At 48.1% G+C, this 576,716-nt stretch overlaps 1 protein-coding gene across 2 annotated transcripts; it reads right to left on the bottom strand.

Moving 5' to 3' along the window:
* Positions 1-153,838: 153,838 nt before the first annotated feature.
* On the bottom strand, positions 153,839-465,900 carry LOC147100498 (endothelin-converting enzyme 1-like). Of its 2 annotated transcripts, XM_085966797.1 has the most exons (19): positions 465,784-465,900; positions 338,259-338,342; positions 304,248-304,386; positions 293,455-293,667; positions 264,861-264,985; positions 254,545-254,691; positions 251,523-251,588; positions 240,450-240,638; positions 223,755-223,897; positions 221,190-221,304; positions 208,769-208,879; positions 205,624-205,722; positions 198,506-198,583; positions 182,512-182,615; positions 180,673-180,783; positions 175,832-175,899; positions 159,694-159,884; positions 158,313-158,408; positions 153,839-156,819 (listed from the first exon to the last, which is right to left on the bottom strand). In XM_085966797.1, the coding sequence occupies exons 1-19, from the start codon at positions 465,784-465,786 to the stop codon at positions 156,643-156,645; spliced, it is 2,259 nt and encodes a 752-aa protein (XP_085822923.1). In that variant the 5' UTR covers positions 465,787-465,900; the 3' UTR covers positions 153,839-156,642. The 2 variants fall into 2 exon arrangements, with proteins under 2 accessions (XP_085822923.1, XP_085822922.1); XM_085966796.1 differs by lacking the exon at positions 465,784-465,900 and having other exon boundaries at positions 338,259-338,789.
* Between the last annotated feature and the right edge of the window lie 110,816 nt (positions 465,901-576,716).

Here is a 576,716-nt window from a genome sequence, read left to right as displayed (position 1 = left end):
GAAATTAGGACAGATGACCAAAAAGCTTGGTCAAAGAGGTCGGTTTTAAGGAGCGTCTTAAAGCAGGAGAGAGAGGTAGAGAGACGGAGAGGTTTAGGGAGGGAATTCCAGAGCTTAAGACCTAGGCAGATGAAGGCACAGCAACTACTTGTTGAGCAATTCAAATCAGGGATGCTCAAGCGGCCAGAATTAGAGGAGCGCAGATATCTCGAGGGGTTGTGGGGCTGGAGGAGATTCGGAGGGGCGAGGCCATGGAGGGATTTGAAAACAAGGATGAGAATTTTAAAATCGAGGCGTTGCTTAACCGGGAGTCAATGTAGGTCAGCGAGCACAGGGGTGATAGGTGAATGGGACTTGGTGCGGGTTTTTTTTAATTCATTATTCATTGATGGGATGTGGGCGTCGCTGGCTGGCTAGGCCAGCATTTAGTGCCCATCACTAATTGCCCTTGAGAAGATTGTGGTGAGCCACCTTCTTGAACCGCTGCAGTCCATATGGTGTAGGTACACCCACAATGCTGTTAGGAAGGGAGTTCCAGGATTTTGGCCCAACAACAGTGAAGGAACGGCGATACAGGTCCAAGTCAGGATGGTGTGTGGCTTGGAGGGGAACTTGTAGGTGGTGATGTTCCCATGCGTCTGCTGCCCTTGTCCTTCTAAGTGGTAGAGGTCGTGGGTTTGGAAGGTGCTGTTGAAGGAGCTTTGGCGAGTTGCTGCAGTGCATCTTGTAGATGGTGCACACTGCAGCCACAGTGCGCCGGTGGTGGAGGGAGTGAATGTTGAAGGTGGTGGATGGAGTGCCAATCAAGCGGGCTGCTTTATCCTGAATGGTGTCGAGCTTCTTGAGTGTTGTTGGAGCTGCACTCATCCAGGGTTAGGACACGGGCAGCCGAGTTTTGGATGAACTCAAGTTTACATAGGGTGGAACATGGGAACCAGTCAGGAGTGCGTTTTATTAGTCAAGTCTAGAGGTAACAAAAGCATTTGGCCCATTGTGCCTGTGCCAGAGCTTTGAAAGAGCTATCCAATTAGTCCCACTTCCCATCGGCCTGAAAAAAATTCACGTTCAAGTATATATTGAATTTCTTTTTGTAGAGGAACAAGGATGTCTTGCTGCAGTTGTACAGGGCCTTGGTGAGACCACATCTTGAGTATTGTGTGCAGTTTTACCTGAGGAAGGATGTTCTTGCCATGGAGGGAGTGCAGCGAAGATTCACCAGACTGATACCTGGGATGGCAGGAATGACGTATGAGGAGAGATTGGGTCGATTGGGCTTATACTCGCTGGAGTTTAGAAGAATGAGAGGGCATCTCATTGAAACTTATAAAATTCTAACAGGACTAGACAGACTAAATGATGGAAGGATGTTCCTGATGGCGGGGGAGTCCAGAACCGGGGGTCACAGGCGGGGGAGTCCAGAACCAGGGGTCACAGTCTAAGGATAAGGGGTAAGCCATTTAGGACTGAGATGAGGAGGAATTCCTTCACCCAGAGAGTGGTGAACCTGTGGAATTCTCTACCACAGAAGGCAGTTGAGGCCAATTCATTAAATATATTCAAGAAGGAGTTAGATATATTTCTTAAGGCTAAAGGGATCAAGGGATATGGGGAGAAGGCAGGGACAGGGTACTGAATTTGGATGATCAGCCATGATCTCATTGAATGGCGGAGCAGGCTCGAGGGACCGAATGGCCTACTCCTGCTCCTATCTTCTATGTTTCTATGAAAGTTACTATAGCACGGCTGAGCAGAGCTCGCTGAGGGCTGTGCCCTCTGATGTGAACTCTCCACTGCTGTCCCTGCCACCACTGGCTCCTCTTTCTCACTTGTGAAGTGTGAGGCACCAAGCGAAACCTCGACTAACTGCTGAGCTAGGCCATCCGACGTGCGAGTATCTGAGCTGGAGCATGGTCTGCATGAGTCGTGTGATGGTGCTCCCTCAGGAGGAATCAGCTCCTCTGAGGATTCCTTGTTCGGGAGCTCCACCGACCGCGTGAAAGTCCTGGTGGACAGAAAAGGTATGAAATAGTCCTGGCAAGGCAAGAATGTTACGTATTATCATTAGAAGGTGATCATGTTTCACTCGCTGCTCAGATCAAGTCAACGCAACTGAGTGTTGTATGACATGTGGGTCGCTGATACTTAATTCTGTCACCAGGTAGCTGGAAGGTCCCAGTCACTCCATCTCTGATGGAGTCGCCGAAACGCCACTGATTTCCAGCGCTTCCTCCTCTGCAGCTGTCAACTGGGAAGTCTGTGGATGAACACCTCCAGTCCTCTCTCTCTCTCCCTAGTTTTCTCCGCTCTCTTCTGCATCGGGGGAAAGAACAGACCTATGAGTGACTCAATATTCCCTCTAATTTTCCCCCCCATATTTGTATTGGTTTATGGGATGTGGGTGATGCTGGTAAGGCCAGCATTTATTGCCCATCCCTAGTTGCCCTTGAGAAGGTGGTGGTGAGCCGCCTTCTTGAGCCGCTGCAGTCCGTGTGGTGAAGGAGCTCCCACAGTGCTGTTAGGGAGGGAGTTCCAGGATTTTGACCCAGTGACAATGAAGGATCAGCCGATATACTTCTAAGTCAGGATGTTGTGTGACTTGGAGGAGAACTTGGAGGTGGTGGTGTTCCCATGCGCCTGCTGCCCTTGTCCTTCTAGGTGGAAGAGGTCGTGGGTTTGGGAGGTGCTGCTGAAGAAGCCTTGGCCTCACAGACACTGCGCATCCGCGCGGCCGCACACCTTCAAGGGAACATTGGAGTGAGTCTAATGGCATGTGTTCACCTCATGGGTGCAGTGCATTTGATGAGGGTGACTGTTAAGGGAGCGGCATCAAATTGCATAAGGATCTGGGTGAGTGGCAGTGGTGGGTGGATAGATGGGGATGTGAGGAAATGCTTAGAAAGAGAAGGATGCGTGCGCTTGCAAGGTAACTGGGCGTGAGGAGTTACGTGCTGGAGTAGGCCTGACAAGGCAGAGTGAGTGGGTAGGGGTGATGAGCACAACAGAATGTAGGTGAATGTGCAACTGTACTCAGCTTTCCTTACCTCGTCAGGTCATTAAAGTGCCCATATTGCACCCCGCCCCCCGCACCACCCCCCTCCCCCGCGCCCCGCGCACTCCAAATGCGCCTTTATGTCAGTTTAATTTCTGGAATAGCCTACTCCAACAAAAAATCTCTTGAAATATCCATGTGGCATTACATGTTGGAGCTCAAACACACCACAGCCAGAATGGTGGGGCACATATTTGCACCCATGATCATTCCTCATATAGTGAATTCTCAGCCTCAGCCATGCTGCCATGAAATGAAAATTCAGTCCCTTGAATCACCTGCATGGCCTCCAAGTGGCCAATTCGATTGATGGAAAACTAGAAGCCTGCCTTCTCAGCACTGTACTGTGTTGAACTGCCCACATTGAGTGTTGTACCACAGTAGGGGCGATATCCATTGCAATACAAACTTTTAGATTTTCCAATTTTTATTTATTTATATATATTTGTATTCGTTTATGGGATGTGGGTGGCGCTGGTAAGGCCAGCATTTATTGCCCATCCGTAGTTGCCCTTGAGAAGCTGGTGGTGAGCCGCCTTCTTGAACCGCTGCAGTCCGTGTGGTGAAGGTACTCCCACAGTGCTGTTAGGGAGGGAGTTCCAGGATTTTGACCCAGCAATGATGAAGGAATGGTAATATATTTCCAAGTCAGGAGGGTGTGTGACTTGGAGGGGAACTTGCTGGTGGAAGTGTTCCCATGCGCCTGCTGCCCATGTCCTTCTAGATGGTAGAGGTCGCGGGTTTGGGAGGTGCTGTCGAAGAAGCCTTGGCGAATTGCTGCAGTGCATCTTGTAGATGGTACACACTGCAGCCATGGTGCGTCGGTGGTGGAGGGAGTGAATGTTTAAGGTGGTGGATGGGGTACCAATCAAGCGGGCTGCTTTGTCCTGGATGGTGTCGAGCTTCTTGAGTATTGCTGGAGCTCCACTTGTCCAGACAAGTAGAGAGTATTCCATCACACACCTTACTTGTGCCTTGTAGATGGTGGAAAGGCTTTGGGGAGTCAGGAGGTAAGACACTCGCTGCAGAATACCTAGCCTCTGACATGCTCTTGTTGCCACAGTATTTATGTGGCTGGTCCAGTTAAGTTTCTGGTCAATGGTAACCCCCAGGATGTTGATGGTGGGGGATTCGGCGATGGTAATGCCGTTGAATGTCAACGTGGGGTGGTACAAGAAATAGACAGTTTCCTAGAAGTAAAGGGAATTAAAGGTTACGGGGAGCGGGCAGGAATTTGGACATGAGTCTAGGTTCGGATCGGTCATGGCCCTGTGGGTAGCGGAGCGGGCCCAGGGGCCATGTAGCCTGATCCTGCTCCTATTTCGTGTGTCTAATTCTGTTAGATTCAGGAGATGGTTCTGTGATAGTGGATTGGCGGTTAGGATCAGATCAGCCATGATCTTATTGAATGGCGGAGCAGGCTCGAGGGGCCGATTGGCCTACTCCTGCTCCTATTTCTTATGTTCTTAGACCCTCGATTGTTGGAAATAGTCAGTGCCTGGCACTTGTGTGCTGCAAATGTTACTTGCCACTTATCAACCCAAAACTGAATGTCGTCCAGGTCTTGCTGCATGCGGGCATGGATTGCTTCATTTTCTGACGAGTTGCGAATGGAACTGAACACTGTGCAGTCATCAGTGGAATCATCAGGCCCCACTTCTGACCTTATGTTGAAGGGAAGGTCATTGATTTAAGCAGTTGGTCCTAGGACCCTACCCTGATGAACTCCTGCAGTGATTACATAGGATTGCACAGGATATACGGCACAGAAACAGGCCATTCGGCCCAACCAGTCCATTCTGGTGTTTATGCTCCACACGAGCCTCCTCCCGTCTTTCCTCATCTAACTCTATCAGCATAGCCCTCTATTCCCTTCTCCCTCGTATGCGTGTCCAGCCTCCCCTTAAATGCACCTATACTATTCGCTTCAACCACTCCCTGTGGTAGCGAGTTCCACATTCTCACCACTCTCTGGGTAAAGAAGTTTCTTCTGAATTCCCTATTGGATTTCTTGGTGACTATCTTACATTGATGGCCTCTAGTTATGCTCTTCCCCACAAGTGGAAACATTCTCTCTGTATCCACTCTATCAAAAATTTTCATAATTTTAAAGACCTCTATTAGGTCACCCCTCAGCCTTCTTTTTTCAAGAGAAAAGAGACCCAGCCTGTTCATCCTTTCCCGCTATGTATACCCTCACATTTCTGGTATCATCCTTGTAAATCTTCTCTGCACCCTCTCCAGTGCCTCTATATCCTTTTCATAATATGGCGACCAGAACTGCATGCAGTACTCTAAGTGTGGTCTGACTGATTTGTGTATTTGTACTCCCAGATCCCTTTGTTCCTCTACCCCACCTAGACTCGCACCCTCCAAGTGATAAGTGACCTCCCTATTCTTCCTACCAAAATGTAATGCCTCACATTTGTCTGTGTTGAACTTCATTTGCCAATTATATGCCCATTCTGCAAGTTTATTAATGTCTTCCTGTAATTTGTTGCAGTCCTCCTCAGTATTGACTATCCCCCCAATTTGGTATCATCTGCAAATTTAGAAATTGTGTTTTTGATTCCAAAGTCTAAATCGCTAATGTAAATTGTGTACAGCAGTGGTCCCGGCACTGATCCTGGTGGAACACCACTACCCACCTTCTGCCACTAAGCCAGCTAGCAATCCATTCTGCTACTTGTCCCCTGACTCTGCATTCTCTGACCTTATTCATTAGTCTATTGTGGGTTACCTTATCGAAGGCCTTTAGAAAATGTAGATGAATTACATCTATTGCATTACCATTGTCTACTCTCTCTGTTAGCTCTTCAAAAAATTCAGTAAGGTTGGTCAAGCAAGACTTTCCCTTTTGAAATCCATGCTGACTATTCATTATTATACTTTTCGTTTCTAGATGTTCTTCTATTCTCTTCAAAATTCTCATCCTTATTTTCAAATCCCTCCATGGCCTCGCCCCTTCCTATCTCTGTAATCTCCTTCAGCCCCACAACCCCCGAGATATCGGCACTCCTCTAATTCTGCCCTCTTGAGCATCCCTGATTATAATCACTCAACCTTTGTTGGCCGTGCCTTCTGTTGCCTAGGTCTAAGCACTGGAATTCCCTGCCTAAACCTCTCCGCCTCTCTATCTCTCTTTCCTCTTTTAAGACATTCCTTAAAACCTACCTCTTTGACCAAGCTTTTGGTCACCTGCCCTAATTACGATACGATATAATTGCAATTACAGAGACATAGCTGCAGGGTGACCAAAGCTGAATATCCAAGAATATACGATATTTAGGAAGGACAGGCAAAAAGGAAAAGGAGGTGGGGTGGCGTTGTTAGTAAAAGATGAAATCAGAGCAATAGTGAGAAAGGATATTGGCTCAGAAAATCAAGATGTAGAATCAGTCTGGGTGGAGCTAAGAAGCACCAAGGGGCAGAAAACTTTGGTGGGAGTTGTATATAGGCCTCCAAACAGTAGTGGTAATGTAGGGGATGGCATCAAACAGGAAATTAGAGATGCATGTAACAAGGGTGACTTTAATCTACATATAGACTGGCCAAACCAAATTAGCAATAATACTGTAGAGGATAAATTCCTGGAGTGCGTACGAGATGTTTTTTTTAGACCAGTATGTCGAGGAGCCAACTAAATCTAAACAAAGGAAACTACGATGGTATGAGGAGGGAGTTGGCTATGATAGACTGGGGAGCTTCATTAAAAGCATGACAGTGGATAGGCAATGGCTAGCATTTAAGGAAAGAATGCATGAATTGCAACAGTTATACATTCCTTTCTGGCGCAAAAACACAAAAGGAAAAGTGGCCCAACCATGGCTAAAAAAAGAAATTAAGGATAGTATTAGATCCAAAGAGGAGCCATATAAAGTTGCCAGAAAAAGTAGCAAGCCAGAGGATTGGGAACAGTTGAGAATTCAGCAAAAAAGGACCAAGAGATTGATTAAGAGGGGAAAAATAGATTATGAGAGTAAACTTGCAAGGAACATAAAAGCAGACTGTAAAAGCTTCTACAAGTGTGTAAAAAGAAAAAGATTAGTGAAGACAAATGTAGGTCCCTTACAGTCAAAAACAGGAGAATTTATAATGGGGAACAAGGAAATGGCAGAGCAATAAAACAAATACTTTGGTTCTGTCTTCATGGTAGAGGACACAAATAACTTCCCAGAAATGCTAAGGAACCATGGGGGAAAAATTCGGTTGATTAGTGCCTCCCGTTAGCACCCTAAGAGGGCACTAACGGGGCGCAAAGCAACGAGCGCCTGGGTGCGGCGATATTTGCGCCACTCGCGAAATTGACCAGACATTTTGCGGTAGTGCTAAACACTACTGCCACGATCTCCTGCGCCCGCAGATCATGATGTCAGTTGAGCGTGCAACACCTCAGTAGCACCCCGGACCGGATATTGAGTGGCGCCCCCTGCCTTTCTGCCTGTCACTAGCAAGGACAGGTAGAGGGGAACGTTTTGTAGTCAGGAAGGGACTGGGGGCGCTTTTTAAAGGCGGCCGCTTCCTGCCTTTTTTTGTCGGAGACATTTTTGCACCACGCATTCTGAGAGAGAGAGAGAGACTTCTGGAGAGATTCAACGCTGTGTGAAGGAGTTTTGGGTACTGAGCAGCACTTTGCAGGTTCATTTTGATTTGACCTTCCTTGCATCGATTTAGAAGAGACTATGGGGGCTGCACTCTGAGCTCTTTCCCTGGACCTCTCCATTGTTTTTTCCAGCAGAATTGATGTACAGGTCTCTCCAGGCCAAGATTCAAGGCTGCAATGAGCAGGATGTGGATGGAGAGCAAGATCGACCCTTCACTTTAAGAACTGGCTGGCACCAGTGTGTCTGTGTTCCATTGCTAACTGACATCACAGGAGCTTCGCTAGCGCCCTGAGGTAGCGCCTCGCTCCTCGGCGTTAGCACCTTAAGAGAGGTGTGTAGCGCCTGATTTAGCACTCCAATCACCTCCAGGAGCGATAGAGGCCAAGTTTGCAGTCGGAGGCGATAATTAGTGCCAGGCGCTAAACTTTGTGCCCGGCCGATTATTGCACCCCAAACGGGGCGATACCGAATTTCTCCCCCCAAGGATCTAGTGAAAAGGAGGAATTAAAGGAAATTAGTATTAGTAAAAAAATAATGCTGGAGAAATTAATGGGACTGAAAGCTGATAAATGCCCAGGGCCTGATAATCTGCACCCCAGAGTACTAAAAGAGGTAGCCATGGAAATAGTGGATGCATTGGTTGTCATCTTCCAAAATTCAATAAATTATGGAACAGTTCCTGCAGATTGGAGGGTGGCAAATGTAACCCCACTATTTAAAAAAGGAGGGAGAGAGAAAGCCTAACATCAATAGTAGGGAAAATGCTAGAGTCTATTATAAAGGATGTGATAACAGGACACTTAGAAAATATCAATGGGATTAGCCAAAGTCAACATGGATTTTATGAAAGGGAAATCGTGTTTGACAAACCGACTGGAGTTTTTTGAGGATGTAACTGGTAGAATAGATAAGGGAGAACCAGTGGATGTGGTGTATTTGGATTTTAAGAAGGCCTTTGATAAAGTCCCACATAAGAGGTTAGTGTGCAAAATTAAAGCACATGGGATTGGGGGTAATATACTGGTATGGATTGAAAATTGGTTAACAGACAGGAAACAGAGAGTAGGAATAAATGGGTCTTTTTCAGGGTGGCAGGCAGTGACTCGTGGGGCACCGCTGGGATCAGTGCTTGGCCCCCAGCTATTCACAATATATATCAATGATTTGGATGAGGGAACCAAATGTAATATTTCCAAGTTTGCTGACGACACAGAACTTGGTGGGACTGTGAGTTGTGAGGAGGATGCAAAGAGGCTTCAAGGCGATTTAAACAAGTTGAGTGAGTGGGCAAATACATGGCAGATGCAATATAACGTGGATAAATGTGAAGTTATCCACTTTGGTAGGAAAAACAGAAAGGCAGAGGTATTATTTAAATGGTGATAGATTGGGAAATGATGATGTACAGAGGGACCTGGGTGTCCTTGTACACCAGTCACTGAAAGCAAACATGCAGGTGCAGCAAGCAGTTAGGAAGGCAAATGGTATGTTGGCCTTCATTGCAAGAGGATTTGAGTACAGGAGCAAGGATGTCTTACTACAGTTATACAGGGCCTTGATGAGACCACACCTGGGGTACTGTGTGCAGTTTTGGTCTCCTTACCTAAGAAAGGATATACTTGCCATAGAGGGAGTGCAGCGAAGGTTCACCAGACTGATTCCTGGGATGGCAGGACTGTTGTATGAGGAGAGATTGGGTCAACTAGGCCTGTATTCACTAGAGTTTAGAAGAATGAGAGGGGATCTCATTGAAACGTATAAAATTCTGACAGGGCTAGACAGACTGGATGCAGGGAGGATGTTTCCTCTGGCTGGGGGGTCTAGAACGAGGGGGTCACAGTCTCAGGATACAGGGTACAACATTTAGGACTGAGATGAGGAGAAATTTCTTCACTTAGAGGGTGGTGAACCTGTGGAATTCTCTACCACAGAAGGCTGTGGAGGGCAAGTCACTGAATATATTTAAGAAGGAGATAGATAGATTTCTAGATGCAAAATGCATCAAAGGGTATGGGGAGAGAGCGGGAATATGGTATTGAGATAGAGGATCAACCATGATCATATTGAATGGCGGAGCAGGCTCGAAGGGCCTACACCTGCTCCTATTTTTCTATGTTTCTATTTATCCTTATATGGATTGGTGTCAATTGTCAATTGTCTTAAAATATTCCTGTGCAGCGCATTGGGACGTTTTACTACGTTAAAGGCGCTATAGAAATACAAGTTGTTGTTGTTGTTAGTAGGGAGTCCATTATTTTTCCTACCACCGATGTTAAGCTGACTGGTCTATAATTCCCTGGACATGTTCTATCCCCCTTCTTAAATATAGGTATTATGTTAGCTATCTGCCAGTTCTCTGGCACTACACCTTTTTCTAACGTATTATTAAATATGTGTAGTAATGCCTCTGCTATCTCTTCCCTAGATTGTTTAAAAAATGTGTAGATGCAATCCATCCATACCAGGGGTTTTATCCTCTTTGAGTTTGATTAGTTTATTTAATACATCCTCTTTTTTTATTTTAAATACACTTATCTCATTACTCATCTCATCATTTAATGTCATGTCTACCTGTTCTATCTCCCTGGTAAATACCGAAGTGAAATAATGATTTAATATTTCTGGCATCTCCCTATAGTTACATGTGGTATTGTCCTGTCCATCCCTTAATGGCCCTATTCCCATCCTAACCTTGCTTTTTTTATTGATGTGCCTGTAAAATATTTTACTATTTTGTTTTATGTTCTTTGATAATTTAATTTCATAGTTCCTCTTTGCCTTTCTAGTTGTTTTTTTGACTTCTCTCCTAATCCCTTTGTATTCTCTCTTATCATGCACTCCTCTGCTGTCTATGTACTTAATGGCCCAGAAATTAAGATCGGGGGCTTGCCGCGCGTGCAAGCCCCCGATGTGCACTTACCCGGCGCGCCGACAGGTGAAGCCTGGGACTGCTTGGAATTCCTGTCACTGGCCCGGTTCAGATGTCGGCGCGCTGTGCTTGCCTGATCCAGCGGCGTAGTTAGTGCGATGTGCCGGCTGGGATCAGGTGAGCACTGGGCAGCCAATCAGGGGAGGGGAAACTTCATTCATGAGTTTGATAGTAAGAACTGTCAAACTCATGAAAACTACGGGCGCCCAAAACAGTACTTAAACTTTAAATAAAATTTTAAAAAACATCCCACTAATTAAATGAACTATAAATAACTTTAAAAAACTATTTTAAACAATTAATCAAATTTTTGAAAAAAATAATTTTTTAAGAAATCGGGTCTAAAAATAAACTTACCTTGCTATAAAGTCCTTAAAAACAATAAAGCTGTGGGAAAAATGTTATAATTTTAAATAATAGACCACTTACCTTAAAGAATCAAGTCCTTACGCCTCCTTTTTATATGTCTAAAAAGTTCAGGCCCTTACACACGGGCAAACCTGTCAAAAAGAAGGAAGTTCAACGCGTGCGCGCAGAGTCCTTGGAGGAAATGCCGGTTTCCCGCGCATGCGCTGTGCATGCTGAAATCCGGCACTTCCAACGGGCCCACGCGTGAGTACCCTGTCCATACTCACGCGTTGGGACTGGAATTACTGGCCCAATGTACGCTTCTTTCCTTACCCGCAATTGTTTCCTTATGTCTTTATTCATCCATGGAGTCTCATTAGTATTTAGTTAGTTTTTTCCTTTTAGCGGAATATATTTTTCCTGCACTCTGTTGAACACCGTTTTATATGTTTCCCATTGTCGTTCTACATCATTTTTTGCCAATATTGTTGCCCATTTTATCTTCCCAAGTTCTATGTTCAGCCCCTCAAAATCAGATGTTCTGGGGCTGAGATGATTGACCTCCAACAACCACAACCATCTTCCTTTGTGCTAGGTATGACTCCAGCCAGTGGAAAATTTTCCACCTGATTCCCAATGACTTCAGTTTTACTAGGGCTCCTTGATGTCACACTTGGTCAAATGCTGCCTTGATGCCAAGGGCAGTTAGTCTCACCTCACCTCTGGAATTCAGCTCTTTTGTCCATGTTTGGACCAAGGCTGTAATGAGGTCTGGAGCTGAGTGGTCCTGGCGGAACCCAAACTGAGCATCAGTGAGCAGGTTATTGGTGAGTGCCGCTTGATAGCACTGTCGACAACACCTTCCATCACTTTGCTGATGATTGAGAGTAGACTAATGGGGCAGTAATTGGCCGGATTGGATTTGTCCTGCTTTTTGTGGACAGGACATACTTGGACAGTTTTCCACATTGTCAGGTAAATGCCAGTGTTGCAGCTGTACTGGAGCAGCTTGGCTAGAGGCGCAGCTAGTTCTGGAGCACAAGTCTTCAGCACGACAGCCGGCATGTTGTCGGGGCCCATAGCCTTTGCTGTATCCAGTGTGCTCAGCCATTTCTTGATATCATGTGGAGTGAATCGAATTGGCTGAAGACTGGCTTCTGTGATGGTGGTGACCTCAGGAGGAGGCCGATATGGATCATCCATTTGGCACTTCTGGCTGAAGATGGTTGCAAATGCTTCAGCCTTGTCTTTTTCACTTGCATGCTGGGCTCCGCCAGCATTGAGGATGGGAATATTCATGGAGCCTCCTCCTTCCGTTAGTTGTTTAATTGTCCACCACCATTCATGACTGGATGTGGCAGGATTGCAGAGCTTTGATCTGATCCGTTGATTGTGGGATTGCTTAGCTCTGTCTATAGCATGCTGCTTCTGCTTTTTAGCGTGCATGTAGTCCTGTGTTGCAGCTTCCCCAGTTTGGCACCTCACTTTTAGGTGCTGCTCCTGGCATGCTCTTCTACACTCCTCATTGAACCAGAGTTGGTCTCCTGGCTTGATGGTAATGGTAGAGTGAGGGATATGCCGGGCCATGAGGTTACAGATTGTGGTGGAATACAATACATTGAAGTCCCCCACCCAGACTACATTCTGTGTCCTTGCTACCCTCAGTACTTCTTCCAAGAGGTGTTCAACATGGAGGAGTACTGATTCATCAGCTGAGGGAGGGCGGTAGGTGGTAATCAGTTGGAGGTTTCCTTGCCCATGCTTGACTGGCACTGTTGCCTCACAGCGCCAGGGACCCGGGTTCAAATCCGGCCTCGGGTGACTGTCTGTGTGGAGTTTGCACATTCTCCCCGTGTTTGCGTGGGTTTTCTCCGGGTGCTCCGGTTTCCTCCCACAGTCCAAAGATGTGCGGGTTAGGCTGATTGGCCATGATAAAAATTGGCCCTTAGTGTTAGGGGGGATTAAGTATGTGGGGTTACGGGAATAGGGCTTGGGTGGGATGGCTGTCGGTGTAGGGACCGGGTGCTAGGGTTTGGATGATCAGCCATGATCTCGTTGAATGGCGGAGCAGGCTCGAAGGGCCGAATGGCCTACTCCTGCTCCTATCTTCTATGTTTCTATGATTCATGGGGTCTGTGGAAATGAAAGTCCGTATTACCCGAATACCCCGCTATTCTTTCTTTGAGACCAGCACGTGCTGGGTTAAAAGTTCAAAGAGCTTTCTGCTGAGCACAGGTTGTAAATTGCCTGGAGGATTTGGGGGAAAGGATGTCTTCAGGGGATAGATAATAATAGGATGTGTATGAGTCATTCGGCCAGATCTGAATGTGTCAACTTGATAACTCTGTTTAGGGAGGGGAAGGTTTTATTGTGGTAATAAAACAATTAGAAGAGTTGAGAGCCTGGTTGTTTAGTTTATGCTGTTTCTCTGTGGCATTTGTATGTACCTTTGGTGTACTATGATTTATTGATAGTATGCATGGAATGTAGTGTTCAAAGGTAAAATTTAGTAAGGAATTAGCACACGCTAGCGGGGTTGGGGTTATTTGTCTCTGGCCAGTCAGAAGCCTCTGAGCTGCTCCAGGGACCCCCTTGCAGTTTCGAAGCGCTCCCCTATTCCTCCTGGTTCTGACCGCCGGACTTATTCAGTAGCGATGTAGACAGAAAAACGTGACTCATGGTTTGGGTGCAAAACAGATCAGTATTTATTGAAACAAAAGAAAGAAACAATTTAAAAGAAACGATACAACACCCCTTATGCCTGGTACAGCACTTTTGCTTAACGCAGTACACTTAGTGTCCACTAGAGGGTTCCCTGCTCAGTGCAACACTCCTTTATTTTAAAATCCAGCACTTTTAACACATAAACACCTTGCTCACTACAGCACCTTAGCTTAGTGGCTTTTACTTAAAAACAACAGCACTTTAATACAGTTACTTAGTGTCCACTGAAGCACCTTTCTGCTTAGCGCAACACTCCTTTAAATACAGTACTTTAAAAATAGCTACACAGCGTTCACCACAGCACTTCTCTGCTTGGTGCAACACTCCTTTTTAATACAGTTTCAATACTGAATTCAGTGTTCACTATAGCACTTCTCTGCTAGTGCAACATTGTCTTACTTAAATAGGGGAGGAGAGAACGGACACAACGAGGGAAAATCGACTAAAATCACAGTTTTAACAAAATTTCCCACTTAAATTCCCACCCCTATACCTATTCTAAGTTGCCTTGTAAAAGGGCCAGAAAAATATATGCTCACCAATGAAAATGCCTTCTCTGTGCCCTGCGATCTTTGATCTTCACTGCCCCGAAGTAAAAACACCCCAGTATTTTAAAAGTAAACTGCTGGTGTTCCACTTCTTCAGGCAGACTCCCACATTGTAGAGAGCACGGAGGCGAGGCCACAGAGAGAGAGAGAGCTTCTGGGAAGCTATCTTTTATACCCCCATTTGGGGCACGCCCAGATCCGGATGTTTCTGGGCTAAAACAAAAGGGATCCAACTGCCCCATTGTCCAGTAATGGGTTTGGATGAATCACCCATTCATTTTAAACTGTTCCTTTTCTCAGTTTAAATGTCTCTTCAAATTGTCTGTGATTGGCTTTGAATGTGTTTCCATTCATCAATGATGGGTTTGAATGGAGCTGTCTTGGTTTGAAACAAACATGTCTTTCTGTGATTGCTGAGTAAACAGCTTTGGAGGCTAGTGTAAACAAAGCCATTGTCCTGTGGTCAACTGAAACTGCAGTCTCAAGTGGTTACTCCTTTGTGTAGCAGTTTCTGTAAACACATCGATTGTCTCTGCAGGGAGGTGGTAACTCCCCTTTGATTGGCAGATTGGAACCTTTTTCCACAGACCCAGGCTGCTCTTTCAAGTCCTTTGTCTTCTGCCATGCGGTCTGACGGCCATTTTGAGCCCCCTGGATTTTTAAAGGTATTACCCAGGGATTCTTTAATCAAAAAATTAATCTTCAGAGCTGTAAATTATTGCAAAATCTTACAATTTAGAATAAGAAAGGTAAGGAAACACAGTTTAGCAGCTCACACTGGAATTGGATAGTGTGTGTCTCAGCAGCTTGTGCTCACACTGGTTTGTGTAGTAAGAAAAGGCCTGAGCTCTCACACTGGTTTGTGTAGTGAGAAAAGGCCTGAGCTCTCATACTGGTTTGTGTAGTAAGAAAATGCCTGAGTTCTCATACTGGTTTGTGTAGTAAGAAAAGACCTGAGTTCTCACACTGGTTTTGTGTAGTATGAGGTTTCAATAAAGACATGATCCTGCATTATTACTACAATTGAGTGTGTGTGCATTCTTACGTTTAAAGCAACAGAATGAAAAAGAACAAGAAAACAGTCCAACATGGTCCGGAGTCAATGTTGAGGACTCCCAGGGCCACTCCTTCCCGACTATACCGCCACCTCTGGTGGGTCTTTCCTGCCGGTGGGACAAGACATACACAGGGATGGTGATGGAGGAGTCTGGGTCATTGGCTGAAAGGTATGATCCTGTGAGTATGACTATGTCAGGCTGTTGCTTGACTAGTCTGTGGGACAGCTCTCCCAATTTTGGCACAAGTCCCCAGGTGTTAGTGAGGAGGAGGAATTTGCAGGGTTGCCTGGGCTGGGTGTGCCATTGTCGTGTCCGAAGCTGGTGCCGAGGTTGATGACGGGTGGTCCGTCTGGTTTTATTCTTAATATTGTTTCTCATAGTGGCTTGTTAGGCCTATTTCAGAGGGCAGTTAAGAGTCAACCACATTGCTGTGGGTCTGGAGTCACATATAGGCCAGACCAGGTAAGGGCAGCAGATTTCTTTCCCAAAAGGACATTAATGAATCAGATGGGTTTTTAACGTTAATGGTCACCATTACTGATACCAGCTTTTTATTCCAGATTTATTTAATTAACTGAATTTTGTTAGATCCGTGATTCTGAGAGTATGATGTTTTTCAATAACCACACGGATGCTGTAACTTAACAATAAACAGGTGTTTACTGGAGGAGGGTAGTCTCAAGACTGGGGTACAGAGGCATGCTCAAGGCTTATATACAGGTGTGGTCACTGCCGGTACTACAGTATACAGGAGCTGTAAAAGTAGTTCTCTCTTAAAGGTACATACACTACAATTCCTCGCCTTTTAGATTAGTCGTACCCATAATACTCAAATAACAATTAACACTTTAACATGTACATTAAACAACAATAGTCCATTTATAGATTCAGTCTTTGGGGCGGCTTCCTGATCCTTTCGGGATAGCGCCTTTCCTGAGGTTCTTGTTCTTGGTGCGGAGGCGATTCTGACCCCTTTTCATTGGTTAGTTCATCGGGTTCCACTGCTACTGGTTCGGAGGTAGATGCTGCCGATGTGTTGGGTTCATCCCCAGGTACGCAAGACATGGGGTTGACTCGTTCCCCTGATGCTAAGATCTGATCAACGTGGCGTCTCACAATGTTCTCCCCGACATCCACTGTGTACATTAATGGCCCCTGCCGTGTGCATATTGTTCCGGGTTGCCATTTCTCTGTTCGGTAGTCACGGGCCAAGACTGGTTGTCTTACATTGACGCTCCTTGTCGGCTTCTCATTGATGTGCTGGAATTGTTTGTCCTCAACATTTCTTCGCACATTTGGTCTAAGCAAGTCCAGACGAGATCGCAACCTTCAGTTAAAGAACATCATGGCCGGGGTTTGGTTGGTAACTGCATGTGTCGTGTTTCGGTAGGCTAATAAGAAATTGTCCACCTTATGCTGTAGTGGAATTTCATCGTCGCACATGGCCTTTATCGCTTTCTTAAAGGTTTGTACGAACCTCTCAGCCAATCCATTTGTGGCTGGATGATATGGGGCGGATGTGTAATGCCTTACCCCATTCCTTCTCATAAATTTTTGAAACTCTTCGGACACAAACTGTGGTCCATTATCAGAGCAAATCTGCTCTGGCAAGCCGTTTCTGGCAAATATGGTCCGTAGGACTGCAATCGTTTTCTCTGTAGTGGTTGAGGACATTTTTATCACCTCAGGCCACTTCGAATGAGCATCCACTGCTATTAAGAACATTGAGTCCATGAATGGACCAGTAAAATCAATATGCACCCGTTGCCATGGAGAGGAGGGCCACTCCCATGGGTGTAGAGGGGCATGTGGTGGTGCATTTTGGACCTTCTGGCATCCTGAGCAGCTCTTGGTTAGGTCTTCGATTTGTTGATCGATTCCCGGCCACCACACATAAGCCCTAGCAAGGCATTTCATTTTCACTCCCCCCAGATGACCTTCATGTAGCTCATTTAGCACTCTCTCCCTTAACTTGGGTGGAATCACCACTCTGGATCCACACATCACTGTCCCCTGGCATACTGACAGCTGTTCTCTTCTGGATGAGAATGCTGGCAACAGTGAGTCGCCATGTGTTGGCCATCCCCTCACCGTCAAATCATATACCCGAGACAGCGTCGGAGCATTGCGGGTCTCCTTCTCTATATCCGCGTTCGTTACTGGCAATTGTTCAATTATTGACGAATAAAATATCTCGATAGGGTCCACTGCTGGTGCTTCCTCCACAGTAGGCAGTGGCAAGCACAATAGCCCATCAGCGTTTCTATGCTGTTTCGTGCCTTTATATTCTATTTCGTATTGATTCGCCCCTAGAAACAGGGACCATCTTTGTAACCGTTGTGCAGTCATCACTGGAACGCCCTTCTTAGGATTAAAGATGGAGACAAGTGGTTGGTGGTCAATCAGCAAGGTGAACTTCTGCCCATGCAGATAGTGGTTGAATTTTTTTACTCCCCATACTAGGCTGAGGGCCTCCCTGTCAATCTGGGCGTAGTTGCGCTCGGCTGAGGTTAGTGACTGAGACGCAAAGGCTACTGGCCTCTCCAACCCGTCTGGGAATTTGTGCGACAGCACCGCTCCAATACCATAGGGTGATGCATCACATGCCAAACGAATTGGTAGTGCTGGGTTGAAATGGGCCAACACCTCTTTAGATGTGATCAATTCTTTACACTTCTGGAAAGCTCGTCTACGTTCGTCATTCCACTTCCATGGTACCCCTGTTTGCAGTAGGGTGTTCAGTGGGTGTAATACCATGGACAAATTTGGTAAGAACTTATGGTAGCAGTTTACCAGCGCGAGGAACGACCTCAGTTGTGACACATTTTCCGGTGCTGGAGCCTTGACTACTGCCTCAATCTTTTCAGAGGACTTATGTAACCCCTCTTTATCGATGACATGGCCACAATACGAGATCTACTTCTGGAAAAACTCGCACTTGTGGCGATTACCTCGTAGCCCATACTCCTTTAATCTGGTGAGCACCTTCTCCAAGTTGGCGAGGTGATCACTGTCATTTTTGCCCGTGACCAGGATGTCGTCCAAATAACACTGGGTCCCTGGAATCCCTTGCAGGACTTGATCCATAGCCCTTTGCCAAATAGCCGGAGCCAATGCTACCCCGAACTCCAGCCGGTTGTATTGATTGAGACCTTTATGAGTGCTGATCGTAATGTATTGTTTCGAGGCTTCTTCTACCTCCATTTGCAAGTACGCCTGGGCTAGATCAATTTTGGTGAAGCGTTTACCTCCAGATAGCGAGGCGAAAATATCCTCAATTCGTGGAAGTGGATATTGTACCGTGTGAAGGACTGGGTTCACTGTCACCTTAAAATCCCCACAGATGCGGACCTTCTTTGGTTCCCCAGGCATATTACTCAACGACCTCTTCATTACAGGAGCGATGGGTGTAGCCCACTCGCTGCAGTCTACTTTGGACAGTACTCCTGAACGTTCCAACCCTTCCAGCTCTGCTTCGACAGCTGGTCTGATCGCATAAGGCACTGGTCTGGCCTTAAGAAACTTTGGGCTTGCATTTTCCTCTATTTTAATCGTTGCTGTTATGCCTTTTAATGTTCCGAGTCCCTCCTGGAACACTTCTTTTGCGTCAGTTAACATTTTTGACAGTCGTCCAGATGTGACGTCGTCATCCTTTTTGGCCTCAACCTTCAGTGCCTGTATGGAATGCCAATCTAATTGTATCTTCCGGATCCATTCACATCTTAGCAGTGGTGGTCCTCCGTCTGGCAATATATATATATCCATTTTAGGTATTTCCTGGCCTTTATATATCACTTTCACCCTTATTTTTCCTTTGGGGTAGACTTTTTGCCCCGTGTACGTCTTCAAGACAATCTCTGTAGCTTTCAAGGGTATATGTGAAAATAGCCGCTTGTAGTCCCTTTGGTTTATGACTGTTAGGGCTGATCCTGTGTCCAATTCCATTTTCACTTGGACTCCATCTATCTTGAGTGTAATCCAAATAGTCCGGTGATCCTCCATTTTGGTTACCTTATTTAGTTTCAGACAACCCAGCTCCTTGCTTCCGGAGTCTGTGTCACTTTTCTGTTCGTCTGAACTACTGTCCATCACCTTGTGTACCTTTTTGTACTTCTCCTGTGGAGATTTCTTACTGTTGGTTTTCTTCCCAGACCTGCAGACTCTTGCTAGATGTCCTGCTTTTCCACACTGTCTGCACACTTGGTCCTTGAACCAACAATCCTTCTGGTCATGTGTTGTTCTGCCGCAGCGATAGCACTTCCCTGTTCCATAGGACATTTCATTGGTGCCATATTCTTGCGGTCTCCGTTGTATCTCTGCAGCGCCCCTTGCGGCTGCTTCGTGTGATACTGCCATACTGAAAGCCTTGTCCAGCGTAAGATCCTTTTCTGATAGAAGCCGTTTCTGGGTTCCTTCACTTTGCAGCCCACACACAAACTTGTCCCTTAACGTATCTGCTAGTCCCGCTCCAAACTGGCAGTGTTTCAATAGCTTGCGCAGTTCCGTTAGGTACTCAGCATTGCTTTTGTCTTTGTGTTGGTTCCTTTTATGGAACTTAAATCGTTCTGCTATCAGCAGCGGTGTGGGGTTTAAGTGGTCCTGTAGGATTACTACTATGCTTTCGAAGTTCTTGTTCACCGGCTTCTCTGGGGTTATTAGGTTTCGCAGTAACCCATAAGTTTTTGCACCCATGGAATTTAACAAAACCAGTGCTTTCCTAGCATCTGGCACTTCATTCGCCCTGCAGTACACCTCAATACGTTCCACATATGTCGCCCAATCTTCGACTTCATTGTCGAACGTAGAGATACTGCCACTCTTCGGCATCCCTGGGTGTGATTTAACTGTCAAAAATGGCGTCTCCCGCGCTTCCCCATCTTCTCCGCTGGCACAAAATGGCGTCTCCTGCGCTTTCCTTCCTTCCCGCGCTCGCCCTTCTTCTCCGCTGCGGCTTCTAAAAATGGCGTCTCCCGCGCTCTTCCTTCTTCTCCGCGGCTCAATGGCGTCTCCCACGCTCTCCCTTCTTCTCCCCGCGGACACTGTTCAGCCTTTGAGCCCTGGCTGTGCTCTGCGCATTCTTTTTTTTTGAGTGCGCCTTTCCCGTTTCCGCCGCTCGATCCTGAACCCGGCTGTTGTTTTACCCTCTCTCTCTCTGTTTTGTTTTTCCTCGACGCCGCTCGGTTTTCAACCCCCGGCTGCGCCCTGTGCGCTTCACCTTCTGTCTTACCCCGTCGACGCTGCTCGGCTTTCTCTCCGCCGTCGGTCGACTCCAGCCGCCGCTGTCCGGGAAGGGTCTACGCTGTACCTGTCGTCAGTCTATTGCTGATCGTCGTGGCTGGGGAACCAAGCCCGGCTCTCCACAGCCTCCCCTGCGATGTTCACTCTCTGCCGGACGACTGGGCGGTTGCCCATGGTCGACGCCCGTGTTTCTGGCCTCGACTTTCTTCCACCGCCCTCCCGGAGCGAATCCTCGAATGGAAATGCAGAGTTGCAGGTAGATTCGAATCGACGCTCGTCACCACTGTTAGATCCGTGATTCTGAGAGTATGATGTTTTTCAATAACCACACAGATGCTGTAACTTAACAATCAACAGGTGTTTACTGGAGGAGGGTAGTCTCAAGACTGGGGTACAGAGGCATGCTCAAGGCTTATATACAGGTGTGGTCTCTGCCGGTACTACAGTATGCAGGAGCTGTAAAAGTAGTTCTCTCTTAAAGGTATATACACTACAAATTTAAATTCCCCAGCTGCCGTGATGGGATTATGAACTCACGTCTCTGGAGCATTAATCCAGGACCTACTGGATTACTAATCCAGTAACATAACCACTGTGCTACACTATTGCAGTTATATTTCAAAAGTAAACCAGCCATATATTTAGTTAGTTCCTTGTTGTGCATCCACACATGAAGCATCATTCTGCAGCACAGATTGTGAACAGGTAACCTGCTTCCAGTTCTCTGTCAGTTCTACTCTGTAACCACCTGCCGGTGAAAACTCTAACGTTATGAAGTATGATGCTACTAATATTTCAGTAACTTGCATTTATATAGCATCCTTAACATAGTCGTCTTCGTACGTGTCTTCACACTGTTCCCTTTGGGGAACTGTATGAAGTGGTGGAAGGATTTCTGGCCACGTTAACGCTCCTTCCGTGACCATCTACATACCAGCCATTAGGGTGGTTAGTCCTATGGCGGGAGGGTTTTATGGGCTCCCACAACCCATACGAGTGGGTGGGCCACCCACACCCACGGACGCAAGTATCCCGCTGGATGTCAACCCAGAATTTAGAGCCAGAGCTCCGACTCCACTTGCCGGGACTGTCTGAAGCGGGGTTCGAAACCCTACGCCTTCTGGCCCAGCGGCGGGGATGCTACCGCTACGCCAAAGGCCCACTCCCTTAACCTAGTAACAGTATGCACATTGGGGATGATTTACTATGTTAAAGGCACTATATAAACGCAAGTTGTTGCTGTTGTTGCAATTGTCCCAAGTTGCTTCACAAAGAGATGAATGAGAATATGGTCCTAGAGGTAGGTTTTGAGGAGGTTTTTAAAGATGGGGAGAATGAAGAAAGCAGAGGGGCTTAGGGAGGGAATTCCTAGGGTTGAGGTGGCTGGAGGCTTTCCTACCAGTGGTCGAGCAGAGGTCTGGGGAGACCAGAATTATAGTTCTGAAGGCCACAGGTGGGGCTGGGGCTGGAGGAGGTTATGAAGCTGGGGAGGACCAAGGTCTTGGAGCGATTTGTAAACAAGTAGGAAGATTTCTATTTTCGATGCATTGGGGACCAGGAGCCAATGGAAGTCCCCCTGTAAGAAATTGTCCACGCAACACTTTGTAACTCCTCCTGACACATTGCCCAAAATTGGGAATTCATTTTTAAACATTCCTGACGCAAACATATCTCCTACCTTGCTAGAATCTATTATTAGGGACAGCGTGACTGAACACTTGGACAAACATGAACTGATCAGAGAGAGCCAGGATGGAATTGTAAAGGGTAAGTCACGTCTAATGAAACTAGTGGAACTTTTTGAGGAAGTAACTAATGTGGTAGATAAGGAAGTGTCTATATGTCTATGGATGTTATTTATGTGGACTTCCAGAAGGCATTCGGTAAGGTTCCACATAAGGGACTGTTAACAAAAATGAGAGCATATGGAATTGAAGGCAACCTATTAGCTTGGATATGGAATTGTTTAGGAGGTAGGATATAGAGAGTAGGGATAATTGGTATGCAGGGTGTGACTAGTGGTGTCCCCCGGGGATCTGTACTGGGGCCCCAACTTTTCACTATATTTAAATGACTTGGATGAAGGAATAGAGAGCCGTATATCTAAGTGTGCTGACTGTGACCATGGTAAACTATCCCTCCTCATCCTTCTTGACCTGTCTGCAGCCTTTGACACGGTTGACTTCACCATCCTCCTCTATTGTCCAGCTGGGTGGGACTGCGCTCGCCTGGTTCCATTCCTCTATATTCAGTTGTAGCCAGAGAGTCACCTGCAATGGCTTCTCTTCCCACTCCTGCCTCGTTATCTCTGGAGTCCTTCAAGGATCTATCCTTGGGCCTCTCCTATTTCTCATCTACATGCTGCCCCTCGGAGACACCATCCGAAAACACGACGTCAGGTTACACATGTGCACTGGCGACACCCAGCTCTACCTCACCACCACTTCTCTCGACCCCTCCACTGCCTCGGATTTGTCAGACCGCTTGTCCGAAATCCAGTATTGGATGAGCAGAAATTTCTTCCAATTAAACATTGGGACAACTGAAGCCATTGTCTTCGGTCCCCACCACAAACTCCGTTCCCTAGCCGCTAATTCCATTCCTCTGCCTGGCTACTGTCTGAGGCTGAACCAGACTGTTCGCAACCTCGGCTTGCGATTTGACCCTGAGATGAGCTTCCGACCCCATATCCGACCCATCATCAAGACCGCCTACTTCCACCTCCATAACATTGCCCATCTCCAACCCTACCTCAGCTCATCCGCTGCTGAAACCCTCATCCGAGCCTTTGTTACCTCTGGACTCGACTATTCCAACCCTCTCCTGGCCGGCCTCCCACCTTGCACCCTTCCATAAACTTGAGCTCATCCAAAACTCTGCTGCCCGCCTCCGAACTCGCACCAAGTCCCGTTCACCCATCACCCCTGTGCTCGCTGAGCTACATTGGCTCCCGATCCGGCAATGCCGGAATTTAAAAATTCTCATCCTTGTTTACAAATCCCTCAATGGCCTCGCCCCTCCCTTTGTCTGCATGGAAAATTACCGCCATGAATTCTGATAGGTCTTTTTGTTCTTTTTAAACCTTCTCACTCTAGATTATTTTGGCTCTCGTATCTTAGCTCACTCTTATAGATCATTCCTGACTTCCCATGCCTTTGAAAGTGCCTATCCTTGCCTTTAATCTAGGTAAGCATTCGGTAACGGAAAAATGAACAGCAAACCCTGTTTGGTAATTGCTATTGGGTACTATCTTATAACTTCTATAACACGTAACTTCAGTCTTTGAAAACAGTCAGCAGTGGATGAGCTGAGGTAGGGTTGGAGATGGGTAATGTTATGGAGGTGGAAGTAGGCGGTCTTGGTGATGGAGCGGATATGGGGTCGGAAGCTCACCTCAGGATCAAATCGCAAGCCGAGGTTGCAAACAGTAGCCAGGGAGAGGGATAGAGTCGGTGGCTAGGTAACGGAGTTTGTGGTGGGGACCAAAGACAATGGGGTCGATTTTCATTGACCCGTGGAGTCGGGATTGGAGGCGTGCGGGGGGTTAAAGTCCCGAATTCGGGGGTCCCGACACCATCCCACCCCCAACCCGCCTCCATGTAAGTTTCAAAGGAGGCGGGTACCCGCCCCGCACTGGGACCCACCTACCCGAGGCGGGAAGGGATTAGTGCCAATTAACTGCCTGTTACCAGGTAGTTAACAGGCAGTTTTTAGCCTAATCCCTATTTTTAAGCTTGAAGGGGTAGATTTTCCTGGAGCCGTCAGGCGGGGTTTCAGGCATGCGGGGGGGGGGGAAATCCCGAATTCGGGGGTCCCAACACCATCCCGCCCAAAACCCGCCTCCACGTAAGTTTCACAGGAGGCGGGTACCCGCCCCGCACTGGAACCCGCCGACCCGAGGCGGGAAGGGATTAGTGCCAATTAACTGCCTGTTTAGAGGTAGTTAACAGGCAGTTTTTAGCCTAATCCCTATTTTGAAGGGTGTCGTGTGGGATTCCCGATGGCTCCAAACCACGCCAGGTTAGAGCAGTCGGGCCATCGGGTTGAAGGACTTGGAGGGGTCGCGATGTCGGTGTTCAGGTGAGTGATGGGTGCATAAGTGCAAAGGTAAGTGTGTTTGATGTGTGTAAAGTGTGTAAAGAAGTTTAAATTACCTGTACTTACCTTAACAGCCTTTCTTCCTCTAGGCTTCGGGAGTCCATCACTCAGCCGGCACTGAAAGCAAAATGGCTGCGAGCTGTCAAAAGTGACAGCCTGCAGCTTTCATTGCCGGTGACAGTTCTAACTGAGTCTGTGTAGAAGGACTCAGGTTAGAAGTCATACTGTCAGTGTTTGACAGCTTCAAACAGCTGTGAAACATTGATATTTCATCTGTCAAGAACTCTTGACAGATGAAATTTCAGTCTGTGACGTCACCTGTTGCCGGGTGGCCCTTAATTGGCCTGCTGAGCCCGCTGGGTGGGCTCAACAATGTCAATCAAGTTAAAATTGCGTGGCTTGGCCGCATCTCGATGGAGGCGGGACTACAACCCCGAAAGTTGTAGTCCCGCCTCCTTCCCGACTTCTGAATGAAAATCACCCCCAATAGCTTCAGTTGTCCCAATATTTAATTGGAAGAAATCACATAAGAACTAAATTGTTTTGTTTAAGACATCATGCAAATTTATTAAATAATGAACACGTGAATAATCTAACAGTTTTATAACACAGTTGTATAATGACAATAGAAAGTCTTTTATCTAACTCCCTGTATAGATAAAATAATAAGAGTTGCAATCTAATACTAATCAATTCTTTTATTGATCACTTTTATAAACATAAAGGTGTCAATCTCGACTCAGTAGGTAGCACTCCCGCCTCAGAGGTCGTGGGTTCAACCCCCACTCTGGAGGCTTGAAGATAATATAGACTGATATTTCAGTGCAACACTGAGGGAGTACTGCACTGTCGGATGTGCTGTCTTTCAAATGAGATGCTATCAGAGAGAGGCGCAAAGAGGAAGCCAAGTGCCTCCCTACAAGAAAAACTGGAATTCAAGTCAACCCAGGCTGCTCTTGTATGTTCCATAATTACTGATCCAAAGTGACATCAGTCCAAGCTAACGAATAGGTTACCTGCCTATCTTCTCACCTGGGGAATAGCATATCCTGCAAGAGAACATTGGGGACTAAAAGGCATTTGGGATGGCAGGCGCAATCAGTGAAGTGATAGGATCACCTCACTGTTACACTTAAAGAATCTCATTCTTCCTTTTCTCTCATTGCCACAAATTATCTGCATGTTAGATGATGGGTTGCTAGTCTGTTTTCAGGCCTCTTCCAATGTTGCTCTATTGCAATGTGAGAGGTGACCAGGAGGGCCCTGGGCTGAATTTACCTCTGATTTTCCCTCTATTCTGTGGAGAAACACCAGGGGATGGAGGTTTCCTCTTTGTGTCGCGTGTAGCAAATTCATAAATCTGTCTGATATAAGCACAGTTACAGTTACAATTTTACAGAGCAAATTCCATCTTGGACAATGACAATGACATAGTTGAATCTGCAACTCATCATATGGGTAACAACAGACATGAACCCTTGCCCAACCTCCCTGACACAGCATCTTGATGCATTGCATCACCACGGTTACAAGCCGTATAAGTGTCCCTTTATTTTTTTCGTTGTGAATTTTGCACTCCGGATTGGATCACTCTTTCTATTTCAGGCACATACTGACAACATCAAGCACTTTCAGCTCAGTTCTAACAAAGTTAGATACAGAATATAGCTCCCTCTACTCTGTGCCAAGAATGTGCTTCAGCAACGGTTGTACCTGTGAAATTTTTTGTTCATTTTTAAGACCAGCTGTTGGTCTTTAAGTCTTGTGGAACCAGCAATTAACCAGTTTGATAAGACATAACAAAAACAGTGACATAAGGACTTGAGTTATTCATCTTCGAATTTAGCAACAGACTGACACAGTAACAAGAACAACTCTGGAACTCAGTGTGCTGCAAGACAGCTTTCCAGTAATTGGCAGCACTAACTAATTGAGGCAGATAGTAATTAAGCAACATTAAAAAGGTTACCTTTGGAGTGGTGAGTCCGGCAGATAGATCATTGAGCAGTGAGATTGAGCAGCTACTGGAGTTTGGGCTGTTTCATGGTCTGTTCAAGTTGGACGAGCAAAACTGAAATGTACAAGTTGGGTGGGCAAAACACAAATGTCATTGACAAATTAAGAAGGGCCATTAAGGGCTGTTGGACAAATCAATTAGGGTCTTTGGCTTCCAGGCCTTCAGTCATACGAAAGATTCAGCATTGTTGCAGTGGGAGTGATCTCAGGCTTGTCAATATGCAAAGGAAATGTCCAGTAGCCCGGTAGTTTTCACTGGTGGTAGCTTGGTCCCATCCCCGGCTTGCACTAGAGTCTCTTGGGCACCTTATTTGGGTTTATCATAAGTGGGTATTGTAAAAAGTTGTGATTCACAAATTAACACGATGTATTTGGAATTAAATCTGGACCCTGTAAAGATGCATTCAAACCTATATTTCACAACTAAATTACCTGTAACTATTCCAGGATAACTTTTTTCTTGGTTTGAAAAGCAGAATTGGCCCAGAAATTCGGGTCGGGGGCTTGCTGCGCGTGCAAGCCCCCGATATGCACTTACCCGACACGCCGGCCGTTGAGCTTCAGGGACGCCTGGAATTGCTGTTTTAAAATGTTGACTCCCGGGCAGCGTCTGACGTCACGCCGCCCAGGAGTGCAGCCAGCGCGAAGCCTGTAGCGCGCTGTGCAACTGAGACACGCCCCTTGAGGTCTCAGTTTAATAGGACACGCCCCCAATGTTTCTCACAAGCTGCTAAGCATTTTTACATGCAAAGCAGCATTTTAAATAGGTTTTTGGTATTTTTATGAAGCTTTTGGTAACTTTTATAAACTTTTAAAAACGTTTACATTATTTTGAAGAATCTGAAGTAGTTTTAAACAGAATTAAAGCAATTTAAAGACTTTTAAAAGCCCTAAAAGAATTTTTTAAATTCCATTTATTTATTTAGCAATGTTGTCGTCATACGTGTCTTCACACTGTTCCCTTTGGGGAACTGTATGAAGTGGTGGAAGGATTTATGGCCGTGATTAACGCTCATTCCGTGACCGTAACCATCTTTGAACCAGCCATTAGGGTGGTTAGTCCTATGGCGGGAGGGTTTTACGGGCTCCCACAAGCTATACAAGGAGGGGGGCCACCCACACCCACGGACGCAAATATCCCACTGGATGTCAACCCAGAATTTAGAGCCGGAGCTCCGACTCCACTTGCCGGGACTGTCTGGAGCGGGGTTTGAAACCCTACCCCGTCTGGCCCAGCGGCGGGGATCCTACCGCTACGCCAAAGGCCCAATCCGATTAGCAACGTGAAATGGCTGGAATGAGCACAATTCACGGCATTAAAAGAACTCACAATTGAACTGATGATGACCTCAGCAATCTCCTCAACGAGGTGGAGGCGCAGCGCCTGCTCATCATTGGTAATGAGAAGTCAAAGGCACCGCAAAAAGGACAGATGATAGCTTGGTCTTTCAAGTGGCAGCATAGGGCTCCAGTCACGGGGAGGGAAAAGCCGCAGGAAACGTATGGGTGTCACCTTTTGCGCGGAGTGGGCCTTTTGCGTAGCGGTAAGCATCCCCGCCGCTGGGCCAGAAGGAGTAGGGTTTCGAACCCCGCTCCAGACAGTCCCGGCAAGTGGAGTCGGAGCTCCAACTATAAATTCTGGGTGGACATCCAGCGGGATACTTGCGTCCGCGGGTGTGGGTGGCCCCTCCTCTCAGATGGGTTGTGGGAGCCCGTAAAACCCTCACGCCATAGGACTAACCACCCTAATGGCTGGTATGAAGATGGTTATGGTCACGGAAGGAGTGTTAACGTGGCCAGAAATCCTTCCACCACTTCATACAGTTCCCGAAAGGGAACAGTGTGAGGATACGTACGACGATGACCTCTTGCGCAATGCACCTCCTTGGACCCTCGGTCGCAGATGCGAGGGGGCAAATCGTGCAATTGTTAAATTTTTCATTTTATTGACATGTAAAATGTTGGCCCAGTAATTCCCTTCCAAACGCACGAGTACGGTCGGGGTACTTACGCGTCTGGCCGGAGGAAATGCCGGTTTTCAGCATGCACAGCGCATGCGGGGAAAATCGGCATTTCCTGTCCTCTGAACGAAGGGGTTCAGAGGCAGAACGCGTGCGACTGTACAGGCAGCGCGTGCGCAGTAAAATTCGCCGCTTTCATTCATGCTTTCAGTGAGGTCAAGTCCTTACAACTTACACATGAAAAAAGCATGAGTACAGTTGCTCCAGAGGCTGCGGAGGAAGATATTTCTTATCGTGGAGCTTCTGAAAGGCAATATTTTTGTTTGGGAAAGGGAGGAAAGTTATTTTAAGAAATGCTGAGGTAAGTTTTAAAGTTTATTTTTGTTTTTTAAAACGGGTTTTCAGTACTGTAGGTAGAAGGATCAATTGTGGCTATTTGAATTGAATTTGCTGTGTTTATTAAATGTGAAAATGACTCCAACATTTTTAAGAAAGAAACTTTTCATCAGTAATATATTCTTTTAAGTAATTATGTATGTATGTCTGTATATATTCCTTTGCGTGTATGTATATATTCCTTTACTTATGTGTATGAATGTATGTATTTAATTATGACTTTCAGAGAAAGTAACTTATTGGAAAATCATAATTAAAACATACATTCATACACATAAGTAAAGGAATATAAAACATACATATATATACGTAAAGGAATATATGCGGACATACATACATAATTACTTATTACTGATGAAAAGTTTCTTTCTTAAAAGTGTTGGAAATGTTACATTACTCATTTTAGAACACTCATTCTCACATTCAATTCACACAGCCACAATTGCTCCTTCTACCTACCGTACTGAAAACCCGTTTAAAAAAAATAATTTAAACTTTAAAACTAACCTCAGCATTTCTTAAAATAAGTTTCCTCCCTTTCCCAAACAAAAATATTGCCTTTCAGAAGCTCCACGATAAAATATATCTTCCTCCGCAGCCTTGGAGCAACTTTGCACATGCTTTTTTCAAGTGTAACTTGTAAGGACTTACCCTCACTGAATCCATGAATGAAATCGACGAAGTTCACTGCGCACGCGCTGCCTGTGCAGTCGCACGCGCTGTGCTTCTGAACCCCTTCGTTCAGAGGACAGGAAATGCCGGCGTTCCCCGCATGCATGGTGTTTCCTGAACGCCGGCATTTCATCCGGCCAGATGCGTGAGTACCCAGACCGTACTCACGCATTTGGACCCGAATTATTGAGTCAAAATGTTGGAAAATGCAACATATACCAAAAATTGTCAAAAATCAAAACTTTCTGAGAGTGGGGCACATCTCCATAGAAAATAAATTTCACACCTTCAGGGCCTGCATCCTCATCATCAGTTTCTATATCAGCCACTGCTGCAAACCACTTTTATATCAGCCACTGCTGCAAACCACTTTTGTCTACTTGACTTTTAAAAAAAATTCTGGATTTATTATTGGTTGCTGCTTAACTTAAAAGACTGTGTTCCGCTGCGCTTTCATTGTGACTGCTTGTTTTCAATTATCATAGGTTTATACTCAGTGTTATTATGGATTTAGTAGCTCTTTTGACTCCTTTGGTCAGCTTTTTAGAAGCAGCAGGTCAGCTATTGTTACCTTGCTGGATTGGATTGTACGTCTCTGTGAAGGGTTTGTCTCCACAGTGGCCATTCTTCCTGTGGGAGCCTTGACAGTTGGTGTCAGCAGGGTGATCAACTGCAGGGGTGGGGGGTGTGGGGGAAGGGGGGGGGTGATGGGTGGAGGAGGGGCAGGGGAGTACGTTGCACGTCAACATGCTTACTTTCAGCAAGGGATCACCAGATGTTAGCAGGGGTTACTAGATAGCATGAATGGGAATCTGCCCAAAGATCCACTCCATATCCTAGGAGTGCGGAGGCACTTTGGAGCATCCCAACTTTCCTGGCTGACATCAGCTAACTCAGCACAGGCTGTCAATTGAACCTGGGATCTTCCTGTTCTATATGGCTCAGCAACTTGCTGGATAAACTCCATGAGCTATCGGGAGGAAGCTACATTGCCGTAATAATACTCGATGAATGCATGAGTGACGACTGTCCTTTCCAAATGTGTAAATATATTTGGTACTCTTCCATATTTTTGTTATTATTTAGGTCTTCAGATTCTGAGAGACAACAGGTTTTCCCCACTGGGCTTTACGCCACCCGTTACCAGCAAAAAGTGGCGCAAAGAGGGCGGCCGCTGCTCTTTCGCCAGCTGGTGGCAGGTTCCATGGTGCCCACCATGTATAGAACGAATGGTTCAAGAATCCCATTCAACTCAGTGCCACCGTTAAGAAGTATAAACGTGCAAAGAAAAATGAGGGAGAGGTGACGTCAGTGCCATGGCAAACTTGGACCTTTGCGCTGAGTTCAGCGCTGGGTATTAAGCACGCCAGGTAACCCCAGCTTGCAAGCAGACTCATAGAGGCACTGTCAGCACCTCTTAAAGGGACACAGGGAAGTTTGCACTTAAGCTTTTGGACTGTTTTTTTATTTTACTGAAGTAGTGGCTTGCTGCAATAGATGTTAAAACATTTTTACGTGTGTAGGGAGTGCTGCTGGATGCTTGCAAGACCTCGGATGGTAAAAGAAGGCTGCTGAGAAGACAGAAAATGCTGCAAATACTCAGCAGGTCAGGCAATATCGGTGGAGAGAGAAACAGAGTTCACATCTTAGGTCAAGATACTGCCTAACCTTCTAAGTATTTCCAGCATTTTATGCTGTAATTTCAGATTTATAGCATCTGCTCGCAGAGGGAAGAGAAAGAGGAAAACGCAGAAGAGGAAGAAGCCGAAGAGGTGGAAGTAGAAGAAGAGGAAGCAGAAGGAAGGATGCATCCCAGACAGCCCCTTTCTGGCCGGGATATCCTGGATGGAATCATCCGCCTGTGGTCCCAGTGACCAAAACCCCAATTCCCCTTTCAACATTAGTCCCACACCTTACCTTCCCTCTCTTATTGACCATCACAGCATCCTCTTGGCTATGATGCTGAAATAATAGCCACCACAAAGCAAACTTTCCAATCCAACTTTATATATCTATCCATCCAATATGACATCAATTGACATAAGAACATAGGAACATAGGAACAGGAGGAGGCCATTGAGCCTCTCGAGCCTGTTCCGCCATTTAATTAGATCATGGCTGCTCTGTGACCTAACTCCATATACCCACCTTTGGCCCCATCCCTTAATACCTTTGGTTAACAAAAATCTATCTATCTCAGATTTAAAATTAACAATTGATCTAGCATCAATTGCTATTTGTGGAAGGGAATTCCAAACTTCTCCCACCCTTTGTGTGTAGAAGTGTTTCCTAATTTCACTCCTGAAAGGCCTGGCTCTATTATTTAGACTATGCCCCTAGTCCTAGACTCCCCAACCAGCAGAAATAGTTTCTCTCTATCTATCCTATCTGTTCCCCTTAATATCTTGAAAACTTCAATCAGATCACCCCTTAATCTTCTAAATTCTAGAGAATACAACCCTAATTTGTGTAATCTCTCCTCGTAATTTAACCCTTGAAGTCCATGTATCATTCTGGTAAACCTGCGCTGCACTCCCTCCAAGGCCAATATATCCTTCCTAAGGTGTAGTGCCCTTATGCATTCTCTTAGTGACTGTCTTGTGTGTGCCTTTGCCTATCCTACTGATATCATGCTGTGCTACCCCAGTGGCTGCAGCATGGTTGGTGGAAGGCTGCTAACATTCAGTGGGGGGGGGGGGGGGCACTGCAAAAGGCCTTGCTGTTCAACCTTGAGGAGCTGGTGGCCGGGAGTATGAAATCGAGTGACGGTGTTTCTGCTTCTTCTTTTTCTTCTTCTTCTTCTGCTTCTTCAATCTCCTCTCCCTCTTCTTGGTCAGCCACTGGCTGGGCAGGCTGCATTTCTTGGGTGTGTGAAATGAGGAAAGCACAAGTGTGGGGCTGTGGTGAGGGGAGGGCGGGAAAGCAAGAGGTGCATGCGAGAAGGAGGATAACATATGAGGATACCAGCATCTTGTCTCCTCTCCGCCCCGCTGCTGGCCAAGGGCTCAGCCATGCCGCTGCCAAGAATGGCCTGCACCGTCTCCTCCAAGGGGGCTGGGAATGGGAGATGTGCCTCGTGATTGGTACAGATTGTTCGTAGGTGAGTGATTGGGGCGGGGAGTCGTGTATTGAGCAGTGTGTGAGGCTAGTAGTGCAGTTGGTAGGAGACGGCTTTTGAAGATGCATTCACTGACCTTGACCACTGGTCTGAGGTCATGAAGCTACTTTGGGCACTGGAGCCAGGTAGTGGAGGCGACATTGCTGGTAGTGACAGCCTCGGTGATGTGGTCCCACATTCTTCTTTCTGGAGGGCCTCCTGGCCCCTGTGGGTAGAGGACCTCTCTTGCAGTGTTGACTCCTGCACAAAGCTGGAGTGCTGCATGAGAGACCTTGGGTGGCCCTTTCCTGGCTTGCTGAGCCATTTGTGTTAGTGCTGAAGCACTTTTCCCATTTTTTGAGGTTTGGAAGGGAATTCAGCTTTAGGTGTTGAAGACTCCCATTTGGGAATTTTTAATGTAATTTTTTTTTAAAGGCAGTAAGGGCTGAAAACTGTATTTTATTCACTTCATTTTAATTTCTGAACGCATTGCCCCTTTAATTCATAGCGCTTTTATCTGAACGGCAATAGATTGGAAGAAGGGGAAGTGCAACGAGACCTGGGTGTCCTTGTACACCAGTCGCTGAAGGTAAGCATGCAGGTGCAGCAGGTGGTTAAGAAGGCAAATGGTATGTTGGCCTTCATAGCGAGAGGATTCAAGCACAGGAGCAAGGATGTCTTGCTGCAGTTGTACAGGGCCTTGGTGAGATCACATCTTGAGTATTGTGTGCAGTTTTGGTTGCCTTATCTGAGGAAGGATGTTCTTGCCATGGAGGGAGTGCAGTGAAGATTCACCAGACTGATACCTGGGATGGCAGGAATGACGTATGAAGAGAGATTGGGTCGATTAGGCTTATATTCGCTGGAGTTTAGAAGAATGAGAGGGGATCTCATTGAAACGTATAAAATTCTAACAGGACTAGACAGACTAGATGCAGGAAGGATGTTCCCGACGGCGGGGGAGTCCAGAACCAGGGGTCACAGTCTAAGGATAAGGGGTAAGCCATTTAGGACTGAGATGCGGAGGAATTTCTTCACCCAGAGAGTGGTGAACCTGTGGAATTTTCTACCACAGAAGGCAGTTGAGGCCAACTTATTAAATATATTCAAGAAGGAGTTGGATATATTTCTTAAGGCTAAAGGGATCAAGGGATATGGGGAGAAAGCAGGGACAGGGTACTGAATTTGGACGATCAGCCATGATCTCATTAAATGGCGGAACAGGCTCGAGGGGCCGAATGGCCTACTCCTGCTCCTATCTTCTATGTTTCTATGTTTTAATTGTCCACAATCCCTTGCGAATTACATAGCCTCGCTCCCAGAGGCTGTTAGAAGTTGGAACGCCGCTTCAGGATGGGAAGTTTGACTTCCATATCTGCACTAACGTCACCAGGAGGGCGTTACACAAAATGTTAGTGCTGGGCTAAAAAATCTTTAGCCCTCTCAGCACGAATTTTTCTCGAGTAGCACTTCATCCATTTTCACCGGCTGGCAACTCTGGTGGCGGCAACGAATTTTTCCCTCTCAGGTTTTTAATTATAATTGTATTGTGACTTGACCTTCAATATACTGAAATTTTGTCTGCAGTGTAGGCATCACAAGATGCCGACAGAAGACTGAGCAATTATCGCCCCTGAATTTCACCACAGTCCCTGAGCTCAGTAGTTTCGGTCCCTGAAGTTCTGTGACTTGTAAACCAGATTCTTACAATCACTGGACAGCAAGAAGACTCGATGTGATAGGCACTAGCCTCGTGGAGTTGCTTTACCATTCCAGTGCCTTATAATTAATGATATTCTGAAAAAAAACCCCCACAAACGTTCAAGACTAGAGTACGCAAACACTCTGAATAGAATAGCTCAGTGATTATTTCTCTTTATCAATTGGTTCTTTGTGAATTGATTTCTGTTCTTTTTACATTGCCTCCATTATGAATTTGGTTGAGATTTGTTTAATTTTGCTTGGATAAAAAAGGCTGCAACTTAAATAGACGTAGAATAAGGAATCCCGGAAGTACACAGAAAAAGACTGGTACTCCTGAAAAATGAAAAGAATTTTAGGAGAGAGATGGTTTGCTATATCGTGCAGAATCTCAAATGCAGCCTTTTTAAAAATTCGATCTCGGTATATGGGTGTCGTTGGAAAGGCCAGCATTTATTGCCCATCCCTAGTTGCTTTTGGGAAGGTGGTGGTGAGCCGCCTTCTTGAACCGCTGCAGTCCGTGTGGTGATGGTACTCCCACAGTGCTGTTAGGGAGGGAGTTCCAGGATTTTGACCCAGCGATCACATTGGGCACGCGCTCCCCTCGCACAGTGCTCCACATCGGGCGAGCTCAATCGTAACATTTACTCCTAGATATTCATGTTGCGTACAGATACCCATGTTCGAGGCACCGACTTTATTACAAGGAAAGCGAATCGATCACAGACGCAGGTAAAACTAACAGATCACAGGGCGTACAGATTCATACAGAGATCCATTGCAAGGCCTGTACCAAATACATTCTAAACTAGGCAGCAAGAAAGTTGCTTGGGGACAGGCCTGCCACCACCAGTTCCTCCCTTCCACAATTCAAATCGCTTTATTGGCATGATAAGTTACATCTTATGTTGCCAAAGCATCAAAATACATTTATGGTTTAGCACATAAACGCAGTTCTATTCATACAGTGTATAAACAGATATATCCCTGAGTGTATAAATATACATTCGCATTGTTTATATATATTCTTTTCTTAGTTTACTGGTTGTCCCTCTGTTCATGGCAAGCTGTAACATAGTGTGCCGCCAGTGTTACACAGCTTCTCTCCTCTCCCAGTAGGAATGGGAGTTTTTGGTTGTCATTCAGATTTCTGAAATCAGGGCATATTTGTGAGAATTTTTGGTAGAAATTCTCCCTGATGCCCTGATATTTTCCGCAGGCTGTGAGGAAGTGCATCTCTGTCTCCACTACTCCCTGACTGCAGTGAGAGCATATCCTGTCTTCTCTTGGCAGCCTGGTCTGCCTGTGTCTGCCTTTTTCGATCGCTAGGGAAAAGGCATCTTGCCTCTGCTTCGTGGCCCCCCACAGTGACACAGCTTGAATTGAAGCTTTCAGTGGAATGTGAATTTGAACCTGCATCTCACCACTCCATGGTGCAGTACTGTGCTTTACTTAAGAACATCTGGATTATTGAAATTGAACTACTTACACACTGTAACTGTATCCTTCAGGATTTCCCAGGGGATTGTTTTGAAGGCATAATGCATTCCAGTTCTTTTTTCTCTTTTCACCTTGCAGGTACTTCACCGGCCTGCACTCGTTTGAGCTGGATAACTCGCTTCCAGGTCATCACCAATGCCTGCTGAGCTTCCACGTGGCACCCCCTTGCACAGCGTAGGTTAAAGTGAGAGCTCAGAGGAGTGGAGCGGAGCAGCACTGAGGGAGTGCTGCACTGTCGGAGGTGCCGTCTTTCAGATGACACATTAAACCGAGCCTCCGTCTGCCCTCTCAGGTGGATGTAAAAGATTCCATGGCGCTATTTCAAAGAAGAGCAGAGAAGTTCTCCCCGGGGTCCTGACCAAAAAAATTATCCTTCAATCAACATCAGTAAAAAATAAAACAGATTATCTGGTCATTATCACATTGCTGTTTGTGGAATCTTGCTGTGCACCATGTTTCCTACATTACAACAGTGTATACACTTCAATTCCACTTTTCCTTCCTTCCTATTTGCTAATTTTAGCAAAAAATTAGATGAAATCAAGAATAACTATGCCAGTAGAAATCATTGGTGCATTACTTGTACATCTAGGAATTCCTACCTTACAAGGCCTCAGAATCGCTCCTTCATGGTTGCCTGTTCTCCAAGTGAGCTGAAGTTAACCATGACCGCATCACGGAATTCAGACCCCAAAACCTCCGCAGTAACAGTGTGAACATTTAGCACAGCTGCTCCGACTGTGTCGAGGGCCTGTGTAACTGAGGTTTCTACTCCACATCTCAAAGGCAGACTGCAGTGCAGACAACCAGTGCACCATATGCTATCAGTCATGTCAGAGAGGCTAGTGCAGGATGGTTTGGGAGAATTCACAGATGCCTGTGGTTCTGTGTTCAAACAGTTCAGTGGGTCTAGCGAGGTGATGCCCTCCAGTAGCGGCATGTGTTGAGCAGCCAGCTGAAGGGAGTTGGATGTCCCTGCGCTATCCAGCCAACTTTCCACTATTGTATTTAAGGAGTCAAATGACCGATAACCTGCCTCCACCGGAAAGCAAGCCCTGTATCCCGATGCCACTCAGGAAGGGCCTGAAGCATGCTGAGTCCACACCCTATACAACTGGTGATAGAATCATACAGAACAGAAGGAGGCCATTCGGCCCATGGTGCCTGTGCTGGCTCTTTGAAAGAGCGATCCAATTAATCCCACTCCCCCGGCTCTATCCCAGAGCTCTGTATATTTTTTCCCGTCAAGTATTTATCCAATTACTATTGGATCTGCTTCCACCACCCTTTCAGGCAGTGTGTTCCAGATCACAACAACTCGCTGTGTAAAAAAAATTTACTCATGTTGCCTCTGGTTCTTTTGGCTATCACCATAAATCTGTGTCCTCTGGTTACCGACCCTTCAGCCACTGGAAACAACTTCTCCTTATTTACTCCACCAAAACCGTTCATGATTTTGAACACCTCTATCAAATCTCCTCTTAACCTTCTCTGCTCTAAGGAGAACAACCCCAGCTTCTCCAGTCTCTCCACATAACTGAAGCCCCGCATCCCTGGTACCATTCTAGTAAATCTCCTCCGCACCCTCTCCAAGGCCTTGACATCCTTCCTAAAGTGCAGTGCCCAGGATTGGACACAAGACTCCAGTTGAGGACTAACCAGTGATTTATAAAGGTTTAGCAGAACATCCTTGCCTTTGTACTCTATCCCTCTATTAATGAAGCCAAGGATCCCAAATGTTTTTTTAACAGCCTTCTCAACTTGTCCTGCCGCCTTCAGAGATTTGTGTACATAAAGCCCCAGGTTCCTGCACCCCCTTTAAAATTGTACCTTTTAGTTTATACTGCCTCTCCTCATTCTTCACACCAAAATGTATCACTTTACACTTCTCTGCATTAAATTTCATCTGCCATGTGTCTGCCCATTTCACCAGTCTGTCAATCTCCTCCCGAAGTCTGTTTCTATCCTATTCTTTGTTTACTACATTTCCGAGTTTCGTGTCATGAACCACCATGGCCACTGGTGCTCCTTCTTCACTAGTCCTCGATAACTAACCCTAGTATTCCTCCTTAACACCGGTAACTACTAACTTTTCTGATGCTAGTGGATTCATGGTGGTCAGTGCTGTGCTGAATGGTGGTCTTCAGTTTCAGCTGGAGTGTGACTATATTCTCCTTGCTCTGTGAAGACAGTAGATGATACATTGGCCCCGATAGTCCATGCGCCATGATCCTGACGTTATGGTGGTATCACACGCACTGGTTCCCTCCCACACTGACCCTGCCAGAGTTTGCAGGGTAGGCAGGAAAGCACAACTCTTACATGGGGCTTGTGGGCACATCTCTGATGTCTACCAATAGCGTCTGCCCACCATTGGATGGGGATGCCCTGGTCCCCCTGGTCCCCCAACCGCTGGACCCATCCAGCTCCCCCATGGTCCTTATGTAAGGGAGCTGATCTAATATATATTTTTTAAAAACCCTGATCTTCCTTTAGTGGTCCAGGTTACTTTCTTTGCTCAGACTCCCCCAGTGGGGCCCACTTGCACCCATCTGGATGCCTCTTGCATACCAGTCTCTAGTAATGCACTGGGTGCCTTCTGAAGTGGCATAGGGCGTGCCCACCGCTGGCTCCACCCCCTTGGCATCATTGGCCTTGTAAGGGGAAGGCAGAGGTTATACAGCCAATCAAGAATTCCCAGAATCGGTGAATACCTCGCATAATTGGGTCCCTGCTTTATTCCCGTCAGAGTTACGGCAGGAGTCCAAGAGAATCCTTTAGAAAATTTCAGGGCCATTATGATTAGTAAGCACACCAACCATTTGCATTCTGTATCATAATTGCACGAATATACGCTTGTCCACAATCTCTGTATATCGGCACATTGTTGTAACACATTGGGCCAGATTTTGCTGTAGCAGGGCATCTAAAGGCATCTGCCGTTAGTTAGACTTGCCCTTTGCACATTTAGGTTTTAAAATTCTTTGTGTGGCAAGTTGCTGAAAGTGCGAGCTGATAACGGCGCAGTGAAGGAAACAGGGCATCTAAGACCCGAGTGAACAGGGCAGGCAATGGTGTATCTCCTGAACCAATCAGATTGAAAGTTTGTGAAATTAACAAAGGATCGACTGAGAAGGAAATGCAAAGTAGAGTAGGTGAATTCAATGTCAAAACATATACAGAAAGAGAAATAAAGAGAGGGAAAGAAAGATTGAATTAAGAGAGAAAAAAAGAAACAGAAAAGAAAAGTAAAATGTATTAAAAAAAAAATTTAATTTGACATTTGTAAAATCTCCAACAACAATTAATACCTGAAGGAATGAGACTCCACACTTTTAATAGTTAATTTTCAGTGCCAGAGAGGTTGATTGGCAATAATTAGCAGTTATCACATCGTTAAAAGGATACTTGCGCTTGTAATGACCAGACTTAATTTTCTGTGGCAAGTTTAGTTCTTATCTACCGCGCAAGTACAGGAACTTCACGTCATTCAATGCATTTCAATGGTGAGGTGGACAGTGAAATGCCATTTTCCCGTAGCTAATGGTGGAGCAGCGCAATACGGACAGCAGCCTTTGGGTATTAGCATTTAACCGCACATCTGTCCCTCGCCTGAAGTTGTTGTACCATTTATGCATAAATAACGGCGAGCCCCATTAGCCTCAAGGTTACTTTGACAGCAAAATATGGGCCATTGTGTAATTTATAGATCATCTGATTATTATGAAAGATATCATGAGTACTGCTGAGCAGACCCCCAAAATCATGCAAGCATTCACTCCCAAACAGATCAACAGGAGTTTGCTCGTAAGAAATGAAATGTTTCCTACCTCGGGATCTGTCACCTATTCCATGCTGCCATCTCCAATTATGTGACAGTTTTGCCTTTAAACACAAGTACAATGGGGATGGAGACACATTGATTTGGCCCGTGGAAATTCCCTCCTGACATACATTGCCTTTCCCATCATGGCACGTATAAAGTAATTTGTATCTCCTGCCAGTTTCACCTCTACTACCTTATGTGCTACATCTTTGCTGACATTGCTCTGTCTGTGCATTGTTATTTGAATATATCTTTAACAATTATTACTTTCCTTTGTGTCCATATAAGTCCTGTTATTTTACTTTACAGTAATATTCATGCCGTATCTTTGGGCTGGATTTTGCCAATGGGGAGCTTTTGGAGGCGGGACTCCCACTTGTCGGGTTTCAGTCCCGCCTCCATCGACTTCTGGCCAACCCAGGCTATTTTCCCTTGATTGACCTTGTTAAGCCCGCCCAGCAGGCTTAGCAGGCCAATTAAGGGGAAGCCAGTGACAGAGAATGTTAGCGTATGACGTTTCATCTGTCAAAAACTTTTGACAGATGAATTGTCATCGTTTGACAGCTCTGTGAAGCTGTCAATCACTGACATTCTCTGTTGTTTGATGAGTCCTTGTATTCAAGACTCATCAAACCTCTTTCTTTAGCAGAAATTAGATGGTTGTTTTATTGGAGAATGCAGCAGCCATCTGTCATCTCTGCCACGGAGATGCGAGACTCTCCACATTCCCAACTGTTGAAGCCTGCAGGAAGAAACAAAGGTAAGTAAACTTTTTCTAACACTTTCCACTTACCTCACATACTCACCTCTCCACACTTGCACCCATCACTTACCTTCACAGCGCACTTTTGCACCCCTCCGACCCCCGCAGACCCACTGCTTGCCTCGGTGACCCTGGCGGGGTTCGCAGCCTTCGGGAAGCCTGCACTTGTGTGGGTAAAATGGGGTTAATCCTTTTATCTGCCTGTTAACTACCTGTTAATGGGCAGTTAAGTGGCTGTAATCCCCTTCCCTCCTCCAGGAGACGGGACCCGGCGTGGGACGGCTTCCTGCCTCCTGGGAAGATGGCACAGAGGTGGGTTGGGAGTGGGATGGGCACCCGCCCCCAGATTCTGCCATTTTCCCGACAGTCCTGGCTCCCCAGGGCTGGTAAGATCACGCCCCTTGTGTTCACAGAATCACAGAAACCCCACAGTGCAGATAGAGGCCATTTCGGCCCATCGAGCCTGCATCGACACATATCCCACCCGATCCCCGTAACCCCTACACCAACACATATCCCACCCTATCCCTGTAGGGTTTTAATGGTACAGCTCATTCTAGACCTCTCATGGTGTCAAGTTGCTAGCACTGTGTGACATTCTGCCTCCTTGTTCCAATCTATAGTTGAAGGTCATGGGTCCCCACCAAACAGTTACTTGTTTCCCCGTTATAGTGGATCTAGGTTCTGGTTGGTAAAACAGACTTTTGAACTTGGCATTGAGCCATTTCACACAAATATTGGGCACTCCAGAACTGCATCAACTAATTGTTTGACAATAATAGCGGTCCAGTGGCGTGTTGCCTTTTTAAGAAGTGTTAAACTATCATCATTGCAGGTGCATCATTGTTTTAATTCTGTGTAACCTCAGGATCTGTGCATCTCTAACCTGCACGTCCCAACAATCTTGTTACTAAGAAACGGACATTTCTCCCATTTTTCACAAAGGGAAATATAGCCCCATGTTTCAGTTCTACACGGGAAGTGATTTATAATGCCCATGGTGAAGATTTTGCAGTTGACAACTTCACCTACTTAAAGCAGCTCCGAAAAGATGGAGCGTTAAAAGCTTATTCAGTTCACAATGCCTGTGTCTTCCACAGACCTTGTACAATTTGCCTCATCAAGGAATCTATGCTGGAGAGGGTTCTCCTTGCTCATCAAAGTTGATCAAATAAATCTCCAGAATCTTGCAGCCAACATTATTTAGCCCCAAATCTCGTCGGGGATTCCACCGTAACGCTGACAGGAGTGGAACCCCCCTGGAAAACAGCGGTTGCACTGAGTCCCTGCCATTACTGGGGTTTTCCAGTCAGCCTTGCGAGGGGCAGAACCTCAGCCTACGCTTGCCAGGCCAATGATGTCAGTGGACAGCGTAGATTCACCAGGATGGTGCCAGGGATGGGAAACTGAGGAAAGACACAATCCCGGGACTGTTTCCAGCGGAGCATCGAAAGCTAAGAGGAGTTTGTGACGTCTGTCCATTTAACTCATTATTCAGTGTTCCCACCATGGATTGGACCAGATGTGGGGAGCATGCTTGCTACGGGGTGGGGTTATTCATCACTGCAGCAAATTTAAAAGAGCAGGTGCACCATTTGAGCAGTTCAACTCTGGAACTGAAGAACTTGCACAAAGTGCATCAGAATAGATGACTAAGAGCAGGGTTTGGGCCCAGGGAAAAGGAAGCATTGCCCTTTTACAGCAGAGCCCTGCAGGTAATGTGGAGGGAGATGCGGTAAAGGCTGGTTGCCATGTTTGGTGCAGAAGGTCCTTTTCCTCAGACGTCAGTGGCCTGTGCTCGCTGGGAGGAGATGGCAAGGCAGGTGAATACCATTTCTGAGGTACATCGACAGAGATCATTGGCACAAATGAGGAATCAGTTTAACAAAGAAAGAGTTGCATTTATATCGCACCTTTCATACCCTCAGGACATCCCAAAGGGGTAAAAATTGGGTAGTGGGGAACTACCTTTACCGGGGTGCTAATTTAAAAAAGTTAGCACCCCCGCAGCCAATTTTCCCAGGTAGCGCCCCGAGAGGGAGGAGCGATGCTACTGGAAGCGCCCCGCGTCCCTCTTGGGGCGCTGCGAGGCAAAACCACGGCGCTGGTACTGCTGCACGTTGCGCCGTGGTACTGCAGGCCTTCCTCCCCTTATTGGGCGCTTATGGGAGGCGCAAATCAACCGAATTTAGCCCCCAAAGTGTGTTACAGCCAATAAAATACTTTAGAAGTGTTATTATGTAATAAGCACAGCAGCTAATTTGCACACAGCAAGATCCCACAAACAACAATGTGATGATGGCCAAATAATCTGTTTTAGTGATGATGGTTGAGGCATAAATATTGGTCAGAAGAACACCAAGAAGAACTCCCCTGCTCTTCTTCAAAATAGTGCCATGGGATCTTTTCCATCCACCTGATAGGGCAGATAGAGCCTTGGTTTAACATCTCATCCAAAAGACGGCACCTCCGACAGTGCAGCACTCCCTCAGTCAAGCACTGGAGTTTTAGCCTGTACTTTGTGCTCAAGTCTCTGGAGTGGGACTTGAACCCTCTGACTCATAGGTGAGAGTGCTACCACTGAACCACAGTTTAACAAATCAAGGAAGTTTGACAAGGTAAGTGTTGTGTATGTACCTTTAAGAGAAGAACTGATTCTATACTGCAGTACCGGCAGTGACCACCCCTGTATATAAAGCCACAGCAGGATTCTGTATTTCAGTTTTGAGTTCCCCTCTGTTCAGTAAATACCTGTTTAATTGTTCTCCTGCAGTCCGAGTATTACAGGTAGACTATCCTTTATCCGAAAACCTCGAGACCAGCCGAGTTTCGGATAAAGGAGAATTTCGGATTTCGGAAGGTGGGTCGGCGGGGGTCCGCGGGGGGGGTCGGCGGGGGTCCGCGGGGGGGTCGGCGGGGGGTCGTGCGCACGACTTACGCTGACGCTCAGCGTAAGTCAGTCGGGGTCGGCGGTTGTCGGGGCTGGCGGGGTCGGTGGTTGTCGGGGCCGGCGGGGTCCGCGGGGGGGTCGGCGGTTGTCGGGGCTGGCGGGGTCGGCGGTTGTCGGGGCCGGCGGGGTCCGCGGGGGGGTCGGCGGTTGTCGGGGCTGGCGGGGTCGGCGGTTGTCGGGGCCAGCGGGGTGCGCGGGGGGGTCGGTGGTTGTCGGGGCTGGCGGGGTCGGCGGTTGTCGGGGCCGGCGGGGTCCGCGGGGGGGTCGGCGGTTGTCGGGGCTGGCGGGGTCGGCGGTTGTCGGGGCCAGCGGGGTCCGCGGGGGGGTCGGCGGGGGGTCGTGCGCACGACTTACCCTTTATCCGAACTTCCGAAACCGGAACCCTCTAAAAACCGAAGGTTTTTTCGTTCGTACGCACGACTTACGCTGAACGAAAAAACCTTCGGTTTTTAGAGGGTTTCGGTTTTCGGAAGTCCGGATAAAGGGTAGTCTACCTGTATTGATACCCGGACACTACACTGGCGACGGGCAGGTTCGAACTCACCTGCAGTACTGCATCACCTCACGGGGATCTTTTCCCTGAAGAGAAGCTTCTTGGAGGTCGAAGTCGGAATGGCGGGCGTCAACTGCGGGCAACCGCCCAGGGATCCATCGGAGAGTTGCAGGGGAGGCTGTGGAGAGCTGGGCCTGGCTCCCCAGTCGAGGTGTTCCAGCAAGTCGTGCTGGTAGCAGGTAGTGCGCTGACCCTTCCGGACTGCGGCGGGCTCGGGCTCGATCGAGCGGCTCTGCAAAGGGGCCGTGCAGCGTTGTCGGGAGGAAGAGAGAGAGAGAGGGTGGAGCACACAGGGCGCGGTCGGTGCTCAAGAACCGGGCAGCGTGGAGAGGATAGAACGAGGGGAAGGAAAAGTGATACGCGCCGAAGCCGCGGGTCGCCGCCATTACCCTGTAGAACGCTAGGAGCAGCGTGGCAGCAAGGGGAAGAAGGAAAAGCGCGGGAGGCGCCATTTTATTCCATTGGGGAAGAAGGAAAAGCGTGGGAGGCGCCATTTTAAATCACTCAAGATGCCGAAGAGTGGCAGTATCACTGCTTTCGACAACGAGGTAGAAGACTGGACCACGTATGTGGAAAGAATTGAAGTGTACTGCGAGGCAAATGAGGTGGCCGATGGAAAGAAGGTGTCGGTATTATTAAATTTGATGGGCGCGAGAACGTACGGCCTATTGCGGAATGTAATTACCCCAGCTAAACCAATGGAGAAAAGTTTTGAAGAGATTGTTAATACCTTACAGGAACACCTAAACCCTACACCGCTGCTGATAGCAGAAAGATTCAAATTCCATAAAAGAAACCAGCACAAAGATGAGAGCAATGCTGACTATCTTACGGAACTACGCAAGTTATCGAAGCACTGCCAGTTCGGAGCAGGACTGGCAGACACCTTATGGGATAAGTTTGTCTGCGGGCTCCAGAGTGAAGGAACCCAGAAACGACTACTTTCGGAAAAGGACCTGAAGCTAGAACAGGCTTTCAGCGTGGCAGTATCCTACGAAGCAGCAGCACGGGGAGCTGCGGAAATACAACAGAAACCACAAGAATACAGCGCTAACGAAATGGTGTATGGAGCAGAAAAGTGCTATCGCTGCGGCAGAACAACCCATGATCAGAAGGACTGCTGGTTTAAGGACAAAGTATGCAGGCAATGTGGGAAAATGGGACACATAGCAAGAGTCTGCAGGTCGGGAAAGAAAACCAACACTACAAGAACTACTAAGGAAAAGTACAAGAAAGTAAAGAAATTGACAGACAGTAGTTCGGAAGATCAGGAGAGTGTTAAGGACTCCGGGAGCAGGAGACTAAGTTGTCTAAAGTTACACAACGTGATCGCAAAGGAGGATCACCGAACCATTTGGGTCACCCTCATGATAGCAGGGTCCCCAGTAAAGATGGAATTGGACACAGGATCAGCCCTAACTGTCATGAATCGACGAGACTATGAGCGGCTATTCCCACACATACCCTTGAAGGACACGTCCATTGTATTGAAGACATACACGGGGCAAAAAGTCTACCCCAGAGGAAAAATAAGGGTGCCAGTTGAATACAACGGCAAGGAAACACAGAAACTGTATCTATATATACTACCAGATGGAGGACCACCATTATTGGGACGTGAATGGATCCGAAAAATACAATTGGATTGGCATTCCATTCAGGCGCTAACTGTGACTGATAAAAAGGATGATGACGTCACACCTGGACGACTGTCAAAGATTCTAACTGACGTGAAAGAGGTGTTCCAACAAGGACTTGGGACTCTAAAAGTAGTAACGGCAATGATAAAAATTGAAGATAACGCAAACCCAAACGCGATCCGCCCAGCCATTGAAGCAGAGCTGTAGAGTCTGGAGCATTCGGGTGTGCTGTCCAAGGTGGACTGGAGCGAGTGGGCCACACCCATCGTTCCTGTAATGAAGAAATCATTGAGCAGCATGCCTGGGGAACCGAAGAAGGTTCGCATCTGTGGGGACTTCAAGGTAACTGTGAACCCAGTCCTGCACACAGTACAATATCCACTTCCACGGATAGAAGGTATTTTCGCCTCACTATCTGGAGGGAAACGCTTTACAAAGATTGATCTGGCCTAAGCGTATCTACAAATGGAGGTCAAATCAATCAAATCAAATCAAATCAACTTTTATTGTCATTGTTAGTGCACAAGTGCAGTACAACAAAATGTAGACTTGCGGCTCCCGAGAGTGTACATTTAGATTAAGACATTTAAACATTCCACATACATTTGTCTTGTAATACATTAACATAAACATAACCATAATAAAGTGCATTGGCAGATGTGCAGGCTTTAGAGTTTATTTGTGGAGTTCAGTAGGATGACAGCCCTGGGAAAGAAGCTGTTCCTAAATCTGGTCGTACGGGTGCGAATGCATCTGTAGCGTCTCCCAGATGGCAGGAGGGCGAACAGACTGTGGCTGGGGTGGGTGGGGTCTTTGATGATGGACCGTGACCTCCGTAGACAGCGTTTATGGTATATGTGCTCTATGGTCGGTAGCCGGGTGCCGGTAATGCGTTGGGCAGTTTTGACTACCCGCTGCAGGGCTTTCCGGTCATAGTAGCTACAGCTGCCATACCATACTGTGATACAATTTGTCAGGATGCTCTCTATTGTGCAGCGGTAAAAGTTAGAGAGGATCAGGGGTGACAGGTTACATCCCTTCAGCCTCCTTAGGAAATATAGACGCTGCTGGGCCTTCTTCACCAGAGAGGAGGTATTGAGGGACCAGGAGAGGTCTTCCGTGATGTGGACTCCGAGGAACTTAAAGCTGTCCACCCTTTCCACCACAGCCCCATTGATGTGGATGGGGGTGTGACTACTGCCTTTAGACTTCCTGAAGTCCACAATGATTTCCTTGGTTTTCTTGATGTTAAGGGCCAGGTTGTTATCGGCGCACCACTTCACGAGATGCTGGACCTCCTCCCTGTAGGCTGACTCATCGTTGTTGGTGATCTGGCCTACTACCGTGGTATCATCCGCAAACTTGATGATGGTGTTGGAACCATGAACAGCCACACAGTCGTGGGTGAAGAGGGAGTAGAGGAGGGGGCTCAGCACACATCCTTGTGGGGCCCCCGTGTTCAGGGTCAGGGGGGGAGGTGTGGTTACCTAGTTTGACAGACTGGGGTCTGTTTGTTAGGAAGTCCAGCGTCCAGTTGCAGAGGGAAGTGTTCAGGCCAAGAGTTTGGAGTTTGGTGGCCAGCTTGTTGGGGACGATAGTGTTGAATGCTGAGCTGTAGTCTATGAACAGCATTCTGATGTAGGTCTCCTTACCATCTAAGTGATTCAGTGCCGAGTGTAGAGCAGTTGTGATTGCATCCTCCGTTGATCTGTTTGCACGATAGGCAAACTGGTGTTGGTCAAGAGAGGCGGGAACACTGGCTTTGATGTGAGCCAGGACCAGTCTCTCGAAACACTTCATTATGATGGGTGTGAGTGCAACAGGTCGATAGTCGTTCAGGCACGTCACAGCCGTTTGTTTTGGCACAGGAATAATGGTAGCGGTCTTGAAGCATGTAGGGACTACTGCCTGGGCCAATGACAGATTGAAGATGGCGGTGAAGACATCAGCCAGCTGATCAGCACATTCCTTGAGTACCCGTCCAGGGATGCTATCCGGTCCAGCAGCCTTTCGTGTGTTCACTCCGCATAGAACACCCCTTACGTCGGAGGTCGACAGAGTGAGCACCTGGTCTTCCGGGGGTGGCAAGGCTTTGGTAGCCGGCTCCCTGTTGTCCCTGTCGAAGCGAGCGTAGAAGTTGTTACGCTCCTCCGGAAGGGAGGCATCGCTAACTGGGGGGCTGGTGTTTTTGCCCTTGTAGTCAGTGATGGACTGGATGCCTTGCCACATGCGCCGGGGGTCCGAGTTGTTGCGGAAGTGATCCTCTATCACAGTGTCTGTTTCCTTTTGGCAGTCCTGATCCCGTTTTTTAGGTTGGTCCTAGCTGCACTGTAAGCCGCCGCGTCGCCAGATTTAAATGCTGCGTCGCGTGCTTTCAACAGTGAGCGGACCTCTCCGTTCATCCAGGGTTTCTGGTTGGGGTATGTCCTGATATTTTTATGGTTCGTGATGACCTCAACGCAGCTGTTAATGTAGAATAGCACTGTGGATGCGTATTCCTCGATGTCGTTATGGGCAAACATGCTCCAATCAGTGCGTTCAAAGCAATCCTGAAGCTCCGATACTGCCCCCTCTGGCCATACTTTCACTGCTCTCACTGATGTTCTCCCTCTTTTGATGAGCGGTTTGTATGCCGGGGCTAGAAACAGGGAGAGGTGGTCAGACTTCCCAAGGTGGGGGCAGGGAATGGCCTTATAAGCGTCTACAATGCTCGTGTAGACTTGATCCAGAGTGTTCTCCCCTCTTGTGGGGCAGGAAACATTCTGGTGGAATTTCGGTAGTACAGTTTTTAGGTTTATGTCATTGAAGTCCCCCGCGACGATAAAAGCTCCGTCTGGGTGCGCAGTTTGTTGTTCGCTGATGGCCCTGTAGAGGTCCTTCAGGTGGAAGAAGCATCTAGGAAATACCTCACGATAAACACTCACAAAGACCTTTACCAGTACAATCGACTGGTATTCGGGGTAGCATCAGCCCCGGCTATTTGGCAGAGGACAATGGAACAAGTCCTGCAAGGGATCCCGGGGACCCAGTGTTGTTTGGACGACACCCTGGTTACGGGCGAAAATGACAGTGAACACCTTGCCAACCTGGAGCAGGTGCTCACGAGATTACAGGAATATGGGCTACGAGCCAACTGCCCCAAATGCGAGTTCTTCAGGAGACAAATCTCGTATTGTGGCCACATGATTGATGAGGAAGGGTTGCATAAGTCGCCGGACAAGATTGAGGCTGTAGTCAAGGCTCCAGCACCGGAAAATGTGTCGCAACTGAGGTAATTCCTCGGGTTGGTGAACTACTACCATAAGTTCTTGCCGAATTTATCTACAATTCTGCACCCACTGAACGCCCTGCTGCAAACTGGAGTAACATGGAAATGGAGTGATGAGTGTAAGCATGCCTTTCAGAAATGTAAATGCCTAATCACTTCAAAAGAAGTATTGGTCCACTACAATCCAACACTACCGATTCGGTTAGCATGTGATGCGTCTCCCTATGGCATCAGAGCGGTGCTGTCACACAAATTCCTTGACGGTTCAGAGAGGCCAATAGCCTTTGCGTCGCGCTCGTTAACCTCAGCCGAGCGTAACTATGCCCAGATTGACAGGGAGGCCCTCAGCCTGGTGTGGGGATGAAGAAGTTCAATCACTATCTGCACGGGCAGAAATTCACCCTACTGACTGATCATCAGCCCCTGGTCTCCATTTTTAACCCAAAGAAGGGCGTTCCAGTGATGACGGCGCAACGGCTGCAAAGATGGTCACTTTTTCTAGGGGCACATAGTACGACATAGAGTACAAGGGTACGAAACAGCATGGAAACGCTGATGGGCTGTCGCGCCTACTGTTGCCTACAGCAGAGGAAGCACCTGCAGTGGACCCTGTTGAGATATTCCATGCGACCATAGTCGAATATCTACCTGTTACAAACTCAAGTATAGAGAAGGAAACCTGAAATGACCCGACACTCTCTCGGGTCTATGATTTGACGGTGAAGGGATGGCCAGCACATGGCGACTCACTGTTGCCAGCATTCTTGCCAAGGAGAGAACAGCTGTCAGTGTGCCGGGGGACCTTGATGTGTGGATCCCGAGTGGTAATTCCACCCAAGTTGAGAGATAGAGTGCTCAATGAGCTTCATGAGGGTCATCTGGGAGGGGTAAAAATGAAGAGCCTAGCCAGGGCGTTTGTGTGGTGGCTGGGAATCGATAAAGAAATCGAGGATATGACCAAAAGATGCACAGGATGCCAGAAGGTCCAAAACGCTCCACCACAGGCCCCGCTACATCCATGGGAGTGGCCCTCATCTCCATGGCAATGGGTACACATTGATTTTGCTGGTCCATTTATGGACTCAATGTTCCTAATCGCTGTGGACGCCCATTCGAAATGGCCAGAGGTCATCAAAATGTCCTCCACCACCACGGAGAAAACTACTGCAGTCCTACGGACCATCTTCGCCAGGAATGGCTTGCCAGAACAGATTTGCTCCGACAATGGGCAACAGTTTGTGTCAGAGGATTTCCGGAGGTTTCTGAGGAATAATGGGGTGAAGCATTACACATCTGCCCCATATCATCCAGTCACAAATGGATTGGCTGAGAGGTTTGTTCAGACCTTTAAAAAGGCAATAAAGGCAATGCATAATGACGACATACCACTACAACACAAGGTGGATAATTTCTTGTTTGCTTACCGGAATGCGACACATGCAGTCACCAACCAAGCTCCAGCCATAATGTTCTTCAACCGAAGGCTAAGATGTCGCCTGGATTTGCTCAAACCAAACATAAGACGAGATGTTGAGGATAAGCAATTCCAGCACATAAATGAGAAGCCAACCAGGAGTTTCAAGATAGGGCAACCAGTCTTGGCCCGCTACTACCGAACAGAAAAATGGCAGCCAGGAACGATATGCACACAGCAGGGACCACTAATGTACACAGTGGACGTTGGAGAGAGCATCATGAGACACCATGCTGACCAGATTCTAGAGTCACAGGAACAAGCCAAACCCATACCACGAGCAGGTGCACCTGGTAATCAACCCGAAGTACAGATTGCGTCTACCTCAGAAGCAGTGGTATTGGAAGCTGACGAACCAACCAATGACAATGAGCCAGAATCAACTCCGCCGCAAGAACAGGATACTCGAGAAAGGCGCTATCCAGTCAGGATCAGGAAGCCTCCTCAAAGATTGAACTTTTAAATGATTATTTCAGTTGATGTATATAGTACAGAGAAAATTGTAATTGTAATTAGTTATTATTTAGTTGTTAAATGAATGTTATGTACTGTTTATCTAAAAGGGGAGGAATTGTTGTGTATGTACCTTTAAGAGAAGAACTGATTCTATACTGCAGTACCGGCAGTGACCACCCCTGTATATAAAGCCATAGCAGGCTTCTGTATTTCAGTCTTGAGTTCCCCTCTGTTCAGTAAATACCTGTTTTATTGTTCTCCTGCAGTCCGAGTATTATTGATACCCGGACACTACAGTAAGGATATCCTGAATGTAACTGCTTCGAACACAGACGTTCACCTCCACCATGGTTTTGGGGGCGTGTGGTAAATTTTCAAATATGTGCTCCCAATACACAGACCTCTGTGACAGGAGGACTAAAAACTAAAAATGTACCCACTCCTGCGGTTGGATTCTTGAAGCCACCTTTCCAGTCTGAATATACATTGACAAGTTGGCCTGTAAATTGGATCGCACCAGAATTGAGGAGTGATCTTGTGCAGCACACGCTGCATGTGCCTAATGAAGCCGGCAGCAGAACGGTGAGCTGCATGCCTGTCGCAGCCCAAGAGGTCATGGGGTTGGAAGAGCAAATTTGGCTAGCCGGGGCCCAGGCCGAGGGCCTCAGGAGAGATCGGGAGGGGGGACAAGTGAAGGCCGACGGTTTTAATGTGGATCCGGGTGGCGCACTCCACATTTAGTTAAGTATTTTTGTTAAAATGCAACTGTTTGGTGGCGGCCCTAGCGGTCTCTTTAAGAGCTACTGGTTAGGCTGCAGGTAGACCAGGTAATCCTGAAACCAGCCGGCCCGACACTGGCTGCGTTCAGGGTAATCCAATTTCCGATTTGGGTCCCTCATTAGTACATTTAAGTGGACTAATGCCTGTTTTAGGCGGCTGCCAGGGACACCTCTACAGCACCTGAACCAATGTGGTGTGGACCTTTTACATAAACAATTTGGACTTGGGATTTGGAAGTACAATTTCAAAATTAGCGGATGAAACCAAATTGAGGGGGGTACAGTTAATACAGAAGAAGACTGCGATAAAATACAAGACATTAATAAACATAAGAACATAAGAAATAGGAGCAGGAGTCGGCCATTCGGCCTCTCGCGCCTGCTCCACCATTCAATAAGATCATGGCTGTTCATTGACCTCAACTCCACTTTCCTGCACTATCCCCATATCACTCGATTCCCTTAATATCCAAACATCTATCGATCTCTGTCTTGAATATACTCAACGACTGAGCCTCCACAGCCCTCTGGGGTAGAGAATTCCAAAGATTCACCACCCTCTGAGTGAAGAAATTTCTCCTCATCTCAGTCCTAAATGGCCAACCCCTTATTCTGAGACTGTGACCCCTGGTTCTAGACTCCCCAGCCAGGGAAAACATCCTCCCTGCCTCTACCCTGTCAAGCCCTGTAAGAATTTTGTATGTTTCAATGAGATCACCTCTCATTCTTCTAAACTCCAGAGAATATAGGCCTAGTCTACTCAATCTTTTCTCATTGGACAATCCCCCCATCCCAGGAACCAGTCCGGTGAACCTTCGTTGCACTCCCTGTATGGCAAGTATATCCTTCCTTAGGTAAGGAGACCAAAACGGTACACAGTACTCCAGGCGTGGTCTCACCAGGGCCCTGTATAATTGCAGTAAGACATCTTGGGGGAAAAATTGAGTTGCACCCCCTTTGGGGCGCTAACTTTGCCGGGGCACTACTTTTAGAGCCCCAAAAAAGTTAGCACCCCCGCGGCCGAAATTCATCGATAGTGCCCCAAGAGGGAAGCGGGGCGCTACTAGAAGAGTAGCGCCCCGGGAGTGGCCTAGCACAGCGCGACCCGGGGCCCAGCTGGGCCACCAGGGATCGGAGTGCCGGGCTCACGGAGCGCAGCCGGCACTCTGCGGGGGGGGGGGGGCTGCAGAGGAGGCCGGGGACGGCAATGGGGGTAGGTGCTGGCAGGCGGCCAGCAACAAAAATGGCCGCCCGGCACCTCACCTTTAATTAACGCCACCCCGCCGCAGGTAGGCCCCCCAGACCCCGTCGGACATTGTTTCCGGCGGTAAGTCAGGGAGCGCTACCTAAGATCACGGCCGGGGCATGAGCGGGTCACTGCGCCCGCTGATAACATCATTGCTGGCAGCGCAGTGCAGCGGGGCACTAACGGTTACCGCCGCCGCTAACCTCCCACTGAATTTCACGGGAGGAGTTGGCGGCGCCATGCCCGGGCACTAACAGGAGGTGCAAAGCAACCCAACTTTTCCCCCCTTTACTCTTATACTCAAATCCTCTTGTAATAAAGGTCAACATACCATTTGCTTTCTCAGTTGCTTGCTGTACCTGCATGTTATCTTTCAGTGATTCGTGTACAAGAACACCCAGGTTCCTCTGAACACCAACATTTCCCAATCTCTCACCATTTAAAAAATACTCTGCTTTTCTATTTTTCCTACCTTCACATTTCTCCACATTATATTCCATTTGCCATGTTCTTGCCCATTCACTTAGCCTGTCTATATCCCCTTGAAACCACTTTGCATCCTCCTCACAACTTACATTCCCACCTAGCTTTGTATCTTCAGCAAACTTGGATATATTTGGTCCCCTCATCCGAATCATTGATATAGATTGTGAATAGCTGAGGTACAAGCAATGATCCTGTGTACCCCACTAGTTACAGCCTGCCAACCCAAAAATTACCCATTTATTCCTAATCTCTGTTTTCTGTCCGTTAACCAATCCTCAATCCATGCTAGTAAATTACCCCCAATCCCAATTTTGTTTAATAACCTCTTGTGTGGCACCTTATCGAATGCCTTCTGAAAATCCAAATACACCACATCCACTGGTTCCTTCTTATCTATTCTGCTAGTTACAACCTCAAAAAACTCTAACAGATTCATCAAACACGATTTCCCTTTCATAAATCCGTGTTGACGCTGACTATTATTATTTTCTAAGTGCCTTGTTACCATGTCCTGAATAATAGATTCTAGCATTTTCCCTACTATTGATGTCAGGCTAACTGGTCTGTAGATCCCCGTTTTCTGTCTCCCTTCTTTCTTAAATAGTGGGGTTACATTTGCTTCCTTCCAATCTGCGGGAACCGTTCTGGAATCAATTAAATTTTGGAAGATGACAACCAATGCATCCACTATCTCTATAGCCACCTCTTTCAAAACCCTAGGATGTAGGCCATCAGGTCAATGGGATTTATCGGCTTTCAGTCCCATTAATTTCTCCAGTACTTTTTTTTAACTAATATAAATTTCTTTCAGTTCCCCATTTTCGCTAGACCCTTGGTTCTCCACTATTTCCGGAAAGTTTTTTGCATCTTCTTACATGAAGACAGACACACAACGTATTTGTTTAATTTCTCTGCCATTTCCTTATTCCCCATTATAATTTCTCCTGTCTCAGCCTGTAAGGAACCCACATTTACTTTTGCTAATCTTTTCCTTTTACATACCTATAGAAGCTTTTACAGTCTGTTTTTATGTCTCTCGCTAGTTTACTCTCATATTCTATTTTCCCTTTCTTTATCAATTTCTTGGTCCTCCTTTGCTGAATTCTAAAATCCTCCCAATCCTCAGGCTTACTACTCTTTTTGGCAACATTATAAGCCTCTTCCTTTGATCTAATACTTTTTGTGCCTTTAAGGAATGTATATTTGGTTCCTCAACATACTGATCTAGAAAACTATCTTGCATACACTCCATGAATTCGTCCTCCACACTATTACTTCAAATTTGGTTTGCCCAGTCTATATATAGATTAAAGTCCCCCATGATTACTGTATTACCCTTGTTACATGTGCCTCTAATTTCCTGATTTATACACTGCCCTACATTACAGCTACTGTTTGGGGGCCTATAAATAACTCCCACCAATGTTTTCTGCCCTTTGCTATTTCTTAGCTTCACCCAAACTGATTCTACATTTTGATTTTCGGAGCTAAGATCCTTTCTCTCTACTGTCTTAATCCCATCCTTTATTATCAGGGCTACCCCTCCTCCTTTTCCATTTTGCCTATCTCTTCTAAAAGTTAAGTATCCTGGAATATTTAGCTCCCAACCTTGGCCACTTTGCAACCACGTCTCCGTAATGGCTATTAGATCAAACCTATTGATTTCTTCCTCCGCTATTAATTCATCTATTTTGTTGCGAATGCTTTGCCCATTCAGATATAATGCCTGTAGCTTTGACTTATTTATAAAGGGGATGAAGGGATAGGGGAACAGGGGATAAAGGGATAGGGGAACAGGGGTAAAGGAATATGGGCACATGGGATTATGACCGCTGCTCATGTGAAGGATAAATACCAACATTGATTGGTTGGGCTGAACGGCCTGTTTCCATGTTCTAATTGCTATGTAACAGGGATCCTATTGCAATTGGTGGGAAGATCTAGTCTTGCAGGTTTTTTGGCAAATGCCAGCCCTTCTTCCCACTGCCTCACCACAGGTGGTGCAACCTTGAAATTGTCAACATCCCAATTTTAAGGATATGTCCTAGTTGACAAAAGCATATAGTTCCGCTTTCTTCAAAGAATTACTAAAATCTAGACAGAACAGACTTTGGAGGCCAAGAAATCGATGGCATCAGTTCCAGAGAAAGCCTACTGCACTTAGAACCGCTGTTAAGAAGGTCTCTACAGTCGATGGTCCTGGAAGTGCCACACAGTTCTATGAAGAGGTCAAACACCACTGCACAGATTCAGCCAGTGGACTCCACAGTAGCCCGTCATACCTTGCAGAGTGCATTGCACACTCTTAAATCCCTCCATGAATTGACGATGCTCAGAAAGCCGCATTCTTTTGTGTTAAGGCTTAAGACAGCACCAGTCCTTGAACTAGGTGGCTGAGGGTAGATTTGAGCTGGCCTGCTGGTCAGTAAGTTCCTGCTCTTCTACTACCATCTCCACTTGTGCTGTGTGCTTCGCTTCCTCAAAGTCTCGATCCCTTGAATTTGATTTTCCTGTGCTGGTGCCTGCGACAGATGGAGTGTCACTCTGTGCTGTGAGGTGATGGACTCAAATGTCCACTCTGGCTGCATTGGTAGCTTCTCAGGGAAACCTCTGGAGTTACAAATCAATCTGGTGCGGCAACATAATCTTTGGGCGAATATCGATAGAGAGGTGACCACGACCATGATACAGGTGGGTGGCTGCATCTAAATGTGTGAATGACAATGTGCGTAAAGGATTGAGGGGAGAAACAATGGACAGGGGGGACTACCAACACTGCAGCTCGTCCAAAGAATATGGGACCTCTTTAACATAACTCCTCCTTTGCAAGTTTCTAAGTGCAGTAGGCTTTCTCTGGAACTGATGCCATCGATTTCTTGGCCTCCAAAGTCTGTTCTGTCTAGATTTTAGTAACTCTTTGAAGAAAGCGGAACTATATGCTTTTGTCAACTAGGGTATATCCTTAAAATTGGGATGTTGACAATTTCAGGGTTGCGCCACCTGTGGTGAGGCAGTGGGAAGAAGGGCTGGCATTTGCCAAAAAAACCTGCAAGGCTAGATCTTTCCACTAATTGCAATAGGATCCCTGTTACATAGCAATTAGAACACGGAAACAGGCCGTTCAGCCCAACCAGTCAATGTTGGTATTTATCCTTTGCAAGGAGGTTGACATTGGCCAGTTGCGCAGCCTCCCTTTGTCCCACTTTTAATCCCCATCCCGATTGAAGAAGCAGAGCGACTTGTGTGCATACCGGAATTGCCGACCTGCGCTCCTCAATGACAAGGTCCTGCTCCACAATTGTAGACTTGCAATTCTGAGCTGGATTTCAGCTAATTAATTATCAGACTCTAAGACACTGAAGGAATGTATCTATATTCTTGGATCTGCCTCTTCTTCCTCCTTTCATTTGCCAATCTTCTCCCTTCCCTTCTCTCCAGTGGGCTCCGCTTCCTGCTGGGGCACAGATCCAATAGTGCCAGGTGGCCTCAGGTATCTCATAACGCTTCATCGTTTTAAAAGCCTCTATAAATATCCTTTTTGCCTTCTATGCTCCAATGGAGATAGTCTCAGTGATTAAGAATGACGAAAAAATGTAAATTAGATTCAAATGGTAGGGAGAAATTATAAAGTAATTAAAATGTATGCAGCTGAAAAACTGCATGAAATTGTATTTTGCAAGGTTTTATATAATTGTAGAGATTTATGAAAAAGAGATGTCATTTGGAGGAAATTAATGTGAAATATATAAAATAATATATTAAAATGTATTTCTGTAATTTATACACAAAGCCTGTGTGTAGCTGTCTATATAATGGTCCAGAATTTGCTGGGAAATTAACAGTGAGTTTAACGCGCTCTCTGATATTACTGTGTAAATAACCCAGCAATTTGTGGCGAGGAAGAGATACACCGTGAGAGTAGCGAATCGCCACAAATTGCTGGATGGTTTGCGCTGCTCTGCGGCTAGTCTCACGGAGACAGCAGCTCGCTCACAACTTCCCTGTGAATTTCATGAAATTGCTGTATTTGGTGCTGTTAAAACGAATTAAATTCACCACTGAAAGTTAGGGCTGGCACTTAACGACGTAAGGACCCTTTTAATAATGAGATTTATGTTCCTACAATGTCACTCAACCTCTCCGGCCCAGAAAAAGAACAATTGAAACTGTGGAATCTCACTACTGCAGGCAGTAAATTGTTCCTAGAGGATTTTAAAATTTTAAATGTAATTTTTTTCTTACTTTTCTTTTCTGTCTCTTTTATCTCTCTCTCTCAATCCAATCTTTCCTTCCCTCTCTTTATTTCTCTTTCTGTATCTAATTTGACTCTAATTCACCCTATTCCTTCTCCATCATTCCTCCGTTTCTTTCTCTGTCCTTCAATCTCATTGGTTAAGGAAATAAACTGTTGGTCCCGTTGTTCACCAAGGTCCCAGATGCCCGTTGCCCTCGCTGCACTGTTATCAGCTCGCACTTCCACCAATTTGTGACGCAAAAAAGTTTCATGCTGGAAGGTGAGGAAAAAATCTAACAAATGGGGTGTGCCGCAAGATGCCCCACTCCAGCAAATTGTGGCCCATTATTAAACATCTTGCATGTGCCAAGCACTTCCTGTCCAAATAGGTTGTACCTGTAACCTTTTTTAGATCAATATTTACAATGGAAACTTCCTATGTAAGCATTTATAATAGAATTCTGTATGTAAACATTTTATAATGGGAAAATCATGTGTAAACAATTCACCGTGACCATTTAGAACATAGAACATAGGAGCAGGAGTAGGCCATTCGAGCCTGCTCCGCCATTCAACGAGATCATGGCTGATCATCCAAACCCTAGCACCCGGTCCCTACACCGACAGCCATCCCACCCAAGCCCTATCCCCATAACCCCACGTATTTAATCCCCCCTAACACTAAGGGCCAATTTTTTAAATCATGGCCAATCAACCTAACCCACACATCTTTGGACTGTGGGAGGAAACCAGAGCACCCAGAGGAAATCCACGCAAACACGGTGAGAATGTGCAAACTCCACACAGACAGTCACCCGAGGCCGGATTTGAACCCGGGTCCCTGGCGCTGTTAGGCAATAGTGCTAACCACAATGCCACCGTACCGACCTTGTTGATGAAGTAATGGAATCACTCCAAATGCTTTTTTAAATGTTTTTGTCTATATATAAAATCTGTACACAAGCAAATATTCTCAATTATGGCATGTGTTTGATTTAATTGTACGGAGTATTTTGGAAATAGATATATAATTAAAACATGTATAGAATGTTGGATTTGTATGGGTGTCAGTTTCTGTTGGACTGTAGCTGTAAAGTTGGAAGAGTTAAATTGGGAGTTTGAATTGAATGGTAGGAAGGTACAAAGCGTGAGGGCAGCACAGAGGAGGAAAGAGTTGGGCTGTTGAGACATCGAGGGTGGTGAGTTGGGTAGTAAATATTGAGTGGTGGGGAATGGTGAAAGATCTGCACTTATGGCCCACTCTATAGACTAGTCACCTCTATATAAACTGGTCACTTCTCTGTAGACTGGTCACCTCTCTACAGATTTGCTATAGTGTCAGCTGTGGCCCAGTGGGTAGCACTCTCTAGGTGGGAGTGGCTAGGAGTGAGCCAGGTGTGACTGGTTGCCTAATTGCAGCTGGGTGTTGGAGGAAGTTTTGTAAAAAGTTGGTGGTGGGTTTTGGGGTGTTGTTTTCAGGTTTTAGGGCCTTTTTGGCCCACAAAAAACAGCCAGATGGCTGCTGAGGGGTCCGGAGTGCTGGGCCCCTCAGAGGACATTATTCCCGAGAGGAATTTTATTAGGGAAGAAACTGTGGTGGGAAGGGGGAAAAAAAGGCCCAAAGATTTGGGCCGGGACCTCAGGAGGTTTGGTAAAGAAAATACGGTGGTGGTGCAATGTGAAGATAAGAAGATTCGAGCCTGGGATATAATCCAGGCGGTTCATAAGGACTGTGGTGAGGGAAGCTGTTTTGCCTGCCGACCAAAACCAAATGTGGGATTTGAGGTGACGGTCAGTGGCCGTGAGGAGGTGGAAAAACTGCTGCTCAGTCTGAAAGTTGGGGAGAAATTTTTGGAGGTGACTGCTATATTCAGAGGAGGTGGTGGTTTCATTTTTGAACTTGCCTGTGTACATCGAGGACGAAGTGCTGAGCAAAAAGTTGGAGTTGTGGGACATTAAAATCTGTTCCGAAATAAAGAGGAGGTACTATCCGGGAACACGGGTAGCAGACGGAACCCGGTATGTAAAGGTACGGTTCCCAGAGGGGGTGAGGTCTTTGCCGTACAGTATGAAGCTCGAGACACTGGAAGGAATACAGTACTTTCGTGTGTTGCACGATAACCAAGTAAAGGTGTGTTACTATTGCCTGGGACATGACCATCTCGTAAGGAACTGTCCTGATTTGTATTGTTACAATTGCGGTGAGTCGGGACATATCGCACGGAGCTGCAAGGCGGAGAGCTGTGGGGTGTGTCGTAAAGGCCCCGCCCGCTGTGAGTGTGTGGCAGAAGGGAGCGAAATGAGTGATGAGGAGATGGGAGAAGGAGCAGGAGAGGAGTGTGGAACGGCTGGAGGTGCGGTGCAGTCGGAGGACACAGCCGGTAAAATGAAGGAAAAAGGAGCACAGGAAGAGGCAGAGGTTGGCGGAGCTGAGATCGAGATGGAGATGGCGGAAAACACAGCGAGTGCTATGGAGGAGAATAAAGACAGCAGCAGGCGGCAAGGGTCGAGTGCAGACTCGAGCCTTAGTGCAGTTCGGCTCCCCCTGGGGAGTCTGGTGTCTGCGGGGGGAGAGGAGGCAGGAGCGGGGTGTGTGGTGGAAGTGAGTGCTCCGGGGAGAGGCGGGGAGTCGGATATTTTGGTGAGCGGGAGGGGGCAGGGCGGGGAGAGGGTGCAAGAGGCAGGAGCCTTAAAGGGACAGCAGAATGGGATCGCCGAGATAGAGGCGTCAGAAGGGAACAATTTAGGTGCGCCATTGTCCCATGGAGTGAGGGAACAAGGTGCAAGGGTCAGAGGTAGAGACGTGGTCGAAGGGGGCGGCACAGTGGGAGAAACTGCGATAGCAGGAAGACTCTCTATGGGAGATGGAGTATCTGACGGGGAGCAGGATTATGTATCTGACGGGGAGCAGGCACAGGGGGTTGCAGAAGAGCTTGAGTGTGAGGAATTAGAGGGGGACAGAGACATGGAAGTCGGGGATGGGGTGGCATCATGTGGAAAGGGAAAGGTTAGTGAGGGGCAGAAGGAGGGAGAAAGGGCAGCTCATGGGTCCAAACTTAAGGCAAGGAAGAGGCTGAAACAGCAGGAAGGGGTCAAACAGGAGGGGAAAAAGAGCCGGAGGCTGCAGGAAAAAGCAACAGCTGCCCGAAAAGTTGAGAAGGAGCATGAGAGGAGGGAAGAGCCAGAGATTAAATGATGGGGAGATTATTGGGCATACTTCCCTTCTTTGGAGCCATGATTACATTGGTCTCGATCAATGTGAACGGACTGAGGGGTGAGAAGAAATTGCAGCAGTTGTTGCAGGGTTTTAAAGGCACGGACTTGTTGTGTCTGCAAGAAACCTTTTGGGATGAGGATATTCTAGAAAGAGTTCAGAAGGTTTGGAAGGGAGAGGTGTTTGCAAGTTGTGCAAGCAATAACCGTAGAGGGGTGGCTGTTTTGGTGAGTCCGTCCATAGAAGAGAACGTTGCCTTGGTGGACAAGGACACTGAGGGGAGATTTTTACGGCTAAGGGTAAAATTGGAGGGATTTAATTGCGATCTTTTTAATATCTATGCACCGAACGACCATTGCAAGTGTTGCGAGTTTTTTCGGGGGTTATTCACTGAAGTGGCAGAGGTGGAAAATCCTTGTATAGTGGGGGATTTCAATGTATTTTTATCTTGGATGGACATTTCAGCCCAGATGACCTTTAAAGAGGATAACTCCAGAGGGATGATTATAAAAATGATGGCAAATTTAAATTTGAGAGACTTATGGAGGGACCGGAACCCCATAAAAAGGGAGTTCTCCAGAGCAGGTTGGGTGGGTGATGTTTTAAAACAGAGCCGAATAGATTTTGTGTTAATGCGGGAAGGGTTAAGTTCGGAGGTGATGGAGATTTATTATAAAAAAGTATTTTTTAGTGATCACTCGGCTTTGGTTCTTAGAATTAGGAACAGCAGAGTTAAGATCGGTTCAGGGGTGTGGATTTTAAACAATCAATACCTGAAGGAAAGTGCTTATAAAGAAGGGATTATAAATATAATAAAGAATGCTCGGAAGGAACTTTTGTTCTTGAAAGAAAGAAGAGTTTGGTGGGACAATTTCAAATATGAGGTAAAAGTTTTTTCGCTACGTTATGGGAAAAATAGGGCGGCAGCTAACCGGCATCGAGAAGAGAATATAAACAAAAGGTTTACGGATGTCTGTAAAGCAGTTGACGGAGGGGATAAGGGAGCTGAGACTAAGTTCCGGGTGCTAAAGGAAGAGTGGGAATTGTTGCAAGCTGAAAAATGCAAGGGGGCCATTCTCCGTGCAAAGGCGAGAGATGCATTGGAGGGCGAAAGATGCACCAGATATTTTCTAGAGCAAGAGAAGCTGCGACAGAGATTATCATTAATTGAGGAGTTAAAGGTTGGGGAGAAGATCATTCATGAAAGTGAGGAGATTTTGGAGGCGGCTAGCAGCTTTTATCAAGAGCTTTATACAAAAGAAGACATTTCCAATTTGGAGATGGAGAAGGTTACTGCTTTTATTGAAAAGGGTTTAAAGGAGGATGAGAGAAGCATGTGTGATAAAGAAGTAGGATTAGCGGAAATAAAAATAGCAATAAGTGGAATGAAGGGGGGGAAAAGCCCAGGGTCCGATGGACTAAGTGCAGAATTTTATAAGGAATTTTTCGAGATTTTAAGTCCATTACTCCTAGAAGTTTTTAAGGAAATTAAAATTGAGGGAAGCCTGGCCCCATCTATGAGGAGAGGTATCATAAGCTTAGCTTATAAAAATAAAGGGGATAGACCGGATCTGAAGAATTGAAGGCCCATCACATTATTAAATGTGGATTATAAGATCTTGGCGAGGGTTATGGCAAATTGTTTGAAGGAGGTGTTACCGGAGATAGTTTGGCCCTCTCAGTCCTATGGAGTCATAGGCCAGGACATCGCAGACTCTGTGGTCTCAATCCGAGATGCGATAGAGCTCATGGAAGAGAGTGGGAGGGAGGCTTATGTATTAAAGATAGATCAAGAGAAAGCCTTTGATAGGGTCTCTCATGAGTTTTTATTGAAGGTTTTGGAAGCATTTGGTTTCAAGGAAAATTTCATTCAGTGGATAAGGATTTTTTATTCAAACATATTTAGCTGTGTTAAATGTAATGGTTTTTTATCTAAGTAATTTCCGATACAGAGATCAGTGAGACAGGGTTGTCCCCTGTCCCCACTGCTGTACACATTGGTAGCAGAACCATTAGGTTACATGATGCGAAAGAAACAAGGTGTAGTTGGGATTGTGGTCCCCAGTTCCGGGCTGGTGTCGGTGATACACCAATATGCAGATGACACAACCTTAACATTGAGAAATGGGGAGTCAGTGAGGAAAGCTATGGATGTAGTGGAGGAATATTGTAGAGCTTCAGGTGCCAGAGTGAATTATAGTAAGTCCCAATGCCTGGTTGCAGGGAGGGGTAGGGGGGAATGGTTGGGGGAATGTCCCTTTAAGGTGGTGGAGGTTTTGGAAGTTCTGAGGGTGCATATGGGGTGCAAGAAAGACAGGGAAGAAGTGGATCGATTAAATTGGGAACCGAAGGTTATGAAAATTAAAAAGATTTTGGGAAGATGGGAAAGAAGGTGGTTGAAAGTGCAAGGAAGAGCGACAGTGGTGTCTGCTCTCCTGCTATCTAAGCTATGGTACTTATTGACGGTGGAGAATATTCCTGAGTGGGCAGAAAAGTCCATCCAAGAGGCTTGTTTGAGGTTTTTATGGGAAGGGAAACCAGCCTTGGTGGCTTACAATACCATCATTGGACGGAGAAATCAGGGAGGACTCAACTTCCCAGATATTGATTTGAAGAAAAAATCCTTTAGAATCAAATGGGTGAAGAGATTTCTTCAGAAGTCAAATTCAAGTTTTTGGAAGAGTTGTTTTGAGCATTTTTTAAAATGAAGTGGGATAGGAGGGCAGGGGATATTGTATATGGAATACAATAATATATTTTTGAAATCGATCAAGCTTCTCCCTAGGTTTTATAAGGGGGTTGTAGAGACTTGGGCTCAATTTTTAAAAAGTGTGCAGTTTATGCCCAAGGGGGCTGAGGAATTTTTAGAACCGCCTTTATTTTTGAACAGGTGGGTCAACATCGAAGGAGAGGTTTTATTTAATCAAGCTTTTATAAAAGCTGGGATTATATCGGTGAAAGATGTATTATACGAGGTGATTCCAGGTTGGTTGCTGGAAGCGATAGTGAGGGACATGGTGTGGGAGGAGGATCAGGAGGTAGAGGAAAAAGCAAAAGGAATCATGTATGAGAAGATTGTGAGGGCAATGCCACAGGATTGGATGGAAGAAATAAATGCGGAAATCTCCAAAGGAAGTAAAATGCGTCCTGCTTTTCCAAGCTTTGTATTGGAGAAAGGGGGAGAGTTAGTCCAATTTGACAACTGTAATACTCGAGATTTCTATGAGGTATTCAGAGAATGGAGATTCAAGACACCTGCTGGTCAGGAGTTTTGGCAGAGTATATACCCACAGCTGGACTTCAACAGGATTTGGAAGGGAGTGTGGGCGAATTTTAAATGCTCAGAATGGATTGAACTGGATTTCAAATTGGCTCATAACCGGATTTTTACCATGACGGTCTTGTGCAAGATTGGACGAGTGGAGGCGGCAACTTGCCCAATGTGTAGGACACAGGATGAGACTCTGTCCCATTTACTGGTGTTATGTCCGCAGTTAAATGACTTTAAGTACTATGTTCGACAGTTGTGTGAAGCATTTTTGCTGGGTGGGGACCGAAGAGCGCGAATGGGAATCCTGTGGGACTCAATTTTGAGATGGGGTTGCAGGAGAGTCTGCCCGAGTCTAGCGGAGTGGCAATTAATTTAATGTTCAGTTTGGCTAGATTCGTGATTGTGCAAAGAAGGAATGCTCTGTTTTTTAAGGGGAGGAGAATCAATCTAAAAGAGTATTTTAAATATAAGCTAAAAGACCACTATAAGGCTCTGTGGATGTTTTATTCAGAAAGGAATTTAAGGACAGTATTTTACAACCAATTTTTAAAGTACAATCGATTAATATATGTTACAGGTGACAAATTAAACTTCAGGTTTTGATGTTAAAATGTGGTGGCGGAATGACTGTGCAGGGCGGTGGAATTGATTTGTATCATACAATGAAATGATCACGATGTTGTAAATGTTCTTAATGTTCAATAAAGTATAATAAAAAAAAAAAGAGGGTAGCACCTTTGCCTCTGAGTCAAGAGGCTGTGGGTTCAAGCCCCACTCCAGAGACTTGTGCACAAAAATCTAGCTGACACAAAGATCCCATGGCGTTATTTTTCGAAGAGGAGTAGGGGAGTTCCCCACCCGGTGTCCCGGCCAATATTTATCCCTTAATCAACATCACTAAAACAGATTGTCTGATCATTTATCTCATGCTGTTTGTGGGACCTTGCTGTGGGCAAATTGGCTGCTGTGTTTCCTACATTACAAAAGTGACTGCACGTCAAAAGTACTTCATTGGTTGTAAAGCATCTTGGGACGTCCTGAGGTCATGAAAGGCGCTGTAGAAATGCAAGTCTGTCTTTTCTTTTTAGACTGGTCTCCTCTCTATAGACTGGTCACTTCTCTATTGTGGCCACTTTCATGGATCAAAATTATTTTCCATTAAGGTCAAAGTAAAGCTCCCTCCAGAGTACAGTCATCTGCACGTTCACATATTATGGGTCTTTATATGGCTGTTTTGTATACACTATTGTATACACTAGCTAGATATTAAACCTGTGGACAATAATCAGTAGCTTGAAAAAAAGGGAATGCAAAGTAGCTGCTGCGCATTTTCTTCAGGTGGCAAATTTAAAACTTTAATTTTGATTCTGGTTTAAGCCACCCTATTAGCAAAATTGAAGCCCACGGGATTAAAAGGGCAGCAGGTGTGTGGATACAAAATTGACTAAGGGATAGAAAGCAGAGAGTAGTGGTAGATGGTTGTTTTTCAGACTAGAGGGTGGTATACAGTGGTGTCTCCCAGGGGTCGGTATTGGGACCACTGCTCTTTTTGATATATATTAATGACCTGGACCTGGGTAAACAGGGCATCATTTCAAAGTTTGCAGGTGACAGGAAACTCGGAAATGCAAACGGTGAGAAGGACAGTAACAGGCTTCAGGAGGACAGCACGGTGGCATAGTGGTTAGCACTGTTGCCTCACAGCGCCAGAGACCCGGGTTCGAATCCGGCCTCGGGCGACTGTCTGTGTGGAGTTTGCACATTCTCCCCGTGTTTGCGTGGGTTTCCTCCGGGTGCTCCGGTTTCCTCCCACAGTCCAAAGATGTGCGGGTTAGGTTGTTTGGCTATGATAAATTGACCCTTAGTGTTAGGGGGATTAAATACGTGGGGTTACGGGGATCGGGTGGGATATGTGTCGGTGCAGGCTCGATGGGCCGAAATGGCCTCTATCTGCACTGTGGGGTTTCTGTGATTTCTGTGATTCTGTGACATAGACAGGCTGGTGAAATGAACAGACGCATGGTAGATGGAATCTAACGCGGAGTAGTGTGAAGTGATGCATTTTGGTAGGAAGAATGAGGTAATGTGAACTAAATGGTGCAATTTTAAAGGGGTGCAGGAAGAGAGGGGCCCGGGGGTGGACGTACACAAATCTTAGAAGGGGGCAGGACAAGTTGAGAAGGCGGTTAAAAAGCATATGGGATCCTTGCCTTTATAAACAGAGGTATTGGGCTGGATTTTCCAAGCCCCGAGGAGGCGGGCATGGAGGCGGGACAGCCGGTAAAATCAGAGAAAGTGGGGGCGGATGGCAAACCCGCCTCCGTGCCCTTTTGCCAGGAGGCGGGAAGATGTGCAGCTTCGGGTCCCGTCTCCTGGAGGCGGAAAAGGCATTTAATCTTTTTAACTGCCTGTTAACAGGTAGTTAACAGGCAGAAAAAGGAATTAGTGCCATTTTACCTTCACAGGTGAAGGCTTCCCGACCTCGGAGAACCCCGCCGGGTTGGAGGAGACGTGGAGGAGTTCGGCGGTAGTCGGAGGCACCTGGAAGTAAGGTGTAGAGGTGAGTGATGGGGGCAAGTGTGGAGTGGTAAGGATGCAAGATGGGTGATAAGTTTAAAAAAGTGTTCACTTACCTTTTTTTACTTCTATAGCCTTTAGCCGCGCTGGATCGGGAGAGCGGACATCCACCTTGTCAATTTCAGGTAATGGCTGATGGACCCTCCGATCCATACAGACATCTGAAATTTACTTTTTTACAATGTTTTTTCAGTTATCACCAAAAAACCTAATCAAACTCAAGAGAATGTCAGTGTTTGACAGCTTCACAGAGCTGTCAAATGCTGTCATTTCTTCTTTCAAGAAGTCTTGACAGATAGCACGTCTGACGTTGACGTGATCTGTCAGTGACTTCTTTCCTAATTGGCCTGCTGAGCCCGCTGGGCGGGCTTAACAAGGTCAATCAGGGGAAAATCCCTCTGAATGGTCAGGTGAGGATGGAGGCGGGACATTGACACGACAAGCAGCAGCCCCGCCTCCAACTCGCCTCCATTGACAAAATCCAGCCCATTGAGTACAAAAGCAAGGGAGTTATGCTAATACTTTTATAAATCAAGGGTTAGGTCCCAGCTGGAATATAGTGTCCAAATCTGGGCACCACACATTAGGACGGGTATCAAGGCCTCAGAGAGGTTGCAGAGGAGGTTTATTAGAATGGTTCCAGGGATGAGGAACTTTAGTTATGTGAAGAAGCTAGAGAAGCTGGGGTTACATAAGAGCATAAGAACATAAGAAATAGGAGCAGGAATAGGCCACTGGGCTCCTCGAGCCTGCTCCGCCATCCAATAAGATCATGGCTGATCTTGGGCTCAAAGCCACTTCCCCGCCCGCTCCCCATAACCCTTCACTCTCTTATCTTGCAAAAATCTGTCTATCTCCACCTTAAATGTATTTAATGACCCAGCCTCCACGGCTCTCTGGGGCAGAGAATTCCACAGATTTACGACCCTCTGAGAGAAGAAATTCCTCCTCATCTCAGTTCTAAAAGGGAGACCCTTTATTCTGAAACTGTGCTCCAGCGTTCTAGATTTCCCCACAAGGGGAAACATCCTCTCTGCATCTACCTTGTCAAGCCCCCTCAGCATCTTATATGTTTCAATAAGATCATCTCTCATTCTTCTAAATTCCAATGAGTATAGGCCCAGCCTGCTCAACCTTTCCTCATAAGCCAACCCCCTCATCTCTGGAATTAACCTCGTGAATCATCTCTCAACTGCCTCCTTAGAGGGTTGTTCTCCTTAGAGCAGAGAAGGTTAAGAGAAGATTTGATAGAGGTGTTCAAATTCATGAGGTTTTAATAGAGAAAACAAGGAGAAACTGTTTCCAGTGGCAGAAGGGTCAGTAACCAGAGGACACAGATTTAAGGTAATTGACAAATGAACCAGAGGCGAGTTGAGAAATTGTTCTACGCAGCGAGTTGTTGTGATCTGGAATGTGCGGCCTGAGTGAAGGGATAATTACTAGTCCTAGCCCTAGGTTTCTGTTCTAAGTTTCTGTTTCCCAGAGTGTTAGTTTATAACACTTTAAACTGGGCAATGGTATTGTGTTTCTCCCAAACTGCAGACTTTCTGGAAACTCCAATGGTTTGCCTCAATAGGGCCATTGTTTTATTGTCAATAACCCATTCCCATTTCAAAAGCTTGTATGGTGTTTACAGCTTGTGTTAACAACTGATCTTATCTCAAAAGCCTGTGTTCTGTTTGCAGCCTGTGTCGTTGAGGCTTTTAGATTTTTAACCCCAGTTTATCATGTTTTAATACAGTCAGAATTTTGTTCATAGGATGGTGTATTTTTTGGAATATGGCTATTTCCTTTACATGAGAGGGCGGTGGAAGCAGATTCAATAATACCTTTCAAAAGGGGAAGTGGATAAATAATTGAAGGGGGAAAATGTGCAGGGCTATGGGGAAAGGTCAGGGGAGTGGGACTAATTGGGTAGCTCTTTCAAAGAGCCGGCACAGGTACAATGGGCCGAATGGCCTCCTTCTGTGCTGTATCATTCTATGATTCTATTGCATCTGTTTCATTTGCTAAATATAACTTTACACGTCCTTAATGGCCCCGTACCATTGCCTGACAGTCATTTATCCTTTATACACTTGCATTTCATTAGTTTACAGGCTTTGATGATCTGTCATTTGATTTGTTAGCATAGTTTGACCCCTGTCAGATCTGCCACTTAACTTGCTCGGGCTTTTAGACCTGCCCAGAGAGAGCAGAGGGTTTCGTGCATGTGTTTGTTGCTTTCAGTTTGATAGGCACAGAAAAAGAGAGAGAGCTCAGCACAAAAGGTGGTTTCTGAAACTTAAACAAAAACCTCATATCAAAGAGCCTCAGGACAGAGTTAGTGATTGCTGAATGCTGTAAGAAGGGAGAGGAAGGAACTCGCTGAACAGTTAACTGTGAGAGGACACGAATCCAGCAGGTCATCGTGAAAGGTGAGAAGATTAATTTCCTGCGCAACAAAAATGTGTCAAACAATCGCAAAAGCCAAACTACACCATACAGGCACTGAAGATGTTAGGGAATTTAGAACTGGTTCCTGATTAATAAGTCCGAGAACATTTCAATAGTACAAGAAAAGACCCTTCCAATTATCTCAAAGCTGCAAATAACACTGGAATCTTTCAAGAAATGTCATAATATTGCTGCTTTTACCTTAAGTGGTGAAACTGCAAATGTATCAGAAGATGTGACTGAAGGAGAAATTGCTAACCATAGTTAACAGTTATAATACCTACTGACTTTAAGAAGACTTTTCCAAAGCAAACAAGGTGTTGGGTTGTATTAATAGAGCCATTCAGTACAAATCAAAAGACACCATTCTGTCATTATACAATTAGACCGTATCGAGAGTACCACGCCAGTTTTGGTCCCCTCACATGGTTGGTGATAAATAATAATAATCATCATCATCATCAACTTTATTGTCATTGTTAGTGCACAAGTGCAGTACAACGAAATGTAGGCTTGCGGCTCCCGAGAGTGTACATTTAGATTAAGACATTTAAACATTCAACATTCATTTGGCTTGTAATACATTAACATAAACATAACCATAATAAAGTGCATTGGCAGATGTGCAGGCTTTAGAGTTTATTTGTGGAGTTCAGTAGAATGACAGCCCTGGGAAAGAAGCTGTTCCTAAATCTGGTCGTTTGGGTGCGAATGCATCTGTAGCGCCTCCCAGATGGCAGGAGGGCGAACAGACTGTGGCTGGGGTGGGTAGGGTCTTTGATGATGGTCCGTGACCTCCGTAAACAGCGTTTCTGGTATATGTGCTCTATGGTCGGTAGCCGGGTGCCGGTAATGCGTTGGGCAGTTTTGACTACCCGCTGCAGGGCTTTCCGGTCATAGTAGCTACAGCTGCCATACCATACTGTGATACAGTTCATCAGGGTGCTCTCTATTGTGCAGCGGTAAAAGTTAGAGAGGATCAGGGGTGACAGGTTACATCCCTTCAGCCTCCTTAGGAAATATAGGCGCTGCTGGGCCTTCTTCATCAGAGAGGAGGTATTGAGGGACCAGGAGAGGTCTTCCGTGATGTGGACTCCGAGGAACTTAAAGCTGTCCACCCTTTCCACCACAGCCCCATGGATGTGGATGGGGGTGTGACTTCCGCCTTTAGACTTCCTGAAGTCCACAATGATTTCTTTGGTTTTCTTGATGTTAAGGGCCAGGTTGTTATCGGCGCACCACTTCACGAGATGCTGGACCTCCTCCCTGTAGGCTGACTCATCGTTGTTGGTGATCTGGCCTACTACCATGGTATCATCCGCAAACTTGATGATGGTGTTGGAACCATTAACAGCCACACAGTCGTGGGTGAAGAGGGAGTAGAGGAGGGGGCTCAGCACACATCCTTGTGGGGCCCCCGTGTTCAGGGTCGGGGGGGGGGGAGGTGTGGTTACCTAATTTGACAGACTGGGGTCTGTTTGTTAGGAAGTCCAGGGTCCAGTTGCAGAGGGAAGTGTTCGGGCCAAGAGTGTGGAGTTTGGTGGCCAGCTTGTTGGGGACGATAGTGTTGAATGCTGAGCTGTAGTCTATGAACAGCATTCTGATGTAGGTCTCTTTACCATCTAAGTGATTCAGTGCAGAGTGTAGAGCAGTTGTGATTGCATCCTCCGTTGATCTGTTTGCACGATAGGCAAACTGGTGTTGGTCAAGAGAGGCGGGAACACTGGCTTTGATGTGAGCCAGGACCAGTCTCTCGAAACACTTCATTATGATGGGTGTGAGTGCGACAGGTCGATAGTCGTTCAGGCACGTCACAGCCGTTTGCTTTGGCACAGGAATAATGGTAGCGGTCTTGAAGCATGTAGGGACTACTGCCTGGGCCAATGACAGATTGAAGATGACGGTGAAGACATCAGCCAGCTGATCAGCACATTCCTTGAGTACCCGTCCAGGGATGCTATCTGGTCCAGCAGCCTTTCGTGTGTTCACTCCGCGTAGAACACCCCTTACGTCGGAGGTCGACAGAGTGAGCACCTGGTCTTCCGGGGGTGGCAAGGCTTTAGTAGCCAGCCCCCTGTTGTCCCTGTCGAAGCGAGCATAGAAGTTGTTAAGCTCCTCTGGAAGGGAGGCATCGCTAACCGGGGGGCTGGTGTTTTTGCTCTTGTAGTCAGTGATGGACTGGATGCCTTGCCACATGCGCCGGGGGTCCGAGTTGTTGTGGAAATGATCCTCTATCCGCAGTGTCTGTTTCCTTTTGGCAGTCCTGATACCCTTTTTTAGGTTGGTCCTAGCTGCACTGTAAGCCGCCATGTCGCCAGATTTAAATGCTGCGTCGCATGCTTTCAACAGCGAGCGGACCTCTCCGTTCATCCAGGGTTTCTGGTTGGGGTATGTCCTGATATTTTTATGGGCCGTGACGACCTCGACGCAACTGTTAATGTAGAATAGCACTGTTGATGCGTATTCCTCGATGTCATTTTGGGCAAACATGCCCATACAGTAGTCTTGGAAAAGGTACAGAAGAGAACTACAAGACTGATCCCTAGTTTAAAGAATGTTAGTTACTCAGATGGGCTTAAAGAGCGAGGTCTATTTACTTTTTACTAGGATGGTAGAAGTTTGGAACTCTCTTCTGCAAACTGCAATTGATGCTAGGTCAATTGTTAATTTTAAATCTGAGATTGATAGATTTTTGTTAACCAAAGGTATTAAGGGATATGGGGCAAAGGCGGGTATACGGAGTTAGGTCGCAGATCAGCCATGATCTCATTGAATGGCGGAACAGGTTTGAGGGGCTAAATGGCCTACTCCTGTTCCTATTTTTAAAATTTGTTTCTGGGATGTGGGCGTCACTGGCAAGGCCGGCATTTATTGCCCATCCCTAATTGCCCTTGAGAAGGTGGTGGTGAGCCGCCTTCTTGAACTGTTGCAGTCCGTGTGGTGAAGGTACTCCCACCGTGCTGTTAGGGAGGGAGTTCCAGGATTTTTACACAGTGACGATGAAGGAATGGCGATACATTTTCAAGTCAGGATGGTGTGTGACTTGGAGGGGAACTTGGAGGTGGTGGTGTTCCCATGCACCTGCTGCCCTTGTCCTTCTAGGTGATAGAGGTCGCGGGTTTGGGAGGTGCTGCCGAAGAAGCCTTGGCCATGTTCCTATGTTTGGAAGGAGGGAGGAAATGTTTAATCAGGGATCATGAGTGTGGGGCAGGCTTGATGGACCAGATGGTCTTTTCCTGTCTGTCATTTTCGTATGCTTGAATGTAAGCATTAAACTTTGTGTTCTTTTGTGCGCTCTCAGACAAATGCTAATCTTTTCAAGGGGAACTCTGTAAAGGTGAGGAAAAAGAACAAGAATGCTGAATGGTTACAATTCTGTGTAATGCTAAGAAGAGAAAAGCTAGTCTCATTCAAAAATCCAAGAATCCTTGTTACTTCGAAATCCTTGAAAGTCCTGGTGACACAGTACACAGAGAAACAATACGGATAATCAGAGACATTTTTAAACAATGGTTCAAGGAATTAATTTGAAAATAATCACACAGAAAGGCAAAATTCTTCTCTTTTGACAACGTTGGTAACCACCTTAAACTTCGGAATGGATTGCACCAAGGTGTTTGAAGTGCGTGGAGATTGCCTATTGAGAATTCCTGTTGTAGTCATTGCTTTCCAAGTTAGACACCAGTAAGTGTTATCAATGTGCTGAAGTGTATTACAGTCCTTGATGCCATTCATTAGATGAAGCAAGCATGGGATGAGGTCAAACCAAGATTCAGGGGGATTTCCATGTTGAGGATGACAGCGCTCCAAAAGTAGCAGATGACAAGCACAAGCTGTCTGAATTGGTGAATGAAGGTTACCAGATACACTGCCAATCAATGGGCTTCTGACACTGACTCTCGTGCCAACCATAGATGACTTCCAATTGAAGGACTGGGTAAACGACCTAGTGGATAACCAACACATGAATAAACAGCCACTGTTGGAACTTGCTGACAGTGAATCAGAAGAAGAGTGTGGAAGTCTCAGCAGCGCACACCTGTTTTATATCCAGGCTGTGGGCACATGATTGAATCAATGAATGAATCCATAATCAAAGCATGCAAGTGAAATGTTGGCCACTGCCAATGAAAGCTTCAACGCAATTCGCGAGTAAACAAATAAATCTATAGCAGCTTGCAGCCAAATACATGAGACAGTCTATGATACAGGCATTTTACCGTTAGGAAATGGTAATGCTATGATGGCCTTTTAATATTTTTTCTTTAAATTGCAAGTTAAAGTTAAAAGTAAAACTGTAAAAGTATTTTTTTAAATGTTGAAGATACAATTAAGATGACAGCACAATATGGTTACGTTTCATTCTGAAGCTGATTGCATTGCTGGCCGCACTATTAATAAAAATAGATATTTTAAGATGGACTACCTTTCGTTGCCTGTTCATTCTAATGTGTTTGCACCTTTTTTTTAGACATTCCACTCTTACAGAGCAACCAACTGCATACCACAGCCAATTGGCCCAACCCTGGGGTGACTGTACTGTTGAGATCTAACTTCACACCTGGAGAATTAGACATAAATAGCTGAAAGATAGCGGGAGACTCGTATTTTAGAGCTTGTGATTAAATGTCAGTGTTGTGTTTATTTTGTAAACTGGTCATTTTCCTCTGTACAGTTAAACGGTCTAGGTTTAGTTAACCACTAATCTGTAGTCAGTTCAGAAGTCAGTACTATTCTGGATCACACACATATAGGGACCAGAGCAGAGGCATATTGGAGAGCTAGAATTACTGCCCATTGACTATGCCACTGATACAATTTTATCTTTTCTATAGAGTTTTCTCTTTCAATGCACACACATCGGGGGTAATTTGGACTTTGGGTGAAAGTGTAAAGCGGGCAATATCGAATCAGCTGCCTGCTTTAGGTCTCTCAACCTCAATTTGACTTCAATGGAAATGAAAATGGGGAGAGGTGTATAGCGGGTGGCTGAACCGATATCACCCGTTTTACACTCTCGCCCAAGGTCAAAATTACCGCCACCAAATGTGAAACTGGACTACAATTCAGGCTAAAATCACTGCACCTTTATTTACAATCTAAAGAACGTACCAGTGACTTCTGTAATTGCTAATACTTTGGATTGGACGCATTTCACAGAAGCCCACAGAAACCCCACAGTGCAGATAGAGGCCATTTCGGCCCATCGAGCCTGCACCGACACATATCCCACCCGATCCCCGTAACCCCTACACCAACACATATCCCACCCTATCCCCGTAACCCCACGTATTTAATCCCCCCTAACACTAAGGGTCAATTTATCATAGCCAATCAACCTAACCTGCACATCTTTGGACTGTGGGAGGAAACCGGAGCACCCGGAGGAAACCCACGCAAACACGGGGAGAATGTGCAAACTCCACACAGACAGTCGCCCGAGGCCAGATTCGAACCCGGGTCCCTGGCGCTGTGAGGCAACAGTGCTAACCACTATGCCACCGTGCTGCCCAATTTAAAATGTCGGAATGTTTATTTGCTCGACTTGTGTATATTTTACAGAGAACTATATATATTTTGCTGGGCTCACTTTGGGACAACTGATGCTAACCACAATGAAAATATATCGTGCAATTTCCTCTGGTCCTCTCGCTCGGTCCGTGAATATTTGACACAGAGGTCACTCGTTCAATGACGTATAGTCACACTTTCCTTCCTTAGTAAATTTGGGAACTGCCCCACCCCACCAAATGTCTGATCACATATTTCCGTTAACATGTTCACAAGTACCTGCAGGATCTGATTACTAAATTGGGCTTTTCTCTGTCATTGACTCTTTTTTTCTCCAAAAGTGCAGACTACACAACTGGATTAATGGACTCGCCTGGATTTATACAACTGAAGTATCTCATTAACTGTTTGAGAAGCATGAAAGGTTCATTGTACTAATTGGCTGCCAGTCTCTTATTCTTGGTAACAAAAAATTGTGCACTGTGCACCTGGGATTTTATTAGCGGTCTTGAATTACACTGACGAATGGCAAGTTAACCTGTTTTTGTGGAAGTATGGCCCTTAATTATTTAGTTTTATTTAATTATTTTCAATCACAACCTGGTCTCAATGTTTAAACCCAGGAGGGATCCAAGACTAAAAGGTTGAAATCTCTGATAATCTATCGACTGTTCTTACAGCACCTTCTGGCATATTACACCATTGTGTGAACAGACTTCTGAAACTGCCAATAATAAGGGGCTAATTGCTCTAACACCCATTGATGCTAACAGCTGAGGAACCAGCTTCTCAGTCTTGTTAACACTAAATTTAGATGCATCGAGAGTTAGATTTTTTTGCATGGGGCTTATTGAAGAGAAGTGTCACCATTTTCAAGTGAGACTATATATTGTAACAAAATTATATTACGAGTCTTCAGTTCAGTGAAACTCCAAGTCAGTTCCCATGAATTTTGTCTTTATACGCAATAAATCAGTAGTGAAATGTTCACAAAGTGCACTATGAAAATAAGGTTTTTGATAGAAAAAAAGATTTGCATTTATATAGCACCTTTCATGACCTCAGCACATCCCAAAGCGCTTTACAGCCAATGAAGTACTTTTGAAGTGTAGTCACTGTTATGATGTAGGAAACGCAGCAGCCAATTTGCGCACAGCAAGCTCCCACAAACAGCAATGTGATAATGACCAGATAATCTGTTTTAGTGATGTTGGTTGAGGGATAAATATTGGCCAGGACACCGGAGAGAACTCCCCTGCTCTTCTTCGAAATAGTGGCCATGGGATCTTTTACGCCACCCGAGAGAGCAGATGGGGCCTCGGTTTAACGTCTCATCTGAAAGATGGCACTTCTGACAGTGCAGCACTCCCTCAGCACTGGAGTTTCAGCCTGGAATTTTGTGCTCATAAATATAGTACATATAAGGAGAAACTGTTTCCAGGCGGGAGATAGAGTTTTTTTTTTACACAGTGATCTGGAATGTGCTGTTTGAAAGGGTGGTGGAATAAGATTCAATGGTAACTTTCAAAAGGGAATTGGATAAATACTTGAAAATGTAAAATTTGCAGGTCTATGGGGAAAGAGCGGGGCAGTGGGACTAATTGGGCAGCTCTTTCAAAAGCTGGTAGAGACACAATGGGCTGAATGGCCATTATTGGCTGTGTGATTCTATGAAAACTAAGAAATGTGTTGCCATTCTGTCACTTTTGTGCTCCTCCATTTTTTTATTCAGCTGAAAATGTCTTCACATTTTAATTTTCCACTTTGCAAAGAATATTCACAAATTTCTCTTTGTTTTTTTCTTTTAAATCAAAAGACCCTTTTCCTATATTTCCATTGCATCTTTTTTCCTCATCTCATTCCCTTCACTCCATTGATACTCCCCCTTGAATTTCGGTCATTTCTAATATCGGCAATAAATTTGCTGCCAGCCAAATGATAGGTCTAAACATGAAAGCAACAATATATCTTAGCTTGCAATTTACGTTTTAGTTGCACCAAAATTGAAATATTTTTGATAAGTGATGTAAAAAATGGATTGCTCAGCGCATTTTGGAAGCTCAACTGGCGAAGAATCTTCTAAGCAATGTGTATTTTGTAATTCAAGATGAAATATCATGTTATTTCAGCCATTAGACTGCAGCAGTGATTTTATAGCATGCAACACATTAGTTGATCACAGTGCTTTCTCATATTCAGATTGGGGAAAGCTGTCGTGTCTTCTTAAATTAAAAACTTCTAAAATTGGAATTTGGTGAGAGTGGGAACTATGTGCAGGGGGAAGGTCATGCGAAGTACAGCAGCTCATATACGTTTCAAAAAATTCATTCTCCGAATATGGGCATCGCTGGCAAGGTGGTGGTGGGCCTTTCTCTTGAACCATTGCAGTCCATGTGGTGAAGGTGCTCCCACAGTGCTGTTAGGGAGGGAGTTCCAGGATTTTGACCCAGCGACGATGAAGGAATGGCCGATATATTTCCATGTCAGGATGGTGTGTGACTTGGAGGGGAACTTGGAGTTAGGGGTGTTCCCATGCACCTGCTGCCCTTGTCCTTCTAGGTGGAAGAGGTCACGGGTTTGGGAGGTGCTGCCGAAGAAGCCTTGGCGAGTTGCTGCAGTGAATCTTGGAGATGGTACACACTGCAGCCACGATGCACTGGTGGTAGAGGGAGTGAATGTTTAAGGTGGTGGATGGGGTGCCAATCAAGTGGACCGCTTTGTCCTGGATGGATGTAAGTAATATAATCTTTACCGCAGAGCAAACTAACTAAAGCTCAAAATGGCAGCACAGAAAGGGACAGTGATGTGTCATTCCTGCAAATAGTGGGGCCGGAATTTTCTGGGGTCTGTGCGGGCGCGATTGGAGGTGGGTCAGTAGGAAAATTGGAAATACCTTGGAGCGGGCCGCCCCCACGTACTTTTCCCTCGGGCACGTTTGCCAGCGCGGCAACGACCCAAATGGCAGAGGTAATTTAGATCATTATTAGGTACTTGTCAGACCCTTAAACCTCTTTTTCACCCTACCTTTCAAATTTCATTGGATGACCACGGGAATCACACAGCTCGGGAACCACGTCTGTGAACCTGAGGCGGAAGTTCAGTGGCCATTGATCCAGCTCATTAGTGCACAGCATGAAAAGTACAATAAAAACTCCCACCTGACATCTGGTCACTTTCCTAAGGCAGATGCTGTTGCTGAGTGCATTGTCAGCACAGAGTTAGCTTTCTAGAGGTTCCAAGACTTTTCAGCAAAGTCGGGATCCACTGTCCCCTCATTGGTAGAACCTATCACACCATTGGCAGATTGCTTCTGTCATCTCTACTTGACCTGCCATCTATTACATAAGCATGGGTGCCATTTATACTTTCTCACCTTGGTCCTCAGAATCTGACCACAATGAGCCCCAGCAGCAGCAGCAGCAGCAGCAACAATACCACCAACCTTCTCCTCACCAACCTGATGGTGCACAGGACAGAGGGCATCAGCGCAGGGCTACACCGTGCTGGAGGCGATACCCGCAACACAGGGTATATAGGAAGAGGATGAGCTTCCTCAACATGACTGAGCAGCAGTGCCAAAGGAGGCTCAGGCTATTGCGCCAGGTCATCACAGACATTTGCAGATTGCTACAGCAAGGCCTGCAGTCCAGAGGAGCGAGTGGGCACGCCTTGCCAGTGGCTGTCAAAGTCACCAGCTCCCTCAAATTCTTCGCCTCAGGCTCCTTCCAGGGATCTGCAGCAGACATTTATGGCATCTCGCAGTCAGCCACCCACAGATGCACCACACAGGTCACTGATGCCCTCTTTGGCAAGTCAGCCAATTATATCAACTTTGCCACTGATGATGCCAGTGTTACTGAGCGGGCGCTTGGCTTTGCAGCTCTGGCTGGCTTCCCACAGGAGCAGGGTGTCATTGACTGCACACATGTGGCCATCAGGGCACCCCATCATCACCCAGGAGTCTTTGTCAACCACAAGGGCTTCCACTCCCTCAACGTGCTGCTCATCTCCAACCATAGGAAGGTCATCATGCATGTGTGCGCCAACTTCCCTGGCAGCTGCCATTGCTCTTTCGGCCTGCGGCAGCCCACCCTTCTCAGCTCTTCGCTCCTTCAAACAGACTTTCCGACTGGCTGCTTGGGGTCAAGGGGTATCCACTGAAGACATGACTCATGACACCCTTGAGGAGGCCAAGTACAGAGGCCGAGGAGAGATTTAATGAAAGCCACATTTCCACCAGATGTGTCATAGAGCAGACAATCGGCATGCTGAAAGTGCGCTTCAGATGCCTTGACAGATCTGGTGGAGCCCTTCAGTACACACCAGCCAGGGTCTCCAGAATCGTCGTGGTCTGCTGCGCCCTGCACAACATAGCGCAGCAGCGAGGATTAGCGCTGCATGAGGAGCAAGGCTCTGAGCGCACAGCCTCTTCAGAGGAGGAGGAGGAGCATCAGCTGGAAGACAAGGAGGAAGAGGAGCAGGAGGAACCTGTGGTCCAGATCCCACCAGCACCCGAGCACATTGCTGCCCGAGAGACCAGGGATGGTCTCGTCATGGCCAGATTTACTTAACTTCAGGCATTACACCCATATGGCTGCCACAGCAACACCATAAAGCATCCCTACAATGACCAAACCATTCCTTTCACACTGACCATCATTGCTGGAGGTAACGTTATGTCTCATCATTTACTCCAACTCACTAGGCCACTTCCAAAGTTGCACACAAATTGGTGAAAATAAATATTTTTATCTGTGACATCACAGTAATGGAAACTTTGCACAAACATTTATTAAAACACCCAAGTGGCTACCCTTGTGCATCTACTTGTGTTTCATCTTTCTCTTACGCTACCCCGTGGCTTCAGCAGAGGTCGAGGCAGCTTGCTCACTTCCCTGCTGTGACTGCATAGACACTTTTGGCGGACGTCCTCTGGGTTTTGGAGCCTGTGATGACCCCGCCAATGTCTGCTCCTCCTGTGACTGTGCAGGGGCAGACTCGGCCATCGCTATCCGAGGATCCATCTGGGGCACTGACTGAAGGGGGGGCAATGAGGGAAAAGTGTAAGTGCTTTGAGAGGAGCCCCCACTTCCATGTCCCCTCTCACCATCATCCCTCTCATGGGCCACCCGCACTTCCCTGCTAGCAAGTAGATGGAGAGCACCTTGCTGCACAGCAGTGGGGCCATGAGGACCCATGTCTACCTTGACATCCCTCCTAGAGAGGAGGTCTATGAGCTTCTGCCATCTATTCTCCACAGAGACCACGTGCTCCTGTGAGTGGCGCATTAGCTGCTCCATGCAGGTGGCCATCCTTTCCATGTAAGAGCCTACAGTCACCATCGCCTGTGACACGGTGGTGCTCATGTTGGAGATGGACTCCTGCATTCTCTGCACATTTGCAGACATCATGCTCGCAAAACCTGTCAGAGCCTCCTGCACTTCTTGCTGCACCTCCAGGATCATCCTCATTTTGGATGGCCCCCGAGGCTCAGCGTCTGCATGCAGCTGGGCAGAGCTGGGATCATCCTGTGCCCTCCAGCGAGGAGTCTCCACTGCTGTTCCTGTCTCCACCATCTGCTCTTGCTCACTTGTGACTTGTGAGACACCGGGTGACAACACTACTCTATCTCACGTGGGACCCACCGAGGTGTGCGTATCTGCGCTGGTGCTGGGTGCACTTATGTCTGGTGGTGGTGCACCCTCAGAGACTGGAGGCTCCTCTGAGGAGTCATCTTCCTCTTCCTCCTGGACAGTGAGGGGGGGGTGCTCTTGTTGGACCTGTGGGGCAGTAAAGAGATGATTTAGAAATGTCATATCAAGAATGGGTAACGATACCATTAGGCACATGATGAACATACACTGGCTGCTGACATCAGCCCCCATATGAGTGACTGCTGTGTAAGCCATGTCACTGTATGAGATGTAATTCTGTCACCAGATTGCTGAGATGTCCTCTTCTCTCCGTTGCCCACCTCCAGCTGCTCGGCGACTCCTGACACTTCTGGGGCACCTTCTTCTGCTGCAGTTAAGGTGGCCAATGATGGAGGGCCACCTCTGTTTCTCTCTCTCTCCCTCTTATTGTGGGCTCTCTTTTCCTGCAAGGAGGGAAAGAAGAGAAGGTTGAGTGAGCATGATGGAATGAGTGTAAGGAATGGATGGGTTAGATTTTTTGAGGGTGACTATGATGGAGTGGGGTGGTAATGCAAAATGGCCTTCTTGTGTGTTGTTAGTTGGTATGATTGCATTAGGATGAGGGTGAGTGTGAGGGGTGGTTAGTCAGATGGGGATGTGATAATGTAGATAGAGAGGGATGGGTGGATGTACAAGGTATGTTGGTGTGAGTAAGGATGTGCGGGAGTAGGGTTGGGAAGGCACAGTGATGGGGATGTGATGAGAGGCACAGCAGGATGAAGTTGAGTGTGGCTTTGCACTCACCTTTCCTGATCTAATGAGGTAATTGAAGTGTTTCCGGCACTGCACCCAGATCCTCCTGACCACATCCCTGCTGTTGACCTCCTCTGCTATTTGGAGCTAGGCTCCTTTGGTCTGCTGGGGAGGTCTCTTCCGCCCATCCGAAGGGAAGGAGACCTCCCTGCGTGCTCTCACTCTCTCCACAAACATATGGAGGGAGTCACCTGAGAACGTGCGTGCAGCCCTCTGCCTCTATGCAGTCATGTTTGCTGCTCTTTCCAACACTCCAAAGGTGCAGTGCAGTGCAGTGCCTGCTCACTCCTAGATGAAACTTCAACTACAATGTGGTCAAGGCTCCTTTAAATATCCCTGCTGAAAACACGTCATCAGACCATTTAATAGGGCGGGTAACGCGCAGGGCTGCCTTAATAGGCGCCATTAAGGGAAAGTCGATCTCAGGAGCGGAATGGAATAAGCAGCGGGGTCGCGACCCGCCACGGCGACCGTCCGCACCCGACCCGCCCAGGTACCGAAAACTCCGGCCTGCGAGTTTCAAGAACGAGGCGCTGCCATGGGAAAACACTTTAGAGTCATAGATAGAGTCATAGAGATATACAGCACAGAAAGAGGCCTTTCAGCCCATCGTGTCCGCGCCGGCCATCAAGCCCTGTCTATTCTAATCCCATTTTCCAGCACTTGGTCCGTAGCCTTGTATGCTATGGCGTTTCAAGTGCTCATCTAAATGTTTCTTGAATGTTGTGAGGGTTCCTGCCTCTACCACTCTTTCAGGCAGTGAGTTCCAGATTCCAACCACCCTCTGGGTGAAAACGTTTTTCCTCAAATCCCCTCTAAACCTCCTACCCCTTATCTTGAAACGATGCCCCCTGGTTATTGGCCCCTCTACTAAGGGGAAAATTTCCTTTCTATCTACCCTATCTATGCCCCTCATAATTTTGTACACCTCAATCAGGTCCCCCCTCAGCCTTCTCTGCTCTAAGGAAAACAACCCCAGCCTGTCCAATCTCTCTTCATAGCTGAAGCACTCCAGCCCAGGTAACATCCTGGTGAATCTCCTCTGCACCCTCTCCAATGCAATCACATCCTTCTTATTGTGTGGTGACCAGAACTGCACACAGTATTCCAGCTGTGGCCTAACTAGCGTTTTGTACAGCTCCATCATAACCTCCCTGCTCTTATATTCTATGCCTTGGCTAATGAAGGCAAGTATCCCATATGCCTTTTTAACCACCTTATCTACCTGTCCTGCTGCCTTCAGGGATCTATGTACATGCACACCAAGGTCCCTCTGATCCTCTGTCCTTCCTAGGGTCCTACCATTCATTGTGTATTCCCTTGCCTTGTTAGTCCTCCCAAAATGCATCACCTCACACTTTTCAGGGTTAAATTCCATGTGCTACTGTTCTGCCCATCTAATCAACCCATCTAACTAACCCATCTATATTGTCCTGTAGCCTGAGGCGGCTTTCCTCCTCACTATTTACCACTCCACCAATTTTCGTGTCATCTGTGAAATTACTGATCATACCTCCTACATTCATATCTAAATCATTAATGTACACTACAAACAGCAAGGGACCCAGCACCGATCCCTGCGGTACACCACTGGACACAGGCTTCCAGTCACAAAAACAACCTTTGACCATCACCCTCTGCCTCCTGCCACTAAGCCAATTTTGGATCCAATGTGCCAATTTGCCCTGGATCCCATGGGCTCTTACCTTCTTGACCAGTCTCCCATGTGGGACTTTGTCAAAAGCCTTACTGAAGTCCATGTAGACTATATCAACTGCACTACCCTCATCCACACACCTAGTCACCCCCTCTCAAAATTCAATCAAATTGGTTAGACATGATCTTCCCCTGGCAAAGCCATGCTGACTATCCTTGATTAATCCTTGCCTCTCCAAGTGGAGACTAATTCTGTCCCTCAGAATTTTTTCCAATAATTTCCCTACCACTGATGTTAGGCTCACTGGTCTGTAATTCCCTGGTTTGTCCCTACTACCCTTCTTGAACAATGGTACTACATTAGCTGTCCTCCAGTCCTCTGGCACCTCCCCTGTGGCCAGAGAGGTTCTGAAAATTTGTGTCAGAGCCCCTGCAATCTCCTCCCTTGCCTCACACAGCAGCCTGGGATACATCTCGTCTGGGCCTGGGGATTTATCCACTTTTAAGTACATTAAAACCGCTAGTACCTTCTCCCTCTCAATACTAATTTGTTCAAGTATATCACAATCTCCCTGCCTGATTTCCATGCCTACATTGTCCTTCTCCATAGTGAACACTGATGCAAAATATTTGTTTAAAACCTCACCTACATCTTCTGGCTCTACACAAAGATTGCCACTTTGGTCCCTAATGGGCCTTGCTCTTTCCCTGGTTATCCTCTTGCCCTTAATATACTTATAAAACACCTTGGGACTTTCCTTTATTTTGCCCGCCAGTGTTTTTTCATGCCCTCTCTTCGCTGTCCTAATTTCTTTTTTAAGTACCCCCCTGTACTTTCTATACTCTTCTTGGGCTTCCACTGTTTTTAGTCCTTTGTATCTGCCAAAAGCCTCCTTTTTTTTCCTAATCCATTCTTGTATATCCCTTGACATCCAGGGTTCCCTGGACTTGTTGGTCCCACCCTTGACCTTTACGGGAACATGTTGGCGTTAAACTCCCTCTATTTCCTTTCTGAAAGACTCCCACTGCTCTGATGTGGATTTTCCTACAAGTATCTGATCCCAGTCCACTTTGGCCAGATCCTACCTTATCATATTAAAATCAGCCCTCCCTCAATTTAGAACCTTTATTTCCGGTCCATCTTTGTCCTTTTCCATGACTACCTTAAATCTCACCGAATTATGCTCACTGTCACCAAAATGCTCTCCGACTGACACTTCTACCACTTGCCCAGGTACATTCCCTAGAATTAGGTCCAGTACCAGCCACTCTCTTGTAGGACTTTCTACATGCTGGCTCAAAAAGCTCTCCTGGATTCACTTTAAGAATTCCGTACCCTCTAAGCCTTTCACACTCTGACTATCCCAGTTATTCCCTTTGGTGGGAAATATCACCCAATCACTCAAGCTCAAAATCTCAGAACTTGAGAAGGATATGGAGACAATCTGACTTCTCTGGGAGGGACAGAAGTTTCTAGAGCAAGAGTTTGAGAAGGTAGTGACACCAATGAGAGATAGGGAGCGCGCAGCGGAGCAGAAAAGATGGCTGACATTTCTGAAGGGTGGGGAAAGACAGGAAGGAAAAGTTAGAACAGGAGTGCCCAGAGCAGCCTACGCTCTCAGAGATTTGAAGCTCCCGCTTCCTGTGGGGAAACTGAGGACTCTGGGCACCAACAGACAGGCCCACTCCAGAGACATGAGCACATCATCGAGGCTGACAGTCCAGTGCAGTACTGAAGGAGTGCTGCACTGTTGAAGGTGCCACCTTTTGGATGAAACATTAAACCAAGGTCCTATCTGCCCTCTCAGGTGGACCCAAAGGATGCCATGGCACTATTTTGAAGTGGCTCACTGGACTCCTCCTGCTCCTGTGTAACAGACAAAAGGGGTGGGGAGATTAGCCAAAAATGCAGTAGTGATGGGGGATTCAATAGTTAGATGGGCTGACACGAACTTTTGCAGTCTAGACTGACATTTCCGAAAACTTTGTTGCCTCCCAGGTGCTAGGGTTAGGGACATATCAAATAGACTGGAAAAGATTGGATCATTTTTTAAGAACATAAGAATTAGGAGCAGGAGTCGGCCATTCGGCCCCTCGAGCCTGCTCCGCCATTCAATAAGATCATGGCTGATCTTCTACCTCATCTACACTTTCCTGAACTATCCCCATATCCCTTGATTCCCTTAATATTCAAAAATCTAGCGATCTCTGTCTTGAACTTTTGTTAGAACAATGCAGGTTTTAGGGAGGGATATGATAGAAATGTATAAAATGTTGGAAGGTTGGGACAGCTTAGACAGATACAGACTGCTTCCAGTAGTCGAGGGGTCAAGAACAAGGGGCCATTGATACAAGATTGAATGTAAGAGATTTAGAACAGTGGGCAGGAGAGACTTCTCCACACGGAGAGTTGTGAGGCTGTGGAATTCACTCCCAGGGTTAGTGGATGAGGCAGAAGCTATGTTAATATTGAAGATTGGATTGGTAGAGGAGGATGAAGGGATATGAAAACAGGGGCGGTGGGGGTAATTGTGATTCGAACTATTTGCTCGCATGGAGGATAATCACCGACACGGACTGGTTGGGCCGAATGCCCTGTTTCCATGTTGTAGCTTCCATGTGTTTCTTGGAAGGAAGGAACTTGCATTTATATAGCGCCTTACATGACCTCAGGCCATCCCAAAGTGCTTTTACAGACAAGGAATTACTTTTGAAGTGTAGTCACTATTGCAATGTAGGAAACACTGCAGCCAATTTGCGCACAGCAAGCTCCCACAAACAGCAATGTGATTGATGCGCCTCAATAACTTCAAGGCTCAAAGTTAACTGAATAAAACAAGGCTTTTATTAGCAAAGAAAGATGCCTGTGTCTTCACCTAGCTTCACCTAGCGTTCTGCTGTTCTGCTGCAAGACAAGCCTGGGCTTGTCTTAAGTAGGGCCAGGTATGGGCGGAGCCGACACATCCAATGGGGAGAAAGGGGGCGGTGCACTATATACAATACAAGGTAAAACACCGGAGCAGGCAATACAATATATGTAGTTAAATACAGAGTCTGATGAATGACATATTTCATCACAGTGATAATGACCAGATAATCTGTTTTTTAGTGATGTTGGTTGACAATTAAATATTGCCCAGGAGACCGGTGAGAACTGCCCTGCTCTTCCATCTATCTTTTACGTCCACCTGAGAGAGCAGATAGGGCCTTGGTTTAACGTCTCATCTGAAAGACGGCACCTCCGACTGTGCAGCACTCCCTCAGTTTAACATCTCATCCGAAAGACAGCACCTCCGACTGTGCAGCACTCCCTCAGTTTAACGTCTCATCCGAAAGACGGCACCTCCGACTGTGCAGCACTCCCTCAGCACTGCACTGGAGTGTCAGCCTGGGTTATGTGCTCATGTCTGTGGAGTGGGACTTGAACCCACAGCTTTCTGACTCAGAGGCGAGAGAGAGTGCTACCAACGGAGCCGCGGCTGAGACCGTATACATGTATAAACACCGGTGACATGGCCTGATTATGCTAATGACCCCGCTCTCACAATTTGGGACAGTGTGTGTGTCATCAGGCACCGGTGGAGTGGGCCGATCGGAATTTTGGAGCCACTGGCCTAGAAATTGGGTTTTGGCGCAGCGACGGCTTTAGCGCCGGAAGTTAGTGCCGGAGCTAAGTCGCGCTGGGCGGGCCAAAAATTCACTAGTTCTGCGCCCAAACGGCTGCCGGCGCTGCTGAAAGCTGTTTGCGCCTGAAAACTGGCGCTACGTGCTGAATTGCGGCGCTATTCCGGCGCTGCGGCGCCCGCTGCGGTGCGGCAGGTTCGGGAAGTGCAGGCCTCCTCCTTCCCTTAAGGAGGAGCTGCCTGCACCCGGCCACGGCCCGCGAAAATCATTGTAAAAATGAGCCCGGCACCTCGGACAAGTGCCGGGCTTGCATCTGTCCCGGTGGGGGGGGGGGGGAGAAGTCCGGGGAGGGAGCTGCGGCCAGGCGGCCGGCGGGAAAGCGGCCGGCCGCCGCGGGTCCTTTAATGCGCCGGCGCAAAGTCCAGTAAGGCACCTCTGCCAGAACGTTGCTTGCGGCTGCCACGGGCGAGGCGGCCGCAAGTCAATTTCGGAGTTCGGGCGGGTTACCATGGCAACCGGGACGCTGCGCACACCGATGACGTCATCGGTGCCGGCGCAGCGCTAACGGCCTAACGCCGATTTAGGGACCCACTCAATTTCCAAACTGGCCATAACTCCGGCGCTAGGCCCTCTAGCGCCTCAAAAGCGGCGCTAAGCCTACCGAATTTCTAGGCCACTGGCTTTACCAACTGAGCCATAAAGGCCGGCATTCTTTATTCTAATCAATTGTTTAGATTACAAAGAAGAAATAAAATTGTCGCATTGACTCTATCACCCTTTATGTAGCTCATCAAAACAGGAGTGTTCCTTACAAGTTGATGGCTGGCATCAGCCTGCCTATCGCATTGTTCACTACCAGGTCTCTGCTCACAGTGGTCTGGTTCTCCGGCAGCTTAGTCGTCATTTGCTGCAATCACCTCAGCTTTGGTTTCTTCTCAATAATTATTCACAGTGATAACCGATTATCATACAAGGACTGAAATATTAATCAGACTAATTAAGGTGGGGGTAAACTAAAGCAACCATATACTTTCCAATTTTAGATTAAAGTGGGCATATTTAGTGACTGGCACTGTTCCTGTATAAACATTGAACCTAATCGTACTGAATCTCTCCATGAATTTTTTTAACAGAGGTGCTAAATGAATAATGTCTGCATTAAAAATAAAACAGACAGAGGAAATGATTCTGGTGCATTAAGTGTTTTTAAGGGAACAGTGCCAGTAGAAAAATATACCCAATAGAATACTGGGCTGTGGAATATGGAATAGCATCGCAATTTGAGGGTAACTTTCTGAGTCTCCCTGCCACTGGAAAATCACAGGTGCATTGCCGACAATTTTCAGTCTATTGATATCAATTACCTCGATATGTCCACTTTAAGAAGGAATTGGCGGATAGGTAGGAAAATACCACTAATGGTTCAGTTCTGTGGCACTTCTGGTTCTATTGTCTATTAGGATGCTGTATTGACTTTTATTTTCAGCATTCACAAGTCTTGAACAAGGTTAGTGATTAGAAGAAACCTCTTTTTTCCCCAGAGGAGAGTGGACACGTGGAACAAACCTGATGGAAGGTAGCTGATTCAGGGTTGGTTGGGACCTTTAAAAACAATACCCGTTGAGACATGGGATTGAGGATTGTAGAAATACTTAACAACACTGCTTGATATTTCTCCCTCGGGGACGTCAGGGAAGGAAATGAGTGTTCCTAAAGCAGAGGATCAAGAGATGGTGTAGGAGGGAAGTCCATGATAGAAGAATCAGACATGGGCTCTGAATGGAATGGGTGTGATGTGCTGAATGGCCTTTTCACATTCTGGATTTTATTATGGGCTAGAAATTCATCTACTTACCGACACTCCGTAGCGCCATGAAATGGCAATAAAATGACGGGAACGTTAGCTCACTGGACTAATAATCCAGAGGCCTGGACTAATGATACAGAGACGTGAGTTCAAATCCCAACATGGCAGCTGGGGAATTTAAATTCAGTTAATTAAATAAAACTGGAATTAAAAATCTAGGCCTAGAAATTCATTAAGGCGCTGCCAGCTTTGCGCCCAGTTAACGCCTAAAGGGTGATTTTGCGCCAAAAATGAGTTTGCGTAGATATTCAGCGCAGCGGTATTGGCGGCGGTAGCCGTTAGCGCTGCGCCGGCACCGATGACATCATCAGTGTGCAGAGTGCCCCGGTTCCGCCCCGAAACCGCGCCGATCCCCATATTTAGTTGCGGCCGCCTCCTCCGAAGCGGCCGCAAACAGCGACCAGAAAACGGGGCCGTCCTGCTGCCTTAGTGGGGCGCTTTAAAGTGGAAGGTGCGGCCGGCCGCTTTTGCGGCGGCCGCCTGCCCGCACCTCCTTCCCCGGCCTCCTCCACCCCCCCCCCACCCCCGCGGCATTGCCGGCTGCTTTCTGCGAGCCCGGCACTTCTCCGTGGTGCCGGGCTCATTTGCCGGCACTATCCAGCGGCGATCTCCCCGTTGCAGGCAGCTCCCCCTTAAGAGAAGGAGGAGGCCTGCAGTACCGCAGCCTGCCACTGCGCAGCACCTGGCGCAGCGGCGCCAAGAGCGCTGATATTCAGTGTCAGCGCACCAAGCGGAGGCGGGCACACCCTGGTATAGCGCCCGCTTCCGAATTGGGGCGCTAACAATGAATGTCTGACGATCGCTATAGGCTTCCCACCCAGCGCTAACTTTTGGGCGCTAGGCAGCTGGCGGGGCCATAGTGAATTTCTAGGCCCTAGTGTCAGTAATGGTGACCATGAAACTATCAATATAAACCCATCTGGTTCACTAATGTCCGTTAGGGAAGGAAATCTGCCAACCTTACCTGGTCTGGCCTATAGGTGATTCCAGACCCACAGCAATGTGATTGATTCTTACCTGTCCTCTGAAATGGCCTAGCAAGTCACTCAGTTGTTCACAACCGCTATGTAAAACAATAATAAGAATAAAACCGGATGGACCACTCGGCACCGACTTCGGACACAACAACGGCACACCCAGCCCAGTCGAACCTGCAAAGCCCTCCTCACCAACATCTGGGGACTATTGCCAAAAATGGGAGAGCTGTCCCACAGACTAGTCAAGCAACAGCCTGAAATACTCACAGAATCATACCTTTCAGCCAATGTCCCAGACTCCTCCATCACCATCCCTGGATCCCTGGATATGTCCTGTCCCACCGGCAGGACAGACCCACCAGAGGTGATGGCACAGTGGTATTCAGTCGGGAAGGAGTGGCCCTGGGAGTCCTCAACATTGACTCTGGACCCCAAGAAGTCTCATGGCTTCAGGTCAAGCAGGGGCAAGGAAACCTCTTGCTGATTACCACCTACTGCCCTCCCTCAGCTGATGAATCATGGGTGACTTTAATCTACATATAGAGTGGGCTAACCAAATTAGTAATAATACTGTGGAGGAGGAATCCCTGGAGTGTATACAGGATGGTTTCCTGGACCAATATGTCGAGGAACCAACTAGAGATCAGGCCATCTTAGACTGGGTATTATGTAATGAGAAAGGATTAATTAGCAATCCTGTTGTGTGAGGCCCCTTGGGTCGGAGCGATCATAATATGATACAATTCTTCATTAAGATGGAGAGTGAAGTAGTTGACTCAGAGATTAGGGTCCTGAATTTAAATAAAGGAAACTACGATGGTATGAGGCGCGAGTTGGGTAGGATTGATTGGGGAATGTCACTCAAAGGGTTGACGGTGGATAGGCAATGGCAAACATTCAAAGATCGCATGGATGAACTACAGAATTTGTTCATCCCAGTTTGGCATAAAAATAAAACAAAAAAGGTGACTCAACCGTGGCTAACAAGGAAAATTAGGGATAGCATAAGATCCAAGGAGAGGACATATAAATTGGCCAGAAAAAGCAGTAAGCCTGAGGATTGGGAGCAGTTTAGGATTCAACAAAGGAGGACAAAGGGATTAATTAAGAGGGGGAAAATAGAGTATGAGAGTAAGCTTTCAGGGAACATAAACACTGACTGTAAAAGCTTTTATAGATATGTGAAGAGAAAAAGATTGGTGAAGTCAAGCGTAGGTCCCTTGCAGTCAGAATCAGGGGAAATTATAATGGGGAACAAAGAAATGGCAGACCAATTAAATACATACTTTGGTTCTGTCTTCACAAAGGAGGACACAAATAACCTCCCAGAGATGTCGGGGAACATAGGGTCTAATGAAAGGGAGGAACTGATAGAAATCAGTATTTGTAGGGAAATGGTGTTAGGGAAATTGACGGGATTGAAGGCCGATAAATCCCCAGGGCCTGATAATCTACATCCTAGGGTACTTAAGGAAGTGGCCCTAGAAATAGTAGATGCATTGCTGGCCATCTTCCAGAATTCGATAGACTCTGGAACAGTACCCATGGATTGGCGGGTAGCTAATGTTACCCCACTATTCAAAAAAGGTGGTAGAGAGAAAACGGGGAATTACAGACCGGTAAGCCTGACATCGGTAGTGGGGAAAATGCTAGAGTCCATTATAAAAGATGTAATAGCAGAGCACTTGGAAAACAGTGACCGGACCGGACAAAGTCAACATGGATTTACAAAAGGTAAATCGTGCTTGACTAATCTACTGGAATTTTTTGAGGATGTAACTGGTAAAATAGATAAGGGAGAACCTGTGGATGTGGTGTATTTGGACTTTCAAAAGGCTTTCAATAAGGTCCCGCATAAGAGATTAGCATGTAAAGTTAAGGCACATGGGATTGGGGGTAAGGTATTGTCTTGGATAGAGAACTGGTTGGCAGACAGAAAGCAAAGAGTTGGAATAAACGGCTCTTTTTCCAAGTGGCAGGCAGTGACTAGTGGGGTACCGCAGGGATCGGTCCTTGGACCCCAGCTATTCACAATATATATTAATGATCTGGACGAGGGAACTAGATGTAATATCTCCAAGTTTGCAGACGAGACAAAGCTGGGTGGGCATGTGTGCTGTGAGGAGGATGCCGAGAAACTCCAGTGTGATTTGGACAGGTTGGGTGATTGGGCAGAAGCATGGCAGATGCAATATAACGTGGATAAATGCGAGGTTATCCACTTTGGTGTCAAAAACAGGAAGGCAGATTATTACCTGAATGGCAATAGATTGGGAGAAGGGGAAGTGCAATGAGACCTGGGCATCCTTGTGCACCAGTCGCTGAAGGTAAGCATGCAGGTGCAGCAGGCGGTTAAGAAGGCAAATGGTATGTTGGCCTTCGTAGCAAGAGGGTTCGAGTACAGGAACAAGGATGTCTTGCTACAGTTGTACAGGGCCTTGGTGAGACCGCACCTTGAATATTGTGTGCAGTTTTGGTCGCCTTATCTGAGGAAGGATGTTCTTGCCATGGAAGGAGTGCCGCGAAGCTTCACCAGGCTGATACCTGGGATGGCAGGAATGACGTATGAGGAGCGATTGGGTCGATTGGACTTGTAGTCACTGGAGTTTAGAAGAATGAGAGGGGATCTCATTGAAACTTATAAAATTCTAACAGGACTATACAAACTAGATGCAGGAAGGATGTTCCTGATGGTCGGGGAGTCCAGAACCAGGGGTCACAGTCTAAGGATAAAGGGGTAAGCCATTTAGGACAGAGATGAGGAGGAATTTCTTCACCCAGAGAGTGGTGAACCTGTGGAATTCTCTACCAAAGAAGGCAGTAGAGGCCAATTCATTAAATTTATTCAAGAAGGAGTTAGATATATTTCTTAAGGCTAAAGGGATCACTGGACATGGAGAGAAGGCAGGAACAGGGTACTGAATTTGGATGATCAGCCATGATCTCATTGAATGGCGGAGCAGGCTCGAGGGGCTGAATGGCCTACTCCTGCTCCTATCTTCTATGTTTCTATGTTACTCCTCCATGTTGAACACCACTTGGAAGAAGCACTGAGGGTAGCAAGGGCACTGAATATACTCTGGGTGGGGGACTTCAATGTCCATCACCAAGAGTGGCTTGGTAACAGCACTACTGACCTAGCTGGGCGAGTCCTGAAGGATATAACTGCCAGACTAGGACTGCGGCGGGTGGTGAGAGAACCAACATGAGGGAAAAACCTACTTGACCTCGTCCTCACCAATCTACCTGTCGCAGATGTATCTGTCCATGACAGCATTGGTAGCAGTGACCACTGCACAGTCCTTCTGGAGATGAAATCCCGTCTTCACACTGAGGACACCCTCCATCGTGTTGTGTGGCACTAACACTGTGCTAAATGGGATAGATTCAGAACAGATTGAGCAGCTCAAAACTGGGCTTCCATGAGGTGCTGTGGGCCATCAGCAGCAGCAGAATTGCATTCCACCACAATCTGTAACATCATGGCCTGGCATATCCATCACTCTACCATTACCATTACCATCAAGCCAGGGAACCAACCCTGGTTCTATGAGGAGTGTAAAAGAACATGCCAGGAGCAGCACCTAAAAATGAGGTGCCAACCTGGGGAAGCTGCAACACAGGACTTTGTGCATGCTGAACAGCAGAAGCAGCATGCTATAGACAGAGCTAAGCGATCCCATAATCCATGGATCAGATTAAAGCTCTACAGTCCTGCCACATCCAGTCGTGAATGGTGGTGGACCATTAAACAACTAACAGGAGGAGGAGGTCTCCAGGAATATCTCCATCCTCAATGATGGTGGAGCCCAGCACGTGAGTGCAAAAGGCAAGGCTGAAGCGTTTGCAACCATCTTCAGCCACAAGTGCCGAGTGGATGATCCATATCGGCCTCCTCCTGAGGGCCCCACCATCATAGAAGCCAGTCTTCAGCCAATTCGATTCACTCCACATGATATCAAGAAATGGCTGAGCACACTGGATACAGCAAAGGCTGTGGGCCCCGACAACATGCCGGCTGTCGTGCTGAAGACTTGTGCTCCAGAACTAGCCGCGCCTCTAGCCAAGCTGTTCCAGTACAGCTAAAACACTGGCATCTATCCGACAAAGTGGAAAATTGCCCAGGTATGTCCTGTCCACAAAAAGCAGGACAAATCCAATCCGGTGAATTACTGCCCCATTAGTCTACTCTCAATAATCACTAAAGTAATGGAAGGGGTCGTTGACAGTGTCACTTATCAATAACCTGGTTTCCAATGCTCAGTTTGGTTTCTGCCAGGAGCACTTGGCTCCAGACCTCATTACAGCCTTGGTCCAAACATGGACAAAAGTGCTGAATTCCAGAGGTGAGGTGAGAGTAACTGCCCTTGACATCAAGGCAGCATTTGACCAAGTGTAGCATCAAGGAGCCCTAGTAAAATTGAAGTCAATGGGAATCAGGGGGAAAACTTTCCACTGGCTGGAGTCATACCGAGCACAAAGGAAGATGGTTGTGGTGGTTGGAGGTCAATCATCTCAGCCCCTGGACATCACTACAGGAGTTCCTCAGGGCAGTGTCCGAGGCCCAACCATCTTCAGCTGCTTCATCAATAACCTTCTCTCCATCATAAGGTCAGAAGTGGGGATGTTTGCTGATGATTGCACAGTGTTCAGTGCCATTCACAACTCCTCAGATCCTTCTTCTTAGGCAGTCCCTCGGAACCGAGGATGACTTGCTTCCACATTAAAAATGAGTTCGCAGGTGACTGATTAGTCCAATGCGGGACCTACAGTCTCTGTCACAGGTGGGGCAGACGGTGGTTGAAGGGGCGGGTGGGTGGGGTGCTTGGGTTGACGTGCGCTCCTTGCACTGCCTGTGCTTGGCTTCTGCCTGCTCCCGGCGAAGAGACTCGAGGTGTTCGGCGCCTTCCCGGATGCTTCTCCTCCACTTTGTGCGGTCTTGGGCCAGGGATTCCCAGGTGTCTGTGGGGATGTTACACTTTTTCAAGGAGGCTTTGAGGGTGTCCTTGAAGCATTTCCTCTGCCCATCTGGGGCTCTCTTGCCGTGCCGGAGCTCCGAGTAGAGCGCTTGTTTTGGGAGTCTCGTATCGGGCATGCGGACAATGTGACCCGTCCATCGGAGCTGATCGAGCGTGGTCAAAACTTCGATGCTGGGGATGTTGGCCTGAGCGAGAACACTGACGTTGGTGCGCCTATCCTGCCAATGGATTTGCAGGATCTTGCGGAGGCAGCGTTGGTGGTACCTCTCCAGTGCTTTGAGGTACCTGCTGTACATGGTCCATGTCACTGAGGCATACAGCAGGGCGGGTATCACTGCTGCTCTGTAGACCATGAGCTTAATGCCGGGTTTGATGTCCTGGTCTTCAAACACTCTCTTCCTCAGGTGACCGAAGGCTGCACTGGCACACTGAAGGCGGTGTTGGACTTCGTCATCGAAGTCTGCCCTTGTTGACAGTAGGCTCCTGAGGTATGGAAAGTGGTCCACGTTGTCCAAGGCCTTGTCGTGGAATTTGATAATCGGGGAGCAGTACTGTGTGGCGGGGGCAGGTTGGTAGAGGACCTTTGTCTTACGGATGTTTAGTGTAAGGCCCATGCTCTCGTACGCTTCGGTGAAGGTGTTGACGATGGTTTGGAGTTCGACCTCCGAGTGAGTGCAGACGCAAGCATCATCTGCATACTGTAATTCGACGACAGAGGATGGGACGACCTTGGATCTGGACTGGAGGCGACGGAGGTTGAACAGTTTCCCATTTGTTCTGTAAATTAGCTCCACTCCAGTGGGGAGCATACTGAGGGTGTGATGGAGCATTGCAGCAAGGAAGATCGAGAAGAGCGTTAGTGCGATGACACAGCCTTGCTTGACCCCGGTTTGTACGTGAATTGGGTCTGTGGTGGAACCGTTGGTCAGGATCACAGCTTGCATATCGTCGTGAAGCAGGCGGAGGATAGTGGCAAACTTTTGAGGGCAGCTGAATTTGAGGAGGACACTCCATAATCCCTCACGGTTGACAGTGTCGAAGGCCTTTGTGAGATCAAAGAAGGCCATGTACAGCGGTTGGTGCTGTTCCCTGCATTTCTCTTGTAATTGACGTGCGGTGAAGATCATGTCCATTGTGCCCCTTAGTGGGCAGAATCCGCATTGCGACTCTGGGAGGAGCTCTTCGGCCACTGGAAGAAGGCGATTGAGGAGGATTCTTGCGATGACTTTCCCTGTGGCAGACAGCAGGGAAACTCCTCTGTAATTACCGCAATCGGACTCCTCAGATAATGAAGCAGTCACTGCCCAAATGCAGCAAGACCTGGATGACATTCAGGCTTGGGCTGATAAGTGGCAAGTAACATTATCGCCACACAAGTGCCAGGTAATGACCATCTCCAACAAGCGAGAGTTTAACCACTGCCCCTTGACGTTCAACGGCATTACCATCGCCAAATCCCCACCATCAACATCCTGGAGGTCATCATTGACCAGAAACTTAACTGGACCAGCTTCTTAAATACTGTGGCTACAAGAGCAGGTCAGAGGCTGGGTATTCTGTGGCGAGTGTCTCACCTGACTACCCAAAGCCTTTCCACTATCTACAAGGCACAAGTCAGGAGTGTGATGGAATACTCTCCACTTGCCTGGATGAGTGCAGCTCTAACAACACTCAAGAAGCTCAACACCATCCAGGACAAAGCAGCCTGCTTGACTGGCACCCCAGCCACCACCTTAAACATTCACTCCCTGCACCACTGGTGTACCGTGGCTGCAGTGTGTACCATCTACAAGATGCACTGCAGCAACTCGCCAAGGCTTCTTCGGCAGCACCTCCCAAACCGACGACCTCTACCACCTAGAAGGACAAGGGCAGCAGACACATAGGAACACCATCACCTGCAAGCTCTCCTCCAAGTCACACACCATCCTGACTTAGAAGTATATCGGCCGTTCCTTCATCCTCACTGGGTCAAAATCCTGGAACTCCCTCCTTAACAGCACCATGGGAGTACCTTCACCACAAGGTCTGCAGCAGTTCAAGAAGGTGGCTCACCACCACCTTAATGGCAATTAGGGATGGGCAATAAATGCTGGCCTTGCTAACAATGCCCACATCCCAGGAATGAATTTCTTTTAAATGGCGGCCGCCGCTCTTTCGCCAGCTGGTGGCGGGTCCCGCGATGGCTGCCATATTGCTCTCCCCCTTTGCGCTGCTGGTAACTGGCAGCGCCCTGGGAAAAATGGCGGCGTGGTGACATTAATCGGCATGCAACGCCTACTTAACATCACCAACGCGAACTTCGATCCTAGCATTGAATTAAGTGCTGGGTCCTAAGCACGCCAGGTAAACAGGCTGACAATGGCGATGTCTGCAGCTCCTAAAGGGACACACACATCATTCAGGTAAGTTTGAATTTAAGGGTTTGGACTGGGATTTTTTTAAGTGGTGGCTTGCTGCAATAGATGTGTAAATTTTTTTAAGTGTGTAGGGAGTGCTGCTGGATGCTTGCAAGGGCTCGGATGGTAAATGTAGGCCTTTGAGAAGACAGAACATGCTGCGAATACTCAGCAGGGCATGCAACATCCGTGGAGAGAAAAACAGAGTTCACGTCTCAGGTCAACATGCTGCCTGACCAACTGAGTATTTCCAGCATTTTATGCTGTAATTTTACATTTACAGCATCCACTTACACAGGGAACAGGAAGATGCAGAAGAGGAGGAAGCCAAAGAGGATGAATCAGATGGAAGGATGCATCCCAGACAGCCTCTTTGTGGCCGAGATAGCCGGGATGAAATCATCTGCCTGTGGTCCCACTGGCTGGGTGGGCTGCATTTCTTGGGTTTGTGACATGAGGAAGACACAAGGGTGGAGTTGTGCTGATGGGAGGACGGGAAAGCAAGCGATGCATGCCAGAAAGAGGATAACATACGAGAATACCCGCAACTTGTATTCTTTCAGCCCCGCCGCTGGCCAAGGGCTCAACCATACCCCTACCAAGAATGGCCTGCCCCGTCTCCTCCAAAGGGGGTGAGGTGAGGCTAGGAATGGGAGATGTGCTTCGTCATTGGTGCAAATTGTTGGTAGGTGAGCGATTGGGGGTTGTGCATTGTGCAGTGTGTGAGGCTAGTGGTGCAGTTGGTAGGAGACGGCTTTTGAAGATGCATTCACTGACTTTGACCAGTGATCTGAGGTCATGAAGCTTCTTTGCGCACTGGAGCAAGGTGGTGGAGGCGACAATGATGGCAGTCACGGCCTTAGTGATGCACTCCCACATCGTTCTTTCTGGAGGGTCTCCTGGCCTCTGTGGGTAGAGGATCACTCTTGCAGTGTTGACCCCCTGCACAAAGCTGGAGTGCTGCATGTGGGACCCTCGGTGCCCCTTCCCTGGCTTGCTGAGCTATTTGTGTTAGTGCTGAGGCAGTTTTCCCATTTGTTGAGGTTAGGAAGATAATTCAGCTTTAACAGCTGAATATTCACATTTGGAAATTCTTTTAAATATTGAATATTTCTTAAAAGGCAGAAAGGGCTGAAAAATGTATTGATTCACTGCATTTTATTTTGTATTGCTTCAGTGTGCATGGCCCCTTTAATTCTCAGACCTCTTCATTGCCCACAATTCCTTGCGAGCTCCACAGCTTCGCTCCCAGAGGCTGTGGGAAGCTGCAACACTGGACCTGGACAGGAACTTCGTCCCGGATCCCTCCAGTAATGCCACCAGGACGGCATTGCATGGAAGGTGGGCGCTGCGCCACCTATCTCCATGCTCCCCCAGACCAATTTAATTTGGTTAGCGTTGCAACCATTTCCAGTGGCCTTTAACGTTTGCTGGTGAACATGAATTTTTCCTCCTACATCTTTAACATAAGGGATTTGTAACTTGGAATAATCTTCTGGGCAGGTGCCCGAATCTCTTCCTGAAGCTTTCCTTGACCCCTTTTTTATTATTATTATGAAAGAATGTACTTAGTTGCTCAGCAAGTTCTTCCTAGAAGAACTGTGGACTCCGAGGTTTGGTATCTCCTTGGCCACCCACTCGAAAGGGCGCAGGATCCTTCGCGATTCTCATGGGAAAGTGGGGTTGATAATACAGCACCTTGGAACAATTCTTCGGTGGCATCTCCTGGTTTCCCATATGGCCAGTCAATCATTGTGACCACTGTTGGACATGTTGGGGAGTTAAGAGTTAATAATTGATCTGACTAGTCTAACTATAAATGGTCATAGAGCAATAGGCTTTCTAAGGGTAACAGGAAAAAACCGCGGGGTCCCTTTGAGAAGGAAGGATGGATTATCTCTGCTTCTAATGTCTGATTATTATCTACAAGGACTGCCTGTACAAGGAAATACATGGCTGGGACAATATCGACCATGAGTGATTAATGTATAACTGTAGTGACTAGTGTAATAAACATAGGCTGAGAGATCAGTTAACCATGGTATAATGTACATGTCTATTAAATTTAGGTACATAAGCTTTCAGTAAACTGTTCTTGTAAGGATACGAGAACAGATAAATAATGAGGTCTTATCTGTGAAAGGTACCTTTGAAGTAGGCAAACTGAGGTGTATAAAGGAGGATGGTTGGAGAGCTGGAAAGTTAGAGAAACCCAAAGCTGCTCTTTTGTATGGTATAGATTGATCACCTGTGCTGTACATGAATAAAGTCTGTTCCGTATACTCCACCACCGAGTGTCTCGTGCTTACCCAAAGTGTTTCCTTGTGAACTATAGAAGGAAGGAGGTTGACTAACGGTTGACTCAACAACCACCGCCTCGCCACATATTCCACGATGTTTCCTATCTCAGGCTCTGTAATTTTGTTTTTCAGCTCTCTTGAGTAATGAAGTCCTTTTACGGAATGTTATGCTGTTGATATTACTGCACGGTGGTTGAAGGCCTAATATTGGTTAGTCAAGTGTTTAAAACAGTTATTGAAAAGACGTGGTGCCTGATTGTTTCGCTTACCATTAGAATTACCATGAGGAAACAATGAAAATTATAGGGGGAAAAATTCAGTTGTTTGCGCCTCCCGTTAGCGCCTTAAGAGGGCGCTAATGGGGCACAAAGCAACTAGCGCCCGGGCGCGGCGGTGTTTGCGCCGCTCGCGAAATTAACTAGACATTTTGCGGCGGCGCTAAACACTACCGCCACGATCTCCTGCGCCGGCAGATTGTGGCGTCAGTCGCGTGTGCAACGCCCCGGACCGGATATTGAGTGGCGCCCCCTGCCTTACCGCCTGCCGCTAGCAACGACAGGTTGAGGGGAGCGTTTTGCAGTCAGGAAGGGACTGGGGGAGCGCTATTTAAAGGCGACCGCTTCCTGCCTTTTTTTGTTGGTGACATTTTTGCACCACGCATTCTGAGAGAGAGAGAGAGAGACTTCTGGAGAGATTCAACGCTGTGTGAAGGAGTTTTGAGTACTGAGCAGCACTTTGCAGGTTCATTTTGATTTGCCCTTCCTTGTATCGATTTAGAAGAGACTGTGGGGGCTGCACTCTGAGCTCTTTCCCTGGGTCTCTCCATTGTTCTTTCCAGCAGATTTGATGTACAGGTCTCTCCAGGCCGAGATTCAAGGCTGCAATGGGCAGGATGTGGATGGAGAGCAAAATCAACCCTCCCCTTTAAGATAAAAACAGAAAATGCTGGAGAAACTCAGCAGGTCAAGCAACATCTGTGAAGAGAGAAACAGAGTTAACGTTTCAGGTCGATGACCTTTCATCAGAACTCCCCTTTAAGAACTGGCCGGCGCCAGTGTGCCTGTGTTCCATTGCTGACTGACATCACATGAGCTTCGCCAGCGCTCTGAGGTAGAGCCTTGCTCCTCGGCCTTTGTGCCATAAGAGAGGTGTGAAGCGCCTGATTTAGCGCTCCAATCACCTCCAGGGGCGATAAAAGCCAAGTTTGCCGTTGGAGGCGATAATTAGCACCAGGCGCTAAACTTTGCGCACGGCCGATAATGGCACCCCAAATGGGGCGATACTGAATTTTTCCCCCATATTCTTTTAACAGTTTCCAGTTTCCTGGCCCTAACTGTCTCCTTTTCACCATGGGTGTCCAGTCCCTCTACACCTCCATCCCCCACCAGGATGGCCTTGAATGGAGGCCCAACCAGTCCCCATCCACCACCACCCTCCTCCGCCTGGCTGAACCTGTTCTTACATTGAACAACTTCTCCTTTGACCTGCTGCGTATCTGCAGCATTTTCTGTTTTTAATTTCAGATTTCTAGCATCCGCAGTATTTTGCTTTTATAAAGTTATATTCTCAATGTTTGACCATAACTATTCTCTATTGGCCATGGTCCCTTGCAAAAACAGCTACAATGGCTCCAGACATTACAATTCCCCCGTTGGGGCAAGGTGTAAATGGTTAGCTTCACAAGAGATGATCAATTGCTAACTAACCATTAAAACTTGTTTATCCCGGATCTTTGCCATTTCTTTCCCTTGTTATATTTACCTCCACAGGTTCTACCTCACTGAGACACTCGCCGGGCGGGAAAGCCACAGGATCGGGAGGAAGGCTGGTTTTACACCCCGCCCAATATTACCGTCGACTGATTTCACTGGAGAGGGAAATTGGGCGGAATGTAAAACCAGCATCGCCCCCGGCCCTGCCAGGTTCCTGACAGACAGGATAGGCTAAGATCGCACCAAAAGTAATGCGCTGGGTAGGCGTTAAGCATTCAGACTTGCCTTGTGTGTACACTCTGCACAGATTAATCTCTGCTTTCTCTCCGTCTGGTAACTGGTGCATTTCAATAAAAATGTTATGTGAAAATCTTTACCCAGAGAGTGGTTAGAATATGGAACTTGGAGTGGTTGAGGCGAATAACAGAGATGCCTTTAAAGGAAGCTAGATAACTACATGAGGGAGAAAGGACTAGAAGGTCATGTTGATGGGGTGAGATGAAGCAGAGTGAGAGGAGGCTTGTGTGGCGCATAAACACCGACAGAGACCAGATGGGCCGAATGGTCTGTTTCTGTGCTGTAAATTCTGTAATTTTATGTAAAACTATTACATGTTCTCAGAGTCGGCTTTACAATGGTCTTAACAATTTGACAAATTTTATTGATGTCAACTAGATATTTCAGCCATTATGAATGGTAGTTATACACGCACATACCTACGGACAGGGCTACTGATGTACGGAGTGCCTTCGGACCTGACAAAATGATACCAGGGACGCGGAGAAGGAATGAAATTACACACAAGAGTGAGTGCTGTGATTTAACAAACTGAAAAGTCCTGTGAATTAGGAACATGACCATTCAGCCCTTCGAACCTATTCTGCCATTCAATTAGATCATAAGAACATAAGAATTAGGAACAGGAGGAGGCCATTCAGCCCCTCGAGCCTGCTCCACCATTTAATTAGATCACGGCTGACCTGTACCTCAACTCCATTCACCCGCCTTTGATCCATGTCCCTTAATACCCTTATCTAATAAAAATCTATCAATCTCAGTCTTGAAAATTTCAACTGAGGCCCCTGGGGAACACCACTTGCCACATTCCACCAATCAGAGAACCTTCCCTTTATTCCTACTACATTCCAACCAATGTCATAAGGTTGCCTCCAATTCAGTGTGCTTTCATTTTTGTTAATAAACTCTTGTGTGGGACTTTATCGAATGCCTTCTGGAAGTCCATATAGACAACATCCATAGGCACTCCCCTATCTACAATGTTAATAATCTCCTCAAAAAATTAAACGAGATTAGTCAGATATGATCTACCTTTCATAAATCCATGCTAACTCTCTTTGATCAGCTGATACTTGTCCAGGTGCTCAGTCACTCTGTTCCTGAAGATAGATTCCAGTAACTTCTCTACGACTGATGTTAAACGAGAGGTCTGTAGTGACCTGGTATCTCCCCCCCTTCTTAAATAATGGAGTGATATTTGCAAATTTCCAATCCAAAGGCACAATTCCTGAGTCTAGAGAGTTTTGGAAAATTATGACTAACACATCTGAAATTTTCTCATCTAATTTTATTTTTATTCATTCATGGTATGTGAGTGGCACGGGAAATGCCAGCATTTATTGTCCATCCCTAATCGTCGTTGAGAAGGTGGTGGTGAGCCGTCTTCTTGAACCGTTGCTGTCTGTGTGATGAAGATACTCCCACAGTGCTGTTAGGGAGGGAGTTCCAGGATTTTGAGCCAGCGACAATGAAGGAATGGCTGATATATTTCCAAATCAGGATGGTGTGTAACTTGGAGGGGAACTTGGTTCCTGCACCTGCTGCCCTTGTCCTTCTAGATGGTCGAGATAGCGGGTTTGGGAGGTGCTGCTGATGAAGCCTTGGCAAGTTGCTGCAGTGCATCTTGTAGGTGGTACACACTGCCGCCACGGTATGCTGGTGCTGGAGGGAGTGAATGTTTAAGGTGGTGGATGAGATGCCAATCAAGTGGGCTGCTTTGTCCTGGATGGTGTCGAGCTTCTTGAGTGTTGTTGGAGCTGCACTCATCCAGGCAAGTGACGAGTATAGAATCATAAAATGGTTACAGCACAGAATCACAGAATCACAGAATCACCAGTGCAGATAGAGGCCATTTCGGCCCATCGAGCCTGCACCGACATATATCCCACCCTATCCCCGTAACCCCACGTATTTAATCCCCTAACACTAAGGGTCAATTTATCATAGCCAAATCAACCTAACCTGCACATCTTTGGACTGTGGGAGGAAACCGGAGCACCCGGAGGAAACCCACGCAGACACAGGGAGAATGTGCAAACTCCACACAGACAGTCGCCCGAGGCCAGATTTGAACCCGGGTCCCTGGCGCTGTGAGGCAACAGTGCTAACCACTATGCCACAGAAGGCGGCCATTCGGCCCGTCAAGCCCGTGCCGGCTCTCTGCCAGAGCACTTCAACTAGTCCCACTCCCCCGCCCTTTCCCCATACCCCTACAATTTTTTTCCTTCAGGTACTCATCCAATTCCTTTGTGAAAGCCACGATTGATTCTGCTTCCACCACCCCCTCAGGCAGTGGATTCCAGATCCTAACCACTTGCTGCGTAAAACAGTTTTTCCTCATGGTTCTTTTGCCAATCACCTTAAATCTGTGTCCTTTGGTTCTCGACCCTTCTGCCACTGGGAACAGTTTCTCTCTATCTACTCTGTCCAGACCCCTCATGATTTTGAACACTTCTAGCAAACCTCCTCTCAAGCTTCTCTGCTCCAAGGAGAACAACCCCAGCTTCTCCAGTCTATCCACGTAACTGAAGTCCCTCATCCCTGGAACCATTCTTGTAAATCTTTTCTGCACCCTCTCCAAGGCCTTCACATCCTTCCTAGAGTGCGGTGCCCAGAATTGGACACAATACTCCAGTTGAGGCCAAATCAGTGTTTTATAAAGGCTCATCATAACTTCCTTGCTTCTGTACTCTGTGCCTCTATTTATGAAGCCCAGGATGCTGTAAGCTTTTTTAACCACTTTCTCAACCTGCCCTGCCACCTTCAATGATTTGTGCACATATACCATTGATGTTGCTTATAATTAATTCACACTTGTCCAAGTGATTGTTAATTTTGTCTCTGATTATCGTTTCTAAAAGCTTCCCCACCACCGAGGTTAAACTGACTGGTCTGTAGTTGCTGGGTTTATCCTTACACCCTTTTTTTGAACAAGGGTGTAACATTTGCAATTCTGCAGTCCTCTGGCACCACCCCGGTATCTAAGGAGGATTGGAAGATTATGGCCAGTACCTCTGTGATTTCCACCTTAACTTCCCTCAGCATCCTAGGATGCATCCCATTTGGCCCTGGTAACTTATCTACTTTAAGTACAGCCAGCCTTTCTAGTACCTCCTCTTTATCAATTTTTATCCCATCCAGTGTCTCCACTACCTCCTCTTCCACTATGACTTTGGCAGCATCTTCTTTCTTGGTGAAGTCAGATGCAAAGTACTCATTTAGTATTCCATCACACTCCTGACTTGAGCCTTGTAGATGGTGGAAAGGCTTTGGGGAGTCAGGAGGTGAGACATTCGCCACACCATACCCAGCTTCTGACCTGCTCCAGCAGCCACAATATTTACGTGGCTGGTCCAGTTAAGTTTCTGGTCAGTGACCCCCAGGATGTTGATGGTGGGGAATTCGATGATGGTAATGCTGTTGAATGTCAAGGGGTGGTGGTTAGATTCTCTCTTGTTGGAGATAATCATTGCCTGACACTTGTGTGGCGCGAATGTTACTTGCCACTTACCAGCCCACGGCTGAATGTTGTCAAGGTCTTGCTGCATCTGAGGAGTTGTGAATGGAACTGAACACTGTGCAGTCATCAGCAAACATCCCCACTTCTGACCTTATGAAGAAGGGAAGGTCATTGATGAAGCAGCTGGAGATGGTTGGGCCTAGGATACTGCCTAGAGGAACTCCTGCAGCGATGTCCTGGGGCTGAGATGATTGGCCTCCAACAACCACAACCATCTTCCTTTGTGCTAGGTATGACTCCAGCCAGTGGAGAGTTTTCCCCCTGATTCCCATTGACTTCAATTTTACTGGGGCTCCTTGATGCCACACTTGCTCAAATGCTGCCTTGATGTCAAGGGCAGTCACTCTCACCTCACCTCTGGAATTCAGCTCTTTTGTCCATGTTTGGACCAAGGCTGTAAATGAGGTCTGGAGCCGAGTGGTCCTGGCAGAAGCCAAACTGGGCATTGGTGAGCAGGTTATTGATAAGTGGTGCTTGATAGCACTGTCAACGACCCTTTCCATCACTTTAGTGATTATTGAGAGTAGACTGATGGGGCGGTAATTGGCCAGTTTGCTTTTTGTGGACAGGACATACCTGGGCAGTTTTGCACATTGTTGGTTAGATGCCAGTGTTGTAGCTGTACTGGAACAGCTTGGCTAGAGGTGCGGCTAGTTCTGGAGCACAAGTCTTCAGCACGGCAGCCGGAATGTTGTCAGGGCCCACAGCCTTTGCTGTATCCAGTGCGCTCAGCCGTTTCCTGATATCACGTGGAGTGAATTGAATTGGCTGAAGACTGGCTTCTGTGATGGTGAGGACCTCAGGAGGAGGCCGATATGGATCATCCACTCGGCACTTCTGGCTGAAGATGGTTGCAAATGCTTCAGTCTTGTTTTTTGCAACAGGATTAACATTGAAACGGGATTAATATTTATTTTAAAGTAACCTGTTTAACTAAGATTAAGGTGACCATGGAAGTCCTGTGTGAAATATCCCTGGGCATGGCATTGTCCCCTTGCCTTTATAACATATGGGATTTCTAACCCATGCCTCATTGGCCAAAAAGTTGAACAGGGTAAAGTAGCATAGTGGTTACGTTACTGAACTAGTAATTGAGAGAAATAAAAAACAGAAAATGCTGGAAATACTCAGCAGGTCAGGCAGCATCTGTGGAGAGAGAAACAGAGTTAACGGTTCAGGTCGATGACCCTTTGTCAGAACTGGAAAAAGCTGGAGATGGACCACCTGCTGAGTATTCCAGCATTTTCTGTTTTTATTTCAGATTTCCAGCCTCCGCAGTATTTTGCTTTTCAATTAGTAATTGAGAGGCTTGGATTAATGATCCGGAGACGTGAGTTCAAATCCCACCACAGGCAGCCGGGGAATTTAAATTCCATTAATTAAATATATTTGGAATTAAAAACTGGTATCAGTGATGGTGACCATGTCGTAAAAATCCATCTGGTTCATTAATGTTCTTTAGGGAGGAAAATCTGCCGCCCTTACCCGGTCTGACCTATATGTGACTCCAGACCTACAGCAATGTGGTTGACTCTTAACTGCCCTCTGTGGTTCAAGGGCGATTAGGAACGAATATAAAAAAAAAGTTAATTGGCAATAGGATTCAGTGCAGTTAATAAGCAGTGTACATGGCAGCCAAATACTACCTCACAAATGTTTCTTTTGACCTAAGGATCACTAGAGATAAACACATACTTGGTAGGGTGTGTTGTAAATATATTAATGGACTTGACCTCAAGTCACACTGTTGGTATTCAGAGTGAATACAGTATTCTGGATCACCTTACTGTCTAATGACCTGTATTGGGCGACGTTGTGCTTAGGAGCTGGGAGATCATAGAAACAGTGCAAGCTTCGGTTTCAAGTGACACCGCATGGCAACCTTCATCCACAGCTGTGACACCAGGGCCGAGCCACAAAATTGAACTAAGAGTTTAATTTGTTGCCTGATTCAAATGTCCACAGTAATTGTTTTGAAAACGTTTTTTGCGCGATTAAAATATAAAGGAGCATACGTTAATTGTGGAGCACAAGGGCTGAGAGAACCACAGTGACACAGCAAGGCTCTTGTCTGGAGCTGCCCCCACGCTGCACAGTTGGTAAACAGTGCAAAAGTGGCATCGAAACAAGACAGACAGCGGAAAGCAACGCTGCCATTCATGTCACTGAAACCTCAGGGGAGAGGATGCAGGAAAACACTGCACACATTTCTTCCTCGAGTAAAACACATGGCTATAATACGGAGCCACTGAATGGTGTAGCAACTGGTTACAAAATTGATGAGTAAGAATCTGGGAAGTAGTGTGAGCGATGTTATCGTATGAGCGTTTTAAAATAAATGAATTAACGTCTCCACTAAAGTAGCTGAAAGAGGAATTGGTTACACGTTAGTATGAGAACACTGCTCACAGTCATTACCAGGCTATGGTGTGCAAAGTGGGAAAACTCATTTACACAAGGTTAATCACCTCCTGTATAACAGACATCTTCATTGACCGGTAATATATTTTAACAGCCCCCCAAATTCTCAGCTCTAGGGGCAGAGAAATTGCATGAGCTGGGAAGGCAGACGAGGAGTTTGGGACCGGACATGGTTACACTAGGTCTCCGCCCCTTTCTTTCAGCTTGTGCGCCAGAAGTGGGGGCAGGTGCTTCTTGCTGGTGGGACAATGTCAACCTCTGGAATTCCTGCCAGTTCTGCCTCCCTTGCCCCAATGCGTGGAGCAGGTTTGCCAGGATCTGATCTTGTGGTGCCCACTGATATTTTAAAGGCTGGTTTCCCTAAAGGAATCACTCCCAGGCCATTCGAAGCCCGGTAGACTTGATTTTTGAGGGCGGTGATGGGGTTCAGACGGGGGACTCTTTACCTATTAGCACTGGATGTAGAGTGGTCTCACAAGTGGTCCTTAAAGGGACTGCTGCAGGCTGCTTTGAATATGGCCACAAAATAGTGGTGCCACTTGGGGGCAGGTGGGAGAAGGGTTTTGGGGTTTGGCATTAAACCTACCATTAAAAACCTTGGGGGAGAAATTAATCATAGCCCAGGAATGGGCGGTAACTTTTGAAAAGTTTGAGAGTTAGCGCCAGGCGCTAATGCTTCAGACTGCACGCAAAATTCATTCTCATTGCACAAAGGGTTGGAGTGCTAAATCAAGCCTCTTGTGGGGACATTGTTTGCCCGGGGACACATTACCTCATCCAGGGACAGTCCCCAGAAAACGGGGACGTACGGTCACCCTACATTAATACTTATGCCCAGAGCTGTGACTCTATTCTGAAAGCAGATCCTGCATTCTGAGCATGCGAGGTGTGCACAATTGCCTAAGATGTATCAATAGCATTTAGTCTTCCCAAATGCACCAATATGTTGTTTAGCTTCCAGCAGTACGTATCTGGTTGTTTAAAAAAATAATTTGAAGAAAAGCATCTGGATAAATTTCAACAGCTTTATTAAAGTAAAATTTATATTGAGCATTTTGTTTTAAAACAGAGGCTGTGTCAGAGAAAGATAAAAACATAAACAGGAAGAGAGAAAGAGACAGGAAAAATTTTCCTCATCCTAATTTGAGTTCTTTTTTTCTTTCCTCGAAATAAAAACGAGTTAAATTTTGAAACCTTTTCGGGAAAAAGAAAAGATTTGATTAGCGTCACCTTTGTTTTGTTGATAGTTGTGACCTCCAACTCCTGCCAGCTTGCTTTATATCCTCAACTTCAAAACTGGTAGAGGAATAAAAATTCAATACATACATGAAGGAATATGTATTAAATAAATGCCACTCATTTAAAGTTTTCACAGAATATTGGTCAGAGTGTTAGACTGATCTCCAAAGCACCAGTAAAAATCCTAGGATAACATTTAATCAAAACAGAATTTGACTTATCCAGTCACTGCAAATCAGTGGCCCTGGTGTCAATCTCTCCGTGTCATAATACCTTCACTGTTATAAAAAAGTGTATCTTCTCACTGTGAGCAATGCCATGAAAGGCCTAATAGTCTTTTTAAAAATGGTACGTTAGGTGCGGATCTCCATCACATTTCATGTGCCACACTCAAATTTCCATGTCACGCTTCAAGAAGTAATATCCGACAATGTGGAAAACTGCCCAGGTGTGTCCTGTCCACAAAAAGCAGGACAAATCCAATCCAGCCCATTACCGCCCCATTAGTCTACTCTCAATCATCAGCAAAGTGATGGAAGGTGTTGCCAGCAGTGCTATCAAGCGGCATTTACTCACCAATAACCTGCTTACTGATGCCCAGTTTGGGTTCCGCCAAGACCACTTGGCTCCCGACCTCATTTACAGCCTCAGTCAAAACATGGACAAAGGAGCTGAATTCCAAAGCTGAGGTGAGAGTGACTGCCCTTGACATCAAGGCAGCATTTGACCAAGTCTGGCATCAAGGAGCCCTAGTAAAACTGAAGTCAATGGGAATTGGGGGGGAAATTCTCCACTGGCTGGAGTCATACCCAACACAAAGGAAGATGGTTGTGATGGTTGAAGGTCAATCATCTCGGCCCCAGGACATCGCTGCAGGAGTTCCTCAGGGCAGTGTCCTAGGCCCAACCAGCTTCAGCTGCTTCATCAATAACCACCCCCCCAACATAAGGTCAGAAATGGGGATGTTCGCTGATGACTGCACAATGCTCAGTGCCATTCGCAACTCCTCAGATAATGAAGCAGTCCATGCTGGCATGCAACAAGACCTGGATGACGTTCAGTCTTGGACTGATAAGTGGCAGGTAACATTCGCGCCACAGAAGTGCCAGGCAATGACTATCTCCAACAAGCGAGAGTCTAACCACCGCCCCTTGACATTCAACGGCATTACCATCACTGAATCCCCCACCATCAACATCCTGGGGGGTCACCATTGACCAGAAACTTAACTGGACCAGCCACATAAATACTGTGGCTACAAGAGCAGGTCAGAGGCTAGGTATTCTGCGGCGAGTGTCTCACCTCCTGACTCCCCAAAGCCTTTCCACCATCTACAAGGCACAAGTCAGGAGTGTGATGGAATACTCTCCACTTGCCTGGATGAGTGCAGCTCCAACAACACTCAAGAAGCTCAACACCATCCAGGACAAAGCAGCCTGCTTGATTGGCACCCCATCCACTACCTTAAACATTCACTACTTCCACCACCGGCGTACCGTGGCTGCAGTGTGTACCATCTACAAGATGCACTGCAGCAACTCACCAAGGTTTCTTTGGCAGCACCTCCCAAACCTGCGACCTCTACCACCGAGAAGGACAAGGGCAGCAGGTGCATGGGAACACCATCACCTGCAAGTTCCCCTCCAAGTCACACACCATCCTGACTTGGAAGTATATTGCCGATCCTTCATCGTCGCTGGGTCAAAATCCTGGAACTCCCTCCCTGACAGCACTGTGGGAGTACCTTCCCCACACGGACTGCAGCGGTTCAAGAAAGCGGCTCACCACCACCTTCTCGAGGGCAATTAGGGATGGGCAATAAATGCCGGCCTTGCCAGTGACGCCCACATCCCATAAACTAATACAAAAAATAAAGGAACCAAGGTGGTCATAGGACACAAGAACCTGAATTCTGAGTGACCTTATCAGTCACACTTAAAAAAAAAAGAGGAAGCAAGCCAGAGTTGGGACCTGCAGCCTGATGAGGAATGAATTCTGAACTCACCCAGTGTTTCTTGTAACATAATTAGTCTTTGTGGCCTTATAGAGGGACACAGCTTCCCCTCGGCAGCAGAATACTACATTCTATACAGTCCCTGTAAAACAGCATATCACTTGACTTGCTATGGGAGACACAGTGGGTGTTATATTCAACTTCACCACCTCGGGAGTAATATGGCTGAGCAGATCGTTAGGCCATTATAGAAATCGTCCGATTTTAATCCCATTGATTTGAAGGAGGTGATGATCAGGTGAGTTCTATATGGATGGGTGATCCGATCTGCCATATTACCACACTGGCATTGATATTGAAAATTCCCACCCCCGTGTATCTTTCGCACCACAGGTGTCACATTTCCAAGTGACGCACACTTTGTTAGAAATGTGAAAGGATCTTAAAGGGAAAGACCAGGGGGCCTAAACATCAATATGATAGCAAAATACTGCGGATGCTGGAAATCTGAAATAACAGAAAACACTGGAAAAACTCAGCAGGCCAGGCAACATCTGTGGAGAGAGAAACCGTAAGGGGGACCCCGAGCTTCCGGTCGTCTGTCATTTCAATTCACCGCTCCATTCCCACTCAGACCTCATCGTCCGCGGCCTCTTGCATTGTTTCAGGGAAGCTCAGCGTAAGCTCGAGGAACAGCACCTCACCTTCTGATTAGGCACTTTACAGCCTTCCGGACTCAAAATCGAGTTCAACAATTTCAGATCATAACCTCGGCCCCTAAGATATTTTTATATAATTTTATCCACACTTTAGGTTTGTGCCTTTTCCTTTTCTCTCTCTCCCACATGGCAGCTGTCTCTCACTCTGCCAGCGCATTTCACACTTCATCTAGAGCCATCCTTTGTCTCTTTACCTGTCCTATTACCATCTCGTCTCGCCTTGAATATCTCTTAATGTCTCTTCACCTCCCACATACCTTCCCTTTTGTTCTTTCATCCTGTTGTATCCGTGTATCTTAATGTTGTGTCCTTCAATAATCAGACAAAAGACTGCAGGGAACGATCAACAGGTGTTTACTGAATGAGGGTTCAAACTGCAACTGACTGTACAGATCACTACTCAGGGTTTATATACAGGTGTGGTCACTGCCGGTACTACAGGAGCTGTAAAAAGTAGTTCTCCCCCTTAAAGGTACATACATTACAATTCCTCCCCTTTTAGATTAACAGTACCATAACACTCATTTAACAATTAAATATCAAACTAATTACAATTAACACTTTTAACATGCAACATTAACTGAAAATAGTCGATTTATAAATTCAGTCTTTGGGGAGGCTTCCTGATTCTTTCTGGATAACGCCGTTCCCGAGTGTCTCGCTCTTGGTGCGGAGGCGATTCTAACACCCTGTCATCAGTTGATTCATCAGCTTCCAATGCTATTGTTTCTGAGGTAGATGCGACCTGTACGTCGGGTTCCTCACCAGGTACGTATGGCCGAGACATGGGGTTGACTCGTTCCTGTGATTCTAGGATCAGGATAATGAAACAGTTTGGGTGGAGGTAAGGAATAATAAGGGGAAAAAAACACTAGTGGGCGTAGTCTATAGGCCTCCGAAAAGTTGCAACTCTGTTGGACGGAGTATCAATCAGGAAATAGTTGAGGCTTGTAATAAGGGAGCATCTATAATTATGGGGGATTTTAACTATCATATTAATTGGACAAATCAAATTGGGCAGGGCTGCCTTGAGGATGAGTTCATTGAGTGTACTAGGGATGGGTTTCTTGAGCAGTATGCAACTGAACCGACCAGGGGGCAAGCAACCTTAGATCTGGTCCTGTGTAACGAGACAGGATTAATTAAAAATGTCCTAGTAAAGGATCCCCTTGGAATGAGTGACCATAACATGGTTGAATTCCATATTCAATTAGAGGGTGAGAAGGTTGGATCTCAAACAAGCGTGCTAAGCTTGAATAAAGGAGACTATGAAGGTATGAGAGCGGAATTGAGTAGAGTGGATTGGGAAAATAGATTAAAGGGTAAGACGATACATGATCAGTGGTGTACATTTAAAGAGTTATTTTACAACTTCCAAAAAAAATATATTCCACTGAGAAGAAAAGGGTGTAAAAGAAAAGACAGCCATCCGTGGATAAGTAAAGAAATTAAGGATAGTATTCGACTAAAAAAAAGGGCATATAAGGTAGCCAAATCTAGTGGGAGGATAGAGGATTGGGAAAACTTTAAAAGACAGCAAAAAAATAACAAAAAGATTAAATAAGAAAGGGAAGATAGATTATGAAAGTAAATTAGCAAAAAATATAAAAACAGATAGTAAGAGTTTTTATAGTTATATCTATATATATAAATCAGTCGATCTGTCTGTCCTTCTGTCCTTCTGTCTGTCTGTCATCACGTGTGCGTCTGGCGGGCTATGCGCTCGAAAGTTACAGGGCGTACCTACGCGTGCGTTACGTCGAAAGAAAGCTTACCTTTCCAAAACGGTCTTAAGCGTATTTACGTTTCGGCCGGGCTAAAATCGCGCCCGCGGTATCCGAAAAACCTTCAACATTCCGCTCATTAGCATCTCATTATCCGCTCATTAGCGACAGAGTGACCTCGAGGTCGACCAATCGTACGCCGGGTTGCTGCCGCGTGCGGCCGGGCCCTCCTACGGTCGAGTGACGGGACGATTGACCAATCCTACGCTTTGGTCACCTGACGGTCGACCAATCGGTGCATGTGTGGGCGGGCCGTATCGTTCTGAACTGAGGTGAGTGGCCGCCATCTTTATTCTCACCTTCTGTGTGTTTATTTGTTAGGAGCGATTTTTTTTTTAATGTGTAAAACGTCAAAACACAATGTCTAAAACGTTAAAACACAATGAAGATGGTGTCCCATCTTCTTAACAGCCATTTAAAAAAAAATAACTTTTGGTGTTTTCAGCAAGAATGCGCGTTCCTTCTCCGTGGCAGCTTTTTAAAAACATTAAAAAACTTTCAAGATGGCCTCCCATCTTAACATCCGTTTATTAAAAAAAATTAAAAAAAAAATTCTGTTGCTTTCACAGACTGCGCGTTCCTTCTCCGTGGAAGCTTTAAAAAAAAAAAAAAAAAAAATTTTTCTCTTGGTTTCACAGACTGCGCGGGTTACCCCGGCAACCGGGCCCGCCGGCCGTCTCTCTCAGCCGCAATCGGTGGACTGCAAGCCTACTCGGCCGGGGGGCGGGGCTCGGAGAGCGGGGCTCTCAGGAGAGCGGGGCTCTCGGGAGTGCGGGGCTCGGAGAGCGGGGCTCTCGGGAGTGCGGGGCGGGGCTGGGCGGCTGGGGCTCGGAGAGCGGGGCTCTCGGGAGTGCGGGGCGCGGCGGCGCGGCAGGGTTACCCCGGCAACCGGGCGTGGCCGTGGCCGTGGCCGTCTCTCAGCCTCAAGACGGCTCACGCCTGTTCTCGGCTCGGGAGTGCGGGGCGGGGCGGCTGGGGCTTGGAGAGCGGGCTCTCGGGAGTGCGGGGCGGGGCGGCGCGGCAGGGTTACCCCGGCAACCGGGCGTGGCCGTGGCTGTCTCTCAGCCTCAAGCCGGCTCACGCCTGTTCTCGGGGCTTGGTTCCATTTGCGGCCGCGGGCCACTCGCCCTCTCTCTCTCCTTCCCTCTGTCTCTCTCCCCCTCTCCCCCCCTTCTCTCCCACGCTCCCCCCTTCTCTCCCCTTCTCACCCCCGCTCCCCCTTCTCTCCCTCCCCCCCTCCTCCCCCCCTCCCCCCCTCCCTGCCCTCCCTCCTCCCTCCCCCCGCCCTCCCTTCCCGCCCCCCGCGCCCTCCCTTCCCGCCCCCCGCGCCCTCCCTTCCCACCCGCCCCCCGCCCTCCCTCCCCCCCGCCCTCCCTTCCCGCCCCCCGCGCCCTCCCTTCCCCCCCCGCCCTCCCTTCCCACCCGCCCCCCGCCCTCCCTTCCCCCCCCGCCCTCCCTTCCCCCCAGTCGCGCGCTCTCTTACCCCCCCGTCGTGCGCTCTCTTACCCCCCGTCGCTCTCTCTCTTCCCCCCAGTCGCTCTCTCTCTTCCCCCCAGTCGCGCTCTCCCTTCCCCCCAGTCGCTCTCTCTCTTCCCCCCAGTCGCTCTCTCTCTTCCCCCCAGTCGCTCTCTCTCTCTTCCAACAACAACATGCCCTCGAAAAAGCCTCGGCACCGCCGGGCACTTCAGCTAGTCTATATATATAAAGCGATGCTTCTGTCTGTCCTTCTGTCTGTCTGTCATCACGTGTGCGTCTGTCTGGTATGCGCTCGAAAGTTATAGAGCGTACCTACGCGTGCGTTACGTCGAAAGAAAGCTTACCTTTCCAAAACGGTCTTAAGCGTATTTACGTTTCAGCCGGGCAAAAATCGCGCCCGCGGTATCCGAAAAACCTTCAACATTCCGCTCATTAGCATCTCATTATCCGCTCATTAGCGACAGAGTGACCTCGAGGTCGACCAATCGTACGCCGGCTTGCTGCCGCGTGCGGCCGGGCCCTCCTACGGTTGAGTGACGGGACGATTGACCAATCCTACGCTTTGGTCACCTGACGGTCGACCAATCGGTGCGTGTGTGGGCGGGCCTTATCGTTCTGAACCGAGGTGAGTAGCCGCCATCTTGCTTCCATTCTTTTTCCTGCTTTCTGCGTCTTTCTTTTCAAATATACATTTCCAGCAAAATAAAATTGAATTTATTAAATTGTTTTAAAAAAAATCACTCATTTGTAAATATTTTCTCTAACCTGAAGATTCTTTTTCCTACCTTTCCCCATTTTTTTCTTAGGCCTGAAAGCCTGGGCCTTTCTTGCCCAGCCAGGCCCGAGCTAGGTAATTGGGCTTCTGCTAAGCTCCTCACCCCCCCTGCGTCACGTTACCCGGGGCAACGGCGTCAGCCATGAGGGTCAGGGTGCGCGCGCAGCAGGAGCAGGTGAGACGCGGCATCTCTCTCTGTTCCGCGCTCGGCTCGGGCGGGGGGGGCGGGGCTCTCGAGAGTGCGGATCTCGGCCTTGGTGAGCAGGGCTCTCGGGAGTGCGGGGCGGGGCGGCTGGGGCTTGGAGAGCGGGGCTCTCGGCCGGGGGGGGGGGCGGGGCTCGGAGAGCGGGGCTCTCGGGAGTGCGGGGCTCGGAGAGCGGGGCTCTCAGGAGTGCGGGGTGGGGCGGCGCGGCAGGGTTACCCCGGCAACCGGTCGTGGCCGTGGCCGTCTCTCAGCCTCAAGCCCTCCCTTCCTCCCTCCCCCCCGCCCTCCCTCCCCCCCCTTCCCCTCCCTCCCTCCCCCCCCTTCCCCTCCCCCTCCTCTCCCCTCCCCCCCTTCCCCTTTCCCCCCCCTCCCATGTTCTGGCATGGATAGAGGATTGGCTATCTAACAGAAGACAGAGAGTTGGGATAAATGGTTCATTCTCGGACTGGCAATCAGTAACTAGTGGTGTTCCACAGGGGTCAGTGCTGGGTCCCCAACTCTTTACAATCTATATTAACGATTTGGAGGAGGGGATCGAGTGTAACATATCAAAGTTTGCAGATGATACTAAGATGGGAGGGAAAGTAGTGAGTGAGGAGGACATAAAAAACCTGCAAGGGGACATAGACAGGCTAAGTAAGTGGGCAGAGATTTGGCAGATGGAATACAATACTGGAAAGTGTGAGGTTATGCACTTTGGCAGGAAAAATCGTAGAGCAAGTTATTATCTTAATGGCAAGAAACTGGAAAGTACTGAAGTACAAAGGGATCTGGGGGTCCTGGTGCACGAAACTCAAAAGGTTAGTATGCAGGTGCAGCAAGTGATTAAGGAGGTCAATGGAATGTTGGCTTTCATTGCTAGGGGGATAGAATATAAAAATAGGGAGGTATTGCTTCAGTTGTACAAGGTATTGGTGAGACCGCACCTGGAATACTGCATACAGTTTTGGTGTCCATACTTAAGAAAAGACACACTTGCTCTCGAGTCAGTACAAAGAAGGTTCATTCGGTTAATCCCGGGGATGAGGGGATGGACATATGAGGAGAGGTTGAGTAGATTGGGACTCTACTCATTGGAGTTCAGAAGAAGGAGAGGCGATCTTATTGAAACATATAAGATTGTGAAGGGGTTGGATCGGGTGGATGCGGGGAGGATGTTCCCGATGATGGGTGAAACTAGAACTAGGGGGCATAGTCTTAGAATAAGGGGCTGCTCTTTCAAAACTGAGATGAGGAGGAACTACTTCACTCAGAGGGTGGTAGGTCCATGGAATATGCTGCCCCAAAAAGCTGTAGAAGCTACATCATTACATAAATTTAAAACAGAAGTAGACAGTTTCCTAGAAGTAAAGGGAATTAAGGGTTACGGGGAGCGGGCAGGAATTTGGACATGAGTCTAGGTTCGGATCGGTCATGGCCCTGTGGGTAGCGGAGCGGGCCCAAGGGCCGTGTAGCCTGATCCTGCTCCTATTTCGTGTGTCTAATTCTGTTAGATTCAGGAGATGGTTCTGTGATAGTGGATTGGCGGTTAGGATCAGATCAGCCATGATCTTACTCCTGCTCCTATTTCTTATGTTCTTATGTTGTTATGGTCAGCATGGCGTCTCACAATGTTCTCCCCAACATCCACTGTGTACATTAGTGGCCCCTGCCGTGTGCATATCGTTCCTGGTTGCCATTTCTCTGTTCGGTAGTCGCGGGCCAAGACTGGTTGCCCTACATTGAAGCTCCTTGTCGGCTTCTCATTGATGTGCTGGAATTGCTTACGCTCAACATCTCTTCGTACATTTGGTCTGAGCAAATCCAGACGAGATCTCAACCTTCGGTTAAAGAACATCATGGCCGGGGCCTGGTTGGTGACTGCATGTGTCGCACATCTGTGGGCTAACAGGAAATTGTCCACCTTATGCTGCAGTGGAATGTCGTCATCGCACATCGCCTTTACTGCTTTTAAAGGTTTGTATGAACCTCTCAGCCAATCCATTTGTGGCTGGATGATACGGGGCGGATGTGTAATGCCTTACCCCATTCCTTTTCATAAATCTTCGAAACTCTTCGGACAGAAACTGTGGTCCGTTATCAGAGCAAATCTGCTCTGGCAAGCCGTTCCTGGCAAAAATGGTCCGTAGGACTGCAATAGTTTTCTCCGTGGTGGTGGAGGACATTTTGATCACCTCAGGCCATTTCGAGTGCGCATCCACGGCTATTAAAAACATTGAGTCCATGAATGGACCAGCAAAATCAATATGCACCCGTTGCCATGGAGCTGAGGGCCACTCCCATGGGTGTAGAGGGGCATGTGGTGGTGCATTTTGGACCTTCTGGCATCCTGAGCAGCTCTTTGTCAGGTCCTCGATTTGCTGATCGATTCCCGGCCACCACACATAAGCCCTAGCAAGGCTTTTCATTTTCACCCCTCCCAGATGACCTTCGTGAAGCTCATTGAGCACTCTCTCCCTTAACTTGGGTGGAATTACCACTCGGGATTCACACATCAAGGTCCCTTGGCATACTGACAACTGTTCTCTTCTGGATGAGAATGCTGGCAACAGTGAGTCGCCATGCGCTGGCCATCCCTTCACCGTCAAATCATATACCTGAGACAGTGTCGGGTCATTTCGGGTCTCCTTCTCTATACCAGCGTTAGTTACTGGCAAGCATTCAATTATAGTCGAATGAAATATTTCGACAGGATCCACTGCTGGTGCTTCCTCCGCAGTAGGCAGTGGCAGGCGTGATAGCCCATCAGCGTTTCCATGCTGTTTCGTGCCCTTATACTCAATTTCATATTGGTGCGCCCCTAGAAAAAGGGACCATCTTTGTAGCCGTTGCGCAGTCATCACCGGAACGCCCTTCTTTGGATTAAAGATGGAGACAAGTGGTTGGTGGTCAGTCAGCAAGGTCTTTGCCCGTGCAGATAGTGATTGAACTTTTTCACTCCCACACTAGGCTGAGGGCCTCCCTGTCAATCTGGGCCTAGTTACGCTCGGCTGAGTTTAGTGACCGAGACGCAAAGGCTGCTGGCCTCTCCAAGCCGTCCGGGAATTTGTGCGACAGCACCGCTCCAATGCCATAGGGTGATGCATCACACGCCAACTGAATTGGTAGTGCTGGGTTGAAATGAGCCAACACCTCTTTTGATGCGATCAATGCTTTGCTCTTCTGGAAAGCTTGTTTACATTCGTCACTCCACTTCCATGGTACCCCCGTTTGCAGTAGGGTGTTCAGTGGGTGTAGTACGGTAGACAAATTCGGCAAGAACTTATGGTAGTAGTTCACCAGCCCAAGGAACGACCTCAGTTGTGACACATTTTCCGGTGCTGGAGCCTTGACTACTGCCTCAATCTTTTCAGGGGACTTATGTAACCCCTCTTCATCGATAACGTGGCCACAATACGAGATCTGCTTCTGGAAAAACTCGCATTTGTGGCGATTAGCTCGGAGCCCATATTCCTTCAATCTAGTGAGCACCTGCTCCAGGTTGGCGAGGTGATCACTGTCATTTTCGCCCGTGACCAGGATGTCGTCCAAATAACACTGGGTCCCTGGAATCCCTTGCAGGACTTGTTCCATTGCCCTTTGCCAAATAGCCGGAGCTGATGCTACCCCGAACACCAGCCGGTTGTATTGGTAGAGACCTTGATGAGTGTTGATCGTGAGGTACTGTTTCGAGGCTTCTTCTACCTCCATTTGCAGGTACGCCTGGGCCAGATCAATCTTAGTGAAGCGTTTCCCTCCAGATAGCGAGGCGAAAATATCTTCAATCCGCGGAAGCAGATATTGTACAGTGTGAAGGACTGGGTTCACTGTCACCTTAAAGTCCCCACAGATGCGAACTTTCTTTGGTTCCCCAGGCGTATTACTCAACGACCTCTTCATTACAGGAACGATGGGTGTAGCCCACTCGCTCCAGTCCACTTTGGACAGTACTCCTGAACGTTCCAAACCTTCCAGCTCTGCTTTGACGGCTGGGTGGATCGCATAAGGTACCGGTCTGGCCTTAAAAAACTTTGGGCTTGCATTTTCCTCATTTTGATCGTCGCTGTTATGCCTTTTAGTGTTCTGAGTCCCTGCTGGAACACTTCTTGTGCGTCAGTTAGCATTTTTGACAGTCGTCCAGGTGTGACGTCGTCATTCTTTTTGGCATCTACAGTCAGTGCTTGTATGGAATGCCAATCTAGCTGTATCTTCCGGATCCATTCACGTCCTAGTAGTGGTGGTCCTCCATCTGGCAATACATATAGGTCCATTTTTGGTGTTTTCTTGCCATTATATATAACGTTCACCCTTATTTTTCCTTTGGGGTAGACTTTTTGCCCCGTGTACGTCTTCAAGACAATCTTTGTATCTCTCAAGGGTATATGTGAGAATAGCCGCTTGTAGTCCCTTTGGTTTATGACTGTTAGGGCTGATCCTGTGTCCAATTCCATTTTCACTTGGACTCCTGCTATCTTGAGCGTGACCCAGATAGTTTGGTGATCCTCCGTTTTGATCACATTATGCAGTTTCAGACAACCCAGCTCCTTGCTTCCGGAGTCTGTATCACTCTTCTGTTCGTCTGAACTACTCTCCGTCACCTTATGTACCTTCTTGTACTTCTCCTGTGGAGATTTCTTGCTGATGGTTTTCTTTCCCGACCTGCAGACTCTTGCTATGTGTCCTACTTTTCCACACTGTCTGCACGCTTTGTCCTTGAACCAGCAATCATTATGGTCATGTGTTGTTCTGCCGCAGCGATAGCACTTCACTGTTCCGTATGACATTTCATTTGTGCCATATTCTTGCGGTCTCCGTTGTATCTCTGCAGCGCCCCGTGCTGCTGCTTCGTGTGATACTGCAATGCTGAAAGCCTTGTCCAGCGTAAGGTCCTTTTCTGATAGAAGCCGTTTCTGGGTTCCTTCACTTTGAAGCCCACATACAAACTTGCCCCTTAAAGTATCTGCTAGTCCCGTTCCAAACTGGCAGTGTTTCGATAGCTTGCGCAGTTCCATTAAATACTCAGCATTACTTTCATCTTTATGCTGGTTCCTTTTGTGAAACTTAAATCTTTCTGCTATCAGCAGCGGTGTGGGGTTTAAGTGGTCCTGTAGGATTGACACTATGTTTTCAAAATCCTTTTCTACTGGCTTCTCTGGGGTTACTAGGTTTTGCACCCATTGAATTCAACAATACCAGCGCTTTCTTGTCATCTGGCACTTCAGTCGCCTTGCAGTATACTTCAATGCGTTCGACATATGTCGTCCAATCTTCGACTTCATTGTCGAACGCTGTGATACTGCCACCCTTCGGCATTTTTGGGTGTGGTTAGACTGGCTTAAAATGGCGTCTCCCGCGCTTTCCTTTCTTCCCCGCTGCGGCTTAAAATGGCGTCTCCCGCACTTTGCTTTCTTCCCCGCTGCGGCTTAAAATGGCGTCTCCCGCGCTGCTGCCAACGCTGCTCTCGGCGGTCCTCGTGGCAAATGGCGACACCCTGCGGGTTTTGTGCGCTGCTCCTGCGCTGCTGCCAATGCCGCTCTCTGCGGTCCTCGTGGCAATGGCAGCGCCTCGCGTTTTCCTGCGCGCCTCTCTCCCCCGTTGATGCCACTCGGTCCTTGAACACCGGCTGCGCTCTGCTCTCTCTCGCCTCTCTCCCCCATTGACGCTGCTCGGCCCTTGAACACCGGCTGCGCTCTGCTCTCTCTCGTCTCTCTCCCCCATTGACGCTGCTCGGCCCTTGAACACCGGCTGCGCTCTGCTCTCTCTCGTCTCTCTCCCCCGTTGACGCCGCTCGGTCCTGAACACCGGCTGCGCCCTGTGCACTCTGCCCTCTCTCTCTCCCCCGTCGACGCTGCTCGGCCTTTTTCTGTGCCGCTCAGTCGGCTCTAGCCGCCGCTGTCCGGGAAGGGTTTGCGCAGTACCTGTTGCCAGCCCGTTTCGCTGGACTACCGTGACTGGAAAGCCAAGCCTGGCTCTCGACAGCCTCCCCTGCAATGCTCAAATCTCCGCTGGATGACTGGGCGGTTGCCCGTGGTCAACGCCCGTGCTTCTGGACTCGACCTCCTTCCACTGTTCTCCAGGAGCGAATCCCTGGGAGGTGATGCAGAGTTGCAGGTAGGTTCGAATCTGCGTCGTCGCCAATGTTGTATCCGTGTATCTTAATGTTGTGTCCTTCAATAATCAGACAAAAGACTGCAGGGAACGATCAACAGGTGTTTACTGAATGAGGGTTCAAACTGCAACTGACTGTACAGATCACTACTCAGGGTTTATATACAGGTGTGGTCACCGCCGGTACTACAGGATACAGGAGCTGTAAAAAGTAGTTCTTGTAAAGTATGTGACTAAACTTAATACAATAATGAGGAGACAGCTTGGAAGGTTCAACTTAGGTCTTTACTTCATACCAACAGGCGGGAACTGAGGGGAGATCAGTACCCACAGTATTATTTATACCCCTATGGCCAGGAGTGGTACTACGGTATCACTACGCCCTACAAAGTAGTGCCGCCCTGGCCATAGGTTTAAAGTAACATACATATTACATACACAACATTCCTCCCCTTTTAATTAAAACGTACCCGTGCAATTAAATCAACAGATGCACCATAACTAGGGCTAATAACATTTGGTAACACAACATACATAACATATTTACATCAGAGTTGTCTACCTATATATATATATAAAAAGAAACATGTTATAGATTCAGTCTCTGAGGAGGCCTCCTGTCTCGACTAGGATAACGTCTTTCTCTAGTCGGTCTCGGTGTAGGCGGCGGTACTTCCGTCACCACTTCATCGCTGGAGTCGTCGGTGTCTGATGGCACATCCTGTGCCATGGAGCTCACTGGAGTGATGAACTCCTCGCAATCCTGAGACTTCTGTAGCGACGAGCTGGGCCGTGATTCCGCTGGAACAATGTGCTGAGACGTTTGAGGTAGTGAATCAGTTGGGTTTCTGGACTCCACAACTTGATCAGCATGTCGTCTGATTATGCCGTCCCCTGTATCCACTATGTACATCAAGGGTCCCTGGCGGGCCTTTATCGTACCAGACCGCCACTTTTCATTTCTATAATCACGGGCCAACACTTGCTGCCCCACCTCGAAGCTCCGTGTCTGTCTGTCAGGAGCCCTACGAAATACTCGGTTTTCCACATCTCTCCGGATGTTTGGTCTGAGCAATTCGAGGCGCGACCTTAACCTTCTATTAAAGAACATGACGGCGGGGGCCTGGTTGGTCACCGTATGTGCAGCATTACGGTACGCGAATAGGAAATTGTCCACCTTGTGTTGTAGTGGCAACCTTTCCTCCCCCATCGCCTTGATGACCTTTTTAAAAGTCTGTACAAATCGCTCTGCCAGCCCATTTGTAGCCGGATGATATGGTGCGGACATATAGTGTCGCACTCCATTCCTTTTTAGGAATGCTTGAAATTCTTCTGCCACAAATTGTGGCCCATTGTCCGAACAGACTTGCTCGGGCACCCCGTTTTGGGCAAAAATGGTCCTTAAGGCTGCAACCGTCTTTTCGGCTGTCGTTGATGACATCTTTATGACCTCCGGCCATTTTGAGTGGGCGTCCACTACAATAAGGAACATCGCATCCAGGAAGGGCCCAGCGAAGTCCACGTGGATCCTTTGCCACGGCGTTGAGGGCCACTCCCACGGATGTAGTGGGGCTTGGGGTGGTACGTTCTGTACCATCTGGCACCCTTGGCATGCTTTTGCTACTTCCTCGATGTCCCTGTCAATGCCGGGCCACCAGACGTAGGCTCTGGCGAGGCTTTTCATTTTGACACCCCCCAGATGACCTTCGTGTAAGTCCCGCAACACTTTATGTTGTAATTTTTGAGGGACCACCACCCTGGCTCCGCACATCAATGTGCCCCGGCAGACGGACAACTGGTCTTTCCTTGCCGAAAACGCCGGCAATGATGCGTCACCCTGCACCGGCCAGCCTTTCACGGTCAATTCGTAAACCCTTGCCAGTGTCGGGTCGTTCTGTGTTTCCCGCTCGATACATTGGCTGGTGATGGGCAAGTGTTCCATAACAGCCGTATGATATATTTCCACGGGGTCCTGTACTATCTCTTCGATCTCGGCAGGCAATGGTAGCTGCAACAGGCCATCCGCATTGCCATGCTGTTTGGTACCCTTATATTCGATAAGGTACTGGTGTGCTCCTAAGAACAGTGACCATCTCTGTAGCCTTTGGGCCGTCATCAGGGGCACCCCTTTTGTTGGATTAAATATGGACACCAACGGTTGATGATCCGTCAGTAGTGTGAAACGTTGCCCATGTAGATAGTGGTGGAATTTTTTTACACCCCACACCAGACTGCGGGCCTCCCTGTCGATTTGCGCGTAGTTTCTTTCGGCTGTAGTTAACGACCTTGAGGCAAATGCTATTGGCCTCTCCGTCCCATTGGGAAATTTGTGTGACAACACTGCCCCTATACCATATGGGGAGGCGTCACATGCCAACCTCATTGGCATTTTTGGGTCAAAGTGTGCGAGCACTTCCTTTGATGTAATGAGTTGTTTACCCTTTTTAAAAGCAGCCTCACACGCTTCGTCCCAATTCCAGGAGACTCCCTTTTGCAGCAATGAATTTAGTGGATGTAAAATGGACGATAAGTTCGGGAGGAACTTATGGTAATAGTTTATAAGGCCTAAGAATGATCGTAACTGAGATACATTCTCAGGGGGCGGGGCCTTCACTACTGCCTTGATCTTTTCCGGGGACTTATGCAGGCCTTCCTTATCTATAATGTGACCACAGTATGAGATACGTTCCTGGAAAAACTCACATTTCTGCTTGTTCGCCCTGAGTCCGTATTGTTGCAACCGCAGAAGTACTCGCTCTAGGTTAGCGAGGTGGTCGTTATCCGTTTGTCCTGTCACCAGGATGTCATCCAGGTAGCACTGCGTTCCTGGAATGCCCTGTAGGACCTGTTCCATGGTCCTCTGCCATATTGCTGGGGCGGACGCCACACCAAATACCAGGCGATTGTACTGGTACAATCCCTTGTGTGTGTTAATCGTTAGGAGCTTTTTCGAGTCCTGCTCCACCTCCATCTGTAAATAAGCTTGACAAAGGTCAATCTTCGTAAAGTGTCTACCCCCAGCTAACGATGCGAATATGTCCTCTATCCGCGGCAGCGGATACTGTACCGTGTGCAGGACTGGGTTAATAGTTATCTTAAAATCCCCGCAAATGCGAACCTTCTTTGGTTCCCCCGGCGTGTTATTTGCAGATTTCTTTATAACTGGGATGATGGGCGTGGCCCACTCACTCCACTCAATCTTTGTAAGGACACCTGCACTCTCTAAGGCATCCAGTTCTGCTTCCACAGCTGGCTGAATGGCGTAAGGCACCGGTCTGGCCTTACAAAACTTGGGGTTTGCGTCTTGAGCAATAGTTATTTTTGCTCTAATGTCCTTTAAGGTCCCCAGCCCTTGTTGGAACACCTCTGGTGTTTTTGCCAATATTTTCGACAGCCTGCTTGTAATGGTTGTATCATCCGTGGTGGTCTCTACTTTTATCTCGTGTATCGACTTCCAGTCGAAATGGATTTTTCTTATCCATTCCCTACCCAAAAGTGGTGGTCCACCGTTTGGTAGGACGTATAAATAAAGTCCTGGCACTTTTCTGCCGTTGTATTTAACTGTTACTTGCATTTTTCCCTTCGGGTAAACTTTTTGTCCTGTATATGTTTTTAATTTGATTTCGGTATCCTTTAAGGGAATACGTTTGAACAGCCTGTTATAATCTTGTTCATTAATTACTGATAGGGCTGAACCCGTGTCCAGCTCCATATTAACTTCGACGCCTGCTACCTTCATTTTAACCCACATTGTGCTGTGGTCCTCCGTTTTGTCTACACCATATAACTTGAGACATCCCAGACCTTTAGGCTCTGCTTTTGTGCCTTCCTGTGACTCGTCTGAGCTACTGTCAGATATCTTATGTATTTTTGTCCTTGCCTTGGTACTGCTCGGATTGCCCCCACTATTGGGTTTCGTACCCGACCGACAAACTTTCGCTATATGCCCCTTTTTCCCACACTGCTGGCATATTTTATCACGAAACCAACAATTACTTTGGTCGTGGGTGGTTTTGCCACAATGGTAGCATTTACCTTTGTGAAATGTCACCTCATGGGTGTCATAGCCGGTTGTGTTTTGTCGTATTTGGGCCGCACCCTGTGCTGCTGCTTCATGTGCGATGCTATTTCCATCGCCTGATCTAGGCTGAGCTGTTTCTTGGCCAGCAACCGTTTTCGTGTACTCTCATTTAACATGCCACAGACAAATCTATCTCTGATCGCTTCCGCCAAAAAGGCTCCAAACTGGCAATGTTTGGACAACCGTCTGAGCTCAGCCAAATAGGCTGCCTGCGACTCATCATTCCTTTGGTCGCGTCTGTAAAAGCGGTACCTTTCCGCTATAAATGGTGGCTTAGGGTTTAAATGTTCCCTTAACGTATCAACAATTTGGGCATACGTTTTGTCTGCTGGCTTTTCTGGAGTAAGAAGATTCCTCAGCAGACCGTATGTTTTTGCCCCCATAGAATTTAATAAGGTTGCTGCCTTTTCGTCATCTTTCACCTTGTTTACTACGCAATAAAGTTCATGCCTTTCGACATATGCGTCCCATTCTTCTGTGTCTACAACAAATTCTGACAACCAAGCTTCTCTGGACATTTTAAAACTGCTGAAGAGGTTTTTCCGCCTTTTGTCCACTAGATGGCGTTTGTTTTTATTTTAAACTGCTGAAGAGAAAAACTTTTCCCCTTTTGTCCACTAGATGGCGGTTTTTTTTTTACTGAAGAGAAAAACTTTTCCCCTTTGTCCACTAGATGGCGCTTTTCCCGCCTTTTCTCCCTCTGCTGTCAACGACCTCTCTCCAGCGTCGTTAGTTTTTTTTTTCTTGCAGCTCCCGTTATTGCCACCGCCGCTATTACAATGACCTTCCCCTCTCGTGGCCCGCTAGTCCTCGTGGCTCCGTTTGTTCCCCAGATCGCCTGCCCGTTCTGGCCCTTGCAGCTCGCGTTCCCCGGGAAGGATTGCAGTTTACCTGGCCCTGGGTGGACTTTTGCCCCATGTCTGGAGCGCCCGTTCAGCCTCTTCTCTCAGCTGCTGCAGCCTCCGCTGGAAACCTCTCTCTCTCGCTCCGTTGCTGCCGCTCCTCCCGAACTGGGCGGCCTCCTTCGGTCGACGCTGGACTCCGCAGGCTGGCTGGTAAGAAGCTTCTCTCCTTCTCTCCCCGTACTGCTACCGATCCTTTGTTGCACCGTGTACTGGTGAGTTCGAACGTAACTCGTCGCCAGTGTAAAGTATGTGACTAAACTTAATACAATAATGAGGAGACAGCTTGGAAGGTTCAACTTAGGTCTTTACTTCATACCAACAGGCGGGAACTGAGGGGAGATCAGTACCCACAGTACTATTTATACCCCTATGGCCAGGAGTGGTACTACGGTATCACTACGCCCTACAAAGTAGTGCTGCCCTGGCCATAGGTTTAAAGTAACATACATATTACATACACAACAGTTCTCCCCCTTAAAGGTACATACATTACACATCCCCTCCCCCATTTCACAGCCCCCAAACTTGCTTTTTAATCTGTTTCATTTCCTGCTTTTTTCTCAGTTCTGACGAAGGGTCTTCGACCTGAAACATTAACTCTGTTTCTCTCTCCATGGATGTTGCCTGGACTGCTAAGTTTTTCCAGCGTTTTCTGTTGCCTAAACATTAAACCTTGCTCCAGATCCCAGACCTCCTGTAAACAACACAAGGGGGAATCCGCTGCTTGTGATAGCGTATGCAGTCCTTTAAATTATGTGTGAATGGGGACCCAGGAGGTAGTGGTGGAGGAGCCTCAGCCCTTGCTCTTGTCCAACAGTTACGAGGTTCTTACTCTCTGTGTGGGCGAGAGCAGGGACTGCAGTGAGGACGAGCAAACTGACCACGGCACTGTGGTACAGGGAGCCATTCAAATGGAGGGAGCAAAAAGAAATGTGGTAGTGGTAGGGGACAGTATAGTTAGGGGCATAGTCACTGTTCTCTGCAGCCAAGAGCATGAGTAACGAAGGCTGTGTTGCCTGCCCGGTGCCAGAGTAAAGGACATCTCCTCTGGGCTGGAGAGGAACTTAGAGGCTGGTTGCGAACAGGGGGAGTGCTGCATTGCGGACGGGAATCCCGGGAGAACGGGTTTCCCTCAGGCCCTGCCGAATTTAACGGAAGAGCCTGATTTACATTTTTTTTAAATCTGCTTCCCACCCACAGCCAGCCAGATTGAGAGCCAGCCAGACAGAGTGAATACACACGCTGAAGATGGGCTGCTGAATTTTTAGTGTTTTTAGTGTTTAAAGTGGGGGAAAAAAAGGTTCATTTCAAGTTTAAAAAGGTTTTAAAGTTAAATTTAGTTCTAGTTAAGTTAGTTTAGTTTGTTTAGTTAAGTTTAAGTTTAGTTTAGTCTAGATTAAGTAAGGAAGGAAAAGAGCACCAAAGAGACCACCAAAGGAAAAAAACCCAGAGGAAATTAGAAAAAAAAAAGCCAAAGAAAAAAAAATAAGGGAAAAAAAAAATATACAAACCAAAGAACAGCGGCCGCACGGGGCCACAGCAGCAGCAGAAGCGAGGTGACTCGGCCGCATCGGGAACCGAGGCGCGAAGGCCACACGGAGACGCAGCGGCAGCCGGAGCGAGGAGACTCGGGGAGGCCGCTTCGGGAAACGAGGCGAATCGGGGAGGCCGCACGGAGACTCAGCGGCAGCCGGAACGAGGTGACTCGGGGAGCCCGAGCGGCGAACGAGACACGGCCCGATCGGCGGCCGCAGTCCAGCACCCGAGCGACGACCGCAGTCCAGCACCCGAGCGACGGCCGCAGTCCAGCACCCGAACGGCGAACGAGGCACAGCCCGAGCGGCGGCTGGGCTAGAAAGCCCGGGAAAGGCCCGAGGAGCCAGGCCCAGAGACCTCTGAGGAGAAGGGGAGCAACCAGAAGGCTTCCAGAAGCAAACCAAGACTGTGAGTACAGGGCCCAGGGAGGGAGACTGAAGCCAGGGAAAGGCCCGAGGAGCCAGGCCGAGGCAGAGGCACAGAGACCTCTGAGGGGGAGGGGAACAGCCCGAAGGCACCGGGAAACAGCGGCTCACAGACCCAGACCTGAGAAGGGTGAACCCAGAAGCCGAGGCCCAGGGACCACGGGGTCGGAGAGGGGGACCGGGAAAGTTCGCGAACAGGGAGAGGGAAACACCAAACCCGGGGCCCCAGAAAAGCTTATTCTAAGATCAACAATACTTTACCAAAAATGAGCGAATCAGAAGATCCACAACAGCCCCGCTTCCAGATTCCCCCCAACACCGCAAAAAAAGCTATAAAAGCGATCAAGCATGAGCAGATGAGAGAAAAACCAGAAACACTTTTTGCTGACTGTTACAACAATGGGACAAAAAGTGACCTCATTTTCTACTCAGATCAGCCAGTGGCTTGGATCACAGCAATAAAATCACACTATACCAATGTTAAGCTAGATAATACCGCAAATGGGTCCATAATGAAAATTAACACACCAGGAGACAGTTCAACTACGACGGTCAACGCGTACAATACCGGAACAATATTAGTGCAAGGCAACCTCGACAAATTTGCAACGGCCTTCAGGACACTGAAAAAATTAACTAAGGGGGGAAGGAACAGCCCCAGAGTGGCCCGCACTCCCCCCAACATTGACAACTTACCAGGAGAAAATCTGCCTGGTCAGGAGGTGAACGAGCCACACAGTTCAAACCAGACACTAACCCCGGGGAACCACAGCCACACGATACAACTGACAAACCCCAGCATAACTACCAGGGAGGAAGCCACACATAGTCCCCCTACCATTCCCAGCTCACCAAGAGAAGAGCAGCATAGCCAGGAAGTGAGTGAGCCCTCCAGGGCCGACCAGCCTAGCCAGGAAGTGAGTGAGCCTTCCAGGGCCGACCAGACACATACCCCGGGATCACACAGCCAGATACAACCAAAAGATAAATTTAATCAATTAGAGATAGAGATGGTTAAACTTAGAGAGGACTTCCTCAAAATGAATGACGATCAAAATCAGGAGAGGGAGAGACACAAGAGAGAGCTGAAGCTACTTGAGAACCAGGTGAATCTACTTAGGAATCAGGTGAAAGAGCTGCAGGAAAAAGAAGAGAGCCATAGAGGAGAGATAACACCATTAGACCAGCAACCAGAGGCTAGAGATAAGACAAGACAGAGCCGGACGGAACAGCTGCACTCCCACACGGAACAAAAGCAACAGACACACAATACAAGGGGTGCCACACAGGCCGACCAGCATACTGATTCGCAATCTTCCCCCACCACCGTGGAACCACAAGCGGGCCGCTCACAAGAGGTACGCACACACCAGACACCCCAGCCCAGCACACACACTATGAGTCCAAGCGAAAGCCACCAGACAGTAAACACAAACAAGGCTGACGTCGTAATACTCATAGACTCAAATGGGAAATTTCTATGGGAGAAAAAGCTATTCCCTAGAAGTAAAGTAGAAAAGATCTGGTGCCCAACAACAAACAGAGCCATGGGATGGCTGACCAAAGCCAGATTAGGCTCCCCCCAACACATAATAATACACACGGGCACAAATGACCTAAAGACCCAACAGAAAGAAGTAGCAACATCGCTCAGAGCAATGATTAGGAAAGCAAGCAGTACATTTCCAAACACTAGAATCACTGTTTCCACAATATTGCCGAGAACAGACTTCAACAACAACACAATTCATGAGATAAATGCCAGCATAGCAAGAGACTGCGAATCAAACCACAACGTACACCTGGCCCAACACCCCACCCTCGATGAGGAATGTCTTTACGACCACGTCCACATCCAAAGGCAAAGAATATCGATCTTTGCTAAAGCCCTGAAGGACGTCGCTTTTAACCGGGTCCATACCCAGACTCCAAGAGGACCCCCCCCCCGACCACCAGAGATCAGCGGGGTACATATCAGGAACACTACAAGGACCACCAACACACCAACCGAGACCAGAGAGGATCCCCATGCAAAACAACAATATCAGACCTGCACCACTCCTGTCCCACAGGGGAATAGGACTGCTCCCAGCCAGACAGAGGGAGAGATGCACAGGACGTACGCAATACCTCAGACAGAAACAATCCATTAAGAGACAATAAGCAGATGTGCAGCAGCATCTACTTCTGCCTTATGGATCAAGGACTAATTAATAGAAAGAACTGTAACCAAATTGTATTAACTTTTGTAGACAACTGATGTGATCTTTTTTTTCCCACACTTAGACACGACAAACACGTACCACTCTTTAACCTATCATAGTAAAAGATCAAACTTAACATGAAATCCTTATATATTTCGACCTGGAATATCCAAGGTCTACGCTCTTCACTGCGAGAAGTGAAAAGTAGGACCCCAGAGTTCATAGATGAAACTAAAGACCTAGATATTATCATTTTACAGGAAACTTGGTATAAAGGAAAAGGACACACTGGCTGTCCCCAAGGGTACACTGAGCTAGTGGTCCCCTCCAATAAATTACCAAGTGTAACCCAAGGCAGAGACTCCGGAGGCATACTGATCTGGTTTAAAACAGAACTTAAGAATTACATCAAATTTATAAAAAAGGGCGAAAACCATATGTGGCTCAAACTTGAGAGGGAGATTATCTCAAACACCCAAGATGTTTACATTTGCGCACTTTATATCCCTCCAATCGATTCCCCGTACTTTAAAGAGGACACCTTCTCCAACATGGAGGGGGAAATTATCCAATACCAGGCCCAGGGGAACGTGTTGATCTGTGGGGACCTCAATTCAAGAACGGGCGAAGAACCAGACTTCACCAATAATCAGGGAAACAATTACGTTTTCGGGAATAACCACTTTGACATCCCTTCCCTTCCATACAGGCATAACTGCGACAAGCAGTCAAATACCAACGGAAAACAGCTACTACAGCTCTGTCGAAACCTGGGTCTGTACATTGTCAATGGTAGGTTCATAGGAGACCTCCTAGGAAGATCGACCTATTGCTCACCTCTTGGCTGCAGCACAGTAGACTATATGATTACAGACTTAGACCCATCCTCTTTCAGAGCATTCACAGTCAAACCACAAACAACACTGTCAGATCACAGTCAAATTACTATGTTCCTCAAAAAGACAGAAACAAACAACATAGAAACACAACCCAGTAAACTGTACAACACCAAAAAATCGTACAGATGGGCCAAAAACGACACGGAAAAATACCAGAAAACAATTAGCAATGCATCAACTCAAGCTCTCTTAGACACCTTTCTGGATAACATATACACTCACAATAAAGAAGGCGTAAACCGGGCAGTTAGTAAACTAAACAATATTTTTGATAATTTGGCAACAAATGCAAACTTGAAAGCTCGCAAGAACAAACCCAAAACAAAAAACTATGAAAAATTGTTTGACCGAGATTGCCATAACATGAGGAAAAAACTTAGAAAAATATCAAACCAAAAACACAGACATCCAGAAAACGAGGAACTACGCCTTACTTATTGTCAGACACTAACACAATACAGAAACACACTCAGAACCAAAAAAGAGCAATATATTAAGAATACACTCAGCTCCATGGAGGAATCCATTGATTCCAATTGTTTCTGGGAAAACTTGAAAACACTACACAAAAAACAACACGACGATTTGGCCATTCAAAATGGGGACACATGGGTAAACCACTTTGAAAAATTATACCAGAAAAACACACTAAGACCAGAGCAACACCAAATATGCAAAAAACTGGAAAAGCTAGAAATGGCCATAAAAGATAACCAAAACCCGCTGGACGCCATAATAACAGAAAAAGAACTTCTTGAAAAACTCAAGGACCTGCGACCAGGAAAAGCCTGCGGGACAGACGGCATACTAAACGAGATGATTAAACACACAGACAACAAAATGAAACTGGCTATCCTAAAACTCTTCAACTTGGTTCTGAGTGTCGGTTATTTCCCTGATATCTGGAACAAAGGACTCATAACGCCCATATACAAAAGTGGGGACAAAATCGACCCAAACAACTATCGAGGCATCTGTGTAAACAGTAACCTGGGGAAGGTATTCTGTAGCATCATAAACAAAAGACTTATAAACTTCCTTGAGGAGCACAATGTCTTGAGTAAAAGCCAAATTGGATTCCTGCCAAACTATAGAACATCCGATCATATCTTCACCCTACAGACCCTAATTGACAAACACGTTCACCATAACAAAAGCAAAATCTACGCATGCTTTGTAGATTTCCAGAAGGCTTTCGACTCCATCTGGCATGACGGTTTATTCCTGAAACTTATCGAAAGCGGGGTAGGAGGGAAAACATATGATGTAATTAAATCAATGTGTACAAACAACAAATGTGCAGTTAAAATTGGAGACAAACAAACAAAATACTTCCCACAGGGGCGGGGGGTGACGCAGGGCTCGCCAATCTCACCGACACTCTTTAATATTTACATAAATGGATTGGCAAAACTACTTGAACAATCTACAGCACCCGGCCTCACCCTATATGAATCCAAGGTTAAATTCCTCCTCTATGCAGACGACCTGGTTCTGCTGTCACCTACTAAAGAGGGGCTACAGCAAAACCTGGACCTGCTGGAGTCGTACTGCCAGACTTGGGCCCTGACAATAAATCCCCAAAAAACCAAAGTCCTTGTGTTCCAGCAAAGATCCAAACATCAGGGACCCAAAATAAATTTCACAGTAGGAACAACCAAAATTGAACAAACCACTAACTACACATACTTGGGCTTAAAAATCAGTTCTACGGGAAACTTCAAACTGGCTGTGAATGAACTGAAAGAGAAAGCAAGAAGGGCTTTCTATGCCATCAAAAAATCAATCCAAATAGAAATCCCAATTAGCATTTGGCTCAAAATTTTCAAATCAGTAATTGAACCAATTGCACTCTATGGCAGTGAGGTATGGGGACCGCTAACTCAACAAGAATTTGCAAAATGGGACAAACACCCAATTGAGATCCTACATGCAGAATTCTGTAAAAGTATCCTCCGGACTCAAAGGAAAACAGTAAACAATGCATGCAGGGCGGAACTAGGCCAATATCCATTAATAATCACTATCCAAAAAAGAGCCACCAAATTTTGGAATCACCTACAAATGAGCAATCCCCAATGCTATCACTACGACGCCCTGAAATGCCAAGAGCTGACCATAAAGAAGAATACCCTCAGTCAACTAGTCCTGGGACTCAGTGAAGTAACTACTAACAATACTAACAATAACCAGCCCCAGGACAGTGACAGGGTAACACAAAGAATTCGACCCAACACAATCGTCGCTAAGCAAAAGGAAAAATATCTGACATATTGGGCAGAAACAACAAAAACCCAAAGCAAACTCAATTGCTACTTGGCCCTAAACAGACAATACAACATAGCTGATTACCTGACCATGGTAAAGGATAACAAACTGAGAAGAACCTTGACAAGGTACAGACTTAGCGAACATAGCCTAGCGATCGAAAAAGGCAGACACAGGCAGACCAGGCTGCCAAGAGAGGACAGGATATGCTCTCACTGCAGTCAGGGAGTGGTGGAGACAGAGATGCACTTCCTCACAGCTTGTGGAAAATATCAGGGCATCAGGGAGAATTTCTACCAAAAATTCTCACAAATATGCCCTGATTTCAGAAATCTGAATGACAACCAAAAACTCCCATTCCTACTGGGAGAGGAGAGAAGCTGTATAACACTGGCGGCACACTATGTTACAGCTTGCCATGAACAGAGGGACAACCAGTAAACTAAGAAAAGAATATATATAAACAATGCAAATGTATATTTATACACTCAGGGATATACCTGTTTATACACTGTATGAATAGAACTGCGTTTATGTGCTAAACCATAAATGTATTTTGATGCTTTGGCAACATAAGATGTAACTTATCATGCCAATAAAGCGATTTGAATTGTGAATTGTGAATTGAGAGGCTTTCTGGCAGGTAGGCCCGCGGCACTAGACCGCAGAGAGGAGGAAGGCCGGGATTATCGGAGGGTGTGGGGGGGGCCAGGGATTGTCGGAGGGTGGGGGGGGGTGGGGGGCCAGGGATTGTCGGAGGGTTGGGGGGGGGGGGGACCAGGGATTGTCGGAGGGTGTGGGGGGGGGCTGGGATTGTCGGTGGGTGTGGGGGCGGGGGGGGCCAGGGATTGTCGGAGGGGGTGGGGGGGCCAGGGATTGTCGGAGGGTGTGGGGGTGGGGGGGACCAGGGATTGTCGGAGGGTGTGGGGGGGCGGGGCCGGGATTGTCGGCGGGTGTGGGGAGGGCGGGGCCAGGGATTGTCGGAGGGGGTCGGGGGGTGCCAGAGATTGTCGGAGGGGGTCGGGGGCAAGGACCGTCGGGGGGTGGTGGGACCAGGGATCGTTGGAGGGTGGAGGGGGCTGGAAGGTTGGGATTGGCGGGGTGGGGGGGATGTCGGAAGGCTGGAGGGTGGGGCCGGCGGTCGGTACAAGGTGGGGGGGGAAATTGGAAGGTGGAGGGGGCCGGATCGGAGGCCGGTGGGGAGATCAGTGGGTGGTCAGAAGGGTCGGTTTGATTTTTACTTTAACCTCCCACCCGACCCCAACCCACCCATTTTATGGGGGTTAAAATTCTCCCCAGTGTATCATTGCCAGAAAGGTTCTCTCTCCATTCCAAAGCACTTGAGATAAACACCTGCATCTTTATCATGACATGTGCCATGAGAGAGAACACTGCTCGACAGCAGTCCATTGCGATTTAATTAAAATGGTGACCTTGGGAATGAGATGAGGAAGCTGAGAATCTTGAAAGCAGATGATTGAAGGATTAAGTCATCTTCATCCATGTCAATCAATAGTACAACTTTACCCATTGGTTTTATATTACATATAGTTTGGAGAGGTAGTTGAATGCCTTATATGGGTGTTTAGATTAGTGATTTATGGCCAAGAAAAGTATATAAAGCAACAAAATGTAACAGGACATCAGGTTACACCTGGGAAGACCCGAATACTTGATACAGTTCATTTCCCCGAATCAATTCACCGAGTTGTAAATACTTTACCTTACTTGGAAGATTAAACTTTGAATAAGCAAAACTTTGCGTGCGAGTGAATTGTCTTACAAAGTGAATTGAATTGAACAAACTCACCAAAATCTAACCAGTTGGCTAACACCCTCAGGAGCGGAGGGGTTATCCTCCTGTCTTTCTTCTCTGCTGGTTATTTCTTCAGCTATTTCCTAAACATTATTACAAATATTAGTAGTTTGTCAGTGGAGAAGTCATCAAAATCCTTTCCCTTTCTTAGTGAGATATTAGTCATCAGTCATAGATACGTTAGGAACAGGAGTAGGCCATTCAGCCCCTCTAGCCTGCTCCGCCATTCAATTAGATCACGGCTGATCTGTACCTCAAATCCATTTACCTGCCATTGATCCATATCCCATGATGTCCTTACTTAATAAAAAATCTGTCGCTCAGTCTTGAAAATTTCAATTGACCCTTGGCATCCACAGCCTTTTGGGAGAGTGTTCCGGATTTCCACTACCCTTTGCGTGGAAAAGTGCTTCCTGATTTCACTCATAAAAGGCCTAGCTCCAATTTTAAGTTTATGCCCTTTGTTCTGGATTCTCCCACCAGAAGGAGCCTGCTGCTGCTTCTAGAAAGCTAGGATAGTTTGTGTAATTTCTTCCAATGTTAGCGTGCAGCCGTCTAGGTTAGGTCGATGTGCATACCAATGGAGGGTAATGTAAAGTCTGTGGGTTGTATAGCGAAGTAATACGCAGACTACAAGAGTAACTTAAACAGGACTTTACTATTCGAAGGTCAGGGCGAATCTGCCCAATAAGTTCTGCCACAGCACTTATATACCGGTGTGGTCACCGTCGGTATTACAGTATACAGCAGCCAGGATAAAGTAGTGCCACACCTAAAATAGTTCTCTTAAAGGTGGACGGTTACATGCAATAGTTCTCTTAAAGGTAGAACAGTTACATACACTACAATCCTCCCTTTTTAGCTTACAACATACTTATTCCCCATTAACATAACATCATAACATATCCAACTTCATGTTACAACAGTTCACAGAGGTAGTCTCTGCGGAAACAGTTCACAGATTCAGTCTCTGCGGGAAACAGTTCACAGGTTCATTCTCTGATCTTCTTGACTCGGTCCGGACCACGCCTCCGTGGTGTAGTCGGGTCACCTTGCGAGAGGGACTCATCCCCTAGTCCTTCCCTAGACTTAACAGCTTTACTTCCATCACTTCTGAACCAGCATTGCTGACTTTTTAAAACAAACAAAAAACAGTTGGATTGCCTTGGGAAATTTTCCTACTTTCCAACTGATTTGGCTCCGTTCGGGGGACCACGTGTGTGATCTGATAGAGGTAATAATGGTTCAGATGGTTATCATCTTCTGCTTCGTCTTTTCCTTTTTTGCTTCTTGGAGACTCTCAGGGCTCCATTGTCAGCTGCCAGTTGTAACGCCACCATCTCCCTATGTTCCTTAGACTTTAAGTGATTCATCCTGATTTCGGCACTTTGGGAGTTCTCGGCACAAGCTGGGCAGACCAGGTCCTCGTAATATTCAGTGTCACTCAACAGATCATGGTAATATTCGGTGTCGTCCTGAGCTAGGCCAGCGAGGGGGTCTTCTATTTCCTCCTTACCCAGCTGGACGTTAGCCGACTTTTGTTCCAAATCCCGACATCTGTCCTGAAGAGACTTCATCATGCGTTCAGATTCATCCCGCTTTTTCTGGGCTTCCTGCAAGTCTTTTACTAATGACCTCATTTGTGATTTCAATACTTCAACTTCATTCGGAGGTTGATTGATCGGACTATTCAATCCCTCTACTGAAGTAGCTGTTTCAGTATTCTGTTGTCCTACATTGCCGTGCGTCAGCGTACGTTTGGCATCCAAGGGCTGTTCTGCTGCAGACTTCTCAGTCTGGGTTGCCACCTCAGCTCTTCCAATGACTTTTGAGAGCTCCGGCTGTTCTGCTGCAGACTTCTCAGTCTGGGTTGCCACCTCAGCTCTTCCAATGACTTTTGAGAGCTCCCTTCCCTTTGAAGATTGAGGCTCGTATTTAAGTTTTTCCCATTTTAGAGTTTTATCCCTCAGCATATGAATGAGTTGGTTGACTGTTAACTCTTCTGCCATCATCCCTTTTCCATTAACTGCAGGGCTGTTTAGAACCTTGTCCTGGGGCTCCTTTGCTGCTTCTACTTCACCATCATCCGCAGGCCCCATCCTTCGAATTTCCACAAATGAATCGTCTGGTGATGCTGCACCCAACTTCAGTAGGAGCTCGGAAGTCATGTCGACCAACTCAGCTTTTTCTGCCTGCAACCTGCTAACCAGCGCCTTCAGTTGCGGCACATCTTGTTCCACCGGATTGGAGCACGCCCCTTCAGAAGCCGAATCCGCTTTGATTCGTTTGGCCTCCTCGTGCAGACGGTTTGTGTGCTCCTGCTCCCTTTTCTTCCCCAGCTGCTTCTGTTGTCTTTCCAGATTCTCCCATTCGGTATCATAGAACATTTTCATTGCTTTCATCTCTTGCTCGAGACGGCAATTCAATTGTTCTAATTGCTGTCGTAATCTGAAATAAGTTTGCGTTCGAGCTCGATGTTCCTCAGTAATATATATCTCTGTAACTTGAACAGACTCAGAATTCTCTGTCGAGCTATGTTGTTGTTGCTCAGAGGAATTCTGTTCTGAAACTTTGTTCTCCTCTGGAGCATAAGCCTTTAGGCCCACATTCGTTCTACCAACCTTAGTCAGCAAGTTCATTTTAGACTTGTCTTTCATGCTTGGGCTGGTCTTATCGTCATCTGTTTCAGAGTCTGAGCTGATTGTCTGCCCCGAGTCCTCACTCGTTATTGCTTTGAGGTAGTGCCATTCCATGTCTATTTTCTTGATCCACTCCCGTCCTAGAAGTGGTGGTCCTCCCTCAGGTAGTACGTATAAGTCCATTCCGGGGTGTTCTTTGCCCCTGTCTCTCACCTTGACTCTTATCTTTCCCATGGGGTATACTTTATGCCCCGTGTATGTCTGCAATATGAACTTGGTATCTCTCAAGGGTATATGTGAGAATAGCCGGTTGTAATCCCTTCGATTTATGACGGATAGGGCTGATCCAGTGTCCAATTCCATTCTCACTTGGACTCCGGCTATTTTTAGCATGACCCAGATAGCTTGTAGGTCAGCTTCCTTACTCACATTATGAATTCTCAGACTACCCAGTTCCTGGCCACTTGGGTCTGAGTCTGAATTCTGTTCATCTGCACTCTTCTCAACCACCTTGTGTACTTTGTTGTACCTTTCCTGTGATGGCTTTTTTTTTTGGTTGTTGGTCTTCTTCCCTGACCGGCATACTTTGGCTATGTGACCCAGTTTGCCACATTTCCTACAGTCCTGGTTTTTAAACCAGCATTGGTTCTGGTCGTGTGTTGTCTTCCCACAACGATAACATTTCGTTGCACCCGAAGTAATTTGATCCACACTGAGGACCGCTGCCTTCAGCTGCATTTCCGCAGTTCCTTTCGCTGCGGCTTCGTGTGATGCTGCAATAAGGACAGCCCTATCCAGTGTAAGGTCGTTCTCTTCGAGCAGTCGCTTTTGCGTTCCTTCCTTTGACAACCCGCACACGAACTTGTCTCGCAATGCCTCTGTCAGGTTTCCTCCAAACTGGCAGTATTTCGCTAGCCTACGCAGTTCGACCAAGTATTCCGCGTTGCTTTCCTCTTTCCGTTGCGTTCTCGCATAAAATTTGAATCGTTCCGCCAACATCAGCGGTGTGGGGTTCAAGTGATCCTTCAGAACAGCAATAATATTATCGAAGGTTTGATCCGCCGGTTTAACTGGTGCTAGAAGATGCTTTAATAGCCCGTATGTCTTCGCCCCCATCGAGTTTAGCAAGGTTATAGCTTTATCATCATCTTCTATTTTATTGGCCTCACAATATATCTCGATACGTTCTACGTACGTGGCCCAATCTTCCACCTCGGCATCGAAGTTGTTGATGTTACCATGCTTAGGCATTTTCACTATCTCCCACTATCTTTCTGCGAAACAACAGGATTTCTCTTTAACTTTTTAACTTTTTCTTTTTTTTTTCAAAAATGGCGGTTTCCCGCGCTTGTCTTCTTCCCCGCCTACTGGCAAAATGGCGGTTTCCCGCGCTTGTCTTCTTCCCCGCCTCCGAAAATGGCGGTTTCCCGCGCTTGTCTTCTTCTGGTGGGAGGGTAAGCTTTGCCCTCGGGCGCCGACCGCTGGTTTACGGGGTTTGCGGTCTGTGCGCCGGCTTCAGTTTATTCTGAAGCGCGCGCTAGAAAAGCCGATCGCGTTCCTTGTTCCCCCCCCCCTTCTTCTTTTCGGCAGGGGCAACCGGCGCTGGGGACAACCAGTTGGCGCCGGACAGATCCAGCTCCTGGTCCTTCACGGCAGCTGCTGTGAGCCGCTGGCCGGAACCTCACTCGGTCTCTCTCTCAGGCTCTGTCTCTCCCGCTCGCGCGGCTCTCGCTCGCTCTTTCTCGGGCTCTGTCTCTCCCGCTTGCGCGGCTCTCGCTCGCTCTCTCTCAGGCTCTGTCTCTCCTGCTCGCTCGCTCGCTCTCTCTCGGGCTCTGTCTCTCCCGCTTGCGCGGCTCTCGCTCGCTCTCTCTCAGCGGCTTTAAACGCCTCTCCCAGACCTCCCGCAGTCCGGTCCTTTCCTCCCCGGCTGCGGCTGATTCTTCGCGGGTTATTTAGTTATTTATTTATTTATTGCCTCCGCGCCTTATGATCCCGGTCGCAGCGCCTTGTGGTCGCGGTAGTTGTCCGGCCTTTTTCGCCGTCGCGGTCTAGCCGTCTCACAACGCTCCCCAGCCCGCTTGTACCGCGGCTTCCGTGCTCCACGCTGCCCCGTCTCAGCGCCTCTGGGCCCGACTTCTGTCCGGCTCCTTTCCCCCTCGACCGTGGTCGAGTTCACTGCCCTTATCCTCCGTTTATTTTTTTTTCTATTTTCTCTTTACTCACAGTCACCGTGGCCGAATTGCTTCTCGTGCTAATCGGCTCACTCCCCACCGTGGCAGAAGGGACAATCAGTGCCTGTTGCTGATGGAAGGCGTCTTGTTTGAAGTCTTCCTTCCTTCTTGCTCTGCAGCCTCGAGTTTTCTCTCAGCAAAACGATGAGGGCGGTTGCCTCTTCTCGACGCTCGTTAACTGTTTCAGAAGTATTGTTGCCGCAGGGTACGATCGAACTCGTCGCCACTGTAAAGTCTGTGGGTTGTATAGCGAAGTAATACACAGACTACAAAAGTAACTTAAACAGGACTTTACTATTCGAAGGTCAGGGCGAATCTGCCCAATAAGTTCTGCCACAGCACTTATGTGTGGTCACCGTCGGTATTACAGTATACAGCAGCCAGGATAAAGTAGTGCCACACCTAAAATAGTTCTCTTAAAAGGTGGACGGTTACATACAATAGTTCTCTTAAAGGTAGAACAGTTACATACACTACAGGTAAAGATTCTGATTGGCGAACATCATCTGCCTTGGAGCAGAGAAAGCCAAGAGGAGATTTGATAGAGGTGTTTAAAATCATGAAGGGTTTAGTTAGAGGAAATAAAGAGAAACCGTTTCCAGTGGTAACCAGAGGGCACAGATTTAAGGTGGTTGGCAAATGAACCAGAGGCAACATGAGGAAAACCCTTTTTACACAACGAGTGGTTAGGATTTGGAATGCACTGCCTGATAGGGCGGTGGATACAGATTCAATAGTAGCCTTCAAAAGGGAATTGGATAAATACTTGAAGGAGAAAAAATTTGCTGGGATATGGGGAAAGAGCGGGGGAGTGGGCCTAACTGGATTGCTCTTCGAAAGAACCAGTGGAGACTCGATGGGCTGAATGGCCTCCTTCTGTGCTGTACTATTCTAGGATTCTATGATGTGCAATTGAATGTACTACCTTCCTGTGAGCTATTTTTCTTCAGGCGTTAACCAGTATAAATACAGCCCGCACATACCAGTAGCCTCTCCGCCAGTAGACACTCTGCTCCAATGGGGTCTGCAACGATGGAGTTATTTCTTCTTCTTAGGCAGTCCCTCGGAACCGAGGATGACTTGCTTCCACACTAAAAATGAGTTTTCAGGTGACTGATGAGTCCAATGCGGGACCTACTGTCTCTGTCACAGGTGGGGCAGACGGTGGTTGAAGGGGCGGGTGGGTGGGGTGCTAGGGTTGACGTGCGCTCCTTCCGCAGTTTGCGCTTGGCTTCCGCTTGCTCCTGGCGAAGAGACTCGAGGTGTTCGGCGCCTTCCCAGATACTTCTCCTCCACTTTGTGCGGTCTTGGGCCAGGGATTCCCAGGTGTCGGTGAGGATGTTGCACTTTTTCCAAGGAGGCTTTGAGGGTGTCCTTGAAGCGTTCCCTCGGCCCACCTGGGGCTCTCTTGCCGTGTCGGAGCTCCGAGTAGAGCACTTGTTTTGGGAGTCTCGTATCGGGAATCCTGCAGCAGCTACAGGAAGCAAATCGATTCTTAAAAAATAAGGGGTGATACAATTCTACTTTAAATAAGATGACTGTAGTTTTGTGCAAATTCAGGATAGGGGAGCTAAAGGAGAGAATTGTAAATTGATAAAGAAGGCTCCCCTAAGTCCATCCAGTGAATAGAAGAGCTATATACACTACGACACTCCCAGATCTGTGCCGAATTAACTGACCTAAACCAGGGCAGCACTGGGGCTTAACAATCGACCTCCGCATCCCTTGAGCAGGGAAGGTTACATCCGTCCGACATTTTGCCCCCGATCATTATCTGGCAGCCCTCGCCGCAGGTGTTGCCTTCAGGGGAGAATGGAATCGGAGTTCAGCTGTGACATAGCCCCCCCAACACTTGCTATCAAAGCTCACTCTTAAACCACAGTCACTTGGCCAAGGTAGCAAAGCATGCCGGCACCTGTGGAAAAGCACGTCAGTAATCAGTCAGGAAAGGGGGGGGAGGGCAGAAGAATTGGCAGAGAAAAAAAATACTGAAGAAGCCTCGAGCTAAACTTAGCTTCAGAAATAGTAGCCTGGAGATTCCATATGGGTTCATTTATGGGAGAGGGGGGGTTGGCAGGAACGAGGTCCACGCAACAGTCTGACCCAGCGCTGACCCCCTCCCAAATCCCGAGCAGGAGGTCATTAGCATAAAAGACAGCACCCGTCCCACAGAGGGGTGGAGAACAACGAGCAATTTCAGAGCGATACCTTGCAAGCAAAGTGTGCCCACATCACGCAGGTACACTTAACATTCAGGGCAAAGCTGGCAGGATTTGGTGCGTGACATCACCTTGCCAGTCCTGCCTCCGTGTCTAATGTGAGCATGGGGGTGGCACAAACTCAAGGATTACCCCCCACCGTCCCTGGGTGGGCTTTCGGAACATCCACAAACAGGGGCGGAACTCCCCCAAAACCCCTCCCCAGATAACTGTGCCTGTACATTGCTGGAGGGCAGGGATTTCTAGCCTTGTCTCTTTATGTTTAAAGTCACTGATTTATGGGACAGACTGCCACCTGGTGTTGTAAACACTGCCTGTCAAACTATTCAAAAGAGGAAATAACAACAGAAAATGCTGGAAAAACTCAGCAGGCCAGGCAACATCTGTGGAGAGAAAATAGAGTCAACGTTTTGGGTGAACCCTTTGTCAAGACAAAGATTTTGCTATCGTATGCAAAAGAGGAAGTAGACCCAACGAAGAGAGGCAAGGGTCAGATCAGGTCCAGAGTAAGAACTTGGGTGATGGAAGTGAACTGGATGGGCGGAATGGGGATCGAGCTCACCCAGTCACCCATCAAAAAACTGGCCGAGAAATCTGTGTTGACTCAAACAAAAGCAAAATACTGCGGATGCTGGAAATAAAAACAGAAAATGCTGGAAATACTCAGCAGGTCAGGCAGCATCTGTGGAGCAAGAAACAGAGTTAACGTTTCAGGTCGATGACCCTTCGAAGGGTTAACGTTAACTCTGTTTCTCTCTCCACAGATGCTGCCTGACAAGCTGTGTTGACTGTTAGTGTTGTGCATTGGGGTCACTGCAGGGGTTAGATTGTTGTCCATGTGGTGGACCTCAGACCCGAGCTGGTGTCGGGACAAAAGGCACAATGTGATTTCATTCTTTAATTTGGGGAAATGCCTTTTTTATCTCCAAATTTATTTTATTTTAATGAGCTCTTCTTTATCCTAATAAGAAACTCGAGGTATAAACGATGGCTTTAAAAGAAAAGGAGTATTTATTATAGACCAGACAAATACAGAACTAGAGTCAAACAATATCCACAGTTCATACACGATTTAGAAGTCCATGAAACAAATAAAAAGAAAAACTTTTAACTCCCAAAACGCATATCCTTAATTAGAGAAAAAAGCCCTCTATTATACTAATCCCTTAACAGAAAGTTTTCCGTACACTTTGGGCGGGCTCAGGCTTGGTGATGTGTCTCGGTGCCCGTGGGTAGTTTCGTAGCACACGCTCTCTTCTCAGGATCAGGGCAGTGTCGGGTCGCCAACCCTCCAGGATTGCCCTGGAGTCTCCAGGAATGAAAGACTAATCTCCCGGACACTGCGGCCAGCAAACCCAGGAGATCAGAGGGGCATTAAATAAATACCGTGTATTTTTCCAGACTCATACATTCATTAGTTATAAAAAAAAATCTCGCCCGGTGGGCGATGGAATGCCAGGGAGTGTCTGGATAGTGCGATGGAATGCCAGGGAGTGTCCGGATGATGGGATGGAACGCCAGGGAGTGTCCGGATGATGCGATGGAATGCCAGGGAGTGTCTAGATGATGGGATGGAACGCCAGGGAATGTCCGGATGATGGGATGGAACGCCAGGGAATGTCCGGATGATGGGATGGAACGCCAGGGAATGTCCAGATGATGCAATGGAATGCCAGGGAGTGTCCAGATGATGGGATGGAACGCCAGGGAGTGTTCGGATGATGTGATGGAATGCCAGGGAGTGTCCGGACGGAAGATGAGGGCGAGGAAGTAAAGAGTGTGCAGGAGCAGCCCGTACAGGAAATCCCTCAGCGCATTGTGGAATAGCATGGAGGGAATTCCCAAAAGTCGGCTCAAGTTGTGACACGCAGGTTCCCGAGGGAGGATTCGAGGCTTCCTATCGATGCCAAATTCCGCTCCTTTGGGGCCAAGATCGGACGGGATCCCTCCACGTACTCGAGCCTCCTCGACACACCTGGTGGAGTCAGGGCCGAGTGCAACGTTCAATGGCTTTGGCCGTGGGCTGGACGCAGCGCCGGGACATCCGGGCTTCCAGCGCCTCTGGAGCCATCCAGTCCGCTCCGCCACCATCCAGTACATCCCTGACTCTGCTCACCATCGCAGTCTGGGGCCTTCTCTCCACCAGACACCGCTCACCAAACCGGGCCACGCGGAGGCGCAGCGCTCAGAGTCGCGGCTCCGTCAGGACGGCCCGTTACCTCTGATGGAGGGAAGAGGTCCTGCTGGAGGCAGCCAGGTTCCAGACACTGATTAGATCCTGATAAAAGCCAGGCAGTTCCTGCAAGGACGCACGTGTGCTCTGCACTGTGATAAAGAGCACAATCCGAACAGAACAAGCGGCAAGTGGGGAAAAAAACCAAGTAGAAGAAAGCTGTCTGAATAATTGATAGAAATCCATTCTCACTGACATATGAAATCACCACGCCAAATATATTGACTAACATTTCAACTATCATTAAAATATTTCTGTCTGTACAAAGAAAGCTCACGAAGATGCTACCAGAATTGCATCGTATCAACGGGACACCGCATTAACAAGACTCTGTACAAAACAGCCACAACAGTACTCACCCAAAATAAAATTTGCCAACCTTGCAAGAAAATATGTCTAGTTATAATAAAATAGAATTGTGCGAATATTTTCTCTTTACAACAAGCCAATATTAAGGAAACAATATGAAGGCGGGAGACTGTGATTCATGACAAACAGGAGGCACACATTCAGGTGAAGAAGAACAATGCATGGTAATCCCATCGAGTTAATGATTTCAGCAGCGATCAGGATTATATGAAAGCGGGCTCTCCCTTTGGGTACCGAGGACGGTTTTAGTGCCCAGCCCTGTGTCTGACTTCATGGTGTGTGGCGGGACAGGAGGATACCGGCCCAACAGAAATACTAACCACCTGAAACCCTTCCTTCCACTGATGGGAGAGTTTTAGAAAAACTGATTATAGTTCTTTAAATTCTGTTACTGGGCCAAAATATTTGTATAAGAAAAGCCTGTATATCGTAGCTCATTAATTTAGCTAATTACTGATCTTTAACAACCGTGATAGGGCTAATAATATGCAGGATTCCATTCATACCATTTCACTTCCTTCAGGAATATCATTAGACATAAATTAAAATTTCAATGCGTTGGAAAATGAGGTTTGCAGTTAAATACATTTCCTGTGACACTATGGCCCTGGTTATCTCTCTTCGTCTCTCCTCCCCGCGGCCCTGACTCATGCTGCCATCTTTGGGATTGAATTTCAGCACCTTCACCCCTATAGGGTGCCAACTCTGGTCGGACGTATTCCAGGTTTCATCCCATGACCTCTCACGGCCCTAGTCTCGGCCCCACCATTGATTACCTGACTCCTCTATTTTCACAGCGACCCGCCTTCTCACCCAAGTGGAAAGTGAACAGACTCCTCGGTACCTGGTTGGATGAATCTTTCACCGTCAGTCAAACAGCTTTTTCCCATCCCCCATCTCCAATGTGACTAATAAAACAAGTGTTCAAAGAAAACAACTGTTTCTTTAACACAAAAGCAAAATACTGCGGATGCTGGAAATCTGAAATAAAAACAGAAAATGCTGGAAATGCTCAGCAGGTCAGGCAGCATCTGTGGAGAGAGAAACAGAGTTAACGTTTCAGGTCAATGACCCTTCGTCAGGACTGGGAAAAGCTGGAGATGGAACAGGTTTTTGAGCACGTGTAGGGGTCGGGAAAGGGGGGAGGGGAGGAAAGAACAAAAGGGAAGGTCTGTGATAGGATGGAAGGCAGGAGAGATTAAGAGACAAAAGGAATGATGGTGCAAGGCAAAAGGAGATGGTAATGGGACAAGTTAAGAAACAAAAGATGAGTCTAGGTGAAGTGTAAATGGCGATGGCAGAATGATCGACAGCTGCCATGTGAGAGAGAAAAAAAATGGGAAAAAAAGATAGGGGCTGAGGTTATGGTCTGCCCCTATCTTTTTTTCCTCCCTTTTGTCTCTGAATCTCTCCTGCCTTCCATCCTATCACAGACCTTCCCTTTTGTTCTTTCCCCCCCTCCCCACTTTCCCTGCCCCTGCACTTGCTTAAAACCTGTTCCATCTCCAGGATTTCCCAGTCCTGACGAAGGGTCATCGACCTGAAACGTTAACTCCGTTTCTCTCTCCACAGACGCTGCCTGACCTGCTGAGTATTTCCAGCGTTGTTTCTTTAACGCCCCCCCCCCCCCCATGATTGTTCTCCCGGGTTGTTCGCAGCAGTGTCCTGGAGATGAATCCTACTAGCCATTCTGCATCCGCAAGCCTAGGCACCGAGGGTTGGCACGTTATATTACCACAAACAGCCTCCCCGCTGGTCTCTCACATGTGCGCACTTTCCAGCACCAATTGCAATCAGAAACAGGAATGCCGGGCGATTTCGGCCGGGTGACCTGCCGAGTATTTCCAGCATTTTCTGTTTTTATTTCAGATTTCCAGCATCCGCAGTATTTTGCTTTTGTAACCCAAATTTCTAGTCCTATATACCCGGGTATATACAGCACTTGCATCAGGCCTTCACCTGGACCTGTGGCTGTATCCAATTCCATTGAACTATTTGGGACCATTGCTACACATCACTCGGTGCTCTGACAGAGAGCGGCAACTGGCTGTAAGGCGATTGGTTGGCAGTTGGAGCTTAATTTGCATGCTGAGTTGCAATTGGTTGCAGGCAAGTGACTGACAGTACTCGCAGCTCACACGAGGGCCCCCCCCTCCAGACCGCGCTGTGTTTGAACCTTTCCACACCACATGGGTTCTGACTGTCACAATGGATTTATTCAGCACTCGAACAACCCAACCTGCTCACGTCGAAACTATCTTTGTAACTGGGTTTGTTTTCTTTGGAACAGGAGGAGGCTGAGGGGAGACCTTATTGAGGTGTATAAAATTATGAGGGCCCGAGAAGGACACTGCCTCCAAAAATGCAGCGCTCTTTTTAAGTATTGCATTGATCTGTCTGCCTAGACTGCGAGCTCAGACTCCAGACGTGGGGCTCCAGCCCACAGACTCTGATCCACAGCTACTAGTGCTATCAACTGAGCCAAGCTGCACCATAGCTTATCCAGAGGGACCTTGGAGTGCATGTCCACAGATCCCTGAAGGTAGCAGGACAGGTAGTTAAGAAGGTATACGGGATACTTGCCTTTATTAGCCGAGGCATAGAATATAAGAGCAGGGAGGTTATGCTTGAACTGTATAAAACATTAGTTAGGCCACAGCTAGAATGCTGCGCGCAGTTCTGGTCACCACATTACAGGAAGGATGTGATTGCACTAGAGGTGGTGCAGAGGAGATTTACGAGGATGTTGCCTGGGCTGGGGAATTTTAGCTATGAGGAAAGATTGGATAGGCTGGGGTTGTTTTCTTTGGAACGGAGGAGGCTGAGGGGAGACCTTATTAAGGTGTATAAAATTATGAGGGGCCTGGATAGAGTGGATAAGAAGGACCTATTTCCCTTAGCAGAAGGGTCAATAAGCAGGGGGCACAGATTTAAAGTAATTGGTCGTAAGTTTATAGGGGATTTGAGGAGAAGTTCTTTCACCCAGAGGGTGGTGGGGGTCTGGAACTCACTGCCTGAAAGGGTGGTAGAGGCAGAAACCCTCATTACATTTAAAAAGTACTTGGATATGCACTTGAAGTGCCGTAACCCACAGGGCTACGGACCAAGAGCTGGAAATTGGGATTAAGGTGGATAGCTCTTTGTCGGCTGGGATGGACAAGATGGGCCGAATGGCCTCCGTCCGTGCTGTAAATTTCTATGATTCCCCTCCGGCAAAGGTGAACCTTCGAATGGCTTGGCTTGTATCGGATTCGATAGGGTAGATACAGAGAAAATACTTCCTCTGGGGGAATCCAAAACTAGGGGACATAATCTTAAAGTTAGAACTAGGCCACTTAGCAGAGAAATCGGGATACACTTTTTCCACACAAAGGTCGGTAGAAATTTGGAACCCTCTCCTCCAGAAGTCTGTGGATGCTGAAGGCAATTAGAGCTGTCAAGATTTGAGATCGCTAGATTTTTGTTAGATACGGGTATCAAGGGATATGGAGCAAAAAGTGGGTCAATGGAGTTGAGGTACAGAGCAGCCATGATCTAATTGAATGGTGGAACAGGCTCGAGGGGCTGAATGGCCTCCTCCTGTTCCTATCAATGAAGGACTCGCATCAAATGGCTAATGAGAGATCTAATTTCAGACACATTGGGCCAGTAATTCCGGTCCCAACGCGTGAGTACGGACGGGGTACTCACGCGTGGGCCCGTTGGAAGTGCCGGATTTCAGCATGCACAGCGCATGCGCGGGAAACCGGCATTTCCTCTCCATCGAACCAAGGGGTTAAGAGGTCCAACGCTTGCGCGCAGGACTCTGCGCGCATGCGTTGAACTTCCTTCTTTTTGACAGGTTTGCGCGTGTGCAAGGGCCTGAACTTTTTAGAAATGAAAAAAGGAGGCGTAAGGAGTGGATTCTTGAAGGTGAGTGGTCTATTATTTAAAATTATTACATTTTTTCCACAGATTCATTGTTTATAAGGACTTTACAGTAAGGTAAGTTTATTTTTAGACCCGATTTCGTAAAAAATTATTTTTTTCAAAAATTTTATTAATTGTTTTAAATAGTTTTTTAAAGTTATTTATAGTTTATTTAATTATTGGGATGTTTTTTAAAATTTTAATTAAAGTTAAACTAGTCTTTTGGGTGTCCGTACTTTTCATGAGTTTGACAGTCTTTACTATCAAACTCATGAATGAGTTTCCCTTCCCCTGATTGGCTGCAGAGTGCTCACCTGATCCCAGCCGGCACATCGAACTAACTACGCCGCTGGATCAGGTAAGCACATCGCGCCGACTGCTGAACCGGGCCAGTGACAGGAAATGCAAGCAGGCCCAGGCTTCAGATGTCGGCGCGCCGGGTGAGTGCACATCGGGGGCTTGCACGCGCGGCAAGCACCCAATCCTAACTTCTGGCCCATTGTTAATGTCACATGTTGAGTATTGTGGGCTTGTTTTCTTGTAGCGTGACTGACCTTCTCTCCAGGTTCAAGTTGAATGATGGAAATGATGATGCTCTATCTGGAGTGATGGGTAATAAATCCCAAACACCGGATTGGAATCAGTACCATCTCAGGTGTAGCAGACAGGTCAGGAAACCTTGAATCATTACACCCTCACTAATCGAACTTCCAGCCCACACACGTGCGTGCGTTCCTGCACACAGTACTCGCAGGTTTACACAAATCAGCTGTACATCTGTTTCGAGTATCAGATAAGGCGACGTCAGGTCTAGAAAAGGAAAACATTTTCAACCAGCTCCACTGAAATTTGAGGCATCAGGTCTAGCGTGGAATTGGTTTACAGTTTCCTACTATTACTTTAATTAAAACACCCACTGGTTCAAGTACCAGAATTTCTGGAAGATAAATCACTGGTCAGATTGTAGAATCATGCAGCACAGAAGGAGCCCATTCAGCCCATCGTGCCTGTGCCGGCTCTTTGAAAGAGCTCTCCAATTAGTCCCACTCCCCTGCTCTTTCCCCGTAACCCTGCAAATTATTCCCCTTCAAGTTTTTATCCAATTCCCTTTTGAAAGTTACTATTGAATCTGCTTCCACCGCCCTTTCAGGCAGCGCGTTCCAGATCACAACAACTCGCTGCGTAAAAGAAATTTACTGGCTCTTTTCCCAGTTACCTTAAATCCGTGTCCTCTGGTTACCAAACCTTCTGCCAGTGGAAAGTTTTCCCTATTTGCTCTATCAAAACCCCTCATAATTTTGAAAACTTCTATTAAATCTGCTCTAAGGAGAACAATCCCAGCTTCTCCACGTAACTGAAGCCCCTCATCCCTGGTACCATTCTAGTAAAACTCCTCTGCACCTTTTCCAAGGCTTTGACATCCTTCCTAAAGTGTGATGCCCAGAATTGAACACAATACTTCCGCTGAGACCCAACCCATGATCTATAATATCTCATTAAAATGGTAGAAGGCTGTTATTGGGTACATTGTGTATAAATTATGCCATTTTCCCCTCTGTGCTATTTGGGCTTCTCCAGCATCAAGCATTAATACCACGTGACAATGCTGGCTGCAAACTACACATGTATGGGTCATCAAGAAACACAAGCCTTAGCTTACACAACAAAAATGTACAGGTTTCAATGAAATACCCAGAGAGCGGTGGGAATGTGGAACTTGCTACCACAAGGAGAAGCTGAGGAGCAGCATAGATGCATTTAAGGGGAAGCTGGATAAACACACGAGGGAGAAAGGAATAAAAGTTTATACTGATAGGGTTAGATGAACAGGTGTGGGAGGAGGCTCGTGTGGAGCATAAACTCCGGCACGGCCCAGTTGGGCCGAATGGCCTGTTTCTACGCTGTACACGTAGTGTAAATGACTTCAACCCATGGTGGAAAATAGGAAAATGCTTTTCCTGTCAATTTTCTCCTTTCCTCCTGATTTCACCCTGGGGTACAGTTCCAAAAGGTCTCCAGCAACCTCTCTAGTCCTTCACTCAAGTACCCGTTCTTGATGCATTAACAGACGGCAGAGTCCAGTCCTGTGCTTACCCGACACCCACGCCAGCGGGCAGTAAGCGGGAGCAGCGACTCTGGCCTGACCAGTGGGCAGTAAGCGGGAGCAGCGACTCTGGCCTGACCAGTGGGCAGTAAGCGGGAGCAGCGACTCCGGCTCAACAGCTACTTGTTAAGCGTGAAGAGGATCACACAAGAGTCATATTAGCAGAACATTAGAGTATTTGACTTGCCCGTGAGTTTTCTATTATACTGCTAACAGTACACTAGGTACTGCCCCCCGATTATCAAAATCTACGACAAGGCCTTGGGCAACGTGGACCACTTTCCATACCTCGGGAGCCTACTGTCAACAAGGGCAGACGTCGATGACGAAGTCCAACACCGCCTTCAGTGTGCCAGTGCAGCCTTCGGTCGCCTGAGGAAGAGAGTGTTTGAAGACCAGGACCTCAAACCCGGCACTAAGCTCATGGTCTACAGAGCAGCAGTGATACCCGCCCTCCTGTATGTCTCAGAGACATGGACCATGTACAGCAGGCACCTCAAAGCACTGGAGAGGTACCACCAACGCTGCCTCCGCAAGATCCTGCAAATCCATTGGCAGGATAGGCGCACCAACGTCAGTGTTCTCGCTCAGGCCAACATCCCCAGCATCGAAGCTTTGACCACGCTCGATCAGCTCCGATGGACGGGCCACATCGTCCGCATGCCCGATACGAGACTCTCAAAACAAGCGCTCTACTCGGAGCTCCGACTTGGCAAGACAGCCCCAGGTGGGTAGAGGAAACGCTTCAAGGACACCCTCAAAGCCTCCTTGAAAAAGTGCAACATCACCATTGACACCTGGGAATCCCTGGCCCTAAACCGCACAAAGTGGAGGAGAAGCATCCGGGAAGGCGCCGAACACCTCGAGTCTCTTCGCTGGGAGCAAGCGGAAGCCAAGCGCAACTAGCGGAAGGAGCGTCAACCCAAGCACCCCACCCACCCGCCCCTTCAACCACCGTCTGCCCCACCTGTGACAGAGACTGTGGGTCCCGCATTGGACTCATCAGTCACCTGAGAACTCATTTTTAATGTGGAAGCAAGTCATCCTCGGTTCCAAGGGACTGCCTAAGAAGAAGTAAGCCAAGTGGGGATCGGACAAAGTCAACATGGACTTACAAAAGGTAAATCGTGCTTGACTAATCTACTGGAATTTTTTGAGGATGTAACTGATAGTCTAGCTAAGGGAGAACCAGTGGATGTGGTGTATTCGGACTTTCAGAAGGCTTTCGATAAGGTCCCGCATAAGAGATTAGAGTGCAAAGTTAAAGCACATGGGATTGGAGGTAAGGTACTGACTTGGATAGAGAACTGGTTGGCAGACAGGAAGCAAAGAGTTGGAATAAACGGGTCTTTTTCCAAGTGGCAGGCAGTGACTAGGGGGGTACCACAGGGATCGGTGCTATTCACAATATATATTAATGATCTAGACAAGGGAACTAGATGTAATATCTCCAAGTTTGCAGATGACATAAAGCTGGGTGGGCGTGTGTGCTGTGAGGAGGATGCAGAGAAACTCCAGTATGATTTGGACAGGTTGGGTGATTATACTGCATCTGCCATGCATCTGCCCAATGTGGATAAATACGAGGTTATCCACTTTGGTGGCAAAAACAGGAAGGCAGATTATTATCTGAACGGCAATAGATTGGGAATAGGGAAAGTGCAACGAGACCTGGGTGTCCTTGTGCACCAGTCGCTGAAGGTAAGCATGCAGGTGCAGCAGGCGGTTAAGAAGGCAAATGGTATGTTGGCCTTCATAGCCAGAGGATTCGAGTACAGGAGCAAGGATGTCTTGCTGCAGTTGTACAGGGCCTTGGTGAGACCACACCTTCAGTATTGTGTGCAGTTTTGGTTGCCTTATCTGAGGAAGGATGTTCTTGCCATGGAGGGAGCGCAGCGAAGATTCACCAGACTGATACCTGGGATGGCAGGAATGATGTATGAGGAGAGATTGGGTCGATTGGGCTTATATTCGCTGGAGTTTAGAAGAATGAGAAGGGATCTCATTGAAACTTATAAAATTCTAACAGGACTAGACAAACTAGATGCAGGAAGGATGTTCCCGATGGCCGGGGAGTCCAGAACCAGGGGTCACAGTCTAAGGATAAGGGGTAAGCCATTTAGGACTGAGATGAGGAGGAATTTCTTCACCCAGAGAGTGGTGAACCTGTGGAATTCTCTACCACAGAAGGCAGTAGAGGCCAATTCATTAAATATATTCAAGGAGGAGTTGGATATATTTCTTAAGGCTAAAGGGATCAAGGGATATGGGGAGAAAGCAGGGACAGGGTACTGAGTTTGGATGATCAGCCATGATCTCATTGAATGGCGGAGCAGGCTCGAGGGGCCGAATGGCCTACTCCTGCTCCTATCTTCTGTGTTTCTATGTTTCTAGTTCTGTGTTTCTATGGGGCACAATTGCTCATTGTTATAGATGTTAAAAGTGACGGGGGTAGAATTAATCGTGGAGCGTTTTCTCAAAACAGTGCACAGGGCACTTAAATCCATGTTGAGTTGTTTTGTGTGTACAACAAGTTAAAGTGACTTTTATTTTTTCTTGGCAAACCTGCAATGCTTAGTAATAGACCTGGAACCGCCAGCAGCAGACCTGGTGTTCTGCACTTCAAATTGCTTTCTCCAAACACCGCTCAAGTTGGGAGGGCCGAGTTTGTAATTGTAATGCTGGCTATTCTTCACAGTTCAAAGAGACAGACATTTTAGTGGCCAGAGAATCACGGGCTGGGGTTAGACGATTTCACGACAAGCTCCCCCCACCCCCCCAGGATGTGCCAGAAATGCCGAAGTGGAGAATCGCCTCACAGTTCACCCGCCCGCCATTCCATCAAATGAAATCCTAGTGACAACACGGCATCAGTTTTAGTTCAGTATAGTGTGGAACATTTCAACATTTTCTACACGTTTCACAAAGCAAACAAACAAAAAGAAAAAAGATCATTTATTCGGCGTGCCAGAGCTGCGCAAGTCCAACCGCCCGCTCACCGCGATCTAACGACGGAGATCTCCTGCTCCACAGGATAACGCGGGAGGCAGCAATGAAGCAAGGCGAAGAGCGATCCCGGTGACAGTGCAGCAGGGGATTCACGTCCTTTCATTAGCAGCTGAAGTTACATTTGTGCAGAAGAAGCAAAAAGATGCAAAGCAGCGGGATGGGTCATCAAACATAATAAGGAAAAATCTAGCCCACGTACCAACCATATACATATATAGGTATATTACAACTCTGTGGCAAAGGCCATTGGAATTCAGGTAAATTCACAATGCTACCTTTTCACATTGCCTTTAACTCTCTTCAGTATCATGTGTTTTCTTCCCCCAAGGTGATTGACTTCCCCTCTCCCATTCTCAACAAGCTAACTGTGGCCTCGTCATTGGGAAGATGAAGTAAATAATAACTGGTGAAATTTAGCCGGAGAAAGGCTGCACTGTGAGGTGGGGGAAAGCGGAAACTCTCTTGTAATTGGTGATGAGAATGAAGTGGACTCCGCACCTGTTGGGCGTAGTGGCAACTCTTAGCCAGGAGGAGGAAGATTGGCGGGGGTTGGGGGGGGGGGGGGAAATCGAAACATGTATTAGTGGTTACTCAGCATAATATTGTCCAGTAAAATATGAACTTTCAGCTTTAAAATCACATTTATGACAAATGAATGGGAATTTAAATAAATGGATATAACATTTCACAAAGCAGCAACCTATTGAAGCAGAGCCTAAATGTTCCGGGTCTGTGGCGGTGCCAGTGAGGAGGTAGCTCGCCACCACCAGCGGGCTTTGTGCCCGCTATCTTGTGTTAGGGGCTGGGGGTGGGGTGGGTGGATGGCCGTCAGCCACCTGCACACACTTGTGAAACATCCGCCCACACTAGCGTGAGTTGACCATTTAACGCAGGCTTTTCAAAGGCATGGCGTCGGTGTTTGCTTCCAAACCGTTCGTGTGCTTGACGAGCAAACCTTCCAGCTACTAAAGTTCACCACCCACCCCTGCCCCAATCCAACCCCTCCAGTTTCTCCTGTCCTGTCCTGTTGGGGGCCAGCAATGCTGGGAGCCCGGCAGTTTCTAACCCAAGTGGCAATTCTTCATGGATGAACTTATTTACGAGTGTCAGTGGGTTATTTCACCACGTGACTTGGTGTTATAGTTGTGGGCACTGTAGACAAGTCCCGTCCCGTCCTCAGTGGAGGTCTGTACACCTGAACACACATAGGCACATACACTCTGCAGCCGGGATCACTGAATAGTCATCAGAAGCAACAATATGTATAATTTTGTCTCCATCCTAGGCAGGGGGCACGCAGATCATGTGCTTACACACCTCTCTCCACTCCAGCTACGATCACCCAACTCAACACAGACTCGGGCTCGTATCTGGGACCTTCTTGGCTTGCATCAGAGCAACCAGTACAGTTACCCACTGAGCAGACAGTTACTAGAGTTGCATTTGTCGCAGGTTTTAGTAAGGGGACACTGTCTGTCTGTCCTGGCCTTGGGTCTGCCTCCTCCTGATACTGCCAGTGAACTCAGGACAGAAGCCCACGGCTGGTGCTGCAATGCTTTGCTTACATTCGAAAGTTAGCCACGATAGCATCGCAGCACTAAGATGCTAACATTGCGAAGCTGAATTTGCAGACTCAAGTTCTAGGACACTGGCCATAGTGAGCTAGCTTTGGAGATGGGCTGGGGATGAATACAAGCAAATGCCAGTTTTTAAAAAGATCCTGCCACGCTTTGATGGAACCAATCTAAAAGCAAGGGCTTAAATAAGACCAAGACGCACTTTCTCTCCACCATTGCCTCGCTCTCCCAATCCCCTCCACCCCATGGCGAAACAGGAAGTTGGTGCGGACTGAGGTTTTCGCTCTACTGTCGACCTGCGGGTATTGTGGGCGGTTGGGGGGGGCGGGTGGGAGGGGGTAAGTTGGCTGATCAATTAGTTAATCCAAGTTAGTTAGGAGGCGGTTTAATCATCTGTCTTCACCTGACACCTCCCCGCTGCCCGCTGAAGGTGGCAGAACGGGCACAGAAGGCAAAACTCGGACAAACGAGCGGGCAGAAACCCTCGGGAACGGACGGAGGCCTCGTCTGCAGATAATATTCACGATTCCCCCGTTGGATTAGGTCAGACTGAGGTGGATACATTGGGCCCGGCTACAAACTACGGCCAATAATTAAAAACCTGTGCTGGGAATTTCCTCGGGACTTGTCAACTTTGGCGGATGATCGGCGGAAGTGCCGTCTGTGTAGTGCGGACGAGGATCCCGCCGTATTTAGAGACCAATCGCGAACCCCCCCGCCCCCCGCCCCCGAGGGAATCCCCCAACGTCATTCTGTAAGATTTTAAATATTCAATTTACTAAAATAAAAACAGTTACTAAAGTGTAAAATGTTCTGAAGCGAATCAGCAATGATTGTTTTTGGTAACGATCGGCCTCCAGTCTTCGAACGACGACACCAAATGTCACCTGTTTTTTTTTTTGGTTGCTTGCTCTTTTCCCCCCGCAGATTCCAGTATCATCCACAGATCGGGAAACCGAATAAAAAAAATTCACACTGTGCAATCCACAGGCTTTTGAATCAAAGTACAGCCAAATAAATTTCCCTTTGTCGCAAGGCGGAGAAACGTCCGGTTTAGTCGAGGTGGGGGTCCACCGGTCCAATCGATCCCGCTTCGCTCTTCCAGGAATTGTGGGTTTTGCACTCTCTCTCTCTCTCTCTCTCTCTCCCCCTTTCGAATCACCACACCTCACACTTTCTCACAGGGTTCATCAGGCTTCCCGGCCTACAGTTGAAATGCGCGGCGAATTCGACAGAGTTGGCCACGGTTCCGATCACCCTGTACATCGAAGGGCTGTGGGGGTCTGTGATGAGCCCTTCGTAGGCGCTCTCTGGGGTCCGCACCGAGCACCAAACCTGAGGGGGCAGAAACACCGCATTTCTTATATTACAACAGTGACTACACTTCAAAATTACTTCATTGGCTGTAAAGCGCTTTGGGGCGTCCTGAGGTTGTGAAAGGTGCTATATAAATGTAAGTTACTATGAAAGCAGGTTCAACAATAAATTTCAAAAGGCAACTGGATCGCTAATTATTGCAGGGAAAATTTGCAGGGCTACGGGGAAAGAGCAGGGGAGTGGGACTAATTGGAGAGCTCTTTCAATGAGCCAGCACAGGCAGGATGGGCTGAATGGCCTCCTTCTGTGCTGTAAGAAATCCCTGGCCCAAGACCGCACAAAGTGGAGGAGAAGCATCCGGGAAGGCGCCGAACACCTCGAGTCTCTTCGCCGGGAGCAAGCGGAAGCCAAGCGCAAACAGCGGAAGGAGCGCACGTCAACCCAAGCACCCCACCCACCCGCCCCTTCAACCACCGTCTGCCCCACCTGTGACAGAGACTGTAGGTCCCCCATTGGACTCATCAGTCACCTGAGAACTCATTTTTAGTGTGGAAGCAAGTCATCCTCAGTTCCGAGGGACTGTCCAAGAGAAGATGATTCTAGGATTCAAAGCCTTTCTATTTCTTTTCGAACTAGCAAGTACACTTTAAAAAAAATTAATTTTCTGTCTGTTTTATCCCTGATTTTGAGTCTCTCAGTCCCTCAGCACAGCTCTTCCAAGGCAATGTAAACACCTGTGATGAAATAACTCTGTGTTCTGATATTTGTACTTGTAATGTCTGGAATGTTCCACCGGGGGGAACCACTAATGCTCCTCCCTGGCCCCGCCCCTCTTCTGGTATGTTCTACCAAGGGCTCGGTCGATGATGAACTCTGTTAACTCTGCCATGATTCTTACTTAATAAAAGCCTTCAGTCTTAAACTTTAACTTCACGGATTCGGGCAGTTATTCGGAACATCAACACCCCAAATGGCCTATTGGCCCGAGGACTATTGAACAGAGGTACTGTAAGAAAGCACGTTTTAACATTGAGTTCTTCACATTATGGGAACATTGCACCCAAACAATAAACGTACAAGAGTTCAGTGCCGTACAATACATGGACCAGACTCCATAACACATCTCACAAAGTTACCCATTACCTTTTCCTCCTCCATTCCCCCTCCTTTCCTTAAATAAAAAGGAATTTTCCTTCCCGGCTGCTTTACACCCTAAATGACAGATTTCTAGATCCAAAGGATCCTTGACCAATACTGTTCCAACAGCAAAACTGTTCACATGGTCCATGGGATATGCAAACAGCAATGAAGCAGATTCTGTTACTGAATCCTTAACACCGGAGGAACAATATTGCACCAAAATGTGTCATTATTCAATCAAAGAGTGAAAGCCCAAGTGGAAATGTCGGTCGTGACTGGGATTTGAAGCCTGGTTGGAAATCCAGCCCTCCCAGCTTCCGAGTGTCCCATCACTTCGAGACTTGCATACAATTAAATATAATGCACCTCACCTGTGCAAATCCAAGGAAGAAGAGCTGTCTATTGGTGAGGCCCAGGGTGGGCAGAACCATCTCTTCACCATTCTTTTTCACCCAGCTCTCGTAGGCCTGAAAAGCAGATTTTTTTTTTTAGCTGGAGTATTGACCTCTCATTACAGATTCATTTGAACAATCCCTTTAGCATCTTCTCTGGATTATAATCAAAACCGCTGTTTACTATTTCTAGTCATTTACTGAGAATCAGTCAGTAAAAACAAATTTGCATTTACATGGTGCCTTTCGCATCCTCGGGACATTTGAATAGTGCCGTGGGATCCTTTACGTCCACCTGAGAGAGTAGACGGGGCCTCGGCCTAATGTCTCATCTGAAAGACGGCACCTCCGACACTGCAGCAGTCCCTTAGTACTGCAGTGGAGTGTCAGCCTAGTTGCGAGCTCAAGTCGAAGCCACAACCTACAGACTCAGGGACCAAGGCTGACACCACATTGCAGCACAGGGGAGCTCTCCGGGGCAGGCTCAGTTTCAGCAGCGCCCTGCTTTGAAGGTTTAGTTTTGTAGACACTGCCCCGGTTGCTGGGATGGTTTATGCTGCAGCAGACGTTGGGGGAGATTCTCGGTGGGGGGGGGCGCCAAAACAAGTTGCGCACTAGGAAGTCATGAAGGAAGCGAGGCCCAGGCTGATTTTAACAGCCGGGCCTCCTTTTAATTCCTGAAATCGGTCGCCCTCAAAAAGCCAACGGGAATGAGGTGAAGGCCGGTGGATGGCAGCGGGAATTGGGCCGGGAGATGGCCATCGCCGGGGACCCAAAAGAACCGTCCCCATCACATGGCAAGTGCTTGGGGGATGGCGGTGTAGGGAGGACTGGGACAGGGGGAGGACAGAGGGATCCTTCTAGGGTTTGAAGGAGCACTCCTGCCCCTCCTGGCTCCCGAGGAACCTTCCCAAAGAATAAAAAAACATGACTTAACTTGGCCTTTTCTGGCCACACTCCTGCTTCCAGCCAGATTTTTACGCCGGGGTCACCACGAGTTGCTGCTCAAATCACATTGGAACACCGATGACGTCACCTTTAAGTTTATTTGGAGGGAAGAGTCTGATGGCACTTTCACAATGATGATATCACGTGCAAGTGACTCAATGATGTCCTCCAATATGATGTCTGCCATTGCTTCTTGTTTTCTTAAACATGAGCCATTTAATTCATGAATTCAATTACCACATCCAAATCCATGAATCAATGACCTGAAGACAAGACACCCGAGACTCTCCCTTCATTTGTAATGCCCAACAGGAAAGTTCCACCTGTGACTACCAGAGAGGTGTCTACAATCGGAAGTCTAACAGATACCACTGGTGTGTGCCAGGCACCCTGACGAGCTACAGGTACTTGCATGGTAAGCTGCTTTCAGACCTCCATTGTCAGCGATATTTTCACCCAGCGTCTGCTTGCCATTCACTTGCTCGCTGTTGATGGTGTAGTTATTGTACTGTTCGATCATGCACTCGGTCTGATGTTTGAAGGCTTCAACTGAGGAGTTCTTCCACCATGACCTCAGGTTGCCGTCTTTGTCGTACTCCCTCCCTGCCACAATAGTGAACAAGGAGTTACTTCAGTGCCAAGTACAGCTTTTGAGGAGATGCCTTTAGGAAGCAGAACGGCCAGCTTCAACAGTGATGAAGGGTTTTGACAGAGCAAATAAGGAGAAACAGTTCCTACTGGCAGAAGGGCCGGTAACCAGAGGACACAGATTTAAGATAATCGGCAAAAGAGCCAGCGGGGAGATGAGGAGAATGTTTTTTTACGCAGCGAGTTGTTGTGATCGGGAATGCGCTGCCTGAAGGGCGGTGGAAGCAGATTCAATAGTAACTTTCAAAAGGGAATTGGATAAATACTTGATGGTGAAAAAATTGCAGGGCTTTGGGGAAGAGCAGGGGGGGGTGGGACTAATGGCATAGCTCTTTCAAAGAGATGGCACAGGCACGATGGGCTGAATGGCCTCCTTCTGTGCTGTGTGATTCTGAGAGAGAAAAGGATACACAAACGTCTACTCCACTAAGTCCTTTTGGAATTTTTTTTCTAATATGTCTCATTTGTACTACCTCAGGGTCAGCTGCTGTGATGGAACCCTATCGAGAGTAAGGCAGCTGTTGAGAGAAGAATTCAAAAACAATGGGGATAGACAACAGGCTGGGAGACCGAGCGGAATTTCCCTCTGCAGTGCCGTGGCATACAGGAGGGCGGCACATTGGGAAGGCGTTAGCATGCAGGCACAGCAAGCAATTAGGAAGGCAAATGGCATGTTGGCCTTTATTGCTAGAGGGTTGGAGTGCAAGAGTAAAGAAGTCTTACTACAATTGTACAGGGCCTTGGTGAGACCACACCTGGAGTATTGTGCACAGTTTTGGTCTCCTTATCTAAGGATATACTTGCCTTAGCGACAGTGCAATGAAGGTTCACTAGATTGCTCCCTGGGATGAGAGGGTTGCCCTATGAGGAGAGATTGAGTAGATTGGGCCGATACTCTCTGGTGTTTAGAAGAATGGAGGTGACCTCATTGAAGCATATTGGATTCTGAGGGGTTGACACAGCCCTCGACCGTTCTATCTGCCGCACTTCTGCCCTCACCCCTGCTCCTCCCTCCCGGAACCACGATAGGGTTCCCCTTGTCCTCACCTTTCACCCCACCAGCCTCCACATTCAACGGATCATCCTCTGCCATTTCCGCCACCACCAAACGCATCTTCCCCTCCCTTCCCCTTTCAGCATTCCATAGCGACCGCTCCCTCCGTGACACCCTAGTCCACTCCTCTATCACCCCCAGCACCCCTTCCCCTTCGCCCGGCACCTTCCCGTGCAAGCACAGGAGATGCAACACCTGCCCTTATACCTCCTCTCTTCCCACTGTCCAGGGCCCCAAACACCCCTTCCAGGTGAAACAGCGGTTTACTTGTACTTCTTGCAATCTAGTATACTGTATTCGCTGTTCATGATGTGGTCTCCTCTACATTGGGGAGACCAAACGCAGATTGGGTGACCGCTTTGCAGAACACCTCCGTTCAGTCCATAAGGATGACCCCAAGCTTCCGGTCGCCTGTCACTTTAATTCACCGCCCCATTCCCACTCAGACCTCACCGTCCTTGGCCTCTTGTATTGTTCCACGGAAGCTCAACGTAAACTCGAGGAACAGCACCTCATCTTCCGATTAGGCACTTTACAGCCTTCCGGACTCAACATCGAGTTCAACAATTTCAGATCATAACCTCGGCCCCTATTACAGTTTTACTTATATTTTTTATCCACACCTTTGTTTTGGCCCTTTCCCTACCCCTTTTTTTCTCTCCCACATGGCAGCTGTCTCCCATTCTGCCAGCACATTTCACACCTAATCTAGAGCCGTCTTTTGTCTCCACTAGTCCGATCACCATCTCATCTCGTTTTGAATACCTCTTAATGTCTCTTCACTTCTCTTTTGTTCTCTCCCAGCCTCCAAACTGGCCTTTTAATTTCTTTCATTGCCTGTGCTTTTTCAGTCTTGACAAAGGGTTTTGACCCGAAACGTTGACTCTATTTTCTCTCCACGGATGTTGCCTGGCCTGCTGAGTTTTTCCAGCATTTTCTGTTGTTATTGAGGATTCTGAGGGGGATTGACAGGGTAGATGTTGAGAGATTGTTTCCCCTGGCTGGAGCGTCTAGAACTAGGGGGCACAGTCTCAGGATAAGGGAGCTAAGACTGAGATGAGGAGGAATTTCTTCACTCAGGGTGGTGAATCTTTGGAATTCTCTACCCCAGAGGGCTGTGGAGGCTCAGTCGTTGAGTATATTCAAGGCTGAGATTGATGGATTTTTGGATATTACGGGAATCAAGGGATATGGGGATAGTGCAGGAAAGTGGAATTGAGGTTGAATATCAGCCTTGATCTAATTGAATGGCGGAGCAGGCTCAAGGGGCCGTATGGCCTACTCCTGCTCCTATTTCTTATGTTCTTATTAAGGTGCCCCTGGCCTGTCATTGTCCATCAGTTTGGGGGGGGGTGGGGGGGGGCGGCGGTACAGACTTTCCTGATAGCCGTTTCCGGTGTGCGACAGGAGTCCTGAAATGGAAAATCCTGTACGATTATAAGGAGATGGACTTCTGCTGACTTTGCTTCTGGCGGGTTGCAATTCTTCCAGGGTTCCATTGGCCTCCTGATGTACCTCGGAGGGAGATCAGTGAAACCCCTGCAGCGTTTCCGTGCTTGAGGTTATATCCCCATTATGTTGGCATCCCTCCTTTACCAAGCAGGGTGTAATGGAGAGAAATTACCCACACGGAAATGGGTAAGTGTTAGTGGCTTGCAATGTTTATAGATTGTATTTAATTCGAGTTTAGCAATGGCTGCTTATCAAGAGATGCTAATGGCTGTATCAATTAAATTGTATTGGTTTCTATCGAGCGCGAGAAAGTGAGAGAGAGGGAGAGAGCGCAAGAGGGGGAGAGAGAGAGAGCATGAGAGAGAGAGAGAGAGAGAGCGCATGAGAGAGAGAGCGAGAGAGAGAGCATGAGAGAGGGCAAGAGAGAGAGCGGGAGAGAGCGCGCGCGCACAAGGAAGAGATAGAGTGTGCGAGAGCAGGAGAGGGGGTGGGAGAGAGGGAGAAAGTGAAAGAGCAAGAGAGAAAGTGAGTCGAGAGAAAGTAAAAGAGCGAGAAAGAGAAAGCGAGAAAGAAAGCAAGAGAAAGCGAGAAAAAGAAAAAGACTTGCACTTATAAAATGCCTTTCACAAGCTCAGCACATCCCAAAGCACTTTACAGTCAATTAAGTGCTTTTTTTTGCAGTGCAGTCACTGTTGTAATGTGGGAAACGCGGCAGTCTATTTGCGCACAGCAAGCTCCCACAAACAGCAATGTGATAATGCCCAGATAATCTGTTTGTGTGATGTTGAGTGAGAGATAAATATTGGCCAGGACACCGGGGAGAACACCCCTGCTCTTCTTCAAAATAGTGCCGTGGGATCTTTGATGTCCACCCGAGAGAGCAGACGGGGCTTCGGTATAACGTCTCATCAAAACAAATGCACCAATCATCGATCCAGTCTGAATGCCTGCAGACTTGTGCACTGAATGAATCTCAACAGACACAAATCCAGTTTCCTGCCAACTGGATTGCGCGAATCTGGTCGCATTCCACTTTCATGTTCACATTGCTAATCGTGGCTTTTGTATTATTGTCCATGCAAAAGACCCCAAAAGGGTTTAAAACGGAGACAGTCTTACAGTTCTGATGATTTATGTTGTTTGGAAAGTTGGATCTTTCACTTTCTAGTTGGGAAGGACCTTTTCTTATGTTCCACCGATACCGAAGAAAGATTCGGAAGGAGCAAAAACGACTGAACTCATTTTTCCAGGAACGAGGCGGTTGCTTTCCAAAACCCAAATGACTTTGGGAGTGAATTCCCTCGAAATTTGAGATGGGGTTTACGCTGCGGACCTGCTGCCGAAGTTATGGTGATGGCGATTTCACCGCATCGCTTCGGAAGAATTCCTCATGAACCCATTACTGGCTTTTGTCCGTGTATTTGTTTGACGTTATACTCGGGTTTAATTTTGCCAAATGCTACGTGATTCATATCTTTATTTAATTCATTGTATTATTTATGATGATGATAAGCCGGTCTGATTGTAATCTCTACCAATCCAAAGGGGATAGTGCGGTGTAACATGTTTACGCTGTTGGTCAGAATGTGGAAGTAGGGTATTGTAAATCTTCAGGGCTATTCTGTCAAGAGATTAACAATAATAATTTATGGATTGTAGGAGACAGGTTCCACTGATGAGAACGACAGTGACAGGGAAACCTGAAACAGTCAATAATCTTTCAGTGTCGTTTATAGGGTTGGCCACACAACTTGGCAACGAGTGGGGATGGACAATGAATGAAACTCCAAAATGCTGCCCAATCGAGAGGGAGATTGTTATTTGATTTGACAGTTCAAGTCTTGTAGATTTCAGTAAAGAACATGCAGAAATGTCACAGAGTTAGAATCATAGAAAGTTACAGCACGGAAGGAGGCCATTTCGGCCCATCGTGTCCGTGCCGGCCAACAAAGAGCTATCCAGCCTAATCCCACTTCCCAGCTCTTGGTCCGTAGCCCTGCAGGTTACAACATCCCAAGTGCACACCCAAGTACTTTTTAAATGTGGTTAGGGTTCCTGCCTCTACCACCCTTTCAGGCAGTGAGTTCCAGACCCCCACAACCCTCTGGGTGAAGAAATTTGCCCTCAAATCCCCTCTAAACCTTCCACCAATTACTTTAAATCTGTGCCCCCTGGTTTTTGACCCCTCTGCTGAGGGAAATAGGTCCTTTCTATCCACTTTATCTCGGCCCCTCATAATTTTATACACCTCAATAAAGGTCTCCCCTCAGCCTCCTCTGTTCCAAGGAAAACAGACCCAGCCTATCCAGTCTTTCCTCATAGCGAAGATTCTCTACTCCCGGCAACATCCTTGTAAATCTCCTCTGTACCCTCTCTAGTGCAATCACATCTTTCCTGTAATGTGGGGACCAGAACTGCACACAATACTCTAGCTGAGGCCTAACTAGTGTTTTATACAGTTGAAGCATAATCCCCCGGCTCTTGTATTCTATGCCACGGCTAATAAAGGCAAGCATTCCGTATGCCTTCTTAACCACCTTCTCTACCTGACCTGCTACCTTCAGGGATCTGTGGACATGCACTCCAAGATCCCTTTGTTCCTCTACACTACTCAGTGTCCTACCATTTAATGTGTATTCCCTTTTCTTGTTAGCCCTCCCCAAATGCATTACCTCACACTTCTCCGGAGTGAATTCCATTTACCACTGTCCTGCCCAATTTATTGATATAAGAACATAAGAAGTAGGAGCAGGAGTAGGCCATACGGCCCCTCGGGCCTGCTCCGCCATTCAATAGGATCATGGCTGATCCGAATCTAGGCTCACGTCCACTTCCCTGCCCACTCTCCGTAACCCCTAATTCCCTTATCAGCTAGGAAACTGTCTATCTCCGTTTTAAATTTATTTAATGTCGCAGCTTCCACAGCTCTCTGAGGTAGCAAATTCCATAGATTTACTGCCCTCTGAGTGAAGAAGTTTCTCCTCATCTCAGTTTTGAAAGGGCAGCCCCTTATTCTAAGAATATGCCCCCTAGTTCTAGTCTCACCCATCAGTGGAAACATCCTCCCCACATCCACCCGATCAAGCCCCCTCACAATCTTATATGTTTCGATAAGATCGCCTCTCATTCTTCTGAATTCCAATGAGTAGAGGCCCAACTACTCAACCTTTCCTCATAAGTCAACCCCCTCATCTCCGGAATCAACCGAGTGAACCTTCTCTGAACTGCCTCGAGAGCAAGTATATCTTTTCTTAAATATGGAAACCAAAACTGCACGCAGTATTCCAGGTGTGGCCTCACCAGTACCCTGTATAACTGAAGCAAGACTTCCCTGCTTTTATACTCCATCCCCCTTGCAATATAAGCCAAGATTCCATTGGCCTTCCTGATCACCTGCTGTACCTGCATACTAACCTTCTGTGTTTCATGCACCAGGACCCCCAGATCCCTTTGTACTGTAGCACTTTGCAGTTTCTCTCCATTTAGATAATAACTTGCTCTTTGATTTTTTCTGCCAAAGTGCATAACCTCACACTTTCCAACATTATATTCCATCTGCCAAATTTCTGCCCACTCACTTAGCCTATCTATGCCCTTTTGCAGGTTTTTTTATGTCCTCCTCACTCACTGCTTTCCCTCCCATCTTTGTATCGTTGGCAAACTTGGATACGTTGCACTTGGTCCCTTCCTCCAAATCGTTAATATAGATTGTAAAGAGTTGGGGTCCCAGCACTGACCCCTGCGGAACACCACTAGTTACTAATTGCCAACCCGAGAATGAACCATTTATCCCAACTCTCTGTTTTCTGTTAAATAGCCAATCTTCCACCCATGCCAGTATATTACCCCAATCCCGTGATTTTTTATCTTGTGCAGTAATCTTTTGTGTGGCACCTTGTCAAATGCCTTTTGGAAGTCCAAATACACCACATCTGTTCTGAACCAATGGACTTTTTACATGCAGTGAACATTTTATATGCAGATAGCACCCTCTGGTGGTGGTTATTGTGTTAGCAGTTTGTATGCTGGAAAGGTCATCTGACCTTTCTACCTTTCTTCCTGTGTGAGGTCATTTGACTTTTGTTCCTTTCTTCCTGTGAGAGGTCATTTGACCTTCGTACCTTTCTTCCTGTGTAACCCAGGAAGTAGAATTTCAGGAAGAACCTGGCAGTAATGGAGGATTCCATAAGGGATTCACAATCCAATGTAATCTGATTTCATATGTTAGGCCAAGCGCAATGTCTGTGAGTATCTTTGTTTCTTAGCATAATAGCAACGTTGTCAGAGTAGTATTTTGATAACACTATGTTTATAAAAGGTTAATATTTGATAGTTACAGAAGTGAGTCCAAATGTTAGTTAGTTATACAATTAATCTATTCTACTGTTGTAAATATGTTATACCTTATGTAATATCGAATGTATAGTACTCAGTTTATGTACAAAACATACTTTATCTTTGTTTACAGTTTCACAAAATTTGTTCAAGTAAAGCTTCAAAACAGCAAACGGCTTCACGAAGAATTATTTTTGAATAAGTGTTTAACTTGCTGGATAACTAGATAGGAGCACGTCTAGCGCGGCCAGTACAGTGAAAAGATATTGCGCTTGGCCTAACATATGAAATCAGATTACATTGGATTGTGAATCCCTTATGGAATCATCCACTGGTTACCCTTTATCCACCCTGTTTGTTACGTCCTCAAAGAATTCGAGCAAATTTGTCAAACATGACTTCCCCTTAATAAAACCATGCTGACTCTGTCCGATTAAATTATGCTTATCCAAATGTCCTGTTACTTATCTTCCTGCAGTCTACAGCTTCCTTCTTCAGTAGCAACCACACAGCCAATTTTAGTATCATCTGCAAACTTCTTAATCATACCACCTATATTCCAGTCAAGATCGTTGATACCACAAAAAGCAAGGGACCTAGTACTGAGCCCTGTGGAACCCCACTGGAAACAGCCTTCCAGTCACAAAAACACCCATCAACCATTACCCTCTGCTTCCTGTCTCCAAGCCAGTTTTGAATCCAACTTGACTCTTTGCCCTGGATCCCATGGGCTTTTAACTTAGTGACCAGTCTGCCATGTGGAACCTTATCAAAAGCCTTGCTAAAGTCCATATAAACTACATCAAGCGCACTACCCTCATCTACCCTCCTTGTTACCTCCTCAAAAAATTCAATCAAGTTTGTCAGACACGACCTTCCCTTAACAAATCCGTGCTGACTATCCTTGATTAATCTGTGTCTTTCTAAATGAAGATTATCCTGTTCTTCAGAATTCTTTTCAATAATTTTCCCACCACCGAGGTTAGGCTGACTGGCCTGTAATTACTCGGTCTATCCTTTTCTCCCTTTTTAAACAAGGGTACCACATTAGCAGTCCTCCGGCACCACACCTGAAGCCAGTGAGGATTGGAAAATGATGGTCAGGGCCTCTGCTATTTCCTCTTTTGCTTCACTTAACAGCCTGGGATACATTTCATCTGGGCCTGGGGATTTATCCACTTTTAAAACTTATAAACCCCTTAATACTTCCTCTCTCACTATGTTTATTTCATCTAACATTTCACACTCCTCCCCACCGATAGCAATGTCTGCTTCGCCCCTCTCCTTTGTGAAAACAGACGCAAAATATTCATTAAGAACCCTACCGACGTCTCCCGCCTCCACACACAGATTACCCCCATGATCTCTAATAGGCCCTACCCTTTCTTTAGTTATCTTCTTACTCTTAATATATTTCTAAAACATCTTTGGGTTTTCCTTGATTTTACTTGCCAAGAATTTTTCATGCTCTCTCTTTGCTTTCCTAACATCCTTTTTAATTGCACCCCTGCACTTTCTGTACTCCTCTAAAGATTCTGGGGTATTTAGCCCTCGGTATCTGTCATACGCCTCCCTTTTTTTCTTTATCCTACCCTGTATGTCCCTAGACATCCAGGGGGCTCTAGATTTGTTAGTCCCACCTTTTTTCTTTAAGGGCACATATTTGGTTTGAACCCTCCGGATCTACTCCTTGAATGCCTCCCACTGCTCTGACACTGATTTACCTTCAAGTAGCTGTTTCCAGTCCCGTATGGCTAAATCCCCTCTGAGCTTAGCAAAATTTGTTTTTCCCCAATTTTGAATTTCTATTCCTGGTCTATCCTTGTCCTTTTCCATAACTACCTTAAATCTAACTGAATTATGGTCACTAGCACCAAAATGCCCCCCCCACTGATATGCCTTCTACCTGCCCAGCTTCACTCCCTAAAACTAAGTCCCGAACCGCCCCCTCCCTTGTTGGGCTTGCTACATACTGGCTAAAAAAGTTCTCCTGGATGCATTTTAGGAATTCCACACCCTCTATACCCTTCACACTAATTTTATCCCAGTTAATATTGGGGTAGTTGAAATCCCCTACTATTACTGCCCTATAGTTGTTGCACTTCTCCGAAATTTGTCTACATATTTGTTTGGGGGTCTGTAGTACACTCCCAGCAGTGTGATCGCCCCTTTTTTGTTTTTCAATTCGACCCATATGGCCTTGTTTGATGATCCCTCCAAAATATCATCCCTCCTCACAGCTGTAATAGTTTCTTTAATCAATACCGTGACCACCCCTCCCTTTTTACCTCCATCTCTATCCCATCTGAAAATCATGTAACCAGGAATGTTGAGCTGCCATACCTGCCCCTCTTTCAGCCACGTCTCTGTAATAGCTATAATGTCATTGTCCCAAGTATCTGTGCCCTCAGCTCATCTGCCTTGTTCGCGATACTCCTTGCATTGAAGTATATACCATTTAATACAGGCAAACCTCCTTGTTGACTACTATCTAGCCCTTGATTCCTCTGTCCTTCCAATTTACTTTCTACGTTTTTGTTTTCCAATTCCAGTTTTTCTTCCCTCCCTATTGACTCTATACTTAGGTTCCCATCCCCCTGTCAAGCTAGTTTAAACCCTCCCCAACAGCACTAGCAAACCCTCCCGCGAGGATATTGGTCCCGTTCCCGTTGAGGTGCAAACCGTCTGGGTTGTAGAGTTCCCACCTCCCCCAGAAACGGTTCCAGTTTCTCAGGAATCTAAAGCCCTCCCTCCTACACCATCTCTCCAGTCACGCATTCATCTGCTCTTTCTTCTTATTTCTGTATTCACTAGCACGTGGGACTGGTACCTTTGAGGTCCTGCTTTTTAACCTCTTTCCTAGCTCCCTAAACTCTGCCTGCAGGACCTCATCCCTCTTCCTACCTATGCCGTTGGTACTGATATGGACCACGACCTCTGGCTGTTCACCCTCCCCCCTCAGAATGCCCTGCAGCCACTCAGTGACATCCTTGGCCCTGGAATCAGGGAGGCAACATACCATCCTGGAGTCACGTCTGCGGCCGCAGAAACGCCTGTCTGTTCCCCTAACTATTGAATCCCCCATCACAATTGCTCTCCCTCTCCTCTTCCCCCCCACCCTGTGCAGCTGAGCCTTCCGTGGTGCTGTGGACTTGGCTCTGGCTGCACTCCCCAGAGGAACCATCGCCCTCACCAGTACTCAGCACCGAATACTGGTTGGTGAGCAAGATGGGCTCAGGGGACTCCTGCACTACCTGCCTGGTCCTCCTCTTCTGTCTGATGGTCACCCATTCCCTCTCTGCCTGCACACTCTTAAGCTGCGGGGTGACCACCTCCCGAAACGTGCTATCCACGTAGCTCTCAGCCTCGCGGAGGCACAGCAGTGACTGCAGCCGCCGCTCAAGCTCCGTAACCCGGTGCTCGAGCTGCTGTAGCTGGTGACTCTTCCCGCACATGTGGTCATCTAGACCACGGGAGGTGTCCAGGACTTCCCACATGGCACAGGATGTGCATTCCACGGGTGTGAGCTGCCCTGCTATACCTCTATTAACAGACTATTTACTAACCTAGCTGGAATAAACTTTAAAAACTTTAAGAAAGCCAAGTATAAACACTTACCAGATACTCACCTATCAGCTCCCTCTTTTTGAATGTTTAGTTTTTAATCCCGGCTCTTAATTTAAACTAATGCCGAAGATAAAGAGAGAAATACTGATCAACCAATCACTTCCCTGCTTTCCTGTGACGTCACACCTTGTTTTTTGGACTGCTGGATTTTCCCTCTCTGCTCCGGTTCCTGGCTCGGTCCGCTCTCCCCGGCTGCTCATAGTGAGTTCAGGCCCCTCTCTGACCCCGCTCTTTATTTACTGGCCTCTGCTCCAGTTCCCGGCTCGGTCCGCTCCCCCTCGGCTGCTCATAGTGAGTTCAGGCCCCTCTCTGACCGCGCTCTTTATTTACTGGCCTCTGCTCCAGTTCCCGGCTCGGTCCGCTCCCCCTCGGCTGCTCAGTGAGTTCAGGCCCCTCTCTGACCCCGCTCTTTATTTACTTGCCTCTGCTCCAGTTCCCGGCTCGGTCCGCTCCCCCTCGGCTGCTCAGTGAGTTCAGGCCCCTCTCTGACCCCGCTCTTTATTTACTGGCCTCTGCTGCGGTTCCCGGCTCGGTCCGCTCCCCCTCGGCTGCTCATAGTGAGTTCAGGCCCCTCTCTGACCGCGCTCTTTATTTACTGGCCTCTGCTGCGGTTCCTGGCTCGGTCCGCTCCCCCTCGGCTGCTCACAGTGAGTTCAGGCCCCTCTCTGACCCCGCTCTTTATTTACTGGCCTCTGCTCCGGTTCCCGGCTCGGTCCGCTCCCCCTCGGCTGCTCACAGTGAGTTCAGGCCCCTCTCCGACCCCGCTCTTTATTTATCAGCCTCTGCTCCGGTTCCCGGCTCGGTCCGCTCCTCCTGGGCTGCTCGCAGTGAGTTCAGGCCCCTCTCCGACCCCGCTCTTTATTTATCAGCCTCTGCTCCGGTTCCCGGCTCGGTCCGCTCCTCCTGGGCTGCTCAGTGAGTTCAGGCCCCTCTCTGACCCCGCTCTTTATTTACTGGCCTCTGCTCCGGTTCCCGGCTCGGTCCGCTCCTCCTGGGCTGCTCGCAGTGAGATCTGCTGAATCTGTGGAGTTTCTGAGATGAAGATTCCCAATGAACTTACCAATGGCGGAGCAGGGCCAGGATCAAAACGGACTGTGACCCAAAAAACTTAGTTGGGTTACTAAATGCTGAATACGAGGGACCCACTGGACTCTTAAAACTAATGATGGGAAAATCTATTTGCCCACACTGGGAGTGGGGAATTCAGAAAAAAGACCATTCCATGTCCCAGCACGGAGACAGTCATCTCATGTGATGGCCACGCACTGAAAACTGATGAACTACATTGGGTTCACACCATTTGGAGACTGCTGCAAGTGTAATTTAAACCCGACCTCTATCTGTTGCACCGACTGAAATAAGTCAATTCTGTAGCACCTTCAGCCTCCTACATCAGAGTGCAGGAGTGAATGGGCTCACCGCTGATCGAGTATCTTCGGCTAAAACAATCTCGAGATGGCCGCCAAATTTGACAATTAAACAGACCGACTAATTACTGGTGGGGGGTGGGGAATCCCAAAGGTAAGTTTCCATCTTTGAACACAAGATCAGCAATAACCGAGATCCACGTACAAACATTTAACGTGCTCGTGTCGAATTTCTCTCTGCACTAATTTGACCGAGCTGTTAAACTGTTAATTTTAAACTAGCAGATCTCCCCTGGTTGTAAGTTGGCAGATATATTTTACAAGGACAGGAATGGCGTACCATCACTCTATTACTAAAGTGAAGCATGTGTTTCCCTTTAAGGTTATAACCTGCGTGAGGTTAAGAACATAATAAATAGGAGCAGGAGTTGGCCATTCAGCCCCTCGAACCTGCTCCGCCATTCAATAAGATCATGGCTGATCTGATTTTGGCCTCAACTCCACTTTCCTGCCCGTGCCCCATAACTTTTCGACTCCCTTGTTGCTGAAAAATCTGTCCATCTCCGCCTTGAATATATTCAATGACTCCGCCTCCACAGCTCTCCAGAGTAAAGATTAGGTAACTAGAGATGAATTGCTCTAAGCAGATCCTGAGGTCAATTAATGGTCAGATTCTTTTTTTTTTTAATACCTTTTTGCTCGGTGTGACTTGTGGTTCGTTAGAAGGTATTTTCTGATGGTTTAAATAGGAGGTGATTGTCTTCCTTACCTTTTAAAATGCTTTTTACAAAACATGTGACAATTTGCACATGTAAAAACGTGACAGTTGAAGTATGACAGACACTTCGCAGATCTTTTGTATCCATAATATACTAATTTTTATGTAACTTTCTGTCACACGCTTTCTGTCGTGTAGCTCTTTATTGATATTACTTTGAGCCAATCAGAACTGAAGGGGTTTAGAACATGCACATCGGAAACGAGGCAGGCAGCTCAAAAACTACCCAGGAAAAATGAGCTGCCGCACTTACAACGTGGCCGCACAGCACTCCGCAGCTCCCGCGCAGCCGGCTCACCAGCTTTTAAATGGGGAAAACCCACGCATGCGCGGTGTCGTGAATGGGCCGCGCTCCCCCCGCAAAAAAAATGAAAGGGAACTGACATGAATCAGTCATTCATGAAAGAAAGACTTATGAAATAATACTGAGTGGCCTGCGGGTGGCGCTGTCCAGGGAGAGTATAAATACTCGGGCACGGGCCCAGCTTGCGCAGGACATTCTTAACAGGAACTAATGAAGGACACAACTAGACCTCCATGTTGTAAAACAGTTGATTAAAGCCTTGTTTAACGCTTAGACCAAGTGCCTAGTAGTTTTCTTACGTCAGGAACATTGAGCGCTTACGAAAATTCTTAATGATCAGTCAGAAGATCCTATGAAATAAAAAAAGGTGAACCAATCACATTGCTCAAACAAAATTGCTAAGTCCTTTTGTCCATCATTTTTCCTCAGCAACTGAAATGTCTAATGGCCAAAATAAGATTTTGAACAAAATGAAAATGTTTAACTATTGCTCGTTCCACAATAATCTGATTAAACTTTCCCACTGAATTTTCTTTCATGTGTTTTAACGGCTCAAGATGTTTCAGGATTTTTTTGACCACTTTTCTGTGGAAAGGTTCGAGGTACGGGTTCAGTTAAAGCTCGCTTTAAAAAGGGGTAAAAATGAGCAGGCCGCAGGGTTGGCACGCATGTTCTAAGATTCAGACGGGGTGCCTGAACCAGGGCCCTGAAGTCCACTCGACATTCCAGCCACCATTTGCTCACCGCTGCTGCGACAGTCGCATTCATTTGAACTCAACAGGGGTCCGTCCCACGTTGGGCTGGTGGCTGGGGGTTGAGCGGGTCGTCCAGTTTTATTAAAAACGGACGCGGGAGTCGGGCTTTTAAAAAGAAACACCGATACCAGAAAGTCAGTCAGTCGGATAGTCAAGTGCTCAGAGAAGATTAAAAGAGGGACTGCCGAGAGAGCAGATCTGCCCGAGCCGTCGGTCAGAATGCAGAGCAGTTAATCTGTTTAAGTCAAGCAAGGCAAGGCACTGAAGTGAGGTAGAAAAGCACATTGCGTAGTAATGTAAAAATACCCAAAGATAAGCTGCATTGATTGAACTAACTGAATCTGCTTGAAACTACTGCCCTCGATGTTGATTTGACTGTGGAATGACGTAGCTGAACGATTCATACTAAAAACTGCCACAGCGACTGTTAACTCGGTCTCCCCGAGAGGTTGAAGACAAACATGCTCATGAGACATGGGTATTCGGTGCTGATCCCCAGGGTGCCACCACTGTACAAGTAGATATGACCTGAGAGTCAACCCCCACAACAGGAAGCCACACAGAACACTTCCAGGAGTGACTGATGCCACTGAACTCAATAACGTATCTACAGCAGACCTGAATTCGTAACGTGCCTTTATTAGGTTTTACCTGAAGGCCTAGGCTACAAGAGTAATGGCCACAGGGGGGGGGTCAGCCTTGGCTCAGTGGGCCACACTCTCCAGTCTGAGTCAAAGTATTGTGGGTTCAAGCCCCACTCCAGAGGTTTGTGCACATGATCCAGGCCGACACTCCAGTGCAGTACCGAGGGAGTGCTGCTCTGTCAGAGGTGCCGTCTTTCAGCTGAGGCATTAAACCGAGGCCCCGTCTGCTCTCTCAGCTGGACACAGAAGATCCCATGGCGCTATTTCGAAGAAGAGCAGGGGGAGTTCTCCCCGGTGTCCTGGCCAATATTTATCCCTCAACCAACATTATGAAAACAGTTAATCTGGTCATTATCACATTGCTGTTTGTGGGAGCTTGCTGTGCGCAAATTGGCTGCCGCGTTTCCTACTTTACAACAGTGACTACACTTCAAGAGGTACTTCATTGGCTGCAAAGCGCTTTGGGACATTCCGAGGTGATGAAAGACGCTGGAGAAATGCAAGTTCCATCTTTCACACACTATAAAGCTGCTTTTCCGAATAGGGTCCACCCCTCAGTTTACTCAGTTTTTAAAAAGCGAAGCTGATCGGTACTCGAGCTCGGGTAAAGTTCCAGCCTCTGGTCCCTCACACAAGTCTCCTGTCTACATATGCGAGCTTCAACTTTGCGTGCTGGCCAGCTATTCAACTATGGGGATCATGACAGCAAAGCCGGATCATTTCCTGCCGGGCTCACCAGATACTGCTCGAAGCTGCCAGCGAAGAGAAAGCATTTGTAAAGGAAACACGAACAATGAATTCTCTCTGCAGTTTACTTTCTCTCTCTCTCTCTCTCTGACTCGCGTACACTCCTTGCTGTGTAGGTGTCTACCAGGAACTTCTCTCTCATACGCAATACAAACCTCTTCCTGTTCTCGGCCAACGTGCGCACACATACATTCACCAGCAGTGGTCACTGGACTGTCAGCAGGTTAGAGCACACGAAGGTTAGAACATCGGAACAGAAGGAGGCCGTTCAGCCCCTCGAGCCCTTTCCGCCATTCAATTAGATCATTTGTAATCTGTATCTGAACTCCATCTACCCGCCTTGGTTCCATAACCCTTAATCCCCTTGCCCAACAAAAATCGATGGTGGGGGTGGGAGGGCGTGAAAGAGTTCCAGATTTCCACCCCCCTTTGTGTGAAGGACTTCCTGACTTCAGCCCTGAACGGCCTGGCTCTAATTTTAAGGTTCTGCCCCCTTGTTCTGGACTCCCCCCACCAGAGGAAATAGTCTCTCTCTCTCGACCCTATCAACTCCTTTAATCATTTTAAACACCCTTTAATCTTCTATCCTCGAGGGAATACAAGTTCAGTCTGTGCATAATCCTCATAATTTAACCCTTTTAGTCCCAATATCATTCTGGTGAATCGAGGCCATTAAAGGCCGGGAGGTTGGGTGACACTCCCGAGCTCTCCAATGTAAAGCACAAGAACACGGCAGACACACTGTGATTCGCCAGAACAGGCACAACGGGAATCGACCTTTGCCCCTCCAGAAACATCTTAACCGGGAGTGATCCCAACAGGAGTTAGCGCCTCCGTACCTTGATCGTCAAACGCGTGCGTTAACTCATGGCCCATGACCACACCAATGCCTCCAAAATTTAAAGACCTATTAAAAGAGAAGAAATATTTCCCGTTAGATGTTGGACGGTTCTCCCGGTGAGGTCAGACCCACGGTCGCTGATACAACCTTCCCCTGTCCACGGGCTGGTCACATTTTTATACTAGTGAACAGTCAAAGCCCACAGGGCAGGACACTATCCAATGAAAAGTGTGACAGAGGACAGGATCAGTTAACAAGCTTTGCACCAAACCTTGGTTTCAAAGACCTGTGGTTTGCAAGAGGAAGGGACGGTGGGTGGGGAATTCCAGAGATCAGAGGCCTGGGAAAAGAACGAGTGGGAGTAAACACTGGAAAGGGAAGCAACCTTTCGGGATGTCAACTACCGCACACAGGGAGGGCCCAGGACATCTCACACAGGGAGGCCCAACAAACACACACACACACACACACACACACACACAGGGGGGCCCAGCACACCACACAGGGGGGCCCAACAAACACACACACACACACACACGGGAGCCCAGGACATCACACAGGGGGGCCCAGGACATCACACAGGGGGGCCCAGGACATCACACAGGGGGGCCCAGCACATCACACAGGGGGGCCCAGGACATCACACACAGGGGGGCCCAGCACATCACACACACTCACACACACACACTCACACAGGGGGGCCCAGCACATCACACACACACACACACACTCACACACACACACACTCACACACACACACACTCACACACACACACACTCACACACACACACACTCACACACACACACACTCACACACACACACACTCACACACACACACACTCACACAGGGGGGCCCAGCACATCACACACGGGAGCCCAGCACATCACACAGGGGGGCCCAGCACATCACACAGGGGGGCCCAGCACATCACACAGGGGGGCCCAGCACATCACACAGGGGGGCCCAGCACATCACACAGGGGGGCCCAGCACATCACACAGGGGGGCCCAGCACATCACACAGGGGGGCCCAGCACATCACACAGGGGGGCCCAGCACATCACACAGGGGGGCCCAGGACATCACACAGGGGGGCCCAGCACATCACACAGGGGGGCCCAGGACATCACACACAGGGGGGCCCAACACACACACACACTCACACACACTCACACACACAGGGGGGCCCAACACACACACACACTCACACACACTCACACACACAGGGGGGCCCAGCACATCACACAGGGGGGCCCAACACACACACACACACACATTCACACACACAGGGGGGCCCAGCACATCACACAGGGGGGCCCAACACACACACACACACACATTCACACACACAGGGGGGCCCAGCACATCACACACACTCACACACACACACTCACACAGGGGGGCCCAGCACATCACACACACACACACACACTCACACACACACACACTCACACACACACACACTCACACACACACACACTCACACACACAGGGGGGCCCAGCACATCACACACACTCACACACACTCACACACACACACACTCACACACACACACACTCACACACACACACATTCACACACACAGGGGGGCCCAGCACATCACACACACACACACACACTCACACACACACACACTCACACACACACACACTCACACACACACACATTCACACACACAGGGGGGCCCAGCACATCACACAGGGGGGCCCAACACACACACACACACACATTCACACACACAGGGGGGCCCAGCACATCACACACACTCACACACACACACAGGGGGGCCCAGCACATCACACACACACACACACACTCACACACACACACACTCACACACACACACACTCACACACACACACACTCACACAGGGGGGCCCAGCACATCACACACGGGAGCCCAGCACATCACACAGGGGGGCCCAGCACATCACACAGGGGGGCCCAGCACATCACACAGGGGGGCCCAGCACATCACACAGGGGGGCCCAGGACATCACACAGGGGGGCCCAGCACATCACACAGGGGGGCCCAACACATCACACAGGGGGGCCCAGCACACACACACACACACATTCACACACACAGGGGGGCCCAGCACATCACACAGGGGGGCCCAGCACAACACACACACACATTCACACACACAGGGGGGCCCAGCACATCACACAGGGGGGCCCAGCACAACACACACACACACACACACACACACACACAGGGGGGCCCAGCACATCACACAGGGGGGCCCAGCACAACACACACACACACACACACACACACACACAGGGGGGCCCAGCACATCACACAGGGGGGCCCAGCACATCACACAGGGGGGCCCAGGACATCACACAGGGGGGCCCAGCACATCACACAGGGGGGCCCAGGACATCACACAGGGGGGCCCAGGACATCACACAGGGGGGCCCAGCACAACACACACACAGGGGGGCCCAGCACATCACACAGGGGGGCCCAGCACATCACACAGGGGGCCCAGCACATCACACAGGGGGCCCAGCACAACACACACACAGGGGGGCCCAGCACATCACACAGGGGGGCCCAGCACAACACACACACAGGGGGGCCCAGCACATCACACAGGGGGGCCCAGCACATCACACAGGGGGGCCCAGCACATCACACAGGGGGGCCCAGCACATCACACAGGGGGCCCAGCACATCACACAGGGGGGCCCAGCACATCACACAGGGGGGCCCAGCACATCACACACACACACGGGACACCTTCCCGACCAGGGAGGGAAACATTAATAAAAGCCCCAGTCGATGACCAGGGAGGGTTCAGTTATTTAAATACCAAACCTATGCGCACAGTCCTCCCTGGAATTCACTTCAGGATCCAACCAAACATTTGATAGCAGAGTTCTTGCTCTCTGCTGTTTTGCTTGTTACGGCACTGATTTAATTAGTTTCAAATAAATGCTCCACATTTACAGCACGCCCTGTAACAAATGTGCTGATTACAAGAGAGCCTCACTTTGTGTTGTCACATTAAAGGGATGGGGTCGGAGGTTTGGTGAATTCATCGAATGCACATATTACAAAACAGCTCACCTACAATCTCTCTGCTTTCAGTCAGCATATTCATTCAATTTGACACAGTGTCCAGAGAGGACGCACCAGTGCCCTGCACCGCGGTGCTCAGTATCGCACCCTGCGATTCGATTCCACGGACCATACAACCCAAGTTCCCATTTTCTTTTTATTGCAGCCACACATGGGGCACCAATACCCAAAAACCCTTACAGACAGGCCATTCGACCCAACTGCTCCGTGCCGGTGTTCATGCTCCACACGAGCCTCCTCCCACCCCTCTTCATCTCACCCCATCACCTATCCTCCTATTCCTTTCTCCCTCATGTACTTATCCAGCTTCCCCTTAAATGTATCTATACTGATCGCCTCAACCACTCCCTGTGGCAGCGAGTTCCACATTCTCACCACTCTCTGGGGAAAGAAGTTTCCCATTGGATTTATTAGTGACTATCTTATATTTATGGCCTCCAGTTTTAGTCTCTCCCACAATTGGAGACATCTTTTCTAAGTCTACCCAATTAAACCCTTTCATAATGTTAAAGACCTCGGTTAGGTCGCCCCCTCAGCCTTCTCTTTTCTAGTGAAAAGGGCCCCAGCCTGTTCAGTCTTTGCCGATAGGTATAAGCTCTCAGTTCTGGTGTCACCCGGGTAAATCATTTTCCCATTTAGTCTTTGGTCCCAGTGTTTGTTTTCGTCTCTTGGTCGGATCACTTCGTACTCACCAACACTGAATTTTAATTCTCAGCCCGACCTCCCGTCTCTCTAAATCCCTCTGCACTCGATCAGCCGTCCCTACACTGGCCGAATCGAAATGCAGTGAAAGAATGAACACACGCAGACCCCGGGTGATAAAGCCACAATGACACTGATGAGGAAGCAATGCTTGAGCAGTAACCCTCTCACTGTGGCTGTGTTATACTTGTGAAGCCAGCAGTGCGGGGGAGGGGGAAGTGCACACTATCGCTGCAGTCACTTGGCCCCAGTAATCATGGCAGTAAAGTCACTTCCCATTTCGGGAAATACGGAGTTTTGGGAAGGGGCAGTCAATTTGTCCAACACGCTGCCCCTACTTAACAGATTGTCACTCCATTCTCTACCCAAATCCCTCAACGTCCTCTTTCCAGAAATGTGTCTCTTGAATCCGTTTACATTATTTACTTCAGTAACTCATTCCATATTTCTATCATCCTTCGTGAGGACTAAATCTGCCCAAATTCCCTATTTACTCCTGAATTTTAAATGACAGCTCTTTGCTTTTCAAACATTCATCAGCTTGAACAACTTGCCTGAAATCAACATCAACAATCCCCTTCAGAACTCTGAAAACTTCTACTGGCGCACCTCAAGAAAGCACAGGCCCAACCTCTTGCTTTAAGCTGCTCTGACTTGGAGTTTTAAAAATTTTGATTTTACAATTCTCATCCTCGTTTTCAAATCCCTCCCTGGCCTCACCCCCTCCCTATCTCTGAAACCCCCTCCAGCCTTGCATCCCTCCGAGATCTCTGCACGCCGCCAATACCGGCCTCTTAAGCAACCCCGATTTTCATCGCTCCGCCACTGGCGGCCGTGCAGTCAGCTGTCGAGGTCCTAAGCTCTGAAATTCCCTCCCGAAACCTCTCCGCCTCTCCTCTTTTAAGATGCTCCTTAAAACCCACCTCTGTGACCAAGCATCTGTCCTAATATCTCCTTACGTGGCTTGGTGGGTGGGGACGCGTGCGTGTGTGTGTGAGCCAGCTCCTCACCATAACCAATCTAATTCCACGCCTCAGACTTACTTCGGGTAATCCCTAGCATAGAAGGGAGCCTGCAGAATTCCGGCAGGGAACACGATCTCATTCTTTGTAGGGGAGTAGTAAGCATTGACGGCAGGAGGGGTCATACTCCACCTGTCGGGACAAAGCGCCACAGTTAATATCAGAGAGAAAGCATGGAAAAAATCGGATATAACAATCGGCGCTGGAAATGCACTACAGGCTGATCAGCACCTGAAAAGAAAGCCCCTTTTTGGGCTTGAGCCATTATCAGGAGTTTATGATTAGGGTCGAAGTCAGAGACAAGGAGTCATCGTCGCTGGGTCAAAATCCTGGAACTCCCTCCCTAACGGCACTGTGGGAGCACCTTCACCACATGGACTGCAGCGGTTCAAGAAGGCGGCTCACCACCACCTTCTCAAGGGCAATTAGGGATGGGCAGTAAATGCTGGCCTTGCCAGCGACGCCCACATCCCAGGAACAAATAAATAATAAAAAAAAGATAAGTGGAACAGGTGAAGGCTAAAGCTGCTCAGTACAGTTACGGGTCACAGCTGCTGCCGGCGTGCCTGCACTGATTTTACTCAACCACTAGAGGGAGCAGCTAACACAGGGTAACTACCAATAGTCAGCGTATTCTGGAAAGCCAGTTTTGACAAAGAGAAGTCACTCTGCAGAACTCCTCCTGTCTTCAAGATCCCCATGTACAGACACTGCAGAGCTCAGGCCCCAAGCATCAGCCTGTCCAGGCCCTCAACACACAGCACAGTATAGATACGTCCCACAGCATTTTGCCCAAGACAAGGTAACTGGATATTTGCATTTATATTTGCATCTTATACAACCTCAGGATGTTCCAAAGCACTTTACAGCCAATGAAGTACTTTCTAAAGTGTAGTCACTGTTGTAATGAGGGAAACACAGCTGTCAATTTGTGCACAGCAAGCTCCCACAAACAGCAGTGTAATAATTACCAGATAATGTTTTTAGTGATGTTGGTTGAGGGATAAATATTGGCCAGGACACAGGGGAGAACTCCCCTGCTCTTCTTCGAAATAGTGCCGTGGGATCTTTCACGTCCATCTGAGAGGGCAGACGGGGCCTCCGTTTAACGTCTCATCCGAAAGACGGCACCTCTGACAGTGCAGCACTCCCTCAGCACTGCACTGGAGTTTCAGCCTAGCTTTATATGCTCAAGTCCCTGGAGTGGGACTTGAACCCACAACCTTCTGACTCAGAGGCGAGTGTGCTGCCCACTGAGCCACAGCTGACACTCATTTTTGTTGGACTTGCGAAATGAGAGATCCACCAATAAAAAGGTCATTACTATAGATGTTACAGACTGGGAGTCCGGTCATTTGGCCTCTATGAGTCAGACATCGGGCCTTCCTTGGTTCATGTCACCGAAACAGGAGCTGGATCTTCATTAGACTGGGGAAGTTCTAGCCCTACCTCTCCTGAGCTGGAGGAGGATCTTCCAGTGCCCCGAGGTTGGGGGGAGGGGGGGGGAAGGTTTCATGCCTGGGGAGGTTTCTTGAACCCACCTATTACCCTGCAAACCCCCACCAATCTACCCGCTGCACTCGAGGTGCAGTATTCCTGGCCCGGATTGCTAACCAGTGACCCCTGCTGGACAGTGCACACACAGGCAGGCATCAGGCGAGGACAGGACAGTGATGGCCGTACACTCGGCAGTCTGCCAGCTCTCACCGACTGGTCACCCAGGCAAGGCAGAGGAGAGCAGCTGGCTCTGGTGGAACCAAACCCCAGCCCGGGCCCAGGTCCGGGCCAACGGGAGAGCAGGGGGAGGCAGTGGGTGGAGAATAAAGGATTTCTAAACCTGCAGCAGTGCGAAATACTCACTGATCCTTGTTGGGAGGTTTCCGTAGCTGATCGGCCGTCACCCGTGCAGAGAAGTTGTAGAACTGCAGCACGTTCTGGAAGTAGAGTTCAGGGACCACTTCATACTGTGTGAAAACAAACAACATTCACTCATCGAACACTCAACTCCCCTCGAACAGCCAGAAAAGTGTAAATGTTGCATCAGAAGAAATCTAAATACTTGTTAATCTTATTTAGACAAACATAGACACAGAGATTATCTCACAGAGCAGCATGATGGTGTACTAATTAAATTCACGGATGCAGGGCTCAGTGTGAGAACTCCCACTAAAAGTCTTTTGCTGTGGGAGGTGTCTAAAAACGACACAGGAGCAGGAGGAGGCCATTCAGCCCCTCAGGTCAGTTTTGCCCTTCAATCAGACCGTGGCTGATCTGGGCCTCAACTCCATTTCCCTTGACATAGAAGGCAGTTGAGGCCAATTCATTAAATATATTCAAGAAGGAGTTAGATAGATTTCTTAAGGCTAAAGGGATCAAGGGATATGGGGAGAAGGCAGGGACAGGGTACTGAATTTGGATGATCAGCCATGATCTCATTAAATGGCGGAGCAGGCTCGAGGGGCCGAATGGCCTACTCCTGCTCCTATCTTCTATGCTTCTATGACACCCTTACCCAGCAGAAACCTGTTGATCTCAGTCTTGGAAGCTCCAATCGACCCCCAGCATCCACAGCCTTTTGCGGGGCAGAGTTCCAGGTTTCCTCTACCCTTTGTGTGAAAAAGTGCTTCCTGATTTCACTCCTAAATGGACTACCTCTAATTTTAAGGTTATGTCCCCTTGTTCTGCACTTGCCCCAACAGAGGAAATAGTTTCTCCGTATCTATCCTGTTAAATCCTTTTTCATTTTAAAAACCTCAATTAGATCTTGCCTCAACCTTCTAAACTGAACGTAACTAAATTATATTAATTAAAGACTTGGGGGGAAAAAATTCAGTGCCACCCCATTTGGGGCGCCATTATCGGCCGTGCGCAAAGTTTAGCGCCTGGCGCTAATTATTGCCTCCTTGGCAAAGGCAAACTTGGCTTTTATCGCCCCTGGAGGTGATTGGAGCGCTAAATCAGGCGCTCCACACCTGTCTTAAGGCGCAAAGGCCGAGGAGCGAGGCGCTACCTCAAACCGCTGGCGAAGCAAGGGAGAGCAAATCAAAATGAACCTGCAAAGTGCTGCTCAGTACCCAAAACTCCTTCACACAGCGTTGAATCTCTCCAGAAGTTTCTCTCTCTCTCTCTCAGAATGCGTGGTGCAAAAATGTCACCAACAAAAAAAGGCAGGAAGCGGTCGCCTTTAAATAGCGCTCCCCCAGTCCCTTTCTGACAGCATAACGCTCCCCTCAACCTGTCGTTGCTAGCGGCAGGTGGTAAGGCAGGGGGCGCCACTCAATATCCGGTCCGGGGCGCTACCGGGGCATTACACACTCGACTGACGTCACGATCTGCCGGCGCAGGAGATCGTGCCGGTAGTGTTTAGCGCTGCCGCAAAATGTCTAGTTAATTTCGTGAGCGCCGCAAACATTGCCGTGCCCGGGCGCTAGTTACTTTGCGCCCCATTAGTGCCCTCTTAAGGCACTAACGGGAGGCGCAAACAACTGAATTTTCCCCCCTCGGACTTGGGTATATAGGGCATCATTTCAAGTTTGCAGATGACACAAAACTCAGAAATGTAATAAACAATGAGGCGGATAGTAACAGACTACAGGAGGACATAGACGGACGAAACAGGCAGGCACATGGCAGATTAAATTAACGCAGAGAAGTGTGAAGTGGTGCATTTTATAAGAAGAATGAGGAGAGGCAATATAAACTAAATGGTACAATTTTAAAAGGGGTGCAGGTACAGGAGGACCTGGGGGTGGATGTACACAAGTCTTTGAAGGTGGCAGGACAAGTTGAGAAGGCTGTTAAAGAAGAAGCAGGTGGGATCCTTGGCTTTATTAATAGAGTACAAAGGAAAGCAAGTTGTGCTAAACCTTTATAAAACACTGGTTAAGCCCCAGCTGCAGTATTGTGTCCAATTTCTGGCCATCACACTTTAGGAAGGATGTCAAGGCCTTGGAGAGGGTGCAGAGGAGATTTACTCGAATGGTTCCAGGGATGAGGGACTTCAGTGATGTGGAGAGACTGGAGAAGCTGGAGTTGTTCTCCTCAGAGCAGAGAAGGTTAAGAGGAGATTTGTTGGAGGTGTTCAAAATCGTGAACTGGTTTGATAGTTTCAGAAACTGTTCCCAGTAGAAGGGTCGGTAACCAGAGGGCACAGATTTAAGGTGATCAGCAAAAAAGAGGCGAGACGAAGACAAATGTTTTTACGCAGCGAGTTGTTAGAATCTGGAATGCATTGCCTGAAAGGGCGGCGGAAGCAGATTAAATAATAACTTTCAAAAGGGAATTGGATAATACCTGAAGGGGAAAATTTTGCAGGGCTCTGGGAAAGGGCAGGGAGTGGGGTTAATTGGAGCGCTCCTTCACAGAGGCAGCACAGGCAAGATGGGCCGAATGGCCTCCTTCTGTGCTGTATGATTCTATCAAATGTCTTCAGCCTGCCCCAGTGGTCCTGCAGACACTTTCAGTACGGCTCCAGAGGTGAGCACAGTGCCAGGTTTCATGGGTGCCCTTACGCTGGAGCGCCCAGTGAAGGCTGCAGCAGGTAAATGAGGCAGAAGCAGGGAACGCCCCCTCCCCTCCCACCCCACCCAGGCCCCTCCCGCCCCACCCAGGCCCCGCTCCCCACCCCCGAGGCCCCTCCCACCCCACCCAGGCCCTGCTCCCCACCCCCCTCCCGCCCCACCCAGGCCCCGCTCCCCACCCCCGAGGCCCCTCCCACCCCACCCAGGCCCTGCTCCCCACCCCCCTCCCACCCCACCCAGGCCCTGCTCCCCACCCCCCTCCCGCCCCACCCAGGCCCTGCTCCCCACCCCCCAGCCCCCGCCCACCCCACCCAGGCCCCTCCCGCCCCCGCTCCACCCAGCCCCCTCCCGTCCCACCCAGGCCCTGCTCCCCAGCCCCCGCCCACCCCACCCAGGCCCCTCCCGCCCCCGCTCCACCCAGGCCCCTCCCGCCCCCGCCCCCGCTCCACCCACCCCCCTCCCGTCCCACCCAGGCCCTGCTCCCCACCCCGCAGGCCCCTCCCGCCCCACCCAGGCCCCGCTCCCCACCCCCCTCCTGTCCCACCCAGGCCCTGCTCCCCACCCCCCAGGCCTCTCCCACCCCACCCAGGCCCCGCTCCCCACCCCGCAGGCCCCTCCCGCCCCACCCAGGCCCCGCTCCCCACCCCGCAGGCCTCTCCCGCCCCACCCAGGCCCCGCTCCCCACCCCGCAGGCCCCTCCCGCCCCACCCAGGCCCCGCTCCCCACCCCCCAGGCCTCTCCCACCCCACCCAGGCCCTGCTCCCCACCCCCCTCCCGTCCCACCCAGGCCCTGCTCCCCAGCCCCCTCCCACCCCACCCAGGCCCCTCCCGCCCCCGCTCCACCCAGCCCCCTCCCGTCCCACCCAGGCCCTGCTCCCCAGCCCCCGCCCACCCCACCCAGGCCCCTCCCGCCCCCGCCCCTGCTCCACCCAGCCCCCTCCCACCCCACCCAGGCCCTGCTCCCCACCCCCCTCCCGTCCCACCCAGGCCCTGCTCCCCAGCCCCCTCCCACCCCACCCAGGCCCTGCTCCCCACCCCCCTCCCGTCCCACCCAGGCCCTGCTCCCCACCCCGCAGGCCCCTCCCACCCCACCCAGGCCCCGCTCCCCACCCCCCAGGCCTCTCCCACCCCACCCAGGCCCTGCTCCCCACCCCCCAGCCCCCGCCCACCCCACCCAGGCCCCTCCCGCCCCCGCTCCACCCAGCCCCCTCCCACCCCCCTCCCGTCCCACCCAGGCCCTGCCCCCCTCACACCCCCTAGCCCCCTCCCACCCCACCCCACCCATTCCCCTCCTGCCCCCGCTCCACCCAGCCCCCTCCCCTCCAGCCCACTCCCGCCCCACCCAGCCCCCCGCTTCTCCTCCAGTCCCCTCCCCTCCAGCCCAGCGCCTCCCTTAGGAAACCCCAGAAATCCTGGGGCAAAGTAATAGTGGTGAAGCAAGTCCCTCCCCCCCATTGTCTGACCCGTGTCTGGGGGAATGGGCGTTCCCCGAGGGCAGTGGGGTCAAGAGTCAGGAAAATTGGCCCTGAAGGAAAGCCCAAACTGTGAATCTCGGTAGCAGGACAGTCACAACCTCCTACTGAGAGTTTGGGGGGGGTGGGGTGGGGTGGGGTGGAGGGGGGCGGTGTGGGGGAATGTCAAACGAAACCCCAGGATTTGCAACATTCCAGTAATCCGGAATCGGCAGACTGCCGAAGTCTCTCGGAGTAGAAAGTGTGAGATGATTCCATTTCTTTCTGTGGGGGCTTGGGGAGGGGCAGGAGCATAAACCCCGCCCCCCAAAAAACTGCAGAACCCCGGATTCCGCCCCCGCCCCGTTCCCCAGTACTGGTTGGGCTATTGCAGGGGAGACACGGTTAATTGAACTTAGTTACAACACGCCACCTCTCCCCTGGGCCTCCCGGAGGACACGATCTACATCGGGGACCTGCTGTGTCGTTGTGGTGTCAGACCGGTTCTGTTCTGCTCTCTGGCCTCGTCATTCCATAACTGGTGAAACACAGAGAAAGAGGAAGCAGCCCTGTATAGAGTCATAGAGTCATAGAGTTTTACAGCACAGAAAGAGGCCCTTCGGCCCATCGTGTCTGTGCCGCCCATCCATCCCTGTCCAGTCTAATCCCATTTTCCAGCATTTGGTCCATAGCCTTGTATGCAATGGCATTTCAAGTGCTCATCCAAATGCTTCTTGAATGTTGTGAGGGTTCCTGCCTCTACCACCCTTTCAGGCATTGAGTTCCACATTCCAACCACCCTCTGGGTGAAAAAGTTCCTCCTCAAATCCCCTCTAAATCTCCTGCCCCTTACCCTGAATCTATGCCCCCTTGTTATTGACCCCCCTACTAAGGGGAAAAGTTCCTCTTTGTCTACCCTATCTATGCCCCTCATCATTTTGTACACCTCAATCAGGTCCCCCCTCAGCCTTCTTTGCTCCAAGGAAAACAACCCCAGCCTGTCCAGCCTCTCTTCATAGCTGAGGCGCTCCATCCCAGGTAACATCCTGGTGAATCTTCTCTGCACCCTCTCCAAAGCAATCACATCCTTCCTATAGTGAGGCGACCAGAACTGCACACAGTACTCCAGCTGTGGCCTCACCAGCGTTTTGTACAGTTCCATCATAACCTCCCTGCTCTTATATTCTATGCCTCGGCTAATGAAGGCAAGTATCCCATATGCCTTTTTAACCACCTTATCTACCTGTTCCGCTGCCTTCAGGGATCTATGTACATGTACACCAAGGTCCCTCTGACCCTCTGTACTTCCTAGGGTCCTACCACTCATTGTGTATTCCCTTGCCTTATTTGTCCGTCCAAAATGCATCACCTCGCACTTTTCAGGGTTAAATTCCATTTGCCACTTTTCCGCCCATCTGACCAACCCGTTTATATCGTCCTGTAGCCTGAGGCTTTCCTCCTCACAATTTACCACCCCACCAATTTTCGTGTCATCTGCGAACTTACTGATCATACCTTTTACATTCTCATCCAAATCATTTATGTAGATCACAAACAACAAGGGACCCAGCACCGATCCCTGAGGTACCCCACTGGACACAGGCTTCCAGTCACAAAAGCAACCTTCGACCATCACCCTCTGCCTCCTGCCACTCAGCCAGTTTAGGATCCAACGCGCCAAGGCACCCTGGATCCCATGGGCTCTTACCTTCTTGACCAGTCTCCTATGCGGGACTTTGTCAAAAGCTTTACTGAAGTCCATGTAAACCACATCCACAGCATTTCCCTCATCCACCCCCCTAGTCACCCCCTCGAAAAATTCAATCAGATTTGTCAGACATGATTTACCCTTGACAAAGCCATGCTGACTATCCCCGATTAATCCTTGCCTCTCCAAGTGGAGACTAATTTTGTCCCTCAGAATTTTTTCCAATAATTTCCCTACCACAGATGTTAGGCTCACTGGCCTGTAATTCCCTGGTTTATCCCTGCTACCCTTCTTGAATAATGGTACTACGTTAGCTGTTCTCCAGTCCTCTGGTACATCCCCTGTGGCCAGAGAGGTTCTGAAAATTTGTGTCAGAGCCCCTGCAATCTCCTCCTTTGCCTCCCACAGCAGCCTGGGATACATCTCGTCTGGGCCTGGGGATTTATCCACTTTTTGGCCTGCTAAAACCGCTAGCACCTCCTCCCTCTCGATGCTAATATGTTCAAGTATGTCACAGCCCCCTTGCCCGATTTCTATGTCTGCATCGTCTTTCTCCATAGTGAACACAGATGCAAAAAATTCATTTAAAACCCCGCCTACATCATCTGGCTCTACACACAGATTGCCACTTTGGTCCCTAATGGGCCCTACCCTTTCCCTGGTTATCCTCTTGCCCTTAATATACTTATAAAACATCTTAGGATTTTCCTTTATTTTGCTCGCCAGTGTTATTTCATGGCCCCTCCTCGCCCTCCTAATTTCTTTTTTAAGTATGCCCCTGCATTTTTTATACTCCTCTAGGGCTTCTTCCGTCTTTAGTCTTTTGTAACTGCCAAAAGCCCCCCTTTTATTCCTAATGCATTTTTGTATATCCCTTGTCATCCAAGGTTCCCTTTGCTTGTTGGTCCCACCCTTGACCTTTACAGGAACATGTTGGCGTTGTACTCTCTCTATTTCCCTTCTGAAAGTCTCCCACTGTTTTGATGCGGATTTTCCTATAAGTAGCTGCTGGTATAAGTATACTGGATCCTTATTGTGAGTGAACCGGTGCAACCACTTGAATCTAGCCCGACAATGAAGGTCACAAGTAGGTAACTAAACACAGGCACTGGTACAAACTCCACCCAGCCCTTGTTTTGCAATGCGGCCCAATTCATACAGCACTTGTCCGTGTGAAAGTAAGGTCAGTGTGCGGCTTCAGAGTGTTGGCTTCCAGTTGCGGTCGATGCAAAAACCTCATCATCCCATTACACAGACCCCGGTCACACCGACGCACTAAACCCATGGACAATGCTGGCTTTTAAACATGATATAAATACACAGCTTATTGGTAGGCTGTCCCATGTGCCTTTGATCTTCCAGTACAAATATCTGCATGGCATGATCAACAATCGTATAACATTCTTAAGAGGGCTTGACAGGGTAGATGCTGAGAGGCTGTTTCCCCTGGCTGGAGGGTCTAGAAATAGGGGGCATAGTCTCAGGATGAGGGGTCGGTCATTTAGGACCGAGATGAGATAAGAAGATTTTTCACTCAATCACAGAATCACAGAATCACAGAAACCCCACAGTGCAGACAGAGGCCATTTCGGCCCATCGAGCCTGCACCGACACATATCCCACCCTATCCCCGTAACCCCACGTATTTAATCCCCTAACACTAAGGGTCAATTTATCATAGCCAAATCAACCTAAACTGCACATCTTTGGACTGTGGGAGGAAACCGGAGCACCCGGAGGAAACCCACGCAGACACAGGGAGAATGTGCAAACTCCACACAGACAGTCGCCCGAGGCCAGATTTGAACCCGGGTCCCTGGCGCTGTGAGGCAACAGTGCTAACCACTATGCCACCGTGCCTCCCTTGTGAATCTTCAGAATTCTCTACTCCAGAGAGCTGTGGATGCTCAGTCGATGATCATATTCAAGACTGAGAGCAACAGATTTTTGGAAACGAAAAGAATCAAGGGATTTGGGGCTAGGGCGGGAAAGTGGGGTTGGTGTAGATGATCAGCCATGATCTTATTGAACGGCGGAGCAGGCTCGAGAGACCGTAGGGCCTACACCTGCTCCTATTTCTTATGTTTTTGTGCACCACTTGCCCAGTGGCGATATGCGAGAGGACTCGGGCTTTGACCGCCATAGTTTCACTGGCAGTGCATCTTTAATGCTGTCACATTCTGGGATTTTTTGACCAATGTTTCCACAGGAATAGAATTGTAGAATATTACAGCACAGAAGGAGCCATTCAGCCCATCTCGTCTGTCCCACTCCCCCGCTCTTTTCCCAGAGCCCTGCAAATTTTTCCTTATCAAGTATTTATCCAATTCCTTTTGAAAGTTACTATTGAATCTGCTTCCATCACCCTTTGAGGCAGCGCGTTCTAGATCATAACAAGTCGCTGCGTATAGAAATTTCTCCTCAGTTCCCTCCTGGCTTTTTTTTGCCAATTATCTTAAATCTGTGTCCTCTGGTTACCCACCCTCCTACCAGTGGGAACAGTTTCTCCTTACTTACTTTACCAAAACCCCTCATAACTTTGAACACCTCTATTAAATCTCCCCTTTAACCTTCTCTGCTCTAAGGAGAAGAGTTATTTTTAAATGTTGAGCTTTTAAAGAGTAAAATATATTCACCCAAGTTAAAAGAGGTAATGAAATGAGAGGAAGTTAAAATGCCAACGAGCTAAGCTTCGATGTTGCTCCTCTATAGACTGAATAATAAGCAATTCTTTAGCCTTTTTTGGCAATCAATAAACACCTTGCAACCATTATGTTGGGAAGTCTCTGGTCCCTTCTGGCTGCCAATACAGAGTGATGAATAAAAACGGAAGAGAGACACAGTCGGGCAAATGCTGTAAAGTCAGTCAATCGCAATGTGTTCTGGTCAGGGAGGGTTAGTACCAGCTCAGTGACCACAGGGCCCAGCTCAGTGACCACAGGGCCCAGCTCAGTGACCACAGGGCCCAGCTCAGTGACCACAGGGCCCAGCTCAGTGACCACAGGACCCAGCCCAGTGACCACAGGGCCCAGCTCAGTGACCACAGGGCCCAGCTCAGTGACCACAGGGCCCAGCTCAGTGACCACAGGGCCCAGCCCAGCGACCACAGGACCCAGCCCAGCGACCACAGGGCCCAGCTCAGTGACCACAGGGCCCAGCTCAGTGACCACAGGGCCCAGCTCTGTGACCACAGGACCCAGCCCAGTGACCACAGGGCCCAGCTCAGTGACCACAGCGCCCAGCTCAGTGACCACAGGGCCCGGCCCAGTGACCACAGGGCCCAGCTCAGTGACCACAGGGCCCGGCTCAGTGACCACAGGGCCCGGCTCAGTGACCACAGGGCCCGGCTCAGTGACCACAGGGCCCGGCTCAGTGACCACAGGACCCAGCTCAGTGACCACAGGGCCCAGCTCAGTGACCACAGGACCCAGCCCAGTGACCACAGGGCCCGGCTCAGTGACCACAGGACCCAGCCCAGTGACCACAGGGCCCAGCCCAGTGACCACAGGGCCCGGCTCAGTGACCACAGGACCCAGCCCAGTGACCACAGGGCCCGGCTCAGTGACCACAGGGCCCGGCTCAGTGACCACAGGGCCCGGCCCAGTGACCACAGGGCCCGGCTCAGTGACCACAGGGCCCGGCTCAGTGACCACAGGGCCCGGCTCAGTGACCACAGCGCCCGGCTCAGTGACCACAGGGCCCGGCTCAGTGACCACAGGGCCCGGCTCAGTGACCACAGGACCCGGCTCAGTGACCACAGGGCCCGGCTCAGTGACCACAGGGCCCGGCTCAGTGACCACAGGGCCCGGCTCAGTGACCACAGGGCCCGGCCCAGTGACCACAGGGCCCGGCCCAGTGACCACAGGGCCCAGCTCAGTGACCACAGCGCCCAGCCCAGTGACCACAGGGCCCGGCTCAGTGACCACAGGGCCCGGCTCAGTGACCACAGGGCCCGGCTCAGTGACCACAGGGCCCAGCTCAGTGACCACAGGGCCCAGCTCAGTGACCACAGGGCCCGGCTCAGTGACCACAGGGCCCAGCCCAGTGACCACAGGGCCCAGCCCAGTGACCACAGGACCCAGCCCAGTGACCACAGGGCCCGGCTCAGTGACCACAGGGCCCAGCCCAGTGACCACAGGGCCCGGCTCAGTGACCACAGGGCCCAGCCCAGTGACCACAGGACCCGGCTCAGTGACCACAGGGCCCGGCTCAGTGACCACAGGGCCCGGCTCAGTGACCACAGGCCCCGGCTCAGTGACCACAGGGCCCGGCTCAGTGACCACAGCGCCCGGCTCAGTGACCACAGGGCCCAGCTCAGTGACCACAGGGCCCGGCTCAGTGACCACAGGGCCCGGCCCAGTGACCACAGGGCCCGGCCCAGTGACCACAGGGCCCGGCCCAGTGACCACAGGGCCCGGCCCAGTGACCACAGGGCCCAGCTCAGTGACCACAGGGCCCAGCCCAGTGACCACAGGGCCCAGCCCAGTGACCACAGGGCCCAGCTCAGTGACCACAGGGCCCAGCCCAGTGACCACAGGGCCCAGCCCAGTGACCACAGGGCCCGGCTCAGTGACCACAGGGCCCGGCTCAGTGACCACAGGGCCCGGCTCAGTGACCACAGCGCCCGGCTCAGTGACCACAGCGCCCGGCTCAGTGACCACAGGGCCCGGCTCAGTGACCACAGGGCCCGGCTCAGTGACCACAGGGCCCGGCTCAGTGACCACAGGGCCCGGCCCAGTGACCACAGGGCCCGGCCCAGTGACCACAGGGCCCGGCTCAGTGACCACAGGGCCCGGCTCAGTGACCACAGGGCCCGGCCCAGTGACCACAGGGCCCGGCCCAGTGACCACAGGGCCCGGCCCAGTGACCACAGGGCCCGGCTCAGTGACCACAGGGCCCGGCTCAGTGACCACAGGGCCCGGCTCAGTGACCACAGGGCCCGGCTCAGTGACCACAGGACCCAGCCCAGTGACCACAGGGCCCGGCTCAGTGACCACAGGGCCCAGCCCAGTGACCACAGGGCCCAGCCCAGTGACCACAGGGCCCGGCTCAGTGACCACAGGGCCCGGCTCAGTGACCACAGGGCCCGGCTCAGTGACCACAGGGCCCGGCTCAGTGACCACAGGGCCCGGCTCAGTGACCACAGGGCCCGGCTCAGTGACCACAGGGCCCGGCTCAGTGACCACAGGGCCCGGCTCAGTGACCACAGGGCCCGGCCCAGTGACCACAGGGCCCGGCCCAGTGACCACAGGGCCCAGCTCAGTGACCACAGCGCCCAGCCCAGTGACCACAGGGCCCGGCTCAGTGACCACAGGGCCCGGCTCAGTGACCACAGGGCCCGGCTCAGTGACCACAGGGCCCAGCTCAGTGACCACAGGGCCCAGCTCAGTGACCACAGGGCCCGGCTCAGTGACCACAGGGCCCAGCCCAGTGACCACAGGGCCCAGCCCAGTGACCACAGGGCCCAGCCCAGTGACCACAGGACCCAGCCCAGTGACCACAGGGCCCGGCTCAGTGACCACAGGGCCCAGCCCAGTGACCACAGGGCCCGGCTCAGTGACCACAGGGCCCAGCCCAGTGACCACAGGACCCGGCTCAGTGACCACAGGGCCCGGCTCAGTGACCACAGGGCCCGGCTCAGTGACCACAGGCCCAGCTCAGTGACCACAGGGCCCGGCTCAGTGACCACAGCGCCCGGCTCAGTGACCACAGGGCCCGGCTCAGTGACCACAGGGCCCAGCTCAGTGACCACAGGGCCCAGCTCAGTGACCACAGGGCCCGGCCCAGTGACCACAGGGCCCGGCCCAGTGACCACAGGGCCCGGCCCAGTGACCACAGGGCCCGGCCCAGTGACCACAGGGCCCAGCTCAGTGACCACAGGGCCCAGCCCAGTGACCACAGGGCCCAGCCCAGTGACCACAGGGCCCAGCTCAGTGACCACAGGGCCCAGCCCAGTGACCACAGGGCCCAGCCCAGTGACCACAGGGCCCGGCTCAGTGACCACAGGGCCCGGCTCAGTGACCACAGGGCCCGGCTCAGTGACCACAGCGCCCGGCTCAGTGACCACAGCGCCCGGCTCAGTGACCACAGGGCCCGGCTCAGTGACCACAGGGCCCGGCTCAGTGACCACAGGGCCCGGCTCAGTGACCACAGGGCCCGGCCCAGTGACCACAGGGCCCGGCCCAGTGACCACAGGGCCCAGCTCAGTGACCACAGGGCCCAGCTCAGTGACCACAGGGCCCGGCCCAGTGACCACAGGGCCCGGCCCAGTGACCACAGGGCCCGGCCCAGTGACCACAGGGCCCGGCCCAGTGACCACAGGGCCCGGCTCAGTGACCACAGGGCCCGGCTCAGTGACCACAGGGCCCGGCTCAGTGACCACAGGGCCCAGCCCAGTGACCACAGGGCCCAGCCCAGTGACCACAGGGCCCAGCTCAGTGACCACAGCGCCCAGCCCAGTGACCACAGGGCCCGGCTCAGTGACCACAGGGCCCGGCTCAGTGACCACAGGGCCCGGCTCAGTGACCACAGGGCCCGGCTCAGTGACCACAGGGCCCAGCTCAGTGACCACAGGGCCCAGCTCAGTGACCACAGGGCCCAGCTCAGTGACCACAGGGCCCAGCCCAGTGACCACAGGGCCCAGCCCAGTGACCACAGGACCCAGCCCAGTGACCACAGGGCCCGGCTCAGTGACCACAGGGCCCAGCCCAGTGACCACAGGGCCCGGCTCAGTGACCACAGGGCCCAGCCCAGTGACCACAGGACCCGGCTCAGTGACCACAGGGCCCGGCTCAGTGACCACAGGGCCCGGCTCAGTGACCACAGGCCCAGCTCAGTGACCACAGGGCCCAGCTCAGTGACCACAGCGCCCGGCTCAGTGACCACAGGGCCCAGCTCAGTGACCACAGGGCCCAGCTCAGTGACCACAGGGCCCAGCTCAGTGACCACAGGGCCCAGCTCAGTGACCACAGGACCCAGCCCAGTGACCACAGGGCCCGGCTCAGTGACCACAGGACCCAGCCCAGTGACCACAGGGCCCAGCCCAGTGACCACAGGGCCCGGCTCAGTGACCACAGGACCCGGCCCAGTGACCACAGGGCCCAGCCCAGTGACCACAGGGCCCGGCTCAGTGACCACAGGGCCCGGCTCAGTGACCACAGGGCCCGGCCCAGTGACCACAGGGCCCGGCTCAGTGACCACAGGGCCCGGCTCAGTGACCACAGGGCCCGGCTCAGTGACCACAGCGCCCGGCTCAGTGACCACAGCGCCCGGCTCAGTGACCACAGGGCCCGGCTCAGTGACCACAGGGCCCGGCTCAGTGACCACAGGGCCCGGCTCAGTGACCACAGGGCCCGGCTCAGTGACCACAGGGCCCGGCCCAGTGACCACAGGGCCCGGCCCAGTGACCACAGGGCCCGGCTCAGTGACCACAGGGCCCGGCTCAGTGACCACAGGGCCCGGCTCAGTGACCACAGGACCCAGCCCAGTGACCACAGGACCCAGCCCAGTGACCACAGGGCCCAGCCCAGTGACCACAGCGCCCAGCCCAGTGACCACAGGGCCCGGCTCAGTGACCACAGGGCCCGGCTCAGTGACCACAGGGCCCGGCTCAGTGACCACAGGGCCCGGCTCAGTGACCACAGGGCCCGGCTCAGTGACCACAGGGCCCGGCTCAGTGACCACAGGGCCCGGCTCAGTGACCACAGGGCCCGGCTCAGTGACCACAGGGCCCGGCTCAGTGACCACAGGGCCCAGCTCAGTGACCACAGCGCCCAGCCCAGTGACCACAGGGCCCGGCTCAGTGACCACAGGGCCCGGCTCAGTGACCACAGGGCCCGGCTCAGTGACCACAGCGCCCGGCTCAGTGACCACAGGGCCCGGCTCAGTGACCACAGGGCCCAGCCCAGTGACCACAGGGCCCGGCTCAGTGACCACAGGGCCCGGCTCAGTGACCACAGGGCCCGGCTCAGTGACCACAGGGCCCGGCTCAGTGACCACAGGGCCCGGCTCAGTGACCACAGGGCCCGGCTCAGTGACCACAGGGCCCGGCTCAGTGACCACAGGGCCCGGCCCAGTGACCACAGGGCCCGGCCCAGTGACCACAGGGCCCGGCTCAGTGACCACATGGCCCGGCTCAGTGACCACAGGGCCCGGCCCAGTGACCACAGGGCCCAGCTCAGTGACCACAGGGCCCGGCTCAGTGACCACAGGGCCCGGCTCAGTGACCACAGGGCCCGGCTCAGTGACCACAGGGCCCGGCTCAGTGACCACAGGGCCCGGCTCAGTGACCACAGGGCCCGGCTCAGTGACCACAGGGCCCAGCTCAGTGACCACAGGGCCCAGCTCAGTGACCACAGGGCCCAGCCCAGTGACCACAGGGCCCAGCTCAGTGACCACAGGGCCCAGCTCAGTGACCACAGGGCCCAGCCCAGTGACCACAGGGCCCGGCTCAGTGACCACAGGGCCCGGCTCAGTGACCACAGGGCCCGGCCCAGTGACCACAGGGCCCGGCTCAGTGACCACAGGGCCCGGCCCAGTGACCACAGGGCCCAGCTCAGTGACCACAGGGCCCAGCTCAGTGACCACAGGGCCCAGCTCAGTGACCACAGGGCCCGGCTCGCACCAGTTTTCCCCTGGCTCTGCTGCTACCGGATCAGCATCAGGCCAATGAAGCACTGACTGCTGCATCAGTGAGAGTTGCCACAACAGATGCATGTGTGGCGACACCATGACTGGAGCCACTGGTGGCCCAGGAGACCCAATACGGCAAGTCCCCACGGGAGGGATAGTGACTCGGTGAAACTGATGGATCAAAGTTATCTTAAGCACATGGGAGTACTTTGCAATGATAACACGCCCCAACCATCCCCTCCTTATTTGAGACACTGCCTGCTAACGGAGCGCTTCTGATCTGCTCTCCTGTGCACGTTGTTGCATATAATTCATGCAGAAACAGATGTTCAATGTTTGTAATGTTGCTTAAAACAGAATCCTAACCAGTGTGTGTGGTGTGCATGCAGAGTGCTGGGAGAGGGGAGGGCTGGGTGATTTTGCTTAAAGGGCCATCAAGGCAAAAATGACATGCAACTGACCACATCTGACATCACTGGAGTGTCACAGTATTGCACCGTAACCCACAATCCGAATCCAACAGGTGCCAATGCTGAAGCTCCCTTTGAAGTTGGCGTCGAGTTGTAACCAATGGATGAGCTACAAAGAGTTGGAGCCTGGAGATTCAGAACTCGAGACTGAAGAGTTTGGTGTCGGAGCCCAGAGTGTTGGGAATGTCGGGAGTTGGATTGAGTGATTTGACAACTATCCTGCCCCAAAATTGGGTGGAACAGTGGTGGGAAATTCGGGTGACAAGGCCAATTCCACCATGACCTCAATTATCCTACCCCTGCCCCGGCTCGCAAGGCTGTCGGCTGCTTCTTCAGTGTCCGTCAGATGTAAATGCCCGTGCGGAGGCTGTGCCTAGAAAGCTGCTCCGTTTCTCTGCCGCTGACCCCAGGGACCACCAGGCAGACGGCCTAGTGGACCTCCTTTTGGAGGGCAAGGGTCCGGTTTTGGCACCTCTCCTTCCCCTCAGGCCTCACCAAGCCACCTGTCCAGGCATCGACTCAGTCTAAGGCCCGCCCAAAATAAAGGCCCTCCTTGATCGTTGGGGCTTTTCTCCTCCCATTGAGCGACCTCCTCCTCGGGTGCTGAAGCAGTGATCCAGCTGTAACACCATCTGAATTCTCCTGGCTCGCAGTCGCTCGCTCACTCTTGGTACCAATCAATTCAACCAGAAGCCTACGCTGCAGACTTGCTGACCCCTCTCCCCCCGACCCTGGGTCACAGTGAGGTCGGGACAGCAGGCGCAAGTTCACGCCCCAGACTGCAACATCACCAATGGAAGGAGAGTCCAGCAAGTTCAGACCTGAAGAGTCGGGGGGCTGGGAAAGAGAGGTGATGCAGGGATAGTCAGAGGTCTCGGGAGAGTTTGATCTTCTAGATGTGTTAACGTGAGTGATTCAGGCGGATGGTTAGCAGATTATCTGGACAAGCCGCATCTGCTGTGAAGGGTGTTGGCTGCACAATGCAGACACTGCACACCACATAACGTTACATTTGCTCTCACCAGTACATGAACGTACAAAGGACCAAAGGTAAACCTGAATGTATCTGCTTACATCTTCGAAGACTTTATCCAACTCTTTAGGATCCATGATGAACTTTGGATAGCCAATCATGTCGTAGATTGAATCAGCCTGTCCAACAGAAAAAAACGCACAAAGTTAAGCAAGGACAGGTGTTGAAAATGTTAGTCTGCAAATCAGTGAGAGCAATGTTACTGTATGAACAGTTAATGCCACTCGCGTGCAATGCCTCTCACTGCGGTCTAAGGAGCCGGTTTGCACTGAGCTGAGCTGGATTGAGCCTGTGAATCAGTGCGAATGGGAGCCTGTGAATCAGTGTGAATGGGAGCCTGTGAATCAGTGCGAATGGGAGCCTGTGAATCAGTGCGAATGGGAGCCTGTGAATCAGTGTGAATGGGAGCCTGTGAATCAGTGCGAATGGGAGCCTGTGAATCAGTGCGAATGGGAGCCTGTGAATCAGTGTGAATGGGAGCCTGTGAATCAGTGTGAATGGGAGCCTGTGAATCAGTGGGCCCCCCAACCAACGCTGCCCCACTTTGGATGATTTTAAATGGATTAAAATCTCCAATAAATAGCAGAGAGGGGAATTTTGGACAAGCTGGTGCGATGTTTGGACAGTAACGTCGCTCGGGAGTCTCGAGGGGAAACTGTTACTGGGCACGCTCCCCACATCTCGCAGGCAGCCAATGGACACAAAGAAAAGACCAGAGGGAACAATGTGGTGAAATGATGTGGTCTCCTCACATCAGCAGCACTGCAGTCACAGCCTCAACCCAACGCAGATCAGTACAAACAGGCTCACTTCAAACAACTTCGACTCACATCAGACCAGTGCTGTCCAGTACGTTAGCACACTATCCAGATGTGGCCAATGGGGAATCCAGATGTGGCCAATTGCAATTCTGATTAGTAAATTTAAAAAAATGAATAACAGACTCTGCCACCAGGGTGTGTGATCTCAATACTCAGATTCGCACGACGTGTGCATGTGAACCTTAACCTCTCCGTGCATTTGTTGGTAAAATGGTAAGGGGTAAAGCAGAGTATGCGAGTGTTTTTGATCACTGTGATGCTTTACTTCCTTGATTATTGAGCGGTGGGAGATGTTTGTGAAGTAAATATACACGTGTGAAGTACCTGCATTTTGTGAGAGGCGTTTTCTACTAAAATTAGTGCATGTGGTTAAAACTGTGTCGCCATAGCAACCCCCTGTGGCTGGTCAGTGACTTCTATTGGACAACACTGGACTGGATGAAGGATTAGTGGACTGCACAGTCCCCAGTGACAATACCGAGTGGAAGAGTTAACAGGCAACGTTTGGTTGGTTAACCATCGTTTTGTTTCAATTATAGGGTCTCTCGGGTAATGTACAACGAACAGTATTTACAGGTCAATTAGGAATGAAATGTCGTAACTCAGTAAGCTTCTCTACAAGGCTCATCATCAGTCAAATAATAATTGACCTAAGTGGCAGTGGTTATCATGCAACATTGATTCCGAACCTTAATACAAAAAAAATGGAATTTTAGTTATAATTTGGGCTATTCAAATCCGTTAATGGGCCCACGGTTCAGAATCTCAGGGGAAATGGGCTTTTATTTTAAGTGGTTTCCATGGTTACAATTGGGTTTGGCAATGGGCAGGATTGGCAACGTTCCCCAAGTTGTGTACAAATCTCAATTCTGTGGGGGGGGTGTCAGGAGGTCCCCAGTGCACGGGCGAAACGAATAATCTGCAAGATTGAGCCCACGAGTCATTTTTGCGCTGCTAAATCCAGCTCCCTTATCCCGAAGGCAGATTTGTAGACCCCATTTTTCAGGGGTCTACGATTCTCTGTTGCTGGGTTAGGAAGCGGAGTGCGCCTCAAGGACATAGCAACTAGAACAGTCCCCGGTATTAAAGCAACAAGACTTGGATGCACCCCCACCGCGCCCCAAAAAACACTGGCCAGACGACACTCCACCTCCACACCCCCCCAACCGCCCCCCCCAACCAGGACTACCCGAGACGAGCACCATGTTCTCCTGTTGCAACAGTCGGTCAATAGATACATCAAACAAAATCCCCGAAAGGAAACCAATTCAGACTGCTCAACAGAATGGAAGCCAAGTCGAGCAGGCTCCTTAAGGGCCGTGTGATCCTCTCTGTCAGATTATTCTTTCCCGGCTTTCTTAAAAATTTCCTTCCTGTGATGTGGGCTTTGCTGGCACGGCCAGCATTTATTGCCCACCCCTGGTTGGCCTGAAGGTGGTGATGGGTCTCCTTCTTGACCCACTGAAGGCGGTTTGAAACAATTGATGGCTTGCTGGACCACTTCAGAGTCAACCACATTGACATTGGACTGGAGGCACGCGTCGGCCAGAACGACAGGTTTCCTTCCCTAGTTCTGTATGACAATCCGACAGCTTCGTGGTCACTTTTACTGGTTCTTTTATTTATTTTAAATTCAAAATTCTCAACCTCGCATTCTCTGGATTATTAATCCAAGCCTCTGGATTATTAGTCCAGTAACATAAACCACGACACCTCCCGTACTCAATGTACGGATGGCGAGGATGTAAATCTTCAGTGTTGGGCACCTGCTCCCACCAGGAAAGGTGCAAACCTTCAGCACTTTCTAAAGGACGTGCAAACCCAAATTCAGATGTTCCTGAATAAATCCACATTGGCGCCAGCCCTTTGGCTTCAGTGTTGTCCTGACATGACCAGTAAGACTTGTTGATGTCAAGAAGTTTGGAGGTCTTTTTTTAATTATAAATATGTATGATGATATTTGACAGCTGTTACTGCAATAATTGAGGAAGCACCCAGCCTCCTTGCTTTGAGGCTGAGCCAGATGAACCGCTCCTCCTCATACTCTGCGGAGCCTTAATCATTTCCCACCAGCTGTGACCTTCAGATAACCTTTTCAATCGCGGCAAATAATTACCTTTCAGGCAAGGTTTCTGTACTGAAATTAAAAATATACCCGGGTGAGTTTTTGGTTTGCTTGTTCTGTGCGTATCGTATTGTGTACGGTGGCCTTGTGTAGTGGCTATTTAACAGGACCAATAATCCGGAGAACGAGAGTTCAAATGCCACCATGGGCAGCCTGAGAACCTGATTTCAGTTTAAACAAAATCTGGAAAATAAAAGCGGACGTCAGTCAAAGTGACCGTGAAGCTGTCGGATTGTCGTAAAACCCCAACTTGTTCACGACTCTCCTTCAGGGAAGAAAACCTGCCGTCCTTACCGGGTCTGGCCTTGGCCTACATGTGACTCCAGTCCCACACCAACGTGTTTGACTCTTAACTTGCCCTCTGAAGTGGCCCAGCAAGCCAGCACCACCTTCTCAGGGCAACTCGCGGTGGGCAATAAATGCCAGCCTTGCCAGTAACGCCCATTTCCAAAGAATGAGTTTTTTTTTAAAGTAAGTATGCAAGCAAGGTAGTTCAACGCACCCACCGCCGCATCATTGCGCCCCTCAAGCTGTTTTTATACTGGGTGTCACTGGGCACTAGCAGACCGCTTCCTGCAGCCTGTGGCAACCCCATTGTAAACATGCATCAATTGTTAAGCCCAGTGGTGAGGAAGTCAGGTGTTTGCTTGACTGGGTCTTTCTGGACACTGGCCTCAGCGAGTCCAACACGCTCACACTTGGGGGAGAGGTGCTGGCTGCCTGACCAGCTTCAGGAACCGGCAGTTCAAAAACACCCAGTGACGCCAGCCTCAAAGCAAGTTTAAACCAGGTTTGAAGGCCCGCTTTGACTTGACTGTGTGCCAGGCCTAACCCAGCCACCAGGGAGCAGGGAGGGAGAACTGGCCGGGTGAAGCATCCTCTCTTACACGGCACAGCCCCGCACAGCACACATCAGTCAGGAACACAAAAGGCAAAATATTGCGGATGCTGGAAATCTGAAACAAAACAGAAAATGCTGGAAACACTCAGCAGGTCAGGCATCATCTGCAGAGATAGAAACAGAGTTAACGTTTCAGGTCGATGACCTTTCATAGGATTACATAGGATATATGGCACAGAAACAGGCCATTCGGTCCAACCAGTCCATGCCGGCGTTTATGCTCCACTCGAGCCTCCTCCCGTCTTTCCTCATCTAACTCTATCAGCGTAACCCTCTATTCCCTTCTCCCTCATATGCTTGTCTAACCTCCCCACATGATGAAGGGTCATTCACCTGAAACGTTAACTCTGTTTCTCTCTTCACAGATGCGGCCTGACCGGATCAGCCAGGGTCTGACTGAACGGCCGAACAGGCTCAAGGGGCTGAATGGCCTAGGCCCTGCCTCTTGCAAGTCAGGGTGGACAGGGAAATTGGCAGGGGCTACATCAAAGTGGGAGAGGGCAGTGTGAATGAGTTGGGGAGAGATAACTTTCAGAGGAGACGACAAGGAACCCCCCCCCCATAATTTAATGTCAGCTGTGGCTCAGTGGGAGGCACAGTCGCCTCTGAGTCAGAAGGTTGTGGGTTCAAGTCCCACTCCAGGGACTTGAGCACAAAAATCTAGAATGACACTCAGCGCAGTACTGAGGGAGTGCCGTCTTTCGGTTGAGACATTAAACCGAGGCCCCGTCTGCTTTGTCAGGTGGATGTAAAAGATCCCCCGGCACGGTGTCCTGAACAATATTTATTCCTCAACCAACATAACAAAAACAGATTATCTGGTCATCATCACGTTGCTGGTTGTGGGAGCTTGCTGTGCGCAAATTGTCTGCCACGTTTCCCACATTACAACAGTGACTCCACTTCAAAATGTACTTCATTGACTGTAAAGCACTTTGAGACGTCCGGTGGTCGTGAAAGGCGCTATATAAATGCAAGTCTTATTTCTTAATGGGAAAAATGTATGAACCACATGGAGCAGAAAGGTCCAATTGCCAATCCGTGCAGGTCTCACCAGGCAATGTTGGTCCACAATTGCCCTCAACATCCCAGGTTCCGGTGGGCCGACACAACATCTCACAGAAAGTCCTGTGAATTCCTGCATTATACCCGGGCAGTGTGATTTGATGCTGCCCATCCTGCAATCTTACATAAAAAGGCCCCAGAAGCAGTTTCTGAGTGGAGTTGAAAATGACAACAGATCACTCGGCCTACCCAACGCTAATCAGTCGCCCCTGCTGGTGGGGGTCGCCTGCGTGGAGGGTGGGTGAAAGGTCATCGGCCTGAAACGTCAACTCTGGTTCTCTCTCTCCACAGACGCTGCCGGACCTGCTGAGCAACGAGCCCTGTAACTTTGGCGCTGCGCAGCGCCAGCATTCAGAGTGCTGCTCACACGGAGTTTTTGCATTGAAAAGCTGGCTGCGTGGGATCCCTGCAGCTCACAGGGAAGATCGCTGCCGAGTATTCCCAGCATTTTTCTGTTCTCATTTCAGATTTCCAGCACCCGCAGTATTTTGCTTTTGTTAAACTATTAGCAAGCCCTGAGCTGACCAGCACTGCGATAATTATTCCTATTGCTTGGAGTCAGTCTCCGTCCTGACCTGTGACCTATCGCATTATTTAACCCTGAAAAGTGTGAGTTGATGCATTTTGGGAGGACGAACAAGGCAAGGGAATACACAATGAATGGTAGGATCCTAGGAAGGATAGAGGATCAGAAGGATGTGGTGTGCATGTGCATAGATCCCTGAAGGCAGCAGGACCAGTAGATAAGGTGGTTAAAAAGGCATATGGGATACTTGCCTTCATTAGCCGAGGCATTGAATATAAGAGCAGGGAGGTTATGATGGAGCTGTACAAAACGCTAGTTAGGCCACAGCTGGAATACTGTGTGCAGTTCTGGTCACCACACTAGGAAGGATGTAATTGCATTGGAGAGGGTGCAGAGGAGATTCACCAGGATGTTACCTGGGCTGAGCGCCGAGACTGGACAGGCTGGGGTTGTTTTTCTTAGAGCAGAGAAGGCTGAGGGGGGACCTGATTGAGGTGTACAAAAATTATGAGGGGCATAGATAGGGTAGATAGAAAGGAACTTTTCCCCTTATTAGAGAGGTCAATAACCAGGGGGCATAGTTTCAAGGTAAGGGGCAGGAGGTTTAAAGGGGATTTGAGGAAAATCTTTTTCACCCAGAGGGTGGTTGGAATCTGGAACTCACTGCCTGAAAGGGTGGTAGAGGCAGGAACCCTCACAACATTTAGATGAGCACTTGAAACGCCATAGCATACAAGGCTACGGACCAAGTGCTGGAAAATGGGATTAGAATAGACAGGGCTTGATGGCCTGCGCGGACACGACGGGCCTCTTTCTGTGCTGTATAACTCTATGGGGTAGATTTTCCCAAACCTGTCGGGAAGAAGGCGGGACTTCCCCTTTTGGGTTTTTGACCCGCCTACTTCGACGTCCGGCCAATCCGCGTGATTTTCCCTTGATTGACCTTGTTGAGCCCGCCCAGCAGGCCAATTAAGGGCCACCCGGCAACAGGTGACATCACAGACTGAAATTTCATCTGTCAAGAGTTCTTGACAGATGAAATATCAGTGTTTCACAGCTGTTTGAAGCTGTCAAACACTGACAGTCTGAGTTCTACCATGAGTCATTCTGCACAGACTCAGTTAGAACTCTTACCGGCACTCAAAGCTGAAGGCTGTCACCTTTCACAGATTGCAGCCGTTCAGCTTTAAGTACTGGCTGAGTGATGCGCTCCCGACGGCTACAGGAAGAAAGCCTGTGAAGGTAAGTACAGGTAAGTAAAAGTTCTTTACACACTTTAGACACACCAAACACACTTACCTTTACACTCATGCACCCATCACTCACCTGAGCGCCCAACATCGCGACCCCTCCAACTCCTTCAACCCGACGGCCTGCCTGCTCTAACCTGGCGTGGTTTGGAGCCATCGGGAAACCCACACGAAACCCCTCAAAATAGGGATTAGGCTAAAAACTGTGTTAACTACCTGTTAACAGGCAGTTAATTGGCACTAATCCCTTCCCGCCTGGTTTCGGCGGGTCCCAGTGCGGGGCGGGTACCCGCCGCCCCTGAAACTTACATGGGGCGGGGTTTTGGGCGGGATGGTGTCGGGACCCCCAAATTCAGGATTTCCCCCCCCCCCCCCCATGCCTGAAACCCCGCCTAACGGCTCCACGAAAATCTAGCCCTATGACTATTATTTGACACGGCCATTCTGCGGCTCTCCGATTTTAATTTTTACCTTTTCCTTGGCTGCTCTTTTGGTTTGCTCATCCATCCAGGTGGTTTGCTTCAGGCTTGCCTCGAACGCAGCTTTAATTTCTGAAATCATTTCTTCAGCCTGCAGAACAACCCCATGATCTATTAAACCAGTCAGTCCAGCACAGGAGGTACACAGAGCTACACAAGGTGCAGGACATTGCATTAGTCATGCTGCATTATAATGGAAGCTTCCAATTTAAAGGACCCACTCGCACCGAGTGCTGAGGAGGGACTGATCGGTATCTGAGCGAAGTAGATTGGAAGCATTCCCACCTTCTTCTCGAAATTTCCCCTTCCTTTCCTGACTCTTGTTGGCTACAGTTAGCCAGACATGGGGACAGCTTCTGGCACCTCTACAAGAGTCTGGGTATTCTGCACCTCCTGACTCCCCAAAGCCTTTCCACCATCTACAAGGCACAAGTCAGGAGTGTGATGGAATACTCTCCACTTGCCTGGATGAGTGCAGCTCCAACAACACTCAAGAAGCTCAACACCATCCAGGACAAAGCAGCCCGCTTGATCAGCAGCCCAGCCACCACCTTAAACATCCACTCCCTCCACCACCGGCACACCGTGGCTGCAGTGTGTCTTATCCACAGGATGCACTGCAGCAACTCGACAAGGCTTCTTCGACAGCAGCTCCCAAACCCGCGGCCTCCAAGTAGCTGGCTTGCCTGGGGAAATGTTGACAATTTTATGTTTACAAGTTTCTCCGATTGTGCAGCCAGCACCATGCGGAGGGAAGAGGTGCCAGCAATGCCCGCTCTCCTCCACCCACCCCCCAGACCCGAGGTAAACGGCCTTGATGCCCACCTCAACGACACAAATCAACCTGACCCCGAAAAATAGGGGTGGGAGCGCAGACGAGGGGCGAGCGGACAGGAGTCCTGCTGCCCCAGAGGTTCATGTGCACGGGTCGACAGGACCTTGTGTGTTGAAGATAGCGCTGTGATTATACAATATCTGACTCAAGCATGGTGCATGGGCGAGTGATGACACACTGACCAAGCTGTGTCCTTGCTCAAGATGCCAGTTCTCTGAGTTTTTAAAAACTTTTTGTGAAAAATATCTTAGAACAGAGGGGAGGATCTACTTTTACACTTGGATGAGGAATACTAGAGGACTAAACCAACCGATGGTTGTACTCTCGAGTATCTGTTTAAGGGGTCCACTGATAAACAAAATAAACTTTGAGGGACAACTTAACAAGTAGAGCTTTGTTGCAGTAATAAAATACTTCCTAACCCTCAAACCCACTCCAGAACGTTCTATTTTGTCAGCTGTACAACAGGTAAACACAGCAAGGCCTTGCCTCACACCACCGACTGATCCTCTCTCCAGTAAGTCTTTGAAGCTGGGATATGGAGGGCAATGCGGTCAGAGGCCTAAAGACCAACTCTTGTCTCATTCTGCACAGAGCTTTGCCCTCCTAAGCGCAGGGAAGGATCAATGGCGATCGTGGGAAAGTCATGTCTTGTAGCAGCCCTGGTGGTCAGGCTGGCTAAGGATGCAAAGAGGTAAGTGGTATGACCGAGGGAGGCGCACCCTCAGGCCCCAATTCTAAAAACCAACAACCCACAGTTTCCCTGACGGCTGAGTCTGATAGTGCACTGCGCAGAGCAGAGCAGAGCAGAACGGAACCACACAGATCATTAAAGCCTTGGCTCAATTCTCACTTTGTGCTAAGTTAGCTAATCTTAGCCGTTAGGACCACAGAAATTACAGTTAGGAGGAGGCCATTTGGCCCATCGTGCCTGTACTGGAGCGAGCTTTTCACCTGGAGCTGTCTACTTAATCCCTTCTGCCGGGTCCTTTTATATTCTTCCTTTTTAAATACTTAATCCAATTCTCTTTTAAATGTTATTGGAGTGCTGCAATGGGACCCAGCACCCCAGGGTGTGGGAGGAGAATAGGGTGACTGCGGCACAGTGACTCCTGTGGATAAGTCTACATGTGCTGGCTTCAGTTCAGCATTGGAGTGGGGTTAGTTGTAACGCCCCTGTGGTTGAATAGCCTACCAACACTCACCATCTATGCTCATGCATAAAGAATGGCCACTGAATGAGGCAGTGGAGTGTGGTCAACGTGTATGGAACCGTACCCTTGCATGAGTTGGAAGGGGGAATATCAATTCAACCCACTGGCTGTGCTTGACCTAAGCCACCTGGCCAGAGAAGACTGTGCCCCTATTACGGCGTCAGCTGTGGTTCACTGGTAACTCTCTCGCCTCTGAGTCAAAAGGTTGTGGGTTCAAATCCTACTCCAGAGACTTGAGCACAAAATCCAGGCCGACACTCTAGTGCAGTGCTGAGGGAGTGCTGCACTGTCGGAGGTGCCGGCTTTCGGATGAGGCGTTAAACCGAGGACCCGTCTGCTCTCTCAGGCGGACGTAAAAGATCCCATGGCACTATTATAAGAAGAGCAGGAGAGTTTTCTCTGGTGTCCTGCCCAATAAATATCCCCCAACCAACATCACCAAAACAGATTATCTGGTCATTATCACATTTCTGTTTGTGGGAGCTTGCTGTGCACAAATTGGCTGCTATGTTTCCCACATAACAAAAGTGACTACGCTTCAAAAGTACTTAATTGGCTGTAAAGCGCTTTGGGACGTCCTGAGATTGTGAAAGGCACTATATAAATACAAGTTGTTTCTTTTACTGTGTAGTGATACCCAAATGTACACAACTGTTTAAGCTCCTCAATGTTTAAACTTTCCAGGTGCCAGGTAGTTTGTAATGTATTTAAACATTGCATGGGATTTGATTAATAAAACACATTTACAAATGATTAGGTTTGCCTTTGCCATCACTTTGTTAAGTTTTCTGTTTTCCCCTAGTGAGCGCTGACGGTACTATTGGGGGAGGCGGGTTGGAGGAGTTGCTGAGGGAGTGGCGTGACTACATTCAGACTGAGGCTGGAGCACTGTGAGCTAATGATGGGGTGGATTGACAGTAATTTAGTGCATTTACACCGTTAAGAGTCAGCAAAGGCCCCAAAACAGTTTCCTCAATATCACTGCGACCCACCGTTTAAATAAAGGTTCAAAATAAATCAGCACAGAGAACAGATCTCCAGTTATTCACAATTAGAGCGAGCATGCAACATTGACAGTCTCGACTTACGATTTGCTTGCTGTCCTCTGAAAATGTTGCTTTGACAAACAAAGCTCCGAGTGAAAACCCAAGGGTGCCATCAGTGTCGCTGACACATGTCTTCCATCGAGTACTGCATGTCTGGAGGAGTAAGAGAGTGAGGAAAGGACAAGGGTTATGGCAAGTTAAGAGGATTAACAAAGATTCAGCCAGAATATAGCTGCTGGGTTCTGGCCGAGACGGATGCTGGTTGAAGCTCTTCCCCACCCCTATGCACAGCCGGACACAGCTTGCCATGGATTATACCGGCATTCCCAATGCTTCTGTTCTTTGATAGCAACAGCCCAGAGTTGATGCAGTTTAGAACACATACCCTTCAAAAAGATATAGAAACCTTGGAATTCAATCACGTATAATCAAACCAATGAGGAATTATGCCCACAGTGGAATTGCATTCAGAAAATATTTGTGTTTTTACTAAACCACTGATGGAATTGGCCGAATACGCCTCCAGGAGCCTGGTCACTATGGTTACGATGAAGTCAATGGCAAGGAGAATTGAGCGGGGTGTGTGACGGGCGTCAACAGCGTGAATTACCCCCAATCAAACTACACGCACTGACCCCCAGTGCATCTCAGAATGGCACCCCCTAACTACCAGAGTTAGATTTCCATTTCCATCACCATCTTTGCTTCGGGCCTTTTCTAAATGAGATCCCAACTTAGTACCAGCTAGGTCTCAATTATGGGCAGTTTAACTCTTTTGACTTTTGTCCATTAGGAACTGGTTTGAGACAGCTCAAACTCAGGAGAGATTGACATCTCATAAGGCTGGGCTAGAGACAAAAGAAGATCACAATCAGTCCCAGTAATCCAGTACCTTAAAAAAGGAAATATTTTTCTGGCTTTAATATTATGGCTGTGATATATTCGATAATTATTATTTATCCCATAATGCACAGCCAATCTCACAGCTCTGGTGGTATTTCCAATGCTGTTGTGCATCAGGACAAAAAAACCTATTGTACAGTCAATGTTGTAGTCAGATTAGCTAGCACAAGACAATATTGTTTACAGATGGATAACAGATTGGAATGCTGCACAAAAATCAAGAGGTCGGGATCACTGCCGATGCTTGTATTGAGCTGATTATTGAAAGTATTTCTTCCGGTCTCAATGGGGCAATGGTGAGGATGTAATGATGTGTCTCACCTAGGTAGGGAATGGGAATGGAAAACACAATCAGTCAGGTCTCCCACTCTTGATCGCCCCAGTACACGTGATGAGGATAGGATTGGACTCAGCTGTGACTAACCCTCATGATTGAAGAACCCAGTTGCATTGAGTGTCTAGGCTCACACGTGAATGGGCACTTGGATGGCTGTGGAACCAAACTCTACCTGGAGTCAGCAGCACTGGGTGGGACCAAACTCTACCTGGAGTCAGCATCACTGGGTGGGACCAAACTCTACCTGGAGTCAGCATCATCAGGTGGGACCAAACTCTACCTGGAGTCAGCATCATCAGGTGGGACCAAATTCTACCTGGAGTCAGCATCACTGGGTGGGACCAAACTCTACCTGGAGTCAGCATCACTGGGTGGGACCAAACTCTACCTGGAGTCAGCATCACTGGGTGGGACCAAACTCTACCTGGAGTCAGCATCATCAGGTGGGACCAAATTCTACCTGGAGTCAGCATCATCAGGAGAGGAGGAGAGAAAACAAAGTACTAGAAAATGAAAAATGATGGGAGCTTGTGCGTTTTATGCAGTCTCTAGACTCCCTCAAATGCTATAGAACTGTGAAGAATCGTCCGTTTGTGCAACTCTTGGCTCCCAACTGATTGTAAAAGCCTCCCGCACGATCAGCTCTGGTTAAAAGTGAGGAAAGGCGCAAAGTTTGAACCCGCAGATACTGAAACAAGAAAACAAACGACAAGGCTGCACACTTGAGCTGCTCAGTGAACGCGTTCAGGCTCTAATCTCAGATCAGAAGCCCACGTCCCACACCAGCAACCACTGCGGAATGACACAAGAGTGCACGCTCCCAGTGGGAGTATTCAGTTCTGTTTTGATAATGGTTGTGAAATGCTGGCGGGACACAAGAAAACATAATTAATTAAAACTGATGTCAAATGGCCCCGAAGCTCCGACTGCAGAGCATTCAACCTCCATGCTGAGGGATTGGTTCAAATTGCTGCAGCGACTCTTATTTAAAAAAAGGTTTTGAAGCATGCACTAAGTTCATCTCCGCTGGCCTGGCAGATCGGAAGGCGCAGCACTGTCGAAACTGGCCGGAATCTTTTACTTTGGTGGCGATCCATTCAAGTTAAATTTCTTCTTGCCCCTTTTTGCACTTGGGGGCCAGGAACCGGCTACAACTGGGAAGGCTGGGCTTTAGCTGCAGGCCTCCAGCAGTGACGCTCTGAGCGGGCCCCTTAAGCTGCACCCAAGAAAGGCCTGGAGATGCCATAGAGTTCAACAACTACAGGTCATCACCTCGGCCCCTATCCTATATATATATTTTTTTCCACACTTTTTTTTTGTGTTTTCTTTTTTTCTCTCCCACATGGCAGCTGTCTCTCATTCTGCCCGCGCAATTCACACTTCATCTAGAACCATCCTTTGTTTCTTAACCTGTCCCATTACCACCTCCTCTTGTCTTGAATATCTCTTAATGTCTCTTAATGTCTCTTAACCTCTCCTGCCTTCTATCCTATCACAGACCTTCCCTTTTGTTCTTTCACCCCCTCCCCCATTTACCAGCCCCTACACTTGCTTAAAAATCTGTTCCATTTCCTGCTTTTTTCCAGTTCTGACGACGGGTCATCGACCTGAAACGTTAACTCTGTTTCTCTCTCCACAGATGCTGCCTGACCTGCTGAGTATCTCTGGCATTTTCTGTTTTTATTTCAGATTTCCAGCATCTGCAGTATTTTCTTGTTGTGCTGGAGATGCTGCGGTTTCCCCGGTGATTTACCTGCTCGCAGGGAAGGCGGCAGCAGCTGATGCTGGACTCCTCCTTGCAGACACAAGCTGGGGTGAGCACCTCAGGAGCTGTGCGAGGCCACATATTCGTACACGGGCTTCTGGCGTAAACACCTGCCCCTGACCTAAACACCGGCCACGTTCGTAGCCAATTAGGCAAAAGAAATGAGGCAAATAGCATAGCTGCATTTAAGGTGAAGCTAGAGAAGCACACGAGGGAGAAAGGAATAGAAGAATAAGCTGATTGGCTGTGATGAAGAGGGGTGGGAGGAGGCTCGTGTGGAGCATAAACACTGGCATGGACCCGCTGGGCCGAATGGCCTGTTTCTGTGCTGTAAATACTTTGTAATGGTCTGTACCCTGTCTCTTGGGCCTCCATTTTATTTCCAAGTTGGTGGGTGGGCACACTGGTGTGGGTGGTGGCGGGGGGGTCTATTACGTAGAGATGATGTTTCCACTTGCGGGCGAGACCAGAACTAGGGGCCATAAATATAAGATAGTCAATAATAAATTCAGTAGGGAATTCAGGAGAAATGACCCAGAGAGCGGTGAGAATGTGGAACTCGCTACCACAAGGAATAGTTGAGGTGACCAGCATAGATGCATTTAAGTGGAAGCTAGATAAACACACGAGGGAGGAAGGAATAGAAGGATAAGCTGATTGGCTGTGATGAAGAGGGGTGGGAGGAGGCTCGTGTGGAGCATAAACACTGGTGTGGACCCGCTGGGCTGAATGGCCTGTTTCTGTGCTGTCGACTCGATAAATTCATAGTGTGAGGAGATCAAGAAGGATTAATGGAGGAAAATATCTTCGGGGGGGAGAAACTACCAAAGCAATGGACAGTCCAATTCATCGGAGGCCAGTCTCATCTGGTTGTAGGCACCTTAGGACATTGCCCGCAAATGGCTTTCAATTGCATGGTGCAACCAGGCAGTCAGACAGCATTAACCCTTCACCTGCTGGACCGATGACCAAAAACACGGGGTTTGAATTTGCCATTTGTTTTAAGAATTGATCAGGAGACATATATTGTGCTCCTTGTTCTCACAATGCTCTCCAACACAAATTTGATGAAATATCATAAAAGTAATATTTATCTCAAAACAGGCAGCTGCCCTTTTAAAAGGTCATCTCCAAAGTTCTTGCTTTCACTTAAAACTTAGAATGTTTAGTGAAACCCCTGATCAAGCTTGGAATCGATGGTGTGTGGGGTATATTGATGCTAAGAAGCTGTGTAAAGTGAGTAAGTTTGTCCTGGTTTCTAAAAGCATGCAGACATTGAGGTCACAACTCTCCTCTCCCCCTGTTCCCACAGATGAAACTTCTTATTTTAACAAAGCCCTGGTGTGTTGATATTTGGCCTTCCACCTGCGGTAATTGCAGCAATATGTCCCTGTCCTTTGGAAATCATGGAAAGATTCCTTCCTTTCATTCCTGATTAGGAAGAATCATTTAAATTTTGCACCAGGCCACCACATTAGAACTCGTGCCCCCAGGATAGGAGGGGAGATCATCTGGAACGGTGCCGATGTTGGTGACAAGAAAGCAGCTGGAGTTGTTACCGAGCGACACTGTGAGGGAGACGAGGGAACATAAATCGTTTAAATGCTGCAGTCCTCGCAGGGATAAACAGTGCGCCTTTGATAATAATCCTGCTCCCTTTGAAACTTCAGCTCAGTAACTCCCTCGGACCACTTCCTCCGATAATGTCGTCAAGACTTAAAGGAGTTGGGGCTCGGTAAGTTACACTCACTTGCGCTCCCAGTTAAGCAAGCGCCGTGACCAGCATTTAAAGGGTTAAATATCTTGTTTACGATCACTAAATAAGATTTTCAGAAACTCTGAACTTATTTGATCTGATTTTTAGAAGGCAGCGTGCAGTGTTGGCTGGTCACAGGCATTTCCGAAAGATTATTTATAAGCACAAACACAAAGCAAACACGACGACCCGGCCTTTTTCTCAACTTCCTGAACCGGTGCTGGTACAAAAGTGGTGCCCGTGAGTCTTTAACCCACAGAGCAGAGGTCATCAGGTCAGCCAAGATCTGACGGTAGGAGAGGATGCTTCCTGCAATTTCAGACTCCCGGTCCAAATAGTTACAGCATGTTACTCACTTGACTCTTTCAAGGAAGTCTGTCCCTTACTCTCCGATTTAAAAAAAAATTATTTGTTCATGGGATGTGGGCGTCGCTGACAAGGCCAGCATTTATTGCCCATCCCTAACTGCCCTTGAGAAGGTGGTGGTGAGCCGCCTTCTTGAACCGCTGCAGTCCGTGTGGTGAAGGTGCTCCCACAGTGCTGTTAGGGAGGGAGTTCCAGGATTTTGACCCAGCGACGATGAAGGAACGATGAAGCTGATATTATCTGCAAATGGCTTTCAATTACATAGTACAGCCACGCATTAACCCGTCACCTGCTGGACATACTATGACCAAAAGCACAGGGTTTGAATTTGTTTACGAGTTTATCAGGAGACATATCGTGTTCCTTGTTCTCTCAGTGCTCTCTGTTACAATCTGATGAAGCATCATAAAACTAAAAGGCAATTGGAACGCACTGCCTGAACGAGTGGTGGAAGCAGATTCAATAGTAACTTTCAAAAGGGAATTGGATAAATACTTGCAAATGAAAAATTTGCAGGGCTATGGGGTAAGAGTGGGGGACTGGGACTAATTAGATAGGACTTTCAAAGAGCCGGCACAGGCACGATGGGCCGATGGGCCGAATGGCCTCCTTCTGTGCTGTAAGATTCAAGATTTTTATGATAATCATCTGCAAATCGCTTGCTTTCACCTAAAACACAGTTCAGTTGAAGTCCCGATATAGTCCCCGAATCAATGGTGTGTAGGTTATATTGATGCTAAGAATCTGTGCAAAGTGCGGACATCCTTCCTTGTTTCTAAAAGTGTGGAGACATGGAGGCCACGACTGTAGTGCCCTCAGCCCCTGCTCCGACAGATAGGCTTCTTATTTTAACAAAGCCCTGGTGCGTCCTCTAAACACCTATTAGAATGCTGCACAGACAGCATTCCTTTCCTATGGGCTTTGTGCCTCAGAGCCATGGATTCAAGCTCGCACCAGATAAGCTTCTATGGAAGAGAACTTGTTGGAATAAAAACAGGCAAAGAGGGTTTAAAGCTTTTCCAAACCTTGTTACAGCCTTTATTATTAGTATTATAGTAAAATTCTCTCGTTATTCTCATTATGCTCAAACTAGCCCATGTTCTACACTTTCCAAGCGTTATGGAGCTGTCAACACAGCATAGAGCTGGCATGAGGGGTTGCTGCAATCAGAGGGCGTGAGCCATGCTCAGCGAGATAGATTCAACCACCTTTTCTTCTTCTCATTGTTGTATCAAGCAAAGGCTTAAGGCAATGTCAGACTGAAATGCTCAGCATCTGCCCTTTCCCTGCCATGGGCCCCCGCTATTGCACCTTCTCTTCCTGCCCAAGTGTGGGCATGCCATGTGTCTCTATTGCTGCTCTATCTCGCCTAGCATGGCTCACACCCGCTGTCTATCTGTCGGAGCAGGGGCTGAGGCCACTACAGTCTATGGCTATCATGTGTTCCCACTGGGGTTGCCCTCTCTTCCTGTATGTATGGGTGCGCAACATGTCAACGCTGTTACAGCCTCTTCTCCCAGGTGCAGCATCACTGTCAATGCATGTAAACTACACCTGTAATGTAGGTGTTCTATAGACTGCGTGCAAAGATTGTGATCCATATAAAAAGGATCCAGGAATGGAGATGCCGTCACTAAGTATACACGACCATATTTTCTTATAGCTGCACTACTTTCCTTCTCCAGCAGGATGCACATATCCCAGTATTTGCACCAAAAGGCATCGGAAAAGTCACTCCTGTCTTGAAGCTACACGGAGTATGAACATTTAACTCGTTCTTCTGAAATTCTTTTGTGCACTGGCTTCTTTAAATTATGTCATGGTACACAAGGGGTTAAAAACAAGCTTCATTTCCAGAAATCACATCTCAGCTTAACTTGATACAACTGTTAACGTCTTACATAGTATTTACAGCACAGAAACAGGCCATTCGGCCCAACAGGTCCTGCCAACATAACCGGTCGGTTCGTCTCAGACCGTGAGGGCTGGACCAAGCCATTCAATTCAAATACAAACATCTTGAGATTTGTTCAAATATTTGATTGCCACTTTAAACAAAAAACAAGTCGGTTACTTAAATAATTAATTAACCCATACAGGAAACTTCCGATTTACCGGCACCTAAATAACCAGAAATCTCGGTTAACCGGCAAAATTCAGGAGAAGGTTTTACTTCATATTGTACTTGCCTTCCTCCATCTGTTGCTGTGCAAGGGTGTGGCTGCAGCTGTTGCTAAGCTACAGAGACGCTTGGAACTTGTGGCCATTGTTCTGCACTTGTTGCTAAGCAACAGGGTTTGTTGCTTTATACGGAGCGGTCAGCTCTCCGTATCTTTTACTATAGCGTCTGGAATTTTTGATGAACCGGCACCACGTCGGTCCCGTCGGTGCCGGATAAAAAAAAGTTTCCTGTATTATGAAGAGGCACTGGAGGAAGTGCAAAAAAGAGTTACTAGAATGATAGGAAAGACGCATTGCTGGATCTGGTGCTAGGAATGTGGTGGGCCAGGCCGACCAAGTGTCTGTGGGAGAACACTTGGGTACGAGTGATCATCGTATCATAAGATTTGGACTAGCAAAGGAGAGGAGCAAGGAACAATCTGGAGTGGAACTTCTAAACTGGAATAGGGCTAACTTCAATGGGATGCCAAAGGATCTAGCTAGGGTAAAATGGAACCAAAGACTGACAGGAAAAACTGTAACGGAACAATGGGTCATCTTTAAGGAGGAGATGTTCCAAGTACAGGCTAGGTACATTCCAACAAGAGGGAAGGGTAAGGGAACTAAAGCAAGGGCTCCTTGGATGACAAGGGAGATAGAGAAGATGATAAAACAAAACAAAACAAAAAAAGAGGGTGTATGATGCATGTCAGGTGAATTATTCAAGGGAGAACTAAACCAAATACAATAAGTTGAAAGGGGATGTGAAAATGAAAAGAAGATTGGCAAAGAGAGAATATAAGAGGAGAATGGCAGTTAACAAAAATCTTCTACCGGCATGTAAACAGTAAGCGGGTAGTAAGAGGCAGGGTGGGGCCTATTAGGTACAAAGAAGGTGATATATGCTTAGAGGCGCAGGGCAAGGCTAGAATACAATGAGTACTTTGTATGGGTGTTTACTAAGGAGGTGGATGGATGCTGACAAAATATCGGTAGAAACAATGGAAGGGGTGAAAACTGATAGACAGGATGTACTAGAAAGGCTGGGTATGCTTAGAGTGGATAAGTCGCCTGGTCCAGATGGCTTGCATCCCAGGTTGCTAAGGGAATTGGGGGAGGATATAGCGGAAGGGCTTGCCATAATTTTCCAATCTTCCCTAGATGCGGGGGAAGTGCCCAAGGATTGGAAAGTGGCAAATGTGACACCATTGTTCAAGAAAGGGTGTGAGGACAATCCCAGTAACTACAGGCCGGTCAGTTTAACATCAGTGGTGGGTAAAGTTTTAGAAACAATAATCAAGGAAAAAATTAACGGGCACTTGGAGAGGTTTAAGCTAATTAAGGAGAGCCAACACGGATTTGTTAAAGGCAGATTGTGTTTGACTAATCTAATTGAATTTTTTGAAGTAATGGAGGATTGATGAAGGGAATGCAATGGATGTTGTCTATATGAATTTTCAGAAGGCGTTTGACAAAGTACCACATAGAAGGCTGGTTAACAAAATTAAGGCTCATTGAATAGGTGGGTCAGTGGCAGCTTGGATAAGGAATTGGCTTAAGGACAGAAAACAGTGAGTTGTGGTAAATGGCTGTTTTTCAGACTGGAGGATGGTAGACAGTGGTGTTCCCCAAGGGTCAGTGCTGGGGCTACTGTTTTTTTGATAAAAATTACCTGGATATTGGAATACAGAGTAGAATTTCTAAATTTGCCGATGACACCAAACTTGTGGGTGTGGCAGTGAAGATGATACCAATCGACTGCAACAGGACATAGAAAGGCTAGCAGAATGGGCAGACAAGCGGCAGATGGAATTTAATACAGAGAAGTGTGAGGTGATGTATTTTGGCAGAAAGAACAGGGAGAGGCAATATACACTTAATGGCACAGTTTTAAAGAGTGTGCAGGGACAGAGGGACCTGGGAGTTAATGTGCATAGGTCCCTGAAGGTGGCGGGACATATTGAGAGTGGTTAGCAAAGCATATGGGATCCTGGGCTTCATAAATAGAGGTATTGAGTACAAAAGTAGAGAAGTTATGCTGAACCTTTATAAAGCGCTGGTTAGGCCACAACTGGAGTATTACATCCAGTTCTGGTCACCACACTTTAGGAAGGATGTGAAGGCCCTTGAGAGGGTGCAGAGGAGATTTACCAGAATGGTTCCGGGGATGGGGGATCTTAGCTACAAGGACAGGTTGGAGAAGCTGGATTTGTTTCATTAGAGCAAAGGAGGTTGAGGGGTGATTTGATAGAGGTGTACGAGATTATGACGGGTTTGGATCGGCTAGACGGAGAAAGGCTGTTCCCACTAGTTGATGTTACAAGGACTAGGGGACACAGATTAAGGATTTGGGCAAGAGATACAGGGGAAAGTGAGGAAATTTTTTTTATGCAGCGAGTGGTGAGGACCTGGAACTCGCTGCCGACGGAAGTGGAGACACTCAATGTTTTCAAGGGGAGACTGGATAGGCACTCGAGGGAAATAAACCTGCAGGGCTACGGAGATAGAGCGGGGGAATGGGACTGACTGGATTACTCTAAAGAGCCGGCATGGACTCGATAGGCCAAATGGCCTCCTTCTGTGCCGTTATGACTCTGACTCTATGATACCAGAACTGAGACGAAAGATTGAGCAGGCTGGGGGGCTCTTTTCTTTACAAAAGAGAATGCTGAGGGGTGACCTGATAGAGGCCTTTAAGATTATAAAGAGGTTTGATAGGGTAGACGCAGAGAAAATGTTTTCACTTGCGTGGGAGACATAAATATAAGATAGCTACTAATAAATCCAATCGGGAATTCAGGAGAAACTTCTTTACCCAGAGAGTGGTGAGAATGTGGAACTCGCTACCACAGGGAGTGGTTGAGACGAATAGCAGAGATACATTTAAGGAGAAGCTGGATAAACACATGAGGGAAAAAGGAATGGAAGAATACGTTGATGGGGTGAGATGAAGGAGGGTGGGAGGCGGCTCGTGTGGAGCATAAACACCGGCACAGACCTGTTGGGCCGAATGGCCTGTTTCTGTGCTGTTAATACCATGTAAATCTGCTTGGTTCCAGTTGCTTTCCTGAAAGTATTTATTAACCTGCCTTGTTTAAATTGGCAAGTCTGTTTGACTCTTCAAACAGAACTCGTTAGGCCAGCCAGCTTCAGTAGATGGTGAGAAAAAGAAAGGAATGTATGTATTTAAGAATATTGCTTATATGATCGTATGTTGCAGCAGTTATGAACTATTTATTATTTTCTATGACTCGAGGAGCTCGCTAGGTGTAATAGCTAGTGTAAAAATAAATGTTACTGCTGTTGCTATTTGTATGTTCTTTCACTGTTTAATAAATTTGTTTGGCAGTTAAAGTGCGAGTCTTTCGTGTTAATTATAGGCAGGGAATTAATTGGGGATTCTCTTGCTCTCATATATATGGGAGTCGGCTGGGGCAGGGTTGCAAGCTTATCTTGGGAGGGCAATGTTCCCGTTAAGCTGTGCGGCTGCTCAGCGATCTGGAGGTCCCGCGCAGGCCGCTCAACGGCTTCATAACGGGAAAAAAACCGTGCGTGCGCGATAATTTGAATAGGCCGTGCATCCCAAAAAACTTAGCGGTAACATTGCTTGGGGGTACACAGTATGTAGTGTGTGTCTCTGTGAATAAAGATTTGTAAGCAATTAAGGATTAGGCTCCAGTACGCTATTCTTCACCACCTGACTATCCGACTTTTACAGTGGGTAGGGTTATCCCGACACTTTTTGGAGATGAGCAGTATTACTTAAAAGTACAGGAGAAACAGTAGCTAAAATAAACTGACGATTCTCTGTTCATTCCCTAGGAGCACTACATATTTACACAGACATCTGTGAAAGTGAAAACCCTTTCTCTGGGACATGGGGAGTTGAGGACTCGCCTCCGACTCAAATACATGCAACCAATTCACCACACAGACTGCGGTGGTTCACCTTCACCACCACCTTCTCGAGAGCAACTAGGGATGGGCAATAAACACCGGCCTTGCCAGCAACGCCCACATTCCAAGAATGAATTTTTAAAAAATCCTTTAATGCAATTTAAATTAAACTGAACAAATTAACGAAATGCCCGCACGTCCTGTCTGAGCGCACTTGATGTTGGCCTCAGAGGCCAGGTGGAAAATAGCGCAGGGCTCCAGCAGTTTCAGATCCTGCCCAAATTCTCAGATGTCACATAGCCAGTCCCACTGCTCCGGAAACATGTCCCCCAAATCTGCCAGAAAAATTAGATGCAGCAAATGTCCGTCTAAAAAAAAAACTTCCAGAAGGTTGTCGGTCAGGCAGCAGTCCAAAGCAGGCTGGTCGCAGACGCCTCAAGGCCCTGGCGTTGTACTCTGACCCTTACCAGCTCCTGTATTTATCGGCCTGTTGCCACGTGGCCAACCATCGTGATTGGGAGCCTTGCAATTTTTGGATAATGTATTTTTTAATTAATGTTTGGGATTCATACGAGGAATCAAAAATTAAAATTTCTAGATTTCTTCTGCACATTAAATTAAAAAAATCATGGGATTTGCTGCTGTTTCACTCCCTCACACTGCATCCAATTCCACCAACTCAGCTTTACAAAGGGCACACACAAACACCAAGACGTGTCAGACATTATAGTCAGTAATTTATAGAGCTTAAAAGGACCGGTAAGATTTTAATAATGTTTAAAACAAAACCAAAGATGTTCAGTAAATTCACCATAGGACAGAGAAGTAGCATCTCCTCCAGAATGGATTTCAAAATGACCTGGAATTGTGACTGAGGACACTGGCATAGTTAAACTGGGTCTAAACAGCGCCACTTCGGTCAGAAAATTCTTTCGAATCCTCACCGACCGCAGTCAATCGAATCTCACAGCCAGGCCCAAATGTTAAAACATCGGAATCAATGCTGCAAGTGTAAAAACCGGCCTCTCATCCAGCGTCACTGATCCAGTCCAGGATTCTTGTCAAATCCAGAATTCAGAGGGAAAAAAACCCAAAGAGAAAACCAGGAATGGATCTGAATGCTTCCTAGATTGAACCAAATTTGGAATGGCTTGGAGTTATGGCAATCCTTCTTTAAACAGGCACGCAAATGAGTGCGAATGGAGAATTGCTCGTTAGACATTATGCCGTGCTCTGTACTGTAGTCGTGACCGACGGATCTCGACGGTTCCCTGCTCACCTTTTTAGTTCCTGACATGGCCATGATAAGCTTTTCCTCAGCATCCTGGAAGCGATGATCCAGATTGTAGGCAGTTTTCTTCACCACATTCCATACCATGTAGTTGTTGAGAATGCTGGAAGAAGCAACATTTGAGTCACTTGCAGTCCTTCATTAACATAAACTGACCGCACAGCAGCGAGAGCGACCCGGGAACATAACAACCGCAGCAATGCGAGTTGAGGAAGGGTTGGGGTAGTGTGAGAGGAGGGCAGGCTAAAATCACGAGGGTCAACCCAGTCCTCAAATATATTGCAAAGTCAGTGCATTTGGGGGGAAATGCTTTCATGTTTTTTGCTGGAAGCACCAAATGATAATTTTTAAAAATGAATGAAAATGGTGAGCGGGTGTTGCAACACCGAGACTATTCCAGAAAAACGGGTAATGTGGAACATTCAATGGCCCAAGAACTCCGAAAACAAACAGCACTTCATAAAGCACTCAGGACTTTTTTCTTAAATGGAGGGGCCTAAGTGAAGGGTCAAAGTTGATACTGAGGTCATCAACAAGGTTGGCGAGGGAGGGGGCGAGAAAAAGAGTGGGAGAGAAAGAGTGAGAGAGAAAGAGTGAGAGACGGAGAGAAAGAAATAACTTGCATTTATACAGCACCTTTTACAACCTCAGGATGTCCCAAAGTGCTTTATGGCCAATTAAGTATTTTGTAGTCAGTGTTGTGATGTAAGGAAAGAAGTGGAGATAAATCCAGTAATGATTTGTTCCCAACAAGCTTGGCTCCAAAATACTGCAGACTATAGGAGGAAGATAAGGAGTTGCCAGCGTGATCATAAAATCATAGAAATTTACAGCACAGAAGGAAGCCATTCGGCCCATCTTGTCCGTGCCGGCCGACAAAGAGCTATCTATCCACCTTAATCCCACTTTCCAGCACTTGGTCCGTAGCCCTGTAGGTTACGGCACTTCAAGTGCATATCCAAGTAATTTTTAAATGTGATGAGGGTTTCTGTCTCTACCAGCCTTTGTGAATTCCAGACCCCCACCACCCTCTGGGTGAAAACATTTCTCCTCAAATCCCCTCTAAACTTACGAACAATTACTTTTAATCTATGCCCCTGGTTATTGACCCTTCTGCTAAGGGAAATAGGCCCTTCCTATCCACTCTATCTAGGCCCCTCATAATTTTATACACCTCAATTAGGTCTCCCCTCAGCCTCCTCTGTTCCAAAGAAAACAACCCCAGCCTATCCAATCTTTCCTCATAACTAAAATTCCCCAGCCCAGGCAGCATCCTCGTAAATCTCCTCTGCACTCCCTCTAGTGCAATCACATCCTTCCTGTAATGTGGTGACCAGAACTACACGTAGTATTCTAGCTGAGGCCTAACTAGTGTTTTATACAGTTGAAGCATAACCTCCCTGCTCTTATATTCTATGCCTCGGCTAATAAAGGCAAGTATCCCGTATACCTTCTTAACCACCTTAACAACCTGTCCTGCTGCTTTCAGGGATCTGTGGACATGCACTCCAAGGTCCCTCTGGATAAGTTATGGTGCAGCTTGGCTCAGTTGATAGCACTACAGGAAACTTTTGTTTATCCAGAGGTTAAATGTCCGGAAAGCTCTATCCACCAGCAAAATTCAGGAGTCGGTTCAGCTAAGTTTTTTTTCTTTTCGTTGCTTTTTTTCTCCAGTCGTGGCTCTGAAAGGTCTAGCTGAAGCTGTTGCTTAGCTACAGAGACGCTTGCACGCTGCAGCTGACTGTTTTGAAGCTGTTGCTAAGCAACAGGGTTTGTTGCTTCACACGGAGCTCAGAAGCTCCGTATGTTTTAACATTAGCGCTGGTTTCTACAGCAGTTTTGATGGGACGGCACCAGCTCGGTCCCGTCAGTGCCGGATACCAGAAAGTTTCCTGTAGTAGCTGTGGATCAGAGTCTGTGGGCTGGAGCCCCACGTCTGGAGTCTGAGCTCGCAGTCTAGGCAGACAGATCAATGCAGTACTTAAAAAGAGTGCTGCATTTTTGGAGACATTGTCCTTCGGATGAGGCACTAAACTGAGGTACGGTGATACAAGTGGAGGTTAAAGATCCCATGGCAATACCTGGTGATTCTTGGGGGTTGTAGGTGAGCCCTTCAACCAGCACCACCAAAATAGATTACCTGCGCGCTTCCCTCATTGCTTCTGCTGGGATCTTGATTTACACAAAATGGCTGCCATGTTTGCCTACCTAACAACAGTCTGCATTTTGAAGTAATTCATTACGTGTGAAGTATTTGAGACTTTTCTAAAAGACACGACAGAGTGCTTTATAAACGTACGTCTTTCATGCTTTTCACGACAGAATTTCTCAAGAGTTGAGAGCATTTGTTAGTGAGCTCCCAATGGCAAATAATACGAAGGCTTTGACTTTTCCCTCGTAATGTTATTGTGCCTTCACATTACACCAAAACAGGCACATCCCGGGCAGCTGCAACGAGAGCGGGAGCAAGATCCAATTCTGGCGTCATCTTTCTATTATGCACTGAACACAAAAGAACAGGAAGAAAGAAAGATAAAGGAGATGGACTCTAACCATTTATCGGTGGAGTTAATGAGGTCAGAGACCTTCTGCAGATATTCCTTTGCATAGACAACCACAGGCTCCGAGTCATTCAGCTCAACTGGGTAGAAGATAGCGGAAAGCAACGGCAGCCAATCGACAACTGGAGCTAACACCTGAAAAAGAAAACGGGGATTATTACTAAATAAAAATAGGCCACGGAGAGGAGACAAGAATGTTCCAGAATGACTAAGAGGCATGAACTCGATTCATGTGGGCTTAGAAATCCGAGCACGAACCATCGCGGCATTAATATTTATAGGCTCCACACACCGCAAGCAAGCAAGAAGTGCCAAATGATTATTAAAAACCCAAAGAGAGAAAACTCTCAACTCTGAAGCTATTTTAGAAACCAATCCTTTCTAACCTTCAGTCGGTGCAATGTCCCAATTCAAAAATTGTAGAAGAAGTTGAGGGGGTGGAGGATAGGGGAGAAGGAAAGATCTGTTTTTTTTAATTTGTTTTTATGGGATGTGGGCATCGCTGGCAAGGCCAGCATTTATTGCCCATCCCTAATTACCCTCGAGAAGGTGGTGGTGAGGCGCCTTCTTGAACCGCTGCAGTCCGTGTGGTGAAGGTTTACCTCACTTTGTGGGGGGGGATCAGGCGATATCCCGAGAGCGAAGTCATCCATGTTGTTGTTGTTTTGGGAACAAATTACATTTCTTTTTTAAAAAAAAATCAGCATGGAATAAAAGATGAAGGACAGCAAAAGATGAAAAGGAATTAAGCTGGTGAAAGATTCGCGGTAACGATTAAAGGTCGGCTCCACTTACACTGACCGTGGGTAGACGAGACCAGTGTTGCCCAATATATTAGCCACATGTGGACAATTGGATCACTGATTATTAAAATTAAAATGAGTAACAGACACTGTCGTTGGTCATGTGATCTCAATACTCCGTCTCACGGCGTTCGCAGGTGAACTTTAACCTTTTTGTGTGTTTGTTGGCAAAATGATGAGGAAAAGCGGAGTTTGCGAGTGTTTTCCGATCGTTGTGAGTGCTGTACTTAGTTACTGAATGGTGGGCGATGTTTGTTAAGTAAATATACACGTGAAGAACATTTACTTGCATTGCCCTGCCAGCCTGCTCCACCATTCAATAAGGTCATGGCCGATCTTCGACCTCAACTCCACCTTCCCACCCGATCCCCATATCCCTTGATTCCCTTAATATCCAACAATCTATCGATCTCCGTCTTGAATACACTCAACGCCTGAGCCGCCACAGCCCTCTGGGGTAGAGGATTCCAAAGATTCACAACAACATTACAAACTTCAGCACGGGACTCCGCCGCTGCAGTGCGATCGCATGTCATGCAGCAGCCAATATTCCAGCTGACCCCAGTGTTCAAGTCACTGCGAGCAATAAATTAGAGCGCCACTTTGAACGAGCAAGTAGCTTACACTCTGTGCAACTGCCTCTGGTCCCACTGTTGCTAAGCAGGGTTCCAATTGCAAAGAGAGCTGTTTTGTATATTGCAGCCTTTTATTACTTCAGCGACACACCTGTCCTATGTGGGTAGGCATTCACTGCCAACAAACTCCTCTGATGCAAACCACAGCCTGCCTACTGATGATGCTCAACAAAAACTCTGTGCTTTTCCTGTGGGTATTTTAATCGCAATCGCTCAAAGGGTGCCCATCTATATTTGTTGATAGGTGATTTGACTCTTCCACCTACGTTTCCATGGTGCAATGCTATCTTAATGTATTATCCAATAAGTAGGCAGTCTGATGGAGTGAGGGGTGTTCCAGTTTAAGGCTCCTGTTATACTTCATGTTCCAACTTGAACCAGTACCTGCAGCACAGAGTTATACTGTGAGCTTCGCACTGTTCTCTGGCCAGCGTAGCACTGGCGACGCCTCAATTTTAAAATTCTCATGGTTGTGTTCAAATCCCTCCATGGCTTCACCCCCTCCCTATCTCTGTAATCTCCTCCAGCCCTACAACCCTCCGAGATATCTGCACTCCTCTAATTCTGGCCTCTTGAGCATCCCCCAATTTCCATCGCTCCACCATTGGCGGCCATGCCTTCAGCCGCCTGGGCCCTAAGCTCTGGAATTCCCTCCCTAAACCTCTCCGCCTCTCTCTCCTCCTTTAAGTCGCTCCTTAAAACCAACCTCTTTGACCAAGCTTTTGGTCACCTGTCCTAGAATCTCCTTATGTGGCTGGGTGTCAAATTTTGTTTGATAACGCTCCTGTGAAGCGCCTTGGGACATTTTACTATGTTAAAGGCGTGGTATAAATACAAGTTGATGTTGTGTGTACGTAATGTTTGCACAGAACTCCACTCATTTGCATCTGAATGCCGGTTATATGTTTTACTGTTAGCAACATTCAATTAACATTGAAAAGTTCGAAAGTTAAATTTTAAAGTTCTGCGGACTGTTAAAAGTTTGCTCGATAGCCGTGATCATCCTTTCAGCTGATTTCAGATCCTTTGTTGCAATTTGATGCACCAGCAGACAAGCAGCTTTGCTCCCTCGTTATACGGCAGTGTTTCCCATCTCCAATACTTTTACAACTGATAAACAAATTGTTGAAAGCAAACAAGAAACACCATTCTTGTTTAACGCCCCAATGATTTTTCTCTCAGGTTGCTTGCAGCAGTGACCGGGAGATTAACCTTTAATTCCAGGAGAGTCGGCAAACCCTAACTTGAAAGTGGATTGCTCCAGAGATCCGGGTTGCTGCAGGCAAGCCACTAATGGTCACTTCTGTAGCTAAGGGTTGGCGGATTGCTGTCTCAGGTCTGTGGCCGGGCCCAGAAGCTGGAGCCACGGACGGGGACTAGTTAATAGGAATGACCGGATGAAGAAAGACCAAGGTCCATCCCATAGAATCATAGAAATTTACAGCACAGGAGGAGGCCATTTCGGCCCATCTTGTCCGTGCCGGCCGACAAAGAGCTCTCCAGCCTAATCCCACTTCCCAGCTCTTGGTCCGTAGCCCTGCAGGTTACAGCATCCCAAGTGCACATCCAAGTACTTTTTAAATGTGGTTAGGGTTCCTGCCTCTACCACCCTTTCAGGCAGTGAGTTCCAGACCCCCACAACCCTCTGGGTGAAGAAATTTCTCCTCAAATCCCCTCTAAACCTTCCACCAATTACTTTAAATCTATGCCCCCTGGTTATTGACCCTTCTAATGGAAATAGGTCCTTCCTATCCACTCTATCTAGGCCCCTCATAATTCTATACACCTCAATTAGGTCTCCTCTCAGCCTCCTCTGTTCCAAAGAAAACAACCCCCAGCCTAACCAATCTTTCCTCATAGCTAAAATTCCCCAGCCCAGGCATAATCCTCATAAATCTCCTCTGCACACCCTCTAGAGCAATCACATCCTTCCTGTAATGTGATGATCAGAACTGCACGCAGTACTCTAGCTGAGGCCTAACTAGTGTTTTATACAGTTGAAGCATAACCCCCCTGCTCTTATATTCTATGCCTCGGCTAATAAAGGCAAGTATCCCGTATGCCTTCTTAACCACCTTATCTACCTGTCCTGCTACCTTCAGGGATCTGTGGACATGCACTCCAAGGTCCCTCTGATCTTCTGCACGTCAGTGTCCTACCATTTAATGTGTATTCCCTTTCCTTGTTCGCCCTCCCCAAATGCATTACCTCACACTTCTCCAGATTAGACAGGGCTTGATGGCTGGCGTGGACACGATGGGCCGAAGGGCCTCTTTCTGTGCTGTATAACTCTATGACTTTTACACTGCACATAAGTTCCGGGTACCCAAAGTCCAGGTCCCCATGCAGCTGGCTGCAAGTCAAATGTAAAACTGCTAGAACTTGTTGCGGTCAGTGACCTGGAGACTTGCTAAAGATCTGTCCATACAGCAACCAAACTTACTGAGTCTAGACAGTTTGCTCAATCTCTTGCCTAGTGTCATGTGCTGGATCCTTGGTGATGGAATACTCTCCACTTGCCTGGATGAGTGCAGCTCCAACAACACTCATGAAGCTCGACACCATCCAGGACAAAGCAACCCACTTGATTGGCACCCCATCCACCACCTTCAACATTCACTCCCTCCACCACCGGCGCACCGCGGCTGCAGTGTGTACCATCTACAAGATGCACTGCAGCAACTCGCTAAGGCTTCTTCGACAGCACCTCCCAAACCCGCGACCTCTTCCACCTAGAAGGACAAAGGCAGCAGGCGCATGGGAACACCACCACCTCCAAGTTCACCTCTAAATCAAACACCATCCTTACTTAGAAGTATATCGTTGCTCGTTCATCGTCGCTGGGTCAAAATCCTTGAACTCCCTCCCTAACAGCACTGTGGGAGTACCTTCACCACACAGACTGCAGTGGTTCAAGAAGGCGGCTCACCACCGCCTTCTCAAGGGCAACTAGGGATGGGCAATAAATGCCGGCCTTGTCAGCGACACCCACATCCCGCGAATTAATTAATGCATTTAAATAAACCATCATGATGATTAAGCCGTTAAGCAGGGCTCGGTATCAATTCAAAGACCATGATGATGCTCATTGAATGAGGAAAATTAGAAGGATGACTGAACAACGAGGACATTGTTACTGGACAAGTCGAAGTGGTTATGTACTCGCTGAAAGAGTCATAGAGTTTTACAGCACAGAAAGAGGCCCTTCGGCCCATCGTGTCTGCGCCGCCCATCCATCCCTGTCCAGTCTAATCCCATTTTCCAGCATTTGGTCCATAGCCTTGTATGCAATGGCATTTCAAGTGCTCATCCAAATGCTTCTTGAATGTTGTGAGGGTTCCTGCCTCTACCACCCTTTTAGGCATTGAGTTCCACATTCCAACCACCCTCTGGGTGAAAAAGTTCCTCCTCAAATCCCCTCTAAATCTCCTGCCCCTTACCCTGAATCTATGCCCCCTTGTTATTGACCCCCCTACTAAGGGGAAAAGTTCCTCTTTGTCTACCCTATCTATGCCCCTCATCATTTTGTACACCTCAATCAGGTCCCCCCTCAGCCTTCTTTGCTCCAAGGAAAACAACCCCAGCCTGTTTAGTCTTTCTTCATAGCTGAGGCGCTCCATCCCAGGTAACATCCTGGTGAATCTTCTCTGCACCCTCTCCAAGGCAATCACATCCTTCCTATAGTGAGGCGACCAGAACTGCACACAGTACTCCAGCTGTGGCCTCACCAGCGTTTTGTACAGCTCCATCATAACCTCCCTGCTCTTATATTCTATGCCTCGGCTAATGAAGGCAAGTATCCCGTATGCCTTCTTAACCACCTTATCTACCTGTCCTGCTACCTTCAGGGATCTGTGGACATGCACTCCAAGGTCCCTCTGATCCTCTACACTACTCAGTGTCCTACCATTTAATGTGTATTCCCTTTCCTTGTTTGCCCTCCCCAAATGCATTACCTCACACTTCTCCAGATTGAATTCCATTTGCCACTGTTCTGCCCACCTGACCAGTCCACTGATATCTCCCTGCAGTCTGGCTTTCTTCTTCATTATCAACCACACGGCCAATTTTTGTATCATCCGCAAACTTCTTAATCATACTTCCTACATTCCTATATTCCAGTCCAAATCATTGATATATACCACAAAAAGCCAAGGACCCAGTACTGAGCCCTGCGGAACCCCACTGGAAACAGCCTTCCAGTCACAAAAACGCCCTTCGACCATTACCCTTTGTTTTCTGCCACTGGGCCAATTTTGGATCCAACTTGCCACTTTGCCTTGGATCCCACGGGCTTTTACTTTCGTGACCAGTCCGCCATGCGGGACCTTATCAAAAGCCTTGCTAAAATCCACATAGACTACATCACATGCACTACCCTCATCGACCCTCCTTGTTACCTCCTCAAAAAGTTCAATCAAGTTAGTCAGACACGACCTTCCCTTAACAAATCCACGCTGACTGTCCCTGATTAATCCGTGTCTTTCTAAATGAGGATTTATCCTGTCCCTCAGAATTTTTTCCAATAATTTTCCCACCACCGAGGTTACGCTGACTGGCCCGTAATTACTCGGTCTATCCCTTTCTCCCTTTTTAAACAACGGTACCACGTTAGCAGTCCTCCAGTCCTCCGGCACCACACCTGTAGCCAGAGCGGATTGGAAAATGATGGTCAGAGTCTCTGCTATTTCCTCTCTTAATTCTCTTAACAGTCCGGGATACATTTCATTCAGGCCTGGGGATTTATCCACTTTCAAAGATGCTAAACCCCTTAATACTTCCTCTTTCACTATGTTTATTTCATCTAATATTTCACACTCCTCCCCCCTGATTTCAATGTCTGCATCGTCCCTCTCTTTTGTGAAAACAGACGCAAAGTATTCATTAAGAACCATACCCATGTCTTCCGCCTCCACACACAGGTTACCTTTATGGTCCCTAATAAGCCCTACTCTTACTTCAATTATCCTCTTGCTCTTAATGTATTTATAAAACATCTTTGGGTTTTCCTTGATTTTACTTGCCAATATTTTTTTCATGCCCTCTCTTTGCTTTCCTAATATCCTTTTTGATTTCACCCCTGCACTTTACTATACTCCTCTCGGCTTTCTGCAGTATTGAGTCCTCGGTATCTGTCATAAGCTTCCCTTTTTTTCTTTATCCTACCCTGTATGCCCCTCGACACCCAGGGAGCTCTAGATTTGTCAGTCCCACCCTTTTTCTTTAAGGGAACATACTTGCTCTGAACCCTCACTATCTCCTCCTTGAATGCCTCCCACTGCTCTGACACGGATTTACCTTCAAGTTTCTGTCTCCAGTCCACTTTGGCTAAATCACCTCGCAGCTTAGTAAAATTAGTTATTCCCCAATTGAGAAATTTTATTCCTGGTCTATCCTTGTCCTTTTCCATAACTACCCTAAATCTAACTGAATTATGATCACTACCACCAATATGCTCTCCCACTGATACCCTTTCCACCTGCCCAGCTTCATTCCCTAAAACTAGGTCCAGAACCGCCGCCTCTCTTGTTGGGCTTGCTATGTACTAGCTAAAAAAGTTCCCCTCAATGCATTTTAAGAATTCTGCTCCCTCTATGCCTTTCACACTAATTTTATCCCAGTTAATATTAGGGTAGTGGAAATCCCCTACTATTCCTGCCCTATTTTTCCACATCTCAGAAATTTGCCTACATATATGAAAATTGATGGGACTGAAGGCCGATAAATCCCCAGGGCCTGATAATCTACATCCCAGAGTATTTAAGGAAGTGGCCCTAGAAATAGTAGATGCATTGCTGGTCATCTTCCAGAACTCGATAGACTCTGGAACAGTACCCATGGATTGGAGGGTAGCTAATGTTACCCCACTATTCAAAAAAGGTGGCAGAGAAAAAGCGGGGAATTATAGACCGGTAAGCCTGACATCGGTAGTGGGGAAAATGCTAGAGTCCATTATAAAAGATGTAATAGCAGAGCACTTGGAAAGCAGTGACAGAATCGGACAAAGTCAACATGGATTTACAAAAGGTAAATCATGCTTGACTAATCTACTGGAATTTTTTGAGGATGTAACTGGTAAAATAGATAAGGGAGAACCAGTGGATGTGGTGTATTTGGACTTTCAGAAGGCTTTCGATAAGGTCCCGCATAAGAGATTAGCGTGCAAAATTAAGGCACATGGGATTGGGGGCAAGGTATTGACTTGGATAGAGAACTGGTTGGCGGACAGAAAGCAAAGAGTTGGAATAAACGGGTCGTTTTCCGAGTGGCAGGCAGTGACTAGTGGGGATCGGTCCTAGGACCCCAGCTGTTCACAATATATATTAATGATCTGGACGAGGGAATTGGATGGAATATCTCCAAATTTGCAGACGACACAAAGCTGGGTGGGAGGGTATGCTGTGAGGAGGATGTCATGAAACTCCAGTACGATTTGGACAGGTTAGGTGATTGGGCAGAAACATGGCAAATGCACTATAATGTGGATAAATGTGAGGTTATCCACTTTGGTGGCAAAAACAGGAAGGCACATTATTATTTGAATGGCAATAGATTGGGAGAAGGGGAAGTGCAAAGAGACCTGGGTGTTCTTGTACACCAGTCGCTGAAGGTAAGCATGCAGGTGCAGCAGGCGGTTAAGAAGGCAAATGGTATGTTGGCCTTCATAGCAAGAGGGTTCGAGTACAGGAACAAGGATGTCTTGCTACAGTTGTACAGGGCCTTGGTGAGACCTCACCTTGAGTATTGTGTGCAGTTTTGGTCGCCTTATCTGAGGAAGGACGTTCTTGCCATGGAAGGAGTGCAGCGAAGATTCACCAGGCTGATACCTGGGATGGCAGGAATGACGTATGAGGAGAGATTGTGTTGATTGGGCTTATACTCACTGGAGTTTAGAAGATTGAGAGGGGATCTCATCGAAACCTATAAAATTCTGTCAGGCCTGGACAGACTAGATGCTGGAAGGATGTTCCCGATGGTCGGGGAGTCCAGAACCAGGGGTCATAGTCTAAGGATAAGGGGTGGAACATTTAGGACTGAAATGAGGAGGAATTCCTTCACCCAGAGAGTGGTGAACCTGTGGAATTCTCTGCCACAGAGGGCGATGGAGGCCAGTTCATTAAATATATTCAAGAAAGAGTTGGATATATTTCTTAAGGCTAAAGGGATCAAGGGATATGGGGAGAAGGCAGGGACAGGGTACTGAGTTTGAATCAACAACAGAAAATGCTGGAAAAACTCAGCAGGTCAGGCAACATCCGTGGACAGAAATTTGAGTTGACGTTTCGGGTCGAACCCTTCTTCAAAACTGGAACGAAAAGATAGATCGGAGGCAGGGCTGCGATCGGACAAAAGAATAAAAGAAACAAAAGAAGTAAAAAAGAGACAATAAAAGGTGTTAGAAGCTAGACGAGATGGTAATAGGCTGAGATTGGGTGTAAAGTGTACTGGCAGGGCAAGGGATAGCTGCCAGGTGTGAGAGCGAAACAAAAGGAAAGGGGGGGGGGGGGGGAAAGGAGTGGAAAAATTACAAGAAAAAATGAAATAGGGGCCGAGGTTATGATATGGAAATTGTTGAACTCGATATTGAGTCCGGAAGGCTGCAGAGTGCCTAATCGGAAGATGAGGTGCTGTTCCTCGAGTTTACGTTGAGCTTCCGTGGAACAATACAAGAGGCCAAGGACGGTGAGGTCCGAGTGGGAATGGAGCGTTGAATTAAAATGACAGGCGACCGGAAGCTCGGGGTCACCCTTATGGACTGAACGGAGGTGTTCCGCAAAGCGGTCACCCAATCTGCGTTTGGTCTCCCCAATGTAGAGGAGACCGCATCGTGAGCAGCGAATACAGTATACTGGATTGCAAGAAGTACAAGAAAATCGCTGTTTCACCTGGAAGGGGTGTTTGGGGCCCCGAACAGTGGGAAGGGGGGAGGTATAGGGGCAGGTGTTACATCTCCTCCGCTTGCACGGGAAGGTGCCAGGCGAAGGGGAAGGGCTGTTTGGGGTGATAGAGGAGTGGACTAGGGTGTCTCGGAGGGAGCGGTCCCTGCGGAATGCTGAAAGGGGAGGGGAGGGGGAGATACGTTTGGTGGTGGGATCACTTTGGAGGTAGCGGAAATGCCGGAGGATGATCCGTTGAATGTGGAGGCTGGTGGGGTGAAAGGTGAAGACAAGGGGAACCCTATCGTGGTTCCGGGAGGGAGGGGCAGGGGTGAGGGCAGAAGTGCGGGAGATAGAACTGACACGGTCGAGGGCAGTGTCAACCACAGTAGAGGGGAATCCTCGGTTGCGGAAAAAGGAAGACATGTCTGAAGCACTGGTGTGGAAGGTGGCATCGTCGGAGCAGATACGGCGGAGACGGAGAAACTGGGAGAATGGAATAGAGTCCTTACAGGAAGCGGGGTGGGAGGAAGTGTAGTCCAGGTAGCTGTGGGAGTCAGTGGGCTTGTAGTGAATATTGGTCGATAACCTATCCCCAGAGATGGAGACGGAGAAGTTGAGGAAGGGAAGGGAAGAGTCAGAGATGGACCATGTGAAGGTGAGGGAAGGGTGGAAATTGGAGGCAAAGTGAATGAAATTGTCAAGTTCGGGACGAGAGCAGGAAACGGCACCGATACAGTCATCAATGTATCAGAAAAAGAGGTGAGGGAGGGGACTCGAGTAGGACTGGAACAAAGATTGTTCCACATAGTCCACGAAAAGGCAGGCATAGCTAGGACCCATGTGGGTACCCATAGCAACACCTTTGATTTGGAGGAAATGAGTGGAGTTAAAGGAGAAGTTGTTCAATGTGAGAACAAGTTCAGCCAGGCGGAGGAGGGTCGTGGTGGATGGGGACTGGTCGGGCCTCTGTTCAAGGAAGAAGCGGAGCGCCCTCAGGCCATCCGGGTGGGGGATGGAGGTGTAGAGGGATTGTACGTCCATGGTGAAAAGGAAGCGGTTGGGGCCAGGAAACTGGAAACTGTTAAAGTGGCGGAGGGCGTCCGAAGAGTCGTGGATGTAGGTGGGAAGAGACTGGACAAGGGGAGAAAAGATAGAGTCAAGATAGGAAGAGATAAGTTCCGAGGGGCAAGAACAGGCTGAAATGATGGGTCTACCAGGGCAGTCCTGTTTGTGGATCTTGGGAAGGAGGTAGAAGCGGGCTGTGTGGGGTTGGGGAACTATGAGGTTGGTGGCAGTGGGGGGAAGATCTCCAGAGGAGATGACGTCAGTGACAGTCTTGGAAACGGTGGTTTGATGTTCGGTAGTGGGGTCATGGTCCAGGTGGAGGTAGGAGGAGGTGTCGGAGAGTTGGCGTTCAGCTTCCGCTAGGTAGAGGTCAGTGCGCCAAACAACAACAGCACCTCCCTTGTCAGCGGGTTTAATGACAATGTCAGGGTTGGATCTAAGAGAATGGAGTGCTGCAAGTTCAGAGGGAGGTAGGTTGGAGTGAGTGAGGGGAGCAGAGAAATGGAGACGGCCGATGTCACGGCGGCAGTTAGCGATGAAAAGATCTAGAGAGGGTAAGAGGCCAGGGGGAGGGGTCCAGGTAGAACGGGAATTCTGCAAGCGGGAGAAAGGGTCAGTTGTGCGGGGGGAAGACTCCTGGCCAGAGAAGTGGGCATGGAGACGAAGGCGGCGAAAAAAGAGCTCAACATCGTGCCGAGCTCGAAATTCATTGAGGTGGGGGCGTAAGGGGATGAAGCTCAGGCCTTTGCTGAGGACTGATCATTCGGGGTCAGAGAGGGGAAGGTCAGAGGGGATAGTGAAAACGCGGCGGGGGTAAGATTGGGAGAAGGGGGGGTCAGAGGAAAGTGAAGGGGAAGAAGGTTCCGGAGGGGCGTTGGTGTCCAAGAGTTGATGAACTTGCGATCCTTGACATCGGAAAGGAAGAAGAAAAGTTTTTTGTTGAAGCGTCGGATGAGTCGAAGGATGAAATGGAACTGTGGACCCGGACAGCTTTGAGATAGAGTGCGCCGGTGTTGCTGAAGAGAGAAGTCGAGGGTGTTCATTGCGCCGGTGTTGCTGGAGACTTCTCTCTTTCACTATCCCCTCTGACCATCCCCTCTCTGACCCTGAACGATCAGTCCTCAGCAAAGGCCTGAGCTTCATCCCCTTACGCCCCCACCTGAATGAATTTCGAGCTCGGCACGATGCTGAGCTCTTTTTCCGCCGCCTTCGTCTCCGTGCCCACTTCTCTGGCCAGGAGTCTTCCCCCCGCACAACTGACCCTTTCTCCCGCTTGCAGAATTCCCGTTCTACCTGGACCCCTCCCCCTGGCCTCTTACCCTCTCTAGATCTTTTCGCTAACTGCCGCCGTGACATCGGCCGTCTCCATTTCTCTGCTCCCCTCACTCACTCCAACCTACCTCCCTCTGAACTTGCAGCACTCCATTCTCTTAGATCCAACCCTGACATTGTCATTAAACCCGCTGACAAGGGTGGTGCTGTTGTTGTTTGGCGCACTGACCTCTACCTAGCGGAAGCAGAACGCCAACTCTCCGACACCTCCTCCTACCTCCACCTGGACCATGACCCCACTACTGAACATCAAACCACCGTTTCCAAGACTGTCACTGACCTCATCTCCTCGGGAGATCTTCCCCCCGCTGCCACCAACCTCATAGTTCCCCAACCCCGCACAGCTCGCTTCTACCTCCTTCCCAAGATCCACAAACAGGACTGCCCTGGTAGACCCATCATTTCAGCCTGTTCTTGCCCCTCGGAACTTATCTCTTCCTATCTTGACTCTATCTTTTCTCCTCTTGTCCAGTCTCTTCCCACCTACATCTGCGACTCTTCGGACGCCCTCCGCCACTTTAACAGTTTCCAGTTTCCTGGCCCCAACCGCTTCCTTTTCACCATGGACGTACAATCCCTCTACACCACCATCCCTCACCCGGATGCTCTGAGGGCGCTCCGCTTCTTCCTTGAACAGAGGCCCGACCAGTCCCCATCCCCCACCACCCTCCTCCGCCTGGCTGAACTTGTTCTCACATTGAACAACTTCTCCTTTAACTCCACTCATTTCCTCCAAATCAAAGGTGTTGCCATGGGTACCCGCATGGGTCCTAGCTATGCCTGCCTTTTCGTGGGCTATGTGGAACAATCTTTGTTCCAGTCCTACTCGGTTCCCCTCCCTCACCTCTTTTTCCGATACATTGATGACTGTATCGGTGCCATTTCCTGCTCTCGTCCCGAACTTGACAATTTCATTCACTTTGCCTCCAATTTCCACCCTTCCCTCACATTCACATGGTCCATCTCTGACTCTTCCCTTCCCTTCCTCGACTTCTCCGTCTCCATCTCTGGGGATAGGTTATCGACCAATATTCACTACAAGCCCACTGACTCCCACAGCTCCCTGGACTACACTTCCTCCCACCCCGCTTCCTGTAAGGACTCTATTCCATTCTCCCAGTTTCTCCGTCGTATCTGCTCCGACGATGCCACCTTCCACACCAGTGCTTCAGACATGTCTTCCTTTTTCCGCAACCGAGGATTCCCCTCTACCATGGTTGACACGGCCCTCGACCGTGTCAGTTCTATCTCCCGCACTTCTGCCCTCACCCCTGCCCCTCCCTCCCGGAACCATGATAGGGTTCCCCTTGTCCTCACCTTTCACCCCACCAGCCTCCACATTCAACGGATCATCCTCCGGCATTTCTGCTACCTCCAAAGTGATCCCACCACCAAACGTATCTTCCCCTCCCCTCCCCTTTCAGCATTCCGCAGGGACCGCTCCCTCCGAGACACCCTAGTCCACTCCTCTATCACCCCAAACAGCCCATCCCCTTCGCCTGGCACCTTCCCGTGCAAGCGGAGGAGATGTAACACCTGCCCCTATACCTCCCCCCTTCCCACTGTCCAGGGCCCCAAACACCCCTTCCAGGTGAAACAGCGATTTACTTGTACTTCTCGCAATCTAGTATACTGTATTCGCTGCTCACGATGCGGTCTCCTCTACATTGGGGAGACCAAACGCAGATTGGGTGACCGCTTTGCGGAACACCTCCGTTCAGTCCATAAGGGTGACCCCGAGCTTCCGGTCGCCTGTCATTTTAATTCAACGCCCCATTCCCACTCGGACCTCACCGTCCTTGGCCTCTTGTATTGTTCCACGGAAGCTCAACGTAAACTCGAGGAACAGCACCTCATCTTCCGATTAGGCACTCTGCAGCCTTCCGGACTCAATATCGAGTTCAACAATTTCAGATCATAACCTCGGCCCCTATTTCATTTTCTCTTGTAATTTTTCCACTCCTTTCCCCCCCCCTTTCCTTTTGTTTCGCTCTCACATCTGGCAGCTATCCCTTGCCCTGCCAGTACACTTTACACCCAATCTCAGCCTATTACCATCTCGTCTAGCTTCTAACACCTTTTATTGTGTCTTTTTTACTTCTTTTGTTTCTTTTATTCTTTTGTCCGATCGCAGCCCTGCCTCCGATCTATCTTTCCTTTCCAGTTTTGAAGAAGGGTTCGACCCGAAACGCCAACTCAAATTTCTGTCCACGGATGTTGCCTGACCTGCTGAGTTTTTCCAGCATTTTCTGTTGTTGTTTCGGATTTCCAACATCCGCAGTATTTTGCTATCGTACTGAATTTGAATGATCAGCCATGATCTCATTGAATGGCGGAGCAGGCTCGAAGGGCCGAATGGCCTACTCCTGCTCCTATCTTCTATGTTTCTATGTTTCTATTGGGTCTTCTATCTCCCTCTCACTGTTTGGGGGTCTATAGTACACTCCCAGCAGTGTGATTGCCCCTGTTTTGTTTTTCAGTTCAGTCCACACGGCCTCATTTGATGATCCTTCTAAGATATCCTCCCTCCTCACAGCTGGAATTGTTTCTTTAATCAATACTGCAACCCCCTCCTTTTTTACCTCCCTCTCTATCTCGTCTGAAAACCCTGTAACCAGGAATGTTGAGCTGCCATTCCTGCCCTTCTTTCAGCCACGTCTCAGTAATAGCTATAATATCATACTCCCACGTGTCTATTTGTGCCTTCAGCTCATCTGCTTTATTCCCTAGACTCCTTGCGTTGAAGTATATACCATTTAGCACTGCCAAACTCCCTTATTGTCTATTTTCTAGCCTTTGTTTCCTCTGCATATCAAATTCACTTACTAATTTTCTGCCTTCCATTTCCAGCTTCGCTTCTCTCCCTTCTGATTCCTCTCTCAGGTTCCGATCCCCCTGCCAAGCTAGTTCAAACCCTCCCCAACAGCACCAGCAAACCCTGCCTCAAGGGTATTGGTTCCGGTCCTGTTGAGGTGCAACCCGTCCGGCTTGCACAGGACCCACCTCCCCCAGAAACGGCTCCAATGCCTCAGGAATCTAAAGCCTTCCCTCCTGCACCATCTCTCCAGCCACGCATTCATCTGCTCTATCCTCCTGTTTCTGTACTCACTAGCACGTGGCACCGGGAGTAATCTGGAGATTACTACCTTTGAGGTCCTGTTTTTAAATCTCTTTCCGAGCTCCCTAAAATCTGCCTGCAGGACCTCATCCCTCTTTCTTCCTATGTCGTTGGTACCGATGTGGACCACGACCTCTGGCTGTTCACCCTCCTCTCAGAATGTCCTGCAGCCATTCAGTGACATCCTTGACCCTGGCACCAGGGAGGCAACACACCATCCTGGAGTCATGTCTGCGGCCGCAGAAACGCCTATCTGTTCCCCTAACTATCGAATCCCCTATCACTATTGCTCTTCCACTCTTCTTCCCCCCCCACCCACTTGTGCAGCTGAGCCTCCCGTGGTGCCATGGACTCGGCTCTGGCTGCACTCCCCAGAGGAACCATCGCCCTCCCCAGTATCCAGAATTGAATACTGGTTAGTGAGCGAGATGCACTCAGGGGGCTCCTGCACTACCTGCCTGGTCCTCTTCTTCTGTCTGGCGGTCACCCATTCCCTCTCTGCTTGCACACTCCATCTAGTTCACCTTCTACCATCCTGGCAATCACATGATACAATGATAATTCAGCCCAACTTGTCTATTCTGGTGTTCATGCTCCACACGAGCCTCCTCCCAGCCTACTTCATCTAACCCTATCAGCATATCCTTCTATTCCTTTCTCCCTCATGTACTTATCTAGCTTCCGCTTAAAAGTACCAATGCTATTTGCCTCAACCACTCCAAGTGGAAGCAAGTTCCACATTCTCGCCACTCTCTGGGTAAAGAAGTTTCTCCTGAATTCCCTACTGGATTTATTAGTGACTATCTTATATTGATGACCACTAGTTTTGGATCCTCCACAACTGGAAACATCTTCTCTACTTCTACCCCATCAAACCCCTTCATAATTTTAAAGACCTCTATCAGGTCACCCCTCAGTCTTCTCTTTTCTAGAGAAAAGAGTCACAGCCTATTCAGTCTTTCCTGATAGTTATAACCCCTTAAGTTCTGGTATCATCCTTGCAAATCATTTTTCTATCTTCTCCAGAGCCTCTATATCCTTCTTGTAATATGGAGACAGAACTGTGCACAGTACTCCCAGTGTGGTCTAATCAACGTTCTATACAAGTTTAACAATGGAGTTGTCGACTAATCACAGCGATCAATCTCTATCAGTTAGTCTACAACAGACCCAGACATGAGGCAAGGAAAACCCCCAGTGGTGGAGAGCATCCGGCACCATAGGTTTAAAGTCACCAGTTCCTCCCAAACATGCTATGCTTATCACATGGCAGGTCTCAAATTACTCATATACTACATTCCAAAGTATTATCTTCTGAAAATAATCTATCCAACTTGCGTTTAAATGAATCAATACGATTTGCTTCCACCATCTCCCTGAGGAGCCTGTTCCACAGATTGACCACTCGCTCACTGAAATAATGTTTCCGCAGACCAATTCTCAATTTACCTCCCCTTCAAGCCCAGGCCGTGTCCTCTGGTTCTACTATTCTGGACAAGGTGAAATAGCTCGTCATGGTCTACATTATCTAGTTCCTTTAGAATCTTAAACACAGCAATCGCATCACCGTGCCAGCTAATCTTGCCAGCGGGATGAATGGACTGAGGAGAGTACTGCTGAGGCAGGTGGGAAGAGATAGAACATTCAAGTAAGAGATAGAATAATGATCAATTTGGAGTGAGATTTGGGGACGCCCAGTTACGTAGATTTTCCATTACCTTTCGGGGTAGGCGGGTGCTGACCTTTATGATAGATAGGGCTTTACTGTAACTATTGATGAAGCACAGTCAAAGCAGTGAGATTAAACTGGTTACTTCCCCCCACCCCCCAGCCCCCCCTTCAGATACTGTTTACCTGGAGGTTGCGTATCGTCATCTTGTTGTAGATAAGCTCTTCATCCCTGCGGTCCTCCTGGGGGACAGTGATGTTGGCCAAGACTCCCTCAAAGTCCAGAACCTGCTGCATTTGTGCCCGGGTGAAAGTCTCCTCACCGTCCAGTAGCACCCCCAGCTCCACCATGTAATTCAAATAGGCTGTCAGGATCTGGAGAGAAGGCAGGGCACATGGTTTACATTAAGGTCACTTAACCAGCGGAATTACAGGATAAATCACAAACAAGGCTCCTGGATTGCAGGGTTTTAAATATAGAATTTTCCTGGATGGCATCTCCATGGTGATCACAACTTTTCCGCAACAATCTATAATATGCTGAAGGCTGTGCTTACAGCGAGAACTTCCTGCAAGCGTCACATTTACTTCCTGTAACACTTTCCCCGTCACGGTTTGCTGATTTTGGCACCAGAATTTGACCGGTTTGATCATTGTGTCAGCTGTGGCTCAGTGGGTAGCACACTCGCCCGAGTCAGAAAGTTGTGGGTTCAAGTCATACTCCAGGGACTTGAGCACATAAAGCTAGGCTGACACTCCCAGTGCAGTGCTGAGGGAGTGCTGCACTGTCGGAGGTGCCGTCTTTCAGGTGAGACATTAAACCGAGGCCCCTTCTGCTCTCTCGGGTGGACGTAAAAGATCCCATGGCACTATTCGAAGAAGAGCAGGGGAGTTATCCCCGGTGTCCTGGCCAAGTTATCCCTCAATCAACATCACTAAAACAGATTAGCTGGTCATTATCACATTGCTGTTTGCAGGAGCTTGCTGTGCGCAAATTGGCTGCCACGTTTCTCACATTCCAACAGTGACTACACGCCAAAAAAGAACTTCATTGGCTGTAAAGCGCTTTGAGGCGTCCGGTGGTCGTAAAATCCGGGAAGGCGCCGAACAACTCGAGACTCTTCGCCGGGAGCAACCAGAAGCCAAGCACAGGTAGCGGAAGGAGCGCACGTCAACCCAAGCACCCCACCCACCCACCCGCCCCTTCAACCACCGTCTGCCCCACCTGTGACAGAGACTGTAGGTCCCGTGTTGGACTCATCAGTCACCTGAGAACTCATTTTTAGCGTGGAAGCAAGTCATCCTCGGTTCCGAGGGACTGCCTAAGAAGATGATGATATAAATGCAAGTCTTTCTTTCTTTCTTGCAAATCAGTGGCCCTGATAAAATTATGCTCATTACAGGCAGTTACATTGCTGGGTCTTTCTGCCCCCTTCACTACAGATACATCAGCTTCTGTAATTTATATCAATTTCATAGTTGGACGCCATCTCCTGACCTGGGCTGGACTGGCCAGATGGGAAACCAGGAGACTCCCCAAGAGCCCCAGTCAACGGTTCCGTAGTCGTGTGTTATTGGTGACCCCCACCCGCATTTTCCACGTGAATCCCAAAGAAGCCCTATCGGAGGAGCCAGTCCATCCCTGCTCCTGATGGTCTCAAACATGCCTTCACTGGCCCTGATAGCTAGGTAAGATTATGATAGTGAGCCCAGCATTAACAGACAGTGAACCTTTCTGTAAATTCATTTAGCTGCTGCATTTATCCTGTGCCTCCACAAGAACTTTCTTCCATCTTCAAAAAACATCAGAGCACCATAACACTAGAACTCATGTTAAACTTTAATTAACAAAGACATTTATTTGACAAATTAGTGAACAAAGGCAATAGATAACTGTAATAATATATATAATTATAGTAGATAATATACTAACAAAATCCTTGAAAGAAAACTATAAATATTTGCAATCTTTCTGCTAAGTTATTATTTTGTGGCTAACATTTATATATGCAGTTATTCATGTCTTTTTATAGCTTCCAATTGTTGGTGCTAACTGGCATGATCCATCATTCTGAACATTTGAAACCAACTCAACAATTTGAACAATTCAACCTACTTAAATACTCTGCAAAAAGCTGCCAGGGTTTGTTGGATTTAACTAGCTGTCAGCTCAGTTGAAGAGGAGCCGTCAGCCATACACATAACTGGACCAAATACATAGCATGTTTCTGTTTGAAATAAGTGGCCTGGTTCCTCCCTCAAGCAAATTTACCCGGAGATATCCAAACAAAACCATGCAACATTTGCAGCAAGTTAGGCTGGGGACACGATTCTGACTGCAGCCGGTCTTTAAACATTCTGCGACTGGATGAAAGGGGCAGCCACCAAGCCAAAATGAGACAAAATGGTTTGTCACACATGGCCTAGCATCCCTGCTGTTACATACTACACTTTCTCTACCTCATCCATGAGCAATGCCACAGGATATCTGCTAGTATTTACAAAAATGTACTAAATCACAACATTGGTCTTGGGAAACCGAACTAAAGGGGACTTGCACTCAAATCTTATCCATGTCAACCAGACCTGTCTCCCCTGATCGAGTGAATTCTGGCAGTATCGATTGGGGTTGTCCCAGTCCGGAGTTCGGACCCCGAATCCTACACGGGTTGAAAGGCCCCTGCTGAAGCTCATTATATAATGCTGAGGAATCCCAGGAACTCCAGTTAGCAATAACAGTCAGCAATGCCCTCCAAAAATTGCCCAGTTCAGATTTAGATTAAATGAAGGTTTTAGCTTTGAAATGCAAAGAGATCACCATTAGTTACTAAGAGAGGTCATGTCCTATTAATCTAAATACTGTAGAATGGACACAAACAGGGCAGCGCAGCATTCTAACAGTTCGAATCACTTGTAGGAAAGCGTGAGCCAGTGTTATTGTGAAAATCAGCAGTGCTTTATCTGGTTTAAGTCACTGACCAGCTGAAGTCACTGTTGGAAAGAAACGCTCTGATGAAAATGATGTTCTGGATTATATCTGGCTGTCCAGTACCGATAGTCCAGACTGTACACTCATCATTCTCCATCCTTCATCGACAAAGCTAAGAGTCTGGATTCTAAAAATGGGATGTTTTCCAATGACGTACCTACCAAAATGTTCTGGCTTTGCAGATCCAAACCTGGTGCTTACACAACACAGCGCGCGTCATCTATCAGTGCTGTTTTCCTTCTAACTGTACTGCACTGTCAGCCTTTCTGTAACAACTGCACTTGATCCCAGTTAGGGGAGAGAGGCGAGTCAAGAGAGATGATGGGGGTGCCTCACTTCAGGCATCAATCCACACAAATTACTATACGGGAGGCAAAACCAGTGCTTTTTCGCCCTCTGATTTTCTCATCTCCTCTCCCGAGGGCACTGACACACTGGGGAGGGGGGTTCCACAAATGCTGGCTGCCCATCCACGGTCCTCTCAGCCCCCTGTCTTGGTCTAAACTCCACCAGTTGGACCCACGCATGCCCTAGTGGAGGCCAGGTTCCTCCATTCACTTGGCGCACCGACCTCCACCGATATGCCGGGTCCTCTTCCAGCCTGGCGGGCGAGAACCACCGCCCCTTGCCCACTATTTGCCCTCTAAAGGGCGGGCAGATGTTCTGCTCCTTACAAGGGGTACAGGAAACTCCAGAAAGACCTGACACAACTGTATCTCTGCCATTTTTCCAAGGGTTCTGCCAGTCTCCCAGCAGAGTTACAGTGGGAAGCCAGCATAATCACCAAGGAATTTTGGGACAACATTGTATTTAGACTAGACAGACTAGATGCAGGAAGGATGTTCCTGATGGTCGGGGAGTCCAGAACCAGCGGTCACAGTCTTAGGAACAGGGGTAAGCCATTTAGGACAGGGATGAGGAGGAATTTCTTCACCCAGAGAGTGGTGAACCTGTGGAATTCTCTACCACAGAAGGCAGTTGAGGCCAATTCATTAAATATATTCAAGACGGAGTTAGATATATTTCTTAAGGCTAAAGGGATATGGGGAGAAGGCAGGGACAGGGTACTGAGTTTGGATGATCAGCCATGATCTCATTGAATGGCGGAGCAGGCTCGAGGGGCCGAATGGCCTACTCCTGCTCCTATCTTCTATGTTTCTATATAGCGCCTTCCACTTAGTCAAACATCCCAAGGTGCTTCACGGGGCGACAAAATTTGACATCGAGCCACATAGGGAAATATTAGGGCAGGTGACCAAAAGCTTGGTCAAAGAGCATTTTAAGGAGCATTTTAAAGGAGGAGGGAGGGAGAGAGAGGTTTAGGGAGAGAATTCCAGAGCTCAGGGCCCAGGCAGTTGCAGGCACGGCCACCAATAGTGGGGTGATTAAAATCGGGGATGCGCAAGAGGCCAGAATTGCAGGTTGTAGGGCTGGAGGAGGTTACAGGGATGGGAAGGGGCAAGGCAATGGATGGCTTTTAAATCAAGGATGAGAATTTTAAAATTGAGGCGTTGCTGGACCGAGAGCCAACGTAGATCAGAGCAGACGGGGTGACAGGTGAACGGGACTTTGTGCGAGTTAGGACACGGGCAGCAGAGCTTTGGATGAGCTGAAGTTTACGGAGGGTGCAAAGTGGGAGGTCAGTCAGGAGAGGATTGGAACGGTTCAGTCCAGAGGTAACAAAGGCATGGATGAGGGATTATTGGGAAATAATAGATAGCATGACTCTGATGCAAGTGTGCTGTAACTTAGCTTGGCTCAGTGGGTAGCACTCTCCTCTCTGAGTCAGGAAGTTGTCGGTTCAAGCCCCACTTCAGAGACTCGAGCACATAAACCAGGCTGATTACCCCAGTGCAGTGCTGAGGGAGTGCTGCACTGTCGGAGGCGCCGTCCTTTGGACAAGACCTTAAACCGAGGCTCTGTCTGCCCTCTCAGGTGAATGCAAAAGACCCCATGGCGCTATTTCAAAGCAGAGCAGGGGAGTTCTCCCCGGTGCCCAACACCTAAAACAGATTATCTGGTCATTATCACATTGCTGTTTGTGGGAGCTTGCTGTGTGCAAATTGGCTGCCGCGTCTCCTACATTACAACAGTGACCACACTTCAAAAATACTTCATTGGCTGTAAAACCATTTGGGACACCTGGTGGTCATGGAAGGTTCTATGGCACTATTCTGTCTGATGGTCAACATCCCTCCCTCAGCCAACACCATGGAAACAGATTATTTAGTCACTGATTTATTTGCGTTTTTGGCACCTTCTCTACATTGGCTGATGCATTTGTCGGCATAAAAATAGTGACTACACTTCAAAGGAAATCCATTGGCTGTGAAGCACTTTGGGATTCCCTGAGGTTGTGCTAAGGTGCTGTATAAATACAAGGTGTTTTTTCTTTCTTAATACCTTTTGTTTAATACCCTTCAGCCATTCTTATCCGTTTCTAAGAATTAAACTTTATATTGTGGCGGAGCCACTAAGGGACTCCGATCAATTGTATATAATTCCCTTTAATAATATGTTGGCTACAGCCTGAGTCTGTATCTTTGTTTTCACTGTTTACATGTACAGAGCGCGATCACTTTAATAGCACATAAACGCGATGACGTCACGCCGTTCATCACGTGATCCCCTACCGGCGGGAAAAACGTGATGACGTGAGCCACGGGATCGCCCAAGCAGTCCTCGTGGAGCCTCCGAACTGACTAGACCTATATTCGATGTTCTCCTGTAGTTATCTGTTAAACTCTGTTAGTTTTCATTAAACCTCGTTTATTTGATCGCCTGAGTGGACCTCAGTCTTTTGGATAGGAACTAGACATTCCTACATTGGTGACCCTGACTTTTGCGAACGGTTTTCGCAGAAGTTACTGAACATGGAATCGAACGCCGTTGCTTTGAAGCTACCACAGTTCTGGGAGCAACAGCCAGCCGCGTGGTTCATCCAGGCTGAAGCCCAGTTCGCAATCAGGAACATAGTTGCGGATCAGACCCGTTACTATCACGTGGTCTCCGCCCTCGACAGCGCCACAGCCTCGCAGAACGTCAGCCTGCTTGGTAATCCACCAGAAGATCGCAAGTATGAAACGATAAAGGCGCGGTTGTTACAGGTCTTCGGGCTCACGAAGTCGGAGCGCGCCCGCCGGCTGCTCAATATGCCGGGACTCGGGGACGCCAAGCCGTCCGAGCTCATGAGCCAAATGCTCACGCTCCTGGGCTCCGAACCGGAATGCTTCCTCTTCAGGGAGCTATTCCTCAGCCAGCTACCGGAGCAAGTTCAGGCTGCCCTAGCCAGGTCGGAAGTCACCGACTGCGCAGAGCTGGCTGCCGATGCGGACAAGATCTTCGCGGTGACACAGCAGTACTGCGCTGCCACGAGGCGCCCATCCCCCACAGACGCTGCTCCAGCCCCTCAACCTGCGGGGTTGTGCTTCTACCACGCCCGTTTTAGCACGAAAGCAAGATGCTGCCGCCCTCCCTGCAGCTTTTCGCTCAAAAAAAACCCGCTGCCAGGTGCCACCATCGCCCTTACCACCGACACGTCAGACTACGCCATTGGCGCAGTGCAGGAACAGTGGGTGCATGGGACGTGGCAACCGCTGGCGTTTTTCAGCCGTCAACTACGGCGAAATGAACGGAAGTACAGCACGTTCGACTGGGAGTTGCTGGCCCTTTTTCTGGCCATCCGCCATTTCCGGTTGTTGCTAGAGGGACGTCAGTTCACGGCTTTTGTGGACCATAAGCCACTAACGTTCGCTATGGCCAAGACCGCAGAACTGTGGTCAGCTCGGCAACAATGTCAGTTGACGTTTATCTCAGAATTCACCACTGACATTCAGCATGTGTCCGGTAAAGACAACCTGGTGGCGGATTGCCTCTCCCGCGCGACCGTTCATGCAGTCCAGCTCGGCATCGAACATGCCCTCATGGCTGCGGATCAAGCCTCGGATCCGGAAGTCCAATCTTACAGAACCAACCCCTCTAGCCTCCAAGCGGCTGACGTCAAATTCCATGCCGCGGGCACTACGCTACTCTGCGACATCTCCATAGGAGATCCTCGCCCTATCGCGCCGGTCGCCTGGCGCCGAAAAGTTTTTGACGCCATACACGGGTTGTCGCACCCTGGCATGAAGGCCTCGCAACGGCTGATGTCATCCAAATTCGTGTGGCAGGGCATGCACATGGATGTTCACGACTGGGCCAACACCTGCGCGGTCTGCCAAAAGGCCAAAGGTGCAGCGTCACGTCAAGGCTCCATTGGCCATTTACGCTGTTCCGGAACGTAGGTTTGATCATGTGCATGTGGACCTGGTGGGGCCACTTCCGCCTTCGCACGGGTTTACTCATCTTCTTGCAATGGTGGACCGCACCACTCGATGGCCGGAGGCGGTGCCTTTGTCATCCACCACTTCTGCAGACGTCGCCAGGACATTCATCTCCTCTTGGGTCGCCCGTTTCGGGGGTACCGGCGGACATCTCGTCTGATCGTGGGCCACAGTTTTCTTCGGAGCTCTGGAACGCTGTGGCTCAGGGGCTAGGCTACATCGCACCACTGCCTACCATCCACAGGCGAACGGCCTGTGCGAACGATTCCACAGGTCGCTCAAGGCCGCACTGCGAGCCAGCCTTCAAGGCACGGGCTGGGTGGACAGGCTTCCATGGGTCCTTTTGGGTCTTCGTACGGCGCCTAAAGAAGATCTTCAATCGTCCACGGCGAAGCTCGTATATGGCCAGCCGCTACGCGTACCAGGGGATTTCCTTCCGACTCCAACAGAGCCATGGTCCGCATCCCAGCAGCTCGTCAGACACCAGGAGGCAGCCAGAAGTTTCGCTCCAGTGCCTACGTCACATCACGGCTTGGAGAGCTCCCACGTCCCAGCTGAGCTGAAGAACGCCGACTATGTGTTTATCCGCCACGACGCTCATCGGGACCCGCTCAAACCCCCTTACACTGGTCCTTTCCGCTTGATAGAGCCGGGAGACAAATCTTTTTCGGTCGATGTCGGAGGTAAACTGGACCACATTTCGGTTGACCGGTTGAAGCCGGCTCACTTGGACCTTGACCGCCCAGTCGAGATCGCACAACCGCCGAAACGTGGCTGACCACCCACAGTCGCCGTGCCAGATCAAACGCAACCGCCCGCCAGCTTGCCCGCCGTCCATCAGCTTCCACTTCAAGGCTACAGAAGTCGATCTGACAGGCTTGTCAGGCCTCCTCGCCGTTTTACCTTTGCTATTAAAGACAATTCTGGGGGGGGGGCGCATGTGGTGGAGCCACTAAGGGACTCCGATCAATTGTATATAATTCCCTTTAATAATATGTTAGCTACAGCCTGAGTCTGTATCTTTGTTTTCACTGTTTACATGTACAGAGCGCGGTCACTTTAATAGCGCGGGTAAATGCGATGACGTCATGCCGTTCATCACGTGATCCCCCACCGGCGGGAAAAACGCGATGACGTCATGACGTCAGCCACGGGACCGCCCAAGCAGTCCTCGTGGAGCCTCCGAACTGACTAGACCTATATTCGATGTTCTCCTGTAGTTATCCGTTAAACTCTGTTAGTTTTCATTAAACCTCGTTTATTTGATCGCCTGAGTGGACCTCAGTCTTTTGGATAGGAACTAGACATTCCTACAATATCTTTCTTTAAACCAGGGATTGCCCGACACTGACACTGGCTGCCTGAGGGGAAAGCTGATGCCAGAGGCAGTGCAAGGACGGTAACCTAACTCGACATTCCCAGACACAGTAGGTTGGCCCCTCTGCCCACATGTCCGACTATCGCCTCCTCCTGTTCTGAAGCACGTACACCCCACTGTTAAACAGCCACCTCGATTTCAGCAGGGAGGTGAAATGCTGCCTTCCAGCTGAAAAGAAATGACAATTTAAAGATAGGGAACACCATTTCTTTTTGAACAATTATTTCGCACACTTAATCACAAAGCCAGTGAGTTTTCCCATTACTGAATTGACTTCAGCACACAGAGTGTGACTCCACATCAATCCCAAAGTCAAGCGACACCAACTGCATGGAGCAGTAATAACGGGCTACATTACAGCAGTGTGGAGCAGTGCAGAGAGGCTAGCTCCCCCACTGGAGAGAAACACAGTGAGGATGCTGGAAGTAGCAGGTCAATCAGCACTTGAAACAGACCGGACTGGTTACCGTGTGGTTACAGAGTCTGATCAAGGTCACGTCCCAATATCTGCCTGTCTTACACTCTTTTCAGAAGCTGCTGCGTGTTCCAGCATTGACTGCTTTACTTTCCTGGGCCAGGAATTCTAAGGCGCTCTTCCAAAGGTTAGATTAAAAGTCCTTAAATCTGTGATGGGTGGACTGTGTTTTTGAATACACTTATGTTAGAACTGTGCCTCGTAAACAGAACAACCAGCTAGACATCAAACCATCACCAGGTCTTCTCAATGTTTGGATGTCCCCTAGATCCCGTTCACCTCCAATGTGTCGACATTCAGCCCAACTTTTCGCTTAGTCAATTACTATGTAAAGCTACACTAAATCAGTAAACACACCCGAATAAGTAGACTGCAAAGGGCACAGCTAAAGTCAGTGGGGACACTTGGCAAAGAGTCAGACACAAGCCGTACACGACCAGGGGCGAGTACAATACTCAAACACTTAGGGCTGGATTTTGCCGGCTCGCAGAGGGTGGGTTTGGAGGCGGGTTAAAGGTCAAAATCGGTTTGATTGACGGCGGGTTGCGATCCCGCCGTCAACCCGCCTCCAAACAATTTTCCCAAGTGTTGGGTCCCCGATTTGCGAATGGGCCCGACACCTAGCGGCGGGAAGAGGATTAAAGGCAATTACCTGCCTATTAACAGGTAGTTGCGAGTAGTTGTCAGCCTATTTTTGGATTTTGCTGCTTCTGGCTCAGGTTTTCCGACGTCCGGACACCATGCCAGGTAAGTGTGGCATGTTGTGAGTCTGCTGTAATGATTCTGGATTGATGACAGCTGCAGGAGTGGTGTGAAGGATCCAATGTTGCACTGGTGAGTCTCAGAGGGAAAAAATGTTGGGAACTGCATTTTTAATACATTTACACTTTTCTTTAGGTTACAAGTTTTGAAATCCATGTCCAGTGCCACCTCATTGGGAGAACCTCTCTCACCAGTGACAGATCGCTTCTGTCACCTCACCTGTAGCTGCCATCTATTCCAGCCTATGGAGGGAGTCATTGGAGAGCCTGGGTGCAAAAGGTCACCTTTGTGCAGTGACTGTCAGTGTTTTCAGCACCTCAATGCTGTCAAACACTGAGAAATCAACCGTCAAAAAAAAAAGTGTGCGTGGTCCCTTTAAGGAAACTGGCAGGTGATGCGTCATCAAATGACATCATCAGACCCGCTTCCTGTTAATTGGCCAGCAAGCCCGCAGGGCGGGCTTAACAAGGTCAATCAAGGCAAAATCAAGTCTGTGTGCCGGATGCAGTTGGGGGCAGGACGGGAAGCCGGAAACCACCTGACCCGCACCCAACCCGCCTCCATTAATAAAATCGCAGCCTTAGTCTACTCTCACCTACACCACTACTGTGGGGCTGAAGTACCCTTGGCTCCGACTTCCTCACTCTAGTTGCTACGACGTCCTTTACAAGGGAAGATTTCCTCGGTTTACTATATCGCAGTCACATTCAAACACTATTTTGACTAAAACAGGCTTGAATCCGGCACAGAGAAATATACCCTCCCCGCAATGCACAGACGGTCAGTGGGCAAACGCATTAGGTCACATGGTGCTGTATCACACTGTCCAGGCAGAGGTCAGAGGTTGAATGCCCCGCCAATGCCAAGTCAGTTAATCTCTGGTGGATTGGGATGTTCCAGTTGGCTTCAGCATTCCCGGGCTATGGAAGGGGGAGGAGGAGGGGGGAAAGCCAGCCAAGGCTCCCGCTCATAATCACTGTCTGCTGACCCCTTGCCGGAAAGTGCTTTTGTGGGAAAGATTGACGAGTGCAGAATCAGACTCCACCCTGGCAGTCTAACAGCCCGCCGACACTCACTATCTCACCGATGTGCTGGGGTGAGGTATGAGAGCGCTGTCACAAGTGCCTTAGCGAAGGAGGTCACCCCTTCCCAGGGGGTGGGGAAACGAGAAACAATAAAATTAAAGCGGACGGCCCCTTTTACAAGCTAGCGGGGACAGCCTGAAGTCTTGGGGCTCCGTCTGCACTCATAGTTCGAGCCCCCGGTACAGACCCGAGGCGCCGGGTTCGCCTACGACAGGTTTCAGAAGGTCACCGTGCTGGGCTCCACCTACCTTATCATTGGCAGTTTTGTTGAGGTAATACTCTCTCGATGGCAAGCCTAGTCCCGACTGGTCCACCTGCAGAGGAAGAAGCGGTGAGTGGGGGGCGGGATTGGAGAACACGAAGTGGAATGAGTTGAGAGTTTCTGGGAACATTCATATTTTAATCCTCTCCACATCAAAACTACACCCTTCCCTTCCCAGAATGCAGCATGCTTTAGAGAACGTGCCTACAGACAATGACCATCCAGGCAAATTGATAGATGACTAAAAAGTTCAAGGAGGATTAAGGGATGTGGAGCACAGGTGGGAAAATGTAGTTGAGATGCAGATCAGCCATGATCTAATTGAATGGTGGAGCAGGCTGAATGGCCCACTCCTGTTCCTAAGTTGCTATGAGGAAGAATCTAGCAGGGGACCCAGGTACAACTCCTGGTTGTGGGGGCTTGGTGAAATTCACCCAATCTCCGGCCGGCAAAATGACTGGATGAGATCAGCAACGGAGGGGGCTAGGATTGCTGCTTAGGTTATCCCAATCTCCCAATCGGAATCATAGAATCACAAAATGGTTACAGCGCAGGAGGCCATTCGGCCCGTCGAGCCCGTGCCGGCTCTCTGCCAGAGCACTTCAGCTAGTCCCACTCCCCCGCCCTTTCCCCGTAGCCCTGCAATTTTATTTCCTTCAGGTACTTATCCAATTCCCTTTTGAAAGCCACGATTGAATCTGCCTCCACCACCCTTTCAGGCAGCGCATTCCAGATCCTAACCACGCGCTGAGTAAAAAAGTTTCCCCTCATGTCGCCTTTGGTTCTTCTGCCAATCACCTTAAATCTGTGTCCTCTGGGTCTCGACCCGTCCGCCAATGGGAACAGTTTTTCTCTATCTACCCTGTTCAGACCATTCATGATTTTGAACACTTCTATCAAATCTCCTCTCAACCTTCTGTGCTTCAAGGAGAACAACCCCAGCTTCTCTAGTCTATCCACGAAGTCCCTCATCCCTGGAACCATTCTTGTAAATCTTTTCTGCACCCTCTCTAAGGCCTTCACACCCTTCCTAAAATGCGGTGCCCAGAATTGGACACAATACTCCAGTTGAGGCCGAACCAGTGTTTTATAAAGGTTCATCATAACTTCCTTGCTTTTGTACTCCAGACCTCTATTCACGAAGCCCAGGATCCCGTATGCTTTTTTAACCGCTTTCTCAACCTCCCCTGCCACCTTCAATGATTTGTGCACATATACCCCCAGGTCTCTCTGTTCATGCACCCCCTTTCGAATTGTACCCTTTAGTTTATATTGTCTCTCCTCGTTCTTCCTACCAAAATGCATCACTTTGCACTTTTCTATATTAAATTTCATCTGCCACGTGTCCGCCCATTCCACCAGCCTGTCTATGTCTTTGTGAAGTCCCTTACTCTCCTCCTCACTGTTCACTATACTTCCAAGTTTTGTGTCATCTGCAGATTTTGAAATTGTGCCCTGTACACCCACGTCCAAGTCATTAATATATATCAAGGAAAGCAGTGGTCCTAGAACCGACCCCTGGGGAACACCACTGTGTACCTTCCGCCAGTCCAAAAAACAACCGTTCACCACTACTCTCTGTTTCCTGTCACTTAGCCAATTTTGTATCCATGCTGCCACTGTCCCTTTCATTCCATGGGTTTCAACTATTATGTGGCACTTTATCAAACGTCTTTTGGAAGTCCATGTACACCACATTAACCCCATTGCCCTCAGCAACCCTCTCCGTTACCTCATCAAGAAAATCCAAAATGATCGCTCGGTTGCTTAGTCTCTCCAAACACAGCAGCATAAACGGTTACTCCCAGTCTCCCTTTAAACTCTTACACCAGGCTCCCTCATGGTTACTATTATCATCCATTGTTTTTCTTCAGATTCTAACTCTTTAAAACTTGTTTTGCACTCATTTCATCTCTGCGCACAAAATGGCACCCCTCAAATCCGTGCTTTCCTACCTCCCTATTTTGCGCTCTGTCTGTCTTGCTCTGCTCTTTCCCTGCCCCCTTCCGTCTCTTCTTAGCCCCCAAACCCTAGCTCAATCCCCAAATGCCTTCACTGAACTCCTTTCTTTCTGTCTTCCCTCAACGACCGCCACCAAAAACAGGTTAATCTGGGCATCATCACATTGCTGTTTGTGGGAGCTTGCTGTGCGCAAATTGGCTGCCGCGTTTCCTACATTACAACAGTGACTACACTCCAAAGCACTTAATTGACTGTGAAGCACGTTGGGCGACCTGAGGTCATGAAAGGTGGTGTATAAATGCAAGTCTTTTTTTTAACATTGATATCTACCAGCGAACAGAGTCCTTCCTGTTCTAACACCGACACGTCAACCCATAGAGTCCCTCCTGCACCGTAATTGGTTGATGCCAGTGAAAGAGCGATGGTCATGCACAGGTTGCCAGCATTTTGTTTTGTCGCAGTCACCAGGACCTCCGGTCCCCTTGATGGCTCTGGCCGCTGAAGCCGAAAATTGGGAGCAGATAATTAAAAGGCAGGCGGCCTGTTAATAAGGAGGCATTTGTGTGCTCATTTCCTGCACCTTCCTTTCGCCTTCACAACGGAAGAAACAGAACCTTGGCCGGGAATTTCCTTGGGCCTGGGAGCAGCTCTCAGGAAATTCCTGGCCCTTATACTTCGGTAGATTTTTTGACTTTGTACGATGGTGTAACATGGGCGAGTCAGCACATCTCTCCCCACTATCATTTCCACTGAAGTCAGTGTAAATAAAAATTGAGTGGGTGAGCGGGCTAGGATTTCTAACCAGCAATAACAGCCAAACTCTGGTGGCAATGGCTTGCATTTGGCAAACTCTCCTCGGTGCATCGCGACCCGATTAACCACCAGGGTTCTGCTGCGCTGCCGCGACCCACTTCACTTGGCACTTTACCCAGTTTGTTGGTGACACTCTCTCCCCCTCCTGCCCTCAGTTTCAGCTCAGGTCTTCCCAGGTTTATGCTACAGGCCAAAGCTTTCGCCTCTGTCCAGCTGTGCGGCCAGCTACGTACCTGTATGATGTTACTGTTGGAGTTTTTGGAGTCTGTGCTGATGTAGATGGTGAAGAATGGGGAGGTTCGGTAATGAGCCGTGACAGACTGAAGCACTTCCTGAAAGTTGTCCTTATCCCATGGTTTTGTGATGTTCCAGCCTCCCAACTGCGGGAAGAATTTGAAGAGATTGTTAAGTGACTGATTGCGAGGTCACAACTTCATTTATGTGCAATTGGAACTCTATGGATTATAGAATCATACGGCACAGGAGGAGGCCATTTGGCCCATCATGCCTGTGCCGGCTCTTTGAAAGAGCTCTCCAGTTATTCCCACTCCCCTGCTCTTTCCCCATAGCCCTGCAAATTTTTCCTTTTCTCAAGTATTTATCGAATTCCCTTTTGAAAGTTACTACTGAATCTGCTTCCACCGCCGTCAGGCAGCGAGTTCCAGATCACAACAACTCGCTGAATAAGTTATGATGATCTGGAATCCCCACCTGGTTTTTGACAATTATCTTGAATCTGTGTCCTCTGGTTACTGACCCTCCTGCCAGTGGAAACAGATTCTCCCCGTCTACCCTATCAAAACCCCTTTGATTGTCCATCTTCTTATGCAGTTATCACCCCTCAAGTGCGCCAACCCAGTGGCCAATCTTCATGTTTGATTCTAGGCAGCGAGTGTTAGGAGGCTATTCAGCTTTGGCGGCATCACATCAAATCAAATCTGAATCCTGCCGTCACCGGACATCCCAATATTAGCACTTTCCAGCAGGGATTTCCAGATCGCCGTCAGGAATGGGAACCCGGACTTCCTTATCCCAGGGGACACCAAGGCCAACTGCAGTGCCCCCAAGTTGCTGTGGCCAAGTCCTACAGGCCAGGAATTGAACATGGGACTACCCTTGCCTGTACGTCTCATTAGGACACTGCAGTTGCCCACTCGCCCATCGATTAAGCCCAAGTCAAACCTCAAGTGCTTTGGGCTGCTTTTCCACCTCAAAGGCACCATCTAATTGCAAGTCGCTGTTTTGTAATCAGTCAATGTAATAAGGTAGCCTTGACCGTCCAATGTGACTCACACTGCCTGCAACTGCATTACTTCCTGACCTACATTAGCTCCTGGTCCACCAATGCCTCAATTTTAAAATCCCTCCATGGCCTCGTTCCCTCCCGATCTCTGTAACCTCCTCCAGCCCCACAACCCTCCGAGATCTCTGCGCTCCTCCAATTCTGGGGGGAAAAATACAATGAATCACTTGGACTGGACATGGATTTCAACAGTAGTAGTAGCTGATAGTTTCATACAGTGCACCCGCTACAGTGCGCTGGTGTTAACTGAGGCGGTTCAGATCAGTTCGGCCAGGATGGCTAGGGTGTGTGGCACTGTAAGAATCCAACAAATAGAAGAGGTCACGGAATCAGCAGGTGGAGGCCCTGTTCCCTCCTGCTCTTTGTTGGACCTGACTTTCAATTTGCTGTTTTTCCCCTTTTGAAATAGGCCAACTGTATTCAGAGTCTGATGACATCCTCCCCAGAGCCTTTACAAAGAAGGGGGAGTGCTTTCACAGAGAGCGGACTTGTAAAGGACAGACACAGAGTACATCAAACACTGGGCATTGAAACATGGCCATTTCTCAATGAAGCTCCACTATAATCAGGACATTGCTTCCGTTACACTCTCCAACAGTTTCATCATAGCTTAGAAATGTGTGAAACAGAACCCGAGAATGAATTGAAGTGCATCTGCCAGAGTCCTTTATATATTTGTAGAAAAATATAATCTCAGTTCCCTCTTTTTTTTTTTTAAAAACCCCCAAATATTTTGTTTCGGAGGAACAAGGTATTGACAGGTGTCACGGTAGCAAAATACTGCAGATGCTGGAAATCCGAAATAACAACAGAAAATGCTGGAAAAACTCAGCAGGCCAGGCAACATCCGTGGAGAGAAAATAGAGTCGACGTTTCGGGTCGAAACCCTTTGTCAAAACATTGTATTGACAGGTGTCAGCTTGGCTCAGCTGGTAGCACTCTCGGCTCCGAGTTAGGCGGTCGTGGACTTTAACCCACAATCATCACTTCAGTGCAGCACCCAGGGACTGCTGTTGTTTCAGAGGTGCCGTCTTTTGACTGAGACATTAAACCGAGGCCCTGTCTGCCTGTTTAGCAAAAGATCCCATGGCACAAGAGCAGGGAGTTCTTCTTCCTGGTCAAGATCTATCCCCCGACCAACACCACCAAATAAACCGGCCATCTGGTCATTCGTTCATTTGCTGTTTGTGGGATCTTGCTGTGCACAAATTGGCTGCCTCGTTTACCTACATAACGGACTTCAAAAGTAGCTCATTGGTTGTAAAGTGCTTTGGGATGCTTGGAGAGGTGATAAGGTGCTATTGTAAATGTTCTTAATTTCCCACAGAGCTGATTAGACAGCACTCGAGTGGGATATCATTCATATTCTGCAGTGGCTAGGCCGGTCCTTTTATACCATTCCTTCTGTGTTTTCACAGGGAATGTGGGCAGAGCGCACTTTAATCTTTAGATAGTTGACAAGTCCAAAAAAATGACAGATTAGTTTTTTAAAAAATATTTTCACCTCATGCAGTGTGGCAGTGAAACAAAAGTCAATAAAGCCACTCCAGGAATAACTTTATTGCGCAATTTTGAAATGGAGCCAGTTGGTAAGGGGGACCCCGAGCTTCTGGTCGCCTGTCACTTTAATTCACCACTCCGCTCCACTCTGACCTCTCTGTCCTCGGCCTATTACATTGTTCCAACGAAGCTCAGCGTAAACTCGAGGAACAGCACCTCATCTTTCGATTCGGCACTTTACAGCCTTCTGGGTTCAATATCGAGTTCAACTATTTCAGACCATAACCACCCCCCCCCCGCCCCATTTTTTCAGGCGGCAGCTGTTGATGATTCTGCCATCCCCATTTGCAACATTAAACCACTCCTGCCTTGCATTCTAGCACAAACTGTCCCTTAAATTCCTTCCTCCCCTCCGCCCCCTCCTTCCCTGTCTCCGCACCTGCTTAATATCTGTTACATTTCCAACTTCTTCCAGTTCTGACGAAGGGTCTTTGACCTGAAACGTTGACTCTATTTCTCTCTCCACGGATGTTGCCTGGCCTGCTGAGTGTTTCCAGCGTTTTCTGTTGTTATTTTAGATTTCCAACATCCGCAGTATTTTGCTATTGTATAACTTTATTGCTGTTATATTCACCCTAAACTTCAAAAATCAGGAAATTTTTCTTTAAGACACTTTGGGCTGGATTTTTATCCAATTTGTGGGTTAGCGGGGGATGGGACTTCCACCCGCAGGTGACCCCGCCCCGCCCCCACCGTTAACTGACTCAAGTCTCCTGGACCGGCCCTCAGTATTTACGGTGGGGGGGGTGGGGGAGCGGGATGGCAGGGGTTAAACCATGGCTCACTGATTTACTGTTGCACGGAGGGAGGGTGATTCAGTGACGCTGGTTAAAGGGGCAGGCACTGCTTCTGGTGAGGAGCAGAACAGCTCATGAGTTTGTTACCTCTAGACCGGACTATTCCAACGCACTCCTGGCTGGCCTCCGTAAAGTGAGGTCATTCAAAACTCGGCTGCCTGTGTCCTAACTCGCACTAGGGGGTAGATTTTCATGGAGCCGTCAGGCGGGGTTTCAGGCGTGTGGGGGGGGGGAAAATCCCGAATTCGGGGGTCCCGACACCATCCCACCCAAAACCCGCCTCCACGTAAGTTTCACAGGAGGCGGGTACCCGCCCCGCTCTGGGACCCGCCGACCTGAGGCAGAAAGGGATTAGTGCCAATTAACTGCCTGTTAACAGGCAGTTTTTAGCCTAATCCCTATTTTGAGGGGTGTCGTGTGGGATTCCCGACGGCTCCAAACCACGTCAGGTTAGAGCAGGCAGGCCGTCGGGTTGAAGGACTTGGAGGGGTCGCGATGTCGGTGTTCAGGTGAGTGATGGGTGCATAAGTGCAAAGGTAAGTGTGTTTGGTGTGTCTAAAGTGTGTAAAGAAGTTTAAATTACCTGTACTTACCTTAACAGCCTTTCTTCCTCCAGGTTTCGGGAGTCCATCACTCAGCCGGCACTGAAAGCAAAATGGCTGCGATCTGTCAAAAGTGACAGCCTTCAGCTTTCATTGCCGGTGAGACTTCTAACTGAGTCTGTGTAGAAGGACTCAGGTTAGAAGTCAGACTGTCAGTGTTTGACAGCTTCAAACAGCTGTGAAACACTGATATTTCATCTGTCAAGAACTCTTGACAGATGACATTTCAGTCTGTGACGTCACCTGTTGCCGGGTGGCCCTTAATTGGCCCGCTGAGCCCGCTGGGCGGGCTCAACAAGGTCAATCAAGGGAAAATCGCGCAGATTGGCCAGGCATCGATGTAGGCGGGACAAAAACCCAAAAGTTGAAGTCCCGCCTCCTTCCCAACAGCTTCAGGAAAATCTACCCCCAAGTGTGCAAATTAGGGCTTGCTGACCGACATTGGCTCCCGGTTAAGCAGCGCCTCCATTTCAAAATTCTCATCCTTGTTTTCAAATCCCTCCATGGCCTCGCCCCTCCCTATCCCTGTAATCTGCTCCAGCCCCACATCCCCTCGCCACCTCCCCCGAGATATCTGCACTCCTCTAATTCTGCCCTCTTGTGCATCCCTGATTATAATCGCTCAACCATTGTTGGCCGTGCCTTCAGTTGCCTAGGCCCTAAGCTCTGGAATTCCCTGCCTAAACCTCTCTACCTCACTTTCCTCCTTTAAGACGCTCCTTAAAACCTACCTCTTTGACCAAGCTTTTGGTAATCTGCCCTAATTTCTCCTTATGTGGCTCGGTGTCAAATTTTTGTCTTATAACGCTCCCGTGAAGCGCCTTGGGACATTTTATTATGTTAAAGGCACTATATAAATACAAGTTGTTGTTGTTGAGTGCAGCAATGAGTGAGAAAGGAGCAGCATTTATGGGAGGTTCAGCTGAGAAGTTCCCAGGTTTTCTGATTTTTGAGTGGATGTCCTAGTAGAAATAAGGATAGAAACATAGAAGATAGGAGCAGGAGTAGGCCATTCGGCCCCTCGAGCCTGCTCCGCCATTCAATGCGATCATGGCTGATCATCCAAATTCAGTACCCTGTCCCTGCTTTCTCCCCATATCCCTTGATCCCTGCCCACTGACCGCGCATGCGCCGCCCGCCCACCCACAGCGGCCGTCCATCAGCCGCGCCATACGCGGGGGACCTCAGCTCCGGACCTCAGGCGCTAGGCAGGGGGAGGGGCCGGAGAGAGGGACAGAGGGGAGTGGGGGAGCGGGGGTGGGGGTGGGCGAGGGGAGGGAGGGAGGGAGACAGGGGAGGGGAGGGAGAGGAGGGGAGGGAGGGATAGGACAGGGAGAGGACATGACAGGGAGAGGGGACACACACAGGGGCAGGGAGACCAAGCGCCCCAAAATTGCCCTCGTGCCCCAAAATTGCCCTTGCAACGCGGGGCTCCCCAGCTAGTATTTAATAAATTGGCCTCTACTGCCTTCTGTGGTAGAGAATTCCACAGGTTCACCACTCTCTGGGTGAAGTAATTCCTCCTCATCGCTATCCTAAATGGCTTACCCCTTATCCTTAGACTGTGACCCCTGGTTCTGGACTCCCCGACCATCGGGAACATCCTTCCTGCATCTAGTCTGTCTAGTCCTGTCAGAATTTTATAAGTTTCAATGAGATCCCCTCTCATTCTTCTAAACTCCAGCGAGTATAAGCCCAATCGACCCAATCTCTCCTCATACGTCATTCCTGCCATCCCAGATATCAGCCTGGTGAATCTTCACTGAACTCCCTCCATGGCAAGAACATCCTTCCTCAGATAAGGTGACCAAAACTGCACACAATACTCAAGATGTGGTCTCACCAAGGCCCTGTACAACTGCAGCAAGACATCCTTGTTCCTGTACTCAAACCCTCTCGCTACGAAGGCCAACATACCATTTGCCTTCTTAACTGCCTGCTGCACCTGCATGCTTATCTTCAGCGACTGCTGCACAAGGACACCCAGGTCTTGTTGCACTTCCCCTTTTCTCAATCTATTGTCATTCAGATAATAATCTGCCTTCCTGTTTTTGACACCAAAGTGGATAACCTCACATTTATCCACGTTATATTGCATCTGCCATGCTTCTGCCCAATCACCCAACCTGTCCAAATCATCCTGGAGTTTCTCGGCATCCTCCTCACAGCACACACGCCCACCCAGCTTTGTGTCATCTGCAAACTTGGAGATATTACATCTAGTTCCCTTGTCTAGATCATTAATATATATTGTGAATAGCTGGGGTCCAAGGACCGATCCCTGCGGTACCCCACTAGTCAGTGCCTGCCACTCGGAAAAAGACCCGTTTATTCCAACTCTTTGCTTTCTGGATCAGGCCTCTTGAGGACTGTGGGCATCAGTCCTGTAAGAGGCTGGTCCAGAATTTATGGGGGGATTAGGGGAGGTGGCAGGGGTGGCGATTACAGCCTCCAGTGTCCCACCAACTGCCACACAGCACAGGAAGAGGGTTAATGACTTCTCAGACTGGCCAAGGTGGGTGTAGAGGCTGCTCCCCATGCACTTCCTGTAGGACTGATGGGCACGTGGCCCACATCCTTACCTCTCCTGCCCTCACGGTCTCATTACCCGGGCAACTGGAAAACTAACCAGTCACAGGGAACCTCTGGAAACAATAATGCGCCACGCTAACTCCAAACCACTGAGAGCGCTTGCGGTCTGCCACAGTTGGTGTGGATAGTCTTGAAGGAGAGGTGTTTAAATAGAGTCTAACAATAATATCCATGGAGACACGAGTGATAAGTGGGCTTGCCAATCCCATTTCTTTAACTCTGCACTCCCTTGTAGGAAAAGGCATAACAAACACCAAAGAACTGCTACTGAAGGATCAACAACAATCTAAGAAATGTTAAGTCTGCAGAGGGAGAAGGTTTGCAGCTCGTAGGCAGACCGAAAAGACTGCCGGAGACAGAGCAGGAGGAAGCGAGCTACCAAGATCATAGAATCATAAAATCAAACAGCACAAAAGGAGGCCATTCGGCCCATCGCGCCTGTGCCGGCTCTTTGAAAGAGCGATCCAATTAGTCCCACTCCCCCGCTCTTTGCCCCCAGCCCTGCAAAATTCACCTTTCATGTATATATTTAGTACCCTTTTGAAAGGTACAACTGAATCTGCTTTCACCACCCTTTCAGGCAGTGCTTTCCGGATCATAACAACTCGCTGTGAAAAAATTTCTAATTTCTGGTTACCAACCCCCCTGCCACTGGACATAGTTTCTTCCTATCTACACTATCAAAACCTCTTATAATTTTGAACACCTCTATTAAATCTCCCTTTCCCCTTCTCTGCTCGAAGGAGAACAGTCCCAGCTTCTCTAGTACGATAGCAAAATACTGCGGATGCTGGAAATCCGAAATAACAACAGAAAATGCTGGAAAAACTCAGGACTGACGAAGGGTTTCGACCTGAAACGTTGACTCTATTTCTCTCTCCACGGACGTTGCCTGGCCTGCTGAGTTTTTCCAGCATTTTCTGTTGTTTTTTCCCAGCTTCTCTAGTCTCTCCACGTAAATGAGAGACCTGGTACTATTCCAGTAAATCTCCTCTGCACCTTCTCCAAGGCCTCGATATCCTTTTTGAAGTGTGGCGCCCAGAATTGGACACAACACTCCAGCTGAGACGTAACCAGTGATCTATAAAGGTTTATAAATCCAGTTGGTAAAGGTGGGGCTAGGGGGGAAGCACAGGTAGCTTTATACGGATTGTCAAAATATAGCATTGACCATGCACTCAGTGTTATAAATCTCATCATCATCAAGAAACTACTCATGAAATAATGCTGGACGGCCAGCTGGTGGCGCCGTCCAAGGAGTATAAATACTCGGGCGTGGGCCCCAGCTTGCCAGGGACATTTTGTAAGACAAGGAACTAGTGAAGTACAACTAGACCTCCATGTTCTGAAACAAGTTGATTAAAGCCTTGCTTTATACTCAAACCAAGTGCGTAGTGAGTTTTATTATGTCACTCAGGTGGTGCATTCAGATAGCGACTATTTCGGTCTGTAAGGACACAGACTAGTAGCACCTCTGAGCCTGTGCCCAACACCAGTGGGCTCCTCCAATGCCAACACCCGAGGGGCGTTCATACTTGGGCCCGGCTCCCCTTAATGTCAACGGGTGCTGGTCCTTCAGGAACAGCAGCTTCACCTTGGTGAGAGTGACCTCAGCCCTCAAAGGGCCACCTACCGCTCCTGGGTGGTGGCCATTGATCTGCAGGAGGTGGTGATTGGCATCGCACATTAGCTGGACATTTCGGGAATGAAAGCCTTTTCATGTTAATGCAATTGAGGGGGATTATTATTTAGGGCTTTCAAAGTAACATGTGTTCCGTCAGTTGTTCCTTGCACTTGTGGGAACCCGGCCAATCTATAGCACTGGACTGTTCGTTCCCTTCGTTTCCCAGCTTCCAAGGAGAAGGTAATAAACTGTGAGGCCCAACAACAACTTGGACTTATATCCAGCGGCTTTGCCATAAACTGTCCCAAGGCAGCTCACAGGAGCATAAATCAAACAAAATGTGACACCGAGACAAAGAGAGAGATATTAGGACAGGTGACGAAAAGCTTGGTTAAAGAGGTAGGTGCAGCGATTAAAATGGTGAATGCGCAAGTGGCCAGAATTGGAGCAGCGCAGAGATCCGAGGGTTGTTGGGGGGGGGGGGGGGGTGGTGGTTGGAGGAGGTTACAGAGATAGGGAGAGAGGGACAAGGTCATGGAGAGATTTGAAAATAAGGATGAGAATTTTAAAATTGAGGCGTTGTTGGGCCGAGAGCCAATGTAGGTCAGCGAGCACAGGGGTGATGGATGAACGGGACTTGGAGTAAGTTCGGGTATGGGCCGCAGAGATTTGGATGAACTCAAGTTTAGAGAAGGTGCAAGGAGGTCGGTCGGTCAGGAGAGCATTGGAATAGTTGAGCCTAGAGGTAACAAAGGCTCGGATGGCGGTTTCAGCAGCAGACGAGCTGAGGCAGGGGCAGAGATTGGTGATTTTATGTACGTGGAAATAGGTGGTCTTAGTGATTGAGAGGACATGGGGCTGGAAGCTCAGCTAGTGGTCAAATAGGACGCCAAGGTTGCGAATGGCCGGGATCAGCCTCAGACAGTTGCCAGGGAGAGGGATGGAGTCGGTGGCCAGGGAACGGAGTTTGTGGTGGGGGCCAAAGACAATGGCTTCGGTCTTCCCAATATTTAATTGGAGGTAATTTCTGCTCAGATAGGCAGACTGACAAATCCGAGACAGTGGAGGGGTCGAGAGAAGTGGTGGTGAGGTAGATCTGGGTGTCGTCAGCGTACATGTGGAACATTGTGTTTTCGGATGGTGTCGCCAAGGGGCAGCGCGCAGACGAGAAATAGGAGGGGGGCCAACGACAGATCCTCGGGGTCACCAGAGGTAACGATGCGGGAGCAGGAAGAGAAGCCATTGCAGGTGATTCTCTGCCTATGACTCGATAGATAGGAATGGAACCAGGCGAGGGCAGTGCCACCCAGCTGGGCGATGGTGGAGAGGCGTTGGAGGAGGATGGTGTGGTCAACCGTGTCAAAGGCTGCAGACAGGACGAGAAGGATGAGGAGGGATAGTTTACCATGGTCACAGTCATATTGAATGTCACGTGACTTTGATAGTACTATGGCAGGGGCGGAAACCTGATTTGGAGGGTTCAAACATGGAGTTGTGGGAAAGATGGGTACGGATTTGGGAGGCGGCAACAAATTCAAGGACTTTGCAGGGTTTAAATAGTATCGACTGATAACAACTTCTGCGATGCCTCACTGTAAATGCATCTAATCTGGCCTCTTCTATTCCCTTATCCTACTCTTTATAGCACAGAGAATAGAGGGATTCCCTTTGATAAGGAAGGGGGACTCAAGCTGACTTTCCTCTTCCAAGGTTCAGGAGCATCATCCCAATTCAGATCAGCTAACTCACCAGAGACTGAGGATCAATCCTTAAAAACACACCTGAACGATGCCAGTGTGCTAGAGTGATCTTGACTAGATCTGGAGCGAGAGAGAGAGAGAGGAGTAGGACAAGGGGCTCAAAGGAATCATCAGCAGTCCCAAGAACAAGTGACTGAAAGGAGTATAAATACATCCGAGAGGTTCTTAGCACAGGATCAATAAAGCAATATTGTCTTGGATTTAACATTTAGACACAGTATCCTGCCTGAAAACCAATGGAGAGCTGACAGAACGATGAGCGCGGGGAGTTTACACAACGATGGGTTTGTCCTCGTGCTGTCAGTGCTCACTTTGTTAATGATGTCAAGAAGGGGCTGTCCTCGCAACTCCTCAATCTTCTGCTCGTTCATGCAGGCCTGATAATAATGCTGGGCTTTGCGTTCGGCTTCACTTGTCGTGTTCAACGTGGTGTTTTCTAGAGGTAAGACAGAATTTTCTTTTAAAAAACTGCAACTACGTTTTAGAGTCATTGAATAAATACAAACGCAAAAGTTAAACATCTATAGACGTTCCCCAGTTAATTAAAATTTATCCCCGTGTTTCAGCACAGTTTTAGTTCAGATTTGTTCATAAACACACGCCCTTTGTCTGCCTTTTCAGGTGGAACATAGGAACAGCAGGAGGCCATTCAGCCCCTCGAGCCAGTTCTGCCATTCAGTTAGAACATGGGCTGATCTGTGCCTCAACTCCAGTTACCCGTCTATATCCCTTAATAACCTTACCCAACAGAAATCTATCTCGTGCAAGCGCAGGAGATGCAACACATGTCCTTATACCTCCCCCCTTCCCACTGTCCAGGGCCCCAAACACCCCTTCCAGGTGAAACAGCGATTTACTTGTACTTCTTGCGATCTAGTATACTGTATTCGCTGCTCACGATGTGGTCTCCTCTACATTGGGGAGGCCAAACGCAGATTGGGTGACCGCTTTGCGAACACCACCGTTCAGTCCGTAAGGGTGACCCCGAGCCTCCGGTCGCCTGTTACTTTAATTCTCCGCCCCATTCCCACTCAGACCTCACCGTACTCGGCCTCTTGCATTGTTTCACGGAAGCTCAGCGTAAGCTCGAGGAACAGCACCTCATCTTCCGATTAGGCACTTTACAGCCTTCCGGACTCAACATTCGAGTTCAACAATTTCAGATCATAACCTCGGCCCTGATCACATGTTTTTTATCCACACTTTTTGTTTGTGCCTTTTGTTCTTCTCTCCCACATGGCAGCTGTCTTTCATTCTGCCAGCGCAATTTACACTTCATCTAGAGCCAGCCTTTGTTTATTAACCTGTCCCATTACCAGCTCCTTTTGCCTTGACTATCTCTTAATGTCTCTTTAATTCTCCTGCCTTCCATCCTATCACAGACCTTCCCTTTTGTTCTTTCATCCCCTCCCCCCTTTCCCAGCCCCTAAACTTGCTTAAAAATCTGTTCCATTTCCTGCTTTTTTCCAGTTCTGACGGAAGGTCATCGACCTGAAACGTTAACTCTGTTTCTCTCTTCACGGATGCTGCCTGACCTGCTGAGTGTCTCCAGCATTTTCTGTTTTTATATTAAAAATCTATCAAACGCAGTCTTGAACATTTCAATTGACCCAGCATCCACAGCCTTTTGGGGAGCGTGTTCCAGATTTCCACTACCCATTGTGTGAAAAGATGCTTCCCGATTTCAGCTCATTTTGTTGTTTATGGGACCTTGCTGTGCATAAATTGGCTGCCATGTTTCCGTACATTACAACAATGACTACAGTGCAAATATACTTCATTGGCCGTGAAGAGCTTTGGGAAGTCCTGAGGTCGTGAAAAGCGCCAGAGATACGCAAATTATTTTATTCCAATTCTTTGGATAAAAATTTAGTACCTCTTTTTCTGTCTGCAAACCCAAGGTGATGGATGAGTTGCATCGACATAAATCGCCATGGCGCTGAATTTGTAGTCGGAGGCTTCCCGCGGGGAAATGCCTCCGGTCCGCAAATAAAATGCCCGCATACCTGGGCCTCGGGATCCACGGAGGCTCGCGGTCCTGGGACTCTCCGGGTACCCGCGGGCAGAGGCCCACGTATCCCACGGGTGCAGGCGGTTCGCCCCTGGGATCACGTGGGCCGGCCCAACGAATGAAACAAGGAGGATCTCCATTCATACTTAGTGATTCCGTATGTACAGAAACCCCATGATGGGAATAACCCAAAAAATACACCTAGACATCAAATAAATAATTTTTAAAAATCACATATTTAAAATGAATTAAAATTGCATTTAATTAAATATTTAAAACAAAAATGTAATTTTTTGAAAAATAAATTTACATATTTTAAAGGGGCTAAAAATAAACTTACCTTATTTAACAAGTTTTTAAATGTATAAATTATTGCTAAAATTTTATATTTCTGTTTTTTAAAACTCTTACGCTGGTAAAAGCAGGCCTTACGTCTGCTTTTACCAGGCGTAAGAATTTCACGGGCATTCGCTGGGCAGAAGTTGGGCTCCACCCGCAGAGACCCTTTTCCCGGGGATGCGTGCAGATCGCAAGTTCCGGGTTTTAGCGCATGCCTAAACCCGGAACTTGCGTGGCCCTTATGGGCGCATGCGCACCTCGTACGCACCCCGTAGGAGCCGCAAATTACGGCCCCATGAGAATGATACATGGATCACAGAAATCACAGAAACCCCACAGTGCAGATAGAGGCCATTTTGGCCCATCGAGCCTGCATCGACACATATCCCACCCGATCCCCGTAACCCCTACACCAACACATATCCCACCCTATCCCTGTAACCCCACGTATTTAATCCCCCTAACACTAAGGGTCAATTTATCATAGCCAATCAACCTAACCCGCACATCTTTGGACTGTGGGAGGAAACCGGAGCACCCGGAGAAAACCCACGCAAACACGGGGAGAATATGCAAACTCCACACAGACAGTCGCCCGAGGCCGGATTCGAACCCGGGTCCCTGGCGCTGTGAGACAACAGTGCTAACCACTATGCCACCGTGCTGCCCTTGTTGAGTATTTATATAAGGGAGGGGCGTAAATGGTCACAAGAGGCCAAAATTACCAGTTGTTCCCCCTGAAACGATCAGAGTGATATCAATCTGGATTATTTCATTCCATTTGTACATTCTTGCCTGTTTCTCCAGATTAATCAGAGAACACAATGCTATTGCATTGGACAGAAGTGCTTCCGAGACAGTTCAGTTTGATGATCTTGGCCAATAGTCTTGGCTTGCCTGCCGGTGTTCTTGAACCTGTCCAAGGACAACAAAGGAACGACTGCGTAAACACCATCACACTCAGCCCGCCTGCTGCCAGACAAAATGGCATCCAGTAGCGCCCAACGCCACGGCGGGGGGCGTGGTGCTATGCTCCTTGAGGTGGGGACCCTGTGCTGCCAGGGATCGACCATTGCTGGCCGTGCCTTCAGCTACCTAGGCCCTAAACTCTGGAATTCCCTCCCTAAACCGCACTGCCTCCTCCCTTAAACTTACCTCGTCACCTGTCCCAATATCTCCTTATGTGGCTCGGTGTCAATTTTTGTCTGATAGCGCTCCTGTGAAGTGCCTCGGGATGCTTTACTACATTAAAGGTGCCATATAAATGCAAGTTGTTGTTGCTGTGGGTATTGCCTCATTTACCAATCAGTGCTGTTGGTGAGGGCCTGGCAGCTGCAGATGGCAATGTTGTAATGTAAACACAGCAGAAGACTTTGGCTGGTTACAGTACAATGAGGCTGTAGTTGGAGCCCTATTAACACCTTGTTTAACACAATGCTCCTAATCATTACTTAGCCACCCAAACTGTGAAGACGTTTTCACGAGGCAATTAGTAAGGAAGTAGTTAGCTGTAAATGACTGGCCATATGCTGACACTGTTCACACACATCTCACCCACCATCGGGCCTATAGGAAAAGCAACAATCTCTGTGACTCGGAAAACAGGACAGACTCACGCTGGGTAAATAAAGGATCTAATTAATGTTCCCAGAAATGCCAGTCAATTCAGGAGTAGAGGCTCAATGTTATATACAATTACTTCACAGAAATCACAGAAACCCCACAGTGCAGATAGAGGCCATTTCGGCCCATCGAGCCTGCACCGACACATATCCCACCCGATCCCCGTAACCCCTACACCAACACATATCCCACCCTATCCCCGTAACCCCACGTATTTAATCCCCCTAACACTAAGGGTCAATTTATCATAGCCAATCAACCTAACCCGCACATCTTTGGACTGTGGGAGGAAACCGGAGCACCCGGAGAAAACCCACGCAAACACGGGGAGAATGTGCAAACTCCACACAGACAGTCACCCGAGGCCGGATTCGAACCCGGGTCCCTGGCGCTGTGAGGCAACAGTGCTAACCACTATGCCACCGTGCTGCCTTAAAATGTACAACACAGAAATAGGCCATTCCAGCCAACTGGTCTGTGCCGGTGTTTATACTTCACACAAGCCTCCTCCCACTCTAAATACCTCTTCCCACCCTGCTCTCATCCCTCTATTCCCTTCTCCCTCATGTATGCAACAACCGCCCCTTAAATGCCGGGTGTGTGGGTAATCAGAGGACACAGATTTACGATTACAGAGCCGACATTACAACGGTGACTACGCCTCAAAAGTACTTCATTGACTGTAAAGTGCTTTGGGACGACCTGCAGTTGCAAAAGGCGCTACAGAAATGCAAGTTCTTTCTTTCTTTCGATAATTGGCAAAAGAGCCAGGAGGAGAATATTTTTTGTTGTGATCTGGAATGCTGGAAGCAGATTCAATAATAACTTTCAAGAGGAAATTAGATAAATACTTGAAAAGAAAAAGTTGGCAGGGCTATGGGGAAAGAGCGGGGGAGCGGGACTAACTGGAGAGCTCTTTCAAAGAGCCGGCACAGGCACAATGGGCCGAATGGCCTCCTCCTGCACCCATTGACTGAATGAGCACAAAATATAGCTCACAAGTATTCCTGGCTTCAACCAATCTACTTCCCAATACAGTTTAACAAGGTCCGAGAAAGATTAATGGCCTGGAATTACCTGGAAACTTGCTCTGAAACAATAGCGCAAGTATGGTGCAATGTCGATTGTTGGTGGAAAATATTGAAGAAATTTGAGTGTAATTGACGAACAACTGTATCAACACTCGATCTGATTTTCCGCAATCTTTTACGCCAATTCTGCAAAAACCTCTGGAAAAACCCTCTGCCGCTCATTAACATAGCCCCGCCACCCCACGCAAAGCTCCGCCGGGCTATAAATATGTGCCGAACATTTTAGGTACAACAGGACCCAAAGTCATATTTCTGGTGTTTCATTCCAAAACAAAACAGGGAAACAGCAGAGGGGAACGGGGAAGTGGTTGGGTGACTTTGGGCCTATTTCTGAACATTCATACAAAGCCTTAATAGGCAACGCATCACAGTCACTGAGAGAGAAGAAAGTCTTCAGTTACCAGAGAGCCTTTTGAAAAAACAAGAAAGTCCAGTCCCAAACTGAATGGGCGGTAAACATTGGTTGGGAACACAATAAGGTAGGTTGTATGTCAGGCAGCATCTGTGAAGAGAGAAACAGAGTTAACGTTTCAGGTCGATGACCTTTCTCCAGTTCTGACGAACGGTCATCGACCTGAAACGTTAACTCTGTTTCTCTCTTCACAGATGCTGCCTGACCTGCCGAGTTTCTCCAGCATTTGCAGTATTTTCTTTTTGTAAGGTAGATTGTATGTCGCGCACTGGGCCACTCACCACATGATATTACAGCTCTCCTCCCCTAGTAACTAAACAAAAATAATTGTAAATATTTTTTTAATGAAGAAGGTGCCTCTTTAAACCAAAATCAAAACGGTGGAAATAAGAGTTAAAAGCATAGGCAAGAGAGACACCAGACTGACAATCTGCCCGACACCATGAAAGGCTTTTTCATATAAAAGTCATTGGGGAGCTGAACGCGTGAAAGAGAAGGGCTCGAAGAAATACATCCTGTGAACCACTGTCACGTCTCCATGGTGACAAGTTTATAGAGGTAAGGCTTTTTTATATGGGAAAGGAAAGCTCACATAAGGGAAAAGGCAGCTAAGAAAGGGGATTAACAGAATCAGCGAAAAGGGACAAAGGGACAAACATTTACTCTGCATCCCCTCCCCCCAACCCATTCAAATAGAGAGCTTGTTAAAGCTGAAGATAAGTGTAGGATGGGTGCCTAGAATGAAAAGACCTTGTCCAGGACATGCGGCAGTTAATTCTCGAAAAAAAAAAATATTTCTCCTCTTTATTTTCTCCTGAAAGCCTCGGCTCCTTCCTGGAATATGGTTCCACCGGCCCCAGATACACCCTGGTACTCCCCCCACCCCCGGTACTCCCCCCCACCCCCCCCACGTGGTCATTCTTCATGTGCGAGTCTTCACGGTGAGAACATGCTAATTCACTCCTGAATGGCCGAGCTCTAGTTTTAAGATGATGGCCTGTTGTTCTGGTGTAGCACTGCCTGATTTCCCATCCCAGTACAGACTCCCAAACCTGTGATCAGACAGACCTGGACGACATTCAGGCTTGGGCTGATAAGTGGCAGGTAATATTCGCGCTACACAAGTGCCAGGAAATGACTATCTCCAAAAAGCGAGCGTCGAACCACCGCCCCTTGACAATCAACGGCATTACCATCGCCGAATCCTCCACCATCAAATCCTGGGGGTCACCACTGATCAGAAACCTAACTGGACCAGCTTCATAAATACCATGGCAACAAGAGCAGGTCAGAGGCTGGGTATTGTGGCGAGTGTCTCACTTCCTGACTCCCCAAAGCCTTTCCACCATCTACAAGGCACAAGTCAGGAGTGTGATGGAATACTCTCCACTTGCCTGGATGAGTACAGCTCCAACAACACTCAAGAAGCTCGACACCATCCAGGACAAAGCAGCCCGCTTGATTGGCACCCCATCCACCACCTTAAACATTCACTCCCTCCACCACTGGCGTACCGCGGCTGCAGTGTGTACCATCTACAAGATGCACTGCGGCAACTCGCCAAGGCTTCTTTGGCAGCACCTCCCCAACCCGCGACCTCTTCCACCTAGAAGGACAAGGGCAGCAGGCGCATGGGAACACCACTGTCAGATCCGTGATTCTGAGAGTATGATGTTTTTCAATAACCACACGGATGCTGTAACTTAACAATCAACAGGTATTTACTGGAGTAGGGTAGTCTCAAGACTGGGGTACAGAGGCATGCTCAAGGCTTATATACAGGTGTGGTCACTGCCGGTACTACAGTATACAGGAGCTGTAAAAGTAGTTCTCTCTTAAAGGTACATGCACTACAACCACCACCTCCAAGTTCCCCTCCAAGTCACACACCATCCTGACTTGGAAGTATATCGCCGATCCTGCATCGTCGCTGGGTCAAAATCCTGGAACTCCCTCCCTAACAGCACTGTGGGAGTGCCTTCACCACACGGACTGCAGCAGTTCAAGGCGATGGCTCACCACCACCTTCTCAGGGGCAACTAGGGATGGGCAATAAATGCTGGCCTTGCCAGCGACGCCCACATCCCATGAACGAATTTTTAAAAAAGTCCAGCCCCCAGGTCTCATTCCAGAAAAAGGCTGCCTGCCCAAGGGCCCGCCTCAATTTCTGGAATTAATTGGTATTATTTCTCTCAGTGCACTGGTGGGTAAAGGTAGAGGCCGGAGAGCAACTAAGCAGGTGCAATGTTCAATACCAGTCTGATCGGAGCTAGCCGACTGCGGCCAGGGCTGCAGCTTCAGTCTTACAGCTGGCCTCCCCAATACCAACCAGGACTGCCACCTCACCCCCACCCATAGTAACCGGGACTGTGACACCCCATTCCCCCACAGGCGCTATATAGATGCAAGTTGTTGCCCGCAGTATCCCGTACACAACAGGTGCCTGTAGCCTGTAGGAAATAATTACCGTCAGGAGGGGAGGAGAGGGGATGGGAGGGGTGAGCATTGACAGAGCAAATGGGGGGCGGGGGGGGGGGGGGGGAAGTAATCTTTAATGCGAGATCTTGGGCTGTGAAAGAGATAAGCCAGAGAGGGTCAGTTCAGTGTCCGCAGTAATCATTTAAATAGCCCTGAAGGGAAAAGGGCTGAGTGGAGGCTGTGTGCATTTACAACTTAGCTAAAGCCAAACTTAGTGTGAGAACCAGGAAAAATAAATTGAAAGGAAGGGAAGTTAATTGCCCAGAGTTACCCTTGGCTGACCAAGACCACACAATACATCCTTTTATTCTGCCCTTTTTTAAAATATACAAACAGTGAAGTGATGCGTGTTGAAGAATGAATAATTTAAACCTCATTAACATGCAGGATATCAGATCTGGTGAATGCTATATTGTTTTCCCATTCTATCACCCAGTGCCAATATCAAGCACTCCCAGGTCAGGCATAACACATCCAGCTGCAAAGTGACCTTTATTCAACATTATTCCTCACACCCAAACTCAGAAAAGCACCAGTCAGATTCTGTTCCACACCCACACCAGCCATGCTTAGGCCCTCCCTGACTGAGAGTGACAATGTTGTGCCAACTAACAGCAAATAGGAAGGCTTGGCAAGGATGGCATTGATGGCAAAATGTCTTGCCAACAATCACCGACTGGGCTCACCCTGTTTAGCATGGCCACTTTTGGCAAGGTACGAGACGATAACTGGGGTGCCTGTGGAGCCCAACCTCAGCAAGTGTCAGAGCCTTCAGGCAAAAAGGGTAAAAGGCAGAGAACGTTGGGAAAAACGATCCATCACAAACACAAAGTTGACTGAGCCTTTATCAGGCACTTTCGCAGAAATCCTTTGAAGCGTTTGTCTATTTCGTGTTGTATCATTCTACTTGTACAGAAAGGTCAGAGAGCTGCAACAATGGCTTGTTTTGTACAGAATCATGTAGCCTTGATCCCACTGCATCCTACACACAAATAGCATTACTCAAATCTCTCAAGTTGAAAGGTCATATTTTGGAATCTGAATAATGTAATGGCCCAGAAATTCCGGTCTCCACGGGCGAGTACGCACGGGGTACTCACCTGTAGGCCCAATGGAAGTGCCGGTTTCGTGCACTGCGGGAAACCGGAACTTCCGTTCCCTTGAAAGAAGGCGTGCGCCGGAGAGGCAGCGCGTGCGCGTTGAACATACGTTTCTTTTGCAGGTTTCTGCAGGAGGGGAAGTCTCCTGGAATTACACATATAAAAAGCAGGCGCAAGGCCTGCTTTTAACAAGGTAAGTGGTGAATTAATTAAAATTAAAGCATTTTTTCCACAGGTTTATTATTTTTAAATACTTTAAAGAAAGGTATGTTTATTTTTAGCCCCATTAGAAAATGTAATTAATTTTTTCAAAAATTTAAATTATTGTTTAAAATAGTTATTTTATATAATTTATAGTTATTTAAAAAATGTGATTTAAAAAAAATTTATTTGAAGTTTTAGTGATGTTTTGGGGCTTATAGTATTTATGGTTTTGACAGTTCTTCCTGTCAATTTTATGAATGAAGCATTCCCTGCTACCATTGGCTCTCCATGGCCCACGTGATCCCAGGGGACGCTGTGAACTAACTGCGCCCCTGGGATACGCAAGCACTGCGCGCCGGCAGTTGGAGGAGGCCCAGGATTGGAAACCCACGCGGGCCCACAGCTCAACGGCCGGCACGCTAGATAAGTGCAGGTCGGAGGCTTGCACCCGTGGGAAGCCTCCGACCCGAATTTCTGGGCCTTAGGCCCAGAAATTCAGGTCTCCACGGGTGAGTACGCACGGGGTACTCACCCATAGGCCCAATGGAAGTGCCAGTTTCCTGCATGCACTGCGCATGCGCGGGAAACCGGCACTTCCGTTCCCCTGAAAGAAGGGGTTCAGAAGTCGAACGCGTGCGCAGGAGAGGCAGCGCGTGCGCATCGAACTTACATTTTCTTTGCAGGTTTTCCCGGGAGGGTAAGTCTGCAGAAGTTAGACATATAAAAAGCAGTCACAAGGCCTGCTTCTAACAAGGTAAGTGGTGAATTAATTAAAATTGAAACATTTTTTCCACAGGTTTATTATTTTTAAATACTTTAAAGAAAGGTAAGTTTATTTTTAGCCCTGTTAGAAAATAAAATAAATTTTTTTTAAAATTTAAATTATTGTTTAAAATAGTTATTTCATGTGATTTAAAAAAAAAAATTATTTGAAGATTTAGTGATGTTTTGGGGCTTATAGTATTTATAGGTTTGACAGGTAACTTATGAATGAAGCATTCCCTGCTACCATTGGCTCCCCATGGCCCACGTGATCCCAGGGGACGCATCGAACTAACTGCGCCCCTGGGATACGCAAGCACTGCGCGCCGGCAGGTGGAGGAGGCCCAGGATCGGAATCCCACTCGGGCCCACAGCTCAACGGCCGGCGCGCTAGGTAAGTGCAGATTGGGGGTTTATACCCGCAGGAAGCCCCCGACCCAAATTTCTGGGAAACCCAGTTTTTAATGCACCGCTTTCCTTTCACTAAGTTGTGGCTGAGGGCGAGTGTGGCAACACCAGACAGTGCATTGTAGGCTGGGTGTTATCACTATGGCAACTCATACTCTGCCAGCTAGCCGTCTAACTTCAAACTCCATTTTCACTTGCAGTCATAGAATGATACAACACAGTGGGAGGCCTTTCGGCCCATCGCAGCCGTGAAAGAGCTATCCAGAGCCCTGCAAATTTTGCCCTTTCAAGCATATATCCAATTCCCTTTTGAAAGTTACTAATGAATTTGCTTCCACCGCCCTTTCAGGCAGCGCATTCCTGATCATAACTCGCTGCGATAAAAAATGTCTCCTCATCTCCTGCTCTCTAGTTCTTTTGCCAATTATCTTAAATCTCTGTCCTCTGGTTATCAAACCTCCTGCCACTGGATAGTTGTTTCTTACTTACTCTATCAAATCCCTTCACAATTTTGAACACCTGTTAAATCTCCCCTTTACCTTCTCTGCTCTAAGGAAAACAATCCCAGCTAGTCTAGTCTCTCCACGTAACCGAAGTCCCTCATCCCTGGTACCAATCTAGTAAGTCTCCTTTGCATTCGTCCCAGTCATTTTCCTCACGCAATTCTGAGGAAAGTTTCCCCTGACCCCCGCTGAAATTAATTTGGGAAAGTGAAATGTTTCCCCTTTTCACTCTCCGCACGCTGTCGGGTTCCATTCGGTGGCAAACCCGTTAATGGCTCAGGCGAGGTTAGAAACGCACGAAGGATCAGCGGGGCAAAATGCCCCTTCGCTTTGTAGTGAACCGCGCTGTGTCCCCACTTATTGTACGCAGCAATGACCTGGAGCAAAGGACCTGGCACAGACCTCAGTGAAGTCAGCTCACTTTTCTCAAAGTCTCTAAATTATTTTTGCTAGTGTTTATTTTGCTATCTTTACCCGATCTCCTTAAATGGAGAGCTGCCAAATACTTAACAGTGTTGCACTCCCGTTGCGCCAGACACAAATGCGTGCCATATTTGTCAGTAACACTTACGTTAAACATCTGAAAAACATTCTTTTTTGTTCGTACAGCTTTTTTTTTTTGAATATAGGTTTACCATGAGGTTTGGCCATGCCCACAGACCGCCTTATAAAAGGAATGCTACTCAATGTCAAATACTCAGTAAAAATCAGGTGCTGCAGAGAGTTTGCCAAGAATAACCCCATGAAACTTCAGAGTAAAATTAGATGCCAGCAGGAGTTTGTACCCTGCTGCCTCTGGAGGTACCGAGACCCACCTCAGCAGGAGGACCCTTGAGGGCAAAGTGCTGCTGGAATCAAAGAAACTGGCTGCCCCCAGCAGCAGAAACATGATTTCAGTGAGCGAGTGGTCAACCAATGGATCAGGCTCCCCAAGGAGACGGTGGAAGCAGTTAGTATTGATTTATTCCAATGCAAATTAGATCAATTTCTTTCAGAAAATAATATTTTGGGATCCAGTATCTGAGTAATTTGAGACACGACGTGTGGCGAGTGTACGACAGCAAAATACTGTAGATGCTGGAAATCCGAAATAACAACAGAAAATGCTGGAAAAACTCAGCAGGCCAGGCAACATCCGTGGAGAGAAATCAGAGCTGACGTTTCGGGTCGAAACCCTTTTTCAAAACTGGAAAGAAAAGAAAATAGATCGAAGGCAGGGCTGCGATAGAACAAAAGAACTAAAAAAGACATCAAGAGGTATTCAAAACCAAACGAGATGGTAATAGGACAAGTGGAGACAAAAGACGGCTGAGATGAGGTGTGAAGTGTACTGGCAGGATGAAAAACAGCTGCCGTGTGGGAGAGAGAAAAAAGGAAAGGTGGGGGGGGGGAAGAAGGGAAGGCCCAAAACAAGTGGTTAGCACTGTTGCCTCACAGCGCCAGGGACCTGGGTTCGAATCCGGCCTCGGGTGACTGCCTGTGTGGAGTTTGCACATTCTCCCCGTGTTTGCGTGGGTTTCCTCCGGGTGCTCCGGTTTCCTCCCACAGTCCAAAGATGTGCGGGTTAGGATGATTGGCTATGATAAATTGACCCTTAGTATTAGGGGGATTAAATACGTGGGGTTACGGGGATAGGGTGGGATATTTGTTGGTGTAGGGGTTACAGGGATCAGGTGGGATATGTGTCGGTGCAGGCTCGATGGGCCGAAATGGCCTCTATCTGCACTGTGGGGTTTCTGTGATTCTGTGAAAGGGGTGGAAAGAAATATAAGTAAAAATGTAATAGGGGCCGAGGTTGTGATCTGAAATTGTTGAACTCGATATTGAGTCCGGAAGGCTGCAAAGTGCCTAATCGGAAGATGAGGTGCTGTTCCTCGAGTTTACGCTGAGCTTCCGTGGAACAATGCAAGAGGCCGCGGACGGTGAGGTCCGAGTGGGAATGGAGCGGTGAATTAAAATGACAGGTGACTTTGGACCTATGGTTCCCAAAGCTCTCCACCACTGGGGGTTTTCCTCGTGTCATGTCTGGGTCTGTTGTAAACTAATTGATTGCTAGGATTAGTCAAAACTCCGTTATCATTGTATCATGTGACTACCAGGATGGTAGATGGCAACTAGATGGACCTTGGTCTCATTTCATCCAGCAATGATCCGGAGGCGTGAGTTCAAATCCCACCACGGCAACTGGGGAATTTAAATTCAATTAATTAAATAAATCTGGAATGTAAAGCTAGTATCAGCAACGGTGACCATGAAACTATCAGATTGTCGTAAAAGCCCATCTGGTTCACTAATGTCCTTTAGGGAAGGAAATCTGCCGTCCTTACCCGGTCTGGCCTATATGTGACTCCAGACCCACAGCAATGTGGTTGACTCTTAGCTGCCCTCTGAAATGGCTTAGCGAGTCACTCAATTGTAAAAAACTACTACGAAAAGCAGTAAGAATATCTTCACCACAGGGACTGCAGCGGTTCAAGGCGGCGGCTCACCACCACCTTCTCAAGGGCAACTAGGGATGGGCAATAAATGCCGGCCTTGCCAGCGACGCCCACATCCCATAAACAAATATTTAAAAAAATTCCTGTCTTCCTATGCCCAGCTGAGCTAGAAATGTAATTTGCATATGGAATGTGTTTTTCAGATTCTGTTCAAAAGAAAGACTTACATTTATGTAACACCTTCACGACCTCTGAACGTCCTAAAGTGCTTTACAGCCAATTAGGTACATTTGAAGTGTAGTCACTGTTGTAATGTAGGAAATGCGGCAGCCAATGTGTGCACAGCAAGCTCCCACAAACAGCATGGAGATAAATGACCACATCAGTTATTTTGGTGATGTTGGTTGAGGGATAAATATTAGCCAGGACACCAGGGACAACTTGGCTGTTCTTCCGCGAAGTAGCGCCATGGGATCTTTTGCATCCAACTGAGGGAGCAGACGGGGCCTCGGTTTAACGTCTCATCCGAAAGACGGCACCTCAGACAGTGCAGCACTCCCTCAGCACTGCACTGAAGTGTCAGCCGAGAATTTGCGCTCAAGCCCCTGGTGTGGGACTTGAACCCACAACGATGGGCCGAAGGGCCTCTTTCTGTGCTGTATAACTAACTACGGACGAGAGTGCTACTACTGAGCCACGGCTAACACCGGGTTCTATGTAGAATGACCTTTAGGGATTCATCAGTGGTCAGAAGGTTAAATTTGCATGTGCGGATTTCGATCAGCTGTCCATGCCAATCTCTGTGGGCGCACAGATTTCTTGGGAGTTACTGCCAATGCTCGGAATTCGCCAGCCCAAGATCCAACGGCCTCACCACTCTGAGCAATTGCTTGCACCAGGAGCAATTCCACAACAGAAACCATCACACCCCAGCACTCTTCTTTTGACTGGCACTGCCTTAGTATCCTAGTTACAACCTCAACATGATTATTTTGACAACATTTGTAATTCTAACAATGGCATTAAAGAAATAATAAAAGAATATTAGACCCATCTGGTTCATTTCTCTATCATTCTGATAACCAGATTGCATAAGCCCCAAAATTGTATCTCGACTCCATCTCCATTGCAGTTCCCTTCCAGATTCTTATCCTGGAGCTCCTCTAACATCTGGCACTTTTAGCTTTCCGTTTCCTCCTGCAACAAAGGCCCCCACCCCTTACAGAACAGGTCTGAATTTGAGCCACTGCATCCTATGCCACAGACGCACTGCTCCGCGAAAGGGCTGAAATTGCCAGGTTTTCTTCAATGCGCATTATCCGAGTTGTGCACGGGTCCGGAGGAACTCTGCCAATGAGTTGACCTTCATTTACGAAGCAGGCTGCAGCAGATCACACACTGAAGTAAATGTTGGCGTGGCAAAGGAAGTGCCAAACGCAAGGACTGAAATCAGCCAGTTACCCAGCGTGTGTGTCTGATTACTTCAATCTGTGGTGAATGACAGACTTTCAATAAACCCTTTATATTCATTTTTACAGCTTACCACTATTTTCAAATTAAAATTTTTAAAACATGATTCAACACAGTGTTAGGAACAGAAAATATGCCAACTACTCATTGGATCCAATAGCTGCTCAGCAATTGGACCAGAAGATGCACGCTATCCCCTCCATTTGTTAATCAGTTCGCGCCACCTTTTAGATAAATACTGGGCTCAACAGGAGCCTGCTCTGCACCCTCTATTTAGGAGATAGTTTAGTCCGCAGGTTTACTTCTCTTAAGGACAACTTACAATTTAATATTTTAATCATTTCATTATAAATTTGCAATTATACTCCTTGGCTAAGAAGTTCATTGATGCCACACCTGTTTTACAGGGGAACGGTAGTGTAGTCTTAATGTTACTGGGCTAGTAATCCAGAGGCCTGGACTGATGATCCAGGAGACGCAAGTTCAAATCCCACCACGGCAGTTGGGGAATTTAAATTCAGTTAATTAAATAAATCTGGAATAAAAAGCTAGTGTCAGTAATGGTGACCATGAAATCTATCGGATTGTCGTATAAATCCAACTGGTTCATGAATGTCCTTTAGGGAAGGAAATCTGCCGTTCTTACCTATGTGACTCCAGACCCACAGCAATGTGGTTGACTCTTAACTGTCCTCTGAAATGGCCTAGCAAGCCCCTCAGTTATGAAAAACTGCTATGATAAACTGTAAGTACCTTCACCACACGGGCTGCAGCGGTTCAAGGCGGCGGCTCACCGCCACCTTCTCGAGGGCAACTAGGGATGGGCAATAAATGCCGGCCTTGCCAGTGACGCCCACACCCCATGAACGAATAAAAAAAAATATATGGGTGCCTAAGAATCCAATATGGCGGGCGGAGTGCGCGCGCACGTACCGCGCCGACCATCATTTTGGTAAGGGCTCTAGTATAGGCGTCCAGAGCCCATGTCTAATACAGACGTTAGGCCCTTTTCATATGTAATTAGGGATCCGAACGTCTCTGAGGCCCCCTTCGTGAAATTGGGCTTCACTGAAGGCAGTGGTTCCGGGTCTGCTGTGCTCAGGATAACCAGGTCTCCGTGCAACTTAACCAGCGATCCTTAAAAGGGACTGCTGCAGGTTGTCACCAAATATGTAAATTTTTAAAATACTTACCTGAAGGCGGAGCTGGGAGAAGTAGGAGTGCTCGTCCCGGCTCCATCGTGGTCCCGAAGACCGTTGCCATCTCCCACTTGGCCTCCTCCTGATTGCCCCCTTCCTCAATGCCTCCCCCCCACCTCCAATCGCCTCCCCCCTCAGGCCCTCCCCGAGTGGCGTCGGCCCAACTTCACCTTCTTGGAATTTGCGAGCAGCCTCTGGACGCCCGATTGCCGTTCGTAGCTCACCGGCAATATGTTGATGAGGCCCGAGCTCCTTTAATCCATCATTGCAGCTCATGTCACCAAACCCAAGAACCATCTCGCCTTCTCTTTACTGCACTCCAGTTATTCTAACCTTCCGTAAACAGTGACCAAACCTGGGTACTATTCCAACTGCGGCTGAACTAAATCACCAGAGGGTCACGTTCATTTTCTTTGCCTCACACTCAAACTTCCGAGACCTCAACCTAAGATTGCTACATTAAACTGGCAATGAGGTTTCCACACCCTGGCGTCACCATTGCCAAAGGTTTTTTAAACTTTTGGTCAGATGTCACCCTCCATTTTGTGTTATCATTCTGTCTCTTCAGGTCTGTTCCAAACACAGAGGCCGCGATTTCACCGGCCGAGGTAGGTGGCGGGTTGCGACCCTGCTCTCGGCTCCATCCCGCTCTGAGTGAAGAATTTTCCGTTCATTGGGCTTGTTAAGCCCGCCCTGCAAGGTTCCCAGCCAATTAAAAGAAAGCGGGTCTGATGATGTCATGTCATCAGCCGGTTTCCTTAAAGGGGCCATGTCCATTGATTTTGACAGTTGTGCTGTCACGTGTTCTACAGCATTGAGGTGCTGCAAACACCGACAAGCACTGCACAAAGGTGCACGGTTGCACCCAGACTTTCCCATGACAGCACGCAGGGAGTTTCTCTTCCCTCCCCAGGACACCAACGCAGCCTGGTTGCACATTGCACAGGAGGGCACGAGCAGGAATGTCGTTAGGAGGACCAGGTTGAAGTGGCGCAAACCTTTCAATGATCTCAGTAGATCACAAAACGTTACTGCAAAGCCACACTCAACCTCATCCTGCTGTGCCACCCATCACATCCCCATCACTCTGCCTTCCCTACCCTACTCCTGCACATCCTTACTCAGACCAACTTACCTTACACCTCCACCCATCCCTCTCTATCTATGTTATCACTTCCCATTCTCACTAGCCACCCCTCACACTCATCCTTGTCCAATCATACCAATTAACAACACACAAGGGCAGGCAGTTGGGTGTTACTGCCAATGTTCATGTAAAGTTTCTGTTGATGTGTTGCCAAACATTGAAATCTTTATTTTCCACACTTTGCCTTCTTGGACAGATTTGTGTGCACCTTTGGAAGTGGTTTAGTGAGTTGCAGTGAATGGTGAGACATAATGTTATCCCCCGCAATAGTGATGAGTGTGAAAGGAATGGCTTGGACATTGTAGAAATGCTTTATGGTGTTGGTATGGGCTGGTGCCAACCTGCCGCATCATGTGGCAGCCAGGGTGTACAGCATCAAGTGAAGTAAATCTGGCCACGGTGAGGCCATCCCTGGCGTCCCGAGCAGCAATGTGGTCAGGCGCTGATGCCCTGTGTCCTGTGCAGCATCAGGTGATTGCGGAGAAGGTTGGTGTTGGTGATGCTGGTGTGCCTGGTGATGTTGGTATGCCTGGTGATGTTGGTGTTGGGGCTGATCGTGGTGGGATTGAGGACCAAGGTGAGATTTTTTTTTAAGGATACCGATGCTGCTGGAATAGATGGCAGCTGAAGTTGAGATGACAGAAGCGATGTCAATGGTGAGAGAGCATGCTCCAAGGAGGTGACAGTGGATAGAGAGTTTACTCCAAACACTTCCAAACTGCATAAAGCTCAAAAGTGTCTTCCAAGTCCTGAAGGCTCCAGCTTCTCAGATTGGAAAGTGAACAGCTGTGAAATGGGAGCTTTTATACCACTTTTGCAGCTGTCAACTATTCAGAGTAATGGAGTCACTGACAGCCCGACCTACTTACCTGACGTGATCCCCGAGCACCAGGAACCTCACAAAAAAGCTGGTAAAATGATACTTCAGTACCTTTTAACAAGCTCTTAAGTATTTGAATTGGCTCACCCGCTGATTGGTGTCGGGTCTGTAAAGCGCAGACAGACCTGACACTTGGGAAACTGACATGGAGGCGGGTTGACAGCGGACCAGCCTCCGAACCTGCCCTCTGAGCACCGGCAAAATTCCGGCCAGAGTGGCAGTGGTAGCACTCTGGCCTCAATTTCAGACAGCCCCACTCCAGAGACTTGAGCACATAATCTAGGTTTATACTGGAGTGCAGTGGAGGCCCTGTCTGTCTGTTCAGGAGGACGTAAGATATTCCACAGCACCGTGAAGAAGCTCAGGGGAATTGTCCTGGAACTCGGGCCAATATTTAACCTTCAACCAACCAACCAACTTCCCTGGTCATTTATCGGATTGCTGATTGTGGGATCTTGCGGTGTGCCATTTGGCTGACATGTTTGCCCACATTACAACAGTGACTATACTTCAAAAGTACTTAATTGACTGTTCTGAGGATGTGAAAGGCGCTATACAAATGTAACAGCACTTGAATAACGCTTGCCACTGCAGGCAGTGGTGTGCAGGGGACAGAGGGAGTTCCCACCACACACAAGCACCACTTACATGCTGGCAACACTCACCTGGGCCATAGGGATATGCTCAATGGCTCAGGGTTGTACATCTAATGACCCATGTTCAGGCATTGGGCTCCATTTCCCCGCCATCTGCCCACCCACTTTGGGCTTCTGGAAATGGTCATAAACCACTCGAGAGATACACCCATACAAAGGGTAGGACTACTGCGTGTAGGTAATATCTGGGTCAAGGCAGGTCACCAATACCCAAGCTTCTGCACGAGGCAGACACTCCCCATGAATGGTCCCATAGCACAGTATTCCTGGGCCCCTTGTGTACCCTTTCAAGGGAGCAAGTCAGCCCCTGAGCATAGAAAGAATAGTAAATAATGAGGCCAATCCAGTCCCTTTGATTTCACTGGCTTGGTTTGCTTTTTTTATGGCCTTATTTACCTGTGTCGCTTCTTTTAGTGATTTGTGTATTTGTACTCCGAGATCCCTTTGCTCCATTTAGATTATTTCCCAAGTAATATGTGGCCTCCTTATTTTTCTCACCAAAATGTCATACCTCACACTTATTGGTGTTGAAATTATTTTCCAGCCATATGCCCATTCTGCAAGTTTATTAATGTCTTCTTGTAATTTGTTGCAGTCCTTCTCAGTATGACTATTCCCTCCCAATTTGGGGTCATCCTCAAATTTAGAAATTGTGTTTTTGATTCCAAGGTCTAAAACATTAATATAAATTGTGAACAATAGTGGTCCCACTTCCCACCTTTTGCCACTCTGAATAACTACCCTTTACCCCTGCTCTTTCGGCTTTCTGTCTTGCAACCATCTGTTATCCATTCTGCTACTTGTCCCCTGACTCCGCATGCTCTGACCTTATTCATTAGTCTGTTATGTGACACCTTATCGAAGGCCTTTTGGAAATCTAGATAAATTACATCTACTGTATTACCCTTGTCTACTCTCTCTGTTTCCTTCTCTTCCTTTTTCCTCAACCGAGGATTCCCCCTCTGCTGTGGTTGACATGGCCCTTGACCGTGTCCGTTCCATTTCCCGCACCTGCTTTCACCCCTTCCCCTCCCTCCTGGAACCACGATAGGGTTCCCCTTGTCCTCACCTTTCACCCCACCAGCCTCCGCATTCAACGGATCATCCTCCGCTATTTCCGCCACCTCCAGCGTGATCCCACCACCAAGCACATCTTCCCCTCACCTCCCCTTTCAGCATTTCGAAGGGACCGCTCCCTCCGCGACACCCTAGTCCACTCCTCTATCACCCCCAACATCCCTTCCCCTTCACCCGGCACCTTCCCGTGCAAGCGCAGAAGATGCAACACCTGCCCTTATACCTCCCCCCTTCCCACTGTCCAGGGCCCCAAACACTCCTTCCAGGTGAAACAGCGATTTACTTGTACTTCTCGCAATCTAGTATACTGTATTCACTGCTCACGATGCGGTCTCCTCTACATTGGGGAGACCAAACGCAGATTGGGCGACCGCTTTGTGGAACACCTCCGTTCAGTCCGTAAGGGTGACCCCGAGCTCCCGGTGGCCTGTCACTTTAATTCTCCGCTCCATTCCCACTCAGACCTCACCGTCTGCGGCCTCTTGCACTGTTCCAACGAAGCTCAACGTAAGCTCGAGGAACAGCACCTCATCTTTCGATTAGGCACTTTACAGCCTTCCGGACTCAACATCGAGTTCAACTATTTCAGACCAGAACCTCGACCCCTATTCTTTTTTCCCCCCACTTATTTTATTTATTAATTTTTTCCTCACATGGCAGCTGTCGATCATTCTGCCAGTGCCATTTACACTTCATCTAGAGCCATCTTTTGTTTCTTAACTTGGCCCATTACCATCTCCTTTTGCCTTGCACCATCTCTTAATCTCTCCTGCCTTCCACCCTATCACAGACCTTCCCTTTTGTTCTTTCCTCCCCTCCCCCCTCTCCCTGCCCCTGCACTTGCTTAAAAACCTGTTCGATCTCCAGCTTTTTCCAGTTCTGACGAAGGGTCATCGACCTGAAACGTTAACTCTGTTTCTCTCTCCACAGATGCTGCCTGACCTGCCAAGTGTTTCTAGCATTTTCTGTTTTTATTTCAGATTGCCAGCATCCGCAGTATTTTGCTTTTGCATCAATGCAGGGAAATGTGAGGTCATCCACTTTGGACCTTAAAAGGATAGAACAGGGTACTTTCTTAATTGTGAAAAGTTAAAAACAGTGGAGGGTCCAAAGAGACTTGGGGGTCCAGGTACACAGATCATTAAAATGTCATGAACAGGTTCAGAAAATAATCAAAAAGGCTAATGGAATGCTGGCCTTTATATATAAAGGACTAGAATACAAGGGTCATGCTGCACCTATACAAAACCCTGATTAGACCACACCTAGAGTACTGTGAACAGTTCTGGGCACCACACCTTAGGAAGGATATACTGGCTCCAGGGGTTAAATTACGAGGAGCGATTTCACAAATTAGGGTTGTATTCCCTAGAATTTAGAAGATTAAGAGATCATCTGATCGAAGTTTTCAAGATATGAAGGGGAACCGATTGGGTAGATAAAGAGAAACTATTTCCGCTGGTTGGGGAGTCTAGGACTAGGGGGCATAGTCTAAAAATTAGAGCCAAACCTTTCAGGAGTGAAATTAGGAAACACTTCTACACACAAAGGGTGGTAGAAGTTTGGAACTCTCTTCCGCAAACAGCAATTGATGCTGGGTCAGTTGTTAATTTTAAATCTGAGATTGATAGATTTTTGTTAACCAAAAGTATGGGCCAAAGGCGGGTATATGGAGTTAGGTCACAGATCAGCCGTGATCTCATTGAATGGCGGAACAGGCTCGAGGGGCTCAATGCCTACTGCTGTTCCTATGTTACCTCCCTTCCACTATTCGGTGGTCTGTAGACTACCCCTATTAGTGTGATTAATCCTTTTTTTAAATCTCTATTCACATGGATTCTATTTCTATCTTATTGATGGCTGCAGCACTTTTTTTTACTGCCATTATGTTATCTCCAATAAGTACAGCTGCTCCACTTCCCCTTTTCCCCCCTCTCTATCTTTTCTAAATATCTTACACACTGCAATGTTTAATTCCCAGTCGTGATTTTTCAGTTAAAAAAAAGATACACCAAGTGACACATCACCAGCTCTTTATTCCCAGGTGATCTCTTTTGAAGACTGGTGGAACCTTAGTAATGAAGACGAAAAACCTGTCACAACCCGGGACCCAACAGGGTTGGGAAATGGAGTGAAGAATGGATTCAGAACTCTGCATTTGATGTGCTTGCGAGTTGATGCTGCCATGAGCCAACTGGCAAGGCGAGGCCAGCGGCACTGAATCCTACTGCTCAATCTAAAGCTCTGCTGCCCATATCCTATCCCACACCAAGTGCTACTCACACATCACCACTGTGCTCGCTGACCGACATCGGTTCCCGGTCTCCCAAAGCCTCAAAATTAAAAGTCTCATCCTCCTGTTTCAATCCCTCAATGGCCTCGTCCCTCCCCATCTCTAACCTCTGTAACTCTCCAGCCCTACAACCCTCTGAAAAATATGTTTTTCTGACTCTAACCTTTTGTGCATTCCCCTCTCCCTTTGTCCCACCATTGGCAGCCGTGCCTCTAACCATCTGGGCTCCGTACTCTGGAATTCTCTCCCTAAACCTCTCCGTCTCTCTCTCCTCCTTTAAGGCCCTCCTTAAAACCTACCGCTTTGACCGAGTTTTCAATCACCCCTATTAATATCTCATAATACTGAATGGCATCCATTGGTGTCTGATTACACCTCTGTGAAGGGCCTTGGGACGCTTTTCGATATCAAAGGCGCTATACAAATGTGAGTTGTTATTTTTGAATTTGCCAGGATCTGGGTGGGGGGGTGGGGGGAGATAGTCGACTCATTGCGATCGGTAAACTTCATTGTTTAGAATGGTTTAAAAACTTTCCAGGCCGTCCAATCACCCCCAGGCTAAAGCGGTGCGAGATTTGATCTGGCCGTCTCCACTCTTGAGCCACATCACACAGTGTGCGCACGTCAGAGCGAATCCAGACCCACGGTACAACTGTACGATAGCAAAATACTGCAGATGCTAGAAATCCGAAATAACAACAGAAAATGCTGGAAGAACTCAGCAGGCCAGGCAACGTCCGTGGAGAGAGAAATAGAGTCAACGTTTCAGATCGAAACCCTTTGTCAAGACTGGGGTTGACAGTCTTGACAAAGGGTTTCGACCTGAAACGTTAACTCTGTTTCTGTCTCCACGGATGTTGCCTGGCCTGCTGAGTTTTTCCAGCATTTTCTGTTGTTATTTCCCACGGTACAACTGGCTCGTCAGCGCAGCACAGGACTGGAGTCAACACAGACAAGTGTACGGAGACAAGTGGCCATGAGGAGGGCAGGAGGAAAAGCGGAGTATACAAATAAAATGTCAGCCAGCGTCAGGTCACGTCGGCTGACAGCAGGAACATTCTGGAGAAACGGAAGAGATGAGTCCGGTGAAAGCAGGTCATTAGCACCAACCTGAAGGAGCGACACACAGCCCTCGAAAGTTGGAACTATTAAAGCCAAAGGGGTGAACTGATGTTAAAAAAAAAATCGGAGAGCACAGCAAGGGGGGAATTCAGGAATGCAAGTATCTTATAAAAATCATCAGGGACCATCAGGCCTCTCACGTTTAAAAAAGAATCGAGTAAGAAGCATACATCAGAAAAGAAACTGATAAAAAGGGACAAACAGGTGTCACTCAATCTCACAATAAACTCCCTGCAGTAAATCAAAGTTTTTCAGGTCCTTGCAAGATAATTCAGAAGTGGTTACAAGGAGGTCGAGGAGTGGCAGGGGTTGTGGAGACTTTAAAATACACATGGGCCAAAGCACCACAGCAAGTCGGTAAAGAGGATTCCTCCCCCATACACATCTCGTTAATGCTAGAATATAAAATCCCTTTCACTTACTGCAATCACCAGCGATATTGGCTTCATGTACAGCTGGGTTTGTGGCTCCACGGTCAGATAGGGCTCACGTCTTGGGCCATGGTGAATGAGCTGCTGGGGTCGTTTTTAAATCGGCTAAGGTTCTCCCTCCAGTGACACCCGCTGGAAAGTGTGCCTGTGAGTTTGCACGTGTAGGGGAGTGGACGTGCGAGTGTGAGCAGGAGAGAGTGGGTGAGCGTGTGCGTCAAGTAAAGACAGTAGCAGGCGTTGCTGTGATACCCTCGATGTTTGAAGCATTGCCGACACGCGGGGTGATTTTAAGCTAACCCGCCCATCGGGGGAAACCCACAGGATCGGGGGCAACGCTGGTTTTACATCCCGCCCAATTCTGCTCTCCACTGAAGTGAGGGGAGACCAATATTGGACGGGATGTAAAACCGGCGTTCCGGCCGATCCCGTGGGTTTCCCCGATAGGCGGGTTAGCTTAAAATGACGCCCTCAGTATCCGATCCAGTTGCTGCCCTTCTCCCAGCACCGAGTCTCGAATCACAGAATCACAGAAACCCCACAGTGCAGATAGAGGCCATTTCGGCCCATCGAGCCTGCACCGACACATATCCCACCCAATCCCCGTAACCCCACGTATTTAATGCCCCTAACACTAAGGGTCAATTTATCATAGCCAAACAACCTAACCCGCACATCTTTGGACTGTGGGAGGAAACCGGAGCACCCGGAGGAAACCCACGCAAACACGGGGAGAATGTGCAAACTCCACACAGACAGTCACCCGAGGCCGAATTCGAACCCGGATCCCTGGCGCTGTGAGGCAACAGTGCTAACCACTATGCCACCATGCTTCAGCAAACAGCAGCGAAAACTGTCGAGAGGAAGGACAAGAAATGTTTCGTCTCGTTGACTCATTCGGGTTATGCAAGATAAATGGGTTTGTGATATTTGTCTGGACTGCATGGCTGACTGGATTGAAACATAGCCGACCATTGGCTTTCTTCAGCAGCCCAACAATTTCTAGTTCCAGTCACAAACTAAAGCCCTTCCAATCTTTTTATTCACTTGCATCAATGTGCTGGGTTTGAGTTTTTAATTTAAAACCTCTAATGTTACATTTGCTCAATTTTCTCATTGAATCCTCTAATACTTTAGTAGATAACTCTCTCCTTCTGTCAACACTTGAAGAAGCCACCCAAACTCAAGAGGCCTCATTGTTCAGCGCTTCATGCCTGGCTCTGGGTAAAGGACTGACTTACACTCCGTCCATTCCACAAAGTATCCGTCCCCCTCTCTTGTATCCATTCTCATCTTCATTCTGTCATGAATCTTACCATTCATGGAGAAATGACTCATGAGATAACACTGGGCGGCCAGCTAGTGGCACCATCCAAGGAGTATAAATACTCGGGCGTGGGCCCAGCTTGCTCAGGATGTTTCTGTAACCAGGAACTAGTGATGTACCTAGAATCTCATGGTTGTGAAACAGTTGATTAAAGCCTTGTTTTATACTCAAACCAAGCTCTCAGTAGTCTTTTTACATCACTTTCTACAGAGGCACATTTTTCCCTAATAGCATCCAGACCACCTGCTTCGAATTAGGGGTCGAGATTTCAGCTTAAAAAAAAGGATCTGCCGCTAAATAAAATGTCCTGTTTTATCTAACCAGGCTGATGCAGGCCAATCATTTATCAAAGTAACCTTTAAGCTGATCATTTTAACAGGAAGGTGATAAACGTACAAGAGAACAAAGTACCCAGTCTTATTCCAAGGTCCCTTGGAGTTGGACCGCAGTCTCCCAGAATTGCACTGTAAACCACGCAGCCCAGCGACTGTGCAGAGTGCGGGTTAGCATACCGTGCTTTCAGCTCTGGGGCTCAGGCTCAAATACTCCTCAGATTGATGGGACGAGTGGCCTCCCTCTGTGGTGTTGCAACACAGTTTCAACCCAACTCTTAGCAAACACAGCACAACACGAGCTGACATTTCCAACCGCTGGTACCACGGTGAGGCTGGTGTGCAGGAGGAGGGGCTGTCTTGAGGTTGAAGAGTGCTGGGGCCGAGCGGATGGAGGTGAACTCCCTCAGCACTGCCCCGGAACGTCGGCCTAGGTTTTGCGCTCAAACCTCCGGAGTGGGGTTTGAACCCACGACCTTCTGACTTAGAGGCGAGTGTGGGCAATACAAGGAGCTCAGCTTCGCTCAACCGGTTAAGTGACTTCGGCCTGTATGAACCGGCTCACTCCGCCAGGGCGGTTTAATTTGACCATTATGCGCTCCCAGTCAGGAGCTGTACTCGACAGAAAACTGCCTGGACTATAAATTGGGTGTGCTCACTTCCATGTCCGAATTCCCAATATCCTTCCTGACATAAGAAAACTACTGGGCACTTGGTCTAAGTATTAAACAAGGCTTTAATCAACTGTTTTTCAACATGGAGATCTAGTTGTGTCCTTCACTAGTTCCTGTTAAAGAATGTCCTGAGCAAGCTGGGCCCATGCCCGAGTATTTATACTCTCCCTGGACAGCGCCACCAGCAGGCCGCCCAGTATCATTTCATAAGTCATTTCCACATGAATGACAAGATTCATGTCACTTCCCAAATCTCAGCATGAGCTAGGCATTGCCGACTTGAACGGGCAACGACTCAGTGGCTGCATCATCCCGCTCCGGCTCCTGACAGAGCTGCCAACCGTTGCACGTCAGCTGGATAATCCAATGTTTTGGCAAGACGGCCCAGTCACTTCAAAGACACGAATTATAAGCCAAAGGTTGTGTTTCTGGAAGTAAAAGTCCGGTTTCCCTCACTGGCGTCTTGTGACGTGAAGCTTGATTGTTGTTCAAGTTATTGGGGTTATTTGAACATCGGACAGGAGAATCTCTGAACTCAACCCAGGACCCCGGCCCCTACCTGGTTTTGGAAAAACCTTAATTCTCGAATTAACAAGCCGTTTCACATTTGTAGTCTCCTGCAAGGTACAGTTCAGAGATTCGGGTCGCCCACTCTGGTTGGACATGTTCCTGGATGTGCCAGCACATGATCTCCTGCCTTGGTCTGTGAGGGTGCCAGTCAGTTCCTTTTTGTAACCTCTAGATGGCACCTTCACCTCTTTTTTTATAAACCCAAAAAATAAACCCTTAAACAAATAAACCCTTTAAATAAGATGGCACCTTCACTGTGTTCCTTTGTTAATTGTTTCTCGTTCTCTGGTGTTAATTGTTCCTAACCCTGTGTTAGTTTTTAATCAGCCTGTTAGCTGTTTATGGGTGGCACCTGGTTTTCTTGGTATATAAGTTCTGTTGTTGTTTCACTCAGGGCTCAGTCCTCACTAGGGTGAACCAGGGAGTTAGTCTTGACAATGGCTCTTGTCTTGACTTGGTGCTCTGTGTGACTAGCCTTTGCTCTATGACAGCTTGCCTTCACAAGCTGGCTGCCATAGTTCTCTTGAGCTATGTATCTAAGTCTGTGTTCTAGTTCTCTCGAGTTATGTATCTAAGTCTGTGTTCTAGTTCTCTCGAGCTATGTACCTAAGTCTGTGTTCTAGTTCTCTCGAGCGATGTATCTAAGTCTGTGTTCTTGTCTCTGGATTTAAGATGTATTTAAGTCTTGTTCTGTTGAGCTGCTTGTCTTGGTAGGGTGCTGTTTGGACTAGCGTGTTGCTATGTGGGAGCCGTTGGGATCTTGTCTTGAGCTTTGCATTGATAAGCCGATTACCCTTGGGGTAGCTTGTCTGGAGTTTAGCCTCGGCAAGCCGGTTGCCCCTTGTGGTAGCTTGTCGCAAGCTCAGTATAGACAAGTGGGCTTCCTCATGGAAGCTGTCCTGAGTTCCTATCTTGACTAGCTGTTTTGTAACTTGTCTCTAGTTCTTATGTTTCTGTCTCTAGTTCTCTTGTCTCTAGTTCTTATGTATATTGCGGTGTCTCTTGTGTTAATCTGGTTATGTGTAAATCTAGTAAAGTTCAAACAAAGTACTGTATATGTGTGTCTCGTCTGGTTTCTGCACTTGGTCCAGATCCTACCTTGCCCGGAGAGCACAGCCTCGTATTTATACGGCCCCGTGGCTCCCCAACCCTGACATGGTCGGCCAACATGCCCATACAGGGAGCAGTGAACAGGGTTCTGGCTTAGGGCACAGCACTGACTTTAATAGGCCAACAGTCACAATGGCCAACAAGCCCTACAAGGAAATTTCCATTTAAAAGCAGGTTTGTTGCAGGGGCCAATCCACTTGGCACTGAACTGCTCTTCGAGTGGCCTGCTCCTCTTTATAAACACTTTGTTTTCTCCAGCTGTAGGGGAGTTGAGGAACTCCAGATGTGTTTGCAGCTTTCTATCCAGTGTGTAACTGCCAGCTAACTTAGCGTGGTTTTTTTTTTAGATTAAAAAATTGGTTTGTTTGAATGCCAGGCAGCAGGCGACGCTGTGTCTCTGAGCATTAAACTCTGGCGTCACAGCGTGTCGGGGTACAGATCTGATCGGCCACTCCACGAATGGCCGGTCTCAGCTACACTGCTTGGGCGAGGTATGGAGTGGAGTTCAATCGCGATGCTGTTGGTGCAACCCAAAGGGTGGGTGTTGTGGGGGGGGAGGGTGGTGGAAAGGCACTCCAGGCCTCTCTCACACACCTGTCAGCAATGGCCGAGACCAGCATAGGCCTGAAAGCCAACTGTTTGCCTACTCGCTCTGCCATTGTGTGCCAGTGGTATCGCTCACTCGGAGTCAGGAGGTCATGCGTTCAGCCATGAAAAATAAAGATTAGTTCAATACAACTTGTGTTTCCTTTTCTCCTTTAAAGTCGCTTGCTGTGAATCAGAGAAGTTTACAGTACAGAATCACAGAAACCCCACAGTGCAGATAAAGGCCATTTCGGCCCATCGAGCCTGCACCGACACATATCCCACCCGATCCCCGTAACCCCACGTATTTAATCCCCCCTAACACTAAGGGTCAATTTATCATAGCCAATCATCCTAACCCGCACATCTTTGGACTGTGGGAGGAAACCGGAGCACCCGGAGGAAACCCACGCAAACACGGGGAGAATGTGCAAACTCCACACAGTCACCCGAGGCCGGATTCGAACGCGGGTCCCTGGCGCTGTGAGGCAACAGTGCTAACCACTATGCCACCGTGCTGCCATTCAGCCCATTGGGTCTGTGATCTTTATCAGAACAATCCAAAACGAATCCTACCACCCTGATGAGCTGCCCCGTGCACTGGAACTCATCTTGAGGCCTTGCGTAAGGTGACTGATGTGCGTGCGTGCGCGCACACACACTTACCCAAGAGATGCTTCATGATGGCTTGGTTCTGGTCCCACAGGTTGTTGAAGGTTCCCCATCTGGACCTTCCATCGGGCAATGGGTTTGCCTTAATCCAGCCCCCACAGGCGTAATTATAGAAATTGTGGCAGGGGTCAACAGTTTGATCCAAGGATTTGAGGACATTGCTGGCAACGATGACACAGGACTCTGTTAGACAAATCTTCGGGGTATCTGCAACGCAGAAACAAAGCACACTGAGATCCAACAAGACTTTGGGTTAAATCTGTGCCACCCAGTCAGTGCCGGTGGGCACTGCACAAACACACACACAAAGTTAGTACCTTTCAAAAAGAAATTCAGACAAAATATTTTGAAACTCTTGCCAGGATTCAGGTACAAGGACAGCGCTGTACGTGTATGACATTCACAGTCTTTGGAACCGACAGACTTTTTAGGGAGCAAGAGTTCCCTTTAAATGAAAATGATCCATATGTTTTTCTTTCTCTGCACTTAATGTCTTATAACAAAATGGTGGCATCGAGAGAACTGAATGCATTTTCATTCAGCAGGTCATTGGTTGCAGAGAAAATCAAGCATTCTTCCATTGTTCATTGCAAGAGGAATCTTACCCCCGCATCCTTTCCCTCCTCCATATCCGGGGAGATAGGAACAAGGGAACTGCTGGACGAAGAAAGACCGTGGTCCATCTAGTTTGCCTTCGACCACCCTGGTAGTCGCTTGATGCAACAATAATGGAGTTGTTGACTAATCATGGCAATCATTCTCTGTCAATTAGTCTACAACAGACCCAGACATGAGGTGAGGAAAACCCCTGATATGATATCGACTGTGCACCAAGTGTGGTGTAACTGCGAATGTGTTTCTAAAGAATGTGTTTATGCTTAGACACTCCTGCACCAGGTGTAGCACAAACGTTGTGTGCTTGTGGATTACTCGGATACCGCAGAGCTGATCCCACACTCCCAGCCAGGAAGCACCGGTCAGAGGTCAGGCGAGAACACTGTAGCCCCAATTCTCCGACCCGCTCTCCCTCAGAGTACAACTCCTTTTGGAAGCATGGAAGCAGTCAGTCAATTTACCCTGGAAAGTTTCAACCGATGTTTCCATTAAATTTGATACATCTCAATCAATATCATAGTCGATTCCATTATACGGACCATGACGTATTGGACCATTTAAAAAAAACCTATTTACTTACAAATTTTGAAAGCAGCGGGAGTTAACTGGAGAAGGAAAGGACAGAGAAGCTTCTCTTCCACATGTAAAATGAAGAGGAGGTAGCCATACCATCTAAGGATGGACAATGTGAAGCCTGGTTATCATCTACACTGACCTCCCCTGACACTGTTGGAAGTGCTTGAATGGGTTACCATCAATGCCAAGGAGACCTCACGAGGCCCTTTACACCCCTAACCTTCACCTGGAAGTGTTCCTCAACTCCCTTACGTGCAATCACTGCACTAAAAGCCTCACATAGAATGTGACTGCTGTGTGCCCCCATCATCACGGCCATTCTGGGCTGCGTGCCGTCATCCTGATTCTCACTTTTGGCAATCCTTTCAAGGGCGAAGCAGCCCATGATACAAGAGAGCTGCAACAGGTGGTAGGATCCTAAACTTTCACCCTCTCCTCCCTTACAAAGGAGGGAGCTCTTCAAATTCTGGAGGGAGGCCACACTGTATTGAAGGTGGTAAAGTAAAGCAGAAGGGCATGCGCCAACTATGAGTTTGCGATGGCATTCTCATCCTGCAGTACCCCACGTTGCCAGTCGACAGAGCTAGATCACAAAACCCTCAACAAACACAAAAGCCTGCACTTATGTAGCGCCTGGAACGTAGAAAAATGCCCCATGGTGCTTCACAGAGGCATGATCTCATTTGCATTGGAAGAAATCAATGCTGACCGCTTCCACCCTCTCCCTAGGCAGGCTGGTCCATAGATTGACCGCTCGCTCACTGAAATGCTGTTCCCGCAGATCAGTTTTGAATTTACCCCCCTTCAAGCACTGGCCGTGTTTTCTGGTTCTGCTGTTCTAGACAAGGTGAAACAGCTAGTCATGGTCTACATTAGCTCGTCACTTTAGAATACTAAAAATAGCAATCAAATTACCTCTCAACCTTCGTTTTTACAGCGAGAAGATGCCCATTCTCCATGTAACCAGAGGAAATAGTCTTTCCCTATTCACTCTGCCAAAACTCTCCGTAATTTGAAACATTTCTATTAAATCTCCTCTTAGCTTTCTCTGCTTCCAATGGCATTGAATAGGCCCAGTGCCGCACGTCTCGCCTCATCATAATTATAGTTTCTCATCCCCGCGGTCATCCGGTGAATCTACAGTGGACACTATGGGGTGGAGTTTCCGCTTTGGGCGCAATCGGCAATCCAGGCACAAATTGCGCTGGTAACTGCGGCGGTTTTCCAAAGTGAAATTGTGCGTAAAGATTCCGCTCAAACTCATTTGCATAATCACAAAGGCAAACTCTTCCAAGAACCAACGCATTCGAGCGGTAACCTGGGGCAGTTTTATTAATACAGCTGAAGATGAGTTTATCACAAAAAAGTAAGCATTTAAAAAAAAATGTCTAGTCCACCTGCGAGTAACCCGATTTCAAATAACTGAAAACTACTTTAAAACACTATACAGAAGCATTTACTAGTTTCAGTGGTGTATACTACAGTTGTTAGTTTCTTAGTAAATTAAAAGGTGCCCATTAGGGCCCTCGCACCTTAAAAAAAAAGCTTCATTGTTAGAGCCCACAAACAGGCACAATTAGCGGAAACTCGCCCTGGTGATTAATTCGATATGGGGGCGTGCCCAGTTTGGTGGGCAGGGTGATATTTGTTTAAACCAGCGCAAAAGATCGCGGAAACTCGATTTGCGCTGGACGTAACTTGCGCTTGAAATTCCTCGATCTTTTACGCTGGTTTGGCCGACTTTGGGCGATCCTGTAGAAACTCTATCCCCCGTGGCTTTAATGTCTTTTGTACAAAGGGGTGCTCCAAACTACACAGTGACTGGCATAATGTTAACACGATTGTCTCTCTATACATGGTGAACGGTAAAACCAAAAAAGGTCATTAACCAACATATTTTTAAAAAACAGGAAATCTGACTTAGCAACTTTAAATGAAATTGAGAGATCAGGACAAGGGGACACAATTAAAGATAACTTTAGAACGGATATCAGGGAGTTTTTCTTTACAGAGTGATGAACACATGGGATGGACCCCCGGACAGAGTAATGGAGGTGAAAACCCTGGACCAGTCAGCTTAATATCGGTGGTAGGAAAAATAATGGAATCCCTACTAAAGGAGAAAATAGAAGAACATCTAGAAACCAAAAATATAACAATGAATAGTCAGCATGGATTTCAAAAGGGAAAGTCTTGCTTGACCAACCTCATTGAATTTTTTGAAGAGGTAACAGAGAGAGTAGACAAGGGTAATGCAGTAGATGTAATTTATCTAGATTTTCAAAAGGCCTTCGATAAGGTACCACATAATAGACTGATGACTAAGGTCAGAGAATGTGGAGTCAGGGGACAAGTAGCAGAATGGATAACTAGCTGGCTTCAAGACAGAAAGCAGAGAGTAAGGGTAAAGGGTAGCTCTTCACAGTGGCAGAAGGTGGGTAGTGGTGTTCCACAAGGATCAGTGCTGAGACCACTGCTGTTCACAATTTAGATGAACGATTTAGACTTTGGAATCAAAAACACAATTTCTAAATTTGCGGATGACACCAAATTGTGGAGAATAGGGAACCAAGAAGGACTGCAGCAAATTATAGGAGGACATAAATAAACTTGCAGAATGGGCATATAATTGGTAAATGAAGTTCAACACAGATAAATGTGAGGTATTACATTTTGGTAGGAAGAATAGGGAGGTCACTTATCACTTGGAGGGTGCGAGTCTAGGTGGGGTAGAGGAACAAAGGGATCTCAGAGTACAAATACACAAATCACTAAAAGTTGCAACACAGGTTAACAAGGCCATAAAAAAAAAGCAAACCAAGCACTAGGGTTTATTTCTAGAGGGATAGAATTGAAAAGTAGGGAATTTATGCTAAACTTGTATCGAACCTTGGTTAGACCACACTGGGAGTACTGCGTACAGTTCTGGTCGCCATATTATAAAAAGGATATAGAGGCACTGGAGAGGGTGCAGAGAAGATTTACAAGAATGATACCAGAAATGTGAGGGTATACCTATCAGGAAAGGATGAACAGGCTGGGTCTCTTTTCTCTTGAATAAAGGCTGAGGGGTGACCTAATAGAGGTCTTTAAAATTATGATAGAGTGGATACAGAGAGAATGTTTCCATTTGTGGGGAAGAGCATAACTAGAGGCCATCAATATAAGATAGTCACCAAGAAATCCAATAGGGAATTCAGAAGAAACTTCTTCACCTAGAGAGTGGTGAGAATGTGGAACTCGCTGCCACAGGGAGTGGTTGAAGCGAATAGTATCGATGCATTTAAGGGGAGGTTAGACAAGCATATGAGGGGGAAGGGAATAGAGGGTGATGCTGATCGATTTAGATGAGGAAAGACAGGAGGAGGCTCGAGTGGAGCATAAATGCCGGCATGGACTGGTTGGGCCAAATGGCCTGTTTGAGCTGTATGTAATCCCTATGTATGGAAACATTTAGGTACCATGTGGATTCTGCAATGGCGGGACTTTTGGGTCAGTCTGAATGAATTAAGTAAAATGGGCTGAATGGTCTCCCTCATCTTGTGCTCTCAGCCAGGGCATCTGGAGCTACCTTCAGTGGTCCTGGGCAAGTGGGTGGGTCCCTGCCCCCGATTGCGATCCAGGGAGTCCAGTTGGATGCGCGAGGGCATCGGATAAGGACAGAATCAGGCTCGACTGTGATGACCCCTATGACCAAACTGCCTGTCCACAACTCTATGCCCAGACTGGCACCTTAGAGGAGATGCTGCAGGGCCACTGGTGCCCAAGGAATCTTGCCCCACAGGAGGGGAGAGGAGGGAAGTGAACTCAAGGGAAAGTCAGAGGTCCACCTCAGCTTTGCATGACAGTTTTCCAAAATATTTTAGTTTGAACGCGAGACACGTGAAGCAGACATACTCGGTGACAAGACTATAATAAAAATGTCCTTGAATCATCGCCAAAAGTAACGCTTATTAACATCCAACAGGAACAGCAAGAGGTCTGGAAAAGACAGTCCAGTTACTGGCCTTACAGGGGCAAGAATGAGTCATTTGAGGAAGTTCGGCTCGATTGGGTCGGAACCACCTCTACAGACCAAATACTCGGAGATCTATTTTAAATTAAAAAGGTACCAAATGACAAATACTGAACTGGAAAAGGAAGTTTCAGGCTCCCTGGGCCAGAAACGGTGCTCATTGTTACAACATGACAACTGGTACAAATTAGCTGACTTTCTCAGTAGAAATTACAGCCGATAATTGAAGTGCTGAGAAATATCTGATGGCCTGAGGGGTTGATACGGGAGGGGTAGGTCGGAGCATCAGTCAACTTCGCTTTCATCGCCTGAGATTGTGGTCGTCACAGTCCGATTTTGACTCGCTTTTTCCTCAACTCTGACGAGACCTGCTCGACTTTTGCTCAATGTCCTCTCCTCCATCACCACATTTTTCTTTATTCTCCAACTTACACCTTCACTAAAAAAATTTTGGGGGGGTGGGAAAAAAAGGTGGGGGGAGGAACTTAACTTCATGCACATGAAGCAAAACACAAAGTCACCAAGAAGATCAGGTTACTGCTGCTCCCCACATCTTGGAGCAAACATCACACCATGGTGCTCAGTTACAATTCAAGTGAGACTGTCCCGCCACTCAGTTCAACCGTGCAAGCTACAATATGATGCTCCAGTATCTATTCATTCTCTCCACCAAACTCCGTGACACTCAGCAAATTATCTTTGGTCCATCAATTACTACATTTGATCAGTTCTGAAAGAACAGAAACAAAAGAACCGGCATTTATCTCACACCTTTCATGATTTCAGGACCTCTCAAAGGTCGTTTCACAGCCAACTTTTGACGTGCGGTCACTTGTAATGTAGGGAAATGCGACAGCCAATCTGTGCACAGCAAGGTCTCGCAAACAGCAATGGGAATAAATGACCGGATGATTGGTTTTGGTGGTGGATAATGTTGGCCAGGACACCGGGAGAACTCCCCTGCTCCTTTGCAAATAGTACCGTAAAAAAAGAAAGACTTGCATTTATATAGCGCCTTTCACAGCCACCGGACGTCTCAAAGCGCTTTACAGCTAATGAGGTACTTTTTGAAGTGTAGTCACTGTTGTAATGTGGGAAACGTGGCAGCCAATTTGCGCACAGCAAGCTCCCACAAACAGCAATGTGATAATGACCAGATAATCTGTTTTTGTTATGTTGGTTGAGGGATAAATATTGGCCAGGACACCCGGGATAACTCCCCTGCTCTTCTTCAAAATAGTGCCATGGGATCGTTCTTGTCCACCTGAGAGAGCAGATGGGGCCTCGGTTTAACGTCTCATCCGAAAGACGGTACCTCTTGACACTGCGACACTCCCTCAGCACTGCACTGAAGAGTCAGCCTGGATTATGTGCTCAAATCGGGCACAGTTTGATGTTATTGGGCAAACATAGAAGATAGGAGCAGGAGTAGGCCATTCGGCCCCTCGAGCCTGCTCCGCCATTCAATGCGATCATGGCTGATCATCCAAATTCAGTACCCTGTCCCTGCTTTCTCCCCATATCCCTTGATCCCTTTAGCCTTAGCAAGGAGGTGTCTAGTAGTACTGGTATGAAAACTGGCTTTGCCTCAAACTACATCTGTGAAGTACACGGGGTTAAATACATACTCTCTTGGTGTTTGAAATTGTTGTGGTAAGATCAACGTGTTCGTGTATCTGGATCGGAATGACTTATTTAAGATGTTGTTTTGTTCTGAATCGAACCACCTTTGTGGGAGGGAAAGGATTAAACATTGGTGAAGGGCTGACTTCATCCAGCAATGCTCCAGGGCTTTCATAACTTCAGTCACAATGTAGCAGTTGTTCGGTGACATTCATTACAAAGTAGGCTCAGTACATGTAGTCCATTTGATTTCATTCTTTCAGAATACCATTCCGACAACCTTCTCATAATAGCATCTAGCTACTTCTTAAATCAGTCCAGTGGTCTGGTCTGAAAACAGAGTTAGAAACTGCTATTTGTTCTGAAGGTTGGGTAGAGCCTGCTCTGTATGGGAAACCCGCCATACTCTGGTGTTGGGGCTCTGCATGCTTTACCGTGCTCCTCCTCGCAAACCCAGAGGCAATGTTACTCGCTAACCTTTAACCGAGGGCTGGAATCCCAAAGTGTCACCTGCACACTTGCAATGACCACTTGGGTACAGTACTGGAGGGCGTCAGGTGTCCCTGAACCCATATCTCAACGGGGTGGGAGGGAGGGGGGCTCATCTGATAGTAACTAGGAGTGGGAACTCTGCCCAACTTCCAACACCATAAACCAGGAGCACGGAGATCAATTTTAGTCCACCCAAAACCTCAGATCAGCTAACTCAGCACAGACCGGGGTCAGACCTGGGATCTTTCTGGTCCTCAAGGCTTAGCTACTCACTGAACAGACTTGCAGAGACGAGTGTAGGTGACTGATGCACAGGATAGAAAGAAGTCTACACATTGAAAGCAAGTAACTCAGTTAAGCGATAGTAAATGAGTGCAAGGTGTGTCGAAGCACAGTTACAGCTAATGGCTCTCAAGCCAACATCAGACCCTTTGCCAGCATTGGCCCACGGGCACATGACAGGAGAAGTGCACTAAAGCCAGAATATGATTGGGTATCCTGGCACAGGGCTAGGAACGCCTGGATCTGCAACATGTAGAGGTAGTTGTCCAGAGGATTTCCAAGCCGGCCCCTGGGAGAGCACGGAGGAATGCTCCCTAACTAATCCTTTCATTAGGAATGCTTAGGAGCGATACACAAGAAATAACCTGGTGCCCCAGTATAGAGTACAAGAGAAATCTATAGCGACACGTCGCCTTAAACATACACACAACAAAAGTTAATGCTTCTTTGGCCTTTGTGAAGTGCCTTGGGCCATTTTTCTAGGTTAAAGGTGCTATATAAATGGAAGTTATTGTTGTTATAGCATTCAGGGAATTTACTCCCAAAGGTGGATCATACAGACAGGTTTCACTACAAGCGACAATATACATCGCCAATGCTCGGAGCAACCCAGCATGCGTGAGGAGGACCTGGAGCAAGGATTTAGCACAAGGATGGGGCAGGGGGCAGCATGTTCAAGGTGCTTACACCTTCCTTTATCATAGAAGCATACAACCCAGCAGGAGGCCATTCGGCCCATTGTGCCTGTGCCGGCTCTTTGAAAGAGCGAGCCAATTAATCCCACTCCCCCCCTGCTCTTTTGCCATAACCCTGCAAATTTTACCTTTTCAAGAATATATCCAACTTCTTTGTGAAAGTTTCTATTGAATCTGCTTCCACCACCCTTTCAGGCAGCGCATTCCAGCTCATAACAACTCGCTGCGTAAAAAAAATTCTCCTCTGGATCTTTTGTCAATTATCTAAATCCGTGTCCTCTGGTCACCGACCCTCCCGCCAGTGGAAAATGTTTCTTCTTATTTACTCTATCAAAACCCTTCATAATTTTGAACGCCCCCATTAAATCTCCTCTTAACCTTCTCTGCTCTAAGGAGAACAATTCCAGCTTCTTTTGTTTCTCCACATAACTGAAGTCCCTCACCCCTTTAGTAACAATTACTCCACAATATATCCCCCATCAACAGAAAGCAGGATACCAGGCCTTGCCACGAGTGAGCTACTGCACCCATGTCTCAGTGTCGGGCATTTGGCTCTGCGAATTGAAACATATATTGCAAGCTGTTAGTTCACTCAGGAATTGCTCACTATCAAGAGCCATTGTTAGTGAACATGTTCCTCTCCCAGAAATATTCACACAGCATTTACCTGAACCAAACAGCCAAAAAGCAATGAGAAAACCATCATGGACAAGATGTACCTTTGATAAGGCCCAAGTGGTTGAGGCAGAAACTATTGTCAACATTGAAGATTAAATTGGAAGAGGTGGATGAAGGACCAGGAGTTGAGGGATATGGGAACAGGGAGGGTAAATGCGATTAGAACTATTTGCTTATGCGGAGGGTAAACGCCGACTGGATAGGCCGACTAGCCTGTTTCGTGTTACAACTGCTAAGTATTTCTGCAGTGCACTGTCGTTCTCTATTGGACCCCTTGAACGGGGACTAGGAAGCAGCCCTTGGCTCTGCCAAATCGCTCGAGACCCACTAAAAGTAGAGCAGGTCTGCCTCCTTTATAGTTATGTTCTGCCGTCGGTGGCAATATACTGCGTGGCTGGTACAGTCGGTACCCCACAGGGCCACGGAGAGCTTTAAAGCTTCATCCTTTTAATAGCCTCATCCTTTATACAAAAGTAATAATCAGGAATCTAATTATTGCTACCCTCAGCACTTAAGGAGCTTGCAAGCTGATGCTTTTTAATAACTTTGAGCTTAATAGTTTGGAGTATGACCTAATGGGATTGAACGGATTCACACTGACTCGCTGAACAGTGCTGGTGAGAGTCCGTCCAATCCCATTAGGTAATGCACACTGCAGAACATGGTCCTTAATCACCTGTGGCAGGCTCAAGACTGAATCATTAATACGTTTTTGGGGGGACCATTAGCTGGTCCTTATGCCGAGGGTTCCCTCGAGGGTGCTCCTGATTGACCACTGTAACTTCGGCGGAAGATGAACGCAAACCCCGGATAGACAGGCTTTCCGCCGATCTTCCTCCGAAGCCACGACAGCCGATCGGGAGAATCCCCTCCCGAGGAAATTCCCGTGCTGGTCGTGAGCCCTTTCTCTCCCGAATCCCCTTCCATTTTGACCAGCTTGGATCCTGGAACAGCTGATAATAACCTGGTCCTCATCATGACCCCCTAGCCGTAGCAAATCAAGACAAGTTAAGGTTCAGATTGAGACCCACACATTGGGAGTCAGCACCACTGGTACAAGTCTTGGTTCAATATAAAAGCGGGTTAAAAGTAGTGAATAGATTTGAGGTTTGATTGACTGTTTTTTCTTTTTCCTCTTGGCCTTCTTGGCCACGACCTTTTAAATACTTAAAAAGGCTAATGGAAAGTTTGCCTTCATCTCAAGGGGCTGGAATACAAAGGGATGGAAGTTATGTTACAGTTATATAAAGATCTGATGATTAGATGCTATCTGGAATACTGATCAGTTCTGGGCCCCGCACACCTCAGGAATGATATATTGGTCTCGGAGGGAGAGCAGCGCAGATTCACCAGAATGATACCGGGGCTAAAAGGGTTACTTATAAGCTTTCATAGACTAGGCTTGCATTCCCTTGAGTATAGAAGATTAAGGGGTGATATAATTGAGGTGTTTAAGATGATTAAAGGATTTGATAGGGTGGATAGAGATAAATTAGGTGGCATAACCTTAAAATTAGAGCTAGGTCATTCAGGGGTGAAGTCAGGAAGCACTTAACATAAAAGGGTAGTGGAAATCTGGTACTCTTCCCCCAAAAAGCTGTTGAGGCTGGGGCCAATTGAAAATTTCAAAACGGAGAACGATACATTTGTGCTAGGCAAGGGTATAAAGTGTTATAGAACGAAGGCGGGCAAATGGAGTTAAGATACAGAGCAGCCATGACCTAAGTGAATGGCGGAGCAGGCATGAGGGGCTGAATGGCCTCCTCCTGTCTTTACTGCAAGCATCTTATTCCACACCGTGGAGTACTTACTTGTGTATTTAAAGATCAGTGCAATAATGCTGGAGAGCAACAGCAGCAGAAGAAAGATGATCAGAACCAGGAGACGTTTCTCAAGGTGGGTCCTGTCTGTCCAGCAGCCTCTCAGACCTTTGGCTTTCCTGAAGTTTATCTGCAAAATGAACAAACGCCATCGGTGGAATTAGCAGTCACCCGAAAAAGTACACTTTTTTTTTAAACGACGAGGAGGAGGCGTACGTACAGGCCAGGCCAGCAACGGCCAGGTACCTGCGCCAGGTCTCACCAGGGTTTCATTGAGGTGGATGGTGATCAGGGTTGGGTCATTGGGACACAGCTGAGCACAGGCCTCATCTCACTGTGGTGGCCAGTCAGACCACCGTTAATTCAGCAGGTAGAACGGGGTCGAGTTTCCGCTTTGGGCGCAATCGACGATCCGGGTACAAATTGTGCCTGTTTTTGAAAAATGTTTTCTGATTTTCCTTCTTCTCAAGTTTCCGCTCAAACTAATTTGCATATCACCCCGAACGCAAAATCTGCCATGAACCGGCGCAAGTGGACAGCGTTTCAAAAGATCATTTAAAAACAAATAACTTTGCTTTAAAAAATATTCCTCGATATATTTAAGAGTGGTAACTCAGTGCAGTTTGATTAATACAGCTGGAAACCGGTTTATCACAAAAAGTGAGCATTTTAATCAGAGTCTCTAGTCCACCACCTGTTTAGGGCCCAGACGGCTGAAGGCACGGCCACCAATAGTGGGCGAAGGATGTCGGGGACGGGCAAGAGGCCAGAATTGGAGAAGCACAGCGTTCTCAGAGGGTTGTAGGAGGTTACAGGGATAGGGAGGGCGAGGCCATGGAGGGATTTCGACACGAGGATGAGAATTTTAAATTCAAGGCGTTTTGCCTCATTATCTCTCCTCTCCTGCAGGCCGAGGCTTATGTTGGGGTACTGTATCACGGCCGTCAGCAGCCCTCTGGTGCATTACTCAAGCAGACGTTCTTCCAACCTGAGCCTGCATGGTGACTGTTGCCGGGCTACTCGATGACAGAGGACACTACAACCTAATCTAGCCCTGCACTCACCCAACGTCCCAGTCACACTGGACAGTGGGAGTCATTGAACAGCAATCAGGAGCAGGAACTCTGCACTCACCCAACGCCCAGTCACACTGGACAGTGAGAGTCATTGAACAGCAATCAGGAGCAGGAACCCTGCACCAGCCCCCTCTCTCCACCCCCAAAGCCTAATTTGCCGAGGCCCATTGTTTCGTCCCATTGTTGCTCCAGAACAGCCCAGGGATCACTTCATTAAAAAAACAAGTGGCGCACAGGAAATGAGGCTGCCAGAAGACACTAGATATCAAGAGGATGTATGAAATTACAGGGAAATAATGCGGCTTACCAAGAGAATACTGGAAGCGCGCCCAGAGGACGTCATGCTTGAACTGTATGGTGCGATAGTCAGACCACATCATCAGCACTGTGTCTGTAGTGTATGTACCTTTAAGACAGAACTACTTTTACAGCTCCTGTATACTGTAGTACCGGCAGTGACCATACCTGTATATAAGCCTTGCGCATGCCTCTGTACCCCCAGTCTTGAGACTACCCTCCTCCAGTAAATACCTGTTTATTGTTAAGTTACAGCATCCGTGTGGTTATTGAAAAACATCATACTCTCAGAATCATGGATCTAACAGTGGCGACAAGTGTCGATTCGAATCTACCTGCAACTCTGCATTTCCCTTCGAGGATTCACTCCGGGAGGGCGGTGTAGGAAAGTCGAGGCCAGGAACACGGGCGTCGACCATGAGCAACCGCCCAGTCGTCCAGCAGAGAGTGAACATCGCAGGGGAGGCTGTGGAGAGCCGGGCTTGGTTCCCCAGCCACGACGATCAGCAAGAGACTGACGACAGGTACAGCGCAGACCCTTCCCGGACAGCGGCGGCTGGAGCCGACCGACGGCGGAGAGAAAGCCGAGCAGCGTCGACGGGGTAAGACAGAGGGTGAAGCACACAGGGCGCAGCCGGGGGTTGAAAACCGAGCGGCGTTGAGAAAAAAAAAAAGCGGAGAGAGACGGTACAGCAACAGCCGCGGCGGAAACGGAAAAAAAAAAGAACGCGCAGAGCACAGCCAGGGCTCAAGGGCTGAACAGTGTCCGCGGGGAGAAGAAGGGAGAGCGCGGGAGACGCCATTGAGCCGCGGAGAAGGAAGAGCGCGGGAGACGCCATTTTTAGAAGGCGCAGCGGAGAAGAAGGGCGAGCGCGGGAAGGAAGGAAAGCGCGGGAGACGCCATTTTGTGCCAGCGGAGAAGAAGGGGAAGCGCGGGAGACGCCACTTTTGACAGTTAAATCACACCCAGGGATGCCGAAGAGTGGCAGTATCTCTACGTTCGATAATGAAGTCGAAGATTGGGCGACATATGTGGAATGTATTGAGGTGTACTGCAGGGCGAATGAAGTGCCAGATGCTAGGAAAGCACTGGTTTTGTTAAATTCCATGGGTGCAAAAACTTATGGGTTACTGCGAAATCTAATAACCCCAGAGAAGCCGGTGAACAAGAATTTCGAAAGCATAGTAGAAATCCTACAGGACCACTTAAACCCCACACCGCTGCTGATAGCAGAACGATTTAAGTTCCATAAAAGGAACCAACATAAAGACGAAAGCAATGCTGAGTACCTAACGGAACTGCGCAAGCTATCGAAACACTGCCAGTTTGGAGCGGGACTAGCAGATACGTTAAGGGACAAGCTTGTGTGTGGGCTACAAAGTGAAGGAACCCAGAAACGGCTTCTATCAGAAAAGGATCTTACGCTGGACAAGGCTTTCAGTATGGCAGTATCACACGAAGCAGCCGCAAGGGGCGCTGCAGAGATACAACGGAGACCGCAAGAATATGGCACCAATGAAATGTCCTGTGGAACAGGGAAGTGCTATCGCTGCGGCAGAACAACACATGACCAGAAGGATTGTTGGTTCAAGGACCAAGTGTGCAGACAGTGTGGAAAAGCAGGACACATAGCAAGAGTCTGCAGGTCTGGGAAGAAAACCAACAGTAAGAAATCTCCACAGGAGAAGTACAAAAAGGTACACCAGGTGATGGACAGTAGTTCAGACGAACAGAAAAGTGACACAGACTCCGGAAGCAAGGAGCTGGGTTGTCTGAAACTACATAAGGTAACCAAAATGGAGGATCACCAGACTATCTGGGTTACACTCAAGATAGACGGAGTCCAAGTGAAAATGGAATTGGACACAGGATCAGCCCTAACAGTCATAAACCAAAGGGACTACAAGCGGCTATTTTCACATATACCCTTGAAAGCTACAGAGATTGTCTTGAAGACGTACACGGGGCAAAAGGTCTACCCCAAAGGAAAAATAAGGGTGAAAGTGATATATAAAGGCCAGGAAATACCTAAAATGGATATGTATGTATTGCCAGATGGAGGACCACCACTGCTAGGACGTGAATGGATCTGGAAGATACAATTAGATTGGCATTCCATACAGGCACTGAAGGCTGAGGCCAAAAAGGATGACGATGTCACACCTGGGCGACTGTCAAAAATGCTAACTGACACAAAAGAAGTGTTCCAGGAGGGACTCGGAACACTAAAAGGCATAACAGCAACGATTAAAATAGAGGAAAATGCAAGCCCAAAGTTTCTTAAGGCCAGACCAGTGCCTTATGCGATCAGACCAGCTGTCGAAGCAGAGCTGGAAGGGTTGGAACGTTCAGGAGTACTGTCCAAAGTGGACTGGAGCGAGTGGGCTACACCCATCGTTCCTGTAATGAAGAGGTCGTTGAGTAATACGCCTGGGGAACCAAAGAAGGTCCGCATCTGTGGGGATTTTAAGGTGACAATGAACCCAGTCCTTCACACGGTACAATATCTGCTTCCACGAATTGAGGATATTTTCGCCTCACTATCTGGAGGTAAACGCTTCACCAAAATTGATCTAGCCCAGGCGTACTTGCAAATGGAGGTAGAAGAAGCTTCGAAACAATACCTTATGATTAACACTCATAAAGGTCTCTATCAATACAACCGGCTGGTGTTCGGGGTAGCATCGGCTCCGGCTATCTGGCAAAGGGCAATGGATCAAGTCCCGCAAGGGATCCCAGGGACCCAGTGTTATTTGGACGACATCCTGGTCACGGGCGAAAATGACAGTGATCACCTCGCCAACTTGGAGAAGGTGCTCACCAGATTAAAGGAGTATGGGCTACGAGCTAATCGCCACAAGTGCGAGTTTTTCCAGAAACAGATCTCACATTGTGGCCATGTCATCGATGAAGAGGGGTTACATAAGTCCCCTGAAAAGATTGAGGCAGTAGTCAAGGCTCCAGCACCAGAAAATGTGTCACAACTGAGGTCGTTCCTCGGGCTGGTAAACTACTACCACAAGTTCTTACCAAATTTGTCCACGGTATTACACCCACTGAACACCCTACTGCAAACAGGGGTACCATGGAAGTGGAATGACGAACGTAGACGAGCTTTCCAGAAGTGTAAAGAATTGATCACATCAAAAGAGGTGTTGGCCCATTTCAACCCAGCACTACCAATTCGTTTGGCATGTGATGCATCACCCTATGGTATTGGAGTGGTGCTGTCGCACAAATTCCCAGACGGGTTGGAGAGGCCAGTAGCCATTGCGTCTCGGTCACTAATCTCAGCCGAGCGCAACTACGCCCAGATTGACAGGGAGGCCCTCAGCCTAGTATGGGGAGTAAAAAAATTCAACCACTATCTGCATGGGCAGAAGCTCACCTTGCTGACTGACCACCAACCACTTGTCTCCATCTTTAATCCTAAGAAGGGCGTTCCAGTGATGACTGCACAACGGTTACAAAGATGGTCCCTGTTTCTAGGGGCGAATCAATATGAAATAGAATATAAAGGCACGAAACAGCATGGAAACGCTGATGGGCTATTGCGCCTGCCACTGCCTACTGTGGAGGAAGCACCAGCAGTGGACCCTATCGAGATATTTTATTCGTCAATAATTGAACGATTGCCAGTGACGAATGCGGATATAGAGGAGACCCGCAATGATCCGACGCTGTCTCGGGTATATGATTTGACGGTGAGGGGATGGCCAACACATGGCGACTCACTGTTGCCAGCATTCTCATTCAGAAGAGAACAGCTGTCAGTATGCCAGGGGACAGTGATGTGTGGATCCAGAGTGGTGATTCCACCCAAGTTAAGGGAGAGAGTGCTAAATGAGCTACATGAAGGTCATCTGGGGGGGGGAGTGAAAATGAAAAGTCTTGCTAGGGCTTATGTGTGGTGGCCGGGAATCGATCAACAAATCGAAGACCTACACAAGAGCTGCTCAGGATGCCAGAAGGTCCAAAATGCACCACCACATGCCCCTCTACACCCATGGGAGTGGCCCTCCTCTCCATGGCAACGGGTGCATATTGATTTTGCTGGTCCATTCATGGACTCAATATTCTTAATAGCAGTGGATGCTCATTCGAAGTGGCCTGAGGTGATAAAAATGTCCTCAACCACTACAGAGAAAACGATTGCAGTCCTACAGACCATATTTGCCAGAAACGGCTTGCCAGAGCAGATTTGCTCTGATAATGGACCACAGTTTGTGTCCGAAGAATTTCGAAAATTTATGAGAAGGAATGGGGTAAGGCATTACACATCCGCCCCGTATCATCCAGCCACAAATGGATTGGCTGAGAGGTTCGTACAAACCTTTAAGAAGGCGATAAAGGCCATGTGCGACGATGAAATTCCACTACAGCATAAGGTGGACAATTTCCTGTTAGCCTACCAAAACGCGACACATGCAGTTACCAACCAGACCCCGGCCATGATGTTCTTTAACCAAAGGTTGAGATCTCGTCTGGACTTGCTCAGACCAAATGTGCGAAGAAATGTTGAGGACAAACAATTCCAGCACATCAATGAGAAGCCGACAAGGAGCTTCAATGTAGGACAACCAGTCTTGGCCCGTGACTACCGAACAGAGAAATGGCAACCCGGAATGATATGCACAAGGCAGGGGCCATTAATGTACACAGTGGATGTCGGGGAGAACATTGTGAGACGCCACGTCGATCAGATCTTTGCGTCACAGGAACGAGTCAACCCCATGTCTCGAGTACCTGGGGATGAACCCGGCATACCGGTAGCATCTACCTCAGAACCAGTAGCAGTGGAAACCGATGAACTACCCGATGAAAAGGGGCCAGAATCGCCTCTGCACCAAGAACAAGAACCTCAGGAAAGGCGCTATCCCGAAAGGGTCAGGAAGCCGCCCCAAAGACTGAATCTATAAATGGACTATTGTTGTTTAATGTACATGTTAAAGTGTTAATTGTTATTTGAATATTAGGGGTACAACTAATCTAAAAGGGGCGGAATTGTAGTGTATGTACCTTTAAGACAGAACTACTTTTACAGCTCCTGTATACTGTAGTACTGGAAGTGCGCATGCCTCTGTACCCCCAGTCTTGAGACTACCCTCCTCCAGTAAATACCTGTTTATTGTTAAGTTACAGCATCCGTGTGGTTATTGAAAAACATCATACTCTCAGAATCACGGATCTAACAGTGTCCAGGTCTGGTCATCGAGACATTCAACTCCTGGAGACAGAGCAGAGAGGAGACACGAGGCTGACCCTAGCATCAGGGGACGATAGCAAAATACTGCAGATGCTGGAAATCCAAAAAAACAACAGAGAATGCTGGAAAAACTCAGCAGGTCAGGCAACATCTGTGGAGAGAAATTTGAGTTGACGTTTCGGGTTGAAACCTTTCTTCAAAACTGGAAAGAAAATAAAAAGATCGAAGGCAAAGCTGCGATCGAACAAAAGAAGAAAAGGAGACAATAAGACGACCTGAAAGACTTGGGTTTCTCAGCCTCGAGTATTGTGGGCAGTTTTGGTCGCCTTATCTGAGGAAGGATGTTCTTGCCATGGAGGGAGTGCAGCGAAGATTCACCAGGCTGATACCTGGGATGGCAGGAATGACGTATGAGGAGAGATTGGGTCGATTGGGCTTATACTCGCTGGAGTTTAGAAGAATGAGAGGGGATCTCATTGAAACTTATAAAATTCTAACAGGACTAGACAGACTAGATGCAGGAAGGATGTTCCCAATGGCAGGGGAGTCCAGAACTAGGGGTCACAGTCTAAAGATAAGGGGTAAGCCATTTAGGACAGAGATGAGGAGGAATTTCTTTACCCAGAGTGGTGGACCTGTGGAATTCTCTACCACAGAAGGCAGTTGAGGCCAATTCATTAAATATATTCAAGAAGGAGTTGGATATATTTCTTAAGGCAAAAGGGATCAAGGGATATGGGGAGAAAGCAGGGACAGGGTACTGAGTTTGGATGATCAGCCATGATCGCATTGAATGGTGGAGCAGGCTCGAGGGGCCGAATGGCCTACTCCTGCTCCTATCTTCTATGTTTGAAATGAGGAGACAGAGGTGACCTCGGGAGTATACAAGATAGTACTTTGTATGGAAAAAGGTCAATTTACCTCAAAAAAATTGTTAGCATGGGACAAGGGCACTGAGACTGAAACTAATAAAAGACAAGCTACATAGAATGGACAGCACAGAAAGAGACCGTGTGGCTCAACTGGTCCATGCCAGTGTTTATGCTCCACACGAGTCTCCTCCCACCCCTTTTCATCTCACCATAACCTTCTATTCCTTAGTACTACACTAGCACTGATGTCAGCAGGTTCTTTGTAGGGTACAGCATGTAGAAACAAAACCTCATCTAAGAAAACAAACTAGATGCTGCAAGAAGGGAGTGCTGGGTCTTGCGGACAGATGAATAAGATGCAGGCTTCCTTATCTCTACTCATCTTACGAGATTTATCTTGTGAACTCAACACCGCCAGAAAAGGGTAGACTTAAAAATGTTGTAAACATTGACTTAGTCTGGATTGAATGTTTCAATCATAATAATTATACACCAGTGGATGGTCCCACTCCACCCACTGTTGTGCCCATACGCTGGTGAGAGGAGCAACTATTAGTCAAGTACAGGGCAAGATGCGGTCACCCGTCGGGTGGGGGTGGGGCGGGGGGCGGATTCAGTCTTTATACAACATTTTTTAAATTAAACTGAATAAAGTAGAGTTCACATACTTTCTTGGATTATGGTACCAGACATGATCCATACAGAGCGATGGAGGGAGGGTCCCACACAGTTCAGTACATTTCTCACGGTGAGTCGGACGACATGGGACAAGTTTGAGATACGTGCGACAAGCTTGATTCATCCCTGGGAAATTTTTGAGCCGATCAGAAAAGAGTGACAATGTTTTTTTGTGCTATGGACACGTTCAAAACGTGACGTGTATTATACGCTAATCTTTCCGTCCTAACAGTTCTCCCGTGGCATTGCTCACAGCAAGTTGGAGGATACGCTGCGTTTCAAGGGCAGATGCATTATAGTACGTGTCACACATTGGCTGAGCAATTCCTCCCAGCTGCCCCAGCTTAGACAGGGCTCCCCGTACTTTTGGCCAAGTAAGGCCAGGGAGCAAGAAGCAGCTCCGAGGAATTTCCCCACCATTGTTAGGAACATAGGAACAGGAGTAGGCCAGTTAGTCCCTCGAACCTGTTCCGCCATTCAATGAGACCATGGCTGATCTGTGACCTAACTCCACATACCCGTCTTTGCCCCATATTCCTCAATACCTTTGGTTAACAAAAATCTATCAATCTCAGATTTAAAATTAACAATTGACCCAGCATCAACTGCCATTGCGGGAGAGAGTTCCAAACTTCTACCACCCTTTGTGTGTAGAAGTGTTTCCTAACTTCAGTCCTGAAAGGCCTGGCTCTAATTTTTAGGCTATGTCCCCCTAGACCTAGACTCCCCAACCTGCGGAAATAGTTATCCTCTATCTACCCTACCAGTTCCCCTTAATATCTTGAAAACGTCGATCAAATCACCCCATAACCGTCTAAATTCCAGGGAATACAACCCTAGTTTGTGTAATCTCTCCTCGTAATTTAATCCCTGGAGTCCAGGTATCATTCTGGTAAACCTACGCTGCACTCCCTCCAAGGCCAATATATCCTTCCTAAGGTGTGGTGCCCAGAACTGAACACAATACTTAAGGTGTGGTATAATCAGGGTTTTGTACAGCTGCAGCATAACTTTCACCTCTTTGTACTCTAGTCCTCTAGTTATAAAGGCCAGCATTCCATTAGCCTTTTTGATTATTTTCGGTACCTGTGCATGACATTTTAACAATCTAGGTACATGGACCCCAAAGTCTCTTTGGACCTCCACTGTTTCTAGCTTTTCACCATTTAGCAAGTACCCTGTACTATCCTTTTTAGGTCCAAAGTGGATGACCTCACACTTGTCTACATTGAAATCCATTTGCCACAGTTTTGCCCATTCACTTAATCTATTAATATCTCTTCGCAATTTTATGCTCCCATCTACACGGTTTACAACGCCGCCCATCTTTGTGTCATCGAAACACTTGGATATGCAGCTCTCTCTCCACTCCATGTTTTATCCAGTTCTATGTTGAGGTCATGAGGTGTAATTACTGCCCCTTCCCACGGTCATCTGGAGGGTAATTGCCGTCAGTTCGGAAGAAACCAGCACAAAATGACTGGCTTTCTTCTTTGCTTGTGACAAAGTGTAGCACCTAAAGTGCGTTGGACATTCTCGTGTAGACATTAGATTGGATCGAGCTGTCGCCGTCTGCCACACACCAAACAGGGCACTGGCCCCAAAGTATCCAATCCCAGAATTGCTAAGATTTCCTGCTCTGGATCATTTAAACACTTCCATACATTCCAATGGTGATGATGTTTCCAAAGTACTTCTCTGTCCCCTCACAGAGCCCCACGCTCTGACGGAAACTGTATAAGAGCTGTAATGTACCGTAACGCAAGAAAATGCCTGAACTTTTCTGAACTCTGTAAAAAAAAACCTTTACAACAAAAATAAATCAGCCCCAATACCACGGCACCTGTTTACACACACCCAGATCTTAGCCTCCACTTAACCTGCAGCTCAAATTCATTCTTCCCTTATAGCTCTGCACTGCATCCAATACTCTGCTCAATGATGTCGCTGGTTCCAAATATAAAAATTCTGCCCCATCATCGTTCCAAGGCAATTGTAGAACGGGCAAAACTTCTAAATGCCCACAGATTCCATGGCACTATTTGAAAGAGAGCAGGGGAGTTCTCCTGGTGCCCTGGCCTCGGAGCTAGAAGGTCGTGGGTACGTCCCAATCTAGGGTCTTGAGCACAAAATCCAGGCCGACACTTCAGTTCAGTGCCGAGGGAATGTCGCACGATCACAGGTGCCGTCTTTTGGAGGAGACATTAAATCCCCTCAGGTGGACATAAAAGATCCCATCCAATACTCGAAGAAGAGCAGGGGAGTTTATCCCCGGTGTCCTGGCCGACATTTATCCCTCAACCACCATCACTACAAAAAAAAAAAGATCATTTATCTTGTTGCTGTTTAAGGGACCTTGCTGTGGGCAAATTGACGGCCAGGTTTTTCTATATTACAACAGTCACTGCACTGCAAAAGTACTTCAATTGCTGTGAAGCACTTTAGGGTGTCCTGAGGTCGTGAAAGGCGCTATAGAAATGTAAGTTTTTTTCTTTCTTTCACAGCCAAAAAAAAGGTAGCACATCAGAGTGATTCTAGCTCAGATATCATTCATCGGGAACTTGGCATTACTGTGCTGAATGGCACCGGCAGTGGTACACAGACTCTTGCATGACAGGAATGTTAGATACAAGCAAACAAAAAGGAAGTGACCGCGTACGGAAGCCTTTTAATGTTTTGATCATTTATCTATCAAGTGAAATTTAAAAAAAAAATCTTTACAGGGGTGGATTTTCCTGACCTTTGCCCTCAGGGAACAATCCGTCGGGGACATGCTGTTCCCCAGTGCAAAGGTCAGGAAAGGGGGGAGTGACCAGTTTCACTGGTGCTCTGGGATTTCCAGGGAGGGGGCGACACATGGCCCAAGCAGGCCAGATGGAGCGAGAGGGGATTGTCCCAGCCCCCTGCCTCTGATGCCAATATCAGTTGGGTATCTCACGATAGGAGCAACAAAAAGGCATGATTTGCCCAGGGACCCCTGTGGATGAAGGACCTGTAGGGGGTCCGGGAGCAGTCTGAAGGTGAGCACCAGTAAACTTAAAAAAAAACACACGCCCCAGAAGCTTAAATTCAATCTGGATCGTCCACTGCTGATGGAGATCAGGAGGTCCAGGCGTCAAAGGCACGAGAAGCACCCATGTGTCTGAGGTCTGTTGTACAGGGCCTTGGCGAGACCACATCTTGAGTATTGTGTGCAGTTTTGGTCGCCTTATCTGAGGAAGGATGTTCTTGCCATGGAGGGAGTGCAGCGAAGATTCACCAGACTGATACCTGGGATGGCAGGAATGACTATGAGAGGAGATTGGGTCGATTGGGCTTATACTCGCTGGAGTTTAGAAAAATGAGAGGGGATCTCATTGAAACTTATAAAATTCTAACAGGACTAGACAGACTAGATGCAGGAAGGATGTTCCCGATGGCGGGGGAGTCCAGAACCAGGGGTCACAGTCTAAGGATAAGGGGTAAGCCATTTAGGACAGAGATGAGGAGGAATTTCTTCACCCAGAGAGTGGTGAACCTGTGGAATACTCTACCACAGAAGGCAGTTGAGGCCAATTCATTAAATATATTCAAGAAGGAGTTAGATATATTTCATAAGGCTAAAGGGATCATGGGATATGGGGAGAAGGCAGGGGCAGGGTACTGAGTTTGGTTGATCAGCCATGATCTCATTGAATGGCGGAGCAGGCTCGAAGGGCCGAGTGGCCTACTCCTGCTTTCTATGTTTCTATGTCTGCAATTGCCCTTTCCATTGGCACAAGGCCCCGCCAGAGGCACCCCTGGACCATGTAAATGACCCGGTACAGGAAATCCTGGTGATTCTGGGACTGGATTCTAGTGCCAGTGTGCAGGGCAGCAGAAAAACCCACCCTAATATCTACGTGGGAACATCCTTCACACTTCAGGTGCTGCACGTCGCCACATCCGTGTCACACTCGATGGTCTCAATGAGTTCAGCAGAATTTGTTGACTCCATGATCAGGGCTTTCCTCGATATGGGGGGATTGGGGTAGACGAGGAGCATGGGTCAGGGCTCACTGAGCACTAGGCGAGTGCAGGGTTTGATGTGTAGCCTCTTGGCATACTGACATGGACTGCCAGAAGCTGGGTCCTTTTGGCTAGTGGGTTGGGCCATGTTAGAGGGGATGGCAGGATTGGGGTGGCCCTTCTGAAAGGGGACCCTACACCTCTTGGTGGTTGGCTCGTTCCATATGTAGTCCATGCATCACTCTCGCGGACTGGCAAATACCTCACAGTCGCTTTGTCCACTTTTGTTGCCACTAATGGAACTGGGCAAAACTGCTGGCCATGGTGGACCCGTCTCTCGTTGGGGGAAGGCCAAGTAGGAATGAGGCGAGTTCTTGGGGGAGGGAGGTGGGGGAAGCAATACCGGTCGGTCACTGGAGTCTCCTAGATCTTTATCTAGAAGGGCTGGAACAGGCACACGACCAGAAGAAGAACAAACTTGCATTTATATCGCACCTTTCATGACCTCAGGATGTCCCAAAGCTCTTTATAGCCAATGAAGTGTAGTCACTGTTGTAATGTAGGGAAATACAACAGCAAATATGCTAACAAGCAAAGTCCCACAAATAGAGAGATAAATGACTAGATCATCTGTTTTTTTGGCTTTGGTTGAGGGATAAATATTGGCCAGGATATCGGGGAGAAGTCTCCTGAATATGTGCAGCAGAGTTTCTGTCTGGCCGGGGTTTTGCCAACATTCCCGTCAGGATTGGTTGGAATTTGTGGAATGGCGGTGGGTTGGACTTTGGCACTGGTTGTCTCATTCTCCTACCGCAGTTATCCCCCATCCCTCTACTACTCTCCATAGTTTACATATTTCAGCCAGAAATGGGCATTCAAATTTTGTCCTGGCAATTTGAATTCCTTGATTAATGAAACAATTGCAAACAGCGGGAACTGATATGATAGCAGAATACTGCGGATGCCGGAAATCCGAAATAACAACAGAAAACGCTGGAAAAACTCAGCAGGCCAGGCAACATCAGTGGAGAGAGAAACAGAGTTAATGTTTCAGGTCAATGACCTTTCGTCAGAACTGAGAAAAAAAGCAGGAAATGGAACAGGTTTAGGGGCTGGGAAAAGGGGGAGGGGATGAAAGAACAAAAGGGAAGGTCAGCGATAGGATAGAAAACAGGAGAGATTGAGAGACATTAAGAGATATTCAAGGCGAGAGGAGATGGTAATAGGACGGGTTAAGGAACAAAGGATGGCTCTAGATGAAGTGTGAATTGCGCGGGCAGAATGAAAGACAGCTGCCCTGTGGGAGGGAAGAAAAAAAAAAGGGGGGCCAAACAAAAATTGTGGATTAAAAAATATATATATATATGTGATAGGGGCCGAGGTTATGATCTGAAATTGTTGAACTCTATGTTGAGTCCAGAGGGCTGTAAAGTGCCTAATCGAAAGATGAGATGCTGTTCCTCGGGATCTGATGGTTTGTTTGTTTTCGACATACTCGAGATAAAACACACTTGAGGCCCAGACATTCTGGCATGGCCATTTTTGGGCAGGTGGGGGTGGGGATTGGGGAAAGGTACAATCGCTGTGCCTGAATGGCGAGACCAGCGGCTCCCCCGATATTGGGCCTCATTTCAATGGAGCCAGCGAGGCGATGAGAGCCCACTGCCAGCGAGTAGTGCAAGATTGGGTCCTCGGGGTAAGTGGGTCCAGGGGGTCAGGGGTCGAGGCCGGTGATTGGGCCCGGGGTCAGGGGTCAGAGGCAATCGGTGCCTTTAATGTGGGGTCAGGAGGAGCCGTCCTGCTGTGCCCGGCTCCACATTCAGGTAAGTTACTGACCTCCTTGGTTGGGCCTCGCAGGCAAGCCCGAGGCCTCGTTTCCCTGGGCACAGCCGTCGATCTCGCTGGCTGCCTCAGGCCAAACCAGTGTTGGAAAGCAGGCATTCGGCCCCTCATTTGCATATGCAAAAGGGGCCAACGTCCACCTCAGGCGTGGGAGGAACGCCTTTTTTTTGTCCTTACACAACATGGCAGGCAGCGCGGTTCAACGCGGAAATGCGCGAATGTTTCCTGCCCGCCATGTTGGGGCTGCGTGGACAAATGCCAAGGCCTTTATATTTATATATACTCGCAGTAATACTTGAGTGCCTATTCAATAAGAAATTTAGCCAGTGGGCCAACCAGCAAACATTGCCTACTGTGCCTTTGTATTATCCAATGGATGCTTAACAAATGTCCAGGAGATGGGGCCCAAATTTCTTGTAAACTTATGATGTCACATCTACGGCATACGGTTAAGGTCTCCTCTGGTGTTATTTTGCCAGTAGTGCACATCATAGAAATTTACAGCACAGAAGGAGGCCATTCAGCCCGTCGTGTCTGTGCCGGCCGAAAAAGAGCCATCCAGCCTGATCCCACTTTCCAGCTCTTGGCCTTGTAGGTCACGGCACTTCAAGAGCATATCCAAGTACTTTTTAAATGTGATGAGGGTTTCTGCCTCTACCACCCTTTCAGGCAGTGAGTTCCAGAACCCCACCACCCTCTGGGTGAAAAAAGTTCTCCTCAACTCCCCTCTAATCCTTCCACCAATTACTTTAAATCTACGGCATGATCTGAAGGTCAGTGTATTTTGTGGTACAGGAAACTCTCTTTTAACTGGCACCTAAATAACCGGAAAACTCTTAACTGGCAAAATTCAGGAGTAGGTTCAGGTAAGTTTTACTTCATATTAGTGGCAGTTCCTGGCTCTGTGGCTGTGTAACTGGGGTTCGTGCACTTGTTGCTAAGCAACAGGGACGCTTGGTCTGTGGCTGGAGTTCCTGCACATGTTGCTAAGCAACAGGGAAGCCTGGATTTGTTGCTGTGTACGGAGCTCTCGTACCTTTTAACTATACCTCCCTGTAATCCGGACTTTTTGATAAACCGGCACCACGCCGGTCCCGTTGGTGCCGGATAATAAAGAGTTTCCTGTACAAGACTGAAGTCAATAGGGACAATGAGGAAAAGCACTGACTGAAGTTTTCAGGCCCGAGTAGAGAAGTAGCTTGAAGTGAGTTGTAATTCTCCCCCAATCCGATACCATTTAGGGTCATTGCCCAGTGCCGCAGCTTTCAAATATTCCAAATATTGTACTGAGGGTATCAGAGAACAATAGAAGAGCGTAATGAATTGGAGTCATCTGAAGGTCAAAAGTGAGTAACAGAACAAATACTGACTGGAATTTTACAGAACAAATAATTAGTGTGCATAGCGATGGATCAGGAGCCGAGCAGTCAATGTCTGGTACACACTCAATGTATCAGGGCCAGATACAGAACAGAAAAACGGGACACATTTAGGAGCAATGACTTCAATCGGACAACAACAACAACTTGTATTTATATAGCACCTTCAGCATAGTAAAACGTCCCAGGAGTATTTTAAGACTAAAATTTGACACCGAGCCACATAAGGATAAATTAGGGCAGGTGACCAAAAGCTTGGTCAAAGAGGTAGGTTTTTAAGGAGCGTCTTAAAGGAGGAGAGAGAGGTAGCGAGGCGGGCAGGTTTAGGCAGGGAATTCCAGAGCTTAGGGCCTAGGCAACAGACGGCACGGCCACCAATGGTTGAGCGATTATAATCAGGGATGCTCAAGAGGGCAGAATTAGAGGAGTGCAGATATCTCGGGGGGAGTTGTGGGGCTGAAGAAGATTACAGAGATAGGAGGGGGCGAGGCCATGAAGGGATTTGAAGACGAGAATGAGAATTTTGAAATCGAGGTGCTGCTTAACCGGGAGCCAATGTAGGTCAGCGAGCACAGGGGTGATGGGCGAACGGGACTTGGTGCGAGTTAGGACACGGGCAGCCGAGCTTTGGATGACCTCAAGTTTACGTAGGGTGGAATGTGGGAGGCCAGCCAGGAGTGCGTTGGAATAGTCAAGTCTAGAGATAACAAAGGCATGGATGAGAGTTTCAGCAGCGGATGAGCTGAGGCAAGGGCAGAGACAGGTGATGTTACGGAGGTGGAAATAGGCGGTCTTAGTTATACTGCGGATATGTGGTCGGAAGCTCATTTCAGGGTCAAATATGACATCAAGGTTGCGAACAGTGGGGATGGGTCACAGTCTGTACAGACAGAATGTCCAGGTCAGGTTTCATTTGATTGCCGAATTTGTACTGGAACAGTATAAATATATAAACCATACACATAGGGCTGTCTCCCGAACTGAACGCGACCCCCAGCCATATTTCATTACCGGTTCCAATCCATGCTTAGCCCACAGATCTGTGAAGATGGCAGGAAAAGTGGATAAGGCTGCAGAAGCATACAAGATCCTTAGCTTTATAAACAGAGGCTAAGAATACAAAAACAAGAAAGATATGTTAAACCTTTATAAAACACTGGTTAGACCTCAGCTGGAGTATTGGCCCAGATATTGCTGTGGAGTTTTGATTCCACAGCGTGAGATTTTTTTCTTTGCCAGGTTCCCTGCCTGGAAGTCAGCCTGATTGACAGGCTTGGCTTCCAGTCGGGCGGGGAACTCTCTGGAGCAGGCCGCAGCCCCAGGTAGGGAGCTTGCAGCTGCCAGTGGGAGTGTGGGGGGGCCCGATCCTCAACCCCGGGTGGTTTTTGCTTGTGTGGGGAGGGGTGTGGTGGGTGGGGTCTGATCCTAGGGAAGAAGGGAAGCACTCCTGCTCCTCCTGGCCCACAAGCAGTGCTGTTAAAGGCTCTTACCTTTCCTCCGAAGCTGTCCTCGCCTCCCTTGAGCTGCCAAGGTTTCCGGAGGCCTGGGAAACTCGGTCGGCCAAGGTTAAGACTGTAAAGCAGGTTAAATGTGAGGCTCCCAGCCTCATTAAAATATTTAAATGGGCAACTCGCCTGTTGGGAGTGGCTGGCTCCCCATCCTCTGTCCCGCCTCCATTAAACTTGGAAGTGGGTGAGTTGGAGTCGGGTTTGAGATTTTAAAAACTCACCCGACCCCAACCCACCTGTTTTTGGGGGTTAAAATTAACTCCATTGTGTCCAATTCTAGGCACTGTAGGAATTAGCGAATTCCTACAAATAACTGAGATCGACACCAGAGAGCGATTAAACAGGCCTTTACTCAACGGAGATGCCACGAAGACTGACTGGGCAGTCCCGTGGTTTGCGACGTGATGTCATCGCGTTTGCCTGCGTTTTCCTGCGCTCTTAAAGGGGCCACGCCCCGTACAAGCAAACTCTGTATACAAAACACAGCAATGCCTAACACAATGGTACAGGTTTAGGTTGGTGTTAGAACCTCGTTAAAGAGAATTATATACAGTTAGCCAGAGTCATTCAGTGGTTCTGCCACAGCACCACACTTTAGGATGTCAAGACCTTGGAGAGGGTAGAGGAGGTTTACTAGATTGACAACAGGGATGAGGGACTTCAGTTATGCGAGATTGGAGAAGCTGGGATTGTTCTCCCTAAAGAGAAGGTTAAGAGGAGACCTAATAGAGGTGTTCAGAATCATGAGGGGTTTTGATAGAGTAGATAGGGAGAAACTCTTTCCACTGGCAGGAGGGTTGGTAACCAGAGGACACAGATTTAAGATAATTGGCAAAAGAACCAGAGAGGAGAGGAGGACAATGTTATTTTTTTTACACAGCCGTTATTGCGATCTGGAATGCACTGCCTGAAAGGGTGGTGGAAGCAGATTCAATTGTAACTTAGAAAAGAGAATTGGATATATACTCAAAAGAAGAAACTTGCAGGGCTATGGAGAAAGAGCGGGGGGCGGGGGGGTGGGGTGGTGGGAGGGAAGAGTGGGGCTAAATGGACTTCTCTTTCAAAAATGGGTCGAATGGCCTCCTTCCTAGATATATTTCTTAAGGCTAAAGGGATCAAGGGATATGGGGAGAAGGCAGGGACAGGGTACTGAGTTTGGATGATCAGCCATGATCTCATTGAATGGCGGAGCAGGCTCGAGGGGCCGAATGGCCGACTCCTGCTCCTATCTTCTATATGTTTCTATGTTTCTTCTGTGCTGTAAGATTCTATGATTCTAACAACATCCCTTCTACAATTGCAGTCAATGTGCAGACCACAATTTCTAGGCTACTTATTAAAAAATTAAGAAAAATATATTTTAAAAAGGGACAGCCATCAGACTCCAAGGCGCCAGTGAAACAGCTCCTTCCCCCTCCGCTGTGTTGCTTGGCATGTCAGTCCAGCAAAGTACACAATTTGCCTAAACATTTTAGATTACAAACCCATATCTTGATTAATGAACAATGAATAACTCAGCAAGAAATTTAAAAAAAAATTAAAACATAACCAATTTATGGATACGTTGCTACGAGGTGACCTGTGGTGCTGGGGGATTGGGAAATACCGCAAGAGCCTTTGTGGAAAATTCAGAGGCAGAGGGTGAAGCCTGCCATGTGTTTGTCATTTACTACATCCAAAACTCCACATTTTTATAAGTTAAAATACTGGCAGTAAATCTTGGCTTGGCATTTAGTGAGAGTAAAACAGAACAGTGCAGCAAGAGGCCAAAATCCGATTTGAAGGATCTAGGCTTGTAGTGACAATTGGCTCATTCTCCCGCTCACTGAGGGGTTAGAGAGACTGAATGCCAGTGTCACTGTCTCTCAACATCTAGACTGTGCTTGGAGCCAGTGCATAAACAATAGGAAATATATCAGTGCCCAATCTCCAAAATGGTCATTGTTTTTCTACAAGCTGCACTTCCTGTAGCGGTGAAAGACATTATTGAGTCTGTACTCACTTTACATATGGTTAGTGCTGATTTATTAGGTCCACAGGGATGATTTAGTGTCAAGATATCATTAACCTCCAAGCTGATGGCTGGCATCTTGAACTGAGGGACACGAGTGGCAATTCCTCCCCAGTATAACAGGTCAGTTAAGGAGCAATGATCAGGGCAGCGGTCAGGGTTAACGCTGCTCAAAAGAGGTTTTATTTATTTATTTTAAAAAGTGGGTTACGTTAGATCTACTGCATGCTCTGGTTCAGACCCCACCTTCAACACCCCCTGCCGCTACCTCCCTCCCCCGTTCAACTACGTTATATGCCAAGGGAGCCTGAAGATGTCTAGAAGGGTACAGTAATGTCCTTTAAAGTCAACATGCAAGAATGTACTTGCATCTATATAGCACCTTTCATGTCCTCAGAATGTTCCAAGAGTGCTTTACAGCCAACGTAATACTTTAGAAATATAATCATTGTTGTTTTGTAAGCAGCCAATGTGTGTGCAGCAAAGTCTCACCAGCAGCAATGTGATCAATGAGAAGTTCATCTATTTTGGTGGTATTGGGCGAGGGATAAGTATTGGCCCGGGCACATCCCCTACTCTTCTTCAAATAGTGCCATGGCATCTTTTACATCCTCCTGAGGCAGACTGGGCACCTCTGACTATACTGCACTTGGTGTCAGCCCAGGTTTCATAAAGGAAGGCGAAGGAAAGGAAAGACTTGTATTTATATAGCGCCTTTCATAAGAACATAAGAAATAGGAGCAGGAGCAAGCCAGTCGGCCCTTTGAGCCTGCTCTGCAATTCAATAAGATCATGGCTGATCTTCTGCCTCAACTCCACTTTCCTGCGCTATCCCCATATCCCTTGATTCCCTTAATATCCAAAAATCCATTGATCTCAGTTTTGAATATACTCAATGACTGAGCCTCCACAGCCCCCTGGGGTAAAGAATTCCAAAGAAGCACAACCCTTTGAGTGAAATAATTTCTCCTCCTCTCAGTCCTGAACAGCCTATCAAGATCTCAAGATGTCCCAAAGTCAATTAAGTACTTTTGGAAGTGTAGTCATTCAATGCAGTAAACGCGGCAGTCAATTTATAGACAGCAAGGTCCCACAAACAGCAATGCGATAATGACCAGTTAATCTGTTTTAGTGATATTGGTTGAGGGATAAATGTTGGTCAGGTCACCAGGAGAACTCCCCTGCTCTTCTTCAAAATAGTGCCATGGGAGCTTTTATGAGGGGGCAGATGGGGTCTCGGTTTAACATCTCAACTAAGCGGCACCTCCAACAGTGCAGCACTCCCTCAGTACTGCGCTGGAGTGTCAGCCTGGATCTTCTGCTCAAGTTTCTAGAGTGGGACGTGAACCCACAATCTTCTGATCGAGAGGCGAGAGTGCTACCCACTGAGCCACGGCCGACATGTTATTAGAACATTTAAAAAAGTAGAATTGAACAATTGTCGGACCGTAGCCATACAGTCCGTAGGCTGCAGTTCCAGATAGCAATTTGATTGGAAAGCCTGGAGGGGAGGCGGGTTGCTTGGGTGCGAGACCCTTGGTCAGAGGGGGTCTGGTTCCTCTGTCAAACCGCCTGTGCACGCTGCTAACTACCAGGGAGTTCTGTGGTCCCTTGCCTCTATTAAACTCTCTGTGCCCCTTGTGATCTTGTTTCTCTATCGAGTTGCCTGCTGCCTGCCTTGTGGTCTTGCCTCTCTATCAAACTGTCTGCAGACCCCGAAATCTCATCTTGCTTCACTCCTTGTGCTCACATCCCTCTATCAAACTACCTGCTTGCCCGGCCACCAGCTTGGTTTGCCAATATGCCCGTGCACAATGCAGTCTCCTCCTGGCATCAAGCTGTCTTTGGTACCCTGTGGTCTCACCCTCCTATCAAGCTGAACGTGCATCCCTTCAGTCTCATCGTTCTACCTGGGGCTGTAACTGCGTGTAACCTCAAACTATGTGCAACCTGAAACTGCGTCACCCATGAAACTGTGGCTGCGATTTCGCCATCGGAGGCAGGATCGCGGCGGGAGGGGTCACTGGCGGGTCCCGGTCCCGCTCCCGGCTCCAGTCGCTCTGCGAAAAGGATTTGACGTTAATTGGGCTCGTTAAGCCCGCCCTGCGCGTTACCCGGCCCAATTACAAGGTGCGGGTCTGGTGACATCACCTGATGACACGTTTGTTGCTGGTATATTTAAAGGGGCCATGTCCCCATTTGCTCTCAATTCTGATGTAATGCTCCCGAGTGCTGGTTCAGGCAACAATGACTGCAGATAGACAAAGGGCTGCGCCACGTTTCAACGATAACTCACTCCATGTTCTTGTGGAAGGGTCAGGGAGGTTCTATTCCCTGGTGATGGAAGGAGGAAACCTCAGCAGACGAAGGCAGCCTGGCTGCAAATAACTGAGGTCACTGCAAGGTGTGTGTTTGTTCACACCTGGGTGCAATGTAGGAAGGGGTTTAATGATCTTCTGCGTTCAGGAAAAGTGAGTATAAAAGCACACTTATCTTCATTCTGCTGTGCCTGTCATCACATCCCCATCACTCTGCATTGCCAACCCTACTCCTGCACATCTTAACTCACCCCAACATCCCTTGTACCATCACCCATCTGTCTCTCCCTATGTAGAGAATCACATCCCCATCTTACTATGCACACCTCACACGCACCCTCATCGTTATGCAATGACAACAACTAACAACTCAAAAGGAAGCAACTTGGTAATGGCACCCCACTCCATCATAGCCTCCCTCTAAACATCTATCCCATCCATTCTTTACACTCACTCCATCACTCTCACTCAAACTTCTCATTTTCCTCATTGCAGGAAAAGAGAGCCCACAATAAGAGGGAGAGGGAGAGAACAGGAGGAGGGCCACCATCACTGGCTGTGCTCACCAGCATTGAGGCGGCAGCTCTGGACATAACAGGAGTCGAGACCAGCCTGAAGTGGGGGACGGAGAGAGGGGCTCATTAGAACAACCTGGTGATATAATTATTTTCCATACATCTTAGTTGGCATTCATAAGTGACGCATATGGGGTAAAATATCAAGAGAAATTGAATGCTCATCATGTGCATAAGAGAATGTGTCTGCAATCTACATATCACATGTCTAACTCATGTCGTTACTCTCCCACAGGACCATCAAGAGCGCCCCCCCCCCCACCACTGTCCAGGAGCACTCCTCAGAGGAACCTCCAGCCTCTGAGGGAGCAGTGTCAGCTGAAATGAGCGCACCCAGCACCAGCGCAGAGACAGGCACCTCGGTGGGTCCTATGCGAGATAGAGTAGTGTTGTCACCTGGTGTATCAGAAGTCACAAGTGAGCAAGAGCAGATGGTGGAGACAGGGACAGTAGTGAAGGCTCCTTGTCAGAGGCCACTCCTAGCTCTGCTGAGCTGCATGCAGACACTGAGCCTCGGGGGCCATCCAGAAAGAGGGCGATCCTGGAGCTTCAGGAACAAGTTCAGGAGACTCCGACAAGCTTTGCAACCACGGTCACTGTGAGTGTGCAGAGAATGGAGGAGTCCATCTCAAATATGAGCAACGCCATGACGCATGCACTGGCAACTGTAGGTTGTGCCATGGAAAGGATGGCAACCTCCATGGAGGACATAAATCGCCAGACTCAGGAGAACATGGTAACACTTCTAAATAGATGGTCATCTATGGAGGATAGATGGGCATCTATTGAGGAGAGAAACCAGAGGTTCATGGACGTCCTTGTGATGAGGAATCTCAGTACAGACATAGATCCTCATGGCCTCACTGATGTGCAGCAAGGTGCTCTCCATCTACTTGCTAGCAGAGAAGTGCGGGTAGCCCATGAGAGGGATGATGGTGGGAGGGGACGTGGAAGAGGGGGCTCCTCTCCAAGCGATCAAACTTCCACCCCCTTGGTCAGAGCCCCAGATGCCTCCCCGGTTTTTCGCCTCTCCCGGGAGATCACATGGGTTCAGGTGGATGGAGAGTGATAGAAGATTTGAGGTTAGGATCAGATCAGCCATGATCTTATTGAATGGTGGAGCAGGCTCGAGGGGCCGATTGGCCTACTCCTGCTCCTATTTCTTATGTTCTTATGTTCTTATGCACAGCCGCAGGAGGAGCAGACTTTAGCGGAGCCCTCAAAGGCTCCAAAACCCAGAGGACGACCGACAAAGCCGTCTAAGCAGGTGCAGCAGGGAAGTGAGCAGGCTGCCTCTACATCTGCTGAAGCACTTGTAAAAGACCCCACATAAATAGTCACAAGGGTAGTCACTTGGGTGATTTGCTATAAATGAATGTTAAGTTTCTGTTCTTTTACTTTGTTGTAATAAATTAATTTTTTCTGAATGTTTGTCTTCGTTGCCACAATTGCAAGTGGCAGAGTGAAGGGTAAGGGCAACTATTTTGTCCAGCAATGGTGGTGACAGTGCAAGGAATGCACAGCTCATTGTAGAGATGCTCCATGGTGTTGAAGTGGGGTGATGCCAACCTTCATGTGCATGTGGTAGCCACATGTCTATGCTGCATAAAGTTAGGTGAATCAGGCATTGATTAGGCCGTCCCTGGTATCACGGGCAGCATTGTGCTCGTGTTCTGGTCACATTGGGACAACCGCCTCCTCCAGGCTTTCCTCATGCTGAACCTCATTCTGCTCCTCCTCTGAAGAGGCTGTGTGCTCTGCGCCTTGTGCCTCATGCAGCACTAATCCTCGCTGCAGTGCAGGGCACAGCAGACGACGAAGATTCTCAAGACCCTGACTGGTGCATACTGAAGGGCTCCACCAGATCTGTCCAGGCATCTGAAGCGCATTTTGAGCAATTCAATTGTTTGCTCTGAGACTTCTGGTGGAAATGTGGCTTTGATTGTAGTGCTCCTCCTTTGATGGCCTCCTCAAAAGTGTCATTAGCCACGTCTTCAGGGGATAGCCCTCGTCTCCAAGGAGCCAGCCGGAATGTTCGTTTGGCGGTGTGAAGAGCTGAGGGACAGTGGACTAGCGCAGGATGCAAGAGTCATGGCAGCTGCCAGGGAATCTCGCGCACACATTCATGATGCTCTTCCTATGGTTGCACATCAGCTGCATGTTAAGGGAGTGGAAGCCCTTGCGGTTGACAAATACAGCTGGGTTGTGATGGCCACATGTGTGCAATCGATGATGCCCTACACCCGTGGGAAGCCAGCCAGATTGACAAAGCCAAGCGCCCGCTCAGTAACACTGGCTTCATCCGTGGAAAAGTGGATGTAATTGGCTGACTTGTCAAACAGGGCATCGGTAATCTGTGTGATGCAAGTGTGTGCGGCCGACTGGGAGATGCTGCTGATCTCTGGAAGGACCCTGACGCAATGAAGTTGAGGGCGGTGGTGACTTTGACAGCCACTGGTAAGGAGTGTCCACCCGCTCCTCTGGGCTGCAGGTCTTGGTGCAGCATTGTGCAAATGTCTGCGACTACCTGTCGCGATAGTCTCAGCCTCCTTTGGCATTGCTGCTCAGTCATGTTGAGGAAGCTCATCCTCTGCCTGTAAACCCTGTGTTGGGGGTATCTCCTGCGGCGCGGTGCAGCCCTGCGCAGCATCAAGTGGCTGAGGAGAAGGTTGGCGCTCTTGTTGTTGGTGCTGCTGGTGTGGCTGATTGTGGTCAGATTCTGAGGACCAGGGTGAGAGAGTATAAATCGTTTCCATTTTGCCATTATATATGGCAGGTGAGGATGAGATGTTAGAAGTAATCTGTCAATGGTGAGAGAGGTTATTCCAAGGAGGTGACAGTGGATATAGAGTTTACACCACACACTTACAGCCTCAATAAAGATCAAATGTGTCTTCTAAATCCTGAAATCAGCAACTTCTGACATTGGAAAGTGAACGGATGTGAAATGTTAGCTTTTATACTACATTTGCAGCTGTGAACTATTCAGCTCGATTGAACTCCCGACCTACTTACCTGATGTGATCTCCGAACGATGTGATCCTCATTAAAAATGTAGTAAAATAGAAATAGGCTGGCAAAATAGTGGTTAACAAGCGTTTAACAAGCATGTAACTATCTTAAATAACAACAGAAAATGCTGGAAAAACTCAGCAGGCCCGGCAACATCCGTGGACAGAGAAACAGAGTCAACGTTTCAGGTTGAAGACCCTTCATCAGAACTGAGAAAAAAAGCAGGAAATGAAACAGATTAAAAAGCAAGTTTGGGGGCTGGGAAATGGGGGAGGGGATGAAAGAACAAAAGGGAAGGTCTGAGAGGTGAAGAGACATTAAGAGATATTCAAGGCGAGACGAGATGGTAATAGGACAGGTAAAGAGACAAAGGTGAAGTGTGAAATGCGCTGACAGAGTGAGAGACAGCTGCCATGTGGGAGAGAAATAAAAGGAAAAGGCACAAACCAAAAGTGTGGATAAAAAATATATAAAAATATAATAGGGGCCGAGGTTATGATCTGAAATTGTTGAACTCGATATTGAGTCCAGAAGGCTGTAAAGTGCCTAATCGGAAGATGAGGTGCTGTTCCTCGAGCTTACGCTGAGCTTCCGTGGAACAATGCAAGAGGCCACGGACGGTGAGGTCTGAGTGGGAATGGGGCGGAGAATTAAAGTGACAGGCGACCGGAAGCTCAGGGTCACCCTTACAGACTGAACGGAGGTGTTCCGCAAAGCGGTCACCCAATCTGCGTTCAGTCTCCCCAATGTAGAGGAGACCACATCATGAGCAGCGAATACAGTATACTAGATTGCAAGAAGTACAAGTAAATCGCTGTTTCACCTGGAAGGGGTGTTTGGGGACCTGGACAGTGGGAAGGGGGAGGTATAAGGGCAGGTGTTACATCTCCTACGCTTGCATGGGAAGGTGCCGGGCGAAGGGGAAGGGGTGCTGGGGGTGATAGAGGAGTGGTCTAGGGTGTCTCGGAGGGAGCGGTCCCTATGGAATGTTGAAAGGGGAGGGGAGGGGAAGATGCGTTTGGTGGTGGGATCATGTTGGAGGTGGCAGAAATGGCGGAGGATGATCCATTGAATGCGGAGGCTGGTGGGGTGAAAGGTGAGGACAAGGGGAACCCTATCGTGGTTCTGGGAGGGAGGGGTAGGGGTGAGGGCAGAAGTGCGGGAAATAGAACGGACATGGTCGAGGGCCATGTCAACCACGGTAGAGAGGAATCCTCGGTTGAGGAAAAAGGAAGACATGTCGGAAGCACTGGTGTGGAAGGTGGCATCGTCGGAGCAGATACGGCGGAGACGGAGAAACTGGGAGAATGGAATAGAGTCCTTACAGGAGGTGGGGTGGGAGGAAGTGTAGTCCAGGTAGCTGTGGGAGTCAGTGGGCTTGTAGTGAATGTTGGTCAATAACCTATCCCCAGAGATGTAGATGGAGAAGTCGAGGAAGGGAAGGGAAGAAGCGGAGATGGACCATGTGAAGGTGAGGGAAGGGTGGAAATTGGAGGCAAAGTGAATGAAATTGTCAAGTTCGGGGCGAGAGCAGGAAACGGCACCGATACAATCATCAATGTATCGGAAAAAGAGGTGAGGGAGGGGATCCGAGTAGGACTGGAACAAAGAGTGTTCCACATATCCCACGAAAAGGCAGGCATAGCTAGGACCCATGCGGGTACCCATAGCAACACCTTTAATTTGGAGGAAATGAGTGGAGTCAAAGGAGAAGTTGTTCAATGTGAGAACAAGTTCAGCCAGGCGGAGGAGGGTGGTGGTGGATGGGGACTGGTTGGGCCTCTGTTCAAGGAAGAAGTGGAGCACCCTCAGGCCATCCTGGTGGGGGATGGAGGTGTAGAGGGATGTAACTATCTTAAATGCCTCCCCCGCCGCTTGGTGTCGGGTCGGTTTTGAAATCGCAGACTCGACACACTGGAAACTTACACGGAGGCGGGTTCGGAGCTGGATCCCAACCCGCTGCCAATCATTTCAATTTTGACAGCGGACCCGCCTCCAAACCCGCCCTCCGAACGCCGGCAAAATCGCGGCCTGTGTGCGCAACCTGTGGTCACCTTCCTCTATTAACCCACCCTAATCCTCGCACTTTACAGCCTTTAGGACTCAACATCAAGTTCAACAATTTCAGAATGAAACTCAACGGAAGCTCGAGGAACAGCACCTCGGAGTAAAGTCGCGCTGGATTTTTAAGCGCGGTTCGCCCCAAAATTGGCATAACCGGCGCAAAAGATCGCGGCATTTTAAGCGCAAGTTGAGTTTCCGCGGTCTTTTGCGCTAGTTTAAAAAACAATCGGGCTAGAAGCCGGGCCCGCCCCCAGGGTTAATTAATCACCATTGGGAGGTTCTGCTAATTGTGGGCCTTCGATGAGGCTCCAAAAAATTAAGCCTTTTTTTTGGGCGCAAGTACACTAATAGGCACATCTTGAAAGCTTTTGAATGTCATTTAAAAAAATAATTTACTGCAATACTGACTATTGTACCCCAATATAACGAGCAAATGGTTCTGTATTTTATTTTATTTAAAGTTATTTTCAGTAATTTAAAATCGGGTTACTCGCAAGTGGTGGACTTGACATTCCGATTAAAAATGCTTATTTTTTGTGATAAACCCATTTGCAGCTGCATTAATCAAACTGCACCACATTAAGACATTTCTTTGAAAGCAACATTTTTCTTAAAAAATTACATTTTAAAACGCTGCTCGGTTGCGCTGGTTCACGGCAGATTTTGCATTTGGCAATATGCAAATGAGTTTGAGCGGAAACTTGAGGGGGAAAAAAACACTTCTCAAAACAGGCTTCAGCGTAAGCTCGAGCAACAGCACCTCATCTTCCGATTAGGCACTTTACAGCCTTCCGGACTCAGTATCGAGTTCAACAATTTCAGATCATAACCTCGGCCCCTGTTATATTTTTATATATTTTTATCCACACTTTTGATTTGTGACTTTTCCTTTTTTTTTCTCTCTCCCACATGGCAGCTGTCTCTCACTCTGCCAGCGCATTTCACACTTCATCTAGAGCCATTGTTTGTTTCTTTACCTGTCCTATTACCATCTCGTCTCACCTTGAATATCTCTTCATGTCTCTTCTTTCATCCCCTCCCCCATTTCCCAGCCCCCAAACTGCCTTTTAATCTGTTTCATTTCCTGCCTTTTTCCCCCTCAGTTCTGTAGAACGGTTTTGACCCGAAACGTTAACTCTGTTTCTCTCTCCACGGATGTTGCCTGGCCTGCTGAGTTTTTCCAGCGTTTTCTGTTGTTTTTCCGGACTCAACATTGGTTCTGAAATTGTTGACCTCAAACACATCTTCCCCTCCCCTTTCAGCATTCCGAAGGGACTGTTCCCTCCACGACACCCTGGTCCACTTTTCAATCACCCCAAACACCCCCACCCGCGGCACCTTCCCGTGCAAGCGCAGGAGATGCAACACCTGTCCTTTCACCCTCCTCCCTTCCCACCATCCAGGGCCCCAAACATTCCTTCCAGGTGAAACAGCGATTCACTTGTACTTCTTGCAATTTAGTATACTGTATTCACTGCTCACAAGGCGGTCTCCTCCACAAACGCAGATTGGGTGATCGCTTTGCGGAACACCTCCGTTCAGTCTGTAAGCATGACCCCGAGCTTCCGGTCGCTTGTCACTTTAACTCTCCGCTCCACTTCCACTCTGACCTCTGTCCTTGGCCTCCTACACTGTTCCAATGAAAGAAAGACTTTTCTGTAGCGCCTTTCATGACCACCGGACGTCCCAAAGCACTTTACAGCCAATTAAGTACTTTCTGAAATGTAGTCACTGTTGTAATGTAGGAAACTCGGCAGCCAATTTGCTCACAGCAAAGTCCCACAAACAGCAATGTGATAATGACCAGATAATCTGTTCTGGTGATGTTGATTGAGGGATAAATATTGGTCAGGACACCAGGGATAACTCCCCTGCTCTTCTTCGAAATAGCACCATGGGATCTTTTACGTCCACCTGAGAGAGCAGAAGTGGCCTCGGTTTAATGTCTCATCCAAAAGACGGCACTCTCTCAGTACTGTTTCCTGGATCAGTATGTGGAGGAACCAACCAGGTAACAGGCTATTCTGGATTTGGTACTGTGTAATGAGAAAGGGCTAATCAATAATCTTGTGGTAAAGGGGCCTTTAGGGACAAGTGACGATAATATGATTGCATTTTACATTAAGTTTGAGAGTGATGTAGTCCAATCTGAAACTAAGGTCTTCAAACTAAACAGAGGAAACTACAAGGGTATGAGGGACAAGTTGGCCATGGTAGATTTGGAGACTACACTAAAAGGTATGAAGGTGGACATACAATGGCTAACATTCAAGGAAATAATGCATAATTTGCAACAAACATATATTCCTCTAGGGCATAAAAACCCAAAAGGAAAAGTGATCCAACCATGGCTAACAAAAGAAATTAAAGCTAGTATTAAGTCAAAGGAAGAAGCTTATAAAGTTGCCAGAAAAAGCGGTCAGCCTGAGGATTGGGATCTTTTTAGAAATCAGCAAAGGGGGACCAAGAAATTGATAAAGAAAGTGAAAGTGGAATATGAGCACAAACTAGCGAAAAATATAAAAACGGATTGCAAAAGCTTCTATAGGTATGTGAAAAGGAAAAGACTGGAAGATAAATGTAGGTCCTTTACAGTCAGAGACAGGAGAATTTATAATGGGGAATGAGGAAATGGAAGAGAAATTAAATAAATACTTTGTTTCTGTCTTCACGGAGGAAGACACAAAAAACCTCCCAGAAATACGAGAAAACCAAGGGTGTGACGAGAATGAGGAACTTAAAGAAATTATTAGTAAAAAAAACAGTACTAGCAAAATTAATGGGACTAAAAGTCGATAAATCCCAAGGACCGGATGACTTACTTCCTAGGGTTCTGAAAGAGGTGGCCATTGGAATAGTGGACACATTGGTTGTCATCTTCCAAAATTCTATAGATTCTGGAGCGGTTCCTGCAGATTGGAGGATAGCAAATGTAACCCCGCTATTTAAGAAAGGAGGGAGAGAGAAAACGGGGAACTACAGACCTGTTAGCCTCACATCAGCAGTTGGGAAAATGCTGGAATCTATTATAAAGGATGCAATAACTGGGCACTTAAAAACTAATAGTAAGATTGGGCAGAGTCAACATGGATTTATGAAAGGGAAACCCTGTTTGACAAACCTATTGGAGTTCTTTGAGGATGTAACTCGTGGAGTAGACAAAGGGGAACCGATAGATGTGGTGCATTTGGATTTTCAGAAGGCCTTCGATAAGGTCCCACACAAGAGGTTGGTGAACAAAATTAGGGCACATGGAATTGGGGGGGAGGGGGGCCTACCTGCTTAAAAAGTGACAAAGCCCCCCATGGGATCCAGGGCAATTTGGCACATTGGATCCAAAATTGGCTTAGTGGCAGGAGGCAGAGGGTGATGGTCAAAGGTTGTTTTTGTGACTGGAAGCCTGTGTCCAGTGGTGTACCGCAGGGATCGGTACTGGGTCCCTTGCTGTTTGTAGTGTACATTAATGATTTAGATATGAATGTAGGAGGTGTGATCAGTAAGTTCGTAGATGACACAAAAATTGGTGGAGTGGTAATTAGCGAGGAGGGAAGCCTCAGGCTACAGGACGATATAGACGGGTTGGTCAGATGGGCAGAACAGTGGCAAATGGAATTTAACCCTGAAAAGTGTGAGGTGATGCATTTTGGGAGGACTAACAAGGCAAGGGAATACACAATGAATGGTAGGACCCTAGGAAGGACAGAGGATCAGAGGGACCTTGGTGTGCATGTACATAGATCCCTGAAGGCAGCAGGACAGGTAGATAAGGTGGTTTAAAAGGCATATGGGATACTTGCCTTCATTAGCCGAGGCATAGAATATAAGAGCAGGGAGGTTATGATGGAGCTGTACAAAACGCTAGTTAGGTCACAGCTGGAATACGGTGTGCAGTTCTGGTCGCCACACTATAGGAAGGATGTGATTGCATTGGAGAGGGTGCAGAGGAGATTCACCAGGATGTTACCTGGGCTGGAGCGCCTCAGCTATGAAGAGAGACTGGACAGGCTGGAGTTGTTTTCCTTAGAGCAGAGAAGGCTGAGGGGGGACCTGATTGAGGTGTACAAAATTATGAGGGGCATAGATAGGGTAGATAGAAAGGAACTTTTCCCCTTAGTAGAGGGGTCAATAACCAAGGGGCATAGTTTCAAGGTAAGGGGCAGGAGGTTTAGAGGGGATTTGAGGAAAAACTTTTTCACCCAGAGGGTGGTTGGAATCTGGAACTCACTGCCTGAAAGGGTGGTAGAGGAAGGAACCCTCACAACATTCAAGAAGCATTTAGATGAGCACTTGAAACGCCATAGCATACAAGGCTATGGACCAAGTGCTGGAAAATGGGATTAGGATAGGGCTTGATGGCCGGCACAGACATGATGGGCCGAAGGGCCTCTTTCTGTGCTGTATAACTCTATGCACTGTGTGGTTTCCAGGTGGCTCGGTTGCATAGGGGTAATGAGTTAAACAACCCCAGGAAGACCCAGGTTCAACCCGCAACCTGTGCTATGTCTGAAGGTCACAGCTGAGCTGGTGATACAAACTTTACAAATGGTCTCAACCCATACGGGCTTGGGGGGGCCAAGAGGGAAGAATCAGCCAGAGCTCCCACTCTTGAATTTTATCCATTGGACCCTGCGGGAAAAAGGCACGTGTCTGGATGCCAGATGAGAACAGAATTTAGCTTGTCTGTGATGCCCCGTGCAGTTGAATAGTCAGCCACTCAGGGTCCAGGATCACACTTGAAGAATGGCCGGTTGGTTGAGGTCCCGCAACCCATGGAAGCCATGCTTCAACCAGCAGAGGGGAAGGGGGAGGGGGAGGAAGAAAGATAAAATGGGCATGGGTTCCTTGCAAGATAACAAGCTTCTGATGGCAACTCATGCAAACTCCTGCACCCACCACGATGGCAGTCCACAAAGAACACAAGATTTCACTCAAATCCCCCACCACAGGGTCACAACTTTCCCGGGTGTGGATGGGAGCAATTCCCATTGATGTTCAGACCTGAGGCCTCGTGGGCGCCGCATCCCTCACTCCCAACGCACACGGGAAATGGAGGCAAAGCAAACCTGAAGGGAAGTCGCCTTTGGAGCGCGTCACCCACCCACCCTCTTGGCCAGGTATGGTAAAGAAAGACTAGGATGGTGTGGGGAGGGGATTCATTTATAGTCTGTGTCCTGAACAGAAACCAATGAATCTCCCGTGCCACTGAAATTAATGTGTAAGCTGTTGGCTGTGAACGACTGCATATTTGCAAAAGGCCTATTGTGAATCATGGAGAGGCCTGCAGAGCAGGTCTTGTAAACTAGTTTCCAAATGATACGACTGCACTGCTTTACGCACTATTGGAACCCAGAGTATTGAATCTACTTGTGGACAATTTCTTCAGTGGACTGGTAGTTGCTCTCACTGAAATATACAAAACTCTTACAGGCCTCGACAGGGTAGGAGCAGGGAGGATGTTTCCCCTGGTTTGGGGAGTCGAGAACCAGGGGTCACAGTCTCAGAATAAGGGGTTGGCCACTTAGGACTGAGATGAGGAGGAATTTCTTCACTCAGAGGGTGGTGAATCTTTGGAATCCTCTACCCCAGAGAGCTGTGGAGGCTCAGTCGTTGAGTATATTCAAGACAGAGCTCAATAGATTTTTGAATATTAAGGGAATCAAGGGCTATGGGGATAGTGCAGGAAAGTGGAGATGAGGTCGATGATCAACCAGGATCTTATTGAATGGCGGAGCAGGCTCGAGAGGCTGAATGGCCGACTCCTGCTCCTATTTCTTATGTACTGCAGTCTAGCTGTCCAAGGTCAAGACTCCCAGCTGGCAGACTCTGGTTTAAAATCCAGTCTCTGCCGAGATTCACCTTCTGGCTGACCATTGACTGTGAGTTTGGCTGGACTCGAGACCACTTGTTGGGGGGGATGTATGCTAATCATACATCCTGGAAGGTCACCCGCGTTGTGCTATCGACAGTGGATGCACATGTGTTCACCGACTGACTGTACAGGCCTCCCAGTGGGGAAAGATAATGAGGATGGAGGAAACGGAAGCAATACTTAGCGCTAAGTACAAACAGCACCCCCCGCAAAGGGAGAATAAATCAAACTAAAATGCAGAAATGCCAAGGAAATGAAGAGAAGCTTGAAGCAAAATATGCTAAAGGCAAAATCGAGACAAACGTTTTCAGTATGTGTGAGGTGATACATTTTGGTAAAAATAGTAGCGATTATACGCTGACTGGATGTAGGCTCAGTACTTCGTGTCTTCAGCTGCCGAGGCCCTAAGCTCTGGAATTCCCTCCCTCAACCTCTCCGCCTCTCTACCTTTCTTTCAATGTTCCCCCTAATTTTAAATTTGGGTGCGTGGTCCTTTTAACGGGCTGCGCACCCTATTCAAAATCTCACATTGGGAAAGCCGGTCTTGGGCTGCGTGGTCACGCGGCCATGCAGCTTAGCGGGAACGTCGCTCTCTCTTCTGTTCAAACCTGCCTTTTTGACCAAGCTTTTGGTCATCTGCCCCAGTATCAGTGGGCAGCACACTCGCCTCTGAGTCAGAAGGTTGTGGGTTCATAGTCCCACTCCAGGGACTCGAGCACATAAAGCTAGTCTGACACTCCCAGTGCAGTGCTGAGGGAGTGCTGCACTGTCGGAGGTGCCATCTTTCAGATGAGACGTTAAACCGAGGCCCCGTCTGATCTCTCAGGTGGACGTAAAAGATCCCATGGCCACTATTTCGAAGAAGAGCAGGGGAGTTATTACCCGGTGTCCTGGCCAATATTTATCCCTCAATCAACAGAACAAAAAAAACTGATTATCTGGTCATTATCACATTGCTGTTTGTGGGAGCTTGCTGTGCGCAAATTGGCTGCCGCGTTTCCCACATTACAACAGTGACTACACTCCAAAAAAGTACTTCATTGGCTGTAAAGCGCTTTGAGACGTCCGGTGGTCGTGAAAGGTGTACAGAAATGTAAATCTTTCTTTCTTCTTTCTCTTTATGTGGCTCGGTGCCAAGTTCTGTTGGCTTACGCTCCTGTGATGCGCCTTGGGACATTAAAAGTGCGATATAAATACAAGTTATTGTTGTTGTTGTTTGGGAAGAGCAGAGGGATTTGCAGGTACAGCAATTAGAGACAAAAAACACGCAGTTACATTTGACAAAAGCTGTATTTCAGGTGTCCTACCTGTGCTCCCTCTGGGTACACTTCATCAACAGTGGAGTCGATCAGGTCATCCTCGTCAAAGGTAGCTCGTTTGTAGGTTGACATCTGAAGGGCCAAATGGAGAACAGACTCTCTGAGTGTTTCCATCTCTCTTATACAGACCCTGGAGGCCCGCCATATGACGTAGTATCAGGTCAGGTGAGAGCCAGAACAACTCTACGACACCTAGGCAAACCAAGTCTCCTGCCGCAAAGGCCTAAATCACACCTGAGCAACCCAAACCCTTTGAACTGTAAACATCTGAGCCAGCACAGGTGGAGAAGCTCCTAGTGCCAGACTTTCTTTTTTACACCAACACTTTTTTTTTGGGGGGGTGGTTGGTTAACCAGACCTCTCCAGCAACAAGTTTGACTGAAACGCCTCTTCAAGCAGGAAGCTGGAGTGATTTAGATTCCTTTCATTGTGTTTCACAATGTATTTTGTGATAAGTGCTTCTGTATTCAAAACCCTGGTTAAGCACAAAGGTTAGTTTAAAAAAAGAACTTCCTTGTTCCTCCACTCCCACATAAGGGGCAGGACTGGAGGGATTCAGTGAATAAATATCCTGTTCAGAGACAAACACACTGAGCTCACTGGTCTGCCAGGAGTCTTTTGTTGCTTCACAGGTTTGTTGTTGCTGCTGTTACCCCAGCAGTACTTCGGAGGGAGGAGCTTGTTAAAACATTCCGAAGGAGCCCTGAATTCCCTCCTGCGTTCAGAGTGGCTCGAGTTATCTGCCGTCAGATCTGACTCTCACCAACAAGCTGGCCCAGGTGAGCCGAAAGCATTGGCTTCACCCTTTCAGCAACCCACTGGCGCTCTCTGCAACATCCCGAAAAAGAGCTGTACAAGTTACAGTACATTCCCAGAGTTTGGAGAAGTGCACAGCCTCATCTGTGTGCGGATTTAATTTTCACCCAGTATTCCAATTAATGCCGCCCCGCCCCCCCCCCCCCCCAAGGTCCTGTGCCAACAGGACCTGCTGGGGGAACCAGCATTCTCAGTCATCTACCCACGTGCCTCTCACTGTTTGGGAGTGGTTGCAGGTGGGCAGCTGAACTTGCTGTCCGAGATTTCAAAGGGGTTTTCAGATACCTCACACATTTAACAAGAGGACCACTTTGTTCGGTCACAGATTAGTGGCAGCATACCTCTGGTGGACTAGTTTAAACCAGTGTTTTAGCCACATTCACAAATTAGAAAAGAACTTACACACCACAAAGGTAAATGCACTTCAGGTATATTTGCTCAATAAATATCTGCCACCATTCAGTACCCAAGGAAGTAAAGCACTCAATGATCAAAAAACACTCGCACACTTTGCTTTTGGTTTTACCATTTCACCAACTAATGCACAAAAAGGTTAAAGTTCACGTGCACATACCATGCGAATATGGGTATTGAGATCACAAGCCCGACAACATGCTGTCTACTCAGATTTTGCTAATCAGAAATGCAACAAGCCACATGTTGATTCACAAATAGCCATATGTGGTTAGTGGCTAAAGTATTGGATAACACTGGTCCAAATGATCCGTGAAAATCTTCAGGGAAATAAAGGCACCAGATGATGCTAGTAAATTTTATACTCATCAAGGTGGGGTATTTTAGCGCAGGACCAAGACAGATCGTTAACACATGTATTTTAAACTGGGCATTAAAATAATGTTGATCAGAAAATCTAGGCTCCAAGGTTTAAACAACTTAAAACTTGCTTTGCATCTTTAACATCACAAACATCCCACAGGAGGTGGACACCAAGGGGAGGGAGAGAGAGAGAGAGAGAGAGAGGGGAAAGGGAGAGAGAAGGAGAGGGAAGGGAAGATTTGCATTTATGTAGCACCTGTCACGACCTCAGGTCGTCTCAAAGCGCTTTACAGAAATGACCAAAGTTATGGTCAAAGGGAGAGGTTTGAGGAGGCTTTTGAAAGAGGGGAGAGACATAACAAAGAACAGGGATTTAGGAAGAGAATTCCATTTTGGATGAAGTCTCTGGCACTGCTTGCGGAACAGAGCTCACGGGATCCACAACAGTCATCACTCGGAGCACCAAAGGGTGTGAGCTGGAATGAAGGGCTGGAGGAGATGTCGGGTGGTACGGGGAGACCATGGAAGGACTTATGGACAACACAGATTCGGAGATTGTCGTCAGGCCCTCTCTGTGTCAGGTATAACATGAGTTAGATACAACTTACATTTATATAGCGCCTTTACCAGCCCAAGGAGCTTCACAGGTGCGTTATCAGACCGAAATTGACACCCGAACCAAAGGAGGAGACATTAGGGTGACATAAGAACATAAGTAGCAAGAGCAGGAGTAGGCCATACGGCTCCTCGAGCCTGCTCCGCCATTCAATAAGATCATGGTTGATCATCCACCTTAATTCCACTTTCCTGCCCGATCTCCATATCCCTCGATTCCCCTAGAGTCCAAAAATCTATCGAGCTCAGCCTTGAATATACTCCAAGACTCAGCATGCACAGCCCTCTGGGGTAGAGAATTCCAAAGATTCACAACCCTCTGAGTGAAGAAATTCCTCCTCATCTGAGTCTTAAATGGCCGACCCCTTATCCTGAGACTGTGACCCCTAGGCATGTGCTGAAACGCTTGCCCAAACGCTTGGTCAAAGAGATAGGTTTTAAGCAGAAAGAGAAGAGAAGGAAAAGGGAGATAGAATAGGCTCAGGTCCAGACCAGCAGCCAAAATGCACACGCAATTTTGACACAAGTAAACTCAGGCTGCACAGGCATGGCAAAGATTAGGCTTCGAGAAAGGAGCGGCCAGCCCAGGAGCTAGCTTAGAACCTTCTGTACAGCTTGATCTAACCTGCCTACAGCAATATACCGCCAGCACCATTTAGCAGGAAAGAACCTTTGCTGCATCACTGTTAAATGTTCTATTTCACACACCAGCCGTCCCATGATGTCTCGGAGTGAAGTCCCCCCCCGCCCCATCAGTTCGAGGATAGTTTAGTGCCTCCCATACATGCTGAATGATAACTGGGCCGAGACGTCTTGAAGACATCCCATACAAAACCCTAACAGCTGGGGTTGCCAACCCTGGTTGGACATATTCCTGGAGATTCCAGCACGCGACCTCACGCCTCCCACTGCGCCTCCCACTGCCCCGCCCACCCTTGGTCGGCCAACCAAGTGTGACATGACCTTACGTGGATGAGCTTTGACCATCAGTCAAACATCCAAATTTCTCATCTCCAATATTTTATACAACTAATAAATGAAAAATGCTCAAAGAAAATGAATTTTGTTTGGTTCCCCCAAGACCTTTCTCCTGGGTTTGCTCCCAGCAGTGTCCTACAGATTAGTCTTTCATTCCCGGAGACTCCAGGGCAATCCTGGGAGGTTGGCAACCCCCTACTAACATAGAAACATAGAAGATAGGAGCAGGAGTCGGCCGTTCGGCCCCTCGAGCCTGCTCCACCATTCAATGAGATCATGGCTGATCATCCAAATTCAGTACCCTGTCCCTGCTTTCTCCCCATATCCCTTGATCCCTTTAGCCTCAAGAAATACATCTAACTCCTTTTTGAATATATTTAATGAATTGGCCTCAACTGCCCTGTGCGGCAGAGAATTCCACAGGTTCACCACTCTCTGGGTGAAGAAATTCCTCCTCATCTCAGTCCTAAATGGCTTACCCCTTATCCTTAGACTGTGACCCCTGGTTCTGGACTCCCCGGCCATCGGGAACATCCTTCCTGCATCTAGTCTGTCTAGTCCTGTTAGAATTTTATAAGTTTCAATGACATCCATGAGAGAGAGAGAGAGAGACCAGTTCTGCAAAGCTTCTCACACTAGAATGCTGCAATTCTAAACCAAGGGGCAAAATGAGCTTGGAGTCGGGCACTGCGAGAGTCTGGCCGGCCTCAAACACGAATTCCGGTTGGAGGCGACTGAGCAGTGGAAGTTATCCTGGCCCTGGTAAGCTGTGGGAGCCTTGTTAAGTGGATAATCAATCCCCTAGATCAAGAAAATAAACATCATGAATGTATTACAGTTGAACTTTACCACTTTGTGCAGTCTTTATAACTTACTGCTTCAGGGCGATTTAAAATCCTTGCAAGATTTAGAACTTGCCATGGAAAAGGCTACTTTTGATAATCAGAGAAGAAAACGTTTTTGTTTTTTTAAAACGAGACAATCGTAGGAGGGGGAACAATTTTATCGATACGCTCGACACCAGCGCAAAATTCTGTTTCGTATTAATTCTGCCTTTTTTGGGAAACTTTGAACAACCCCTCTGGCCCCGCTCATGGGCTGTGTGTGCAATGAATTTACCTGTAGTTTGTTAACGCTCCGATGTGAATGAGCATAGGTCGACATCTCCTTGCTTAACAATCTGTTCCATTGCCTGCTTTTTTCCAGTTCTGACGAAAGGTCATCGACCTGAAACGTTAACTCTGTTTCTCTCTTCACAGATGCTGCCTGACCTGCTGAGTGTCTCCAGCATTTTCTGTTTTTATTTCAGATTTCCAGCATCTGCAGTATTTTCTGTGTCGACATCTCCTATTTAGTTGGCGCATCAATTAATCCTGTATGTGTCAGTTGAGGGGAGTTATATTTTTTTCTACGCACCCATGGCCCGATTTGAATCTTATCCCCTGCACTCCTGGAGGCGCTGGCTGTTACTGAGAGACTGTTCCCGTCACTGCCTCAGCCCCTGTGCTTCATGGGTGAGTTAAACAGTGCCTGTTGGCAGGTTAATCGACACTGGTCCGATATCATTGACGGACGACTGTACCAACTGTCTCCATTCCCCTCAAGGACTTGTTGGCTTTTCTCTCGCTCACACCATCCCATTTACAGCCTCAGCTTCAGCCTCTCGACTAGCTAGAGATCAGTGAGGATTGGCACTGGAGTCGGGAAGAATCATTAGATAATAAGAATGAGTAATGGTGGCTGGAAGTAAATACAAGGCAGAAATCTAATCTTGGAATTTAGCGAGGTCTTAAACCAAGAGATCCAAATTTAGGTTCATTCTGATCTTAAGCGACTTTTTGCCTGGAGTGAGAATTAATGTGAAGACATAAGACGTAGGAGCAGGAGTAGGTCATTTGGCCCCTCAAGCCTGCTCCGCCATTCAATAAGATCATGGCTGACCTGATCTTGGCCTCAACTCCACTTCCCTGCCCGCTCCCCATAACCCTCGACTCCCTTATCGTTCAAAAATCTGTCTATCTCCAGCTTAAATATATCTGGTCAGACTGCACCGTGAGCACTGTGTCCAGTTCTGGTCAGACCGCACCTTGAGCACTGTGTCCAGTTCTGGTCAGACCCACCTTGAGCACTGTGTCCAGTTCTGGTCAGACCGCACCGTGAGCACTGTGTCCAGTTCTGGTCAGACCCACCTTGAGCACTGTGTCCCATTCTGGTCAGACCCACCTTGAGCACTGTGTCCAGTTCTGGTCAGACCCACCTTGAGCACTGTGTCCAGTTCTGGTCAGACCCACCTTGAGCACTGTGTCCCATTCTGGTCAGACCCACCTTGAGCACTGTGTCCAGTTCTGGTCAGACCCACCTTGAGCACTGTGTCCAGTTCTGGTCAGACCCACCTTGAGCACTGTGTCCAGTTCTGGTCAGACCCACCTTGAGCACTGTGTCCAGTTCTGGTCAGACCCACCTTGAGCACTGTGTCCAGTTCTGGTTAGACCCACCTTGAGCACTGTGTCCAGTTCTGGTCAGACCGCACCGTGAGTACTGTGTCCAGTTCTGGTCAGACCCACCTTGAGCACTGTGTCCAGTTCTGATCAGACCGCACCTTGAGCACTGTGTCCAGTTCTGGTCAGACCGCACCGTGAGCACTGTGTCCAGTTCTGGTCAGACCCACCTTGAGCACTGTGTCCAGTTCTGATCAGACTGCACCTTGAGCACTGTGTCCAGTTCTGGTCAGACCGCACCGTGAGCACTGTGTCCAGTTCTGGTCAGACCCACCTTGAGCACTGTGTCCAGTTCTGGTCAGACCGCACCGTGAGCACTGTATCCAGTTCTGGTCAGACCGCACCTTGAGCACTGTGTCCAGTTCTGGTCAGTCCCACCTTGAGCACTGTGTCCAGTTGTGGTCACCAAGAAACAAGAGATATTGAAGCTCTGCAGGCAGTGCAGAGAAGAGCCACACGGCTAATACCCAGTGTCAGGAGGAGTTACGAAGAAAGACGTGAGACACTTCGCGTTTTCAGCTGGTAAGGGGCATCTGAGAGCTGATGACCTAGAGTGATGTACAACTGTTATGGGTATAGAAAGAGTTAACCTATACTATTACTTTAAATTAAACCGTGGGAGTAGAACCAGGGGACACTGGCTCAAAGTAGTAAAAGGTAAATTTAGGACTGAGATGAATTTCTTCTTCACACAGGGAGATCAAAGTGTGGAAGAAACTTCCAGATAGATAATGAAGGCCAAAACCCTGGAATCATTTAAATAACAACTGGATACTACAATAATAGAGGTGTGTGCGGGGGGGAAATGGGGCATTGGGATCTCTCTGAATGGATGAATTAAGATGGGCCGAATGGCTGCCCTCATCCACAATTATCTTGTGGCACGTTACCCCCCTCAGTGCTGAATGATGACTCATCTTAGTTTTGAAGCTCTGAAAATAGCTTTACAGGTAGAAAGAAGGTGTGGGTTGTTCTGAAAAGACTAAAATAAATAAAATCAGTTCAGGCCCTGGTGAGCAAGAGTTAAAAGAAAGACATATCGCTGGATGAGTATCGAAATGAAATTGTACCAGACATGTTAATGAGGCTGAGAAACCTGCCCATCGCTGGGGAAATGGTACCCAAAATATAGATGCTCACTTAGCCATCTACGGGATTGCAAAATGACAACTTGTCTTCCAACCTTTGACAGCACTACAGCTGGGGAAAGGCAGAGCTAATGGTAGTGTGTAAATGACATACACGTATTTGTTTAGACAAAAAGTGGAAGCTAAGTGTACATGCCATGAGTCAGGCTTGTCGACACAGATTCTAAGAACTAGCATTGAGGAGTACTCCTTTGGGCGGCGGAGAGGAATACTAAGACGGTAGAGAGAGAGAGATGGATGGCATCCTGTCCTGCATCAAGTCCCGCTCGCTCATGCATCCCGTCGCTTCACTCCACCATTGGCAGCCATGCCTTCAGCCACCGAGGCTTCACAATCTCGAATACCCACCTCTCTCGCCTCCTTCCAGACTCTCCTTAAAACCCACCTCTTTGACCAGTCTTTTTGGCTACCCTTCGTACAGAGGAGTTTCCTCCCCGGCACTCTCTCCAAAAGACCGAACATTAAAATTTGGCCAACCTGGCCACTGTGTAAACAACAACGACTGGAACCAACAGCAATATTATTTTGAAGTGTAGTCTCTGTTATAATGCAAGAAATAGTCAGCGCTCGACAGCAAGAAGCCCACCCACATAGTTTACACTTCGCTCACTGCACTGACCTAAAGAGCCAACTATTTAATATATACAAACTGTCTTTTTAATAAAGTGCTGGTTACTGTAGGAACAATGTGTGCACGGACTCCTTTTTGTGACTTTTCTTCCACTCAATCTACATATTAAGTTAGAATCGCGCCATGACTAATTATTCTTTTTACTTGCACCTTATAAATACAGGTGACAACATGTTCCATCTACCCAGCAAACTCAGTCTGACCATTTAAAGACAAAATTGCAGGTTACACCCGACATAGAATTCCATCTTTAAAAAAATCAATCCACCTCAAAGATGTCAGCATACCAAACTTAGCACGACTTGCACAAACAGGAACTGGTTTGGCGATGTTAAGCATCCCCAGGAGGGACCAGTCAGGTTCTTGTTCCCGATTGGTATCCAGTAGTTTCTGGGAAACTGCGCTGTGTGGACATTGGGCGAGGCTACGGTCAGGCTCTACTGAGTTAGTGTGGCACCCTTTGCCCAGCCTTGCACATTGGTGTGAGGTACTGGAGGGTCACTGGTTCAGGAGGGTCACTGGCCTGTGCAGTGATAGCCCATCAAGGGTCAGCGCCTTCAGGAGAGAAGAGTCGTCCGAATACTGCCTGATAAATCACAGTGCTTCATTGGAGTTGCGTATATATAAACATAGAAACATAGAAGATAGGAGCAGGAGTAGGCCATTCGGCCCCTCGAGCCTGCTCCGCCATTCAATGAGATCATGGCTGATCATCCAAATTCAGTACCCTGTCCCTGCCTTCTCCCCATATCCCTTGATCCCTTTAGCCTTAAGAAATATATCCAACTCTTTTCTTGAATATATTTAATGAACTGGCCTCCACCGCCCTCTGTGGCAGAGAATTCCACAGGTTCACCACTCTCTGGGTGAAGAAATTCCTCCTCATCTCAGTCCTAAATGGCTTACCCCTTATCCTTAGACTATGACCCCTGGTTCTGGACTCCCCCGCCATCGGGAACATCCTTCCTGCATCTAGTCTGTCCAGGCCTGACAGAATTTTATAGGTTTCGATGAGATCCCCTCTCAATCTTCTAAACTCCAGTGAGTATAAGCCCAATCGACACAATCTCTCCTCATACGTCATTCCTGCCATCCCAGGTAAAATATGGAGACTGTCGGTATGTAGAATATTGTCCATCGTTGCCCCACTTCACCCCCTCTGCTGCTGAAACTCTTCCCCATTCCTTCATTACTCCCAGACTTGATTTTTCCAATCCTTTCCTCATCTTCCAAGCTCCACTCTACATACACTCCCATTTGTCCAGAATTCCCGCACTTGCACGCTACCCTTGTCCCTACTAACCTCCACATCAAAAATTCTCATCCCAGTCTGCAATTCATCCCATGACCTCACTTCTCCAGCCATTTTGCCCCCACACTCTATAATTCTCTCCTGAAAAACAACTTGCATTTATATAGCTCCTTTAAATCTAAAGAACAATCCCACAGCGCAACAAATTTATTTTTATTTTTCAGGTTCTTTCCCTCCCCCCCAGTTTTCTTCCCTTGTTTTCCCACGGTGGCACGGACTATTGCCGAGTTTCTTCTGTTGTCTGGCTATTTAGCTATAGGCCACAGTACAAAAACGGCTCTCATCAAAGTCACAAATGACATCCTTTGTGACTGTGACAAAGGTAAACTATCCCTCCTCGTCCTTCTCGACCTTTCTGCAGCCTTTGACACGGTTGACCACTCCACCCTTCTCCAACGCCTCTCCACCATCATCCAGCTTGGTGGGACTGCACTCGCCTGGATCCATTCTTATCTACCTAATCGTAGCCAGAGAATCACCTGCAACGGCTTCTCTTCCCACTCCCGCATCGTTACCTCTGGTGAGCCCCAAGGATCTATCCTTGGCCCCACCCATTTCTCATCTACATTCTGCCCCTTGGCGACATCATTCACAAACATGGCATCAGTTTCCACATGTATGCTGATGACACCCAGCTCTATCTCACTACCTCTTCCCTCGACCCCGCCACGGTGTCTAAATTGTCAGACTGTTTGTCCAGCATCCAGTACTGGATGAGCAGAAATTTTCTCCAATTAAATATTGGGAAGACCGAAGCCATTGTCTTTGGGTCCCGTCACAAACTCCACTCCCGAGCCACTGACTCCATCCCTCTCCCTAGCATCTGTCTGAGGCTGAACCAGACTGTTCGCAACCTTGGTGTCAAATTTGACCCTGAAATGAGCTTCCGACCACATATCCCTGGCATAACTAAGACCGCCTACTTCCACCTCCGCAACATCGCCCATCTCTGCCCCGCCTCAGCTCATCCATTGCTGAAACCCTCATCCATGTCTTTGCTACCTCTAGACTTGACTATTCCAACGCACGCCTGGCTGGCCTCCCACATTCCACCCTACGCAAACTTGGGGTCCTCTAAAACTCTGCTGCCCTTGTCCTAACTTGCACCAAGTCCCATTCGCCCATCACCCCTGTGCTCACTAACCTCCCGATTAAGCAACGCCTTGATTTCAAAATCCTTGTTTTCAAATCCCTCCATGGCCTCGCCGCTCAAATTCTGCCCTCTTGAGCATCCCTGATTATAATCGCTCAACCATTGGTGGCCGTGCCTTCAGCTACCTAGGCCCCAAGCTCTGGAACTCCCTCGCTAAACCTCTCCGCCTCTCTTTCCTCCTTTAAGTCACTCCTTAAAGCCTATCTCTTTGACCAAGCTTTTGGTCATCAGCCCTAATTTCTTATGTGGATCTGTATCAAATTTTTTGTCTTATAATACTCCTGTGCAGCGCCTTGGGATGTTTTACTACATTAAAGGCGCTATATAAATAAAAGTTGTTGTAGGCAGCATCACAGTCTGGCCTGGCAACGTGTCTTTGGCGGTCACACACACACAATTACCAGCAGCAGTCATTGTTCTTTAGGAGTGGGAATTCAGTCAGATTCTTGATATCTCCACCCGAGCCTGGGGTCACAGAGACCAGCTCTACTCTATATAGAAAGAAAAAACTAATTTGTATTTCTAGAGAGCTCATCACGGCCTCAAGACGTCCCAAAGCACTTTACAACCAAGGAAGTCACTTTGAAGTGTAGTCACTGTTGTAATGGAGGAAATGCAGCAGTCAATTTACGCACAGCAAGCTCCCACAAACAGCACTGTGATAATGACCAGATAATCTGTTTTTCGTCATGCTGGTTGAGGGATAAATATTGGCCGGAACACTGGGGGGAACTTCGCTGCTCTTCTTTGAATAGTGGCCAGGGGACCCTTTTATGTCCATCTGAGAGAGCAGACGAGGCCTCGGTTTAACGTCTCATCTGAAAGATGGCACCTCCGACAGTGCAGCACTCCCTCAGCACTGCACTGGAGTGTCAGCCTGGATTATGTGCTCATGTCTCTGGAGTGGGACTTGAACCCACAGCTTTCTGACTCAGAGGCGAGAGTGCTACCCACTGAGCCACAGCGGACACCACGATATGGATCAAGGGGAGAAATTGGTCCCCTTCGCGCTCAGTTTTTTGGGTGCAAAATTCACGGGGTGGGGATGGCACCAACTTTTGCGCCCGATTTCCTCTCCCCCCACCCCCGAGATACATCGGCTGCTGGTGACTTCAGGGAGCCGGAGGGTGCTGCCTAAAACCAGCATTAATTAGGGACCTTGAATATGCCAAGCTGGAGCCTCACAATTTATAATTCCGCTGCCAAATTCGATGGAATCTGGCCAAATTATGCATTGCACATGCCGGCGGGCAAACCGGCCGATTCCGAGAAGGCTCCGACCAGCGAGCTGCAATGGGAGACCTGACCAGCACAGATTCCAGATCCACCACCCAACTCGTGCCGAGAATCAGCACAAAAACCGATTTCACAGTCCAAGGCTTCCCAACACTTGCCGATTGCTCTCATGCCCTGACCGGGGCTCCAGTGGTTCTTCTCTCACACTGCGTCACCTGCTCTTCCTCTCGCCCTCTACTTTCCTTCTCCCATCCGATTTTAAACACGATGCTTCTATGCTGTGAATTTTCCTTTTCTCATTTTGCAGAAACTCCAATTTGTCATCGAACACATTCTTCCTTCTCCCTGTACCCTTGCCGTGTTGACATCAAGATTCATCGCACGTACTTCCAGGATGTTGATCTGTGGAACTCTTTAACCTTTATTCCCTCAATCTATAGTCTCTTAAAACTCAAGCTTCGCATCATCCAACTTCTTGATTTATCTCATCTACTCTCGTTCTGTTTTCAACCTTTAAAGGTGTCCTGCATTAAGGGCCTTGGCCCTCCATTCCAATGATTGGGGTCCCGGGTCCACCTGGTCACAGTGAGTCACTCAGTCGGAGGAAATTCCTACGATCAGGAAATAAAAACAGCGGAACACTTCCTCTCCGATCACACCGCTGCAAAATGTCTCCCAGCACCAGGAGTCCTCCGGAATGCGAGAATCTCAGTGCAACGCTCCAACTCCACCGTAACAAGACATGCAAGATAACATAAGACGTAGGAGCAGGAGTAAGTCATCTGGCTCCTCGAGCCTGCTCCGCCATTCAATAAGATCATGGCTGATCCGATCTTGGCCTCAACTCCCCTTCCCTGCCCGCTCCCCATCACCCTCGACTCCATTATCGTTCAAAAGTCTGCAGGACGCAGGACTTGAGGCAGCTCTCGGCCCCAATCTATTGCATACCGCAGGAGCTCAGTTAAATATAATTTCAAGCAAAAAATGAAGTGAATTTCATTTTCGGGATGAAGTACAAAACCATCTGTGGCTTTCAATAGGCAAGCGGGCAGCACTTGATCAATGTGCTGTAAAGTAATTCAGGAACACAGTGTGCCCATCGGACGGGTGATACATTCACATATGCACATGCATTACCCACTTTCAAACTCCAGCTTTGTGGACCAGGAAAAGATTAGGAACTTTAGCAAATCTATTTTCTGCTGTGGCGTTTTATATCGTTTGGTGGGAGCCAATTATTCCCGCTGCCTGCTTCTTCCACACAGCAGTTTGCAAGCCTCCTGTGATGGATATAATCCCACATCTACAGGAGCTATTGTGGAGGCCTTTAGGAGTGAGATGATGTGCGAAAGAGAGAGAGAAAAAACACACGCAGAGTTAGAAAGAGAGTGAGAAGTGAGAGCGAGAGAGAGAGACAGAGAGAGCTCGATAAAGCGAGAGAAAAAAAAAGACACACCAAGACAGAGCGAGAGAGAGCACAAGAGATAGACACACACCTAGAGAGAGAGCGAGAGACAGGGGCCAGAATTTTCTTTACCATGGCGGATCCGGTGGCTATGTTGGGTCCCGAGCCTACTGCTACCTCCATCCCGCTGTTGAAAATGAACTTACCTTAATGGGGCCCATCAAGCTGAAGTGGGGCTTTAGAGCTATACTATGATTAAAGGGTTAAGAATGGGTCTCGGGAACTAAATGAGCTAATAGGTCTGTTTGCAGAAGTAAGCGGTCTTAAATTGCTGAACTGACAGCTGAGACAACGCTAAGAATGGCATGTTGATTTCGCTGTAGTGTTGGAATGATTAAACTGCTGCAAGCTGTGTAACTTGGAGATAATTGCAACTAGTCCATTGAACCACAAAAGGCCTAGAGGGGCAGATAAGCAGAACAATGAGTCAGGAGTCTTCTTCTTAGAAGAATGCACAATGTTGGTGAAACCACACCTGGCATAAGCACAATGTCCTAGTTGCAGCAACAGCTTGCGGTGATAACAGTCATATGCTTTTCCAGTAATGAAGGCGGTATCTTGATGTCACGCGTTGGTCTAAGCCCTGCTTTATTTTATATAACCAATCAGTAAATGTGCCCCGGGGCGAAACCCAATCAAATTGCTAAGATGGATCGTGCCCGAGGCTAATCATGTACCTATATTTTGTATAAAAGACTGCTTAAACCTTTGCATCATCGGAGGGAAGCTAGCAGGCTGTCGCCCCACCGGTGCGAATAAAGACTGCTTGAATCTTCGAATGCAGACCTCATGTCGAGTGCTTATTTCAAATACTCCACTTCAAAGCCCACCCAGCACGTTACCCGGCCCAATGAGATGGAGCGGCTCTGCTGACGTCATTCATGACACGTTTTCAGCCGGGGTCTTTAAAGGGACCATGGTCACATTACCTTTGAAGTTTCATCTAACACAGTGCTGTCAGTGCACTACAGCACTGGAGTGCTGCAAACACTGACAATGACTGCACAGAGCTGCACCCAGGTTCTCCGATGACTTATGGAGGGAGCCAGAGAACGCAGGGAGGTCCTCTTCCCTTCCAATGGGTGGAAGAGACCTCCCCAGGAGACCAAGCCTGGCTGCAGATTACAGAGGAGGTCACAAGCAGGGATGTGGTCAGGAAGTCCTGGGTGCAGTGCTGCAAACGTTTCAATGATCTCATTAGATCAGGAAACATTAGTACAAAGCCACACTCAACCTCATCCTGCTGTGCCTCTCATCACATCCCCATCACTCTGCCTTCCCTAACCTACTCCTGCACATCTTTACTCACACCAACTTATCTTGCACATTCACCCATCCCTCTCTCTCTATCTACATTATCACATCCCCATCTCACTAGCCACCCCTCACACTCACCCTCACCTTCACCCTAGTGCAATCATACCAAGTAACAACACACAAGGGTGGGCATTTGGGGGTTTTATCCAATGTTGGTATCAAACATAAAAATCTTTATTTTCAACACTTTGCATTCTTGGACAGGATTTGTGTGCACATTTGGAAGTGGCTTAGTGAGTTGCAGTGAATGGTGAGGCATAACAGTACCCCCGCAATGGTGATGAGTGTGAAAGGAATGGCTTGGATATTTTAGGGATGCTTCATGGTGTTGGTGTGGGGTGGTGCCAACCTGGCGCATCATATGGCAGCCATATGAGTGTACAGTGTAAAGTTAACTGAATCTGGCCATGATGAGGCCATTCCTGGCCTCCTGGGCAGCAATGTTGTTGAGTGCTGATGCCCTGTGCAGCATCAGGTGATTGCGGAGAAGGCTGGTGGTGTTGTTGGTGCTGCTCATGTTGGGGCTCATCGCGGTCTGATTCCGAGGACCAAGGTGACATATTATAAATGGCACCCATGTTGATGGAATAGATGGCCGGTGAAGTACAGGACACGGAAACAATCCGTCAGTGGTGAGAGAGTTCTTCCAATGAGGTGACACTGGATGGAGGCTTTGCTGGAAACACTTGCAGCCTGCAGAATCTGTGCTGGATATGGACTGAGCAACAGCTTCTGCCTGAGGAAAGTTATCATCTGCCAGGTGGGAGCTTTTATTGTACATTTGATGCTGTCAAGTAATCAGCTGGAGCAATGGCCACTGAACTCCCGCCTCAGGTTGACAGACGTGGTTCCTGAGCTGCGTCAATCCCGTGGCCATGTAGGAAAATTTAAAAAGTAAGTGAATAAAGGCTCTTAAGTGCCTGTAAACTATCTGATAATCATCTCAATTGGGTCGCCCGCTGTTGCCGGTCGGGTCGGCTCCGCGATGACAGATGCGCCTGGGGAGAAGGCATGTGGGAGCGAGATGAGAGCGGGTTCCCGACCCACTGCCAAAAATACCAACTTTCCCACCCGACCCACTGCCGATCGCGCCCGCTACCACCCCGGAAAATTCCGGCCAGAGAGAGAGAGAGACACACACACACAGACAGAGAGAGACACAGAGAAACACAGACAGACATAGAGGCAGAGCGTGCGAGAGAGAGGCAGAGAAAAAGTCTGTTTGGAATGGAGGAACACTGGTGATATTTGCATAAGATCCACATTGCAGATGATCATCTGTAGGGCTGGGAATGGTTGAAGTCCTAGACAAGATAAAAGGGTTTAAAACAAAAAAATCCCCAGTATTAGATGGGATTATCGTAGAATGTTGAGAGAGACTGGCGACGTGTGTGAAGCACAGTCAATGAATACTGGGGAGGTGGCAGTAGATTGGAAACAGGCTAATGTGGTACCATATTCCAAAAAAAGTGACAAAACTGACACAGGTAACCACAAACTCAGTCTTACTTCAATTCCATGTGTAAAAAAAAAAAATTATCAGGAGTAAACATGAGGACTATCTGTTCAACAATAACCTGGGAGACAGCGGTCGACATGGCTTTAAATGGGCAAGATCCTGCCTAGCCAAACTCCTCGCCTTCTCGGAGGAAGTGACAACCCAAGTCAAGGTGCTAAACCCTGGGACGTTGTGTATTTAGTCCTGCAAAAGGCCATTTGAGAAAGTTTCACATGAAAGATTACTAATTAGCTCAAAGCTGTGAGGATTCTGGCCAAAACGTGGGTATAAGTAAGAAACTGGCTGAAGGGCAGAAAACAACAGGTACCTGTTGGGGGGAGGGGGGGGGAAGTACCAAGTGAGGGTGGGAAGGGGGGGTGGTCCCAGGGCTCCGTGTTGGGACGACTACTGTTCGTAATTTACATCAATGCCTTTGATTCTGAAACTCAATACAAATTGGTTAAATTTGCAAATGAGACCCAACTAGCAGGGGCAATGAAATCAGAGGCAGCTCAGAAACTACAGAATGAGGTAAACATAGAAGATAGGAGCAGGAGTAGGCCATTCGGCCCCTCGAGCCTGTTCTGCCATTTAATGAGATCATGGCTGATCGTCCAAATTCAGTACCCTGTCCCTGCTTTCTCCCCATATCCCTTGATCCCTTTAGCCTTAAGAAATATATCTAACTCCTTCTTGAATATATATTTAATAAGTTGGCCTCAACTGCCTTCTGTGGTAGAGAATTCCACAGGTTCACCACTCTCTGGGTGAAGAAATTCCTCCTCATCTCTGTCCTAAATGGCTTACCCCTTATCCTTAGATTGTGACCCCTGGTTCTGGACTCCCCCCGCCATCGGGAACATCCTTCCTGCATCTAGTCTGTCTAGTCCTGTTAGAATTTTATAAGTTTCAATGAGATCCCCTCTCATTCTTCTAAACTCTAGCAAATATAAGCCTAATCGACTCAATCTCTCTTCAAACAAAATATGAGTGGGCCAAGCACTGGCGGATAAACTGGAACGCAGACGCCTGTAAAGAACTGCACAATGAAAGAAAAATGGGCAACGAACACACTCCATGAATGGTGCTGAAATAGCTAAAAGGTGAAGACTCAACATGTCCAAGCAATGCAGCCCGCACCTTGAAAGCTGTGTCCTGTTCTGGACACCGAGATACTAGGGAGGCATTCACACGCTGAAGGTGGTGCAGGGGAGAGCCACGGGGCGGAACCCCGGGGATCAGAGTTATGAGGAAAGACCGGAGCTTCGGGCTATTCAGCCTGAAGAAGAGGCATCTGAGGGGTGGTCTGAGAGGTATACAAGACAGGAAATGTTATGGGAAAGGTAAATGCAGAATACTATTTATAATTAAACTGCGGGAGTAGGACAAGGGGCACAGCACAGGTTCTAACTGATCAAAGGGAACTTTAGGACTGAGATCAGGAGGGCCTTCATACAGAGTGTGATCAACACTTGGAATGGACTTCGGGCAGGAAGGAGCTAAAAACTCTGGAATCATTAAAAAAAAACAATTGGATCCAACAATGGAGGGGGGGGGGTGGGCAGGGGTTAGAGAAACTGTCCTTCGTTACCAACAGGGTGGGGTGGGGGTTAGAGTCTGTATTAAAGTAGTTAAATGTATGTGTATGTGTGGGTTTATACGCACAAGTGTATATGTTAATAAATGGGCCTGGATATCCCAGCAGAGCACGGGGGGGGGGGGGGTGTGGGGGGGAACCAATATATGCGTGGTAGATTTCAGACGGGTTAATTTGCTAAAATTACATTCCTCTTGTTACTGTAGCGTGAGATTATACTGATGACCTCTTTCAGTTTAAAGTCTCTTTCCGATGGACTAAGAACCTAGCAGCTGAAAGTCGAGAGTCAGAGGCAGGCCACCTTCACGCAAGGGCTGAGGTTCCCAAATCAATAACATTCCGTCTGCTACCATCAGCTTGGCTCAGTCGGTAGCACTCTCGCCTCAGTCAGAAGGTTGTGGGATCAAAGCCCACTCCAGGGACTCGAGCACGTAATCCAGGCTGACACTCAAGTGCTGTACTGAGGGAGTGCTGCACTGCTGGAGGTGCTGCTTCTTGGATGAGACATTAAACCGAGAACCCCCCCCCCCCCCCGTTCCCCGCCCCCCCCCCCGTTGTATGAGGATGGAAAGGATCCTGTAGAACTTTTGAAGAACAGGGGCTTCACCTGGTGTCCTGAACCAATGCTCCTTTCTCAACCATCAACATCAAAAGAGATTAACTGGCCATTCCTCTCATTTGCGGTTTGTGGGAGCTTGCTGTGTGCAAGTTTCCTGCCCTTCAAAAGGATTTCATGGATGTGAATCACTTTGGGGTGTCTTGAGGATAAAGTACTATATAAATACAAGTGGGACTCTACTCATTGGAGTTCAGAAGAATGAGAGGCGATCTTATCGAAACATCTAAGATTGTGAGGGGGCTTGATCGGGTGGATGCGGTGAGGATGTTTCCACTGATGGGTGAGACTAGAACTAGGGGGGCATAATCTAAGAATAAGATTAACTAAGATGAGGAGAAACTTCTTCACTCAGAGGGTAGTAAATCTGTGGAATTTGCTACCCGAGAGCTGCGGAAGCTGCAACATTAAATAAATTTAAAATGGAGATAGACAGTTTCCTAGCAGATAAGGGAATTAGGGGTTACGGGGAGAGGGCAGGGAAGTGGACGTGAGTCTAGATTCGGATCAGCCATGATCCTATTGAATGGCGGAGCAGGCCTGAGGGGCCGTATGGCCTACTCCTGCTCCTACTTCTTATGTTCTTATGTAGAATCTTACAGCACAGGAGACCATTCAGCCCTCTTTGCTGGAGCTATCCAATTAGTCCCACTCTCCTGCTCTTTCCCCGTAGCTGTGGTATCTTGAGGTGGCCATAGATGGAGACGGACACCGGTTAACTCCGTAACATGGTTTAATCAACACTTGCACATAAAAGCTTCTGCCATGAGGCAGCAAAAACAAAAAGAGTACAACCAGTACAGATCAGACTTAACTCAGGAGAGCAATTGCCACAGCACCACCTGGTGGATCAGGTTACTCATAACCTCCCAGGTTACTACAGTAGCCCTGCAAATTTTTCCTTTCGCGTTTATGTCCAAGCTCTTTCTTCACTGGCCCTTGAAGGTCATTGCCCAGATTTTATTTGAACTATTTCAGTGAATCCAATTTGATTTGTCCGCGCTGTCCCAGTCTCAAGCAAATGGTTGGCATAAATTTTTTTTAAAATCAGGTGAAACTTCTTTACTCAGAGTGGTTAGGATGTGGAACTCGCTATCACCAGCAGTAGTTTAGGTCAATAGCAGAGATGTATTCAAGGTGAAGCTAGATAAGTTAATGGGGGAGAAAGGAATAGAAGGATATACAGCTCGGGTGAGCTGAAGGCAGGCGGGAGGAGGCTCATGTGGAGCATAAACAAGTTGGGCCGAAGGGGCTATTCCTGTTCGATGTAAACTCCCCATTTTGGTACGAGCCCCAGGCTCTGCAGTTGGCCTCAGCATGGTTTGGGGGGGGGGGGCGGGAAAACAGCCAGAATTGCCCTTCTGATCTCTATCCAATGACCTCTGCTGAAAAAGCACTGGTTTGGATGTTGTATGAAAACATGAGCAGCCCCACTGTGTTTCCCCCTGCAGGAGAGCAGCCCGTAGACACTCCATCTCGGCCTGCACGCGGAAAATATCCGCTCGGGGTGGCCCTGGCACTGGAGAAACTTTACCCCAACAAGAGGAGCCGAGGGGAAACTCTAAATAGAGGGCATTCTAAAGCATGGAGTTAATTAAACAGGCTTTATAATTAGTTCAAGCAGAGCAATATTTCTGATGCGTCATGATTTTTCACCCAGAGGGTTGTGGGGGTCTGGAACTCACTGCCTGAAAGGGTGGTAGAGGCAGAAACCCTCGGCACATTTAAAAAGTGCTTGGGTGTGCACTTGAGGTGCTGTAACCTACAAGCAGACGGACCAAGAGCTGGGAAGTGGGATTAGGCTGGATAGCTCTTTGTCGGCCGGCACGGACGAGATGGGCCGAATGGCCTCCTTCTGTGCTGTAAATTTCTATAATGACTTCTGATGGAATGATACTGGCTTTATTTGAATCCAGAAGGACACACACAGGTTTAAAACCATAACAGAGACGTTAAACAGATGGCCTCTCAGGTGGATGTAAACGATCCCATGGCACTATTTTGAAGAAGAGCAGGGGAGTTCTCCCCGGTGTCCTGGCCAATGTTTTATCCCTCAATCAACATCACTAAAAACAGATTATGTGGTCATCATCACATCGCTGTTTAAGAGTTTGTGTGCAAATTGGCTGGCGCTTTTCCTACATCAACACAGTGGCTGGACGTCAAAAAGTACTTAATTGGCTATAAAGCACTTTGGGACGTCCAGAGGTCGTTAAAGGCGCTATATAAATGCACTTCCTTCCTTCTTTATGGGATGGTGGGGTGGGTAGAGTTTTCAGCCCCCATCACATACAGGAGTGGGCACAGAGATAGACACAAGGTATCCAGTAGCAGATAAGAACAAGTGCTCAGCTTTGACTATGTTCCTCTTCATACACATCTATGTCGATCAATTGCAGGCCTGTTGCAGTTTGTCTATGTTGTAGCTGAGCTTTGCCACAGTGTTGTGCTGTTGTCTGCCTCCAACAAGGAGTTTACTAGTTAGAAGTCTTCCACCAGTTGGAAGAAGCCAACGCGGATTTGTGGAACCCGGAGCCTCGGCCTTTACACCAGCTCAGGCTACCCAACAGCTTTCAAACGCCCACGTGAGGGGCGAGGACCCACAGACATTGGTTCGCTGATCACCCACCTACACAAAACGGGCAACGGCATTTTCAACATACATGCCATACCAGTCAGTCAACATACGGAAGGGGCTGGGGGGGCGAGCGAGCTTGCTTCTCTGTACAAACACTGCCTGTTGTCCTGTGATCAGCTTCAAAAATGGCCCAATTCAGGATGAAAGATAATTAAGAATTATTTCGGGAGTGATTAGGACCTCTGGTATATACGCACCTCAACAACAGAATCCTGTGTTTACACGTTTACAGGTGTCAGCTGTAGCTCAGTTGGTAACACACTCGTCGGAGTCAGGAGTTTGTGGGTTCGTGGGTTCAAGCCCCACTCCAGAAACTCCAGCACATAATCCAGGCTGGCATTTTGCTGCACTGTCGGAGGTGCCGTCTTTTTGATGAGATGTTAAACCGAGGCCCTGACTGCCCTCTCAGGTGGACGGAAAAGTTCCCACAGCACAACTGGAAGAGCAGAGGAGTTCTCCCCGGTGTCCTGGCCCTCAACTCACATCACTAAAGTGGGTTTTCTGGTCATTCTCTCACTGTAGTTTGTGCAACCTTACTGTGTGCAAATTGCAACAGTGACGACACTTCAAAAGTACTTCATTGGCTGTAAAGTGCTTTGGGATGTCCTGAGGTTGTGAAAGGCACTATAGCCTTTTCTTTCAGTCTGAAGCAGTCAGTCATTCACTCTCACAGCACTGGAGAAACTAATGGGACTAAAAGCCGACAAATCCCCTGGGCCCGACGGCCTACATCCTAGGGTTCTAAACGAGGTGGCTGAAGAGATAGTGGATGCATTGGTTTTGATCTTCCCATGAGCTTTTTCTTAATTCAAAGTAGAACCAAGGAAACATTCAGCAGGTCCCATTCCTGCGAGCAGCCAGTGGTGCATCAACATTATAGGCTGGATTTTCCTCCAGCAGTCGGGAAGGAGGCGGGACTACAACTTTCGGGTTTTAGTCCCGCCTACATCGACATCCGGCCAATCCACGCGATTTTCCCTTGATTGACCTTGTTGAGCCCGCCCAGTGGGCTCAGCAGGCCAATTAAGGGCCACCCGGCAACAGGTGACGTCACAGACTGAAATTTCATCTGTCAAGAGGTGTTGACAGATGAAATATCAGCGTTTCACAGCTGTTTGAAGCTGTCAAACACTGACGGTCTGACTTCTAGCCTGAGTCCTTCTACACAGACTCAGTTAGAACTCTCACCGGCAATGAAAGCTGCAGGCTGTCACTTTTGACAGCTCGCAGCCATTTTGCTTTCAGTGCCGGCTGAGTGATGGACTCCCGAAACCTAGAGGAAGAAAGGCTGTTAAGGTAAGTACAGGTAATTTAAACTTCTTTACACACTTTAGACACACCAAACACACTTACCTTTGCACTCATGCACCCATCACTCACCTGAACACTGACATCGCGACCCCTCCAAGTCCTTCAACCCGACGGCCCGCCTGCTCTAACCTGGCGTGGTTTGGAGCCGTCGGGAATCCCACACGACACCCCTCAAAATAGGGATTAGGCTAAAAACTGCAACTACCTGTTAACAGGCAGTTAATTGGCACTAATCCCTTCCCGCCTCGGGCCGGCGGGTCCCAGTGCGGGGCGGGTACCCGCCTCCTTTGAAACTTACGTGGAGGCGGGTTTTGGGCGGGATGGTCTCGGGACCCCCGAATTCGGGATTTTAGCCCCCCACACGCCTAAAAGCCCGCCTCACAGCACACTGAAAATCAAGGCTTATGTGTTTCAGTACATCATGCACTGATTCCCCCCAGAAAGTGAAATCCACCTTCAATTCCTGGCCCAGTATGGCTTCCACACTGGCCTACGAAGCAATAGTCACTGCACGCCATAGAGGGAATCACGACCCGAGGACGTCTAATCACAGAGTTGTTTCAATATGATAAATGCAAATATTATAGATAGTGCACTTTAAAAAAAAAATCACAATTTTCCTGTCAGGGAGCACAGTGCACCATGTACTAACTATTCCGCAACGGCTGCCATGGGAATTGCTGAATGTTCTGTTTGTTTTTATTTCAATAAATATTTTTAAATCTCTTCCTTTCAGTTCCCTGGCCTGCTTGACATCAATTGTTTCACCGAGAATCAATCCTTGGTCCTGGACTGAATCTGCACGAGTTCTGTGTTTTACGAGGTGGAGGGGGGAGTTAAACCAACTGCGTCGTCCCAGACGTGCGGCATCTGTCTTACATTGACGGAGATTTTCGTAGAAAGCAGGCTGGTGGACATTGCCATGGACCAGTAGAACATGGGTACAGGCCCTCGATTCTACAGATGGCGATCCCCCAACTGTAACTGAGCCTCTGGGGCCAGGCCAATTAGCACGCTACCCTGCACGCCCAGTCAGGTTGGGAATGACGGGCGTAAACAAGGGCACTAGCCGGGCCTCGGTGCTCCGACGCGTGGCACGCTGACCCTAAAGGCAGGAGAACCACAGAGTAAAAGGCTAGTCAGCCTTGGCTCAGTGGGTAGCACTCTCCTCGGAGTCAGAAGGTCATGGGTTCAAGTCCCACTCTAGAGGCTTGAGCACATAATCCCGGCTGACAGTTCAGTACGGTACTGAGGGAGTGCTGCACTGTCAGAGGTGCCGTCTTTCGGATGAAACACTAAACCGAGCCATCTGCCCACTCAGGTGGAGGTAAAAAATCCCATGGCCCTATTCAAAGAAGAGTGGGGGAGGTCTCCTGGCCAATATTTATCCCTCACCCAACATCACAAGCAGATGATCTGGTCATTATCACATTGCTGTTTGTGGGAGCTTGCTGTGCGCAAATTGGCTGCCTAGTTTCCTACATTCCAACAGTGACTACACTTCAAAAGTACTTCATTGGCTGTAAAACGCTTTGCAACATCCTGAGGTCATGAAAGGAGCTACATAAATGCAAGTCTTTGTGTTGCTGAGAAAAGGAAATAAGTATCTTACACAGGCAATTCCGACCATTGCATGATGTTCAATTCCATCACCAGTCTAAATCAGGCACATTTTGAGTTAAAATCAGACCAGGAGTTGGGGCTTCCCTCCAACTCCAGCTGTTCAACCTCTATTTACTGCAAGTGAATGAACCGTTTTTGTACGAAAAGGAAAATTACTGATTAAATTAGAATTAATTTTGGATTTAGCAACTTGTTTTAGGAATACCGATTAGAATATTTCCAATGTCAGCCCTCGTAGCAGGTTCCTCACAGGAAGGTGACAGGCCTGTGTGAGAGTGTGTGGCCTCTGCAAATGGAGGACAGACCATGGTGAACTTCAGGTCAAAGGTAAAGGTCAAATCTGTCAATCTTCCGATCAATCTTCAATTTGAATGCTCTTTGATGATATTCAATTATAGTTTACCATTACATGGGGACATCATGCATAAAATGGGGGAGGAAGATAGAGATTCCAAACTGTCCAATTTAATAAAGGAGTCTCAGCTTTAAATTGATTTTGAGTTCTCCAAGTTTTCTCAGAGCTTTGCTATTTGAAGTCATGCACGTGTGCAGCAAGAGCTTAAACGTGTGCACCGATTTGAATCGACCACACGTGTTGTCAACTGTGTGGCACACTCCTCCCCCGCTGCCGGTGTTTTAAATATTTAAAGGGGCGAGGCACGTGAGCACAGGACTGGTACCCGGGGAGACTTTGCTTTGAATTCCTCCACTGAACTATCTTGAAGGTTACACACTTGTTCAGACTCTGCTATGCCTGTTGGAATTGTCTGTCTCAGTATTATAGTGAGCCTTGTATTTGCTTGCTTTACAGGCATAAAATTCAACAACGTGCAAGTCAATCTGCTTTGTTAAGTTTATCATTTAAAAAAAAATCAATGTTGGAAGTTACTTCCTGTCCCTCGCCAGTCACATTTTCCAGTTCTATCCTCGTTCCTTCACTGTTGCTAGGAATTCACTCCCCCCAGCCCCACCCCTCTCCACAGCAATGCGCTGATCTGACGAAAGGTCATTGACCTGAAACTTTGGGCTGGATTTTATGAAACTCGGCGGGTGACGTCTGTGGCAGGTCCCGACCCTGCTGCTGTCTCCATTCCGGCCTCTGAACTGAATTTCCCCTGATTAGGCTTGTTAAGCCCCGCCCAGTGCGTTTCCCAGCCAATTAGAGGAAGCAGGTCTGGTGACGTCATTTCATGACGCGTCATCTGCCGGTTTCCTTAAAGGGACCACGGCCAACTTTCTCTTGACAGTTGTGCCGTCGGTATTCTACAGCACTGAGGTGCTGCAAACACTGACAAGCACTGCACAGAGGTGCAGGGCTGCACCCAGGCTCTCCCGTGACTCCCTCCATATGCAGGGAGGTTCTCTTCCCCTCCAATAGGCAGAAGGGACCTCCCCAGGACACCAACGCAGCCTGGTTGCACATGGCACAGGAGGACACAAGCAGGGATGTGGTCAGGAGGACCGGGTGCAGTGCCGCAAACCTTTCAATGATCTCAGTAGATCACACAGCGTTAGTACAAAGCCACACTCAACCTCATCCTGCTGTGCCACCCATCACATCCCCATCACTCTGCCTTCCCTACCCTACTCCTGCACATCCTTACTCACACCAACTTACCTTGCACCTCCACCCATCCCTCTCTATCTACATTATTGCATCCCCATCTCACTAGCCACCCCTCACACTCACCCTCATCCTACTGCAATCATAACACACAAGGGTAGGCACTTGGGTGTTTTATCCAATGTTCATGTAAAGTTTCTGTTAATGTGCTGTCAAACATTGAAACCTTTATTTTCAACACTTTCCGTTCTTGGACAGATTTGTGTGCCCCTTTGGAAGTGTCTTCGTGAGTTGCAGTGAATGGTGAGACATAACAGTACCCCGTGCAATGGTGATGAGTGTGAAAGGAATGGCTTGGACATTGTCGGGATGCTTTCCGGTGTTGGTGTGGGGTGGTGCCAACCTGGCGCATCGTGTGGCAGCCAGGGTGCATAGCCTCAAGTGAGGTAAATCTGGCCATGGTGAGGCCACCCCTGGCCTCCCAGGCAGCAATGTGGTCGGGTGCTGATGCTGTGTCCTGTGCAACATCAGTTGATTGCGGAGAAGGTTGGTGTTGTTGTTGGTGCTGCTGGTGTTGGGGCTGATCGTGGTGGGATTCTGAGGACCAAAGTGAGATAGTATAAATGGCACCCAATCTGATAGAATAGATGGCAGGTGAAGTAGAGATGACAGAAGCGATCTGTCAATGGTGGGAGAGGTAATGAGGTCAGACTGGATGGAGACTTGTGGAAAGACATGCAGCATCCTGAAATGCAGTTTAGAGAAGCTAGTGATTAAGGAACATTTCTCAATCAGCTGGGAGCTTTGACTTGACATTTGAAGCTGTCAACTCATCAGCTGATTCAATGGCCACTGACCTCCCGCCTCAGCTTCACAATAGGCACAGCGGGAAACTGGTGGGCGACTTGTCAAATCCAAAAAGTTGGGGGGAAAAGAAAAGTGGCTGCAAACAATCCACTAATAATTTTAATTGCCTCCCCCGCTGCTGTGTGTCAGGTCTGCTCAGCGCTGACAGACCCGACATTGGGAAAGGCGCGTGGCAGCAGGTTCACAGCGGGGTCCCGACCCGCTGGGGGGGAAAAACACCACCTTTCCACCCGACCCGCCACTGATCGCGCCCGCTGACCCCCCGCAAAATCCAGCCCGTTAGCATCTGTGGAGAAACAGAGTTGCCTGGCCTGCTGAGTGTTTCCAGCATTTTCTGTTTTTATTTCAGATATCCAGCATCCGCAGTATTTTGCTTTTGTGCCTGCGCTGATCTCCATCATCTCATATCTTTGCTGCTCCTCGCCAGCTTTTCGCTCATCTTAGAGCGAGTCTTTGTCCTAACCCCCACTATTTCTGGCTGTTGAACCAAGCTTCTTGCCCACCCGATCCTATGTGACCAAATCAGATTGTGCCTCTCCCCGACTATTGCCCCCCCCCGACCAAATTGGTATACAAGGATAAAAATTTCAATATTTTTACATTTTCAATGTTGGCATCGCTGAGTGTACAACATGAACCACCAAAAGATAAGAGCACTTGTATTTATAACTCAAGAGGTATTCACAGGGGTGGTGCACAGGTCTGCCCAAGACCAATAATAGAGGCACTGAAAACACAGCAAGAGTGGACATCAAACTCTATATCAAGACATCTTTGCTCTTCCTCAGCCATTTCAGCCTTGCCCACGTAGCCAGTTGCTCGTTTCTGTGCTCGGCCAGTCTCTCGAGTCACTGTTATGAACGCGCTTCCCACTAATTCTATGTTCCGAATGTTTACCTATCCCGGCTTGCATATAGACCTTATGCAAAGAAATTACTGATAATTGAAGCAACGTTACAATTGGTCAGCACATTTACTTGGTGCAGCTGCAACAACAACACTGAAGAAGCTCGACACCATCCAGGACAAAAGCAGCCCGCTTCATTGGCACCCCATCCATCACCTTAAACATTCAATCCCTGCAGCACCGGCTCACCGTGGCTGCAGTGTGCACCATCTACAGGATTCACTGCAGCAACTCGCCAAGGCTTCTTCGGCAGCACCTCCCAAACCCAAGACCTCCACCACCCAGCAGGACAAGGGCAGCAGGCACGTGGAAACACGATCACCTCCGAGTTCCCCTTCAAGTCACATGCCATCCCGACTTGGACATATATCACTGGTCCTTCATCGGCGCTGGATCAAAATCCTGGAATGCCCTACTTAACGGCACTGTGGGAGCACCTTCACCACACGGACTGCAGCGGTTCATGAAGAAGGCCCACCACCACCTTCTCAAGGAATGGCAATAAATGACGGCCTTGTCAGATCCCAAAACTGAATTTTAAAATTTAACTGAATAGAAGGTTACAATTTGAGAGGCATAGGGGACCTTCTCTCAGAGTGCAGGACTTGGATGGTCTCGTATTCCTGCTCCAGCGAGTTTTAGTTCATGACAGAGAATGCAAAACTGCGAGCATCAGAAAAACAACAAGCTTCGCATCTGAGCTTTTGGAGTTGGGCAGCTCCTTACAGCTTCTGATTATCACAGGTTCCGCAAGAATAATTATCATCATGTTTTAGGGGATAAAAAAAAAGAGACTATCGAATCTCTTTATCATTTTAAACACTTGGATCAGATTACCCTTTAATCTTTGATAAAGAATAAAAGCCAAGTTAATGCAACTTGTCATCACTGTGGTGAATCTGTGTTGCACCCACTTTCCAAGGCCAACATGTCCTTCTCCTGAGGTCCAGTGCCCAAAGCTGAAGGCAGTGCTTCATTTTGTTCTGGAGGCCTCACTGTTTAAACGTGAGCGTGGAGATCACAGTCAAACACATCAGAGTTTTTCTTTGGTCACTGGGCAGTTTGGAGTAAAAAAAGACCCAAATCTGGCAGATCACAGGAAAGTCACTGTGAACATAACGAGGGACAATTTCCTACAAGCTTGAGAAGCGAGAGACTGCAGCTGAAAGTCATTGGCCCAGAACTTCGGGTCTCCACGGGTGAGTCCGCACGGGGTACTCACCCGTAGGCCCAATGGAAGTGCCGGTTTCCTGCATGCACTGCGCATGCGCGGGAAACCGGCACTTCCGCTCCCCTGAACGAAGGGGTTCAGAGTTCAAATGCGTGCGTAGGAGAGACTGCGTGTGCGCATCGAACTTACGTTTTTTTTTTTGCAGGTTTTCCCGGGAGGGTAAGTCTCCAGAAGCTACACATGTAAAAAGCAGGCGTAAGGCCTGCTTTTTACAAGGTAAGTGGTGAATTAATTTTAAAAAAATTCCACAGGTTTATTATTTTTAAATACTTTAAAGCAAGGTAAGTTTATTTTTAGCCCCATTAGAAAATAAAATTATTTTGTTCAAAAATTTAAATTGTTTAAAATAGTTATTTCATGTAATTTATAGTTTATTTAAAAAATGTGATTTAAAAAAAAATGTATTTGAAGATTTAGTGATGTTTTGGGGCCCGTAGTATTTATAAGTCCTGTCAAACTTATGAATGGGCATTCCCTGCTCCGATTGGCTCCCCATGGCCCACGTGATCCCAGGGGACGCTTCAAACTAACTGCGCCCCTGGGATACGCAAGCACTGCGCGCCGGCAGTTGGAGGAGGCCCCGGATCGGAATTCCAAGGGGGCCCACAGCTCAACGGCCGGCACGCTAGGTAAGTGCAGGTCGGGGGCTTGCACCCGCGGGAAGCCTCCGACCCGAATTTCTGGGCCGTTATTTTTATTTCCCAGACTGCAGTTTCAGTAACAATCCTCGGACTTTTCCCCCCAATACAAGGGATGGCAGTCGAGAATATTCAATAGAAGAACAAAGTCACTGTTGCCCAATCTGGAGATGCCACTTGTTTGCCAAGGAATGTTCGGGTTGGAGCAGGGAGCTAACGCCTGCATGTAGAAGTTGCCAGTGTACAAGAGTTCTACTTCAGTGCATGAACTAATGTTGCAGCTGAAACAAAATTCAATCACATCATTACATGAAATTGTTGCTCATTTCGAACATCAGGAACACAGACAAGGTCCAGAGACTTTTTTTTTTTTTTTTTTTTTGCGAGCTGTATTTTCAGCTCTAAATCAGCCAGAAATTGCACAGTTTCTCTAAATTTCTCCCCTTCTTCTGCTTGAAGACAATGACACAAACTGCTATATGGCTCCACGGGGGCGAGAATCCTCTACTAACACATTCCAATGGTCTACTTAGTGCATCCGCCAAAAACGGGCAGTTTTCCCCCACAGGAAAGATCACACCTGAATGCCAGCAGGTTAGTCATCTCAGGCAAATAAACTGCTGACTAAAAAAAAACATATTGCTGCTGGCTGGGAGCTTGCTGTGCGCAAATTGGCTGTCGGGCCTCCGACAGTTGAAGTGACTACACTTCAAAAGTAATTCATTGGCTGTAAAGCGCTTCGAGACATCCAGAGGCGCTATATAAATACAAGTCTTCCAAGACTTGTAAAAAGGTCATGTGGTGATTGTATCACCTGTAAGAACCAAGTGCTCTTCTGACAAATAAATAATCAGCATTTCTAAAGGCAAACACACCAATCCTGACTTTACTCCGCATCCACACGTACACTTTCCAGACAGAAGCAGGACTCTGTACCCACCCCAGATAGGGGACACCATTGCCCAATCCCGTGGCTCACCAATCTGCAAGAGCACTCTGAAACAGTCACGGGAAGCGCCCCTGGTTTGTTTTTGTCTCGTTAGGGGGGGGGTTGTGACAGCGAGGCTTTTTCGGTATCATTCAAAACCGCCAATAAAAGCGGAGGGGGGTGGGAGATCAGACGAGGGGCGTCTGGAATGAGGCAACTCTGATGGACTGTTGGAAGGAGCTCAGCAAGTCACGTCATCCAGCAAACCTCCGTCAGAGAGCAATTCAGCCGTTCCGCGAACAGGCCTGCTGGCTGCACAGAGCCACTCAGTATTACTTGCGATCTTCAGGCACTTGGTTCCAGCTCAGTACGAGAGATCACAGCCGCTCAGATGGAGCGAGCTAAAAAAAAAGTCCACGGCAGATGTCACCAAAGGAATGGCTGTCGTGTTGGAGTGTGGAGGTTTAAAGAGTCGTTATATGTGTCAGAATCAACTAGCGACTGCACAGAGACAGCTGATGCATTTTGACATTGGATACAGAGCCTAGTTTTAAAAATAAAAGTAAATGGCAATTCCCAACCACCATCCCACCGTGATGCTCATGGCGAGTTGGAAGTTACTCTATTTTAATGACAGAAAAGAAACACTTGCATTTATATAGCGCCTTTCACGACCACTGGATGTCTCAAAGCGCTTTACAGCCAATGAAGTACTTTTGAAATGTAGTCACTGTTGTAATGTGGGAAACGCGGCAGCCAAATCACGCACAGCAAGCTCCCACAAACAGCACTGTGATAATGACCAGATCATCTGTTTTTGTTATGTTGATTGAGGGATAAATATTAGCCAGGACACCGGGGAGAACTCCCCTGCTCTTCTTTGAAATAGTGGCCATGGGATCTTTTACGTCCACCTGAGAGAGCAGACGGGGCCTCGGTTTAACGTCTCATCCGAAAGACAGCAACTCCGACAGTGCAGCGCTCCCTCAACACTGCACTGGAGTGTCAGCCTAGCTTTATGTGCTCAGGTCCCTGGAGTAGGATTTGAACCCTCAACCTTCTGACTCAGAGGCGAGAGCGCTACCAACTGAGCCACAGCTGAAGATTATACCACGTAACACGTGTATTTTAGAATGTAGTGGACCCTTGGGGAACTGTAGATTGAGTGAATGTCTAACACAGCCCACCCTGGATATAGTTGGACCATAGCTAAGGTTCAGTGCTTCAGAACCGAGCACAGCCTCACCTTCAGACTAGAGTGAATGCACGGGACTACCCCGGGGAGAACAATGATCCCAGTGATGAAAATACAAGCACAGTTTGGATCAAGTACGGGTAGAATGGCGTTAGGGTTAGAACTGATGTAAACAGGCCTGTTCGTTCCATGCATCAACAAGGTATTACTTCATCTGACTGGTCACATCGTTTTTTTCCCCCCAAACCTTCTTGGGATGTGGGTGACTGACAAGTATTTGTTACCCATCCCTAGTTGCCTTGAGGGCACAGAGTGGGACTAAAGTCACATGTTGGCCAGACTGGTAGGGGAGGGAGGCCCCTTTCCCTGAAGGACATTACTGAACCAGTTGGGTTTTTAATGACAACCCGGCAGCTTTCAGGGTCATTTTCTGGTGCCAGCCACAAATTACCAGGCTCATTGAGTTCAATTTCACAACTTGTCGTGATAGGATCTGAACTCACGAGTTCTGGGTTGCTCGTCCTGCACCTTAACCACAAGGCTACCAGTAATGAGAGATCAATGCAGAGTTAGATCTTTGCCAACATCCCCAAGCTGCTACAGCTTATGCTGTAAAATAGTGTCTCGGGGGCAATTCAGTTAACAGCTACTGTCAACGCAAATTCCTTAATCTGAAATATCTGCTCACAGGAGAACTGGAGTGGCGAAAAGGGATAAATGACACCCAGCAGAAACTCTTATTTATATCAGTGTTGCTGTTAATGTATTGCTGTTGAAGGCGTGGAAGGGGCTATTGCCACCAACAGCCATGAAGAAACAGCAGATTATAATTGGGCACTGGGGGAGGGCGAGCGAGAGGAAATGGTAGTTTGACCTGGAAGTATCTGGGGAAGGTGGAATAGCTCGTGCAATAATAAAACGCTGAAAGCTGCTGCCTCATCTGTCGGAGTTGAAGTAGCACATACAGTTATCACCAGGCTGATACCTGGGATGGCAGGAATGACGTATGAGGAGAGATTGTGTCGATTGGGCTTATACTCGGAGTTTAGAAGATTGAGAGAGGATCTCATCGAAACCTATAAAATTCTGTCAGGCCTGGACAGACTAGATGCAGGAAGGATGTTTCTGATGGCCGGGGAGTCCAGAACCAGGGGTCATAGTATAAGGATAAGGGGTAAGCCATTTAGGACTGAAATGAGGAGGAATTTCTTCACCCAGAGAGTGGTGAACCTGTGGAATTCTCTGCCACAGAGGGCAGTGGAGGCCAGTTCATTAAATATATTCAAGAAAGAGTTGGATATATTTCTTAAGGCTAAAGGGATCAAGGGATATGGGGAGAAGGCAGGGGCAGGGTACTGAATTTGGATGATCAGCCATGATCTCATTGAATGGCAGAGCAGGCTCGAGGGGCCGAATGGCCTACTCCTGCTCCTATCTTCTATGTTTCTATGAGATACTATGGCTGTCTTTTGGGAGGCAGAGCTGTAGTTTAAAATAAGGGAGAGGCAGATGCCTCCTGAGGCACTTCAGGTGATGGGACTTCATTGAGATTTTTTTTTTAAAAGAGCCAAGTTGGCTTCCATCTCTGGGCACTCAATGATACGGGTGGTCATCATTGTTCCTCACTTCAAGCAAGTTGAGCTCTGTGGCCATCCATACAGACCAACAATGCAGCTTCTGCACTGCTAACCTTCATGGACCTTCCCCGATGTTAGGGTTGGGTCTGTGGCCAGAAGCTTAAAGGGTGACTCTAGAGAACAGAGCCATTTCCACTATGTAATCTGGACCGTCACACAGAATCTTTCTAACTGTTTAAGGTTATGAATTAACTGGTCATTCGATGGAATAGTTGGAAGTGTTTCATCAAAGAGAGTTTCTTAAATCCCCTCTCTCCATGGTGACCCCTCATTTACCGTCCTTACTGTAATGAAAACCAGGTGTCCTGAAGCACTGACCTCAAATCATATGTGTCAGGGAACAGTAAAAAGTTACACTTCAAAGCGATCTTTGAGATGCTCACTGTTCCCCGGGGGAAAAAAATATATACACGTGGAATAGAACCAAAGTAAGTTTAGGAGTGGGGGAAGGTGGTGAGGGGAAAGACTGTGCATGTGAGAATGAGTAGTAAGGAACTGATCTTCACCACCTGGTCACTTCTAAAAACCACTTTATTAGAAGCTTTCAGGAGGCTGTAAACCCGCAAGAAACCGTGAGTCAACAAAGCTCTCCCCTCCCCTCCTTCCCCCCACCACCTCCGTACACCACACACATGGACACAACCATTGGTTAAGGAAAATATTATGCTTCTTGTTGATTGGTAATGGAAGCGGGAGATGTTTCGCCAGAGAACAGGACCAGGTTCAGCTGGGCAAAATCATAATGGAGAGCGAACAGTCATCAGAATAACAAGAATCTAGATTAACTAGGCTGGGAAGTTCCTTGGAGCGGCTCCCAACATAACCTGGCTGTAAATGGGGCGGAGACTCCCTTTCTACCGCACTGCCAAGCCAGCTCGGAGGAAATCCCGGCCGGGGTTCCAAGTACCATTGCCCAATACTTGGACACCTTGCTTCCTAGGCATGTGGGGAAGCCTGAGCCACCCAGTTCAGGATGGTTTCAGCTTCAGCTCTTAGACTGTGTTAAGTTTTACGTTGAAATTACAACATGGAAACAGGTTGTTCGGCCTAACCAGTCTGTGTTGGTGTTTATCCTCCACACGAGCCGGAGTCCTAATCTCATGTGCCCACCCTGATCCCATATCCCTTTATCCCCCTTTCCTTCAACCACCTATCTAACCGATTCTTAAATGCTCACATGGCCTCCCCTTTAATCATTAACTCTGTAGCGCATTCCACGGCCTCACAACCTTGTGTAAAAGGATTCTCCTGCTCACTGTCCTAAATCTTACATTTAATCTTTTATCCATGTCCCCCCCAATTCTAGACTCTTCAACAACTAGAAACACGTCAGTTTCTATTTATTCTGTCCCATCCCTTCTAATTTAAACACCTCTATCTAATCACCCCCTAAACCCTTCTAGCTCTAATGAAAACAGCCCCACTCTTAGACACCGAATTCCATCTGCCACTTTGTTGCCCATTCCACCATCTTAACCAATATCCCCTAGCAACTGCCTTTGGTCCTCAGAATTATTTACTATGCCTCCTAGTTTAGTGTCATCTGCAAATTCAAACCCCAAACCTCTAGGCCTATATCCAAATCATTGATGTTCTTCTTAGGCAGTCCCTCGGAACCGAGGATGACTTGCTTCCACATTAAAAATGAGTTCGCAGGTGACTGATGAGTCCAATGCGGGACCTACAGACTCTGTCACAGGTGGGGCAGACGGTGGTTGAAGGGGCGGGTGGGTGGGGTGCTTGGGTTGATGTGCGCTCCTTCCGCTGTTTGCGCTTGGCTTCCGCTTGCTCCCGGCGAAGAGACTCGAGGTGTTCGGCGCCTTCCTGGATGCTTCTCCTCCACTTTGAGCGGTCTTGGGCCAGGGATTCCCAGGTGTCAGTGGGGATGTTGCACTTTTTCAAGGAGGCTTTGAGGGTGTCCTTGAAGCATTTCCTCTGCCCACCTGGGGCTCTCTTGCCGTGCCGGAGCTCCAAGTAGAGCGCATGTTTTGGGAGTCTCGTATTGAGCATGTGGACAATGTGACCCGTCCATCGGAGCTGATCGAGCATGGTCAGAGCTTTGATGCTGGGGATGTTGGCCTGAGCAAGAACACCGACGTTGGTGCGCCTATCCTGCCAGTGGATTTGCAGGATCTTGCGGAGGCAGCGTTGGTGGTACCTCTCCAGTGCTTTGAGGTGCCTGCTGTACATGGTCCATGTCTCAGAGGCATACAGCAGGGCGGGTATCACTGCTGCTCTGTAGACCATAAGCTTAGTGCCGGATTTGAGGTCCTGGTCTTCAAACACTCTCTTCCTCAGGTGACCGAATGCTGCACTGGCACACTGAAGGCGGTGTTGGACTTCGTCGTCGACGTCTGCCCTTGTTGACAGTAGGCTCCCGAGGTATGGAAAGTGGTCCACGTTGTCCAAGGCCTTGTCGTGGATTTTGATAATCAGGGGGCAGTACTGTGTGGCGGGGGCAGGTTGGTAGAGGACCTTTGTCTTACAGATGTTTAGTGTAAGGCCCATGCTCTCGTATGCTTCGGTGAAGGTGTTGACGATGGTTTGGAGTTCGACCTCCGAGTGCGCGCAGACGCAAGTGTCGTCGGCATACTGTAATTCGACGACAGAGGATGGGACGACCTTGGATCTGGACTGGAGGCGACGGAGGTTGAACAGTTTCCCGTTTGTTCTGTAAATTAGCTCCACTCCAGTACACAGTGAGCAAAGGCGGTCCCCAAACCGAACGCTGTGGGACACCGCTACTCACTTCCACCCAAAGTGAGAAACTGCCCTCAACTCCCACTCGGTTTCCTCCTAGCTAATCAGTTTCCATTCCAAGTTGCTGCCCCCTCCCTAATTCCATGCACCTTAATCTTCTCCAAAAGCCTCCAGTGTGGTAAGTTGTTAAAGGCCTTCTGAAAATCCGTCCGCATCACAGCCACTGCATTCGCCCATATCCATCATCCCTGAAAGAACGCTCATCGGGTTTTGTCAAGCATAATCTTACTTTCTGAAATCTGTATTGTCTACTTCTAATGACTTTCCCTTCATCTAGATAATTAGTAATTTCACGTTCAATTGAAGATTCCAAAATGTTCCCCACCACAAATGTGCTGTAATTACTTGAGTTAGTTGCATCTCCCATTTTGATATTAGCCACTCTCCAGTCCTCTGGTACACATCCACTCATTAAACCCCTGAAATATCTTCCTCCACTTCCCTCAGGACCCTTGGATGTAACCCTTCAGATCCCAACACTCTGTTCACCTTTAGCTTAATGAACTCCTCTTAATACTTTCTTTGTAGAATAGCGCTCATCAATGCCGGATTTACCCCCTCCCCAATATCCTCTTTCATAAAGCACCAATGCGCACTACCTGAGATAGCTGATCTGTCGGGTACTACAAACGGCGTCAGTCCTGCTGTGCGAGGGAAAGGCAAAATTAGGCTGTGTTCCCACACCGGATCATTATCCAACGACACCTACTGCTACTGCATTTCAAAGTAATAACATAGGAGCAGCTAGATGAAATAAGACCATGGTCCATCTAGTTTGCCTTCTACCATCCCAGTAGTTGCATAATACAATGATAACGGAAATAACAACAGAAAATGCTGGAAAAACTCAGCAGGCCAGGCAACATCCGTGGAGAGAAATTAGAGTCAACGTTTCAGGTCAAAACCCTTTGTCATGACGAAGGGTTTTGACCTGAAACGTTGACTTGTTTCTCTCTCCACGGATGTTGCCTGGCCTGCTGAGTTTTTCCAGCATTTTCTGTTGTTATTTCGGATTTCCAGCATCTGCAGTATTTTGCTATCGTACAATGATAACGGAGTTGTTGAGTAATCATGCCAATCAATCTCTATCAGTTAATCTACAACAGACCCAGCCAGGACTTGAGGAAAACCCCCAGTGCTGGAGAGCTTTGGGAACCATTGCTCCAAACTCACCTGTTCCTCCCGAGCAGACTACACTCACCACACCTCGTGTCTCAAATTACTCAAACTGTATCCCAAAATGTTATTTTCTCAAAAAGGAATCTATAATTAATTTGTATTTGGATGACTCAATAACAACTGCTTCCACCATCTCCCTAGGGAGCCTGTTCCATAGACTGACCACTCCCTCACTGAAATAATGTTTCAGCAGATTATAAGAAACAGGAGCAGGAGTAGGCCATTCAGCCCTTCGGGCCTGCTCAGTTTTTGAATTTACCCTTCTTCAAGCGCAGGCCGTGTCCTCTGGTTCTACTCTCCTGGACAAGGTGAGATAGCTTCTCCTGGTCTACATTATCTAGACCATTTAGAATCCTAAAAGCAGCAATATCATCTCAACATCCTCTTTTCCAGTGGGATCATGCCCAATTTACATAACTTTGAACTGCACTGTATAAATAAAAGTCTTTATCGTTTTAATAGGCATCCTTACTGGGCACCAGTTCAGTTTCCAGTATTACTCAGTCATTGCACACTCTGCAGGATTATACCAGCTGTTACTTCTTCACAAGGAGGAATTAGTAAGATTTATTATGAGGAAGGTGTTAAAATAATTTTTAAAAAGACGATTTTAAAAAGGAGGTTCGCTCCAGGTTCTCAGTCGGTTTGAGGTTTTTCTCTGGCTCTGCGCTCCACATTCTAAACAGCTTGACTAATGCTGGGACGAGAGCACACACACACACCTTATAAAGAAAAAAAAGATAACATTCCTTCGCAAGCCTTGAAAAAGGAGTTCTTAGCACGACGGCCTCAATGGAGGGTGGGCAGGGCCGGCACTAATGAAATTTGGAAAATTTAGCAAGTTGCAGTGTTTGGCACAATGGAGGCTTTGAGGGAACATCGACATCAGCAACGCAGGAAATCATTCTGTCACTATACTGGATAAGTTACAGCTTTGTGGGGAGATCTTAAGTATGCATCCTGAATCTCAAGGCAGACCACAGTGAGCGTGCTCTGAGCTGTACCCACAGTTCTGGCTCTAATCCAATGTTCCCTTAATGACCCATCTTTCCTTCTTCCCTCCCACCCGATTTTGTAGATCCTCCCAACTTTCTGCCTTCCTTTAGCTGGAAGGGTGGATGTACAGGCTGCAAAGAGTCAGAGTAATGCAGCACGATTACCGTGGCCTTCAGCTCACTGGAGCCACATGTTGCACAGGAAGGAGGGAAGAGCCATGAGGTCGGTCACCACCACAGGCTATGTTACTGGACTAACAGTCCAGAGAATTTTGAATTCCATTAAAAAAAAAACAAATCTGGAGAGAAGAAGCTTGCATCAGTAAAAGTGGCCACGAAGCTGTCGGACTGTCGTAACCCCCCAACCGCCCCTCCATCCCCGAGCGGTCTGCACGAGCCTGAACGGAGAGGACCAAGGCCTTCCCAAAACTGGCCACCTGGAAGCTCAGCTCCCCTGCAGTCAGAATAAAGAGGGACCTCCACCGTCCCCTCCCCCATTTCGATTTACCGCTCCTTAAGCCTGGTCTTCACTCTGAACTACACTGCGAGACAAAAGGGATGACTGGAATATAAACTGATGAATTTGTAGCATTTTGGTATACAGTAATCCCTCCCCATCCATGGGGATACGTCCCTGAAAACCCCCGTGGTTATTAAAACTGTGCTTGGCAAATACAGTATAAATGTTCAAATAACACAATAAAAAAAAATATAAAAGCAATAAAATCATGTTATTTACCTCATCCTAAATTAAAAACCGCATATACGCAAAATTCACTGCCGCGCTTGGCAAACGTTGTCGCAGAGAGGAAACCGTGTATACTTGAAATCCGCGTATGGCAAAACCGCGGTTGGGGCGGGATTCCTGTATTTGATATTCCCCAAACTAATGGAGCCAGTCTCTGAATTTCCCATTCTTCAGGTTGGCTCTAGGGGAAGAACGATTCAAGTTGGCAAGACCAGTGTTCCTCACTTTCCAGCATTGTTTAAGAAGATCAGTTTGAGGCATCATCGTTCAAGTTGTGTATGAATAGGGACTGCTGCCTCTTGATGCCCCTCTCACTGGCTGATTAAAAGTACAGTGATTGTAATCGCTTCCAATCATCAGTCATCAGCCTCGAGTCACCAGAAGGACAGCAGTAGGCCATTCAGCCACTCAGGCCTGCTCTGCCATTCAATCCTGGCTGATCTGTTCCTCAATGCCATTTACCCGCCTTTGCTGCACATCCCTGGATACCCTCACCTAACAAAAATCTATCGATCTTCGTCTTGAAAGCTCCAATTGTCCCAGCATTCGCAGACTTTTGGGGAAGAGAGAGATCCAAATTTCTACCACCCTTTATGTGGAAAAGGTGCTTCCTGGTTCCCCTCCTGAAAGGCCAAGCTCTAACTTTAAGATTATGCCCCCTCGTAATTGATTCCCCCACCAGGAGGAAATCGTTTCTCTGTATCTACCCTATCGCATCCTTGGAATATTTTGAACACCTTGTTCAGATCACCCCTCGGGTGTATCCTACCGGCCCCTCACTGCGCCGAGGTGGGAGGGCACTAATAATGCACAATCTAGCTGTTGCCGATGGGAAGCCTGGAATCTACTCCAGTGTGTCTCCTTTTGAAAGAAAAGGTCGGATGTTTAAAAGCAGCAAACATGGACAGGCAGACACTGGCAATACATCTGCTAACTAGGCCATCGCAGTGGGCAAGAGCTAGGGTGGGGAAGCTCTTCAAGGTGAGAGTCTGAGGCTTACAGTAAATAAGAATAGAAAGCACTAGAATCAGCCGGCTTGGTGCAGCCGGAAGTGAGATTTATACAGGCGGGAGGAGGCCTGTTCGAACCGCTGACTTTCAGCAATCGTTCAACGGCCCTCCACTGGGAGTTTAGGGTCAGTAAATGCGTGCGAGTGGCTTTCACCAGACCGTGAAATGATCAACAACAGAGCGGGTTGTTTTTACAAAAAAAATTATAACCCCTTTAAGGACTCCCGGCTCTGACCAAGATCCCTCCACAGACAAATCTTCCTTGAAGTCTTTTGTTGGTTAACAAGTTGGTGTCTTCCTGATATCTTCCTGCCGAAGGAGCCTTTAATTTGCTGTGACACCGTGTAACTCTATACAGGGACCTCGGCAACGCAGCTTAGTACACTGTGGGCCATCAAAATTCAAATATTATATGCATGTCAACAGGAATATTAAGGTAAGGATATGAAGGGATACGGAGCAAAGGTGGATTAATGGAGTGGAGGGACAGATCAGCCACAATCTGATTAAATGTTCCCAGGATTTCCCAATTAACAGTGTTATATCCGTGTATCGTAAAGTGGTGTCCTTCAATAATCAGACAAAGACTGCAGGGAACGATTCAACAGTTGTTTACTGAATGAGGGTTACACTAGAACCAGCTGTACAGATCTCTACTCAGGGTTTATATACAGGTGTGGTCACTGCCGGTACTACAGGATACAGGAGCTGTAAAAAGTAGTTCTCCCCCTTAAAGGTACATACATTACAAACAGCAAGTTATTTCGCTGTAAACCTGCAGCACCGATACCTCAAACTCCTCGTAATTCCCCGACATCATGGAAATCCTCTTTGGCCCTCAGTTCTTTGTTTAAAAGGAACAATCACAGACAGATATGACCTCAGTTTTTTTCAACCTCCATTTTATCAAATAATCCACCAGCTGGTGAATTGCGACAAAAGCACATTTTTCTTTTTTAAGAGCTACAACTTAATTCTACATTTTTGGAGGTTAGCGCTGGGGGAGTGGGACGTTTCCTGTTTCGGGGACCCAGCATAGCATCAAGCGCTGGGAGCAAAGGTTAGCTGGGTGTGGTCAGATGCAGAGGAGAGCTCCCTCTGCTCTGCCCAAACCTCAAGAGCACCCCCTCCTGCACCAGAGTGACACCTCCCCCATTCCTTCACACCAACTATAGAGGGACAGACTGAGTTTGTCCAAACTCAATTCACAATGGACCCTTATGGCTCACAGACATCATCAGCGTGGGTGGCTTTGCACACACGACTAGACAGTGCCGAATCCACTGTACTCCCCAGCCCGCATTGGATTGGTTAAGTCTTAGTTGAGCTGCCCCTGCTTACCTCGAAGTGATCTTTGTGTCAGGAATAGTGACTGCGTGCCCCAATGGTATAATATAAGGAGTCACTGCTGCTGAGTGTTGATTGGGATCAGTGCACGGATGGACAGGGGCATTTGCCCGCAATTTAACAGTCAATCAAATAAAAGCAGTGTTGCCTGAATAGTCAATAGGTCATGGGTTCAAGACCACATCACTGTCGATGTCACATGACGTCCACTCCCAACACGGTTCGCTGTATGGCGATCAGGAGGGGAACCCTGCCCCAATTCCTCTTCCTTAGCCCAGACAGGCGAAGCCCATTTGTAGAACCATTACTGGTGCCCCATCTGAGATATGACTGGGAGCACTGATCAATGTTTGGTCTTATGTCCGTACTACATCATTAGCCAACTCAAAAAAAAGTCAGAAGCAAGATTGGGTCATCGACCTGAAACGCTGACTCTGTTTCTCTCTCCACAGATACTGCCTGACCTGCTGAGTATTTCCAGCATTTTCTGTTTTTATTTCAATAAAGTCAACTTCTGATTAAGACACTCAAGTGCACATCCTGCCATTTAGAGTCTCTCAGAATGCTCAAGGGTGTTTTGTGCAGCATAGACCGTGCAAGCTCCAAATCCAGCTCCCTCCAGTGGCTGTGCCAGGAACTGAAGGCAGAGTCATCTCACTGTTCACCAAGGTCAGGCTTTGAACTCGCCACTCTGTGAGCTAGGAATCAAAAAAGGTGCTTCCCCTTTTCTTTTTCCATTTAATTCCTTCCCCTAGCCTCCCAGCCCACAGGCTGCTCACGGGCTATTGTCGCTCGTTTGCTAGCCAGTGGGGGGTACGCGAGAAGCCCAAGCTTCTGCCCCGATTGCCTCGCTGTGCCTGGCATGATAGGCCTGACCTCGGGTTGCCAACTCTGGTCCGATATATTCCTGGAGGCTTCATCACATGACCTCCAACCGCCCCACCCCCACACTCCGGCCATTGGTCGCCCAACATGTCCGTCCTCACGGTGGAGCCAATTGAAAAGTGCGTAGACTCTTCATTAACCAATCGGATGATTCTGGATGGGTCACTCAAACAGCCTTCCCCCCCCCCACCCACGTCCCACATTTGCATAACTAAAACAACAGGATTCAGAGAATTAATTTTTCTTTTAAAATCCATAATATTTTATTGCTCCTATGATTTTTCTCCCAGGTTGCTCGCTGTAGTGTCCTGGAGATTATAGACTTTAATTCCCGGAGAATCCAGGGATATCCTGGAGGGTTGGTAACCCTAGCCTGACCTCAGCTCGGTGCATCACCGTGGAGACGTGACCGAGAACAGCGCGGGGGCTGAGGTGTGCTTACCCTCAGTCCTTGTCCTTGCGGGAGCTTGCTGTGCGCAAACATGGATGCCGTGTTTCTTCCATTACAACAGTGACTACACTTCAAAAAAAAAAGTACTTTATTGGCTGTAAAGCGCTTTGGGGTGTCTCTTTATTTCTGTCTCAAAAATGCCACTGATTTGCTCTAAGGTCCAGTGAAAGTCACTTGCATGCGACTACTGATCTTCATAAACTCCCAGTGGAGGATGTGATTACTGACAACCAGCCGTTAGAGCAGGCCTGCTGTTTGCCTGTGTAAATTTAGTCTCCCGCTGCACTATGTTAAGCTGCAATGTCCTCCCACTACTCAGCACAGTCACAAGGCTCCGGATCTGCTGCGACACGGCCCGCCCTCCGTTCCGGATTTACTCTCTTTCAGCTCCACGCACACTGAACCAAATCCAGCCCCACTCATTCCCCAGCTCATTCTCGGTGTGTCAGCAGTGCCACGCTTCACTGGATGGGCCTCGACGGTGCAGCTCACCGAGAAAGATCAGACAGAAAGCTTACAACGTTACAAGATTAATGCAGAGGAGGGAGGCCATCCAATCATCTTGGCCCATGCAGCCAGACAGAGAAAGCCTACAGCCAACCCCCCCCCCGCCCCCAACCACCACTGCATCCAACTAGCGTTTGAATGAGTCAAAACATTTCTGTCTCCAAGTGTAGATTAGATTGTGTGTGAAGAAATTCTCCCGGACATGAGTCCTGAATTTGCTTTTCATCAGTTTGAACCTATGCCCGCTTGTCCTACTTGGTTACCTTGAAATCGTGCTGCCGATTTACCTTTTCTATACCATCTAATATCCCCCTCAGTAAGGCCCCTCACAGTCATTCTCGTTCAAGGTTAACCAGCCTCCCGTTCCTTCAGTCTTCCCTTATAACTCAATGCGCTGACACTAGATCAGCAGTGTGGTTCTTCTCTACACCGAGTCTCCTTACATGGACCTGAAATGCCTTCAGCTGGAATGTAAGAACCCCCTGCCCCCACCATGAAGAACATTCAAAGCGATCTGACCATTTAAACAGACTTAAAACCAGAGAAGGTTCACAAACGGCTCTTCTGTACATCAAACGGTAGCACTTCCATTTCATGCTCCCCTCCGTCAATTGGGCAAAATCATTAAGATCACAAATTTCCTCTGGTCTTGTCAGGGTGGCTGTGTTACGAGGCGTGTATTGTTGTGCCGATCACTGCACTAGCCGTGTCTGCACAGGATAATGGGTCAAAGCAGCAACGAGAAGGGAGTCACTCGCAGGAAACCTTGCGATTCCCAACACTCCCTGGAATGCTCGGTTTCCAGCCAGTCAACAGATTCCGGTACAGGAACAAGGGATACAGCTGAGAATGTCTTGCAGGTGCAGCAAAAAACACAAAACAAAACTAGGGGGAGAAAAAACAAGCTTCAGAAAGAAGGAAGGCCGAAGGCTGGGTACTGGGGAGCTGGAGTGTGCTGCAGTAATGTAGGGAAGAAACTCGTGTCCTGGCCTCCAAACACCCTCTCAAACACAAAAAAAACCAATGACTTCCTAAGGTTGTGAAAGGCGCTCTATAAATGCAAGTTCTTTCTATCAGTTAGATCCTGTAGGCCCAGAGAGAAGCTAATTTAAACGGCTGAAAGATTGGCGTGGGCTCTGTCGGATGAGTAATCGTTCCTGACTATTTTCTTTTTGCTGTGGGCCCAGGTGATCACTCATTACGTCCAAGGGCGACAGCAGGAGGATCTGTGGCAGTGAGTCTGAAGTTCAGCACAGTGAGCAGCAAGAGTGTAGAGTGAAGTACTTGGTACCAAGGAGAAAAGGGGGGGGGGGGGCAATTTCAGAGGAGCAATGCGTATGGGAGCACGGACAAGCAATTACTGCAGTATTACGGAATCATTCCGAGACATCATATCCGGGTGCAGACAAATCTTAAATGGGGAGGAAGGGAATGAAAAAGTTTGCACATTCCTGAAAATTCCAACAATGACAAACTAGTCCCTCAATATTTATTAATAGGCGTTTAAAAAGAACTTTAAAACAGTCCCAATGTTCATATTTACTGCTGCTAGCCTGGTCATCAGGAGCTAGAAATCCCAATCTGAAAACAGAGCCAGTTCCTCCGATTGATCGGAATACATGGTCACTAGGACTATGAGGATGTGGTTAGTTTTTCTTTCCTCACTGACAGGATCCAGATAAAGGCCATCTTTCCTGTGATTGTAACATATCTGTTGTCTTACGATGACATCACCTCAGCACCAACATCCTAGATGTTCACATCAACGCCCCAATCTTCTCCACCAGTCTTTTACGCGATACATTCCACTGATCTGAAGGTCATGCTCAGGGAGGAGGTACAAGGGGCATAAGAGCCCATGAGGTGAGGGAGGACAGATAGCAAAGGTAAAATATCTGTCAGAAACTCCTGCCAAAGTATAAAGGCAAGAAGAGTAAACGTGTTTAAATAGGAGTTTGATTTATGATAAATATTCCTGTTCCCACTAGTTGATGGTACAAGGACTAGAGGACACAGATTTAAGGTTTTGGGCAAGAGATACAGGAGGGGGGGGGGGGGGGGAAATGTGAGGAAAAACATTTTTACACAGCGAGTAGTGAGGGCGTGGATAAATGCGAGGTTATCCACTTTGGTGTCAAAAACAGGAAGGCAGATTATTATCTGAATGACAATAGATTGGGAGAAGGGGAAGTGCAACGAGACCTGGGTGTCCTTGTGCACCAGTCGCTGAAGGTAAGCATGCAGGTGCAGCAGGCGGTTAAGAAGGCAAATGGTATGTTGGCCTTCGTAGCGAGAGGGTTTGAGTACAGGAACAAGGATGTCTTGCTGCAGTTGTACAAGGCCTTGGTGAGACCACATCTGGAGTATTGTGCGCAGTTTTGGTCGCCTTATCTGAGGAAGGATGTTCTTGCCATGGAAGGAGTGCAGCGAAGATTCACCAGGCTGATACCTGGGATGGCAGGAATGATGTATGAGGAGAGATTGGGTCGATTGGGCTTGTACTCGCTGGAGTTTAGAAGAAGGAGAGGGGATCTCATTGAAACTTAATAAAATTCTAACAGGACTAGACAGACTAGATGCTGGAAGGATGTTCCCGATGGTCGGGGAGTCCAGAACCAGTCTAAGGATAAGGGGTAAGCCATTTAGGACTGAGATGAGGAGGAATTTCTTCACCCAGAGAGTGGTGAACCTGTGGAATTCTCTCCCAAAGAAGGCAGTAGAGGCCAATTCATTAAATATATTCAAGAATGAGTTGGATACTTTTCTTAAGGCTAAAGGGATCAAGGGATATGGGGAGAAGGCAGGGACAGGGTACTGGATTTGGATGATCAGCCATGATCTCATTGAATGGCAGAGCAGGCTCGAGGGGCCGAATGGCTTACTCCTGCTCCTATCTTCTATGTTTCTATGGCTTGGAATTCGCTGCCGACGGAAGTGGTGGAAGCGGACACACACAATGTTTTCAAGGGGAGACTGGATAGGCACTTGAGGGAAATAAACTTGCAGGGCTACGGGGATAGAGCGGGGGAATGGGACTGACTGGATTGCTTTACAGAGAGCTGGCACGGACTCGATGGGCTGAATGGCCTCCTTCTGTGCCGTTATGACTCTACGACCAATAGCTCAGGGGTGGGCCAAATCATATAGACCAGGTTTGATTCCCAATCTGCGCCGAGTTGATGGATCTCAGTTAAAGCATTAAAGGGTACAAGAGTTGATCTCAACACCCCTCCAAACTCCCTGCTCTCGATTGATATCCAGTGACCCCCCCCACAAGAATAGGACCCATGGCAGGATTTGGTGCGGTCTGGGATGCCTTCTGCAGTCAAGCAAATTGACAACACCCTATCTAGTCCTGCACATGAACAGGGGGGGTGCTCAATATAGAAACTAGCTCACCAGTTGGGATGTGAAAAGAAGAATGCACGAGGCTCGTCAACTGATGGGTTGATGAGCTCCAGAGTCGGATTCCTGCCGGAGGGAGATGCTCGAGGCTTTTGGAACACACAATATACAGAAATAATTTGGAGACCTGCCCAGAAGTAAACAGAGGGACCACTGAAGCAAAGGAGGATTGGCCTAGTTGTGGCAAGAGTGTACTACAGCAAACAAAAGTTGAGATGAGCAGAAGTGTGTTACCCAGCTGAAGATCAGTATTCTTAGGTGGTGATGGAATCGGCCTTAGCTGGGAAAGGGTCATGCGCAAGTAATAAAGCTGAGGTTGGAGGACTTTGCATTTATGAGATGAAGGGGAAGTGGCAGAGTGGAGAAAGCAGTGTCAATATTTCATGGCTTCCATGATACTCTGGTGATGGCAATTGACTGAATCACGTCTCATCGTATTGGAAAATGCGAGCTCCAATCATCAGAGGAGACTGAATCAGGATCCAAACAGAGGGCAGACATTGTGAGGGATTTTGATGGAGTAAATATGGAGAAACTGTTCCCACTGGCAGGAGGGTCGGTAACCAGAGGACACAGATTCAAGGTAATTGACAAAATAACCAGAGGGTCGAATTTCTTTTTATGCAACCATTTGTTATGATCTGGAATGTGCTGCCTGAAAGGGCGGTGGAAGCAGATTCAATAGTAACTTTCAAAAGGGAATCAGATATAAACTTGAAAAGGAAAAATTTGCAGGTTTACGGGGAAAGGGCAGGGGAGTGGGACTAATTGGAGAGCTCTTTCAAAGAGCCGGCACAGGCATGATGGGCCGAATGGCCTCCTTCTGCGCTGCATCATTCTACATGTAGTAGGTTATTCTCCATCGGGAGCAGATTTCTGCTGAAAACAAGTGAACATCATTCAACCACACACGGTTAGAGCAATTACTAATACTTGACACTCATCTCAGTGGTCGGGGGAGGGGGGCGGGGGTACAGCGGGTGAAGGAAGAGAAGGGAGGGTGGGCGGAGATGAATCAATAGATCAAACAGAAAGAGGCAGGCTTGAAGGATACCAGCATGTTCTAGTTGATTAAACTGACCCCTGGGTGCTATATGGTTCTTGCTGCCCTGTAACTACCATCTGAGCTTTGCCCCCAGTGAGGAACCAGAGTTATACCAACACTCGGTTTGTGTTTTGGAGTGGAGTGTTGGAGGCTGGTTGCCTCTGGTTATATGAAACCCTCGGTCAACATAGTCGTGGTTTAACCTTGGCTGTGTTCACTGGTTAATGAGTCAAAACTGAAAGTTGAAAATGTAAACAGAGTAATTGTCTGGCACTGGGCAATTCCATGGAGCGGTTCGCCATCATAAACAGCTTGAACTTTACACCCCTCCATCGGGATGTCAGTCGAACAATTAAATTACAGCAGTTTCACTCACTGCAAGCTATAAAAGATATACGAGCAGTATACCACACTGGGAAAGTCACGTTCTAAAGTGCTGTAAAAAAAAAAAATGCTGAAGCTTTTCTGCCACAATATCTGAAGCACGAGAGCGTGGAAATGCCTGATGCTATTGCACAGATTTATTTTTTATTACTCGTTTCGGGATGTGGGCGTCGCTGGCAAGGCCGGCATTTATTGCCATCTCTAATTGCCCTCGAGAAGGTGGTGGTGAGCTGCCCTCTTGAACCGCTGCAGTCCGTGTGGTGAAGGTGCTCCATAGTGTTGTTGGGGAAGCAGTTCCAGGATTTTGACCCAGCGACGATGAAGGAATGGCCGATATACTTACAAGTCAGGATGGTGTGTGACTTGGAGGGGAACTTGGAGGTGGTGGTGTTCCCATGCGCCTGCTGCCCTTGTCCTTCTAGGTGGAAGAGCCGGCAGAAACCGATAGCCAAGTTCCGCACTCATGAGGACGGCCTCAACCGGGATCTTGGGTTCATGTCACGCAACATGTAACCCCACCTGATGTAGAGTCATCCAGACTCGAGTCGTCGTTGGCTTGTTCTCTCTACACAGATGCGGCCAGGCCTGCTGTGATTTCCAGCAAAAAAAATAGTTTTTTGTTTTTCATACAGACCCCAGCATCTGTAACATTTGATCCCTTGTGACCCCACCTCATTGTTCTTTGATGTAATGTTTTCCTGACTGACCTGTCTGGACACCATTCACACCTGTGATTATCTCTCTGCTGAGGTGTGATAAAGGGCAGTTAGAAAGATTACCTGTAATCATCTGGCAGTACTCTCTGACTATATATGCTGTGCTTATATGCAACTCTTCACTTCACCTGACGAAGGAGCAATGCTCCGAAAGCTTGTGATTTCAAATAAAGCTGTTGGACTATAACCTGGTGTTGTGTGACTTCTTACATAGGTGGAAGAGGTCGCGGGTTTGGGAGGTGCTGCCGAAGAAGCCTTGGCGAGATGCTGCAGTGCATCTTGTAGATGGTACACACTGCAGCCACGGTACGCCAGTGGTGGAGGGAATGAATGTTTAAGGTGGTGGATGGGGTGCCAATCAAGCGGGCTGCTTTGTCCTGGATGGTGTCAAGCTTCTGGAGTGTTGTTGCAGCTGCACTCATCCAGGCAAGTGGAGAGCATTCCATCACACTCCTGACATGTGCCTTGTAGATGGTGGAAAGGCTTTGGGGAGTCAGGAGGTGAGACACTCGCCGCAGAATACCCAGCCTCTGACCTGCTCTTGTTGCCACAGTATTTATGTGGCCGGTCCAGTTAAGTTTCTGGTCAATGGTGAACCCCAGGATGTTGAATGTCTTATCCAAGAAACAGCCTGAATGTCGTCCAGGTCTTGCTGCATGCGGGCATGGACTGCTTCATTATCTGAGGAGTTGCGAATGGCACTGAACACTGTGCAATCATCACTGAACATCCCCACTTATGACCTGATGAAAGGAGGGAAGGTCATTGATGAAGCAGCTGAAGATGGTTGGGCCTAGGACACTGCCCTGAAGAACTCCTGCAGCGATGTCCTGGGGCTGAGATGATTGACCTCCAACCACCATCCTTTGTGCTAGGTATGTGATGCGCTGTCAATTACTCATAAAAGACGGAGAGTTAGGAGAGTAACTAAAAGGCTTTTATTAACAAAGAACAGAGCATGCCTCTCGTGGTTGACTGGTTTCCAAGAAGGCAGGGGGCTGCAGAGCAGTCACCTTTATACCTGGGCATGTGGGTGGAGCCAGGGGCGGAGCCAGCTAAGGCATGCATAGATACAACAGTGTGCAACAACAACAACAACGGTGAACAACAATAACAGTGGTTTACCACATTCACCCCTTGTTTAAAGTTGAGTCCGGCGGGGTGAAGTGTACTAAAGGTTCGTGTAAGTAAGTCTATCAGGTGGCCTTGTATGCCGTCCTGATCGCCGTGGTGGCGGCGGTGATGGTGCAGCATCCAACGTTGAATCTGGCGTCTCATTGAGTGGTTGGGTGGTCAATGACGGGTCCTGGGGCTGCGGCATGCCGTCTACAGGGGTTGGGTTGTGGGTAGTGGTGGATGGCAATGGTAGTGTTTCAGGGGCACCCGAAGGTGCGAGGTCTCGTATGGAGACTGTGTCCTCCCGCCCGTCCAGATACGCCACGTAAGCATACTGGGGGTTGGCGTGGAGGAGGCTCACCCTCTCGACCAGGGGGTCCGTTTTATGGGACCTCATGTGCTTCCGCAGTAGGACGGGTCCTGGAGACGTCAGCCATGTCGGTAGCGAGGTCCCCGATGTGGACTTCCTGGGGAAAGTGAACATTTTTTCATGGGGGGTGGCATTGGTGGCCGTACAAAGCAGTGACCGAATGGAGTGGAGCGCCGCAGGGAGGACCTCCTGCCAGCGAGAGGTCGGAAGGCCCTTAGGTTTTAAGTTTAAGAGGACGGCCTTCCAAACCGTCGCGTTCTCTCTTTCCACCTGGCCGTTCCCCTGGGGGTTGTAGCTGGTGGTTCTGCTTGTAGCAATACCTCTCGTGAGCAGGTACTGACGGAGTTCGTCGCTCATAAAGGATGAGCCCCGGTCGCTATGGATATAGCTAGGGAAGCCGAACAAGGCAAAAAGGTCATTCAGGCCTTTAATGACCGTGGTACTGGTCATGTCTGGGCAAGGGATGGCAAACGGGAAACGGGAGTACTCATCAATTATGTTGAGGAAGTACACGTTGCGGTCAGAGGAGGGGAGGGGCCCTTTAAAATCGACGCTCAGGCGCTCGAAGGGGCGAGTGGCCTTGATCAGGCTTGCTCTGTCTGGCCTATAAAAATGCGGTTTGCACTCGGCACAGATTTGGCAGTTCCTGGTCATGGTCCTGACCTCCTCGATGGAGTAGGGCAGGTTACGGGATTTGATGAAATGGAAGAACCTGGTGACCCCCGGGTGGCAGAGGTCATTGTGGAGGGTCTGCAGTCTATCAACCTGCGCGTTGGCGCATGTACCATGTGATAGGGCATCTGGGGGCTCATTGAGTTTCCCGGGCCGGTACAAGATATCGTAATTGTAGGTGGAGAGTTCAATTCTCCACCTCAAGATCTTGTCGTTCTTGATTTTGCCCCTCTGCTTATTGTTAAACATAAAAGCTACTGAACGCTGGTCAGTGAGCAGGGTAAATCGTTTTCCGGCCAGGTAATGCCTCCAATGTCGCACCGCTTCCACAATGGCCTGGGCCTCCTTTTCGACAGAGGAGTGTCGAATCTCGGGGCCCTGGAGGGTCCTTGAGAAAAAGGCCACGGGTCTCCCCGCCTGGTTAAGGGTTGCAGCTAGGGCGAAGTCGGATGCGTCGCTCTCCACTTGGAAAGGGATGGACTCATCCACTGCGTGCATTGTGGCCTTTGCAATATCTCTTTTTATGAGAGTGAAGGCTGCACATGCCTCTGCTGTCAGGGGGAAGGAGGTGGACTTGATGAGGGGTCTGGCTTTGTCCGCATAGTTGGGCACCCACTGAGCATAGTAAGAGAAAAACCCTAGGCATCTCTTCAGTGCTTTTTGGCAGTGGGAGCTCCATAAGGGGGCGCATTCTGTCGGGGTCGGGGCCGATGACTCCGTTCTCCACTACGCAGCCAAGAATGGCGAGGCGCATGGTGCGAAACATACATTTGTCCTTGTTGTATGTTAGATTCAGCCGCTGGGCCGTACGGAGGAATTTCTCTAGGTTAACGTTATGGTCCTGCTGGTCGTGGCCGCAGATGGTGACGTTGTCTAGATAGGGGAAGGTGGCCTGCAGCACATTCTGGTCAACCATTCGGTCCATCTCCCTTTGGAAGACCGAAACCCCGTTGGTGACGCCGAAGGGGACTCGGAGGAAGTGGTAGAGACGACCGTCAGCTTCAAAAGCTGTGTACTGGCGGTCCTCAGCCCTGATGGGGAGCTGGTGGTATGCCGACTTCAGATCAATCGTCGAGAACACCCGGTATTGTGTTATCTGATTGACCATGTCAGATATGCGGGGGAGTGGGTATGCATCTAACTGGGTGTAGCGATTGATCGTCTGGCTGTAGTCAATAACTAGGCGCTGTTTTTCGCCAGTCTTCACTACCACCACTTGTGCTCGCCATGGGCTAGTGCTACCCTCAATAATCCCTTCCTTCAGGAGTCTTGCTACTTCGGATTTAATGAAGCTCCTATCCCCGGCACTGTACCGCCTGCTTTTGGTAGCGATGGGCTTACAGTCGCGGGTGAGGTTAGCGAACGGGGGGGGGGGGGGAGACTTTAAGCGTGGAGAGGCTGCAAATGGTGCGCGGCGGGCGATTTAAAAGCTGCTGGCTGCAGACTGTGAGTGGGGGGAGGGGTCCGCCGTACGCTAATGTGACACTTTTAAGGTGGCACTGAAAATCCAACCCCAGTAGAACGGCAGCGCAGAGATGGGGCAGGACAAGAAGTTTAAAATGTTTGTATTCTGTGCCCCTTACTGAAAGGGTCACTACACAGTAGCCACCGACGTCTGCTGAATGGGATTTGGAAGCCATAGAGATCCGATGGCGCGTTGGCAGGACCGGGAGAGAGTAACTGCGCACCGTGTCGGGGTGGATAAAGCTCTCCGTGCTCCCGCTGTCGAAAAGGCAGGCAGTGGCGCGGCCGTTTACCGTAATGTCCATCATGGACCTGGACAGTTGGTGAGGGAGAGATTGGTCCAGCGTCACGGAGGCCAGCGTATGGTCGAGCGAGTCGCTGTGGTCGTCAGACGAGGCGGTGGTTGAGTCCGGGTCACCCGCGATTGGAATTGGAGGCGTCCAAGATGGCGGACAAAATGGCTGCGCCCATGATCCCGATCCCCACGCGGCTGGAGGTGTCCAAGATGGCGGACAAGATGGCTGCCCCCACGGTTCACACGCGGCGCTGCTGGCGTTAGCGGTTTTACCTTTGCAGGCGCTGGCGTAGTGTCCTTTCTTCCCGCAGCCAGAGCAGGTAGCGTTTTTCGCCGGGCAGCGTGCTCTGGGGTGTTTTGCCTGGCCACAAAAGTAACATTTCGGGCCCTTGGACATCGCTGCAGCAGTTGGTGCCGGGGGTGGCGGTCCCATGACCCAAGGTTGTGGCGTCCACTGTGCGGAGCGGTTAGGGGAGAATGCGTCCATATTCCGGTGGGCCGCGTCTAGCGAGAGCGCGAGGGACACTGCCTTCTTCAGGTCGATTTCGCCCTTCTCCAGCAGTCTCTGCCGGGAGTAGTCGGACTTGAGGCCCGCAACGAAAGCATCTCGGATAAGTCCCTCCGTGTGTGTCGCGGCCGATACCTCTTTACAATCGCAGGCTCGGCCGAGTATCTGTAGTGCCCGTAGGAATGCCTCCACCGATTCCCCGGACTGCTGTTTGTGGGATCTCAGGAGGTGTCTGGCATAAACCGTATTTACCGGGCGTGTGTATTGTCCTTTTAGCAGATTGATAGCCGCCGCGTAGGTAGTCGCGTCCTGGATGAGCGTGTAGACTTGGTGGCCCACCTTGGAGGCCAGGATTTTTAGTTTGTTTCCATCTAGTGTCACGGCTGAGGCTTCCAGGTAAGCTTCGAAGCAACGCAGCCATTGTGCGAACTTGGTAGACGAACCCGCCTCTTGAGGGTCTAGGTCCAGGCATGTTGGTCTGAGGGCATTCAGCAGCGCCCGCTGCTCAGCGTTTGGTGCCGTCCTTTGCTGCAGCGCCTGCTGCTCAGCGTTTGGTGCCGACATTTTGTTTTTGTTAATAAAATTGATGCGCTATCAATTACTCATAAAAGACGGAGAGTTAGGAGAGTAACTAAAAGGCTTTTATTAACAAAGAACAGAGCATGCCTCTCGTGGTTGACTGGTTTCCAAGAAGGCAGGGGGCTGCAGAGCAGTCACCTTTATACCTGGGCATGTGGGTGGAGCCAGGGGCGGAGCCAGCTGAGGCATGCATAGATACAGTGTGCAACAACAACAACAACGGTGAACAACAATAACAGTGGTTTACCACAGTATGATTCCTGCCAGTGGAGAGTTTCCCACCCGGACTTCAGTTTTACTAGGGCTCCTTGATACCACACTTGGTCAAATGCTGCCTTGACGTCAAGAGCAGTCACTCTCAGCCTCACCTCTGGAATTCAGCTCTTCTGTCCATGTTTTGACCAAGGCTGTAAATGAGGTCTGGAGCAGAGTGATCCAGGCAGAACCCAAACTGAGCATTGGTGAGCAGGTTATTGGTAAGTGCCGCTTGATAGCACTGTTGACGACACCTTCCATCACTTTGCTGATGAGTGACATTAGACTGATGGGGCGGTAATTGTCCGGATTGGATTTGTCCCGCTTTTTGTGGGCAGGACATACCTGGGCAGTTTTCCACATCGTCAGACAGATGCCAGTGTTGTAGCTGTACTGGAACAGCTTGTCTAGAGGCACAGCTAGTTCTGGAGCACAAGTCTTCAGCATGATAGCCGGGATGTTGTCGGGGCCCATAGCCTTTGCTGTATCCAGTGCGCTCAGCCGTTTCTTGATATCATATGGAGTGAATCAAATTGGCTGAAGACTGGCTTCTGTGATGGTGGGGACTGCAGGAGGAGGCCGGTATGGATCATCCACTTGGCACTTCTGGCTGAAGATGGTTGCAAACGCTTCAGCCTTGTCTTTTGCACTCACGTGCTGGGCTCCACCATCATTGAGGATGGGGATATTCATGGAGCCTCCTCCTCCCGTTAGTTATTTAATGGTCCACCACCATTCACGACTGGATGTGGCAGGACTGCAGAGCTTTGATCTGATCCGTTGATTGTGGGATCGCTGAGCTCTATTTATAGCATGCTGCTTCCGCTTTTTAGCATGCATGTAGTCCTCTGTTGCAGCTTTCCCGGGTTGGCACCTCATTTTTAGGTACGCCTGGTTCTGCTCCTGGTAAGCTCTCTGCACTCCTCACTGAACTAGGGTTGGTCCCCTGGCTTGATGGTAATGGTGGAGTGAGGGATATGCTGGGCTGAGGTTACAGGTTGTGGTGGAGGACAATTCTGCTGCTGCTGATGGCCAGTTTTGAGCTGCTAGATCTGTTCTGAATCTATCCCATTTAGCACGGTGGTAGTGCCACACAACACAATGGAGGGTGTCCTTAGTGTGAAGACAGGACTTCGTCTCAACAAGGACTGTGCGGTGGTCACCGCTACCAATGCTGTCATGGACAGATGCATCTGTGACAGGTAGATTGGAGAGGACGAGGTCAAGTATGTTTTTACCTCGTGTTGGTTCTCTCACCATCTGCCGTAGGGCCAGTCTGGCAGCTATGTTTTTCAGGACTCGGCCAGCTCGGTTTCTAGTGCTACCGAACCACTCTTGCTGATGGACTTTGATGTCCCCCACCCAGAGTACATTCTGTGCCCTTGCTACTCTCAGTGCTTCTTCCAAGTGGTGTTCAACATGGAGGAATACTGATTCATCAGTTGAGGGAGGGTGGTAGGTGGTAATCAGCAGGAGGTTTCCTTACCCATGCTTGACCTGAAGCCATGAGACTTCATGGGGTCCGGAGTCAATTCTGTGGACTCCCAGGGCCACTCCCGCCCGAATTTATACCACTGTGCTGCCACCCCTGGTGGGTCTGTCCTGCCGATGAGACAGGACATACCCAGGGATGGTGATGGCGGAGTCTGCAACATTGGCTGAAAGGTATGATTGAGTGTATGACTATTTTAGGCAGTTGATTGATTAGTCTGTGGGACAGTTCTCCCAATTTTGGCACATGTTGTCAGCAGGGATGAGGGACTTTTAGTTACATGGATAGACTGGAGAAGATGGGATTGTTCTCCTCGGAGCAGAGCAGGTTGAGAGGAGATTTGATAGAGGTGTTCAAAATCATGAGGTGTCTGGACAGGGTAGATAGAGAGAACCTGTTCCCATTGGCGGAAAGGTCGAGAACCAGAGGACACAGGTTTAAGGGGATTGGCAGAAGAACCAAAGGCGATGTGAGGAAAATCATTTTTACGCAGCGAGTGCTTAGGATCGGAAATTCACTGCCTGAGAGGGTGGTGGAGGCAGATTCAATCGTGGCTTTCAAAAGGGAATTGGAAATTACTTGAAGGAAAAAAAATATCACCACAAGAGCCTCTACTGACCGTACGCCGAGAGTCTACTGACCGCACGCCGAGAGTCTACTGACCGCACGCCGAGAGTCTCTACTGACCGCACACCGAGAGTCTACTGACCGCACGCCGAGAGTCTACTGACCGTACGCCAAGAGGCTACTGACCGTACACCGAGAGTCTCTACTGACCGTACGCCGAGAGCCTCTACTGACCGTACGCCGAGAGTCTACTGACCATACCCAGAGAGTCTACTGACCGTACGCTGAGAGTCTACTGACCGTACCCAGAGAGTCCACTGACCGCACGCCGAGAGTCCACTGACCGCACGCCGAGAGTCTACTGACCGTACGCCGAGAGCCTCTACTGACCGTACGCCGAGAGTCTACTGACCGTACGCCGAGAGTCTACTGACCATACCCAGAGAGTCTACTGACCGTACGCCGAGAGTCCACTGACCGCACGCCGAGAGTCCACTGACCGCACGCCGAGAGTCTCTACTGACCGTACGCCGAGAGTCTACTGACCGTACGCCGAGAGTCTACTGACCGTACCCAGAGAGTCCACTGACCGTACCCAGAGAGTCCACTGACCGTACGCTGAGAGTCTACTGACCGTACCCAGAGAGTCCACTGACCGTACCCAGAGAGTCCACTGACCGCACGCCGAGAGTCTACTGACCGTACGCCGAGAGTCTACTGACCGTACGCCGAGAGTCTACTGACCGTACGCCGAGAGTCTACTGACCATACCCAGAGAGTCTCTATTGACCGTACGCTGAGAGTCTACTGACCGTACGCCGAGAGTCTACTGACCGTACGCCGAGAGCCTGTACTGACCGTACGCCGAGAGTCTACTGACCGTACGCCGAGAGTCCACTAACCGTACGCCGAGAGTCTACTGACCGTACGCCGAGAGTCTACTCACCGTACGCCGAGAGCCTGTACTGACCGTACGCCGAGAGTCTACTGACCGTACGCCGAGAGTCTACTGACCGTACGCCGAGAGTCCACTCACCGTACGCCGAGAGTCTCTACTGACCGTACGCCGAGAGCCTGTACTGACCGCACGCCGAGAGTCTACTCACCGTATTGCTGCACCTTTAAATGTTGATGAACATTTCATTGACCAGCAGGATTTTCGGCTGCGGTGTGACAGATGGTCCTGTAAAGTGTGCAGCTCATCTGGTGCGCCGCTTACCCTATTCCCACTCTATTGAAAGTGAGGGTTCCTCATTTCACAGTTCGCTCCGGTAACACGAGGCAGTAATTTACCCAAAGACGGTGAAAGCTCTTAGCTGCAGGTATATAGGTTGGTTCCAGTGGACAGCATCAGAGAGCTGGTTTTTCTTTCTTTTGAGCATCACTTCCGATTGCCCATCTCCCTCAGAAGGCCAATTTGCAAAACTTCGCTCTCCTCGGAAGCCCAGACACTGTTGACATTCAAATGGATTTGGGGATACAAACAAATGTAGGGCCTCCTTTATTGGGAGCCCGATTCTCTTGGAGGAAGGATCCTGGATTTCCCTTCCCCCCTCATAATTAATGTTCAATTTTTAAACACAGATTTAGGCTCCTAAAAATCAAGTCCACAGGTGTGTTTTTCAACAAACCATAAACATGTAACCTAGCGATGCTTCAATTAATTGCCATGGAAACCAGTACCCAAGAGGAGTATCAATTCACCTTATTAGTAGTGTGCAACAGGAGCCAACAACAGCTCCTTGTACCTTGTAATGCGCATCTCACCTGAAGCACTTGCAGCCTAAACATCTGCAAAACAAAAAATAAAAAAACAATGGAGATGGCCCTTGAATAGGTCCGTCAGCATCTCGGTCAGGCCACACTGCACTGCTGGACACAGATACCAGCAAAAAGGGACTCCAGCTCAGAGCTTCTCAAGTGTCGGCCTGGCTTTGTTAGAGGCATACTTGCCTCTGAATCAGGGGGTTGCTCGTTCAGGCCATGCTGAAACTCCTAATTTAGACCGACACACCAGTGCAGCAGGAAGGGAGTGCTGCATCGTCAGAGGTGCTTCAAGGCCTTGTCAGTCTCTTGACTACTTGAAGAGCAGGGAATTCTCCTGGTGTTCTGGCTAATGGTCTCTCCTCAACCAACACCACCAAAAAATAATTAGCTGGTTGTTCCGCCCACTGCGGTTTGTGGGATCTTGTGTGCAAAATGGCTTACCAACAAAGCAAGAGCCATTGCCGCTCAAATTAATTCACTGTACTCATTAATCTCCGACATGGGCAGTCAAACAGGGTTAGAGGTCAGGGGATAATTGGAACTAGGCATACAGATGCAACTTAGTTCCCAATTTAAAGTCGTACATTATGTCCACATTTATAATGGAAACTGTTGTGTAAACTTGTCACGCTGTAATTACTCCCTCCTGCCAGTGGTGGCACTACAGAGCCTCCACTGTCAGGAAGGTGTCATTACAGCGTGCCAATTTACCTGGGCAGTTTCCATTGTACATGTGGCTATAGGAATTGATAATGGGATGGTTGACAGGAAGCCCTGGCAGATGCTAGATTTTTAATAAATTGCAGATAGGTGTGAAGGGCTGTGCTGAGAAATGTGATCAGATGTTTCATTAATACAGGGTTCTTATTGCTGTTTGTGGGATCTTGCTGTGTGCAAATTGACTGCCACGTTTGCCTATATTACAACAGTAACTACATTTTGAAAGTGTTTTATTGGCTGTGAAATGCTTGGGACAGCCAGAGGTTGTGAAAGGCGCTATAAGAATGAAAATTCTTTCTTTCGCTAACTCCCTATCCACGCTGCCACACTCCCTTTAACACCGAGCACCTTAATAATTTATTCAACACGCCTCCTCTGTGGCACCTTAACAACCACTTTGTGAAAATCCATGTACATAACATCCACTGCATTTCCTTTATCCATTATTTCCTCAACAAACTCTTATAAAATTGATCAAACAGAACTTGAATTTTCCCAAATTTTGCTGGCTGCCCTTATGTAACCCATGTATTTCTAGATGAGCATTCATTTTATCTCATACTGTGGGCTCTAGCAGCTTACTGCTGACTGATACTTGGCTGAAAGTGGTCTATAGTTATTGGTTTATCCTCTTTTTTGAACAGGGGTGTTACATCGACAACTCTCCGGTCCTCTGACACAACTTTCATATTCAAGGATGCTTTAAAGATTCTGGTCAGAGCCTCTGCTATTCCCTCTCCGACTTCCCTCAATGTTCTAGGATGGATGCCTTCAGGGACTTTCCCAATCTGAGTTCTACTAATTTTTTTGTAATGCTTCCCATCAGCAGTTATCCTATCCAATTGCTCCACCTCTTCTCTTGTATAAGGTCAGCTGTGGCTCAGTGGGTAGCACACCTGCCTCTGAGTCAGAAGGTTGTGGGTTCAAGTCCCACTCCAGAGACTTGAGCACATAATTGAGGGCGACACTCCCAGTGCAGTGCTGAGGGAACGCTGCACTGTTGGAGGTGCCGTCAAAGCAAGGACCCCTCTGCCCTCTTGGGTGGACACAAAAGATCCACGGCACTATTCGAAGAAGAGCAGGGGAGTTCTTCTGGCCAATATTTATCTCTCAACCAACATCACTGGGGGGGGGAAAGGAAAAAGAGATTATCTGGCCATTATCTCATTGTTGTTTGCGGGAGCTTGCTGTGCGCAAATTGGCTGCTGCGTTTCCTACATTACAACAGTGACCACACTTCAAAAGTACGTCAATCTTTGGGATGTCCGGATCATGAAAGGCGCTATAGAAATGCAAGTCCTTCGTTTCTTTTTTTAACCCTTCCATTTCCACTACCACACTCGTGTGAAAACCAAGGCAAGACCTCTGGGTATCTGCCATTCCTTCATATTCCATAAAGGACATTTCCTTTCATTAGCATTACCATACTCTTCGTGCTCATAAAATCCTTTACAATTTCCCTTTATGTTCCCTGCCAGGCTTTCTCCACCCTCATCACAACAGCCCTTTTAATCTCCATTTTGGCATGATTTTTATTGTATTACATGTTGCAATTTGCTACATGCAAATTGTGTCTCCGATTTTTTTAAAAAAATATAAAAGCCAAATAATTTGCAATCTGCACTGAAAATTCCCAGCAATAAAAAATACCTGATTGACCCAGAAAGTCTCTAGCTGCTAATTTATAAAAAACAGCAAGAAACCCAGACTGACCTCGAACTCAGCCAAGCATCTGCTACAAGCCATGAATCAGTCTCTAATTGAATGAGTGCAGAGCAATTACACATTGTGACTGGCAAAGGGAAACGCACCTGCACTTTTAACAGCTCAGCGATACACTGGGTGTTACATGGCAGAATGCTGCTGTCCTTGTGTGACACCGAGATCCACGATCAAGGCACTAAAAGTAAAGCAGAGGTTTGGAATGCAGCATCCCAAACAGCAAGACTTGAACCTCAGGGACTCGGTGCAGCAGGGACAAGGTTGGTGCCTGCTAATGAAGGGACTGCGACAGCGAGTCTTGCTGAGAAGTCCAGCGAAAGGCCAAGGCCCACACGATGAAGGTGGAAGAGAATACACACTAATTAGGAGCAGGAGTCGGCCACTCCGCCCCTCGAGACTGCTCCGCCATTCAATAAGATCATGGCTGATCTGATTACTCCACATTCCCGCCTACCCCCGATAACCTTTCACCCCCTTGCTTATCAAGAATCTATCTATCTCTGCCTTAAAAATATTCAAAGACTCTGCTTCCACCGCCCTCTGAGGAAGAGAGTTCCAAAGACTCACGACACTCTTGTTAAGTCTGTGTGTTCTAGTTGTAATTACTAACACAGACTACAAGATTAAAGTTCAACAGGTCTTTACTGGTTGGAGGTCAGGACTATACTAAAATACAATATTACTACACAGTGCTTATATACCGGTGGTCACCACCGGTATTACGTATACAGCAGCCAGAGAAAGTAGTACATCTCTTAAGGTGGAACAGGCTTAAGTTCTCTTAAGGTGGAACAGGTTACATACACCACAATCCTCCCTTTTTAGCTTAACAGTCATATCCCCATTTAACATAACATAATAACATATATAACTTCAGGTATAAACAGTTCAAAGGTTCAGTCTCTCAGGAGGCCTTCTGATTCGGTTTGGATAACGCCTTTCAGTGGTCTCTGATTCCTGTTGCTGAGGTGACTCCTCTAGTTGGTCTCCCATGCATTGGGTGTTATCATCCTCAGGTACATTCCCTGCCGAGGTAGATGCTTCAGGTTCATTAACGTCTTCCACAGTTGTCTCTGTCGCAACCATGGGTTCGACCCTTGCTCTCGATTCTACCAGTTGATCCGCATGACGCCTTATCACATTGTTACCAATATCTACTGTGTACATTAGAGGTCCTTGTCTGGCCCGAATTGTTCCGGACTGCCATTTTTCGTTTCCACAGCCCCTTGCCAACACTGGTTGTCCTACGTCGAAACTTCGAGTGGTCTTGTTATTAATATGCCGGAACTGTTTGTTTTCCACTTCCCTCCGCACATTTGGTTTTAACAAGTCCAACCTGGACCGCAACCTCCTGTTATAAATCATCATGGCAGGACTTTGGTTAGTCACTGCATGAGCGGCGTTTCGATATGCCATTAGGAAATTGTCCACCTTGTGCTGTAGCGGAATCTGATCATCGTTCATGGCCTTTATTGCCTTTTTGAATGTTTGGACACATCTCTCGGCCAACCCGTTTGTCGCCGGATGATATGGGGCAGAGGTATAATGTTTCACCCCATTCTTCTTTAAGAATTTTTGGAATTCTTCCGACACGAACTGTGGTCCGTTGTTCGAACAGATCTGTTCTGGCAAACCGTTCCTTGCGAATATTGTTCTTAACACCGCAATTGTCTTTTCTGAAGTAGTGGTATTCATCTTGATCACTTCTGGCCATTTGGAATGTGCGTCCACCGCAATTAGGAACATGGAGTCCATGAATGGACCAGCAAAGTCAATATGTACGCGTTGCCATGGGGCTGAAGGCCATTCCCATGGGTGTAGTGGTGCGATCGGAGGTGCATTTTGCACTTTTTGGCACCCAGCGCAGCTTTTCGTCAACTCCTCTATCTGTTGGTCAATACCTGGCCACCATACATAAGCCCTAGCAAGACTTTTCATCTTAACTCCCCCCAGATGACCTTCATGCAGTTCTTTTAGAACTCTTTCCCTTAACTTGGGAGGAATAATCACTCTTGTCCCGTACATCAAAGTACCATGGCAGACGGACAGCTGGTCTCGCCTTGCCGAGAATGCCGGTAACAGAGGATCACCACGTGTTGGCCATCCTTAAACTGTCACCTCGTAGACTCTGGACAGTGTCGGGTCGTTCCTGGTTTCTCTTTCAATACTTGCATTGGTGACTGGTAAACACTCGATGATGGTCGAATGAAATAACTCAACAGGGTCAACTTTCGTCGTTTCTTCTTCTTCAGGTAGTGGCAGGCGCGACAGCCCATCAGCATTGCCATGCTGCTTCGTACCTTTGAATTATATTTGATATTGATGTGCCCCTAGGAAAAGGGACCATCTCTGGAGACGCTGTGCTGTCATCACTGAAACACCCTTCTTAGGGTTAAAAATGGATACCAACGGCTGATGGTCTGTCAGAAGTGTGAATTTTTGGCCCTGCAGGTAATGATTAAACTTCTTCACTCCCCATACAAGGCTGAGAGCCTCCCTATCGATCTGCGCATAGTTGCGCTCAGCGGAGGTCAATGATCTGGATGCAAACGCGACTGGCCTTTCCGTGCCATTTGGCAACTTGTGTGAGAGTACTGCCCCAATACCATATGGAGAAGCATCACAAGCCAACCGAATAGGCAGTGTCGGGTTGAAGTGAGCCAACACTTCCTCTGAGGTGATCAATTCTTTGCTTTTGCAAAATGCCTTCTTGCAGTTTTCGCTCCATTCCCATGGTACCCCCTTCTGTAAAAGAGCGTTCAGCGGGTGCAGTACCGTGGATAGATTTGGTAGAAATTTATGGTAATAGTTAATCAATCCTAGAAACGACCTCAACTGAGAGACATTATCCGGAGCGGGAGCCTTTACAACTGCCTCTATCTTGTCAGGAGACTTACGAAGCCCCTCCCGGTCAATGACATGACCACAGTACGAGATCCGCTTCTGGAAGAACTCACATTTCTGCCGATTTACTCTAAGTCCATACTCTTTCAGTCTGTTGAGCACCAGTTCCAAGTTTGCGAGGTGTTCTTCATCACCATCACCTGTAATCAGAATATCGTCCAGGTAACATTGTGTGCCTGGAATTCCCTGTAATACCTGCTCCATGGCCCTCTGCCAAATTGCTGGAGCCGATGCCACTCCAAAAACCAGCCTATTGTACCGGTACAAACCTCGATGCGTGTTGATCGTGAGGTATTGGCGTGACTCTTCTTCAACCTCCATCTGCAAGTACGCCTGCGCCAGGTTTATCTTGGTGAAGTGTTTCCCGCCAGACAACGAAGCAAAAATATCCTCAATCCGCGGAAGCGGATACTGCACCGTGTGAAGCACCGGATTAACGGTGATTTTGAAATCTCCACAGATGCGAACCTTCCCTGGTTCTCCTGGCTTGTTGCTCGAAGGACGTTTCATAACGGGAACAATGGGCGTAGCCCACTCACTCCAATCTACCTTAGCCAGTACACCTGAACGTTCTAGCGCTTCCAGTTCCGCTTCTACAGTAGGTCGTATTGCATAGGGTACCGGTCTGGCTTTAAAATTTTTTGGGTGTGCATGTTCATCAATCTTGATGTTTGCCGTAATTCCTCTCAGTGTTCCCAGTCCCTGCTGGAACACCTCTTTAGCATCATCCAATATTTTGGACAATCGTTTAGGTTTGACATCTGTTTCCCCGGAATCTACCGTTAGTGCCTTCAAGGAGTGCCAGTCCACATTCATTTTCCTAATCCACTCCCGTCCCAGTAGTGGTGGACCTCCTTCAGGTAGCACATATAAGTCCATTACTTGGCTTTCTTCGCCCTTGTGGACCACTTTTACCTCTATCTTTCCGATGGGGTACACTCTTTGCCCCGTGTATGTTTTCAATATAATCTCCGTATCCCGTAAGGGAATATGTTGGAATAACCTTTTGTAATCTTTCTTATTCATGACCGTCAATGCCGATCCAGTGTCCAATTCCATCTTTACTTGGACTCCTGCTATCTGAAGGGTGACCCAAATTGTCTGGAGATCTGCATCCTTACCAACGTTGTGTACTCTTAAGCTACCCAGTTCATTACTGCTAGCGTCTGAATCTGACTTCTGTTCGGTCGAACTGTTCTTTGTCACCTTGTGTACCTTTATGTATTTTCCTTGCGGTGACTTTTTGTTGCTGGTCTTCTTTCCTGACCGGCATACTTTAGCTATGTGGCCAAGCCTGCCACACGTTCTGCATTCTTGGTTTTTAAACCAACACTGGTTCTGATCGTGCGTTGTCTTTCCACAACGATAACATTTTACAGTACTCAAACCCAATTTATTTGTACTGAGTTCCGGTGACCGTAGCTGCATTACTGCCATGCCTCTCGCTGCGGCTTCGTGTGCTGCTGCCATAGTGACCGCTTTCTCAAGCGTCAGCTCATTCTCCTCGAGCAGTCGCTTTTGTGTATCTTCTTTTAATAAACCACACACAAATTTATCTCGTAGCGTCTCTGTCAGTCTCATTCCAAACTGACAGTGCTTTGCTAGCTTACGCAATTCCATTAAATATTCAGCATTGCTTCCATCCTTCAGCTGCAAAATTTAAATCGTTCCGCTAGCATCAGCGGCGTGGGGTTTAGATGATTTTTCAGGACAGTAACAATCTCCTCGAACGTCTTATCCGCCGGTTCATCTGGTGATAAAAGGTGTTTCAAATGCCCGTATGTCTTCGCACCCATTAAGTTTAATAATGTTAGTGCTTTCTCTTCATCTGGAATTTTATTTGCTTTACAATAATTTTGTATGCGTTCTACATACATGGCCCAATCTTCGATGTCGCTATCAAAGGTATTAATGTTCCCATGTTTAGGCATCGTTGCAATTTAATTTATTTTAATTTTTATCCAAGATGGCGGCTTCCCGCTTTTGTCTTCGTCCTCCGCCTACAAAATGGCGGTTTTCCCGCGCTTGGCGGTCTTCACCCGTCCCCCGACGCTGTCTCCGCTTCACCGCGGCTCTCGCGCCTTCAGTTGCCCCAGACGCTGCGCCTTTTTAGCCCGAATGCGGCCCGGCCCTTATCTCCGGTCGCGATCGATCTCACCGCCCTTATTCCTCCGTCTTCCCTCCCCGTCTGTACAGCCAACGCAGCCGACTTTCTGGTTGCATCGCTGCCCGGCTTACCCACCACCGAGGAAGAAAGAAGATAGCTGACAGCCGCTGATGGAGGCTTCGAGTTCAGGATGTCTTCTGCGCTCTGGTTTCTCGATGTCTGCCGCGCGCCGTGTCTTCCAGCAGGGTGATGAGGGTGGAAGCCTCTCTTCGACGTCCGTTCTGTGGACGAAGCCGCCGTGGATATAAACTGCCGCAGGGTAAGAATCGGACTCGTCGCCACTGTTAAGTCTGTGTGTTCTAGTTGTAATTACTAACACAGACTACAAGATTAAAGTTCAACAGGTCTTTACTGGTTGGAGGTCAGGACTATACTAAAATACAATATCACTACACAGTCCTTATATACCGGTGGTCACCACCGGTATTACGTATACAGCAGCCAGAGAAAGTAGTACATCTCTTAAGGTGGAACAGGCTTAAGTTCTCTTAAGGTGGAACAGGTTACATACACCACAACTCTGAGAAAAAATTTCTCCTCATCTCGGTCTTAAATGGGTGACCCTTTATTTTTAAACAGTGACCCCCTAGTTCTAGATTCTCCCACAAGAGGAAACATCCTCTCCACATCCACCCTGTCCAGACCCCTCAGAATAGCGGAGAGAGTTCTAAAATGTTGAGGTCCCGGCAAAGGAGCTGGAATAAAAGACAGTGAGAGGAGCCTTGCGGGGGTGGGGGTTGGGGTTGGGTGGGGTGGGGAGGGATAATATTGAGGGGCTATGCTACCATTCACGACAACACGGACTCGTAAAATTAACCCTTCAATCTCAATATTGAGGTCGGTGACGGGAGCAGCAGGAGAGTACAAGGCTTACCAATCTCGCAGACCGGCAGCGGCGTTCCAGAGCCACGTCACAATTCAAAAAGTGACGCGGGCAAGAGGAAGCAACTGATTGGGTGAGTATGGCCAGGTGAGTATTTATACTACTCTATAGTTTGACAGTTAAGGTTAATAGTTTATAAAGTTTAGAAGGTCTTAATTTTTGTGCTTATAGTTTCTAAGGTCTCTGTTAAATGAGAACATAAGAACATAAGAAATAGGAGCAGGAGTAGGCCATACGGCCCCTCGGGCCTGCTCCGCCATTCAATAGGATCATGGCTGATCTGAATCTAGACTCGCGTCCACTTCCCTGCCCTCTCCCCATAACCCCTAATTCCCTTATCTGCTAGGACAATGTCTATCTCCGTTTTAAATTTATTTAATGTTGCAGCTTCCACAGCTCTCTGAGGTAGCAAATTCCATAGATTTACTACCCTCTGAGTGAAGAAGTTTCTCCTCATCTCAGTTTTGAAAGGGCAGCCCCTTATTCTAAGATTATGCCCCCTAGTTCTAGTCTCACCCATCAGTGGAAACATCCTCACCGCATCCACCCGATCAAGCCCCCTCACAATCTTATATGTTTCGATAAGATCGCCTTTCATTCTTCTGAACTCCAATGAGTAGAGTCCCAACCTATTCAACCTTTCCTCATACGTCAACCCCCTCATCTCTGGAATCAACCGAGTGAACCTTCTCCGAACCGCCTCGAGAGCAAGTATATCTTATCTTAAATATGGAAACCAAAACTGCACGCAGTATTCCAGGTGTGGCCTCACCAATACCCTGTATAACTGCAGCAAGACTTCCCTGTTTTCATACTCCATCCCCCTTGCAATAAAAGCCAAGATTCCATTGGCCTTCCTGATCACCTGCTGCACCTGCATACTAACTTTTTGTGTTTCATGTACCAGGACCCCCAGATCCCTTTGTACTGTAGCACTTTGCAGTTTCTCTCCATTTAGATAATAACTTGCTCTTTGATTTTTTCTGCCAAAGTGCATAATCTCACACTTTCCAACATTATATTGCATCTGCCAAATCTCTGCCCACTCACTTAGCCTGTCTATGTCTTTTTGCAGGTTTTTTATGTCCTCCTCACTCACTGCTTTCCCTCCCATCTTTGTATCGTCGGCAAACTTGGATATGTTGCACTCGGTCCCTTCCTCCAAATCGTTAATATAGATTGTAAAGAGTTGGGGTCCCAGCACTGATCCCTGTGGGACACCACTAGTTACTGATTGCCAGCCCGAGAACGAACCATTTATCCCAACTCTTTGTTTTCTGTTAGATAGCCAATCTTCCACCCATGCCAGTATATAACCCCCAATCCCGTGATTTTTTATCTTGATCAGTAATCTTTTGTTTGGAACCTTGTCAAATGCCTTTTGGAAGTCCAAATACACTACATCCACTGGTTCCCCTTTATCCACCCTGTATGTTACATCCTCAAAGAATTCGAGCAAATTTGTCAAACATGACTTCCCCTTCGTAAAACCATGCTGACTCTGTCCTATTAAATTATGTTTATCCAAATGCTCTGATACTGTTTCCTTAATAATGGACTCCAACATTTTGCCAACCACAGATGTTAGGCTAACTGGTCTATAGTTTCCAGCTTTTTGTCTACTTCCCTTCTTAAATAAGGGTGTTACATTAGCAGTTTTCCAATCTGCCGGGACCTTTCCAGAGTCCAGGGAGTTCTGGAAAATGATCACCAATGCATCCACAATCCCTACCGCCACTTCTCTCAAGACCCTAGGATGTAGGCCATCAGGTCCGGGGGATTTATCCGCCTTAAGTCCCATTATTTTACTGAGTACCATCTCCTTAGTGATTTTAATTGTGTTTAGCTCCTCCCCCCCAATTGCCCCCGGTTTGTCCAGTGTTGGGATATTTTTAGTGTCCTCTACTGTAAAGACTGATACAAAATATTTGTTCAGCGTCTTTGCCATCTCCATGTTCCCCACCACTAGTTTCCCGGTCCCATCCTCTAAGGGACCAACGTTCACTTTAGCCACCCTTTTTCTTTTTATATAGCTGTAGAAACTCTTGCTATCTGTTTTTATATTTTTTGCTGGTTTACTTTCATAATCTATCTTCCCTTTCTTAATTAATCTTTTAGTTATTGTTTGCTGGCTTTTAAATGCTTCCCAATCTTTTATCCTCCCACTAGATTTGGCTAGCCCTTGTTTTCAGTCGAATACTATCCTTTATTACTTTACTAAGCCACGGATGGCTGTCTTTTCTTTTACTCCCCTTTTTCCTCAGTGGAATATATTTATCTTGAAAGATGTGAAATATCTCCTTGAATGTAGACCACTGCTCTTGTACCGTCTTACACTTTAATCTGTTTTCCCAGTCCACTTTAGTCAATTCTACCTTCATAGTCTCCTTTATTTAAGCTTATAGTACACTGGTTTGAGATCCAACTCTCTCACCCTCAAACTGAATTTGGGAATTCAACCATATTATGGTCACTCATTCCAAGGGGATCCTTTACTAGGACATTTTTTATTAATCCTGTCTAATTACACAGGACCAGATCTAAGATTGCCTGCCCCCTGGTTGGTTCAGTTACATACTGCTCAAGGAACCCGTCCCTAATACACTCTATGAACTCTTCCTCAATGCTGCCATGCCCAATTTGATTAGTCCAGTCAATATGAAAGTTAAAATCCCCCATGATTATAGCTGTTCCCTTATTACAAGCCCCAACTATTTCCTGATTTATACTCCGACCAATAGAGTTGCAACTGTTAGGAGGCCTATAGACTACGCCCACTAGTGACTTTTTCCCCTTATTATTCCTTATCTCCACCCAAACTGTTTCACTATCCTGATCCTTTGACCCAATATTATTTCTGACTATTGCAGTGATTCCATCCTTGATTAACATAGCAACCCCACCTCCCTTTCCTTCCTGTCTGTCCTTCCTAATTGTCAAATACCCTTGTATGTTTAGTTCCCAGTCATGATTATCTTGCAGCCATGTTTCCGTAATGGCCACCAGGTCATACCCATGTGTAGTTATTTGCACCGTCAACTCGTCAATTTTGTTATGAATGCTGCGTGCATTCAGATAAAGAACTTTCAAATATGTTTTCTGACAATTTATTCCTGCTTTTACCCCTTTTACTACTTTACCTTTATTATATACATTCTGTCCCTTCCTGACGCGCTCTGGTTTTTAATTCCCCCACTGCTACCTTGCTCTATTGCCTTCTCCGCTGTCATTTTTATTTCTCGCTCTCTTAAAACCTCCCCCCCACTAATTAGTTTAAAGCCCTCTCTACAGCCCTAGTTATTCGATTCGCCAGGATTCTAGTCCCAGCACTGGCCAAGTGAAGTCCGTCCCAACAGAACAGCTCTCTCCTGTCCCAGTACTGATGCCAGTGTCCCAGGAAGCAAAACCCATTTCTTCCACACCAGTCTTTGAGCCACACATTTAACTCTCTAATTTTATTTGCCCTAGCCAAATTTGCACGTGGCTCAGGTAGTAATCCAGAGGTTATTACCCTTGTGGTTCTGCTTTTTAATTTGGCCCCTAGCTGCTCAAACTCCCTCAGCAGAACCTCCTTCCTTGTCCTATCTATGTCGTTGGTACCAACATGGACCACGACAACTAGATCCTCCCCCTCCAAGTTTCTCTCCAGCCCAGAGGAGATGTCCTTAACCCTGGCACCGGGCAGGCAACACAGCCTTCGGGACTCTTGCTCTCGGCTGCAAAGAACTCTATCTATCCCCCTAACGATACTATCCCCTACCACTACAACATTTCTTTTAACTCCCCCCACTTGAATGGCCCCCCGCTCCACGGTGCTGTGGCCAGGTTGCTCATCCTCCCCGCAGTCCCTGTTCCCATCCTCACAGGGAGTAAGAGCCTCAAACCTGTTGGACAAGAGCAAGGGCTGCGGCACCTCCAACACTACCTCCTGGATCCCCGTACCTGCCGCAGGGAGTGCTAGTAAACAAGGGCCCTTGAGTATATCATTTAATTGTAGTGTAATTAGTGGTATTGATTTGATTTAATTTAAATTAATTAAAGGGTAAGTCATGACAGCACAGCTCGGCCCCATGGCATGTTCCTCCTGCACTATGTGGGAAATCAGGGACACTTCCTGTGTTCCTGACGACCATCCAGCTACAGCTACTGGCAGACCACATTGCGGTGCTGGAGCTGCGAATAGATACATACTGGAGCAGTCGTGATGCCGAGGACATCGTGAATAGCATGATTAATGAGTTGGTCACTATTACGTCCGTGAATGATTGAGACACGGACAGCAGGAGTGGAACAAAACACGTCTTTAATGATGGAAGTTAATAGTGAAACTAAAACAGAGGCTCACTAGCGCCTTTTATACAGGGGTGGTCACTGCCGGTACTGCAGTCTGAGACCAGTTATTCTCTTAAAGGTACATACACAACAATTCCTCCCCTTTTAGATAAACAGTACATAACATTCATTTAACAACTAAATGATAACTAATTACAATCACAATTACTGTTGCAAGATACATTGGTTAAGTTTAAGCAATTATAAGTTCAGTCTTTGAGGAGGCTTCCTGATTCTGTCTGGATAACGCCTCTTTGGGGTATCAGGTTCTTCTGGCAATGTTGAGTCGGGATCAATGTCGTTGTTTGGTTCATCTGCTTCCAATATTACCGGTTCTGCGGTAGCTGCAATTGGAACGTCGATTTCATTACCAGGTGTATCAGATCGTGGTGGGGAGTTGACGCTTTCCAGTGACTCTAGAATCTGGTCAGCATGGCGTCTTACAATGCTCTCCCCAACGTCCACGGTATACATGAGAGGTCCTTGTCGTGTACAAATCGTTCCTGGCTGCCATTTCTCTGTGCGGTAGTCCCAGGCCAAAACTGGTTGACCTATCTTAAAACTCCTGGTCGGCCTTTCATTCATATTCTGAAACTGCCTGTTCTCCGCATCTCTTCGGACGTTTGGCTTAACCAAGTCCAAGCGGCATCGTAGTCTTCGATTGAAGAACATCATGGCTGGAGTTTGGTTGGTAACCGCATGTGTCGCATTCCGGTAGGCAAACAAGAAGTTGTCCACCTTGTGTTGTAGGGGTATATCTTCATTACACATTGCCTTGATAGCCTTCTTGAATGTTTGGACAAACCTCTCGGCCAATCCATTAGTGGCTGGATGATATGGGGCAGATGTGTAATGCTTAACACCATTGTTCTTCAAGAACATCCGGAACTCTTCAGACACAAACTGTGGTCCATTGTCAGTGCAAATCTGTTCAGGCAGCCCATTCCTGGCGAATATGGTTCGTAAAACTGTGATAGTTTTTTCCATGGTGGTTGAGGACATTTTTATTACCTCTGGCCACTTTGAATGTGCATCCACCGCAATTAAAAACATCGAGTCCATGAAGGGACCAGCAAAATCAATGTGCACCCTTTGCCATGGAGATGAGGGCCACTCCCATGGATGCAGAGGAGCTTGTGGTGGGGCGTTTTGGACCTTCTGGCATCCTGCACAGCTCTTGGTCATCTCTTCGATTTCTCTATCGATTCCCGGCCACCACACAAACGCTCTGGCTAAGTTCTTCATTTTTACCCCACCCAGATGACCCTCATGAAGCTCATTGAGCACTCTATCCGTCAACTTAGGTGGAATTACTATTCTGGACCCACACATCAAGGTTCCTCTGCACACTGACAGCTGTTCTCTTCTCGGCGAGAATGCTGGCAGCAGTGGTTCGCCATGTGCTGGCCATCCCTTCACCGTTAAATCATAGACCCGTGATAGTGTCGGGTCATTCCGTGTTTCCTTTTCTATGTTTGCATTCGTCACAGGGAGACATTCGACTATGGTCGAGTGGAATAACTCCATTGGATCCACTGCAAGGTCGTCTTCTTCCACCGTCGGCAACGGTAGGCGTGACAATCCATCAGCATTTCCATGCTGTTTAGTTCCTTTGTACTCGATGTCATATTGGTGTGCCCCCAGGAAAAGGGACCATCTCTGCAGCCGTTGTGCTGTCATTATCGGTACGCATTTCTGAGGGTTGAAAATGGAGACAAGAGGTTGATGATCGGTTAGTAGAGTAAATTTTTGACCGTGCAGGTAGTGATTGAACTTCTTCACCCCCCACACTAGGCTGAGGGCCTCTATCAATCTGGGCGTAGTTACGCTCGGCAGAAGTTAACGAGCATGACGCAAAAGCTATCGGCCTCTCTAAACCATCAAGGAATTTATGTGACAGTACCGCCCCAATGCCGTAGGGAGACGCATCACACGCCAGTCTGATCGGCAGTGCTGGGTTGTAGTGAGCCAATACTTCCCTTGAAGTGATTAAGTCCTTACTCTTCTGAAAAGCACGCTTACAATCATCGCTCCATTTCCATGCTACCCCCGTTCGTAGCAGGGCGTTCAGTGGGTGCAGAGTTGTCGACAAATTCGGCAAAAACTTATGATAGTAATTCACCAATCCGAGGAATGACCTCAGTTGCGACACATTTTCAGGCGCTGGGACCTTAACAACCGCTTCAATTTTGTCAGGGGACTTATGTAACCACTCTTCATCAATCACGTGGCCACAATACGATATCTGTTTCTTAAAAAATTCGCACTTGGGGCAGTTGGCTCGCAGCCCATGTTCCCGTAGTCTAGTGAGCACCTGTTCTAGGTTGTTAAGGTGTTCACTGTCACCTTCACCTGTCACAAGGATGTCGTCCAAATAACACTGAGTCCCCGGAATCCCTTGCAGGACTTGTTCCATCGCTCTTTGCCATATCGCCGGAGCCGATGCTACTCCGAATACCAATCGATGATACTGGTAAAGACCTTTGTGAGTGTTTATCGTGAGATACTTCCTAGAGGACTCTTCAACCTCCATCTGCAAATATGCTTGTGCTAGGTCAATTTTTGTAAAACGCTTCCCTCCAGACAGTGAGGCGAAGATGTCTTCTATCCTTGGAAGAGGATATTGTACTGTGTGAAGGACTGGGTTCACTGTCACCTTGAAATCCCCACAGATGCGAATCTTCCTTGGCTCCCCGGACTTATTGCTTAACGTTTTCTTCATGACAGGAACGATGGGTGTCGCCCAGTCGCTCCAGTCGACCTTAGACAACACGCCTGCCTTCTCCAGCTCTGCCTCGACGGCTGGGCGAATTGCATATGGTACCGGTCTTGCTTTGAAAAACTTGGGAACTGCATTCTCTTCTATTTTTATCGAGGCGGTTACGCCTTTAAGCGTGCCCAGTTCTTGTTGAAATACCTCTTTGGCGTTAGCTAAGATTGTTGACAATCGTCCAGGAGTGACGTCTTCATCTTTTTTACCGTCCACCGTCATTGCATGAATGGAGTGCCAATCTAAGTTTATCTTCCTGATCCATTCCCGTCCCAATAACGGTGGTCCACCATTTGGCAGTATGTAGAGATACAATTTCCGTATTTTCTTGCCATTGTATTCGACAGGCACCCTTATTTTTCCTCTGGGGTATACTTTTTGCCCCGTATACGTCGTCAAGACGATGGATGTCTCTCTCAAGGGTATGTGTGAAAATAGCCGCTCGTAGTCTCGTCGATTCATGACGGTTAGTGCTGATCCTGTATCCAATTCCATTTTAACTTGGGACCCTGCTATCGTGAGGGTGACTCAAATGGTTCGGTGATCCTCTTTTGCGATTACATTGTGAAGTTTGAGACAGCTTAGCCTCCTGTTCCCGGATTCACTATCGCTTATCTGGTCTTCGGAACTACTGTCCGTCATCTTTTGTACTTTCTTGTACGGTTCCTTAGTAGCCTTTTTGTTGTCGCTGGTCTTCTTCCCAGACTTGCAAGCTCGTGCAATGTGTCCCATTTTCCTGCATTGCCTGCATATTTTGTCTTTGGACCAGCAGTCCTTCTGGTCATGGTTAGTTCTGCCGCAGCGATAACATTTTGCAAATCCCCGTGTCATTTTGTGGGTGCCGTATTCCTGCTGTTTTTGTTGAATTTCTGCAGCTCCCCTGGCTGCTGCTGCATATGATACTGCCACGCTGAAAGCCTTATCTAGCGTCAGCTCTTTCTCTGAGAGTAACTTCTTCTGTGTTCCTTCACTCAGGAGTCCACAGACAAATTTGTCCCGTAGGGTATCTGCCAGTCCTGCTCCGAACTGGCAGTGCTTTGATAGCTTGTGTAGTTCCGTAAGATACTCAGCATTGCTCTCATCTTTGTGCTGAGTTCTCCTGTGGAATTTAAATCTTTCTGCTATCAACAGCGGTGCAGGGTTTAGGTGTTCCTGCAGGACAGCAACAATTTCGTTAAAACTCTTCGCCTTCGGTTTGGCTGGAGTAATCAGGTCCCGCAATAGGCCGTACGTTCTAGCGCCCATTAAGTTTAACAATATCAATGCCTTTTTCTCCTCCGCTATTTCATTTGCCTCAAAATATACCTCGACTCTTTCCACATACGTGGTCCAGTCCTCTATTGTATTATCAAAAGCAGTGATACAGCCAGTCTTCGGCATCTTGCAAATCTAAAATGGCACCTCCCGCGCTTTGCCTTCTTCCCCGATTTAACAAAATGGCGCCTCCCGCGCTTTGCCTTCTTCCCCGCTGTTGTTAGCGCTGCTTTCCACGGTTTCTTGCGCGTTTAATATTTTTTTTTATTATTTTCCCGTCGTGGAACAACCCTGTGGGACTCTTGCCTCCCTCTTCACGGGTCTACACGCAGCCCGGCTTCGTAGCACCGGCTCCACCCTCTCTCTCTCTTCTTCCCGACAACGCTGCTCGGCCCCGTTGCAAACCACCCGCTCGAGTTCGCGACCGCCGCAGCCCAGGAAGGATCAGTGCACTACCTGCCACCAGCCCGATTAGCTGAAGCACCGTCGACAGGAACCAGGCCCCGCATCCGACAGCTTCTCCAGTAATCTTCAACTCTGCAACACAGGGCGGATGCCCACGGTCGACGCCCGTTTCTACTGCCTCTTACTTTCTTTTCTTTCTGGCCTTGACCTCTGCTCACTTCGCTGTAGGAATGGATCCCAGGAGGTGGTGCAGACTGTAGGTAGGTTCGTATCTGCTCGTTGCCAGTATTACGTCCGTGAATGATTGAGACACGGACAGCAGGAGTGGAACAAAACACGTCTTTACTGATGGAAGTCAATAGTGAAACTGAAAACAACAGAGGCTCACTAGCGCCTTTTATACAGGGGTGGTCACTATCGGTACTGCAGTCTGAGACCAGTTATTCTCTTAAAGGTACATACACAACAGTCACACCGCAGGTAAAGGCTGCACAGGCAGGAAGGGAATGAGTGACCGCCAGGCAGAGTAGTAGGCGCAGGCAGGTAGTGCAGGGGTCCCCTGTGGCCATTCCCCTCTCAAACAGATATACCACTTTGGATATCGCTGGGGGAAATGGCTTATCGGGTTAGCAGCAGCCAACTTCCTAACACCAGGGGTGGTTCTGCTGCACAGGACGGGAGGAAAAAGAGCGGCAGAGCTATAGTGACAGGGGATTCTATTGTAAGGGGAATAGATAGGCGTTTCTGCGGCCGCAAACGAGATTCCAGGATGGTATGTTGCCTCCCTGGTGCAAGGGTCAAGGATGTCTCGGGGCGGTTGCAGGGCATTCTGGAGGGGGGAGGGTGAACAGCCATTTGTCGTGGTGCATACACGTACCAACGATATAGGTAAAAAACAGGAGGATGTCCTAAAAGCTGAATATAGGGAGTTGAGGTAAATTTAAAAAATAGGACCTCAAAAGGTAGTAATCTCAGGATTGCGATCAGTGCCACGTGCTGGTCAGAGTAGAAATAGAAGGATATTTCAGATGAATACGTGGCTAGAGGAATGGTGCAAGGGGGAGGGATTCAAATTCCTGGGACATTGGAACCGGTTCTGGGGGAGGTGGGACCAGTACAAACTGGATGATTTGCACCTGGGCAGGACCAGGACCGATGTCCTTGGGGGAGTGTTTTCTCGTGCTGTTGGGGAGGGTTTAAACTAAAATGACAGGGGGTTGGGAACCCGAGCAGGGAGACAGAGGAAAGGGAAACAAGGATAGAAGCAAAAGACAGGAAGGAGAAAAGCAAAAGTGGCAGGCAGAGAAATCAAGGGTGGAAATCAAACAGGGCTACAGTAAATAATAATTCTAAAAGGACTAAGAGTGTTAAAAAAACAAGCCTGAAGGCTTTGTGTCTTAATGCAAGGAGCATTTGTATTAAGGTGGATGAATTATCTACGCAAATAGATGTAAATGGATATGATATCATTGGGATTACGGAGACATGGCTCCAGGGTGACCAAGGCTGGGAATTCAACATCCAGGGGTATTCAATATTCAGGAAGGACAGGCAAAAAGGAAAAGGAGGTGGGGTAGCATTGCTGGTTAAAAAGGAGATTAACACAATAGTAAGGAAGGATATTAGCTCTGATGATGTGGAATCTGTATGGGTAGAGCGGAGAAATACCAAGGGGCAGAAAATGTTAGTGGGAGTTGTATGCAGACACGCAAACCGTAATGTTGAGGTTGGGGATGGCATTAAATGGGAAATTAGAGATGCGTGCAATAAGGGCACAGCAGTTATCATGGGTGACTTTAATCTACATATAGATTGGGCTAACCAAATTAGTAACAATACTGTGGAGGAGGAATTCCTAGAGTGTATACGGGATGGTTTCCTGGACCAATATGTCAAGGTACGAGAGATCAGGCCATCTTAGACTGGGCATTATGTAATGAGAAAGGATTAATTAGCAACCTTGTTGTGCGAGGCCCCTTGGGTCGGAGCGATCATAATATGATCGAATTCTTCATTAAGATGGAGAGTGAAGTAGTTGACTCAGAGACTAGGGTCCTGAATTTAAATAAAGGAAACTATGATGGTATGAGGTGCAATTTGGCTAGGATGGATTGAGGAATGTTACTCAAAGGGTTGATGGTGGATAGGCGATGGCAAACATTTAAAGATCGCATGGATGAACTACAGAATTTGTTCATCCCTGTTTGGCATAAAAATAAAACAAAAAAGTTGACTCAACCGTGGCTAACAAGGGAAATTAGGGATAGCATAAGATCCACGGAGAGGGCATAAATTGGCCAGAAAAAGCAGTAAACTTGAGGATTGGGAACAGTTTAGGATTCAGCAAAGGAGGACAATGGGATTAAATAAGAGGGGGAAAATAGATTATGAGAGTAAGCTTGCAGGGAACACAAAAACTGACTGTAAAAGCTTCTATAAATGTGTGAAGAGAAAAAGATTGATGTAGTCAAGCGTAGGTCCCTTGCAGTCAGAATCAGGGGAATTTATAATGAGGAACAAAGAAATGGCAGACCAATTAAATACATACTTTGGTTCGGTCTTCACAAAGGAGGACACAAATAACCTCCCAGAGATGTCGGGGAACATAGGGTCTAATGAGAGGGAGGAATTGAATGAAATCGTTATTTGTAGGGAAATGGTGTTAGGGAAATTGATGGGATTGAAGGCCGATAATTCCCAGGGCCTGATAATCTACATCCTAGGGTACTTAAGGCAGTGGCCCTAGAAATAGTAGATGCAGTGCTGGTCATCTTCCAAAATTCTATAGACTCTGAACAGTTCCCATGGATTGGCGGGTAGCTAATGTAACCCCACTATTTAAAAAAGGTGGTAGAGAGAAAACGGGGAATTATAGACCGGTAAGCCTGACATCGGTAGTGGGGAAAATGCTAGAGTGCATTATAAAAGATATAATAGCAGAGCACTTGGAAAACAGCGACAGGATCAGATAAAGTCAACATGGATTTACAAAAGGTAAATCATGCTTGACTAATCTACTGGAATTTTTTGGAGGATGTAACTGGTAGAATAGATAAGGGAGAAGCAGTGGATGTGGTGTATTTGGACTTTCAGAAGGCTTTCGATAAGGTCCCGCATAAGAGATTAGCGTGGAAAGTTAAAGCACTTGGGATTGGGGGTAAGGTATTGACTTGGATATAGAACTGGTTGGCAGACAGGAAGCAAAGAGCTGGAATAAACAGGTCTTTTTCCGAGTGGCAGGCAGTGACTAGTGGGGTACCGCAGGGATCGGTGCTAGGACCCCAGCTATTCACAATATATATTAATGATCTAGACGAGGGAACTAGATGTAATATCTCCAAGTTTGCAGACAACACAAAGCTGGGTGGGCGTGTGTGCTGTGAGGAGGATGCAGAGAAACTCCAGTATGATTTGGACAGGTTGGGTGATTGGGCAGATGCAGTATAATGTGGATAAATGTGAGGTTATCCACTTCGGTGGCAAAAACAGGAAGACAGATTATCTGAACAGCAATAGATTGGGAAAAGGGGAAGTGCAACGTGATCTGGATGTCCTTGTGCACCAGTCGCTGAAGGTAAGCATGCAGGTGCAGCAGGCAGTTAAGGCGGCAAATGGTATGTTGGCCTTCATAGCAAGAGAATTTGAGTACAGGAGCAAGGATGTCTTGCTGCAGTTGTACAGGGCCTTGGTGAGACCACACCTCGAGTATTGTGTCCAGTTTTGGTCGCCTTATCTGAGGAAGGATGTTCTTGCCATGGAGGGAGTGCAGCGAAGATTCACCAGACTGATACCTGGGATGGCAGGAATGACGTATGGTGAGAGATTGGGTCGATTAGGCTTATATTCACTAGAGTTTTAGAAGAATGAGAGGGGATCTCATTGAAACTTATAACATTCTAACAGGGCTAGACAGACTAGATGCTGGAAGGATGTTCCCGATGGCAGGGAGTCCAGAACCAGGGGTCACAGTCTAAGGATAAGGGGTAAGCCATTTAGGACTGAGATGAGGAGGAATTTCTTCACCCAGAGAGTGGTGAACCTGTGGAATTCTCTACCACAGAAGGCAGTTGAGGCCAACTCATTAAATATATTCAAGAAGGAGTTAGATATATTTCTTAAGGCTAAAGGGATCAAGGGATATAGGGAGAAAGCAGGGACAGGGTACTGAGTTTGGAAGATCAGCCATGATCTCATTAAATGGCGGAACAGGCTCGAGGGGCCGAATGGCCTACTCCTGCTCCTATCTTCTGTGTTTCTATGTTTCAACACCGTGAGAACGTAGGGGCCAGGACGAGCGTGTGGGATGATACATGTGCAGCGCAGGACTTTTTCCTGTTGTGCATAAATAATTCAGTAACCTTGAAATGACACTAATGAATGTGTACCAATCTCCCGTCATCTGCTACTTTACATGGATTGTTGTTTCTGCTTAAACAGCGGACTGAGGAGTTTAAAATGAAGGTGTGGGGTGTGCGTGTGCTAATAATCGCCTCGCATAATGCCAACGCGACTGCTACTTTAACAGATTCTGTTCCACAGCTTTTGCTATAGCTCTTTAGCGGGTTAAGCACAAAACCATGAAGAAAAGCAAGGAGTTGACCCAGAGGAAGGCGGCCGTTGAGAGTGTGTGGCCTTTGCAGTAAAATCCAGAACACTTTGCTAAAATACAGTATGTTGCCTAATTCCGCACAGAATTCACAACCGATTTTCCTGTCCTGTCCAGCCCCCTCAAACTGCCAAGAATAATAAAAGCTTTTAAACCCTCAGCAATAATTTATGTTTTGCAACTGAATAGGCCTCACCTAGCTCACACAATGGCTGAGGTCTCTGTAAATTGATACAGATAAAAGGGATAATTTTCCCCTTGCACTAATGGTTTTCTCTGTCCATGAACGAAGGCACCTCAGTGTTCCACTAGACAGATCATTCCCAGGAATCTGCTGGTGCAAAAGCAAGACAAGACAACCTTTTTTTCCCCCCGCTCATACAAAGGGCAGTCGAAGTTTGGAGGTCTCTTCCACCCAAAAGGCTGTGGATGCTGGGACAATTGAAGCTGAAGATGGAGATCACTGGATTTCTGTTAGGGATATGGTACCTAAGTGGGCAAATGGTGTTGGGGTATGGCTAAGCAGGCTCAAGGGGCTGAATGGCCTACTCCTGTTCCTAATGAATCCAAGTTAACTATAAAATGGGCCAGCATAGCACTGAATAAATTGTCTACGAGGGGAAGAATTCCAGAAATCTGTGGGAATTTGCCATGGTCTAGTGTTTTCCACCATTCCCATCTCTTATAGAATCCTACAGCACAGGCTCTTTGAAAGAACTATCCGATTTAGACCCACACCCCAGGTTTTTCCCCCATAACTCAGCAAATTAGCCCTCTTGAAGCAGGGCCTTCACATCCTTCCTAAAGTGTGGCATAGTGGTTAGCACTGTTGCCTCACAGCGCCAGGGACCCGGGTTCGAATCTGGCCTCGGGCGACTGTCTGTGTGGAGTTTGCACATTCTCCCCGTGTTTGCGTGGGTTTTCTCCGGGTGCTCCGGTTTCCTCCCACAGTCCAAAGATGTGCGGGTTAGGTTGATTGGCTATGATAAATTGACCCTTAGTGTTAGGGGGATTAAATACGTGGGGTTACGGGGATCGGGTGGGATATGTGTCGGTGCAGGCTCGATGGGCCGAAATGGCCTCTATCTGCACTGTGGGGTTTCTGTGATTGTGATTCTGTGAAAGTGTGGTGCCCAGAATTGTACACAATACTCCAGCGGAGGCCTAACCAGTGGTTTGTAAAGGTTTAGCATAATTTCCTTGTTTTTGTATTTATAGCCCTCTATTTATAAAGCCAAGTATCCCATTCACTTTCTGAACCACCTTAGCAACTTGCTCTGCCACCTTCAAAACTTTGTGAATATGCACCCCCCCAGGTCCCTCTGCTCTTGCACCCCCTCAAAATAGTACCGTTTAGATTATACAGTACTGCCTCTCCATGTTGTTTCTTCCAAAGTGCATCACTTCACACTTATCTGCATTAAACTGCATCTGCCGTGTGTCTGCCCATTTCCCCAGTCTGAAGTCTGCTACTATCCTGCTCACTATGTACTATATTGCCAAGGTTATGTATCATCTGTAAACTTCAAAATTATTCTCCCTATATTCAAGTCCAGGTAATTTATATACAACAAGAAAAGCAATACTGACCCCTGGGGAACCCCACTGCATACTTCTCTTCAGTCAGAGCAACATCTGTTCACCACTGCTCTCTGCTTCCTATCCCTTAGCCAATTATGTACCCAAATTACCATCATCAATCTCATGTGCTATTTTCCGAATAAGTCTCTCCCCAACATTCTCATCCTTACAGGTAACACAAAATTCGACGAAAGTTAAAATGTTATTGGGTGAACACTGGAAGGCGTCAAACACAGAAACATGACCGGCTAAGAATTCAGTACGATTTCGCCTGGAATGATTTTGCTCACCTCTGTCCGGTGTGTAATAAGAATCTGAGCAACAAGTCTTTAAAAAAACGATGATACTACAGGAAACTCAGGGGAGTAGTAGTTAGAATGTGGCTATTTTCTTTGGACCTGTGTTCGAATCAAGCCGAGATTAAGGAGATGAAGGTTTCCTCTCTCTACCTAAAGAAACCTCTGGAGCAGTGAACCCATCGCCGAGTGGATGAAGTTCACGGCACAAACCAAACTAGAATTTCGATGTTTTGGCTCTCCAATGGCTCAGTGAGTGAAAGGGTTCGCCGTGGTACTGAGCCACACAGTTCAGGGATGCACACCCAAGTTTACTCCCAGTCTAAGCTCCGATAGCTCATCACAGGGGCAGTCGGGGTTCCCACTCCTGGTTGCTCTTGTTGACGGACCACGTTGACCGGATTGGGCTTGGATGTGAAGCCCCTCAAAGTCGAGCAAGCTGTTGACACCCACAAGTACAATTCTCCCAACGCACATTTCTTTTAAAATATAAAAGCGCAGTCGTTCACACATTCGAATAAATTCCTGGGGTGTTAAAATAGTGCAAATAGCAATTCATGCCCAGCAGGCTAAAAATAGCACATGGGGGAATTAAGCCCACCAGTCCGGGGGTTCAGAAGAATGGATGAGGTACCGAGCTGAATAGTTGCTGGCACTATACCCCAGAAAAAAGATTTGCATTTATATAGCGCCCTTCGACCACCTCAGGACGTACCAAAGCGCTTTGCAGCCAATGAAATAGCTTTGAAGTGGAGTCACTGTTGTGATGTAGGAAACGCAGCAGCCAATTTGCGCACAGCAAGCTCCCACAAACAGCATTGTGATAATGACCAGATAATGTTCAGTGACGTTGGTGGAGGGATAAATATTGGCCAGGACACCGGGGGGGGGGGGGGGGAACTCCCCTGCTCTTCTTCAAAATTGTGCTATGGGATCTTTTATGTTCACCTGAGGGGGCAGGCAGGACCTCGGTTTAACAACTCATCTGAAAGGCAGCACCTCCGACAGTGCAGCACTGGATTGTCAGCCTCGATTCTATGCTCAAGACTCTGGAGTGGGACTTGAACTCTCAGCCTGCTGACTCAGGCAAGAGTGCTGCCACTGAGCCAAGGCGGACACCAGTATGAGCCACAACCTTCAGTGGTGGCGGAGGCGGGGGGGGCGGTTGTGGCGAGAGGGGGCAGGGAGATCTTTCAGCACGTCGAGAGTACACATGTGCTGTCTGGAATCCTGCCTTTGTGTCGATCAACGCCTCGCCCAGACAATGCAGCTGCAGTCCACTTCAAATGTGATCATTACAGACAAAATTAATTCAGATCAGATTATTCCAAATTGAATTTGAATCCTTGGGGAAATTGCTTGCTGCCTAATGCTGTAGAACCCAGCTCAGGGAATCCGTTAATAGCACAAAGCCAACATTCACTGTAGTGCAGTAAAGGGAGGCTAGAATGAAGAGTTAGTTTGCATACAGACTACAATGACTGAAATAATTAACCTGCATAATTTACAATAAAGGTTTTGTTCCCTCTGAGAATTCAAAGATCTAAAAAGAAGCTTCCTGAAACATTGCAGGTTTTTATCATTTTTGCAGGAGAGCCAATATTGAACTGTCGCGCTACCCCCACAATGACAGACAGCCACCCCCCCTTTACATCACCTCCTCTTGCAGGTCCTCCTGCAGCCCATGTGGTGATGGACCTGCTTCCTGATGACCCACAAATGCTACTCTTGACCAGGTACCGAGAGAGGAAGAGTGGGCTCCTTCCAATTCCTCCATCTCCTCCCAGGAAGATGCCCAGCCTCTGCCAAGCACCTACCTGCCCACAACATTTTCAGAGCAGAAACTTAACCAAGTAGCAGCTTGACTGCCCTCCCGGCCATTCCCTCACTCTGTGCTGGCAATACTCAAGTGTTGTTACATGTTCATTTTTATTGCATCTAAAGCACATTATTAAATTAAAGGAAGTGCCCACAGTACAACACATTATGTACTGACGTGTGTGAACAGGAAGGGGTGGCAGGACTTCACATGTCCCCAGAGTGCAGCTTGGAACAGAGTGTTAAGCTGCGAGTTTGGCTTGGGCAGGGCTAAGCAAGCTCTGTGCTGGAGAGCAGGAGAGAGTAATTAATTAACTGGTCTAATCTGGTTCTGTAACTGCCAGAGAGCTCACTTACTGAAATCTCAGCAGTATAAATAAGGGAGGCGAAGTGAAGTGGAAGAGTGAGTGAGCAAGCAAGCGTGTGCTTTCTTTGTCAGCTTCCAGAAGAACAGGAGTTAAAAAGCTGCACGAGAGGGGACAGAGAACCAGCGGGAGTTCGGCTCTGTGACACCCCCCAACCGCATTTGGAGAAAAATAAAAAGGTGACATCACAGGGAAAAGGGTGAGTGATTGGTTGGTGAGTATTTTGCTCACTTCCCTTATCTTTTAAAGCCCAGGAAGTTTATTAGTAATTGTAAGGTTTCATTAGTACTAATTTACTAGCAGTAATGAATCTTAAGGTGTAGTAGGGTTTGTTAATTATTAATTAATAAAAATAAATTAAGACTCAATAAAGATGGCAGGGCAGGTGATGTGTTGCGACTGCAGTATGTGGGAGCTCCTGGACGCCAGTGTGATCCAGGGTGAACACATCTGCGGTAAGTGTCTATGGCTTGAGGAACTTCGGCTCAGAGTTGATGAGCTGGAGGCTGAGCTGCGGACACTGCGATGCATCAGGGAGGGGGAAAGTTACCTGGACACTCTATTCCAGGAGGCAGTCACATCCCTTAGGATAGGGTCTTCTGATTTGGTCAGTGGTCAGGGACAGGAGGATGTGACTGCGAGTGAGGCAGGTATGGGGACCCAGGAGGTGGAGGAGCCTCAGCCTTTGCAATTGTCCAACAGGTTTGAGGTTCTTGTGGCCTGTCTGGATGAAAGCGGTGGCTGCAGGGTGGATGAGCAAACTGACCATGGCACCGAGGTACAGGAAGCCATTCAAGCAGGGGGAGTTAATAGGAATGTAGTGGTAATTGGGGACAGCATAGTCAGGGGGATAGATACAGTTCTCTCTGGCCAAGAGCGAGAGTCCAGACGGCTGTGTTGCTTGCCCGGTGCCAGGGTTCGGGACATCTGCTCTGGGCTGGAGAGGAACTTGCAGTGGGAGGGGTAGGATCAAGTGGTCGTGGTCCATGTAGGTACCAACGACATAGGTAGAATTAGGAAAGAGGTTCTGCTGAGAGAGTATGAGCAGCTAGGGGCTAAATTAAAAAGCAGAACCTCATGGGTAATAATGTCTGCATTATTACCTGAGCCACAAGCAAATTGGCATAGGGTAAATAAAATTACAGAGATGAATGTGTGGCTCAAAGACTGGTGTGGGGGAAATGGGTTTCAATTCCTGGGGCACTGGCACCAGTACTGGGGAAAGTGGGATCTGTATCGTTGGGACGGTCTTCACCTGAACCATGCTGGGGCCAGTGTGGTGAGTCGTATAACTCGGGCAGTAGAGAGGGCTTTAAACTAAATATTGGGGGCATGGGATCAAATTTGGGAAGATGTGGTAATTGTAGTGTATGTGCCTTTAAGACAGAACTACTTTTACAGCTCCTGTATACTGTAGTACTGGCAGTGACCACACCTGTATATAAGCCTTGCGCATGCCTCTGTACCCCCAGTCTTGAGACTACCCTCCTCCATTAAATACCTGTTTATCGTTAAGTTACAGCATCCGTGTGGTTATTGAAAAACAGCATACTCTCAGAATCAAGGATCTAACAGTGGCGACGAGTGTCGATTCAAATCTACCTGCAACTCTGCATTTCCCTTCGAGGATTCGCTCCAGGAGGGCGGAGTAACAAAACAAAAAGTCGAGGCCAGGAACACGGGCGTCGACCACGAGCAACCGCCCAGTCATCCGGCAGAGAGTGAACATCGCAGGGGAGGCTGTGGAGAGCCAGGCTTGGTTCCCCAGCCACGACGATCAGCAAGAGACTGACGACAGGTCCAGCGCAGACCCTTCCCGGACAGCGGTGGCTGGAGCCGACCGACGGCGGAGAGAAAGCCGAGCAGCGTCGACAGGGTAAGACAGAGGATGAAGCGCACAGGGCGCAGCCGGGGGTTGAAAACCAAGCGGCGTCGAGAGAAAAAAACAAAAAACCGGAGCGAGGGTAAAGCAACAGCCTGGTTCAGGACCGAGCGGCTTCGAGGAAAAAAAAAGAACGCGCAGAGCACAGCCAGGGCTCAAGGACTGAACAGTGTCCGCGGGGAGAAGAAGGAAGAGCGCGGGAGACACCATTTTTAGAAGCCGCAGCGGAGAAGAAGGGCGAGCGCGGGAAGGAAGGAAAGCGCGGGAGACACCATTTTGTGCCAGCGGAGAAGAAGGGGAAGCGCGGGAGACGCCATTTTTGAAAGTTAAATCACACCCAGGGATGCCGAAGAGTGGCAGTATCTCTACGTTCGACAATGAAGTTGAAGATTGGGCGACATATGTGGAACACATTGAGGTGTACTGCAGGGCGAATGAAGTGCCAGATGCTAGGAAAGCGCTGGTTTTGTTAAATTCCATGGGTGCAAAAACTTATGGGTTACTGCGAAATCTAATAACCCCAGAGAAGCCGGTGAACAAGAATTTCGAAAGCATAGTAGAAATCCTACAGGACCACTTAAACCCCACACCGCTGCTGATAGCAGAACGATTTAAGTTCCATAAAAGGAACCAACACAAAGACGAAAGCAATGCTGAGTACCTAACGGAACTGCGCAAGCTATCGAAACACTGCCAGTTTGGAGCAGGACTAGCAGATACGTTATGGGACAAGTTTGTGTGTGGGCTACAAAGTGAAGGAACCCAGAAACGGCTTCTATCAGAAAAGGATCTTACGCTGGACAAGGCTTTCAGTATGGCAGTATCACACGAAGCAGCCGCAAGGGGAGCTGCAGAGATATAACGGAGACCGCAAGAATATGGCACCAATGAAATGACCTATGGAACAGGGAAGTGCTATCGCTGCGGCAGAACAACACATGACCAGAAGGATTGTTGGTTCAAGGACCAAGTGTGCAGACAGTGTGGAAAAGCAGGACACATAGCAAGAGTCTGCAGGTCTGGGAAGAAAACCAACAGTAAGAAATCTCCACAGGAGAAGTACAAAAAGGTACACCAGGTGATGGACAGTGGTTCAGACGAACAGAAAAGTGACACAGACTCCGGAAGCAAGGAGCTGGGTTGTCTGAAACTACATAAGGTAACCAAAATGGAGGATCACCAGACTGTCTGGGTTACACTCAAGATAGACGGAGTCCAAGTGAAAATGGAATTGGACACAGGATCAGCCCTAACAGTCATAAACCAAAGGGACTACCAGTGGCTATTTTCACATATACCCTTGAAAGCTACAGAGATCGTCTTGAAGACGTATACGGGGTAAAAAGTCTACCCCAAAGGAAAAATAAGGGTGAAAGTGATATACAAAGGCCAGGAAATACCTAAAATGGATATATATGTATTGCCAGATGGAGGACCACCACTGCTAGGACGTGAATGGATCCGGAAGATACAATTAGATTGGCATTCCATACAGGCACTGAAGGCTGAGGCCAAAAAGGATGACGACGTCACACCTGGACGACTGTCAAAAATGCTAACTGACGCAAAAGAAGTGTTCCAGGAGGGACTAGGAACACTAAAAGGCATAACAGCAACGATTAAAATAGAGGAAAATGCAAGCCCAAAGTTTCTTAAGGCCAGACCAGTGCCTTATGCGATCAGACCAGCTGTCGAAGCAGAGCTGGAAGGGTTGGAACGATCAGGAGTACTGTCCAAAGTGGACTGGAGCGAGTGGGCTACACCCATCGTTCCTGTAATGAAGAGGTCATTGAGTAATACGCCTGGGGAACCAAAGAAGGTCCGCATCTGTGGGGATTTTAAGGTGACAGTGAACCCAGTCCTTCACACGGTACAATATCCGCTTCCACGAATTGAGGATATTTTCACCTCGCTATCTGGAGGTAAACGCTTCACCAAAATTGATCTAGCCCAGGCGTACTTGCAAATGGAGGTAGAAGAAGCTTCGAAACAATACCTTACGATTAACACTCATAAAGGTCTCTATCAATACAACCGGCTGGTGTTCGGGGTAGCCTCGGCTCCGGCTATCTGACAAAGGGCAATGGATCAAGTCCTGCAAGGGATTCCAGGGACCCAGTGTGATTTGGACGACATCTTGGTCATGGGCGAAAATGAGAGTGATCACCTCGCCAACTTGGAGAAGGTGCTCACCAGATTAAAGGAATATGGGCTACGAGCTAATCGCCACAAGTGCGAGTTTTTCCAGAAACAGATCTCGTATTGTGGCCACGTCATCGATGAAGAGGGGTTACATAAGTCCCCTGAAAAGATTGAGGCAGTAGTCAAGGCTCCAGCCCCGGAAAATGGGTCACAACTGAGGTCGTTCCTCGGGCTGGTAAACTACTACCACAAGTTCTTACCAAATTTGTCCACGGTATTACACCCACTGAACACCCTACTGCAAACAGGGGTACCATAGAAGTGGGATGACGAACGTAGACAAGCTTTCCAGAAGTGTAAAGAATTGATCACATCAAAAGAGGTGTTGGCCCATTTCAACCCAGCGCTACCAATTTGTTTGGCATGTGCTGCATCACCCTATGGTATTGGAGCGGTGCTGTCGCACAAATTCCCAGACGGGTTGGAGAGGCTAGTAGCCTTTGCGTCTCGGTCACTAACCTCAGCCGAGCGCAACCATGCCCAGATTGACAGGGAGGCCCTCAGCCTAGTTTGGGGAGTAAAAAAATTCAACCACTATCTGCATGGGCAGAAGTTCACCTTGCTGACTGACCACCAACCACTTGTCTCCATCTTTAATCCTAAGAAGGGCGTTCCAGTGATGACTGCACAACGGTTACAAAGATGGTCCCTGTTTCTAGGGGCGAATCAATATGAAATAGAATATAAAGGCACGAAACAGCATGGGAACGCTGATGGGCTATCGCGCCTGCCACTGCCTACTGTGGAGGAAGCACCAGCAGTGGACCCTATCGAGATATTTTATTCGTCAATAATTGAACGATTGCCAGTAACGAACGCGGATATAGAGAAGGAGACCCGCAATGATCCGAGGCTGTCTCGGGTATATGATTTGATGGTGAGGGGATGGCCAACACATGGCGACTCACTGTTGCCAGCATTCTCATCCAGAAGAGAACAGCTGTCAGTATGCCAGGGGACAGTGATGTGTGGATCCAGAGTGGTGATTCCACCCAAGTTAAGGGAGAGTGCGCTAAATGAGCTACATGAAGGTCATCTGGGGGGAGTGAAAATGAAAAGCCTTGCTCGGGCTTATGTGTGGTGGCCGGGAATCGATCAACAAATCAAAGACCTAACTAAGAGCTGCTTAGGATGCCAGAAGGTCCAAAATGCACCACCACATGCCCCTCCACACCCATGGGAGTGGCCCTCCTCTCCATAGCAACGGGTGCATATTGATTTTGCTGGTCCATTCATGGACTCAATGTTCTTAATAGCAGTGGATGATCATTCGAAGTGGCCTGAGGTGATAAAAATGTCCTCAACCACTACAGAGAAAACGATTGCAGTCCTACGGACCATATTTGCCAGAAACGGTTTGCCAGAGCAGATTTGCTCTGATAATGGACCACAGTTTGTGTCCGAAGAGTTTCAAAAATTTATGAGAAGGAATGGGGTAAGGCATTACACATCCGCCCCGTATCATCCTGCCACAAATGGATTGGCTGAGAGGTTCGTACAAACCTTTAAGAAGGCGATAAAGGCCATGTGCGACGATGAAATTCCACTACAGCACAAGATGGACAATTTCTTATTAGCCTACCGAAACGCGACACATGCAGTTACCAACCAGACCCCGGCCATGATGTTCTTTAACCGAAGGTTGAGATCTCGTCTGGACTTGCTCAGACCAAATGTGCGAAGAAATGTTGAGGACAAACAATTCCAGCACATCAATGAGAAGCCGACAAGGAGCTTCAATGTAGGACAACCAGTCTTGGCCCGTGACTATCGAACAGAGAAATGGCAACCCGGAACGGTATGCACAAGGCAGGGGCCATTAATGTACACAGTAGATGTTGGGGAGAACATTGTGAGACGCCACGTCGATCAGATCTTAGCGTCACAGGAACGCGTCAACCCCATGTCTCGAGTACCTGGGGATGAACCCGACATACCGGTAGCATCTACCTCAGAACCAGTAGCAGTGGAACCCGATGAACTACCCGATGAAAAGGGGTCAGAATCGCCTCTGCACCAAGAACAAGAACCTCAGGAAAGGCGCTATCCCGAAAGGGTCAGGAAGCCGCCCCAAAGACTGAATCTATAAATGGACTATTGTTGTTTAATGTACATGTTCAAGTGTTAATTGTTATTTGAATATTAGGGGTACTACTAATCTAAAAGGGGAGGAATTGTAGTGTATGTGCCTTTAAGACAGAACTACTTTTACACCTCCTGTATACTGTAGTACCGGCAGTGACCACACCTGTATATAAGCCTTGCGCATGCCTCTGTACCCCCAGTCTTGAGACAACCCTCCTCCATTAAATACCTGTTTATTGTTAAGTTACAGCATCCGTGTGGTTATTGAAAAACAGCATACTCTCAGAATCACGGCTCTAACAGTAATTCAAAGATTAGAGACAAGGTAATAAAGAAAGGTATTCATATGGGAAATAATAAACAGACTGTGACAGGAAGGGATAGAGAGTACAAATCTGAGAGTAAATCAACAGATAAGGCTAGAGGTTACAAAAATAATAAAGGGACAAAACTAAAGGCTCTGCATCTGAATGCACGTAGCATTCGAAACAAAACAGATGAACTGATAGCGCAAATAGAAATAAATCAATATAATCTGATAGCCATTACAGAAACATGGCTGCAGGATGACCTAGATTGGGACCTGAATATTGAAGGGTACATGACATTTAGGAAGAACAGGAAGGTGGGAAAAGGTGGGGGGGTGGCTCTGTTAATTAATGATGGTATTAGCACAATAGAGAGGGATGACCTAAGTTCAGGAAACCAGGATGTAGAAGCGGTTTGGGTAGAGATGAGAAATAATAAAGGCAAGAAGTCACTTGTGGGAGTGGTGTACAGGCCCCCTAACAGTAACCACATGGTAGGATGGAGTATAAAGGAAGAAATAATGGGAGCTTATCAGAAGGGTACGGCAATAATCATGGGGGATTTTAATCTGCATATAGACTGGAAAAATCAGATGGGTAAAGGTAGCATAGATGAGTTCATGGAATGTTTTCGGGATACTTTCTTACAACAGCATGTTCTGGAGCTAACCAGAGAGTCGGCTAAACTAGACCTGGTATTGTGCAATGAGATAGGATTAATTAATGACCTCATAGTGAAGGCGCCCCTAGGTAGCAGCGATCATAATATGATTGAATTTTACATTCAGTTTGATAGAGAGAAGAGTGGGTCCAAGACTAGTATTTTAAACTTAAATAAGGGCAACTATGAGGGCATGAAAGCAGAGCTAGCTAAAGTAAACTGGCAAATTAGGTTAAGGGATAGGTCAATAGAGTTGCAGTGGCAGACATTTAAGGGGATATTTCAAAATACACAGAATATATACATTCCAACAAGAAAGAAATATTCCAAACTGAGGACCCACCATCCGTGGCTAACTAAAAAAGTTAAAGATCGTATTAAACTTAAAGAAAAAGCATATAATTGTACAAAAATGGGCGGCAGGTCAGAAGATTGGACAGAATATAAAAAACAGCAAAGAATGACTGAAAGATTAATAAGGAGAGAAAAATTAGAGTACGAGAGAAAGCTAGCTAGAAATATAAAAACAGATAGTAAGAGTTTCTATAGATATTTTAAAAAGAAAAGAGTTAACAAAGTGAGCACTGGTCCTATAAAAAGTGAGTCTGGGGAATTAATAATGGAAAATAAGGAGATGGCAGTTGAATTGAACAGGTATTTTGCATCGGTCTTCACTATAGAGGATACAAGTAACATCCCAGAAATAACCGTAAATCAGGAAATGGAAGGGAGGGAGGAACTCAAGAAAATTACAATCACCAGGGAAGTGATACTGAGCAAATTGTTAAATTGTTGCAGCTGCGGGCTGACAAGTCCCCGGGTCCTGATGGACTTCATCCTAGGGTCTTAAAAGAAGTGGCTCGTGAGATAGTTGATGCGTTGGTTTTAATTTTCCAAAATTCCCTAGATACGGGGAAGGTTCCATTAGATTGGAAAATAGCGAATGTAACTCCTTTATTCAAAAAGGGAGGGAGCCAGAAAGCCGGAAACTACAGGCCAGTTAGCTTAACATCTGTCATAGGGAAGATGTTAGAAGCTATTATTAAAGACATTATAGCAGGGCATTTAGAAAAGTTCAAAGTCATCAGGCAGAGTCAACATGGTTTTGTGCAAGGGAAATCATGTTTAACCAATTTATTGGAGTTCTTTGAGGAAGTAACAGGTGCTGTGGATAAAGGGGAACCGGTGGATGTACTGTACTTAGATTTCCAGAAGGCATTTGATAAGATGCCACATCAAAGGTTATTGCGGAAAATAAAAGCTCATGGTGTAGGGGTAACATATTGGCATGGACAGAAGATTGGCTAGCTAACAAGAAACAGTAGGCATAAATGGGTCATTTTCTGATTGGTAAGATGTAACGAGTGGTGTGCCACAGGGATCAGTGCGGAGGCCTCAACTTTTTACAATTTATATAAATGACTTGGATGAAGGGACCGAAGGTATGGTTGCTAAATTTGCTGATGACACAAAGATAGGTAGGAAAGTAAATTGTGAAGAGGACATAAGGAGGCTACAAAGGGATATAGATAGGTTAAGTGAGTGGGCAAAGATCTGGCAAATGGAGTATAATGTGGGAAAATGTGATGTTGTCCATTTTGCCAGGAAGAATAAAAAAGCATATTATCTAAATGGTGAGAGATTGCAGAGCTCTGAGATGCAGAGGGATCTGGGTGTCCTAGTGCATGAATCTCAAAAGGTTACTATGCAGGTACAGCAAGTAATTAGGAAAGCGAATAGAATGTTATCGTTTATTGCAAGGGGAATTGAATACAAAAGTAGGGAGGTTATGCTTCAGTTATACAGGGCATTGGTGAGACCACATCTGGAGTACTGTGTACAGTATTGGTCTCCTTATTTAAGGAAGGATGTAAATGCGTTGGAAGCAGTTCAGAGAAGGTTTACTAGACTAATACCTGGAATGGGCGGGTTGTCTTATGAGGAAAGGTTGGACAGGCTAGGCTTGTATCCGCTGGAGTTTAGAAGAGTAAGAGGTGACTTGATTGAAACATATAAGATCCTGAGGGGTCTGGACAGGGTGGATGTGGAGAGGATGTTTCCTCTTGTGGGAGAATCTAGAACTAGGGGTCACTGTTTAAAAATAAGGGGCCACCCATTTAAGACAGATGAGGAGAAATTTTTTCAGAGGGTCGTGAGTCTTTGGAACTCTCTTCCTCAGAGGGCGGTGGAAGCAGAGTCTTTGAATATTTTTAAGGCAGAGGTAGATAGATTCTTGGTAAGCAAGGGGGTGAAAAATTATCGGGGGTAGGCGGGAATGTGGAGTAATTGGATCAGCCATGATGTTATTGAATGGCAGAGCAGGCTCGAAGGGCCGAGTGGCCGACTCCTGCTCCTAATTCGTATGTATGTAATGAGCCAAGCTCTTCATCTCGGTCACTGTCGAGGGAGAAGGAGGTCAACGTGACCCACTCGTGCCATGTTCCAGCAGTTACTTGTGCAGTGGTTCCCCCTTGCCTTCAGTTTCTGCCCTATTCCCCCAAACGAATGAGCAGTGCAATATTGGTCAGATCTATAAACTCCACGGTTCTCGCATTCAACTACAAAACAAAGCCAGAAACTTTGAGAGTGATCACGTCTGAATTTTGAGTTTCAGCAACTCTCGAATTAAAATGTTTCCAGGAGTGGGAGGGGAGAATGGACCATGGCAGGTATGGGATAATTCCCGACAGCTCTTCACCTTAATGGCTCAGTTAGCAAGTACATGGAATTATGGTTCCTGCCTCAGATTACAATCCAGCGACTCTTGTTGGAAAGTGTGCACGTGCAGACGCCAGGTGAGGGTAGTATTAGATTCAGCCATCATGCTTTCTGTGGACCAGTGGCCAGGTGACTGTGTCCTAGCAATGGCCAGCACCTTCAGAAGTGAGGTGGTGAAAATTGGCCAAAACCATTGAATTTCTGGAGACAGCATACAAGATGTATGATCAATCCTTTATGCAGCCTTCAAAACACACTTCCAACATCTTGGGATGAATGAAGATTCTTAAAGTTTCTCATGTTACTTATCATAAAGTAGAAATTGCATTATTAATTTAAAAAATAGGAAAAGTTATCACTTAAATCTAGAATTCAACGCTTGCCGGTCATAAAAGATCTGTAACATGACCAGATTGGATTGAACAACTTTTAAAAGAAAGGGGGGTAAAAATACAAGCTGAAGATACACTGCCCGCCATCTTGTATGGCGAGGCTGTAAGGATCCTGGGTTTGGTCAGAGTTCAATCTCTCAAACTACCAGCTTTCCTCACTTTCCTGCCAGGCCAATCGAATAGGGGAACCTCTTTAGACTTGAACAAACTCATCCGTTCTTGCCCCATTAGTTTTCAACCAACGTCTCAGACTCCTCTCAGATATACCGCTTTGGATACTGATGGGGGGGATGGCTTACCAGGGGAAGGTAGCAGCAGCCAACTTCCTGGCACCAGGGGTGGTTCTGCTGCACAGGATGGGAGGAAAAAGACTGGGAGAGCTATAGTGATAGGGGATTCTATTGCAAGGGGAATAGATAGGCGTTTCTGCGGCCGCAAACAAGACTCCAGGATGGTGTGTTGCCTCCCTGGTGCAAGGGTCAAGGATGTCTCAGAGCGGCTGCAGAACATTTTGGAAGGGGAGGGTGAACAGCCAGTTGTCGTGGTGCATATAGGTACCAACGATATAGGTAAAAACCGGGATGAGGTCCTAAAAGCTGAATATAGGGAGTTAGGAGGTAAATTTAAAAAGTAAGACCTCAAAGGTAGTAATCTCAGGATTGCTACCAGTGCCACGTGCTAGTCAGAGTAGAAATAGAAAGATATTTCAGATGAATACGTGGCTAGAGGAATGGTGCAACGGGGAGGGATTCAAATTTCTGGGACATTAGAACCAGTTCTGGGGGAGGTGGGAACAGTACAAAACGGACAGCTTGCACCTGGGCAGGGCCGGGACCGATGTCCTGGGGGGAGTGTTTGCTAGTGCTCTGGAGGAGGGTTTAAACTAAAATGGCAGGGGGTTGGGAACCTGAGCGGAGAGACGGAGGAAAGGGAAACAAGGATAAAAGCAAAAGACAGGAAGGAGAAAAACAAAAGTGGCAGGCAGAGAAATCAAGGGTTTAAATCAAACATGGCCACAGTAAATAATAATTCTAAAAGATCTAAGAGCGTTAAAAAAACAAGCCTGAAGGCTTTGTGTCTTAATGCAAGGAGCATTTGTAATAAGGTGGATAAATTAGCTGCGCAAATAGAGGTAAACAAATATGATATGATTGGGATTACGGAAACATGGCTCCAGGGTGGCCAAGGCTGGGAACTCGATATACTGGGATACTCAATATTCAGGAAAGATAGGCAAAAAGGAAAAGGAGGTGGGGTAGCATTGCTGGTTAAAAGAGGGGATTAACACAATCTAAAGGAAGGATATTAGCTCTGATGATGTGGAATCTGTATCGGTAGAACTGAAAAATACCAAGGGGCAGAAAACGTTAGTGGGAGTGGTATATAGACCTCCAAACAGTAATGCGGAGGTCGGGGATGGCATCAAACGTGAAATTAGAGAAGCGTGCAATAAGGGCACAGTAGTTATCATGGGTGACTTTAATCTACATATAGATTGGGCTAACCAAATTAGTAACAATACCGTGGAGGAGGAATTCCTGGAGTGTATACGGGATGGTTTCCTGGACCAATATGTCGAGGAACCAACTAGAGATCAGGCCATCTTAGACTGGGTATTATGTAATGAGAAAGGATTAATTAGCAATCTTGTTATGCGAGGTCCCTTGGGTCAGAGCGATCATAATATGATCGAATTCTTCATTAAGATGGAGAGTGAAATAGTTGACTCGGAGACTAGGGTCCTGAATTTAAATAAAGGAGACTACGATGGTATGAGGTGCGAGTTGGGTAGGATTGATTGGGGAATGACACTCAAAGGGTTGACGGTGGATGGGCAATGGCAAACATTCAAAGATCGCATGGATGAACTACAGAATTTGTTCATCCCAATTTGGCATAAAAATAAAACAAAAAAGGTGACTCAACTGTGGCTAACAAGGGAAATTAGGGATAGCATAAAATCCAAGGAGAGGACATATAAATTGGCCAGAAAAAGCAGTAAACCTGAGGATTGGGAGCAGTTTAGGATTCAACAAAGGAGGACAAAGGGATTAATTAAAAAGGGGGAAATAGAATATGAGAGTAAGCTTGCAGGGAACATAAACACTGACTGTAAAAGCTTTTATAGATATGTGAAGAGAAAAAGATTGGTGAAGTCAAGCGTAGGTCTCTTGCAGTCAGAATCAGGGAAATGTATAATGGGGAACAAAGAAATGGCAGACCAATACATACTTTGGTTCTGTCTTCACAAAGGAGGACACAAATAACCTCCTAAAGATGTCGGGGAACATAGGGTCTAATGACAGGGAGGAACTGATAGAAATCAGTATTTGTAGGGAAATGGTGTTCGGGAAATTGATGGGATTCAGGGCTGATAAATCCCCAGGGCCTGATAATCTACATCCTAGGGTACTTAAGGAAGTGGCCCTAGAAATAGTAGATGCATTGCGGGTCATCTTCCAAAATTCGATAGATTCTGGAACAGTACCCATGGATTGGAGGGTAGCTAATGTTACCCCACTGTTCAAAAAAGGGTGGTAGAGAGAAAACGGGGAATTACTGACCGGTAAGCCTGACATCGGCAGTGGGGAAAATGCTAGAGTCCATTATAAAGGATGGAATAGCAGAACACTTGGAAAAAAGTGACCGGATCGGACAAAGTCAACATGGATTTACAAAAGGTAAATTGTGCTCAAATAATCTACTGGAATTTTTTGAGGATGTAACTGGTAAAATAGATAAGGGAGAACCAGTGGATGTGGTGTATTTGGATTTTCAAAAGGCTTTCGATAAGGTCCCGCATAAGAGATTAGCGTGTAAAATTAAGGCACATGGGATTGGGGGCAAGCTATTGACTTGGATAGAGAACTGGTTGGCAGACAGAAAGCAAAGAGTTGGAATAAACGGCTCTTTTTCCGAGTGGCAGGCAGTGACTAATGGGGTACCGCAGGGATCGGTCCTTGGACCCCAGCTATTCACAATATATATTAATGATCTGGATGAGGGAACTAGATGTAATATCTCCAAGTTTGCAGATGACACAAAGCTGGGTGGGCGTGTGTGCTGGGAGGAGAAACTCCAGTATGATTTGGCCAGGTTGGGTGATTGGGCAGAAGCATGGCAGATGCAATATAGCGTGGATAAATGCGAGGTTATCCACTTTGGTGTCAAAAACAGGAAGGCAGATTATTATCTGAATGGCAATAGATTGGGAGAAGGGGAAGTGCAACGAGACCTGGGCATCCTTGTGCATCAGTCGCTGAAAGTAAGCATGCAGGTGCAGCAGGCGGTTAAGAAGGCAAATAGTATGTTGGCCTTCGTAGCGAGAGTGTTTGAGTACAGGAACAAGGATGTCTTGCTGCAGTTGTACAGGGCCTTGGTGAGACCACACCTTGAGTATTGTGTGCAGTTTTGGTCACCTTATCTGAGGAAGGATGTTCTTGCCATGGAGGGAGTGCAGCGAAGATTCACCAGGCTGATACCTGGGATGGCAGGAATGACGTATGAGGAGAGATTGGGTCGATTGGGCTTATACTCGCTGGAGTTTAGAAGAATTAGAGGGGATCTCATCGAAACTTATAAAATTCTAACAGGACTAGACAGACTAGATGCTGGAAGGATGTTCCCGATGGTCGGGGAGTCCAGAACCAGGGGTCACAGACTAAGGATAAGGGGTAAGCCATTTAGGACTGAGATGAGGATGAGTTTCTTCACCCAGAGAGTGGTGAACCTGTGGAATTCTCTACCACAGAAGGCAGTAGAGGCCAGTTCATTAAATATATTCAAGAAGGAGTTGGATATATTTCTTAAGGTTAAAGGGATCAAGGGATATGGAGAGAAGGCAGGGACAGGGTACTGAATTTGGACGATCAGCCATGATCTCATTGAATGGCGGAGCAGTCTCGAGGGGCCGAATGGCCTACTCCTGCTCCTATATTCTATGTTTCTATCACCATCCCTGGGTATGTCCTGTCCCAGTGGCAGGACAGACTCACCAGAGGTGGTGGCGGCACTGTGGTATACTGTCGGGAATGACGCTGGGAGTCCTCAACATTGACTCCGGACCCAATGAAATCTCATGGCATCAGGTGAAACATGGGCAAGGAAACCTCCTGCTGATTACCACCTCCCGCCCTCCTTCAGCTAATGAATCAGTACTCCTCCTTGTTGAACACCGCTTGGAAGAAGCACTGAGTAGCAAGGGCACAGAATGTACTCTGGGTGGGGAACTTCAATGTCCATCACCAAAAGTGGCTCGGTAGCACCACTACTGACCGAGCTGGCCGAATCCTGAAGGACAAAGCTGCCAAACTGGGCCTGTGGCAGATGGCGAGAGAACCAAAATGAGGGAAAAACCTACTTGACGTCGTCCTCACCAATCTACCTGTCACAGATGCATCTGTCCGTGACAGTATTGGTAGCAGTGACTGCCGCACAATCCTTGTGCAGATGAAGTCATGTCTTCACAGAGGACACCCTCCATCATGTTGCGTGGCACTACATCCGTGCTAAATGGGATAGATTCAGAACAGATCTAGCAGCTCAAAACTGCGCATCCATGAGGCGATGTGGGCCATCAGCAGCAGAATTGTATACCACCACAATCTGTAACCTTGTGGCCTGGCATATCCCTCACTCTACCATTACCATCAAGCCAGGGGACCAACCCTAGTTCAATGAGGAGTGTAGAAGAGCAGGCCAGAAGCAGCACCAAGCATACCTAAAAATGAGGTACCAACCTGGGGAAGCTGCAACACAGGACTACATGCATGTTGAACAGCGGAAGCAGCATGCTATAGACAGAGCGAAGCGATCCCTCAATCAACAGATCAGATCAAAGCTCTGCAGTCCTGACACATCCAGTTGTGAATGGTGGAGGACAATAAATGCTGGCCTCACCAGCGATGCCCACATCCCGAGAATGAAAAAGAACTGAAGGCCCAGTGCAGAAGAGAACATCAAGCCAACTGTGAAAACCACCTGTTACAGGTAATAATTATCGATACAGGTTTCTGCTATAACTATCTTCTCTACTGTGATAATCAGTATATCACTTGACTTACTGTGAGTAAAGCCATGAGTAACCAACTAGTTATAGTGATCATTGCAACCTACAAAACTGGGGGCGTGACAGATGCATCAGCCAAGAAAATCAATCGTGCTCTAACTTCAGTTTTTTGATCATCTGCTGAAGGTGCTACCTTGTGCTGGGTATGGTCCCATGACACTCTCCGTAGTCTCATGCAAGTGGTTTCTCACCATGAGCGCATCAAGACAATGGGGAGCGCAACATGGTGGGCCCATCCCATCCCATCCCCGCCGGAGCTGCAGCCTCGCGCTCGTTTTCTCTTCTACAAAAAGTGGGAAGCCTGGCCGGCTGTCACCTCCTGAACCCAGGCACACGAAGGCCAACTGCAGCACTCCAGCCACTACCATCCCGGCTCAGTACAGACTAGAGATCAAACTTGGGACCTTCTGGCTCAGGTACACACAGCCTTTACCATGTCGGCCAACACGAGGTAGGTAGCCCAACTGATCTTTTACTAGTGTAATACCCACTGGAAATGTTATGTACGCTAAGTATGGTTATCAATCTTTAACTTACACACTGTATTATCATTGTTATAAATCCCTGGGTTAAAGTTGCCCATGTGAAGGTACGGCAAGAACTTTTAAGGACACAATGTGACTAAGAGCAGACTTTCCATAATTCTGCACCAGTATCAACTGTTGCAGACAGTGAGGCTGTGCAGTCTCCAGGCAGAAACCCCAGGAGGAAGGGGTGGAGTCGGGTTTTTAAAAGATGGAGTCGGGTTTTTAAAAAGAGCGAGAGCGGGAGCAGAGCCCGGCAGTTTAAAAGAGCGAGGCCCGAGAGCGCGAGCAGAGCCCGGCAGTTTAAAAGAGCAAAGCCCGAGAGCGCGAGCAGAGCCCGCCAGTTTAAAAGAGCAAAGCCCGAGAGGCCCGAGAGCGCGAGCAGAGCCCGGCAGTTTAAAAGAGCGAGGCCCGAGAGGCCCGAGAGCACGAGCAGAGCCCGGCAGTTTAAAAGAGCGAGGCCCGAGAGTGGGAGCAGAGCCCGGCAGTTTAAAAGAGCGAGGCCCGAGAGCGCGAGCAGAGCCCGGCAGTTTAAAAGAGCGAGGCCCGAGAGCGCGAGCAGAGCCCGCCAGTTTAAAAGAGCAAAGCCCGAGAGGCCCGAGAGCGCGAGCAGAGCCCGGCAGTTTAAAAGAGCGAGGCCCGAGAGCACGAGCAGAGCCCGGCAGTTTAAAAGAGCGAGGCCCGAGAGCGCGAGCAGAGCCCGGCAGTTTAAAAGAGCGAGGCCTGAGAGCGCGAGCAGAGCCCGGCAGTTTAAAAGAGCGAGGCCCGAGAGCGCGAGCAGAGCCCGGCAGTTTAAAAGAGCGAGGCCCGAGAGCGCGAGCAGAGCCCGGCAGTTTAAAAGAGCGAGGCCCGAGAGCGCGAGCAGAGCCCGGCAGTTTAAAAGAGCGAGGCCCGAGAGCGCGAGCAGAGCCCGGCAGTTTAAAAAGGAGTGACTGGAAGAAAAGACGACGGGAGCTCTGAAAAGAGGGCTCAGGAGGCAAATGGCTGCCGCATCCCGTCCCGGGCTTCCAAACTCGGCCGCCGCCCTTCGTATTAGTAGCTCTGCATCCAGAACTCAAAGTGGGATTCAGTGATCGTGAAGAGAATTCAACGAAGGGGTTCGGAGTCGTAAGTCTTGCAGACATTATACATACCATGAGCTCCAACTTAAGCGCGCCAACGAAAGAGTGCACTCGAATTTGGACACAGGGACAGATTCTCCTTTGAATCCATGTAAATGGAGAATGTATGTTTATTATGTCTAGATTCATTCTAATGTATGCAAATGTCTAATTTAGTTCATTGACCTGTAATCTTCTTATACTGTCTGACGTTAAAACTATAAAGTAAGATAATTAGAATTAAGCCATAGTAGTAGTGATCTCCTTACTGGACTATAGAATACTGTCTACAACAGAGACCACATCTCACATATATCTAGAGAACCGTGAAGGGGTTACACTAGCAAGCAACCTCTAAGTTAACATAAACCCCCTTCCCACCACACATAAAAACACACCCATTAGGAAGGAGTTAAAAACTGTAAGTTTCCAGCTTTTCACTCGTGGTTTAGGAAGTCCTCAAAATACAGATGTACAACTCCCTAGTAATTCTAGATCTAGGTCACTGTGGTGGATTCAGAGCAGCCAAAACAATGAAACAACCACAGATTAAAATGTGTTTACAACAGATAAGCAGTAAAGTAATACGAGCAGCATAGTAAACCCACTAAGTGAGTCCTTCGAGGGCTGACTTTCCTTCCCAGCTGTTCAACACAAACATACACAAGCTATGTGTATATTAACGTGGTGCATTATCACGAACAAAACATTAATGCACTTTAGCCCAAGTTGCCAAAAATGTTCCTGGTTCAGCACCAGGATTGGTGTTGATGAGCTTTCGACTCGTTAAGGGCTGGTCAACCACTGATTAAAAGAAAGCATGGACATTTACTCTTGCGTGCTTTCAGTCCGTGTCGCTGAAATGATGTCTGCCGCACAAGTGGCAATGAGGCAGTGGCAACAGTCGCAGAGGTCCAGCACAGAGCAAAGTAGGAGCCATTGCAACGAACAACTTGACCGTTTCAGTTCAAGCAGCAACATGGGGGACATCAGCAAGTTTCAGTTTGTTGGAAGAGGATCAGCAGAGCGACAAGGAACTTGGCGATCATCAGCAGGGAAGCTGCTGATCACTCGTGCCATCTCCTGGTGCCAGGCCTGCAACCAAGAGCAATACCAGCAGTGGTAGGCTTAAACGGCACTTGGTTTTGCCAACAGGCTCTATCCAGTAGACTTGGCAAGGATTAGTTTCCAGTTCCCTGCTGGCTGCCCAGCTCATATCTTGGCACGGTAGTGACTACATCAACACCAGTACATATTTTCGCTAAATGTGGCATTCCAACGATACAAGGTGGAATCGAGCCCAAACATCCTCTGACATCCACGAACAGGAAGAGATCAGCAGATGAATGTCTAAGTGATCATTGAATTACGGTGCATGTGAAAGAACTTTCCAGCCAGTTTTCATGGCGCTCAGTTTGTAACACTTATCGTGGTGTGAAGACAAGCTGGATAAGGACTCCTTGGTGATGTGGGTTTGAAACACGGCTTGTGATGCTGTTGTTCATGTTTCCAGAAGATGAGCAGCCATAAGCCGTAAAGGAAAAAGCAAGAGGTGGTGGTGGGGGAAGAGGCAGAAAGTGGTGAAGGCAAGCTAGTAGAAACTCAACAAGGGAGTGCTACACTGTTGGAGGTGCCGTTTTTTGGATGAAACATTAAACTGTGGCTCCACCTGCTCTCTCAGGTGGATGTAAAAGATCCCATGGCACTATACAAAGAAGTTCAGGAGAGTTCTCTGTGTCCTGGCCAATATTTATCACTAAAAACAGATTATCTGGTCATTTATCTCATTGCTGTTTGTGAGAGCATGCTGTGCGCAAATTGGCTGCTGTGTTTTCTACATTACAACAGTGACTCCACTTCAAAAAGTACTTCACTGGCTGTTAAGCGCTTTGGGAAGTCTTGAAAGGCGCTATAGAAATGCAAGTTCTTTCTTCACTCTACTACTGTTATGTGATAGAATATTGCAAGGATTGTGTGTGGCAGGCACCCGAGTGGTCTGACAAGACCTGCTTGCCCGATTGTGTGGCAAGCCCAGAATGTCCTGTGTGATCCAGGAACTGATGCGGGCGCTCGCTCGCTTTTGGGTGTCTCTCCCGTTACTTGCCTAGAGGCAGTTGCAGAAGGGGACGTTTGGTGACTCGAGAGCCACCCACCGTTCCACTGCTTCGACTTGCACGTTCCTATTGGAGGCAGAGTTCTCGCACCACCACAGCTTTGTGCATTGCACTCCCACAAGGTCTTGGCATCCCTCCGTCGTAGCTCCCCGCAGTCGATCTCCAAGTGCTCTGAAGCCATTTATTATTGAGTCTTGGGCCCGGAATACTTCAACATCAGAAGAAAAGTTTGAAAGATGCTGCAACGGTGCGTGATCCTTGCATGCCTGATGTCTCCCCTACAGGTAGCACTGATGCTGCTCAACAGTAGTCTCCAGAGTACATCAGCCAGGTGTGTACCAAGTGGCTGGTGCACCCACTTGTGCTCCTGAAGCATCTTCCAATTTCTAGTTGGCCCCACAAGGTTGGAATCGTGAAGGGCATCAGCAAGGCCCACGACGCGGTTCGGCTCTTCTTCAACCGTCAGCTCTCCCTATGCCACACTCGTCTACCTCCTATTGTAAATCACCAAGACCCTCCAAAATGTGCATCTCTGGGCTGGTGCTCATTTGAAGTGGTGAGGATACCGAGACCGGTTGCCGAGAACCTGGCTTGCTGCTCCTGGGGTTCTTGCATATCCGGTGCGGAAAAGTCACAGCCGGCCAATCTGGGCCTCTTTCCCCAAGGTATGGACGAGTCATCCCAATTACTATTTCGATTGCCCCCTCACCCAGCACAACTGGAACTCTAGAGCGAAGTACAGCTTTGTCCAGAGGCCTGCAATTGGTGGCCGATAATCCGAAGCACACGGTCTGCCTAAATATTCCACCCTAACTGCTTTCCACACCAGGTCCGACAAACCGCCTCATCTTCCGGAGTACAACTCATCATCAAAACATCTGCAACTGTGCCAAGAAACTCCAACTGCCATGGCTTGTATCTGTCTGATCCTGCAACCATCTCAAATGCTCTGTGCATTGACTCATCCGTGAATAATCCATTACTTATAAAGGCTGCCCTCATTTCACTTTCCTCTTTCTAGAACGTCTTAGAAAAAAATTTCTAGAGAAAGTTACAGTAGTCATCGCATCTCAGCAGCTCCCCTTTTTATTTTTATAAAAGAATATTTTGACATTTCAAAATATTAACCAAAACCAGGAGGAGGAAAGCAGTAAGGAAAGAAGGAGGGAGAGAAGGAGAGGGAGGTTAGCGGCCTTTGAAACAATGTTTAGAGAGAGATAGGATGATGAGGAAAAGCCCAGCTAAAGCCAAGGGCTAAAGAACAACAAATAGTGGACATGCCAGATCAGAGGGGTGTACAGTCACCTCTCTCAATGCTTTAGCTTCTCAACAATTAAATACCTTGGCCTAGAAATTCGGTGGGCTGCGCCACCAGTTAGCGCCTAAAGAGGGCACTCATTGGCTTTAGCGCCACTGGCCACGCCTCCCGCGATATTTAGCTGGGGCGCTAATGGCGGCATTAACCTGTTGCGCTGCGCCGCCTCCGATGACGTCATCGGTGTGCGCAGTGCCCCGCTACCGCCCCGATCTCGATATTTGGCAGCGACCGCCTCTGTAGCGCCGTTCGCTAATCGCGCCCGGTTCACGGGGCCTACCTGTGGCGGCAGTGGCGCAAATTAAGGTGGAGGTGCGGGGCGGCCGTTTTTTTCACCGGCCGCCTGCCAGCACCTCCGTCCCCGGCCTCCTGATCGCCCCCCGCGGCATTGCCGGCTGTTTTCCGAGAGCCCGGCACTTCTCCTCGGTGCCGGGCTCTTTTGCCGGCACTCGCGATCGCTCATCGCGCTGGTGCAGGCCCCTCCCCCTTAAGAATGGGAGGAAGGCCTGCAGTACCGCAGCGCGCCGTGCTGCAGCGCGCCGTGCCGCAGCGTGTGGCACTGTGGCACGTTGATATTCAGTTTCAGCGCCCTAAAAGGGATGTGGAGCGCCTCGAGCCTCGCCCCGTGTCCCTCTTGGGCCGCTCAAGCTGAATTTCCGGCGGTCGCTACTACTCCGATCACAGCGCTAAATCCGGCGCCCAGGCGAGCTTGGCGCCCCGTTTGCGGCTCCACCCAATTTCTCCCCCTTTTCTTTTGTAAAATACTGCAGCCCTTAATAACAGCACACAAATGTTGTAATGCCACAGACTGTCCTCATCCAGACAGTCAAATATTGAATTTCCAAACAGTTGAGGGCAGGTATAGACCATTCAGCCCATTGTGCCTGTACCGGCTCTTTGAAAGAGCTATCCAATTAGTCCCACTCCCCCGCTCTTTCCTCATAGCCCTGAAAATTTTTCCTTTTCAAGTATATATCGAATTCCCTTTTGAAAGTTACTACTGAATCAGCCTCCACTGTCCTTTCAGGCAGTGCATTCTAGATCACAACAAATTACTGAAAAAAATTCTCATCTCACCTCTTGATCTTTTGCCAAATATCTTAAATCTGTATCCTCAGGTTGCTGACCCTCTCACTAGTGGAAGCAGTTTCGCCTTATTTACTCTCTCAAGACCCCTCAATTTTGAACACCTCTATTAAATCTCCCCATAATGTTCTCTGCTTTAAGGAGAACAATCCCAGCTTCTCTAGTCTTGACATGACTGAAGTCCCTGGTACTATTGTAGTAAACCTCCTCTGCACTCTCTCCAAGGCCTCGGCATCCTTCAGGTACAGGTCACAGAGGGACCAATTTCATCAACTAGAATTGCTCAAATGATATCTCAGTCTATAGTTTTAGAATCCATCAATATTTTGATAGCGATTGTAGAATTTGGAAACACAACAATCCACAAATTCATCCATAACTTTAAACCTCAGAAATCTGGATTAAAAGCACAGACTTTAGTTTTAGTTCAGTGGCTTGCGGTAGTTATTCTTTTCTTTCTCATAAAAGACAAACAGTGGGTCAATACAGATGCAAACACCATCCTGACTGGGACGAGGTGAATTTCTGCAGCCCATTTTAGTAGTTAATAGCAGTAGGCGAAGGGAAGGATTACAGTAAGACTACGTTTTTTTCTGATAGGACGTAGACGCAACACACAGTACTCTGTGTTGGCTGCTTTGTAATAGCAAATATCCACTGTCGACAACACTGGGTGGAACTCATCGAGAAGGCAGCCTTCCCAAGTGAGCACAATAGATTGCTTCTACTGAAGGTTTTCCCGGTAAGAAAAGATTGCTCTTCAGATCAATGAGGAAAAGTATGAAGAAACACCAGCAAATCGCACTCCAACAACTGAGCGGAGACCCCTCGGGGGGTGGGGGGGGGTGGTGGCAGGGAAGCACCAGCCAATGGGGTCATTGATATGCGATATGATTGAACGGAACACAAGTTGCCCCCTGATGGGAGTAAGCATATTGTAGCAATTACATTCCCAAGGTCTTCTCCTATATCGTTTTTTAATTCTTTGATGGAAATAAAAGCAGCTAGCTATTACCACATCAATTTGAGTCAGAGTTATACAGCACAGAAAGAGGCCCTTCGGCCCATCGTGCTCGCACCGGCCATCAAGCCCTGTCTAATCTAATCCCATTTTCCAGCACTTGGTCCGTAGCCTTGTATGCTATGGCGTTTCAAGTGCTCATCCAAATGCTTCTTGAATGTTGTGAGGGTTCCTGCCTCTACCACCCTTTCAGGCAGTGAGTTCCAGATTCCAACTGCCCTCTGGGTGAAAAAGTTCTTCCTCAAATCCCCTCTAAACCTCCTGCCCCTTACCTTGAATCTATGCCCCCTTGTTATTGACCCCTCTACTAAGGGAAAAAGTTCCTTTCTAACTACCCTATCTATGCCCCTCATAATTTTGTACACCTCAATCAGGTCCCCCCTCAGCCTTCTCTGATCGAAGGAAAACAACCCCAGCCTGTCCAGTCTTTCTTCATAGCTGAAGCGCTCCAGCCCAGGTAACATCCTGGTGAATCTCCTCTGCACCCTCTCCAAAGCAATCACATCCTTCCAATAGTGTGGCGACCAGAACTGCACACAGTATTCCAGCTGTGGCCTAACCAGCGTTTTGTACAGCTCCATCATAACCTCCCTGCTCTTATATTCTATGCCTCGGCTAATGAAGGCAAGTATCCCATATGCCTTTTTAACCACCTTCTCCACCTGTTCTGCTGCCTTCAGGGATCTATGTACATGCACACCAAGGTCCCTCTGATCCTCTGTCTTTCCTGGGGTCTTACCATTCATTGTGTATTCCCTTGCCTTGTTAGTCCCTCCAAAATGCATCACCTCACACTTTTCAGGGTTAAATTCCATTTGCCACTGTTCCGCCCATCTGACCAACCCATCTATATCGTCCTGCAGACTGAGGCTACCCTCCTCGCTATTTACCACCCCACCAATTTTCGTGTCATCTGCGAACTTACTGATCATACCTTTTACATTCACATCCAAATCATTAATGTAGACCACAAACAGCAAGGGACCCAGCACCGATCCCTGCGGCACCCCACTGGACACAAGCTTCCAGTCACAAAAACAACCTTCGACCATCACCCTCTGCCTTCTGCCACTAAGCCGGTTTTGGATCCAATGTGCCAAGGCACCCTGGATCCCATGGGCTCTTACCTTCTTGACCAGTCTCCTATACGGGACTTTATCAAAAGCCTTACTGAAATCCACGTATACCACATCCACTGCACTACCCTCATCCACACACCTAGTCACCCCCTTGAAAAATTCAATCAAATTGGTCAGACATACTCTTCCCTTGACAGTCCCTGATTAATCCTTGCCTCTCCAAGTGGAGACTAATTCTGTCCCTCAGAATTTTTTCCAATAATTTCCCTACCACTGATGTTAGGCTCACTGGCCTGTAATTCCCTGGTTTATCCCTACTACCCTTCTTGAATAATGGTACTACGTTAGCTGTTCTCCAGTCCTCTGGCTCATCCCCTGTGGCCAGAGAGGTTCTGAAAATTTGTGTCAGAGCCCCTGCAATCTCCGCCTTTGCCTCACACAGCAGCCTGGGATACATCTCATCCGGGCCTGGGGATTTATCCACTTTTAAGCCTGCTAAAACCGCTAGTACCTCCTCCCTCTCAATGCTAATATGTTCAAGTATATCACAGTCCCCCTGCCCGATTTCTATGTCTACATCATCCTTCTCCATATTGAACACAGATGCAAAAAATTCATTTAAAACCCCACCTACATCTTCTGGCTCCACACACAGATTGCCACTTTGGTCCCTAATGGGCCCTACTCTTTCCCTAGTTATCCTCTTGCCCTTAATATACTTATAAAACACCTTAGGATTTTCCTTTATTTTGCTCGCCAGTGTTATTTCATGGCCCCTCCTCGCTCTCCTAATTTCTTTTTTAAGTATACCCCTGCACTTTTTATACTCCTTTAGGGCTTCCTCTGTCTTTAGTCCTTTGTATCTTCCAAAAGCCCTCCTTTTTTTCAAAATCCATTCTCGTATATCCCTTGACATCCAAGGTTCCCTGGGCTTGTTGGTCCCACCCTTGACCTTTACATGTTGCCATTGTACTCTCAATTTCCTTTCTGAAAGACTCCCATTGTTCCGATGTGGATTTTCCTACAAGTAGCTGATCCCAGTCCACTTTGGCCAGATCCTGCCTTATCATATTAAAATCGGCCTTCCCCCAATTTAGAACCTTTATTTCCAGTCCATCTCTGTCCTTTTCCATGACTACCTTAAATCTCACCGAATTATGGTCACTGTCACCAAAGTGCTCACCTATTAACACTTCTACCACTTGCCCGGCCACATTCCCTAGAATTAGGTCCAGTACCGCCCCCTCTCTTGTAGGACTTTCTACATGCTGGCTCAAAAAGCTCTCCTGGATGCACTTTAAGAATTCTACACCCTCTGAGCCTTTCACACTCTGACTATCCCAGTTAATATTGGGGAAGTTGAAATCCCCCATTATTATTACCCTATTATTTGCACATTTCTCTGAGATTTGCCTACATATCTGTTCCTCTATCTCCCCCTGACTGTTTGGGGGCCGATAGTACACTCCCAGCAAAGTGCTTGCCCCCTTTTTGTTTTTAAGTTCTACCCATATGGCCTCATTAGAGGAACCTGTTAATATATCATCCCTCCTTACAGCAGTAATTGACTCCTTAATTAATATTGCGACACCCCTCCTCTTTTACCACCCCCCCCCCTCTGTCTCGCCTGAAGATTCTATACCCCGGAATATTGAGCTGCCAGTCCTGCCCCTCCCTCAACCATGTCTCCGTGATAGCAACAATATCATACTCCCATGTGTTCATCAACACCTTCAGTTCATCCACCTTATTCGCAAGACTCCTTGCATTAAAATAAATGCCATCCAGCCTTGCCCTACTCCCTTGTGCCGTTACATATTTGCTCTGCCTTCCAAGCGGACTTGTTTTTTCCTCTATATTTGGCTGTACATCACCCCCTATTATAGCTCCACTCAGGATCCCATCCCCCTGCCAAGTTAGTTTAAGCCCCCCCGCCCCCCCCCCCCCAACAGTGCTAGCAAACCTCCCCGCAAGGATATTTGTCCTGTTCTGGTTCAGGTGCAACCCGTCCGACTTGTACAAGTCCCACCTTCCCCAGAAGCAGATCCAGGAAACTAAAGCCCTCCCTCCTGCACCAGCTCTTTAGCCACGCATTCATCTGCTCTATCCTCCTATTCCTATACTCACTAGCACGTGTTCATTCGGACACAACAGTATGAACCTCCCAAATACAATGTCAGTAAAACCAACAGAATCTGTCATTTATATTTCCTTTTGTAAAGTACATTCCTACCTTGTGGTTGGATGGGTTTACAGTTTTGTGTGGTTGCAGTTTACTTGTTCTCAGCTTGTGGGCGAAACTGGCAAGGCAGTATTTATTGCCCATCGCTCGCTGGGCTAAGAGCATCAAGAGTCAACCGCAGTGTGGGACTGAAATTACATGTAGGCCGGACTAGATATGGGTGGCAAGTCACATTAGTGAACCAGTTGTGTTTTTAACAAAAACCGAGCAGCTTTCACAGTCGTTTTTCCTCTCCTGATGCCAGCCCACAACTCAACCACTGCAGTTTTTTTGTAGTGGACAACTGAGTGTCTCGCTAGACCATTTCAGACGGCAGTTAAGAGTCAACCACATTGCTGTGGGTCTGGGTCTGGAGTCACATATAGGCCAGACCAGATAAGGGCGGCAGATTTCCTTCCATAAAAGGACATTAGTGAACTAGATGGGTTTTTACGACAATCCGATAGTTTCATGGTCACCATTACTGACACTGGCTTTTCATTCCAGATTTATTTAATTAACTGAATTTAAATTCCCCAGCTGCCGTGGTGGGATTTGAACTCGCGTCTCCGGATCATTAGTCCAGGCCTCTGGATTACTAGCCCAGTAACATAACCACGATGGGACCATACCCATCGTATTGTATAATTGTATGGTGAAAGTCTCTGAAATAGGGCTTTGCTCTGTTAGTCCACAATGCCACCCACAGCAAGGTTTTGATCCATTTGCTGTATAAATGATTAATGAGTAAGTAAACTCACCGCGGTTTATCAACACTACCTGCTCAATCACACCCTAGATTCAAATGACCTACAGGACTTTGTTTAAAAAAGAAATCCTACTATAGTTTGTATTTTAACGGCTAAATCTGTCCCTGGACACAAATACAAGACTGGAACCCTGCCCAGGTTGGCCATTTTGACCCTTTGACCACTGGTGCACAAGCTGGGGGGTTACTGCCGGAGCTTGGCTGTGAGGCGCGGTCAACGAACTGCCTTGCTGTTCTGTTGGCCGAGCAAGATTTTTTTTTTTTTTTTAAATCGCTTTCATCTGGTCTCATTAACCAGGCGCAAATATTTGTGTTCTGAACGTCTCATACACAGGGCTGACATTGTCTGAACGGATTCAGAGAGAGCGTGTGAGGTAGTGAAATTCTCCATGAAAATATACTGAAGCAGGCAGGAGGAAGGAGGCTGCATACAAGAGAGAGAAGGAAAGAGAGTGAGAGAAGGGGGGAGAGAGAGAAGGAGAGAGAGAGAAGGAGAGAGAGAGAAGGAGAGAGAGAGAAGGAGAGAGAGAGAAGGAGAGAGAGAGGAGAGAGAAGGAGAGAGAGAAAGGAGAGAAGGAGAGAGAGAGAAGGAGAGAAGAGAAGGAGAGCGAGAAGGAGAGCGAGAAGGAGAGAGAGAAGGAGAGAGAGAAGGAGAGAGAGAATGAGAGAGAAGGAGAGAGATGAGAGAGAGAAGGAGAGAGAGAAGGAGAGAGAGAAGGAGAGAAGGAGAGAGAGAGAAGGAGAGAAGGAGAGAGAGAGAGAGAGGGAGAGAGAGGGAGGGAGAGGGAGGGGAGAGAGAGGGAGAGAGAGGGAGAGAGAGGGAGAGAGAGGAGAGAGAGGGAGAGAGAGGAGAGAGAGAGGAGAGAGAGAGAAAGAAGGAGAGAGAGAGAGAGAGAAAGGAGGAGAGAGGAGAGAGAGAAGGAGAAAGAGAGAAGGAAGAGAGAAGGAGAGAGAGAAGGAGAGAGAGAAGGAGAGAGAGAAGAGAGAGAGAAGAGAGAGAGAAGAGAGAGAGGAGAGAGAGAGAAGAGAGAGAGAGGAGAGAGAGAGGAGAGAAGGAAGAGAGAGAGAGAAGGAGAGGAGAGGAGAGAGAGAGAGAGAGAGAGAGAGGAGGAGAGAGAGGAGAGAGAGGAGGAGAGAGAGGAGGAGAGAGAGAAGGAGAGAGAGAAGGAGAGAGAGAAGGAGAGAGAGGAGAGAGAGAGGAGGAGAGAGAGAAGGAGAGAGAGAAGGAGAGAGAGGAGAGAGAGAGGAGAGAGAGAGGAGAGAGAGGAGAGAGAGAGAGAGAGAGAGGAGAGAGAGGAGAGAGAGGAGGAGAGAGAGAAGGAGAGAGAGAAGGAGAGAGAGAAGGAGAGAGAGAAGGAGAGAGAGGAGAGAGAGAGAGAGAGAGAGAGGAGGAGAGAGAGGAGAGAGAGAAGGAGAGAGAGAAGGAGAGAGAGAAGAGAGAGAGGAGAGAGAGAGGAGAGAGAGAAGAGAGAGGAGAGAGAGGAGAGAGAAGAGAGAGAGAAGGAGAGAGAGAAGGAGAGAAGAAGGAGAGATAGAGAAGGAGGGAGAGAGAGAGAGAGAGGAGAGAGAGAAGGAGAGAGAGAGAGAGAGAGAGAGAGAGAAAGGAGGAGAGAGGAGAGCGAGAAGGAGAAAGAGAGAAGGAAGAGAGAGGAGAGAGAGAAGGAGAGAGAGAAGGAGAGAGAGAAGGAGAGAGAAGGAGAGAGAGAAGGAGAGAGAGAGAGGAGAGAGAGAGAGAGAAGGAGAGAGAGAGAGAAGGAGAGAGAGAGAGGGAGAGAGAGAGAGAGAGAAGAGAGAGGAGAGAGAGGAGAGAGAGAGAGGAGAGAGAAAGAGAGAGAGAGAAGGAGAGAGAGAGAGGAGGGAGAGGGAGGAGAGAGAAGGAGAGAGAGAGGAGAGAGAGGAGGAGAGAGAAAGAGAGAAGGAGAGGGAGAGAAGGAGAGGGAGAGAAGGAGAGGGAGAGGGAGAGAGGGGGAGAGGGAGAGAGGGAGGAGGGAGAGAGGGGGAGAGGGGGGAGAGGGGGAGAGGGGGCGAGAAGGCGAGGAGAAGGCGAGGGCGAGAAGGCGAGGGCGAGAAGGCGGAGGGGCGAGAAGGAGAGGGGCGAGAAGGAGAGGGCGAGAAGGAGAGGGCGAGAAGGAGAGGGCGAGAAGGAGAGGGCGAGAAGGAGAGGGAGAGAGAGGAGAGGGAGAGAGAGGAGGAGGGAGAGAGAGGAGAGGGAGAGGGAGAGAGAGGAGAGGGAGAGGAGAGAGATGAGAGGAGAGGGAGAGAGAGGAGAGGGAGAGAGAGGAGAGGGAGAGGGAGAGAGAGGAGAGGGAGAGAGAGGAGAGAGAAAGAGAGGACGAGAGAAAGAGAGAGGGAGAGAGGGAGAGGAGGAGTAATGCAGCTGGAGGAGGGATAATGGAACGGTTATGGTGCGGATGGGGACATTCAAGTTACAAGTCCACCGCCAGTAACTACTAACAATGCATCGGGAGCACATACGAACAGGAGGCCATTCAGCCCCACGAGGCCTGTCCCCCCTCCCCCCCCCCCATTCTATTAGATCATGGCCGATCTGTACCTCGACTCCATTTATTCCCATTTGCTCCGTATCCCTTCTGCAGCAAAGGTATGTGGTTGTCAAATGAGGCAGGGTTAGGCTAGGCCAAGATGAATAGTCTGCTGTCCAGGCTCATGAAGAACAAGGAATTGGGGGAGGTGCCAGAGGCCTCCGTGCACGAGGGGAAACAAGCCCCAGTGGGAGTCAGCACCTCCGCCAGTAAAGAGTGGGGAGAGAGAACAGAAAAACATTTAAAAAGGGAAATGCATTTGGAATGAGCAGAGTGCTGCAGAGATGAACCACTGTCAACTTCAGGGGCAAAAGGAGAAGACCATAGCCTCTGATTTCAGCCCGGCGAGAACGAAGCTTCAATGGAGCCGAGAAGCAGGCAGGGTGTAAATCGGCTTCTGACTCGAACACGCCCCATTTAATCCAGATATGTTGGGGTTAAAAATCGGGGCGCAAGTGTGTTTTGTACAAGTGTACTACTTTGTGCTTTGGGCCACTTGTGTAACCACAGAACGAGCACTTGGATTATAACTGAAAAATTGCAGTTCAGCCATGTTTCAGTATACCCTGGGGCTCAGTTAAGCTGCATCTCCTACTGCAACCCATTCTTCCGCAGGATCACAAAACTGTAGAATTCCTCGCCTTCCTCAGTCTTTCTTTTTTCCTATTTTAAGTGTCTCAGTGGGTAGCACTCATGCCTCTGAATCAGAAGGTTGTGGGTTCAAGTCCCACTACAGCGACTCAAGCACATAATCCAGGCTGACACTCCAGTGCAGTGCTGAGGGAGTGCTGCACTGTCGGAGGTGCCGTCTTTCAGATGAGACATTAGACCAAGGCCCCGTCTGCTCTCAGGTGAATATAAAAGATCTATGACGCTATTTAAGAAAAGCAGGGGAGTTCTCCTCGGTGTTCTGAACAATAATTTATCCCCCAACCAACACCTAAACCCAGAATGTCTGGTCGTTATCACACTGCTGTTTGTGGGGGCTTGCTGTGCGCAAATTAGCTGCCATGTTTCCCACATTACAACTGTGACTACATTTCAAAAGTAATTAATTGGCTGTAAAGCACTTTGGGATGTCCCGAGGTTGTGAAAGGCGCTATATAAATACAAGTCCTTCTTTCTTTGATTTCCAGGCTTTTACAAAGACAAGCTTGGCGTCGGCTAATCACTACTGTGTGGCGGTACCACTGGTTGTCCCTTACATTGAGATACATAATTCCCTTTAACTTACCTTACTGTATGTATAACTTACCTGTTGGGGCCGTTGCCCCTTTAACTTACCTGTTGGGGCTGTTGCCCCTTTAAGAGGCACCCTAACGTGTTGACGTCACATCACGTTCGAAGTGACGTGCGTGCAGCGGCCGCCGGCCCGAATCGACCTTCCAGGACGGCTGCCAGCACAGCCCGGCCTAGCGTCTTCGGCCGCATCGGCCAGCCGGCGGGAGCGAAGCGATCCTCCGCTCCCGCGGCAAGCACCGGCACAGCCCAACCTCGTGACCTCAGTCTCAACGGCCAGCCTCCATACCGGGAAGAGGCACCGACGCAACGGCGCAGGTCACGTGACCGCCTAAGCGCACGCGAGCGTGATGACGCCATCACGCTCCCCACAGGACTGCGAACTCAGTCCTCGTGGAGTCCCCGCTGGGACAAGACCTACACCACGGTGCTCCTACAGTCAGCCATCTTACCTGCTATCTTACCTGCTGTAATTAGCCTGTTCCTGTAAATAAACAACTTATTTATAGTTCGTCGAAGTCAAACTCTCTTATTTAGTGGCGATCTACGCAAACCGCTACTACTGCATGTTTACTTCATCCCATTTACTCTTTTCCCAGAATAGCCCTTGGTTCTTCACCAGAGTTCCTTAATTATTTTTTTAAAAAACCTTTTCCTCTCTCTCTCTCTCCCCCCACCCCCAACAAGTTAGCACGCTTTCTCAAATAAAGGGAAGGGGAGAAAATTCGGGAAAGTAATGAATGCATTCTGTGTGCGTTAGGACATTTGGGGATCCATACTTAGTAGATTTGATAGAACATAATCGGGTTAAATCCAGAGCTGTTTTCAGAACCAGTCATTCAGATATGCAGCACTACGAGGGCAAGTTGCAGATCAGAGAGATCTGAAGAACATTAAATATATAAATGCCATCTCCTCTCGCAACCCGCCCTGTTCTTTCCCCTAATATTCTCATTAAACAACATCTGGCTCCAATCCAGATGTATCAGAGAAGTCGGGGCTCACAAACATCCATTTATCGTATGGTGAAAGGCGGCTGAGATTCTCAACGTATGGCCTCTAATTTCAGTAGCTAGCCAGACTTCTCTAAGCCACTATCTTTGCCAGGAGCCTGTAACCGATACTGCAGCCGAATCATATCCAGACTACCAGCAACCGCCATAAACTCTTAAAATTGAAGTGAACATTCTCAGATGTCAGGGGTGAGGGAATACAGGGTCAACACATCAAAACTAATCCAAAGATACTTTGTCACTTCAAAGTCAAATGCATCAAGGATGACAGTTTGTTTATTGTGAACACAATGGGGGAGAAATTCATTATCGCCCCGTTTGGAGCCAGTAATTTTGAAAGCTGGGAAACTTAGTGCCAAGTGCTATTGATTCCCTGCTTTCACAAAATTGGGTTTAGCGCTCCAGGAAGGAAGTGCAACGCTCCTAGAGCGCTAAAGGACACAGGTGGGGCGGTAGGGGGTGCAGTGCTGTACAATGTCTCGTGCAGCGCTGCTGAGATCTGAGACTCCTTCCCTCCCTTAAAGGGAGGGGCCAGCACTACAGGCTCTGCATTGGGACCCGTTGGCTGGTCCCCGACGGCAGCCGCGATCCAGCCCAATCAGCCCCGTGCACTCCAGCAGAGTGCCGGGCTGATCGATCGCAGCCCAGGACAATTGGGAAAAAAATGCAGTAATTTTCCTACTTACCTCGGCAACCTCCCCTTTAACTTCCGTCCCCGAAGCGCCCGATGAACGCCTCCTGCAGCTGTCGGTGTTTTCGCCCGGCGATGCAGCAGGGGGCGGAACCGAAGCTCGGATCTGGGGCGCTACCGGGGCGATGCGCACGGCAACGACATCACGATCTCCTGGCGCAGGAGATCGGGGCGCAAAGCCATGCTGCCACCGTAAACCTCCCGTCCAAGTTAGCGGGAGTCGCTCATCCCGCCGCGCCCGGGAGGCACTAAAGCACCAAATTTCTCCCCCCATAGCTTCAGGCAAATGGGTCAACCAATTTTGGCAGCTGCAAAATGACTAAAGAGTTGTTGATTTGTTCACTATCCTCTTAAGTGACACTTAAGATATCCTCTAATCTAACACATGCACTGTTCCTATCTTTCCTAATACAGAACTCACACCACAAACAAAAACATCCCTCAACCATCTTTATTCCGGTCACTTCGACTCCCCAAAGCCTCTCCACCACCTACAAGGCACAAGTCAGGAGTGTGATGGAATACTCCCCACTTACCAGGATGAGTGCAGCTCCAACACTTAAGACCCTCAACACCATCCAGGACAAAGCAGTCCACTTAATCAGCAGCCCATCCACCACCTTAAACATCCACTCCCTCCACCACTGGCGCACTGTGGCTGCAGTGTGTACTGGCTACAGGAAGCAAGGTTGCAGCTCGCCAAGGCTTCCTTGACAACACCCCCCAAACCCGTGGCCTCCACCACCTAGAAGGACAAGAGCTGCAGCTGAATGGGAACACCATCACCTCCAAGTTCCCCTCTAAGTCACACACCATCCTGACTTAGAAGTATATCGCCGATCCTTCATCGTCGATGGGTCAAAATCCTGGAACTCCCTACCTAACAGCACTATGGGAGTTCCTTCACCACACGGACTGCAGCAGTTCAAGGCGGCGGCTCACCCCCACTTTCTCAAGGGCATTCCTTCAAAGTTGCTGGGTTAAAATCTTGGAACTCCCACCTAACAACACTGTGGGAGTGTATATACACACATGAACGTTTGAGTAAGAGGCCAGAAATGGAAGCTGTTGTGACAGCAGGGAACTACAATGTAGTCGGGACATTCAAAACATGACTGACCCAAGAGGATGCTAATGAATACAACTTAAAGGCGGATAGAGTGCTCAGGCCCTATAGAGCAGACAAGACAGGAGGTGATATAGGACACTTGGAAGGTTAAAGAAATCGCTCCCGTGGGAGGTGTAAAGTTACTCAATTACTTATCTTGTTAAACATCTTTAACATAAAAATAACAAAGCTAACACCAGAGGATGCTACAAACCATCCAATCAGCTTAATCTATGAAGCAATGGGAAGGGTGTAAAAGAACAGGAAAGTTAACGAGCGACTCCAAGTCAGCACAATACAAATTGGAAAAACCAAAGTACTTCAGAATTTGAGCTGGTAGCGTAATACACGAATGCTTCATGAGCCAGCGCACAAGAGAAACCATCGAGGGGCAGCGCACATCTTGACCCGACAATGGTAAGTAACCCAAGAACAGACCTGGGTGACAGTGACCATAGAACAAATCAAGTTCCACCTGATCAAGGATTCAGTTTGATGACGTGTGTGTGTCTGAAACACGGACCTGTGGCGGAGCCACTAAAGGACTCAGACTGTTTGTATATAATTCCCTTTAACAACATGTTAGCTACAGCCTGAGTCTGTATCTTTATTTATACTGTTTACTTGTATAGAGCGTGATTACTTTAACAGCGCGGGTAAACGCGATGACATCACACCGTACATCACATGATCCCCCACTGGCGGGAAGAACGTGATGACATCATGACGTCAACCACGGGACCAGCTAGCAGTCCTCGTGGAGCCTCCGAACTGAATAGACCTACACTCGATGTTCTCCTGCAGTTACTTGTTTAAACCTGTTAGTTTCCATTAAACTTCGTTTTGTTTAAGCGCCTGAGTGGACCTCAGTCTTTGGATAGGAACTAGACATTCCTACAGACCTGTGTTTCTCTTTTCAGGAGCTGACGGACCTGTTTTGTACTTCCAGCATTTTGTTTCTACTTCAGATTTCCAGTATTTGCAATTATTTTCCCCTTTGATAAAAAGGTAAATCCAGAATATTACTCCAAACAAAACTGCACGGGTGGGATAAGGGGCCAAAGATTAAAGCTAATCAAAAGCAAACTTAAATCAAATGTCAGAAGTTCCTTTTCACACTCAGAGCGATGGACTCTCTCATAGAGTGGAGGAAAAACCCTGGAATTATTGGAAAAACAATTGGATGTTGCAATAGGGGGACAGTATGGATGAATGGCTTTCCTCATCCATGATCTGTTGCATCTTTACGATGGACAAGGCAGATGACACTGAACATTCAGAGGACTGGGAGATCAATATGTTGTAAATGGAGCTTGGTTTTGAACACTACATCCAATACCTGTTTGAAATACCAAACCTTGCGAACAGGAGGGGGAGGATCCAGTTGTCGTGGTCCACGTAGGAGGAGCTAGGGTAGAAATTAAAAAAAGAACATCAAAAAGGTAATAATCTTTGGATTACTACCTGAGCCACATGCAAATTGGCATAGGGACAAATAGATTAGAGGTTTAAATGCGTGGCTGAAAGAGTGGTGTGGGAGGCAAGGCTTTCAATTCATGTGGCACTAGCACCAGTACTGGGGAAAGAGGGACCTGTTCCGTTGCGACGGCCTCCACATAAACCAGGCTGGGACCAGTGACCTGGCGAATCGAATAACTAGAGCAGTAGATGGGGCTTTAAAAAGGGCAGTAGACAGAAGGCTGGAAACTATAGACCGGTTAGCCTAACATCTGTGGTAGGTAAAATTTTGGAGTCCATTATTAAGGAGACAGTAACAGGACATTTGGATAATCATAATTTAATAGGACAAAGTCAGCATGGTTTTATGAAGGGGAAGTCATGTTTGACAAATTTGCTGGAGTTCTTTGAGGAAGTAACGTATAGGGTGGATAAAGGGGAACCAGTGGACATACTGTATTTAGACTTCCAAAAGGCATTTGACAAGGTGCCACACAAAAGATTATTGCTTAAGATAAAAAATCACGGGATTGGGGGTAATATTCTGGCATGGATAGAGGATTGGCTATCTAACAGAAGGCAGAGAGTTGGGATAAATGGTTCATTCTCAGACTGGCAATCAGTAACTAGTGGTGTTCCGCAGGGGTCAGTGCTGGGTCCCCAACTCTTTACAATCTATATTAACGATTTGGAGGAGGGGACCGAGTGTAACATATCAAAGTTTGCAGATGATACTAAGATGGGAGGGAAAGTAGTGAGTGAGGAGGACATAAAAAACCTGCAAGGGGACATCGACAGGCTAAGTAAGTGGGCAGAGATTTGGCAGATGGAATACAATACTGGAAAGTGTGAGGTTATGCACTTTGGCAGGAAAAATCGTAGAGCAAGTTATTATCTTAATGGCAAGAAACTGGAAAGTACTGAAGTACAAAGGGATCTGGGGGTCCTGGTGCATGAAACTCAAAAGGTTAGTATGCAGGTGCAGCAAGTGATTAAGAAGGCCAATGGAATGTTGGCTTTCATTGCTAGGGGGATAGAATATAAAAATAGAGAGGTATTGCTTCAGTTCTACAAGGTATTGGTGAGACCGCACCTGGAATACTGCGTACAGTTTTGGTGTCCATACTTAAGAAAGGACATACTTGCTTTCGAGTCAGTACAAAGAAGGTTCACTCGGTTAATCCCAGGGATGAGGGGATGGACATATGAGGAGAGGTTGAGTAGATTGGGACTCTACTCATTGGAGTTCAGAAGAATGAGAGGCGATCTTATTGAAACATATAAGATTGTGAAGGGGTTGGATCGGGTGGATGCGGGGAAGATGTTCCCGATGATGGGTGAAACTAGAACTAGGGGGCATAGTCTTAGAATAAGGGGCTGCTCTTTCAAAACTGAGATGAGGAGGAACTACTTCACTCAGAGGGTGGTAGGTCCATGGAATATGCTGCCCCAAAAAGCTGTAGAAGCTACATCATTACATAAATTTAAAACAGAAATAGACAGTTTCCTAGAAGCAAAGGGAATTAAGGGTTATGGGGAGCGGGCAGGAATTTGGACATGAGTCTAGGTTCGGATCGGTCATGGCCCTGTGGGTAGCGGAGCGGGCCCAGGGGCCGTGTAGCCTGATCCTGCTCCTATTTCGTGTATCTAATTCTGTTAGATTCAGGAGATGGTTCTGTGATAGTGGATTGGCGGTTAGGATCAGATCAGCCATGATCTTATTGAATGGCGGAGCAGGCTCGAGGGGCCGATTGGCCTGCTCCTGCTCCTATTTCTTATGTTCTTAAACTAATAAGGGGGAGGAAGGGTTCAGGTAAAGGTAAATTTATAAGTCTAAAGAAGAAATTCAAGGCTGTAGAGCAGAGTAGCGATTTGGGTAAAATCAAGCAGATTGTCCCCAAGAGACAGAGGGCTAAAAATTGAGTAGCGCCCCAATGAGGTGCTAACTTCGCCGGGTAGCGCCCCGGAAAAATTAGCACCCCTGCGCCAGAAATTCAGTGGTTGCGCCCCAAGAGGGAAGCGGGCGCTACTGGAAGCGCCCCGTCTCCCTCTTGGGGCGCCGCGGTACTGCAGGCCTTCCTCCCCTTCTTAAAGGGGAGGGGCCTTGTGCAGCGCGACCTGGGGCCCAGCTGGGCCCCCGGGGATCGGGAGTGCAGGCAAAAGAGCCCGACACCCAAGAGAAGTGCCAGGCTCTTGGAGCGCAGCCGGCACTCCGCAGAGGGGGTTCAGGAGGCCGGGGACAGGATTGCAGGCAGGTGCTGGCAGGCGGCCAGCAACAAAAATGGCCATTCCGCACCTCGCCTTTAAATTGTGCCTCCCCGGCCGCAGGTACGCCCCCTGACCCTGTTGGACATAGCGTTTGGCGGTATATCAGGGGGCGCTCCCGAAGATCGTGGCCAGGGCGTGAGCGGGGCGCTGTGCACACCAATGATGTCATCGCCAGCGGCGCAGCGCACTACCGGTTAGCACCACCACTAACCTCCCGCTGAATTTTGCGGGAGGTGTGGGCAGTGCCGCACCCAGGCGCTAGTTGGTTTGCGCCCCACTTAGCGCCCTCTTAAGGCGCTACCAACTGAATTTTTCCCCCAGAGAGTTTAACAAAGGTAATAGGGCATTAGCGACTAAGGCCACATCAGGGGAAAAAAAATTGTAAAATGTTAAAATAAAGGTGCTATATCTGAATGCACAAAGCATTCGCAATAAGATAGAGATAGATGAATTAATGGCACAAATAGAGCTAAATGGGTTTGATCTGGTAGCCATTACTGAGATGTGGTTGCAAGGTGATCAAGGTTGGGAAATAAATATTTCAGGGTACTTGACTTTTAGAAGAGGGGCAAAATGGAAAAGGAGGTGGGGTAGCTCTGACAATGAAGGATGAGAAAAACAGTAGAGAGAAAGAATCTTAGCCCAGAAAATCAGGATGTAGAATCAGTACGCATGGAGCTATAAAATAACAAAGGGCAGAAAACACTGGTGGGAGCAGTTTATAAGCCCCCTAACAGTAGCTAGAGAGTTGGACAGAGTATAAATCAAGAAATTAGAGGAGCATGTAACAAGGGTAATGCAATAATCCTGGGGAACTTTAATTTTCATGCAGACTGGGCAAACCAAATTGGCAAAAGTAGCTTGGAGGACAAGTTCAAGGAATGCATTCGGGACAGTTTTCTAGAACAATATGTCGAGGAACCAACTAGGGAACAGGCTATTTTAGATCTAGTATTGTTTAATGAGACAGGGTTAATTAGTAATCTTATAGCAAAGGATCCTCTGGGGAAGAGTGATCATAATATGATAGAAGTGATCATATGTTGATAGAATTTCATATGTGGTTCAGTCGGAAGCTAGGGTCTTAAATTTAAACAAAGCCAATTACGGCGGTATGAGGGGTGAGTTAGCAAAGGTAGATTAGGAAATTAGTTTTAAAGATGTGACAGTAGATAAGCAATGGCAAACATTTAAAGAAATAATTATTAACTCTCAATGAATATACATTCCCTTGAGGAATAAAAACGCCACTGGAAAAGTGGTACAATCATGGCTAACTAGAAGTTAACGATAGTATTAGATTAAAAGAGGCTTACAATGTTGCCAAAAATAGTGTGCCTGAGGATTGGGAGGGTTTTCAAAATCAGCAAAGGATGATCAAGAAATTGATAGAGGGAGAAAGTAGAATATGAGAGTAAACTACCAAGAAATATAAAAATATTGTAAGAGCTTTTACAAGTATGCAAAAAGGAAGAGATTAGCAAAAGTAAACGTGGGTCCCTTAGAGGCAGAGACAGGAGAAATTATAATGGAGAATAAGGAAGTGGCAGAGATGTTAAACAAATATTTTGTATCCATCTTCACAATAGAAGACACAAAGAACATACCGGAAATAGTGGGGAACCAAGGGTCTAATGAAAGTGAGGATATTAGTAAAGAAAAAGTACTGGAGAAATTAATGGGACAGCAAGGCGACAAATCCCCTGGATCTGGTGGCCTACATCCTAGGGTTTTAAAAGAGGTGGCTGCAGAGATAGTGGATGCATTGGTTGTGATCTTCCAAAATTCTCTAGATTCTGAACAGTCCCAGTGGATTGGAAGGTAGCAACTATAACCCCGCTATTCAAAAAAGGAGGGAGAGAGAAAACAGTGAACTACAGGCCAGTTAACCTGACATCAGTCGTCACATAAAAGCTGGAATCCATTATTAAGGAAGTAGTAACAAGGCACTTCATAACATGATTAGGCAGAGTCGACATGGTTTTATGAAAGGGAAATAGTGTTTAACAAATTTTAGAGTTTTTTGAGGATGTAACTAGCGGGGTAGATAAAGGGGAACCAGTGGATGTAGTATATTTGGATTTTCAAAAGGCATTCGATAAGGTGCCACACAAGGTGGTTACACAAGATTAGGGCTCATGGGATTGGGGACAATATATTAGCATGGATTGAGGATTTTTTTTCTTTAAACTACAGAAAACAGAGTAGGAATAAACAGGTCATTTTCAGGATGGCAGGGTATAATGAGTGGAGTGCCGCAAGGATCAGTGCTTGGGCCTCAGCTATTTACAATTTATATTAATGACTTAATTGAAGGGAATGAGTAATATATCCAGGTTTGCTGACGATACAAAGCTAGGTGGGAAAGTAAGCTGTGAGGAGGAAGCAAAGAGGCTGCAAAGGGATATAGACAGGCTAGGTGATTGGGCAAGAAGATGGCAGATGGAATATAAATGTGGGGAAGTGTGAAATTATCCACTTTGGTAGGAAGAAGGGAAAAGCAGAATACTTTTTAAAAAGGTGAGAGATTGGGAAATGTTGGTATGCAGAGGGATTTGGCTGTCCTTGTACACTAATCACAAAGTTAACATGCAGGTACAGCAAGCAATTAGGAAGGCAAATTGTATGTTCGCTTTTATTGTAAGGTGGTTGGAGTATAAGAGTAAGAAAATCTTACTGCAATTATATCGGGCTTTGGTGAGACTACACCTGGAGTACGGGGTACAGTTTTGGTCTCCTTACCTTAGAGGGGGTGCAGAGGTTCACTGGATTGATTCCTGAGATGAGAGCTGTCCTAGAGGAGAGACTGAGTAGACTAGGCCTACATTCCCTAGAGTTTAGAAGAATGAGAGATGATCTCATTGAAACATATAAAATTCTTTGAGGGCTTGACAGGGTAGATGCCGAGAGGCTGTTTCCCCTGGCTGAAGAGTCTAGAACTAGGGGGCATAGTCTCATAAGGGATCGGCCATTTAGGACTGAAATGAGGAGAAATTTCTTCACTCAGAATTGTGAATCTTTGGAATTCTCTACCCGAGGGCCGTGGATGCTCAGTCAATGAATATATTCAAGACAGAGATCGATAGATTCTTGGATACTAAAGGAATCAAGAGATATGGGGATAGGGTGGGAAAGTGGCTTTGATGTAGAAGTTCACCCCTGATCTTACTGAATGGTGGAAGCAGGCTCCAGGGGCCGCACGGCCTACTCCTGCTCTTATTTCTTATGAACTCCCACAGCCAAGACTAACCTCAGAATTTGCTCTGATGCCTTATTTATGTATTACTGAATATCTACGTGCTCGGAACACTCCCAGGTTACATTACACTACACCACAGGTGAGTTCAGAGCACTGGAGAAGACGATGAAATAACCGTACGCGTATAAGGCCGTGCATGAACAGATGCTCGAGAACAACATTCACGACATTTGCTACTCTAAAAAATAGACACGCGAAGGCTAACCTTGGCGAGTTGCCGCAGTGCATCCTGTAGATAACACACACCTTCTGACTCAGGCCTGCGTGCTCCCAATGAGCCACAGCTGACACCAATGTCAGGGGAAGGCCTGTAGTGGCCATCACTGTATAAAGCAGCATTACAGGTCTACATGTGCAGGCTGAGGGCCGAGTCTACTCGTGACCAAAAACAAAATGCGGCCATTTGCTACAATTCAACACTCTCCCCCTTAAGGACCTGAAGAAAGGCACCTGGAGATGCACAGCAATGAGCAAGAGACCCAGTCTTGTTTACAGTCCTGACCTGTGCAGTGGGGCTGCCTGGCTCACTGTTCCAGCTTACAAGCTCAAACGTGCCCATTTACTTCTGTTTTTGATCTTGCAATTGCATAAAGGTTCTGGGGCATAACACAGGAGGAGGAAAACCACAGTTCAGCACGACAGGAGCGATCACGAGCAGGAGTGACTATTTGTTCTGTCAGCTGAGGAGACTGCTGGTGGTGGAGTTCCATGAGCTGGCAACAACACAGCAGTCAGGTATACACAACAGGGCTACATGCTTCAACAATAAACAAGGCTTTAAATCCAGGACTGCACCTGTGGCCCCTGTAAGTGCGTCAATTTGGGAAATAAAGGAACTGGCTTTATTCTACTATCAACCCAGAGGTTGAGAGTTAGAATCCCACCGTGACAAGTTGTGAAATCGTATTCAGTAAATCTAGTAATTTGAGAGCTGGTACAAGAATTATTATTTTTTAAAAATCATTCTTTGGGATGTGGGCAAGGCCAGCATTTATCGCCTTCTTGAACCGCTGCCGTCCGTGGGTGAAGGTGCTCCCACAGTGCTGTTAAGTAGTGAGTTCCAGTATTTTGACCCAGGTGATGATGAAAGGACGACGATATATTTCCAAGTCGGGATGGTGTGTAGCTTGGGAGGGCATCTTGGAGGTGATGGTGTTTCCGTGCACCTGCTGCCCTTGTCCTTCCAGGTGGTGGTGGAGGTCGCGGGCTTGAGAGGTGCTGCTGAAAAAGCCTGGGCGAGTTGCCGCAGTGCATCCTGTAGATATTACACACCTCCTGACTCCGAGGCCAGAGTGCTCCCACTGAGCCACAGCTGTCAGGGGAAGGCCTGCGGAGGCTATCACTGTATAAAGCAGCATTACAGATCTACATGTGCGGGCTGAGGGCCGAGTCTACTGGCGGCCAAGAACAAAATGCGGTCATTTGCTACGAATTAATACTCTGCCCGCTTGAGGACCCGAGGAAAGGTACTTAGTGAGGTGTCAAATTAGCACTTCAACGAGCAAGCGACTCAGTCTGGTTTACAGTCCTGACTTGTCCAGTAAAAAGGATGTGGGCTGCCTGCTTCAGTGTTCCAGTTTACAAGCTCAACTATACCAATTTCTTTTTGACCTTCCAATTGAATAAAAGTTCTATTAGATAGTAAGTTCTATGTTTAGTAGTTCAACAGTACACACGGCAGCCACAGTACGCTGATGGTGAAGGGAGTGTGTATTTAAGCCATAAAAGCTGCCCGATTATATTATAATGTAGGAACAGGGACTACACTTCAAAAGTACTTAATTGGTTGTAAAGTGCTTTGGGACGTCCTGAGGTCATGAAAGGCGTTATATAAATGCAAGTCTTTCTTTCGAAGGGAACCTGCCACCCAATGCTCCCCCTAATTTTTTTTTGGGTGCGTGGCCCCTTTAACGGGCTGCGTGGCCCATTCAAATTTCCATGCATGCGCGGTTTTTCCATTCAAAGGCCTGTGCGGGACCGCCAGACCGCTGCGCGGCCGCACAGCTTAACGGGAACGTTGCTGCACACCCCTGCACACGACTCCAGTCCCACACGATGTGGCTGATTCGGAAGTGGACCGCGCCAGTGTCTCAGGGAAGCTAGGGATGGGCAATCAATGTGGGCTTGACAGCGATGCCCACACTCGGAGAACAAAGTAAAGAATCTCAGCTTCAACAGTTTAATCTGAAGGTGCATCGTGTGAAGAGTGGATAGGAGAGAGTGATCACAAGGTCACCTAATAAACGGGCACCACTGAGCTCAAACTATTACACTGAACCAGAACTGTGTCGCACCGATTTCACCCCACGATTAAATTACCATTTTGCAGGTCACTTCCGAAAAAATTCCCGCCCATGTGTGGTCTCAGTTTGACAGCGGGAGTGGGTCCAAGTTACTGGTGCAGCTGTTTCCACAGAAGGGTTAAAAACCAAGAGAAAGACTTGCATTTCTATAGCGTCTTTCACCACCTCAGGTCATTCCCAAAGCGTTTCACAGCCAACAAAGTACTTTGACAATGTGGTTAGTCACTGCTGTAATGAAGGCAACGCGGCAGCCAATTTGCGCACAGCAAGCTCCCACAAACAGCAATGAGCTGCATGATTGTTAATTGAGGGATAAATATTGACCAGGACACTGGGCAGAACATAGAAACATAGAAGATAGGAGCAGGAGTAGGCCATTCGGCCCTTCGAGCCTGCTCCGCCATTCAACGAGATCATGGCTGATCATCCAAACCCTAGCACCCGGTCCCTACACCGACAGCCATCCCACACAAGCCCTATCCCCGTAACTCCCCTGCTGTTCTTGAGATGAGGCCTCGGTTCGACATCTCATTCAAAAGACGGCACCCAAGTATGTAGCAGTCCCTCAGTATTGCACTGGAGCGTCAGCCTGGATGACATACTCGAGCACCTGGAGTGGAGCATTGAGCCTACAACTGCCAGACTCAGAGGCGAGAGTGCTACCACTGAGATTAAGAGAATTCTTTACTGTGTCCACTGTAGCTTCCTCCTTATGGCAACTTAAACATCCAAAATAATCCACTGGCAACTTAAACATCCAAAATAATCCACTGGCAACTTAAACATCCAAAATAATCCAGTCAGTTTCCCCCCCCCAAAAGAAACTTGAATAACTACATTTATGCCTGTCATGTACACAGAATTTGGAGTTGCTCTGAATAGTGGGAGGCACCATTTGTCTCACAGCTTCTCACTCAGTCGCAGCCTGCAGTGTACAATCTTACTACAATAGATGGGCAAATTCACCCGACTGTTCAGACAAAGAATCAAACCTGCAACAGCAGCAAATACAAAGCATCTGGTATATTTATGAGCATCCTTTCAAAGAGGGTTGCCATGGAGCCCGGGCCAAAAGGTTACAGTGATACATCAGTGTAATGAAGATTCCGAGCATGCTGCATTGTTTATCTGAGCAGGTTGTTGTAACTTGCCTTGGAAATGTTTGCCTTTGCCCGGTCCTCTAGGACACCGACCCAATTTAATGCTTGAGAAAGTGACTTTGTTTATTTCAATCCCCAATTCAGAGACTGTCCAGTAACTAATTGACAACCCCTCTCTCTCTCTCCAGCTAACTAGCGGGCCTGGGTAAATTAGCACAAATATTTGAAAGAGGGGGAGTGGCTGCAATATTTTTAAAGTTTTATTTGTAAGCAGAGCCTGCAGAAACACAGTTTGCATCAGGACTGTACACCTGGTGATCAAAGAGAACTACAGCTCTGTTCCTGTGGCATTTACCAGCATCCAGTTCTTCCAACCGCGAATGACTGACACTGGAAGGAAGACAAGGGGCAGAATCAACTCCCTCCTCCCCTGCCACACTGAACTTTGCAAGGGGGTTGCAATCAGGGTTTTTTTTTTAGATGGGATCGGAGGGGGAGCGGAGGTCGATTCCATAGATTTCACTCCCACTGTATGTGAACAACATACAAAGCACCATCCCAGAGAGAAATAGCGAAACAGAAACTCATTAGTCACAGGGTGATAAGAGAGGCACCGGGTGTCATCTAGTTTACTGAACTGTTCCACTACTAATGGGAGGGAGGGAACTACATTTAAATCAGCTCAGGGAAAACAATGTGACATTGTTTGGGGAGGGGGGGGGGGGGTGGGTTGCTGAGGAAATGAATTACAGCCTCACTCATAACGGGAAATCCGGTAATCGGTTCTGCTTTTCCCAGCCGATCCTCTCCACACTCGGCACCTTGTTTGAGAGAGGGCTGGTGTAGCCTTCTCTGAAGTATGTGTGTGCAACTTGTTTACAGCTCGGCTCCCGGCCACAGAATACACATCTGGGAATAATGAGACACAATATTTACCCCACAGCCGAATGCCGGTCAGCTGCCCCGAGCAGGGGGGCGGGGGGGGGGGGGGGTTGTAGAATGTACCAGCGAATCGGTTTGAAAAAAATTAAACAAATGCACGCAGTCAGATGTCACACCACCCAGAGTTAGAAGTTGCTGTTTGACTCTGTTCCCCCCCCTCCCCACTTCAGTGAAACTGCTTCTGAAACTGACGATTAAACACAAAGTGAAATTAACACTGAATTAAACCATGACCACCCACATTAGCCACAGCATTTCCACTAGTTTTCCCCTCACCCTCGCCAAATAAACAGGTTAATCCCCCCCCCACCCCCAGATTAAATGAAACGAGGAGCCAGGACAGGGACAGTTTTGCTCCACTGAGATCAGCGTGGCTGCGAGGACATTCTGTCTCAATGCTTATGATGAACCTTTGACACGATTTCCGCACCACTCGCTCCAAACTCTTCACAACATCTGCAAACACCACTTTCACCCACCAGACCCAAGGATCAAAAGCCCTCCCTACCATTTTTGCCGCCTGCTCTCGCTCCCCCGCGTTGCTGCCAAGCTCCTAGTGTTTGTGCAGCAGCCGCTCCGCCGCGCTTGGTCCTTGCACCCAGCTCTTGTACAACGTGAGGCAGCACCAAGCGCCTGTGATTGACAGCACTCGCTAGCTGATTGACGGAGAGTGGGGACAAAGTGGGCGGGGTTCGGCTTTGGAACCACCAATCGCCTCTTGGGGGGGCGGGGCCAGACGCCCACTAACCAATTTGCATTAACCCCTTCCGTGTTGGAATGAGTACTTCGGACTTTTAAGATTCTGCATTTAAACAAAAAAAACCTGAAATGGTCTTAAATAAGGAAAGTAATATTCCCGTTATATGATTAAAATAAGTTTTTTTTAAATTATAATAGCAAAATACTGCAGATGCTGGAAATCCGAAATAACAACAGAAAATGCTGGAAAAACTCAGCAGGCCAGGCAACATCCGTGGAGAGAGAAATAGAGTCAACGTTTCAGGTCGAAACCCTTCGTCAAGACTGAAACGTTGACTCTATTTCTCTCTCCACAATGACTACACTCCAAAAGTACTTCATTGGCTGTAAAGTGCTTTGAGACATCTGATGGTTGTGAAAGGCGCTATATAAATGCAAGTCTTTCTTTCTCTCGCTGGTAACTGTCTGAGGCTGAACCAGACCTTGTTCTCAACCTTGGTGTCATACTTGACCCCGAGATGAGCTTCTGACCACATATCCACACCATCACCAAGACCACCTATTTCCACCTCTGGAACATCACCCAACTCCATCCCTGCCTCAGATCATCCACTGCTGAAACCCTCATCCATGCCTTTGTTACCTCTAGACTTGACTATTCCAACTCCTGGCTGGCCTCTCATGTTCCACCCTCAATAAACTTGAGGTTATCCGAAACTCGGCTGCACCAAGTCCCGTTCATCCATCACCCCTGTGCTCGCTGACCTACACTGGCTCCCGATCCGGCAATGCCTTGATTTTAAAATTTTCATCCTTGATTTCAAATCCCTCCATGGCCTTGCCATTTCCCAATCTCTGTAATCTCCTCCAGCCCCACAACCCCCCCCGAGATATCTGCGCTCCTCTATCTGGCCTGTTGAACATCCCCGATTTTAATCACTTCATAATTGGCGGCCGTGCCTTCAGCTACCAAGGCCCTAAGCTCTGGAATTCCCTCCCTAAGTCTCTCTGCCTCTCTACCTCTCTTTCCTCCTTTATGACGCTCCTTAAAACCTACCGCTTTGACCAAGCTTTTGGTCATCTACCCTAATATCTCCTTATGTGACTTGGTGTCAAATTTTGTCTGATAACACTCCTGTGAAGCGCCTTGGAATGTTTTACTACATTAAAGGCGCTATATCAATACAAGTTGTTGTTAAACAGCACGTCCAATAGCGCAGCATTGCACCAGTGTGTCAGTCTGGATTTTGTGCTCAAATCTCTGGAGTGAGACTTGAATGCACAGCCTTCTGACTCATAGGCGAGAATGTTACCACTGAGCCTCAGCTAACACCTTAAGTAACACACTATTTAAGCAGGGAATATACCAGACATTTGGTAATTTTTGTTTGAGTTAAATGACAGGAGAGGTGTGAAGGCGACATTTGTCAGTATTTATGTTATTTCAGACTTTCTAATGCAGCTTTAACACAATGATAGAGATTTGTTGTATTTATATACATCTGTCAGAAATGTCTGAAACAACTTCATATACAATGAATAACTATAAAGTGCAGTGACTTTAGTCAGGAAATGTGGCAAGCATTTTGCACACAGCGCGATTCCACAAACTGCAAAGAGGTGAATTAATCATAGAAACATAGGAGCAGGTTAATCTGCTGTTAATTGAGGGAGGAATGTTGACCAGGACACCAGGCAATGGGATCTTTAGCATTCACCTGAATCAGCGCAACAAGTAAATGGGATCTCGGTTCAATGTCTCAGTCAAAGGTTTGCATCTCTGACACACTCCCTCCGTACGTCACTGAAAGGGAAAGAAAGAAGGAAAGCAAGAAGGAAAGAGAAAAGTATTACATTTCTAAAGCACCTTTCTGTAATGGAACACGTTAGCTACAAAGTTTGAGATGAGATGATGAACCATTATGAAAGTACTAGCGAAGGTGTAGTTTCTGTTGAATATGGTACAGTGCTGTGCTCCCCCTCGCTCTGCATGTTCACGGGGTCTTTCTCCTGTAATACTCCGATGTGATGTAGTGCTGGAAAGAACAGGTGTGAAAGCTTCCTGGGATGTCTGCTGAAAATCTAATCGTGGTTCTGCTGGTCGCCCACCTCTGTCTATTGTAGACATCGATAGTTGTAGCTGTGTGCCAGAAGTAGCCTGTCCTGCGGCAGTGTGGCGGAGCGGGCCTTCGGCTCAGGGGTAGTATTCCCGCCTCTGATGTCAGAAGGGTCGGGTTCGGTCCCCACTCCCGAGAGCCCCGGCAAGCGTAGATCGGAGTGCTGGCTATGAAGACTGGGTTGATGCCCAGCGAGGGTACTTGTGTCGGATGGGTGCGAGTGATCCCCCCATTAAAACATAGATATGTTGCAGCCTGCATGGGAGAAGGTACTCTGAAGATAACAAAACATGAGGAGGCAATGGGAAATCACCTCAGCTAGTAAATAGCTCAGGAATGTCAGGTGAGATTTGAGTCAGCACCTGCCCTAGGGCAGAACACAATGGATGGATGGTTGCACTGTGGGGCCTGATTTGTTGGGGTGGGGGTGCTTCTCCTTTCACTGGTCCAGCTCCAGGTAAGGGACTGGTGCTGACGTGAGGAGCACCTATACATCCTGTGTTTCTGCCTGTATGCAACTCTTGGAGGCCTACTTTTTACATTAGCCACAGATCTGCTCGATCTCAAAACGTTGTACAGCCTCTGAATTCTGCGTTTATTGTTCTCTGCTTTGTCTCCAAGCACACTGAAGCCAGCTATTATCATTTCCCACATTCAGCCTCAGAGACAGTGCTCTATGAGTTAGTTCCCCATATCCATCAACAACTTGCGTTTATATATGCGACTCATCCAGGACTGGATGTCAGCAAAGAGGCAGTGGAGGGGTCGAGAGAGCTGGGTGTTGTCGGCGTACCTGTGGAAACCTGGCACCATGTCTTCGGATAGTGTCGCCGAGGGGTAATATATAGATAAAACATAGGAGGGAACCAATGATAGATCCTGGGGGTATTGCAGAGGTAACAGAGTGGAATCTGGAAGAGAAGACATTGCAGAATATCCAGGGCATTCAAATTCAACAGCTGTACAGTGGTGTAGTGGCTATGCTGCTGGACATGTCATCAAGAGGCCTGGACTAATATGAATTCACAATCCCACTGTGGCAGTCGGAGAATTTGAATTCAGTGTAAAAAAACCCCGCTGGCATAGAAACATAGAAGATAGGAGCAGGAGTAGGCCATTCGGCCCCTCGAGCCTGCTCCGCCATTCAATGAGATCATGGCTGATCATCCAAATTCAGTACCCTGTCCCTGCCTTCTCTCCATATCCCTTGATCCCTTTAGCCTTAAGAAATATATCCAACTCTTTCTTGAATATATTTAATGAATTGGCCTCTACTGCCTTCTTTGGTAGAGAATTCCACAGGTTCACCACTCTCTGGGTGAAGAAATTCCTCCTCATCTCTGTCCTAAATGGCTTACCCCTTATCCTTAGACTGTGATCCCTGGTTCTGGACTCCCCGACCATCGGGAACATCCTTCCAGCATCTAGTCTGTCTAGTCCTGTTAGAATTTTATAGGTTTCGATGAGATCCCCTCTCATTCTTCTAAACTCCAGCGAGTACAAGCCCAATCGACCCAATCTCTCCTCATACATCATTCCTGCCATCCCAGGTATCAGCCTGGTGAATCTTCGCTGCACTCCTTCCATGGCAAGAAAATCCTTCCTCAGATAAGGCGACCAAAACTGCACACAATACTCAAGATGTGGTCTCACCAAGGCCCTGAACAACTGCAGCAAGACATCCTTGTTCCTGTACTCGAACCCTCTCGCTACGAAGGCCAACATACCATTTGCCTTCTTAACCGCCTGCTGCACCTGCATGCTTACTTTCAGCGACTGGTGCACAAGGACGCCCAGGTCTCATTGCACTTCCCCTTCTCCCAATCTATTGCCATTCAGATAATAATCTGTTTTCCTGTTTTTGCCACCAAAGTGGATAACCTCGCATTTATCCACGTTATATTGCATCTGCCATGCTTCTGCCCAATCACCCAACCTGTCCAAATCATACTGGAGTTTCTCGGCATCCTCCTCACAGCACATACCCCAGCTTTGTGTCATCTGCAAACTTGGAGATATTACATCTAGTTCCCTCGTCCAGATCATTAATATATATTGTGAATAGCTGGGGTCCTAGGACCGATCCCTGTGGTACCCCACTAGTCACTGCCTGCCACTCGGAAAAAGAGCCGTTTATTCCAACTCTTTGCTTTCTGTCTGCCAACCAGTTCTCTATCCAAGTCAATACCTTGCCCCCAATCCCATGTGCCTTAAAGTCAATACCTTGCCTCCAATCCCATGGGGCATCAGTAAAAGTGACCACAAAGCTGTCGGATTGTCATAAAAAACCCAATTGGTTGATGAATGTGCTTTAGAGCAAGAACCTGCCGACCGGTCTGTATGTGACGCCAGTCTCACACCAACATGGTTGGCTCTTAACTGCCCTCTGAAGTGACCTAGCAAACCACTCAGTTGTACTAGGTGACATGAAGTTTGCCATTCATGTAGAAATGACTTATGAAATATACTGGGCAGTCTGCTGGTGGCGCTGTCCAGGGAGAGTATAAATACTCGGGCACGGGCCCAGCTTGCTCAGGACATTTTGTAAACAGGAACTAGTGAAGGACAACTAGACTTCCATGTTGTGAAACAGTCGATTAAAGCCTTGTTTAATACTCTGACCAAGTGACTAGTAGTTTCCTTACGTCAATTTAATCGACTGTTTGCTGCTCCACGCTCTGAGTGGTTTTGGGAACAGACGGCTATGACTCAAACGGTAGAAGGGAACCAGAGGTAGTAATCAATCCATCATGTAGAAACTACTCCGACCCGCCCGTCTTGACCTGGACCCGAATTCACCTACAACGGCTAAGGTATGGAAACACTGGTATCGTACCTTCAGCAACTTCCTCAGGGTGTGTGGTGAGAATGTTCCTGATAAGTTAGAGATACTTGCCAATTATGTATCCCCTCATGTGTTTGACTATATCGAAGACTGTGTAGACTATGACTCCGTTATCCAAATACTACAGCAACTATATGTTAAGGCCCCAAACAAAATATTTGCTCGGTATCTACTGGCCACAACTCGACAACAACCCGGGGTATCACTTGATGAATTCCTTCAAAAGCTTCGCAGGCTCAGCAAGGATTGTAATCTCAAAGCTGTCTCAGCTGAGCAATACTAGGAGGAGTTAATTTGTGATTCCTTTATTAATGGAATTGTGTCTCCTTTCATACGCCAGCATCTGTTGGAGAATAAAACCCTCAAGTTACAAGCTGCCTATGACCAGGCATGTTCTTTGGACTTAGCAAAATAAAAAGCAGATGCCTATCTTTTACCGCATGCACAGACTGCTGCTATCACTTTTGGTGACTCCTCCAATGGGCCTCGGGCGGAAGCCCTCACTGATGACTACTCTATCCAAGCCGATAATGACCCTACCCTAGAAGCCCTCACTGATGACGACCCTGCCCTAGCGGCATCTTGGCAATCTGGAAGGAAGTGTTTCTTCTGTGGAGGTGCATTCCACTATAGGAAATTTTGTCTTGCTCATAACGCAACCTGCAGTCATTGCAGTAAGAAAGGTCACTTTTCTAAGGTATGCCAGGCAAGAGCCTCTGTTTGTAAGAAAGATCACTTTTCGAAGGTATGCCGGTCAAGAGCCCCTGTTAGTTTTGTAGCTGCTATCTATAAAACTGCTCCTCCCCCAAGAGCCACTACTAAGGTCACAACTGTCAAGGGTAAAACTGTTCCTCCTCCCATCACAGCTGTTTTTCCCCAAAGCCTGTCCCATGTAGCCACGAAGGTTTCGGTAAATGGACACATTTTGGGTGCACTAATCGACTCATGCAGCTCTGACAGCTTCATCAGTGAGCAGGCTGTCAGTAAGTTAAAACTGCGTATTTACCCCTTGGACAGGGAAATTGCGATGGCTCTGATGACACTGACCACCAACTCTTCCGGCTTTTGTCTTGTCGACCTTATTCTCAATGGCCGCACTTGTTCCTCCACCCGGCTCAGGGTGCTTAAAAGCCTATGCAGTGATGTGCTCCTGGGACAGGATTTCCAGAAACAACACAAAAGACTCACTTTTGAGTTTGGAGGGTCAAAACCGGAGATTGCTATTTCCAAAGTACCATTTTGTGTGCTTTTGGCAGCTTCGCTTGACGAGCCCTCGTTTGCCAATCTTTCCCCCCGATGTAAGCCCACAGTCACTAAATCACGACGAGGCAGAGATCTCTCGCCTTCTAGCTGATGGTATCATTGAGCCATGTTCATCTTCCTGGCGGGCTCAAGTCGTCGTTGTTAAAAATCCTCTGAAGCAACACAAGAAATGTCTTTGCATCGATTACTCACAAACTATTAACCAGTATACTGACCTGGATGCCGACCCACTACCACGCATCGATGACATGGTCAATAACCTTGCCAACTACAAGGTATTTTCAACTTTTGACTTAAAGAGCGCATACCATCAAGTACCGTTAAAGGACTCTGACAAAAAGTATATGGCCTTTGAGGCCAATGGTCAACTTTACCAGTTTTGTCGCCTTCCATTTGGGGTCACCACTGGGGTGGCCGTCTTTCAACGGGCAATGGATAGCCTAGTCAAACAGGAGAACTTAACGGACACTTTTCCATATCTGGATAATATCACCATTGCTGGTCATGACCAGAAGGAGCATGATGCCAACCTCCAGAAATTTCTTGACGTTCTCCGTCATCGCAACTTAACCTTAAATGAGTCCAAATCTGTGAAATCAGTACCATCAGTCAACATCCTTGGCTACTGGGTGGGCAATGGCGTCATCAAACCGGATCTGGAGCGACTTCGTCCGCTTCAGGAGATCCCTCCCCCTACGAATCTCAGCTCTCTTCGTCGGGCCCTCGGCATGTTCGCCTATTATGCGAAGTGGATACCCCACTTTTCCAACAAGATCCAGCCCTTGCTTCACGCGAAGTCATTTCCGTTGAAGGCAACGGCTATTTCAGCTTTCAGCTTTCGACCTCCTCAAGCAACAACTGGAAAAAGCCACGCTTAAGTACTCCTGGAGCAGTTGCCAGGGTTTGTTATATTTAAATAACTGTCAATCATGAAACAAGAGGTCCTGTTTGGGGAGTACCAGGAACTAGGAGCTAAATTAAAGAACAGGACCTCAAGGGTTATAATCTCTGGGTTATTACCTGAGCCACATGCAAATTGGCGTAGGGATAAGCTGATTAGGGAGGTGAACACGTGGCTGAAGGAGTGGTGTGGGAAAGAGGGGTTCCATTTCATGGGGCACTGGCACCAGTATTGGGACAGGAAGGAACTGTAACATTGGGACGGACTCTACCTGAACCAGTCTGGGACCAGGGTCCTAGTGGAAAGGATAAATAGGGCGGTCACAAGGACTTTAAACTAGTAAATGGGAGGGAGGGCTCAGGGGGAAATTGTAGTAAAAATAATAGTTCAAAAACAAACAAAAAGGAAGAGAGTAGAGTAACAGTCAGAAATTGTGCTTTAGGCACTACAGGTAAAGGGAAAACTAAAAGATGTAAAGTGATTAAACCAGGTGAGAGAAATAAGAAACATGTGAGTAAAACATCAGAGTCAAAGGTCAAGCTAAGCGTTCTTTATACCAACGCACGGAGTATAAGGAATAAATTGAATGAACTGTAGGCGCAAATTCAACTTGGAGGGTATGACATGGCAGCCATTACTGAGACATGGCTGCAAGACGGCCAGGACTGGGAACTAAATATACCAGGTTATAAGGTCTACAGGAAAGATAGGGAAAATGGTAGAGGGGGAGGAGTAGCCTTAGTGATTACGGATGAAATCACTTCAATGATAAGAGAGGATATAACGAGAGGTAAGCAGGCAGTGGAGACTTTATGGATAGAATTAAGAGATAGGAAAGGATTTAAGACTGTAGTGGGAGTTGTGTATAGGTCCCCTGGTAGTAGCTGTGAAGTGCTAGATTGCATAAATGCAGAGATTAGACAAGCATGTAGCAAAGGCAGAGTGGTTTTAATGGGGGGTTTTAACTTTCATATAGATTGGGATGAGCAGACTAGCACCTGTCAGAAAGATAGTGAATTTCTTGAGTGGGTCCGGAATAGTGTTCTACAACAATAGGGCAGCACGGTGGCATAGTGGTTAGCACTGTTGCCTCACAGCGCCAGGGACCCGGGTTTGAATCCGGCCTCGGGTGACTGTCTGTGTGGAGTTTGCACATTCTCCCCGTGTTTGTGTGGGTTTTCTCCGGGTGCTCTGGTTTCCTCCCACAGTCCAAAGATGTGCGGGTTAGGTTGATTGGCTATGATAAATTGACCCTTCGTGTTAGGGGGATTAAATACGTGGGGTTACGGGGATCGGGTGGGATATGTGTCGGTGCAGGCTCGATGGGCCGAAATGGCCTCTATCTGCACTGTGGGGTTTCTGTGATTCTGTGAATATGTCCTAGAACCAACAAGGGGGCACGCCATATTAGATTTGGTAATGAGCAATGAATCAGATTTAGTTAACAGCCTAACTGTGCATGAACATTTATCCAATAGCGATCATAACATGATCGCGTTCAACGTAGTGTTTGAAAGGGAGAAACGCGAAACAGCTACTAAGATTCTAGATTTAGGTCAGGCCAACTTCAACGGGATGAGACAGAGACTGTCCACAGTAAACTGAGCAAATCTGTTATTGGGTAAAATGACAGAAGAACAGTGGGAGGTGTTCAAAAAAGAATTTCATGTGATACAGAACCAGTTTATACCCCTGAGGGGCAAGAGCCCTATTTGCCAAAACAGCCATGGACAACTAAGGAGGTAAGAGACAGCATAAAACTAAAAGAAAAAGCATACAAAAATGTAAAAAATAGCACAGATCCTGGCGAATGGGAAAGATACAAAGAACAGCAAAGGGTGACAAAACAAATAGTAAGAGCTACAAAAAGGGAGTATGAAAAGAAACTTGCAAAGGATATCAAAATCAACAGAAAGAATTTTTACAATTATATTAGGAAAAAGAGGGTGGTCAGGAGCAATGTTGGCCCCTTAAAAACTGATATCGGTGATATTATCACTGATAACAAGGAAATGGCGGACATATTGAATAATTACTTTGCATCAGTAGTTACAGTAAAGGAAGAGGATAGCATGCCAGAAATCCCAAGGAAACTAATACTGAATCAAGGACGGGGACTCAATAAAATTAATGTAAGCAAAATAACAGTAATGAAGAAAATAATGGCACTAAAGAGTGATAAATCCCCAGGACCAGATGGTTTCCATCCCAGGGTTTAAAGGAAGTAGGTGAGCACATTGCAAATGCCCTAACTATAATCTTCCAAAGTTCTCTCGAGTCAGGAACTGTCCCTTTTAGATTGGAAAATTGCGCATGTCACTCTGCTATTTAAGAATGGCGAGAGAGGGAAACCAGGGAATTATAAATGAGTTAGCCTAATATCTGCTGTCGGGAAATTGCTAGAGTCTATAACTAAGGAGAGGGTGACTGAACACCTCGAAAATTTTCAGCTGATCAGAGAGAGCCAGCATGGATTTGTGAACGGTAGGTCATGTCTGACAAACCTGATTGAATTTTTTGAAGCGGTAACTAAAGTAGTGGACAGGGGACTGTCTATGGATGTTATTTATATGAACTTCCAGAAGACATTTGATAAAGTCCTTCATAAGACACTGTTAACTAAGGTTGAAGCTCATGGAACTGAGGACAAATTATTGACCTGGTTAGGAAATTGGCTGAGCGGCAGGAGACAGAGAGTAGGGATAATGGGCAGATATTTTAATTGGCAGGATGTGACTAGTGGTGTCCCGCAGGGATCTGTGTTGGGGCCTCAACTATTCACAATGTTTATTAATGACTTAGATGAGGGCATAGAAAGCCACATATACAAATTTGCTGATGACACAAAGATGTAGATGACAGTGTAGATGAAAGCATAAAATTACAAAGGGATAGATTAAGTGACTGGGCAAAACTGTGGCAAATGGATTTCAATGTAGGCAAATGTGAGGTCATCCACTGTGGACCTAAAAAGGATAGAACAGGGTACTTTCTAAATGGTGAAAAGCTAAAAACAGTGGAGGGTCCAAGGAGATTTGGGGGTTCAGGTACATAGATCATTAAAATATCATGAACAGGTACAGAAAATAATCAAAAAGGCTAATGGAATGCTGGCCTTTATATCTAGAGGACTAGAATACAAGGGGGTAGAAGTTATGCTGCACAAATACCTAGTTAGACCACACCTGTGAGCAGTTCTGGGCACCATCCTTAGGAAGGATATATTGGCCTTGGAGGGAGTGCAGTGTAGGTTTACCAGAATGATACCTGGACTCCAGGGGTTAAATTACGAGGAGAGATTACACAAACTATGGTTGTATTCCCTAGAATTTAGAAGGTTAAGGGGTGATTTGATCGAAGTTTTCAAGATAGTAAAGGGAACTGATAGGGTAGATAAAGAGAAACTATTTCCGCTGGTTGGGGAGTCTAGGACTAGGGGGCAGAGTCTAAAAATTAGAGCCAGACCTTTCAGGAATGAAATTAGGAAACACTTCTACACACAAAGGATGGTAGAAGTTTGGAACTCTCTTCCGCAAACGACAATTGATGCTGGGTCAATTGTTAATTTTACATCTGAGATTGATAGATTTTTGTTAACCAAAGGTATTAAGGGATATAGGCCAAAGGCAGGTATATGGAGTTAGGTCACAGATCAGCCGTGATCTCATTGAATGGTGGAACAAGCTCGAGGGGCTAAATAGCCCACTCCTGTTCCTATGTTCGTATAATCATACACTGATCCAATTATACAGAATGGTTATATTTGCAATGTGTGGCTGAGTTCCTCCCTCAAGCAAATTTGTCCAGAGATAACAAAATAAAATTTGTGCTATGTGTACAGGGTTAGGCTAAGGCTATGATTTTGACCGCAGCTAGTTTGGATTAAAGGGACTGCCCCTCAGTCAAAAACTGGAAAAATTCCCTTCAGTTTTGTCACAGGGACATGAGGGAGAGCACATTGAAAAGATTTTCAGGGAGAATGATGACAGAACATTCAAGGGAGTACATCGAGTGGAGTGGGGCATTGAAACAGCCGATTGGGGGAAGTGCATTCAGCAGAATGCATCAGGTGGTGTTAGGGTTGGCAACTCTGTTCCTGGAGGTGCCTCCAACCGCCCCGCCCCCACACTCCCGCCATTGGTCATCCAGCACGAGAATGCTCGCAGTGCCCCGCCTCCCCCCAGCCAATTGGAAGACGAATAGACTCTTCATTATCTGATTGGATGATTCTGGACTGTCAGTCATACAGCCTTCTTTCCCATGTCCGATATTTTTATAACTAATAAACAAAAGTGTTCAAAGAATTTTGTTTTTTTAAAAGCACTATTTTTTTTAATTGCCCCTGTGATTTTGCTCCTGGGTTGCTGGCAGCAGTGTGCTGGAGATTATAGCCTTCAATTCCTGGAGACTCCAGGCCAATCCTGGTGGATGGGTAACCCTAAGTGTATTATGGATGGAGTGAGGCGGCCTGTCAGATTTAGAAGCGGAAAAGCTTAGAAATGATCATATTGAGAACAGAAATCTGTACTTCTTTAGGATCTGAGAGAAAGCGGAACGCAGTCTGCAATGAAGTAAATGAGAATCACGACTGGAAGGATAACAGTAAATAGAATAGCTGAACAGCCCTCAATATTTTCAACCTCATCAATTGCTGGAACCATCGTTGCAACTTTAATTTAATGGCACTCTTCATTTCTGAATAAACGTTAAAGTTGATGAAAGGTTCATATGTTAAAATATTTTTATTCTAATGAGTTGGTTGTAGCTGTTGGTTTTAATCATCAGGGCAGAGAAACACTTAGGCCTAAAAATTCGGTTGCTTTGCACCTCCCGTTAGTGCCTCCCGTTAGTGCCTGGGCGTGGCGCCGCCAACGCCTCCCGTGAAATTCAGCGGGAGGTTAGCGGTGGCGGTAACCGTTAGCGCCCCGTGGTGTTGCGCTACCGGTGAGGTCATCGCCGTGTGCAGCGCCCCGACTGCGATCTTCGGTAGCGCCCCCTGACTTATCGCCGGACGCTATGTCCAACAGGGTCAGGTGGGCTCTTTTGCCAGCACTCCGATCCCTGGTGGCCCAGCTGGGCCCCGGGTCGCGCTGCACTAGGCCCCTCCCCTTTAAGAAAGGGAGGAAGGCCTGCAGTACTGCGGCGTGACGTGCCGCAATAGTCACTCGCAGCGCCCCAAGAGGGAGGCGGGGTGGTTCCAGTAGCACCCAGCTTCCCTCTTGGGGCGCTACCGGTGAATTACGGCCGCGGGGGCGCTAATTTTTTCAGGGTCTGTTGTCGGCTAATTGATTGAGATTGACTTCCATGATTGGCCAACAACTCCATTATCATTGTATCGTGCGGCGACCAGAATGGGAGAAGGCGAACTCGATGAACTGTGGTCTTTTTACCGTCCAGCAAAGCCTATGTTTCTTTGAAAGCAGGTATCATTTTGGGCAGTAATTAGTGCCCAAATATTGATACATTTTGATATATAAATTGATGCAAATTAGCATAATAAATAATATCAGAGGCAATTAAACACCCTCGTGTTAGTTAGGCGTTAAAATATGAGTTTCTCTACATTTATCTGAGCAATTCCTAATTTTAAAAGGGACGGGTGTCCTCTCCTTTCTGGCTGGGTGGGGATTGCTGTAAATGTTTCTGCTCTCAATCATTCCCTTACCTGCCATGCCTGATCACTCTGTACTGATGGATTGCCTGTACAGGGCAGAGCTGTGGATGTCAGGCAGGAACTGCTCTCTGTCTCCATCAATACTGTCACTTCCCTTTTCCTCCTGAACATCTCTTGGGATGTTTCTGACTGGCTGTTACACGTGAGTTGTGCAGATTGCTCTAGTATTGTGCTGAGGTTATGCGCTGACAGTGCTCAATCAACCCCCCTCCCCCGCAACAAGCCCACAGAAACGGCTTCAGTAGTTTGTTTTCTTTTTATTTTAATCTTAGTTTCTCCACTTTTCATCCCCTCCTCCTCTCGGTGCGCAGCTCCACAGACAACATCTGCCCTCTAGCACGTCATCCAAACATCCATTCTTCCAGTGTGCGCTCAGACAGTGAGAGTTGGCAGCTATTCAGGCATGGGGGCCATCTTGCTGTGCGCAAATTGGCTGCCGCGTTTCCTACATTACAACAGTGACTACACTTCAAGAGTACTTCATTGGCTGTAAAGTGCTTTGGGACATCCTGGAATCATGAAAGGCATTATATAAATGCAAGTGTTTCTTTCATTAGATTCCATTAGCTCTGTGGTGTGGGCATTAGGATTTAAACAAAAAGTCTCTCAGGAGGTTTGGCAGGAAAAATAAGATAAAAGGCTTTACAACATCCCACACTACCTGAATGGAGTTTGAAATGTAATAGCAATTTGGGAATAGAAAGAAATCTGTTAGTGAAGAAACACTCGGAGTGTGTGATGTTCTGGGCTGTCATTCTCTGGTATTTAGTACAGTGGTGACACTGAATATCTCCTTTAATGTGTTAAGCTCACTACCTCGACTAATCCCCTACTGCTTTCACTCAGGACACTGGCATTTTCTTTCATTATTCATCATGGATAGTGTATTCAATAATATATTCATTAGTAACAAGTTCTAACTTAGTACAGTCATAACTTGAAAGATATGCTTCTTGGAATACAAATCTTGTAAGGCGTTTTCAGGCATCTCAAAGACGCGATGAGGCGCGACATAACCAGAAACATTTTCTTTCTATTGAAACATCGCAGCTCCATGATTATATTTAGGAACAAGCGTGTATACTGAAAGCTTTTAGGGCCAACTCCGAAACCAGTGAACAATCCCAATAGCTGGGAGCAGGCACATCCTTTTTTATTAGTAAGTTCAAATATGAAGCATAGGAAGACTCTTGGTGCTTTTATCTGTACTTGGCCCTCCAGCACAGATGAAATCGCGCCTTTTTACAATGGGTCCAACAGGCACGGGGCATCATTGTCCAGGAAGTGAATGTGGCCTCCACTTCCTGTCACAGCTGGAGGGGTGTGGTGAAAAAGGTGTCCATTTTGAAGAAATGTGCCCCAGTAAGCAATGAGAATGGCTGTCAGCTATTGTTACTGCAATTACTGTTCAGTAGTTCCAGGCTGTTATTATCACAACACTATGAAGAGAAAAGAAAGATTGAAGGACTTGCATTTATATAGTGCCCGTTCACATTCTCAAACATCCCAAAGCACATCCCAGCCATTGAAGTACTTTTGAAGTGTAGTCACTGTTGTAATGTAAGCAAATGTGGCAGCCAATTTACGCACAGCAAGATCCCACAAACAACAATGCGATAATGGCCAGGTTTTGGTGGTGTTGGTTAAGAACATAAGAAATAGGAGCAGGAGTCGGCCATTTGGCCCTTCGAGCCTGCCCCGCCATTCAATAAGATCATGGCTGATCTTCTACCTCAACCACCTTCCCGTACTATCCCCATATCCCTTAATTCTCTAAAATTTATCAACCTCTGTCTTGAATATACTCAACGACTGAGCCTCCACAGCCCTCTGGGGTAGAGAATTGCAAAGATTCACAACCCTCTGAGTGAAGAAATTTCTCCTCATCTCAGTCCTAAATGGCCGACCCCTTACTCGGAGACTGTGACCCCGTGTTCTAGATTCCCCAGCCAGGGGAAACATTTCTCAGCATTAACCCTGTCAAGCCCCTTAAGAATTTTATGTGTTTCAATTAGATCACCTCTCATTCTTCTAAACTCTAGGGAATGTAGGCCTAGTCTACTCAATCTCTCCTCATAGGGCAATCCCCTGAGGGATAAATATTGGCCAGGACACCAACAGAACTCCTCTGCTTCCCTTTGAATAGTGCCATGCGATCTGCGAGGGCAGGTGGGGCCTCGGTTTAATGTCTCATCCGAAAGTCAGCATCTCCAACAGTGCAGCACTCTCTCAGTACTGCACTGGAGTGTCAGTCTAAATGATGTACTGAAGTCTAGAGTGGGACTTGAACCCACAACCTTTAGCCTCAGAGGCGTGAGTGCTACCATTGAGCCAAGGCTTCAATCATCTTATGTTGATTCAGAATTGGGAGAGGGCCAGGAAATTGTAGGCCCAGCACCTGCAATGGATGGAGAAACCGCTCACTGCTAGCCCATAATATCTCAATTAGTGCTCCTTGTGAGCACCACTCCTCACCGGGAGCGTCCAAAGAGGCAATTATCCCTCAAGTATCTAAGCACAGAGGTTGCAAGCCGAAAGTGGTGCATAAAAGAAATGTGATAAGCATATTTCAGAAGTATTACAACAGGCCACAAAAGATGCACATGCTAAGCGTCAGCTGATACATGGTCTTCACTAATATCCTCTTGTACAAATAGACTTGGAAATGTTAAAAGTTCTCACTCGGCGTTTCTAGCTGAAGCTGGCAAGATACTATGGGGTAGAAATTCGTAATGACATCAATGGAACTGAAACAAAAGCAAAATACTGCCGAAGCTGGAAACCTGAAATAAAAACAGAAAATGGTGGAAATACTCAGCAGGTCAGGCAGCATCTGTAGAGAGAGAAACAGAGTTAACGTTTCAAGTCGATGACCCTTCGTCAGAACTGGCCTGAAACATTGACTCTGTTTCTCTCTCTACAGATACTGCCTGACCTGCCGAGTATTTCCACCATTTTCTGTTTTTATTTCAATGGAACTGAATATCGGGCGGCCCTAGTGACTCCGCCCACTTTGCTCTACCGCCGAAGATGAGTTTTTACCCCATTAAACGTTATTCTCCTCCAACCAGCAATGTAGCTCTGTTGTTCAGCTTTCTTTTTACTCTGTGAAATTCCCTCCAGGTGGAGTGCATACTGTTATCTTTACACAATAAAGTTGGCCTTCAACAGGCCCTCAGCCAGATGAAACCGACAACTTAGACTTGCCTACGGTGAGGTGGCTACAACGGGCTCATAGGCTGGAAGACCAGAACAGGCTCGAGGGGCTGAATGACCGACTCCTGTTGCTACGTGGATACAGGGGCTGGGGGATACTGAAGCTTAAATGAGACACCCAGCACTTCTGGTGTTTGCACTGGCACAATTAGCACCGCGCTCCACATCCTTCACAATGCTTTGCAGCAGCTCAGCAATAGAAACCTTGAAGAGCTGAGCGAGTTTGAGAAAGGAACGCAGGATGAGTCACTGATCACGGGTGAGGAAGGGGGCAGAGGAGAAGGAGGGAAAAAGGTCATAGCTAGCCAAGATGAGGTCCAATATGGCCACCACCTGTGGCCTCCTGCTTTGCTCCACGATATCTGCTACTCTGGTCACCATTCAAATTCTGATGATTTACAGCAGGTTTAAACGGAACAATAGGATACAGGAACAAAGTAAACCTTTGAGTACATGAGCATGTTTGCTGTTAATTACTGCTAACAAGCAGTGAACAAGCAAAAAAGGCAATGACCCTGAAACTGTGCATTAAAATGCATTAAAAACAAATTGCTCTGAGGCACAAATTCAGGAGTAGGTGCTAAATTTAGCTCCTGTTCCATTAATTAATGTACAGAATTACTGCACACACTTGGTGCAAGTGCGAGCTCCAATTCACAGAATAAATTAACCCCCCCAGTCATCGACAATCTTCCAAATATTTTCCTGTTTCTCTCCCCCAAGGGGCCACCGACTCCTTGTTTTGAGTGCGTGCTTATCGTGATGGGCAGAGCAATGAGTCACCAGAGCTTGCGAGAGCTTTCCTTTATTTTTCTGATATGTCGGAAGGGAGCATCCTGTTTTCAGAGGGGTGGGGTCTTATCAGAGCTTGCTGTCCCAAGATACAGTTAAGATGACTATTGTACAATAAAATGGAACTGAGACTTACTGGAAGCGTGTGCAGCATGAGTGGGAATTTGAGGAGCCAAGTATTTGGGAGATCTATTTAAAAACCGCTGGCCCTTTCAATGCGAAGCAGAAATCCTTTTACAGCTCTGAGTCAGAAAGCTAAGAAATTGTCAGATATTTGGGATTTCAATGCTTCATTTTCTCCCCCAGTCACGACCAGTTAATATTACCAGCAAGAAAATAGCATGAACACATAATCTTGGCCCCTGACATCTACATTTCAAAAAAGAAAGAACTAGCATCTATATGGCACCTATCACGACTTCAGGATGTTCTAAGGTGCTTTACAGTCAATGAGGTTCTTTTTGAAGTGTAGTCACTGTTGTAATGTAGAAAATGCAGCAGCCAATTTGCGCACAGCAAGCTCCCGCAAACAGCAATGGGATAAATGACCGGATAATCTGTTTTTGGTGATGATAGTTGTGGGATAAATGTTGGCAAGACACTGGAAGATCTCCCTTTCTCCTCAAGTATTGTCATGGGATCTTTCACATCCACCTGAGAGAGCAGATGAGGTTTAACATCTCATCCGAAAATGGCACCTTCGACATTGCAGCACCCCCTCAGTACTGCACTGGAATGAAAAGAAAGACTTGCACTTATATACAGGAAATTCTCGATTTACCAGCACCTAAATAACCGGAAATCTCTGTTAACCGGCAAAATTCAGGAGTAGGTTCAGGTAAGTTTTACTTCATATTAGTGGCCGTTCCTGGATCTGTGGCTGTGTAACTGGGGTTCCTGCACCTGTTGCTAAGCAACAGGGAAGCCTGGATTTGTTGCTGTGTACGGAGCTCTCGTACCTTTTAACTATACCTCTCTGTAATCCGGACTTTTTGATAAACCGGCACCACGCCGGTCCCGGATAAAAAAAAGTTTCCTGTAGCGCCTTTCATGACCACCGGACGTCCCAAAGTGCTTTACAGCCAATGAGGTACTTTTTGAAGTGTAGTCACTGTTATAATGTAGGAAATGCGGCAAAATGTGCACCGCACGCTCCCACAAACAGCAATGTGATAATGACCAGATAATCTGTTTTTTAGTGATGTTGATTGATAAATATGAGCCAGGACACCGGGGATAACTCCGCTGCTCTTTGAAACAGTGCCATGGGATCTTTTGTGTCCACCCGAGAGAGCAGACGGGGCCTCATCTGAATGTCGCATCTGAAAGACAGCACCTCCGACAGTGCAGCACACCCTCAGTATTGCACTAGAGTGTCAGCCTAGATTTTTGTGCTCAAGTCGCTGGAGTGGGACTTGAACCCACAACCTTCATAACTCAGAGGTGAATGTGCTACCAACTGAGCCACAGCTGACACTGAAAGACTGTGAAAGGAAACTAAAGAAAATAAGGTAGAGCTGGAAAGTCAGTGACAGTGAGAGAGGAGGGCATCCAGAAACTGAGCAAACTGAGTGGCTGAGAATCATGGCAGAGGATTGGGGCCGGGTCTGAGAGACCTCCCAAACAACCTTCTCAACCCAAAGTGAGGAGAAGATGCTGCTGGTACTAACTAACCATTGCCTACAGAGGGAACCAGGCCCCATTACTCAATCAAACCATGGTGCTAAGCAACATGAAGGCAGGCTATACCTAAGAACATACAGTGACAGTCACCAACTATGGGGGCAGTGTCAATGCACAAAAGAAAGTGAATTATGATCTGGGAGCAGCGTGTGAAAGCAGAGCTTAGCCATGGAAACTATACAGTAAACTGATAAATTCCAGCAACAACAAGCTGAACAAAGAGAGGATGACAATGACCTCAGGCAACGCAATCCAACGGCAAGGGCCTGAGTCTTTGAGAAGAAGGAGATGATCAATCAGGTCCAACAATGTGCAGCTTCGAGACCCAAGCAGAATAATATCCTTCATGTGTACACATGCTCTGTTGGGTTTCAGCCATTGCTCTGTTGGGTTTCAGCCATTGCTCTATTTGACAGGGCAGTAGCAAGAGCCATGTGCTATGGTGCTGCAACAACCATTGAAGATTAGTTTCGAATGACTTTCCTCTCCAGCACCAAGCGTGTGGTGGGACAGGCTGAACACTCGCCTGACTAACTCGGCGCTGGCCCACTTGTGAGCTCGCCACTTGGTTGGGTGGGAAATGGCCACTGCTGCAGGAGCAACGTAAAGGGGCAGGCAGCCACTGAAATGGCAAAGTTTACCAGTAGAATTGTCAATCCGTTGTGCCTAAATCAATTTCCAATGCCGCCTCTAAATTCTCCTCTGGCAGCACAGGATATCTGTTGACTTTTTAAAAATTCATTCATGGGATGTGGGCATTGCTGGCAAGACCAGCATTTATTGCCCATCCCTAGTTGCCCTCGAGAAGGTGGTGGTGAGCCGCCTTCTTGAACCACTGCAGTCCGTGTGGTGAAGGTACTCCCACAGTGCTGTTAGGGAGGGAGTTCCAGGATTTTGACCCAGCGACAATGAAGGATCGGCGATATACTTCCAAGTCAGGCTGGTGTGTGACTTGGAGGGGAACTTGGAGGTGGTGGTGTTCCCATGCACCTGCTGCCCTTGACCTTCTAGGTGGAAGAGGTCGCGGGTTTGGGAGGCGCTGCCGAAGAAGCCTTGGTGAGTTGCTGCAGTGCATCTTGTAGATGGTACACACTGCAGCCACGGTGCGCCAGTGGTGGAGGGAGTGAATGTTTAAGGTGGTGGATGGGGTGCCAATCAAGTGGGCTGCTTTGTCCTGGATGGTGTCGAGCTTCTTGAGTGTTGTTGGAGCTGCACTCATCCAGGTAAGTGGAGAGTATTCCATCACACTCCTTACTTGTGCCTTGTAGATGGTGGAAAGGCTTTGGGGAGTCAGGAGATGAGACACTCACCCAGAATACCTAGCCTCTGACCTGCTCTTGTTGCCTCAGTATTTATGTGGCTGGTCCAGTTAGGTTTCTGGTCAATGGTGCCCCCAGGATGTTGGTGGTGGGGGATGCGGCAATGTTAACATCGTTGAATGTCAAGGGGCTGTGTTTAAACTCTCGCTTGTTGGAGATAGTCATTGCCTGGCATTTGTATGGCGCGAATGTTACCTGCCACTTATCAGCCCAAGCCTGAATGTCGTCCAGGTCTTGTTGCATGCGGGCATGGACTGCTTCATTATCTGAGGAGTTGTGAATGGTGCTGAACACTGTGCAGTCATCAGCGAACATCCCCATTTCTGACCTTATGTTGGAGAGAAGGTCATTGATGAAACAGCTGAAGATGGTTGGGCCTAGGACTCTGCCCTGAGGAACTCCTGCAACAATGTACTGGGGCTGTGATGATTGATCTTCAACCACCACAACTATCTTCCTTTGTGCTAGGTATGACTCCAGCCAGTGGAGCATTTCCCCCCTGATTCCCATTGACTTCAGTTTTACGAGGGCTCCTTCATGCCACACTGTTTTAAAGAATGTTGGGCCAAAAAGGGGCTTAAAGTTAAAACCCCAGGATGTTGGTTATTTTAAAAAGGGCATGTCCAGGCCTGTGGAAGACTGCGACAAAGGGGTTGGGATGGGCCTCTGTAAAACAAGCAGTTTGGGTATTGGCATAGATCAAACTGTCTGGGAATGTTCTGGACCGTCTCAGTCATTTCACATAATGACAAAAGGCCTACAGAAGAGCAGTTCCTGCCAAAATTACAGAGCCATCAAGAGTATGCCTAATGCACTGACCAACAAAAGGGACCCTGGCCCCAGCAGGAGAAGACAAAACTTACTAATCGGACCAAAGGTTAAACAGTCATTTAAAGCCAATTTTGGTTTCGATGGACCATCCCGAACCTAGTTTACACCAACTTAAATCAATTAAAAATAGATGGGACCAGCTCGAAACCCGTTAAAGAATTTTAAAACTATTAATGTTAACAAGCCCGCCCAAAATTTAACAATGAACCGAGACTGATTTGGCAGGCAGGTAAGCAAGCCTCAATTAGTATAAACTAAAGACCTGTCTCCACAAGAAATCAGTTCGATGAGTTCAATAAGTACAGTTCAGCAGAAGGAGTTCAACAGAAACAGTTCAACCAGTTCGAGAAGAAAGGAGAGACCCATCGTTCAAGTTTAAAACACCATCCAAACTCGGTGGTTTCAGAAGCAAGCATCTGGAAGCAGTTCTCTCTCTCTCTCGAAGAAGAAGTAGTAACACATCATCAGACACCTCACGGCACCAAGGGCCCCACGAAACCAACAACCAAATATTACCAGAAGCCAACCAGGTAATACTGGGCCACCACGACCAACAAGAAACCAACTCGGAAGAAACCGAAGATCTGCAAGTTTTTCCCACTCTACAAACTATTCCTGCGCTTGGTGAGCATTATCCCTGGTCCTTTAGAGTCCAACTTAGCTAGTAAGGTGGGATTGGGAGGGGTGAGGTATTTGTCTACTGTAACTTTTCCCTCGTGTATGTCGAAGTGTTTCCCCATTTTCTTAGAGTGTTAAGATTATTGTATTGTATTTTTCCTTCTCAAATAAAAACCAAAGTTCTTGTATCAAATTCAGTTGTCTGCTGCAATTTCATTACAACCCCCAAATAAGTCCAGGTCTAGAACCAAGGGAGTGGGAGCGATTCGAACCGCTCATAAGTCAGAGGCGAAGCTGACCCACACACCACCCCCTACACTTGATAGCACTGTCAATGACACCTTCTATCACTTTGCTGATGATTGAGAGTAGGCTGATGGGGCGGTAATTGGCCGGATTGGATTTGTCCTGCTTTTTGTGGACAGGACATACCTGGGCAGTTTTCCACATTGTCGGATAGATGCCAGTGTTGTAGCTGTACTGGAACAGCTTGGCTAGTGGCGCTGCGACTGGTGGCGTTTCAAGCCTACAGCAGTGCCAGGAAGTTCACCCCCCATAATGAGGTAAAAGCAAAATACTGCGGATGCTGGAAATCTGAAATAAAAACCGCAAAAGCAGGAAATATTCAGCAGGTCAGGCAGCATCTGTGGAGAGAGAAACAGAGTTAACGTTCCAGGTCGATGACCTTTCGTTAGAACGGGAAAAAGTTAGAGATGTAACAAGTTTTAAGCAAGCGCAGGGGCAGGGAAAGGGGAGAGGGGAAGGAAAGAAAAAATAGGGAAGGTCTTTGATTGGGTGGAAGGCAGGAGAGATTAAATGACAACAGGGATGATGGTACAAGGCGAAAGGAGATGGCAATGGGACAAGTAAAGAAACACAAGGTGGGTCTAGAGGAGGTGTAAATGGGAATAGCAGAACTATCAGCAACAGCTGCCGTCCAAAAAAATGGGGGCAGAGGTTATGATCTGAAATTAAGAACATAATAACATAAGACGTAAGAGCAGGAGTAGGCCATACGGCCCCTCGAGCCTGCTCCGCCATTCAATAAAATCATGGCTGATCATCGACCTCAACTCCACTTTCCTGCCAGATCTCCATATCCCTCGATTCCCCTAGAGTCCAAAAATCTATCAATCTCAGCCTTGAATATACTCAAAGACTCAGCATGCACAGCCCTCTGAGGCAGAGAATTCCAAAGATTCACAACCCTCTGAGTGAAGAAATTCTTCCTCATCTCAGTCTTATAGAACTGTAAAGTGCCTAATCGAAAGATGAGGTGCGTTGGATTGCTTTCTTGTTCTTTTTCATCTCGTTACTTTAAACGGCAGATTACACACACACTCAGCTGTAGCAATGCAGGATCGGTCTTTATTGAAACCCCATACTTCACAAAACCAGTATGAGTGCTGGAACATCACAGTTGACGATAACAGTATTAGCTGAACAGTGGTTCACTCGCATCTCTTTTACCAGATTTCACCTTTGATCACTATATTCCATGTATACCACCAATAAATCATAGTGCATCAAAGACACATACAAATGACAACAGAATAACAGCATAAACTAAACAAACATGCACTTCCAAAAACACAAATGACCTGATTGCTCTAATAAACTCTTCCCATCATTTTATTACCATAAACACAAGTGACCTGATTGCCCTAATAAACTCTTCCCATTCCCCTAAACACAAGGGACCAAGCTGACATATTCCAAACCATTACAGATATGTGTGAGAAGTTACACAACACCAGGTTATAGTCCAACAGCTTTATTTGAAATCACAAGCTTTCGGAGCGCTGCTCCTTCGTCAGGTGAAGTCACCTGACGAAGGAGCAGCGCTCCGAAAGCTTGTGATTTCAAATAAAGCTGTTGGACTATAACCTGGTGTTGTGTAACTTCTCACATTTGTCCACCCCAGTCCAACTCCGGCATCTCCACATCATCATTACAGATATGGCTGAATGACTCTTACACATTCTACTATTCTACTTTCCTATAAAGATACCTTTGTTTTTAGGCCTGTTTACACAATTACAACATATGCTCTGCAGAAAGCTGTTTTAACTCATCGTGTACTGATCCCACAGGCTGCCCAGAAAGAACATTTGAGGTACTCGGGTAATGCAGAAGCTCGCTCCCACAAGGTGCTGTTCCTCGAGCTCACGTTGAGCTTCATTGGAACAGTGTAGGAGGCCAAGGACAGAGGGATCGGAGTGAGAGTGGTCCGGAGAATTAAAGTGACAGGCGACCGGAAGCTCAGGGTCACGTTTGCGGACAGAACGGAGGTGTTACACAAAGTGGTCACCCAATCTGCATTTGGTCTCCCCAATGTAGAGGAGACCGCATCGTGAGCAGCAAATTGCAAGAAGTACAAGTGAATCGCTGCTTCACCTGGCAGGAGTGTTGGAGTCCTGGATGGTGGGAAGGGAGGAGGTAAAAGGGCAGGTATTGCATCTCCTGCGCTTAAATGGGAAGGCGTCATGGGAAGGGAAGTGAGTGTTGGGGGTGATTGAGGAGTGGACCAGGGTGTCGCAGAGGGAATGGTCCCTGTGGAATGCTGAAAGGGGAGGGGAGGGGAAGATGTGTTTGGTGGTGGGATCACGTTGGAGGTGGCGGAAATGGCGGAGGATGATCCGTCGAATGTGGAGGCTGGTGGGGTGAAAGGTGAGGACAAGGGGAACTCTATCGTGGTTCTGGGGGGGGGAGGGAACGGAGTGAGAGCAGGCGTGCGGGAAATGGAACGGACACGGCCGTCCAGGGTGAAGGGGAATCCTCAGTGAGAAAAAAGGAAGGCATATCGGAAGCAATCAGGGATTGGAGTCAGGTGCAGGCCAGACCCGGTTGGGTGGGGGGTGAGAGGATAGGTTTCCTTCCCTATTGGACATTAATGAATCAGTATGGATTTTTACAACACTTTGGCAGTTTTCATAGTAATTTTTTTCAGACCACAAATTATTAGATTTATTGGGGCAGTAATTCCTCCCCAAACGTGTGAGTACGGAAGGGGTACTCACGCGTCTGGCCGGAGGAAATGCCGGTTTTCAGCATGCACAGCGCATGCGCTGAAAACCGACATTTCCTCTCCTCTAACCCAAGAGGTGAAGAGGCTAGCGCGTGCGCTGTAGGGGGCAGCGCGTGCATCTTGGATTTCCTCTGTTTTGGGGGATTTGCGCATGTGTAAAGGCCTCCGGTCTTTACGGTTGTAAAAAGCACACGTAAGTATTTATTTTTACAGGTAAGTGGTGTTTTAGTGCAATTTAGAATTTTTTTTTTCCACAGGTTTATTATTTTAAAGAATCTACAATAAGGTAAGTTTAGTTTTAGACCCTTTTTATTAAAAATTTATTTTTTTCAAAAAAAATTGTTTAAATTATTTTTTAAAACTTATTTATACTTAATTTAATGATTGGGATGTTTTTTTAAATTTTATTTAAAGTTTAAGTAGTGTTTTGGGGTGCAGTACTTCTCATGAGTTTGACAGTTCTTACTCTCAAACTTATGAATGAAGTTTCCCCTCCCCTGATTGGCTGAACAGTGCTCACCTGATCCCAGCCGGCACATCGCACTAACTACGCCGCTGGGTCAGGTTAGCACAGCGCGCCGACATCAGAACCTGGCCACTGAAAGGAAATCCACTGCGGGCCAGGTTTCAGATGTCGGCGCACCGGGTAAGTGCACATCGGGGGCTTGCACGCGCGGCAAGCCCCCGACACCAAGTTCTGGGCCATTGAATTCAACTTGACATGGTGGGATTTAAAAAAAATTTATTCTCAGGATGCTGGCAAGGCTAGCATTTATTGCCCATCCCTAGTTGCTCAAGAAGGTTGATATACCTATCAATTCGTCCAATAAAAAGCGACGAGTTAGGAACGTAACTAAAGGTTTTTATTGACTAAATAACAGAGCCCACCCTCGTGGGTGATCGGGTCCAACAAGGAGGAATACCAGCCAGTCGACTACCTTTATACCTGGGCAGGTAGGTGGAGCCATGGGCGGAGTCGGAGGTGGTCAGCCCAGGTATAACAGCGCGACAAGAGGCGACCTCGTATAGTGATACAACAGTGAGAACAGTGATAACAATACAACAGTGATAACTATAGTGTAACGATAGTGAACGATAAAAGTGGTTTACCACATTCAACCCTTGTTTAGATTTGAGTCCGGCGGGGTGAAGTGTACTACCAGTTCTGGTATGTCAGTCTGTCCGGAGGCCTCGTAAGCCTCTCCGATCGTCGCAGCGGCGGTGCTGCATTATCCGGTGTTAATGCTGGTGTCTGCGTGGTCGGCGAAGGCTCGTGGGGTTCCGGCATGCCGTCTACCTGGGCTGGAATTGGGGGGGTGGTGGCAGGGGGGGGGTAAAGGTGGTGTCTCCGGAGTGCCCGAGGGTGCGAGGTCTCGTAAGGAGACAGTGTCCTCCCGCCCGTCTGGGTAAGCCACGTAGGCGTACTGGGGGTTGGCGTGCAGGAGGTTCACCCTCTCGACCAGGGGGTCCGTTTTATGGGCCCTCACGTGCTTTCGCAGCAAGACGGGCCCCGGAGAGGTCAGCCAGGTTGGTAGAGTGGTTCCCGTAGTCGACTTCCTAGGGAAAACAAACATTCGTTCATGGGGGGTGGCGTTAACGGCAGTGCAAAGTAGTGACCGGATGGAGTGCAGCGCTGTCGGGAGGACTTCCTGCCAGCGGGAGGTTGGGAGGCCCTTAGACTTTAAGGCTAAGAGGACGGCCTTCCATACCGTCGCGTTCTCTCTTTCCACCTGGCCGTTCCCTCGGGGGTTGTAGCTGGTGGTCCTACTTGCGGCAATACCTCTCGCTAGTAGGAACTGACGGAGTTCCTCGCTCATGAAGGAGGAGCCCCGGTCACTATGTATATAGTTCGGGAACCCGAACAAGGCGAAGAGGTCGTTCAGGCACTTGATGACCGTGGTACTGGTCATGTCTGGGCAGGGGAAGGCAAAAGGGAAACGGGAGTACTCATCAACGATGTTGAGGAAGTACACATTGCGGTCAGATGACGGTAGAGGCCCCTTAAAGTCGATGCTCAGGCGCTCGAAGGGGCGGGTGGCCTTGATCAGGCTTGCTCTGTCCGGCCTATAAAAGTGCGGTTTGCACTCGGCGCAGGTCTGGCAGTTCCTGGTCATGGTCCTGACCTCCTCGATGGAGTAGGTCAGGTTGCGGGCCTTAATGAAATGGTAAAGTCTGGTGACCCCGGGGTGGCAGAGGTCGTTGTGGAGGGTCTGAAGTCTATCAATATGCGCGCTGGCGCATGTAATTCGTGAAAGAGCATCAGGGGGTTCGTTCAGCTTACCTGGCCGGTACAAGATATCATAATCGTAGGTGGATAGCTCGATTCTCCACTTCAAGATCTTGTCATTCTTGATTTTGCCCCTCAGCTTGTTATTAAACATGAAAGCAACCGAACGTTGGTCGGTGAGGAGGGTAAATCGTTTGCCTGCCAGGTAATGCCTCCAGCGCCGTACCGCCTCCACAATTGCCTGGGCTTCCTTCTCGACCGACGAGTGTCGGATCTCGGGGCCCTGTAGGGTCCTTGAGAAGAAGGCCACCGGCCTCCCCTCCTGGTTAAGGGTAGCGGCTAGGGCGAAGTCGGATGCATCGCTCTCCACTTGGAAGGGGATGGACTCATCCACTGCGTGCATTGTGGCCTTGGCTATGTCTCCCTTGATGAGGGAGAAGGCCGCGCACGCTTCCTCCGTGAGGGGGAAGGATGTGGACTTCATGAGGGGTCTGGCTTTGTCTGCATAATTGGGCACCCATTGGGCATAGTAGGCGAAGAGCCCCAGGGTTCTCTTAAGTGCCTTAGGGCAGTGGGGGAGGGGTAGCTCCATGAGGGGGCGCATTCTTTCGGGGTCGGGGCCGATGAGTCCGTTCTCTACTACACAGCCAAGGATGGCAAGGCGCGAGGTGTTAAACACACATTTCTCCTTATTGTAGGTGAGGTTCAGCCGTTGGGCCGTACGGAGGAATTTCTCCAGATTCACGTCATGGTCCTGCCGGTCGCGGCCGCAGATGGTGACGTTATCTAGGTAGGGGAATGTGGCCTGCAGTCCGTTCTGGTCAACCATCCGGTCCATCTCCCTTTGGAAGACCGAGACCCCGTTGGTGACACCGAAGGGGACCCTAAGGAAGTGGTATAGGCGCCCATTCGCCTCGAAGGTGGTGTACTGGCGGTCCTCGGGGTGGATAGGGAGTTGGTGGTAGGCCGACTTAAGGTCGATGGTCGAGAATACGCGGTATTGTGCAATCTGATTGACCATGTCAGATATGCGGGGAAGGGGGTATGCGTCCAGCTGGGTGTATCTGTTTATGGTCTGGCTGTAGTCGATGACCAGGCGATTTTTATCGCCGGTCTTAACGACCACGACCTGGGCACGCCAGGGGCTGTTGCTCCCCTCGATAATGCCCTCTTTCAGGAGGCGCCGCACCTCAGAGCTAATGAAGGCTCTGTCCCCAGCGCTGTACCGCCTGCTCTTGGTAGTGATGGGTTTGCAGTCGGGGGTGAGGTTAGCGAACAGGGAAGGTGGCGGCACCTTGAGGGTGGATAGGCTGCAGGTGTTACGCGGTGGGCGGTTTAACATTCGCTGGTTGTCGACTGTGAGTGGGGGGAGGGGTCCACCGTATGCTAGGGTTACACTTTGGAGGTGGGATTGGAAGTCCAGCCCTAGTAGGACGGCAGCGCAGAGCTGGGGGAGGACGAGGAGTTTAAAATTTTTATACTCCGTACCCTTAACCGACAAGGTCACAACACAGTAGCCGCTGATGTCTGTGGCGTGGGACCTCGATGCCATCGAGATTCGGTTGCGCATTGGCAGGACAGGGAGGGAGTAGTGGCTCACCGTGTCTGGGTGGATGAAGCTCTCCGTGCTTCCGCTGTCGAACAGGCAGGTCGTGGCGTGGCCGTTTACTTTGATGTCCATCATCGACTTGGACAGGTGGTGCGGGCGGGCTTGATCCAGAGTGACGGAGGCTAGTGTGTAGGTAAGCGAGTCGTTGTCGTCTGCGGGCGAGGCGGTCGTCGGGTCCGGAGGCCCGGTGGCAGTCGGGCGTGGTGGGTAAAATGGCGTCTCCCACGAGGTAGGACAAAATGGCGGAGAAGATGGCTGCTCCCATAACTCACATGAGGCACTATTGGGGTCGGTTGCCTTGATCAAAGATGGCCGCCCCCATGACTCACGTGTGGGGATGCTGGCCTCAGTTGCCTTGAAAGAAGGTGGCCGCCCCCACAGTTCGCATGAGGCACTGCTGGCCTCTGAAGATCCGCTCCTGCAGGCCTTAGAGAAGTGGCCTTTCTTCCTGCAGGTTGAGCAGGTAGAGTTCCTGGCTGGGCAGCGCGACCTTGGGTGCTTCTCCTGGCCGCAAAAGAAGCAGCCGGCGGCCCGATCGCGGGTGCCCGATGTCGGAGCCGGTACCGGGGGTGGCGGTCCCGGTCGGGTCCAGGACGCTGAGGTAGGTCCCGGGGGCGGCGCTGCGAAGGGTATTGCGGTAGGGGTCGGGCCCGAGTCCCAGGGTCGCGAGCAGTACCTGGGAAACGCCTCCTGGTCCTGATGGGCCACATCTAGGGAGAGAGCGAGGGCTTCAGCTTTGTCCAGGTCGAGGTCTTTAGCTTCAAGCAGTCTTTGCCGTGAGTAGTCGGACCGTAGGCCTTTCACAAAGGCATCGCGGATATTATCTTCCGTATTTTCAACAGCCGTCACCGCTTTAAAGTCACAGTTCCTGCCGAGTGCTTTTAGCGCCCGTAAAAATTCAGCTACAGACTCTCCTGGCTGTTGCGGGCGGGATCTTAGGAGGTGCCTGGTGTACATGTAATTTACCGGGCTCCGGTACTGCTGTTTCAGTAGGTTGATAGCGGCCTCGTATGTAGTCATGTCCTGGATGAGTGCGTATACTCTCGGGCTCGCTTGGGCGTTCAGAACTCTTAGTTTGGATCTCTGAGGGACGCCGGATTCTTTCAGGTAGGATTCGAAGCAGCCCAGCCAGTGTTTGAAGTCGAGGGCTGAGTTTGCTGCCTGTGGGTTTAGATCCAGGTACGGTGGTTTGAGGGCTTGCAGCCAAGCCGGCTGGTGTGGCTGGTGTAGCCCGGTGTCTGAAAGCTGCTGTGGCTGTGCTTCTGGGAGGGCTTCTGGCTGGCCAGTAGTAGACATCTTTAAAATTTAGTCAATAAAATTGATATACCTATCAATTCGTCCAATAAAAAGCGACGAGTTAGGAACGTAACTAAAGGTTTTTATTGACTAAATAACAGAGCCCACCCTCGTGGGTGATCGGGTCCAACAAGGAGGAATACCAGCCAGTCGACTACCTTTATACCTGGGCAGGTAGGTGGAGCCATGGGCGGAGTCAGAGGTGGTCAGCCCAGGTATAACAGCGCGACAAGAGGCGACCTCGTATAGTGATACAACAGTGAGAACAGTGAGAACAATACAACAGTGATAACTATAGTGTAACGATAGTGAACGATAAAAGTGGTTTACCACAAAGGTGGTGGTGGGCCTTCTTCTTGAACCGCTGCAGCCCATGTGGTGAAGGTGCTCCCACAGTGCTGTTAGGGAGTTCCAGGATTTTGACCCAGTGACGATGAAGGAACAGCGATATATGTCTAAGTCAGGATGGTGTATGACTTGGAGGAGAACTTGCAGGTGACGGCGTTCCCATGCATCTGCTGCCCTTGTTCTCCTAGGTGGTGGAGCTCGCGTTTAAAGTTGGCAAGTACACACTCTAGCCATGGTGTGCCGGTGGTGGAGGGAGTGGATGTTTAAAGTGGTGGATAGGGTGTCAATCAAGCAGGCTGCTTTGCCCTGGGTGCTGTCGAGCTTCTTGAATGCTGTTGGAGCTGCACCTATCCAGGCAAATGGAAAGAATGCCATCACACTCCTGACTTGCGCCTTGTTGGGGAGTTAGGAGGTGAGTTACTCTCTGTAGACTACCCAGCCTCACAATCTCTGAGTTGTTCATTCCATGTCCCATAAACACTAGGCTACTGATACGCTTATCAATTACTTCATAAAAGGTGATGAGTCGAAGAAGAGATGATGAGTCGAAAGAAGAGATGAATAAGGCTTTTATTAGCTAAGAAGAGACCATGCTTCTTCGTGAGTGACTGAACAAGTCTGAACGAAACCCACACAGTGGTGGGTGGAGTCAGCTGAGGCATGCCTCCATACACAGCGCCACCCAGAGGTGGCAATATACAATACAGTGGTTTACCACATTCACCCCTTGTTTAATGTGAAGTCCGGCGGGGTGAAGGGTACTACAAGTTAAGTCTATCAGGAGGCCTTGTCTGACGTCCTGATCGTCGTGGTGGCGGCGGTGGTGTTGCAGCATCCGACGTCGGGTCTGGTGTCTGGGTGGTTGGCGAAGATTCCTGGGGCTTTGGCATGCCGTCTGCAGGGATTGGGTTGGGAGGGGTGGTGGGGGATAACAGTGGTAAGGGGGATAACGGTGGTAAGGGGGATAACGGTGGTAATTCAGGGGTACCCGAGGGTGCGAGATCTCGTATGGAGACCGTGTCCTCCCGCCCGTCTGGGTATGTCACCCAGGCATACTGGGGGTTGGCGTGTAGGAGGTGCACCCGCTCGACCAGGGGGTCCGTTTTATGCGTCCTCACGTGCCTCCGCAGTAGGACGGGCCCAGGAGAAGTCAACCATGCCGGTAGCGAGGTTCCCGATGTAGACTTCCGGGGGAAAACGAACATTTTCTCATGAGGGGTCGCATTAGTGGCAGTACAAAGCAGTGACCGAATGGAGTGAAGCGCTGCAGGGAGGACCTCCTGCCAGCGGGAGGTCGGAAGGCCCTTAGATTTTAGTGCTAAGAGGACTGCCTTCCAAACCGTCGTGTTCTCCCTTTCCACCTGGCCGTTCCCCCGGGGGTTGTAACTGGTGGTCCTGCTCGTGGCGATACCTCTTGTTAGCAGGTACTGCCGAAGTTCGTCGCTCATGAACGATGAGCCCCTGTCGCTATGTATATAGCTGGGGAACCCGAACAGAGCGAAGATGTCATTCAGACACTTGATGACCGTGGTACTGGTCATGTCTGGGCAAGGGATGGCAAAGGGGAAACGGGAGTACTCATCAACTATGTTGAGGAAGTACACATTGCGGTCAGCGGAGGGGAGGGGCCCTTTAAAATCGACGCTCAGGCGTTCGAAGGGGCGGGTGGCCTTGATCAGGCTTGCTCTGTCCGGCCTATAGAAGTGCGGTTTGCACTCGGCGCAGATTTGGCAGCTCTTGGTCATGGTCCTGACCTCCTCGATGGAGTAGGGCAGGTTACGGGATTTGATAAAATGGAAAAACCTGGTGACCCCCGGGTGGCAGAGGTCATTGTGGAGGGACTGCAGCCTATCACTCTGCGCGTTGGCGCATGTACCACGTGATAGGGCATCTGGGGGCTCATTGAGTTTCCCTGGCCGATACAAGATATCATAATTGTAGGTGGAGAGTTCGATTCTCCACCTCAAGATCTTGTCGTTCTTGATTTTACCCCTCTGCTTATTATTAAACATAAAAGCTACTGAACGCTGGTCAGTGAGCAGGGTAAATCGTTTCCCGGCCAGGTAATGCCTCCAGTGACGCACCGCTTCTACAATAGCCTGGGCCTCCTTTTCGACGGAGGAGTGTCTCGTCTCGGGGCCCTGGAGGGTCCTTGAGAAAAAGGCCACGGGTCTGCCCGCCTGGTTAAGGGTCGCGGCTAGGGCGAAGTCGGAGGCATCGCTCTCCACTTGGAAGGGGATGGACTCATCCACCGCGTGCATTGCGGCCTTCGCGATATCGTTCTTGATAAGAGTGAAGGCTGCACACGCCTCTGGTGTCAGGGGGAAGGAGGTGGCTTTGATGAGGGGCCTGGCTTTGTCTGCATAGAGGGGCACCCACTGGGCGTAGTAGGAGAAAAACCCCAGGCATCTCTTCAGTGCTTTTTGGCAGTGGGGAAGGGGTAGCTCCATTAGGGGGCGCATTCTGTCGGGGTCGGGCCCGATGACTCTGTTCTCCACCACGCAGCCGAGGATGGCCAGGCGCTTGGTGTGAAACATACATTTTTCCTTATTGTACGTTAGGTTCAGCCGTTGGGCCGTACGGAGGAAATTTGCTAGATTAACGTCGTGGTCCTGCTGGTCGTGGCCGCAGATGGTGACGTTATCCAAATAGGGGAAGGTTGCCCGCAGCGCGTTCTGGTCAACCATTCAGTCCATCTCCCTTTGGAAGACCGAAACCCCGTTGGTGACGCCGAAGGGGACCCTAAGGAAGTGGTAGAGGCGGCCGTTTGCCTCGAAGGCAGTATACTGGCGGTCCTCATGGCGGATGGGCAGCTGGTGGTACGCTGACTTAAGGTCGATGGTGGAGAATACTTTGTATTGCGCAATCTGATTGACCATATCAGATATGCGAGGGAGGGGGTACGCGTCCAGCTGGGTGTACCGGTTTATGGTTTGGCTGTAGTCGATTACCATGCGGCGTTTTGCAGTGGTTTTAACGACTACAACCTGGGCTCGCCAGGGGCTAGTGCTACCTTCGATAATGCCCTCCTTCAAGAGCCGCTCCACCTCAGAGCTGATAAAAGCTCTGTCCCCGGCACTGTACCGCCTGCTTTTGGTAGCGATGGGTTTACAGTCGCGGGTGAGGTTAGCGAACAGGGGAGGGGGGGGGACTTTTAATGTGGAAAGGCTGCAGGTGGTTTGCAGCGGGCGATTTAAAAGTTGTTGGTTGCAGACTGTGAGTGGGGGGAGGGGTCCACCGTATGCTAGTGTGACACTCTTAAGGTGGCACTGAAAATCCAACCTTAGCAGGACGGCAGCGCAAAGACGGGGCAGGACTAGCAGTTTAAATTTTTGATATTCAGTGCCCCCTACTGACAGGGTCACCACACAGTAGCCGCTGATGTCCATTGACTGGGACTTGGACGCCATAGAAATGCGATGGTGCGTTGGCAGAATCGTGAGGGAGTGGCTACGTACCGTGTCGGGGTGGACGAAACTCTCTGTGCTCCCGCTGTCGATCAGGCAACTGGTGGCGCGGCCGTTTACCGCGATATCCATCATGGAGCTGGATAGATGGTGAGGGTGGCCTTGATCCAGCGTCACGGAGGCCAGTATGTGGCTTAGTGAGTCACTATAGTCATCCGCCGAGACGGTGGTCGGTTCCGGTGACGAAATGGCGGTTGAGTGCGTTGGATACGATGGCGGCGGATGCCATGCGGCCGGGGGTACACAAAATGGCGGATAAGATGGCTGCTCCCACGGCCCGCACGCTGCGCTGCTGGCTGGCTTCCCCTTGCAGGCGTTAGCGTAATGGCCTTTCTTCCCGCAGCCCGAGCAGGTAGCTGTCTTAGCTGGGCAGTGCGCTCTGGGATGTTTTAACTGGCCACAGAAATAGCATTTTTGGGCCTGGTTACTGGGCATCGAAGCAGTTCTTACCGGAGGCTGCTGTCTCGGTTGGGTCGCTGCAGCGGTTGGTGCCGGGGGCGGCGGTCCCGTGTCCCACGGTTTCGATTGCCATGTCTCGGCGCCGTTACGGGGGTATGCCTCGAGGTTTCGGTGGGCCTCCTCTAACGAGAGCGCAAGGGCAATGGCCGTCTTCAGGTCAGGTTCCTTGCTTTCTAGCAGTCTCTGCCGGGTGTGGTCTGACTGGAGGCCCCTGACGAAGGCATCACAGGCGAGTCCCTGCGCGTGCTCCACAGCCGTTACCGCTTTACAATCGCAGTCTCTGCAGAGTGCCAGTAGCGCCCGTGCAAATGCCCCTACCGATTCTCCCGGTTGCTGCCTGCGGGATCCCAAGAGGTGTCGGGCGTAAATTGTGTTCACTGGGCGCGTATATTGCCCTTTTAGTAGCTCGAGGGCCGCCACGTACGTATTAGAGTCCCGGATTAGCATATATACTTGATGGCTCACCTGGGCGGTCAAAATTTTCAGTTTGTGATCCCCCTCTGTAACCTGTGAGATTGCGAGGAAGGATTCAAAGCAGCTCAGCCAGTGTTCAAACTTGGCTGATGCACCCACATCTTGAGGGTCGAGGTCCAGGCGTGGTGGTCTGAGGGCTCTCAGCAATGTCTGCTGTTTCCGTTGCTGTTGTTGCTCCTCAGGTGTCGCCATTTAACTTTTAGCTAATAAAATTGATACGCTTATCAATTACTTCATAAAAGGTGATGAGTCGAAGAAGAGATGATGAGTCGAAAGAAGAGATGAATAAGGCTTTTATTAGCTAAGAAGAGACCATGCTTCTTCGTGAGTGACTGAACAAGTCTGAACGAAACCCACACAGTGGTGGGTGGAGTCAGCTGAGGCATGCCTCCATACACAGCGCCACCCAGAGGTGGCAATATACAATACAGTGGTTTACCACAGCTACCACACGCATACTCGTATCAAAAACAGGAATTTCCTAGTTTAAGGAAGTATAATAGTACTGCAAGAAACAAGAGTCAAGAAACAGCTATACTGGTTTGCTTACCACAATATACCAGACTCTCCTTTATTAGGTCTTAGGACAACTCTGGGGTTGTAACGATGGAGCAGTCTACACATCTGAAACTGGAGTCACATATAGGGCAGACTGGCTAAGGATGGCCGGGTTCCTTCCCTAAAGGACATTAGAACATACAGGACTTTCTGAACTTTCTCAGAGCCTACTCCGGGAAGGTGGGTTGTCCTTTGCACGGACACTGACACCTGCCTTTGATACTGCCTTCTGTTCTGGCTGGTAGTTTTTATCCAGGGGAAGGGGGAGTGGGGAGGACAGAGGAACTTTTTAAAAATTTGTTCACGGGATGTGGGCGTCGCTGGCGAGGCCAGCATTTATTGCCCATCCCTAGTTGCCCTTAAGAAGGTGGTGGTGAGCCGTCTTGAACCGCTGCAGTCCGTGTGGTGGAAGTACTCCCACAGTGCTGTTAGGGAGGGAGTTCCAGGATTTTGACCCAGTGATGATGAAGGATTGGCGATATATTTCTAAGTCAGGATGGTGTGTGACTTGGAGGGGAACTTGGAGGTGGTAGTGTTACCATGCGCCTGTTGCCCTTGTCCTTCCAGGTGAAATAGGTCGCAGGTTTGGGAGGTGCTGCCGAAGAAGCCTTGGCGAGTTGCTGCAGTGCATCTTGTAGATGGTGGAAAGGCTTTGGGGAGTCAGGAGGTGAGACACTCACCGCAGAATACCCAGCCTCTGACCTGCTCTTGTTGCCACAGTATTTATGTGGCTGGTCCAGTTAAGTTTCTGATTAATGGTGACCCCCAGGATGTTGATAGTGGGGGATTCGGCGATGGTAATGCCATTGAATGTCAAGGGGAGGTGGTTAGATTCTCGCTTGTTGGAGATAGTCATTGCCTGTCACTTCTGTGGCGCGAATGTTACCTGCCACTTACCAGCCCAAGCCTGAACGTCATCCAGGTCTTGTTGGATGTGGGCATGGACTGCTTCATTATCTGAGGAGTTGTGAATGGTGCTGAACACTGTGCAGTCATCGGCGAACATCCCCATTTCTGACCTTATGTCGGAGGGAAGGTCATCGATGAAGCAGCTGAAGATGGTTGGGCCTAGGACACTGTCCTGAGGAACTCCTGCAGCGATGTCCTGGGGCTGTGATGATTTACCTTCAACCACCACAACCATCTTGCTTTGTGCTAGGTATGACTCCAGCCAGTGGAACGTTATCCCACTGATTCCCATTGACTTCAGTTTTACTCGGGCTCCTTGATGCCACACTCAGTCAAATGCTGCCTTGATGTCAAGGGCAGTCACTCTCACCTCACCTCTGGAATTCAGCTCCTTTGTCCATGTTTGGACCAAGGCTGTAATGAAGTCGGGAGCTGCGTGGTCTTGGCGGAACCCAAACTGGGCATCAGTGAGCAAGTTATTGGTGAGTAAGTGCTGCTTGATAGAAGGTGTCCTCGACAGTGCTATCACTTTGCTGATGATTGAGAGTAGACTAATGGGGCGGTAATTGGCCGGGTTGGATTTGTCCTGCTTTTTGTTGACAGGACATACCTGGGCAGTTTTCCACATTGTTGGATAGATGCCAGTGTTGTAGCTGTACTGGAACAGCTTGGCTAGAATGTAAGGTGTTGTAAGGTGTTGTAGCGTGTAGTGCCAGCAAGGAACCTTGCCCACGATATTGCAATAGGTGCTGGCCAGGGTTGACTTCTCTGCCACCAACTGTACTTGCAAAATTATCCTCCTTTTGGCTCTTTGCCTAAGTTCTCTGTGCATTTGTGCAATTTGTCACATGCTATTGAAATGTCTGGAGCTTATCCATTCCCTTCCATTCATAAATACATTACTAAGCATTAATTTCTGTGGTAGCCACATTGACACAAGGTAGGTTGATATCTAACAGCTTCATCAATATCTCTGAGGTTTGATGCCCTCCGTTACACATGATAACCAACTTGATCAATTAATGCTTCTGCCATCTCAACATGGAATCTGCTAGCAAGTGGTATCTAATGACTCCTGCTACAAGACAGAAGTGAGTTTGTGTCAGTTCTCTCGCTGTCATTTTAATTTTAATAATGTCGGGGTCAATTTTGGTTTTTGGGTGACTGACCGGAGGAGTGTGCTGAGGCCGCCTGTTCCGGTGGCGGAGAGACCCCTGCGATTTTGAGGCCCCGGTCTTGTTTAAATCTGGCAGGTGAGCTGCAGGGCGCTAAACAGGGGTCCCGGGGTAGTTCGCCGGACTGAGGCCTGAAGATCAGGCCGGATAGACCGACAGCATGGTAATTTGCAGGGGGGTGGGTGGGGGGGTGGGTGGGGGTTGTCACCATCGCAGAGGGTGGGGGCCTTGGGGTGACAGCGACCCAGAATATTTTTGTGGGCACCGGAGATTCACTCCTGGGCCCACAGAAATAATTTAACACTTCGCATTGCCGGGCCTCTTCGGTTCCATTGCCCGTGGATCTGGTCGGAGTGAGCATGGCGCCGACTCCAACCAGCTCCGACCTAAAATGGCGATCGGGGTCCGATTTGCGTTACAGGACCCCGATTTCCACACAGTCCCCTCCACTTAAACCACCCACGTCTAAAACGGGCAGTCGCTTATATTGGCCAAAAAGCTTATCCATCTGCATTAACGTCTTAAGCCACCGTGTATTTCAGGCAGAAACATCTGTGCTCACTCACTAAAAGAGTCTTATTGAGGCAGTCTTCATTTTAATATTTTACATTTTCAGATGAGAATTCCCTCACCAAAACCTGCCTGGCCGTGCAGGAGATTCCCCTCGTTGGGGACTGACCAAAGCAAAGCCTTCCAGTGAGTTAGTGCACACTGTCTGTCACTGTAATGAATGGCCCAGGTTTGAAAGCTATCCGGTAAATGAAGACCCGCTGCAGCGTAAAGTTGAACTGCCCTCTCTCTGGCAGTTTTTAAAACTGTGTCAAAATGATTTTTAGTTTTAGTAACGCTGCCAACTTATCCAGGCCATCATGTGGAGTGGACAAACCTCGTTTTCGTGAACACACCCACTATATGCGGTGGGCACTTGTAGGGTTCTCAAAATTCCCACATTCCCCGAAAGTTATGGATAAAGGGACCCTGTATGGACAAGTTATTAAAAAGGGTTCCCAAAATGGCTTCTGAAACCTCATGACCAAAGCCTACAGGATTTTAAAAGCAAGGCCCTGCAAAAGGCAGCCCTTTCAAAACCTGAAACGGAACCTAACATGCATGGATCTGTGAAAGACTTTGTCATTTTCTAAAGCCAGACAGCTAGGTAAACACAGAATATGCATTCTTCATCTTGAAACAGGATAGGCCTAATCTTGAGGCCATTAACTTTTTGCATAAATAATCGGTAACAGCTCACAGTAGCTACCAAGCCAGGAAAGATGATTAAATTTCATAAATAACAAACAGCCAGGATATTGAAGCCATTAAACAAGGTGACAACCGCCCCAAAAGCCGTTAAAGTGAATGACTGTAATCACTTTAGACGAGCCCGCCAAAAACAGACAAAGAACTGACCTGATTTGGCGCGCAGATAAGGGTTGAACATAAGAACATAAGAAATAGGAGCAGGAGTAGGCCAATCGGCCCCTCGAGCCTGCTCCACCATTCAATAAGATCATGGCTGATCTGATCCTAACCTCAAATCTTCTATCACTCTGCATCCACCCGAACCCATGTGATCTCCCGGGAGAGGCGAAAAACCAGATAAAGACCCTGTGGTAAACCACTGTTTGTATTCCACTGTGTACATGTCTGTACATGCCTCGGCTGACTCCTCCCACGAGTCCAGGTATAAAGGTGACTGCTCCACAGTCCCTCTGTATTCTGGACTGGTCGACCACTCGAGGCACACCTTCATTCTCTTGTTAATAAAAGCCTGTTAGTTACTCGCTTAACCTCAGTCTTTTGAGTAATTGATAGCGCATCAATTTTATTAACAAGATTTTTTATAATGGAGAAGATCCTCACACCAGCATGCCTGGACTTAGACCATCGGGAGGCGGATGCATCCACCAAGTTTGCTCACTGGCTTAAGTGCTTTGAAAGATTCCTGATCGCCTCCGCTGCAACGGTCAAATCGGATGAGGACAAACTGGATGTCCTGATCTCCAGTGACCCACCGAGCGTACTCGGTCATCCAGGACGTGACCTCGTACACGGCTGCTCTCAAGCTCCTCAAGGACCAGTACACGCGCCCAGTGAACGAGGTGTACGCCAGGCACCTCCTGGGGAGTCGTAAACAACAACCTGGGGAATCGACCGAGGAATACCTTCAGGCACTGTCTGTGCTTGGCCGGGCCTGTGGTTGTAAGGATGTAAAGGCCGCCGTGTACACAGAGGAACTTATCCGGGACGCTTTTGTGGCGGGCCACAGATCCAATTACACCCGACAGCGACTGTTGGAGCAGAGTGACCTCGACCTCAACAAGGCCTCTGAACTCGCACTATCATTGGACGCAGCCTACCGGGGCATGGATGCCTACTCCTCTGCACCGTGGACGCCGCGGGGAACGACAGCCTGGGACACGGTAGGACCGTCTCATAGCGCCGTGCCATCCCAGCCACATCCCAGCAACGGCCCAACTACCGCAGCAGTGTCCCAAGGCCAGAAATGCTACTTCTGTGGCCAGGCCAAACACCCCAGAGCGCGCTGCCCGGCGAAAAATGCGATCTGCTCGGGCTGCGGGAAGAAGGGACACTACGCCAGCGTCTGCAGGGCCAAAGCCACCCCGAACCCCAGCAGCGCCGCATGTGGGCCGTGCGGGCCGCCATCTTGGGCCTCCCCAGCCATGTGCGAACCACCGGAACAGCAGCCATTTTGGACGCCTCCAGCCACATGGGGATCATGGACGCCGCCATCTTGGACGACAGCCGCCATCTTGGCCCCCAACACCGCCTCATCTGATACCCACAACGACACACCGACCCCTACGCTGGCCTCCGTTACGCTGGACCAAGCGAGACCGCACCAACTGGCCCGGTCCACAATGGACATTAAGGTAAATGGTCATGAAACAATCTGCCTTTTTGACTCTGGGATCACGGAGAGCTTCATCCACCCCGACACGGTGCGGCGTTGCGCTCTCCCAGTCCTGCCTGCGCACCAGCGGATTTCTATGGCCTCCGAGTCCCAGTCGGCGGACATTGGCGGCTACTGCGTGGTGACACTCTTAGTAGACGGGACTGTGTACGATAATTTTAAACTTCTGGTCCTGCCCCACCTCTGCGCTGCCGTCCTACTGGGGTTAGATTTTCAGTGCCACCTTAAAAGTGTTACGGTGGCGTACGGTGGACCCCTCCCCCCACTCACAGTCCGCAGCCAGCAGCTTCCAAATTGCCCGCCGCGCACCAGGTGCAACCTCTCCACACTCAGAGTCACCCCCCCCGCACTGTTTGCTAACCTCACCCCCGACTGTAAGCCCATCGTCACAAAGAGCAGGCGATACAGTGCCGGGGACAGGGTTTTCATCAAAACCGAAGTGGAGCGGCTCCTGAAGGAGGGGATTATTGAGGGCAGCACCAGCCCCTGGCGAGCCCAGGTTGTGGTCGTTAAGACCGGCGAGAAGCAGCGCCTGGTCATCGACTACAGCCAGACAATAAATCGCTACACCCTGCTGGACGCTTACCCACTCCCCCGCATAGCTGATATGGTCAACCAGATCGCGCAGTACCGCGTCTTCTCGACCATTGACCTGAAATCAGCATACCACCAGCTCCCTATCCGCCCTGAGGACCGCCAGTATACTGCCTTTGAGGCAAACGGCCGCCTCTATCACTTCCTTAGGGTTCCCTTTGGCGTCACCAACGGGGTCTCCGTCTTCCAAAGGGAGATGGACCGGATGGTCGATCAAAATGCGTTGCAGGCCACTTTCCCATATCTGGACAATGTGACCATCTGCGGCCATGACTTGCAGGACCATGACGCAAACCTCAAAAAATTCCTCTGCACCGCCCAACTCCTGAACCTGACGTATAACAAGGAGAAGTGCATATTCCGCACAACCCGCCTCGCCATCTTTGGCTGTGTTGTGGAACACGGAGTCATCGGTCCCGACCCCGACCGGATGCGTCCCCTTATGGAACTCCCACTGAACTCCCACTGCCCCACTGCCTCAAGGCCCTGAAGAGGTGCCTAGGGTTTTTCTCCTATTACACCCAGTGGGTCCCCTACTATGCGGACAAGGCCCGTCTGCTGATCAAGTCCACCTCTTTTCCCTTGACGGCAGAGGCCCGCTTAGCCTTCCACCGTATCAAGGAAGACATTGCCAAAGCCACCATGCACGCAGTGGACGAATCCATCCCCTTCCAGGTGGAAAGCGACGCGTCCGACTTTGCCCTGGCCGCTACCCTTAATCAGGCGGGGAGACCCGTGGCCTTCTTTTCACGAACCCTCCAGGGCCCGGAGACCAGACACTCCGCTGTTGAGAAGGAGGCCCAGGCTATTGTGGAGGCTGTGCGTCATTGGAGGCACTACCTGGCCGGAAAACGATTTACCCTGCTCACTGACCAGCGTTCAGTGGCTTTTATGTTTAACAACAAGCAGAGGGGCAAAATCAAAAACGACAAGATCTTGAGGTGGAGAATCGAACTTTCCACCTACAATTACGAGGTCTTGTACCGGCCCGGGAAGCTCAATGAACCCCCGGATGCTCGATCGCGTGGCACCTGCGCCAGCACGCAGATCAATAGACTGCGGGCCCTCCACAATGACCTCTGCCACCCGGGGGTCACCAGGTTCTTCCACTTCATCAAGGCCCGCAACCTGCCTTACTCCATTGAGGAGGTCAGGACCATGACCAGGGACTGCCAGGTCTGCGCTGAGTGCAAACTGCACTTTTATAGACCAGACAGGGCTCACTTGATAAAAGCCACTCGCCCCTTAGCGTTAATTTTAAAGGGCCACTCCCCTCCTCCGACCGTAATGTGTACTTCCTCAACATTATTGATGAGTACTCCCGTTTCCCGTTCGCCATCCCCTGCCCGAACATGACCAGTGCCACGGTCATTAAATGTCTGAACGACCTCTTCACCCTGTTCGGTTTCCCCAGCTATATCCATAGCGACCGGGGCTCATCGTTTATGAGCGACGAACTCCATCAGTACCTGTTAACTAGGGGTATTGCCACAAGCAGGACCACCAGTTACAACCCCCGGGGGAACGGACAGGTGGAAAGAGAGAATGCGACAGTTTGGAAGGCCGCCCTGCTAGCCTTAAAGTCTAGGGGCCTTCCGACCACCCGCTGGCAGGATGTGCTCCCCGATGCGCTCCACTCTATTCGGTCACTGCTCTGCACTGCCACTAACGCCACCCCTCATGAGAAAATGTTTGTCTTCCCAAGGAAGTCCACATCGGGGACATCGCTACCGCCATGGCTGACGTCCCCAGGGCCGGTCTGACTGAGAAGACACGTGAGGACCCATAAAACGGACCCCCTGGTCGAGAGGGTCGACCTCCTCCACGCCAACCCCCAGTACGCTTACATTGCGTACCCGGACGGGCGGGAGGACACAGTCTCCATACGAGACCTCGCACCCTCGGGGGCCCCAGTAACCCACTACCCACTACCACCCCCCCCCACGATCCAATATCCAACCCCAGCAGACGGCACGCCTGGGCACCGCGACCCGCTCGACACCTACGAGGACTACACACCAGTGCCCCAGCCTACGCGGGACTCGACGTCGGAAGCTTCACTACCCCTGCCGTCGCCACGTCGATCACAGCGGCAGACAAGACCTCCGGAGAGACTCCAATACACAAACCTTTAATACCCTTCACCCCGCCGGACTCATTTTTAAACAAGGGGTGAATGTGGTAAACCACTGTTTGTATTCCACTGTGTACATGTCTGTACATGCCTCGGTTGACTCCTCCCACGAGTCCAGGTATAAAGGTGACTGCTCCACAGTCCCTCTGTATTCTGGACTGGTCGACCACTCGAGGCACACCTTCATTCTCTTGTTAATAAAAGCCTGTTAGTTACTCGCTTAACCTCAGTCTTTTGAGTAATTGATAGCGCATCAGACCCAATGGCCAATTTGGGAGAAAAAAATCTGGGAAATTCCTCTCCGACCCATCTAGGCGATCGAAATTCTTCCAGGAGATCACTCTGTCCCTATATTTTCTACAGTACTTACCTTCTGTAAGGGCGATCTCCACCCCAGCCAGGAACAGGAATAAAACCATCTCCTGAAATCTAACACAGAATTAGAACACAGTAGGAGCAGAACAAGGCTACACGGCCCCTGGGCCCACTCCACTACCCACAGGGCCATGACCATTCCAAACCTAGACTCATGTCCAATTTCCTGCCCGCTCCCCATAATCCTTAATTCCCTTTACTTCTAGGAAACTATCTATTTCTGTTTTAAATTTATTTAATGATGTAGCTTCCACAGCTTTCTGGGGCAGCAAATTCCACAAACCTACCACCCTCTGAGTGAAGAAGTTTCTCCTCATCTCAGTTTTGAATGAGCAGCCCCTTATTTTAAGATTATGTCCCCTAGTTCTAGTTTCACCCATCATTGGGAACATCCTCACCGCATCCACCCGATCAAGCCCCTTCACAATCTTATATGTTTCAATAAGATCGCCTCTCATTCTTCTGAACTCCAATGAGTAGAGTCCCAATCTACTCAACCTCTCCTCATATGACCACCCCCTCATCCCCGGGATTAACCGAGTGAACCTTCTTTGTACTGACTCGAGAGCAAGTATGTCTTTTCGTAAGTATGGACACCAAAACTGTATGCAGTATTCCAGGTGCGGTCTCACCAATACCTTGTACAACTGCAGCAATACCTCCCTGTTTTTATATTCCATCCCCCTAGCAATAAAAGCCAACATTCCATTGGCCTTCTTAATCACTTGCTGCACCTGCATACTAACTTTTTGAGTTTCGTGCAGCAGGACCCCCAGATCCCTTTGTACTACAGTACTTTCCAGTTTCTTGCCATTAAGATAATAACTTGCTCTATGATTTTTCCTGCCAAAGTGCATAACCTCACACTTTCCAGTATTGTATTCCATCTGCCAAATCTCTGCCCACTTACTTAGCCTGTCTATGTCCTCTTGCAGGTTTTTTATGTCCTCCTCACTCACTACTTTCCGTCCCATCTTTGTATCATCTGCAAACTTTGATATGTTACACTCGGTCCCCTCCTCCAAATCGTTAATATAGATTGTAAAGAGTTGGGGACCCAGCACTGACCCCTGCGGAACACCACTAGTTACTGGTTGCCAATCTGAGAACGAACCATTTATCCCAACTCTCTGCTTTCTGTTAGAGAGCCAATCCTCCACCCACACCAGAATATTACCCCCAATCCCGTGATTTTTTATCTTGAGCAATAAGAAGAACCGGATATAATTGTAGGCCCACCGGTAGCCAAGCTCTCTTGCCTCTTCGCTGGCTCTCTTCTTCCTCTCCTCCCTCCCCGCGTTGCTCGACACCGAGGACGCCCATTACAACACCGGGGGCCAAACGCGGGAGGAGAACGGGACCCAAATTCGAACATGCACAGGACACACGGGGCCGCAACCGGGCAGACGAGACGAGACGAACGGCAAAAACTGTTAAGCAGAGAAGGGCAGCGTGATAGAAGCATTGGGGATGAGCGGGCACGCACCCCGGCCTAGTTATAAGCTGGCGTTTGAAGCATGGATAGGAAAATCAAGCTAACAATATAAACCGCCAACCGATCCCCAACCGCAACAAAACCGCCGGCGACCAAACCACCACCAGAAGAACAACCATTTCTGCAAGGTAAAGTACCCAACAAAGACTTTACTCCCTATTCTCTAACGGAGGAAAAGGAGGGTACTTTACACAGACGACTCTACTGTCGTGCCCTGGGACCATGTGACGACGACAGGCCCCAAAGGACAACAGGAGCAAACCCCAAAACCACAACCGGCTTAGTCGACAGGTTTCGAACTGTCAAGGAAACCCCATTGGTGAGCATAAATCCCTGGCCCCTCGTAGCTTAATCTAGTTAGGTATTGGGGGTGGGACAAGGGTAGGGGGAGTTTTAATGTGATTGTTCCCTCGATGTGCCGTGTGTTCCCCATTCCCAAATAAATGTATATGCCTGTAATTATCCTAGTAATTCTCAGTGTTGTGATTTTATTGTGCCTTTAATAAAAATTACGGTTTTCTTGTACCAAACCAGTTGTCTACTCTATTTTCTGTATCGCCGCCTGTACCCAAGTCCGGTGTCTAGAACCCAGGGGTGTGGGAGCGATTCGAACCGCTCAGAGACAGTCAGGGGCAGAGCTGACTGGGCGTACGCACCCCCTACACACTGTATTAAGAGTAAGGAAGTCTTGCTACAATTGTACAGGGCCTTGGTGAGATCACACCTGGAGTACTGTGCACAGTTTTAGTCTCCTTAACTAAGGAAGGATATACTTGCCTTGGAGGCGGTGCAACGAAGGTTCACTAGATTGATTCCTGGGATGAGAGGGTTGTCCTATGAGGAGAGATTGTGTAGAATGGGCCGATACTCTCTGGAGTTTAGAAGAATGAGAGGTGATCTCATTGAAACATACAAGATTCTGAAGGGGATTGACAGGGTAGATGCTGAGAGGATGTTTCCCCTCGTGGGGGTATCTAGAACTAGGGGGCATAGTCTCAGGATAAGGGGTCGGCCATTTAAGACTGAGATGAGGAGGAATTTCTTCACTCAGAGGGTTGTGAATCTTTGGAATTCTCTGCCCCAGAGGGCTGTGAATGCCGAGTCTTTGAGTATATTCAAGGCCGAGATCGATAGATTTTTGGACTCTAGGGGAATCAAGGGATTTGGAGATGGGGCGAGAAAGTGGAGTTGAGGTCAATGATCAGCCATAATCTTATTGAATGGCGGAGCAGGCTCGAGGGGCCGTATGGCCGACTCCGGCTCCTATTTCTTATGATCTAAAAGGAGCCCTTCGCCAGAAACAGGAGGGTGCCTTGGACAGCCGTTGGTAGGCCCCTTTCAAAATGGCGGCAGCCACATTGCTGGTGTTAACAGGACGGTTTACTGACCCCATTTTGTGGCCGTTACCCTTCCCCCCCCATTAATGGTAGGTGGTGAAAATCAACTCCGATTTGTGTTTAAAAATCTGCCACCGCGATCCAGTGTTTTGCTATGCAAATATCCTGGGGCTTGTAAATGTTTAGCCAGTGCTGTCGCATTGCTGTTAAGTGTGTGCTGTGTGGCTCTTGCACTGATGCACTTAACAGTAATGTGTTTGCTGGTATACAGCTAACAAATAAACCTCATTTTATTGGAAAGCGAAAAAACATTATCAATGCAAACATCAAAGTTCTCTGTACATTGCAGCTGGTTAAATAGCGCAAAGTCCAACCTTCAGTGTGTGAACAGAGCAGATGGGGACTGGCCCGTGATGTTGGGTTATTCCCACAATCTGTTGCACACTGTGCCAGACTGTGAGAGGTGTTGAGGATCAGGGCCGTCCCACCTCGCTCAACCACAGAGAGGACGGACCCCCTCGCTAACCCAGAGAGGACGGACAGCCTCGTTCACCCACAGAGAGGATGGACCCCCTCGCTCACCCACAGGAGAGGACGGACCCCCCTCGCTAACCCGCAGAGGAGAGGACGGACCCCCTCTCACCCACAGGAGAGGAAGGACTCCCTCGCTCACCCACAGTGGAGCGGACGGACCCCCTCGCCCACCCAGAGGAGCGGACAGACCCCCTCTCTCACCCACAGTGGAGCGGACGGACCCCCTCACTCACCCAGAAGAGAGGACGGACCCCCTCACTCACCCACAGAGGAGAGGACGGACCCCCTCACTCACCCAGAAGAGAGGACGGACCCCCTCACTCACCCACAGAGGAGAGGATGGACCCCCTCACTCACCCAGAAGAGAGGACGGACCCCCTCACTCACCCACAGAGGAGAGGATGGACCCCCTCACTCACCCAGAAGAGAGGACGGACCCCCTCACTCACCCACAGAGAGGACGGAGCCCCTCACTCACCCACAGAGGAGAGGACGGACCCCCTCACTCACCCAGAAGAGAGGACGGAGCCCCTCGCTCACCCACAGAGGAGAGGACGGACCCCCTCACTCACCCAGAAGAGAGGACGGACCCCCTCGCTCACCCACAGTGGAGCGGACGGACCCCCTCGCTCACCCAGAAGAGAGGACGGACCCCCTCGCTCACCCACAGAGGAGAGGACGGACCCCCTCGCTCACCCAAAGAGAGGACGGACCCCCTCGCTCACCCACAGAGGAGAGGACGGACCCCCTCGCTCACCCAAAGAGAGGACGGACCCCCTCACTCACCCACAGAGGAGAGGACGGACCCCCTCGCTCACCCACAGCGAGGACGGACCCCCTCGCTCACCCACAGCAAGGACGGACCCCCTCGCTCACCCACAGAGGACGGACCCCCTCGCTCACCCACAGAGAGGTCGGACCCCCTCGCTCACCCACAGAGGAGAGGACGGACCCCCTCGCTCACCCAAAGAGAGGACGGACCCCCTCACTCACCCACAGAGGAGAGGACGGACCCCCTCGCTCACCCACAGCGAGGACGGACCCCCTCGCTCACCCACAGAGGACGGAGCCCCTCGCTCACCCACAGGAGCGGAAGGACCCCCTCGCTCACCCAAAGAGAGGACGGAACCCCTCGCTCACCCACAGAGGAGAGGACGGACCCCCTCGCTCACCCTAAGAGAGGACAGACCTCCTCGCTCACCCACAGAGGAGAGGACGGACCCCCTCGCTCACCCACAGAGGAGAGGGCGGACCCCCTTGCTCACCCAGAGGAGAGGGCGGACCCCCTCGCTCACCCACAGAGAGGGCGGACCCCCTCACTCACCCACAGAGAGGGCGGACCCCCTCGCTCACCCAGTGGAGAGGACGGAGCCCCTCGCTCACCCAGAGGAGAGGGCGGACCCCCTTACTCACCCACAGAGAGGGCGGACCCCCTCGCTCACCCAGTGGAGAGGACGGAGCCCCTCGCTCACCCAGAGGAGAGGGCGGACCCCCTTACTCACCCACAGAGAGGGCGGACCCCCTCGCTCACCCAGTGGAGAGGACGGAGCCCCTCGCTCACCCAGAGGAGAGGGCGGACCCCCTTACTCACCCACAGAGAGGGCGGACCCCCTCGCTCACCCAGAGGAGAGGGCGGACCCCCTCACTCACCCACAGAGAGGGCGGACCCCCTCGCTCACCCAGTGGAGAGGACGGAGCCCCTCGCTCACCCAGAGTGGTGGACGGACCCCCTCGCTCACTCACACAGGAGGACGGACCCCCTCGCTCACCCACAGAGGAGAGGGCGGACCCCCTCGCTCACCCAGAGGAGCGGACGGACCCCCTTGCTCACCCAGAGGAGAGGGCGGACCCCCTTACTCACCCAGAGAGGGCGGAGCCCCTTACTCACCCACAGAGAGGACGGACCCCCTCGCTCACCCAGAGGAGAGGGCGGACCCCCTTGCTCACCCAGAGGAGAGGACGGACCCCCTTGCTCACCCAGAGGAGAGGACGGATCCCCTTGCTCACCCAGAGGAGGACAGACCCCCTCGCTCACCCAGAGGAGAGGACGGACCCCCTCACTCACCCAGAGGAGAGGACGGACCCCCTCGCTCACCCAGAGGAGAGGACGGACCCCCTCACTCACCCAGAGGAGAGGACGGACCCCCTTGCTCACCCAGAGGAGGACAGACCCCCTCGCTCACCCAGAGAGGAGAGGACGGACCCCCTCGCTCACCCAGAGGAGAGGACGGACCCCCTCACTCACCCAGAGAGGAGAGGACGGACCCCCTCGCTCACCCAGAGGAGAGGATGGACCCTCTCGCTCACCCAGAGGAGGACAGACCCCCTCGCTCACCCAGAGAGGAGAGGACGGACCCCCTCGCTCACCCAGAGGAGAGGACGGACCCCCTCGCTCACCCAGAGGAGAGGACGGACCCCCTCGCTCACCCAGAGAGGAGAGGACGGACCCCCTCGCTCACCCAGAGGAGAGGACGGACCCCCTCACTCACCCAGAGGAGAGGACGGACCCCCTCGCTCACCCAGAGGAGAGGACGGACCCCCTCACTCACCCAGAGGAGAGGACGGACCCCCTTGCTCACCCAGAGGAGGACAGACCCCCTCGCTCACCCAGAGAGGAGAGGACGGACCCCCTCGCTCACCCAGAGGAGAGGACGGACCCCCTCACTCACCCAGAGGAGAGGACGGACCCCCTCACTCACCCAGAGGAGAGGATGGACCCTCTCGCTCACCCTGAGCCAGGTGGTCAAAAGCCCCACGGTCCGGTTTTCTAGTTCCGGGGCCACTTAGTTTGCGGGGGTGAGGAGAAGAATCATCTAAAGCATAAAGCAACGTCTTTCCCCAGGGAATGGTTAGAATGTGGAACACGCTGCCACAGGGAGTAGTTGAGGAATAGCATAAGATGCATTTAAGGAGAAGCCAGATAAGCACATGAGGGAGAAAGGGATAGAAGGTTTGTTGATAGGGTGAGATGAAGTAGAGCGGGAGAAGGCTCCTGTAAAGCATAAACCAGTTAGGCCGAATGGCCCGTTTCTGTGCTATAAATTCTATGTAATTCTATTTAAGAAGATTCCTGTGAGTATATAATGGTTAATGGTAGACATTTTATAGTCTAACCCATCTGTTTTGTGGCGTTCTGCTCCCTAGCAACAAAAGCACAGGGAAAAAAATATTTTAATACTCCACAGATCTGATGTTTACTAAGTCAGATCAATATATTCAGTGCAGCTTCTTATCCTGTGGTCTCTTCATATATTGGTTACAAAAATCATCTGACTCTGTTCAGTACTATGGGGAAAGAGCAGGGTTTGGGACTAATTGGATAGCTATTTCAAAGAGCCGGCACAGGTACGGGGTGGGGTGGGGGAGCAATAGCCTCCTTCTATGCTGTAAGATTCTATGGGCTAGAAATTCATCATAGCCCAGGAATGGGCGGTATCTTTAGAAAAGTTTGAGAACTAGCGGCAGGCGCTAATATTTTAGACTGCACGCAAAATTCATTCTCACTGCTCAAAGAAATGATTGGGGCGCTCAATCAAGTCTTAAAGGCCTAGATCAGTGGCGTCACACTCAAAGGGTGGACCAATATCGGGTGCAGTCTAATCTCAACTCATCATCACCACAGGCTTTTCCCAGTACATAAAGGGGAGGTTCATTGATGCTGCAGCACCTCATTCTCAGCATTGCTGGCTGTGCAGCTGCCTCGGCAAGGAGAAGTAGAACAAGGAGAAGGAGCCGGAGGACTGAACCAGGTGTGCTCATAGCAGATCCACCTCAGTCGGGTGGTCAGGGTGATTGAATGCTTCAACAAATGCTACATACCACCATCTGTACCACAAGCTTCACACACTGCCCAAAGCACCAGACCCCCAGCACTCACCCACCAACAATCTCTACCTACCAACACTCACACCCACATTTCACGCCTTGCCCACAATGACAGCTATTCAACTATGGCAGGCACAAGGGTCATTAGTTATTAGAATAAATGTTATATGTGTGATATGTTTATGCATAAATTTATTAATAGAGTTTGCAATATTTTGTGGTCTCTCTCATTTCACCTTTGCGCCCAGGAGGACGCTGTGATATGACGCTGTGATATGGCATGACACAGGAATGGTATGATGGGGATGTAATGAGCAAAAGGGATCTGGGGTTTAAGTCATCCTGCTGTGAGGCTGGAGGTCTGTTTGGAGGAGGTGGCAGAGTTCTGTGACCACCACCTTGGTGATGCGGAGCCGTCTAATACACTGCTCATCGTTTAATTGAAGGTTGGAGAAGTGTTGCCGGAATACTCTCGGAGGATATGGCCTCCTGGTGTGAGCCCTGATGTCCCTCCTCATTCCTCTGTGCGTATGTTCCTGTATTTCTGGCTGCCTACGCTCCCACCGCCGTAGATCCTGGAGGGCGAGGTGGCACCAGTACAGCGCCCATTAATGTTGCCATGGGTAGCAGTTTGAATCTTTGAGCAATAAATGTAGCCAGTTTGCACTTGCCAGAAGACTGCTGATAAAAACACTTGACATTACTCATACAAACTCATCCACTGGGTGAAACTGACAAGAAACCACTAAACTAACCTGCCCTGACAGCTGTGAGTGATTTAATGCTGATGCCTTTAAAAAAAGTCCCTGGAGCCAGCTTCTGTCAGCTGTGCGCCTGCTCTCCCTGTCGCTGTCTTGTTGAGGTGCAAAGGTAAGTGGCAACAATGAATTTTCCAGATCGGGCACCCAGTGAGCGTTGCATGCTCACTGACGTCACAATCTGCCTGGCGTTGAAGTCCCCGGCAGTACCTCATACTGTCGGCCCAACAGGGGGCCGGATTTGCCATGCGGCGCTGGATTCGCATCACCCCGGCACTACTGCATCAGCGCCCCGTTACCGCCCTCTGCAGGCGCCAACGGGAGGCGCTAACCTACTGAATTTTTCCCCTTCTGATTCTTATCTAACTGATACAGCTTAAGTTGCAGACCAGAGGTGCATAAAAAGGAACTTTAAGTGTTCATATGGGGACAGCATCAGAATGAAAATATCCCCCATAAAGTTATGCAGATCTGCTAAATTTGTGTAACACAAACTGAACTTTGCTGCATTCCAAAGGTTTATACAAAGAACAAGTGAATGAATCATTTCCTGTAGCTCACTATGAGGTCAGGCCTTATCTTATATCAACGGAGACTTCAGGCTCAATTTTGCCTGTGTGGGCGGGCTGGGGCATGTGAGGTGTTTTTAGAGTCCTGAACCCGACTCCAGTGTGATGTGGGGAAAAAAGAGCGATTTTCCCCTAATTGGGCAATTGATTTCCCGTGTGTGGGAACCCCTGGCCCAATTAGTCTTTCCATCCTGAAAGCTGCCTCCGATGACGTCATCAGTGCTGCTGGATTTAAGGCCTGCAAGCAGCCTTGCTTCTTCTGGAGACTGGAAACGCTTTGGACATTGTATGAAAGACTTCATTTACCGACCATGGCCACCAGCAAGCAAAAGTGTGCACCTCGATTTGATGAGCCCTCCCTCCAAGCTCTGGTGGAGGGAGCAAGATCTAATAAGGAGGTGCTCTTCCCTTCCTCGGGGAGAAAAAAGCCACCACAACAAACTAAAGCTGTGTGGCTGCAAGTGGCCAGGGAGGTTAATGCCATCTCTATGTTCCGCAGAACCTGGCTGCAGTGCAGGAAGAGGTTTCATGACCTTCTGCGCACTGGAAAAGTGAGTAGGACTTTCTCATCACCCTCAATCTGATCCCCATCGCCTCTCCTCACCAGCACTCTGCTTTGCCAACCTCTTCCTCCACATCCCACTTGACACTTACATCCCTGCACCCTTACCCATTCCCTCTCTCTCTATGGTCACATTCACTTAACTATTCACAATTCACAATTCAAATCGCTTTATTGGCATGATAAGTTACATCTTATGTTGCCAAAGCATCAAAATACATTTATGGTTGAACACATAAACGCGGTTCTATTCATACAGTTTATAAATATACATTCGCCTTGTTTGTATATATTCTTGTCTTAGTTTACTGGTTGTCCCTCTGTTCATGGCAAGCTGTAACATAGTGTGCCGCCAGTGTTACACAGCTTCTCTCCTCCCCCAGTAGGAAAGGGAGTTTTTGGTTGTCATTCAGATTTCTGAATTCAGGGCATATTTGGGAGAATTTTTGGTAGAAATTCTCCCTGATGTCCTGATATTTTCCACAGGCTGTGAGGAAGTGCATCTCTGTTTCCACTACTCCCTGACTGCAGCGAGAGCATATCCTGTCTTCTCTTGGCAGCCTGGTCTGCCTTTTTCGATCGCTAGGCTATGTTCGCTAAGTCTGTACCTTGTCAAGGTTCTTCTCAGTTTGTTATCCTTTACCATGGTCAGGTAATCAGCTATGTTGTATTGTCTGTTTAGGGCCAAGTAGCAATTGAGTTTGCTTTGGGTTTTTGTTGTTTCTGCCCAATATGTCAGATATTTTTCCTTTTGCTTAGCGACGATTGTGTTGGGTCGAATTCTTTGTGTTACCCTGTCACTGTCCTCACACTCCCGATCACTGTGATGCAGTGACAACTTACAACACAGAGAGGGCCCTTTGTCTCCTTCTAAGCATCTATGCTATGGAATTTCTACACTCACTCCTTCATTCTCACTCAAACTCCACTTGTGTCCCTCATTGCAGGAAAAGAGAGCCCACAATAAGAGGGAAAGAGCGAGGACAGGAGGGGGGCCACCCTCAGTAGCCCAGCTCACCACCTCGGAGGAGGCGGCCCTGGGAACTGCTGGGATCGAGGACGATTCCCAAGTGGGGGACAGACAGGCAGGTGCATCACAGCAAGCTGGTGACAGAACAGTTTGGCATCTCTCTCATTGACATTGCATGAATCACTGATAATGAATCTGATGCTCTAACAAATTGACTTATGATCATCTGTGTAATGTATATACCTTTAAGGGGGGGAACTACTTTTTACAGCTCATGTATACTGTAGTACTGGCAGTGACCACACCTGTATATAGCACTGTAGTAGTAATCTGTACAGGCAGTTACATTGTGAGCCACGTTGAGTAAACACCTGTTGTACCGTTTCTCCTGCAGTCTGTGTCTTATTATACCCAGACACAACATTGGCGACAAGGCAAGTTCGAACCTACCTGCAACTCTGCATCACCTCCCGGGGATTCGTTCCTGGAGATCAGTGGATTGGAGGTCAAGGCCAGAGACTCGGGCGTCGACCACGAGCAACCGCCTAGTCATCCAGCAGAGACTCGAGAATTGCGGGGCAGGCTGTCGAGAGCCAGGCTTGGCTTTCCAGTCAAGGTGGTCCAGCGAAACAAGCTGGCAACAGGTAGTGCGCAGACACTTCCTGGACAGCGGCGGGCTAGAGCCCGACCTAGCGGCACAGCAAAGGACCGAGCAGCGTCGACGGGGGAGAGAGAGAGGGCAGAGCGCACAGGGCGCAGCCGTTGTTCAGGGGCTGAGCAGCATCGGAGAGAGGGAGAGACGCGCAGAAAATCACGAGGCGCCGCCATTGCCACGAGAACCGCCGAGAGCGGCGTTGGCAGCAGCGCAGGAGAAGCGCGCGAAACCTACAGGGCGCCGCCATTGCCACGAGAACCGCCGGGAGCGGCGTTGGCAGCAGCGCAGGAGAAGCGCGCGAAACCTACAGGGCGCCGCCATTGCCACGAGAACCGCCGAGAGCGGCGTTGGCAGCAGCGCAGGAGAAGCGCGCGAAACCTACAGGGCGCCGCCATTGCCACGAGAACCGCCGGGAGCGGCGTTGGCAGCAGCGGGGGAGGAAGGAAAGCGTGGAGACGCCATTTTAAACCACACCCAAAATGCCGAAGAGTGGCAGTATCACCACATTTGACAATGAAGTCGAAGATTGGACTACATATGTCGAACGAATAGAGGTGTACTGCAAGGCAAATGAGGTGTCAGATGACAAGAAAGCGTCGGTATTGTTAAATTTAATGGGTGCAAAGATGTATGGTTTATTACGAAATCTAGTAACCCCAACAAAGCCAATGGAAAAGAGTTTTGAAGACATAGTAACGATACCACAGGGACATTTAAACCCCACACCGCTGCTGATAGCAGAAAGATTCCAGTTTCACAAACGGAACCAGCATAAGGATGAAAGCAATGCTGATTATTTAACAGAACTGCGCAAACTATCGAAACACTGCCAGTTTGGAGCGGGACTGGCAGATACCTTAAGGGACAAGTTTGTGTGTGGGTTTCAAAGTGAAGGAGCCCAGAAACTGCTTTTATCTGAAAAGGACCTTACGCTGGAAAAGGCTTTCAGCATTGTGGTATCATATGAAGCAGCAGCACGGGGCGCTGCAAAGATACAACAGAGACCGCAAGAATATGGCACAAACGAAATGTCATATGGAACAGAGAAGTGCTATCGCTGCGGCAGAGCAACACACGACCAGAATGATTGCTGGTTCAAAGACAAAGTGTGCAGACAGTGTGGAAAAGTAGGACACATAGCACGAGTCTGCAGGTCAGGAAAGAAAACCAGCAATAAGAAACCAAAGTACAAGAAGGTACATAAGATGATGGAGAATAGTTCAGACGAACAAAAGAGTGATAACGACTCCGAAAGCAGGGAACTGAGTTGTCTGAAACTACATAATGTGATCACAACGGAGGATCACCGAACCATTTGGGTCACTCTCAAGATAGCAAGAGTCGAGGTAAAGATGGAATTGGACACAGGATCAGCCCTAACAGTCATAAACCGACGGGACTACGAGCGGCTATTCTCACACATACCCTTGAGAGACACAAAAATGATTTTGAAGACGTACACGGGGCAAAAAGTCTACCCCAAAGGAAAAATAAGGGTGACCGTTATATATAACGGTAAGGAAACACCAAAACTAGACCTGTATGTATTGCAAGATGGAGGACCACCATTACTGGGACGTGAATGGATCCGGAAAATACAACTGGATTGGCATTCCATACAGGCACTGACTGTGGCTGACAAAAAGGATGACGACGTCACACCTGGGCGACTGTCAAAGATCCTAACTGACGCGAAAGAAGTGTTCCAGCAAGGACTCGGAACACTAAAAGGCATGACAGCGACGATTACAATTGAAGAAAATGCAAGTCCAAAATTTTTTATGCCAGACCGGTACCTTATGCGATCCACCCAGCCATCGAAGCAGAGCTGGAGAGTTTGGAACGTTCAGGAGTACTGTCCAAGGTAGACTGGAGCGAGCGGGCTATACCCATCATCCCTGTGATGAAAAAGTCATTGAGCAGCACGCCTGGGGAACCAAGGAAGGTTCGCATCTGTGGGGACTTTAAGGTAACAGTGAACCCGGTCCTTCACACCGTACAATATCCACTTCCGTGGATTGAAGATATTTTCGCCTCGCTATCTGGAGGGAAACGTTTCACTAAGATTGATCTGGCCCAGGCGTATTTGCAAATGGAGGTAGAAGAAGCATCAAAAAAATACCTCACAATCAACACGCATAAAGGTCTCTACCAATACAACCGGCTGGTATTCGGGGTAGCATCAGCTCCGGCTATTTGGCAGAGGGCAATGGAACAAGCCCTGCAAGGGATCCCAGGGACCCAGTATTATTTGGACGACATCCTGGTCACGGGCAAAAATGACAGTGATCCCCTTGCCAACCTGGAGCAGGTGCTCACTAGATTGCAGGAATATGGGCTGAGCTAACCGTCCCCAAATGTGAGTTTTTTAGAAAACAGATCTCGTATTGTGGCCACGTTATCGATAAAGAGGGGTTGCATAAGTCCCCAGAGAAGATTGAGGCAGTAATCAAGGCTCCAGCACCGGAAAATGTGTCACAACTGAGGTCGTTCCTCGGGCTGGTAAACTACTACCATAAGTTCTTGCCAAATTTGTCTACAATACTACACCCACTAAACACCCTACTGCAAACTGGGGTGCCATGGAAGTGGAGTGACGAATGTAGACGAGCTTTCCAGAAGAGCAAAACACTAATCACATTGAAAGACGTATTGGCCCATTACAACCCGGCATTACCAATTCGGTTGGCATGTGATGCGTCACCCTACGGCATTGGAGCGGTGCTGTCGCACAAATTCTTGGACAGCTCAGAGGGCCCAATAGCCTTTGCGTCACGATCACTAACCTGAGCCGAACGTAACTACGCCCAGATTGACAGGGAGGCCCTCAGCCTAGTGTGGGGAGTGAAAAAGTTCAATCACTATCTGCACGGGCAGAAATTCACCTTGCTGACTGATCACCAGCCTCTTGTCTCCATTTATAATCCGAAGAAGGGCGTCCCGGTGATGAGTGCGCAACGACTACAAAGATGGTCACTTTTTCTAGGGGTGCACCACTATGAGATTGAATATAAGGGCACGAAACAGCATGGAAATGCTGATGGGCTATCACGCCTGCCACTGCCTACTGCGGAGGAAGCACCAGCAGTGGATCCTGTCGAAATATTCCATTCGACTATAGTTGAATACCTACCGGTAACTAACGCTTGTATCGAAAAGGAAACCCGAAATGACCCGACACTGTCTCGGGTATATGATTTGACGGTGAAGGTGTAAGATTTGAAATTTTCAGCAATAATCACGCAAGAAAACAGGATAAAATAAGACTGTTTATTGACCAAAGTAAGCTTGCACAGAAAAACCTTTGATAAAAGGGCATACAAAATGGCCGCCGGGCCTTGTGATCAGTTTTCTGGACCATTTTATTTCTGTTACTGCAAGCCAGACAGGCTTGTGGATTGAAGACAGTAAGCCCGCGAAAGCCAGTATCTGGGAACCGAAACTCAGGGAAACAGCATACATATTCAATGGATTCTAAGTACAGGATGGGGCCCATCAACATATGGGCGGACAATGCAAAAACACTTATACCCATTTATTGTACAAAGGAGAAACCGTTTAACAGCCATCAAGGAAAATCTCCGGACCGATCAATATGCGAACCGAGTCGCGATGACAATGTAAAAGACATTATCGGCCAGGAAGGCCAGTTAAGTTATCACCGGCTCCTGTTACAAGACAAAGCGCCCCTGCAGAGATTTCTGCCCGCCAAAATTAATACAAAGACAGGACTATGATTTGGCGGGAGATAAGACTGTCCCAAAAGAGTATAACTATGGATTGAAAGTCCATGTAAGTAATCTAAGCGATCGGAGGAATCGGAGAACGAACGGAGTGATCGACGGAACGAACGGACGAACGAAGGACGGACGGTGCCAGGATCGGCGCCTCTTCTACCTCGGTAGCTTCGGAATCGATGAAGACGCTTCGTCTTTTTAAAGACGCTTCGGACGGACAATTTCGGTGAAAAGACAACGTGGTCGGTGTTCAGCCAGACAAGGCTCGGCCACGACGAGAAGACGACGAGGGTGGCCCGGGTACTGGGGTCGGGAGATCATCGACGACCCAGGCCGAAGGAGAAGACACCCTTAGGAAAACCGACGATCCAGGCCGGAGAGAAAGGACATTCCGGGCCTGACACTTCCGTGTCTCAACATCCCATTGGGTTGTTGTTCTGCTCCATGAACAAAAATCGACAACAGACTTAGGTGATCTTCAACCTTGACGAGCGCTCATCGAGGCTGTGTCTACCCCGCCGCCTCGAGAGAGAGAGAATATCGACTGCGCCAGAAGTTTCCAAATCCACGTGACGACGGAAAGCGGTGCCAAAAGGCTGCGAACCCCCTTTTTCGCGATTTTGAGAGTGGTGAGCATGATCCCAAGTTCCTCAGGTCGAAACTTAGTTTAGGTATAGGGGAGGGAGTTAAGGGTAATCGTAATGTGTTTTCCCCTTTACGATGTGCCGTGTGTTCCCCATTTCCATAGTCAAGTTCATAAATTTGTGCATGATTGTAGTTACTTTAATCTGTGCCTATAACATGTATTTTATAATGCTTCAAACTGTTTAAAAATAAAAGCATCCATTTCGTGCTATTCAACCTGGTCTATTGAGTCCTTTCTCTGCACCTAAGTCCAAGGTCTAGAACCGTAGGGGGAGTGGGTCGAACCACTCAAGGGTAATTATTGCACAAAGCCTGGCAGGAGACCAGAACGAGCAAGAGAAACCCCCTACAAAGGGATGGCCAGCACATGGCGACTCACTGTTGCCAGCATTCTCGACAAGGCGAGAACAGCTGTCAGTGTGCCGGGGGACCTTGATGTGTGGATCCCGAGTGGTAATTCCACCAAGTTAAGGGATAGAGTGCTCAATGAGCTTCATGAGGGTCATCTAGGAGGGGTAAAAATGAAGAGCCTAGCCAGGGCTTGTGTGTGGTGGCCGGGAATCGATAAACAAATCGAGGACCTGACCAAGAGCTGCTCAGGATGCCAGAAAGTCCAAAATGCACCACCACAGGCCCCTCTACACCCATGGGAGTGGCCCTCATCTCCATGGCAACGGGTTCATATTGATTTTGCTGGTCCATTCATGGACTCAATGTTTTTAATAGCCGTGGTGCGCACTCGAAATGGCCTGAGGTCATCAAAATGTCCTCCACCACCACGGAGAAAACTATTGCAGTCCTACGGACCATTTTTGCCAGGAATGGCTTGCCAGAACAGATTTGCTCCGACAACGGACCGCAGTTTCTGTCCGAAGATTTCCGGAGGTTCTTGAAAAAGAATGGGGTAAGGCATTACACATCCGCCCCGTATCATCCAGCCACAAATGGATTGGCTGAGAGGTTCGTACAAACCTTTAAGGCGGCAATAAAGGCTATGTACAATGACAACATTCCGCTGCAGCACAAGGTGGACAATTTCCTGTTCGCCTACCGGAATGCGACACATGCAGTCACCAACCAGGCCCCAGCCATGATGTTCTTTAACCGAAGGTTAAGATCTCGCCTGGATTTGCTCAGACCAAACGTACGAAGAGATGTTGAGAGTAAGCAATTCCAGCACATGCATGAGAAGCCAACAAGGAGCTTCAATGTAGGGCAACCAGTCTTGGCCCGCGACTACCGAACAGAAAAATGGCAGCCAGGAACGATATGCACATGGCAGGGCCCACTAATGTACGCAGTGGACGTTGGGGAGAGCATCGTGAGACGCCATGCTGACCAGATCCTAGAGTCACAGGAACAAGTCAACCCCATGCCTCGCCCATACGTACCTGGTGATGAACCCAACGCACAGGTCGCATTACCCCAGAAACAGTAGCATCGGAAGCTGATGAACCAACCGACGACAGGGGGCCAGAATCGCCTCCGCACCAAGAGCAAGACACTCGGGAAAGGCGCTATCCAGAAAGGATCAGGAAGCCTCCCCAAAGACTGAATATATAAATAGACTATTTTCAGCTAATGTTGCATGTTAAAAGTGTTAATTGTAATTAGTTTGATATTTAATTGTTAAATGAGTGTTATGGTACTGTTAATCTAAAAGGGCAGGAATTGTAATGTATATACCTTTAAGGGGGGGAACTACTTTTTACAGCTCATGTATACTGTAGTACCGGCAGTGACCACACCTGTATATAGCACTGAGTAGTAATCTGTACAGTCAGTTCCACTGTGAGCCACGTTGAGTAAACACCTGTTGTACCGTTTCTCCTGCAGTCTGTGTCTTATTATACCCAGACACAACAATCTGCACTATTCAATGTGCATGTAACCTTAACCTCACATCTCTAACTCTTTCCTTTACTCCCCCACAGGACCATCGACAGCCCCCGTCCCCACTGTCCAGGAGGAAGAGCCTGAGCTTCCAGACTCCTCAGTGGAAGCTGCAACCTCTGAGGGCGCTGCGTCAGCAGAATTAAGCGCACACATCACCAGCGCAGACACTCACCTCGGTGGGACCTTTGGGATATAGAGTAGTGTTGTCACCTGGTGTATCACAGCTCACAAGTGAGCATCAGCAGATGGTGGAGACAGGGACAGCAGTGGAGAGTCCTTGTCGGAGGGCGCAGGACTCTCCCAGCTCAGCTGCATGTCGACCCTGTGCCTTCGGGTCCATCCAGAAGGACAGCAGTGCTGGAACTCCAGGAACAGGTGCAGGAATCTCTGGCAGGTTTTATCTCCAGGGTCGCTGAGAGTGTGGAGCGAATGGAGGAGTCCATCGCTAACATGAGCAGAGCCTTTGTGGAGGCGTTGGCGCATGAACGCATCAGCACGGAAAGGATGGCAACCTCCGTGGAAAGGATGGCTACCATAGAGGAGAGGATGGCTATGGCCATGGAGGAGCTTAGTCGCCAGGGTATGGAAAACATGGTCATTGTTCACAATAGACTGACATCTCTTGAGGTGCGATGGTCAGCTATTGAGCATACAAACCAGATATTCATGCAAGTCCTCGGGAGTAGGACTTCCAGTACAGAAATGGGTCCTCATGGCCCCCCTGAAGTGCAGCAAGGTGCTGTCAAGCCACTTGCTAGCTCTGAAGTGGGGCTGACCCATGAGAGGGATGTTGGTGGCAGACAACAAGGAAGTGGGGGCTCCTCTCCAAGCGCTCACACTTCCATGCCACTGCAAAGCCCTCGTTCAGAGCCCCACCAGAGTCCCCACCCAACTGAGATCGGCGTCTCGACCCCTGCACAGCTGCAGGAGCAGCAGGCTGTTGCCGAGCCCTCACAGGTTCGCAACCCCAGAGGACGGCCGCCAAAGGTGTCGAGACAGGAGCAGCAAGAAAGTGAGCAAGGGGCCTCCACATCTGCTGAAGCCACAGGGGAAGCACCACGCAGGAGCACACATAAGAGGAAGATACTGCACAAGTAGTCACAAGGGTAATCACTTGGGTGTAATGTTATGTTTAATTTTGAAAAGCCATCAGTTGGTTATTGCCATTAAAAATTCTGATGGCAAACTGTTGCAGTTGTGGCGTGTGTCATGTCGCTAATGGGACTTCCACATTGAGGGCTTAGGATGACTTGCAATTGTCATTATGGTGGTCAGAGTGATAGGAATCCGTAGGTTTCTGGCCATTGTCGAGGGTCTGATAAGAAGGTGTGAGGCAAAAGTGTTTGATTGTGCAGGCTAAGCAAATCTGGCCAAGATGAGTGTGTGCCTTGCATCCCGGGCAGCAATGTGCTCGCATGCTGCTGGCGCTCGTTGATGCGCCTCTGCAAGCTGTTCGTTGTCGCTCTCCTCCTCCTCATCTGAGGAGGCTATGTGATGAGTCACTTGTTCCTCAGGCATCTGCAAGCCACGACGCTGTGCCATGTTGTGAAGTGCACAGCAAACCAAGACCATTCTGGAGACCCTGGCTGCTGAGTACTGCAGGGCTCCACCTGATCTATCCAGGCATCTGAAGCGCATCTTCAGCAAGCCGATGGTTTGCTCGATTATGAATCTGGTGGACATGTGGCTGGAGTTGTAGCGCTCCTCTGCTTCGTTGGAAGGGCTCCTCAATGGCGTCATTAGCCACGTCTTCAGGGGATAGCAAAGTTGGTCTGGTGGACTGAAGAGCGGAGGCACTCTAGACTGGTGCAGGATGAAGGAGTCATGGCAACTGCCAGGGTACGTGGCATAAACATGCAAAATTTCCTTCTTGTGGTCACACACCAGCTGTACGTTGAGTGAGTGGAATCCCTTGCAGTTGACAAAAATACCTGGATTGTGATGGGGTGCCTTTAGGGCCACATGTGTGCAGTCAACAATGCCCTGCACCCTTGGAAAGCCTGCCAGATTGTCAAACCCAACCGCATGCAGTTACACTGGCTTGATCCTTGGAGAAATTGATGTGATTGTGCATGATGGCAAAAAGGGAATTGGTTACCTGCGTGATGCAAGTGTGTGCGGCCGCCTGGGAGATGCCGCTGATGTCTGCTGCTGATCCCTGGAATGAGCCTGAAGCAAAAAAGTTGAGTGCAGTGGTGACTTTGACGGCCACTGGTAAGGGGTGTCCACCTGCTCCTCTGGGCTCCAGGTCTTGCTGTAGCATTGCGCAGATGTCACCCACTACCTCTTGCGAAAGTCTGAGCCTCCTTTGGCACTGCTGCTCAGTCATGTTGAGGTAGCTGATCCTGTGTCTGTAGACCCTGTTTTGGGGGTATGCCCTGCACCAACGGCCTTCCATGCGCTGGCGCCTTCTGGCGTATGCAGCTTCAGGTGAGTGAGCAGCAGCTTGGCGCTCCTGCTGTTGCTCCTGCAGTTGGTGCTGCTGTTGGTCAGGGTTCTGCTGCTGCCGTGGCTGGTCTTCGTCCAAATCTGATGTCCAGGAGGAAAGGAAATAAATAGTTCCCATTCTTCTGGTATATACCTCAGTTGAGGAAGCGCTCAGTCAAGGTGGGGAGAGGGGTTTCCCAGGAGGTCACACTGGAGATGGGTGTCAGGCTCCAAACTTCCACAACAATGAGTAGGCCTGCTTAAAGTTCCCCCAGGCCTGAGACAGCAAAGTTCTGCCACCTGCAAATGATGATTGGTGAAAACTCCTTTATAATGGTGGAGCTACAGCTGTTAGTAAGCAGTCCACTTGTGAAGCCGCCAGGATTCACCGGCGTGTTCCAGAGGAGGCGTGCAGAACGTGGGAAAAGGGTTAAAATTGGAAAGGCCTCTCAAAATGGGATTATAGAGGCAATTAAGTGGTTGTTAAGGGCCTTACGGGCCTATGGAGACGGGATGGAAACGGGGTCAGAAAACTCGCATGTGGGAAAATTGCTCGGAGGTGGGATCGGGCCCGCCTGCCATTTTTTGCGATTTTAACAACTCACACGCGGGCAGTGGGGTTCTGGAGTTGGATTGTGGAGCTCAGGAGACTGGAGAGGAGATCAGTAGAGAAGTTGAGAATGTGGACGAAGGTTCCAGCAGTGGTGGGGGTGTGTTGGACAATGTTGTAGAAATGGAAGTGGGCAGTCTTAGCGATACACCAGATGTAAAGCTTTGAACCTGAGCTCAGGATCGAACAGGGTAGATTAGGTCTCATCAGTACTGAGCTGGGGAAAGTTCTGACTCCATTTGTGCCTCAGTATTGGGTCAGCCAGTCAGACAACATAATGGCCCAGAAATTCACGTCTCCACGGGTGAGTACACGCAGGGTACTCACCCGTAGGCCCAACGAAAGTGCCGGTTTCGTGCAGGCACTCCGCATGCGCGTGAAACCGGAACTTCCGTTCCTTTAAAAGGAAGGGGTTCACAGGTCGAACGCATGCGCCGGAGAGGCAGCGCGTACGCCTGGAACTTCCATTTTTTTTGCAAGTTTCTCCGGGAGGTTAAGTCTCCAGGAGCTACGCTTGTAAAAAGCAGTCGCAAGGCATCCTTTTAACAAGGTAAGTGGTGAATTAAGTAAAATTAAAACATTTTTTCCACAGGTTTATTGTTTTTAAATACTTTAAAGAAAGGTAAGTTTATTTATAGCCCGGTTAGAAACTGTAATTAATTTTCAAAAATTTAAATTATTGTTTAAAATAGTTATTTCATGTAATTTATAGTTATTTTAAAAATGTGATGTTTTAAAAAAAAATTATTTGAAGTTTTAGTTCTGTTTTGGGGCTGATTTGTATTTATAGTTTTGACAGCTCTTCCTGTCAATTTTATGAATGGGCATTCCCTGCTACGATTGGCTCTCCATGGCCCACGTGATCCCAGGGGACGCATCGAACTAATTGCGCCTCTGGGATACGCAAGCACTGCGCGCCGGCAGTTGGAGGAGGCCCAGGATCGGAATCCCACGCGGGCCCACAGCTCAACGCCGGCGCGCTAGGTAAGTGCAGGTCGAGGGCTTGCACTCGCGGGAAGCCCCCGACCCGAATTTCTGGGCCATTGAATGGAAGCTAGGCTGTTGGCTGCAGAGGGGTAACGCTGAGAGAGAAAGGACGGGTTGGGGAGCAGTGGTGGGTGGATGAAGGGCCTTTTAAGGAGGAGAATTTTTTAAAAGTGCTCCAATAACACTAGGAACTGGGATTCCAAATCCACATTCTTTAAAGTCTATCGCAGCAAGTGCTGGAGCTACGGGTTAAATGTAATAAACCAGGCGTGTTCACACACACATTTCATCAATCAAGCAGGGGAGTTATATTAGTTTCTCGATAAAAATATCTGATCCATTGTACTTTCCAGTACTTCAGTGGGGGTGTATACAGGGCCAGTGAGCTGACTATGATTCAAATATTCCGCAGACGTTTTCGAGTAAGGCAAGTGAATTCAAGCTGCTGAACTGATCTCCTGAAACCCACAATTCCATTGTCGAAATAAATGGGAAGGCTTGATGGATAAGTCAAACACTGATTGAGTGGCACTAACCTGTTCTCTCCACTTAATGATCGCTACATCCTCTGCTACAGTCCCTAACCGCACTGCAGTTTCAGAAATGTTACCATCTGGCATCTTTGTGGGAATCACAGCTTGTGGAGAATTCAAACGTAAATGAGTTTAAAAATAGGAATATCAGCCTGGTGGCAGGACAGGTTGGTTAGTAACAATCTGTGTCGGGGGTTAGGGCTTATACGGTTTATTCCTGATACGATGAAGCTTCAGTCTTGGTTGGATCATCAGAGAGATGACAGGCCCCAGAAAATTCCAACAAGGAAAGTGGGAAAAATTTGCAGTTGGTGGCAATTCACCTGGTTCTTTGGGAACTGGGAAAAGGTTGCCTTCCTACTCTCCTGACGAGAATGGTACGCCATTTTTAAATAATCCATGAGGTTGATACTGGGTTGCACCAGTGTCATCAACAGCAATAATTTTTTTTTACATGCGCCCCTCCCTTTTTTCCAAGGGGCACGACTAATATTTACTTAATTGACTAATAAAACTTAAACATAAAAGGTCTGGATACTTACGGTCTGTGGCCAGAAAAACACAGAAATGCCAGGAATGCGAATTTTTTGGCAGGACTTCATTAGAACTTTTTTTTACTGTTTGCCGGCCGGCAGCTGTCCAGATTGAAGGCTGGCTGGCTGGCGAGCGGGAAAACCTGCAGTAGAAAACCGCTGGGGATGGTCCTCGGCAATCGGAGAAGATTGAGGGCTGGTGGGGGTGTTCGGAGCGCGGCAGAGAGGAGGGAGAGACTCCAGGAGGGAGAGATCCGGGGAGTGAGGGGGGTTGGGGGTGGAGAGAGATCGTGGGGGAGGGAGAGATCGTGGGGTGGCGAGATCGCGGGGCAAAGATTGCACCAGCAGGTTAGCTTGAAGGGCTGGGGGAAGCACTTCTGCTCCTCCTGGCCCACAAGCAGTGCTCTAAAAAGTACTTACCCGCTGGATCCAGCAGATCCCACCTCCCTTCAGCTGCCGGGTTTCCCGAGCCCTGGGAAACCCGGTCTGCAGCTGTTAAATTCAAATGGCTACCAAAGTCTGAGGAACGGAGCCTCATTTAAATATTATAATGATGGACCCGCCTCTCCAGAGTGGGTCACTTGGCCAACCCCAAACCTGCCGTGGTTAAACCGGGAGTAGGTGCGTTTGTAGCGGGCTGCAGTCGGGTTTCACATTTTTACCAATTTAACCCCCCCCCCCAACCCTCTTGCACCCATTGTGGGGGTGGGGTGTGGGGGATAAAATTACCCCCAAAGTGTGTGGGTTGTGGAGATCTGGAACTCTCTCCCTCAAAAAGCTGTTGAGGCTGGGGGGTCAACTGAAAATGTCAAAAAACTGAGATTGATAGATTTGTGTTAGGTAAGGGCATTGAGAGATATGGAACCAAGACAGGTAAATAGAGTTGAGGTACACATCAGCCATGATCTAACTGAATGGTGGAACAGGCTCGAGCAGCTGAATGGCCTCCTCCTATTCCTATGTACTTTTTAAAAAAAACAAAAGGAAACTGATAAAGCAAAATCATAACCTTCCTGCAGCCTTTGTGCCTATCAGACATTCTATTCCCTGCGGTGCCCACCTGCTGCTCAAGTGCACTGGTGAGCACTGCATGCTCATTCGCCAGTGCTACCTGGGAAACTAGAGCGATCCCCGTGGCTGTGTTCATCCTGGACCTGTAGAGTGGCTGAGAGAGACTCCTAGATCTGCACTCTGGAGTAGTCGCTGGGTCAGAATCCTGGAACTCCCTACCGAACAGCACTGTGGGAGCACCTTCACCACACGGACTGCAGCGGTTCAAGAAGACGGCCCACCACCACCTTCTCAAGGGCAACTAGGGATGGGCAATAAATGCCGGCCTTGCCAGCGATGCCCACAACCCAAAAATGAATAACCAAAAAAGAAATATTCAAATGGCTTCGCCTTTACGCCAGCCCTTTGGGAACCAGCCTCTTTTATCTGCCGTACTGTAATATTTATGGGGAGATCCAATTTTCAGGAGCACTTAGCACTTCAATGTAAACATGGGTAAAGAGCTGCCCTTCCACTAGAAAATGGCAGAATAACAACCATAAATAGGAATCTCGACAGTGATGGAAATCTGTACAGCTTTGGTGATCTGTGTAATAAAAATGGTGCAGTAGAGAGTATAGCCGGTGAATTTGGGAGTCACACACAAAATTTGGCACATTGAGTTGGGCAAGTCACATACAAAAAAAGCATTCATCACCGAAAACAGTTTCAGAACATTGTGAGGAGCCAGTGTTAAATATGTTTCCCCCAAATGACTACAGGTCTGAAATATAATAGAAGCATATTGTGGAGATTATAATGCTGAATAATAATAATAAGGCAATCATTGACAGAATATCTTTATACTTGGAGATAGTCAATTCTGAGCACTTGCTATTTAAATGAAACATTGGCACTGGTCACTGCGATCAGATTTGGAAACCCGTTGTATTATTAGAAGTGTCCAGATACAGGATGGTCAGATCACCCTGACTCATTGAAATCATAAATTCAAAACTGGGCAATGTGGCTTTATTGTTAAACATTGAAGGTGGATAAACGCTGGGATTATTATTGATTTTAAGATAAAACGTTCATTGACATTGTAGGCCCGCAGGGGATGACTGGATCAGAGTGCCCACGGTTACAGTTTTTTAAATTCTCTTATGGGATCTGGGTGTCACTGTCAAGGCCAGCATTTATTGCCCATCCCTAATTGCCCTTGAGAAGGTGGTGGTGAGCCACCTTCTTGAACCGCTGCAGTCCGTGTGGTGAAGGTACTCCCACAGTGCTGTTAGGGAGGAAGTTCCAGGATTTTGACCCAGCGACGATGAAGGATCGGCGATATAGTTCTAAGTCAGGATGGTGTGTGACTTGGAGGGGAACTTGGAGGTGGTGGTGTTCCCATGCGCCTGCTGTTCTTGTCCTTCTAGGTGGAAGAGGTCATGGGTTTGGGAGGTGCTGCCAAAGAAGCCTTGGCGAGTTGCTGCAGTGTATCTTGTAGATGGTACACACTGCAGTCACGGTATGCCGGCGGTGGAGGGAGTGAATGTTGAAGGTGGTGGATGGGGTGCCAATCAAATGAGCTGCTTTGTCCTGGATGGTGTCGAGCTTCTTGAGTGTTGTTGCAGCTGCACTCATCCAGGCAAGTGGAGAGTATTCCATCGCACTCCTTACTTGTGCCTTGTAGATGGTGGAAAAGCTTTGGGAAGTCAGGAGGTGAGACACTTGCCGCAGAATACCTAGCCTCTGACCTGCTCTTGTAGCCACAGTATTTATGTGGCTGGTCCAGTTAAGTTTCTGGTCAATGGTGACCCCCCAGGATGTTGATAGTGAGGGATTCGGCGATGGTAATGTCGTTGAATGTCAAGGGGAGGTGGTTAGACTCTCACTTGTTGGAGATAGTCATTGCCTGGCACTTCTGTGGCACAAATGTTACCTGCCACTTATCAGCCCAATCCTGAACATCGTCCAGGTCTTGTTGCATGCGGGCATGGACTGCTTCATTATCTGAGGAGTTTTGAATGGTGCTGGACACTGTGCAGTCATCAGCGAACATCCCCATTTCTGTCCTTATGTTGAAGGGAAGGTCATTGATGAAGCTGCTGAAGATGGTTGGGTGTAGGACACTGCCTTGAGGAACTCCTGCAGCGATGTCCTGGGGCTGTGATGATTGACCTTCAATCACCACAACCATCTTCCTTTGTGCTAGGAATGACTCCAGCCAGTGGGGAGTTTTCCCCCTGATTCCCATTGACTTCAGTTTTACTCGGGCTTCTTGATGCCACACTCGGTCAAATGCTGCCTTGATGTCAAGGGCAGTCACTCTCACCTCACCTCTGGAATTCAGCTCCTTTGTCCATGTTTGGACCAAGGCTGTAATGAGTGTGTACCAAGATGCCTTTAGAATGGGGCAGATACTGACTTTGAAAGAAGTCGATGCAGATTTATACCTGCGACTTAATGAATGGTGTACTTGTACTAAGTGGAAAGGTACACATGCGCGTAGTCTGAAAATTCTGTATCCGAATTGCTGCAGAATATCATTTCCACCTCAGAGCTTTTAGTTCCTTCTGATAATATCACCTGCTGTTCCTGGAAGTCTGTCCATTGCCTGGTAAGAGACATCTTAGCAGCTCTGCCACTAACACAGCCACCACCACTGGGGAAGGCAGCAGTGCTCTGGGTTATTAAGCTCCAAGGGCCTCCGATCCCAGTGTGTCAGGATCTGACTGCCTCTGACGCTGACCCCTGCCAAAAAGTTAGCGGGGTTGGGGGCGGGGGGGGGGAAGTGCATCTCTTTGAAATACTTTGAACGGGTGGCTGTGTTGCCAGGGCACATCTCGTGCCCCCGCGCGCCCAAGGAAGCTGAAAATTCAGGCATTGGGCACAACCTCTAAGGAAGGGGGGTTGCCCGAGCTTCCTGCCAGAAAGATGGGTGCACTGCCCCATTAGCCCCTTTATAAAGGGGCCAAAAACTACTGCCACAATTTTGAATATCATCTCAGAATATGATCCAGACCTGTAATCCCCTCTCCCTACCCCCGCTCCCCCCAGGAAGCCCCCACTTCTGGAGATGGTGGGTCGGTAAATTTGCATTCATTTGGCACACTGACGTACCGCTCTTCCATCAGGTCATGGGTGAAGAAATTCCCGGACTGGGAGTCCCATCCTGCAACCACACCTCCCTAACGCGGGGTGACTATGTTTGTGGTGGATTGAAGTCTCAGCCCAAACAAGGTCCCTTGGAAAGTGGCGGGGAAGGCTGGGGCCCAGATACGCAGGTCATCCGCGGGACGCTTGCCAGACTTATGGCGGGAAGGGCCGTGATTTTCGGGACCTCTGACCATGAAGCTGGCATCAGTCGGTGGGCGTGACTGAACAGCTGGGTTCAAAATGAAGGCTGCTGCCTCATCGCTAAGCTTCAAAGTGGAAGACAGGAGGCCGACAGTCTGCTAGTAATGGGGGCAATGTCTTGTAATGAAGAGGTGGGCGATACCATTTGTTTTCAATGTTATTGTGTGCAGTTTAACAGGTGGATCTGTAAGGGGTAATTCTGTGACTTCACACTCCCAGTGGGGAGTCTCAACCGTTGGACACAAGCATCCAAAATTCAGTACACTGCATGTGATTTCTAACCTTTTAAATTAACAGTTAAAAAGATTGAAGGTAATTTTGACTTTGGGCAATAGTGTAAAACAGGCGACGGCAAAAAGGCTGCCTGTTTTACATTGCTCCCCTTTTTACCCCATTGAAATCATCCATGCAAAGGGCATTCTAAAGCACATTCCTTTGGACCTCCCACTCTGATCTCTCCGTCCTCGGCCTCTTGCATTGTTCCAACGAAGCTCAACGTAAGCTCGAGCAACAGCACCTCATCTTTCGATTAGGCACTTTACAGCCTTCTGGACTCAATATCGAGTTCAACAATTTCAGACGATAAATTGGCCCCTGTATTTCTTTATATATTTTTTTCTCTTGTTTCCTCACATGGTAGCTGTTAATGTTGCTGCCATCATCATTCACACCTCATCCAGAGCTATCTTTTGTTTCTTAACTTGTCCAATTACCATCTCCTTTTACCTCGCACCATCATCCCTTTTGTCAGTCAATCTCTCCCGCCTTCCATCCTATCACAGACCTTCCCTTTGTTCTTTCCTCCCTCCTCCCTGCCCCTGCTTAAAAATCTCTCTTCTCTAACCTTTTCCAGTTCTGATGAAAGGTTCGACCTGAAACATTGACTCTGTTTCTCTCTCCTCGATGCTGCCTGACCTGCTGAGGGTTTCCAGCACGTTCAGTTGTTATTTCCTTTGTACATTCATCGTCATGTCAGGATACAGCTCCCAGCACCAGTCGTGTCAGGATACAGCTCCCAGCACCAGTCGTGTCAGGATACAGCTCCCAGCACCAGTCGTGTCAGGATACAGCTCCCAGCATCATACAGAAGTGTCAACTACATATTAGCTGCCAACACTCTTCTTTTCACATCCCATAATATGTTTCCCCCCATCAGACTGGTTTCCATAGTTTCCACTGGTTTCCAAAAACACATCTCACATCGCTCTTTGCGAGACCTTCAGCTTCTTCAGGTACACAAACTTGCCCATCACTTTCACCTCTTCAATATCATTGACTTGTTTCAACCCTCCTCCATTTTCCTGAGCTCTTTATGCATATTCTTGGTCTTTAGAAGCTGATGTGGAGCTCCAATTTCACCCAGCTCCTTCATCATCATGGTGGTGGCAACCAAGGATCCAGCGAGAACACCATCTGCATCTCCAAGACCGTCACTTGGCCCATCACTTACACCTTTACTTTCACCAGCTTTGGTACCTTTGTAACCAAGAACAGCCGAGACTGCTCCACATCTTGTTCAATATGGTCACAGACCACATCATCAGCAAGGCAATGAAAGTAGAGGGGTAGATTTTGATTTTGTGCCTTAGTGTAAAACGGGCGATAGTGAATCGGCAACTCGTTTTTACATCTCGCCCAGTTTTGATTTTGATTTCTGTTGATGTCAATGGAGAGATGTATAACGGGCTGCCGACTCACCTGTTTTACACCATCGCAAAATCTACTCCAGAGAGACCACACAGATGTACCACATTGAACGGTAGCATAGTGGTAATGTCACTGGGCTAGTAATCCGTTACTGGGCCTGGATTAATGATCCAAAGATGTGAATTCAAATCCCACCACGGAAGCTGGGGAATTTAAATTCAGTTAATTAAATAAATCTGGAATAAAAAGCTAGTATCAGTAATGGTAACCATGAAACTATTAGATTGTAAAAAAACCCATCTGGTTCACTAATGTCCTTTAGGGAAGGAAATCTGCTGTCCTTACCTGGTCTGGCCTATATGTGACTCCAGACCCACAGCAATGTGGTTGACTCTTAATTGCCCTCTGAAATGGCTTAGCAAGTCACTCAATTGTAACAAACTGCTGCAAAACAAAATAATGGCCCGGAAATTCGGGTGAGTACGCGCTGGGTACTTACGCGTAGGCCCAACGAAGGTGCCGGTACTGTGCATGCGTGGGAAGCCCGAACTTCCGTTCCCTTGAAAGAAGGGGTTGACAGGTGGAACACGTGCGCCGGAGAGGCAGCGCGTGCGCATCGAACTTACGTTTTTTTTTTGCAGGGTTCTCCCGGGAGGGTAATTCTCCAGCAGTTACACATACAAAAAGCAGGCGTAAGGCCTGCTTTTAGCAAGGTAAGTGGTGAATTAATTAAAATTAAAACATTTTTCCACAGGTTTATTATTTTTAAATACTTTAAAGAAAGGTAAATTTATTTTTAGCCCCGTTAGAAAATGTAATTAATTTTTTCAAAAATTTAAATTATTGTTTAAAATATTTATTTCATGTAATTTATAGTTATTTTAAAAATGTGATTTAAAAAAAATTATTTGACGTTTTAGTGATGTTTTAGGGCTTATAGTATTTATAGGTTTGACAGGTCTTCCTGTCAAATTTATGAATGAAGCATTCCTTGCTACCATTGGCTCTCCATGGCCCATGTGATCCCAGGGGACGCTTCGAACTAACTGCGCCCCGGGATACGCAAGCACTGCGCGCCGGCAGCTGGAGGAGGCCCAGGATCGGGATACCACGCGGGCCCACAGCTCAACGGCCGGCGCGCTAGGTAAGTGCAGGTCGGGGGCTTGCACCTGCGGGAAGCCCCCGACCCGAATTTCTGGGCCAAAACCTTCACCACACGGACTCACCACCACCTTCTCAAGGGCAATTAGAGATGGTCAATAAATGCTGGTCTTGCCAGCGACGCCCACATCCCATAAAAACAAATTAAAAAAAAAAAAACTGGCCAAACACTATTTCAGTTGCAAAATGCTATTTGACACCACTATCAAGAATGGAGAATGATTCAGAATGATTCGGTGATAAAAATATGACTGAAGCTCAAAGTGTGAAGGCATGATCTTCATACTCAGGTCCATGATCAGTGGGAAACAATAATGTACACAGCTCAGCTTGTGTTAATATTAAAATGACAATAAACAAACGAGACGCCCAAGGAGCAGTTGTGTGCAGTAAATGATGCAGAAAGGAGCCTAGGAATCCGCTGTAAGCACAGCAGCCAGTCAGCATGAGCATAACTTGTGCTGACAACACAAGATTCAAAGCAAAATGTAATTAGAATGCAAGGGAAAAAACAAGCCTTATATAAGGCAGTTAAAAGGAAGATCTGGAGGTAAAGGGCGTAGGGAGCTTGTAAAAATAAAGAACACAGACTTGACAGAAGAGCTAGGAGGCAGAAGTGAAAGGTGTGTTGCAAAAAGATAGTAAATAGGAGTGGAAAAAAGGTGATGACTGCAAAGGTCAGAGGCGTTAGGCAGGATTCTCCTGTGGGGCCCACGGCTGGGTACAGGCGCAGTATACCAGAGATGTGTTGCACTGGTCAGAGTAGAGATGCCCCTCAATCTCCTGTCCTGAGCCCAGGCACGCTCCCAGCACAGGCCTGACCGCTGGCTGGAAAAGGCTGTGGAAGGGCTTGAAGCCTTGTGCTTTGGGCTGCCCCCAGGACGACTGCAGATCCTTCATCCCACAAGGGTTCTAGTGGTAGCCCTACTGCACATACCTTCAGGCACCTCTCCACTAGGGAGCCCAGCAGTTAGCCGAATAAGAAAGTGAGGCCAGAGGCCGAGAACAATTCCTCTGACCTCATTAGCATCATAACAATGGGCTGACACCTGCAGTAGGTGCAGGTCCAGTGACTTAACTTTGGGGAGCCTCAGGAAATTCCAGGGCAGCATAGGGTGGGCAGAGATTGAATGGGATGTGTCTCCATCTTTTTCTTTCTTCTTCACTGCGTATGGGAACTGTACGCTACCCAGACTCGGTACTGAGGAAGGTCTACCCAATTGATAATCGTTATGGAAACAAAGAAGATAGGAGCAGGAGTAGGCCATTCGGCCCCTCGAGCCTGCTCCGCCATTCAATGCGATCATGGCTGATCATCCAAATTCAGTACCCTGTCCCTGCTTTCTCCCCATATCCCTTTAGTCTTAAGACATATATCCAACTCCTTCTTGAATATATTTAATGAATTGGCCTCAACTGCCTTCTGTGGTAGAGAATTACACAGGTTCACCACTCTCTGGGTTGTGGAAATACTCTTATAATTTGGACATACGCACAGAACATGTGGATTGTTTCACTCTCCAAAGGTATATATTAAGCACTAGTATCCAAAAAGCACAGAGCTTGGAGACAGTATGCCGACGATACCAAATTCGAGGAGATGTGAGGAATATGGTGAAGACTATGAGGAAGAAATCAGGAGCTTGCAGGAGGACACAGAGAGATAAGCAAATGAGTAGGGAAGGTGGTCTCGATGCATCTCACCTGCTCACTAATGGTTACTGCATTCACATGAAGGAAAAACTTGGGGAAAGTGTTAGTTGCCCTCAAAGTAAAGAGACTGTTAAAACCTGGAGGTCAGGGCAGCATCTGTGAAGAGAGAAACAGAGTTAACGTTTCAGTTCGATGACCTTTCGTCAGAACTGGGAAAAAGCTGCTTTTTTCCAGTTCTGACGAAAGGTCATCGACCTGAAACGTTAACTCTGTTTCTCTCTTCACAGATGCTGCCTGACCTGCTGAGTGTTATAAATCTTAGCATCATAAAGAAACTACTCATGAAATAACGCTGGACGGCCAGCTGGTGGCGCCGTCCAAGGAGTATAAGTACTCAGACGTGGGCCCAGCTTACCAGGGACATTTTGTAAGACAGGAACTAGTGAAGTACAACTAGACCGCCATGTTCTGAAACAAGTTGATTAAAGCCTTGCTTTATACTCAAACCAAGTGCGGAGTGAGTTTTATTACGTCAGAATATCTCCAGCATTTTCTGTTTTTATTTCAGGTTTCCAACATCTGCAGTATTTTCTTTTTGTGTTAAAACCTGGACAGGGGCTCACAATCACAGATCCTCACAAGAGGAGTTCCTTGTATCAGCTGAGACAGCTCTGCGTTGCCAAGGAGGTTGGACTTTACGTTTGTCTTTAACACGATCACATTGCTCCATCGTAGCTGTGTAACCAAGTCAGGCGCCGCACAATGGTAGGAAAACGTGGAAAAACATAATAAAAACTATTCAGCCTGCATTACAAATAAAACAGCTGCCACTGAGCTTACGACTATAATTCCATCTCTTCTGGTCTTCATAAACAGCTCAAGTTCCACTCACACAGTTAATGGTCTTGCCAGAAGCATTCAATCGCCTTGTAAATCACTGCCAGCTGCTTATGGTGGTTTGTAGTCTATCCTGTGCCTCTTGAGCAACACCTCACAATATCTATCAGATGCTGCTGTTACTCTTCAGTTCAAACATCACTGACTCTTGTTCTGTCCCCCACACTCGGGCCTCTTCCAAGATAATATTACCATGAATATTCCTCAGTTCCATTTACTCGTCTTAAGAACTTTCACTTAGAGGCTTCATTCAGAGAACCCGAGTGATTTATTTTGGCCTGTCTGGAAGCTTCAGTTATTTAACCAGATGATCGAGAATGACTTTTGCAACAGTGCTGAAGAGGTTTACCCAACTGCCCAGCTCTGTATTTACCGATGAAGGTACCAAGACAGTTCCTGTTCTTTGGACCTCGTCCAAAGCTTGCTAATGGGCCTCTTGCCATGTTACTGCTTTTCATGCATTGGTTTCATGTTGAAAAGTACGTAATAATAAAAAAAAACGACTTGCATTTCTGTAGCGCCTTTCATGACCTCAGGACCTCCCAAAGCGCTTTACGGCAAATGAAGCACTTTTGAAGTGTAAGCACTGTTGCAATGTAGGGAGATGCAGCAGCCAATTTGCGCACAGCAAGCTCCCACAAACAGCAATGTAATTCCCCTATTCCCCTATCCCGCCCATAAAAATGCTCTATAGTAAAGCACAGTGCGGAATGGTATGGTGCTAGTCAAGTACCTGGACATACCTAAACATGATAGTAAAATAGACAAAATATGAAAATGAGGGAGAGAGACAACTTGCATTAAGCAACACTAACGCAAACCGACATTGTGCACTGCGCACTAACACGTACTGAGATACAGTGCGAAGGATGCTGGTTTAATCAGCCACTTTGCTTCATTCCTTATCAGAGTTGCACTAATTGGAGGCTCTGTTGCCTCAGGGTGGGGGGGGGGGTATGGTAATTGGACAGGGATGTTCCATCACCAAGCTGTTTGCTTTTAAAAAGTCAGAATTCCAAATGATTCTGCTGGAGTGATCTGACTGAAATAATCAGATAGTCACAAAGCAGGAAGTGACAGATTCCACTTTCATTCACCTGTGTCTCTGCTTGAACACACGGCTAGCTGCTTGTTATATTAAGCCACAGGTCCAGTGTAGTTAATAAATAACGTTTTAAAATGCAACAGAAAAGCTCGTGACTATTTACTGTCGGGCTAAGGGCAGAGAACCAGGTGCTACTGCAGCAGTTTAAAGGGCCGGGCAGCACAAGGTAACATGTTCAATGGCAGCAATGGCTGGTCCTGGGCATTGTGCAGCAAACGACAACAATAGTTGCTCCTGCAGCAGATGAAGGTGAGGAGGGTTGGCTTGTTTGGGGTGCAGGGCAGGAGGCCATTGAAAAGAGAGTGGTCGCGGCCCAGTGGAGAGTGGCGAGATCGGCAAGGAGTCCCCCCCGCCTGCACAGGGGTGTGATACAGGAAGAAGTTTTATATCATCATGAGGGTGGATAAGGTAAAGGAAGTCACCCGTGGCTTCCAGGAATACACCATACCACCCTGTGTATTATTCCCCCACCACTTACCCCAACTGTTTGTCAGGGTTTCCACAGAGGCCACTTTTACACCCGTCTTACACCTGAAAATGGACCTTCTCATGAGCATGCTCTCACTTGGTTTGGGATTTACTACTTTTGGTAACAGCATCTGTCATCACCCCACGTTGTGCGTGATGACAGCTGGGTCTGGATCATATCCAGACAAATATAAGCCTTTTACACTCGATTCTGTTTCAGGAAAAGACAGCCCATATTACTAGGTGGAATACAGGGCACAGAGCGGGGCACCCAACACCAGTCCTCTGACCTTCTATGAGGAAGAAGTTCTCCAGCAGGGGATTCGGAGTTGGAGGAGTGGGATGGCTAACCTAACCAGCTGTAGTTTTCGTTTGACTTTCTGCTGCTCCTCCAGGAGCTCTCCGATTGTCCTGCAAACAGCCTCGTGTTACTGTTTCTTCTGAAAGTGACTGGGAATTCTGTTCTTCCACCACCCATATCTGATCTCTCTGCTTCTTCTCATTCTCTGGATGAAATACAGCACCAAGAAACAGAGGAGGATGAGAAAGATGGCCCAAGGCCCTGTGCATCAGGCCCTGCCAGTACTGTCCCACTCACGCCATCATTCACCTTCTCCCTTCCAATCACAAGCCCAGAAACAAGTACCCGAGGGATTTAGGGAGTGGGCACGATGACATTGCAGAGGGCGATGCACTGGGTACGACTGGGCAGGATGAGTGAAGGGCGGAGACTGATGGGCCTGAGCAGATGGGGAGGAGACACCAGACTCAGCTGAAACAACCTGCTACATGGCTGCGTCTTACCATGACCCCACTCCGTGGCTGCGTCTTACCATGACCCCACTCCGTGGCCATGTCTTACCATGACCCCACTCCGTGGCCGTGTCTTACCATGACCCCACTCCGTGGCTGTCTTACCATGACCCCACTCCGTGGCTGTGTCTAACCATGACCCCACTCCGTGGCTGCATCTTACCATGATCCCACTCCGTGGCTGTGTCTAACCATGACCCCACTCCGTGGCTGTCTTACCATGACCCCACTCCATGGCTGTGTCTAACCATGACCCCACTCCGTGGCTGCGTCTTACCATGACCCCACTCCGTGGCTGCGTCTTACCATGACCCCACTCCGTGGCTGTGTCTAACCATGACCCCACTCCGTGGCTATCTTACCATGACCCCACTCCATGGCTGTGTCTAACCATAACCCCACTCCATGGCTGCGTCTTACCATGACCCCACTCCGTGGCTGTGTCTAACCATGACCCCACTCCGTGGCTGTGTCTAACCATGACCCCACTCCGTGGCTGCGTCTTACCATGACCCCACTCCGTGGCTGTGTCTTACTATGACCCCACTCCGTGGCTGTGTCTAACCATGACCCCACTCCGTGGCTGTGTCTTACTATGACCCCACTCCGTGGCTGTGTCTAACCATGACCCCACTCCGTGGCTGTGTCTTACCATGACCCCACTCCGTGGCTGTGTCTAACCATGACCCCACTCCGTGGCTGTGTCTTACCATGACCCCACTCCGTGGCTGTGTCTAACCATGACCCCACTCCGTGGCTGTGTCTTACTATGACCCCACTCCGTGGCTGTGTCTTACCATGACCCCACTCCGTGGCTGTGTCTTACCATGACCCCACTCCGTGGCTGTGTCTAACCATGACCCCACTCCGTGGCTGTGTCTTACCATGACCCCACTACACAGTGTTAACATTTAACTATTAGTCAATCTCCTTCCTTTTATGATTCACAACGGTACGCTTTGAGTAAGCACAAGACACTCAGTGGTGGAGTATATGGAACAGACTTTATTCATATACAGCACAGATGATCAATCTAACTATACAGAGAGAGCAGCTTTTCAGTTTCTGTATCTTTCAAGCTCTCCAAATAACTGTTGAAAACCATGCTCCTTTATACACCTTATTTTGCCTACATTAAAAGGTACATGTCACAGATAAAACCTCATGACGTATCTGTTCCTGAATCCTTTGAAAACAATCTACTTACATAAACAGTCATGTTGTTTACTTCATTTCTGACTTAACAGCTCGCGACCCCTGTGAGAAGTAGGTTCATTAACCGTTATCTTTCTATACTATAGTCAATGGATCCCTCTACCTATGTTTCTTACACTCGCCACTAAAGTTATACCTGAATCACTCACGGTCGATGTCATTCCTGTCACTTATTTCGTTGCACAAGAACTTCTCAAATATAAGACTCTGACACTAAAAGCAGAAGATGGCAATTCGAAGGCATCCTGTTTATCGTGGAAAGCTGTTGCTCCAAGATACAATTTTTTCACAATTCAAATCGCTTTATTGGCATGATAAGTTACATCTTATGTTGCCAAAGCATCAAAATACATTTATGGTTTAGCACATAAACGCAGTTCTATTCATACAGTGTATAAACAGGTATATCCCTGAGTGTATAAATATACATTCGCATTGTTTATATATATTCTTTTCTTAGTTTACTGGTTGTCCCTCTGTTCATGGCAAGCTGTAACATAGTGTGCCGCCAGTGTTACACAGCTTCTCTCCTCTCCCAGTAGGAATGGGAGTTTTTGGTTGTCATTCAGATTTCTGAAATCAGGGCATATTTGTGTGAATTTTTGGTAGAAATTCTCCCTGATGCCCTGATATTTTCCGCAGGCTGTGAGGAAGTGCATCTCTGTCTCCACTACTCCCTGACTGCAGTGAGAGCATATCCTGTCTTCTCTTGGTAGCCTGGTCTGCCTGTGTCTGCCTTTTTCGATCGCTAGGCTATGTTCGCTAAGTCTGTACCTTGTCAAGGTTCTTCTCAGTTTGTTATCCTTTACCATGGTCAGGTAATCAGCTATGTTGTATTGTCTGTTTAGGGCCAAGTAGCAATTGAGTTTACTTTGGGTTTTTGTTGTTTCTGCCCAATATGTCAGATATTTTTCCTTTTGCTTAGCGACGATTGTGTTGGGTCGAATTCTTTGTGTTACCCTGTCACTGTCCTGGGGCTGGTTATTGTTAGTATTGTTAGTAGTTACTTCACTGAGTCCCAGGACTAGTTGACTGAGGGTATTCTTCTTTATGGTCAGCTCTTGGCATTTCAGGGCGTCGTAGTGATAGCATTGGGGATTGCTCATTTGTAGGTGATTCCAAAATTTGGTGGCTCTTTTTTGGATAGTGATTATTAATGGATATTGGCCTAGTTCCGCCCTGCATGCATTGTTTACTGTTTTCCTTTGAGTCCGGAGGATACTTTTACAGAATTCTGCATGTAGGGTCTCAATTGGGTGTTTGTCCCATTTTGCAAATTCTTGTTGAGTTAGCGGTCCCCATACCTCACTGCCATAGAGTGCAATTGGTTCAATTACTGATTTGAAAATTTTGAGCCAAATGCTAATTGGGATTTCTATTTGGATTGATTTTTTGATGGCATAGAAAGCCCTTCTTGCTTTCTCTTTCAGTTCATTCACAGCCAGTTTGAAGTTTCCCGCAGAACTGATTTTTAAGCCCAAGTATGTGTAGTTAGTGGTTTGTTCAATTTTGGTTGTTCCTACTGTGAAATTTATTTTGGGTCCCTGATGTTTGGATCTTTGCTGGAACACAAGGACTTTGGTTTTTTGGGGATTTATTGTCAGGGCCCAAGTCTGGCAGTACGACTCCAGCAGGTCCAGGTTTTGCTGTAGCCCCTCTTTAGTTGGTGACAGCAGAACCAGGTCGTCTGCATAGAGGAGGAATTTAACCTTGGATTCATATAGGGTGAGGCCGGGTGCTGTAGATTGTTCAAGTAGTTTTGCCAATCCATTTATGTAAATATTAAAGAGTGTCGGTGAGATTGGCGAGCCCTGCGTCACCCCCCGCCCCTGTGGGAAGTATTTTGTTTGTTTGTCTCCAATTTTAACTGCACATTTGTTGTTTGTATACATTGATTTAATTACATCATATGTTTTCCCTCCTACCCCGCTTTCGATAAGTTTCAGGAATAAACCGTCATGCCAGATGGAGTCGAAAGCCTTCTGGAAATCTACAAAGCATGCGATACAAGGGAGCTCAATTAACTCTTAACTCCCCAAGGTGCCCAGCATATAACTCTCCAGGATGTCCAACACACAGCTGTGTCTTACTATTACCCCATACACGGTTGTGTCTTACCATTAGCTCAAGTTACTGATGACAACATGCAGTATTGTTTACTCTGGGTTTTCCAGGAGGTACATTAATTATTAACGGAGGGCGCACAATGACAGCTTGTTGCTCCAATAATTGCGACGTGGAGTCATGGGATGTGGTTGCATTCCTGAACAGTGCCAGAACGCAGCCAGGTCCCAGCCTCACGATGCTGTCCCGGGGGCGGGGGGGGGACAATGAACCGAGGGCAGCGAAAAACCACGCAGCAGCAACTGAGCCGAGACTCCACCTACTGTCCAGCTCAAGAGTGACACCAGCAGTAATGACCAGAGAACGAAACAGTTTAACCCGATCTCACTGGCATCGGAAGCTGGGGGCAGGCTGCACTCTGCCAGTGGAGTAGTCCTCACTCCAGTTACACACTTATCACAGGACCTGCACTCCACACATTTATGCAAATGATCACGCTTCGCAGTAATCACAATTATTTTGAATTATACTCCTACGATACAACAGTGACTACACTTCAAACGTACTACATTGGCTGTAAAGCATTTAGGGACATCCAGAGGTTGTAAATTACGCTGTATAAATAAAAGATTGTTTTTTTTTTTACTTTTCCGATTGAAGGAGACATTCGTTCTCCCATCCCGCTTACTTTCTCCAGCTAGTCCTTAAACATACGCCATTTACTGACAAACAAAGAAATAGAAGAGCAGTGAGAAACATTTAAAGTGATCAATCGAGTCCAGGAGAAATATATCCCACTAAAAAGCAAGAACAAACTAGCCAGCACTGACACACCATGGATGAATAAAGAAATAAGAACAAAATTGAAACTAAATAAAAAAGGCATACACTAAGTACGTAGACAAGAAAGGAGGATGAGAAAAGCGAATATGGAAAGAAGTCAAAATAAATATTAAGACGACAAAGAGAAACTACAAAATTAAATTATCAAGGAATATAAAAAGAAACAGTAAAGTATTCTACAGACACATAAATAACAAAATAAAAATCAGGATAGGGATAGGGCCAGTAAGGGATACACATGATAAACTCACAGGCAATGACAGCAAAATGGCCAAAATATTAAATAATTACCTTGCCTTGGTACTTACCAGGGGGACTAACACAGTGGACATGACATTCAGCGAAGATTCACCAGGCTGATACCTGGGATGGCAGGAATGATGTATGAGGAGAGATTGGGTCGATTGGGCTTGTACTCGCTGGAGTTTAGAAGAATGAGAGGGGCTCTCATCGAAACTTATAAAATTCTAACAGGACTAGACAGACTAGATGCTGGAAGGATGTTCCCGATGGTCAGGGAGTCCAGAACCAGGGGTCACAGTCTAAGGATAAGGGGTAAGCCATTTAGGACAGAAATGAGGAGGAATTTCTTCACCCAGAGAGTGGTGAACCTGTGGAATTCTCTACCACAGAAGGCAATAGAGGCCAATTCATTAAATATATTCAAGAAGGAGTTGGATATATTTCTTAAGGCTAAAGGGATCGAGGGGTATGGGGAGAAAGCAGGGACAGGGTACTGAATTTGGATGATCAGCCATGATCGCATTGAATGGCGGAGCAGGCTCGAGGGGCCGAATGGCCTACTCCTGCTCCTATCTTCTATGTTTATTTCAAGATCTCTTCTTCTAAAGACATTTAAGATAGAAAGGGGGGAGATAATTGATAAACTTAGGGAGGATAAAACCCCTGGTCCAGTTAGATTGCGTCCACAAATATTAAAAGAAAGTTAAGGAAGAGATAGCAGAGACACTATTACATATATATATAAATTCATTAGAAAAGGGAATAAGTGCCAGAGTTCTGGTGGACAGCTAATGTGATTCCTATATATAAAACGGGAGATCGAACAAGTCCAGGGAACAATTACAATTAGCTTAATGTTGGTGGTAGGAAAGATAAAGGAATCCTTACTCAAAGATGTAATAGAAAAATATCTATAAACTGAAAATATAATCAAGAGTGGTCAGCACAGATTCCAAAAGGGAAGGTCATGCTGAACCAACCTTAATGAATGCTTGAAAGAAGTAACAGAATGGGTGGATAAGGGTAATGTAGTAGACGTAATATTTGGATTTCCAAAAAGCCTTCGATAAGGTACTGGATAGTAAGTCAGAACATGTGGAGTCAGGGGATAAGTAGCAGAATGGATAACAAACTGGCTACAAACCAGAAAACAGAGAGTAGGGGTCAAAGGTAGTTACTCAGATTAACAAAGGGTAGGAAGTGATGTTCACTAAAAGAAGTGACGTAGGTTAATAAGGCCGTAAAAAAGCACTGGCATTCATTTCTGGAGGGATAGAATTGAAAAGCAGAGAATTATGTGAAACTTGTATAGAACCTTGGTTAGACCGCACTTGGAGTACTGTGAATAATTCTGGTCTCCATATTATAAAAAGGATAGAGGCACTGGAGAAGGTACAAAAAAGATTTACTAGAACGATACCAGAACTGAGATGTTATACCTATCAGGAAAGATTGAACAGGGTTGGGCTCTTTTCTCTAAAAAAAAGTCTGAGCAGTGACCTGAAAGAGGTCTTTAAGATTATTGGCCCAGAAATTCGGGTCTCCACGGGTGAGTACGCATGGGGTACTCACCCGTAAGCCCAATGGAAGTGCCGGTTTCTTCAATGCACGGGAAACCGACACTTCCGTTCCCCTGAAAGAAGGGGTTCAGGAGAGGCTGCGCGTGCGCATCGAACTTACGTTTTTTTTTTGCAGGTTTTCCTGGGAAGGTAAGTCTCCAGAAGTTAGACATGTAAAAAGCAGTCGCAAGGCCTGCTTTTTACAAGGTAAGTGGTGAATTAATTAAAATTAAAACATTTTTTCCCACAGGTTTATTATTTTTAAATACTTTAAAGAAAGGTAAGTTTATTTTTAGCCCAGTTAGAAAATAAAATTATTTTTTTCAAAAATTCAAATTATTGTTTAAAATAGTTATTTCATGTAATTTATAGTTTATTTAAAAAATGTGATTTAAAAAAAAAAATATTTGAAGATTTAGTGATGTTTTGGGGCTTATAGTATTTATAAGTTTGACAGGTCTTCCTGTCAAACTTATGAATGAAGCATTCCCTGCTACCATTGGCTCCCCATGGCCCACGTGATCCCAGGGGGGCGCATCGAACTAACTGCGCCCCTGGGATACGCAAGCACTGCGCGCCGGCAGTTGGAGGAGGCCCAGGATCGGAATTCCACGGGGGCCCACAGCTCAACGGCCGGCGCGCTAGGTAAGTGCAGGTCGGGGGCTTGCACCCGCGGGAAGCCCCCGACCCGAATTTCTGGGCCATTAAACGGTTTGATAGGGTAGAAGTAGGGAAGATGTTTCCACTTGTGGGTGAGACCAGAACTAGCGGCCTTCAATATAAGATAGTCACTAATAAATCCAATAGGGAATTCAGGAGGAACCTCTTTAACCAGAGAGTGGCTAGAATGTGGAACACAATACCACAAGGAGTAGTTGAGGTGAATAGCACAGATGCATTTAATGGGAAGCTAGATAAGTACATTAGAGAGAAAGGAATAGAAGGATATGTTGATGGGGTTAGATGAAGGAGGATGGGAGGAGGCTCGTGTGGAGCATAAACACCGGCACGGGCCTGTTAGGCCAAATGGCCTGCTCTGTGCTGTAAATACCTTGCAATACTTTTTAATTAAAAGACTGCATGAGTTCCAATGCTCCTATATATTGCCAATCTGAAACTCAGTAGCAGGAAATGTAAACACAATAATCGGCCATGACTTGTAGTTTTTCTCTCCCCGTTTCCCCTGGCTGGAGCGTCTAAAACTAGGGGGCATAGTCTCAAGATAAGGGGTCGGCCATTTAGGACGGAGATGAGGAAACATTTTTCACTCAGTGTTGTGAATCTTTGGAATTCTCTACCCCAGAGGGCTGTGGATGCTCAGTCGATGAGCACATTCAAGGCGAAGATCGATAGATGTATGAACTCTAGGGAGGTGGGGCGGGAAAGTGGAGTTGAGGTCGATGATCCGCCATGAATGGCGGAGCAGGCTCGAGGGGCCGTATGGCCTACTCCTGCTCTTATTTCTTGTGTTCTTATGCGAGAAGGGGCCCAGAATAGTACAGCATAAATTAGGAAGGGTGTATAGGGAACAAAGAGTTTGATCAGTACCTGCCCATTCCACAGTCCTGTGAGTTCAGTGTCTCCCCATTCCACAGTCCTGTGAGTTCAGTGTCTCCCCATTCCACAGTCCTGTGAGTTCAGTCAGTGTCTCCCCATTCCACAGTCCTGTGAGTTCAGTCAGTGTCTCCCCATTCCACAGTCCTGTGAGTTCAGTGTCTCCCCATTCCACAGTCCTGTGAGTTCAGTCAGTGTCTCCCCATTCCACAGTCCTGTGAGTTCAGTGTCTCCCCATTCCACAGTCCTGTGAGTTCAGTCAGTGTCTCCCCATTCCACAGTCCTGTGAGTTCAGTGTCTCCCCATGCCACAGTCCTGTGAGTTCAGTCAGTGTCTCCCCATGCCACAGTCCTGTGAGTTCAGTCAGTGTTTCCCCATTCCACAGTCCTGTGAGTTCAGTCAGTGTCTCACCATTCCACAGTCCTGAGTTCAGTCAGTGTCTCCCCATTCCACAGTCCTGTGAGTTCAGTGTCTCCCCATGCCACAGTCCTGTGAGTTCAGTCAGTGTCTCCCCATTCCACAGTCCTGTGAGTTCAGTGTCTCACCATTCCACAGTCCTGTGAATTCGGTCAGTGTCTCCCCATTCCACAGTCCTGTGAGTTCAGTCAGTGTCTCCCCATTCCACAGTCCTGTGAGTTCAGTCAGTGTCTCCCCATTCCACAGTCCTGTGAGTTCAGTCAGTCAGTGTCTCCCCATTCCACAGTCCCGTGAGTTCAGTGTCTCACCATTCCACAGTCCTGTGAATTCGGTCAGTGTCTCCCCATTCCACAGTCCTGTGAGTTCAGTGTCTCACCATTCCACAGTCCGGTGAGTTCAGTGTCTCCCCATTCCACAGTCCTGTGAGTTCAGTGTCTCCCCATTCCACAGTCCTGTGAGTTCAGTGTCTCACCATTCCACAGTCCTGAGAGTTCAGTCAGTGTCTCCCCATTCCACAGTCCTGTGAGTTCAGTCAGTGTCTCACCATTCCACAGTCCTGAGAGTTCAGTGTCTCCCCATTCCACAGTCCGGTGAGTTCAGTCAGTGTCTCCCCATTCCACAGTCCTGTGAGTTCAGTGTCTCCCCATTCCACAGTCCTGTGAGTTCAGTGTCTCACCATTCCACAGTCCTGTGAGTTCAGTCAGTGTCTCCCCATTCCACAGTCCTGTGAGTTCAGTCAGTGTCTCACCATTCCACAGTCCTGAGTTCAGTCAGTGTCTCCCCATTCCACAGTCCTGTGAGTTCAGTGTCTCCCCATGCCACAGTCCTGTGAGTTCAGTGTCTCCCCATTCCACAATCCTGTGAGTTCAGTCAGTGTCTCCCCATTCCACAGTCTTGTGAATTCGGTCAGTGTCTCCCCATTCCACAGTCCCGCGAGTTCAGTGTCTCACCATTCCACAGTCTTGTGAATTCGGTCAGTGTCTCCCCATTCCACAGTCCTGTGAGTTCAGTGTCTCCCCATTCCACAGTCCTGTGAGTTCAGTGTCTCACCATTCCACAGTCCTGTGAGTTCAGTCAGTGTCTCCCCATTCCACAGTCCCGTGAGTTCAGTGTCTCACCATTCCACAGTCCTGTGAATTCGGTCAGTGTCTCCCCATTCCACAGTCCTGAGAGTTCAGTGTCTCACCATTCCACAGTCCCGTGAGTTCAGCGTCTCACCATTCCACAGTCCTGTGAATTCGGTCAGTGTCTCCCCATTCCACAGTCCTGTGAGTTCAGTCAGTGTCTCCCCATTCCACAGTCCTGTGAGTTCAGTCAGTCAGTGTCTCCCCATTCCACAGTCCGGTGAGTTCAGTGTCTCCCCATTCCACAGTCCTGAGTTCAGTGTCTCCCCATTCCACAGTCCGGTGAGTTCAGTGTCTCCCCATTCCACAGTCCTGAGAGTTCAGTGTCTCCCCATTCCACAGTCCGGTGAGTTCAGTGTCTCCCCATTCCACAATACTGTGTCAACAAACTGCCTGATGATACATGATATTAATGAACAGCATATAGCAATAACTGGAGACAAATTGATTTTAAATGACATAATCAAGCAGATTTAACTTATCTTCACTGAGGCGAGTTTCTAACATCAATGATTAATGAAATGTTCCAATAGATAAAAATGGAAACATGAATTGCTGTTTGCAATACATGAATTAATGAATAGTGTTCCAGTCATATATTTTCAAAATAGAACAGGGAGCTGTACATTTTATTATTGGTGATGGTAATTATTTTAGGTAAAGCAAAGAGTGGCAAATGGAATGTAGCAAATCATTATGAAATAGGTGCCCAACACTGACAATTCAAAGAAGGATACTCACATACAAATTATTTAAATTTAAAATCACAATCATCGAATAGTTACAGCACTGAAGGAGGCCATTCGACCAGTCGAGCCTGTGCCGGCTCTCTGCCAGAGCACTTCAGCTAGTCCCACTCTCCCGCCCGTTCCCCGTAGCCCTGCAAATTTTTTCCTTCAGGTACTTATCCAATTCCTTTTTGAAAGCCACGATTGAATCTGCTTCCACCACCCCCTCAGGCAGTGCATTCCAGATCCTAACCACTCGCTGCGTAGAAAAGCTTTTCCCTCATGTCGCCTTTGGTTCTTCTGCCAATCACCTTGAATCTGTGTCCTCTGGTTCTCGACCCTTCCGCCAATGGGAACAGTTTCTCTCTATCTACTCTGTCTAGACCCCTCATGATTTTGAACGCCTCTATCAAATCTCCTTCTTCATGCAAGATTTTCATCATTGGGAATCTTGTCCTCTGATGTTAAGCTGGGCTATCGGAACTGAGCTTAAACTGTTGTCATCTTTGAGAGATGGTGATTTCAGAAGGGTTCAATTTTCTAAATGCTCAGGAGGAGAATGCATTAAAACTCAGACAAGACGTCTATTGGGTAACAGACTACCTGCACCAGATGCCTGTCTAATGCAGATTCAACCCAGAACCATTAGCAAATTTATTTACATTTTGCTTTTGAAAGTGGAGTGGATTCATTACAGGATCAGTCACCAACACCAGCTCTGACAGCCACATTTACAATGAGCTGCACTGTGTGGAAGAAACCATCCAAAGCCAAACTCTAAATCCTTCCACTTGGAGCTGTAAACCTGTGGTAATAAATTGCCCTTTAGGGGAATAACTGTTGAATCATTAAGACTGGAGGTGGGCCCCTTCCGAAGACAAAGAAAAAAATAACTTGCATTTTTATAGTACCTTTCACGACTTTTCCAAAATTGTTTTACAGCCAATGAAGTACTTGCGAAGTGTAGTATGTAGGAAACGCAGCAAGTAATTTGCGCACAACAAGGTCCCACAGACAGCAACGTGATAATGACCAGATAATCTGTTTTAGCGATGTTGGTTGAGGGATAAATATTGGCCAGGACACCGGGGAGAACTCCCCTGCTCGTCTTCAGAATAGTGCCATGAGATCTTTTACGTTCACTTGAAAAGGACTGATGGGGCCTCGGATTAACATCTCATCGGAAAGATGGCATCACTGACAATGAGCTCATGTCACTGGAGTGGGGCTAGAATCCACCAGGGGACAATTCAGTCACGCCCCCTTTGGGGCGCTACTTTTAGCACCCTGAGAAAGTTACCACCCCTGCACTGTAAATTGAGTGGTAGTGCCCCGAGCAGGAGGCGGGGCTACTGGGAGCACTCCCCCTCCTTCCTGGGGCGCTACGATTCAATATCGCGGCGCTACATGTAACTTGCGCCACACCCGTCAGCACGTAGCGCCGCGGTATTACAGGCCTCCCTCCCCTGATTAAAGGGGAGGGGCCTAGCACAGCTCGCACCGGGGCCCTGCTGGACCACCGGGGAGTGGGGTGCCGGGAAAACAGCCCAGCACTCGAGGAGTGCCAGGCTGAGCAATCGCGGCTGGCACCCCGCATGAGGAAGCGCAAGGGAGCAGGTGCTGGCAGGCGGCCGAAACAAAATGGCCGCCCGGCACCTGCCCTTTAATTTGCACCACCGCGGCCGCAAAAACGTTACCCTAAGCCTGTCGGACATATCGTCTGGCGGTAGATCAGGGGGCACAGCCGAAGTTTGCGGCTGGGGCGCTGCACACAGTGGTCTTCGCTAGTAGTGCCCCAAGGTGGAGCGCTCCACCTCCTGCTTGGGGCACTACTACTGAATCTCCGGTGACGGTTGCACCCCAAAAGGGGGGCCACCCAATTTTTCCCCCTTACTGGGCAAATAATCTCCTGACTGGGTGTACACAACATGCTCTGCAACCAACACCATAGCTTTACATTAGAACATAAGAAATAGGAGCAGGAGTCGGCCATTCGGCCCTTCGCGCCTTATCCGCCATTCAATAAGATTGTGGCTGATCTTCTACCTCAACTCCACCTTCCCGCACTATCCCCATATTGCTTGATTCAATTAGTATCCAAAAATCTATCGATCTCTGTCTTGAATATACTCAACGACTGAGCCTCCACAGCCCTCTAGGGTAGAGAATTCCAAAGATTCACCACACTCTGAGTGAAGAGATTTCTCCTCATCTCAGTCCTAAATGGCCGACCCCTTATTCTGAGACTGTGACCCCTGGTTCTAGACTCCCCAGCCAGGGGAAACATCCTCGCTGCATCTACCCTGTCAAGCCCTGTAAGAATTTTATATGCTTCAATGAGATCATCTGGGCCTAGTCTACTCAATCTCTCCTCATAGGACAATCCCCTCATCCCAGGAATGACTCCAGAGAACCTTCGCTGCACTCCCTCGAGGACAAATATATCCTTCCTATACTTGCCTTTACTCTAATAGGGATCTCTAAAAATCCTGGAGCATCGCCGGTCCAAATCTTTCCTCTATTTTATGCAATCTTTCCTGGATACTCATGTCTGCCACTACAAAAAAGATGGATGAGTCCTTCAACTGTTTTGGTTCATGGATTGTAGAAGCAGGTAGGATATGTGACAGCCATTTTGAGAAGTAAGTGCTCCAAACTTAATTTCACAGGCACTTTACAGTCTTAACACTGAGTGGAACAACTTTGGACCCTAACCACCGCTCCCATCTTCATGGACAGCAGGTGTTGGTAATGGAAGGTGGCTGCATCAGAGCCACTGGAGGTGGAGTGCTTGGGGTGGGGTTCCCCTATCGGTACAAGGTTGGTGGGGTGGTCCGCACTGCTGGGGTCTGCCCACCTTTTTTCTGCCATATTCCCAGGCCATGGGGGCTTTCTTTTTGCCTGATTTCCCATGCTTCCCTCCTCCTCTGCTATCCTGCCATCATCATTTACACCTCCTCTGGACCCATCTTTTGTTTCTATAATTGTTTCATTATCACCTCCTTTTCCCTTTCATCATCGTTACTTTTGCCATTTAATCAATCCTGCCCTCCGCCCTATAACAGACCTTTCATTTTTGTTCTTTCTCTGCCTCCCTTTTCCATGGCTTTGGACCTGCTTAAAAGCTGTTCATCTCGAACACCTTCCAGTTCTGATGAAAGGCCATTGACCTGAAATGTTGACTCGGTTTCTCTCTCCATGGATGCTTCTGACCTGCTGAGTGTTTCCAGCATTTTCTCTTTCTGATTGCCAGCATCTACAGTAATTTGCTTTTCAAATTGCACAGGAATCCTGGCAACTTCTATGCTACTATTCAGAACAGTCTCCGCTCCAACAGTGCGGTGTGACAGGTCAAATCATTTACTGTCTTCTTTTTATTCAGGCTTGGCTGCATTAAATCCATTTTCTTTTCATCATTGATCATTGTGCATACAACATTGCAGGTAGAACAAACTGGTCAGCCGGAACTTGGGCTTGTAAAGTTGAACTTAGTTGGAAAGCCAAACCATTCATTTAAAAGTTCTGACTTTATTTAAGCAGATCTGATTTGTGTTTGTGTCTCTCTTGATAGAACGGATCAGAGAACAGAACGGATCAGAGAACAAAACATTCAGATTTCATTGCAATAGCCATTGGGGTCACAGACACCTCGAATGAGGAAGTACAAGAGATTCCTATAAAGATGAAGCATGCTGTAAAAGGGTGATCTCCTCATCCCACTCAAGGGAACGTTATAAGCGGTTCTGATGCCTGGCCTGACTTGCTGTGGTATGTTAAAAGGAGTGAAGGTTAGTGATGGAGTTCTCAACATTTCTTGAAAAAAAAAACCCACTCAATCAAGGATATAAACAATAGAATCATCAGCATCACTACTATCATCACCATCACCACCATCATCCTCATTGTCACCGTGACCTGGACAACGGTCAGGCTTGGGCTGATGTGTGGCGTGACTGTTACTTGCCACTTAAGTGCCAGACAACGACCATCTCCAACAAGAGAAGGTCTAACCACCTCCCCTTCACATTCAATGGCATTACCATCATCGAATCCCCCACCATCAACATCCCGGGGGTCACCATTGACCAAAACCTTGACTGGGCCAGCTACATAAATAAATAAATCTAAACATTTTAGTTGGAGGAGGGAGGGATGATGTAGAAGGTGGTTGGAATTGATCCAATTTGTTCAACAACCTCAGGTGAAATTCTCTTGGCAATTCCGTGGAGGCTGCAATACATTGGCCCTTAACACTCACTCCAATTAATATAAAACCACAGCAGAGTTAACCATTGTAGCGAGTAAATGAACAATCCGTGATTTGATGATTGTCCAACAGTCCTGGATCTTATTTTCTATTATGTTATTCCAATCCCACCACAAAACTATGGAAAGAGAAAGAACAGAAAATGCTGGAAAAACTCAGGTGGTCAGGCAACATCCATGGACAGAAATTTGAGTTGACGTTTCGGGTCGAACCCGAAATACTTGATTCATTTTTGCTCAAGCATGTACATGGTTATTAATATCTTTTAAAAAAATGTTCCTGTCATTCAGGTAACATTGGCAACGCAGCATTTATTGCCCATCTCTAGTTGTCTGGAGGCCATTAAGAGTCAGCGACATAATGAGGGACATGTAGAGTAGATTGGGTAGGGGTAAATGGTCCCTTCCTCGAGGGGCATTGGTGAACCAGTTGGGGATTTATCGAAATAAAAGCTTCAGACGCTCACTTTCTGGTGCGAGTCCACAAATGACCAGATTTATTGAATTCACTTTCACAACTTGCAGTGGTGGGGATATGTACTCACAGCCTCTTGGTTGCTGGTCCAGGACCATAACCACTAGGCTACCTCGCACACAGAGAGCAGTGGTGAAGAAAGAATCTCCAGCCGATTCCATGGAGGTGTTTAAGCCTGGTTAAAGTGGCGAGCATCAGTCCTGTCCAAGTGCGCTAATCTCCAGTACAATGGCCCCCATGAGGCTGAGGCATTGCTGGAGATCAGAATTCAATCCATTACAAAAGCATTGGAGTGGGCACAGAGTGCTGTAATATTAAAGAGACAATAAATCATGATTGAAACCAGACTAAACACAGGGCACTGCGCAGAACTGTTGCTGTATGGCGCCAGATTGCTTCTGATGAACAATAATCTTGTGAAAGGTACAGTATCTCTTGAACAGAACACTAAAAGAATAGACTATGAGAGAAGATAACATACTAATAGATTTTAAAAGCAATATTCATCCCTCTTCATCTTTACAATGTTCTGCTCGTGACGAGCTTTGTTCTGCCCCAGGTTTTATAGGAAGCTGCCCTGCTGTGTGCGGTAGTGTAACCAGCACAGTAAAGAGTTTTTTAAATCCATCTGGGACTAGGGGAAATTTAAACCAAACCAGCTGTGGGTGCCCAGCATGTGGAGTGGCCGATAAATCAAGTTTAATTATTGTCCGCACCAGATTTAAAACCTAGGCCTGGCTGGAAGCGGGTAGTTTATGCCATGCAAGACAGAGCCCTAATCTTTCCAGAACCAGACCCTTTTCACTCTGTCCATCAATCATTCCCAGCGGTTGGAGTTAAGAGTTCGAAGTAAACCTTAGTGGCAAAATATAGAAAGAGGAATAGTTGCTGTATTCTGGGGCAGGGAGCTTATGAAGTTTACATCGGAAATAATGGATACTTGTGATTGCCACCTCACACCGACTCCCCGGTTTCTTTATTTAATTTTTTTGCCTTACAATAGGTTAGTCAGTTTACACGCTGAATCTCCATATTCTTAATCTATTGGAGACATTCAAAACCCAAGTATTGTGACACATGCATGTTACATGCAGAGTTTCTGGTACTTTTAATGTATTTGAAATTCATCTGTGCGGCAGAAATATAGGTCTGATATTATTGGGGAGCGGGGGGAAGGGTGCGGGGGAGCACATACTTGGGCAAAGAACCCGGCAAGGCCAGGGGCGTGGTGGTCCTGCCGACCTTAACGGCAGGGCATCATTAGCAGATCATTGAGCTGCCTCCCGCCTGCCAGCCAGCCAAGTGGACAACCAGCCCAGTGATTGGGAGGGAATACTCGTGGCAGGAGGCGGTCCCGGAACTGGGAAGGGAGCACCAGCTCAGGGCCGTGATCGGGAGGGCTGAGGAGGAGGTTGCTGATCGGGAGGGCTGGGTGGGGGAGACTGGCGATCGGAGGGGGGGCTGGGTGGGGGAAGACTGGCGATCGGAGGGGGGGGCTGGGTGGGGGAGACTGGCGATCGGAGGGGGTGCTGGGTGGGGGAGACTGGCGATCGGAGGTGGGGGCTGGGTGGGGGAGACTGGCGATCGGAGGGGGTGCTGGGTGGGTGAGGTTGGCGATCGGGGAGACTGGAGGTCGGGGCTGGGGGAACACTCCTGCTCTTCCTGGCGCACAAGGAGTGCTGAAAGATCAGGTGCCAGGAATCCCACAGGATGGGCCTCCCCCTCACTTACTATTAAATTTAAGTTGTGGCGCCGATGCTGTTAATTAGAGCCCCGCCTGCTCTTTGTGGGAGCCTCGGCCATGGCCTGTGACAGGAATCTTGTCATTCATGTAGAAATGACTTATGAAATAATACTGGGCAGCCTGCTGGTGGCGCTGTCCAGGGAGAGTATAAATACTCGGGCATGGGCCCAGCTTGCTCAGGACATTCTTTTACAGGAACTAGTGAAGGACACAACTAGACCTCCATGTTGTAAAACAGTTGATTAAAGCTTTGTTTAACGCTTAGACCGAGTGCCGAGTAGTTTTCTTATGTCAGCCTGATTCCTGCACTTTAAAATTTAAAAGGGCGGGAATGGGGTTGGGTTGCCCGATCCTGATCCAAATTGGTTGTCGCCCCCTGCCTCGCCCCGACAGCGACAGGGAGAGGAAAGGTGAAGCCAGAGGATGCTGGCTCCAGGGGCGCTACTTAAAGGGATCATGAGTAATGAGTCGCAGCTGTCAACAGCACTAACCTGTCAGTTTCACATTGTGGAACAGTTTCATTCAGTCAGTTAACGGTTCTTTAGTCTCCGGAGTGTTGTGGCTACTAAAAATTAGTTACATTTATTCTGACAACATATCAAAGTGCTACACTTGGTTACATTAATGGGGGTTGTACTGGCAGTCGACCTTGCCCTCCAGGATCTACTGCGAAGGGAGCACAGGCAGCGAGAAAGACTGGAACATGTGGCCAGAGGGAGGAGGGCCATGAGGGCTCTCAACAGGAGGCCTTACCCTCCGAGGGTATTCCAAGAGCACTTCTCCTACCTCCAATTAGGCGAAGAGCAGCGTATTAGACGACTCCGCTTCACCAAGGAGGTGTTCACAGAACTCTGCCACCTCCTGCAACCAGACCTCCAGCCTCAGACCAGGGTGACCACGGCTCTCTGTGGCAGTCAGGGTCACAGTTGCCCTCAATTTCTTCGCCAGCGGATCCTTCCAGTCTGCAACAGGAGACATAACTTACATCTCACAGTTCGCCGTCCATCACTGCATCAGGGAGGTCACAGAGGCTCTCTACAGTAGGAGAAGGGGTTACATTTCCTTCCCCATCACCAGAGAGGAGGAGGATGAGCGTGCATGTGGCTTTGCCAGGAGAGTGAGATTCCCCATGCTGCAGGGCGCCATTGACTGCACCCACGTCGCTTTGCGGGCACCACATAACAATCCCAAGATCTTCCGTAACCACAATGGCTTCCACTCACTTAATCTCCAGTTGGTGTGCGACCACAGACAGCAAATTCGCAATGTGAATGCCCGCTATCCTGGCAGCAGCCACGATGCCTTCATCCTGTGCCAGACCAGTGTGCCAGCACTCTTCCAGCCACCACATGAAGCTCGCGGCTGGCTGCTCGGAGACAAGGGCTATCCGCTCGCCACCTGGCTCATGACTCCCCTCCACAACCCCAACACTCCTGCCCAGCACTCCTATAATGAGAGCCATGCTGCCACCAGGAACATCATCGAGCAGACCATCGGGGTGCTCAAGCAACGGTTCCGCTGCCTTGACTGCTCGGGAGGAGCCCTCCAGTACTCGGCGGAGCGGGTATCCCATTTCGTGGTGGTCTGCTGCATGCTCCACAACTTGGCCATCATGAGGGCTCAGCCCTCGCCACCAGGGATTGCAGGACCACCTCAGGTTGAGGAAGAGGGCAAGGTAGGAGGAGGAAGGGGAAGACGAGGAGGGCGACGTGGTACAGGAGCGAGGGAGAAGGCAGCCACTCAATCGGCCTTCCAGAAGGGCGGTCCGTGACCACCTCATCAGACTGTGGTTCCAATAAATTAAACCCCAGATCCCCGCTGCTTGCCACATCCCCATCATTCCATCCCTGTCGCTGGCCATATCACAGCGCAAAGCTGAAATGAGAGACACCACAAAATCATCCAAACTGAATTAATAAATTTATCAATAATCAGTGAACACATATTTAAAACAACAATATTAATTATTCACCCTTGTTCAATCCCTTAGTGCCTCTCATTACTGTGCCTTTGTCTACTCTAGTGCTCCTACGAAGTGTTGGCCCAGTGACTGCAGCAGGGCTGGTGGAAGGCTGCTGAGTGTCCGTGCGGGAGACTTCAGATGGCCTTGCAGGATGCCCTCGACCAGCTCTGGACCTGGAAGGCCCGGCTGTAGACTGCACCACCTCAGCATGGGTGGCAGCAGTCTGGGCTGGTTGGATGACAGGCAGCGACAAGGGCAATGGCGGCAGGTCAGTGGTGGGAGTAGGAATGCGGTCATCCTGAGAGAGGACAGCAGCTTCCTGCTCCATTGACCCACTGCCACTCCATCGGGGCAGCACCTCAGCATCCCTAGCAATCTGTTGGAGCATGCATACAGCATAATTAGCTGGAAAGTGTGAAAGGCTTGTGGGGTGAGGGGGAAGTGGGCTGAGAGAAGAAGGAGTAGGGATGAACATACCGTTGTTGTCCCCAAGGGGGCCAATGTCACCGGTGGCCATGGCGCCCACCACCTGGCGCCCAAATGTCCAACACTTTATTTTCCAGCTCCGACAGTGGTTGGGTGTCGGCTTGTCCCCCGCCTGTGCGCTCCTGCTCCCTCCTGTTGTGAGCCACCTTGGCCTGCAAGAGAAAGGAAAGTGTGTGTGAGAGAGCGTAGAGCAATGTATTTGGGTGATGCACCTGCCATCACTGAATAGCGGTCATTGTGGTCAAGGTGTGGGCTGTGGGTGTGAGTGTTGGTAGGTAGAGATTGTTGGTGGGTGAGTGCTGGGGTTGTGGCGCTTTGGGCGGCGTGTGCAGGCTGAGGTTCAGACGGTGGAATGTAACATTTGTTGAGGCATTGGCTCACCCTGACCACCCGAGTGAGGTTGTTAAACTTCTTCCTGCACTGTGTGTGGGTCCTGGGGAACACAGTGCTGCCCGAGACATGCTGGGCAACCCCTCTCCACATGGTGCGGAAGACTTGTGCCACTGGCTGGGTACAGGACCCCCCTCCATCTCTCCACAGCGGACACCAATTCCTCCAATGCTTAGTCTGAGAATCTGCGGGCTCTCTCCCTGGGGTGTGGATCTGCCATCATGAGAGCTGGGTGAGTCGTCCGACTCCTTGGACTTGGTGTTCTCCTGCTTGCTGACACAGGTTCACAGCCAGCAATGTTGAGAATGAGGGTCTGCAGCATCAATGAACCGCCCCTTTAAGAACTGGAAAGAGCCTGTGGCAGTGACGACCTGCGATGAGACTGCACCTGAAATTGGTTAGCACTTTGAGTGCAACGCCACTGAGCTTGGCCCTTAGCGCTTGATTTAGCACTCCCATCCTTTCTTAGAGCAATGAGACTTAATTTAGCATGTAACATGATTCATTAGAGCCTGCTGCTAAATCTCTAACTTTTCTGAAGTTACCGTCCATTCCTGGGCTATAATGAATTTCTCCCCCCTTGTGTTTGTAGGAACCAACAGACCTACTGATGGAGGACAGCATTCAGGCAAATATTTGGGTCTGTCAGTCGCACGGTGAGATATGCTTCAGAGAAGTCGGCACTGGAGAGCTGCTGATACAGCAGTTGGAACATTGCTCATGTTTGGGACCTCCATTTGAGTTCCAGCCAGTCTGATGAAGTGAAAGTCTCCATTTCCCAGCTGGCTGCCAGGGCCAGCCATGAAGTTACTTTGGCCATTCATGGCTGAGGTCCTACAGGATATAAGCTGACAGCACAAAGATGGTCAGAGTCCAGTACTAATCACCAATAGTCAGTCTCAGACAGACAGATACAAGAACAGCTACTATTAGAAATGGAGAGGTGATATTGGGGCATGCTTCATTACATCGGAATTACAACATGGCAAATGATCGTTCAGCTCAGCCAGTCCATGTTGGTGTGAGCAGGATTCCTAATCCCATATCCCGTTGACCCCCTTTCCTTCAACCGCCTATCTCACCATTTCAGAAGAGCACTTCCCATCTCCTGTTCCGTCTCTTCAAATACTTCCATATTTCCATGCAGGATCCGGTCTCCCTGTCAAATCCTTGATGACAATACAGCTATCATCTTCAACCCTTAGCAAGCGCTGTTTTGGCTGGCCTGGTTTCTGCTTCAATCACCAACTCTGATAGCACATTCCACAGGCTCACAATCCGCGGGGTAAAAAAAGTTTCTCCTGCTCTCTGTCGTAAATCTCTTACATTTAATTGTCTATTTGTACCAGAGTTTGAGGATAAAGCGCATTTTTGTGGAGGAGTTCGGGATGAGTTTCGGAGCCCCTGGGAATGCTTGACTCTAAGACTGGGTAAAAGAAGCAAAATATTATCCCTTTCCCCATTGAACAGATGTCTCACACACAGGATCACACCTCCATAAGCACAAGTTCCAATTAAAAAAAAACTTAAGGATGGCGTTCAGGAAAGGTTGAGGTAGGATTTGCACAGATGGCCGACACTAAAAGGCAAAGTGGAACCTTGTGCCAGATATTAGTGTACAAGGATTGTGATTTCAGTATCGGATTTCCTGAGCTTCCTATTTTCTGATAGAAATCCTGCCGAACAGAATACAAGAGAAGTAACTGAAACCAAATGTGTTTGTAAAAGATAAAAAATCACCTACTTGTACCAAAGTGGAAGAGTTTCAGAAGAAAAATACTGCGGATGCTGGAAATCTGAAATAAAAACAGAAAATGCTGGAGATACTCAGCAGGGGGGAGGGAATGAAAGAACAAAAGGGAAGGTCTGTGACTCCATCTAGAGCCATCTTTTGTTTCATAACTTGTCCCATTACCATCTCCTTTTGCCTCGCACCATCTCTGAATCTCTCTTAATCTCTCCTGCCTTCCATCCTCTCAGACCTTCCCTTTTGTTCTTTCCTCCCTTCCCCCCTCTCCCTGCCCCTGCACTTGCTTAAAACCTGTTCCATTTCCTGCTTTTTTCCAGTTCTGACGAAGGGTCATCGACCTGAAACGTTAACTCTGTTTCTCTCTCCACAGGTGCTGCCTGACCTGCTGAGTGTTTCCAGCATTTTCTGTTGTTATTGTGGAAGAGTTTCAAGCCTAGAAATGACTGCTTGCTGCATTAGTGTTTGGATACTTAATGGATGATTTTTAACATTCACTATTGGATCTGGGCATCACTGGTGAGGCCGACATTTATTACCCACCCCCAGTTGCCCTGAGGTAGGGGGCCTTCTTCTTGAACCAGCAGTTTGATACAACGGTGTGGCTTGCTCGGCCACTTCAGAGGGCAGTTAAGGGTCAACCACATTGGAGTCACATATAGGCCAGACTGAGTAAGGACGGCGAGTTTCCTTCCCTAAAGGACATTAGTGAACCAGTTGGGTTTTTACAACAATCCGACAGCTTCACGGTCACTTTTTATGATACCGGCTTTTTATTTTCATATTTAAATTTTTTTTTAAATATTAAACTGAATTCAAATTTTCAAACTGCCCATGATGGGATTTGTACTCATGTTTGCTGGATTATTAGTCCAGACCTCTGGATTACTGATCCAGCAAAAGTGCCAGAACCTGGACATTTGTCTGACATCCCTTTAATGGAAATGCTAATCCATTTAATTTCATGGATTAACATCCCAGTTAAAATATTGGACTGAGGATTGACGGACGAGCTGTTAAGCATTTGTAATCTGGTATAGTAATCTGGTAGAGTTAGTAACAATAATTCCTAGGTTCAAACCTCAACACGATCGGCCAGGTGGGATCCATTACTCCAGAGGGTCATATTAGCACCAAGGATTGAATAAAGCTACAATATGTGCGCACAGGATGGTGTTTTATTAGAGTAATGAACACAGCACCTTAGGAGTTTACATCTACCCTACATTCCTTGGTCCATTATTTAAACAGGGGCGTTAATCCAGTAAAATAAATGGGTGCGAACTTCCATTAAAACAGCAGACAATGGAATGTCAGACAAATGCATTCTGGGTTGAAGCACTAATACAGCAAGCAGTCATTGAACGCCTTCCAGTTGGGTAGAAACACGAGACTGTTGCCGTTACAGCCTGCTGGTGTGAGTGAAGTGCTGTTGTTTAATGAGCATCGTTCATGCCAGGGCCCTCAGTTAATGAGGGTCTCCATTCCGCAGGGGTTGGTGAACTGTAGTCAGTGAAGTGAGTTCTAAACTAATGGCGTGACATGCTGGCAACTACAAATATGAGGCCCCTTCAGCTCTACACAGCTTCACTTCTGTCATCACTTAGCCTTGTAATTCACAGCAATCAATGAACAAGCCTTTGAGAACCTCACCTTGTGAAAAGTACAGATTCTATTACCATCACTATTTCTGTAGTGCTCTTCCCATTTTTTATTCTACTTCTTCAAATGCCTCCACATTTCCAAACAGGGGTCTTGCCTCCTTTCTCCCAATCAAATCCGTAATGACAATACTTCTATCATCTTAGGTGTCAACCATCGCTCAATGGGTAGCACTCTTGCCTCGGAGTCAGAAGGTCATGGATTCAAGCCCGACTCCAGAGACTTGAGCACATAATCTAGGCTGACACTTCAGTACAGTACTGAGGGAGTGATGCACCGTCAGAGGTGCCGTCTTTCAGATGAGACGTCGAACCGAGGCCCTGTCTGCCCTCTCAGGTAGACGTAAAAGGTTCTATGGCATGAAGAAGAGCAGGGGAGTTATTCCCGGTGTCCTAACCAATATTTATCCCTCAATCAACATCACTAAAACTGATTATCACATTGCTGTTTGTGGGAGCTTGCTGTGCACAAACTGGCTGCATGACGTCTTGATGTCATGAAAGGATGTCAATGTAAATGTTTCTGACATAAGAAAACTCACTAAGCCCTTGGTTGAGTAAAAACAAGGCTTTAATCAACTGTTTCACAACCATGAGATTCCAGTTACATCACTAGTTCCTGGTTACAAAAACGTCCTGGGCAAGCTGGGCCCACGCCTGAGTATTTATACTCCTTGGATGGCGCCACCAGCTGGCCGCCCAGTATTATTTCATGAGTCATTTCTTCATGAATGATAAGATTCATGACATTCTTCTTTCTTTTCTTTAAATCAAACTAATGTAGTCTCAATGTTCCTGGACTGGTCCATGCCTAAAACATTTCTTGTTGATACTGCTCCAGGGGCACCCAGACCACAGAACGGCACAACTACCTTCACCCTCCAGCAGGTGACTGAAGATAAGCAGAGACCCCAGAGTAGACCGTGCATGAATTCATACACATTATTCTCTTTATTTTCCCCACGATAAATCCATTAAATATCTTTTTATTTTATTATTTTAATATCCTTGCAAACCCTAGTTTTCTAAACCGAATCCGGGGACCCACCGGGTGGGAGCACAGGAAAGTAGCCAGGATACGTTTCAGGAAAATCGCCATGATGACTTTGTTGCTTCTGCTAGTGGAATATGCGTAGAAACAACGCCATTTTCACTTTACACCAAATCTCGAATCTTGCATGTGTTCTGGCAATAGTGCTGTACCATCTATACTCGTCCCCAATTGCCCTAACTTTGTTATTTTCTCAATTTAAAATCTGTTCCAAACAGCTTGAGATTTTCCATATAAAGGTGTGAAGCACCCTCTGTCTCAGAAACCTCTTCCCAGTGGGAACAGTTAGAGCTTGCCTTATTTATTAAGAAAAAAAAATGCACCTTCCCTCCAACATAAGATCAGAAATGGGGATGTTCGCTGATGACTGCACAGTGTTCAGCGCCATTCACAACTCCTCAGATAATGAAGCAGTCCATGCCTGCAAGCAACAAGACCTGGACAACGTTCAGGCTTGGGCTGATAAGTAGCAGGTAACATTGACGTCACACAAGTGCCAGGCAATGACTATCTCCAACAAACGAGAGTCTAACCACCTTCCCGTGACATTCAACAGCATTACCATCACCAAATCCCCCACCATCAACATCCTGGGGCTCACCATTGACCAGAAACTTAACTGGACCAGCCACATAAATACTGTGGCAACAAGAGCAGGTCAGAGGCTGGGTATTCTGCGGCGAGTGTCTCACTTCCTGACTCCCCAAAGCCTTTCCACCATCTACAAGTTCAAATCAAACTCCTGCCAACCAGCGGATCAATGAATATAGCTCTACTTGAAGAGACGACGTCATTTGCCCGGGGACACAGTACCTAATCCGGGGACTGTCCCTGGAAAACAGAGATGTATGGCCAGCCTACCCTTGTTTGATTCTGCACAAATTACTGATGTTGCTCCCCCTTCCCTACCCTCCCCGCCCTCCTCCTCCTACACCTGCTCTCTGAGCTGTGGTGTCTATTGTCTCCAGACAGCTTTTCTCAATTGATGGCTTGCAAATAATTCTTCATGAATTAGCATCCGTTTGAGAGATGAGCTGCGGAGACAGTTTAAACTGGTACCAATGGAAACACTGAGCTCCAGGTACATTGAAATCTTTTCCGTAATGCTATTTTTGAAGAGTTTAAAGAAGGTTTAACAAAGACTCACACACAATCTGCAGTATGAGCAAACGGCATTCACGCTCTTCAAAGACAAACAAGTGACTGAAAAATTCCAGCAGACCTAGAGAATGAATCTGATTAAGTGGTTGGACTAAGGACTGGCAGATGAATTTTAGTGTGCACAGAAATGCAAGGTAGTGCATATTGGAACAGGGAACCGAAAGCTCGGGGGTGAAGCTGGCCTACAACAACAACTTGCATTTATATAGCACCTTTCAGCACCGTAAGACATCCCAAGGCACTTCACAGGAGCGTAATCAGAGAAACAAATTGACACCGACCAAAGAGTTAGTGTTTAAGGAGGGTCATGGAGGAGGAGAAAGAGGTAGAGAGGCAGAGAGGTTTAGGCAGGGAATTCTAGAGCTCAGGACCTAGACAGCTGAAGGCACGGCCGCCAATGGTGGGGTGAAGGAAATTGGGGATACACAAGAGACCAGAATTGGGGGAGCGCAGCGTTCTTGGAGTGTTGTAGGACTGGAGGAGGTTTCAGAGTTTGGGAGGGGTGTAGCCGTGGAGTGATTTGAATCGTACGAACGGGCTCAGTGAATCAGCAGCCCGTTTTACACCCAGCCCAATTTTCCTTTCCATTGACTTCAACTCATCATCATAGGGTTAACCTCTCTATCGATATTGTGGTGCATGCTTTCAGGGACTTAAACTGTGGCCAAACTGGTGGGACCTTGATAAGCAAGGGGTCAATCATATAAAGAAACCTCTTTGTATACTCAGTTGGTCATTAACAACAGATGTTTTGGGTTTAAAATCGATTTACAAAAACAGGCTAAGTGCTAAAGTGTGTTTGCATAATTTTAATAGAAAAGTCAATAATGATGAGCAGCGATTACCTGAGGTAACACTTCAATCTTGACAAACTATTAAAATGGGAGGAATTGCCTGAGATTTCAGGAGCTTCAAGAGCAGAGGCTAGAGAAGTTTGAAGGAGAACGAGGTCTGTTAATAGGAATGTTGGATTGCCTTCGAGTACAATTCAGAGAAATGTCTAACTGTTGTTGGGTCAGTTGAAAGAAGTATAGTATAAGAGCATGTGAGATGTTAGAGGAAGGCTGAGAATGGACCAGGAAAGAAGGCTACAGATGACTGGGTGAAAATGTATCTGAGAGGCTGGAACTAATACAGAGAAATATTAACCCATTTCGATATGGCAGCTAAACTTCTACCTGATCAAAAGGATAGAGCCCGGAATTTGTGATGAGTGGCGAAGCGACACTGCTCGCCGCTGATCTCGAAAAAAGCTGCCCACAAACGATCGCGCGATCTCTCTGGCGTGAATTTCACTTCCCCCGGTGTTAGTTTGAATCTGACGCCAAATCAAGCGAATCTCCAGTGTCCAGCAACAGTGATGTCATTAAGCAGGCTAAGCAGCCAATCACATTGAAGAATTCTCACAGACAGCAAACCAGGAAGTAAAATGCACAGATTATAATTTACTTTTTATAAATTTTAAAGAGAGCGAAATAAAGATTGGGACATACACACAAGATTAAGATAGAAGCTGAAATATCAAACAAACTTTAAAAAAAAAATCATGTAATTCTGATCATATTAAAAAGGAAAAATTTGACATTCCACAAATATAAAATTAGTTTTTCAGAACCATAATGGTTGTTCAGCAGTCAATATACTGTTAAAAAGTTACACCTCTTTCAACAAGGCTTAACTTTTTCGGGAGTGGGGGGTTAACAGCAATATTCCAGTGTAATAGGGTAAGTTTTCATCAGGAACTACATTTCAGTGTGATTTGAATCGATTGCCGGCTCCGGGGAGTTCCACAGCGCAACCTGTAGAGAAACGTAGAATCACCGACAGCAACTTCTGGATTATCGCGTTTATCTGCGCACGCGCTGACTCCAGAAGTTGCTGTCACTTTCAGGAGGAGTAATGGCGGCGCACGCTGGCAGTTTCACCATCATTACCGCTGCAAAATCTGGCTTTTTCTTCCACATTTTGCGCAGGTTGCCTGTTAACTGGGGCCATTTAAACTGTAAAGGACAAACACATATTCTAATCCAGAAAATGTAATATTATTGATATGTTAAAATTACTTTGAGCTCAGCCATGACTGTACGATCATAATTCTGAACGGAGTTATGCTGTGTTAAATTGAACACAGTTAATGCGATGCTAATCAATTCCGAAACCACCTTTTTAATTCTGTTTGCGATGGCTCAATTGATAATTCTCTCATGTGTGACCACCTGGAAAGTGTGCAATAAATTAGTTATTGTACATCAACCTGTGTTCTGTTCAGTCCTTGATATATTTGGGGTGAGTCAAGAGTTAAATGTGCACTTTTAATTGAAGTGGTTTATGTCGGACAACAGGAGAACCAAATTGGGTATCAGACATAAAACCCCTAGAAACAAACTTAAATTGCAATCCATTATTCTTACACATGGACATGATTTTGGTTCAGGTCTGTAAACTCTGGGATTAGGCCTAAATCCAGTTCGGATACATTACATAGGAACATGAGCAGGCCATTCAGCTCCGCGAGCCTGTTCCACCATTCAATTAGATCATGGCTGATCTGTATTTTAATTCCATTTACCCGCCTTGTTTCCATAACCCTTAATACCCGTACCTAACAAAAATCGATCAAACTCAGTTTTGACATGTTCAATTGAGCCCCAGCCTCAGCTTTTTGGGGGGGGGGGTGGGAGAGTGTTCCAGATTTCCACTCCCCTTTGTGTGAAGAAGTGCTTCCTGACATCGCCCCTAAACGGCCTGGCTCTATTTTTAAGGTTATGCCTCCTTGTTCTGGACTACCCCCACCATTCTCTCTATCTATCCTATCGAATCCTTTAATCATCTTAAACACTTCAATTAGAGCACCCATTAATCTTCTATACTCGAGAGAATACAAGCCTCGTCTATACAACGTGTCTTCACAATTTAACCCTGTTAGCCCCAGTATCATTCTGGTGAATCTGCATTGCCCCTCCACCAAGGCCAATATATCCTTCTTGCAGTGCAGTGCTCAGAACTGAATGCAATACTCTAGATGGAGTCGAACCATCTCCCTTTACCCAGGGGGCACCAAAATACACAGCTTCCTCTTAACAATTTAACTATGAAACAATGATTTACCATAATCCTCTGCCTTTATTTCACAACTGTCCATAAATCCTGAGGCACAAAATATCCCACTGCAGCTTTTTGATGTGAAGGGTCCCCTGTAATATATCGACACATTGCTAGGGATCTTTCTGCTCTAACGTTTGATAAACACAGTGTTACCTACCCAAAGGAAAGCAATGGTATCGCACAGTAGTTTTAAAATAAAGATCTTTCAACACCCTTTCCCCTTTGTACTGTTTATTTCTAAACTGTCGAGGCTCTAAAGGTCCGAGTTGTTCATAGACTCGCAAACACGATCAATCTGGTCTTGGCAACAGGTGCCTTTTGTACCTGCAGAAATTCAGATGTGAAACACGAACTGTAAAATATTAAGTTATTCCTTCTTATAATGATTAATTGTCACCTTTCCATCTGTCAGGCAGGATGAAACTAGTTATGCACCTGTATTCCATTTGGAAAAGCAGACAGCCCCATTTTGAGATTATGTCACAAAGCTCTCTCACATGTATTGGAACTGCAAGGCAACTTCATCTCTCTGCCCCCCCCCCCCCTCACCAACACATCATTCTCAGCTCCGCTCACCCACACACATGCTCTCCCTTGTGCACCCACCAATCCCAATTCCCTTCCCACCCTCACACCATACTCAGCTGAAGACACAGGCAAGTGATCTGCTCCCAAGTTTCTGCTACATGAACAGCTATCAGGAGGTTTTAAGAACAGCTTGGGTCTACTTGACACCAATTTCCCCAATCGCTGCTTCTCTATACGAAAGGCTTCTTCTGTCAAGCTCCTCTGTTAGAAAATTCAGGTGAGATCAGCTGACTGCTTTTGTTCTGGGTAAAGTGACTAGCAGGCGGTGCAAACTGAACAGGGGAGAAGAAAAGGAACAACAACGTGTTCTACTTCCTTGTCCCACTGCTAAGACTTTGCAGCCTGTTTATTTACCCAGTCATCACCTCCTTGGCGAATTCCACTTACAACAAGGGTTTTCACAGTATGGAAGTGTCTCAATGCACAATCAACAAACCTGTAGCACGTCTTCACTTTCACTCGAATCCGGCACAGAAAAAAATCCGTCTACATTATCATTTCTAAATAGTGTAATAACCTTGAATCGTTATTGTTCATAAGATCCCTTCTGCAGTTTCACTCAGTGTTTTCTGTAGTTCTGCTAGTCCCTCTGGTTCTCCAGTATTCACTCCCCTCAATGCTCTCCCTTGTCCGGTTGCTCTTGATCTGATCCGAGATGGTCCAGCTTCTGCAAACCATCTCTTCACCTGCTTTCCATCTTCGTTTCCCGAATCGCTACTTATTTCTCGTTTGGCAGAGTTTGATGAACATCTCTTGGAGGCAGGGATCCTTGCAAAGATCACTTGTTGCTATTTTTAAAGAGATTCCGAACTGTCCAGATCAGTTACTTTTAATGCAATGCGCTTATATTATTATTATTATTTACAAATATGATCTCACTATTCCCGAACATTATTTTTGGTTGCTGCACATTGCCTCTCCATCTGCTCGCTTGTCATTTTTCGCTCTCCCTCCAGCTCCTCTGAACACAACTCACTGGCAATATTTTCTTTTATGGCCCTGTCTGAATATTGCAGGTTCTAAAGAAAACCCTCCGCACCTTAGCCTTCTTAAAACAAGTAAAGTGTCTTACCGTTCCTCCCAGGTCATGCAAAGCTATGTTCATGGTGGAGAAGCTCCTCTTCTCTTCCAGCCACAGTTGCTGTTGCCTGTCAGTTAGTCGCGGCTCCAGACCACACATGGAAGCTGTAACCCGGGTAAAGTCATGATTTGGAAGGGTTGGCTAACGCCGGCGCCGTTGCTGATGCACTCTGAACGGCCAGTGTTTGGGGAGGCTGATGGAAAGCAGGTTTATTCCACCGTCAGCTGCTATCTGTTGCTAGGCTCCGGATTGCATTTGAGAGATTTGCCCTGTCAGTTTCAGGGGGAGGGAGGGTGGCAGAAATTGATGCAGCCTTCAGTGACACCTTGTGGCACAAGGCAGTACCGCCCAGCACCCTGGGCTGGGGCCCTCTCAAAAGTCCACTCCTTCCTCCTCACCCAACGCATCGGCAAAGCGCTTTGCAATTTCTAACTTAATAAAGTAGTAGAAGCTGGAAGAAGGGCGGAACAGCCCTCACAGCAACTTCAAAGAAACGACGTCAATTGTAGCCTCATGAATCAATCCCTATTCTAATTACATTGTGCACAGCTCTCCTTATAACAAAACCTTTATAGGCTCATCGCGAAGCAGGAGTTAAGCCTCAGTGAGAGAAATTAACCCATTACTAACCACTGAAACGTTTGCTTTGATATAAACAGTTTCCTTGCTGCATTTGTCAATATGGATTGAAGTTTTGAGTTAAACCATCTGTTTAAACAAGTGGCCCAACCAGAACAAGGTGATTGGCCTGGTGGGCAGGATAGATGTTGAGAATCGAATTAAAGGAACTGATTAATTTAATAGGGACCAGAGGTATAATTTACACTTACTATAAATTGGGATTTAGCTGAAGGCGCTCTTTTGGTTGAACCAAACATAAACAAATAGACTGTAACTAATTAAACTTTAAATAAACCTTAACAAATCAAATTAAAATTTGGTTGTCCAAATCAATTATGCACTCCAGTCCCCCCGGCGCCCACCGGTCGCGGAAGTACTCGAGCGAGCTGGCGATTTAGCTGAAGGCATGGGCTTGTATGAAGCACGCGACTATTTTTCACCTGTGCCCAGTTATGCCCTGCTCCTCCCCGTTTGGCCGACAGTCACTTGCCAACTGGACACCCTAGCCCTTCCAGTGCAAGGACACCCTCAAAGACTCCCTGAAAAAGTGCAACATCCCCACCGACACCTGGGAATCCCTGGCCCAAGACCGCATAAAGTGGAGGAGAAGCATCCGGGAAGACGCCGAACACCTCGAGGCTCTTCGCCAGGAGCAAGCGGAAGCCAAGCGCAAACAGCGGAATGAGCGCACGTCAACCCAAGCACCCCACCCACCCGCCCCTTCAACCACAGTCTGCCCCACCTGTGCCAGAGACTGTCGGTCCCGCATTGGACTCATCAGTCACCTGCGAACTCATTTTTAGTGTGGAGCAAGTCATCCTCGGTTCTGAGGGACTGCCTAAGGAGAAGAAGAAATGGAGACCCTAACCCTTCCAGTGCACAGTGGGAGTGGGGGTTGAAAAGACTGCAGACAAGATCACTGTTTCCCATTTACAACCTGGATAAAGAAGCTCAAATCAAAGTGGTCAGACATACAGATGAAGAGCTGGGGCCTCTGAAATGAGCTGGAAAAATGTGCAGGCCGGGAGCAGATGGGATTGAACGTGGTGAGTGTCGGGTGCTCGGGAGGAACTTTGGACCAATGGATCCCAATGCTCTCCACCACTGGGGGTTTCCTCGTGTCATGTCTGGGTCTGTTGTAGACTGATTGATTGACAGAGATTGATTGGCATGATTAGTGAACAACTCCATTATCATCGTATCAAGCGACTACCAGGTGGTAGAAGGCAAACTAGATGGACCTTGGTCGTTTTACGCTTGGAAATCCTACGTTCCGATAAGTGTAAAGCATTGCAGAATGGAAGGAAAAGTGGACAAAATGCATATCCATGAATAGCTAAGGGCAAAGTTGAGAGAATATCTAAAGATTTAAAGTAATTGGCAAAAGAACAAGAGGTGACATGAGGAAATATTTTTTTTGCGCAGCGAGTAATTATGATCTGGAATGCGCTGCCTGAAAGGGCGGTGGAAACAGATTCAATAGTAACTTTCAAAAGGGAATTGGAGAAATACTTGAAGAGGGAACATTTGCAGGGCTACGGGGAAAGAGCGGGGGAGCGGGACTAACTGGGGAGCTCTTTCAAAGAGCCGGCACAGGCACGCTGGGCCGAATGGTCCCTTTCTGTGTTATATCATTGGATGATTCTCGGATTCTATGGGCGGCAATAGACTTGGCACTTAGCACCTTCAATCACTGCAGAGCAGTATTTAACAAAGTAAAAAGAATAATGAACTAAATGGTCAGATGAGTAGTGTATAGATCAGAAGGTGCCATACTGAAACTGTATAGTGCTTTGATCAAACTGCACCTTGAATATTGTGCCCAGTACTGGTCAGCAAAACACAAGAGAGACATTCGGTCTTTGGAGGTAGCGCAGGGAAAAGGGCTGAAACTGATCCCCAGCATCAGAGAACATTGGAACATATGTAACAGGAGTAAGCCATTCAGCCATTCAATTAGATCATGAATATCAGATTAGAACTCAGTTACCAGGAAGGACCAGACAAACCAGGGATTTTCACCCTTAAAATGGGGTGACAAAGAGGAGGTGTAATGGAGGTATTACAGACTGTAAACTATGTTAGAAGAAGTGAGTCTGAAACACTGCTTCAAGCTGAGGTCTGGTGGTATAATAAGGGGATATAAGTTAAAACTGGCCAAGGGTGAATGTAAGACTGATGTTCTTCAGTCAGTGCTCAATATGTGGAGCTTCTGAGCAATGAAGGCAAAAACCTTAGAATTATTTAAAAATAGTGATCTACAGGTACAGCAGACTTTGGGTTGTTCTGGATTAAATAGGCTACGAATGGATTGGATGGCATTCTTGCTCTATATCTATCTTGTGATCAACACTATCTTCTGTGAGAGAAGGGTTAAGGAGTTGACTAAAGTTATAAAAGTTTTTTTCCCCCCATAGAAGAATAGTTTCCAATAAGCTTCTTCTAATTTCATCCCTCCCTTATCAGAATCTGTAGTCAGCGGATTTCCATCCGATCTGTTTTGATCCAAGAAAAGGTCAGGATAACCTCAAAGCCCAAGGACATTGTCTGGGTCAGAGCATTCTCAGAACAGTCAGAGGTTGTGGTTCACATTGGTACCAACGACATAGGTAGAAAGAGGGATGAGGTCCTGCAACAAGAATTTAGGGAGCTAGGTAGCAGATTAAAAAGCAGAACCTCAAAGGTTGTAATCTCTGGATTACTCCCGGTGCCACGTGCTAGTGAATATAGGAATAGGAATGCATGGCTAAAGAGCTGGTGCAGGAGGGAGGGCTTTAGTTTCCTGGATCACTGGGTTCATGTTTCTGGGGAAGGTGGGACCTGTACAAGTCGGACGGGTTGCACCTAAACTGGAACGGGAGCAATATCCTTGTGGTGAGGTTTGCTAGTGCTGTTGGGGGGGGTTTAAACTAACTTGGCAGGGGGATGGGATACGGAGTGGAGCTATAGTAGGGGGTGATGCACAGCCAAATATAGAGGAAAAAACAAGTCAGTCTGGAAGGCAGAGCAAATATGTAACGGCACAAGGGAGTATGGCAAGGCTGGATGGCATTTATTTTAATGCAAGGAGTCTTATGAGTAAGGCAGATGAATTGAAGGTGTTGATGAACACATGGGAGTATGGTATTGTTGCTATCACAGAGACATGGTTGAGGGAGGGGCAGGACTGGCAGTTCAATATTCCGGGGTATAGAATCTTCAGGCGAGACAGAGGGGGGTGTAAAAGAGGAGGGGGTGTTGCAATATTAATCAAGGAGTCAATTACTGCAGTAAGGAGGGATGATATCTTAGCAGGTTCCTCTAATGAGGCCATATGGGTAGAACTTAAAAACAAAAAGGGGGCAAGCACTTTGCTGGGAGTGTACTATAGGCCCCCAAACATCCAGGGGGAGATAGAAGAACAGATATGTAGGCAAATCTCAGAGAAGTGTAGAAATAATAGGGTAATAATAGTAGGGGATTTCTACTTCCCCAATATTAACTGGGATAGTCAGAGTGTGAAAGGCTTAGTGGGTGCGGAATTCTTAAAGTGCATCCAGGAGAGCTTTTTGAGCCAGCATGTAGAAAGTCCTACAAGAGAGGGGGCGGTACTGGACCTAATTCTTGGGAATGTAGCCGGGCAAGTGGTAGAAGTGTCAGTAGGAGAGC

This window comes from Somniosus microcephalus, chromosome 25 (assembly GCF_052327205.1).
Source record: "Somniosus microcephalus isolate GS21.2 chromosome 25, FLI_Smic_1.0, whole genome shotgun sequence".
Classification (NCBI taxonomy): domain Eukaryota; kingdom Metazoa; phylum Chordata; class Chondrichthyes; order Squaliformes; family Somniosidae; genus Somniosus; species Somniosus microcephalus.
The sequence above is the reverse complement of the archived record's forward strand: the minus strand, read 5'-3'. Positions and strand labels throughout refer to the sequence as shown.

Excerpts from the sequence above, each read along its gene's own strand:
- LOC147100498 (XM_085966796.1), bottom strand. The coding sequence starts at position 338,384 with ATGGAAACACTCAGAGAGTCTGTTCTCCATTTGGCCCTTCAGATGTCA. Across the intron at positions 182,616-198,505 it reads TGGATAAAGTCTTCGAAGAT|TATGAAGTGGTCCCTGAACT; the intron begins GTAAGCAGATAC and ends GTTTTCACACAG. Across the intron at positions 159,885-175,831 it reads GCACGCGTTTGACGATCAAG|GGAGGGAGTACGACAAAGAC; the intron begins GTACGGAGGCGC and ends CTATTGTGGCAG.